This window comes from Bubalus bubalis, chromosome 1, assembly GCF_019923935.1.
Source record: "Bubalus bubalis isolate 160015118507 breed Murrah chromosome 1, NDDB_SH_1, whole genome shotgun sequence".
NCBI lineage: Eukaryota > Metazoa > Chordata > Mammalia > Artiodactyla > Bovidae > Bubalus > Bubalus bubalis.
The window spans coordinates 156,756,511-157,333,226 of record NC_059157.1 but is presented as its reverse complement, the minus strand read 5'-3'; the positions used below and the strand labels follow the sequence as shown (position 1 = coordinate 157,333,226).

Genomic DNA, 576,716 nt, shown 5'->3' with positions numbered 1-576,716 from the left:
AATGTGGGTTCAATGCCCGGCTCAGGAAGATCCCCTGGAGTATGAAATGGCAACCAATTCCAGTATTCTTGCCTGGAAAATTCCATGGACAGAGGAGTCTGGTGGGCTATAGACCATGGTGTCGCAAAGAGTCAGACACAACTGAGCATCTTTACACACACCCACATATACACTATGGAGAACAATATAGAGGAGCAACTTTATACACACACACTATGAAGAACAATAGTTCTAAAAATAGAACTACTATATGACCCAGCAGTCCCACTCCTGTGCATTTATCTGAAGAAAACTGTAATTCAAAAAGATGCATGCACCCCAATGTTCTTAGCAGCGCTATTTACAAAAGCCAAGACATGGAAGTATCTTGTAGATAGATAGATGAGGAATAGAGAAGATGAAATATATATATACAATGGACTATTACTCAATCATTAAAAAGAATGAAATAATGCCATCTGCAGCAACATAGGTGGACTTAGAGATTATTATACTGAGTGAAGTAAATCAGACAAAGAAAGACAAATATTGTATGCTACTACTCGTACATGGAATCTTAAAAAATGTTACAAATGAACTTATTTACAAAACAAAAACAGACTTACAGATTTCAAAAAACAAACTTACTGTTACCAAAATGGAAAGACAGAGGAGGGGTAAACTAGGAGTTGAGATTAGCATATACACAGTATGAAATATAAAACAGATAATCAACAAGGACATATTGTATAGCACAGGGAACTCTACTCAATAATTTTTAATAATCTATATGGGAAAAGAATGAAAAAACTGGACATCTGTATATATAGAACAGAATCACTGCTGTACACCTGAAACTAACAACACTGTCAATCAGCTGTAATCTAATATAAAATAAGAATGAAACTAAAAAAAATTAAAATTAATGTCACCAATTTGACTCTGGCTTTGTGGCCATCTTTGTTATATTCACTTCAGTTCAATTCAGTTCAGCTGCACAGTCGTGTCCCACTCTTTGCGACCCCATGAATTGCAGCACACCAGGCCTCCCTGTCCATCACCAACTCCCAGAGTTTACTCAGACTCACGTCCATCGAGTTGGTGATGCCATCCAGCCATCTCATCCTGTGTCGTCCCCTTCTCCTCCTGCCCCCAATCCCTCCCAGCATCAGAGTCTTTTCCAATGAGTCAACTCTTCCCATCAGGTGGCCAAAGTACTGGAGTTTCAGCTTTAGCATCATTCCTTCCAAAGAAATCCCAGGGCTGATCTCCTTCAGAATGGACTGGTTGGATCTCCTTGCAGTCCAAGGGACTCTCAAGAGTCTTCTCCAACACCACACTTCAAAAGCATCAATTCTTCGGCACTCAGCCTTCTTCACAGTCCAACTCTCACATCCATACATGACCACTGGAAAAACCAGAGTCTTGACTAGATGGACCTTTGTTGGCAAAGTAACATCTCTGCTTTTGAATATGCTATCTAGGTTGGTCATAACTTTCCTTCCAAGGAGTAAGCGTCTTTTAATTTCATGGCTGCAGTCAGCATCTGTAGTGATTTTGGAGCCCAAAAAAATAAAGTCTGAGACTGTTTCCACTGTTTCCCCATCTATTTGCCATGAAGTGATGGGACCAGATGCCATGATCTTTGTTTTCTGAATGTTGAGCTTTAAGCCAACTTTTTCCACTCTCCACTTTCACTTTCATCAAGAGGCTTTTTAGTTCTTCTTCACTTTCTGCCATAAGGGTGGTGTCATCTGCATATCTGAGGTGATTGATATTTCTCCTGGCAATCTTGATTCCAGCTTGTGCTTCTTCCAGTCCAGCGTTTCTCATGATGTACTCTGCATAGAAGTTAAATAAACAGGGTGACAATATACAGCCTTGATGTACTCCTTTTCCTATTTGGAACCAGTCTGTTGTTCCATGTCCAGTTCTAACTGTTGCTTCCTGACCTGCATACAGATTTCTCAAGAGACAGGTCAAGTGGTCTGGTATTCCCATCTCTTTCAGAATTTTCAACAGATTATTGTGATCCACACAGTCAAAGGCTTTGGCATAGTCAATGAAGCAGAAATAGATGTTTTTCTGGAACTCTCTTGCTTTTTCCATGATCCAACGGATGTTGGCAATTTGATCTCTGGTTCCTCTGCCTTTTCTAAAACCAGCTTGAATATCTGGAAGTTCACAGTTCATGTATTGCTGAAGCCTGGCTTGGAGAATTTTGAGCATTATTTTACTAGCATGTGAGATGAGTGCAATTGTGCGGTAGTTTGAGCATTCTTTGGCATTGCCTTTCTTTGGGATTGGAATGAAAACTGACCTTTTCCAGTCCTGTGGCCACTGCTGAGTTTTCCAAATTCGCTGGCACATTGAGTGCAGCACTTTGACAGCATCATCTTTCAGGATTTGAAATAGCTCAACTGGAATTCCATCACCTCCACTAGCTTTGTTCATAGTGATGCTTTCTAAGGCCCACTTGACCTCACATTCCAGGATATCTGGCTCTAGGTCAATGATCACACCATCATGATTATCTGGGTCTTGAAGATCTTTTTTGTACAGTTCTTCTGTGTATTCTTGCCATCTCTTCTTAATATCTTCTGTTTCTGTTAGGTCCAGACTATTTCTGTCCTTTATCGAGCTCATCTTTGCATGAAATGTTCCCTTGGTATCTCTAATTTTCTTGAAGAGATCTCTAGTCTTTCCTATTCTGTTGTTTTCCTCTATTTCTTTGCATTGATCGCTGAGGAAGGCTTTTTATCTCTTCTTGCTATTCTTTGGAACTCTGCCTTCAGATACTTATATCTTTCCTTTTCTCCTTTGCTTTTACTTCTCTTCTTTTCATGGCTCTTTGTAAGGCCTCCCCAGACAGCCATTTTGCTTTTTTGCATTTCTTTTCCATGGGGATGGTCTTGATCCCTGTCTCCTGTACAATGTAATGAACCTCATTCCATAGTTCCTCAGGCACTCTATCTGTCAGATCTAGGCCCTTAAATCTATTTCTCACTTCCACTGTATAATCATAAGGAATTTGATTTAGGTCATACCTGAATGGTCTAGTGGTTTTCCCTACTTCCTTCAATTTCAGTCTGAATTTGGCAATAAGGAGTTCATGGTCTGAGCCACAGTCAGCTCCTGGTCTTGTTTTTGCTGACTGTATAGAGCTTCTCCATCTTTGGCTGCAAAGAACATAATCAATCTGATTTCAGTGTTGACCATCTGGTGATGTCCATGTGTAGAGTCTTCTCTTGTGTTGTTGAAAGAGGGTGTTTGCTATGACCAGTGCATTTTCTTGGCAAAACTCTATTAGTCTTTGCCCTGCTTCATTCTGTATTCCAAGGCCAAATTTGCCTGTTACTCCAGGTGTTTCTTGACTTCCTACTTTGGCATTCCAGTCCCCTATAATGAAAAGGACATCTTTTTTGGATGTTAGTTCTAAAAGGTCTTGTAGGTCTTCATAGAACCGTTCAACTTCAGCTTCTTCAGCATTACTGGTTGGGGCATTGACTTGGATTACTGTGATATTAAATGGTTTGCCTTGGAAATGAACAGAGATCATTCTGTCATTTTTGAGATTGCATCCAAGCACTGCATTTCGGACTCTTTTGTTGACCATGATGGCTACTCCATTTCTTCTGAGGGATTCCTGCCCGCAGTAGTAGATATAATGGTCATCTGAGTTAAATTCACCCATTCCAGTCCATTTCAGTTCACTGATTCCTAGAATGTCAACATTCACTCTTGCCATCTCTTGTTTGACCACTTCCAATTTGCCTTGATTCATGGACCTGACATTCCAGGTTCCTATGCAATATTGCTCTTTACAGCATCGGACCTTGCTTCTATCACCAGTCACATCCACAGCTGGATGTTATAAAGGGATATTTATTTGATTATTTTGATATTTATTTTCATTTCATAAAAATGAGTGGAAAATGGAAGACTGCAATGTATCTTATAAAAACAAAAAGCACAGGTCTTACAAAATTGTGACACAGATGAAAGTCCTTCTCTATGCTTTCAGTGATAATGCTTGAACTTCAAGCTATAGTTCAATGGGTTTATGGTGATCAAATGTGGGTTCAATGGTGAAGGAAAAATGCAGAGTTTGAAAACATGGAAAAATTACTGCAACAGCCTTGTAATGTGCTACTGAATGCAATGATAAGTTAAAAAGGTTTATCTCCCTTTTTTTTGTCTTCTATAGCAAAACTCTTTGTAACATAAATATATTGCTCATCTTTCAGACTCTGAATTCAGATTTTTCAGAAACTCATTATATAAAAAAGTAGAGAATTCTTTTATAAAACTTTAGGAACAGAATCCTGACTATATTAGACCAGTAGTTCTCAAATAGGGGTGATTTTACCCTTTAGGGTATGTTTGGAATACTGGAGACATTTCTGAATGTCACTGATGGAGGAGGACAGGTGCTGTGAGCATCTAACGAATAGAAACCAGAGATGCTATAATGCAAGGCCCCCACAGCAAAGATTTACCTAGTCCAATAAGTTAATAGTGCAAAGTAGAGAAAACTTGGCATAGGGCAAGAAAAGAGCTGTTAAAAGATTAAAAAATAAAACTGCCTACAAAAAACAAAACAAAAAATCCCTCTGTCCCTGCAACTTGCCACAGCAAAGGTTTATTGCCTCTGTAATAATTCAATGTGGATTGCTGGTGGGGAGTCTCTGCTTACAGGCATTATCTCTGTAATTATAGTCACTTACCTCTAAGGCTTAGAAATCTACATCTTTTGCGAGGCAAAGACAGAAAAAGACCCTTTACAGAAATACACAGGAGACCTTTTGAGTTCTCCCTAAAGAGAACACAACTTAGAGACTAAACCAACCACCCAACCAAAGGTGAATGTAGATCAGTCTCCCTACATTCCATCCGCTAAAACTCCATCTCATGTCTGTATCTAATGCCAGAGGAGCCCAGGAAATGTAACCTAGCTATGTGTTCAAAAAGTGGAAGTAAGTTTGATGAGTACCTACCCATCTCTGCCATCATGTCTGGTTATCTGTGTGACTAACAAGATATTTTGCTCATAGGTACTTTTATTAACAATAAATTAATAACAGTTTATACAAAGAAACTTGTATTAATGCAAAGCAATATTTCCTTTTAAAAATTATAGCTAGAAGAATCTGAAACTAACATTTAATTCGAGGGCATCTACAAATTATATTTTTAACAATGCATGTCACACTATATGTAAGATTTGATTGTTGACTGACCAGATTTTTAAGCACTGTTTCTAAAACAAAAGTGTATATATTATTCAATATTTATTTCATATCTTAGACTTTTCATACTCTTATATTAGCTAACGTCATGTTTCCTTTTTATTATTTTTTTTTAATTTTATTTTATTTTTAAACCTGAAACACTGTATTAGTTTTGCCAAACATCAAAACGAATCCGCTACAGGTATACATGTGCTCCCCATCCTGAACCCTCCTCCCTCCTCCCTCCTCACACCATCCCTCTGGGTCGTCCCAGTGCACCAGCCCCAAGCATCCAGTATCGTGCATTGAACCTGGACTGGCAACTCGTTTCATACATGATATTACACATGTTTCAATGCCATTCTCCCAAATCTTCCCACCCTCTCCCTCTCCAACAGAGTCCACAAGACTGTTCTATACATCAGTGTCTCTTTTGCTGTCTCGTACACAGGGTTATTGTTACCATCTTTCTAAATTCCATATATATGCATTAGTATACTGTATTGGTGTTTTTCTTTCTGGCTTACTTCACTCTGTATAATAGGCTCCAGTTTCATCCACCTCATTAGAACTGATTCAAATGTGTTCTTTTTAATGGCTGAGTAGTACTCCATTGTGTATATGTACCACAGCTTTCTTATCCATTCATCTGCTGATGGACATCTATGTCGCTTCCATGTCCTGGCTATTATAAACAGTGCTGAGATGAACATTGGGGTACACGTGTCTCTTTCCCTTTTGGTTTCCTCAGTGTGTATGCCCAGCAGTGGGATTGCTGGATCATAAGGCGGTTCTATTTCCAGTTTTTTAAGGAATCTCCACACTGTTCTCCATAGTGGCTGTACTAGTTTGCATTCCCACCAACAGTGTAAGAGGGTTCCCTTTTCTCCACACCCTCTCCAGCATTTATTACTTGTAGACTTTTGGATTGCAGCCATTCTGACTGGCGTGAAATGGTACCTCATAGTGGTTTTGATTTGCATTTCTCTGATAATGAATGATGATGAGCATCTTTTCATGTGTTTGTTAGCCATCTGTATGTATTCTTTGGAGAAATGTCTATTTAGTTCTTTGGCCCATTTTTGATTGGATCATTTATTTTTCTGGAGTTGAGCTGTAGGAGTTGCTTGTATATTTTTGAGATTAGTTGTTTGTCAGTTGCTTCATTTGCTATTATTTTCTCCCATTCTGAAGGCTGCCTTTTCACCTTGCTAATAGTTTCCTTTGATGTGCAGAAGCTCTTAAATTTAATTAGGTCCCATTTGTTTATTTTTGCTTTTATTTCCAATATTCTGGGAGGTGGGTCATAGAGGATCCTGCTGTGATGTATGTCGGAGAGTGTTTTGCCTATGTTCTCCTCTAGGAGTTTTATAGTTTCTGGTTTACGTTTAGATCTTTAATCCATTTTGAGTTTATTTTTGTGTATGGTGTTAGAAAGTGTTGTAGTTTCATTCTTTTACAAGTGGTTGACCAGATTTCCCAGCACCACTTGTTAAAGAGATTGTCTTTAATCCATTGTATATTCTTGCCTACTTTGTCAAAGATAAGGTGTCCATATGTGCATGGATTTATCTCTGGGCTTTCTATTTTGTTCCATTGATCTATATTTCTGTCTTTGTGCCAGTACCATACTGTCTTGATAACTGTGGCTTTGTAGTAGAGTCTGAAGTCAGGTAGGTTGATTCCTCCAGTTCCATTCTTCTTTCTCAAGATCGCTTTGGCTATTCGAGGTTTTTTGTATTTCCATACAAATTGGGAAATTATTTGTTCTAGCTCTGTGAAGAATACCGTTGGTAGCTTGATAGGGATTGCATTGAATCTATAAATTGCTTTGGGTAGTATACTCATTTTCACTATATTGCTTCTTCCAATCCATGAACATGGTATATTTCTCCATCTATCAGTGTCCTCTTTGATTTCTTTCACCAGTGTTTTATAGTTTTCTATATATAGGTCTTTAGTTTCTTTAGGTAGATATATTCCTAAGTATTTTATTCTTTCCGTTGCAATGGTGAATGGAATTGTTTTCTTAATTTCTCTTTCTGTTTTCTCATTATTAGTGTATAGGAATGCAAGGGATTTCTGGGTGTTGATTTTATATCCTGCAACTTTACTATATTCATTGATTAGTTCTAGTAATTTTCTGGTGGAGTCTTTAGGGTTTTCTATGTAGAGGATCATGTCATCTGCAAATAGTGAGAGTTTTACTTCTTTTCCAATTTGGATTCCTTTTATTTCTTTTTCTGCTCTGATTGCTGTGGCCAAAACTTCCAAAACTATGTTGAATAGTAATGGTGAAAGTGGGCACCCTTGTCTTGTTCCTGACTTTAGAGGAAATGCTTTCAATTTTTCACCATTGAGGATAATGTTTGCTGTGGGTCTGTCATATATAGCTTTTATTATGTTGAGGTATGTTCCTTCTATTCCTGCTTTCTGGAGAGTTTTTATCATAAATGGATGTTGAATTTTGTCAAAGGCTTTCTCTGCATCTATTGAGATAATCATATGGTTTTTATTTTTCAATTTGTTAATGTGGTGTATTATGTTGATTGATTTGCGGATATTGAAGAATCCTTGCATCCCTGGGATAAAGCCCACTTGGTCATGGTGTATGATCTTTTTAATGTGTTGTTGGATTCTGATTGCTAGAATTTTGTTAAGGATTTTTGCATCTATGTTCATCAGTGATATTGGTCTGTATTTTTTTTGTGTGTGTGTGGCATCTTTGTCAGGTTTTGGTATTACAGTGATGGTGGCCTCATAGAATGAGTTTGGAAGTTTACCTTCCTCTGCAATTTTCTGGAAGAGTTTGAGTAGGATGGGTGTTAGCTCTTCTCTAAATTTTTGGTAGGATTCAGCTGTGAAGCCGTCTGGACCTGGGCTTTTGTTTGCTGGAAGATTTTTGATTACAGTTTCAATTTCCATGCTTGTGATGGGTCTGTTAAGATTTTCTATTTCTTCCTGGTCGAGTTTTGGAAAGTTGTACTTTTCTAAGAATTTGTCCATTTCTTCTACGTTGTCCATCTTATTGGCATATAATTTTTGATAGTAGTCTCTTATGATCCTTTGTATTTCTGTGTTGTCTGTTGTGATCTCTCCATTTTCATTTCTAATTTTATTGATTTGATTTTTCTCCCTTTGTTTCTTGATGAGTCTGGCTAATGGTTTGTCAATTTTATTTATCATTTCAAAGAACCAGCTTTTGGCTTTGTTGATTTTTGCTATGGTCTCTTTTGTTTCTTTTGCATTTATTTCTGCTCTAGTTTTTAAGATTTCTTTCCTTCTACTAACCCTGGGGTTCTTCATTTCTTCCTTTTCTAGTTGCTTTAGGTGTAGAGTTAGGTTATTTATTTGACTTTTTTCTTGTTTCTTGAGGTATGCCTGTATTGCTATGAACTTTCCCCTTAGGACTGCTTTTACAGTGTCCCACAGGTTTTGGGTTGTTGTGTTTTCATTTTCATTCATTTCTATGCAAATTTTGATTTCTTTTTTTATTTCTTCTGTGATTTGTTGGTTATTAAGCAGCGTGTTGTTCAGCCTCCATATGTTAGGATTTTTAATAGTTTTTCTCTTGTAATTGAGATCTAATCTTACTGCATTGTGGTCAGAAAAGATGCTTGGAATGATTTCTATTTTTTTGAATTTACCAAGGCTAGATTTATGGCCCAGGATGTGATCTATCCTGGAGAAGGTTCCATGTGCGCTTGAGAAAAAGGTGAAATTCATTGTTTTGGGATGAAATGTCCTATAGATATCAATTAGGTCTAACTGGTCTATTGTATCGTTTAAAGTTTGTGTTTCCTTGTTAATTTTCTGTTTAGTTGATCTATCCATAGGTGTGATTGGAGTATTAAAGTCTCCCACTATTATTGTATTATTGTTAATTTCTCCTTTCATACTTGTTAGCATTTGTCTTACATACTGTGGTGCCCGTGTTGGGTGCATATATATTTATAATTGTTATATCTTCTTGGATTGATCCTTTGATCATTATGTAGTGACCATCTTTGTCTCTTTTCACAGCCTTTGTTTTAAAGTCTATTTTATCTGATATGAGTATTGCTACTCCTGCTTTCTTTTGGTCCCTATTTGCATGGAAAATCTTTTTCCAGCCCTTCACTTTCAGTCTGTATGTGTCCCCTGTTTTGAGGTGGGTCTCTTGTAGACAACATATGTAGGGGTCTTGTTTTTGTATCCATTCAGCCAGTCTTTGTCTTTTGGTTGGGGCATTCAACCCATTTACGTTTAAGGTAATTACTGATAAGTATGATCCCGTTGCCATTTACTTTATTGTTTTGGGTTCGAATTTATACACCGTTTTTGTGTTTCCTGTCTAGAGAATATCCTTTAGTATTTGTTGGAGAGCTGGTTTGGTGGTGCAGAATTCTCTCAGCTTTTGCTTGTCTGAAAAGCTTTTGATTTCTCCTTCATATTTGAATGAGATCCTTGCTGGGTACAATAATCTGGGCTGTAGGTTATTTTCTTTCATCATTTTAAGTATGTCTTGCCATTCCCTCCTGGCTTGAAGAGTTTCTATTGAAAGATCAGCTGGTATCCTTATGGGAATTCCCTTGTGTGTTATTTGTTGTTTTTCCCTTGCTGCTCTTAATATTTGTTCTTTGTGTTTGATCTTTGTTAATTTGATTAATATGTGTCTTGGGGTGTTCCACCTTGGGTTTATCCTGTTTGGGACTCTCTGGGTTTCTTGGACTTGGGTGATTATTTCCTTCCCCATTTTAGGGAAGTTTTCAACTATTATCTCCTCAAGTATTTTCTCATGGTCTTTCTTTTTGTCTTCTTCTTCTGGGACCCCTATGATTCGAATGTTGTAGCATTTAATATTGTCCTGGAGGTCTCTGAGATTGTCCTCATTTCTTTTAATTTGTTTTTCTTTTATCCTCTCTGATTCATTTGTTTCTACCATTCTATCTTCTAATTCACTAATCCTATTTTATGCCTCTGTTATTCTACTATTTGTTGCCTCCAGAGTGTTTTTAATTTCATTTCTTGCATTATTCATTATATTTTGACTCTTTTTTATTTCTTCTAGGTCCTTGTTAAACCTTTCTTGCATCTTCTCAATCCTTGTCTCCAGGCTATTTACCTGTGATTCCATTTTGATTTCAAGATTTTGGATCAATTTCACTATCATTATTCGGAATTCTTTATCAGGTAGATTCCCTATCTCTTCCTCTTTTGTTTGGTTTGGTGGGCATTTATCCTGTTCCTTTATCTGCTGGGTATTCCTCTGTCTCTTCATCTTGTTTAAATTGCTGATTTTGGGGTGTCCTTTCTGTATTCTGGCAGTTTGTGGAGTTCTCTTTATTATGGCGTTTTCTTGCTGTGTGTGGGTTTGTACTCAACAACTAGTCTAGGAAGAAGGAGAGAGGATAGTGCTTTGGCTTTTATGCTTGGAGAGTAGACATATGCAATTCTTCTTTACTGCAGCATCCAAGTTGTTGTCTCAGCCAGTAGCTCTGCTGTTTGCAGAGCCAAGATGGTGGAAGTCTTGGGAGAAAACGCGGTGGAATGCCATATGTTTCTTTCCTAATTCATTTTTTAAGATTTCCTTTTTGTGAATTTTTTAATTGCTTGAATTTTAAAATAAAAAGCATGCAACATTTAGGCAAATAACATTATTCTTTTAAGATTAATGTAAAATCAAAATTGGTCTTTTCTATCTACCATTCTAACAAGGAAGAGAGACAAAATAGCGACAATGATCGACAGCATAATATTTTAATTTGACCTTTTAACATCTTTAAAGAGGTATTTTTAAAGCAGTTACTTCCATAGGCTTCCTTTAAAAAAGGAAAAGAAAAGGCTCACTTAAAAATTATGAGTCTCACACCATATCCCAAATGTCAGCAATCTGGAATTTTCCAAGCTCAATTCCCAGTTGAATGTTTATTTCTATTAGGGAAAAAAATAAATCTGAGTACCATCAGCAGGTAAATTAAATTACTAGGCAATCATCTTTTCAACTGCCAATATTGACACTGTTCTGAAATTAACTATTGGATTTAATTTGCTGTGAATAACATATTGTTCAGAAATAACCAGTTTCAACAATTTCTATATGATATTTTTCTCTTCATTCTTTTCTGAATGCCAGAGTTCCTCTCACTAATGGATTGCTTATGATATGCTAAGGAGTCCATCACCAGGGTAAAGGTAGAGATAGAATGTAGCCATGATGAAATTGCTGTATTCCATCACAAAGGTGATAAAAATGCAGGGTGCCTCACAAATATTTCTGATGCATTTGCTTACAGGGATGGAAGTATTTATGATTTGGAAATCTCTGGCTATAAAAATGCATTCCAGTTTATTCTATGCTATCAAGTAGCCTTTTGTTAAAGTAGTTTTATGAGTAAGTAACTACTGGGAAATCTGCCTTTAGAACATTAGTAATGCAATAAATTCCATTCAGTCCATCTAGGCTATTTTGGGGAGAACTATGTCTAAATGAGCCAACTGCATTTCACCAAAGCTATTACATTCTATTCAGAGGCTTATATGTGATCTTCGTGGTCCTTGTCTTTTTGAGATTAGTAAAAGCAGGAATAGTCATGATGGGAGTTTCTTTTCTTTAGAGAATTTCAATCAGAAAATAACCAAAAAGCACTGAACAAGAATGGGTTCAACCAAGTTAAACCAAGTAGTAACTAACTGAAATGATCTTTTTTAGCAACTGAATCATACTGTAACTACTGAAAATAGCATGTGAAGTCCATGAAGATATTTTTCTATCTTGAACCCCTTGAATTGAAGTTTATAACTGATTGTTTCAAATTTGTATGAGCACTATGAAATAATAGTTCTTTGGCTGTATCATATGTGTTCGTTTCCAAATTAGACTGAAATATATTGATATAAATGATCGCATATTCACAAAAGGCAGTTCAGTTTTGGAGTCAGATGCCCTGGGTTTCAGTGATGGCTCTGCCGTTTATTAGCTATGTGGCCTTGGACAACTTACAGAGCTATCCTTATATTTCTATTTTGTGAGGATCAATTAAGCATTTGCTCCTATTACTATTATTCTCCTTCTGTATGTTCTGGCTCACAGAGGCCTGCAGAATAATGGTATCTCAGGCGGCACTCAGTTATATTTATTGAATAAATCAGCCACAGTAGATTTTATATGGTTATAGAGGCATGTAGTAGCCTAGTACCAGAGAAGGCAATGGCACCCCACTCCAGTACTTTTGCCTGGAAAATCCCATGGACGGAGGAGCTGGGTAGGCTGCAGTCCATGGGGTTGCTAAGAGTCAGACATGACTGAGAGACTTGACTTTCACTTTTCAGTTTCATGCAATGGAGAAGGAGATGGCAACCCACTCTAGTGTTCTTGCCTGCTGAATCCCAGGGACGGTGGAGCCTGATGGGCTGCCATCTATGGGTTCACACAGAGTCAGACATGACTGAAGCAACTTAGCAGCAGCAAACAGGAAATGGCAAGAGTGAACATCGACATTTTAGGAATCAGTGAACTAAAATGGACTGGAATGGGTGAATTTAATACAAATGGCCATTATATCCACTACTGTGGGCAAGAATCCCTTAGAAGAAATGGAGTAACCATCATAGTTAATAAAAGAATCTAAAATGCAGTACTTGGGTGCAATCTCAAAAGTGACAGAATGATCTCTGTTCGTTCCCAAGGCAAACCATTCAATATCACAGTAATACAAGTCTAAGCCCCAACCACTAATGCCGAAGAAGCTGAAGCTGAACAGTTCTGTGAAGACCTACAAGACCTTCTAGAACTAGCACAAAAAATACATGTCCTTTTCATCATAGGGGACTGGAATGCAAAGCAGGAAGTCAAGAGATAACCTGGCAAGTTTGGCCTTGAAGTACAAAATGAAGCAGAGCAAAGGCTAACAGAGTTTTGCCAAGAGAACACACTGGTCATAGCAAACACCCCCTTCCAACAACACAAGAGACAACTCTACACATGGCCCAGTTCACGTTCCTTTGAACTGTGTGGATCACAACAAACTGTGGAAAATTCTTAAAGCAATGGGAATATCAGACCACCTTACTTGCCTCCTGCGAAACCTATATGCAGGTCAAAAAACAACAGTTAGAACCAGACATGGAACAACAAATTCGTTCAAATTGGGAAAGGAGTAAGTCAAGCCTGTATATCATCACCCTGCTTATTTAACTTATATACAGAATACATGCGAAATGCCAGGCTGAATGAAGCACAAGCTGGAAGATTGCTGGGAGAAATATCAATAACGTCACATATGCAGATGACACCATCCTTATGGCAGAAAGTGAAGAGGAACTAAAGAGATTCTTGATGAAGGTGAAAGAAAAGAGTAAAAATGCTGGCTTAAAGCTCAACATTCAAAAGGCAAAGATCATAACATCCAGTCCCATCACTTCATGGCAAATAGAAGGGGAAACAATGGAAACAGTGAAAGATTTTATTTTCTTGGGCTCCAAAATCACTGCAGATGGTGACTGCAGCCATGAAATTAAAAGACACTTGCTCCTTGGAATGAAAGCTATGACAAACCTAGACAGTGTATTAAAAAGCAGAGACCTCAGTGGCACTCAAAAAAATGTAAATCTGGAACCCAGAAGATGGGTCTAAGTAACATGGTGTAAATAAAATAGAAATGCACTTTTTTAGTACAAACTGCTGATGAACCCACCTACACTCCCCCAATACAGGAGATGGTATCAAACAGTCAGCTCCCAGGAGTGGCTTCACCAGCCTAACAGAGCCCTGCTTTCACATGGACAGCTGAGGCCAGGGGGCAGCACCCTTCCATGAGGAGCAAGGGTGGTGTCCGAAAGCCCAGTGCACTCACACTGTCATAAGTATTTCATCTCCTTGCATCCTCTGAATTGTTTGTCAGTTAAGTAATGAAAAACAACTATGTTGCTCAAGATAGTTGTTTTCAAAAAAAAGGAAGAAAAGAAAGTCATGTTGCTTAATAAATTATTCTCATTGACCCTCAAATATGGGATCTAGTAGGTTGGAGAAGCCAGCCCTGGCAGCTGATTTTGTTGTCTGGCCCATCTTACCAGAAAAGAAATTGAAAGAAGTACAAATTATTTGCATTATTTTAGTGAGTTTCAAAGCATTGGAGGAAAAAAAAAAAATTAAATCTTCCAAATTCAGTTTACAAAGCTAGAAAAGCTTTAAAAAAATATAATCAAAAACAAAACTATAGGTCAGCATTGCTGAAACTGATCCAGAAATGCCTCTTATACATATGAATGAATGGTGTACACACAATAAAGATTTTATGATCAAACAACTTAGAAAAGTGCTGCATATGTCATCGCTTTCTTGAAGACTCGTAAAACATTTTCATATAAAATACTCTAAGAAGTTCTACAGTAAACACACCAATGTAACCAAGAATTTCCCAAATTTATTTAAATGATTGCAAGCACTCACTCTCTCTTTTGGGGGCCCCAAACCTTTCCTAAAGCAAAAACCTTACCTAGGGATGACCAAGTCAATTTAGAAACATCAGATTTCATCAAGAGAATAGACACAGACCACAACTCCTACTTCAAATGTTAATGATGACTTGATAATACTTTGTAAGCCTGACAGATACTACACAATTCTCCATTTATACATTATATTAGTGCTTAGCTCTTTCAAAGGACATTTTAGTCCCTTAAATGTCAGCATTAGTGCAATTTGTTTCTATGTTTGTTTTTTCTTCATTGGCTTTGAGAGACAGAAGTAAAATTTGGAAGATCCAGAATTAGCCCCAGAGAAAAGGTTTGACCAATCAGAAATCATTTTTGAAATGTCTACTCAGAATCTTCTTTACCTTGACACTCAAGTAGAAAGACAAGGATGGAAGAGAATGAGCTTCCAGACAGATTGTGTAACTTTTTTTTTTTTTTTAACAAGACTATTCTCTAAACTCTATAAATAGCATGTGTCTCACTGGCTCTATTTCACCATGTCCATAGCCATGATGCCTCTCTGCTGCTAGTTCCATGTTGGCAGAGGGCAGGCACTAGCTGGAAATAGCCTTCACAGTAGATGCTAATGATTCAGTGTGTCCTTGCCCCAGCTTGAACAACTCCATGATCCTCTCAATATCAATCCACTCAGACAGCTGGCATCTGATAAAGGAGAGCATCCAGTATGCACACTGCACTGGCTAATGAACACGCTGGGCTTGGAATAAGCCAGATTTTAAAATGTCAAGTATTACATTCCACGCACAAAAATTTGGAGAGCTTCAGCCTAAAATAAATTTTCAAATGTACCTTGATTTCAGTACTGAAGAGTCATAATTTCGTTTCATAAAAGATATTACAAAATTATGAATTCCGCTATTTACCAGAGAAATAAAATTTCTGTATGTCATGTTTATTAATGTACATCAATCAGTATGACTCAGGGAACTCAAACCAGGGCTCTGTAACAATCTGGAAGGGTGGGATGGGGAGGGAGGTGGGACGGAGATTCAGGAGGGAAGGGATATAGATAAACCTATGGCTGATTCATATTGATGTTTGATAGAAACCAACACAATACTATAAAGCAATTATCCTTCAATTAAAAATAACTAAATTAAATTTTTTAAAAGGAGAAGGAAAGAGATTAATCTCCAAAATAAACAAACAGCTCATGAAGCTCAATTAAAAAAAACTACATCAATCAAAATTTCTAGGCATCGCTTGTATATAAAATCTACTTTGTTTTGTTTGCTAATTTCTAAAACTAGCAAGAGATACTACTACTAAAAATCCAACATTTTCTCTAAGAGGCACAAATCAAGAATCTCAGTTGATTATCTCTTTTGGCTTTGTTAAAAGGTAGAAAAAAGTTTCTAGATCAATTATGACTCCCCCCAAATAAATTCCTAAATATTTCCAAAAATTGTCTTTTCACACAAAACACAAGGTATAGGCATATGGACTGGTATAATTAGCATGAGTTAGGCTGCCTCTTTAAAATTTTCATTGTTTTTCATGGTTGTGATTTGAGTCACAACCATGAAAAAATTATTAGTCATAAGAAATAAAAAGTTATATGTGTGGTTCAGCTATATTTTTTTCTTATGACACTAATATCAAACATTTTAATTTTTTCTTCTAATGAAGATGAAAAAGGCTAGTGGATAAATCATATAGCAACACTACAAAAAGAAGCAGGGATTATCCCATTGAGCAGTATCTTGCAATTTTTTGAAGACTGCTTCAATATTCCCTCAAGAGAGGAAATGAGGTTTTAAGGATACTTGCAATAAGCAAAAGGAGTAATTTTTACTCCAGAATCATAAAATCACAATTTTTTCCCAAAAAGCTACTAGCCAATGCAGGAGACTCAGTTTCGATCCCTGGGTCAGGAATATCCCCTGGAGAAGGGAATGGCAACCCACTCCAGTACTCTTGCCTGGGAAATCCCATGGTCAGAGGAGCCTGGTGGACTACAGTCCATGGGGTCACAAAAGAGTTGGACACAACCTAGCGACTAAACAACAGCTAGACACTGGACTGAAAACCACAAACACTGAATTTAATGTGTTAAAATTCCAGACAGTGAATATTAACATTTCCAGAAGAGTTCACTTTATTAAGATTCAGTGTGGACATGGAAAATTCATGCCATGAAATGGTAAAAGGTCCGCATCTTTGATCAGTTCCAGGAAAACAGATGCTGAGGCTAGAATTAGCATGCAGAAGGCTTATTGTGGGGCAGAACACCAGGAGGTAGAAAGGAATATGACTGGGTAGAGGGGAAGGTTGAATTGTGATGCAGCTGTGATCAAAGCCCCAGTCTGCTCCAGTGAATCCCGTAGGAAACTGAGAGCTGGGATGATCCTTCAGAGCTGTGCAAACTTGAGGCTACGGAACCAGGCCGTCATATCTTCATGTTGACTGGTTTTTGGACACAGAACCCAGGGAGGAGATGGCACCGGGGACAAGCTCACACCCTCTGGCCAAGAGTGATGCCTAGGGAAGGACTCAGCTGTGAACTAGCAGCATGCGATATTCGGGCAGCTGGTGGAACAAAGGGTTCCCAGGCTTTGCAGGGAGCATCCACTACTGGTCCCGAGAGTGGGGACTGTTACTAATCTGTGATATTGAGCTGCAAGAATTCCTGACATTAGTGAAATGCAATGAGAAACTCATTTCATGCTTGTCTACTCAGGTAAAATCCAAAGAAGAGAACTCAGCAGAACCAAAATAAATAAATGCTAGAGTGTAAGTTTGGGAGGACCAGCAATAGATGTAATTCTGAGATAATTGATATCTGCTGAAGTCTGATGTTAAGTGTTTATTTAGATTTTTCTCCCTCATGCATATGCACATACCAAACACAGCATGATCCTTTAGTTAAGAAAATTTAGTCTAGCCATAACTCCTGGTCAGAGAAATGTGACACAACTTTATTGAACAGATATCCACAGGCTATTATTTAACTCGGGCCAAAATGAAAATCACACACTTGTAGGTAATACGAACGCACAGGGACCTTGGTTTAGCAATAGCATTTTATTTTCCCCAGTGACAGGGTTTTGGCTGCTGAGAAAGTCCTGTTTCCAAACACCTAACCCAAATAAAAAGTAAAATGTAACTCTCTATTTCCTATTTCTCAGTCTTCACTGAATCTCAAATCTAAAATGGCTCACACCAATCTCCCCACAAAATTCACTCAGATTTTTTTCAAATTAACAAGCTATAAAACAGACAAGATAGTTACATGATGCTCTCAGTTGCATTCACTAAAATCAACCTGAAAAACATGAAATCATTAATTATTTTTAAGTCACAGGAACAAAATACTAGAAATTCAATCAATTTTCAGTAGCACAATTTTGGAGTGGAGATGTTGATGAAATATATACTGTGCATTTTTTTTCTCAACCAGAAACCTACTTTTTTTTCAAGACTAATACACATAGTTTCAGAATCATACATATATGATCAGTTCAGTAGCTCAGTCGTGTCCGATTCTTTGCGACCCCATGAATCACAGCACTCCAGGCCTCCCTGTCTATTACCAACTCCCGGAGTTCACTCAAACTCATGTCCATTGAGTCAGTGATGCGATCCAGCCATCTCATCCCCTGTCGTCCCCTTCTCCTCCTGCCCCCAATCCCTCCCAGCATCAGAGTCTTTTCCAATGAGTCAACTCTTCGCATGAGGTGGCCAAAGTACTGGAGTTCCAGCTTCAGCATCATTCCTTCCAAAGAAATCCCAGGGCTGATCTCCTCTAGAATGGACTGTTTGGATCTCCTTGCAGTCCAAGGGAGTCTCAAGAGTCTTCTCCAACACCACATATATATAAACACACACACACACACACGCACGCACACACACACACACACACACACATATATATGTTGGTACATAAAATACATTGAACTATTACATGTGAAGCATATAGATTCAGGGTAAGAAAGGATCTTAGATCATCTAATAAAATCTAGCCATTTTACAGATAAGGAAAGTGAGGCCAGAAATGAGAAACCACTCATCAAAGAACACAGAGCTAATCAGAGCCACTGCCACCTAAGAATCCAACTCTCAAAGCAGTGTTCTTTCTGCCACAATAGCTCTATTGACATTTCAGGAAGTTTCAACGTGTTCTTGTTTTCTATGTCACTGCAATTAACATTTAATCCAGCAGGAGACTGTGGCTCCTAATGTGGTGGCTAATGTTTAAGCTACTTTGGTATTTTATGAACAATACAGGAAACTGTAGCTAGATTTTGTATCTCAGATAAACATGGTTATGTGTTTTGTATGGCTCTTAAAGCTAGGTAATGTGGTTACCAAGTCACAAAATTTTAAATGCATCTAATGTTAGTTCTTTACCTAGGCTCCAGGCCCATGGAAGAGAATTGAATCCATGAGACCCATATGTATTGATGGAATCAACGGCTCTAATAACCGCCAGCGATGTTCTGTCTGGCAAGAGGCTTCCAGCTTGAGAGGATGCATGGCTTAAAGCCAGCACCAGTCTTATAGCATGAAAAATTAAAACCAGAATATAGCTTCAAAATCTGTAAGGCATTTTGAATGTCTGGCTAAGTCTGCTTTGTAATTTTCATTCTAGCTTTCCCACTTTATTCAGAATGGGATTTTGTGTTAAGACTTTTAAAGAAAATACAGACGAAAAAAATCCATAACCATATGTCTCCCCAACCTCTAAAAGTTCTTTTACTACTTTTTGCTTTTGCTATTATGGGTTTTACAAGGAAATACACACACACACACATATATATATATATATTCTCATATTTCACATAATTTCATCCTCATTTCCAGACATGATACACTTTTGCTGAGCAAATTTTATATATTATGTATGGCATTTTGGCTTCTTCCATGCTTATGGAGCCCAGGTTAAAAGTTCAACTGCAACAAGAGTCAATGACCTTCACTCTGACCTGTGTCCTTAGACAGTATTCCAGAACCTAACTACCCTCCAGTGAAAGATGCTAGGAAAACCCCATAGAGGAGGGAATGGCCTCCTGGCTCTAGTGGAAATTATCTTCAATGGCGCATTGTCCACAGGCCAGTAGCACTATTTCCATATACACAAAGCAGAGGCACTGACATTTTAAAAAAAAAAATGAACTACAGGCCTTTCCCTGGACCCTGGGGACAGACACATTAGTGAGAAAGTTTAGATACGATCCCTGGATTCTAAATTCTGCTTTTTCGAGGAAGCTTATTGGAAAATTTTGACTAACTCCGATTCCTTTCTTCTTTGAGCTCCTATAGCACTTAAGAGTCTGTAACCAGGTGTTAGAGTATGTTCCACTGGTATCTCTTGTTGTATTTTCATTCATTCTGCAACACAAGAGGGTCTCATTACCCCAACTAGATTACAAACTCCTTGAAATCAAGAACCATCACTCTTTATTCTCTGTCCCACATAGCAGTTAACATGAGTTATTACTCTATTAGGGGCTTCCCTGGTGGCTCAGACGGTAAAGAATCTCCTTGTAATGCAGGAGACCCAGGTTCAATACCTGGGTCAGAAAGATACCTTAGAGAAGGAAATGGCAATGCGCTCCAGTATTCTTGCCTGGAGAATTCCATGGACAGAGGAATTCCTGGCTGGCTACAGTCCATGGGGTCACAAAGAGTTGGACATGACTGAGTGACTGATATGTCACACACTTCATCAATCTACTGATACCAACTGATTGTTCCTTTTTTATTGCTCTTAAGCAGCTAAAAAAAATTACAGTTGAGAGGGAAGATAGTGATTTCAGATAAAATTTTGACTGAGAATTTATTTCCTTGAAAATTCTCTCTCAAAACATTAACAATAACCTTTAATCCACACAAAATGCAAAGCCTAAACATAAACCAGTAAGTAATATATTCATACATGAATGTTAATATACAGTCTCTATATACTATCAAGTGAAAACCAAACTATTATCACTATATGTACAGAAAAATAAGGACAGATAATACATTAGACTATAAGAAATGGTGGGTTGTTTTTTTTTTTTCTCAATAACGTTCAGCTGGGCTTCCCTGGTGGCTCAATGGTAAAGAATCTGCCCAGCAACGCAGACACATTTTGATCCCTGATCCAGGAAGATCTGACAGGCTGCAGAGCAACTAAGCCCATGCTGCACAACTACTAAGCCTGTGCTCTAGAGCCTGGGAGCCACAACTACCGAAGCCCTAGGGCCCATGCTCTGCAACAAAGGAAGGCACCACAATGAGAACCCCACACATTGCAACTCAGAGAGTAGCTCCCTGTGACCAGGAAAAGGCCCATGCAGCAATGAAGACCCAGCACAACCAAAAATAAATGAACTTTAAAAAAATTAAAAAGAATATTCAGCTCCCAGAAAGTCCATCTGGCTAAACCTGTTATTAATTGTGTTTAGTTCTAGATGTGAACATTATAGGTAAATTGAAATGTTCTTTGTATTTTGAGGTATTTCTATTACTTTTTCTGTTTTTCTACCTTGAGCATTTATGTTTAAATTAGAAAAACAATTGAAAACGTTCTGTGGTTTATTCACCATACTGGGAAAGATTTTTTTTAATCTATGAAAAGATGGCTCTGCCACAGGGAATCTGGCTTCTAGAGTCCCAAAGTCTGGGTCGGATTTCCTGCATTAGATTCAGCTCAATGTGTCTTGAGAAGGCAGCTCTTTAGTATCTAACTCCCTCTAGTGGGCAAACTGCAAAGTCTCAGCTCACTCTTGGAACTGCGCTTGAAAACAGAGGACCCACACATGAGAGGCTAGCCTTCTTTCTAGCAGTTTTTAATTGCAGAATAGTCCAAGCGCATTCCTAAATGAGTTGTTTTTATTTTCCTAGGCCAACATGTCCAATATCTCCTTTGTTAACGGGTCCAGTCCTTAGCTTCAATTCAATGGTATCACAATGTTAAAGACACCAGGGTTAGCTGGATGGTCCCCTGTCAGGGGACATTTAACTTTAAGGGATCCAATATGTTTTCTTTCTTTGTGTGCCGCTTCTCAAGGATTCTCTGTTCCTTATCAGTTCCTGGAAAACAGGAACGAGCAGAGCTGCATGCAGTTCTCAGGACTGAGATCATGGGAAAGGGCACCTGCTTGGATTCCCTTGTGACTCCCTTCAGTGACTCCCTTCAGTGACTCCCTTCAGTGACCTTGTACTTAAAGGACTATCCATTTTGTTGCAACTGGTGAAATTTAATTCTAATGACTAAGTAATCATTTTATTGAAGATATATAAGCATGCATTTCTGCAAATAAAGTACCCTTGTTTCACGCGAGACTTGGGTCCCCTGCATCCTTCTTTTTGAAAGGTTTTTGTTGAATCACACAAAGACACCGGGATTCTTGGCCCCTAGAGGAGAAGAATTCAATCCGGGGCCAGAGACGAGGCTTGATCACTCAGAGCTTTTGTGTAATAAAGTTTTATTAAAGTATAAAGGAGATAGAGAAAGCTTCTAACATAGGCATCAGAAGGGGGCAGAAGAGTACCCCCCTGCTAGTCTTCAGCTGGATGTTATGTAGTCACTAGCAGTCTGTTAATGAAAGAAAGGAATGTCTTAAAATTCAGAATGGCACCAGGCCCCTCACCCATAAGATGCATTTTGGGATAATCTTGGCACCAAATGGTTTATCCTGGGCCATAAAATGATTAACTTGAATCTTGAAGAAGGGCAGACCACCATACAAATAGTTTCATTTACATAGATTAGGGGAACAATATCTGAGTATAACATACTGGTTTGTCAAGTAGGTTCTGGGCCAAGAGGCGGAACCGACTTGGAGACAGAGTTTGGGGTAAATGCATAGTACATTAGCATAGCTTAAGACAAACATTTCCATAAGAAAAAGGCATTGGTTTTCTCTAGGCTCGAGAATAGCTAACTTCAGGAGAAACCAGGTGTCATTATGGCAACACAGTATTTTAAGAGAAACCTCCCTTTAAATTTGTATAGAAAAGGAAAAAATATTGCTAGTTTGTTTCCTCCTGCCGCTTAAGAGAGATAAAAATGTCTGACACTTGCAGGCTATTTCCTCCGTTTGGAGACCCCTGACCTTCCTGCCTGTTACCCTCTCATTTTCATCGACTCCAGTCCCCAGGTCCTGGTCTACAAAGACCGTGACAGTCCCCCACCTTTCTCACTTCAGTGCAGCCTACCTCTGTTACCCAGTACACATGCCACAGGGAGAATGTCCGCAGAACTGACATGAAGAACCAGATATGTGACCTAGTACAGATGGGCTGCAGGGTTAAATGCTACACAATGAAGCTGGGGGCTGATACAGAACATGACTTTTAATGTTCAGTTCAGTTCAGTCGCTCAGTCATGTCCGACTCTTTGCGACCCCATGAATTGCAGCACACCAGGCCTCCCTGTCCATCACCAACTTCCAGAGTTCACTCAGACTCATGTCCATCGAGTCGGTGATGCCATCCAGCCATATCATCCTCTGTTGTCCCCTTCTCCTCCTGCCCCCAATCCCTCCCAGCATCAGAGTCTTTTCCAATGAGTCAACTCTTCGCATGAAGTGGCCAAAGTACTGGAGTTTCAGCTTTAGCATCATTCCTTCCAAAGAAATCCCAGGGCTGATCTCCTTTAGAATGGACTGACTTTTATTCAGCAATTTTATCAATATCAGTCATTTACAGAATTTCAGTTTATCCTTTGGTTGAACTACTGTGGTTTTAGCTTATTGTGAAAATTCTAATTTGATGCTTTAAATGAACATCTAATGTATGTACTCATTTGTAATTATACCTTACTCACTTACTAGATTTATCATCCATTGCTTCCCTGAGGTCGACTCACTCCTGATGGAGATTCTGTTGGCACATCTCTGCCCCAGGAAGGTCCCAGCAGCAAGTCCACACAGTCTTTTATTTCCCTTCAGACAGAGAGGAGGGCTCTTCACGACATGTGAATCTCGGGCTGAAAACCATCTCACATCTACTACATCTGTTGGTTCAACAAACACTACTATGATCCCTTTAGAAGTTAAGTTATTGTGATGTATGGAATGTAAAGATGAACTAACCTTTTGTTGAAAATGGAAAATTCCCCCAGGCCAACTGCTCATCTAGAAAAGACACTCACATCTGTATGTAAGTAACTGTAAAGTGAGGCAGATGTCACAAGAGGCTCCCGTGAAAGTTGCAAATGAAGGGGGTTGTGAGGAGGCGGTGATGCCAATGTCACAGATGACTTCAGGGAGAAGGTGGCCAAGGTCTTAAACAGCAACTCGGCTCAAAATCTTTCCTCTGCTCATTCTTACCCCATTCTCCTCCGCACCAGCCTCTCCTCTTCCAACAGATACCTTGTGTGTGTGTGTATGTGTGTGCCTAACACCCTTCAGAACTAAGTCATAGCTAGGGGTTGATCAGAAGTCAAGAGGGAGGTAGACATAGGGGAAAAAACAAACAAACAAACAAAAAAGCACAAAGGACAGGACATCGAAGAGAAAGACAAAATGCTCTAGAGAGACAGGCAAAGAGCTCAAGGCAGGGGCCACAAATACCTGCTGCAGGTTCCCCTTTCAATGTGTAACTTGGGGCGGGCCCAGGGGCAAGGGTATCGTGCAGATAAAACCTACACCTAGACACATTCATGCTTAGGGCTCCAAGTAAGCATGGACCTTCTATTGGCCACATGACAGCTATAGTGCAGAGAAGAAGAGTTTCTTTCATGATGACCAGCCCAGGGAGGAAGCAACACTCCCAGCAAATTCAAAGCTTTGAGCTCAGGCTCACTTGGTTTGAATCATCACATTTCATGTATGTTGAGAAAGCAGGAAAAGACTCATCCTTCTTAAAATAGAGAATAGAATGAACTTCTTTTTTTTTTTCAACATTCCTGATAGTCTCCTGTTGTAAGCATGAGATTGGGTGGAACAGACCTGGGGCCACAGTCCTTCAAGGACACAGCCCCACCTTTGTTGTTTAGTTGCTAAGTCATGTCCAACTCTTTGCGACCCCATGGACTGTAGCCCACAAGGCTTCTGTGTCCTTTAAATTCTCCAGGCAAGAATACTGGAGTGGGTTGCCATTTCCTCCTCCAGGGGCTCTTCCCAACCCAGAGACTGAAACTGTGTCTTCTGTTTGGCAGGCAGATTCTTTACCACTGAGCCACCAGGGAATCCCCACATTACAACTTGACATCAACAACAATAGAAACCCAAAAGGACCCAAACCATGCTGAGAACAAGCCAGCAGGCCTCTTCTGTTCTCTTATTGACACCACTGCCTCGTGCATGGTCCCCTGCCTGTAACCTGTCCATGCCCACCTCGCCCTCCAAGCTTTCAAACTCTGCCCTCCAGAAAGACTGGGACTATCCAAGAGTAATTTAATCTAAATTCCTCCCTTCCTTACTGTAGAGTGGAAATAATAAAGATTATAGAAATGAGAGGATCTCATGAGATGATCTTTATAAATGATTTTATGTATGTAAATGATTATAGGTGAGGCCGTCTGCACATGTTTAGATAATGTTGTCTAGCATACAACGGTTCTTTAGCCCCCTTGCTGCTGTCACTTTGGATTTGCTGTGTCTCCCCTGATTGGTGTGGCTCCCCTGATAGCTCAGTTGGTAAAGAATCCGTCTGCAATGCAGGAGACCCTGGTTCAATTCCTGGGTGGGGAAGAGCCACTGGAGAAGGGATAGGCTACCCACTCTAGTATTCTTGGGCTTCCCTTGTGGCTCAGCTGGTAAAGAATCCACCCTCAATGCAGGAGACCTGGATTTGATCCCTGGGTTGGGAAGATCCCCTGGAGAAGGGAAAGGCTACCCATTCTAGTATTCCGATCTGGAGAATTCCATGGACTGTATAGTCCATGGGTTCACAAAGAGTTGGACACAGCTGGGCAACTTTCACTTTCACTTTTCAGATCGTTCCAAACACTTTGTCATAAAGATGGGATGTAATAGTCTTTGAGCATATCTGGTCTCCTTGGATCTCCACCATCACATAAGGCCTTTTAGAGGTGTGCAAGTGTATACAAGGCCTCTCATAGGTGTGCAAGTGCAAACACACACACATGCTGTCAGTCTTGCAACACTGAGCCTGCTTCCCTCCAAACTCTGCTCTCCATCAGAAACTGCAGAAGGGAGTGTTTCTCTTTGCATTTAAGGATCAGAATCATTCACTAAAGAAGCTTTCATTTTACATGAATAAGTGAAGGCCAGAAAGGCCACACAGCTAAGCTTGAACCAGTTCAGAGAGGTCCAGACCTAGCTGGAACCCAGGCCTCCTCTTTCCCTGCCACCCTATACCCACACTGCCTCATGCTGGCTTCTGGGCTTTAGTCTGGGGTCTAATTACCTGGAGGAGGGTATGGCAACCCACTCCAATATTCTTGCCTGGAGAATCCAACGGACAGAGAAGCCTGGTGGGCTACAGTCCATAGGATTGCAAAGAGTCAGACATGACTGAGGCAATGTAGCATACACACACGCTAAGGTGAACCCAAATGCCAGCATCATTAGCCATATAAGCTATTTTAAGGGAGAAGCTTTGGGTAAATTATGCTTGTTTGGGTTTAATGCAACACTGATTCCAACAGATGGCAATGAAGAACTTTATTCCCACAAATGGATGAGGAACCCAGTTTATGCTCTTCAGTGATTTACAAATTTTTTTTAAACAACTCAATTTTTAATATATTAATAGACTCATTCAACCATCACCAGCATAAAGTTTTAGAATATTTCCATCATACCCAAGATTTCTCTATGTCCATCTAAGGTGAATCCCTGTGCCCACCTCCAGCCCTAGGCAACCACTGATCTTCCATGTCTCTACAGATTTGCTTATTTCTGGAAATTTCACACAAATTGAATCATACAATATGAATCTTTTGTGTCTGGTTTCTGTCATGTAAGCAAAACATGTTTGAGGATCATCTCTGTTGTAGCATGGTTCAGTATTTTGTTCCTGCTCATTACTGAGCAGCATTCTACTATATGGGTGAGTCATATTGTGCTGATGGACACTTGGATTACAACAGGTTTTGTTCTGATCTAACCAATGTTTAGATCTAAGAAGAAAACTGTTTTCTTCTGAATGACATTTATTTTTCCCTCTTTGTCTGAATAAAAAGAAATCTGAAATCTAACTTTATTCATTCATTCATCTGACCCCAAATATATTACACTATGACTCCTAACCAGGTACAGCGGAGGCTCTGTGGAAGGATACTAAGATAAACATGTGTGATATACCATCAGATCAAAACAAATAGGTCTGGTCCATCCATACTGGGACATTCACAGACAGTCCAACAACCGGAAATTAAAGAGAATAAATTTTAAGGAGACCTGCTTACTTCTGGCCTTCAAAATCACTGTGGATGGTGACTGCAGCCATGATATTAAGACACCTGCTCCTTGGGAAAAGAGCTATGACAAACCTAGACAGCATATTAAAAACTGAGACATCACTTTGCTGACAAAGGTCCAACTAGCCAAAGCTATGGTTTTTCCAGTAGTCATGTATGGATATGAGAGTTGGACCATAAAGAAAGCTGAGCACTGAAAAACTGATGCTTTTGAATTGTGCTGGAGAAGACTTTTGAGAGTCCCTTGGACAGCAAGGAGATCAAACCAGTCAATCCTAAAGGAAATCAGTCCTGAATACTCATTGGAAGGACTGATGCTGAAGCTAAAGCTCTAATAGTTTGGCCATCTGATGCAAAGAGCCGACTCATTGTAAAAGATCCTTTTGCTGGGAAAGATTGAGGGCAGGAGAAGGGGGCAACAGAGGATAAGATGGTTGGATGGCATCATTGACTCAAAGGACATGAATTTGAGCAAATCTGAGAGATAATGAAGGACATGGAAGCCTGGCATGCTGCAGTCCATGGGGCCACACAGAATTGGACATGACTTAGTGACTGAACGATACCTTACTTCTGACTCTAAATGTGAAGACTTAATAAAATCATGAAGGTGGTTGAAGCAGAGCAGTGGTTCCCAGATCTGGCTGATGTTTTTTCAAGACCTTCCTCCAGATATTCTGATTTACAAAGCAGATAGGCATGAAAAGTATGTGTTTTTAAGCTCCCCAGGTGAATCTGATAAACCTGATGTCAGGAATGGGTTTGTCTCATCACTAGACAACCTTTGATGTCCCTTCCAAGATAAAGCACCCTCATCACCGTGGGAGACAGCCAAGGGCAACAGAACCAGCTCCTGATGGGCCCTTTATCAGCTGAAGCCAGAGCTGGGAGCCCTGTGAGTTTTGAAAGCAGTCTATTTGGAAATAGAGGTGGGCCTTCTATTCTGCTTATGGGCCTCCAAACATGTTTTCTATACACATATGTATCCAAACACTAGTTATATATATATATATATATATATATATATATATATATATATATATATCTCAACCAAAGGCAATTATCAACATGAAGGTTAGAAAATGCTATTATGCCATTTCCAAAAAAGAGCCATTATTTCAGTCTTTTAGAAAACACCATATGTGGTGAATACATTCTTGAGGAAACATATCAACATTTATAGTTATAGAACAGAAAGCAACAGGATGCATAATATTGCTAATCTGCTTTACTGGAAAGTAATTAGAACACGGAGCATTGGCTTATATTCCCTTTTCAGGGAATCATTTTAACTGAGAGCCAAATAGCTCTGTAACTTAGATAAAAAGTTATTAAAACTGTCAAGGCCCATACACACTTAAGGATAAAAGTAAACTGTAGCTGATGCCTTCTTTCCATTGGACATGTGCTTATCAATTCAAAATTATTAAGTTCCAAATGAGTCATTTGGTTAGTTTGATGGAAATGTCTGAGATGCTTTTTGGATGTTATATCTGAAATAGAAATGATGATGTATTTCTACTGATTATTGGCAGATTTATGTTTACGTATGAACCCCTAAAGAATTCTCTCCAGGAATATGCCATCTTAGTAGACATCTTAGGATAAAGGTCTTCAGGGCCAATGTTCTCCTTTGGGTTCCTGCATCATCACTGTCAAAGCCATTCTTTGGACATTTTCTGTATATTCCTGATTTATTACAATGTAGGTGTTTTTGTTTTTTGTTAAGCACTTCCTGGTAGACAACTGTTTTCAAGCTATGTCCTCTCTCCAGGTTAGAAAGAAGGGACTGTTAGACTGTCCATGTCGACATTGGTGTGCCGTTACCTGAAGCGCCACACTGGCTCTCCTCCTTGGGGGGACAGGGTTTTGGTGTGATCAGTGGAGTCCACTGGGTCTGTAAACCCACCAAGTGAGTGTTTACCTTGTTCATGAATTTATGGTTGGGTTCAGCATGCTTAGTCAGTGGCTATAATGCTCACATTGGGTCCTCAGTCTGTGAAATAAGGGATCTCATGGTGGGGAAGGTCAAATTGAAACTTCTGGAACAGTCAACCCCCCAAATTTAAAAAACTATCATATCTCAGGGGTAGGGGAATGGTAGGAATCAGTGCCATCTTTAAGGATCTAAAGGATGCAGGGGTGGTGGTCCCCATTAGATCTCATTTGATTCTCTAGCTTGACCCATGGGGGGGGGGGGGGCGGGAAACAGATGAGTTCTAAAGAGAACCCTCCTAAATTGTTGGTAGAAATGTAAATTTGTGCAGCCACTATGGAAAACAGTATGGGGGTTCCTTAAAATGCTAAAAATAGAATTTCGATATGATCCATCAATCCCACTCCTGGACATATATCCAGGAAAAAAACAAACTATTCAAAAAGATACCTGCACCTCAGTGCTCACAGTAGCACTATTTCCAGCCAAGACATGGAAGCAACCTAATGTCCATCAACAGGTGAATGGACAGAGAAGGTGTGGTGTATGCATTTATACAGTGGAATAACACTCAGCCATAAAAAGAATGAAGTAATGCTATTTGCAGTAACTTGGATGGATTTAAAAATTATCATACTAAGTAAAGTCAGAAAGACAAATATGATGTAATATCACTTACATGTGTAATCTAAAAATATGATACAAATGAACCTATTTACAAAGTAGCAACAGGCTCACAGACATAGAAAACAAATTTATGGTTACCACCAGGGGCGGTAAAGGATACATTAGGAGCTTGGGATGAACAGATACACACTACCATATATAAAGTAGGTCAATAACAAGGACCTACTGTATGGCAGGGGGAACTACATTCAACATCTTGTAATAACCTATAGTGTAAAAGAATCTGAAAATAAATATGTATAACTGAATCACTCTGCTGTACATCTGAAACTAATACTACACTGTAAATCAACTATTCTTCAATAAAAAGTTGGTTTGAAAAAAACGAAACAGCAGAGGGGTTTTAGAGTAGACCTTTAAAGATCCAACCAGGTAACTGCCCCAGTTGCAGCCACTAAATGGTATTTTTCTAGAGCAGATGAAAACAGCCTCAGGTAATCACATGGTATGTGACTACTCATTTGGCATATGTGGTTATTTTTTTTCTATTCTAATCATAAACAAGCATGAGAAACAATTTGCGTTCACATGAACCTCTCGCACTCTACATTTACAATTTGCCCAAGAGCTATATTAACACTCCTTCTAATCATAATATATTCTAAAATATCTGGACTATCTAGATCTCCCACTAAGAATCACATTCATTCACTACACACATAACAGCTAGGCTGGATAAATGAGAAAGCAACCCACTCCAGTCCTCTTGCCTGGAAAATCCCATGGGCAAAGGAGCCTGCTAGGCTGCAGTCCATGGGGTCGGGAAGAGTTGAACACAACTAAGCGACTTCCCTTTCCCTTTTCCCTTTCATGCATTGGAGAAGGCCATGGCAACCCAATCCAGTGTTCTTGCCTGGAGAATCCCAGGGACGGGGGAGCCTGGTGGGCTGCCATCTATGGGGTCGCACAGAGTCGGACACGACTGAAGCGACTTAGCAGCAGCAGCACACTCAAGGCCTTGGTAAGACCCATGCACCCCAGAAGGTGGTAGACAAGCCTTACAAAGATTCAAGGGGCTACATCAGGAAACATTTTGGTGTCCAGTGGTATTAGGCATGCCAATAAATCCTCTCCAAAGTAAAAGAATGATTGCAACTTACCTTCTACCCTGAAATAGGAAGTGCAGTGCATTCAGGCTCTAATGGCAGCATATTCCATACTTGGGAACACTGCTCCAGTCTCTGTGCCAGGTGACATGACATACTGCCAGCCTTGAGTGGGGCTACAGGAAGGATAGAGTTCCTCCACAGGTCCAAACTGGTGGTACACCCTGCCTCCTGAGTCTTACGAACCAGCAGAACCTACAGTGGTAAAGACATCTATGGTAAGAAGAGATGCCGTGTGGAGTGTACAGAAGCCTCAGTGGAGGATCACAACACAAGTCCGTGCAGCCATGCCATGGCAGGGAAGAACTAGACACCTTTTTAAAGACAGCTCCTCATTGACTCCTGAGCTCTGGGAGAGACAGAGTGCTTGGCCACAGGCAGCCATGCAGACCAACTGCTCAGCACGAGCTTGGGCTAGTCAGACCCACTGAGTAGGTCCAGCAGCTATTCACCACAAAATGGAAAGGGTCAAAAGCCAGCCAGAGAAGAGGGCATAAGCAAGCTGTGTGGGCAAGCAGCTCAGACCCCTCATCAACCACTTTGCCCTTCACTTGGCTCAAGACCATGGCCATTTGGGGAGTCATGTCTGATCAGCTGACCACCATGCTTTAAGCATGGGTTGGCTCAGGGGATGATACAAACTAGAAATGGATGGCAGCTGTGTCAGCCTCTCTTGAAAGTAGAGTTTCAGGGCCTCTGACTGCTTACAATAGAACCAGAAAATGGCCCAGCCCATGAAAGTTGAACACCAGCAACATCTGATCCATGCTGAAAAGATTTATTTTTCAATGATGGATACCCAGGAGATGATCATTGTCACAGGGGTTCATTATCCAGCAGATGCTAACTTTCTTATATTAACTGACAACCTGAAGGCCAGGCAGCTGGGCTACCCTCAAGCTAACTGTAAATGATATAATTCAGTGGCCCAGATCTCCTCAGTTTCTAATATCATCTTCTTTACCTACAGAGGGGAAAAGGCTTTGATACTGGGTCACCTCATATCACAAAACAAAACAGATTTTGCCAGAAGTCTATAGCAGTCTAGGGTACAGGCAGGTCCTCAGCAATTCGCAGGAACAAATGCAAAGCTTCTGCCCATTTTAACTACATTAAGTGGCAAAACCTGGCTGTCACTTAAAATACTTAAAAGGAAGACTGGTTCTTTGAAAAGAGGTAAACAAATGACTATCCCTTGGAAAACTTGTTCAAAAAAGGTATTACATTTTACATACAGGAAGACAAATACACAGTCATTTTAATCACACTACACCCAGGAATCCGGTCTAGCACCTACTTTTATAGGCAACTTAGTTAGCTTTCTCTGATTATCACCTTTGCTGCCACACTTTTGGAATGACCACTTCTCAAACACAATCACATTCACATGTAACACGCTGCCCTGTGACTGCTCCTTGCTATGCAACGGTGCTTTTTGCCGAGTCTGGCACATGGTGCCTCCGCTGGATGTGTCGTCTTATCTGAACCCGGCAGGGATTGTACAGAACTTTTCTGTTACCTGAGGCAGTGCCCACCATGGGCCATTCTGCTTCCTTAATCCTGTCTTCTCTCAGCATATGGAAAGAATAGGAGAGCTGTTCCCAACCAACCCTGAGCAAAATTGTCAGCTAGTTTGAGAGAAACATAGAGCTGAAAGGAAACCTGGAATTCATCTAGACTAACCCTCACATTTTGCAAATTGAAAGTTCATTTCCTAAACAGCGGATGAGACGTCTACAAGTCCACGCAGCTTGACAGCAGAGTGTGCGATATGACAGTGCTCCCTGCCAGAGAGAAGGCATCAGCTGAAGTGCCTTAGAAACCCGCCCCCAGTGACTGCCTCCCACACAACCCCAGACCTTTTCTCTGGTGACTGACCCTCTGCTCCACCTTTGGCATCTCTCTGGTTAGTTCCAACTGTTCCTCTTGTGTATGGTGTCAGCTGGGGTCCAGTCAAGAGGATAGTTACGCCAGGTATTTAAAACAGAGGGGATTTCCACTACTGGGCAGGAGCAGAGAACAGACGTGTACACAGAAGGGGAAGAGGAGGGAGTGAGTGAAAGCCACTCAGTCATGTCAGACTCTTTACAACCCCATGGACTATAGCCTGCCAGGCTCCTCTGCCCATGGAATTCTCCAGGCAAGAATACTGGAGTGGGTAGCTGTTCCCTTCTCCAGCGGATCTTCCCAAACTAGGGATCAAACCCTAGTCTCCTGTATTGCAGGCAGATTCTTTACCATCTGAACCACCAGGGAAGCCCCCAGGGGAAGATAAAGGTGGGATGAACTGAGAGAGTAACACGGACATATATATGCTGCTGCTGCTAAGTCACTTCAGCCATGTCCGACTCTGTGCGACCCCGTAGATGGCAGCCCACCAGGCTCTGCCATCCCTGGGATTCTCCAGGCAAGAACACTGGAGTGGGTTGCCATTTCCTTCTCCAGTGCATGAAAGTGAAAAAGGAAAGTGAAGTTGTGCAGTCGTGTCCACCTCTCAGCGACCCCATGGACTGCACCCTACCAGGCTCCTCCATCCATGGGATTTTCCAGGCAAGAGTACTGGAGTGGGGTGCCATTGCCTTCTCCAATATACATACCACCATGTGTAAAATAGATAGCTCCTGGGAAGCTGCCATATAACACAGGAAGCTCAGCTCAGTGCTCTGTGATGATCTAGAGGAGTGGGATGGCGAGGGTGGAGGCTCAAGAGAGAGGGGATATATGTATACTCAAGACTGACTCACTTTGTTGTACAGCAGAAACTAACAATATTGTAAAGCAATTATCCTCCAATTTAAAATTTTTTAAAAATAAAACAGAGGGAATTTAATTCAAGGACTTCATTATATGGTTATTGGAACACTGAAAGAGCAAACAGTAGCAGGCAGAAATAACCCAGAGATGACTCATTTCAGGAAGCAGCCACCATCACAGGTGGGAGGACAACAGGAAAGAAGTGGTGTCACTGGAGGCTGTGCAGCCACAGGAATGCTCCCCAGGATGTAGATGTGCCAACAGCCAAGGCTAGAACCCTCAGCTGGAGCCTTGTGACTGATACCCAAAACCATGAGGGAATTGCCACATGGCCATTGCTGGACAAATCATTCCAACACAACTTACTCTACTGCTAAAGAAAAATGGCTTATGAAAACAAACTCATTTACAACAGCTGAAAGCCTTGTTATGCTAATGAAAAATCATTTTTATGTAATCATTAAAACCAGTCCCTTAAGGATATATACTAGGCAAAACTTTGTAACCTGGTTCTAATTACTGCATACAGTTAAAAGTAATCAAAAGCCATTTCTTCAAAAATATTCTGTAATTAAGATGGCTCATCAGTCAGATTTGACTTTTTCCCTATCCCAACTTGGCCAAATTAGTAAAGTTCTTACCAAGAGCAATGAATCAAACCCATTATAATTACACTGTGTTCAGCCTCATCCGTCATAGGTCTGTAATCATTTGACCTATAATTGCTTTAATCATTGCCTCAGGCTTTAGTAACAAGAATTGCTGCTATTTATTATGAGTTGATTATGTACCAGGTAAGTTATAAAAATTTTATTTGATTATTGCACCTTATCTGGGAAGTATTATTCCCATTCTAGAGATGAAGAAGCAGTTCTGAAAATATCCATCACTCACTTTCATAGAAATCTTTTTTAGGAGTTACTTTATGATTTCTAGTATTTATCTCTGTTCTTCATGTTATTACAGAGATTAGTGGAATTATATAAAAAATAACCAAAAAAAAAAACACATAGCAATAAAACTATCCAAAATAGAGCATATGGTGCATTTTTATTATAGTTGTGATAGCATCTGCATGCTCAGTTGCTTCAGTCATATCCAATTCTTTGCAACCCCATGGATCGCATCTTGCCAGGTTCATCTGTCCCCAGGATTTCCCAGGCAAGAATACTGGAGTGGGTTGACATTTCCTCCTCCGGGGGATCTTCCCCATCCAGAGACTGAACCCATGTCTCCTGCATTGGCAGGCTAGTTCCTTACCACTGGGGCCACCACCTGTGTCTGCTAATTCCATTACCTCAACACTTTCTACTCTGTGTCTACTCATGAATTTTTCTTCTGGTTATAGGTCTTATTTTCCTACTTCTTTGAATGTCTGGTATTTTGGGTTGAATTTTGTTCCCAATAAGATAAGTTGAAGTCCTAACCTCTGGTGAGCGTCCCAGGTGGCACTAGTGGTAAAGAACCCACTTGCCAAAGCAGGAGACATAAGAGACATGGGTTGGATCTTCCCTGGGTTGGGAAAATCCCTTGGAGGAGGGCATGGCAATCCACTCCAATATTCTTGCCTGAAGAGTTCACATGGACAGAGGAGCCTGGCAGCCTACAGCCTATAGGGTCACGAAGAGTCAGACAGGACTAAAGAGGCTTAGCACATAACACCTCGTACTTTAGAGTGTGATCTTATTTAGAAATAGGCTGGTTGTGGGTGTAATTATTTAAGATAAGGTCATACTGGACATGGGTGGACCCTTAATCCAATATGACTGGTGTCCTTAAAAGAGGACAGGGCAGAAACACACAAGGAGAGCACCACAGAGGCAGAAGCTGGTATTCTGCACTTAAAAGCCAAGGAGTGCCAAGAGTTGACAGCCACCACCAGAAGCTAGGAAGTGGCAAGAAGAGGACTCTACCCAGAGTCCTAGAGGGAGGACAGTCCTGCAGAGCCTTTGGTTTCATCCTTCTAGCCTCTAAGACTGACAGAATCCATTTCTGTTGCTGTAAGCCACCTAGTTTGTGTTCCTTAGTTACAGCATCCCTGGAAAACCAGCACACTTGCCGAGTTGGTTTGCATGCTGGATATTGTGATTTTTGAATGTTTGGGTACTGGATTTAAGAAGTATTGGACTCGGTTCCAGCATGCAATTAAATTATTTTTGGAACAGTCTCATCTTGGTGAAATTTGTTTTTTTAAACTTCATTTTATTTATTATTATTACTATTTTTTCTTTTGGCCATGCCATGTGGCTTGCAGGATCTTAGTTTCCAAACCAGAGATCAAACCTGGCAGTGGATATGCAAAATCTTAACCATTGGACTGCCAAGGAATTCCCGAAACTTGTTTTCAAAGTTTTAGTCTAGTGCGAACACACTTCTTTGCCCTCTACTCAACGCCCAGGTCTTACAAGGCTTCCCACTCTGGCTGATGGGAACATGAACTATTTCTAGCCCAGCGTGAGCTCTGGGAATATGTGACCTGTTGCTGTCAATGGGCTTTCCCCAGCCTCGGGGAGTTTCTTCTCAGATTCTGCAGGTCAAGACTCAGCCAACCACTGGAGAGGACCCATCTGCCCATCTCAGGAATTCTCCGGGTCACACTCTCTTCTCTGGTCTTCTCGTCCACAGATTCTAGGCACTTTCTCTCTCAAAATTCCGATTTCTATCTTCTCTACTCAGCCAGATCTCTGGGCTCTGCAAACTGGAAACTGCCTTTGGGCGGTACATTGAGCCGATTGTGGAGTTCATGTTATTGATTTGACTGTTCTTTTCTCAAATATCACAGTCCTGCACTGCCCTTGGCCAATTCATGGGAGTCTTTGTTTCACATATTTTATCTAATTTTCTGGTTTTTGTTTTTTTATGTTGAAGATTGCATCCACTCCCTATTACAACATCATGGCTGGAAGGAAAGTATGCCATTGGTTTTTTTTAAGTAAACAAGAATATGGTGTTTTCAAGTTCCTTCTTCCCTACCCTTCTTAGTAACTGGAATGCACATCCCATGTCACTACTCCATACAGATGTGAAACATATCACGTATCATTTTGGCACCAGTAGGTTTTCTGTGAAGCCTCTAAGAAAGAGAAAACTAAAGAGTGAATCAGAGCCTGACAGATCAGACCCAAGGAACTCCAATCTCAGTAAACATCTTAGGTTACTGATGACTGTAAGGGGCAAATGTAACAGAAACCTCATTTTGCTTTCTGAATGATTTCATGAGCCAAGCAGATGGCAGGCTTCCTCACTAGTCAACAAGTGCAAACCCTGTAATTGCATCTTTGAGACAACCTTACCTTGGGACCATGTGGGACCAGGCAAAATGGGAAGCTGGGGAGACAGAAAACACTCAGATGACAAGTGAAAGCAGATGTCTTGTGTGGTGTATGGCGTGACCATCAGAAACTAGGAAATTGACATAAGCGTAAATTGGGCAAAAAGCAATCCTCTAGACTAAACACATGCTAAATTATAGAGAGTTTATAAATATGCCAAACTCTATATTTTATAGCAATTCATAAATTATAAGATAGTCACACTTTTTTTTTCACACCTACTCTATGCAGTCTGCTGTTTCACACCTGATGAAAATTCCATTTTCCAGATGTTCAGCCCAAATGCCCAGGTCAGTACTGGCCCTTTTCCTCTCATACACCTCCCATCCAATTCAATCCAGCAAATCTAATAAGTTCTAACTATAAAACAGATCAAGATGTAACCATGCTTTAATACCCACTGTCTGAGTAACTCTCCACTCTCTCTGGATTCTTGCAAGAGCCTCCTAACTAGTGAACCTGCTTCCAACCCAGCCTTCCAAGACTTTTCAATCCAACAATCAAAATGGCCCTAATATAAATCAGATTATATCACTCCCCTGCTCAAAACCCAGTGATGGCTCCCTATTTCTCTAAGAGGAAAAGATGAAAATCCCTACAATAGTCTCTAAGATCCCATAGGAGCCAGCTATCCTGCCTGTTCTCCCTACCCTCATCTACCTTGACCTCTTTCCATAATTTCATCATCTAGCATGCTATCTAATTGGGTTATGCCCCAATGCAACCTAGCTTAGCAAACCAGCAGCCCTGACTGATAAAATGATACATATGCCCTCAGCTACAGTATCTGGTGAGGACAGGTTTCCACACTGTTACTACTTACCTTGGGCTTCCCAGTTTGTGCTAGTGGTAAAGAATCCACCTACCAATGAAGGAGATGCAAGAGACTCAGGTCCAGGTTGGGAAGATCCCCTGGAGTAGGAAATGACAACCTGCTCCAGGATTCTTGCCTGGAGAATCCTATGGACAGCCTGGTTGGTTACAGTCTATGGGGCTGCAGACAGTCGAGCACAGTCAAGCAGCTGTGCACACACACTACCTACCTTAGCCAACAAGGTCAAACACAACTCTCCTTTTTGGTTGATAGCAATAATCTGTAGAGCAATTTGAGGTAGATGGGGGTGAACTGATGCCCCACACTTGCTATTTAAGTTATAACAAAAGCAAGACTAATGTGCATGTAGGTATGGATTGAGCAGGCATTAGCAAGCAGCACAAAACAGCTCTGATAAACTGTGTAAATTCAGAGAGGTTCTAGCTCCCTGGATCCCTTTAAAGTTACCCAGCAAGTTCTCTCAAGGCAGACACAACAACATTTCAGAGGCAATATTCTGTTAGTTGTTTTTGACATCACCAAGCAACCAGAACCCTAGGAAACCAATGGACAGAGGATCATGTGGGGAATGAGCCTGGGTTGCCTTCCCTATGGACAGAGACCATAGACCTTCCCTGGTTTTTATACTTGGTCATGTCAGAGGTATAACCAGTTCTCTTATCTTAACCACCTCAAAGTTCACAAAGAAGAGCCCATTTCTAACATACACAGGTCCCCATTTTTATCAATAGCATAGTTCTGACGTTCAGTTTTAACAGTCTATCTGATTATTAAGAATAATTAGATTTAAAAAAAAGCCACAAGGGTACTTGGTTTTCTCAAGATACCAGTAACACTTACAGTAGCCACATTTAATATGAGACTGCTGTGGTCTAGAAGCTGATGACCCCTGATATGTGGATTCTCCATGGGGCAAATCTCTGGCCCTAGATTTAAAACTTGTGTTAACTAGCATATACTCATTTCACATGATCTGCAGAGAATATATTAAAGTAGATTACAGATCTTGTAGCACATGGCAATGGATTAACAGGCATCTCCACTGACAAACAGTTCAGAATCTACTATTTTCACCATAGCAAGCACCACGACACAGTAGGTTTTATTCTCCTTTTTTTTCCCCCACAGCCACAACTGTTGATCAATTTCTGGCATCATATAGCATGCCTGTAGGGGAAACTGAAAATCCAATCAAAGAATTGGAAAACAGGTATGTCACATCAAAATGTCATTAAATGTGGGTAACTGTCCCCTTCTCACCAAAAACATGTATGTGGAAAGAAGTGATGAAAGAAAAATGGCCTTTCTCTGAAATCAGAAAATGTGTAAGCTAGAACATATAGTGTAAATGCAATGAGTCCTATATGTCAATCATTTTTATTCTTTTTAAATGCTTTTTAAAAATCCTTTATGACTTGAATGATTCTGTTGTTAATGTAGGATAATTGACTTTTCTGTCTGAAAAGGCAATAATGTGTTTCTAGTAAAAGTGCTAGATTAAAAATATTCTTTTCATTATATGCCAATATTTTTCATTTTTATGTTTGCTAACATATCTGAGCAAATAGAAACATCAGATAAATTAGATGTGAATTTCAATGTAAAAATTATTCATTGAATATGAGTCAAGAATATTTCCTACAGAAAGCTCTGCCAAACACTATCAGTCTAAAAATGATTGCTCTATCAAACCATGCATCACAGAGAGCTGTGAAGGAAAATCTTTCTTGTTTTTTTTTTATTGAGTTTAGCCAAATAGCACTTCCAATGTTTATGTCCTTTAGATTATAAATTCTCTAAAATTAACTATTTATAAAGAAATCTTGAATTGTTATAGAAAGCCAGCTCCCTGTTTTTTTCAAATTTTCAGTTATTGATGAACAGAAAACTCCTGTTGATTCTGGTAGCACCAAAGTCAGGTTAAGAGGAGGCATGATTTGGGCTAGGCCTTAGAGAATTGCTGGCATTGGGCTTATGGCTCATGCCTTTTCAGGTTTGCCATGCAGACCAGAAGGAGCACATGTCAGGGTGAGAGTGAGACCAACAGTGGAGGAGGAGAGTGAGGAGAGAGGGAATTAATAAGGAAAATCAGTTTGGCAAGGTGCATAATCAAAGGAGCAAATTAAGCACTGGCTTAAGCATCACTACGAACAAAGCTAATGGAGGTGATGGAATTCCAGTTGAGCTATTTCAAATCCTGAAAGATGATGCTGTGAAACTACTGTACTCAATATGCCAGCAAATTTGGAAAACTCAGCAGTGGCCACAGGACTGGAAAAGGTCAGTTTTCATTCCAATCCCAAAGAAAGGCAATGCCAAAGAATGCTCAAACTACCACACAATTGCACTCATCTCACATGCTAGTAAAGTAATGCTCAAAATTCTCCAAGCCAGGCTTCAGCAATACATGAACCATGAACTTCCAGATGTTCAAGCTGGTTTTGGAAAAGGCAGAGGAACCAGAGACCAAATTGCCAACATTTGCTGGATCATCAAAAAAACGAGAGAGTTCCAGAAAAACATCTATTTCTGCTTTATTGACTATGCCAAAGCCTTTGACTGTGTGGATCACAATAAACTGTGGAAAATTCTGAAAGAGATGGGAATACCAGACCACCTGACCTGCCTCTTGAGAAATTTGTATGCAGGTCAGGAAGCAACAGTTAGAACTGGACATGGAACAACAGACTGGTTCCAAATAGGAAAAGGAGCACGTCAAGGCTGTATATTATCACTCTGCTTATTTAACTTCTATGCAGAGTACATCATGAGAAACGCTGGGCTGGAAGAAGCACAAGCTGGAATCAAGATTGCTGGGAGAAATATCAATAACCTCAGATATGCAGATAACACCACCCTTATGGCAGAAAGTGAAGAGGAACTCAAAAGCCTCTTGATGAAGGTAAAAGTGGAGAGTGAAAAGTTGGCTTAAAGCTCAACATTCAGAAAACGAAGATCATGGCATCTGGTCCCATCACTTCATGGGAAATAGATGGGGAAACAGTGGAAACAGTGTCAGATTTTATTTTGGGGGGCTCCAAAATCACTGCAGATGGTGATTGCAGCCATGAAATTAAAAGACGCTTACTCCTTGGAAGAAAAATTATGACCAACCTAGATAGTATATTGAAAAGCAGAGATATTACTTTGCCAACAAAGGTCCATCTAGTCAAGGCTATGGTTTTTCCAGTGGTCATATATGAATGTGAGAGTTGGACTGTGAAGAAGGCTGAACCCCGAAGAATTGATGCTTTTGAACTGTGGTGTTGGAGAAGACTCTTGAGAGTCCCTTGGACTGCAAGAAGATCCAACCAGTCCATTCTGAAGGAGATCAGCCCTGGGATTTCTTTAGAAGGAATGATGCTAAAGCTGAAACTCCAATACTTTGGCCACCTCATGCGAAGAGTTGACTCATTGGAAAAGACTCTGATGCTGGGAGAGATTGGGGGCAGGAGGAGAAGGGGACGACTGAGTGACTGGACTGAACTAACTGAGGATATAAGAACAGCAGAGGCCCCAAGATAGACGAAATTATGTCAGATAAGAGATGGGTGGAGGGGCTGGTACCATTATCTCCTTAGTCCTGGGGCCTCTAAATGTCTTATTTGGGCTCCAAACGGTGCTCTGGAGGAGAAAACCTGGAGTATTCAGTTGTGTCCAACTCTTCGCGACCCCATGGACTGTAGCCCATCAGGCTCCTCTGTACATAGAATTCTCCAGGCAAGAATACTGAAGTGGGTTGCTATTCCCTTCTCCAAAAAACTGGAGAAGTAGCAGGAAAAAATACACTGGCAGGGCAAGGGAAGGGAATTCCCAGCTGGCTCAATGGTAAAGAATTCAACTGACAACGCAGGAGATGCAAGAGACTCGAGTTCAATCTCTGGGTTGGGAAGATCCCCTGGAGAAGGGAATAACAACCCACCCCAGTATTCTTGCCTGAAGAATCCCATAGACAGAGGAGCCTGGGGGGCCACAGTCCATGGGGTCACAAAAGAGCTGGACATGACTGAGCACACATGCATATGTACAGGGCAGGAGAAAGAAGTCAGCATTTTGTAAGATGAGCCAAGCAGCGATATATGAGGCAGAGGAGAGCACAGAAGTGGCACACAGCTGTGAGGTGAGAGGTACTGCCAGGAAGACTAGCCCAGGGGAATTTTGAGAAATAGTTCATGGATCAACCAAAAGAGACAGTGCTGAAGGTAGCATAATCCACTTTCATTCAAATTTTGTATGGCAAACTTATCCTATTTCTGCAGATTAAATGTAACTAGTCTGTTAGTTCAGTTCAGTTCAGTTCAGTCGCTCAGTCGTGTCTGACTCTTTGCGACCCCATGAATCGCAGTACGCCAGGCCTCCCTGTCCATCACCAACTCCCGGAGTTCACTCAGACTCAAGTCCATCGAGTTGGTGAGGCCATCCAGCCATCTCATCCTCTGTTGTCCCCTTCTCCTCCTGCCCCCAATCCCTCCCAGCATCAGAGTCTTTTCCAATGAGTCAACTCTTTGCATGAGGTGGCCAAAGTATTGGAGTTTCAGCCTCAGCATCAGTCCTTCCAAAGAACACCCAGGACTGATCTCCTTTAGGATGGACTGGTTGGATCTCCTTGCAGTCCAAGGGACTCTCAAGAGTCTTCTCCAACACCATAGTTCAAAAGCATCAATTCTTTGGCGCTCAGCTTTCTTCACAGTCCAACTCTCACATCCATACATGACCACAGGAAAAACCATAGCCTTGACTAGACGGACCTTTGTTGGCAAAGTAATGTCTCTGCTTTTTAATATGCTATCTAGGTTGGTCATAATTTTTCTTCCAAGGAGTAAGCGTCTTTTAATTTCATGGCTGCAATCACCATCTGCAGTGATTTTGGAGCCCCCCAAAAATAAAGTCTGACACTGTTTCCACTGTTTCCCTATCTATTTCCCATGAAGTGATGGGACCAGATGCCATGATCTTTGTTTTCTGAGTACTCTTTGTCAAATATTCTCTAGAATTCCACAGACTGTAGAGTCCATGGGGTGGAAAAGAGTCAGACACGACTGAGCAACTTTCACTTCATTTCACTTCACTCCTTGTAATAACATCAAATCTTATAAAGCATACATATATGTGTATATATACGTGCATGCATGTATATCTGTACACATATATACATTGAGAGAAAGAATTGATTCAGGTCCTAAGATTATTAATATCAGTGTGCCTTTTTAAAACAGGTTTGAGATGATAGTTCATACAGCATATGACTCACCCATTTAAAATGAGCATTTTTTAGTATATTTACAGATATGTTCAACCATCACAACAGTCAATTTTAGAACATTTTTCTCACCTCTAAAAAAAACCCTTTTGCAATCACCCCCTACCTCTCCAGTGCACTCCCAGCTCTAGGCAACCACTAATCTACTCTGTTCTGGATTACTACTCTCCATTATATGAATGGAGTCATATAACGTGTGGTGTCTTAAAAACTTTCTTTGTTCACTTATAATGGTTTAAACATTCATACAAGTCACAGCATGTGTCACTGCTTCATTCCTTCTTATGGCTAAATAATATTTCATTGTATACAGGTATGTTCCACATTGTTTTTTATCCATTCATCAGTTGATGGACATTAGGACTTTTTCCATCTTTTGGCTATTAAGAATAATATTGCAATAAACATTTGTGTGCAAGTTTTTCTGTAGACATGTTTTCATTTATTCTGGATTTATACCTAGAAGTTCTTGGTCACATGGTAGCTCTATGTTCAATCATTTAAGGAACATTTCCACCCTTTTATATCCCACTGTGAATGAGAGTTCTGATTTCTCTATATCCTCATCAACACTGGTTATTATTTGATTTTTTATTCTAGCCATACTAGTGGGTATAGTGGTGGTGTAGTGGTATCTCTTGGTGGTTTTCATTTGCATATCCCTAAGGACTAAGAGAGAAGGCGATGGCACCCCACTCTAGTACTCTTGCCTGGAAAATCCCATGGACGGAGGAGCCTGGTAGGCTGCAGCCCATGGGGTTGCAAAGAGTCGGACACGACTGAGCGACTTCACTTTCACTTTTCACTTTCATGCATTGGAGAAGGAGGTGGCAACCCACTCCAGTGTTCTTGCCTGGAGAATCCCAGGAACAGAGAAGCCTGGTGGGCTGCTGTCTATGTGGTCACACAGAGTCAGACACAACTGACGTGACTTAGCAAGGACTAACAATATCAAGCATCTCTTGAAATGCTTATTGGCCATTTATACATCTTCCTTGAAGAAATGTCTGTTCAGCTCCTTTGCCCAATTTTAATTAGGTTATTTGTTTTTTATTATTAAATTTTAAGAGCTCTTTATTTTAGATTCTAGATTCTTTTCAGATGTGTGATTTGCAAATATTTTCTCTCATCCTGAGAGAAAGCCTTTTCACTTTCTTGATGGTGTCATTTGAAGCAAATTTGTTTTTAATTTTGATGAAGAACCGTTTATCTATTTTTTGTTCGGTTCGTCTGTTTTTAGGATCTTATCTATGAAGTCTTTGCCAAATTCAACACTATGAAAGGTTACTCCTATGTTTTCTCCTAAGAGTTTTGTAGTCTTAGCCCTTACATTTAGGTCTTTGGCTCATTTTGAATTAATAGTGTTTATGGTGTGATGTAAGGATTCAACTTCATTATTCTACATGTGGCTCTCCAGTTGTCACAGAACCATTTATTGAAAAGACTTTTATGCCCACATTGGATGGTTTTGGTGACTTTCTCAAAACTCAGTTAACCACAGATATGCAGGTTTATTTCTAGAACTCTCACTTCTATTCCAGGGATCTAACCTTGTTCCAGTAGTACCCTGTCATGATTACCATTGTTTTGTAGTAAGTTTGAAATTGTGAAATGTGAGTCCTCCAACTCTATTCTTCTTTTTCAATATTGTTTTGGCTAATCCAGGTCCCTTATGATCCCATACGAACTTCAGAATCACCTTACCAATTTTGAAAATCAAGTCAACTTCTTGCTTAAAAAAAAGTAAGTAGCTAATAAAATACATTTCATCCAAACCTTGAAAGATAATTGAAAGTTAGGCATACCCACTGAACAGAACAGATTACCTTATATTTCTGGCAAGAGCACACAAGAAAATGGAAAATGTTTTTTAATTTTCTCAGCCAGGCAGATTCAGCACTATCATAAAATTCAATCATGTCTTCCTGGAGAGGGAATTAACTTTTAAACAATCGAGGAAACATGTTCAGATCCTGGGGTTCAAGGTCAATGGGAATCATTTCTACTACTTTTATGAGTAGATATCCATCCCCTCTCCAGTGTCCCAACTCCAGTCTTCCCTCAAAAGTCTAGTACAGAAAGAACAGATGTGTCTTTTAAAAATGCTCATTCCCCTTGCTGATGGGCAGAGAACCTCTGAAGCATATTGTTTTGTTTTGTTTTGTTTTGTTTTGAAACTGAAGGAACTTAACATTTCTGGGAGAGAACACTGAGCTTTGAGGAAGCTGATAGTGCTGGCCTCTAACTGGGCTGATTTATGCTAATTTTGTATGAATATTTATGATTCTTGGGTAAAATGTTAACTTGTCCTAAAAGGAAGAGCTCTAAACACTAAAATAATTTTCCCCAACTCATTTTGTTCAGAAATTTCTAGAAATACTAAATTCTAAAATACCTTAAGAACACACCTTGGAATTTTTTTTAATCAATGAAACATTCAAATGTGATCTCTTGCCACCCTTTTTGAATGATATACGTCCCCAAAAGATGTAACTAATCAATATATTCATAAACCAGTAAGAATAAAAGTTTGTCACCCACTCAGTCAAAGCCACAAACATAAATGGTTCTGTTCATTGTTTCTATTCTTTTCCTCTAAATTCTGATTCTAATAATGTATTTAGGAAGTGGACTTTATTATTGGAGCTTTACAATCACTTTTTTTTTTTCTTCCAGGAAGATAAAACCGCATGATCTTTCCTTTTCATAGGAATATTTTTCTGCCAATAGGTGTGAAACTCATTTGACGTTTTCCCATAAGAACAAGACTTTAGTGTGATATAGGCTCCTTCAGAGACTGGGAATTTATAACCAAATAGTGTGGCCGTGAATTACTCTGAGCCCTTTAAATTAACAGCTTTATCTGACAAGACCAATGGATAGAAGTTTAAGTCTGCAAAAAAAAGTTTAGACAGACTTGGGCTGAGTTTTGGAGATGTTATTCTTTAATTATGTTATTTGGGGTCAAGTTAATCTGGCTCAATTTATTCATCTTTACAAATAGAAAAAAAAGTGTTCATCAAATAGCTTTGTTCCAATTACATAAGAAAAGAAAAAGAGAACTGTGTAGACTTTAACTCCTAATAAGACTACAAAATATGCCCACAATATTCATATATTCTTAATGCAAGCTGCCTCATATACTTTGAATTATACAGATAATGCAAAAAAAGTTCAATTCTGCCTAAAGTCTGACTTAAAATTAATATTTTAATTTTACTTGTCCTTTAAAACCTAGATATAATTTGGGGAAATTATTTGAATGATCCCATGTCACTACAAGATATTTAGGGAAGATTCTACCGCAGAATTTTCTTCTCTTCAGGGACTAGTTCAGTTCAGTTTAGTCACTCAGTTGTGTCCGACTCTTTGCAACTCCATGAACCGCAGCACGCCAGGCCTCCCTGAGGAGCCCCAGAGTCCACCCAAACCCATGTCCATCAAGTCGGTGATGCCATCCAACCATCTCATTCTCTGTCGTCCCCTTCTCCTCCTGCCCTCAATCTTTCCCAGGATCAGGGTCTTTTCAAATGAGTCAGCTCTTCGCATCAGGTGGCCAAAGTATTGGAGTTTCAGCTTCAACATCAGTCCTTCCAATGAACACCCAGGACTGATCTCCTTTAGGATGGACTGGTTGAATCTCCTTATAGTCCAAGGGACTCTCAACAGTCTTCTCCAACACCACAGTTCAAGAGCATCATTTCTTCTGCGTTCAGCTTTCTTCACAGTCCAACTCTCATATCCATACATGACCACTGGAAAAACCATAGCCTTGACTAGACGGACCTTTGTTGGCAAAGTAATGTCTCTGCTTTTTAATATGCTATCTAGGTTGGTCATAACTTTCCTTCCAAGGAGTAAGCGTCTTTTAATTTTGTGGCTGCAATCACCATCTGCAGTGATTTTGGAGCCCAGAAAAATAAAGTCAGCTACTGTTTCTACTGTTTCCCCATCTATTTGCCATGAAGTGATGGGACCAGATGCCATGATCTTCGTTTTCTGAATGTTGAGCCTTAAGCCAACTTTTTCACTCTTCTCTTTCACTTTCATCAAGAGGCTTTTTAGTTCTTCTTCACTTTCTGCCATAAGGGTGGTGTGAGATCACTCAAATCATGTGTGTGTGCATGAGTTTAGTCATTCAGTCATGTCCTACTCTTTGTGACCCCATGGACTGTAGTCCACCAGGGACTCCGTCCATGGGATTTCCCATGCAAAATACTGGAGTGGGTTGCCATTTCCTTCTCCAGGGGATCTTCCCAACGCAGGGATCGAACCTGTGTCTCCTGCATCTCCTTCATTGGCAGGCGGATTCTTTACCACTGAGCCACCTGGGAAGCCAATAACTTTAAGCCATTTCCAAAAATGACATGCATTCTCACTTGCTGCCACTAGATGGCACACTGCCACATAACTAAACCAAGGAAAGCGTGGAAAGAAGGAAATGAATCTGGGTTAAAATAAGCCTTGTCAAATCAACATATCCACGACTTTGGAATGAAGGAAGATGGAGAATACCTGGAAACCCATTATCTTTTTGACAGTTAGGAAATAATATGGGAAATTAACCATTTAGCCATTGTATTATTTTCCTGCTGCTGCTGCTGCTAAGTCGCTTCAGTCGTGTCCGACTCTGTGCGACCCCATAGACGGCAGCCCACCAGGCTCCCCCGTCCCTGGGATTCTCCAGGCAAGAACACTGGAGTGGGTTGCCATTTCCTTCTCCAATGCATGAAAGTGAAAAGTGAAAGTGAAGTCACTCAGTCGTGTCCGACTCTTAGCGACCCCATGGACTGCAGCCCACCAGGTCCTCCATTATTTTCCTAGTGAACCACAAATCAGTTGGCTTCAGTTCAGTTCAGTTCAGTCGCTCAGTCGTGTCCGACTCTTTGCGACCCCATGAATCGCAGCACTCCAGGCCTCCCTGGCCATCACCAACTCCCGGAGTTCACTCAGACTCACGTCCATCTAGTCAGTGATGCCATCCAGCCATCTCATCCTCTGTCGTCCCCTTCTCCTCCTGCCCCCAATCCCTCCCAGCATCAGAGTCTTTTCCAATGAGTCAACTCTTCGCATGAGGTGGCCAAACGACTGGAGTTTCAGCTTTAGCATCATTCCTTCCAAAGAAATCCCAGGGCTGATCTCCTTTAGAATGGACTGGTTGGATCTCCTTGCAGTCCAAGGGACTCTCAAGAGTCTTCTCCAATACCACAGTTCAAAAGCATCACTTCTTCGGTGTTCAGCCTTCTTCACAGTCCAACTCTCACATCCATACATGACCACAGGAAAAACCATAGCCTTGACTAGACAAACCTTTGTTGGCAAAGTAATGTCTCTGCTTTTGAATATGCTATCTAGGTTGGACATAACTTTCCTTCCAAGGAGTAAGCGTCTTTTAATTTCATGGGCCCACCCTAATTCAACATGACCTCATCTTAACTAACTACATCTGCAAAGATCTTGTTCACAAGTATGGTCACAGTCTGAGGGTTCAGGTGGACATGGATTGTGGGGGACAGTCTTCATCCACGTACACACTGCAACACCCAATGGGCAGCCAGGTTTGGAGGTGAGCTGTGAGATGCACGAATAAGCCATGTAACCTGCTAAGCACCACATCACCACATCTTCATCTGATAAAAAAGGAATATTAACAATATGTGTCTCATGGTATTGTTGTAAGGATTAAATGAGACCATACACACAATGCATTTAGTGCCTGGCACAAAATACTCAAGAAATATCAGCTGTTACTGATGTTATTGTTGTTATTGCCATTTGAAAATGGAGCCTCTCACCTTACGTTTCCTCCAGAGCCTAACATAAATGGTTCTCTGGTCTGAGTTTGGCAAAATGATGAAGAGGGCAAAATGCATGTCCTGAAAGACCCAGCCCTGCTTCTGTACTGTTTCCTCTCTGGGAAAGTGTCCACCTGTGTCTTGATTTTTTTTTAATTCTGTATTTATTATCTCACTGACTCTACTTTCCAAAAAGGATTTGTGATGACAATGTCCTTGTGTGCTCTTCCTGCTCCCTCAGGTTCTAAATGTTCCCAGGAATAGTCCAGACCTACAAGAGCTGAGGACTCCACAGCATCTGAGTGAAGAGCTATCAGGGAGTGACAAGATGCAGCAACTGTTCAGCCTCAAGTAGAACCAGCTTGGGATAGGGGGGCAGAGTTGCATCTGACTGCACAGAAAGGGAGGGCTGGGCTGGGTCTGGGCAGGACCAGAGAGGTTGTGAACAAATAATCACACTCGGGGCCCAAAGCCTGCAGTGGATCTGGTGGGCAAAAGTGATGCTCCGGGGAGAAGCCCCCCCAAGGCACTCAGAAGGAAAGGCATGTAGGGACGGCCCGAGTACCTGCCACCCAGGAGAAAAGTTTTCAGGCAGAAGGTGGCACCAAAGAAGGAGAGGGTAAGGAGCAGGCACCCAGTCTCAGTGGACTCTGAGAACCCCCACTGAGTCCCCAGGGCCCGCCAACTCTCATGCTCTGAAAGCAAGGCATCACATGCACTGGAAGCCTGCTCTGGCTTCTGCATTCCCTTTCTCAGAGAAGGCTCTCCAATCTCACCAGCCAGAAGCAGGGGTCACTGTGCCAGTAAGATCAGGTGGGGAACCTTGGCTGGGTTGGCTGCAAACTTCTCACAGCAACCTCACAGGGTAGAGAGACAGCTAGCTAGCTCTCTGGCTTCTACTTACAAAGGAACTCCATTCTCATGACCTGATAACCTCCAAAGGCTCCATCTCCAAATACCATCATATTGCAATTGGAGTTTCATCCTATGAATTTTGGAGGGAACCCAAACATTTAGCCCACTGCGGACTTCTAGCTTCCAGAACCATAAGAAAATAAATGTGTATTTTTTAAGCTACCCAGTCTGAGGTAATTTGTTATGGCAGCCCAAGCCTAATTAAGATGGGTCTCTATGGAAAGACCAGGCCCTGCCCTAGTTTAAGAAGCACTCTGGTCTTCCTGTAGAAGCTACACAGTATGGTGCCTGCAGAAGCAGGCCCTCGCAAACACACACACACACACACACACACACACGTACGCACAAAATAAAAGATTGAATCTATAACTGTAGAATACTGAGCATCAGCCAAACAAAGCATAGGAAAATACCCTGAAAGTGATGGCTCAGTGGTAAAGAATCTGCCTACAAATGCAGGAGACGTGGGTTCAATCCCTAGGTCAGGAAGATCCCCTGGAGTAGGAAATGGCACCCCACTCCAGTATTCTTGCCTGGAGAATCCCATGGACAGAGGGGCCTGGCAAGCTACAGTCTATGGAGTCTTAAGAGTCGGACACAACTTGGCGACTAAACAACAAGTCTTTGTAAGCCGTCCATAAGGCCAGATCTCTTTCCAAAGAGGTTATTTAGGGACCCCACAAAGCAGGGCATTAAAGCAGTGTCTGGTGTAATGTGGGGACTCAGGAACATCACAATGGTCAGTCACACTGTCCCTAAATGATTAGCTTCCAAGCATCTGTCTAGGTTCTTACTTCCTGTTCACCTGCTTGCTGGCTGACCGTTACTCAGCTGCTTCTGCTTCAAGATCAACAGCCTTATCTCCATGACCATGAGGCTTCCTGATTCCATTTATGCTTCACTTTAGAGATTTGGGAAATTAGAACCACCATGAAGCCAGATGTCTATCTTTTTAATTTTGCAGAAAAAGTCCTTTAACAAAATTATTGCTTATACCCCATGAAGAAGTAATTTTCTAAATTACTTCCTCCCATCAGCATTTATTTTTTACTATTTCCCCTGTCACCCAAAAAGCATGTATTAATATGTCTGCAAAAGGTGAATGAAGTCAGATATAAAAACATTTTAGACTCTTTGGTCATGAAATAAAGGAGGTGTTGTCTGGTCCAACAGGTTCCCCAACATTGGACCATAGGAAGTGATCCTGTGGTTAAACCCCATGTGCTCAGAAGACTGGAAACATCCTCCCCACTCGTCTGTGTCATGGTGCTTTGGGTTTTTTTTTTTTTTTTTTTTCTTTTAATAATTTTGCTTATTGATTGATTGATTGATTGATTGATTGATTTTTGGCTGTGCAGGGTCTTTGTTGCTGCACGGGCTTTTCTCTAGTTGCAGAGAGCGGGGGCTCCTCTCTAGTTGTGGTACATGGGCTTCCCATTGCAGTGGCTTCTCTTGCTGAGGAGCACAGACTCTAGGGCACACAGGTTTCGTAGTTGGGGTACGTGGGCTCAGTAGTTGTGGCTTCCGGGCTCTAGAGCACAGGCTCAATAGCTGTGCCCCACGTGCTTCCTTGCTCTACGGCATGTGGGATCTTCCTGGATACGGAACTTGTGTTCAGTATAGGGATTGTGTCTCCTGCACTGGCAGGAGGACTCTCTACCACTGAGCCACTAGGGAAGCCCGGTGCTTTGATTTTTAACCACTACTCAAAGTAAGTTTGTTTTCTGTTGAAATCCTCTGGATTGATTATTTCTATAATCCTGCATCATTGCAGGAATTTTGCATCATTGCTAAAGGGTTAGTTTGACAATCGGCTTGTGTGTTCCAGGTAGACACTGGTGCCAAAATAATTAGCCTACCATTACATGAGTTTTAAAGAATGTCATTTGGGGCCTTGTAATGAGGGGGGCTGTTACTCTCAAGCACAGTTTGGGGTACACTTAGCATGCAGTTAAACCACAAAATTGGGGGGCTGGGGATCAGAATGACTTGTGCTGGCTTTAGGCTATACAATAGGGATCCATGAACCCAGTGGGATACGAAGCCCCCTGTATCGGAAGCCTTGGAATCTGGCCTTCCCTGGCCACTCACTGATCCAGCCAGATGACCTAGTGACAGAGTTTTCGGATAATTAACTAATACAGTTATGTAAAGTTTAAAAATAAAATAAAATTTAAAATTAAAAAAATAAGTAAATAATAATTAAAATTAAAATAATCAAACAAATGTTGTTACCTATTTTTCAACTTATGCTGAAAATCTTATTTTTGGCAATTTTTATTCAGTATTAAAAACACAAAAAAATAACTTCTTAAAGAAAATTTAGCTCTTTATGCAGTAATACAAACAGTTGACTCATTGGAAAAGACTCTGATGCTGGGAGGGATTGGGGGCAGGAGGAGAAGGGGACGACAGAGGATGAGATGGCTGGATGGCATCACTGACTTGATGGACGTGAGTTTGAGTGAACTCCAGGAGATAGTGATGGACAGGGAGGCCTGGCGTGCTGCGATTCATGGGGTCGCAAAGAGTCGCACACGACTGAGCGACTGAACTGAACTGAACTGAACTGAACTGATGCAGTAATAGAAGGCCTAGAGAAAAATCAGACATGTTTGCTAATTAAAACTAAAACCTGTTCCTCTGAACTACATGCTGGTCTATGTGGCGTTTGGGACTGCACTTCTTGCCTTGGACCACCAGGGGTCACGATTGCACTCTTTGGCCGAGAACAGAGGAAGCTGTCAAGAGGGATTGTTTTCCAGTCCTTTGAGCAAAGGCCCAAATCCAAGAACAAAGGCACTAAAGGCCCCTTCTTAGCTCACAGAGCTGACGACACCTGCACCTGGAGCAGGACCTGCAGGCTTCCTGAGGGATCCCAAAACCAACCTGAGCTCCAAGAGCACCCCCACCCTGACTCAGGTTAGAAAAGAAGAGGGAGGGAGTCTGTCAGTGTCCATGGAGAGAAACAAAGCCTTCCTGTGGGGAAACAGGCTGTGCTGACTCTCCCCAGGATCCACTGTGGGGGAGAACCCCCAAGAAACTCCCTTGTTAAGATGGGGTGTCTACAAGAAAGAGAGGAGGGCAGTCCATACCATCACCCATGTCTGCTTAGCCCCTGACATGCTGATCCATCCCCAGCAGAAGGCAAGAGGTGAGGTCCAGGCTGGGCAGAGGCGGCAGGAGAGCAGCCCACACCCCTCTGATGGCCATGGCAAGGGTGCCAGGGTTCCCTGAGGATGGGGTGGTCACCTCAGATGGTAGCTGAGCTCACACTGCCTCGTCAATCCTCAGCCTAATGTGCACCAGCTGGGCTGGGGGAGGGTACAGGGCAGGGAGACGTTGCACAGAACCCAGCACAGGGGCCAGGGCTGGGCAGTCTTCGGAGGGTCTGAGGGGCGAGGTGGGGGTGCATAGCAGGAGCTGGCTCTCCCAGGCAGGGTGGGGAGCTCCAGAGTAGAGAGACCTGCAGCAGCCATGCTCACCAGGGCAACACTGAACCCCAGCCCCACGAAGACTACACTAGAAAGGACAGCCTGGATGAGCCAGAGAAGAGTCTGCCTGGGGGCCTCGCCCTCCCTCTGTCCCAGGGACTGGAGGGCTTGGCTGGGGAGTGGGGGTTGGGTGGGAGATGTGAGGCTTATAAAGGATAGGCCATGCTCCTCCCTACACACACACAGACACACACACACAGCCATGAAAATCAACAGGGATGACCTCTGGGGGGGTTGGGGAAGAGAACTTCAAAGGAGCTTGATCTTGAAATTTAAAAATGAGTGAAACTTAGTCAAATATGAAAATAAGATTGTGATAAAATTGAAGTGACTAGAAACTAATGGTCACCCTTGGGGCTGTGCAGTTATTAGCCTTTCACTGAGCTTGTTGGAGGGTGTCTGCTCTCTTTCCCCAAAACTGGGATTTGCAATGAACCAGATCACCCAACACAGCTGGGGAAAACCACACACATACACACACACACACACACACACAAATCAAGAGTTCAGTAAACTAGTACAACAAACCTTAAAAATAATAAGAAAACTCATAACTCTTTTTGATGGTGGTGATGGTGGTTTAGTTGCTAAGTCGTGTCTGACTCTTGCAACCCCATGGACTGTAGTCCTCCAGGCTCCTGTGTCCATGGGATTCTACAGGCAAGAATACTGAAGTGGGTTGCCATTTCCTCCTCCAGGGGATCTGCCTGACCCAGAGATCAAACCCCAGTCTACTGCACTGCAAGGGGAGTCTTTACCGACTGAACCACCAGGGGAGCCCATCCTTTTCGACAAATGGATATGAATTCAACTTTATGGCTGAAGATATACCCTAATTACAGACTATTTAGGCAGTCAGAATGGGTGTGGAGAAAAGATGACATGATGCCAACCCCCATAGGGCAGGTCAGATGGAGGATCATTGCCAACCTGAGTCCCTACCTACAAAGTGTGGGACTTGGATTAGGCGGTCTCTAGTGTCCCCTGCCACTCTCTGATTTTATAATCTGATATATACATCTTCATTAGAGCATAGTCTCTATTCCTAACATCCTTTTGAAAAGGGCATATCAAACTGCACACACCAAAACTTTCAACTCTGTAAAGAAGGCGAAGTGGACTACTGGGTGGGGAGGTTCCAAGGGTCTAAAGAGGAGGGCAACCAGCTTTCTATTCCAGACAGATGGCACACTCCGGCCTGTAACTTGCCAATGGTGGGAGCTCCCATGTTGCTCTGCAGGCAATTGCTAGGGACTTGGAAAAACACAGTGACTTGCCAGTGCTGCCTGGCTCATTAATGAACATGGATGGCAGACTGGTTATCATTAGTATCTGTCCGGAGTTGAAAGTCCATCAGATTCACTCACGTTACACAGATTAGTGAGGACAGCGTCTCCCCAGAGAGGCTCCCTCTGCCTCAATCTCATTCAGTCATGATGAGATCAGGAGCAGCCACATCCATGGCCACTGCCCTGCTCTGGGTCATATCACTTCTTATGGTTGTCTCCATTTTAGTTCTGGTCTCCCTATGCCTGCCATGTCTCTCTTCCCCACTCTCCCTAACTCCACCCGAACTTAATAATATTCTCTGTAGCACTATACAGTGGATAAAATGCTTTTGCCTGAGAGCACGTTGCCTAGATTCCACCTGTGTGCTATCTTAGGGGTCAACTCAATTTTACCAACAAGGGTACTGAGGGGGGAAGAGGGACCTTCCCAAGGTGGCAGTTAAAGTGCTAGTCACCCAGTCATGTCCTGCTCTTTGCAACCCCATGGACTGTACCCTGCCAGGCTCCTCTGTCCATGGGATTCTTCAGGCAAGAATACTGGAGTGGGTTGCTTTTCTCTTCTCCAGGGGATCTTCCTGACCCAGGGATCAGACCTGGGTCTCCCACATTACAGGAAGATTCTTTACCATCTGAGCCACAAGGGAAGCCCCCAAGGTGGCCAGGCTAATGTTAAAAACAAGACAAGAAGTTCATTTTCTTATTGAACCAAACGTGGGTCTGCTAGTGCCCTGTAAAGCCAATCTACTGCCAGTGGGCTGCGGTGAAGAAAAGCAGTGTTTATTACAAGGCACCCCATGGAGAGCCGAACAAGGAGAACAGGCAGGGCAGCTAGTGGGCCAAAGACCTGAACTCCTCAATGGCTTTCAGGGAAATGTTTTGAAGGGCAAGGTGAGGAGAGGGCTGCAGGGTGCCTGATCAGCTCCTGAACATTCTTCTGATTGGTTCATGATAAGGTAATTGGGAATCAATATTATCAGCCTTGTGGTTCCAACTATCTGGGGTCTAAGTGCTTGTGGTCAGCATGCCGGTAACTTCTTCCACCCTGGTGGAGGATTTAGTCTCTGCAAAACAACTCAAGGCTGTGGCACAGAGTATTATCTACAGCCACTGCGTGCGTGTGTGCTCAGTCACTCAGTTGTGTCTGATTCTTTGTGACCCTGTGGACTGGAGCCCACCAGGCTCCTCTGTCCATGGGATTATGCATGCAAGAATATTAGATTGGGTTCCTATTTGCTCCTCCAGGGGATCTTCCCAACCCAGGGATCGAACCCTATAGCACTTGAGGAGGAACTAAAAGCCTGTGTTTCATGGCTAAACTATTATTACTTTGTCTTGCTTGACTGTTTTCCTTTGTTTCAGCATTTTCTCGCTTCTCTGATTAAATTTGTTTTTTGGGGAAAGGTCTAGAAGACTAAAGCTTTTCTACAAACAACAAGCAGCTGAGGGACACAGGGGGTCTGTCCCCAGGGAGGCCCCACAGTGTCCTGCTCTATTTAGTTTATGTTAAGTCCTGCATCACCAAACCAAGGGTAATTACAGCTTTGTTCAGTTTCAAATGTCCCAGAAATGGAAGCCGAAACCAGTCAATCAGGAATCACCTGATCAGCACTAGTTAGGCAATCTGCCTGATAGATCTTGCCACCCCCTAAAGGAAAGTAAACTTGCAGTAACCAACCAGCTTTTTTTTGTGAGTCCCTTGTTCTTTCTCCCTTTTGCCTACAGAAATCTTAACATTATACAGCTTTTCTGAGCTCCTTTATATCTGCTAGATGGGATGCTGCCCGATTCAAATTGATTTTTGTTGGAATACACTCTTAAAATGTTTAATAATGCTCAGTTTATTTTTTAACACTGGTATATGATAGAGTTGACTGTGTGTTCTCATTCTCTGTTTCCTATCTCTGTTCTCATTCTCTAAGATTGTGATTAAAAAAAAAAATAAGAAACTGTGCTTCATTGCAGAAAACAGTGTTTGTGCACTTAAAATGCAAATCACGTTAGTCATGGGTGCTTGATCTCACCAGTCACCTACTGATAATTTGCCCTCTGATGAGAAGCTCACTGCTTTATTCTAATTTACTTACAGCCACCAGAAAGATCAGTGTTTTGGGTATTTTCCTATTGTGCTCTTCCCACTGACTCAAACAGTACCTGACATTTAAGAGGCTCAAGAAATAATAACTGTATCAGTGATCAACTCAACCAGTTTTTTAAAAAAGTCAGTATCTACTCTTTTAGAGCTATAAACATAGCCAGGGGCATTCTTCCTTGTGAAAAGTTATTTTTAAGTAAAATAGAATGATCCTAAAAGATTAACTTTAAACTTGATGAGAACTGTGATTTTTGTTAAGATGCTATTTATCCTTTCTCTATTCTTCCCTCTTCCCCATGCCAGTGCTAACACTCCCCAAGAAAACCCTCTCCCAGGACCAGTCTGGAGGTGAAGTGAGAATCGAAGAGTTGGTATATGCTGTGTAATGTGCATGTGTATACATCTGCATGCACACACACGCATGAGTTACAGAGGGAGAGATAGACAAGCAAGAATGGGAAGGGGAGGGGAAAACTCCAGGAAGCAGCCTGCCACTTCTTTGCCACTTAAAGGAGCTGATATAAAAGCATATACATTCAGGAAAGCGATATTCCTACCATGAATGAGACAGATTCCAGTATGACAAGTAAGGACCTCAGCAAGCAGAACTACTGGAAGCCATTGGTGGACTTTCTGAATCATGCATTTTACAAAAAGCTCTCATGTGAAACCACTGCTTCCTGCATATTTCTCTGCATATCACCCAAGCAATTATTCTAACGTCGTCACATAAATTGACTCCGAGGGCAAAATTTCTCAGAGCATTGCATTGCTGATTCTTCATGAAGCCTAAACAAAAGCCTCTTGGCCTGAGAGATGTTTGCAAAAATCATTTCCATAACAGAGGGTTCACTGAACTGAAAATGAATGAATCAGACTGAATTTTAAAATCACTTAATAAAAGTAAATGGATAACCGAGTCAAGTATAACCATGACTCTTCTATCCTAGTCATTCATTTGTTGGGTAAGACTCTATTTGGGACCAAGTTATTTACCTTTCCTTTCATCCTTTTCCCCACCTGTCCCACCTCCTTGATTGAAAGACAGTGATATGCAAGTGAGGAGAACTGTCCTCCTCCACCCTCTTTTGAAGGGCGTGCTGGCCTGTCACTCCATGGACCACTGCTCTAGGAATTAAATGCCACCACCAAATCACTGAGTTAAATTCACCCATTCCAGTCCATTTTAGTTCGCTGATTCCTAGAATGTCGACATTCACTCTTGCCATTGCCTGTTTGACCACTTGCAATTTGCCTTGATTCATGGACCTGACATTCCAGGTTCCTATGCAATATTGTTCTTTACAGCATCGGACCTTGCTTTTATCACCAGTTACATCCACAGCTGGGTATTGTTTTTGCTTTGGCTCCATCCCTTCATTCTTTCTGGAGTTATTTCTCCACTGATCTCCAGTAGCATATTGGGCACCTACTGACCTGGGGAGTTCTTCTTTCAGTACCCTATCATTTTGCCTTTTCATACTATTCATGGGGTTCTCATGGCAAGGATACTGAAGTGGTTTGCCATTCCCTTATCCAGTGGACCACATTCTGTCAGAATTCTGACAGGAATGCCTTAGAAGAAATGGAGTAGCCATCATGGTCAACAAAAGAGTCTGAAATGCAGTACTTGGATGCAATCTCAAAATGACAGAATGATCTCTGTTCGTTTCCAAGGCAAACCATTGAATATCACAGTAATCCAAGCCTAGGCCCCAACCAGTAATGCTGAAGAAGCTGAAGTTCAACAGTTCTATGAAGACCTACAAGACCTTTTAGAACTAACACCCAAAAAAGATGTCTTTTTCATTATAGGGGACTGGAATGCAAAAGTAGGAAGTCAAGAAACACCTGAAGTAACAGGCAAATTTGGCCTTGGAATATGGAATGAAGCAGAGCAAAGGCCAATAGAGTCTTGCCCAGAGAATGCACTGGTCATAGCAAACACCCTCTTCCAACAACACAAGAGAAGACTCTACACATGGACACCACCAGATGGTCAACACCGAAATCAGATTGATTATATTCTTTGCAGCCAAAGATGGAGAAGCTCTATAGAGTCAGCAAAAACAAGACTGGGAGCTGACTGTGGCTCAGATCATGAGCTCCTTATTGCCAAGTTCAGACTGAAATTGAAGAAAGTAGGGAAACCACTAGACCATTCAGGTATGACCTAAATCATAATCCCTTATGATTATACAGTGGAAGTGAGAAATAGATTTAAGGGACCAGATCTGATAGACAGAGTGCCTGATGAACTATGGATGGAGGTTCGTGACATTGTACAGGAGGCAGGGATCAAGACCATTCCCATGGAAAAGAAATGCAAAAAAGCAAAATGGCTGTCTGGGGAGGCTTTACAAAGAGCTATGAAAAGAAGAGAAGTGAAAAGCAAAGGAGAAAAGGAAAGATATAAGCATCTGAATGCAGAGTTCCAAAGAATAGCAAGGAAAGATAAGAAAGCCTTCCTCAGCGATCAATGCAAAGAAATAGAGGAAAACAACAGAATGGGAAAGACTAGAGATCTCTTCAAGAAAATTAGAGCTACCTAGTCAAGGCTATGGTTTTTCCTGTGGTCATGTATGGATGTGAGAGTTGGACTGTGAAGAAAGCTGAGCGCCAAAGAATTGATGCTTTTGAACTGTGGTGTTGGAGAAGACTCTTGAGAGTCCCTTTGGACTGCAAGGAGATCCAACCAGTCCATCCTAAAGGAGATCAGTCCTGGGTGTTCTTTGGAAGGACTGATGCTGAGGCTGAAACTCCAATACTTTGGCCACCTCATGCGAAGAGTTGACTCATTGGAAAAGACTCTGATGCTGGGAGGAATTGGGGGCAGGAGGAGAAGGGAATGACAGAGGATGAGATGGCTGGATGGCATCACCGACTTGATGGACATAAGCTTGAGTAAACTCCGGGAGTTGGTGATGGACAGGGAGGCCTGGCATACTGTGATTCATGGGGTCGCAAAGAGTCAGGACACGACTGAGCGACTGAACTGAACTGAACCCAATCACTACATTAGTGGTAAAGAACCCACCTGCCAGTGCAGGAGATGTAAGAGACGCAGGTTAGATCCCTGAGTCAGGAAGACCTCCTAGAGGAGGGATCCCCTCCAGTATTCTTGCCTGCAAATGCCATGGACAGAGGAAGCTGGCAAGCTACAGTCCATAAGGTGGCAAAGAGTTGCACACACTGAAGTGATGACTTATCACCCAGCATGCATCCAATCACTGCAGAGTCTGCCCTCCCAGCAAGGCAACCTTGGAGAGCTGAGCTGAGCTTCGGGAGAATGGGATGAGATTGGCATTTTTTAGATCACTGAAATGTATGGTTACTATTTTGGAGCATTGTTTACAAAATGTTGATAGAGCATTCATCAACTCCATTATCATAACAACCAATATTTACATAGCACTTTCTCAGAGGTGGTAAATTATTGGTCCAAATACCAAGTTTGGCCAGTTGCCAGGCTTTTGTTGGGCCCAAGGGTATTTTTTTTTTATTTAACCTGTCACCATCATCTAAAATTTGGGACACTTTACATTTCAAAAATGGATTTCCAGGACTTCCCTGGTGGTCCAGTGGATGGGAATCCACCTGCCAATGCAGGGGACATGGGTTCAATCCCTGGTCTAGGAAGATTCCACATGCCTTGAGCAATCTGGGCCCTGTGCCACAGCCTTTGAAGCCTGCACACTCTGGGGCCCCCACATCACAACAACTGAGCCCATGATGCTGCAACTATTGAAGGCCATGTGCCTAGAGCCTGTGCTCTGCAACAAGAGAAGCCTACACACCATAAAAAAGAGTAGCCTCTGCTCACCACAACTAGGGGAAACCTGCACATAGCAATGAAGATCCAGCACAACTGAAAAAATAAAAATACATAATTTTTTAAAAATGTATTTCCATCTTCTCCTAAGAAATAATAAGATCTCCTAAGTTTAGGACTATATTTCTTCATGAAACAAAAATCTCTGGAGTTGAGTGGCAGCTGATCTTTTCAGATAGAACCTGGTGCCTCTGATTCACCATGGTCCCCTCTACCTTCTACTGCCTTACACACAACCCATTACACTTCACTTTTATATTATCTGCCTGAACCATTTGAATTCGCAACATCTGCTTTTTACTCAACAAAGTATTTCTGAAAAAGTTCTTTTTAGTGCTAATTAGAAATCCATGTATGCTTTTTATTAGTCTATGAAACACTGTGCATTTATAATGTATCAGTTAAAAATATTTTCACAACGGGAGTCTTTAACATGTACCTTTCGTCTTGAGACATATCATAGGAGATTGAATAGTATTTTTCTTCTTGTCTCAGAATTTTTGAGAAAAAATAAAAGAATTTTTGATTTAAGTCCCAATGCTGAGGGTAATTAGTGATAATGTTCCCATATCCTAAAGAGAAGCTGTTGGACATATTTTGTCAGAATCATTGAAAGATGCAAAAGGTCACCCCCCAGACCTTCATTTACCTCTACGTCCCGTGTAAGAAACAGAATAGCAATCCAGAAGGAAGGCATTAAAGAGCCCTGAGGAGAGAGCTTTGGTTCTCCCCACTCTGGAACCAAGGGATGGAGAGCTCAAAGAGCTCCTCTTGGGAGGTTAGAAGTGCCTGCAGGGAGGGGAACCTGACAGCAGGCTCCTTATCTGGATACAGCCAAGCTGCAGAACCTCGCAAGCCCACCCTTCCAAGGAGGAGCACAGGGAGGGAGCACCTAGGAGAACATGCCAGCATCCTCTTGAGTTGCAGACATGCATGAGTGGAGACTGGGGCCCACTACTCACCTAGAGATGCTTTCAGGCAAGAGACGAATGAGGCTGAGCAAGAAAGGGCAGGGGTGGAGTCACTGGCACTCTCCCCAGTAATGCTCAAGTATCCCAGGGAGTCCTGAAGTAGGTGAACTTCAAGACTGTTGTAATAGCTTCTTTTCCTTCACTTCACTTTCTGAACAATCAAGTCTTCTCAAAGCTGCCTAGCATTCTGGTTTCATGATGTCATTTCCTAGGGTTGCATCTGCTTCGACTCCATCCCAAAGGAAAATGTGACAGGTCCCAGAATTTCAAGAACGGGTCCTGAGATGCACTCTGTTGCCCCAGCTAAGAGCACACTTCAGCCTTGTGCCAATGACTGTGGACCCGAGACTTATCATAAGGGTGAAGGTGGCGATGGCCTTAAGTTGTTCAGCATCCTTCTCTGGAGCAGGATTTGAGCTTTGAGGGTAGGGACATTCAACTGAAGGAAAAGAATTTGGAATCGGGATGAATTGGGTAGGAAACCCATATTTGTTCTCTGAAGAGGCAGTTAAAGATATTTAAGACATCCAATCATGGATTTGAAGTCATTTTGGCTGCAGTGTGAGATTTTAAATGCAAGAAGGCAAGACTGGAATGGATATCTTTCCTATAAATAAAGGCTTTGCTGTATTTGAAAGTAAAATCTTGGCCTTTAACATGTGCCTTGGTGCTTATATCAGAACTTGGAACAGTGAAGAAATGAAGGCAAATATTTCCTGACCTTGCCAAACATCTTTAAATACCATCGATGTGTCCTCAACCTATCAAAACCACTCTTCTGAAAACTGTACTGTCAATATGGATGCAATTTCCCTTCTAAAAAGCACTGAAAATAAGTGTCAAAGGTCTACAGAAGTTTGACTTGTTTTCAAAAGAAATAAATATCTCAGCTCCTATTTGCAACTAAATGCGTACATATTCATACATAGGAGAAGGCAATGGCACCCCACTCCAGTACTCTTGCCTGGAAAATCCCTTGGATGGAGGAGCCTGGTAGGGCTGCAGTCCATGGGGTCGCTAGAGTCGGACACGACTGAGCGACTTCACTTTCACTTTTCACTTTCATGCATTGGAGAAGGAAATGGCAACCCACTCCAGTATTCTTGCCTGGAGAATCCCAGGGACGGAGGAGCCTGGTGGGCTGCCGTCTATGGGGTCACACAGAGTCGGACACGACTGAAGCGACATAGCAGCAGCAGCAGCATTCATACATATGCATTTACACACATATTCATTCACTCACATGTACTTACACTTACACACACTCATAATCATACACACATTCACACATACATTCATGCAGTCACATATGCTGTCACACACACTTTCTCACTTACACACTTAAATATGTGAGCACCAATGCAAAGAGTACCATGTATTACTCCATAGGACCCAGAATAGAGGAAGGAAAATGATGAATATTTATTTGAGTCCAATTTTTAAAATCTTGCTGGTTTACTTTTATATTCCAAGGAGACAGGGGAGATGAGCCTGAGTTTGGGGATTCAGGTCTTGGAAATTTCCATCTTCATTATGTATTCTAACTGTCTGGGGAAAAGCACTTTTCACATTTCAGCTTTAGCCTGCTCAATCAGTGTGCAGCAGCTAGCGTCTCTAAAAAAGAGGGCATCACCAGCCTTTTTGGAATCCAAACGGGAAAAAACATTTCAAACATATTAATGCCACTATCTTAAAAGAGAAAAAGATGAGGGTGATATCATGTTCCTAATAGAAATAATGGAGGTAAGCAGCAGTAGCACCTTTAGTATAGTCTAGGGAGACTTGAGACTCTTGACAGTACATAGGACCGCAAGGAATTAAACCAGTCAATCCTAAAGGAAACCGACCCTGAATAGTCATTGAAAGGACCAATGCTGAAGCTCTAATACTTTGGCCACCTGATGTGAAGAGCCAACTCATTAGAGAAGACCGTGATGCCAGGAAAGATTAAAGGCAAGAGAAGAAGGGGACGATAGAGGGCGAGATGGTTGAATGGCATCACCAACTCGATGGACATGAGTTTGAGCAAACTCAGGGAGATGGTGAAGGACAGGGAAGCCTAGCGTGCTGCAGTCCATGGGGTCGCAAAGAGTCGGACGTGACTGACTAACAACAACAACAAAGGGAGACTTGGGGAGCTGAGTTTTAGCCCCACTTCTGCCCCTGACCAGTGAGGAGAGGAGACTGGTTAAGTTCCTTAAACTTTTGAGACTAGGCTTTTTATTCATTCAATTCTGATAACAGAAGGTTTTTTTTTTTTGTCTGAAAACTTCTGCAAACTTAATTGGGCTGTAGTGAGGTAGAGGTATTAGTGAAGTATTTTCCTTGCAGTCTGATCTTAACCAGAGTCTGTCTCCTGGCAGTAATGTGCTCTGTGTAGCTACACGTTCATCCCAGGGAAACTCACTGCTGGGGTATCTGAAGCCCCTAACACGCCCTGTAAATCATCAGCACAATTGCAGACCCCTCTCTCTGCTATCTCTCGAGACTTTTCTCTGAGGGCTGCTTGCACCCACTGACTGGGGACAGAGTGTGGAAGCGAGGAACCGTGTGGGATCATCTCCACAGTACTGCTGTCTGAAGGGTGGAAGCGAGAAGGCGCGCAACAGCCTCTGTCCTCCGAGACCGATGCAACTAGCCTGGCCTCGAGTGAATGGCTCTGTGTAAACAAAGTCAGAATTTGTCATTCTTGATTTTTTTTTTGAGGGAGGTGGGCACTGACCTGAATAAAATCTAGCAAGTTGGACATGCTGATGCCATATCATAACAATATGACTCTGTTACAATTTTCATTCCAACCCTAGGGAAAAAAAAAAAAAAACCTAGAGAAACAGGTAACCCATGTATGAGCTTAGGGTCCCTCCATCTTTACTGGTGGTCTTTCAACCCCAACACTGAAGGTCTCCCTGTGGTTCCCAGGATATTCCAGGAAAGCACTCCTTAATGGCAAAAAGCACCTCAAACCCGTTGTCCCTCTGTTCCCTTCAAAACCTAGAAATCCTAAATCCCTGTCCATTAGTACATAGCTTTTTGCCAGAAAAGCCATTATAGCAAACTGAGTTATACACAGGTAGAAAGACAAAATAGAAATATATATATAATTTATGTAAATACAAGCCAAGCACCTCTTCTAGTGTTCAGTAGAAGCAGCAGTAATTTACTCCAAATCTAGAGGAAAGAATTGCTGGGTAGGGCTTATCAAGAGGCAAAAGAAGTCACAGAAAACCAGGCCCACAGTCTTTACAAACGTAGGAGCATGCAACTCCACTGTAACTCAAGGGAAAGAATTAATGTGTGAGAAAAGCTCAATATTTTACCCTTTATGAGTCATTTTTTTCTATTTTAACTCAGCTCTCCAGTGTTCAGTATGAGACTGGAGTTACTGTAATTCCCTGTTACCCACGGGGTGAGGAAGTGACTACAGCAGCAGGCCCGCCAGCCTCACTGCCCTCCCGCTGTCTTGTTTCTTTTTTAATAATTTTTATTGGCCTGTAGTTGATTTACAATGTTGGGTCAGTTTCAGGTTATGACAAAGTGAATCAATTATACATATACATATGTCCACTCAATGGGACTCAATTACAGAGTATCAAGTAGAGTTCCTATGTTATACACTGAGTGAGTGAGTGAGTGAAGTCGCTCATTGTGTCAGACTCTTTGCGACCCCATGGACTGTAGCCTACCAGGCTCCTCCCTCCATGGGATTCTCCAGGCAAGAGTACTGGAGTGGGTTGCCATTTCCTTCTCCACGGGATCTTCCCAACCCAGGGTTCAAACCCAGGTGTCCTGCATTCCAGGCAGACGCTTTAACCTCTGAGCCACCAGGAGGTCCCTATTAATTATCTTTTTTATATTGTTGTTGTTCACTCAGTCATGTCCGACTCTTTGCAACCCCATGGACTGCAGCATGCCAGGCTTCTTGTCCTTCACTATCTCCCAGGGTTTGCTCAAACTCCTATCCATTGAGTTGCTCAGATGGTAAAGAATCTGCCTGCAATGCTGGAGACTTGGGTTTGATTCCTGGATTGGGAAGATCCCCTGGAGAAGGGAATGGCTACTTACTCCAGTATTCTTACCTGGAGAATTCCATAGATAGAAGGAGCCTGCAGGCTACAATCCATGGGGTAGGACATGACTGAGCGATTAACACAGACACAACAGCATATTTTATATATAGTAATGTATATATGTCAATCCCAGTTTCCAATTTATCCCCTCTCCCCCTTTTCCTCCCTGGTGACCATAAGTTTGTTTTCTACCTCTGTGACTCTGTTTTGTGAATAAGTTCATTTGTGCCACTTTTTAGATTCCATGTACAAGCAGTATCTTATTTGTCTTTCTCTGTCTGACTTATTTCGCTCAGTATGACAGTCTCTAGGTCCATCCATGTTACTGCAAATGGCATTATTTCATTCCCTCCCTCAGTCTTCATTCTGCAACCTGCCCTGAAGTGAATGAAAGTCACTCAGTCATGTCCAACTCTTTGCGAACCCATGGACTATAGCCCAGACTCCTCTGTCTATGAGATTCTCCAGGCCAGAATACTAGAGTGGGTAGCCATTCCCTTCTCCCGGGGATCTTCCCAACCTGAGGATCGAACCCAGGTCTCCCACATTGCAGGCGGATTCATCACCGTCTGAGCCACCAAGGAGGCCTAAAATCTGCCCTACATTTTCTTTAATTTTCTGACATCATATTTTTCTATTAAAATAACACAAACTCATAAAAAGTTGAGTTCAAAAAATATAGTGGAGCAAAAAACAATATGTACATTTTTCTTCTAGACTTTTATATTTTAAAGGAAAAAAGGTGGGCTCATGCCATAGAGACAATTGCATTCCCTTACTTTTCTTTTAACTCTATAGTCTAAGTACCTCCCCATGATGTTAAAATCTCTCTGTAAACATCATGTAAAAGTTCATGGTGTGACTATTCAGTGATACACCTGGGCTTTTCCCTGCCATGCCCAGCATTTAAGTGGCTTCCTTTTTTCACTATGATAATGTGTACTGATTAGGTGCACCTTATGCTTCTCTGCTGTCATTATGTTATCACCTGCCTGTCACATTTTCCCCGCTGTTCTCTGCCTGGTAAACTCCCACATGCCCTTCAAGTCCCAGCTCAGGTGTCACCACTTCTGCCTGCTAACCTGTTAGTAGCTAACTGGGTTGGCTACTTAGTTACTCTGGGTTAGTTACTTTCTATTCTGGGTTTCTACATCACTCTATATATCTCTGTTACAATATCATCCTCATTATATAATATTAAGATGTTTGAGCATCTCTTCCACCAAAATGTGAGCCTCCTTTGTGTAGAGTCGTGTATTTTTCAGTCCATCCTAAGGGAAATCGGTCCTGGGTGTTCATTGGAAGGACTGATGTTAAAGTTGAAACTCCAGTATCTTGGCCATCTGATGCAAAGAGCTGACTCATTTGAAAAGACCCTAATGCTGGAAAAGATTGAGGGCAGGAGAAGAAGGGGACGACAGAGGATGAGATGGTTGGATGGCATCACCGACTCAATGGACGTGAGTTTGGGTAGACTCTGGGAGTTGGTGATGGACAGGGAGGCCTAGTGTGCTGCGGTTCATGGGGTCGCAAAGAGTCAGACACAACTGAGCAACTGAACTGAACTGAACTGAACCGTATCAGCTAGCACAATGCCTAGCATGTAGCAGGTGCTCAACAAACATGTTTACTGAGTAAGAGAATTTCAGTCTTTTTAGCAGAGTGCAATGCCAACCCACTCCAGTACTCTTGCCTGGAAAATCCCATGGACGGAGGAGCCTGGTAGGCTGCAGTCCATGGGGTCGCTAGAGTCGGACACGATTGAGCAACTTCACTTTCACTTTTCACTTTCCTGCATTGGAGAAGGAAATGGCAACCCACTCCAGTGTTCTCGCCTGGAGAATCCCAGGGACGGGGGAGCCTGGTGGGCTGCCATCTATGGGGTCGCGCAGAGTCAGACATGACTGAAGTGACTTAGCAGAAGCAGCCCTTCTTAGTGACAAAACCTGATTTGCCTTTCCCTAAAGACTAGAGATCACTTCAAGAAAATTAGAGATACCAAGGGGACATTTCATGCAAAGATGGGCTCAATAAAGGACAGAAATGATATGGACCTAACAGAAGCAGAAAATATTAAGAAGAGGTGGCAAGAATACACAGAAAAACTGTACAAAAAAGATCTTCATGACCCAGATAATCATGATGGTGTGATCACTGACCTAGAGCCAAACATCCTGAAATGTGAAGTCAAGTGGGCCTTAGGAAGCATCACTACGAACAAAGCTAGTGAAGGTGATGGAATTCCAGTTGAGCTATTTCAAATCCTGAAAGATGACGCTGTGAAAGTGCTGCACTCAATATGCCAGCAAATTTGGAAAACTCAGCAGTGGCCACAGGACTGGAAAAGGTCAGTTTTCATTCCAATCCCAAAGAAAGGCAATGCCAAAGAATACTCAAACTACTGCACAATTGCACTCATCTCACATGCTAGTAAAGTAATGATCAAAATTCTCCAAGCCAGGCTTCAGCAATATGTGAACCATGAACTTCCTTATGTTCAAGCTGGTTTTAGAAAAGGCAGAGGAACCAGAGATCAAATTGCCAACATCCGCTGGATCATTGAAAAAGCAAGACAGTTCCAGAAAAACATCTATTTTTGCTTTATTGACTATGCCAAAGCCTTTGACTGTGTGGATCACAATAAACTTGTGGAAAATTCTGAAAGAGATGGGAATACCAGACCACCTGACCTGCCTCTTGAGAAACCTATATGCAGGTCAGGAAGCAACAGTTAGAACTGGACATGGAACAACAGACTGGTTCCAAATAGGAAAAGGAGTCCGTCAAGGCTGTATGTTGTCACCCTGCTTATTTAACTTATATGCAGACTACATCATGAGAAATGCTGGACTAGAAGAAGCACAAGATGGAATCAAGATTGCCAGGAGAAATATCAATAACCTCAGATATGCAGATGACACCACCCTTATGGCAGAAAGTGAAGAGGAACTCAAAAGCCTCTTTTTATGAAAGTGAAAGTGGAGAGTGAAAAAGTTGGCTTAAAGCTCAACATTCAGAAAATGAAGATCATGGCATCCGGTCCCATCACTTCATGGGTAATAGATGGGGAAACAGTGGAAATAGTATCAGACTTTATTTTTCTGGGCTCCAAAATCACTGCAGATGGTGACTGCAGCCATGAAATTAAAAGACACCTACTCCTTGGAAGGAAAGTTATGACCAACCTAGATAGCATATTCAAAAGCAGAGACATTACTTGGCCAACAAAGGTCCGTCTAGTCAAGACTATGGTTTTTCCAGTGGTCATGTATGGATATGAGAGTTGGACTGTGAAGAAGGCTGAGTGCCGAAGAATTGATGCTTTTGAACTGTGGTGTTGGAGAAGACTCTTGAGAGTCCCTTGGACTGCAAGGAGATCCAACCAGTCCATTCTGAAGGAGATCAGCCCTGGGATTTCTTTGGAAGGAATGATGCTGAAGCTGAAACTCCTGTACTTTGGCCACCTCATGCGAAGAGTTGACTCATTGGAAAAGACTCTGATGCTGGGAGGGATTGTGGGCAGGAGGAGAAGGGGACGACAGAGGATGAGATGGCTGGATGGCATCACTGACTCGATGGACATGAGTCTGAGTGAACTCCAGGAGTTGGTGATGGACAGGGAAGCCTGGCGTGCTGCGATTCATGGGGTTGTGAAGAGTCAGACACGACTGAGCGACTGAACCAAAGAAGCAGTTATTAGTATTCATTTTGGTTACCAGTTCAGTGCTTTTATCACAAACTAGATTTTTTCCCCCTGAAATACAATAATTTTCCTCTCTACTATCTCCAGTAAAATTTGTACAATTTTAAGAATGTTCCTCAAAATTCTTATGAAGAAATGAGATGGGCTAAATTCTATTCCCTGAAAATTCATAGTAACAAAAATCATATTAACTAACCCCAGTACCTCACAATGTGGCTGTATTTGGAGATAGGGTCTTTAAAGAGATAATTAAAGTTTTATAAGGTCATTATGGTGGGTCCTAATCCAACCTGGGCTTCCCAGGTGGCTCAGTGGTAAAGGATCTGCCTGCCAATGCAGGAAATTTGGGTTCAATTTCTGAGTCGGAAGGATCCCCTGGAGAAGGAAATGGCAACCCACTCCAGTATTCTTTCCTGGGAAATCCCATGGACAGAGGAGCCTGGCAGGCTATATTCCATGGGGTTGCAAAGAGTCCAACATGACTGAGCAACTAAACAACAACAAATCCAATCTGACTGCATAACGGTCTGCATAAGAAGAGATTAGGACACAGATACACACACACACACACACACACACACACACACACACACACACACAGAAGTACCATGTGAGAACAGAGTGAAGACGACTATCTACAAGCTGAGAAGAGAGCCCTCAAAAGACAGCAACCTTGTTGACATTTTGATCTTTAACCTATAGATTCTAGACCTATGAGAAAACACACCTCTGTTACTGAACTCAACCCATCTGCGGTGCTCTGTCGTGGCAGCCCTAGCAGACTATTGCAGGAGGCTTTCACTTCACTGCCGCGAATCTATAGATCCATAGCCAGAGAACCTGCAATTTGTGATTAACAAGATAAACTAACAAGGTGTGAAATCTCATTTGTTTGCTTTGTTTTTAATACCCTGTGTAAAAGATGATGTTTTTAAATTCAGATTTCTTACCTCTGAACCGCAGACATTTACCTGTGTTTACTTGAATACTTTCCATATATATAATCTGTTAACTAGCTTTAGCGTGGCTTTAGTTTTTGTTATGTGTGTATGTGTGAGTTCAGTCATGTCTGACTTTTTTCGACCCCCAGGCACCTATGTCCATGGGATTCTCCAGGCAAGAATAGTGGAGTGGGTTGCCACGCCCTCCTCCAAGGGATCTTTGCAACCCAGAGGGTCGAACCCACATCTCCTGTGCTGCCAGCTGGATTCTTTACCACTGTGCCACTGGGAAGCCTAGATTTCATTGTACTCATTTATTTCTAAAAGCCAGAGGATAGAGAAAGCAGGGGTTGGGGGAGACGGAAGGTGAATCCCTTGTATGTAGAGAGGCCTTTTGCTTGGCACTCTCTGATGACTCACCTCCCTCAGGTGGAACAAAAGGGATTGTCTGAGTTTACGGCCACATGGTCACCTGGGTTAGCTGAGGCTCTGTTGCAGAGGTGAGTAGCTTCCTGGGCAATGGCTTCCCATCTCTGCTAACACTTCCCCTTCTCTCCGGCTTTCTCTGCACTGCTATTCTCAGTTGAGGAGTGCCTGCTGCTCCACCACCTTCCACAGGCCTCAGGACCCACAGCATCACCAGCTGAGCTCACACTGTGTCCACTAGGCGGTTTCTCTGCCCAGGCTTTGCCCAGTTGATTTAACATGATATTAAAGCAAATGTCCAGGGTTGGGAAGATCCACTGGAGAAGGGATAGGCTACCCAAGCAAATAACTTCACTCAGCACTATGTCTAGAGGGAAAGTAGATATTCCCTCCCCCCCCAATTTATTTAAACCAATGACAACACAGGCAGAAAGGTATCTGACCAATCCACAGAGACTACACACCTAAAGACTCAAAGTTGCTAAAATAAATCACAGACTGCCTTATTTTTTCGGTCACACCAATTCTCCATGCTCACTTCTGTTTTCGCAGAATCTCAATGAAAAGCTCCAGAAAGAAGACCCACATCGGGGGCAGTTCACCTCTCTGGCCTGACACACGCACATTCACACACACAGATCAACATGGGAAGCAGCGCTCCCCACTCCACAGAATGGAAATCTGTCAAGAGACCCAATATGATTCTCTGTCTCAGGGCTGTAAGCTGCAGACAGGTCCCAGTGACCTGCATCTTGGTAAAAGCCAAAATAAATTTAAGTTCCTTGATTCATGATTGGACTTGGGATTTAACCTCAAGAATTAAGGTTAATTAAATAAGAAACTAATCCAAAAGAAAGAACAGTAGATTACAAACGGTCGTTGTTGTTGTCGTCGTTCACTCGCTCAGTCATGTCTGACTCTTTGTGACGCCATGGACTGTAGCACACTAGGCTTCCCTGTCTTTCACTGTCTCCCGGAGTTTGCTCAAATTCATGTCCTTTGAATTATAATAACAAAATAAACATTTACAAAAAGCAAGATATATGTGCTTTAGGATACTATAGACTGATTTCTGGAATCATATAAATCAATAACCTGGAGGAGGGTGCAGCAACCCACTCCAGAATTCTTATGTGGAGAATCCCCATGGACAGAGGAGCCTGATGGGCTACAGTCCATGGGGTCACAAAGTTGGACACAACTGAAGCAACTTAGCATGCATGCATAAATCAATAAAATGGTATTACCTTGAAATAAATCAAAATATAGTAAGAGTTGATAGAATTTCCCATGCATGTGCTAGGAATAAGGAGTTACTACACCCCACACCTCACTCACCGCACCCCCATGCCCCCACCCCCTGCCAAAATGCAACCTTTTGAATGAACAGCCTTGCTATGTGAAAGCAGGGCTTGGAAAAGTCTGGGCCGATAGGTTGAAAGGCTCCCGCAGGACCAGAAAAGTGTGGCCACATGGCAGCCAAAAGCATCTGTCCTCTGGGAAGAGCTCTGGGGATGTCAGGCATGTAACACACAGTGAGGGAAGGTGTGTGGCGACAGCGTGATACCATCTGTGCCACATGTAATCCAAGTGGCCAGCTGGGCCTGTCAGGAGCTGTCCTTGATGCACATGTATAGAAAAGAGCAGCAAAGGAACATGGTAAACAAAACCAACTGTTTGTTAGTTGATTATGGACTCATTTTTCCCTTTAGAATTTTTATTAATATCACTGAAGATGAAATATTTCAAACATATTTCAGTAGACTTAAAGAGTGCACATGCTGGTTGATAGAAACACTGTGCATCCTATTTATTATATGGATCAGAAAGAGATTCTCAGGAGATGTGGAGAGAAGAGAACCCTCCTACACTGTTGGTGGGAATGTAAGTTGTTGCACCAACTATGGATAACAGTGGGCTTCCCCGGTGGCTCAGTAGTAAAGAATCTGCCTGCAATGCAGGAGCCACAGGAGCTGCAGGTTCCATCTCTGGGTCCAGAAGATCCCCTGGAGGAGAGCATGGCAACTCACTCCAGTACTCTTGCCTAGAGAATCCCATGGACAGAGGAACCTGGCAGGCTATAGTCCACAGGATTGCAAAGAGTCTAACACAACTGAAGCAACTTAAGACTGCCCATGGATAACAGTATGGAGGTTCCACAAAACCTAAAAGCAGAGTTGCCTGATGATCTAGCAATCCCACTCCTGGGCATATATCCAGAAAAGAACTCTAATTCAAAAAATACATGCACCCCTATGTTCATAGAAGCACTATTCACAACAGCCAAAACACTGAAGCAATCTAAATTGGCAGATGAATGGGTAAAGAAGATGTGGTACATATATACAATGGAATACTGCTGCTGCTGCTAAGTTGCTTCAGTTGTGTCTGACTCTGTGCGATCCCATAGATGGCCTCCTACCAGGCTCCTCTGTCCCTGGGATTCTCCAGGCAAGAACACTGGAGTAGGTTGCCATGTCCTTCTCCAATGCATGAGAGTGAAAAGTGAAAGGGAAGTCATTCAGTCCTGTCTGACTCTTAGCAACCTCATGGACTGCAGCCTACCAGGCTCCTCCATCCATGGGATTTTCCAGGCAAGAGTACTGGAGTGGGGTGCCTTCTCCAACAATGGAATACTACTCATCCATAACAAGGATGAAATAATGCAGTTTGTAGCAACGTAAATAGACCTAGAGATCCTAGTACTAAGTAATTCAGAAAGAGAAAGACAAATACCATATGATATCACATATGTGGAATCTAAAATATGACACAAACTAACTTATCTACAAAATAGAAACAGACTCATAGACATTGAGCTCACGCTTGTGGTTGCCAAGGGGGAACAGGGTTGGGGGGAGGGACAGATTGGGAGTTTGGGATTAGTAGATGCAAACTGGAGAAGGCAATGGCACCCCACTCCAGTACTCTTGCACAGAGTCAGACACGACTGAAGTGACTTAGCAGCAGCAGCAGCAGATGCAAACTATTATATATAGAGTGGTTAAACAACTAGGTCCTACTATATAGCACAGGGAACTATCTTCAGTATTCTGTGATAAACCATAATGGACACGAATATGAAAATATATATATGTATATATTTATATATAACTGAATCACTTTGCTGTACAGCAGAAATAACACAACACTTTAAATCAACTATACCTCAATAAGATAAATTTTTTAAAAAAAGAAAGGGACTCCCAGAAGGAGGGACTTTTGAGACATTCAGTAGGCAGGAAAGAGTCCTGCTTTCATTTATCAACACTCATAACACCTCCTGCCTCCTTTTCTCTCAAGAAAAATGACACATCCACAGACATCTTGTCCTCACTTACTGCTGCCTTTATGTCCCCTTCATCATTCACCAGCCACACCCGATTTAATGTGGCCTCCTTTGTCAGATCCAAACAGCTGCTTTTCCTCAGTATACAAGATGGACTGTGTGGGGCAAGTTCCCCTCGTAGCCTTCCTTTAGTGACATTCCTTTGGCAAAGCCCAGGGGACACTTGGTGGTCATGAGGGTCAAGTGTTGGTTCCTACAACTTAAATAGTCCCCTTCCATTTAAAAAAAATCTGACATGGAAATGAAGAGTAATTCAATTAGGTTTCTCTTGGGTTTGCTGCTAATAGCTGAACTCCGGGAGAATGATAATACTGCCAGAACCATCATTACCGTAGAGCACTTGTTAATGTTAATATTAGTAAAATATAAACAAATTATTCACTCCATAAATATTTACTGAGACCTACCATGGGTACTGAGTAGTGACAGAGCTGGAGCGAGGATCAGGTGCTGACTCTGGGCGATGCCCTTTTCTCAGACTAGAAAGACAGCAAAGCTTCCACTCCACACACTTACAGTCGGTTTGGGTGCCTAAAGTTCCCCGTTTTCCTCAACCCTCCCTGGAGGCTGTAGTTCCCACAAACATCACCTGGCCCTCTACCCCATCCCCATGAGTGCGCCTACACTTCCATTTGGTTTTTATTTCCATATATTTAGCTACAAATAAAAAGCTCTCCTTTGGAGAAAATGTTTCAGCGATTGTGTTGCCAACTTTGAGCTTGTTTCTCTTAAGCCATCAGCCTTTCTCTGTTCCCCACTGTGAAATTGACTAAAAAACAGCATGAAGCTGACAGGTTTTTGTATAGAGACTGGACATAGCATTAAAAATGTCTGAGATTTTTGTTCCCTCTTTTAACACATGGCATCTTCCAGAGCATCTATTTCTTCATATCATTATCATCATTGTTCACCAAAAGTTTTTGTTATTCAAAAAGATAATTCAAAACTAGGAACTGTATTCAACCAATTTTTCTCAAATAGAGCTCTCCTAGGGGAATGACTTATACCCTCGATGCAATATTAAAACTCATTATTGAAGAATAAAATAAGTTAAAAATAAATTCTTCAGATTTTCTTTGTTCATTGGAGTTTATTCAACCCGTAGCACATTTTTTGGTAAGAAATGGCAGGCTATTGACCCTCCTCTGCTCAGAGACAAAATGGACAGGAGGGAACACAGACCTTTAAAAATAACATCTGTGGCAGAAGCAGACATATACCCACATATCATGTCTTATTCAACTTCATGTCCACCAAGCCAAATCCAATGCCTGGCTCAGAGCAGATGCTCAATAAGTGTTTGTCCAATAAACCCATGAATGAGAAGATCCTGTGCTCTGGTATCAGCTCTTTGTTGGAAGAAGGGATGGTGGTCAGAGGGGTTCAGTCAATAGCCTTACCACATTTGTGATCATGGGCAGCTGAAGATAGCAGAGGATCATATTTCAAAAGAAGCCCCAGTGGCTCGACAGGTAAAGAACCCATCTGCCAAGGCAGGAGATGTTGGAGACAAGGGTTTGATTCCTGGGTGGGGAAGATGCCCTGGAGAAAGAAATGGCAACGCACTCCAGTATTCTTGCCTGGAAAATCCCATGGACAGAGGAACCTGGCAGGCTACAGTCCACGAGGTACCTCACCCTACAACCTGCACCCACTGCAGAGTCAACCTCAAGAGGACTCTGTCTAGACATGAGAATCCTCTGAAATTATGTCCATAGAAAGTGCTGGGTGCCCTCCAGAGTTTTAGAGGCCTGAGTTTCCCAGGACTACCCCCAGAGTCTATGTAGCAACTCTCATAGCAGCACCCAGCAGCACAGATGCCTAGCAGCTTAACTGTGTGCTTTGGCTTCCAAAATTAGGTCTCCAGCCAGACAGCTTTCCTGGATCTCAAACCATTTAACATTTTCTCTTGAACATCAACCCAGGGGCACTGTATAGAAATGCCAAACTCAAGCCGTAGACTTTCCTCTGAACCACGCACTACAGCTTGTGGGCCCCAATACCAGACTCATTCTTTGTGTTTGCCAAGGGTACCCCATTCTCCTTCCATACTCAACTCCCCACGTTTCCTCAACACCTCCACACTTTGGTGAGTGGCTTTTCCAGTGCCTGAGATCGCCTTGCACCTATATCTTTCTTGGAAAACTATTCGTCTTTCAAGAACTCACTCTATATCACTTCCTTTCCTTACCTCTCCTCGCTCCTCTGGCATGGAGTGAGCTTCCAGAGAACTTTGTTCAGGGGTTCAACTAGCACTTGTCATTTATCTGTGAGCTTAGTTGTCGCCTCTTGACTGTGACTGTCACACCCCCCACCAAGAGTTCTCAAAGCCAAGCGAACATCAAAATCATCTGGGGAATTTTTGAAACAGAAATTCCCAGGCCTCCTACCTGGAGATTCAGACTCAATAGGTCTGGGGTGGAACCCAGGGATGCTGAATCTCTAAAGGCTCCTGAGGAAGACTTCTCTGGTGATCCAGTGGTTAAGAATCTGCTTGCCAATGCAAGGGACACAGGTTCAATCCCTGGTCCAGGAAGATACCATATGCTGCAGAGCAACTAAGCCCGAGGGCCACAACTGCTGAAGCCCTCTTACCCTAGAGCCTATGCTCTACGCCAAGAGAAGACACCACAATGGGAAGCCAACACGCTACAACTAGAGAGTAGCCCCCACTCTCTGAAACTACAGAAAGCCCACACGTAGCAATGAAGACCCAGTGCAGTCAAAAACCAATAAATTAAAAAAAATTTTTTTAAATAATAATTAAAGCACCTGAGGGGATTCTGGAGCTCAGCTATGTATGGGAACCTCATCCTAGGTAATAGCGCCTATGCTTTTTCCCCAAAGTGTTTATCCATTTAATCTATTTGTTCTAAACATTGCGAGGCAGGATGGGAATTTTAAGATGCGGAATAAAGGACTTAGGCACAGACGGCATGCTCCACAATCATTTTGCTAGAATACTGTAAAGGAATAGCACCAAAATCACACCCATCACTGGCATAACATACAATTTAGAGGACAGGATGAGTCAGGAGGAGAAATGCTCATTGCAACCAAGGAGAAACCTCTGTGAGAAGGTTACTCCGGGACGTTTCCCCATCAGACAAGCACACCCTTGATCCTGTATCCTTTCTTATGCAGCAGGTGGCAGAGCATCAGTTTGTAGTAGAAGATACTACCATCTTTGGTGGGAACATGGGTGAGTTGATGAACAGATGTCCAGTGGACACTGAAGGAAAGCAAGATGTTCTGAACCGCTGCAAGATTGAGAGGATCCTGAAAGAGAATTGCGAGTTAGTTCAGAGTCTGGAAATAGGTGGCAGAATTGAGCCCCACATCCAGTTCCAGAAAGCCTCGGCCACCCTGAGGTGTGTACCATGTGCTCAGTCATGTCTGATTCTTTTGCGACCCTGTGGACTGTAGCCCGCCAGGCTCCTCTGTCCATGGGATTCTCCAGGCAAGGATACTGGAGTGGGTTGCCATGCCCTTCTCCAGGGGATCTTCCTGACCCAGGGATTGAACCCACATCTCTTCTGTCTCCTACATTGACAGGCGGATTCTTTACCACAAGCGCCACCTGGGAAGCCCCACCCTGGGAAGGAAATTGCATCTAATTTCTGATAGATTCTCTCTTCTCCCTGTGCATTTCTTCCCCATATCTCCCACTTCCTCAAAGACGTTTATAGACCAGTAGCTTTTCCAGTCTTCCCCAAACCGATATCAAGGGTCTTCAAAGCCCAAGAGAATAACCTGACTCAACATCAGGGGCCTGTATGTGACCTGTAAATGGATCCAGCTGTGCAAAAGGTGGAAGAAGGTCTCTGAATCCACCCTGGGCAGGGAATCTGACCAAATACAAAATACAGTTTCAGAAAGGTGAGAAAAACCTTGAGTTGGAGATGAGAGTGACTGGTTTCCCCCCACGGAGGAAGCCATCATCTCTGTCAGAGACAGCCGATGCAGCTCCCCTGCCGGCTCCCCTGCCGTCCGGCAGCACTTGGAGCCCCTTGGGGACTCTGTTTAGGAGCCACTTAAATCCATAATTCAAATTCAAGAGCATTTTCAATGATAAAGAGTAATGCTTGATTTGATTTTATTGCCTTGGGCTTACAGGGGAAAGGGAAGTAGCGAGGGGAGGAGAGCCTGCACTTCTTCCCCCATGAGCAGTGACAGCTGCTGCCGGTGGGGGAACATGCCCAGGACATTGCTTTTCCGTATAATTACTCCCAGGCAGGAAAATAAAAGCAATCCACATTTTCTCCCCAACCTACCAGCAACCTCCCCAACCTTCCACCTCAGGAAACAAGGTCTTTGCCATTGGGCATCTTGACAGGCTATCCCACAACAAACATCAGCTGTCACAGGCAGACTGCAAGGAGAATGGAAACCTCCAGGGCCAAGTAGAAGCAATCAGGAGAGTTCAAATGTGCCCACCAAAGGGGCCTCCAGATAAGCATAAGGGAGCATCAAGGGAAGATGAGGGCCCAGCAGATGACTCTCCGGGGTCTGCCTGTGGTTCAATGTCTGTGTTCACATGGACAATTCATGGACTATTTCTACACACAGATCTCACCTCCTTGGAAAAACAAGATTATAGCAAGATTAGAGCAAAAATAGACACGTCTATGAAATTTGTTTTTCTGTTTCTGACTTATGTTGTTGTATGGTAGAAGCCAACACAATATTGTAAATTAAAGAGAAGGAAAAATTTAAAAAATATAGATACATCTAATCCAATATTGCTGAAATCTTCAACCAACATAAAGTCATAACAATCCTAGCACCCTCCAAAGGTTCCCAGCTGGTCTGCCCTCCAAACTCAGATGGAGATGAAAGGAGGGTGAAAGTGTCCATGTAGGTGGACAGCCTAATGGCTGCTCCTGCCCCCTTGCCACCTGTAGACACTAACATGGCCTGGCCAGGGCCACATGGCTTCCTGGAGCCCTAGTCTGTAAGGACCAGTGTCCCTGGAAATCTTGGCGACATGCAACAGTTTGAACTTTGCTGAGTGTATCACATTCATAGTGAAGGAACTGATCATGGTGTAGCACGTGGCCATAAGCAAGTCCTGCAGTGGTGTGTATAGTAAATGTATGAACAGCCAGGCACTCTGTCTGCCAGGCCCATCACCTGCTCTGGGATTCCAGCCATACCCACCCAATTAGTTAATTGGTACCAGGTAGCCCTGCAACCCTGGTTACAGCTGGCTGGACCATGAAGGCATGCCCGACTCAAGAGCAGCCTGACTCAGGGACCCTGCCCAACAGGCACAATTGTGACCTAATTAAGCTGTCAGATCTCATTGCTTAGACCTTTCGAGACCCCAACATTATTAAAAAATAGTAAGAAGCAAGAAATAGCAGTTGGTAGAGGGAATAAAAAACATTCTGTTTACCAAATATGCAAAGCAAGTTCATATCTAACCACCAGAGTATCAAAAAAATTATTTTAGAAATAACTGCTATTTTATTTTATAAAAAATTCATCATCATGGAGGAAAAATATCAGAACTTTTCCTAGATTTATTTATATTTATCTTATGAAACTCTGTATGGCATTTACTTTGAAATTCGGATCAGGAGAGGGAGGGCAGCCTACACATTTTCTGGTCTAAAATGTCTTAATGTGAACCTGAAAAATTACAAAGAGAAGCAGCAGGAAGAAGCCCCAAAGCAGTAGGAGCCAAGGGTAGGAGAGAAGAAAGCATCAAGTAGCCAGAAGGCAGGAGGAAGAGGTGCACAGCAGAGACTCGCTGAGTCACCGTAGTGACCCGGGCTGCAGAGAGGGGATGCAGGGACAGGCTCAGGTCCCGGAGGAAACCTCCTGAAATTCCTGCGGTGCCCAGAGTTGCTGCAGTGGCCTCAGTGTGGCCCACAGCTCCCCATTCCTCACCTAGCCTTACCACAACTCTTTATCTCCTGAACTTGAGTTTTGTCTTTGCTTCCTGAAACCTAAAAGAACCTAACTAAGGCATCACATTCGCAAATAAAAGAAATATATTCAGATACCACAATCAAAGCCAAAGGTGAGAAACTTTAAAGGGAGTGGTTAGGTTACTATGATTTGTGTGGTTCAGTTGAGAGGCTTAATTCAAGAAGAGCTTTGAGTTGAAAGACGAACATTGAAGCACATAGAGTACCTTCAGAAGAGGTATCGGCTGCTGCTGCTGCTAAGTTGCTTCAGCCTGTCCGACTCTGTGCGACCCCATAGACAGCAGCCCACCAGGCTCCACCATCCCTGGGATTCTCCAGGCAAGAACACTGGAGTGGGTTGCCATTTCCTTCTCCAATGCAGGAAAGTGAAAAGTGAAAATAAAGTCGCTCAGTCGTGTCTGACTCTTAGCGACCCCATGGGACTGCAGCTTACCAGGCTCCTCCACCCATGGGATTTTCCAGGCAAGAGTACTGGAGTGGGGTGCCATTGCCTTCTCCAAGAGGTATCGGAGGCCAGGACAAATACATGTGAAACCATGTCTTAAATGGGCAACCATCAGGAAGCTAGGGGTGTACCATCAGAAGAAGAGAGAATTCAGGGGGCTCATGGTAGATGGTGTCCTGTGTCAGAGGACTGTCAAGTGGAGGAAGGATTAGAGCTGTTTCCTGTGCCAAGGGAAAGAAATAGGAACAGGGGGAGTAAAGCTTTTATTTCAATAATTAGAGAAGCTGTTCAAAAATCTGAATTTTTCAGAAGATGAGTGGTCTACTTTAAAAGGTAGTGAGTTGTTTGTCATTGAAAATGTCTAAAGGGGAAAATGAGTGTGCTTTGGCAGCAATATTTTAAAGAGAAAAGTTAAACATCATCTCAATTATGAGAATGTGTGAGAGACAGACCCCTTCCATCCATGACCTTTCCTGTGTAAGGAGCACAAATTCTGGAGCCTCATTACTCAGGCTTGTATCCTGGATGATTAAAAATTAAATGTAAGTCCTGAAATCATAAGACTTTTTAGAAGAAACATAGGTCTTTGACATCATTCTGAGAAACTTTTTTTTCATGTTATCTCCTCAGGCAAGGAAAACTAAAGCAAAACTAAAGAAATGGGACTACTTCAGACTAAAAAGCTTTTGCATAGTGAAAGAAACTATCAACATAATGACAAGGCAGCCTACTTTATGAGAGAAGATATTTGCAAATCACATATCAGATAAGGGGTTAATACCTAAAATATACAAAGAACTTATACAACTTAACATCAAAAATAAATAACCTGATCAAAAAGACACTTGAAAAGATGTCTAGTGTTACTAATCATAAGGGAAATGCAAATCAAAACTACAGTGAGATATCACCTTACATCTGTAAAAATGACTATTACCAAGAAGACAAAAAAATAACAACTGCTAGCGATGATGTGGAGAAAAAGAAACCCTCATGGACTGTTGGTGGGATAGTATTAAATGGGTGCAGCCACTATAGAAAACAGCATAGATTGTTTGGGAGATTTCCCCCAAAATTTAAAAATAGAATTATCATCACACAATCCAGCAGTTTCACTTCTGGGCAATATTTTTCAACAAAAATAAAAACACTAATTTGATAAGGTATATGCACCCCAGTGCTCATTGTAACATATACAGTGACCAATATATGGCAGCAACGTGTCTATCAATAAATGAATAGATAAGGAAAATGTGGTTAATAATGGAATATTATTAACCATAAAAAATAATGAAATCTTGCCATTTGTGACAACATGGATGGGCCTAGAGGGTAACATACTAAGTAAAATAAATCAGAGAAAGACAAATACTGTCTGGTTTCACTTACATGTAGAATCTAAAAAGCAAAGCAACTGAACAAACAACAAAATGGAAGCAAATGTATAAACACAGAGAACAGCTTGGCAGTTGCCAGAGGAAAGAGGGTGGGAGGTTCAGCGAAATAGCTGAAGGGAGATAAAGAGATACAAACTTTCAGTTACAAAATAAGTAAGTCATGGGGATGTAATGTACAGCATAGGAAATATAATCAATAATATTGTAATAACTTTATGAGGGGTGGTAGCTAGACTCATGCTGGTGACCATTTTGCAGTATATAAAAATATCCAATCTCTATGCTGTACACTTGAAATTAATGTAATATTGTAAGTCAATTATATTGAATACTTCAATATTTAAGAAAGGAAAAAAGATTATAACAGATGAATGCAGGTAATCAGCAGAGTCCTGTGACGGATGTTAGAGGGGACAATGAAGACAGGGTGAAATGCTTGATTATGGCCCAAATCCTCAGGAAAAGAAACAGAGTCCTTATTTCCCTGGGGAACATGCAAATGACTGATGCAATTCCTTCTTACCACAAAGAGGAGGAGAATAGAGGATAGGTAAGAATCTCTGTTAAACATCTCAGATTTTTAACCAAAAATAAAAAGACTGACCATTTTTACAGGCAAAAGAAGTCCATGCAATGCTTTAGTCATGTAGCTTCAATATAATTATCTATTCCATTTCTCTGCACCCTCCTCAAAAATTAAATTTCTCACTTTTCTCATAGTCAATTTTGCATCCAAGTAATAAGATCACGTCGATAACTGAAACAAATATATAAAGCCCCAAATTTCATTTTAGTGAAAAATATCCAATTTCCTAAGCAAATCTTTAGTAGCCAGCATATCTTCTGATGGGTTGGACTAAAAGGAAACCAGAGATTAAAAGAGACATGAAGAGGTTCAAATCATACCCCTCCTGAGCTTTCAACTCCCACAGAAGAGTCTTCTGGCTACGAGGTTTATTAATCAGGTTAAGCTGGACTGTTCTAACAAAGTATTATAAACCTCCAAATCTCAGTGGCTTAACATGACAGCAACTTATTTCTCCAGTCATTTAAAGGCAACACAGATAAGCAATTCCCCAAGGTAACTTATCTCCTACGTGGTGACTTAGAGATACAGGCTCTCTCCATCATGATTTCAGGATTGTGAAGAGAAAAGGTAAAGAGCTCACGCTGCCTCTGAAATGCCTCTGATTAAAAGAAGCACATCTCTTTTCTATTCACTATCTGTTAGCCAAAACCAGAGACATGGTTTTCAACCTCACTTCAAAGAGGCTCAGCAAAGTAGGGGAGCACATGGAATATGAAGGAGCATTACCAACTCTTTTGGAGTATACAATTCTCACCAAAATCAAACTTAGGTCAGGGATAGTCAGATGGCTTGGGAATTCAGCCTCAGGCAGACACAGATACCCTGGTCTCAACATTCCACAGTTGAAGAATTTCTATTTGTCTATGTTTAAAACATGTCAGTTTTCCCCATAAAGAAAGAGCACCCTGGCATTTGAATAAAATGTTAAGGAAAGCACACCAAGTCCCAGTTTTGTAGAAGATGGAACTTTAAAGATGGCAACAAAATCAACACCATTCTTATCAGACTTGGTCCAAGATTTGGAAACTATCATAGTCTGGACACCATGCACATAAGCCCATCATTGGACACAGATCATGTAATTAACAAACATTTTCAAATTATATGCACAACAAAGCATAGCTTAGCTTTTCCATTGTTCCATGATTTTTTTTTTTTTTTCTAAAATGGTGCAGTCTCCAAAAAATGTTCATGTTCATTTTTTGGTGAAACTAAGTCTATTTCTCTGTAGGACAATGGCATTTTTGTTGTTGTTTAGTTTTCTTTTTCCAGAGGCTGAGTGTATAGAACTTCTGAGTGCATCACCCTCACTGTGCAATCTTTTGCTGCCAGTTTCTATGTGGAAATACACACCATGACTTTTTTCTAGTACTTGTTGTTCTTGGAAAAGCCTCCAGGCCCTAGTACATGTATAGGAGAATGGCATTCAGGAAAGAGAATCACAGTAATAAATCCAATTTATGAAAGATATATGACTGAGAAATATGAAATCATCCTAATAGCACCTGAAGTGGTAACTTTGCAGATATTTTTCCTCTCTTTCTTTGTAAATGGCAATTAGTGACCTCTAGGTTTCTTTCCAATATTCACTGACTCTTTGACACCATTCTACCCAACCACCTCTGCCATCATCTTGGACAACAGGAATCTACTTATCCAACAGGAAGGCTCCTATCTCCACAACTTCATGAGCTTCAGTTACCTTATTAGGCTTTATCCACTTCAATCATCCATATAGGTGTAGCCCAAATCCTATATCCTATATCCCCAATAATTCAAGGACCAAAAAAAAAAAAAAGGACCCAAATTTAATCTCTTAAGATTCCAATCCTTAAGTATGATTTCCTGTCCTTCGAGTACACTCACTCAATCCCTATACCCACTTTTAACATTTTTCAGCATCGAGTCCCTTGGCTTTAGGAGGTAGTGAGCTTCTTATTTCTATGGATGTTTAGGAAGAAGAAGGATGATCATCTGTCAGGGACGTGACAGAGGCCTACCTTGACCTTTTGAGAAATTCATGTTGCCCTAGAATGTGGAGGGATACAGAATCCAAGGACATATTGCAACTGTGATTTAAATGCTTGATTCTAGTAGCTGCAGGGACCTGACCTTCCAATGAGTTTTTTATATTTAAATGACCAAGGTTATAAATTAGGCACTAAATAAGGACAAAATAATTGAAGTGTTAATCACTGAAAAACCTTAGCAGGATTAAGAAACCATGTGTGTTAATTTAAATAAGCTGAGCAATAGGGCTGAGGGGTTAAGAGGAACAAACTGTCATGTATAAAATAGGCAAGCTATGAGGATATGTTGTCCAACACAAGGAATATAACCATTATTTTATGATAATATAATGTATGACATTTAAAATTGCACACAGGGACTCCCTGGTGGCTTAGATGGTAAAAAAAAAAAAAATCTACCTGCAGCGCAGGTGACCCGGGTTCAATCCCTAGGTCCGGAAGATTCCCTGGAGAAGGGAATGCTACCCACTCCAGTATTCCTGCCTGGAGAATTCCATGGATGGAGGACCCTGGTAGGCTACAGTCCATGGGGTCACCAAGATTCGGACATAACTGAGTAAATTAACACTTTCACTTTTTTCACATGTAACTGATAATAGTATGTCAACTATACTTCAATAAGACAGATAAACAGATATAAATAGATAGATAAAGCTGAGTTATGTTACAGTCAGTACCTTGCAAATGCAAAAAACAATGATACCCAAGAGTCTGTAATTAAGGTAGTACCTAATTTACAGAAGGAAAATGGTGCTGCTCAAGAATCCTAAACAGTGTTTAGGGCCATAACATCTGCCTCAAATCCAATATACTGAGGTGAATTAAAACTTGCCTCAGCTTTTAGACTCCAATTTAGATCTGACTTAATTAGAAAATGTATTTGTTGTAATGAGAAAAGATAACACAAGAAAAAGAATCCTATATGGAACAGAAATATATACATGACATGCCAGCATACTTGCTTGTAAATATCTGAAAAACACATCAGTCACTTCAGCAGAGAGGAAGTGTGAAGGAGATGTGGAGAGTTAATTGCATTATAGCTTTGGAAATTTAAACCATACACAAGGTTAATTTTTTAAATTTTTCATCAAAGTAATAGATGCTTGTACATAAAAAATATTGAATAGTACAGATTTCATGATAAACAGTCTCACTCCTCAGAAGGAACCACTTTCTCCCAATATTGTTTATAGTTCTTCTGATGGTTACTTTGATATCTCTAAACAATACACTTTTGATACTTTCTTGATTTACTAATTTTCTGTATTAACTAATCTTCTCACAAATGAGCTCATTTACACTGCCCCATCTCCATTCTGCCCAGCATAGTCATATTACAACTTTTTGGTCTTTTGTTATTTCTTTTCTCATCTTAAATAAAGTTTGCCCCTCCCCTTATCCTACCAACAGCTGACAATAGACAATATCTTTGGTCTCCCTACTGTTACTTACAGATTTATCATAAACCTTTATATTTTCACATTTGGAAAATAAAAAAGAAAGAACAAGAATCCTAAAGTTTCAAACTAAGTGAAAGCAAAACAACAAGTCAAATACGTATACAAACTTGTGACCAATCTGAAATCTGTAAATGGTCATCTCTAGACTGCCGGGATGAAAATACTCCTGTGTAGAAATTCTAAGCATTTATTGGACTTGGGATTATGGTCTTAGTATTCTTACACTGTCATCAAGGCAGACAATCATCTGTCTTTTTTAGCTTAAGAGATCAAATAAGAGGATATTTTATGCATCAAAGAATAATGTCTCAGACATTGGTTTCCAACTGACAAAATCAAAGAACCATATGTTAGAAGAGATGTTAGAAGAGACCTTCAAAACTCTTGGGACAATCTAATGTAACTATGGAATTGTTTTTCTTTTCCTTGAGGAACAAAAGGAAGTTAATAAGACCATAACTATTGCTTGTAAGCTATTTACAAGATCTATGTGCCTCCTTTCCAGAAGATGAATACACTGCAAGAGGAGAAAATATAACACCTGCCACAAACTTTGCTCAAAGCTCTTCATTGGAACTTCCCTGGTGGTTAAGAATCCACCTGCCAATGCAGGGGACAGATTCAATCCCTGGTCTAGGAAGGGATCTAAGGCATCATGAGGCAACTAAGCTTGTGCACCACAACTACTGAGCCTGCCCTCTAGAGCCCACGTGCCACAACTACTGAGCCCACGGGTCACAACTGCTAAAGCCTGCAAGCCTAGAGCCGGTGCTCCACAAGAGAAGACGCCACAATGAGAAGCTGCACACTACAACTGGAAGAGCAGCCCCCGCCTGCGGCAACTAGAGAAAGCCCACATGTAGCAATGAAGACACAGCACAGCCATAAATAAGTAAACATATACTTTTTCAAAAAGCTTCTTTGTTAGAAGATTGTGCTAACTTGCTTCCTATGGTTCTTCTAGAGGACAGAAAGACTCTCATCTCCCATTGTCCTGAGTGAATTAAGAGAATTATCATTGACAGACACAGTGGACCCAAGATTTCTGCTCTGAATAAAGTCCAAGAAAAGAACCAGACCATCTTCCCATTACTACTGTTCTCTACTGAAATATCTACCGCATTTCTGCCAAAGATGAGAGAGGTATGAGCAAAACCTTTCTGCTGTATCCCATCACCAAGCTCTGCCACCTTGAGTTCCAGAGCTATTCATATCTTTAAATCTCACTTTTGACAGAAAACTCAAAGCAAGGTAGACAAAATAAGATTATTTCCTAGCACTGTATTTGATAGCAAAAAATGGGTAGACAAAACCCTTTGACTTAAAGAGTCCTAAACTGTCCATCTCATTGCAGGGAAAATGATATCAATAACTGCTAACCCTCTAGAGACATCCTCTAACCTGGGAAAAGTCCTATGACACTTTATTCAATGGTTGACTGGACAAGTAACTGCTAAGCTTCCTGGCAAGCCCAGAGCATTACACAAGTGCTTATTATGTAGCTGGCTCCCTATATAGCACTGAAGTAATATCCCACGCAAATGTTCAAAAGGAAGGAAAGGAGATGCAGTGAGAATAGTTTAGCATTCCCTCAGAGGGGAAGCTGATCTTTATCATCTGATGTGCAATCAGACACTGGATGGATTTAGTCCACATCTTTACTTTTCAACAAGAATCCTAACTTGATGTTTAAGAGCTGCAACTGTTGCTGTTGGTGGTTTTAATCCCCCTTTAAAAATATGTATAGGTGTTGCATGAAAGGAGAGAAGGTTAGCATTCCCCCTGAAAAGGATGGAAGAGGTCCTCGGGCCTGACAACATGCATATGGTTAAGTCACTACTACCTACTTTGTAGCATCTAACCACTGGTTTTTGTTTTGTTTTGCGCAAATAGGAACTGAAAGGGTAAACTTATCAAACCCATTAAACCTGTAAAAAAATAAATATATAGAACTTTGTTAGGTAATTTAAACCTGAAAACAATTTGTAAAATCCTTCTGTTGTTTTATACCATGGTCTGTCTGTCGCTAAGTCATGTCTGACTCTTGCAACCCCATGGACTGTAGCCTGCCTGGCTCCTCTGTCAATGGGATTCCCAAGGCAAGAATACTGGAGTAGGTTGTCATTTATTTCTCCAGGAGATTTTCCCAACCCAGGAATTGAACCTGGGTCTCCTGCTTTGCAGGTAGATTCTTTACCAACTGAGCCATCAGGGAAGTCCTCGTATTTATACCATGGAATACTAAGCAAATACCAAGCTGTTCAAATGAAGTAAATGAGGGGAAATGTATCTAGCTTGTCAGATTTGCTCAGCCACCCCCATTATGACCAAAAATTCTTCAGGAAAATTACACAAGACAAAAGCTAGTTTGAAACTAATGTTACAGGGGAAATGGTTCTAAATAAGTTGAGTTTTTAAAGAAAAATAATGAAGCCACTAGCTTAAAAGCAAAATCAATTTTAAAAGATAGAGATCCAATGGGGACTACTCTGCATTTAAAATGACTAAACTCTTTCATTTAATGCAAGCCAGGTATGATGTTTACACAAACCATTACAAGTTGCTGGAATATATGAAATCCTAAGGAATCCAATAACAAACGCTGTGGGATGAATCACACAAAGCTTCTGAATATAAAATAGCAGAGACAACCCAAATTTGAGATTTAAAATCTTAAAAAATGAGATCTGACATCTTTGATAGCAGTGCTTGTATTAATAATGGCACTTTGAAGTCTATATGAAAAAGAAAATAATGAGCAAATCCATGTTCTTTTAGAATGCACATACCCATTAACAGAACCTAACAAGCTGATGGCAGCAAACGGTACCTAAAGGGTGTCTGTCCCAAAGCCTGGGATGAGGAGGGTTTATGGCTTCCTGTCTCCCAGACACACGAAGTTGCCTTGGTGACTTTCTATCTCAAATTGTTTTGCTCTCCAAAAATACAACAAACCAGATGCCTGTGGGTTCGGGTATGTCTAATTGAGCCACACTGAGCACCAAATGACCTAGAAATGTTTAATCTAGCTTTTGTCAGAACAAATTACTGGGATGTTCTCATGCCCCTTAGGGACTAATTTATAACTGGATCCCAAGGTCTATGCAATGCTGTGGGCCAAGGCTGATGAAGGGGGGGTCCTGCATGCAGACTTTCTGGGTATGATGCTCTGATAGGAGTAAGAACCACTCTAACATCATGAGACTAATAAGAGGATGGCGCTTCCCAGGTGGCTCAGTAGTAAAGAATCTGCCTGCCAATGCAGGAGATGCAAGAGATGCAAGGAGACCCAGGAGATGTGGGTTCCATCCCTAGGTTGGGAAGATCCCCTGGAGAAGGGAATGGCTACCCACTCCAGCCTTCTTGCCTGGAGAATTCCATGCACAGAGGAGCCTGGCAGGCTATAGTCCATAGGGTCGCAAAGAGTCGCACATTACTGAGCACACACACAAACAATAAGAGGATGGCCAGGTGAAATTCTGTGAGGGTCCTGGAGAGAGGTGTGCATTTTGTGCCTTTTGTTCCTTAAAGAGCTCTTTTTTTTTTTTTTGGAAAGAGAGGCTTGGTATGCTCTCAAATTGCCCAGTGATGTATTGCCTATCAGATTATGTAATGTGTTATGGACTGACTGCTAGTAACCCTCCCCAAATTCAGGTCTTGAAACCCTACCACATAATGCAATGCTAATAGCAAGTAGAATCTTTCAGGGATAACTAGAATTATATGAGATCATGAGAGTGCAGCCCTCATAAGTGGGACTAGTGCCTTTACAGAGTTAGAAAGTACACCCCCTCCGTCTGCTCTCTGCTCTGTAAGGATATAACAGGAAGACAGCACTCTGCAACCAACCTCCAAGAGAACCTCACCAGAACCTGACATGCTGGCCATGATCTTGGACTTCCAGCCTCCTAAACTGAGGAATGTCTGTAGTTTAGAAGCCCACCAGTCTATGGTACTTTGTTATAGCATCTACAACTAAGACACCATGTCATGGTGGTGAGCACTAACCTAGCATTTCTAATATTTTCACTATCAAATTATTCCCATCTCATAAACAATGTAGTAGGATGCAGGACTTTTGGGAAGAAACTTGAAAACCAGATTTGAGCTTGGTTTTATTGATGTTGGGTGGGAGAGGTTCAGTTCCTCTGAGCTCCCTCTCAAATCTCCACCCTGCCACAGCTCGGAGTTGAGAGGAGGGATACACAAGAATTTCTGTTTGCCCACATTTGGTTTTATCCAACTTTCTCACTTTGGACAATCTGATGGTTGTAAAGTGGGTCTTACTATTGTTCCCATTTGCACTTCTCTACTCCTGAAATTGGACATCTCTTTACATACATGATACCCATTTACATTTCTTTCTGTGGATTTTGTTGACCATTTTTATTGATTGATTTGTTCATTGTATGTCATGGATATCAAGCCCTTGTTAATGTGCAGTATATATCTTCTTCAGTATGGTAGCAGAGTTCCAAAAGACAGCACAGATTGGCTCAGAACTAACCTCAGATATGCAGATGACACCACCCTTATGGCAGAAAGTGAAGAGGAACTAAAAAGCCTCTTGATGAAAGTGAAAGAGGAGAGTGAAAAAGTTGGCTTAAAGCTCAACATTCAGAAAACTGAAGATCATGGCATCCAGGTCCCATCACTTCATGGGAAATAGATGGAGAAACAGTGTCAGACTTTATTTTTTTGGGCTCCAAAATCACTGCAGATGGTGACTGCAGCCATGAAATAAAAGACGCTTACTCCTTGAAAGGAAAGTTATGACCAACCTGGATAGCATATTCAAAAACAGAGACATTACTTTGCTAACAAAGGTCCATCTAGTCAAGGCTATGGTTTTTCCAGTGGTCATGTATGGATGTGAGAGGTGGACTGTGAAGAAAGCTGAGCACTGAAGAATTGATGCTTTTGAACTGTGGTGTTGGAGAAGACTCTTGAGAGTCCCTTGAACTGCAAGGAGATCCAACATGTCCATCCTAAAGGAGACCAGGCCTGGGTGTTCATTGGAAGGACTGATGCTGAGGCTGAAACTCCAATACTTTGGCCACCTCAGGCGAAGGGTTGACTCATTGGAAAAGACTCTGATGCTGGGAGGGACTGGGGGCAGGAGGAGAAGGAGACGACAGAGGATAAGATGGCTGAATGGCATCACCGACTTGATGGACATGAGTTTGGGTGAACTCCGGGAGTTGGTGATGACAGGGAGGCCTGGCGTGCTGCGATTCATGCAGTCGCAATAAGTCGGACAGGACTGAGTGACTGAACTGAACTGAGCACAGTGTCACTTTTTGCTACATTCTAATGTAATAAAATTCTAATGGCCAAAGCAAGTCACAAAACCAATGCAGACTCAAAGGATGGAGAAATAGACTTTGCCTCTTGATTGTGTGTGTGCTCAGTCATTTCAGTTGTGTCTGACTTTTTGTGACCCCATAGACTGTAGCCCACAAGGCTCCTCTGTCCATGAGATTCTCCAGGCAAGAATACTGCAGTGGGTCGCCATTACTCCAGGGGATCTTCCCGACCCAGGGATTGAAACTGGATCTCCTGCACCTCCTCCACTGCAGGTGAATTCTGTATCTACTGAACCACCTAGGAAGCCCACTTCTTGATTAAATTAACTACAAATTCACATTGCAAAGGGCACAGACACTGGGAGAGAAACATAATCAGGATCATTTTTGTAATCAATCTGCCATTCAATTGTTTCAGTTATCTATTGTTTTATAATAAAGAACCCCCAAAATTTCATGGCTTACAACAACATTCACTACTATATCTTCTTAGTTTGTAGGGTAACCAGATCTTTTGAAAACTTCTCAGTTGGGGTCGGTAATGTCATTCCTGGAGTCAGATGATGGGTGGCTGGGACTGTGGTCTGAAGACTCAACTGGGCTAGACATCCAAGATAGTTCCTTTCATCACATGTCTGGTGCCTCAGCTGACATGACTGAAATACCTGAGAACTTGCTCCCATTTGGCTTCTCCATGCTGCTAGCCTCGACAGTCTCCACATGCCTTCTCAGGTTATTAAAACTCCCTACATGGCTGCTCATTTTCACCAAAGTAAGCATTCGAAGAGATCAGACCAGAAGCTTCCAGGCTTCTTCTGACCTACCTTCAAAAGTCACACAGTGTCTCTTCTGGAATATTCTATCGCTTACACAGGGCCAGCACAGATTCAGTAGAGAAGGGGACTGCACAAAGTTGTGAATACTGGGCATTTGTGAGCACCTGTGTGCGTGTGCACATACAATGTCATATATGGATGCAATGCAATATTACCTTCAGCTTTCGTTGTGAATGTGTAGATTTTTTTCCATGTGAATAAATATGTACATGACACTGCTTTTTGAGATAATACAGTTTACTTACTTATTTCCTGGATTAGTCAGTTTATTTTTATTCTTTCAGAACATATAATTCTTTCAACCATGTTGTCGAAGTGGACACTTTTGAGACCTTGCATGACCAAGAGTATTTTACACTCGCTATTCATTTTTTGAAGTTTCCGTCCTTCAATACTATGTCTAATGTTGCTACTAAAACACTTCTTCTCTAGGTCATTAGACAAGTTTCCTTTGTCTTCAATTTTTTTTCCCTAATTTTACTCTCCTTTTTTTGTTAGTCTAGGCTCAGTTATTACCCATTTCATCTACCTCTTCCCAAAGCACTCATCAAGTGATGCTATCTCTAAAAGAACTTATAGGCACTGCTCTTTCTCAGTGGCTGCGTCAGTGATAATCCAGCAAAGAAGATAAAGAGCAAGGAAAGGAGGGGACGTTCAGGGTCCAGCTCACAGCTGCACTTTCACCCACTCTCCCTGACAGCCAGACCGCAGTGCTTGACACTGTCCTCAGCTTTCAGCTCAGGGGCTGGCCTGCCATTGTCCCTCCTCACAGTGGTTTTGTTGAAGGCAATGTCCACTCAGGGAAATGTGGGATACAACAAGAAAACTCCCCCAGGCTACTCTATGCATGCTTCCCACATTTTCTCCATACCCGTTGCCCCTTCCACCCAAGCCCCTTTATTCCACTCCTGCCTCTGGCATAAAGAGGCTTGGCCATTTCTACCTCCTCAAGCCATTCTCACAATCCTGTTCTGAGATATGACATTACCCCTCTGGGCGCCAAGTCATTCTCAGAGCAGACATCACATTATTTTCCCATTTGACAAAGAACCACATCCAATGTCCCAGACCCTTCACTTCACTTTTAGATAATACAATATTATATTAAAATGCAGCACTGAAATTAGAATATGCCAAACTTCAGAACATCATCTTTGAAATGAATGTTCTCAGACAGCTCTACAGTTCCATTAGATATGGCACCTTATATAATTACTTTATTTTTCTTAATGAGGCAAAAATGAATAAATTTGCGTGCATTATACATGATTGCTTTCTAAACTTGATTAATCAATAAAGAATAAAAATGGAAAATTATAAATATATTCATCTTAGTAAAACAAAAGACACAAGTGTCTTCTTATAAATTAATGAATACAGTTCCTTTTTCCAGAATATTTGGCATTTTTTATCAACTAGGATATAAAAGAATGGAAAAACAAAGGTTTCTTGTGTTGTCTTTTGTACTTCCATATTAATAAATCAGAATAGTCCACTGGAAAGTAGTAAATTACTTCAGTTTTAGAAAGGAAGAGACCTGACTTACATTCTGATCAGGCCAAAAGCAAGTTCTTAAAATTTTGGCTCAATCTGTTTCAATCTTTGAAGTCACACACTGGTGAACATTTTAATTGTTTTGTTCCATTGCTATGTATAAATATAATTATTTTCCATACGGAATTTTTTTTAACTTGATTCATTCAAATCACAACCCTCTTATTGATCAGGGTTTGTTTGGGGGCGGCCATTATTTGTTATGCATTTAATACATGGCTTTTCAGGGTTATCATTTTTGCCTCTAATTTGAAGTCATTTTTTATGATAAAGATGCATATTTTTTACTGATACCAAATTTGGAATAGGTAAATCAAGTATCACATTCTAGTCTTTTTTCCATATTCTTTTACATATATATACACACACGTATATATACATTTATATGATATATATTTACATCTTTAGACTCTAAAATTTTGCGTGTATAGCAGTACTTTTGCCATCTGTTTCTTTTGGATGTTTATGGATGTGAATCAACAATAAAAGTCCCACGATCTATCCTATTAGTACATTTTCAACCAGAGCCTCACAGGTATACCTGAAAACATTCTTGAACCACCACTTTGGAAATACTCTCACTTAGCTGAGCTTTTGCAAGAACTTCTTAAGCATAAGTTTTGATGGGAATATTCAAAAGTAATAAAATAGTCAATGACTATATTCTTTTAACTTTGAATTATTTTCTTTGAAATAGCTGGGAGGATGAAGAAATATTTTCCAAAGCCCATTGTCACTCTCGGCTCCCTGCTTGCTACCTTTCTGGCCTCATCTGAGCGCACACCATTCCCTACTTCATCTTAGTGCCTGGAAAACCAGCTGTGTTCTGTGCACCAGGTCTGTGCCCTGGGAGGGCATATTCATAGCCTGTAACTGACTGATATAAAGTGTAGCCATGATGCTCTCATGAGCCCTTCTTGAGAGCTGAGTATCAGCATGCTTACCATTTGGGAGAAGATTGGAGAGAGGCAAGTTTATTCTTGCAAAGAATACAGCATGGCAAATTCCATTAAATGAGAGGGTGGGAGCTAGCATCTGTTTACTGTGCAAAGTAAGCAAAAGGCAGACATCTGGGGAGACAGGTGATGGAGTGGAAATAGAGTTGAACTGAAATTCAGGAGGCATGTTTGAGAGCCCCAACTTTGCCCATCCTGGCAGCAGGGTGACCTTGTGTGAGGTCAATTAACCTCTGAGGACCTCTGCTTCCTCAGCAGCACATCAAGAGTACAGGACTAGATGACACCAAAGTATTTATAAACCCATAGGATTTTCTTCTTGACCCCAATTGACCTCTCCTGCTAATGCAGACACACATCAAACACGGCTGTTTGTTCATAATAGGGATTCAATATGCTAAATGGAATGTCCATGGGCAACCTAATTAGGCAAGTGGTGGGCTGTGGCTTTTTCTGATGTGACTCTAATGCCCTTGAAAGGCATCCTTTGGTCTGTCCGGCCTTGACCCTGGCTGATGGAGCCTTAGCATTCTTTGCTGACTTACAGAAAACAGTAACTATACCCATGTCAAAACTCATCATCACCCACGAAAAGTAACATTCTTACTGAGGAGTTAATATACTTTATTCCATGTGCAGGAAGCTTTGTGTTTCAGTTGGTTAGTTTGTAAGCTAAGATAGAATCATTTTTCCCAAAATTCATTCCTATAAATATTGGCAATGAAGTGAGGCAATGACAGAGGGACAAAGAGGAAAGCTCATTTAGTGAAATCGAACGATGACAGGTACCCTGTTCTTACCTCAAATGGCAAGATCAAGAGGTCACTCCTAGGACTTCCCTCATGGTACAGTAGATAAGAATCTGTCTGCCAGTGCAGGGGACACCGGTTCAATCCCTGGTCCGGGAAGATTCCATGCTGTGGAAAAACTAAGCCTGAGCACCACAATTATTGAGCCTATGTGCTGCGGCTACTGAAGCCCACACACACTAGAGCCTGTGCTCTGCAAAAAGAGAAGCCACCATAATGAGAAGACCATGCATCACAATGAAGAGTAGCCCCTGCTCGCTGCAATTAGAGGAAGCCTGCCTGCAGCAACAAAGACCCAGGGCAACCAAAAATAAATACATAAACAAATAAAGAGGTCACGCCTAATATTTCCTTTGGTCTTTTCATTAACTTGACTATTTTCATAAGTAAGAGTTACTTTCTTCTGAACAAGAAGGCATTTAAGTACCATAAATTTCTGTGTCATTTTCAGAAATTATTTGAGGATGAACATACCAAATAGGAAAATGACTGTTAATAGGTCAAGAAATACTACTATGACCCAAGTTACAGGTTCAGAAACTGTATGTACACTGCAAAGAAGTAAAATACTGAATTACAGTAACAGGCTTGTCTTTTTTTTTTTTTTTAATTGATCTGAATGGTTGGTGCCACAGAAACAGTGTGATTTCTATATCAGTAACTCAATAGTCTAAAGGGGCATTAAGAATAAAAACATTCATTTTGTTAAATCGCTTTACCACAAAAAAGCCATGAATGAAATCAAAGTAAAAGGAGAACATCCTATGAGGATTAGTGTGCTGGACTGAGACTATTGTTTATTAATATTAAATAATCCACTAAAATAAATCCCTATTCAAAACAGTAGGATGCATCCCTTTCTCTCATTCTCCCTACATTGGACTCTCAAACTGAAATTAAAGGCTAACTTCATTCTATTTTAGAATGATCGAAAGATACATAACATTCTTGGATACATTATAAAACATTTCTTCTAGTTATTAATGGTACTTTTAATTCAAGTGAGCTTTCCTATCAAGTATATTTTTATTTAGTTTTAATTTTTTTATATAATTTTTTTTCTTTTTTTTGGCCTCACACAGCATGTGGAATCTTCGTTCCCCATCCAGGGATGGAAACTGTGCCCCCTGCAGTGGAAGTAAAGTGTCTTAGCTACTGGGCCACCAGGGAAGTCTCTATCAAGTATATTTTTTAAATCCACTATGTCTATAATGTCTTTTTTTATTTTTTATTTTATTCTATTTATTTATTTATTTGGCTGCTCTGGGTCTTAGTTGTAGTATGTGGGATGTAGCTCCCTGACCAGGGGTCGAACCTGGGCCCCCTGCACTGGGAGCTCAGAGTCTTGGCCACCGGACCACCAGGGAAGTCCCTATAATGTCTATTTGGGGCTGGTGCACTGGTACGACCCAGAGGGAGGGTATGGGGAGGGAGGAGGGAGGAGGGTTCAGGATGGGGAACACATGTATACCTGTGGCGGATTCATTTCGATATTTGGCAAAACCAATACAATAGTGTAAAGTTTAAAAACAAAATAAAATTAAATTAAATTTAAAAAAAAACTCTTAGTATAAGAACTCTTTTGCTTCATCAATAGATATTTCTTGAAATCATTATGTGCTAGGAAGATTTCGTTTTCTTCATTCCAGTTGAGGCCCTAGTGTCGTATAATTATGGATCCCCCATTCATAGTATCATTTCTTCCTAACTTTTTTCATTGCTTTCTCCCTGATTACTTGAATGTTCAGGTTAATTGAGATTTCTCTGCACTAATGAATTAGCATCAGTTCATATCTATTCTGGGCTTCCCTGGTAGCTCAGATGGTAAAGAATCTGCCTCTAATGAGAGAAGGTACTCAGCCTTCTTTATGGCCAAACTCTCACTGGAAAAACCATAGCTTTGACTATACAGACCTTTACTGGCAAAGTGATGTCTTTGCTTTTTAATATGCTGTCTAGGTTGGTCATAGCTTTTCTTCTAAGAAGTAAGCGTCTTTTAATTTCATGGCTGCAGTCACCACCTGCAGTGATTTTGGAGCCCAAGAAAATAGTCTGTCACTGTTTTCATTGTTTCCCCATCTGTTTGTCATGAAGTGATGGGACCAGATGCCATGATCTTATTTTTTTGAATGTTGAGTTTTAAGCCAACTTTTTTACTCTCCTCTTTCACTTTCATCAAGAGGCTCTTTAGTTTCTCTCTGCCATAAGGGTGGTGTCAACTGCATATCTGAGGTTATTCATATTTCTCCCAGCAATTTTGACTCCAGCTTCTGCTTCATCCAGCCCGGAATTTCACATGATATGTTCTGCATATAAGTTAAATAAGCAGGGTGACAATATACAGCCTTAATGTACTCCTATCTCAATTTGGAACCAGTCTGTTGTTCCATGTCCAGTTCTAACTGTTGCTTTTGGACCTGCATACAGATTTCTCAGGAGGCAGGTAAGGTGGTCTGATATTCCTATCTCTTTAACAATTTTCCACAGTTTGTTGTGATCCACACAGTCAAAGGCTTTAGCATAGTCAAGGAAGCAGAAGTAGATGTTTTTCTGGAATTCTCTTGCTTTTTTGATGATTCAGCAGATATTGGCCATTTGATCTCTGGTTCCTCTGCCTTTTCTAAATCCAGCTTGAACATATGGAAGTTCTTGGTTCACATACTGTTGAAGCCTAGCTTGGAGAATTTTGAGCATTACTTTGCTAGCATGTGAAATGAGTCCAATTGTGCAGTGGTTTGAGCATTCTTTGGCATTGCCTTTCTTTGGGATTGGAATGAAAACTGACCTTTTCCAGTCCTGTGGCCACTGCTGAGTTTTCCAAATTTGCTGGCATATTGAGTGCAGCACTTTCACAGCATTATCCTTTAAGATTTGAAATCGCTCTACTGGAATTCCATCACCTCCACTAGCTTTGTTCGTAGTGATGCTTCCTAGGGCCCATTTAACTTTGCACTCCAAGAAGTCACACTATCTGGCTCGAAGATAATTGTTGACAAGGTTGTGGAGGAAGGAAACTTCGATAAACCGTTGATAAGAATGTAAATTGGTATAGGTACTAAGAAAAAAAGTGGCTGGCTTTATGTGAGTGATCACACCTTTGTGGTTATCTGGGTCTTTAAGATCTTTTTTGTGTAGTTCTTCTGTGTATTTTTGCCACCTCATCTGAATATGTTCTGTTTCTGTTAGATCCATACTGTTTCTGTCCTTAATTGTGTCCATCTTGTGAATAATACTGCAATGAACATGGAATTGCAGATATCTTCTTGAGATCTTGGTTTCGATATATACTGGATATATACTCAGAAATGAGTATATATTTGGATATATATATTTGGATATATACTCAGAAATGAATATCATTTCATATGCTTGATCATATGATAGTTCTTTATTTACTGCTTTGAAGAACCTCAGTACTTTTTTCCTTAGTACCTATACAAATTTATATTTTCACCAGTGGTTTATCAGAGTTTCCTTTCTCCACAACCTTGCCAACACTTATCTTTTATTTTCCTTTTTGTTTTTAATAGCCATTTTAACTGGTATGTGGGGATATTTCCTGGTTTTTATTTGTGTTTACCTGATCATGAGAAACGCTGGGCTGGAAGAAGCACAAGTTGGAATCAAGATTGCCAGGAGAAATATCAATAACTTAAGATATGCAGATGACATCACCCTTATGGCAGAAAGTGAAGAGGAACTCAAAAGCCTCTTAATGAAAGTGAAAGTGGAGAGTGAAAAAGTTGGCTTAAAGCTCAACATTCAGAAAACTAAGATCATGGCATCTGGTCCCATCACTTCATGGGAAATAGATGGGGAAACAGTGGAAACAGTGTCAGATTTTATTTTGGGGGGCTCCAAAATCACTGCAGCTGGTGACTGCAGCCATGAAATTAAAAGACGCTTACTCCTTGGAAGGAAAGTTATGACCAATCTAGATAGCATATTGAAAAGCAGAGACATTACTTTGCCAACAAAGGTCCGTCTAGTCAAGGCTATGGTTTTTCCAGTGGTCATGTATGGATGTGAGAGTTGGACTGTGAAGAAAGCTGAGTGCCAAAGAATTGATGCTTTTGAACTGTAGTGTTGGAGAAGACTCTTGAGAGTCCCTTGGACTACAAGGAGATCCAACCAGTCCATTCTAAAGGAGATCAGCCCTGGGTGTTCTTTGGAAGGAATGATGCTAAAGCTGAAACTCCAGTACTTTGGCCACCTCATGCGAAGAGTTGACTCATTGAAAAGACTCTGATGCTGGGAGGGATTGTGGGCAGGAGGAGAAGGGGACGACAGAAAAGTCCAGAGGATGAGATGGCTGGATAGCATCACTGACTCGATGGACGTGAGTTTGAGTGAACTCCAGGAGTTGGTAATGGACAGGGAGGCCTGGCGTGCTGCGATTCATGGGGTCGCAAAGAGTCAGACATGACTGAGTGACTGAACTGAACTGAACTGATGATTAGTAATGTTGAGTAACTTTTCATGTTTTCATTGGATACTTGTATGTCTTCTTTGGAGAAATGTGTGTACTGAAGTCCTTTGGCCATTTTAAAATTAGGGTTGTGGGGGGATTTTTTGCTATTGAGTTGTTGGAGTTTCTTATGTAGTTTGGGAATTAATCCCTTATCACATATAAGGTTTACAAATAGTTTCTTCCATTTTTAGACTGGCTTTTCATCTTGTTTATGGTTTCCTTTGCTGTAAAAAGGCTTTTTAGTTTGATATAATTCCACTTGTCTATTTTTCCTTTTAATACCTATGCTTTTGGTATCATATCCAAGAAACTGTTGCTGAGACCAATGTCAAGACTTTCCCCTATGTTTTCTTCTAAGAGTTTTACAGTCTCAGATCTTATGTTGAAGTCTTTAATCCATTTTGAGTTAATTTTTGTATGTGGTGTAAGATAAGGATCCAGTTTTAATCTTTTAGATGTAGATATCCACTTTTTCAAAACCACTTTTGAAGAGACTATTCTTTCCCCTATTGTGTATTCTGTCACACTTGTCAAAAATCAGTTAACCATATATGCATTGATTTATTTCTGGGCTCTATTCTGTTCCATTGGTCTATGTGTCTGCTTTAAGTAACTGTTTTTGTGCTATTTTGATTATTGTAGCTTTGTGACATATTTTGAAATCAGGAAGAATGGTGCCTCCGTATTTGTTCTTTTTGCTCAAGATTGTTTTGGCTGGATGGGGTCTTCTGTGGTTAGATATGCATTTTAGGATTTTCTTTCTATTTCTGTAAAAAAAAAAAAACACTGATTTTTATGAGTTGTATTGAACCTGTAGATCATTCTGGATAGTATAGGCATTTTAACAATAGTAATTCTTCCAAGCTATGAACATGAGATATCATTCCACTTATTTGTGTTTGCTTTAATTCATTTCATTGGGTTTTACAGAGAAGAAAGCTCAGATTGAGAGAGTATACCTTCTTTTTCCTTTTTTCCCCCCTCTAAGTTATAAACTAATAAATGGAAAAACCAGAGTTCAAATCTTGGCCTTCAGATACTTTATCCATGATGCACAGCTTTCTGTGAGAGCAGAAAGGAGGAGTACCCATCTCAGAGGAAGAGGGAGAGAAGCTTAGAGGCAAAACCTAAGGCAAGTCTTAAAGTGTTACCTAGGAATAAAAAGAGAGGGACAAAGAAATATTTGTAAAGTTCTACACTGTTTGTGCAAGAAAGCTGGAAAATCCAATACATTAGTGGGAATGTTTTGAGGAATCCATACCACTTAGAGTAGGAAAATTTGCCATTCTCCTTCCCAGTATTGGGATTATAATTATTTAGAATGTAAAACTTAGGTTCTGATCTTTCCTAGGGAAATGAGTCAAGATCCTGAGATGTTTAGGGAGACCAAAAGAATATTTGAGGCTTTTCTTACTGGACTTCTTCCATATACAGTGAAATTGAGGAAGACAGTTCCACATCTGAATGCTTGATATTATTTTTTTTTTTTAAGTCTTATTCTGGCAAGGAAGAAAGAGATGTAAGCAGGGAGGGCAGGAAAATGCAAAACAGAGAAATGAAAAATTTGAATATTATGACTTTTCATGGTGGTATGCTTGGTTTTTACCTTTGAGTGATCACATTTCATTTTGAAACCTCATATGACTGCTAGTCTGAAATGATGAAATGGTGTGGGTCACCTCACCTTGGAGGAATAAGATGAATCACTTTGACTTTGCAAAGCACATGCTCATTTTTTTTTCTTTAAAAATGAATTCTTGCCAAAAGCAAGGGAAAAAAATCATTATACTATTTATTTTTTCTCTGACAATGTCTGTCATTATTAGTATTTTTTGAGTGAATTGTCTTTTAGTTTTATTGTGAATGGGGTGAGATGATTTTATCTAAGAACTAAAATTGAAGTAGGCATGGAAAGAGAGAGACCAGGGAGAGAGAGAGGAGGAGGCTTTCTGGGGAAAAAAATTCACCCTTTCTCCTTTTCAGCAACCTTTTAACATTTCAGAATAGAAGCTTCTGGGGAAGAACTGTGGTGAGTTCACACAAAGGTTTGGTGTAGTCTTGAAATCTCCTTTGTTGGCCATTGAGATGTACAGTTACTTCTCACCTCTTGAAAGGCACAGTGTGCCACCTGATAGACATCAGTAAGTGGAAGGAATTTTTGGTTGAAGAAGAACTGAAAATATTTTTGTATGTTCTCATCCCAGTTCCAGCAGTAACTAAGAATGGACAGCATCTGTGTCTCAGCATCGCATCGCTCAGAGAAATGGGATGTCATGGATCACATGTGATTATTGACATAGCACTCCTAATCATATGCTTTCCAAATCAACTACAATTTTACTTCACATTTAATTGGTGCTTTTGGTTTGAAGCTGGCTGTCTAATACTGACCTTTGGTTGATATCATATGACTGTTCTATTATGAAAAAATTTGTTGATGAGAAGCCTACTTTTCCAGTACTAATGGCATAACTGACATCAAATGAGGTATTTTTGACATAAATCCAAGAGAGAAATAATTTGAAACTACTGACTGAACTACTCGCTAGTAGTTAAGACAACATTCACTTCTGTTTTAGTAATTATCATAATCTGAAGATCACAATTAAACATATTCACAGGAAAATCAAGCCAATACCAATATGGATTTGACCCCTTAGGATCTGTTCGCTTACCATTTTCAATAAGATTTTTCACAGAAGCAATTAGATTCTTACTATTTTACTCAGAAATATGCTCTTTTCACAACTACCTTGGCCTCCCTCCATAATCAACCTACAAACTGTGATTTTTATAGCAGGTATTCTTAGTCCACTATTAACCAACTCACAGATGAATCCAGGAGTTACAGGAGTAGAATGAACCTATGAAGGAAGCCTTGCTTTCATTTTTAAGTTCTTTCATCACTGTCTTAACAACTACCGTGTCCATACAACATTATGTTGAAAACTGTTAAACAGTCCCCAACATTGAGAAAGTGCCCTGTGGTAGTTCCACCCTGGATAAGACTCGTCTCTGACCTCACGTACTGTATTTTGATTGCTTGGTTTTCTTGCTGAAAAAGTCAGTGAAATCAAGATGGCCTCAGCCTATCACCTATGGGCAAAAAATGCACAGGTGACAACAGGCAGGTATCCCGCCTGCACTTCACCTTCTTCCAGGGCTCCTCAGTTTACTCCAAGCCTGCTCATCATCCCCCAAACACACCTTTCTATTCCAGGTTATTCCATTAGCAACAGAAGCGTATTGCCTTGTCTTATGTAACCCTCAGACGCTCAGAGCAATGGGAACCCAACACCTTCTGGATCTACTGCTTTATCAGGCTCCGTACACACAATGAAGTAATACCTGAAAATTGAAGCCTTCTTACAACTCCAAGTCGGGAGAATCAATACAAATCTGTCCAGTTTCTTTTATGTCTAAACCAAACACATCAGCCATCAAATGTGACTTTCATCCTCTTGGATTCTAAAATCCCACAGTGAAATAGCTACAGGCAGAACTGTAAGAACGCTCCAAGAAGCCAGAATCATTTAATCATGCCCTGACTTGCAGCTCTCCTTTCATCATTTCACTCACAACCAGAAGACTATAAACAGTCATGTCCTCGTGGGGAGAGGATCTTATTGAGAAGACCAGTTGGGACCAGACAGACAGCGTGGACCCAGTTTTGTTCTGTGCGCAAGGGGCCTCAGCTCTGCCCTCTGGCGCTGCCATCTCAGCTGCCCACTGTCATTGTCCTCCCTCCAATCATTTGTGTCTTAATATGAACTGAAGTCCTTGATTACCTTTTGATTTCTAAGGACAGGAGGCTTAGTCTCAGGTGGAAAGCGCGTAACTTGAAAGCGTGCATCAGCGGAGCAGAGTGGGTCTGGCTGGTCTCACGTCTATCCCAATCTCTCAGGCACCTAAAGCAGCAGCTGTGATGTGTGGGCACTGGATGGGCAGCATCAGCATAGTCTGGAACGTCTTAGAAATGCTCATGTCTTGCACACACCAGATCTACTGACTCAGAAAGTCAGGAAGGTGAGAGGGAGAGGGAGCAGTGCAGAGTCACCCTCAGGTTTGAGAACAGTGCCCTGGGGAATCACCACTCTGAGCACACGAGCAAGGCCAGCCATTTTTTGTGACAGCATCTATTGTATGAAGTTATTATGTGTGGAAACTTGTAATCATGTGAACACAGCACTGGACCAGTTCTAGAGATTAATAGCTGTGATTATGAGAGACCCTGGGATTAATTTTTGTGATGAATATTACTCTGTAATGGGATTTTCTGCATCTCAAAGAATAAGATTTGCTAATGGAATTAAGAGCACAAACAAGGGAAATGCTCATTAGTTTATGAGCCCGAATTTGCATTTAAACAATAAATAGGCTAATTACAACTCTGATCTGTTCAAGTACAAGGCTTTCTTATTCCCTTCTCAACCAGCATTATCTTTCGTCCTTGGGAGTAATGAGACTGTATTTCTTTTGAAATACTCTCAGATCCACCAGATAGACATTTGTCCTCATATAGGGAAAACTTGCAGGACTTTATAATTTTAAAATTTTTATTATTACTTTCCAAAGCAGAAATAAATTCACAGACCTTAAGGGAAAAGATAGGGGAGGGATAAGTTAGGAGTTTGGGATTAACAGATATACAGTACTATTATAAAACAGATAAACAACAAGGACCTACTGTATAGCCCAGGGAACTATATTCAATATCTTATAAAGACCTGTAATGAAAAAGAATCTGAGAAAGAATATATACATGTGTACGTGTGTGTTAGTTGCTCAGTTGTGTCCAACTCTTTGCAACCCTATAGACTGTAGCCCGCCAGGTTCCTCTTTCCTTAGGATTCTCCAGGCAAGAATACTGGAGTGGTTTGCCATTTCCTTCTCCAATATATATATGTGTGTGTGTGTATATATATACATATATATATGTATATATATATATATATATATAAAACAGGGCTTTCCTGGTGGCTCAGACAGTAAAGCATCTGTCTACAATGCAGGAGACCCAGATTCAGTCCCTGGGTTGAGAAGATCCCCTGGAGAAGGAAATGACAATCCACTCCAGTACTATTGCCTGGAAAATTCCATGGACAGAGGAGCCTGGTAGGCTACAGTCCATGGGGTCGCAAAGAGTCGGACATGACTGAGCAACTTCACTTTCATATATATATATATATATATATATATATATTTCTCTTCAAAAAAAGTGAAAGGTATCAAAAAATCTTGAATCTAGCATCAGAGAACAGAAATCACCAACAATGAGGAAAGGAAGGATGGAGAAAGAGAAGTTCATAATTCAAAAGACATATCTTGGGGAAGAAATATCAAAGTGGAGGGGATGGAGGGCCAGAGAGAGATAAGGAAGGATGCTAAGAAGGGCTAAAAGAGGCATTGCAGTAGAGAAAAACACTACATGTGTCTACTCCTAACTTTTTAAATTGAGACATTGACATGGATTCTTGCATGTATTGCATACTAAAACTGAAGTACTGAACTAAGACTGCTGCTAAGTCGCTTCAGTCGTGTCCGACTCTGCGACCCCATAGACGGCAGCCCACCAGGCTCCCCTGTCCCTGGGATTCTCCAGGCAAGAACACTGGAGTGGGTTGCCATTTCCTTCTCCAATGCATGAGAGTGAAAAGTGAAAGTGAAGTCACTCAGTTGTGTCTGACTCCTAGCAACTCCATGGACTGCAGCCTACCAGGCTCCTCTGTCCATGGGATTTTCCAGGCAAGAGTACTCGAGTGGGGTGCCATTGCCTTCTCTGGAACTAAGACTAAGAGAAGAGAAAATGAGAAGAGGAACAGGGAGAGCAGAGGGAGGTGATGGAAAGGCAGCACTGATGCCCAAAGTAGTAACTTTGTCGCTTCAGAGCTTTCATTTCCAAAGCACTTATTTCGTCTTCCTAATACTATGAAAAAGCAGAGCTTAACAATATGAACCCTATTTTATAGAGGAAGAGAATGAGGTCTGGAGATGATGATCAGATAGGCATCAGGTACCCAGCAAAAGATAGAACTCCAGTGTGGAGATAAAGGCAGGCCAACCAAATCAGAGCAAGCAAAGGCCATTTATTCAGTGCTTGCTCAAGCAAAGGAGTCATCCACTGTCACTTACGTTCAGGCAGAAGCTCAAAGGCTGGCAAAAGAATGAGAAGGATTTGTAGTGGAAAAAGGGAAGGTGTCAGATATGTTGCAGGTAGTATCATTGGGCTTGATTAGGGGTGCCTGGCAGGCTTTCCTCCAATTGGTCCTAAGTTGGAAGCAGGGACAAAGATGAGAAGATGTCAATTACTAACCAAGTCCTGGCCTTTTTTGCCTATTGTTACAGGGGTTATTGATTGGATTCCTGGGTTTTACTAGAGAGCTGTCTGACTTCTGTTAAGCCTGACTTAGATAGCTGTGGACTTCCTGACATAGCTAATATAGATAAAGAGTTGTTTTCCTGGCCTGGATGCTGCAGGTTGTGGGTCAGAGTTCTATTTTATATATTGTCTGACCATTGTCTGTTTGAACATTTCACCTCTCAATACTCAGTTCTTTTAGTTCAGTATTTTTGTGGTTTTTGTTGTGTGTGTGTGTGTGTGTGTTTTAAAAAACAAAGTAAGACTACAGTTAAGCCTTCCACTTTGCTATTTTGCCCAAGGCTGTTCTGGAGACTACTGGAGCAGCCTGTCTCTGGGGTGTACAGATCTGAAGAGTTCTGGGTGATTCCACATTAGCACTTTAGTGCCAAGTTAGGGTCGGAGAAGGCAATGGCACCCCACTCCAGTACTTTTGCCTGGAAAATCCCATGGATGGAGGAGCCTGGTAGGCTGCAGTCCATGGTGTAGCTAAGAGTCGGACACGACTGAGCAACTTCACTTTCACTTCTCACTTTCATGCATTGGAGAAGAAAATGGCAACCCACTCTAGTGTTCTTGTCTGGAGAATCCCAGGGACGAGGGAGCCTGGTGGGCTGCCATCTATGAGGTCGCACAGAGCTGGACACGACTGAAGCGACTTAGCAGCAGCAGCAGCAGCAAGTTAGGGTAGGCAAATTCTTTTTGGCTCCTTGAATGTCAAGCCTGTGCCTGTGAGGACCCCTGGATGGCAGCCTCCTTCCACCTGCCCAGCTCTCCTCTCTTCTCCTGTCTACTGGGGAGGGATTGCTGATACCTGAGGTAACAGAGGACTGAAACAATGAGAATTCTGAAATCTCAGGTTATGGAAATGACTTCCTTTTTCAAATACTGGGAAATGAAGGTGAAGAGCTCTTGAAGCCAGGAACTAGGCTGCCTTGGGCTGTTGCTAGTCTGCAGTGGGAGGAGGCAGGAAGGAGAGGGAGCTCTTTGCAGAAGATCTACTGCTTTGGTCTGAGGCCAGTTCCCCCATCTGATAAGTCGCTTAGTCGTGTCCGGCTCTTTGCTACCCCACAGACTGTAGCCCACCAAGTTCCTCTGTCCATGGGATTCTCCAGGCAGAAATACTGGAGTGGGTTGCCATTTCCTCCTCCAAGGGATCTTCCTGACCCGGGGTCAAACCCCCACTAGTACCACCTGAGAAGCCCCACCTGATGTCATTGGCAGTTGCCATATGTGACACAAGGGAGGCCCTAGGAACCCAAAACAGTGCCCCGAACATCAGAGATTGAATAGGTATTAGCCTGCCCTTATCTGCCCTTTACCCTGCTAATAGCTTTAAAGTATTTTAGGGCATGCATTTATACTCTGTTGATGATTCAGAGCAGGGGACGGTGTTCTCAAAGCAAGATTTGGGTTCCTGCCTGGTATTTGATGAGATGACCAGAGGGTATACCTTTGTAGTAGACTTGATATGATCACAGCTGAAGAGAGGATTCTGGAAGAGGGTGATCTCTAAAAGTCCCTGTTGCATTATAGCTGATCTGAGCTCTCAGCTCAGTGCTGTGCTCCTGGCTCGCACTGGCCTCTTTCCTCTCCTCAAATGTGCCAGCTTCTTCCACGTTCTCCCACGCTCTGTTTCCTCTGCCTCCAACACTTGTCTTCACTGGCCAAACCCTGCTCAGCCTTCATGGGCTTAAACATCGCTTTACTGGGTGTACTCTGCCCAGTCTGGGTATGTTCCTTTCTTCTTCACTCTTCTGGTACCCTGTATTTTTCCTTTGAAACGCTCATGTAGGAGAGGAAAAAATTTCCCTTGACCCCCTTAGGGTCTCTGGCTATGTCTGAAAATTAAACTGGCAAACAGTAAGAGAAGAAAAGTATATACATTTATTTAAGTTTTATGTGACACAGGAGCCTTCATAAGAAAGGGAAGACCCAAAGAAACATTTAGACCTGAGTGTTTTATGCTAGGTTTGATGCAGAGTGGAAAGTCGTAGAAAGATATAACAGGACAAAGGTGAGCTAAGTGTAGTAAATTGTAGGAAGCCCAGAAAGGCTTGTTAGTTCAGATTTCGCTCTGTCTCTCCATCTTCAGAGATAGGTAAGGATGTTCCTTTCAAGTCTGGGTATAGGGAGGGCACCTCTCACAGTAGGGTTTAATGATCTACCTCAGGGGGAAGTCAGAAAGCCCTTCTTACATACACCATTTCTCAAATTCCTTCAGCTTGAGATATTTAATTTGCCAAGGTGCCATATTTTGGGTAGTGTATCTTGAAGTTTGCCACTTATCACAATTCAAATCGTACACATATTTGTATAATTATTTGTTTAATGTTTTCCTTACCCACTGGACTGTCAGTTTCCTGGTGACAAGGACCATGGGTGCCTCCACTGCTGAATCCCAGTCTCAGTGTCTGGCAAAAAACTATACTTGACAGTACATTTTTGTTGAATGAATGAAAAGCACAATAAAACTTTCATGACTGCTATTTTCTGCTAAATCTGATTCCCTATGGACTAATTGAACTGCTGGAATTTCTCTTCTTTGTTCCCACACACTCTATGCAGGCTTCCCCCAAATTGGCATGCTCTCTGATTGAAAAATCACCTGCATTCTTCCTATCGGAGAATTAATTGCTTGCACGCTCCCAGTTCTGCTCAGTCTCTTCCTGGCACTGGCCTCTGTCCCTCGCCTAACCTTCATTCCCTTATTCTGTCCTTTGTCTTTATTCTGTCTGAGGAGACGGGGGTTTGGATCACCAGGGGGCTGTTTCCTTTTGTCATTTAAAAACAAGAGCTCTTCATCATATACAAAGACCAAAGGAACAGCTGCACCTCTTGAGGTGCAATCAGCCTGGACTCTGAACAGGATAATAATTTCTATGTGTAACTATCTCACACATCCTCTGCTAAGAGCCAAAAGGACTGGCTCATCACTGGGAGCACAGACCTTGGGGAGATTTGCTCTCAGGCTAATTGGTGTACCGTTTGCCGTTTCATGGAGCAGCTACTGTTAGGACTCCACCTGCAAAGCTCTGGGGGAAAGGAGGCTGCTGCATTTACATATAATATGTAGAGTGACTCCTGGAGTTTATAATGCTTGTGGGGGGGTGGGGTTGTTGCTGTGTATTCTTAGGGATACTTCATTCCTGCCCTTAGTTTATGGATAAAAAGTAAATGCAAATATTGTTCTGTGCCTTTGAAGATGAAGTTATGAGTCTACGCCTTTGAATCAGATGTTCTGTGCTTAGTTGCTCAGTTGTGTCCGATTCTTTGTGACCCTATGGACTGTAGCCCACCAGGCACTTCTGTCCATGGGGATTCTCCAGGCAAGAATACTGGAGTAGGTTGCCATGCCCTCCTCTAGGGGATCTTCCCAACCCAGGGATCGAGCCCAGGTCTCAGACAGGCATGAACTTTCTCAAGTGACAAGCATAAACTGTCCCATAGGAAAGACTTAATTTTAAATCAGTAAATTTGAAAACCAGCAACCAGACTGAAGTGATTCTATTAAAAAGAAACAAAAAAGAAAACCTCTAAGTTTTCCACATAGGCAATTTGTAAGTCTGTAAGGATTTTGTCTTACTCTTACTCTTGATTTTAGGGAGTGTGTGTGTGTGCGTGTGTGTGTGTGTGCGTGTATTCCTTCCTTCAGACAAGGTACATTTTGAGCTCATCTGGGACTGAGATCGTTTGGAGAATCTGTCTGAAGTGCCTCTGGGGCTAAGAATGGTGAGAACCGTGGTGTGGGGAAGAGAAAGACAGTAGGTTTTTCTGATGTATTTTTGCTGAAAATATTTTCCACTTAGCACAGAATAGAAAATCTAAACAACAGTTCTCTAAATGCTGGTGTTTTTAATGTGTGAATGGCTAGTTAGATCCTGTGACAGAAAAGGCTTGAGGGTATGAGTAAGACAACTTGGAACTTAGCCAAATCCTTCCACTAAATGGATAAATCCTGGACAGGGAACATCAGTTAGGCAGCTTTTAGAGAGAGGTGCTAGAAAAAGATCAAGAGCACTGAGCGAGGGAACTGCCACTGAGCCAGCTTCCCTGGAGCCTGAGGGGACCTGCGGCAGACATCTGTGTTTGGCTACTTAACTGCTGCTTCAGTGTACTTCTGTTAACCACTTCCCACTAGAGCAGTTGTGCAAAACCAAATCCTCCCTATCCCAGCCTCCCTTGCATCTATAGCTGTCCATATAGTCTGGTTTCATCCAGTGAAACTTAAACATCTACTGAGGGGATACTGAGATGGATTTTACTCCCTGAGGAAAGAAGAGACCATTGCAATAGTGCCCATTTTCCTCTTATTACAAAGCTGTCCACTGATCGGGGCTTGGACACACTCATGTGGCCCTGATTCCAGCATCTGCAATGACCCTCTTGTGGTTATGTGATGAAGGCATGAGAATTGCAGAGACGCTGACTTGGGGTCTTGATTCTGTGTTGCTTGTGAAGCAGCTGTGGAACTATCTGTGTTCAGATTTCATTTCTGTGTGGTTTAAGATATTCTTCATTCGTTTTGTGTTTTTTGGTTGTGGTTTCTTGCAGTCAAAGTCATTCTTAATTGAGAGACTTCCCTGGTGGTCAAGTAGCTTAGACTCCACACTCCCAGGTTCAATCCCCAGTCAGGGAACTAGATCTCACACACCAAAATTAAGAGTTCCCATGTCACAGCTAAAGATCCCATGTGCTGCAATGAAGATTGAAGATCCCATGTGCTGCAACTAAGATCTGGTCAGCGAAATAAATTAATGAATAATTAAATATACTTAAGAATCATTCCTAATTGATATAGGACAAAAGAAAGTTTCCACCAGTCCAGAAAAACAATGAAGATTGAGGAAATGCATGGGTTTCATTTGGAATCAGACATACCTGGGTTCTGATCCTGGCTCCACTGTTTATTAGTTATACACTTTGGACAAGGGGATATACATCTTTGAACATGCATTTCCTCATCTGTTAAATGAAGGAATTGGATAAATGGATGCCAAAATCACACCATGAAAAGAAAATATGCCCTAATGTGCCAGACGTAACAAGGGGCAGAATTACAGCATAAACTGCAGGGACCAGCAGAGGAGGTATATCTTTTCAGTGTTCCACAGACTGGGTTTGGCTTCCTAGACATGACCCGGCACTGTACATTTTTAAAGGGCAAACAAAGGGAATTTATCAATGGCAGCTCTGTTCTTGCCAAAAGCTTACCTCAGGACATGACACCATCTGCGGTATGTCAGAGGGGGTTTTCTTGTTGCTTTAATACATAATTAGCAGCTGCATCTTACTGTTGCTGTCAGCTCTGAGGACCTGGTCTCTGTGGAGCCTCCACAGCATCTGAAGCTTTGGCTGGCTGGGTGCCATGGCAACGGCTACAATTCCAGCACCAGGGATGTGCTTGTTTTCCTAATGGCCAGGCATTGCCCTTCCAATTCAGGGAAAAATAAGTAAGATTTCTCTTTCCTGAAGTCCTGCCACAGAGCTCTCTGGCCCCTCTTTTAGCCAGTGGTCAACTAGACTTCCTTCAATTGACTGGCCAGACAAACTCTGTGGTTTTAGAGAAAAAGGTTAAAACTTTCTGTGTTAGGACTTCCTTAGGCAGATACTCAAGAAGGTGGAATGCCCTGAATCTAGTGGAGTGCCACTTCTGAAGGGAAAGAGAGAAATTTGATAATACCCATCCCCTTCTTAAACTAGCAGGTTTCTTGGAGGCCATTGGTCATCTGTCTTTTCTAGGAGACCAAATCAGCTCTTCCAAGAAGAACTCTGAGTGGAATACTGGATTCAGGGGGATTCTTAGCTGTTCGAAAGTGCTTGCTTCTGCTGCTGCTGCTAAGTCACTTCAGTTGTGTCTGACTCTGTGTGACCCCATAGACAGAAGCCCACCAGGCTTCCCCATCCCTGGGATTCTCCAGGCAAGAACACTGGAGTGGGTTGCCATTTCCTTCTCCAGTGCATGAAAGTGAAAAGTGAAAGTGAAGTCGCTCAGTCATGTCCGACTCTAGCGACCCCATGGACTGCAGCCTACCAGGCTCCTCCTACCATGGGATTTTCCAGGCAAGAGTACTGGAGTGGGGTGCCATTGCCTTCTCCCTTAATGGTGCTTGGAAACTATCACATATGTATACAGTTTGTTTTTCCCCCAGAGAGGTTTAACCTCTGTTTGATCATCACAGTGGCTCATGATGATCACCTCTGACCTTCATCAGCCCCACCCCTTTCCCTGTGTAGGTTAGAAGCAAGGAAGATGATGAAAACCACTGTCAAGGTCCCACTTGTATAGAGCCTTGAACAACCAGTTTCTTGAGTTTCCTCTCTTCCTGAAAAGGGGATCTGGAAGGTGTGTCCTTGTCTTTCTATGAAGGAATGAATTTTAATAGCATCTTCAACTTAGGGAAATAACATCTCAATTGTCCCCAAACATCTTAACTCTTTCCAGCATCAGCTCTAAAGTCTAAAGTTCAAAGTCTTGTTTAAGTATCACTGAGATCCAACTAGTCCATTCTGAAGGAGATCAGCCCTGGGATTTCTTTGGAAGGAATGATGCTAAAGCTGAAACTCCAGTACTTTGGCCACCTGATGCGAAGAGTTGACTCATTGGAAAAGACTCATGCTGGGAGGGATTGGGGGCAGGAGGAGAAGGGGCTGACAGAGGATGAGATGTCTGGATGGCATCACTGACTCGATGGACGTGAGTCTGAGTGAACTCCAGGAGCTGGTGATGGATGGGGAGGCCTGGCGTGCTGCGATTCATGGGGTCACAAAGAGTCAGACACGACTGAGCGACTGAACTGAACTGAACTGAACTGAACTCGGGTGAGACTTGAGATATGATTCAGCCTGAGGCAAAACTCCTCTACAACTGTGAATCTGTGAAACCAGACAAACTGTGTGTTTCCAAAATACAATAGTGGAATAGGCATGGGATAGACATTTCCATTCCAAAAGGGAGAAATTGAAAATAAAAATACAGTGGACCCCAAGCAAATTGAAAACTTAGCAAGACAAATCCACAAGCTTACAAGTCCCAAGAATATCCTCTTTGGTTTGATGCTCTGCCTTCTAGGTTGACTGGGGTAGCAGGTTTACCAGCATGACTCAGTGGGACAGTCACCCCTATGACTTCACAGGGCATCAGACCCACAGCTTTCTGAAAGTGCCCTACCCTTTGAAGCCAAGGAAGATGCAGCCTTGGCCTTGGGCCTATGGTGAGGGTAGTAGCCTCATGAACTTCAGTTACCTTCAGGGTCATTCTTTCTTTTTCTTGAAGATTAAAACATATTTGCAGCTGGACAGCTCTGTTCCTGTTGTCCAGTCCTCCCAGCCGCTGCCCCTGACCTCGGATGCGGGGTAACTCCTCTCGTCACCGCCCCTGACCTCGGACAGGGTAACTCCTCTCGTCGCCAACCCTGACCTCGGAGTGGCTATCCATTCTCTTCTCCACGGGATCTTCCCAACCAAGGGATTGAACCTGGATTTCCTTCACTGCAGGCAGATTCTTTATCGTCTGAGCCACCAGGGAAGCCCACACATATATGCATTAGTCTGCTAGACTTGCCATAAAAAAATAGCATAGACTGGGTGGTTTAAATAACAAAATTTATTTCTCACAGTTCTGGAGGGTTCTCCTGAGGCTTCTCTCCTTGGCTTATAGATAGTGCCTCCTCTTTCTGTCCTTGAGTGGACTTTCCCTGTGTATGCATCCCTGGCATCTTCTCCTCTTAGTATAAGGACACCAGTCCTATTGGATTAGAACCTCATCCTTGTGACTTCATTTAGCCATATTTAACTCTTTAAATGACTTATCTCCAAATGTGGCCACATTCTAAGGTACTGGGGATTAGGTCTTCAGTGTGTTAATTTTAGGGAGACTCCAGTCCATAATGACCATCCAGTGTTCAGGAAGGCCCTGAGCTGGGTTGGAAACTGAGTCTGGACTCCTGGGATGACTCAGCTGTTAGTGGAATTTCCTGAAACTTTAAACAGCTTGATGACTGTCTTAGTCCTTTTAAGATTTGTATTTTTTTGCTTTTAAACTAGATGCTCTGGCTACCCAGAGCAGGACCTTGGTCACCCTTTCCCTTCCTTCCAACACAGTCTCCCACACCACACCACACCCACCAAGCCAGGCAAGCTGTCTACAGGTTTGGCTGACATCTCAGGTTTCATTTCGGAGCTTTACTCTTGTTTGTACACACGGTTTGCCTTCCATACCAGCTAAATTTTCTAAATTGGTTGTATCTGCCTACCTGTTAACGTTCCCCTTTCTAGAACTGATCACCTCAATTTTGGTGCACAGATTACTTACATGTATTTGGTTAAGAGACAAGAAAGCTAGAGTCAGAGGAAGGGGAAAAGTCTAAATTAATAACTTTCCTTCTCTTCATGCCTGCCAAGTACCCTAACCTTTTATAAGGAGCTAAACAGTGGCTTGTTTTGTTACCATTTAAGAGTCAGTCCTTTAAGAGCCTTTTGCTCTGAAGAGAAAAAGGCAAAATAGAGTTCCTTGATAACAGTCTCCTAAGTGACATTTGAGACAAGTGCCTGTGCTTGGAGGAGAGCTCAGGTTTTAGGGACATATCTTATTCCTAGTCATCATACTGAGGATCTTAAACAAATGTTGGAGACAACCACGTGCACAAAACCAGCAGAAAAGATTGATTGCTTCTACTCACCAGCTCTGGAATGCTGATTGTATAGTAATTCTGGGAAACCAAGACCTTAAACTGTGGGCTTCCCAGATGGCGCAGTGGTAAAGAATCTGCCTGCCAGTATAGAAGATGTGGGTTCACTCCCTGGGTTGGGAAGATCTCCTGGAGAAGGAAATGGCAACCCGTTCCAGTATTCTTGCCTGGAGAATTCCATGGGCTACAGTCCAAGGGGTCACAAAGAGTCGAGCAGGACTGAGCATAGCACAGCAGCTTCAAAACCGTAATATCACATGGTGTTATGGGCTGAATTGTGTCCCCCTGAAAAATTCATGCCATGAAGCTCAGTATGGTGGTATTTGGACAAGGAATATTTGGGAGGTAATTAGGGTTGATGGGGTCATGAGAGTGGAGTCCTCACAATGGGATTAGTGGCTTTATAAGAATGAGACACAAGACAGTGACTATCTGAAAGCCAGGAAGAGGGCTTTCACCAGGAGTAGAGTCAGCTGGTACCTGGATCTTGAACTTTCCAGCCTCCAGAACTGTGGGAAATAAATGTCTGTTGTTTAAGCCACTTGGTCTATAGTTTTTATTATAGCAGATGGAGCAGACCTGGCCTTAAACCCAAGGAATTCTTTAGGATGAATACCTTCTAGGACCAGTATTTCTGACTCTCTTAAAAGCATAATGAAAGGGACATGGGCTTTTAAGAGACCATGTGTTAGTGAATTTCTCACAATCATAAAGTAAGCCTGTTATGGGGATAGTATTTATTTCCATTAAGAGGTTTTAGAGGTGACTGAGCATGAAACCTTTAATTTTGTCAGCTGGTGTTTGGAAAAAAGAATCTTCTGGGACTTCTGAAATTTTCCTACATTCTATACTGGAGCATAGTCAATTAACAATTTTGTGTTGGTTTCAAGTGTTCAGCAAAGTGATTCAGTTATAATGCAGCACTTTTAAAAAATTTATTTTGTTTTTGGCTTCTCTGGGTCTTCATTACTGCCTGCAGGCTTTTTCTAGTTGCAGTGAGCAGGAGCTACTCTCTAGTTGTGGTGCTCGGGCTTCTCATTGAGGTGGCTTCTCTTGTTGCAGAACATGGGTTCTAGGGCGCTTGGGCTCAGTAGTTGTGGTTCGCTGGCTCTAGAGTGCAGGCTCAGTAGTTGAGGCACATAGGGTTAGTTGCTCTGTGGCGTGTGGGATCTTTCCGGACCAGGGATCGAAACTCTGTCCCCTGCATTGGCAGGCAGATTCTTAACCACTGGACCACCAGGGAAGTCCCTTCTGGGACTATTTAAGGCTCAATGCACTGGCTGTGTGCTTGTCATCCATGGACCTCAGTCATCATTATTAGACTTAGATAGGGGTGAGTAAACCCTGAGACAGACTACCAGATCTCTGTTAACCCTTTTTGGGTGACTGAAGGAAGGGGGCAGAGGAAATAGGTGTCACAGCTAGGCCTGGTGAAGATCTGGGGGACGTTCCCCTGATTGTTATCAGCTAGCTGAATGGGCACAGGTAGCCTAGGATGAGAACCTATGTTCTAAGAAAGGAAAAAAAAGAGAAAGAATTTCTTTCTACTGGCAGTAACAGTGGTATCTCAGGCTCTCATCAGGAGCAGGGGAATGGATGTATGGCAGGGAGTCTTCAAAGGCAGTAGGAGGCTGGCCACACAGCAGACAAGGCTGGGCTTGGGAATCAGACAGCTGTGGTATTCTGATGCATTAACAGAAGCCACTCAGCTGGGGGATGCCAGCACTTTCCTGGCAGGATGGTTCTGAGGGCTAGTGACCAGTTGGAGAACTTCCCACCTGGCCTGTCTTCATGGGCACCATGTGGGGCAGGCCTACAGCATCTCTCCTGCGGGCCACCTACCTGCTATCTGTTCTTCAGTCTTTCTCTTAACACAGTCTTCTCACAGAAGCTAGGGTATTTGATAACATCAATCAAGTCATATTCCCCCTGCTGAAAACATTTTAATCTTGTGGCCATATAATCAAACCCAAATTCACAACCATGGCTTAGAATCTTCTGCTGGATCCAGGGCATGCTTGGATATGGGTCCAATTTTATTCTCTTGCATGTGGTCATCCAGTTTATTGAAGAGACTATCCTTTCCCCATTATGTATTCTTGTCAGTCTGTCAAAGATTAGTTGACCTTATATGCATGGCTTTCTACTCTGTTACACTGATCTAAGTGCCTGTTTTTATACTTGTACGATACTGTTTTGATAGCTTTGCAATGTGATTTGAAATCAGGAATTGTGATACCTCCAGGTTTGTTCTTTTTCAAGATTGCTTGAGCTATTTGGGTCTTTTGTGGTTCCATGTGAATTTTAGGGTTTTGGTTCTATTTCCATGAAAAATGCCTTTGGAATTTTGATAAGAATTGCATTGAATCTGTAGGTCACTTGGGTAGTGGACATTTTAACAATACTTTTTCCCTTCCATGAACACAGGATATCTTTCCATAGTTGTGTCTTCTTCAATTTCTTTTATTAATGTTTCTTAGTTTTTGGTGCACAGATCTTTCATTATGTGGTTAAATTTCTTTCTAAGTACTTTATTCTTTTTAGTACTGTTTTAAATACAGCTTTCTTAGTTTCTCTCTCAGATAATTTGTTATTAGTGTATAGAAACAAAACTGATTTTTGTATGTTGATTCTGGAGCCTGCAACTTTACTGAATTTGTTTATTAGTCCTAGTAGTTTTTTGTTGGAGTCTTTAGGATTCTCTCTATATACAATCATGTCATCTGCAAACAGAGATAACTTCTTCCTTCCATCAGGCCCCAGTTCTTATCCTAAGAAAACATTGGGGCAAAACAAGTTAATTTAAAATTGGAGGAGGCTAAATATAATTCCTACTTGGTCAAATCCTTCTTGCCTACTCCTAGGAACACCTGTTTTCTGCCTGTGTGTCAGGGTTGGGCACTGGTGTCTCTCCAATTTTTTTTTTTTTTTCACTTTTCCCATCCTGTTCCCCTCCTGAAAGGTATGTCTTTCTGCCACTCAGTTATCTTAGTAACTCGTCATCATGTACCAGTCATGATACTTACACACCATAGTTGAAGGTATGATTTTACTCAAAATAATATAACATTGATCTTGAACTCTTATTCCACTTATAGCTGAAACTTAATCCTGAATAATGCAGGGCTAGTCACTTCTAGGATATTCTCAAATAAATTCAGGATCTCTCCCTTTCTGCCTAAAATAGCACCTAAATTCTATGTGTGTTGATGGTGAGGTGGCTTATGTAGGCCACTGTATGAGTGAAAATGGGGCATTGTGTCCTTAGCTGGCTTCCACTGTTTATGTAAACCATGTTTTTTTTCTAATCATCGTTTATCCTCAGGCATCTACTAAAGGAGCCAGATCTCTCAAATGGCTTCCAGTCAATACTAGTGGCTCTGCTCCCTTATATGGATATGAGACTCTTGTGGGTCTCCCTTTTCAGCATTATGAAAGTGTCGCATGGGGGAGAATGGCACCAGGTGAGGGCATGTGTAGTGTGTCCATTTGGCCACCCAGTCCAATGCCTTTATCATGCATTCGTTGATCCATGTTGCTTCCCTTGCCATTGGTCATAAAGATCCTGAGTGCTTATTCAAGTCCTGCTCATGTTTCCTCCAGGTACACAGTGTTGCAGTTAGGCAGGGTTATGTAATTAGTTCAGGCCATGGGCTATGAATGGAAGTGGCAAGTTACTTCTGGGTCAAAGCATTTAACTGCCAAGTGAAAGTCACTCTAGTACTCTCTTCTCCTGTTGCAGAGACTGAGAAGGTCATGTATTTCCATAGGACAGCTCCAGGAATAGTGAGACCTCTCTTAGTCTGAGTCCCCTTTCTATGGTGTGCTGTAAAGCCTTTCACTGACCTACCTTCCTCCTGTGACATGAGCAATAAATGAATGTATGTGGCATTGTGACTGAGGGTTACTAGTTATTGCAGTGTTACCTACCTTCTCCTGACTAACACCAATGGCATGGAGCTCTCTGGAGGGCTTCAGATAGAAAAGGCCATCCTGTCCACTCTAGCTGCTTGAGGAGTCCTTAAAGAACTATGCTGCCTCCTTTGGTTTCAACTAGGGTATAGCTGGAAAGGCAAGATTCTCTTCTCCAGTCTATTTAGAATAGCACATGCGTATTAGTCACTCAGTCATGTCCAACTCTTTGCAATCCCATGGACCGTAACCCACCAGGCTCCTCTGTCCATGGGATTCTCCAGGCAAGAATACTAGAGCAGTATGCCATTCCCTTCTCCAGGGGATCTTCCTGACCCAATGTTTGAACCCAGGAAGAATCAATGCTTTCAAACTGCAGTGTTAGAGAAGACTCTTGAGAGTCCTTTGGACAGCAAGGAGATCAAACCAGTCAATTATAAAGGAAATCAGCCCTGAATATTCATTGGAAGGACTGATGCTGACACTGAAGTGCCAATACTTTGGCCACCTGATGCAAAGAGCTGACTCATTAGAAAAAACCCTAAAAAAAAAAAAAAAAACAAACTTTCCCTGATTCTGGAAAAGATTGAAGGCAGGAAGAGAAGGGGATGACAGAGGATGAGATGGTTGAATGGCATCACCGACTCAATGGACATGAGTTTGAGCAAGCTCCAGGAGATGGTGAAGGACAGGGAAGCCTGGCGTGCTGCAGTCCATGGGGTCACAGAGTTGGACATGACTAAGTGACCGAACAAAAATGAGATATAGAAACAAATCAAATGTTCATTGACAGATAAACTGATAAAGACAATGTGGTATACACATAAAATGTCTTCTCGGTCCATCTATATTGTTGAAAATGATAATATTTCTTTCTTTTTAAAGGCAGAATGCTGTAACCAACAAAAAATGTGGATGGAGATGGGCAGAGGGCTAAACTCTTTTTCAGTGCACTCTAGAGATATAGTAGGGACAGTTAGGGGTAAAAATCACACCTATGTTGCTTTCTTGGAATTGTGAGGAAAAAAAACTATCTAAAAGAAGAAAAATGAGCACTGTATGAGGATTAACAGACATCTTCAACTTGGAACACTTCTCAGCATTTATTATAAGTAACTAAAAGCCAAGAATCTATGCTTTTAAAAATGTAACATTGGCACATCCAAATATCATTTAAAATCATCTGGAAGATCCTTTCTAATATATGAACACTTATGAACCTCACACATGAGAGAATGTAAACCCTGCATTTAGAGGTTATAGATATTCTGAATAGAACTAGGTTCATTCCAGGCAAATAAACATGAGGAGGCTGCCACAGAAGTGTTTCATATTTATTGAAGTAATTACCCCACCTCAGGGAAAATACTTTACAACAGCAGTGGGGCAGTGAGGCAAAATCATGGAAGTTAAAATGCCTTCAAGTATAACCAAAGGCCTGGAGACCCCAGAGAAGAAAGCCATATGCTAAGGAACTGTACAGCTTGGCAACGTTTAGGAAACGTTCTACGAGCAGGAACTTTCTGGCCCTTTCAACTGCCCTAACAAAGGCATCCTGCATGGTATCTGCTGCCATTCTCGGCTGCAAGACTGAAGATAGAAAAATGCATTAGATTCTAAGGCGATTATAGATTTTATCCACAAAACTAGAGTTGGCAGGGGGCTGGGAAATGGGCAGAAATGGTTACATAGAGAAAAATGTAAGTAACTATAGTCCAGTTCTCTTGTCACTGACTCTCCCTCTCAGAGTTTCTTGTTAGTGAGCTATAGAGCCCATTGGATATTAACATTAATCATCTCCTGGAGGAAGGCATGGCAACCCACTCCAGTATACTTGCCTGGAGAATTCCATGGACAGAGAAGCCTGATGGGCTACAGTCCACGGGGTTGCAAAGAGCAACTGAGCAACTAACAACAAACTCCTCTTCCAACAGATTATATATTAAAATAATTTGTTTTAGAATTCTTAAAGACATTTATGGGTTTCATGGTTCTCAGATACCATCTGCTGCATTCTTAGCTTTCTGCCACTAAATAAAGCATATTAAGCTTAAATGAGAAAAGCTTCCTTGTGCATTTCCAACAGTGTTACAACTAAGCACAGCTTTGCAAGATACAGTAGATTCAGAGGCCCATCCAAATTCAGAGGAATGTCAATATCTCCACCTATATAAGCCATCAGTGTTTACATTAAGAAAGAAGAAAAATTACTGAGAATCAACTTGTTAAATATGTTTATAGGTACAGCACAAAATGGATAAGCAAATGAAACTCTGCTCTCCTTATCAAAGGCAAGAATGGCTGGACTCAGGGTGTTTTCCTGTCGCTGTAAGACCTCTGTGAAGTAACATTTTCAAAGGTTTTGTTTACCACTGTTGACTATGGGAGATGTTGAAAAGTGCAATCATCAAAACAAGCTAAATGGCACAATATCAACTCCATCATCTGTAGTAATTTGGATTTCAATTTCACTAAAGGTTACTTCATTCTCCCCAACCCCACCCTCACTGAAACAGACCTGGTACCATCACCTCCAGAGCTCTTTCTTTGCTCTTTGATGCAATGAGATAAGTTGTTTCCAGAATATTTTGCATGACTAGGAAGAAAGGGATTGAATAAAATATTATATTGATAATTTACAAATGTCACTTGGGAAAACATGTGCATTGAAATTGACAGTTCTGGTAAAGGCCCCCAAATCCTTTTAATCTCCCACTGAATTCACTCAGTGTTCCACCTATGAATACATTCAGAGGAATAATGCATTTTGAAAGTGACTCACTTGCTAAAAGTAGTCAAAACATAATTCAACAAGACAAGGCCAGCTTTAAGTTTCATTTGGGCCCTCAAGGCAGAGGTAGGATCAGTCACAACTGCTTATCCTAAAGCTGCTAAGGTGAAGACCTAAGGGAAAAAGACATCTAGTCTTTAGCCATAGAAGTAGCACCATTCTACTGAAAAAAGGAACTCTTTATAGGCACACACTCATACACATTCTAGAAGACAGTGTGACAAATGAACAGAATCTGGCCAGGGCTTCAGAGTAGGGATTTGTACATGAGCTTTTTATCATGGTCAAATCACTCTCAACCTTGGCCAAACCATTTAACTGTGTTGAAATGCAAGTCCTTCATCTGGATAATGAAGATAATAATATCCACCTCCTATAGTTTTGTGAGGGTAAGTGAGCTATTATGTGTCCATGAACCTGGCACATAGTAGGTTCACATCCTACCACGGTGGTCGTCACACCTTCATCCTCCCAACTCCTCAGCTATTACAGGCTGGCAAGGAATAATAAAAGAACTCCAGTACTAGTTATTAAATTATATCCAGTTTTTCATCTCTATGTCCTCTGCCTAGGATAAAAATCACATATATTCCTGAAACCCCAGTATTTTTGGCTTCTTGTGGAAAGAGTGGAGTAGTAAAGTCTAGATCTAAATTGTCTTACTATTAACCTATCAGACACATGGAGCCCCAAAGAATATATAAAACAGTGTATTTCCTCAGATTTCACTTTTTACCGGAGTGGGACCTTAGTTCTTAATGCTTAAGACACTGGCCCACATAGCCACCATCTTAGAGACAGGAGAGAAACCTCCTCTCCTATTCCAGTTTTAACTTCTCCAAGGCTCCTTGGACACTGAAAAGATTTCTCTTTAATTTTGAACTTTAGCATATTCTCTTTTAACGTGCAGGTAATCCTTGAGCGCCAAAGAACTGATGCTTTTAAACTATGGTGTTGGAGAAGACTCTTGAGAGTCCCTTGGACTACAAAGAGATCCAACCAGTCCATTCTAAAGGAGATCAGCCCTCTGATTTCCTTGGAAGGAATGATGCTAAAGCTGAAACTCCAGTTCTTTGGCCACCTCATGCGAAGAGTTGATTCATTGGAAAAGACTCTGATGCTGGGAGGGATTGTGGGCAGGAGGAGAAGGGGCTGACAGAGGATGAGATGGCTGGATGGCATCACTGACTCGATGGACATGAGTTTGGGTAAACTGGGAGTTGGTAATGGACAGGAAGGACTGGCGTGCTGTGGCTCATGGGTTTGCAAGGAGTCGGACATGACTGAGTGACTGAACTGAACTGAACTGAATCCTTCCTCCACCCCACCAAATGCCATCTAGATGGTTCTTGGGCAGGACATTTTGGGAGGGAGAAGAGATAAGGGATAGAGGGAAAGAGCCATGTATAGCTTCCTGGTACGTTCAATGCTCAGAAATCCTGTGGGCATTTTCAATGTGTTCTTATGTGTTTTTCCACCAATGAGAATGAGAGTAAGAGAAAACAGACCCATCCGACTATGCCCTCCTCCACAGAAACCTCAGTCCTCACAGAGTTCAGTATCCCTTCCTGTCCCCACTTCTGGGTGAAAGGTCCAGAGGTTTCTCCACACATGCTTTGCCTACACCATTTGGTCCCAGAACCAAGAGCTTACACAACGCTCCACCACTCCTTTTGCCACACCCACACACATCCTAGGTCATTCTGTTTCCAGTGTACCATTTGCAGCCCCCATCTGGACACTGTTGGCTCCAGATTAAGTTCTTTACAAAGGGTGTACTTTTTCTTTGTTTAGGAATGGAAGAAATCTCCCCATGCATCTGAGAGGAGGGATTCTGAGCTCATGCTCTCAATTCAAATGTCACCCTCCCACCGTACATCTCTCTGTAGTCCTACGGAGACCAGAGGGGACTATCCTGGCTTAGTAGCAGAAACCACTAACCTCTTCATAAGAGGCAAGTCAGCCTCTTGGGAAGCAGCAGACACTCTCTCTGCCAGATCCAAGCTGAATAGGAGAGCAACCCAAGCCCTGGTTTGGTGCAACTTTAAAGCAAACTCTATAAAGGTGGTGGTATCCTAGCTGGCCTTTTGTCAGACTGAATATTGAGTTCAAATACTGTTTGCTGCTGCTGCTACTGCTAAGTCGCTTCAGTCGTGACCAACTCTGTGCGACCCCATAGATGGCAGCCCATCAGGCCTCCACCATCCCTGGGATTCTCCAGGCAAGAACACTGAAGCGGGTTGCCATTTCCTTCTCCAATGCATGAAAGTGGAAAGTGAAAGTGAAGTCGCTCTGTCGTGTCTGACTCTTGGCGACCCTATGGACTGCAGCCTACCAGGCTCCTCCTACTATGGGATTTTCCAGGCAAGAGTACTGGTTAGGACCCATCTATTAAGTATCCTGGGTTGTCGATGCCACTATGGGTGACAATGGACCACTCCTAGACTTTTTAATCCCAAACTGAAATACTTTGGGTGGTAAACAGCTCTCAAAATGCTTTCCTTGATTAGAAGGAGCTCAAGAGAGAAATCTTTAAATTGCTAAGATTTTTTTCTGAACCTGTATGGTATGTGCCTGGGGGTAGGGGGTGGCGGGAATGAGTAAACAATCCATTGTCAACAATGTATCACCAAGGATTCAGTTGCCTAGACCTCAAAAAAAAAAAAAGTCAATGTGAATTAATTCTAAGGTTTTGGTGATTAAATAATTTCTAGATGGGCTGCCTTTAGGGGAAAGTATTTTCTTGAATGTAGCAAATCCAGTGGTCTCATTTTGTCACCCCATCCCCACTATCAGAGGCAGAAGCACTGCCCTAAGAACCCTCAGTGTATCTCTTCTCCCCAAGTCATCACACATCACCCTGAGCCCTAGAAGGTCATCACATATCACCCGCCTCTGGGGGGCTCAGTGGCTTTACATGACACGCCATTGCTGAAGCAGAGCCTTCCTGGTCCTGGAAAAGCCACTGCAGGGCTCACTTCCCCCATTCCTCCACGGCCCACAGCACTGAGACTTCTCACTGAGGATTTTGCCCACCCCATTCCCACAGAGGCAGTGGTGAGGAGCCTGACCTGACAAAAATTCACTGCAGTGCAAGGGCATCTCTCCAGGGCATACCTTGTCTTCTCAATCAGGAGTCTCCAATACAACCACTCCTCCAACATAAGAATGAGAACACTGGCTCCTTTCCCAGCATCTAAAGCATTCAGAATCTGCAGCATGGTACTTTGATCCATTTTTGCCCGTTTGTTTATATTATACTTTCCTTAAAGACTCTTCCTCCTTCCATTATCCTGGTGCTTTATATGTCCTGTGCTGGGAAGAGGAAGGGAAAGGAGAAGTCCTTCGACTCACACACACACACATCTTGTGCACCATCTTGTATGCCAACCACCTGTATTAGTTTTCTAGGACTACTGTGACAGAAACCGGGTGGCTTAAGCAACAGAAATGTACTATCTTGTAGTATTCTGGAGGTTACAGATCCAAAATCAGGGCGTCAGCAGGTTGGCCCTTCTGAGGACTGCGAGCCAAGGAGCTGTTCCAGGCCCCTCCCCTTGGCCTGCAGATGGCCAGTCCCTCCCTGTGTCTGTTCACATTGCTTGTCCTCTATGTGTGTCTGTCTCTGGGTCCAAGTGTCCCCCTTTTGTGAGGACACCAGTCATATTGGATTAGAACTCACCCTAATGACCTCATTTTAATTTGATGACCTCTGTGACAGCCCTGGATATCTTTCTGGGGAGGAGAAATCACACGATCCAACCCACAACACTGCCCACTCATTGATGCTGTTCAAGAATCCCTGGAATAAAGCATCTCCCTGGTACAAGACAGCCTCCAGTGGTAATTAGAAAAGAACTCTGCCAACTTCTTGTTTGGTTGCTAAATGAACAGCAAGGAAACTGTATTCCCACCCGCTGATTCATAGATCTCTCCAATTACATAAAAACTATCAACATTTTTTATTCCAAGTTTCTATCTTTAACACAGATGTCTTTGGGGCATCTTAAAACTCAACTTTTAAATGGGCTATTTTTCAAATGCTCATGGTGTTTTTCAATTAGTTTTGCTTATAATATTGTTTGTAATTATAAAAATATTTTTGAAATTTATTAACTTTAATTAATTAACAGTATGTGCTGAACAAGTCAGCAGAGTCAATAAAACTGTACAGAAAATGAATTGTCCACTTGCCAATTTTCTGTTTTGTGTTACCTGAGCAGTTACTTGCTTCCGTACTCAAGCAAGACCAAGAAATTATCATTCACCTATTTACCCATTTTAGCTGGGCTCAATGAAATGTGAAATTTTCACCTACTTTAGAAGTATGCTCTTCAAAAACAAAACAAAATAAAACAAAAAAAAATCCTTCCACTGTCCTTTGAATAAACAGTACCATAAGACAAATTAAGTCAAACAGGAAATAGGCTTTTAGAAAGCATATTAGTTTTACACAGAGCTGAAATTTCAGAATCACACCTGCCCCCCAAGCCCAGGATCTATTTCAGAAACTAAAGTTATTTTTTGCCTTCAGCTTTCAAGTTGGCCACACCACTTGCAGGATCTTAGTTCCCTGACCAGGGATTGAACCTGGTCTTCAGCAGTAAAAGCACCAAGTCTTAACCAAGGGACTTCCAGGGAATTTCCATCAGCTTTTCAAGTTTTGATAAAACCTAAATCTTATTTTTCCCCTAAAATCCCCTATCTTGGAAAAAAAAATCTATTCATAAAGGTCTAAATACTTTTCTTTTCCCATATAAACTCCTAAAGAATTCTGAAGATTCCATCAAATAAAAGCTCAATGAGAACAATCAGTCCTGGGCAGCAACATGAGCTTAATTTTCTCCTTTAATATTTAGGTGAAGACCCTGAAGAATTTAATGACTCAAAGTTTCCGGAAGGGTTAGGTCATCTGCGCCTCAGGTACTTGAATCATGTCAATTGTATGGTGAAACCTGGGGGTGGGAAGGAAAAAGGGAAATATCCAAGACAATGTGTCATACTCAATAACTGAGACAGCTTATCAATGTCTAACATCACTCTGGAGGACACATAGTTAATATCCTTCTAACTTTTATTAGACTTAGTATCTATTCTCAAAAATGTGTCCTCGGGGATCTCCCAGTCTATTCATCTACTTGCAACACTATTCACTCTGAACATTCGAGGTAGTTAAACAAAGGAGGCTGATTCTTCTGAACTCAAAGGAGGCACAAGTGTGCCTGGCATATCAAATACAAGTCTGAGAAACCGAGAGTCCAGTTCACCTTGTTCCTCAAGAGCAACCCCCATTTCCATTCCTTGCTTCTCTACCTCCAGGTTCCCCAACCCCACCCAGCATCTCCTATTTTGCCTGGGTTAACCCAATGGACACAATTATGAGCATCTCCATGGTTTGGAATTTGTGAACTAATTTGCAGTAAGTTTATTCTGGAAAATTATGGATAATACATTAGTATTTAGAAGTTTTATAAGCAATTTCATCACCTAGATTTGTGACTTGATAGTTGGACCCAGTTTCAGATGGAATGGCCAGCAGCAGAAGATACCTCTTTTTTAGATCATGGCTCAAATGATTCTCAGTTCCCACTTCAGTTTCTGATTTAGTGGGAAGTGAAATCAAATCTTGGAGTATTTTCTAAATGAGCAGGTTAGTTTGGGTTCTGTCCTCTTCTAGTGTTTTCCCTCAAATCAATCATTGGAAATTGGGGTTTGTTTCTCACTGGTCCACATACTGGTCAGACTTTTCCAGAGGAACAGAACCAGTAGGAGATACATATAGAAGAAGATAGTTTATAAGGTATTGGCTCACATTTTTATAAGGTATTGGCTCACATTATTAACAAGACTGAGAATTCTCATAATCTGACTTCTGCAAGTTAGAGACCCAGGAAAACTGGTGGTGGAGTTTAAAGCCTTGAGAGCTGCAGATTCTATGCTGAGTCTGAAGGCTTGGGCAGTAGGAATGCTTAGGGTGATTGGTGCCCCAGTGCAAGAAGTGAAGCAGAGAGCAAATTCAACCTTCCTCTACCTCTCTGTTCTACTCAGGCCCTCAACCAATTGGATGACACACATCCACACTGGGGATGGACATCTGCTTTACTCAGTCCAATTCAAATGTGAATCTATTTCAGAAACACCCTCATTGACACACCCAGAAATTATGTTTAACCAGGTATCTCTTCCCTAGTCAAGTTGACACATAAAACTAACCATCAAAAGCCATATCCATTGGAACTGCCATATGAAAAACAGCTTACTTCCCCATTGACTAGGTTCCTTCTAAGTCACAGTAATGAGGGTTTATTTCTCACTGACCCATCAGCTTATATAATTCTTAGTAAACTAACAATTAGCAATACTGGACACCCACATATGCTTGCTGTCAGAAGTGACTGCTTCATACAGATTCAATCTGCTATCTCTAAATGATGCATGTCACACATAAGCTAACTTAAAGCTTTCTCTCATTCCTTGTAAGGTGAGATAATAAAACAGAACAGAGAATCCTCAATACATCCAGGTTAACTGGTCCCATCACTTCATGGGAAATAGATGGGGAAACAGTGGAAACAGTGTCAGACTTTATTTTGGGGGGCTCCAAAATCACTGAAGATGGTGACTGCAGCCATGAAATTAAAAGACATTTACTCCTTGGAAGGAAAGTTATGACCAACCTAGACAGCATGTTAAAAAGCAGAGACATTACTTTGACAACAAAGGTCTGTCTAGTCAGGGGGCTATGATTTTTCCAGTGGTCACGTATGGATGTGAAAGTTGGACTGTGAAGAAAGCTGAGTGCCGACGAATTGATGCTTTTGAACTGTGGTGTTGAAGACTCTTGAGAGTCCCCTGGACTGCAAGGAGATCCAACCAGTCCATTCTAAAGGAGATCAGTCCTTGATGTCCATTGGAAGGACTTATGCTGAAGCTGAAACTCCAGTACTTTGGCCACCTCATGCAAAAAGGTGACTCATTGAAAAAGACCCTGATGCTGGGAGGGATTAGGGACAGGAGGAGGAGGGGACGACAGAGGATGAGATGGCTGGATGGCATCACCAACTCGATGGATGTTGAGTTTGAGTGAACTCCGGGAGTTGGTGATGGACAGGGAAGCTTGGCGTGCTGCAATTCATGGGGTTGCTAAGAGTCAGACACGACTGAGCAACTGAACCGAACTGAACTGAACTGAACTTGACCTAGAACTTCATTCTTAATAAAGGCATGAGGGAAACACCAACACAAGAGAAATGGAATGGAACAGACAAAATGAGGAATCATATTCTTTCAAGTTGCAAAAAAAAAAAAGTCTCATTTCCCTTCCACAATTTTATATAACTTAATATCACACTATACTGCACATAACATTGGAGAAACATTCCGTTAGCTTTTAGCTAGACAACATATTGAAAAAATAAAAAAACTATATATCTTTTCTCCCTTCTTGGTAAATGCTTAGTGATAGGAGGATAGAGATATTCATAAGATTGCAGTAAATCATTTCTCATTATACATCTCACATGATGGTCTGCAAGTAAAAGAAATTTTTGTACAGGATTTAAATGAGTAATGGAAATTCAGTGATATTTAAAATTTTCATAGGGAGAAAACAACATTAAATACAGCAGTTTATAATTACAGAACTACTACTTATTAAATTGTTTGCTTTTCTCATTAAAGAGTAATTTGTGTTAATTGTAAAATGTCCTGTATTCGATTATGTGTAATTGAATATAAAATTCAAATATAAAAATGTTCTTTCTGTGTAAATAATTTTATAAATGACTTTTTCTTAACTTAGCTAAGTGATCTGAATATTTTTTATCATTAATAATCTTGGATGAATTTTAAAAATTGCTTTCCACAGTTGCCATTCCCTTTTCCAGGGGATCTTCCTTATCAAAGCTACATCTCCTGCATTGGCAGGAAGATTCTTTACTACTCACATCACCTGGGAATCCCATGTATGTGTCTACCCACATTAAATGAAAATCTTCTTCCCCTCATGTCATGGTCTGTGTGCGGGTTGGAAAAGAATTTCCAGACATGAGACAGAAGGAGAGGGAAATAAAGTTTATAAGAATGGGAGACGCTATTGGAACAGCAGGCCAGCTCAAGGGAGAACCGAGGTTGAACAGGGGTCCTCGGTTCACTTTTATACCCAGGGTACAAGGAGTGGGATCAGGGTTTTGCAGGCCATTTGCTGATTGGCTAAGGCATGTATACTGGGTGGGGGAAGAGTAGGGTGATTACCTTCTCCCTATGGGGTAGGAGGGGAGACAGGTTATACTGTTCCGTTAATAGGTTGCAACATGGGGGAGGGAAAGACAATAAGGGTCTGGTTTTTCTGTTCCTACATTCCAATACCCTCCTTGGTTTTATCTGCTCTTTCGTCCTTGGGTCACCATACCTCATAATGGTTATGATTTTAAAAATACAAATCTTTTTTGTCAACATAGTAGGAAAATGTAGCTCACGTTTTGTTTTTAATTTCTTTGATTGTAAGTTGAAAAATATATGACCAATTCAGGGACTACAGGCTGGTTCCAAATAGGAAAAGGAGTTCGTCAAGGCTGTATATTGTCACCCTGTTTATTTAACTTATATGCAGAGTACATCATGAGAAATGCCGGACTGGAAGAAACACAAGCTGGAATCAAGATTGCCGGGAGAAATATCAATAACCTCAGATATGCAGATGACACCACCCTTATGGCAGAAAGTGAAGAGGAACTCAAAAGCCTCTTGATGAAAGTGAAAGAGGAGAGTGAAAAAGTTGGCTTAAAGCTCAACATTCAGAAAACGAAGATCATGGCATCTGGTCCCATCACTTCATGGAAAATAGATGGGGAAACAGTGTCAGACTTTATTTTTCTGGGCTCCAAAATCACTGCAGATGGTGACTGCAGCCATGAAATTAAAAGACGCTTACTCCTTGGAAGGAAAGTTATGACCAACCTAGATAGCATATTCAAAAGCAGAGACATTACTTTGCCAACAAAGGTTCGTCTAGTCAAGGCTATGGTTTTTCCAGTGGTCATGTATGGATGTGAGAGTTGGACTGTGAAGAAAGCTGAGCGCCGAAGAATTGATGCTTTTGAACTGTGGTGTTGGAGAAGACTCTTGAGAGTCCCTTGGACTGCAAGGAGATCCAACCAGTGCATTCTGAAGGAGATCAGTCCTGGGATTTCTTTGGAAGGAATGATGCTAAAGCTGAAACTCCAGTACTTTAGCCACCTCATGCGAAGAGTTGACTTATTGGAAAAGACTCTGATGCTGGGAGGGATTGGGGGCAGGAGGAGAAGGGGCTGACAGAGGATGAGATGGCTGGATGGCATCACGGACTCGATGGACGTGAGTCTCAGTGAACTCCGGGAGTTGGTGATGGACAGAGTGGCCTGGCATGCTGCGATTCATGGGGTCGCAAAGAGTCGGACACGACTGAGCGATTGATCTGATCTGATCTTCCCTTACATGGTAGCTCAGATGATAAAGCATTTGCTGCTGGGTTTGATCCCTGGGTAAGGTATTCACCCTTGTTCTCACTAGCGTGTCTGTATTAAAGATATTAACCCTCTGTCTTTCATTCAGTTCAGTCTCAGGAAAGACTCAATTTTCTAAGAAATAGAAGGTTGTGACTGAATACAACCCTACCATCAGTGACTGTAATTCCAAGCTCCACAGGGTAGGAATTCAGGAACATGTGTTTCAACAGCATGGTGATCTGGGGCAAATATTTGATACTGTTGTTCTTGGACACTGAGAATCTTGTTGTCTTGTATCTTATCCCATTGATGTTGAACCCAACCGCCATGCCCCTACCCCATTTTCTATACTGGCAGAGCCTGCTTCTCATGAGAAAGGCTGAAAACTTCAAATGCTTACTTTGTCAGGCTCACCTGCAGCTACAGGAGGCCATGTGAGCCAGTTCTGGTGTGGTACAATGGGAAGTCTGTTATAAAGACAGATTTTTTTTTCCTTGATTGGAATGAGAGGGGAATTAAGAGAGAGAGAGGCCCCACTCTACCTGATTAAGAAGCAAGGAGATCTCACCTTTCTCTTCCTGCCTTTGGATATTGACATGAGAGGATGTGACATTCTGGAGCTGCTCTAGTCATTTGTGACAAAACAATGTCCCTGAAAATCAGGGATGCCAAATTGGGAAGACAGGAAGTGCCAGAGTCTTCAATGATTGCCAAGTCTCTGAAAAAACCATGAGACTACCTACCTCCAGATTTTCTAATGGAGAGAAAAATAAGTCCTTGGGAGTATCTGTTACCTCTGGTTGCAAATGTCTTGTTCTTCTCTACTTCTGGACCCCAGCAGCACAGCACTTTCCTCCGCCAAAGCATGGCTCTGTGACTTGAAATGATGTGTGACCGGAGTGCGTGTTTTGTGTTCAGTGATTGACTCCAGCCACTCTTTCCTACAGCGGTAATCATGGGAACATGTACATTTGCAGAGCTGCCAAGATTCAAGCGGCCTGGAATGATAAGCCAATGCCTAAAAAAAGTCAGCTGCTGTGGACAGCTGCCTGAACCCTCAGCTGATTTTGCATGTGTAAGAAATAAACTTCTGCTGTATAAAGCTACTGATGAGCAATTGTTACTGCACTATAATAATAGACACAATCTCTATTCTTTTAGCCACTTGTATTTTGTATTTTGATATGCTCCTGCTTGTAGCTGAAAGTATCCTAACTGATACAACATATACAACAATATGACCTGCAGACAACTCCTTCTGTAAAATGAGAGGATTGTACTGGTTGGGAAATGAATATTTACCATTTTCTCCTGCTCAGACTCTAGTCTCCACCTTCTAGTAACATCTCAATTTTGCTTAAGGAAACCACTCCAGCAGATGTATTCATTCCCTGACTGTGTCTTCTCAGCACTTGCTTCTACTCACAGAAAGCTGCTCACTTCAAACTCCTATGACTCCTTGCCTGAAAACTTCTGTCTAATTGTAATAATATGCTGGATACATGCAGAGGACAAGCCAGAATTAACCAAGAGTTAATGTTCCAAACTCTATTTTCTTGGGCTCTGAAATCACTGCAGATGGTGACTGTAGTCATGAAATTAAGGACATTTGCTCCTTGGAAGGAAATCTATAACAAACCCTAAACCATGTATTAAAAAGCAGAGACATCACTTTAACAACAAAGGTCCATATAGTCAAAGCTAGTAAAGTAATGCTCAAAATTCTCCAAGCCAGGCTTCAGCACTATGTGAACCACGAACTTCCAGATGTTCAAGCTGGTTTTAGAAAAGGCAGAGGAACCAGAGATCAAATTGCTAACATCCGCTGGATCATCAAAAAAGCAAGAGAGTTTCAGAAAAACATCTAATTTTTATTTATTGACTATGCCAAAGCCTTTGACTGTGTGGATCACAATAAACTGTGGAAAATTCTGAAAGAGATGGGAATGCCAGACCACCTGACCTGCCTCTTGAGAAACCTGTATTCAGGTCAGGAAGCAACAGTTAGAACCGGACATGGAACAACAGACTGGTTCCAAATAAGAAAAGGAGTACATCAAGGATGTATATTGTCACCCTGCTTATTTAACTTATATGCAGAGTACATCATGAGAAATGCTGGGCTGGAGGAAGCACAAGCTGGAATCAAGATTGCCGGGAGAAATATCAATAACCTCAGATATGCAGATTTCACCACCCTTATAGCAGAAAGTGAAGAACTAAAGAGCCTCATAATGAAAGTGAAAGAGGAGGGCAAAAAAGTTGGCTTAAATCTCAACATTCAGAAAACTAAGATCATGGCATCTGGTCCCATCACTTCATGGAAAATAGATGGAGAAACAGTGGAAACAGTGACTGACTTTATTTTTAGGGGCCCCAAAATCACTGCAGATGGTGGTTGCAGCCATGAAATTAAAAGACGCCTACTCCTTGGAAGGAAAGTTGGAAGGAAAGTTATGACCAACTTAGATAGCATATTAAAAAACATTGCTTTGTCAACAAAGTCCATCTAGTCAAGGCTATGGTTTTTCTAGTAGTTATGTATGGGTGTGAGAGTTGGACTATAAAGAAAGCTGAGCACTGAAGAACTGATGCTTTTGAACTGTGGTGTTGGAGAAGACTCTTGAGAGTCCCTTGGACTGCAAGGAGATCCATCCAGTCCATCCTAAAGGAGATCAGTCCTTGGTGTCCATTGGAGGGACTGATGTTGAAGCTGAAACTCCAATACTTTGGCCACCTGATGTGAAGAGCTGACTCATTTGAAAAGACCCTGATGCTGGGAAAGATTGAGTGCAGGAGGAGAAGGGGACGACAGAAAATGAGATGATTGGATGGCATCAACGACTCGATGGACATGGGTTTGGGAAGACTCCGGTTTGAGTTTGGACAGGGAGGCCTGGCGTGCAGCAGTTCACGGGGTCTCATAGAGTGGACATGACTGAGCAACTGAACTGACTGATGGTTTTTCCAGTAGTCATGTATGGATGTGAGAGTTGGCCCATAAAGAAAGCTGAGCACCAAAGAATTGATGTTTTTGACCTGTAGTGCTAGAGAAGACTCTTGAGAGTCCCTGGGACAGCAAGGAAATCAAACCAGTCAACCCTAAAAGGAATCAATCCTGAATATTCATTGGAAGGACTGATGCTGAAGCTGAATTTCTAATACTTTGGCCACCTGATTCAATGAGCCAATTCACTGGAAAAGACCCTGATGCTGGGAGAGATTGAAGGCAGGAGGAGAAGAGGGCAGAGGATGAGATGGTTGGATGGCATCACTGACTCAATGGACATGAGCTTGAGCAAGCTCTGGGAGATAGTGAAGGACAGGGAAGTCTGGCATGCTGCCGTCCATGGGGTCACAAAGAGCTGGATGCAACTGAGCAACTGAACAACAGCAACATAATGTCCCAGAGTCTTTCAACCTACCATGTAAAGAGAAATGGTTGGGAAATATCCTAGCTTCCTCATTATTCAGTTGAAATAACTCTCATGTGTGTTCTAAACTCTCTTGCTGTGAGAGTAAACCTCAGTTGCCAAGCATGGAAACTGCTTTGATAACACATCTTTTATTGACTTCTTCCCCTTCCTTGCCTTTCTTCCCCACTCTTGAGTAAACCTCCTTGGGGGCAGCTCCCAAATGAAGTGCTTGCTCTTGAACTCTTCTCTCAGACTCTTTGGGAACCCAAAGAGACACTATCCCTCCCCATGTGGACCCAATCTTTCTGGGATCATCAGTAAAGGTGCATTACTTGCTCTGTCTTTTATATTCAAACCTGAATAGGATCACACAATAAGTACCTTCAAGAAGGCAGAGACTGTTCAAAAGGTCTACTCGTTAGTTCCTTCTTTATAGATTCCTGCAGGCCTTCTGGCAACTGTCTTTTCTGAGCCAATATCTTAGTTGTTTCCCCTGGTTCTATGAGTTAAACCATATCCTTTCAATAGATTCATGTTGGGATGAGCAACTAGATTGCTTTCTGTGACTCGCATTCAAAGAAATCAATGAACATGTATGATATATTAGACTTCTTTTGGCTATAAAGATTTCATAGTAAAAATGAATGAGTTATAAAAAAATATAAGACCACTAAATGCTGTATGTTATTCATAAAGTCAGATCATAGAAATCACTTTGAAATGTCAATGTTTTCATGTTTCTTCACATTTTACTTGAACTAGCATCTCTAGCTTGTAAGAAGGTCTTTCTAATATTTCAATACAATTCTCACAAATAGTTATTCATCCGAAAGAGAAAAATAACTTTGTAGGGAGAGGTCATTGTGGTTGTTGCTGTTTCGTTTTTCTCTGGGTGGCTATTAGGACTTCCAGGTGATGCTGGTGGTAAAGAACCTGCCTGCCAATGTAGGAGACTTAAGAGACTCTGGTTGAATCCCTAGATTGAGAAGGTCCCCTGGAGGAGGGCATGGCATCCCATTCTATTGTTCTTGCCTGGAGAATCCCATGGACAAAGGAGGCTGATGGGCTACAGTCCTTAGGTTCACACAGAGTCAGACATGACTGAGCAACTTAGCACGCACGGGTGACTATTCAGTTCCCATTATAGGGAGCAGAACATTTCAAGACATTTTTAAGAATAAAAAGTTCTTAAGAGGTTTCTATGTAAAGAAATCTATAATGCTGAAGTCATAGAGAAACCTTGTTTAATTACATTCATCTTACATACCTGAACATGAGAACTCATAGAGGAAAAGTATGTGTGAAAATATCAGACAGACCAAAGCAGAGGAACATTCTACAAAATAACTGGCCAGTACTCTTCAAAAGTGTCAAGGCCATGAAAGACAGACAAAGGCTAAGGAACTTCACAGATGAGGGGACACCAAGAAGACGTGGCAACTGAATGCAACGTGGCAACTGAATGCAATGTGGGATCACTGGTTGGAATCTGGTCCCCCAAAAAGGTCATTTGTGGGATAGCTAATAAAATTTGAATAAGACTATAGGTTAGCTAATAGTATACCATATCAATATTAACTTCCTGTTTCTGATCATTATACTATGGTTATGTAAGACGTTAACATTTTGGGAAGTTGGGTGAAGTGTATGCAGGAATTCTTCGTGCTATTTTTACAACAATTTTATAAGTCTTATCTAATCTCAAAATGAAAAATTCCAAAATAAGAAATAAGTTCAAAGCATAATTTAAAGTGAATTATACAAACATGCATTGAAATAGCAACTGGAGATAGAGAATATACTGAGGGAGTAATTGGAAAAAAAAATTCAGGATATTGATTAGGCTCTCTGAAATCATACTGTGTTCAAAACTCTCTGTGGTATCACTGTGGAAACCAAATGGAAATGAAATGATGTAAAAAAAAAAATCATGAAAGAGCATGAGGAACAAGGCAAAATGACCACTTATTCAACACATGAATGGAAAGGAATTCAGAGTAGAGAACTGATTGAAGAGGGGTTTAGAAGATTTAAGAAAAATGAGACTGGACACAAGTGAAGAATTTTGACATCTGAGTGATTTCCCTCCTTGATTATTTCTGTTTAGAAATTGTATATATTTATAGGTGAATATATTCTATTTCTTCTACTAAGCATGCATGTGTCTATAAATTATAAAGAGAAATTTCTGTCTCTGTCAGTAGGAAAGGATGATATATAGAATTGTGTATAAGTTAGAAAATTCTGCCCCCCCCCCAAAAAAATGGATTATACTTCAGGGAGAAAGAAACTGATCAACTCAGTGGTTACATAATAACTAAGTGGAAAGATCAAACAGTATGCCATAAGGTAACAATAGCATGATGATAATTATAGTACAGAAGCAAAAATTTGAACATTTACCAAATACCAACCACTATTAATCAAGGACTTTACATGTCAATTCACATAATCCTCACAACATATGAGATTAGTCTACTATTATTCCCATTTTACAGATAATGGTAAAATGTACATGGGGCAAAAATGAAATTTGAATGCAAGCAGTTTGGCCCAGATATAAAGTTTTTAATCACAAACTTTTAACCGCTGCTGTGAATTTGCAAAAGACTTGACTGAACAGACTGGTTTTCCCTTCTCCTGGGAGATGAAAGTTCTAATTTACAATACAATTTTACGCCTTAATATGATCAGAGCTCAGGATTGGAATCTTCCTGTCACCAGGAGGTGATGCACTAGGGCATGTGTGGCAAGATGAAGAGATGAAGTGGGGGAAAGGGTGACAAGAAGGCTCAGACCATAGGATGTAAAGCCCACAACCCTCATCCCAGCACTGAGCCTCCCTGTAGCTCTGTACCAGCCAGGGCTCTTGAAGGGACCAGGGTGAACTCCTCCTGCCGCACAGGCACTGCCTTGTTGATTAGAAAATGATCTATGGGGTAGGATTTGAACTGGTGATGTCAGGCCTTGTCACACATACCTCTAGGCTCCAAATTGGTAGCTGGGAGGAGAGCCAGCAAAGGACAATGGAAAAATGCTCCGAAGTGTGAATTTAGATTTGAAAAACATCCTCAGTCAGTTCATATATTCTGTGTTCAGACAATATGGACACCAACAGGACTCACTGAGGTTAATTAAATGTGAAAAATGACATGATGAAACATTTTAGAAATATTTTTTTCTGGAGACAGAATTTGCAAATGAATTTAAAATAGGGTCAACTCAAAAGCCTGCAGAAGACATGGAGGTAGTAGATTATAATCGAGTAAAATAGAGCTGTTTCTTTTGAAGAGGCTTTATTTTCTTATTAAACACATAGACTATTCATCACTTCCTCACAGAAATATGCTCTTTCCAACTTTGCTTTTAAAACACACAGCTCTTTGGGGCTATCTTTTGTTTTCCTGGCTTTGATGGGGAGACTGTCCCTCTCCTGTGGGACTTTCAGTAATGTAAGCATGATGATAAATGCAGACTGACAAATCCTGATAGTCAGGGAGACAAGAGGCAGTGGGTGGGAGACTGCGAAGATGCACAGCGCATGCGCACTGATGAGCTCAAGCTCCAGCGGCCGGTAGCTGGTTTTTACCGAGCAGACTGTGGGTCCTGTGTTTTCACTGGACCGATTTTTCGTGAAAGACTGAAAACCTACATTTTTATGTGAAGTATCTTGACCTTCCAGTACTTATTTAAAACTTTCAAACTAGGTACAGCCCTCCTTCTTAAAACACTTTCATCATCATCTCCATGACATTCTCCCAAGTTTCTTCCTCCTGTATCAGATACTCCTCATCTCCTTTTCTGGGTCCTCCTCTTTTCCCCATCATCTAAAATAAGGGTATCCCGGATCCCCTTCTCTGCTCTATCTACTTTCTCTACCTGGGCAACCTCACCCATCCCATGGCTTTCAGTCACCTGTGCCAGATTCCCAAACCCATACCCTGAGCTCTGCCTGTCACTCCAGACACTGTCACCTTGACATCTCCATATAATAGGAACCTCAAATTAAAGTGGCCAAGAGGGAGCTCTCCCCTCACCCATGCATGCCTTCACTTTCCCATCTCAGGGGATGGAACACCATCCACCAAGATGTTCAAAAACAGGAAAAAAAAAAGAAGCATTTGCAACTCTATGTATCTATGTGTGGTACAATTTCATGCTTCACATACTTGTTCATGCGGTTCCCTCTTTTTAGAAGACTCTCTTCGGCCCCTTCCTTGCCCTTTATATCAGGAAAATTCGTATTTATCCTTCAAGAATCAGTTCCAGCATCATCACCCCCAAGCAGGCTGATCACATAATTTTCTGAGCCCAGTGCAAAATGAAAAAGTGAGCTATTCAGGCAGTCATCACACGTTTGGCCATCCCAAGCCAAGGAACTGGAGCCTCTGCACAGGACATATTTGGAACCTCATTGAGGGTAAAAGAGATGCCCCCATGAGCTGCCTAGACAAGAACACTATGGAACTGCCAACCCAGGCTGGGAACAAATGCCATCTTGCCCCACCCAAGACACAGTGGAGCACAAGCCCAGCCTTGACTCTCCTTGTCCCCATGCCTGGTCTCTGCTGGGGATGGAGGGTGATGGCAGTGTGCAGGCCTCTCCCGGCCAGGCTCACTGCTCCCTAGCTCCACCGGCCGAAGGCAGGCTGCTGAGAACCCCTCCTGGGGAGACAGGGAGGCAGCAGGTGGGACTGCATTGAGCAGGGGGCTCCAAGCCCCGGGCATGTGCCCCACTGTCCTTCATACAAAACACACATATCAAAGATAAACCTACAGGATTAAGAATTTCAAAAGGGGGCCATACAGCATTAAACCCCAAGCATGAGCACTTCTGAGTATTAGAACCTGAGATACTGGTTGTGTGTCCTTGAAACTGGTCCTGCCTCCAAGAAATTTTCTCTGTCCCCCCAAACCAAACTAGCTGCCCCTTTCTGTGCACCTTGCTTACTCCCATGTTTGCATGTATCACTCCATTTAGCCCACTGTGTTCCTTTATCTACTTTTTTAGTCTGTTTCACAGAATATTTTGTAAACTTCATATGGTCAAGGAATTTGGCTAAATCCTTTTTTCTTTTTAATTTCTAGGTCTCAGTATTGAAATTGCTTATCAGTATACCTTTGATGAGGAGGGCATGGCAACCCACTCTAGTAGTCTTGCCTGGAGAATCCTGTGGACAGAGTAGCCTGGCGGGCTACAGTCCATAGGGTCACAAAGAGTCAGACATGACTGAAGCAACTTAGCACACAATCACGTAGACCTTTGATAGGTGTTCAAATGACCAGACACCTATACCAACTGGCTGAGCAAAAGCCAATTTATACATGAACCCTGCTTGGCCCTGCCAACACCCCCACCATGGCTGTCTCCCTTGCATCCCAGCCCCACAACCCCAGCCACGGATCACACCTGATTCACAGTTTTACATCCCAACTACTATGGCCACTGCCACCACCATGAATCAGGAAGTTTCCACACACTGACAAGTAGAGATGACTACATTTGAACACTTGCTAGAGGAGACCCACAGAGCTCTGGCTTCCTCAGGGAAGCTGGTAGAGGCTGGGTAACAATAGCTGGAGAGGTGAGAAAGTTAACACCCTAAGGAGGCAGAATTCAACAAACAAAGGCAAGAAACAGAAAATAGTCAGCAGATAGCAGTCTTTCCTTCCCCTCCTGGACTGTTCTGAAGGGCAGTCATTTTATTTGGCCTCTTTGTCTCATAAGGTCAGGCAACCAGCTATGTTTGTTCTGACATCACAGCCAGCCTGCTATACTCCTCTTCATAGTTTCTTTCCCTACTTCCTTACCTCTCTTTCCTTTTCTTCTCACTCTAACTTCCCTAGGACTGGGCCTCAATAAAACATTAGCACAAAAGCTATCTGCTCTGATAGTCTTCTCTAAGAACCTAAGAACAACTGTACCAGAGACAACTGTACCAGAAGTAGGGTAGTAATAGCAGGTGGCATGCTTTGGCATGTGAATTACTAATGCTCTCACTTGGGGTTGATTGGGATGAGTGGAGGCTTAGGGTAAGATTGGGGATATCAAGTAGTTCTAACAACTGAATAAATTGGGGGTAATGATAATTTTAGTACTTCTGTAGTGGTTGGCTACTTATGATGGCACTGAAATCCTAGATAGGTTCTGGCCGGTGACTGTCATTTTAAGGCACTTTGTGAAAGCCATAGATGCTTTTAAGGCAGGGAGTAATACCATATCATGAACACATCAAGCAAGAACCAGAGAAACATCTGTGGCAGTAGATCTTGAGGGTGTTGGACCCTCAAGTGGACCTGGAACGTACCACTGAACAGGAGAGATTTGTTGAAATGGGCAACTCATCCATAAGTTGGAATTTAAAGTCCAGGAAGTCTTAATAATGTCCTAGTAAAATTTAATGTCTACCAGTCCTAATAGTTAGCTAAGATGACTCCATTAAGCCTGGATTCACAATGGCTCAGTAAGTTGAGGTGAGTTTGTGGGAACTTACTTGGCAGAGTAGTGAGACAGGGATCAGAAGGCTCAGGAAAAAGAGAATATTAGAATGAAGACATGCAAACCCACCACCTGAGTGTATTCTCTAGGAGGGAACATGCCACCTGTGTGGGAGGTCTTAGTCGTCCTAAGATCAGCAGCTTTAGCATCACCTAGGAACTTCTTTGAAATGAAAATTCTCAAGCCCCACTCCAGATCTACTAATGCAGAAATTCTGGGGGTATGGGCCAACAATCTATGTTTGAATGAATCCTCTAGGTAATTTGCTAAAGTATGCTAAAGTTTGAAGACCACTGACTAGTCTTTTGTTTGATTTATACAACCAAAAAGAATTGAAAACTGATGATCATAATGCTGCTGTCAGACACTGATGGAAAACTGCAATCCTCAGTTACTAGATCTAAGTCAGTTCACAGAGCCAGAGCCCATTGATTAAAGGGAATGTTGGGTTCCCACAATGCCACCAGAACATGGCAAGTTTCTCTCTAACCTTTCCTCAAACTTGCCAGAGTAATTGTGCACTACAGAAAAGGGAATTCCCAGAAATCTTTTTTTCTTTTTTTTTAATGCACCATGCAGGACCTTCATTCCCCAGTTAAAGATTGAACCAGTGCCTGCTGCAATGGAAGTGCAGATTCTTAACCACTGGATAACCAGAGAAATCCTAGACATCTTGAGGATGGTTAGAATGAGATCACAGCTGACAATATTGGAGAACCCATACCACCACCATGGTCTTCCAATTAAAAGGGAGACTTATAGCCACCAGATTGTAAATGGTGTTTGGGTTCATCTTGCAATGGATCCAATAGTTCCAAGGACCCACTCTGTTGCTCTGTCTCTAGTCTCTGAATGCCTAATGGGATAGATACACTTAGAACTTGGCCCTTGGTTTCCTGACCTATGAATTAAGGAATAATATAATTTTAAAAGGTACAATGCACCTTCCATCCAGGCCAAGATAGTAAAATCAGAAGCCATATCTGCCAGGACAAATTGCAGAAATCAGTACCAAAAGACTTAAAAGATTCAGTGATGGTGATTCCCATAATACATCTGTTCATTTCACCTACCAGACCTTCCCCCCAAAATCATGTTGATCATGGTGGGTGCCAGTGGACTACTCTAAATTTAAAATACTATTCCAATTACAGCTTCTACGCTAGATAGGAATTTTATGGGAGGAAATCAACTCAACCTCTGGCACTTTATTTGTGACTATTGTTTTGCTGAATGCTTTATGTCTGATTCTCATCGAAAGAGAGGATCAAAAGCAGTTTATCTTCATGTTGCAAGGAAGCAGTAAGTCTTCACTGTCTCTCTCTAGGTCTGGATCAATTTTCTGCTGTCTGTCAGGGTCTAGTCTATACTGATCTCCACCATCTTGCTTTTCTTCAGTGCATTGTGCCAGGCTTCTACACTGATTGACATTTTACTAATTGGACCTAATAAGGAGAACAGTCAAGTAATTTAAATGTCCTATTAAAACACAAATGTGTCAGAGGGAGGGCAGCAAGTCCTTGATGATCAAGGGGCCTGCGACATCAGTAAGATTTTTAGAGGTCCAGTGGTCTGGAATAGGAAGGGCCATACCCTCTGAAGTAAAGCGGGAGAGCCTAACAATGGCACATCAAGTAACTGTGCAGCTGAAGCAGCCCATCATGAGCTCAGTGTTAACAGAAACTCCCAGGAAAGGGTTGAGTGGACAAAAATGAACTATTACATGAAAGAAACAGTAAACTTAGGAAGACTCAAGTACTCCAGAAGATGCAAAAAATATGCCTGTTTGCCTTGATCGCCATATCACCTGCCTCTGTTGCAGCAATGCCACTCTCTCAGCCACACCTATTCCTGATAACCAACTGCTGGAGAAAGAAAGACCCTGAACTCACGTCAAAGACAGTTTGTGATCACGGCCACATTACAGTCTCTCAGGAGTGACTCTGAAAGAATAGGCATAGCCACAAAGAGACTTTCAATAACCAGGGAGACAGAATGACCTATTTTCTGAGCGCTGGTCAGTTTCTCTCCTTGCTAGATTCACTGCTTGTGCAATGGACTAATGAGCAAAGTGGCCATGGTGGTAGGCTCCAATCCTGTACGCGATTCCAGAAGCAGGGACTCCATGGAGTCCTGGTGTAGGAGTGAGAAGCAGCTGCAGTGCCAAGAGGTGGCGGCAGCAACTGAAGGTGAGCAGGAGTTGGGTGGGCACCTGGCTGGGATCAGGAGGTGGTGAAGCACAGGATCCAGGTTCTACAGCAGCAGGCTGATGAGAGAAAGCAGGATCCAACTGCTTTCCTCTCCAGTCTCCCCCCACACAGCAAAGCTTCAGGTGGTCTGATTTGTCAAACACAGCCTCTTGCCGGCATTGCCTGCTTACCAATTCCACTCCTGCCATGGGCAGGATTTGGGAAGGATTTTTAAACTTGCAACATCATCACCAAATGCAAAGCAACTCATTACATTTCCATTTCTTCTCAAGTCACCTTGCAAATACTCTCTTGAAAGCACAGTGAAAACACTCAATGACATAAAATGCTGCTTAAAACTGTCCCCATAGAAGTGATCTCTTCTACTGCAGAGAGATGAAAAGGCAAATATTTCCAAGAGCTCTGGGTTCCCTACTCAATAGTCATCACATGAACTTCAATTTTGAAAAAAAAAAAAAAAAAAAATCACCAAGTGTTTAAAAATCTCCTTTAATTATATTTTCATGAATTCCAAGAAGAACATCATTGCGGTTAACATTACAAAAAAGCAAAGAGGGACATCTGAACATGCAATAAAAAATGGATTCACAGTGAAAATAATGTATGTTGGTACTAAAATAGAGTTACTTGGCTCCCTGAAGGGAAAAGATTTCTTCTAATTATCTATATTCACTTGGGTTTTAGCATGAGAAAATATTTTTTTTCTTGAAAGCTTTGGGAAGTTTTCAATTTGTGCTATGTCATTGTTAGCATATGCTGGAAGTCCTTCATCCTGAAAGCCATTATTTGCAGCCTATAATTTAATCAGAAAATTCAAAAATACAACAAATAGCTTGGCAACTGTGTTCTTGTTACATACAAAGCCATTAGCAAAAATATGTAACAAAATTTATGTAAAACAAACAATTTTGTCCTTATATACAGAAGTTTGCTTTATTCCTCAGACCCTCACACCTGGCTCTAAAATGAGAGGGTATGGTTGGGGGGTGGGGAGGGCAGCTACCCATCTCCTCTGAACTCTCCTTCTGGGTGGGGTAGAGAAATCTTGAAAGGTAAGGTAGGTAACTTTTTAAATCTTCTTTTAACTGAGTTATAAAAATGCATCTGAGCTTCTCAATAAAGAAGGAAAACTAGGAAAGATGGTAATGGCTTTAAAATAAAGAATTCATCCCTTTGTCCTTTGTAAAAATCTCTTAGCAGAGAGTAAAAATGACTACATTTGTGACCGTGAGCTGAGAGCACAGAGTAAAGAGCGTCTTGGTGAAACATAGAACCCAAACTGCTGAGAAGTTTCACATCTAGGGCATGCACATATATCATACCAATAGAGTTCACATCTCAGGGAGGAAAGATCAGAGGTACACAGGAAATGTCACCCGGGTCTATATACAAACGCAAAAAGAACACACGGAGTCAAAAGGAGGCTGTAATACGAGTTTAAAAATACATCTGAAAATCATCTCAAAGCCAAGGACCATATTTCCTAAAAACTCAGACATTCTACAGAATATCTTATTAACAGTGAAAATGCAGCTTTATGTAATTCACAGTCTCAAAAGAAAATAAATTTCTGGTTTATCATCACTGCTGGGTTCGGTCTGCAGAACAGAATGATGTGAACAGAACCTGTCGGCGTGGCCGGAGCGCAGGGCTGCGCATGCGCCCTCGGGGATGCCGCGGCCTTCCAAGCTGCCGCCCTTGGCGCTCCGCAGGTAGCCCGCGATGTAGGAACCGGTGGAGTGCCGGTTCCCTGTGGGGGCCGGCGCACACGGCTTGCTTCGAAGAACCACTCCTCCCACGGTGCTGGGGTTCACACTCTTCTGCCTGTTGGCTTCCTGCTTCTCCTTGGCACGACTGGCAATATTGCGCACTCTGCTCTGACTTCTGGATGACAACTTTCTGACCAAGGCCCTGGGGAATTGATTGGCATCTTGCTTGGAGTACAGCACTTGGCAGCCATCTTCCTGGTCAAAGGACACAAGTTTCCGCAGCTGTTCGGTCAGGGCATCCATAGGCTCTAACGACTTTGTTTTTACAGTCATGCCCTTCTTGTCTCTGATGCCAGTGGTAACGAAGCTCTTACTAATACACTGGTACTTGCTTTCAAAATTACAGGCGATGTCCTCTGATGTTAAGTCCCCAAGACTTTTGGATTTGCACGGACTGGACAGCTTCAGAGCAGAGTGTGTGGACTGCTCCGGGGCAGGGGCATGCAAGTCATGAGCACAAGGCAGGGGCCCAGAGGTCTGGTTCGTTTTTGCATCTGAATTTGAGAAGTGGTTATGCATAAACCCAGCACCCTGATAGGCTAGATGAGAGATACTTTGATTTTTGACATCTTGGGTATTGTTGAATATTTCAGAGACAGAAGGGTGGAGAGTCTCTTTACAGTAGCCATTTCTCAAGCCTCTTTGAAAATGTTCCACTGCATCTGGACTGTATTTCACTTTTAAAGGAGAAGTGAGGTGACTTGTGCCCTCTCTCCTATATTCATAGGTTGTTAGGGACAGATTTTCTGAGTCTCCATCCATTTCTACTAGACTGCTCTCCCCAGAATTTAAACTGAGAGTAGGAGCAGCTATTACATCCTCCAGTGTCAAGTCAGTGGAAGTGGCAGGGCTGGGGTTCTTCAGGATTTCCCAGTCTTTCCCATGGGTGGGACTTTCTGGCAACCAGCAGTGAGAAGTATTAGAGGACCGAGGCAGGTTGTTTTCTATGGCCCCAGTCATGGCCTTCCCAGAAAGGTCATTGTCTGGTTTCGTTTTAGAGACAGGAGTGCAGATAGTTTCACCAACAGCTGTATGTGTTGAACATTGACAGGTCTCGTGTCCAGAGAGTGCAATCTGCTCAGGAGATGAGCACAGGAAGGATGACTTGGGTTTTCCATTAGAAAAGCCAGGCTTGAAGGGCATTTTTAGGTCCATGGTGGACACAGGAGGATGGCCCGACATCACACTGGAGCTCTGAAGATGAGAAACAACTGTAGGGTTAGCCTGGTTGCCGGTCTCATCAAACTGGCCAATCAGTGCTGAGATGGAACTGCCAGGCTCATTCTCATTTGTTAAAGTGACATTGTCAATAAGGTGGGAAATTTCACTCTCCTGGAGAATTGCAGTGGAATGTAAATCTGGTGCATCAGAACAGAGTGTAGAGACGTCTGACAAAGAAAAGGATGTTGCAGCTCTGCCCTTATCCCAGTTACCTTCCAGCTTCTTAATCTCCAGATTGCTTTGAGAAAGGATGCTTCCTGACAATGTGCTTTTCCCTACCACGAAGCCCCCTGCATTCCCATTTTCCTTGGTTTTCACACCACATAGATCTTTTGATGAGCTAACTGCAGGATCATGAGCCAAATGCTGCCTTGGAGAGAGGGATCTGCTGAGGCACTGATGTTCCCAGCAATCACTTAACATGTTTGATTTGGTTCTCCCACCCTTTAGACCTGACACTAACTGTTCTGTGATTGACAAGTTGGCAGTAGAAACAGCAGAGTTCCCTTGGCTGATGTCTTTGTGGATGAGAGCACTGGAGGAAGAGGATAACTTTTTGTTGAAATTTAGAAGATGCTGGTCTTTTACACTTGCCTTCCCATCTCTCCTGGCATCCTTATCTTCTGCTGAATGAAACAAACAATATTTTAAGTGACATATATCACTTTATATAGGACCTGCAAACACTCATGTTTGCCTTCAGACAGACAAATGGAAAATGTAAATCTGTTACATTGTGACAGAATCATGGATTGCATAGATTTGCAACAAAGTGTCTGTGTGATGAATAAATGGTAAAATATATTTATATAGTTTCACTGGAGCCTCCCTTTGAATAGCTATTACATCAGCTAAGGATGTAATATTCATTGTAAAAAAAAAATGTCAATGAGTTACCATACTTTTACAGTGAAGATTACCTTAAGTTGTTTCCTATTCAGATTTGTACTACACAGAAGCATGGCAATAAAAACAGAACAAGACAGCTCTGTTAAACAAAGTATTGTGGTAACTGTAAGCAAGATACAAAAACAAACAAAAAAACCCACAAATCATTTTGAAAAACATTTTGGCAAAAGACTTAATTTGACCAATTAATTTTGAAAACAAATTGGAAGTGCAATAAATGCATTAGAATATCAATATCTGTTGACTTCAAAATGTAAAAATAAAGACTTGGTCACCAATTCTATGGCGTTGCTAATATCTAATTTCCCATTGATCATATTTTTTGGAGTTTAAATCCATAAATTTCATATTTCATTCTCCCCTAAAAGAGGCAGCAAGATCTTGGGCACAAGAAGGAAAACCTTTAAAAAATACACAATTTAAACTAATTCAGGGTAACCCATCCTGTTTAGTATACTGTTAAGACAACATTAGGTGTGCTAATATTCTTAATCACATTATTTTAATAGCATTTTATGCTTTCAGTTATGAAAATTGAAAAAGAATATACTTAACATTATTTTCCTAACTAAAAAAATCATCATAAAAACTTGATTAACCCCAAAATTATAAGGAAAAATATAAATATTATATTATGTTACCACTCAGATAGATACTGTAAGCTTTTATAAAATTATGTATACAATTTTGTATTCTGAATTTTTTCCACTTAATTTTTCTTCTACATGGTAACTTGAATCATTGCATGGTTATATATTGCTCTATATTTACAAGTTTTATATTTATGTATTACTAAATATATTATGCTATATATATATGAATAACTCATATAAAGTTCCTGTTTTTTAAATGCAAGAAAGAAATATCAACTATTGCTTTCTAACTCACCTAAATAGTATTAGCATCTTAACTGTGGTTTTAACGGGATTAATTATTACCATTTTTTGCTTTATTTCCCTCCCAAAATGGAGTTTATTTATAGTTTACTTCCCCCAAAGTGGAGTTTTAAAATAAATTTTAAAGCATGTATTCATCTCTTCTCCAATACTACTCTTAGCAACATTTCAAACATTAAACTCCCCTTTTCTCCTTCAAAGAAGCCATTGAAAAATTGATTTGTCCTCCTATCATATCTGACAATAAAAATCAATACAAAGTGGTATTCATGAGAAAAGAGATCACTGAAATTAGACTGCATGATGAAAGAATTTTGCTAAAAGAAACGGGGATCACCTTCTACTGTCTGAGGTGATTCTGATTTAATTAAAATGTATCTGTTGCAGAGACATCAAATGCATACAGTTTTGGCACTTGAATTATCTAAAATAGGGTGGGGGAGGAGTCACTGATACAAGGACAGAGCTCTTCGGTATCGCGTAAAACAGATACCACTCTTTATCAAGTTCTCAAGTGAACCATTATGCTCAAATTAGAGGAAAAGATAGGTAACACCTGGTCCCTGTGCCTGAGGAGTTTATAACTGGACAGGAGCTACAGACATGCTTCCTTCCCTGCCCACATCCAGGGGAGGGAAAGAGGCCACAGGAAAACATCAAATAAGCTCCCTCCTGAGGAAGCAGAGATTTCTCAAGTGAAGAAAGTGGCTTACTTTTAACAGCTGGCGTTTCCTCTTTCTCCATAAACGTTTCCAATTGTGGAAACATGTTGCATAGTGAGAAAGAAATACAACTAAACTACACCTCAGAAAAGTCAATATAATTCTATTCCCCCTCAGAAAATCAGTAACTATGGTACCCGCTAAGAAAACCATGCTCTCTGCTCATATTTTGCCAGTTTCACCTCCCTCTGTTGTACCTCATAGACCCATACGCTCTCCACCATCACCCCTGGTCCCTCACTGTCAACTTCAGATGTCAATGTTATTTTGAGGCTGTAGGTGACTAGGAAATTGCTCTTCCAGCACCCTCTCGCCAAAGTTTAAAATCTGGTCTAAAAGGTAACACTGTAATGTAATTACCTATTTTTCAGAATATTTTACTTTGACTACAAAATGCCAACCATGTTATCATGGTAATTAGGGACACCAAAATGTGTCTTAAAATGGTGTATTCTCAGAGAAACTTAAAGCATCTTACCCTGAGAGTTTTCCTTTCCTTCAGTGTCTTTTGTGGTTTCAGATACAGGCAGCGACAGAGCCCCAAGAAGACTTCTGTCAACAGGCATAGAGGCGGGGCGCGCTTGCAAACTCCGCGTGGTCCTTCTCAGGACCCCATCTTGATCTCTTGCAGCCTCAGAAACAGAATCCTTCATCTCTACCATTTCTTGGAAGCCCATTTTGCTCTTTTTTCTGCCTTTGGCCGGAGCGCTGGCTGTGCGTCGCAGAATCTTATCTCCAATCGATCGCTTCCGAATGTAATGGCAAGTGTTTTCTGAAGAATTGTGTCTGGGATTCTTATTGAACAGCCCCTTCAAACCTTGGAGCTGTCTGTTCTGAAGACACAAAAGGACCAAGCAGAAGTTAAGCAAATACCACTGTGTCAACCACTTGCCTCTCAAGTGGCGTCTGCATGAAAAATGGATAGAAAACGAAATCTCACAGCCACTGAAGAATATTCAAACCAAGAAAACAGCAGCACACAGCACGTTGGCACTACGTCATGCATGTCTCATCAACCTGACTTTGGGAGGAAGGCAGCCTCCCATTTTCACAACCAAGCTTGTCCACGAGTTTCCTGCCCAAAGAAGGTAGGACAAGGTGGTAGGAAGAGTTTCCACAGTGAACAGACTGTTATGAACTTGAGCCACCTTAAAGCAACAGACGCCAGTTTCAAAGTGGTAAGCAGGACGATGGAGCGATGTGAGAGAGCATGCCGCCATGACCACTGATAGAAACACGCCAGCCAGAACCAAACACCATGCTGAGAAACTACCTTTGTAGCTCCTAGAAAGTGCAATATAGTGTAACTGGGGTTGAGTATTAAAGGGCTCCACTGCAAGGGGGGAAAAAAGCACAACAAAACACAATTGGGCCTCATTCAAGAAGGTTGCACAAGTAAAACCAGAAAATGATAAAACACATATACTCTGTAAACCCTTTCTCCCACTTTGAATTTTTAGTTGCAGGTTTCATTCATTGCTCAGTTCACTACCACCACATTGAGGTTTATACATCTCAACGCAAACACACCTTGAAGGTAATAAATGACTTACACCATACATGGACATTTACGTAGGAGAGAGACATAAGCCCTATAGAACACATTCTCTTTCCTGTTATTTCTGGCTCAAGTTTTAAACAAATTCTGAATTTTATTATTTCCTTCAAGCATGTGAAATGCTAGAGATGCTGCTTAGTTCACCTGGGATTCCTAAGAAATTCAAGAATCACTTTTTGATAATTGACATTTGTGTATGTTTAGGCCAGAGGAGAGATCTCAGCAAACAGCACAATCTAGGACTGAACACAAGAAGACATAAAACTTTACCACTCTTAGGAATTAGGATCTGCACCCTTCCCAGCTGATGGATGTGAGAATAAACACATACTTCCTATTTCAGGGCAAACTGGTCCACTCCCTACCAGTCAGATTGTAGTCTTTTTAATATTAATATTAGCTGACATTTCTGAGCATTTACTATGTGCCAGGCAGCTTCTTAAAGATAAAGTATTTGTTCATGAAGTAGGTACAGATATGGAAGCAGAAGCACAGAGAATGTATAAACCTCTGTATAATAAATGTATAAACCTCCTCTGGAGGAGGAGCCCCAGACCTTCTGATATGCTGGCCTTCTGATAAAGAGCACCAGACACTCCTGGGCCCGAGGCCCTCCGAATCACATCTAGTCCTGAAAATGGTTCCGGTCACTAAATCCCCAGTGACTTGGCATTACCAGATGAGAGCCTATAGATATGTAAACCTCAAGTGAGCTCCACAGTGAAGAAACTGTCATTGGAAGAGAGCCTGAAGACACTGGTACGGTCTCTTCCTTTTAAGTTCAGTGGGTGGCTTTTAATTCATTCATGATTTTTAGGTTTCCAGTTAAATACATGACACTTGAATGAATGCATCCTGTCTAGAACTGGCTGGGATCACAACCCAGTTAGTACAGGTAATTCAAACATCTGAGAATTTCCAACTGCAGCCAGCTGAGTCTTTTTTTAAGGATTATAATAAAATTCAAACATGTAACTCCAGCTTGACTGTTTTAGTCAAACAAATGATTGCCTGAGAGAGTAATAGTTTTCTCAGGTCTGTTAAGCCCAGCAAGGGCCACTGGGTGGAGGGGACATGTACACACCCCTAAACAGAGGAAGGAGCACATGAATGAGGACCTCAGGGCAGGAGAGCACATGGAGCATGGCGTGGGCTGGCCTTCCTAGGGTTTCCTGTCAAAAAATTTTGTGGAGGTTTACGTTCCTTTTATGCAATGAATTAAAAACTTTGTTAGGGACCATATTATTGTTGCATGTGACTTTAAGCCCTGTGATCATTCTCACCTTTCCATAGATTTCATTGATTGTTATGTGGACAAATATAGATGCTTCTGTCAGTCCTTCCAAGTAGACATGCCGGTAGCCTGATAAAAGAGGAGAAGTAGTTACCTTTTAGTTGAACTCATGTTTGGCTTTTCCATGGGTGAAATAGAATTAAATACCTGACTTTACAATAGTTATATTAAGACTCACATTATCATATAACACATACTTTATATATCATATATGCCATGTATCATGTATATTGCATATCACATCTTCCAAAGAACAAGGAATGCTCTAGAGAGAAAAGTTCAGCCAGAATTACCAGGCACCAAGCTGCTGAAGGTCACAGTTCTCTGCCCAACAAAGTCTCGTCCAATTGGATCATGATCCCACACGAGGAACCGGACCAAAGCTATTTCTGGCATGTGTACTGTAAATGTCAGGGTTTCTTCCCATACAGGGTTAAATCCTGAGAGAAACAGGAAAAGACAAATTGAAAAAGCAAAAGCGGTTGGCTAAAAATGATTTAGCGGCAACATCTGCAAAGCAGACAGTGAAAATTGCTTGCAATGGTTATTAAACTGGTGAAGACAACAGAGCCACCCCAGGATGCCTTACTGAAATAAAGCCTTGGAACTTACCCCCATTGCTAGAAAATAATTGGTAAGAAAATTGCCTGTAAATTATTACATCAATTCTAATAATCCTTGAAGCAAAACTGCATTGTAGAGAAGGCTCTTTTAGACAATATTTAAAATGTTTCAGTAAGCTCAAAAAGCATCCATAGTAGTGAGCTAAGAATAATGTTTTAGCAAAAACAATAAAGAATGATTCCTCTCCCCCACCCCTACCCCACCCCAATAAAGCGATGCTTCTCACCCACCAAGACGTTTGCTGTTATCATCACCAGCAAGCATTCTGTAAGCTTTCAATGTTATTGTACAAATGTTGTTGTTGTCACTGTTTAATTTTTCAGTTGTGTCCAACTCTTTCATGACCCTGTAGACTGTAGCCCACAGGCTCCTCTGTCCATGGGATTTCCCAGGCAAGAATACCGGAGTAGTTCTCATCTCCTTCTCCAGGGGATCTTCCCAACCCAGGGATTGAACCCTTGTCTCCTGCATTGCAGGTGTATTCTTTACCCCTAAGCCACCAAGGGAGACCCACTGTACATATACTATCCTATTTAATTCTTATGGCAATCCTCTAAGGGTGGTAGGGCAGGGGTTCTTTCCCTAACTGATGAAAAAATATACGTTACTGACTTTCAAAAATATGTAACTCTTACAAAAAACATACAAGTAATCCATGCTCATTTTTTAACACAGGAAATATAATGCTCATGTTATACTTGAGAAAACAGATATTGAGAGGAAATAATGTGCCTAATGTCATACCCTAGTGACAGAGCCATGTGAGATGAGGCCCTGTTGACTCCCAGAGGCATCTCATGAAGCAAGACCTTAATACAAGAAAGATGATATATTTTCATAGGTACTGAAAATACATAGTAAAAGCATATAATTTAACTCAAATTCTATAAGCCAAGAGCATTTATTTCTTGGTAAAATTCTCTCAGATAAATTAATTAAATAGACAAAAATTCAAGTACTCTATAAGTTTGTTTTTCTTTTCTAAAACTGAAAATTAGTGCTATTAAACATATGTATTAAGGAGGCATCAGCCACTTAACCCTAATGCCTTAGCTAATGAAATAATTATGGACTGAAAATCATTGAGATGTCCCTCCTGAACAAGAGAAAACATACTTTTTGTTGATTTAGTGATGACATCTCAATTACTTCTGAGACTAAAAAAATTCATTGAGCATTGGTAGGAAAACGCAGTATGGGAACCTTACTTACTTTAAGCATGTTATTTCCTAAGTAACAAGTTTCTACTACTCTTGAACCCTCAAATCACTTTCTTTAAACTCCTCTGAAAGCCTGTCTCAGTTCAATTCAGTTCAGTCGCTCAGTCGTGTCTGACTCTTTGCGACCCCATGAATCGCAGCACACCAGGCCTCCCTGTCCATCACCAACTCCCGGAGTTCACTCAAACTCATGTCCATTGAGTCGGTGATGCCATCCAGCCATCTCATCCTCTGTCATCCCCTTCTCCTCCTGCCCCCAATTCCTCCTAGCATCAGGGTCTTTTCCAATGAGTCAACTCTTCGCATGAGGTGGCCAAAGTATTGGAGTTTCAGCTTTAGCATCAGTCTTTCCAATGAACCTCTTGACTTTCTCTTTCTACCCCTTCTCCAGGCGATCTTCCCAATGCAGAGACTGAATCCAGGTCTCCTGCATTGCAGGCAGATTCTTTATCGTCAGAGCCACCAGGGAAGCCCACACAGACACGTTTTTCATTTTTGGTACAAATTCTACTTCTAGAGCATCTTTATTAAAAGTGAACAGAGATCTTACCATTGTCATCTACCACACGAGTTTGATCTTTAGAACAATCTACTGGCAATCCAATAATTTCAACTTCAACAAAAGGATCGATGATCTATAAAAAGATTAAAAGCATTAGTTATTACCACTGATACATTTCTACACATATGTTAATTGAAGAATATTAGCCAAAATGTCATATATCAACAGCAATCCACTTAGGTGCTTACTAAGAAAGAAATTGTTTCAGGTGCAACAGAGGCAGATATGAGGCATGAAAGAAAAAAGATTACATTGTTATTTACCAATATCTACTAATGCTACACAAACTTTATCCAATGAATCTATGACTCTAGTTGAGGTTATGTACCCAACAGAAATGAGAGCTTCTGCCTATGCAAAAATGCTCAGAGCAGGTGAATTCATAATAGCCACACACTGGAAACAAACTAAATGTCCAAAATGAGTTGGATGGTTAAATGATGGAATATTCAGTTAACAAAACTACACAACAATGAAAAGATAACAAAGTTCTCTACATAACCAAAATGTGGAACAAGTCATAAAAGGGTATATATATATATATATATATTTACATATATAAGTGAAAAAGAACTAAAGAGCCCCTTGATGAAACTGAAAGAGGAGAGTGAAAAAGATGGCCTAAAGCTCAACATTCAGAAACTAAGATCATGGCATCCGGTCTTATCACTTCATGGCAAATAGATGGGGAACAGTGGAAACAGTGGCTGACTTTATTTTTGGGGGCTCCAAAATCACTGCACATGATGACTGCAGCCATGAAATTTAAAGACGTTTACTCCTTGGAAGGATAGTTATGACAGCATATTAAAAAGCAGAGACATTACTTTCTCAACAAAGGTCCGTCTAGTCAAGGCTATGGTTTTTCCAGTGGTCATGTATGGATGTGAGAGTTAGACTAAAGAAAGCTGAGCACCAAAGAATTGATGCTTTGAACTGTGGTATTGGAGAAGACTCTTGAGAGTCCCTTGGACTGCAATGAGATCCAACCAGTCCATCCTAAAGATCAGTCCTGGGTGTTCACTGGAAGGACTGATATTGAAGCTGAAACTCCAATACTTTGGCCACCTGATGCAAAGAGCTGACTCATTTGAAAAGACCCTGATGCTGGGAAAGACTGAGGGCAGGAGGAGAAGGGGATGACAGAGGATGAGATGGCTGGATGGCATAACCAACTCAATGGACATGGGTTTGGGTAGACTCCAATAGTTGGTGATGGATAGGGAGGCCTGGCGTGCTGCAGTTCATGGGGTCACAAAGAGTCTGACACGACTGAGCGACTGAACTGAACTGATGTATATATAAGGGTCTATTTACATATATGTCAGTCTATTTACATAATGTTTAAGCACAGACTAAATCAATCTATTGTGATTGGGCTGGTATTTGATGGAAGGAGCACAGGCTTAGGAGTAGATATTGACTGAGAAGGTGTACGGAAGCCTTCTGGGGGTGCTGGATATGTTCTATCTTGATCTGGGTACATAATAATTAATCAAGTTATCCACACATGCAATTTAACATAGTTAAATCAATTGAGTACTATGATGCAAATTTTAAAATATTTAAAAAGGTGAAAAATATGAGGGAATTTCCTTGTGGTCCAGTGGTTCCACTGCAGGGAAATAAGATCTCACATGCCAGGTAGCACGACCAAAAAAAACCTTTACCTTCCCCACATCCCTGTCCTCTGGGGGAGGAATCTTCCTTTATTGGCCATTTGTAAGCTCTCTTTTGTCATTCCAGTACCAGATAAGAAGTAATGAAGGAATAAAATTCTAAAGGACCCAGAAAGGAGGGAGTTACTAAGTCTGGGAAAACAATGTTTTAGGAGTTTGGAGAGTAAGAAAAATACAGTTTGGGAAGGGGAGTGTCAGAGAATATAAGATAGAGGTCTGATGGAAAAACACTTTGAGACAGATGGATAGACATATTTTTGGTTTACTAAATAAGTCAGCTAAAGTTTACACATTTTGAATTAATTCTTTGCAAACAGAAGTTTTTCCTTAGAATAGAACCATATGGTAAAACTGTATCACTGGAGGTCTTGGATTTGGGGGCAGCTAATAAATATGACCATTCAAGTACTGCATTTTGGGATTCTTTTGTTGACCATGATGGCTACTCCATTAGGAGACAGGGATCAAGACCATCCCCAAGAAAAAGAAATGCAAAAAAGCAAAATAGCTGTCTGAGGAGGCCTTACAATAGCTGTGAAAAGAAGACAAACAAAAAGCAAAGGAGAAAAAGAAAGATATAAACATCTGAATGCAGAGTTCCAAAGAATAGCAAGAAGAGATAGGAAAGCCTTCCTCAGCAATCAATGCAAAGAAATAGAGGAAAACAACAGAATGGGAAAGACTAGACATCTCTTCAAGAAAATTAGAGATACCAAGGGAACATTTCATGCAAAGATGGGCTCGATAAAGGACAGAAATGTTATGGACCTAACAGAAGCAGAAGATATTAAGAAGTGGCAAGAATACACAGAAGAACTGTACAAAAAAGATCTTCATGACCCAGATAATCATGATGGTGTGATCACTGACCTAGAGCCAAACATCCCGGAATGTGAAGTCAAGTGAGCCTTAGAAAGCATCACTATGAACAAAGCTAGTGGAGGTGATGGGATTCCAGTTGAGCTATTTCAAATCCTGAAAGATGATGCTGTGAAAGTGCTGCACTCAATATGCCAGCAAATTTGGAAAACTCAGCAGTGGCCACAGGACTGGAAAAGGTCAGTTTTCATTCCAATCCCAAAGAAAGGCAATGCCAAAGAATACTCAAACTACTTCACAATTGCACTCATCTCACACGCTAGTAAAGGAATGCTCAAAATTCTCCAAGCCAGGCTTCAGCAATACGTGAACCGTGAACTTCCAGATGTTCAAGCTGGTTTTAGAAAAGGCAGAGGAACCAGAGATCAAATTGCTAACATCTGCTGGATCATGGAAAAAGCAAGAGAGTTCCAGAAAAACATCTATTTCTGCTTTATTGACTATGCCAAAGCCTTTGACTGTGTGGATCACAATAAACTATGGAAAATTCTGAAAGATACGGGAATACCAGACCACCTGACCTGCCTCTTGAGAAACCTATATCCAAGTCAGAAAGCCACAGTTAGAACTGGACATGGAACAACAGACTGGTTCCAAATAGGAAAAGGAGTATGACAAGGCTACATATTGTCACCCTGCTATTTAACTTCTATGCAGAGTACATCATGAGAAACGCTGGGCTGGATGAAGCACAAGCTGGAATCACGACTGCCAGGAGAAATATCAATAACCTCAGATATGCAGATGATATGGCAGAAAGTGAAGAAGAACTAAAGAGCCTCTTGATGAAAGTGAAAGAGGAGAGTGAAAAAGTTGGCCTAAAGTTCAACATCCAGAAAACTAAGATCTTGGCATCTGGTCCCATCAGTACAGTTCAGTTCAGATGCTCAGTCGTGTCTGACTCTTTGTGACCCCATGAATCGCAGCACACCAGGCCTCCCTGTCCATCACCAACTCCCGGAGTTTATTCAAACTCATGTCCATCGAGTCGATGATGCCATCCAACCATCTCATCTTCTGTCGTCCCCTTCTCCTCCTTCCCCCAATCCCTCCCAGCATCAGAGTCTTTTCCAATGAGTCAACTCTTCGCATGAGGTGGCCAAAGTATTGGAGTTTCAGCTTTAGCATCATTCCTTCCAAAGAACACCCAGGACTGATCTCTTTTAGAATGGACTTGTTGGATATCTTTGCAGTCCAAGGGACTCTCAAGAGTTTTCTCCAGCACCACAGTTCAAAAGCATCAATTCTTTGGCACTCAGCTTTCTTCACAGTCCAACTCTCACATCCATACATGACCACTGGAAAAACCATAGCCCTGACTAGATAGACCTTTGTTGGCAAAGTAATGTCTCTGCTTTTCAATATGCTATCTAGGTTGGTCATAATTTTCCTTCCAAGGAATAAGCATCTTTTAATTTCATGGCTGCAATCACCATCTGCAGTGATTTCGGAGCCCCCAAAAATAAAGTCTGACACTGTTTCCACTGTTTCCCCATTATTTCCCATAAAGTGATGGGATCAGATGCCATGATCTTAGTTTTGTGAATGTTGAGCTTTAAGGCCAACTTTTTCACTTTCCTCTTTCACTTTCATCAAGAGGCTTTTTAGTTCCTCTTCGATGTACTCTGCATATAAGTTAAATAAGTAGGGTTCATGGCAAATAGATGGGGAAACAGTGGTAACAGTGTCAGACTTTATTTTTTTGAGCTCCAAAATCAATGGAGATGGTGAGTGCAGCCATGAAATTAAAACACACTTGCTCCTTAGGAGGAAAGCTATGACCAACATAGATAGCATATTAAAAAGCAGAGACATTACTTTGCCAACAAAGGTCCGTCTAGTCAAGGCTATGGTTTCTCCAGTGGTCATGTATGGATGTGAGAGTTGGACTGTGATGAAAGCTGAGCACCGAAGAATTGATGCTTTTGAACTGTGGTGTTGGAGAAGACTCTTGAGAGCCCCTTGGACTGCAAGGAGATCCAACCAGTCCAACCTAAAGGAGATCAGTCCTGGGTGTTCTTTGGAAGGACTGATGCTGAAGCTGAAACTCCAATACTTTGGCCACCTCATGCGAAGAGTTGACTCATTGGAAAAGACCCTGATGCTGGGAGGGATTGTAGGCAGGAGGAGAAGGGGAGGACAGAGGATGAGATGGCTGGATGGCATCACTGACTCGATGGACGTGAGTCTGAGTGAACTCCGGGAGTTGGTGATGGACAGGAAGTCCTGGCATAGTAAATGCAGACACGACTGAGAGACTGAACTGAACTAACTGAATAAATACGACTTCTGTTTTTAAGGAATTTAAGAGGTTTAATTTAATTAAATCTAAATTAAGGAATTTAAGATGTCACAGAGAGTAGCACTGACATATATACACTATCCTGTGTAAAATTCATAGCTAGTGGGAAGCAGCTGTATAACACAGGGAGTTCAGCTTGGTGCTCTGTGATAACCTAGAGGCATGGAATGGGGGCGGGTGGGAGGGAGGCTCAAGACGGAGGAGGTACATGCATACTTATAGCTGATTCACACTGTTGTACAGCAGAAACCAACACAGTGTTGTAAAGCAATCATCCTCCAATTGGGAAAAAAAAATAGCAACAGCCACCGCAGACTTGAAGGACAACCTCCAGCTTCAACTCTGCTGGACTTGGGCAAATTGTGTAATATCTGTACTTCAGTTTCCTCAACTGTAAACCTGAGAAAACAGTGTCTGCTTCATCAAGCTGTAATCCAGGTGACATGCCAGGAGAATGGAGCTGAACAGTAGCAGCAAGAATAGGGAGAGATTTGGGAGGTAGAATGTCCAGGAGACGGTAACTGAGTAGATGTGGAGAGCAAAGAAAAGGTGAAAATTAAAGATGACAATCTTCTGATTGGGAGCAAGAAAAGTTATTTCTCTCTCAGAGATAATGAATAATGTGAGAGATCACAGGCTGAAAATTCAACAAGCCAAGACGAGAGGAAAACTGTATTTTCATTTTCATTTTCCATAAAGCACAAATAGTAGAATATTAGTACTATAACTTTGTGTCTGACAGAAATCACAGATGTTTAAGTCACATTACGGTTGTGACAGAAATCTCTGTGTCACCCATACTCATCTAATAGTTATTCAACCCCTCTCTAGATCCTGCTATTTATTGCACACATATTTGTATGTCACAACTTCTTTCTAATATATTGATAAGTGAATTTAAATATAATTAGCTTCCTAATGGAGAAGGCAATAGCAACCCACTCCAGTACTCTTGCTTGGAAAATCCCATGGATGGAGGAGCCCGGTAGGCTGCCGTCAATGGGGTCACTACGAGTTAGACACAACTGAGCATCTTCACTTTCACTCTTCACTTTCATGCATTGGAGAAGGAAATGGCAACCCACTCCAGTGTTCTTACCTGGAGAATCCCAGGGATGGGGAACCTGGTGGGCTGCCGTCTATGGGGTCGCACAGAGTCGGACACGACTGAAGCAACTTAGCAGCAGCAGCAGCAGCTTCCTAAAGTGTCACTTTATCTGTTTATTGTATGCATTTAAAAACACTGAGAAAGTGCCCAAAGGCCTCATCTGATACCATCTTGTTCTGTGGCTCAAGAAAGAGTTAAAATCTCCTGACAGAGAACCTCGTGAGCCATGATAAAGAGGTTGGATTTTAACTATAAAATAAAGATACTCATACATTTAAAAGATCCTTTAATACCACAAACTATATATTACAAAGATAAAGAGATAACTATGCAATGAAAAACATCTGGAAGAAACTCCCTTAGCCAAGTAACATTATCAGTCCTGGGATAAACTGACATCATGTGGCCCCTGATATGATGCACTGAGAAGGAAACACATTGCCCATGTAGCATTCCTGACAAATATGTTTATTCTGGTTCTAATCATGCACAACTGCAGTCATCTCACACGCTAGCAAAGTAATGCTCAAAATTCTCCAAACCAGGCTTCAACAGTAAGTGAACCATGAACTTCTAGATGTTCAAGCTGGATTTAGAAAAGGCAGAGGAACCAGAGATCAAATTGCCAACATCTGCTGGATCATCAAAAAGCTAGCGAGTTCCAGAAAAACATCTACTTCTGCTTTATCGACTATGCCAAAGCCTTTGACTGTGTGGATCACAATAAACTGTGGAAAATGCTTCAAGAGATAGGAATACCAGACCACCTTACTTGCCTCCTGAGAAATCTGTATGCAGATCCAGAAGCAAAAGTTAGAGCAGGGCATGGAACAACAGATTGGTTCCAAATCGGGAAAGGAGTACATCAAGGCTGTATATTGTCACCCTGCTTATTTAACTTATATGCAGGGTACATCATGAGAAATGTCAGACTGGATGAAGCACAAGCTGAAACCAAGATTGCCGGAAGAAATATCAATAACCTCAGATATGCAGATGATACCACCCTTATGGCAGAAAGCAAAGAAGAACTAAAGAGGCTCTTGATGGAAGTGAAAGAGGAGAGTGAAAAAGTTGGCTTAAAATTCAACATTCAGAAAACTAACATCATGGCATCTGGTCCCATCATTTCATGGCAAATAGATGGGGAAACAGTGGAAATAGTGACAGACTTTATTTTTTTGTGCTCCAAAATCAGTGGAGATGGTGATTGCAGCCATTAAATTCAAAGACACTTGCTCCTTGGAAGAAAAGCTATGACCAACATAGACAGCATATTAAAAAGCAGAGATATTACTTGCCAACAAAGGTCCATCTAGTCAAAGCGATGGTCTTTCCAATAGTCATGTACGGATGTGAGAGTTGGACTGTGAAGAAAGCTGAGTGCCGAAGAATTGATGCTTTTGAACTGTGGTGTTGGAGAAGACTCTTGAGAGTCCCTTGGACTGCAAGGAGGTCAGACCAGTCCATACTAAAGGAAATCAGTCCTGAATATTCATTGGAAGGACTGATGCTGAAGCTGAAACTGCAGTACTTTGGCCACCGATGCGAAAGACCTGATGGACATGAGTTGGAAAAGACCCTGAAGGACATGAGTTTGAATAATCTCCAGAAGTTGGTGATGGACAGGGAAGCTTGGTGTGCTGTAGTCCATGGGGTCGCCAAGAGTCGGACACAACTGAGCAACTGAACTAAATCATGAACAAACAATCAGGTAAATCCAAACTGAAGGACATTATGGACACAACTGGCTTGGACATTTATTTTAAAAGATAGCAATATAATGACAACAAAACTAGAAAACTGTTCTACATTTTAAAAGACCAAAGAGAAACGACAACTGAAAGCAATGTGTGATTCTTAATTGGATTCTGAATCTAAAAAGAAAAAAAATAATAAAAGAACAATTTTGGGACAATGGGGTAAAACTGAATACAGATATTATCTTAGATAAAATTATTGTACCAACAAACTCCTGGGTGTAAGATAGGGTCAATGATGTACTTTACAACACAGAAAATACAGCCAATATTTTGCAATAATTGTCAATGGAAAGTAATCTTTCAAAACTGTATTTTAAAATTTTAAAAAGATGGATGAAGTTGTTCTGAGGGTCTAAAAGAAACAAAAAATAAAATAGCCGAAAAATATATTATTGTGCCAATATCTAATGACATGAGTGTAATGACTGCATTGCAGTTATACAGGATAACTTTGTTCTTTTTTAAAAATTAATTAATGAATTAATTTGGTTGTGCTGGGTATCCATTGCAGCATGCAGGGTCTTTAGTTGTGGCGTGTGGGATCAATTTCCCTGACCAGGGATTGAACCTGGACCCCTCCTATACTGAGAGCATGGAGTCTTAGCCACTCGACCACCAGGAAAGTCTCAATCTTCTTGTCTTTAAGAGAGAAATGCCTGGGCTTCCCTGGTGATCCATTGGCTAAGATTCCTTGCATCCAATGCAAGGTTCCATCCTTGGTCAGGGAACTAGATCCCACACGCTGCAACTAAAGATCCCAAAGGTTGTAACTAAGACCTGGAACAGCCAAATAAATATTAAAAATAAGTATATTTATTTGTATTAAATTTAAAAAAGAGAGAGAAAAATGCTGATGTATTTAGGGGTTGGGGTCATGATGTTAACTTATTCTCAAATAATTCTCCAAAGAAAAGCAAAGGTATATATATATATGTATGAGTGCATGTGTGTATAATTAAATACACACACATATAATTAAACTTTGTTATATTTGCTTTACGTCTCCCTTTCAAGTGCATAACTATATATGAATATTTACCATATGCTCATTTACACATGAAAGGAAGATAGAGCGAAAGTAACAAAATTTAGTAAGTTAATTGGTGAATCTAGATGCCGAAGATACAGTGTTCATTCTGCTATTCCTGCAGTTTTTCTAAGGACTGAAATTTTTCAAAGCAAAAAGTTTAGGGGAAATATAGGAAGTGACTCTTCCCTTCTGCAGACAACAAAGAAAAAAGGGAAAGAAGAGGAAGTAAGGAGAAACTTTCTGATACTACCAACATATTATTCTTGCTGCTGGGAGAACAGAATGGAAGCGGGGAGACCAGTGAGCTGAGAGCCTACTGCAGCAGAAATGCCAAGAGCTGATGGTGGCTGAGACTAGGCCAGAAGCATTACAGATGATATGGAAGACACAGCCCCACCTGAAGCTCTACTTCCTAAGAGGCAGGACATGGAGCCATCTGCTAAAGATGAGAAAGTGATGAGAATACATGTATGAGGAGAGAAGAGGTTGACAATATCTGCTGCGGGAAATGTGATGGAGGGCTGATCAGGTGGAGCTGGGACGGCACTGCAGAACTCAGCAGAGATTAGAGACAGAGTTGATGACGGGACCACTCAGAGCTATGTGGTTTCCCCATTGACATTCAAGATCCAGAAAGGATAGTTTAATAGGTGGGAGTGGCAAATAGCCTGAAGTGATGGACAACTCATGAGAGGAAGGACAAGAGCAGAGGAGGGGCTGACAGATAGAGAGGAAACAGAGGCCCAGAAGGCCAAGAGCAGGTATAGTGGGAATCATGGAATGACAGCCCTGGGAAGAGCAAAGGCTGTGGTCACAGAGGGAGACATTGTAAAATCATGCAACAGAAGTGCAGCAAGGGAAGAGTGGCCTGTGACCAGGGAGCAGGTGGCCCATGTGTAGCAGAGATGAGGGTCGCAGAGATGAGGGTCACAGCAGATGAAAAATGCAGAGAGGTAAGACATTCTCCTGTTCAGTGTTTCTATTAATAACAAAATTGCTCCATGCATCTCAACTTAGCATCGCCAGTGTCCTTCTTGGATTGTGAATTGAATTGTATTGCACTCATGCCTCCAAAACAGATGATACACTGCACTCCAGAAGGAATTGTGTGTACTTTGCCAGTAAGTCAGTTAATATCTGAGAAGCTGAGGTCAGGGCTCATTTACAAACACACACACACATACATACACGGCACCCTCAGATGAAATGTAAACACAATAAGATAATCACATAACTAACCACTTGGTCATACATGGCTTACCTCTCCTCGGTCTCCAAACATGGAATCTGGAGGTTTGGGGAGTTGTTGTCCGCTGATCACTTTCAGGATGAGCTGTTTTTTGGGGTTGGCAGGAAGTGGATCACCTGAGAAAGGGTTGAAAGTACCTAAGACAAATAGAGGTTAAAATCTAAGGTTGGTAGCATGGAAATTACACATACATATGCACACATGCTGAAGAAGGGAATGGCAACCCACTCCAGTGTCCTTGACTGGAGAATACCCAGGGACAGAGGACCCTGGGATTTAAAGAATTAAATATACTGCGTGGGTGGTTTAGTCACTCAGTCATGTCTGACTCTTTGCAACCCCATGGACTGTAGCCTGCCAGGCTCCTCTGTCCATGGGGATTCTTCAGGCAAGAATACTGGAGTGGGTAGCTGCTGGGAGCCAGCGTGAGGAACTCTGCCCATGGCAAACGTCATGAGGAAGGAGGCTAGGCATACACAAAGGCGGGATCGAGCCTCAGGAGTCCCCCTGGAAATTCTCGAGGAAATTCTACCCCCAAAACCAGAGTCTGCCTACTTTCTGCTTTGTGCTCTCACCTACACCTCTGACTTTACAGAGGGCTGTCCCCTACTACCTCTCTCTGAAAAAAGTTAACTTATAGCTCCAGTTAATAAAGTTCCTGGGTGTGATAGTGTTTCAACCTACAAACTCCTTTGGAAGTCCTCTAGCCTGCCTGAATAGGTTTTTCTGGCCACATGTGATTATTCAGAGCCTCCCAACTGTGAGAGATATTCTAAACTGTTTAAATACAGATTCTTTTGAGCAGTTAAAAGACTGATTAGAAATTGTATTGGTGAAGGGTTTTTCACTTTTTGGGCCAATGTTTGCTGCTAAGTTTCCATATCCCCTACCTGCTGTGTCCCTGGCAGTGTATTGATTAATATAATTGGTGTAAGTAGTAGCTTTAATGTTTGTAACCTTGGACCCTTGAGTTAATTCTTTTTCTTGTTATAGCCCACCACATCTTTGCCCTGTAGGAATGCAACTTTATCTAATGCTTTTGGAGGGTGGCGCCTGACTAATCACCTTTAGAGAAAAATAAGTTTTCTGAAGAAAGGGTCTTAAAATGTTAACAGGCCTCCGGGCCAGAAGATGATGCAAATCACCTAAACTTTTGCATATGATAAGTTTGCAGGAAGAAAGCCTGGCTTACTGCATGACTCTACCCCTTCCCCCATTATCCTCTATGCATAATTTAAGGTATAAAAACTTCTTTGGAAAATAAAGTGCGGGCCTTGTTCACCGAAGCTTGGTCTCCCCATGTCGTTCTTTCTCTCACCTTCTGGCTGAATTATTCAGCCTCTTTTCTCCACTGAATTTCCTCACTGAGCTATCCTCATTTCACCAGTTTTTATATCCTTAATTAATGTTTAATTAAGCAATTGTTTCCTGATCCTCAACGACGCTGTCCCCGCTTCGAATTCCCTGGATCCACCAGGGCTGGACCCCAGCAGGTAGCCATGCCCTCCTCCAGGGGATCTTCCCAACCCAGGGATTGAATCCAGGTCTCCCATATTGCAGGCAAATTCTTCACCATCTGAACCACAAGGGAAGCCCATGAATACTAGATTGGGTGGCCTATCCCTTCTCCAGGGGATCTTCCTGACCCAAGAATCGAACTGGGTCTCCTGCATTGCAGGCAGATTCTTTACCAGCTGAGCTACAGGGGAAGGCCAAACACCAGCCTACCAGGGAAGGCTACCAAATTATTAAACACTGGTGACAAGAGTTATTTACATTCCAAGTTGATACAGCCACTATGGAAGACAGTATGGTGATTCCTTAAAAAACTAGGAATAAAATTACCATATGACCCAACAATCCCAATACTGGGCATAAACACTGAAAAAACCATAACTGAAAAGGACACATGTATCCCAGTGTTCATTGCAGCACTATTTACAACAGCTAGGACATGGAAGCAACCTAGATGCCCATGGGCAGATGAATGGGTAAAGAATATGTGGTACATATATACAGTGGAATATTACTCAACCATTAAATAGGAACACATTTCAGTCAGTGCTAATGAGGTGGATGAACCTAGAGCCTATTATACAGAGTGAAGTCAGAAAGAGAAAAACAAATATATTGTATATTAACATATATATATGGAATCTAGAAAGATGGTACTGATGAACCTATTTGTAGGGCAGCAGTGGAAATGCAGATATAGAAAACAGACTTATGGACAGGGTAGAGGGGGCAGGAAGGAGAGGGTGGGACGAACAGAAACAGGATCATGGAAACATATGCACTAACATATGTAAAATGGGATAACCAACAGGAATTTGCTGTATAACTCAGGGAACACAAACCAGGGCTCTGTGACATCCTAGAGGGCTGGGATGGGTGGGAGGTGTGAGGGAAGGGACATATGTATACCTATGGCTGATCCATGTTGAAGTATGGCTGGAAACCAACACAATATTGCAATTAACCTTCGATTAAAAATAAGTATTTTTTAAAAGAGTTCTTTATTTACATTCCAATACATAATTTTTCTCGTTTTTAAAAATCATGTTGCAAAACACTGAGGCACTCTGCTTTCCCGAGTGCTCCTTCAGTAAAGGTGTCTTGGATTCAGAGGTACAACTATGAAATCAACACGCACCTTTGCACATCTGCTGGGGTTTGAGAACGTAGCCGCAATTGCCGTTTGTCTTGAATTTGGCTCGATTTAACTGCATCATTCGCCCTTCAGACTGGTAGTTCAGTGCCACTGTGCAAGTTCAAAGTTTAAGAGAATTAGGTAACATAGCAGCCTAGACTCAAGACCCACGGAGAACTGCTCCTCCCAGAGGTATACACACCTAGCTGGCAACCTGCATTCCAGTAGGGCAGAGGGTTGAAGTTACTGGAATCGATGCGGTAGGCGGAGGGATAAATCCTCGTGAGCTGCTTTTGGTTATAAATCATGAACTGCTCTGATTTCTGCTGAACCACTTGATGTGCTCTTGTTTCACTGAAGGATAACACATTTCCTGTGGTTCCTAACACAGTTTTTAACAAAGAAAACAGAAAAGTGAGAACTGCAGCAAAGAAAATACCACTCATGAAAGATCCTGAGTCTGATTACACCAATAATAAAAGGCAGAGCAAAAGAGCGAATTCAACCAGAAGAGGCTCAGCTCCTGAGCAAGAAAGATCTATAAAATCCTACTCCCAGGACTCTTTTGCCATTTCAGATCAGAGCTTTGCATCTTGTTCAGATAACTATGTATTTTTGAATCCCATATTCTCTCAAGAGAATTCTCTTATCTTCCTACTTCATGTTTATCTGGCTAGTAGGAAGAGGGCAGAGAGGAAACATTTTCTAGGTGCCTGATTCAAACAGAATAGCTTTGCCAGAGAGCAAGACACCTATGGATAAATAAAACTATCTATGCAACTCATTCCTGATAAAAGGGAGACAATCATGGAAGGCATCATTTAGAAAGCACACATGTGAAACACATTAAGTGATTGCATTTGTGGCTTAAGAAACTAAAGGGAAAAGAGTAATTCCAAAATAGGAAAATTGGGTTTTAAAGTTGATTTGAATAGAATCTTAAAGCCAGTCAAAACCTGTTTGGGAGAAAGGAATAATAATGGAAAAAGAATTCAAAAGAATATTATGAGGAAGTAAAAGTTTCAGAAATAACAACAATCATCCACCTAGCCAAGTTTATAAATAATGGGGAAAAAATGGGAGGTAAAAAAAAATAAATGAGGAAGCTGATATTAAAGTTTCTGCTTGGAGCATCATCAGAAAGGGATAATCTAGGACCAACGATGCTACAAGTTAGGGGGTCACGATGGGGTAAACTTCCAAATATTTAATATCCTACTCCTTTCTCCCAATTCTTTTTGTGCCACACAACTAGAATGCCCCACCACTCCCACTCTTTCACTAAATATTCATACCTCATCCCCAAATGACCACCCAATCTCATCTGGATCTGTTGGAAGAGACCAGCCTAGATACCGACCTAAACTTACCCAGAGTCTCATTTTCATTCCAATGTGTACTCTGAACCCAGACTGAAGGATATGGCCCATGAACCAGAGTTGAATTACTGTTTTACTGGACCTGAACTATATCCAGACTGTACAAATTAATTTGTGCAGTCTCCCAGGGCCCCTGTGGTCCTCGGGGTTGTACAGTCTTAGATATTAAATACTGGCCAAATTGACTAGCAACTACATTCTAGAGTTGGAACTTGAAACATTCATAAATACAAGTGAGAGGCAAAGAAATTAGGGAATTACAGTGTTTAATTTGATGATTTCCTACATATAGACTCCTTATCATATATATCTTATTGATATAACTTTTTAGCAGAGGTTACATATCTCAAGCATACTAAAAATGATCATACTTGTAGATGTTGATGAGGAATACTTTGAACATAATGAAAGAAAATATAGTCTTTTTGACAAACCACCTTCAGATGGAACAGCACTAAAGTTAGTACCACTCTTTCCTCTCTCTACATAAATTAGGCACACCACATCATCAGTAAGATGACCTTGCTAACTAGGCACATGTCAATTAGTATATTAATAGAGCTGAATTGTTTTGCATTAGGATAAGCCATGCATTCATTATCTATTACTTATTTTGTAGTGTACATACACATACACACACACACGACAAAAATAGGTGATGTTCAAGAACTAAACAATCCTCAATATTATTTTCCATTAAGCTAATGGGATTATGATTTCCTGAGGCATGCAATAGAAATTATATTTCTATGAACCAAATATACCTCTAACTCCATTTAAATACTTCCCAAGTTTATTTTCTAGCTGTAGGCAGTTATTGGCTTCCCATGTAGCTCAGTCGGTAAACAATCTGCCTGCAATGCAGGAAACCTGGGTTCGATTCCTGGGTTGGGAAGCTTTCCTGGAGAAGGGAATGGCAACCCACTCCAGTATTCTTGCCTGGAGAATCCCATGGACAGGGGAGCCTAGCAGGCTACAGTCTACGGGGTCGCAAGAGTTGGACACAACTTAGCGACTACACCGCCACTACCACTACCAGGCCGTTATTATGAGAATATGACATTCAGATCTCACCTCATACTGTTCAGAATGGTCATCATAAAAAGTCTACAAATAATAAATGCTGGAGACAGTGTGGAGAAAATGGAACCTTCTACACTATTGCTGGGGATGCAAATTGTAGCAGCTACTATATTAAAAAGTGTGGAGGTTCCTTAAAAAACTAAAAATAGAACTACATATGATCCAGCAATCCCACTCCTAGGCATATATCCAGATAACACAAAAACTCTAATTCAAAAAGGCACATGCATCTTGATGTTCATAGAAGCACTATTCACAATAGCTAAGACATGGGAGCAACTTAAATGTCCATCCACAGATGAATGGATAAAGAAGATGTGTGTGTGGGGTGTGTGTGTGTGTGTGTGTGTGTGTGTGTGTATACATACATACATACATACGTACACACACACACAACAGAAAACTCAGCCATAAAAGAGAACAAAAGAATGCCATTTGCAGTAATATGGATGAACCTAAAGATTATCATACTAAGTAAAGTAAGTCAAACAAAGAAAGACAAATACTACATGATATGATTTACATGTGGGATCTGAAGTATGACACAAATGAACTCATTTACACAATAGAAATAGACTCACAAACACAGAAAACAAACCTATGGTTACAAAAGAGGAAAGAGGAGGGATAAATTAGGAGTTTTGGATTTATATATACAACTATTAATGGAAACAGTGACAGAATTTATTTTCTTGGGCTCCAAAATCATTGCAGATGGTGACTGCAACCATGAAATTAAAAGACGCTTGTTCCTTGGGAGAAAGTGAAAGTGTTAGTCACTCAGTCAAGTCCGATTCTTTGTGACCCTCATGGACTGTAGCCCGCTAGGCTCCTTTGTCCATGGAATTTTTCAGGCAAGAATACTGGAGTGGGTTGCCATGCCCTCCTCCAGGGGATCGTCCCAACCCAGGGATCAAACCCAGATCTCCTGCATTGCGGGCAGATTCCTTACTGTGTGAGCCACTAGGGAAGTACCTTGGAAGAAAAGCTATGACAAATCTAGACAGCATATTAAGAAGCGGAAACAATACTTTGCCAACAAAGATCCATATAGTCAAAGCTATGGTTTTTCCAGTGGTCACGTATGGATGTGAGAGTTGGACCATAAAGAAGACTGAATACCAACGAATTGATGCTTTTGAACTGTGGTGTTGGAGAAGACTCTTGAGAGTCCCTTAGACTGCAAGGAGATCAAACCAGTCAATCCTAAAGAAATCAGTCCTGAATATTCATTGAAAGGACTGATGCTGAAGGTTCAATACTTTGGCCACCTAATGCAAGAGCTGACTCATTAGAAAAGACCCTGATGCTGGGAAACATTGAAGGCAGGAGGAGAAGGGGATGACAGAGGACGAGATGGTTGGATGGTGTCACCAACTCGATGGACATGAGTTTGAGCAAGTTGCAGGAGATGGTGAAGGACAGGGAAGCTTGGTGTGCTGCAGTCCATGGAGTCACAGAGTCAGACATGACTAAGAAACTGAATAAAAACAACAACAAAATACATAACATAAACAACAAGGTCCTACTGTGTGGCACAAGGGACTAAATTCAACATCTTTTAATAACTTATAATGGAAAAGAATCTGGAAAAAAAGAATGTTCACTTTCTCAGAAGTCTACAGGTTCTCATATTCTCACACACGAAGTTCAATTTTTCTTAATAATTATCATCATCTGAAGAAGTATTCAACACCAAAGGGAAGAAAATCTTTAGATAAAAAAATATACACTTGTAGAATAGGGGAAGAAAAAAGAAAGATCTGAGGAAAAATCCTGGAGGTTGTGAAGACACAAGACTCAGCACAATGTTGTTTTAGCATCACTGAGAAAATGGGAGACTGATGTAACTTTCACTTCCACTGAAACTACAATTATACTGAAAACCCACATGATCATAGTTTATTTTCATAAGCACTCAATAACTGAACAAAACACAAGTGAGAAGAGAAGAGGCTAAGGAGAAAGTGCAGCCAGCAGGAAGTCAGGGTAAGAAGAGTTGTGACTAGGATTTCTCAGTTCCACATATGGCAATTGATGGGTAAAAAACTGTGAAAGAGCCAATGCTTTTGAAATTTCTGCTCTTTTTGCTAAAATTGCAATCTGTGGGTTAAATTACTTTCATCAAGGTCAAAACTCTTAATGAGAAAATATGGGGTGTTTCAGGATATTATTTTCGCCAATTAATTTCCTCTTTCTTCTAGTCATTCACACTTGGAATGGCCATCTGTGATCTGACCATCAAACTAGGTCAAGTCTCCATAGTTTAAACACAGGGAAGACCTTGCTCTGATCCATCTGCCTTTTTAATAATAAAGTCCTCCTCTGCCCTGCAGGAAATGTCTCTGACCTCTAGCCAGTTAGGCAAACAAAGTGATCAACAGAGCGCTCCCTGTGAGCTAAGCATTGTTCCAGTAATCAGTTTCCTGACACTCAAGATGGATTGACACAGTTTCAGAAATGTGTGCTGATGATTCGATTAACAAAAGTTTAATTAACAATTGACAAAGAAAGGTCAGGGGTGTTTATCCAGAAGTAAAAACACTCAGGCCTTACCATCATCCACAATGTCCTGGGCTGCCACAGAGTTTGTGTACACAACCAAATCAGAGAGCTCTCGACACAGCTTCATGGTTTTCCTTCGGCGGCCCAACCTGTAAAACACACCCAGGACTCATGACATTTTAGAGCTGGAAGAAGTTTGGGCTTTTGGTTACTTCACCTTCCCTACCTGCTCTGATGGAGCCAGGATTAGAACCTAAATGTGATTTTTAGTTCAGCACTGTCTCCACCACAACACTCTACTTATGTGGCTTTATTCACTGTTCAGCCAGATTTTATCCACAGTCTCTTCTGAATTTATGAGTTCTGTTGTGAAGGGCTGGATTCCTACCAGTACCCAACTGTGAAGTAATACCAGAGTTTACCAGGGAATCACCCTACTTTGGCAGGAGAATCTTCCTAGACTAAAAAGCATACTATACATCTAAGAGTCCCTTGGACTGCAAGGAGATCAAACCAGTCAATCCTAAAGGAAATGAACCCTGAATACGCATTGGAAGGACTGATGCTGAAGCTGAAGCCTCAATACTCTGGCCACCTGCTGCAAAAAGCTGACTCATTGGAAAAGACCCTGATGCTGGGAAAGATTGATGGCAGGAGGAGAAGGGGGCAACAGAGGATGAAATGGTTGGATGGCATCACCAACTCAATGGACATGAGTTTGAGCAAACTCCAGGAGATAGTGAAGGACAGGAAAGCCTGGTGTATGGTAGTCCATGGGGTCACAAATAGTCAGACATGAATTAGTGACTGAACAATAATGCATCTAACAAGAAATACACCAAACTTTCCATAGTCATTATCTTCTAGAGGTATATTTATAGTGATTTTGATTTTCTTCTTCGCTTTTTCTATTAATATATTCTTCAACTTTTTAAAGACAAACATCACTTATTCTCTCTATATATCTATACAGTATATATCCTATAAACCACTCCTAGGATTTCTTTTCCTCCACAACTTTACAAATTCTACCACTTGCTCTTTGCCTCAGTAAATTCTCCACAGAATACCACATTCCCTTTACAGAAGCACTTTTCTCCTCCCAGAAAACATATAATCATTAAAAACTTCAGCCCTCACCAAATATACACAAATGGCCAATAAAAACATGACAAGAAGCTCACTAGTCATTGAGGAGATGCAAACCAACTAAAATGAGATACCATTCATGTCTACTAGGTTGGCTATAATCAAAAGGGCAAGTAATAATGTGTGTTGGCAAGGATGAGGAGAAATTGGAATGTTCACACACTACTGGAGAATTTTAAATGGCTCAATTGCTTTGCCAATATAGTTTGGCAGTTCAAAAAATGAAACAGTTACCATGTGACTCAGCAATTCCACTTTTAACTATATACCCAAGAGAAATTAAAACCTATATTTACAGAAAAACTTAGAAATGAATGTTCATAGCAGTATTATCTATAATAGCCAGAACGTAAAAACAACCTAAATATCCTTCAGCTAATGAACAAATAAAGTGCAATATATTCATACAATGGAATATTATTCAACAATAAAAATAATGAAGTAATGATACATTCTACAACATGGATGAATCTTGGAAATATTATACTAAGTGAAAGAAGTCAGACAAAATGGGCCAAATATGGTAGGATTCCATTTATAGGTAATGTCCAGAAAAGGCAAATTTATAGAGACAAAAAGCAGATTAGTTGGGGGACTTTCCTGGTGGTCCAATGGTTAAGACTCTACACTCCCAAAACAGGAGGCACAAGTTTGATTCCTGGTCTCAGAACTAAGATCCCCACATGTCACAGGGTGCAGCCAAAAAAAAAAAGAAGTAGATTAGTTGGAATCAGGGGCTGGGGGAGAGAGGGATGGGAAATCTCTGCTAATGGTAGAGTTTCTTTTTGGTGTGGTGAAAATGTTCTGGAATTAGATAGTGATGATATAGATTTATTCACTCTGTTAATATTTATTGAGCACCTAATGGAGATAAAATAGTAAACAAATCAGACAAAAATTCTTATCATAATGATATTTATAAACATTCAACAAAAGAAAGTCAAAATGTGTCAATAATGCATTTGAGAAAGAAGACATGAACACAAACAGGAATAAAAATCAATGGGAAGAAACAGTCCATGTTCCTCCTTTACCATGCAGTTAGGAAATTCTGTAGCCATAGGTGAAAAATCTGGTTTTGTGAAAGCAAATGATTATAAATGAATGTGAGGGAAGCCATGCCTAGAAAGGACAAGTAAAGCCCCCAAGACACTCCATATTACAGAGAATTTCTACATACAGTTTGCTTTTTTTAATTCTTATCTAAAAATTGAGTTACTTTATTGAAGTCCCAAAAGGCTACAATCATAGCTGCTTGGGCCTTGGTAGCTATTATGGGCAAATTTCTAATTGATTTAAGTGAAGCATGGAACATGACTTTATGTGATAGCTTCCCTGGCTATTGGGCTTCCCAGGTGGCACTAGCAGTAAAGAACCCACCTGCCAAAATAGGAGACATAAGAGATGCGGGTTTGATCCCTGTGTTGGAAGATGATTCAGAGTTGAGCCTTTGTCAAACTTATATTTGAGAACGTTCACAGCAGAGGTCTCCTGGAAAGTGACTCTATTCTCTTATATCCTTTAACTATTTATACATATTGGATTTTCTGTACCCTAAGGGTAAGGACCATACACATCTTCTTTGCCCTTACTAATTAGCTACTATCTTATATATGGACATTCTGTTGAAGTGAGGCTCAAATACAAAATTGAATTCAACATTAAGTGATTCTTTCCTACAGGACCTCTATGCCTCCAATTTTGTTTTAGTCTTTTTGATAAAGCCACGGGTGTGTGCGTGGATGTGCACATGTTTGTATATCTGTCTATCTATCTATGAAGCATATAATTTATATTCCTTTGTGAGACTTACTGTATATATAATCTTCCAGAAAATCCTATATCAAATCATGTATCACAATTTGGGCTCTAAAATTGTAATCATTTTACTCATCCCAAATTCTACCGGCAATTATAAAGCAGGCCTCCCTGGTGATTGGGTGGTAAAGAATCCGCCTGCCAATGCAGGAGACATGGGTTTGATCCCAGGGTCAGGAAGACCCCCTGGAGGAGGAAATGGCAGCTCACCCCAGTATTCTTGCCTGGAGCACCCCATGGGCAGAGGAGCCCAGTGGGCTACAATCCATGGGGTCACAAGAGTCAGACACGACTTAATGACTCAACAACAAATAATAAAGCAGCAGCTGATATTTTTGAGCACTTAGTTAATTGGGGTAGGGCTCATCAGGCTAAACAGTTGAAGTCCTTTAATCCTTAGAGTGACCCTATGAAATAGATACAAATGACGAGCCTACATAGCCCCATGTAAAAATTGGAGGAACAAAAGTTTGAAGTCTGGCTGATTTCAGATTCCCAGCTCTTCTCATGTGCTTATCATCTGTCTTCTACTTCAATCTCCTGTAAAGCTCCTCTGTGCTAGTTCATGTGGCCCTTCTCCTCTGAAGATACATTTTATCTGACAGATGTTCGAGTTCAGATCATTTCAGTCACTCAATCATGTCTGATTCTTTCTGACCCATGGACTGCAGCACGCAAGGCCTCCCTGTCTATCACCAACCCCCGAAGTTTACTCAAATTCTCATGCCCATTGAATTGGTGATGCCATCCAATCATCTCATCCTCTGTCGTCACCTTCTCCTCCCACCTTCAATCTTTCCAGGCATCAGGGTCTTTTCAAATGAGTCAGTTCTTCGCATCAGGTGGCCAAAGTATGGGAGTTTCAGCTTCAACATCAGTCCTTCCAATGAATATTCAGGACCGATTTCCCTTCGGATGGACTGGTTGGGTCTCCTTGCTGTCCAAGGGACTCTCAAGAGTCTTCTCCAACACCACAGTTCAAAAGCATCAATTCTTCAGCACTCAGCTTTCTTTATATTCCAACTGTCATATCTGGGCATGACCGCTGGATAAGCCATAGCTTTGACTAGATGGACCTCTCTTGGCAAAGTAACGTCTCTGCTTTTTAATATGCTATCTAGGTTAGTCATAACTTTTCTTCCAAGGAGTAAGTGTCTTTTAAATTCATGGCTGCAGTCACCATCTGCAGTGATTTTGGAGCCCCAAAAGTTAAGTCTGCCACTGTTTCCACTGTTTCCCCAACTATTTCCCATGAAGTGATGGGACCAGATGCCATGATCTTTGTTTTCTGAACGTTGAGCTTTAAGCCAACTTTTTCACTCTCCTCTTTCACTTTCATCAAGAGGCTCTTTAGTTCTTCTTCACTTTCTGCCAGAAGTGTGGTGTCATCTACATATCTGAGGTTATTGATATTTCTCCCAGCAATCTTGATTCCAGCTTGTGCTTCATCCAGCCCAGGGTTTCTTATGATGAACTCTGCATATAAGTTAAGTAAGCAGGGTGACAATATACAGCTTTGATGTACTCCTTTTCCTATTTGGAACCAGTCTGTTGTTACATGTCCAGTTCTAACTGTTGCTTCCTGACTTGAATACAGATTTCTCAAGAGGCAGGTCAGGTGGTCTGGTATTCCCATCTCTTTCAGAATTTTCCACCGTTTATTGTGATCCACACAGTCAAAGGCTTTGGCATAGTTGATAAAGCAGAAATAGATGTTTTTCTGGAACTCTTGCTTTTTCGATGATCCAGTGGATATTTGATCTCTGGTTCCTCTGCCTTTGCTAAATTCAGCTTGAACATCTGGAAGTTCACAGTTCACATAATGTTTAAACCTGGTTTGGAGAATTTTGAGCATTACTTTACTAGCGTGTGAGATGAGTGCAATTGTGCGGTAGTTTGAGCATTCTTTGGCACTGCCTTTCTTTGGGATTGGAATGAAATCTGACCTTTTCCAGTCCTGTGGCCACTGCTGAGTTTTCCAAATTTGCTGGCATATTGAGGGCAGCACTTTCACAGCATCATCTTTCAGGATTTGAAATAGCTCAACTGGAATTCCATCACCTCCACTAGCTTTGTGTGTAGTGATGCTTTCTAAGGCCCACTTGACTTCACATTCCAGGATGTCTGGCTCTAGGTCAATAATCACACCATCGTGATTATCTGGGTCATGAAGATGTATTTTGTGCAGTTCTTCTGTGTATTCTTGCCACTTCTTAATATCTTCTGCTTCTGTTAGGTCCATACCATTTCTGTCCTTTATCGAGCCCATCTCTGCATGAAATGTTCCCTTGGTATCTCTAATTTTCTTGAAGAGATCTCTAGTCTTTCCCATTCTGTTGTTTTCCTCTATTTCTTTGCATTGGTCGCTGAGGAAGGCTTTCTTATCTCTCCTTGCTATTCTTTGAAACTCTGCATTCAAATGGGTATATCTTTCCTTTTCTCCTTTGCTTTTTGCATCTCTTCTTTTCACAGCTATTTGTAAGGCCTCCTCAGACAGCCATTTTGCTTTTTTGCATTTCTTTTTCTTGGGGACCGTCTTGCTCCCTTTCCCCTGTACAATGCCATGAACCTCTGTCCATAATTCATCCGGCACTCTACCAGTTCTAGTCCCTTAAATATATTTCTCACTTACACTGTGTAATCGTTAGGGATTTGATTAGGTCATACATGCATGGTCTAGTGTTTGTCCCTACTTTCTTCAATTTAAGTCTGAATTTGGCAATAAGGAGATCATGATCTGAGCCACAGTCAGCTCCCGGTCTTGTTTTTGCTGACTGTATAAAGCTTTTCCATCTTTGGCTGCAAAGAATATAGTCAATCTGATTTCAGTGTTGACCATCTGGTGATGTCCATGTGTAGAGTCTTCTCTTGTGTTATTGGAAGAGGGTGTTTGCTATGACCAGTGTGTTCTCTTGGCAAAACTCTGTTAGCCTTTGCCCTTCTTCATTCTGTACTCCAAGGCCAAATTTGCCTGTTACTCCAGGTGTTTCTTGACTTCTTACTTTTGCATTCCCGTCCCCTATAATGAAAAGGACATCCTTTTTCTTATTTTGGTGTTAGTTCTAAAAGGTCTTGTAGGTCTTCATACAACCGTTCAACTTCAGCTTCTTCAGCATTACTGGTCAGGGCGTAGACTTGGATACCGTGATACTGAATGGTTTGCTTTGGAGACGAACAGAGATCATTCTGTCATTTTTGAGATTGCATCCAAGTACTGCATTTCAGACTTTTTTGTTGACTATGAGGGCTACTCCATTTCTTCTAAGGGATTCTTGCCTGTTACAGCCAGCATTTAAGAGCCCACTGTGCACCAGGCTGTAAAATCCCCTACGTATATTATCATCTCATATCCTGATCACATGTCCCACTGCACTGAGCCCTTTACCTTGTGATCTGATTTTCCAGATACATACAACTAACCAGCCAAGCTGATGGGGATAGAGAGGTCCTGGGAACCTGAGTAAGAAACATGGGGAGTTTTCTTACCGGTACAGCTGGCCAGTTTCCTTGCCAGGATTCTGCTGTGCGTCCTCCTCATCATCAGTACTATAAGATTTAGACCGTGATTTTGTGGTTTTCTGCCAGAAAAATCAGAGCAAACTTAACACAAACTCATTGCATCAGGTACCTCTATAATGTACAAAAAATGAAATGAACTTTAAAATACACATAGACACACAAGGACAGTAACCTGGAGGAAAAGAATTGACCAAACATTGCAGCTTGCCTTAGCAACAAGCATTTGCTGTTTAGTCACTAAGCCATGTCTGACTCATCTGGGACGCTATGGATTGTATTCTGCCAGGCTCCTCTGTCCATGGGATTTCCCAGGCAAGAAAGCTGGAGTGGTGGCCATAGACAAGTACCTTGGACATCTGGGCAACATGTCTCAGAAAAGGAAAGGGATTCCATCCCTACATTACCATGGGACCAAATTGCCTTCCAGATTTTCTCATTCATAATCAACAAAAAAGCAAGCTACACTATTGGCGTAAGTGCACTCTGCTGCACTGACAGCAAAGCGCCAATTCAGTCTGGAACCTTCTCAGGTCTTGGTTATGCCTTGAGGACAGCAGTGTACCTGGAGTGGGAACCCAAGCATCTGATGAGCTCCTGTTTCAGACTGGCCTCTCACCATGCTGATAAATCAGTTAATCTCTCAAGTTTCTTATTGTACTTTCTCTAAAGGGCAGAAAAATAACATCTATCTTAAAGGATTATTATTTTGTGGTGATTAAATAAGATGGCATGGAAAATTGTATAAACTTTCAGTTTAAAATACTATTAACTTTTAAAAAAATAACCTATAAAGTCTTGAGGACATTCATTCTTATGACTTAAGACATAATAAAGTCTGATTCTGTAGTAGCTGAAGCACTCCCTAAAAGCTTTACTTTGGAAAATAATTTTAATTTAAATGAGTAGTTGTAACCAAGAAATGAAATATTCTTCAATTCCATATACAGTTAGTAATTTGAAGAGTTACAAAAATAATAAATCTATTTCTCAGGTTCATTTTAAAATATAAAATGCAAAAAGCAGAAATAAGTAATAATCATCAACAACAGGTATTTGGAGAAACGATGATATATTTTCTTTATATAAAGTTTTGATACATCATCATTAGCATACCATATAATCAGTTTTCATCTTACTTTTTTAAGGTTTTGCATGTTGAACTCTTTAGAGAGATCATCTTTCAATGGCATAATTGTCCACTGTGTGAATGAATCATAATTTACTTAAGCAGTCTATATGGGAGAACATTTTAATTGTTTTCAGTTTATTATGACTATTTTGTCCAAACTTTTAATAAATTATCCTGTTGATGGGCAGGAAATTCTAGATACAACGGTCTTTAAAATACAAGAAATGGCCTTGGGAAACCTCATGCATAAAATTCATCACTTAATAACTGCTTTACCTTTTTATTGATGTATCACATACACTTAGAAAAGTACAAGAACTCTAAGTGTACAGCATGATAACTTTCCGCACGTGAAACCACCCAAATGAGGAAATGGAATATTATCTGCCCCCAAATCTTCAGATTCTCCCACTTGGTCATCACCTTCTCCCCAGAAGTAACTACTATCCTGACTTTAACCCCATAGATTTTTTTTTTTTGCCTATTTTTGAGGTTCATATAAATGGACTCAACTAGATGCACTCTTCTGGGTCTGGCTTCCTTTGCTCAATGTCATATTTACAAAGATCACACTACTGCATGTAGTTGTAGTTTTGTCATTCTCGTTGCTGATATTCTCTTACACAAATACACCATCATTTTTATTCATTCGATCGTTGATAGACATTTGAACTGTTTCCTATTTGTACTATTACAAATAAGACCCCTATAAATATCATTGCTTCAGTCTCATGACACACCTAACAATACAGCTGATAAGCTGCTCATGGTTCACAGAGTGGTTGAGTAGATACTGTGAGGGTGTTACTGTGGAAGATGTATGCAGAATCTCAACATCATTCTAATTTACATTCCCCAGGGCTGATCAGGGTTTTTCCATATCAGTCACTTGAATATCTTCTATTGTGAAGCACAGTTAAGTCTTTTGCTCATTTTTTAAAAATTAGAGTGCTTTCTATTGATTTGTAGAGATTTCTTAATATATTCAGGATATAAGTCCTTTGTGTGATACGTGTAGTGAAAATATTATTTCCCAGTATGCTATTTGCTCTTTCATACTTTTGATGAACAGAAGTTCTTAAATTTTAAAGTAGTTTCACTGTCAATCTTTTCCTTTTCTGGGGTCCTGTTTAAGGAATCTACAGTTATTCCAAGATCATGATGATATTCTCCTGTTACATTTTCAACTCTTTAAATTAACTGAGTTATGCAAATTATCACTCTTAATTCATTTACCTTATGTTTTCCGAAGTTGGTCATGAGGGATCGTCCATGTGCCTTCTTTCCACTTTCCTTTGCATCTGGATGCTGAGTAAATAAAGCATAATATGATTGATTGTTTATCGTCTTTGTTTTTGTTTCGTCCTCAATTCTGGTGGTAGGGAGTGGGGCCCCTCTCTCTTTCTGCCTCCAGGTGGGCAGCAAGCAAGTGCTGCTCATTTCTTCCTGCTCTGCCCTCCACTTCCCTGCAGGCGCTGTGTCTGTCTTCAGAGAGGGGGACACGCACAGGCTAGAGGCCTGTACTCCAGGGGACAGAAAGCCACCCTGATAAAAGGGTTTAGGCTCTTACCCAATTACCATCCCTAAAAATATGTATTAGGTGATTCACATGATCTAGGAGGAGACCTATAGGCCCTCCCTGCCCTCCCAGGACTTCCAGCTGAAGAGAGATCATCTCATAAAAAGGAAGAATATGGGTGAGCAAAACCACCCCAAATCAAAAGGTCAGGGAGAGCATCTACATATTATCTGTGGAAACTAAAGATGCAGTTCAGAAGAGGGAAGCTGGGTTGGGGAAAGAGGCAGTTCAGAAAATGCTGGAGAAGGATGGGTAGCGGGTTTACAGGTTTATATGTATTGGTTGGTTTATATGTATTGACTGCCTTTGAAGATCTATTAAAGCTGATCATTAACTCTTCAAAAACACTGGAATTAAGAAAGTAGCTCATATGTGGCATAGAAGTAACTCTACTCTCCAAGTTAGAAGACTCAATTCTACCACCAAGTAGTCACATGGGCTTTGGCAAAACTCACTCTCTTGACCTCAGTTCTCCTATCTGTGAGTTGGGGGGAGGAATACACCAATTAACCTCTGAGTTCCTTTCTAGTTCTAGTAGCTCATCCCTCAGTAGGGGAACATGTCATCTATTGTCCAAAACAGGACTCTGAAGAGATAAATGGGGCACTTTTAGTAATGACACTGGGACAAGAGGTATGAAGTGGGGCTGTCCCAGGCAGGTTGAGGTATAAGGTCATGCATTTAACAGGCACCTACTATGCCCCAAGGACTATACCAAGTACATTATATATATTCTCTAATTCTAATATATACAACCATGCCTAGAGACAACTGTAATTAAAATCCCAGTTTTACAGATAATAAAAACTAAAGTATAGCAAAGTTAGATAACATGCCCAAAGTTGAAAAACCAGTTGATGATAAAACAGGGATTCTGTATAGTTCTAAGTCTCCTGTCTGACTTGCTACCTCTCCCCTACTCTATATTCCCTCTTTATGTAGAAGTCTATACAAATATTTCTCCCCAACTTGACCTCTCCTTGAGCATCAACACCACACCATTAATTGAATTAATGGATCAGACATCATGATAAGAACTTGACATGTATACAAGGGAGACAGCAAGCAAGAGAGGGGCAGACCCTGTTCCTCCCAGGGCTTGCACTTTAATGATGAACACAAATGATCATAACACACTTGAACAAGACTATGATGGGGAAGGTCCAGCATGCTGCCTCATGACAGAGAAGGCAGATTAAGAAGGACTTCTAAGGGGACATGTTACAAAAGCTGAAGCCAGAGATAGGTAGGTAGACACTGTCTACATGATGTGAAAAAGAAGGGTGCTGTGGCCAAGGAAAGTGTGAACACAAAGGCCAAATGCTGTAAACATGGTACCTTCCAGGAAACTAAGTGGGGTGTGTGTGTTTATATTATACACATGCATTAGTTGACCAGTCAGAGCGGGGGTTGGATCGTCTTTTGGGCTATAGCTTGCAATGTGAACTTTATCCTCCAAGCTATGAACAGCTTTTGAATGGTTTATGATAGAAAAATAACATGGTCAGACACGTATTTCTGAAATATCACTACGGTAGTAGTTGTATAAATGAGAGAATGGAGGGAGTGGGACCTTGGGAGAGCTGGAAAAGTCTATTTAAGGACCTATTAAGGCTACCCAGATGACCAGAACTGGGATGTAAAAAAGGGGTGGATTCAAGGACTTAAGGTAGGCATCCTTCCTGTATATACTAAGTTCTTCCAGTGTAAAGGATGAGATTTCATTGCTATTTTATGTCAGGGATCTCCAGGAAAAAGATGGCAGAGTAGCACACTCTACTGCACTGCTGGGTGCTGATCCCGGGTGAAGGAAGCTGAAGTGAGTGTCGTCCTGAACCCCACAGCACGTTCTCAGGCTTGGCTTCACATATGCATATGTATCTGACACAGATGGACTTCTCTCAACAGTAACCTGTCTTTGCTTGCCCACTGAGTCAAAACCATATTTGAAAAACTAACACGACAGCAGGGTTAAAAAATCTTAACACTTTGTAGTCAGTTTAAGTCACAGGCTCCATTTACTTTATGCAAGTCTAATGCATTCTTGCAGTCACCTAGATTTAAGGGAGAGTAAAAAACAAGAAAAAGGAGGATGAGCTTTGTCCTACCATATATCTGAAATATGAAGTCCCCTGCCATCTTACTTGATGAGGAAATTACCATTAGGATCTCCTGTATAAAAGAAAGATGAACCTGTTTTGTCTCTTCAAAAATCTCTAAGACCTGCTGTTGCCTTTCCAGTTGGGATGATCCAGGATGGAGCAAAGACTTCTCCAAAAGCATAAGGGGAAGTGATTGGTCCAGATTAGCCAAAGAGAGTTCACCAGGAACAAGAAGCAGAAAAATCAAGCTGGGCAAACCAAATGTGATTTGACAGACATTTGTGTGGTTGAAAATAGAGGCTGGAGGCCAGGGAGGAAGGGGTGAGGCTTACAGCTATTTACAAAAATGTTTAAGAAAACGCAAAACTGTATGATAAACTGTAGGACAGTGATGCTGTAATTGACATTCTGTTTGTCCCCCAACAATTCACTCTGCCCATCCAGCATGGAGTTTCAGAAGTGCCAGTTCCAGGGATAAGTGATCATTGGCATCAGCAAGCCAATGTTATCCTATGCCCATGCTGATTTACTGTTCCATGGAGAACACATACACAAGGTCACAGGGATCAGCTCAGGGGCTGTCACATGAGCTAAGCTGCCCATCCAGAAGTCAGTACAAATTCTGGTTTGTTGGATGAGGCACATCCACTGTTTCACTCTCTCTGGGCTTGGACCAAGAAACACATAGTTCAGGGGCCTGCTGGCAGTCACCCTGCAACCACCAGGAGAGGGGAAAACTGACAGGGGATGATGCTAATTACATGGTAGCTAGAACAGAAAGACATGTCTTTGATGACCCTGCTTAGCCTCTGAATTAAGCCCACCTTGAAGGCCATTCTGCAAATGAACTTGCCACTTACCTAACCCAACATCTTTCTTCATTATTTAAGCCATTTTGAATGAGGTTTTTCTATGTTTGGAAGCAAAGCAGACCTGAGAATCAACAAGGTGTTTGAATGGCTGGACTTCTGTAGGGTCTAGAAAGTAACCACCAATGCTGAGTGGTCACTCAGATCCAAGGGTAATGATCTTCCCTCTGCTGGGGCATGCTGAGCCCTGGAGGACAGACAGCAGTAGCAGGGGAGGCTGCTATCAGCTTAGCCAGAGACCACATGGATCTCCTTTGAGCCAGAATAAATGCCCTCAATGTCCTGCCATGATAACATCAATAAACCCACCATCTCTCTCCCTTGCCCATTTGTACTTTATCAGAAGGAAGAATAAAAATCTCACCCAGAGCCTAAACCATTCATTCATTCAACAACTATGCATGAGGGTCATAACAAGTCCCAGGCACTAGACAAGTCAGAAAAATAACGGTTATCAAGACTGACATGGTTCCTGCCTTCATGAGATCTTATAGTCTAGTTGAGAAGATCGAAATTGAACAAGTAATTGCAAATAAACTTCTTTAAAAAGAAGATACAGCAGACTACCATCAACAATATAAAAGGGATAATTAACGTAATCTAGGGGTCAAGGCAAGACTTATTCAGAATACCACATAGATGCTGGAATCTAAAAGCCTAAGTAGAAGTTAGCTAGAGTAGATGTGGGAATGGAGTGTTTCAAGTAGAGAAAATGGAAAGTGAGGAAGACCAAGGCAGTTAGATGATTGTGGCTGGTGTCACAATTGTGGATGGTGGTGTGACAGGGGAAATGGGGAGATATGAGACTGGAGAAGTAGGTGAGAATGCAATTATGTGGGTCCTTGAAAGCCCAGTTAAACAGTCTGTCATTTATCCCAAGCATAACAGGAAGCCACTGAAAAATTCTGAACAGTGGAGTGACATGATCAGATTTGCATTTTTTAAATCTTTTGCTGATTTCAGAGAGGAGGTTAGATTGAAAGAGGGCAAGAGAAGTCTAAGTGAGAGTTGACATTAGCCTGAATGAGGACATGCCATAGAGAAGAAAGGTGGACAGATACACATTTAGGAGGTGTGATCAATAGGGCATGGAGGCCGCCTGAATGAGCCCTCAACCTCACCTGAGCACTCACCGAGGGGTGACTGCAGGGACATGGGGCTTTGTCCCAAGGATCCCAGTAAAGCAGGTCTACCCCAACCCATGTCCTTTAATCTATTATTCACTATTTCTAACATCATTTTGCAGGAGGAGACTTTCATTTTTCCCACAATATAAGGGCAGAAATGGAATAAACTGGAGAAGCATTCCAAAAAGAGACAGATGATCAGAAACAAAGCATGAGGTGCTTTCTTTTTCCTGTCGAGGACAAGCACAAGAGGGAATTGTATACCTGCTTCAGGTGTGCATTTAAGCCTTCATGCGTGGCCTTCAGGAGTGCCCTTACTGTGAAACTATCAGGATCTTCCTTGTCTCGAATTTGAGATTCTTTTAACAGCGACTCCAGTTTTTTCCTTATGAAAGATTCCACCTGATGCTCAGTGGTCCCATTATTCTGCAAAGAATTAAGCAATGGAAATCATGTCTCTTAAGAAACACAGAGTCACGTAGAACGCACCCTTCACTCAGACCAGCATTGCCGCTATAATTTCTCTCTCAACTACCCGTAAGGAGTTAAGCTTATTGTACCAGTTTTGTCCATCTCCCGCCAGCCCTCCACCAATCCCATAAAATAATGATGACTATGGCTGCATTCAACTTTCAGCAACCTTATAGTGTTATCATCATTTCCATTTCAGAGATGTAGAATCTGATGCTTAGAGAAATTAAATAAGTTGCTCCAGGTTACAAAGCCAGTAAGTAACTGAGGCAGGATTCAAACTCGGGTCTTTTGGAGACTAGGTTTTCTACATCTATTGGGTTGACTGAAAAGCTTGTTTGGATTTTTCCATATGATGTTCTGGAAAAACCTGAACAAACATTTTGGCCAACCCAATACACAGGTAAATTTGAGCGAGAATATGCTACTTAAATCACTTCCTTCACTGAGGGGAAAAGAGTGCTGTAGAAATCTCTGGAAGCAAGGATTATTCTGAGATAAAATTTCTTTCCTATCTCTGCACCACTACGTAATTGGAGGGAACTCACTATTGACCTGTGCCATGACTAGGCACTGTAATTACTTTAAGATGACGACTAACTTCAACTGTTTTGGATAAAAAAGATCTGCTTGTGTCCAGATGATAACTTGTACAATTTTTAGATGATCAAGGGACTCAGATTTCCTAGAAGTCTGCTTAGCAGCACAGCTTTTTGGTCCCTTGTTTTACCTGAAACCAATGGCCCAAGCTCTGCCCACCTCTCCTCTCCTTCTCAGCTCCTAACCCCTCTCCCAGTGTCCAACATTCTTCTGTGAACTCTTCAATCACTTGTTAGAGACCAACCCATCCAAAGGTAAGGAACACTCCTCCACCAAAACAATTGCCCTAGTCCTCACTAAAAGTTTAAGACCCATTTTTTTCTGCTTGCAAATTTGTTACTAAGAGGTTATTATACTTAAAATACAGAACAGGCAGTTTTTCAGTAATAACATTCATTTTCACAAAATCTTGTAAGGGCAAAGCAATATAAATACAAAGGGAAATTGGAGGAGAAAAAAGGCTACATCAGGAGAGGTTATTGAATTTCCCTATATTAACATCACATGTATGAATATCTTTAATATACCCAGTGAATGAGGCACTGGAGGCCCTCAGGTCCTGCAGGAGATGGAGAGATGGAAAAGAGCTGGCCCTTGACATCAGCAAAGACCGCATTAGGCTAACAAAGGCATGTCCTCAAATAACCTACCCTGGTCTGCACAGTTGCCTGCAAAAAGCACAAATGACCACACAACAGTGGTTCTGAGAAGGAACATGGCATTTCTGCCTGAGTGACCACAAAGACCTCCTAGAAAGGTGGGGGAGGGGGTGGGAGACTCTGTATGGCAACTAAAACTTCAACAGTGATGAAGAGATAGGCTTTCTTATCACCCATCATTCTAGTAAAGATTTTATATTAGCAAAGTGTGTTTTATGAACACAGGAACAGCTTTGTTTTCATGGAGCAGAAGTTCATGAAGGAGGGTATGAAGTGAAAATCGCTCAGTCGTGTCCAACTCTTTGAGAGCCCATGGACTATACAGTCCATGGAATTCTCCAGGCCAGAATACCAGAGTGGGAAGCCATTCCCTTCTCCAGGGGATCTTCCAACCCAGGGATTGAACCCAGTTCTCCTGCATTGCAGGCAGATTCTTTACTGGCTAAGCCACCAGGGAAGCCCAAGAATACTGGAGTGAGTAGCCTATCCCTTCTCCAGCAGATCTTCCCTACCCAGGAATCCAACCAGAGTCTCCTGCATTGCAGGCGGATTCTTTACCAACTGAGCTACCAAGGAAATCCCCATGAAGGAGGGTAATGGTGGATAAAACTGCAAAAGTACTTTGGGGCCAGGCTGTGGAGACACCTGAAAGCCAGTGGTCAAGAGGTATGGAGTTGCTGAGAGACTCTGAGTAGACAAGTGTCTGGATCACATTGTAGAAATAATATTAACCAAGCAGTGTGTGCAGAAAGATGAAAGATACCTATAGGTGAAAAGCCAGGCACATCAGTTCCCACTACAAGCATTAAAGCCAATGTGCTGCTGGGGGATTTAATAAAGATGACAGAGTCTGAGAGCATTTTGCATAAAGCAGACACATACTGAGCTGTTACATGCAAGATGAAAGCATTGATAAGGCACAATCCCACTGTCATAGAACTCTCAGTGTCACTGAGGAGACAGACACATCAGTGGATAATTACATAACAGGTGCAAGTAGGGTGACAGATGTAAGGGGTTTCATGGGTGTATGGAGGAGGAGCACTGCCCCCAGCCTTGGGAATGCAGCAGAGACTTCCAGGGGCAGAGGACACTGGAGCCAGGTCTTAAAAGATGTGTGCGCCCATGGCTGATTCATGATGATATATGGCAGAAGCCAGCACAACATTGTAAAGCAATTATCCTCCAATAAAATTCTTTTTTTAATGCAAAAAATAAAAAAGAAGAGTGTATTAGGTTCCACATACCTGGTAGCTTAAAGTCAAGAGATGTTTATTTTCTCACAGCGTCAGAGGCCAGAACTATGAAAGCAAGCTGTTGTTAGGGCTACGTTCAGCCTCTCAAAGGCTCTAAGGGGAAAATCCTTCCCCGCTTCTTCCATTTTATGGTGGTGCCAAGCTTTCCTTGGCTTGTGGCAGCAGAACTCTAGCCTCTTCCTCTGTCTTCACATGGCCTTTGGTGTGTCCCCACTCCTAACATTAATAAAAGGTGGTTGCTCCCACAAAAAAGGATACTTGTCACTGCATTTAAGACTCACTGAGTTAATCCATAATGATCTCATTTCTAGATTCTTAACCTAGTTACATCTACAAAGACTCTTTTTCCAATTAAGGTCATAGGTACCAGAGAGTAGGACTTAGACACATCTTTTGGTGGCCACAAATCATTCCAATGTGAGCAAAAGCCTAGAGAAAACAGTATCAGTGAGAACTAGTAACCACATGAACATGTAGAAAAGAGTACTGAGGACACCGATGAAGCAACCAAGACTTTATACATTGTATTGCGGCTCACAAAGCATGGTCATATGACAATGCTTCCTTTGAGCTGTGTAAGACCCTTTAAGGCTGTGTAGGTCTAGTCCAGTTTTAATCATAAGAGTACAGAGGCAGAAAGATTCAATGACTTGTCCAAACACACATGAAGAGTGTGAGTTGGAGCCTAAAACTTCCAATTCAAAATTCTGTGTGTATTTCACTACATGGTGCTGCAGAAAAAGATAAATTCTACGGTTACAGAAAAAGATAAATTTCTGAGTGAAATTAATCATGAACAGGCTCATATTTTAGATAATCTTTTTTCCTATGTGACACCTGGGAAATAGATCATCACAAACCTACTGGAGAAAAACAGTAGGTTTCACTTAAGGTCAGAAATGAATCTGAGAAAGGAAGTCCAGGTCTCAAAGTACCAATACGTTTCATCAAGTGACCCAGAGTCTGCAAGGAACACATGTGTTGGAAGGTCCAAAGGAGAAAGTGTGTAAGAGCATGAGTGTGCCCAGTGTTGCACAAACACCCACAATAAGCATCAGCTTCCTTCCCTGGCTCAGGGATATGTGAGGAGTTGGAGACAATGAGGAGATGAACTGTGGCAGTTACGCCCAAACACTTTCACCAGCAGCAAACAAGGCTGAAAATACAAAGCTGGGGCGACTGGGGCTGGTGAAATAATGAATACTTAATACAAAGGCTATAATTATTCATTTCACATCCTCTCAACATTTGGAGCAGCTGAAGGAATGATATTTCTGCCTGTTGGTCTTTTCCTTCCCTGTGATTTACAGCACTGAGAATAAATAAATGTGTGGCTGAGGTTTCACTAGTATATTATCAATACTGAAGGAAAGCTGAGATGGATACTTGACCTGGTGACTTGTCAGCCACCCTGCAGCTGCTTCAGGGACCAGAGCAGAAAGTCATGCCTCTTGCTCTTTTGTTCCCTGAGCCCACAAGGGAGAGAGGATGCTGCAGGAGGAATAGGGAGAGGGGAGGGCAGACCTTCAATATGGTCTGGGGTAGTTTCCACCTGAGCCCCAGTCAGGCTTCCTAATTGCCATTTCTGAGAAGTAAATATGCTGCCGCTGCTAAGTCACTTCAGCCATGTCCGACTCTGTGCGACCCCATAGACGGCAGCCCACCGGGCTCCCCCGTCTCTGGGATTCTCCAGGCAAGAACACTGGAGTGGGTTGCCATTTCCTTCTCCAATGCAGGAAAGTGAAAAGTGAAAGTGAAGTTGCTCAGTCATGTCCAACTTTTAGCGACCCCACGGACCGCAGCCTACCAGGCTCCTCCGTACGTGGGATTTTCCAGGCAAGAGTACTGGAGTGGGGTGCCATTGCCTTCTCCGGAAGTAAATATGACCTAGGAATATTGACCACAAATAAGAAATCAAACACAAAACACATTTTTGTTTCATCTCCAGGGTGATATGAAAGTGACTGGAAAAAGAGAGAGCTGACTACTTCCAGGCTGGGGAGCAGCCAGAAGCAGGAGGGAGTGGGGTAGAGGGCTGCCCCATAAAGAGAAACTCCCTCAGACACCGGTGCTCACCTGGGCTGCACACTGGAATCACCAGGGACCACAGCCCAGACCGAAGACACAGAATCTCTGGGCTGGGACCAGTGCAGTGGGATTTTTGAAAGCTTCCCCGTCATTCCAATGTGCAGCCAAAGTTGAAGGTCTTGACTTTAAAAACAAAAAGCAAAAACACTGGAATATCTCACCATCCGCAAATGTCTTTTCCCCTCTCTGGACTAGAGCCGCAGACAGGAAGGATAATGCCTTAGCTGCCCTTTGTGACAGCCTTAGAGCTCTCCAAGCTGGTCACCTGAGTGTCGGGCTGAAGAGCAGCAGCCTCTTAGCTATCCGAGGCTCTGCAATTACTCCTGTCCTCTCCTGCCTGCTCCTTTAGCTCCCATTGAAACACCTTCTTCTGCTCAGGACTTACATTAGTGATAATCATGACACAGCTGCTATTCTTGTTGCTGATTTTAGCTAACATTTATTGAGTATAAATTATGTGCCAGGCACTATTCTGAGTTCTTTACTGAGTATGAACTTAACTCAGCCATCATGATAATCATTTTCCTTTTTTTTCCTTCAGTTAAACAGCAATTTCATTCCTTTAGTACATAGTAAGTCAAAATTATGCAGAGGATGAGAGTGGCTGATATTTCCAACCAGGAGAAGTCACTATTCCTTTTTCAAAAATTGAAGTACAGTTGGTTTACAGTATTATATTAGTTTCATAATGGGAAAAAATATTTGCAAACAATGCAACCGACAAGAGATAAATCTCTAAAATATACAAACAGTTCGTGTAGCTCACTACCAAAAAAAAAAAAAAAAAAAAAACCCTATCAAAAAATGGGCAGAAGCACTTTGGAAAATAGTATGGAGGTTCCTCAGAAAACTAACACTAGAATTACCATATGATCCAGCAATCTCACTCCTGGGCATATATCCAAACAAAACTATAATTGAAAAGATACACATACCCTATGTTCATAACAGCAGTACTCACAATAGCCAAGACCTGGAAGCAACCTAAATGTCCATCAACAAAGGAACAGATAAAGATGTGGTACATTTATACAATGAAATACTACTCAGCTATAAAAAAGAATGAAATAATACCATTTGCAGCAACATGGATGCAACTAGAGGTTATTATACTAAGCAATGTAACAAGACAAATACCATATGCTATCACTTCTTGTGATATCTAAATTAAAACACAAATGAACCTGTCTGTGAAACAGAATCAGGGACATAGAGAATAGATGGGCAGTTGCTAAGGGGGAGGAGAAGGGGAGTTTGGAATTAGCAAACAAATTTTTGCTTTGGTGGGAACTGGAGGGAAGGATTGGGAGTGGGAGTTTGGAATTAGCAGATACAAACTGATATATATAGAATGAATAAACAACAAGATCCTGGGATTTCCCTGGCTGTCCAGTGGTTAAGACTCCATGCTTCCACTGCAGGGGATGTGGATTTGATCCTCAATCAGGGAACTAGGATCCTGCATGCTGCACAACATGGCCAAAAAATTTAAGAAAGAAAAACCCAAGTTCTACTATACAGCACAGGGAACTAAAATTACCATACTAAGTAAATCAAACAGAGAAAGATGAATAGCATATGTATCAATTGACTGGCTGATACAATAGGCTCTTATAATACAGAGCCAATTGATTGATATCATATGGGAATCTAAAATAAGGATACAAATGAATTTATTTAGTTTGGGATTAGCAGATTCAAACTGATATATGTAGATATACAACAAGGTCCTGGGACTTTCCTGGCAGTCCAGGTCTAAATAAGCTCTGTTTCCAAATTTATTTAGAAAACAGAAAGGGACTCACAGACAGAAAATAAACTTGTGGTTACCAAAAGGGAAAGGCGTCCTGGGGGAAGGATAAATTAGGAGGCTGGGATTAACAGATGCACACTACTATATATAAAATAGATAATCAACAGGGACTATACACCTTAGAGAACTCTACTCAACACTCAGTGTGTAACCTACAAGTGAAAAAAAATTTGAAAAACATAGATATATGTATAACAGAATCATATGGTACCTCTAATTTTTTTTAATTTATTTATTTTAATTAGAGGCTAATTACTTTACAATATTGTATTGGTTTTGCCATACATCAACATGAATCCACCACAGGTGTACACATGTTCCCAATCCTGAACCCCCTTCCCACCTCCCTCCCCATACCATCCCTCTGGGTCATCCCAGTGCACCAGCCCCAAGCATCCTGTATCCTGCATCGAACCTGGACTGGCGATTCGTTTCTTATATGATATTATACATGTTTTAATTCCATTCTCCCAAATCATCCCCCCTGCCTCCCACAGAGTCCAAAAGACTGTTCTATACATCTGTGTCTCTTTTACTGTCTCGCATACAGGGTTATCGTTACCATCTTTCTAAATTCCATATATATGCATTAGTATACTGTATTGGTGTTTTTTTTTCTGGCTTACTTCACTCTGTATAATTGGCTTCAGTTTCAACCACCTCATTAGAACTGATTCAAATGTATTCTTTTTAATGGCTGAGTAATACTCCATTGTGTATATGTACCACAGCTTTCTTATCCATTCATCTGCTGATGGGCATCTAGGTTTCTTCCATGTCCTGGCTATTATAAACAGTGCTGTGATGAACATTGGGGTACACGTGTCTCTTTCAATTCTGGTTTCCTCAGTGTGTATGCCCAGCAGTGGGATTGCTGGGTCATATGGCAGTTCTATTTTCAGTTTTTTAAGGAATCTTCACACTGTTCTCCATAGTGGCTGTACTAGTTTGCATTCCCACCAACAGTGTAAGAGGGTTCCCTTTTCTCCACACCCTCTCCAGCATTTATTGCTTGTAGACTTTTGGATCACAGCCATTCTGACTGGCGTGAAATGGTACCTCATTGTGGTTTTGATTTGCATTTCTCTGATAATGAGTAATGTTGAGCATCTTTTCATGTGTTTGTTAGCCATCTGTATGTCTTCTTTGGAGAAATGTCTATTTAGTTCCTTGGCCTATTTTTTTATTGGGTCATTTGTTTTTTCTGGAATTGAGCTGTAGGAGTTGCTTGTATATTTTTGAGGTTAGTTGTTTGTCAGTTGCTTCATTTGCTATTATTTTCTCCCATTCTGAAGGCTGTCTTTTCACCTTGCTAACAGTTTCTTTTGTTGTGCAGAAGCTTTTAATTTTAATTAGATCCCATTTGTTTATTTTTGCTTTTATTTCCAATATTCTGGGAGGCGGGTCATAGAGGATCCTGCTGTGATGTATGTCAGAGAGTGTTTTGCCTATGTTCTCCTCTAGGAGTTTTATAGTTTCTGGTCTTATGTTTAGATCTTTAATCCATTTTGAGTTTATTTTTGTGTATGTGTTAGAAAGTGTTCCAGTTTCACTCTTTTACAAGTGGTTGACCAGTTTTCCCAGCACCACTTGTTAAAGAGATTGTCTTTTCTCCATTGTATATTCTTGCCTCCTTTGTCAAAGATAAGGTGTCCATAGGTGTGTGGATTTATCTCTGGGCTTTCTATTTTGTTCCATTGATCTATATGTCTGTCTTTGTGCCAGTACCATACTGTCTTGATGACTGTGGCTTTGTAGTAGAGCCTGAAGTCAGGCAGGTTGATTCCTCCAGTTCCATTCTTCTTTCTCAAGACTGCTTTGGCTATTCGAGGTTTTCTGTATTTCCATACAAATTGTGAAATTGTTCTAGCTCTGTGAAAAATACCGTTGGTAGCTTGATAGGGATTGCATTGAATCTATAGATTGCTTTGGGTAGTATACTAATTTTCATTATATTCATTCTTCCAATCCATGAACATGGTATATTTATCCATCTATTAGTGTCCTCTTTGATTTCTTTCACCAGTGTTTTATAGTTTTCTATATATAGGTCTTTAGTGTCTTTAGGTAGATATATTCCTAAGTATTTATTTAAGGAACCTCTGCACTGTTTTGCATAATGGCTGTACCAATCTGCAGTACATGACCCGTGAACTTTGAGATGTTCAAGCTGGTTTTAGAAAAGGCAGAGGAACCAGAGATCAAATTGCCAATATCTGATGGATTATTGAAAAAACAAGAGAGTTCCAGAAAAACATCTATTTCTGCTTTATTGACTATGCCAAAGACTGACTGTGTAGATCACAACAAACTGCGGAAAATTTTTAAAGAGATGAGAATACCAGACCACCTGACCTACCTCTTGAGAAACCTATTGCAGGTCAGGAAGCAACAGTTAGAACTGGACATAGAACAACAGACTGGTTCCAAACCGGGAAAGGAGTACGTCAAGGCTATATATTGTCACCCTGCTTATTTAACTTATATGCAGAGTAGATCATGAGAAATGCTGGGCTGGAAGAAGCACAAGCTGGAATCAAGATTGCCAGGAGAAATATCAATAACCTCAGATATGCAGATGACACCACCCTTATGGCAGAAAGCGAAGAAGAACTAAAAAGCCTCTTGATGAAAGTGAAAGAGGAGACTGAAAAAGTAGGCTTAAGTTCAACATTCAGAAAACGAAGATCATGGCATCTGGTCCCATCACTTCAAGGCAAATAGAAGGGGAAACAGTGGCTGACTTTATTTTTTTGGGCTCCAAAATCAGTGGAGATGGTGACTGCAGCCATGAAATTAAAAGATGCTTACTCCTTGGAAGGAAAGTTATGACTAACCTAGACAGCATATTAAAAAGCAGAGGCATTACTTTGCCAACAAATATCCATCTAGCCAAAGCTATGGTTTTTCCAGTAGTCATGTATGGATGTGCGAGTTGGACTATAAAGGAAGATGAGTGCCAAAAAACTGATGCTGTTGAACTGGGGTGTTGTAGAAGACTCTTGCTAGTCCCTTGGACAGCAAGGAGATCCAACCAGTCCATTCTAAAGGAAATCAGTCCTAAATATTCACTGGCAGGACTGATGTTGAAGCTGAAACTCCAATACTTTGGCCACCTGATGTGAAGAACTGACTCATTTGAAAAGACCCTGATGCTGGGAAAGATTGAGGGCAAGAGGAGAAGGGGATGACAGAGGATGAGATGGTTGGATGGCATCACCGACTCAATGGACATGAGTTGGTGATGGACAGGGAAGCCTGGAGTGCTGCAGTCCATAGGGTCGCAAAGAATTAGACATGAGTGAGGGACTGAACTGAACTGCACCAATTTACATTCCCATCAACAGTGTAGGAGTCGCTAGGAGTCGGACACGACTGAGCGACTTCGCTTTCATGCATTGGAAAAGGAAATGGCAACCCACTCCAGTGTTCTTGCCTGGAGAATCCCAGGGATGGGGGAGCCTGGTGGGCTGCCATCTATGGGGTCACACAGAGTTGGACACGACTGAAGCGACTTAGCAGCAGCAGCAGCAGCAATAGTGTAGGAAAGCTCCCCTTTATCCACACCCCCTCTACCATTTATTGTAGGGTTTTTGTGTTTTTTTTTTTATGATGGTCATTCTGACTGGTGTGAAGTGACACTTCATTGTAGTTTTGATCTGCATTTCTCTAATAATTAGTGATATTGAGCATCTTTTCATGTGACTCTTGGCCATGTGTATGTCTTCTTTGGAGAAATGTCTCTTTAGATAGTCTGTCCACTTTTTAATTGGGTTGTTTGTTTTTTTAACATTGAGCTACATGACCTGTTTGTATATTTTGGTGATTAATCCCTTGTCAGTCAATTTATTTGCAAATACCTTCTCCTATTCTGTGGGTTGTCTTTTTGTTTTGTTTATGCCTTTCTTTGCTGTGCAAAAGCTTTTAAGTTTAGTTAGGTCCCATTATTTATTTTTGCTTTTATTTTCATTACTCAAAGAGGTGGATCAAAAAAGATATTGCTGCAACTTCTGTGAGAGAGTGTTCTTCCTATGATTTTCTCTAAAAGTTCTAAAGTATCCAATCTTACATTTAGGTACTTAATCCATTTTGAGTTTATTTTTGTGTATGGTGTTAGGGAGTATTCTAATTTCATTCTTTTACATGTATTAATAGCTGTCCAGCTTTCCAACCACCGCTTATTAAACAGACTATCTTTTCTCCATTGTATATTCTTGCTTTCTTTGTCAGAGATTAGGTGACCATAGATGTGTGGTTTATCTCTGGACTTTCTATCCTATAGTTCCATTGATCTATATCTGAATAAAGAAATTGTATATTAGCATAGTGCTGGTACTAATAAGCTTTCAACAAATTTTTCACATTTAAAAGCTGATTTTAGCTTAGGTATAAAAAAATAACAGTACAATGACAGGCAAATAGCAAAAGGTAATGTTTCTTCGGAGCTATTAAGCATACATTTTAAAATATATTAGCAACCACTCTTTAGATACTTTAACAAAAAATACTGTTCAAAATGAATATGTCTGGGTTCATACATCTGTACATACATGTGGGTTTATATACAACAGTGTACCTCCATGCTTTGATATCTTCCCTGCTCCAATGATAGAAAAACAAAGAGAAAAGTCATAAGTTTGTCAAAAAAATAAAATAAAATAAACAAGATCACTGCAGACCATAAACGTGTGAGCTCCATATTCACAGAGGGCAAAGGTGACCAAGACTTTAGCTTTTATAGTACAATAGAAACTAAAGGTGCTCCACATGCTTTGGGAGATTAGAGCTGGCCTCACAACATGAAACCAAGGTGATGAAGAAAGCTGGAATGAAAGCCTTACGTATGGGCTTATGCGTGCTCAGCTGCTTCAGTCGTGTCCAACTCTTTGCGACCCTATGGACTGTGGCCCTCCAGGCTCCTCTGTCCATGGGGATTCTCCAGGCAAGAATACTGGAATGGGTTCCCATGCCCTCATCCGGGGGAATCTTTGCAACCCAAGGATTGAACTGGTGTCTCTTATGTCTCCTGTAATGGCAAGCAAATTCTTTACCACTAGCACCACCTGGGAAGCCCCTCACTTATAATAGGAAGCAATAAAAAAAAAATTACTGTGAGGAAGATTTGAAATTGAATATCAAAAGAATTAAGAATAAGAAGACAACCAAAATGTTCACTTGTTTGGTGACTGAATGGGAAATATCTTCAACATCTCCAGTGGCAGGGAACTCCCATCAATCATTCAATGTATGGTCTAGTTAGGAACTTGGGACACAGGTAGGCTGTGTTTATATATGTGGGTGCCAGGTGGAGTGATGCTTAGAGTTCAAGTGGAAGCAATCTCCATACCACTAGAGAAGCAGGTTAAATAGACAGAGGAGGAGAATGGAAGCAGGAAAAAAATTCCACTGAAAACTGAACCTTCAACTCGAAATTCTAAAATTCATGTGGAAGACTAATGCTAAGATGAAGTGCCAAAAATACCAACGCATGAAAAGGAAACTCACTCACTTTGAATAAAATATGTTCAGATGCTCAAAGATATAAAGAAATAGTCTCATAAAACGAACAAGAAACTAAGAAGCCAAAGAGTAAAATAAAAACAAGTGTCTATGAAAAAACAATACAAAAATGTTATAAATCAAGTATATAGTCATTGAAATGAAAAGAATAGCCGGGGTAAACTCTGGATCAGACATAGCCAAAGAGATAATTAATGAATTGGAAAATAATACTATAGCTAGTACCCAGAATCAGCAGAGACATAAAGAAAACATTAAAGAATAATTGACAGATAATTAAGACAGAGAATAAACTAAGACTCGAACCTAAATCTAATTGTACTGCCAGAAAAAGAGAAATGACAAAATGGCATAAAAACAATATTCAAAGAAAAAATGGCTGAGATTTCTCTAGAATGAAAGAAAACATAGGTTCTCTAGTAAGAAGTGAACACTGAGTGCTAAGAAAAATAAACTAACTCTCAGTCATTTACTAGTGAAGTCACAGAACATTTAGAATAGAAAGGGAAGATGAATTACCAACAAGGAATAATTGTAGAAAACAAGGTTACCAAGAGGGAACAAGGAGGAAAGAGATAAACTTGGAGACTGGGATTGACATATACACATTACTATATGTAAAACAGATAACTAATTAAAATCTACTGTATACCACAGGGAACTCTACTTAAAACTCTACCCATCTATATGGGAAAAGAATCTAAAAAACAGTGGATATATGCATATGTGTAACTGATTCACTTGCTGTACAGCAGAAACTAACACAACATTTTAAATCAACCGTGCTTCAATACAAATTAAAGAAGACAAGGAACAGTTGAGTTCTCAGTAATAGTAATTTTCAGAAGATAATACCTTATAGTAACGCTGAAGAAGCTGAAATTGAACGGTTCTATGAAGACCTACGAGACCTTTTAGAACTAACACCCAAAAAAGATGTCTTTTTCATTATAGGGGACTGAAATGCAAAAGTAGGAAGTCAAGAAACACCTGGAGTAACAGGCAAATATGGCCTTGGAATACGGAATGAAGCAGGGCAAAGACTAATAGAGTTTTGCCAAGAGAACGCACTGGTCATAACAAACACCCTCTTCCAACAACACAAGAGAAGACTCTACACATGGACATCACCAGATGGTCAACACCGAAATCAGACTGATTATATTCTTTGCAGCCAAAAATGGAGAAGCTCTATACAGTCAGCAAAAACAAGCCACAGGAGCTGACTGTGGCTCAGATCATGAACTCCTTATTGCCAAATTGAGACTTAAATTGAAGAAAGTAGGGAAAACCACTAGACCATTCAGGTATGACCTAAATCAAATCCCTTATGATTATACAGTGGAAGTGAGAAATAGATTTAAGGGCCTAGATCTGATAGAGTGCCTGATGAACTACGGACTGAGGTTCATGACATTGTATAGGAGACAGGGATCAAGACCATCCCCATGGAAAAGAAATGCAAAAAAGCAAAATGGCTGTCTGGGAGGCCTTACAAATAGCTGTGAAAAGAAGAGAAGCAAAAAGCTAAGGAGAAAAGGAACGATATAAGCATCTGAATGCAGAGTTCCAAAGAATGGCAAGAAGAGATAAGAAAGCCTTCTTCAGCAATCAATGCAAAGAGATAGAGGAAAACAACAGAATGGGAAAGACTAGAGATCTCTTCAAGAAAATTAGAGATACCAAGGGAACATTTCATGCAAAGATGGGCTCGATAAAAGACAGAAATGGTATGGATCTAACAGAAGCAGAAGATATTAAGAAGAGATGGCAAGAATACACAGAACTGTACAAAAAAGATCTTCATGACCCAGATAATCACGATGGTGTGATCACTCACCTAGAGCCAGACATCCTGGAATGTGAAGTCAAGTGGGCCTTAGAAAGCATCACTATGAACAAAGCTACTGGAGGTGATGGAATTCCAGGGGAGCTATTTCAAATCCTGAAAGATGATGCTGTGAAAGTGCTGCACTCAATATGCCAGCAAATTTGGAAAACTCAGCAGTGGCCACAGGATTGGAAAAGGTCAGTTTTCATTCCAATCCCAAAGAAAGGCAGTGCCAAAGAATGCTCAAACTACCGCACAATTGCACTCATCTCACATGCTAGTAAAGTAATGCTCAAAATTCTCCAAACCAGGCTTTAGCAATATGTTAACAGTGAACTTCCTGATGTTCAAGCTGGTTTTAGAAAAGGCAGAGGAACCAGAGATCAAATTGCCAACATCCACTGGATCATGGAAAAAGCAAGAGAGTTCCAGAAAAACATCTATTTCTGCTTTATTGACTATGCCAAAGCCTTTGACTGTGTGGATCACAATAAACTGTGGGAAATTCTTCAAGAGATGGGAATACCAGACTACCTGACCTGCCTCTTGAGAAATTTGTATGCAGGTCAGGAAGCAACAGTTAGAACTGGACATGGAACAACAGACTGGTTCCAAATAGGAAAAGGAGTACGTCAAGGCTGTATATTGTCACCCTGCTTATTTAACTTATATGCGGAGTACATCATGAGAAACGCTGGACTGAAAGGAACACAAGCTGGAATCAAGATTGCCGGGAGAAATCTCAATAACCTCAGATATGCAGATGACACCACCCTTATGGCAGAAAGTGAAGAGGAACTAAAAAGCTTCTTGATGAAAGTGAAAGTGGAGAGTGAAAAAGTTGGCTTCAAGCTCAACATTCAGAAAACGAAGATCATGGCATCCGGTCCCATCACTTCATGGCAAATAGATGGGGAAACAGTGGAAACAGTATCATACTTTTTTTCTGGGCTCCAAAATCACTGCAGATGGTGACTGCAGCCATGAAATTAAAAGACGCTTACTCCTTGGAAGGAAAGTTATGACCAACCTAGATAGCATATTCAAAAGCAGAGACATTACTTTGCCAACAAAGGTTCGTCTAGTCAAGGCTATGGTTTTTCCTGTGGTCATGTATGGATGTGAGAGTTGGACTGTGAAGAAGGCTGAGCACCGAAGAATTGATGCTTTTGAACTGTGGTGTTGGAGAAGACTCTTGAGAGTCCCTTGGACTGCAAGGAGATCCAACCAGTCCATTCTGAAGGAGATCAGCCCTCGAATTTCTTTGGAAGGAATGATGCTAACGCTGAAACTCCAGTACTTTGGCCACCTCATGTGAAGAGTTGACTCATTGGAAAAGACTCTGATGCTGGGAGGGATTGGGGGCAGGAGGAGAAGGGGACGACAGAGGATGAGATGGCTGGATGGCATCACTGACTCGACGGACGTGAGTCTGGGTGAACTCCGGGAGTTGGTGATGGACAGGGAGGCCTGGCATGCTGCGATTCATGGGGTCGCAAAGAGGTGGACACGACTGAAAGACTGAACTGAACTGAACTGAATACCTTATAAATATAAGAGAAATATCTTCATATACATGTAGATAAAACATATGGTACACTAGACCTTAAATGTTCATTACCTTAACTCTCTGGCAGGGCAAGGAGGAAGAAGTTGTATCATATATTAGAAAATAACTGGAATTTTCAACTCACCTTCCACTCCTCTCCCTTTGTCACCAGGATGCAACAGCAGGCCTGGCACATGGGCATTTACTGAGTAACAGGGATCTCACAACATCATGAGGGAATTCATTCCTTCCCTGAGTGCTGACAAGTCTTCAACCAACAAGATTCTTAATCCTCCTCAAAATGGCTCGAATCATACAAGGAATAACTTCTGAAAGAAGCTCAATCTAAGGTGGTAGGAAGGCAGCGGACTATTAAAGTGTTTACTGTGAGACATACACAGAGTAAATATGATTTGGGGGTATTAATATGACACAAAAAAGTGGTTGCATGTTACTCTACAAAGGCTCATTTAAACTTGTTGGAAAGCTTGGTGTTCACAGGATAAGCTTTATGTACGTGACAGTTTGATATTTGTGCTTAAGAAACTGGTTGAACTCAGCCTTAGAGAGTGCAGGGGGAAAAAAGTATCAAATAACTCAGCAGAAGAGTAAAATAATCTGTAAGGTTGAAATATGGGCTAGAAAGTCTGTAAGGGACACTGACATTAGAGGAGCCCAAAAAGATGAATAATGGTGAGCTGGCCTCACTGAATCACATCTGTTAGATTACTGCTCTGTGGCTGAAAGGAAATTGTCCCCCGAGTCTTTGATCTGTGTGCTTCCTGGGTCACTGAACACATCAGCTTTATCTATGGCTTATTACATCATAAGCCAGATTTTCTCTATGGCTGAAGCCTCAAAATAATAGGGCAAATGCCTAAAGGATTCAATTAATTCAACAACAGAAAGCATTTATTAAAAGAGCAAAAGTTTTCAGTGTGGGTGTAGGTTTGAATTCCTTAGACGGTAGACTAAGAGGAGAAAGAGGGCCAGCATGAGGGTCCTGCCTTCCACCCTGCTACTAACCCCAAGGTGAAGCTTGGAGAGCTGCAAATCCTGCCTCTGATCTTTGCATCTCCTGTGCCCTCTGCCTGGAACATTCCTCAGATATCAATATGGCTAACTTCACTTCCTTCAAGTCTTTGCCCATGTGTTACCCTCTCTGTGAGACCTTTCCTGGCCCTCACATCTAAACCTTCCATAGACCCTTTACACATTTCTTCTCTCCCTTTCCCCCTTATTACTTATCACTGCCTAGTACACGTGCTACTTATTTGCTTTGTTTCTTGTCTGTCTTCCCTTCTCCCACCAAGGTACAGACTCCACAGAGGCAAAGGCTGTTCTGTTTTGTTCATTGATATGTGCCCCAATGTCTACAGCACACTGGCTGCACCTCCATAAAAATCTGTCGAGTGTGCAAATGAATCTTGCATAAGCCCCAAGACAACTAGCATTTCAGTATCCCTGAATGCTAAGTTAAAAATCTTTATCTGTTGCAATAATTCAGATATAACTTATAAATCTAACCACATTCTGTTAACTCCAAATTGAGGTTAAGAACCTCCTCTAAGGTAATTATTGGTTTCATACCAACTATGCACAGTACATCCACTTTTGTAGAAATCTGATCACTCGGTTTAGATCAGGCAATTTACATTCAACACTCAGATAAGGCATCTGAGCCCTCTGCTGACAACTAAACTAGAAATGGACTGATTGCAGATAATGCTTTGGCTTTCTAAATACAGTACTGCCTCTTCTCAGAGGAGCTCAAAAATAGAGAAAACAGATCTGAAAGGATGAGTAAAAATCTTATCTATTTCTGCTAGAATGTTGGTTTCTGCATATATTTTCTCTCCTAAAGTCTAACAAAGAGACACCTGTAAAACGTTATAGGTAAGGTGCTCTTCACATTCACTTTGGCCCAAATCAAAGAATCCAAGTGAAAGATCATGTCTATCTTTATGGACTCATGTTCTAAACTGTCTACCTATATGGGTGCCTAGACATCAACCAAGAGATTATGAAGCTTGAGAGGAACCCAGATGGATAGTTTCACAAATGAAGTAATTGATTTGCTTCCATAACATCTTAGCTAATTCTCTTTTGTAATTATAGATATTTAACTTAGAAAGTTAGAAGGCTCACTGACATTAGAAGAAATTTTATACTATTGGGTGGATTTAGAAACGAGAATAATGGGTTTCCTCAGAGCAATAAATACTATTGTAATAGTAGCTAAATTTCCACCACTCTTTTTTACTAAAAACTACATTCCCTAAACACATAACTTGGCCAAGACTGTTCCTTCCTTGGGACTTCCCTGGTAGTCCAGTGGCTAAGACTCAGTGCTCCCAACACAGGAAGCTTGGGTTTGATCACTGGTCAGGGAACTAGATTCCACATGCTGCACCTAAGAGTTCACATTCCACAATGAAAATGGAAGATCCCAAGACTCATAACAAAGACCCAGTATAGTCAAATAAATAAATAAAAACAAACACTCTGTTTATTGCTTCCAAACTGTGGACTATTCTGAGGCTGGCAACCAAGAGAATAAGCGGAGACAAGAGGCAAAGATACTGAAATTCAGAGACAAAAATCTGGTTTATAAAATAAAGCTTAGAAAAAGAACTAGATTACCTATAATCACAAGTAATTACCAAAATGGCAAGTAGCTATAAGAGCAAAAGCAAAGAAACTAAAATATTAACTGTATTTTCACTTATGTAAATCTATTTAGATTAATTTTCTGTAATCATAGCCTTATTCGTGGTATTTAATTGAGCTAATAAAAACTATTAAAAGGCAATAGATTAATACAGATGGTAATTTTTCCTTTTCATTTCAAGGCTGAATCTTGTCCATGTCATCCCTTCTAAAATGCATTAACGCCAAGAAAGAACTATCTACTGAGACTTCAGTTGTCATTAAGCTCTTGCCCTCTTTGAAAATAATACCAGCTCTCTTTAATACCTATAGGAAGCCACTGCCATTATTATTATCTCGAAGAAAGAAGACTGTTTTTAATGATGTAATAATTGAATTCAGGGCAATACTGTAAATTAGAAGATTTTGTGTAATATTTTCTTTTTTAGGAGGTAGGATAATAGTTCTGACATCTAGAGAAATACTACTTTTCTATAGAAATGAAATTGTAAACTCTACAACAAATTGACATGAGCAGGTGCTACTCTCAGATCATCACATGATCCTGGAAATCACGTGAGCTATAGAAGGTGGAGGTGGTCAAGAAGGGATGGGGAATAGGGAGGTCTTTAAGCCTTACATGTCTTCCAGGTTTGCATTTCCACTGGGGTACCTGGCTAAACTGTGCTGCTCTGTTTAAAAACAGAGCTCCTTGTTCTAGGACAGAAGTCTGAAGCCACATGCAGGTGACAAATTGCTCTTTGCCATTTTGTCTAACATGTGGCAAATTAAAGTTTTAGCCAAGAGTCTCATTGTCTGGAAGAGCTTGGAGATCTTCTGGTCCAAGGTGCATTCTCTCAGGGAGGGGATGAGCATTCTAGAGAAGCAGATCCTCTTGCAGCTGGGTTCTGTGAGCCAGCTTTGAATGGCAGCTTGGTGGGGCTGCTAGCGGGAGGCAGGGAGACAATGCTAAAGCCAGTTTATTTCACCAGACAGTGACATTTCCAACTGCAATTTGAGTTTTGACCAAGTTGTAATAGAAGGGAATTGGTCCCTGGAGAGAGGGTCAAATGGGTTAATCACTAAGATTCCTTCCAACTCTAAGACACAACAATCCTAGACTCAGTCACTCAGTAAACATTTGGGAGTCCTGTGTGCCAGCACACAACGTGATTTTCAATACATATCCTTTCTACACTACAGCCACCATATTTGTGACTATTCCAGCGCAGCAGCAGTTTTTACTATAGCACATGGAGGGTAAGAATTATGGCCAAGCCTGTAACTTACATAATGGAGCTTGAACTTGCACTCATCTTCAATTTCATCTGCGCTGTCTTCATCAGAAACTTCTCCTTCTTCGGCATCATCTCCAAGGTGGTAAGGCAGCTTCTTGCCCTGAAATGAAACACAACACCCAATTTAAAAATGAAAATTCAGGGACTTTCCCGGTGGTCCTGTGGTTCAGAATCTGCCTGCTAAGGCAGGGCACACAGGTTCAATTCCTGGTCTGGGAAGATCCCACATGCTTCAAGGCAGCTACCAAGCCCTCACACCTAGAACCCGTGCTCTGCAACACCACAAGCCACCACGATAAGATGCCCATAGACTGCAGTGAAGAGTAGTCCCCACTCACCACAACTAGAGAAAGCAACAAAGATCCAGTGAAGCCATAAATAAATTAAAAAAAAATGAAAATTCAGCAAGATAGGGGTATGAGGATTAGAGATACAAAATACTATGTGTAAAATAAGCTACAAGGACATATTGTGCAGCACAGGGAAATAGTCATTATTTTATAGTAACTTTAAATTGAGTCTAATCTATAAAAATATTGAATCACTATGTTATACACTTGAAGCTAGTATAATATAAATTAACTATACTTCAGTTAAAAAATAAAATACAAAATAAAAATGAAAATTCACAATAGCCAAAAAGTGGAAATAACCCAGTGTCTGCTAACAGATGAAAGGATAAACAAAATGTGGTACACATACACTGAAATATTACTCAGCTTTTAAAAAGTGAGGAAATTCTGACTCTTGCTACAACATGGAAGAACCCTGAGGATATTAGGCTAAAGGAATTAAGCCAGTCACAACAGAGTATTATATGATTCCACTTGTATAAGGTACCCAGAGTAGCCAAATTCATAGAAACAAGAAGTAAAACAGTGGTCTCCAGGAGCTGGGAGGATGGGGAGCTGTTTAATGACTATGGAGTTTCAGTTTGCAAGGAAAGAGCTTTCTGTACAAGGCAATGTGAAAGTACTTAACACTACTGAACTGTATACTTAAGATGGTAGGTAAGTCTTATGCCGTATTTTAACACAATTAAAAATAATTTTTAAAAATTGAAAAATGAAAATAAAATGTGTTATTCCTTACTTCAGACTGACTTGAAGGCAGATTGCTTGAATTAGGGACAAAACAAAAGGGGAAGAGACTTTAAAGAAAAGGCATTTTTCTTACTTCCAAAGAAAGCTGAGCACCAAAGAATTGATGCTTTTGAACTGTGCTGCTGGGAAAGACTCTTGAGAGTCCCTTGGACAGCAAGGAGATCAAACCAGTCAATCTTAAAGGAAATCAACCCTGAATATTCACTGGAAGGACTGAGGCTGAAGTTCCAATACTGTGGCCGCCTGACTCACTGGAGAGGACCCTGAAGCTGGGAAAGATTGAGGGCAGGAGGAGAAAGGCACTACAGAGGATGGGATGGTTGGATGGCATCATCGACTCAATGGACATGAGTTTGAGCAAACTCCGGGAGACAGTGAAGGGCAGGGAAGCCTGGGGTGCTGCAGTCCATGGGGTCACAAAGAGTTGGATGCGACAGCAACTGAAAAACAACAATTAGGGGTACTATATTAACAAATGCAAGTCAGACCAGGCTTCTGTTTGAGAATATATGACTTGCCATAATAGGCATCACCCCACCCCATGTCCTTAGAGCAGTTTGTTCTGAGCAGATTCAAAGTGCCCTTCCCTCCTGCTGGTGATCCCCTCTGCACAGAGCAGGCCAGTTTTTATGACAGGACAGTGCAGTGATATGCCTGCCCAGCTGGAGCATACCCCTCACAACTAACAGACTTCAGGAATCAGGGGCTTTTGGAAAACAAGGGGGAATTCCTATGGCAAAAGGGTACATGCTCATTATGATCTCAGTGATGTATAAAAACTCAAGGAAAATCTCTGGCAAGAAATATGGTCCATTATTAAGAGTACAGATCTCTGGGTAACAGCACTATGGATGATAGCTATTTTCTCCTTTTTTACATTTCCAAATTTATATTCAGAAAAAGAAAAAGTAAATAACCAGAAGGCATGGCCCAGCGGCCTGATAAGAGCTGCTAGGGCAGCTAACCATCTGTATCGGTAAAGAATCATACTTGCAAGCAGAAAGGAAAATTAATAGGAAACTGAATCCCTCCCCAAATCTTGGGGGTTTGGGGAGACAGAATCAGGCTCTGTGGCTAAGTGGCCAAGGTCACAGTGGTAGGCAGCCTCTAAAATACCCCCAGTGGCTCCTACCTCTTGGTTTTCATGCCCTTCTAGAATTCCTTCTCCTTGACTGTGGGCTGGACCTACTGCTCCTTCTAATGAATGGAAGACAGCAAAAGCAAAATGTCTAATAACTTTAGTTCTATGAGGGGATTCCTAAACACATAATGATGGGGAAAATTCTTTAAACATAGAAGGATGAGCAAATGCTTGGCAGCCAAAATTAATAATACGTTTCTAAATATCTTCCCAAACAACTAACCAGGCTGTCTTTTCTAAACTCAGGTTCCAGGGACTTCTAGTATTTCTGCTTTTCACACCATGGCTGGCCCACCTTTATCACTCTGGATCTTTCCCTCATCCACTTCTCCTACCTCCGCGGGGCCAACAGCATAGTCAAATTTTCAGAGAACTCCTCCCTCCCAGTTTTCCTGTACCTTCCCTGATACCCAAGCACTAGGCCCTGGGTGCTTCGCATAGTGATAAATTCAAAGCTGGTTAAATCATTTGTGTAATGAAAACAAAATCTTTATTAAGAATCCAAACTCAGGGTTTGAATGAATACTTATTTTCTTCAAATTACAAAAGGATGTATATAGGCTTAAAAAGTTGGTATTTAATTTGCCTTCATACCACTATGTAATACAATTCTTGTTTGTAAGTGCTATTTGCGAAGTGAAAACTACATTCTTTCCCATAAGAATATATATAACATAGATATATGAGTATATATATATACATTTTTACTATGATTCTAATTTAGAATAGCAAAATATTGTTTTCACTTCTTCCTGTCTATCTTTAATAACAAGGTAGCTTGGAATTAGGTATTGATGTCTACATATTACTTTAAGTCTTATTGATAGAAGGTCCCTATAAAACAAGTTTTATATCTCTTCATTTTAGAGAGCATTGTAGAATAGCTAAGATAATATGCCTAGCAGTACCAGAAATAAGGTACTCAATTAGGTGGTGACCAGACATATTCAGGGATATATGAACCTCCTTCATTTATTCACCACCAATTAATTTCTTCAGTCAACTTTGTTTTGAGCACAATGACAAACACCAAGATGGAGCTGTACAGAAGACACTTAAAACCTAGTGATCTCAATTCCCTCTCTTGAAATACCATCTTAGTCAATGTTTTTTCAGCTGTTTTTAATTGGAGGATGATTGCTTTACAATGCTACTACGTTGGTTTGTGCCACACCACAAAGGAAATCAACCACAAGTATACAATGTCCCCTCCCTCATGAACCTCCCTCCCCCACCACCCCATCCCACTCTTCTAGGTCGTCACAGACCACAGGGTTGAGCTCTCTGTGTTATACATATGGTTTGTATAATGAGCTATCTATTTTACATATGGTAATGTAGATGTTTCAATGCAACTCTCTCAATTCATCCCCCCTACTTCCCTGGCTGTGCCCACAAGTCTGTTCTCTATGTCTGTGTCTCTATTCCAGCCCTGCAAATATGTTCATCAGTACCATTTTTCTAGATTCCACATATATGTGTCAATATACAATATTTGTTTTTCTCTTTCTGACTCAACTTCACTCCGGATAATAGACTCTAAGTTCACCCACCTCACTAGAACTAATTCAAATTTGTTTCTTTTTATGGCTGAGTAATATTCCATTGTATTTATGTACCATCACTTCTTTATCTGTTGATGGGCATTCTGACTGGTGTGACGTGATACCAAATAAGCAAGAGCAATTCTGGAGTGTTGCACAGGGTTCTGATACCACAAGAAAGAAAGGAAAATGTAACCACCATGAGCAGTCGTGACGGGCAGGCCTGGCAGCAGCACTAAGACTTCAAAGCCCTTTCACTTAAATGTGGCGGTGGGTGCAGGGTAAGGAAAGTTGCCATCTCAGAGTATTCACAAGGCATCCTCGTTTTCACTCCTTTTACTATCTCATTAAAAGACAGGAGGGCCATATTTTCTGCTAGCTTTTTTAATGTTCCTGGTCCTTGAAAGATATGTTTTCCAGGCAAATAGGAAGAAAAGCAACAGAACAGAACATTATTTCTTAATGCCTCTCATGAACAGTGCTACTCATAAGGAAAATTATAGAATAAACTAAGGTATTCTAGCCGGGATAATCCCATGGACAGAGGAGCTTGGTGGGCTACAGTCCAAAGGGTCGCAAAGAGCTGGACACGACTGAGCAGCTAAGCACACAGGCAAGGTAGAATTTTCTGAACTTAACAGGGGTTCGTTATAAACAAAGAATGACCTAAAAGTCCCCCTCTGACATACATACTATTTCATGCAGGAGTTGCACTCAAGAATTAGATTGATTTCTCCATGGTCTATGGAAATATTTCTAGAAACTGGAACCATAGCTACCTCTTAGCGTCTAGCAGCATGGCCCTAGGAGAGTGGTTAACAACTCTGTGATATCTCTACAGACGTAAAATGCTTGGGCTAGATAAGGTTTCTTTCAGTTGTAAGCCTGTGGAAAAATTACTAAGTTTGTTACTATTTTTGTTCAAAAGCAAACTTTCATTTACTTTTCAGGAGAGATACACACACACACACACACACACACACACACACACACAGCTGGCCCTCCATATCTAAGGGTCGACTGAATCCACAGATGCAAAGGTCCAACTCTACCAGACCATTCATATGAGGGACTTGAGCATCACAGATTTTGAAATAATCCCCTATGGATACTGAGAGACTACTATGTATATCTGTGTGTATGTGTGTGCACATATATGTATGTGTTTATGTGTGCATGTGTGCGTGTGTGTGTATTGTGCATGCATGCATGCTAAGTCACTTCAGCCATGTCCAACTCTGTGCAATCTTATGTACTGTAGCCTGCCTGGCTTTTCTGTCCAAGGGATTCTCCAGGCAAGTATATTGGTATGTATTAAATATATGGGAAGGCATGTGTATATAGTTATAATAATGAATGACTTGTCCATCTCCAAAGTAGTAAGTAGTCATTCAAATACTGCCTTTGGGATCAGAGATGCTAAAGGATCTTAGCATCTAAGCAATGCTAAAGATTGCTCAGATGCTAAAGGAACTTAGGAAAATCAGTTCCCCTGTTGTTGCTTCAAATGGGAGTTTTCTGCCCCCACAGATCTAGGAAGTCTCCTTATAGTTTGGAGACGGTTACTACCAGCAAATTGACCACAGCTGTTTTGAAATACGCACAGCCCACATCACTGCAACTCTTTCCAATAAGTGTCTCAGGTCTTTTGGCTTTGATTCATCCTGGTGCCCATCAGCCTTCAGACATTTGGTGCCCAACAACCCAAAGCCCAGTTATATAGAAGGGAACTCAATGAGTTTATATCAAATATTCCTTAGGTTCCACTGTCCAAATGGACTCATTCGGTATTTATTCTTCTGACTGCTCAGCTAAAGACATGAAAACATTTACAAGGTTATAAAGGTGACACTGAGCTTTCTAATCCAACTTTCTAGCCCAGTTTTCACCACAAGAGTTTACTTTAGCAAGATTTCAGGAACACTGACCTTAACATCATTTCTTGCATTATATAACTGGAGCTTTTATTCAAAATGCTTTCACACATACACATGCCCAACGACATCTCTTTGATGGATTCAGCCTATAATTCTCATTTAACTGATAGAAAAACAGGTTTTGACCAATTTCAAAGATGAATACAACTTTTCCATTTGCTGTCCTCTCTTAACACCCCAGTTCTAGTCTCGCTATGAAATTACACTGTCTGACTTTCTTAGGCCTCCACTGTGCTATTTGGTTTTTGTACACACCTTTTAAAGTAAAATATAACTCCATTTAAATATCAATATTCTACTGCTTTTCCTTAGGTTTTCAGTTTCAAAACAATACAATTATCCAAAATGTTTTTAGTCCAAATACACAAAATTAAATGGGATTAAGTGAATCACATCAGCAATCTGAAATCTCAAGAAAGCTGTCTTCCCAGCTATTCCTTGTATTAATAATATTCATTTCAGGTAGTAGGTTTCCTCTCTGAGAAGATCTGTTCATGAAATGTCATTCTATTCGCCTACTGCTCCTCCGCGCGCACACGAATCCTATGGGGCGTTATGTCTGTGCCTGTGCTCCACTTTGAAGCCAGCTCTTCTCACTTACATAACCCAGGCTGATCAACCATGAAGACGTTTTTTGACAGACAGTTATTGGAGCTTGAAATGGGAGAAAAGGATCTGAAAGAAATGCTTCTGGATATGGACAGAAGGAGCCTCTCCTCTCGTGTAATGCTTGTCTCCTGTACACAGGCTTCTCTCCAGCATGAACCACCACTGACTAAAACATTCAACATTTGGCTCACAGTATTGATGTTCTTGCTTCATAAAAACAACCCCCAAAATACATGTTCAGTTAGTAATCAGCTTTTTCTAAAGGTATGACTATAAATAAATTGGAACAAGGTGCATGCACAAGTCTAGACAACCCTTCACTCTTGACTCTATTATTGACTTTATTATTCTCTTGATAAACCCATTTTTAGTCTTTGAGAGAAGAAGGGCTTAGTAGGTCATGAGTGCTTTTTATTTCATTTCTGAGGTACTTACCTTCACTAGGATTTTGCCTTTCAAACTTTGAGGGCTTGGAAGCTGCTTGGTCTCTCCTGTGTCTATACATGACAGGTCGAGTTTGTCTTGGAATATTCCTTTCAGGTACTGAGCAATTTTCCTTTGCTGCTGGATACTGCAGTGATTCTCAATGGACAGTATGACTGGAAACCTGAGAAAACAGCAGCACATTGTAAAGGCATCGACCACAGCAACTCACAGGGACTTTTGAAAATCATTCCGTGTTCACCCTGTTCTTACAAGCCTGGTGACAGCATTTGTTAAAGAGGTGATGATAAAGAGACACTGATGTATAGAACAGTCTTATGGACTCTGTGGGAGAGGGAGAGGGTGGGAAGATTTGGGAGAATGGCATTGAAACATGTAAAATATCATGTATGAAACGAGTTGCCAGTCCAGGTTCAATGCATGATACTGGATGCTTGGGGCTGGTGCACTGGGAAGACCCAGAGGGATGGTATGGGGAGGGAGGAGGGAGGAGGGTTCAGGATGGGGAACACATGTATACCTGTGGCGGATTCATTTTGATATTTGGCAAAACTAATACAATTATATAAAGTTTAAAAATAAAATAAAATTAAAAAAATGCTTCTAAAATGAAAACAATGAGAGACACATTTTTTAAAAACCTCCTCTGGCCAAATATACCTTACCAGGCATAATGGGTAAACTCAATACCAATCCACATGGGATGACTTAGTCTAATATTTTGCATCTCTCTCCCTCACACATATATATGCACACACACGGTACATACATTACGTCTCTTTTACAAGAAGAAATGAAAGAGAAAATTTTGAGAGATAAGAAAAATACAGAAAGAAAATGCATAATGTAATTTTGTCTTATTCATTCAAATTCTAGAAACATCTAGGAGACCACTATATTAAATGCATATATTTACTCTAAAAATATATATTTAGTACCCAGCTTGAAAATTACTATTGAGGATAAAATAACATAAAGGAATTTGTGTTTTATAGTGTCCTATATCAGGCATTTCAAAGTCATTTGTACAGAATTATATACTAGTCTTTACTTTTAGAAAGGAAAAAAAAGGCAGGCATTCTCCTCCGGCACTCAGGTTTCTGTGCAGAGATGTGGGACCCCAGTGAAGTTATTACCACAGATAGCCTAAGGAACCAGGAATGATTACATGACCTTACTCCTCTTTTGATTTTGTTTTTTCCTTGGAAAAACAAATTCAGGCTTATTTTTTCCCCTAGTTTTCCATCATATATCTTCTGAAGTAATAGGCAATAGATTTTTTTCATAACATACAAACCAATATTTAAATTGCCTAATATGTCTATATGGAGAAAAAGTTTTATTTCTGGGCTTATATGACAAGCACAAGCTCCACAATACAGGCTGTGACCTTCTGAAATTACATTCTATCCTCATTAGTAAATCTCATGCCAGCGGTAATATAAGAGATGAACCTTTGTGGTTGAGGTTGGTTTGGTTACCTGACTATAATTTGTTTACTCTTGTGTGCTCACATGGGTTTCACCCAGTGTGTTAGAAAAATAACAAACTAGCTACCCTGAGTTGTCTGTGAAATCACATCAGGGAATTCTAGCAAGGAATTTTAAAATTATCAATCTGTTTACAAAAAGTCTGTGTCTATTAGTGTCTAATGACGCTTGGTGTATAAAGCACTGGTTCTCAACAGGGGTGGGGGCGGCTGTGTAGTACCCCTCCCAAAGGGACATTTGTCAATACCTGAAGACGTTTGTGGTGGTCACAATGTTGTGAGAGGGGACTGCTCCTGGTGTTTAGGGAGTACAGTCATGAATGTACTCATTGTCCCACAATGCACAAGGCAGTTCCCATAACAAAGAATAATCTGGCCCAAAATGTCAGTAGTGCCAAGGCTTGAGAAACCCTGGTATAAAGATGCAACTAAAACTTAAGGAAAAGACTGAACTTTTAAAAGGTGTTAACAACTTTATTGACTATTTTCATTTGAAGTCCTTTTTTCCTAAGTTTTCTTCCAAACTTGAAGTTAGCATGGTTGTCACCAGAGTACATAGATAGCAGGTCTTCTCTATTTCAGGGGCAAATCCTTCAGCAACCTGGCTAAGTTGAGGAGCAATCAGGGCAAATTGATCCATCATAATTTAGTCCTCGAGAGTCTTCCATGTAGAAGACACCAGAAACCAAACCTGCTATGCAACAAGTGTCTCTTATCAGAACAGCATTTTAACTTCATATTTAATTAATGAGAAAACCAAACATTAGAAATTTTAAAGGCCACTACTTTCACTTTTCACTTTCATGCTTTGGAGAAGGAAATGGCAACCCACTCCAGTGTTCTTGCCTGGAGAATCCCAGGGACAGGGGAGCCTGGTGGGCTGCCGTCTATGGGGTCGCACAGAGTTGGACACGACTGAAGTGACTTAGCAGCAGCAGCAGCAAGGTCTATAAGATTAACTTTATGCAACTGTTAATTTTAATTTGCCTCTTTTTAATGCAGAAGTCATTTCTTGAATATCTGGTATATTGCAGGCACTACAGAATGAATAAAGGGGAGTTTCCTGGTGGCCTAGTGGTTAGGATTAGGATTCTGGGCTTTTACTGCGGTGCCCCAGGTTCCTTCCTTTCTCGTTCACTCCCTGGTCAGGGAACTGAGATCCCACAAGTTATAAACAGCAGTCCCTCCCCTGCCAAAAAAGAAAAGTTTGTTTGTTTGTTTGTTTTCCAAAGAATAAGACATAGCCACATATTTTCAATGAGCTCATGATCCTAAAGACATAAAAGGAGGCAAGTCACCAACAATTGCAAGAAAGTGCTGTATGATACGACAGAAATATGCTCAGAGTGCTAAGGACAGCGAAAAGGAGCATTTAAATAAATTGTGGTATGAGTAAGTTTTCCAAAGGGACAATGCCTAAGCAGTCTGCTAGGATAAGCAAGAATTAGGGGGTGGAATAATGGGGATGACTATCAGATAGAGAGAAGGGTACAAGAGAGGGGGTTGGTGCAGGGGTGAGGGGGCAGGCTGTGAAAGCAAGGGAATCCCTAGGGACTTCGGAAACTGTCAGTGATGGCAGAAGCCAAAGTCCCTGTGGACCAATGGTAGAAAGTGACATGGAAGAGCAAGAAGAGGCCGGCACAGAAGGCATGACTCTGTAAAACAGGGAGCCTTTGAAGGACTTTAAGAAGAATTACAATATCAGCTTATATTTTCAGAAAGAAAGATACTACTCCAGTGTGGAGGATGAACCAAAGGGAAGTGAAAATGAAGAGAAGGCAATGGAGTCAAAAGATAATTCAGCAAGTAGCACTGACAAGACTGGCTGAATCAAGAGTAACTCCCAATTTCTATAAAATCATTGGTAAGCAGTGCTACCTTCCTAACTAGAGCAAGAGGAAGCTTGGCAGAAGGAGATGCTGAGTTCAGATTGGGATGGAGACCCCATGCTGGCAGGAGTTTTATCCTTGTTCAGTGCTGTGGCTCCTTACACCTATCACAGTATGCCTGGGTTAGAGTAGGCACCATTAAATAGCTAAGTAAATGTCTGAATAAACAATGAAATTTGTTGGTTTTCAGGTACCTATGAGATACTCAGATGAATCTGTACTAAGAATTTTTCAATATATCTCTGAAACTTAGGAGGAACATTCTTGATATATAATTGGCAAATAACCAAGAAGTAGACCAAAGACACGTTGGGAAATGATGACTTTTTTCTTTGTTTGGTGACTACTCCACGTGGCATGTGGGATCTTAGTTCCCCAACCAGGGATCCAACCTGCGTCCCCTGCATTGGAAGTGCAGAGTCTTAACCACTGGACCATCAGAGAAGTCCCGGAAATAGTGACTATTAAAGGAGTCAGAAAATGGACTAGAAGACCATAGGCTAAACAAAGAGAATGAGAAGCAATGGCAGCAATAGAGGAGAGAGTGTTTTAACAGAAGACTCCCCCCTCCCCCCCCGCCCCCGCCAAAAGCAAGTATTAAGGAGAAAATGTTCACCGTCATCCAATGCCAAGGAGGGGTCAAGTGACATAAAGATTCCAGACACTGCAGTATATACAGGAAATCCAACAAGTCTGGAAATCAAGACATTATTATTTTATTGTATTGGCATACAATACTGATGTATGGATGTGAGAGTTGGACTATAAAGGAAGCTGAGTGCCAGAGAATTGATGCTTCAACTATGGTGTTGGAGAAGACTCTTGAAAGTCCCTTGGACTGCAAGATCTAACCAGTCCATCCTAAAGAAGATCAGTCCTGGGTGTTCATTGGAAGGACTGATATTGAAGCTGAAACGCCAATACTTTGGCCACCTGATGCAAAGAGCTGACTCATTTGAAAAGACCCTGATGCTGGGAAAGATTGAGGGCAGGAGGAGAAGGGGACAACAGAGAATGAGATGGTTGGATGGCATCACCAACTAAATGGACATGAGTTTGGGTAAACTCTGGGAGTTGGTGATGGACAGGGAGGCCTGGCGTGCTGGGGTTCATGGGGTTGCAAAGAGTCAGACACGACTGAGTAACTGAACTGAACAATACTGATAAGCTATTTATTATGTACAGTAATCTGCATTTCTAAACTTTATGGACACTGTACACCCCAGGTTTAGAAACTTTGAGGTCACTCTTTGGAAGAATAGGCTTCAAGGAGGCAGCATCTTGAGAGAGAATGGGGTAAGGAATGAAGAGAGCACAAGAAAGCATGGTTGTGGGGCCCATGCTATTTGTTCACAGTGTTTCGTTGGGAAGGAGGGAGAGAACTGGGGCAGGAGAAAGGGAGATGTAGCCTCCAAGGAAGCATGTGGTTTGGTGGCCAAGTTACAGCAGGCAGCGTCCCGTGTGCCAGCTGAGCCTGAGTCCCCACTGTGCTTGACTTACTCATTCTTCACAAAGGCATGCTTGTTGATGGTCTCTACAACATCTCTGAAGAGGATCTTTGAAGTGAGCGTGTAACCGTGGTGTACCACCGGCTCTCCGTCCGGGCCATCCCAACAGTCAACTGCCAGAAAAAGAACATCACATCAACAACTCAAAGTTTCTGGTATTTCCCAATATTTCTGGAAATATCAGACACGTATTAAGTTTGTTGTTTGAGATTATACACTAGGATGATCATGACAAAGATGTCAGACCAAAATGAGTGTTCTGGCATATTTATCAGGATAAGGAATTAAAGATTATAAATGATTTATTGTGAATGCTTATAGTTAACAAGGAGGTCATACAATCAGCTTAGCATTTACCAAGAACTCTCATTAGAAATTGATCTAAATCCAAGAGACTCAGAGAATGAACTTATGGTTGCCGGGGTAGCGGGGAGGAGGATGGGGAGAAGGGATGGTTAGGGAGTTTGGGATGGACATATACACACTGCTATATTTAAAATGGATAACCATTAAGGACCTACTGTATAGCACAGGGCACTCAGGTCAACATTTTGTGGCAGCCTAGGTGGGAGGGGAGTTTAGGGAAGAATGGATATATGGGTATGTATAGCTGGATCCCTTCACTGTTAACCTGAAACTATCATAACATTGTTAATCAGCTATACTCTAGTACAAAATAAGTTGTTTTTTTTTTTTTTAAAAGAAATTGATCTAAATCCAACTGACTATTCTTGAGGATAGTGATATTTCTTATCAGATTATTTCTCTAATTTTACTTCTTCCTATTCAACTTTACTGTTCTTTTATGAAGTCTCAATGACCCTCTCAAATCAAAACCAGGCCTTTTCATTATTGTTCACTTAAACTCATTATGTTTTCATTAGATTTATTTCCATTTTATTAATTCTACAGTAGTTGTAAAACAGCATTGACTTCTGAAGTTCAAATCTTTAGGCCCTGCTAAGAGTTATGTGAACATGGACAAATGATTTAATAATTTAAAGTATTGTTTCCCCATCCATAAAAGGAAAACTAAGAACAAGACTTGAATTGTAAGTCTGAGTGATTCATAAATAAGTACCTGTGAAGATGATTATAATCCTGCATGGCACATAGTAACCATTATTGTTATTGATACTATTGATACTGTTATATATATGGACAAACTCACTGGCCCCCAGCTGAAGAAACACAAAAGCTTCCTCACCATCCTCCCTGACTCAGAGTTTGTCTTCCCTTGTTTTACACTCCACTACCAGACTAATTTCTCCAAACACTGCTTTCTCCATGTCACTACTTTGCTTTGAAGCATATTCAGTGCATAACATAGCATCCAGTACATATTATGTACTCAGTAGATATATGTTAAATTTATAAATAAAGTCTATGGAAGCTGCTGCCTGCTTAACTCCAAGGTCCCTCCCTATCTCTGGTGGTAGAGACTTGCCATTCAGCTAAGGTTGTCTTCTCTCTGGCCCTGGTTCAGAGCTGGACTACAATTCTCAGCTTCCCTTGCAGTAGGACATGCTGCTGAAATGTGGGTAGAAGTGATGCACCACCTCCACATCTGGCCTATGAAAGCCTGCCTTACACTGTCATTCATGCTCCCTCTTCTGCTGTGATTTGGAAGTTGTGCTGAAAATGGCACAGATGCTGAGGGAAAGAGCCTGCATCCCTAAATCACTGCCAGAAAGACTCCCCCATTAGGAACAGCTATTTTGGACTTCACATAAAAAATAAACTTCACTTGTTTTAAGGCACTAGGATTGAAAAACTAGTTAATTAATATCCTAGCTCCTGTTTGACAAGTCAAACATTTTTTTCTCCTAACAACAAAACTACCAGACTTATTCCAGTTACTCAAGCTTCCTCACATACAATCTTACTTCCATGTCTTTGCTTCTTTCATTTAAGGTCAACTGACATGTCCTCCTTCACTTTGCTCATTTCAGTCCCAATCAAGGGTCAAATCCTTAATTAAGAATTTGGATCCTAAACAAGGATCCCCCACAGATAACCTTGCCAGCTCTTGTGATGTTGCCCTTCCTTATGATAGGGGGTCACAAATTCAAATGCCAACAAGAACCTGAAAACAAAAGCATTAGTCACTCAGTCATGTCCAACTCTTTGCCACCCCATGGTCTGTGGCCCTCCAGGCTCCTCTGTTCATGGGATTTCCCAGGTAAGAATATTGGAGTGGGTTGCCATTTCCTTCTCAGGGGATCTTCCCAACCCAGGGATCGAACCCACGTCTCCTGTGTGGGCAGGTGGATTCTTTACCACTAAGCCACCAGGGATGTCTTTGGGCCTGAATGAAGTCAAATATATGAAGATATCTTCTCAGAAGAGAAGCTCCATCCATCTTTTGACATGTATTTTATATTCTTTGTTTGAATATAGACATGAAAAAAAATAAACAGATGTTTCAAAAGTATGTAACTTAACAATATACCCCAATTTATATCCCATCTTAGAAGAAAAAGGGCATAACAGGGTTCCTCATAAATGAGTTACTTTCTTTTGAAAAAGAATGCAAAGTAGCAGGCAATGCCACACTAACTTGATTATCATATACCCAAAAAAACATATCTTCATAAGTAACCACATTAGTCACGCAGTGTTCTTTTGCTAACATATGAAAGAAGGTTTTCTTTTGCTAACATTTATAATAAGAAGAATTTGCATAGTTGAGGATGGTCTCCTAATATTCACTTTTTAGGTCTATTTTATCACTTGTCTGTTAAATGAGGAAAACAACACTCCCAAATGGTGCTGGAATGTGAATGACTAGCATCGATCAGTTCAGTTCAGTTCGGTTCAGTCACTCAGTTGTGTCTGACTCCTTGCGACCCCATGAATCACAGCACGCCAGGCCTCCCTGTCCATCACCAACTCCTGGAGTTCACCCAAACTCATGTGCATCGAGTCAGTGATGCCATCCAGCCATTTCATCCTCCGTCGTCCCCTTCTCTTCCTGCCCCCAATCCCTCCCAGCATCAGGGTCTTTTCCAAAGAGTCAACTCTTCGCATGAGGTGGCCAAAGTATTGGAGTTTCAGCCTCAGCATCAGTAGCTGATTTCAAATGGCCATGAAGACCTCGTGTAAGAGCTAGTGCTGTGACGAGAACATTGGCAAAGTAGAAATCCTCTAACCAATTTCCTAGCCACGAAATAGCCAAGTCCATTTTTTTTCAATCAGACCACACAATAGAGGCCCCCGAAAGCACCCTGACAAAGAGTTGGTCAGATCTGAGGGCCAGCTGAGAGGTTAACATGACAGCTTTTCACAGTGGAACTTAGAAATGTTCCACCCTGATAGTGCTCCCAGAGATAACAGGGAAAGCTGTAAACCGATTATAATGGCAATGCAACATCAGTTCCATAATGAGAGTGAAAATCCCCTGGACAGAACATCCATATTTATTAAGCAACTAGGGCTGAAAATCAAGGGAAATAAAAGGCCATGTAAAAAAGAAAAAAAAAAATGTTGTCTATGTGATTTGTTGACAAACCCACTTCATCAAAAACAAAACTGATTGGTGTTCCTCAAGACACGATATACACCCTGACCAAGGATATTGCTGCAACTGAACTAATAGAGACGGAAAACACAATATTAACCACACAGATGCTTGAAAGTGGAGAGATTCTTCAGGGTCACAGTACCATGAAGAAACTGTCCAGAAGCATTACTCTCCTTCTCTAAGTACTATACTTGCCAAGAGCTGCTTCAGAAAATTATCTGTGGGCCTGCAGTTTTTAATCCACCACCTGCTACATTCTATAAATCAAGTTCCTTAAATCGTAGCCACAGCTGCTTAACAATAAAAACAACTTCATCCGGAACCAAGGTAGATAAAGCACTGCTGAGTGTCTATAGATTGGTGCCTCCGGACCCAAGATTGAAGTGTAAGCTAAGATCTTCATGTTACAGGGCTGACAAATTGTCAAGAGAGCATGAAAGATCAGGTTATCAAGTTCTAAAGTCTTTAGAAACATGTAGATATTTAGATGCCAAGCAAATGCCTCCTATTAAAGCCAACCTCCCCTCTGTGCTTTGCATTATGTTTTCTGGCCTTCCTTATGTGACCAGATGGCCCGCATTTGACCTCACCTTGGGCTAGTCATGTCATTCAATGCTTGTTCCTCCAAAGACCACACAGGCTTCCTGGAGAAGCAAAGTGGTGCAGTCAGACAGCTTGAGTTGAAATACCAGCTTCCAACCTTTCCAGCTATGGCACCTTGAGTCACCAACCCTACCCCTCTTCTTAAGGAGATCACTCCATCTTCCTTAGTGCTGTAAGAACTAAATGAGAATGTATGGAAAGCAATTAACCAGAACCTAACCCACAAAAGGGGATGAAATCATGGTGAATTCCCTGTTCCTTCCCAGTACATTAAAAGCCAAGGTGACCACCATAGTTTCAAACAGGAAGCTGAGTACGTACAAAGCTGACCAAGTCTCCCAGATAAATACACTTCTTCTTCTCAACAAAACCTTCCAGAAACAGCAGCTTGACTTTCATTGTCCAGTCATAGACTATTGCAACAGTGAAAACTTCACACTGAACCATAGAGGAGGAGTTTGTTGATGCAGGTTTGGGGAGGGAGATACTTGAGAGACTGCAGTCCCCTAAGTGGTCTTGTACATTTTCACCTACACTTACACATGAAGGTCTCTGTAAGTGATCTTGTACACTACCACGTAGAAAACTCAGAATTGTGGAATCTTTATCTTGTCTGGATCCTTCTATTGTTATTTAACTGACTGATAGGAATGTCTACATAAACGTTACAGAGTTACTATAAACCCAACCCAGGGAAAGCTGAACTCATCCACGCTCTTCCTTTCGGGCCCCAGAGTAGATGATGGCTCCGTCACTCCTCCCAGCTCTCCCCTGCTTGCCCTACTTCCTTCACTTTTCTCACCAGGTCCTGCAAGTTTACTTCTTTAATATCCATATAAACCTCGTTCTCACTTAGTCTAAGCTTTCATAATCTAATCTTCTATAATCCTTCCTTTGAATCATTTCAGTAGCTTTCCCACCATTCTCCTTGCCCCAGTTTCACCTCTCTTACCCCTCTACAAACATATATCATTTAAAAAAATTATCTTCTTACACTGCTGCCCAAGCAATCTTTCTAAACTGCAAGTGTGACCATATCACTGTAGGTATTAAAACAATTCACTGGATGCTTATTATGAAAAGCTAAACCTGAAGCTCCTTATCACAGCATTCAAAACCCTTTCTCGCAGACCCATCTATTTTCCCTGACTGACTTATCTCATTTTACCTCACCCCTTCACTCTCTGTACCCCCTTTCTACCACGTATGCATCAACTGGTAGAATTCTCACACCGTATTATTGTTTTTAGTGTCCACTTCTTCTATTAGACTGTGAGCTACTTAAAGACAGAAACTATGTCTCATATCTGTGTCCTCACCCCCAAGAACCTCCTAGAAATTTAATAAATGTTGGCTGATTGACACATCATTAAGTATCTTAAAAATAAACAGTTACTCTAAACTATTTTTACCATCATTTAATCAAAAAACTTCCTGGGAAAAACTTTCATGTTCATCACAATTTTTCAGCACCTGAAGGTGTGCCTCCCAACTGCTAGTACATATCTCTCTCCCTGCTTGAACTGTAAGGGGGAGACAGGATTATGAATTAAGAATGACTTTACAGAGGGATTTTTCCCTGGTGGTCCAGTGGCTAAGACTCTGGACTGCCAATGCAGAAGGCCTAGGTTCAATCCCTGGTCAAGGAACTAGATTCTGCACACCACAACTGAAAAAGGACCCTGCATACTATAACTGGAAGATCCCACATGTCCAAATAAATAAATGTTTTTTAAAAAGAAAGAAAGATCACAGGCAGTGACCCGGTCCTGTTCACTCTTTAAAAAAAAGAAAGAAGAAGAATCACTTTATAATAAGTGGAAAAATGATTTTGATTAGTGTGAGTACATTTTTTAGGTCTCCATTATTTCCACTAGACTTTACTGACTAAAGGACATATTCATCGACATACATTGGCACTCAGACAAGGCACGCACCTTCCACACAGCGACAGCCCTCCTGCAGCACCCGCGCGTACATGTCCACTTTGGACTGAGACAGGAGCTGGTCCCCGGTCAGGTATGTGTTGTGGGAGGAAGCAATGTAGTAGTTGCACAGGGGCTGATCCATGTCCTGGTACACTTCATGATGCAGGGGGTTAAAGATGTCACAAGCAGGACTACGCATGAAGTTCGTGAAGCCTTTGGAAGAGAAAGGGAAGTGTTATAGCTTCAAAGCCAGGGACTTCCCTGGCGGTCCAGTGGTTAAGACTGCCTTCCAGGGCAGAGGGTGTGGGTTCAATCCCTGGTTGGGGAATTAAGATCCCCCTGGCCTCAAGGCCAAAAAACCAAAATATAAAACAGAAACAGTACTGTAACAAACTCAACAGAGGATTAAAAAGATGGTCCACATCAAAAAAAAAAAAATCTTCAAAATAAATAAGTAAATAAAGCCTATATACTTACCTGACTCCCAGGAGTACAAAAGAGATCAAAGTTTGTCCAGAGTGCTTATCTTATTTACCTTCAGGACAACCTTTGCAGGGAATACTGAGGCAATAGGGGATTGCCCAGGTCAAATAGTGTCAAAAACTGCAGTGTGACTTTGGGGAGTAGCAGTTTAAATGTAACCTAAAGAAAAACAGACTTTTTAAGAATTTTGATTGGGGGAGTGAGGGGCTTATTGCAACGCTATTCAGTAACTTCTGAGCTCCAGCTGTGAGTGTCCAGTGTGACCTACCGGGTGGCTGATGCAGTGTTAAAGCCATATTTATCCAAAGTGATATACTGATCAATAACAATCTGATAGGTTGTTAAGTTGATTTGAAAAACAGTATTGTCTGTGTCATAGTGGAGGTAAAGGTCAGGAATTAGGCAGAGCCTAAAATCAGGGTATGATTATTTAACTATGAAGCTGGTTTGGGAAGATGCTGCTAATGGCTAGCACATTTATAAAAGTGATAAAGTGCTGTAAGATTATGCAGAAAACCCTATTAGTTTTTTTACAGTTTTTCAAAAACATAAGTGTCTGGGTAGGAGAGGCATTCATTAATACAACAAATATGTAAATGTCCTACAAGTACTTAAATGATCACTAGGGTAAATCATTTCAGCTCTTCAAAAATCCTGTGGTAAAACTACCAGTACATATCCTGGGAAACTCTGGAGAATTTCTTTATGTTCATCTTCATGGTTATGGCCATAACTTAGAAAGTATGTTTAATTCCATCTCTTAAGGCCCTACACCAAGGAAGTAATTCATTTATTGGTAAAGAAAGGTCCAAATTAGTTTATCTTCTTTCACTGTTTTTAAAATAGCTTTTAAATATATAAACATTAAATCATTTCTCTTCATTTTAATTAGCCTCTGTCCCCAGAAGTAAACATACAGTGTCAAAACCCCCTTGTCCACACTGAGCCTGTTTGGGGAATAGGAGGCCAACAATCAAAACTGGTGAGATAAACCATGGCTTCGGATGCTCTTGTGGGCAGTGGGGGGGTGCCCGTGGTTTTTTTAATCAAGATTATGTGTTCTGCCTAGGACCTGTTCTCTTTTGGGTAGCAGGCTACAGTTCATTTCCCTATATATTTTAAATACATGGAACTTACAAATACATGCAGCTATATACATACCATTTCATTCATATGCAAAAACCTAGGAGCTAGATTCTGACTATAGAACTGTGGGCAAATTACTTAATTTCTTTAAGCCTCACTTTCTTCAACTATAAAATGAGATAGTCATTAACAAAATTTTCAGTTCCTACAACCTCTCTACCACTACCAAGTAAAACAAGTGAGTTGCCGACATTTTAAAAGAAACATGTTTATTTAAGACCAAATTCTCCTTCCTTAGGTTGAGACTATTTCTAAAAATTAGGCATTTAAGAAAAGTCAAAATATTTCTTGGCATATATTATACATAGTGGTATCAAGCTGACTTGCTCAGAGGGGAAAATGCTATTGTCATTGCAAAAGTAAGAGAAACACCAAAATCATGACATCTGATTTGTAGGAAATTATGTGTGTGTTGTGGATTTTGTTTGAATCATCTGTAATTCCAAGGATATCTCCCGATTTCTTTTCCTAAAAATTTTGCTAGAAGGTAACTTAACAATACTGAATGGAGAAATGAGAAATTAAGAATATTAATCGTTTTACCTTCTATGCCAAGGACATTTTTCACCTTATTTTCTTCAGAAACTTCAAATTTCCTTATGATGTCAATACAATAGTCTGTTGTCACATTTGTCATCTAAACAAAACAGAACAATAGTAGAATACTTGCAATATCATAAGATATTTTTCTCCATGCTAAAAAGGCATGTTGATTTTTTAAGCGTTCTTGATACAATGCAAAATGGTGAAATGAGCAGTGTTTGACGTTACTTGTGTCATAACTACTTAATATTTGGAAAATGATTATGAACTCAGTATTCCTCTGCATCTTTCAGATTTAATCAGTGAAAATAGTCCTTCAACTATTGATCTCCATGAAGCAATAAGATTAATAAAACCAAGTCAATAATCAGTGCAAATGCATGACTGAAAATCCACTCACTATAAGCCAGTAGCTAGCAAAAGTAATGCCTTCCATACAAACACTGAAGTTGGCTAATCATAAATTGTATGTAAAAAGAAAATGACTCCCTACCAAAGCATAATGTTCTAGGTAAATCCACCTGTGTGTATATATCTACAGATCCTTCCACCAATTCATGGGAGCAATCTGCCATGGTGCTTCAAGAACATAAAGGTTAGCAAAAGAAAATAAAAAGATAGGTGAGAACTCTGGAATGAGAGTGCTTATATTCAAATCAGCTGCCTCATATTAACATATAACATGTGCTCTTAATATTCAAATAAACTGCCTTACTTAAGAACACATGTAACAGTATGTTCTTACATAAGTCACTCACATTCTCTGTGGCTATCTTATAAGCTAGCTGTGAGGATTAAATAGATTAATAATTCTAAGAAAAATGTATGGTACCCAAAAAAGCTGTATATGTTAATAGTACTGAATTAGTCTGAAGTTTGCTCCCTGATAGCTCAGTTGGTAAAGAATCCACCTGCAGGAGACCTTGGTTCGATTCCTGGATCGGGAAGGTCCCCTTGAAAAGGGAAAGGCTACCCATTCCAGTATTCTGATCCGGAGAATTCCATGGACTGTATAGTCCATGGGGTTGCAAAGAGTCGGACATGACTGAGCCACTTTCACTTTGCTGCAAGTACGTTACATGCTTAGTGTGTTACTAGGAAAAGCAAGCTCTGAGAATAATCTCTTTAATACTAACAAAGGATGTGATATTTTGATCAAAAATTCATTCAGTCCCACAATTGAACAACAATATTTAAATATACTAACAAATAACAATAGAAGATAAGTTGGGAGCCAGTATTTTATATTTCTATGATATTCTCAAAAATTTCATTACCTCTTAGGTTCAATACTTACGTTCTAGTGAACTCTAAATTCAAACCATCTATTTAATATCATTTAAATTTTTGCAGGGAAAGAAAAAGCTCTACAGTGCAACCATTTTTGCATGTTTGAAGGAGCATAGAATGCTTTGTTCCCCTAAGGCTAGCTGCATATTCTTTGCATAAATTTTACAGTCTTTACTGCATGCAGAGGCCTCCTTAGCAGCCATCACCCCAAAACACATAAATACATGATATCATGCTACCTGTGAGTAACTTGATTGAGCCAGTCTAGCTTTTGATTAGCTCATTGATTCATCTGTTATAAGCTAGAGACTTATCACATGCAGTTTAAAAGATAATTTCTCACAAAACAGAAAGAAATTATAAAAAAAAAATTGTATGTTCCATTGGAAGACTGAGTTTACATTGCAATTATTTGGTTTATGAGGCCATTTGTTCAGAGACATCAGGGCCTTGCACTAGCCTCAGTCTACTAGGAGCCTGTGAGATCTAAAAACAAAATTCAAACAAACAACAAGAAAAAAAATCCTGGCATCCTGGGATGGAGTTAATTGCCCATGAGAACATGTTACCAGCTCAAAACACAAAGAATGTGCTAACGAAAATCATATTTGAAAAGTATCATTAAATTAGTGAAAATATCAGTAGGCATTCTAGAAAGCCCACAATTTTCTGAGCACCATATAAAAATTAATGAGAGCTAACCGAAAATACAAGTATTAAGGATTAACTCATTGAAATACAGTAAAACCTCATAACAATGAGAATGGAAATGCAAGCAAATCAGTTCCCATCCTTCCTCCAGCCTTGCTTTCATTTAATTAACCTCCCAAGAGCAAAATCCTGCACTTAACACAATTGGGTTTTCCAGACCTCACTTGGAAAGTTATTTTGGGATTTTACTTTATGAATGAAGGTTCAACGTACGTTAATACTCTTTAGTGTCCTTTCCACCCTTGTTTTGTGTTCTATTTGACATGACTGATAAGACGGAATAGGAACATTTTCTCCCTCTTTCCCACGGAGTTCACTTGAAAGACTTGTTTGCTATCAATATCTGAGCCCCTCACTGTCTCTTAACACTGACGATTGTTTATTCTACATAAGGCAAATGGTGTGAAAAAGAACTTGAGGAAAACTTGATAACACATTCATAATGTAATCAATGCTGTGCAGTTTATTAAAAGTCCTTACATCCATAATCTTTATAGTTCTTGTAAACTTAGTATTTTTATCTTCATCTTGTAAGTAGGAAAATGGACACAAAGAATGGCTACCTATTACAATCAATCATACAATCATTAAAAGGCAGAACAAAGGTTCAAATTTCAACTTTCTGAATTCAAGTCCAAAGCTTTTTCTCTTATGTTATATCTATTGTCTGGGAGTTTTTCTTTATTTCTACTGAGAAATTGAAATACTTTCCAAAGTGAGTATTTTTTTTAGTATAGCTGAAATTCCCACATTTTAACTTAACTTTTGAAATTTTTGTAACGTTCAAATCCATTCATTTGACTTCTTTGATAATTCCAGATTGGAATGATTCCCCAAACACAAAATCATAACATAATTTGCAAAGAATTTCAACATGGCTAAACTCTCTTCCCTTTATTTTTGCCAAAGTAACATATTCATAGTTTCTCCACCCATCCTCCTGTGCTTCTGCTGGTATAGAATTTTTTTCTGATTTAATTGCTGAAATTCCCACCCATCTGTTTAATTTACAATGTTCCTATCACAAATTTTTCCCAGTGACTCTAATGGTATCTCAGGATTATTTTCCACATCAAGGCAACAGGTAATCCATGAATTTCATTTTCTCCTCTATAAAGGTCCTCCTTCTTCCAGGCTGGTTGAGTTCTAGAACTTCACTCAGCTTTTTGTCCTAACTTCATTGTGTCATTCTTATTGAAGAGCACTTGAGAAGTAAATTATTTATTTCTTGTACATATTTTTCTGTGTTATCTGTTTTTTTTTTATTCTGTGCACACATTTGGTTGACAAATTAACCAGGCAGAATAATCCTAGGTCAGAAATCATTGCTTAATGTTTTGGGTTTTTGTTTTTATTTTTTTGGGCTTGCAGAATTGCTGTTGAGAAGTCTGAAGCCATTCTGATTCCAATTCTTTCCACAGGACCTATTTTTGTTTGTTAATTTGGTAAGGGATCCCCCCCTTTTATGCAAGCTTTTAGGGGTTCATTTTAACCTTGCTGCTGCTGCTAAGTCACTTCAGTCATGTCCAACTCTGTGCGACCCCATAGACGGCAGCCCACCAGGCTCCCCCATCCCTGGGATTCTCCAGGCAAGAACACTGGAGTGGGTTGCCATTTCCTTCTCCAATGCATGAAAGTGAAAAGTGAAAGTGAAGTCGCTCAGTCGTGTCCGACTCTTCGAGACCCCATGGACTGCAGCCCACCAGGCTCCCCCATCCATGGGATTTTCCAGTCAAGAGTACTGGAGTGGGGTGCCATCGCATTTTAACCTTAGCATTGCACAATTTCACTGTGATTTGTCTCTATGTGGATCTTTCTATATTCACTGTGCTTGGCACTCAGTGGACGCCAACAGTTTAGACACCCCTACCTTTTGGTGCTAATAATCTTTTTGTTACTTGTTTGATAAATATCCTCCCTTCTATCGCATCTTTTTCTGTAACTCCTATCATTCAGACAGCTGACCTTCAGGATTAATCTAATAATTTTCTTCTCATTTATCTGTTTCTTTGCTGTTTGTGCTCCTTTTTGGGGAAATTTTCTCAACTTTATCTAAGATAACTAACAAATGTAGTTCCCTGCTCTTCTCTTCCTCTGAGTCTTTTCTCACAGCACCTTGCTCTTTCTTCATGGCTGCAACCTTTTAATTACTCTGATGTATTAATGTCAGTTTCTAAAGTTTCCTTCCCCTGCATTGTCTCTTTCCTCTAAGTTTCTTGAGTTAGTTGTTTGCCTTTGTCTCTTTCTTTATAGCAGAGGATTTCCTCAAACGTGTGGTAAGCCCTGGTTATTTAAAGCTCATTTTTTAAGTCAACTATTTAAAAACCTATTTAAAACTAAGACAAGGAAAAATTGGTTGAAAGCTCTGTGTTTTTGAGCAGAGCTTAGTGACTAGTAAGCTTCATTGTAGAGTTCTCCAGTGGGACTCTTAGGAAATTTCTGATGTAAATATCTTTAGGGGGGTTCTCTCCCTTGAGTTTATTTCCTAGAGCTGGAGACACAGCGGGAGAATCCATTCCATTTCTCTCCCCTTGCTTCTGGTGCTGCTGGCAAACCCTGGCTTGAGGCTTCATAACTACAGCCTCTGCTTCCATCTTCACACAGCCACCTTATTCTTTCCGTGTGTCTGTGTCTTCTTTTCTGTTGCCTATAAGGACACACATCACTGGATTTAGAGTACACACGAAATTTAGGATAATTTCATCTCAACACCCTTTAGTACATCTGCAAAGACCCTACTTTCAAATAAGGTCACATTTACAGATACAGGGAGTTAGGACTTGGATGTATCTTTTCAAGCTACTATTTAACCTACCAAAGTTAGTAATATTCCTCTAAGGAAATTTTTCCAGTGTCCTACTTGGAAGAGGGCTATGGTTCTCACACTTCAGCTCATAAATATTCACTTAATCTTTGTACTTTATCCATTTCCAAAATTTAAGAGACTTAAAACAACCACCACTAACTTGTCCACAACTATGTAGGATGGTAAGTGGGACTGGGTCCAGCGACACAATTATTCTGTTTTCACCTGGGGGTTTCTAGGTAAAAATAGGCAGCTAGTCACATGACTACAGTCATATAGTCCAAAATGGCTTCACCAACATGACTGCGGTTGCTGTTGGCTGAGCCTCTTTATGTGGTCTCTCCTCCTCGGAGAAAGAACCCAGCTTCCCCACATGATAGTCTCACAGCCACAACAGGGCACGAAGGGAACTGCCAAGGCTCTGAAGCCTACATTCCTTGTACATCAATTCTGCCACAATCCACTAGTCAAACCAAGTCACAAAGTCAGGCCAGGTTCAAGGGGCAGAAAAATAGACTCCACTTCTTGACAGGAGGAGAAGCAAAGTCATGTTGTAAAGCAACATACATACAGGGACATGGGAACTACTGCAGCCATCTTTAAAAACCGCCTGACACATTTCCTGTGTTTCAGGGCCCTCGCTCAGGTGTACCTGGTATAACTTAGTCCAGAGTCTTCTGGTCCACCCTCCTCCAGTTCTTATTCTCAGTTTCACGCCAGGGTGTAGAAGGGACAGCTGCCCTGCTACCACAGGGAGGGGAGAGTATCTGGAGCCCTAGCAGCATCTGGATCAGACTTCTAACCAATGCTTGTGCTTTCAACCCCTGCTCCTCTCCTGTTTTCAGAGTATTGTGTGAGTTTCATTCTTGAGCTTTCTTGGGTTCTTCCAGGCAAATGAACGTGTTTTGTGGTTTCTTTCTCAGTGGGCTTGGGTTTCAGTGCTCTGGGGTCTCCTTTAGATCAGACAAGTTTCAAGATTTTGCTGTTTCTGTATCCTCTCCTATTCTCTTTGTCCTTGCAGTTTTACAGGGAGCAGGGGTCTTTTTACTATATTTTTTGGCAATTTCAGGAGGGAGCAGAGAAACATCTCTAGATGAACGGTCATTCAGTTTCCAACTGAAAAAGACAACTGCGGTAACTGTTAATCTCCCCAAAATGGCTACTCTAACTCATCCTAAAATTAAGGTACAAATTTCAAAGCATTTAAACACAAAGCTATTTCATAGAAAATGTCTTTTGGGAACTGTATTCAAGAGAAAAAATATTATAAGACACAATTACTCTTAACAGTCTCTCAACTGCTTTAATTGCAAATGATTAAGAAAAATGAAATAGATTCGGGAAAGGCTTTTAATGGAATGCTTTTTATGATGAAGAGAATGCTTTAAAAATAAAAGATAAAGGAATACTAACCCCAGAAAGGGATAGTTCTATCAGAGAAGACTTTATAATTATTTCCCACAAGAGATGTGATATTAGAATGACCATGACTCTCACCAAACCAGTCTGGATTCAGTAAAGGGTAATGAAAGGAGTGGGCAAAAATGACACTTATATAATTGAGTCAGAAAAATCAAGGGTATATTTCAACAGAAAAAACAAAAAAGCAAAATGAGCAACTGTTAGAACCACCACAAAGGGATAATATATAGGTCTGTGTCATATAAAGTTCAATAAGAAGAGGGCCTTCTAGCATGGGATCACAAAAGTTCTGAAAATTCCCCTCGAATTAACCAACCACATGCATATTTCAGATAAAAAGCCATACATAAATAGAAATCTGCTTTTGACTCATCTATGGCAGTGCCTTTGCTCTTGGTTAACAGCTAGAAGCATTTGCAAACTATAAAGATGCTTCAATATTCCTTCCTTCTCTTCCTCACTCTTCAATACATAAGGAAAAAAAGGATTAAAAAAAAGGTAGAGGCTTGCTAAGAAAGGCTGTCGAGGAGGGTGGAGGGAATGAAATCAGATTCTTACTCCTAAACCAAAACTCTGAAAAGAATCAAACACAAAATACATTCAGCCCAAGGGAAGGAATGGAGATGCAGATGTGGAGCGTGGACTTGTGGACACAGTGCGGCGGGGAGAGAGTGGGATGAATGAAGAGGGCAGCATCAATTACACACGATCAGGTATAAGATGGACGGCTGATCCCTTTCTTCTCTGCTAGAACTATCCCTTTCTGGGAGGTTGCTGAGTAGCACAGGGAGAGTCCAGTCTGCTGCTCTGTGATGACCTGGAGGGATGGGATGGGGGTAGTGGGGGAGTCTAGGGAGGGAGGGGATGTATTTATAATTGTGGCTGATCTGCACTGTTGTATGGCAGAAACCAACACAACACTGTAGAACTTAAAAAAATATATATGCATATATATATATATATATTTAAATTAAAAAAAAAGAAAAACTGGAAAAGGGTCTCAACCAACTCTTGTACTCTAGAACCACAGACTAATGGATGTGGTGATATTGATCTGTGGATGCAAGGAAGTGACGGAAGGGAAAATCCAGCCAACTGGCTTCTTCCCTAACTGGCACTTCTTCATGGATACAAAAGACAGGGAGAATTTCTCTGAGCACATTGTATTTTAAGGATGAAAGTCCTAATCAAACTGCAATTGGACTTGTCAAAGTCATCAATTCAATTTTCAAAGTGCTTCAGTGAAATAAAAATGTCTGGCCTACAGGCCAATATTTGAATTCCCATAATCCTAGACAGCATATGTGGCCAGCAGTGATATTTCATTTCACAACTGAGTAAATCTGTAAAAATGTGAATACGCTGGTGTCTATACCAATCTGATGCCATCAGAAATGAATGAATTATTGCCATATGGATTGTCAAATTGCCTCAGATTTGTTACACTGTGAAAATCCCATTTCGAAACTCAAAACCCTACAAAACTCTTGACTAATGACTCTCCTGCTGCACACTTAGATTATGTCCAATTTTTCTCTCTGTTAAAAAATGCTGAAATGCATAACTTGATAACTTTTTTCTATGCACAACTATTTCCTTAGGATGAATTATTAGAAGTAAAATGGATTGGTCAAAGTTTTAGATATTATGTAAAAATTGATAAATAATAAAACTACCCTATAAAAAGATTGTATCATTTCACAACTTCACCAGAAATATACATATACCATGTTTCATACTATATTTTAACCTTTATTAATTTGATGGCTGAAAAATGGTTTCTTGGTTTTACTTCACATTTTTTAATTACTAGTGAAGGATGAACATTTTTAATGTTATTGACATTGTAAAATTTTTTATGTTTTGTACATTTTTCTACTGAGTATTCATTTCTCCCCCCAATAGTCTGTACAGCACTTTCTATACTAGGGAAATTCACTATTTCTCTCTTTTGTATATTGTATTTTCCTAGTTTGAACCTGACATTCCTTTTATCATGCTTGATATATTGGACCACATATAAAAGTTTCAGAACACTAATATTTTCCTTATGGTTTATAATTTTTTAAAATTTATTTTGTGTTAAATCCACATGTAGCTTCAAGCTAGTTTAGAAAATTAAACTGGAAATGGGTAATCACCTGCCAGGAGCAGAAGTCACAGAACAGCGGCTTCTATTTTGCCCAACTAAAATTTACTGGTTGAATGTCAATATAACAAAAGGAGGCAAAAAATACGTGCCCCTTAGCAAGTGACATCCACTATTGCTATTCAGCTAGATTGGGTAAATTCCACTAGCACAAATGAATTTGAAGTCAATATCTTTAAACGTTTTAATTTTTCACACTATTGTGCTTCCAAATATCTCTGTCAAAGGGCTTTCACATTCATCATCCCTATCAATCTTCAATCTGACACTGTGAGATAAGGAAGGTAGGTATTAACTCCCCTTTTTACAGATTAGGAAACCAAGGCTCAGAAACAATATTGATTGGCCTGCGTAAGATCCTCCAACCAATAAAGCTTACTGAAACTAACACAATATTGTAAAGTAATTATCCTCGAAGTTTAAAAAAAAAAACAACTTGCCAGTTGTGAAATGCAGACTTTCTAGACTCCTGGTCTAATGGTCTTTCTACTATACTAGGAAGAGTTCCTCTGATGAGAAAGCGGGAGTAGTTATAATTGCAAGAAACAGAGTAATAAGAGATTTAGAAAGGCATATTCTCTTGGGGTGGGGGGCGGGATTCTTCTATTACTCCATTCCCATTTTCTACTTGTCTTAGAGCTAACTTTGTTAATGGAGAAGCTCAGCTTTGCCAAATTATCAAACTAATTTAATAACTGATTGGGATAAAACATTTTGCTAATACTATCTGGCTTAATCCTTAGGAAAGCAACAATGAAATTTATAAATCTGTTATGCCTTAAATGTATGTGATGGTGGTAATGGAACAAAGTCAAATATTACCAGGTCTAGTGTATTTTTTCTGACATCACCGAATCTCTGATTCTCTGACACCAAATGGGTTCCAATGATGCAATTCAGTTCTGACACTGACCACCTGCAGTTAGCATTAGACTTCACAAGACTCAGGCCCACAGGCTGCCCCTATTTCAGATGCCAGCCACAAATGAGGTGCTTAGACTACCCCAGCTCTACCTGACCTATTAACAGATTTGGGAGTTCTGTCAAGGAATAATCAGAACTGGAAGTGGGTTAAAACTAAAAACAGATTTTAATCAGTTAACTACTACAAAAGGGGAAAAGAGAACTCAGTATAGAATTGATTCAACTTTGAATACAAGTAGGTATTTACAGCCAAGGAACAAGGTAGGGATCAATGGAAGAAACACCAGGCAGAAGTGGAGATTTTGGCTAACCCAACCTAATAGGATTCTTCCTGAAACGCAGGCCAAGGTGATCAAATATCACCCAGGGAATAGTGGTAGATGAGGAATTTTATCAGACATGGAAGGTGAGTAGATGTCAAGGATAGAAATTCTGGTTAAACCGACTTAGAATTATTGCTACAACTGGATTCTTAAGGGCAAGGCCAAAGGATGGAACCCAGTAGAAAAAGTGGCTCCAAAGAGCCTGCCTAGAGTTTGTTTAGTTAAGGATAAAGTCTTTGTCGGTTTCTGTGACTCAGTTTCTAAGATTTACGAGAATGACTTACAGAACTCAGAAAGGTGTTTTAGTTACTATTACCAGTTTATCATAAAGTATACAACTCAGGAACAGCCATATGGAAGAGATGCATAGGGCAAGGTGTGAGCGCAGATACTTACCAGTGGAGTACTATTTTGCTAGTTAAGAATTATGTCATAGGGCAGATGAATGGATAAAGAATTGGTGGTACATATATACAATGGAATATTACTCGGCCATAAAACAATAAATTTGAGTCAGTTCTAGGTGAATGAATCTAGAACCTATTATTTAGAGTGAAGGGAATCAGAGAAAAACAAATACTGTGTATTAAAGCATATGTATCTAGAATCTAGAAAAAATGGTACTGAAGAACCTATTTGCAGGGCAAGAATAGAGATGGGGACATAAAGAATAGACCTGTGGGCTCAGAAGGGCAAGGAGAGGGTGGGATGAATTAAAAGAGTAGCACTGAAACATGTACGTTACCATATGCAAAACAGATAGCTAATGGGAAGTTGCTATATAAGGGAGCTCAGCTGGTGTTCTGTGACAACCTAGATGGGCTGGGGGTGGGAGGGAGGTTCAAAAGGGAGGAGACATATGTATACTTATCGCTGACTCACACTGTTGTATGGCAGAAACCAAGACAACAACGTAAAGCAATTATCTTCCAACTATAAAAAAAAGAAAAGAATTATGTCATAGGAGACTTCCCTGGTGGTCCAGTCAGAATCCATGCTCCCAATACAGGGAGCCCAGGTTTGATCCCCAGTCAGGGAACTAGATCCCACATGCTGCAACTAAGTCCTAGTACAGCCAAATAAATAATTTTTAAAAAGAATTGTATCACAGTTAATAAATACCTAGCTATATTACTAACATAAAGAAAATATTACTAGAGTACCTAAAAGGAAACACATGAGACAGTAGTCACCACTTTGTGGAAAAATATGCATATTTAAGGTTAAAAATTATGTATGTGTTCAATTTACTAATTCAATTTCTCTAAAGCTGCTGGGAACATATTTTTAAAACCTCATAGATAAGATTTTTTTGCAATTGTGATATTTACCCTTCTAACTTAAATTTAAAATATACGTACACCCAGCCCTAAGAGAAACCCATGTATCTTTCACAAGTATTTTTAAGTAAACATTAAGTTCAACAGTCTAATGATACCTTTTGTTCCACCTTCAAAAACTGAGCCAGTTCTTCCACAGTTAGATGATCTTTCTTGTCACTGTAGCTCAAAAGCAACAGATAAAGGTCTCGTCTCAAAGACATCATTTTGTAAAACACACAGAATTCTTCAAAAGTCAGAGTTCCCTGATTCTCATCTGTATCAGCTTCCTGAAAGAGGCATAGAAAAAAATAAAGCAGTAAGAGTTTGGAATAGGAAATTCAGCAGTGGGAAATAATATTTACAATAAAAAGCTAATGCCCATTTTGCAAATGGTAAACATGTTCTTTTCAAGAACACATGGATCAATTTAAAAATTGACTATACATTAGGCCACAATAATGTTTCAAATTATAAAGAATCAACTTTATAAAAACGAATTTCTCTGACAACAGTAAATTTATAAAGCAACAAAGAAAGCTTAAAAAACCTTGTCTGGAAACAACCATTTCTAAATAGGTAATTAAACAGAAGGAAACACATGCACCATGTATTAAGACTTGTGTGATGACATTAAAGCAGTAGTTAGAGGGGAATTTGAAGTTTTCAACTTATTAGAAAGCAAGGCAAATTAAAATCAGATGAGCTAACAATTCAACTCCAAAAGCTATTAAAAAGTTAAGCTAAGGAAAATAGAAGGAAATAAATTATAAACAAAAGAAGAAAGCTAAACAATAGAAAACGAGAAGATATAACATCAAAGGTGAGCAATTAAGCCAAAAGCTGGTCTTTTGACAAAACTAATAAAAGAAACCTTGGAGAAGACTAATCATAAGCAAAAGAGAAAATACATTCAATATATGATGAAAATACTAGTCTCTTATCAGCTTCTAAACTGTGATTCAATCAAATGTAACTTTTACCTATAAAAGAATCCCTTAATTCTACATAGATAGCTTATTGCTCTTATAGCCAGCAGCATCATTGGTACCTCCCTGCTTGAAAAATCCATTTGCACTTATCTCTAGTTGAAATTATTTGCTCCTAGTAATTATTGAGCAAGGATCTTTTACCACGTACCTGCCGTCTGACTGGCTGAATTTGTCATAAAGCCATAAAACTGCTGAGAATATATAATGAGTAACCAACCCATTTATATGTTCTCTATTCTAAGTGAACACAGTTGTAAAACCAAACAAAAACTGACAGGGGATGAATGGCATTTTGAAATACATAGATTTTGTGACATATAGTCAGCTGGTATGTGGTTTTAAACATAGCTTTGAAAGTCAAAGTGTGTATAAAAATATGTCTTTTTAAACTCTGCTAACTTTGCGTCAACTATGAACAAACACTTGGACCGATATTTACATCACACAGAGTTTCTTTTTGAGGCTGATTGCTGTTTCCTTCTGTCATTTTAAAAGCAGTGATAGAGTGATCTACAGAATACCAACAATTTTGGTGTTTAAGGCTCTTGGCTGTAGTCTTTGCATCCTAAGAAAGTATGTCTAATGTTCATATTTCTGCTGTAGCTTTTTTCAAAATATATAACCCTGGATAGAGAGATGATACATTTTTCAAGATTTCTTTGGAAATGCCTAAACCATTAAGAACAGTACCACTCTGAGGTTTTAAGCAACAGCCTCAAAGACTTCAAAAGAAGCTATCCATACCCTAATAGATTACTTTTTAAAAATCAGTTGAATCTTGCACTGCAACAAGAAGGCAAAGAAAATTCCAGGAAGCATTTAATGTCTTTACCAGTAATTCAGTTTAAAAAAAAAGAAAGAAAGAAAGAAGAAAATATGCTCATTAAAACAATGCTAAAAAAACAAAAACAAAAACAAAACAACACTAAGGTCCTTGTTCCCATTACTACATCCTGAGCTACATGCAAAATCTATGGTAGAAATAATCTGTGTTTACACTAGAAGCCCAGCTACTTCTCTTGTCACTCCTTGCTTGAGAAGTCTTTCAATCTTTAAATTCAAAGTCACAAAAAGAGACCTTAATGCTTTCTTAAAACATCTCCAAAGTAGAAGGGAACCTTCCTACACCGTAGGTGGGAACGTAAATTGGTGCAGCTGCTATGGAGAGCAGTATCGAGGTTCCTTACAAAATTAAAAATTGAGCTCCATATGACCTTGCAATCCCACTCCTGGGCATATATCCAGAGAAAAACATGATCCAAAAGGATACATGTACCCCAACATTCATTGCAACACTGTTTAAAATAGCTAAGACATAGAAGCAACCTGAATAAAGGACTGAACAGGACTATCAAGTCCATCAACTAAAATCCATCAACAGGACTGAATAAAGAAGATGTGGTACATATACACAATGGAATATCACTCAGCCATTAAAAGAATGAAATAATGCCATTTGCAGTAGCATGGATGGATCTAGAGAGTGTCATACTAAATGAAGTCAGACAGAGAAGGAAAAATATCATATGATGTCCCTTATATGTGGAATCTAAAAAGAAATGATACAAATGAACTTACAAAACAAAGAGAATCATAGATTTAGAAAATGAACTTATGGTTGCTAGGGGGAAGGGATAGTTAGGGACTTTGGGAAAGTCATGTGCACACCACTATATTTGAAATGGATAACAAGCAAGAACCTACTGCATAGCACATAGAACTCTGGTCAATATTATATGCCAGCTTGGATGGGAGGAGGGTTTGGGGGAAAGTGGATACATGCATATGTATGGCTGAGTCCCTTCGCTGCTCACCTGAAACTACCACAATATTGTTAATTGGCTATACCCCAATACAAAAAAATAAGAATTTTAAAGTTTTTTGGGAAAAAAACTTCTCTGAAGTATTAACTTTGAACTCACAAGACTTTTAACATAAACATTTCATGGTTTATCCTCAAAATACTTGTGCATTAGAGACAAAAGGTATCTGAAGAGGGTTAAAAATCCAGAAGTAAAAATAAGTCAAAATTAAATGTTACTTCTCTTACTTCCAAAAAGTACTCCCAGATCATTATTTTTGTAGGTATAGACTTTGCCCCCCTCTATAAGTGTGCCCTCTCTGATTTAATCAGGGCTCTCTCTCCAGTATGATGAACATCTATGAAAAGGAACAGATGGGAGATGGGCTCACAACAGAAAAGTTAGGTGTCACAGGGAGTGCCAGGAACATGGCAAACCTTTCCATGCAGTTTACAGACAGTTCACTCTGTGACAACTCAGTTCACCTCCAAAGTCCCTCTCTACATCTCTTGTTCTTTTTATAGCATGTCTCATTCCTTCCTCTTCTTTCCTTTCTCTTCAGTGCAATGGGACCAAGTTCCCACAGTGCAAACTATCTCCAGCTTCCAAGGACGGACCACAGGATGTGTAACTGTAAGAGGTCACAGATCAAAGCCAGCCTCCATCTTCCATTCACTGTTGCAACTCACCCCTCATGCCGTTTCCGCCCTTACCACCTCTGATAACAGGAGGTCAGAAAACAAAGGGAGCAAAACGCATTAACTGTAAAATATAACCCTCTTACTTAATTTTACACATAAAAAATATGAACTACCTACTCACTTAGCAAATTACTACAACACATGAATTACATGTATGACTTATCTTCAAATAAAAGCCTTTCCAAAATTAATGTTCTAGGAATTACTAATAATTGAACACTGTCTTTGTGCCAATCTTAACTTAATAGAACTCACTTCAGCATCTCAGATGGAAGGCTGAGTACAATCTGAGCTGGGGGACACAGGATAAATTTGGGTCTAAGAATTTTCGTTCAGGACTTTCAAACAGGGAAAGAACATCTCATCTAATACTAACAAGCAGTGGAATAAACTTCTGGAGAGCTCCCTAAATGGCAGGAGTGATACAGCACTTCTAAATCTTAGGGATTCTAAAATCCTCAACTCCTCTGAAACAAAATAGAGGGCTCTTGAGGAGTTCCACAAGTGCTATTTTTTCACGCTACTTAGTCTTTATTCTGATCCTCATTACAGACCATGAGGTTGATAGATGAGATCTTATCCTCTCCAAGGGACTTCATCCTATTTACCCCATTATTTAACTGTCAAATAAAGTGCTTATAATCACTCTGAAAACGGCACAACAACACATTTTAGGAAGTGAAACTGTGGATGCATGTTAAGTTTGGGAAGTTTTCTCTGATGAAATAAAATGCCTCTGTCTTCAAAGAAAAACAAAACGATATACAGCAGGTAATATTAGCTTCCACCAAAACAAAATAGCCTTTTGAAATATCTCAGTATACCATTACCCTCCAAAGTGTATTTTATGTAAGGTCAATCCCATTGTGAAAACATACCTGAAACATTTGTCTGACTTTTCTTCGGGGCAGATTGACATTTAGTTTGTGCATCAATTGGTGTATCTCTTCAATGTTCAATAAGCCATCGCCATTCTTATCAGCTTCCTCAAAGGTCTGCTTCACCCACTTGCAGAAAGGTCAAGGAAACACTTGCCACTTACACCATCATCAAAATAAAAACTACTTTCACAGAATATGCACAAGGAGGTTGATCATTAACAACAAACTTGAGAAGAAATTCTTTTGAGGAGACCCCACAATCCACAGGCTCTTAGTAAGTTACTAATAGTGACAATAACACTGAGAATGGTGAGAGGAGGACACATGGAGGTGATTCCCTTCACTGGGAAATGACGGTCAAATCATATCACCCGGGAAGCTTACTTATTGGGTTGGCCAGAAAAGTTTGGTCAGGTTTTTCTGTAGCATCTTATGGAAAAATCCAAATGAACTTTTTGGTCAACCCTATATCTCTAAGGAGAAGCCCCAGCAAGATGGAAGGAGGGGCAAAATCCCAGTTAGAATCAAACCCTATACCCACCAGAGATGCTTAGAAGGCTCAAACAAACCTTGGGCACACCAGGACCCAGAGAACACACCGAGACTGAGACAGAATTGTGTCTGAGTATATCCTGGAGAGGTACGGGTCTGCAGTGGACTGCTGTAGGGGCAGGGGCTCTGGGTATAGTGGACCTGGGTATGGCATAAGCCCTCTTGGAGGAGGCTGCCATCAACCCCCCCCATAGAGCAACCAGAACTTACACAAGACTGGGGAAACAGACTCTTGGAGGGCACAAACAAAACCTTGTGTGCACCAGGACCCAGGAGAAAGGAGCAGTGACCCCACAAGAGACTGACCCAGACTTGCCCGTGAGTGTCTAGGAGTCTCCGGTGGAGGCATGGGTCAGCGGTGGCCTGCTGCAGGGTTGGGGGCACTGAATGCAGCAGTGCCTGCATGGTACCTTTTGGAGGTCACCATTATCTTCATTACCTCCACCACAGTTTGGCCTCAGGTCAAATAACAGGGAGGGAATTTAATTGCGTTAAAGATTTACTGAGCATGGCCCCGCCCATCAGGACAAGACCCAGTTTCACCCTTAGTCAGTCTCTCCCATCAGGAAGCTTCCATAACCCTCTTATCCTTCTCCATCATAGGGAAGACAGAATGAAAACCACAATCACAGGAAACTAAACAATCTGATCACATGGATCACAGCCTTGTCTAACTTAATGAAACTATGAGCGACTGATCTGATCTGATCTGATGAGCCATGCCACGTACAGCCAACAAAGATGGGTGGGTCACGGCAGAGAGTTCTGACAAAACGTGGTCCACTGGAGAAGGGAATGACAAACCACTTTAGTATTCTTGCCTTGAAAACCCCATGAAAGTATGAAAAGACAAAAAGATATGACACTGAAAGATGAACTCCCCAGGTTGGTAGGTGCCCAATATGCTACTGGAGAACAGTGGAGAAATAACTCCAGAAAGAATGAAGAGAAGGAGTCAAAGCAAAGACAACACCCAATTGTGGATGTGACTGGTAATGGAAGTAAAGTCCATGCTATAAAGAGCAATATTACATAGGAACCTGGAATGTTAGGTCCATGAATCACGGCAAATTGGAAGTGATCAAACGAGATAGCAAGAGTGAATATTGACATTTAAGGAATCAGCAAACTAAAATGGACTGGAATGGGTGAATTTAACTCAGATGACCATTACATCTACTACTGTGGGCAAGAATCCCTTAAAAGAAATGAAGTAGCCAACACAGTCAATAAGAGAGTCCAAAATGCAGTGATTGGTTGCAATCTCAAAAACAACAGAATGATCTCTGTTCATTTCCAAGGCAAATCATTCAACATCATAGTAATCCAAGTCTACGTCCCAACCAGTAATGCTGAAGAAGCTGAAGTTGAATGGTTCTGTGAATACCTACAAGACCTTTTAGAACTAACACCCAACAAATATGTCCTTTTCATTATAGGGGACTGGAATGCAAAAGTAGGAAGTCAAGAAACACATGGAGTAACAGGCAAATTTGGCCTTGGAGTACAGAATGAAGCAGGGCAAAAGCTAACAGAGTTTTGCCAAGAGACTGCACTGGTCATAGCAAACACCCTCTTCCAACAACACAAGACAAGACTCTACACATGGACATTACCAGATGGTCAATAACAAAATAACACTGATTATATTCTTTGTAGCCAAAGATGGAGAAGCTCCGTACAGTCAGCAAAAACAAAACCAGGAGTTGACTGTGGTTCAGACCATGAATTCCTTATTGCCAGAGTCAGACTTAAATTTAAGAAAGTAGGGGAAACCATTAGACCATTCAGTTATAATCTAAATTAAATCCCTTACAATTATACAGTAGAAGTGACAAATAGATTCAAGGGAGTAGACCTGGTAGACAGAGTGCCTGAAAAACTATGGACGAAGGTTCAAGACATTGTACAGGAGGCAGTGATCAAGACCATCCCCAAGAAAAAGAAATGTAAAAAGGCAAAATGGTTCTCTGATGAGGCTTTACAGATAGCTGTGAAAAGAAGAGAAGCTAAATGCAAAGGAGAAAAGGAAAGATATACCCATTTGAATGCAGAGTTCCAAGGAATAGCAAGGAGAGATAAGAAAGCCTTCCTCAGTGATCAATGCAAAGAAATAGAGGAAAGCAATAGAATGGGAAAGACTAGAGATCTCTTCAAGATAATTAGAGATACCAAGGGAACACTTCATGCAAAGATGGACACAATGAAGGACAGAAATGGTATGGACCTAACAGAAGCAGAAGATATTAAGAAGAGGTGGCAAGAATACACTGAAGAACTATACAAAAAAGATTTCATGACCCACATAACCACGATGGTATGATCACTCACCTAGAGCCAGACATCATGGAATCCTAAGTCACGTGGGCCTTAGGAAGCATTACTACAAACAAAGCTAGTGGAGGTGATGGAATTCCAGCTGAGCTATTTGAAATCCTGAAAGATGATGCTATGAAAGTGTTGCACTCAATATGCCAGCAAATTTGGAAAACTCAGCAGTGGCCACAGGACTGGAAAAGGTCAGTTTTCACTGAAAGAAAGGCAATGCCAAAGAATGTTCAAACACCACATAATTGCACTCATCTCATGGCACCCCCACTCCAGTACTCTTGCCTGGAAAATCCCATGGATGGAGGAGCCTGGAAGGCTGCAGTCTATGGGGTTGCTGAGGGTCAGACATGACTGAGCGACTTCACTTTCACTTTTCACTTTCATGCATTGGAGAAGGAAATGGCAACTCACTCCAGTGTTCTTGCCTGGAGAATCCCAGGGACGGGGGAGCCTGGTGGGCTGCCATCTATGGGGTCGCACAGAGTCAGACACAACTGAAGTGACTTAGCAATAGCAGCATATGCTAGTATAGTAATACTCAAAATTCTCCAAGCCAGGTTTAAACATTACATGAACCGTGAACTTCCAGATGTTCAAGCTGGATTTTGAAAAGGCAGAGGAACCAGAGATCAAATTGCCAACATCCACTGGATCATCAAAAAAGTAAGAGAGTTCCAGGAAAACATCTACTTCTGCTTTATTGACTATGCCAAAGCCTATGACTGTGTGGATCACAACAGACTGTGGAAAATTCTTCAAGGGATGGAAATATCAGACCATCTGACCTGCCTATTGAGAAATCTGTATGTAGGTCAGGAAGCAACAGTTAGACTGGACATGGAACAACAGACTGGTTCCAAATTGGGAAAAGAGTACATCAAGGCTGTATATTGTCACCCTGCTTATTTAACTTATATGCAAAGTACATCATGTGAAATGCTGGACTGGATGAAGCACAAGATGGAATCAAGATTGCCAGGAGAAATGTCAATAACCTCATATATGCAGATGACACCACCCTTATGGCAGAAAGTGAAGAAGAACTAAAGAGCCTCTTAATGAAAAGAAAGAGGAGAGTGAAAATGTTGGCTTAAAACTCAACTTTCAGAAAACTAAGATCATGGGATCTGGTCGTATCACTTCATGGCAAATAGAAGGGGAAACAATAGAAATGGTGACAGACTTTTATTTTGGGGGGCTCCAAAATCACTGCAGATGGTAACTGCAGCCATGAAATTAAAAGACGCTTACTTCTTGGAAGGAAAGTTATGACCAACCTAGACAGCATATTAAAAAGCAGAGACATTACTTTGTCAACAAAGTTCTGTCTAGTCAAAGCTATGGTTTTTCCAGTGGTCATGTACGGATGTGAGAGTTGGACTATAAAGAAATCTGGGCGCCAAAGAATTGATTCTTTTGAACTGTGATGTTGGAGAAGACTCCTGAGAGTCACTGGGGCTGCAAGGAGATCAAACCAGTCAATCCTAAAGGAAATCAGTCCTGAATATTCATTGGAAGGACTGATTTTGAAGCTGAAACTCCAATACTTTGGCCACCTGATGTTAAGAGCTGACTGATTTGAAAAGACCCTTTTGCTGGGAAAGATTGAAGGCAGGAGGAGAAGGGGATGACAGAGAGATGGTTGGATGGCATCACTGACTCAATGGACATGAGTTTGGGTAAACTCTGGGAGTTGGTGATGAACAGGGAGGCCTGGCATGCTGTGGTTCATGGGGTTGCAAAGAGTAGGTCATGACTGAGCGATTGAACTGAACTGATACCTCACACTACACGATCTTTTCAATTCCCTTTTCTCAGTTCCACTCTTACATTTAGATATTGAGACCACTTTGTTTAATCTCCTTATTGTTCAGATGAGGATATAAAACTAGAAGAGAGGGAGAAATTTGTTAAGAATTACTAAAAAGAACCAGGTCTCAACCCCAGGTCTCCTGCAACTTGGTCTATCTCTATTTTCTCCTACATAGAATGCTGTCTCTACACTGTTCCTCTTCCTATTACTAGCTTTGACGGTTCTTAGCTAATAGACCCAACTTCTAAATCAAGGGCAGGAAAAGGAACTATAACCTGATATGCTAGAGGTTGCTTTAAAGTTCAGTTAAGATTCTAGGTGCCTGAGAATATGAGTTTAGATGCAAAGGATTTATATCATGTGAACTGAGATTTTAAAAGGCTCCCAGAAGATGAGTATTGGATTTTTTTACATACTGAGGAAGCATAAGAAAAGAGTAACAAATGGATGAGTTTAAAATTCCCAGTTACATTTTAGCAGAGGACTTTTGTTTAATGTATGATTCACAGTTGTTAGGGGTTAGATTATAGAAGATAGGACTGTATGTATATTTGAAAAACCAAGGACTTCCCTAGCACCCAATGGTTAAGACTTTACCTTCCAATGCAGGGGGTGCAGGTTTGATGCCTGGTCAGGGAGCTGGGTGGAGAAGGCAATGGCAACCCACTCCAGTACTCTTGCCTGGGAAATCCCATGGACGGAGGAGCCTGGTAGGCTGCAGTCCATGGGGTCGCGAAGAGTCGGACACGACTGAGCAACTTCACTTTCACTTTTCACTTTCATTCACTGGAGAAGGAAATGGCAACCCACTCCAGTGTTCTTGCCTGGAGAATCCCAGGGATGGGGGAGCCCGGTGGGCTGCCGTCTATGGGGTCGCACAGGGTCGGACACAACTGACGTGACTTAGCAGCAGCAGCAGGGAACTGGGATCCCACGTGCCTTGTGGCCAAAAAAACAGAACATAAGCAACAGAAGAAATATTGTAACAACTTTAATAAAGACTTTAAAAATGGTCAAATATGGTTTTTCCAGTAGTCATGTATGGACGTGAGAGTTGGACTATAAAGAAAGTTGAGCACCAAAGAATGGATGCTTTTCAACTGTGGTGTTGGGGAAGACACTTGAAGTCCCTTGGACTGCAAGGAGATCCAACCAGTCCATCCTAAAGGAGATCAGTCCTGAATTGGAAGGACTGATGCTGAAGCTCCCATACTTTGACCACCTTATGTGAAGAACTGACTGACTGGAAAAGACCCTGACACTGGGAAAGACTGACGGCAAAAGGAGAAAGGGTTGTGATGGTTGGATGGCATGACTGACTCAATGGATATGAGTTTGAGCAAACTCAGGGAGATAGTGAAGGACAGGGAAGCCTGATATGCTGCAGTTTATGGATGCAAATAGTCAGACATGAAATAGCTATTGAACGACAACAACATAAAAAAAAAAAAAAGATTTGCGTCAAAAAATCTTTTAAAAAAAGAAGAAAGAAAAGAAAACAAAAATTAGCTTTAAAATTCGAAGAATAATGAAGAGGAAAAGAACAAAGGTAGGAGTAGGTCAAAGGAAGAGGTCAACGAAAAATATTCATCAAGCAGGTGACCTCAGAGAGATTTTCATTTAAGTCAAAATATTAACTGACCTCTTAGTAGTAACTCAGAACATTTATATTTTTAGGTAATTCAGATTATGATTATAGGAGATTATACCTTAGAAAGAAAATAAAATATGATAGTCTTATTTCTCCTAAAGTTAATCACAAGTGATTTTTCAACTGTAAATATCTGTTTCACATCTTGTTCCCTTTATAACATTTGAGAATAACCAGGCCAGTTCTTTCAAATTCAATTGTTCCTCATAGAGTTCAGGTAGGACCTCATTATATATGATACCTGGAAGTTAAAAGGTGACACGGGACCCAGGGGGAAAAATAACTGAAGAATCAAGAGTAAAACATTTGGACCAGTTACTAGTTAGAACCTGAATCTTGTTGTTTCTGTTTTCTGGGCCTACAGTGCCTATTGCATGAGCTTTATTTCTTTTGACCATGAACACTGCTCTGTGCCCCATAAAATATTTGGTCAGAATTCAAAGAAATGATTAAATGAGTCCAAGGACAGCAGTATTTTCATCCTTTGATACTAAACTTATTTACCAAAGCACCTTAAAGACTCCTCCAGGGAAGAAGCAGGGATAAACAAACCCTAAGCATGAATATTCTGCAGAAACAAACGGGCTTTGGATGAGCTTGTGTCTGCAAGGCCTTCAGCGTCAACACATGAGCTGGCCTGGACTGTTGGTTTAAGGGATCTAGGGTTGGTAAGACAGAAACAGAAGTAGACTCAGACAAGTAATATATACTAGTTCTGACTTCATTCTGACCTGGCCCTATGACAGTGGGTCACTTATATTACCTCTTGGGGTTTCCATTTCTTCGTCTATAATGTCAGCGAGCACAACTAGATGACCTTGAAGCCCCTTCCAACTCTAAGATTCTATTAAAGAAACACCATTCTCTCAGTAACGGTACACATGGTATAAGATAAGATGTAACTGCAGGTAAAAGTATTCTGATACCCCAAAGTTGTTCTTCAAAATTAACACATGAGTGCCCAAGAAAGCCCTGAATTAATGATTCCTAGCTAATACACAATAAATTTAAGAAAATAAATAGCAATTTTACAAAGAAAAACTAGGAGAGTAAAAACTGAATGAAAAGTTCTGGCCTAGTATTTTTTAATCAGAAAACTTTAGGAGAATGTAAAGCATTGAACAGTATTATTTAGTTCAGGGGTAGGCAAACAGGGCCCTGAAGAGGGCCTCATAGTATATGTTTTAGGTTTTGCAGGCTATTTGGTCTCAGCTGCAAATACCCAACTCTGCTACCACAGGCAATACATAAATGAACTGGCATGGTTGTGTTTCAATAAAATTTAAGGATGTTGAACTCTGAATTTCATAAAACTTCATGTGTCAAAAAATCTTATTCTCCTTTTGATTTTTTTTCAGCCATAGAAAACCCATTCTTAGCTCAGGAGGCCATGTAACCAGAAGGGAGGGCCAGATTTGCCCGACAAGCAAAACTCCAAATTTATAGGGAAGGTGTAAGGCTTCAGTTGACAACATCCATAAAGGACTGCCTGGAGTCTTCTAGAGGTAATAATTTCCCTAGTGGCGTCAAGAGGTAAGGTGGAGGAATCACAGAGGAGAATGATGTGATGGAGGAATATGGTGAGGCTAAGTACCTAAGCATCATCATCTTTGCTGTGGACACTGCATTTTTAGATGTCAATCTATCTGAACAGGAAAAGCAAAAAGTCTGCCAATCCTTATCCCTCTCTAGCAATAACAGCAGCAGCTACTATTTATAAAATGCTTACTATGAGCCAGAGAACATTCAAAGCACTTTGTGTATAACCAACTCATTTGATGGTCACACAGTGAGACGGGGGGGCACCATCATTATCATCATCAATGTGTTCAAGACTCTGAAGCAAAAGAGTTTAAGTAACTCCCCTAGTTACACAGCACATGGCAGCCTTGGAGCTGGACCCCAGACAGGGCAGCACCAGTCTCAGTCATTAACCACAACACTGTGTTGCTGCTGATAGACACAGGTACCACATCTACGTCCATTCAACATGGCCATACTGCAGAAATCACCTGAATTTCACTTTACACTGGATGGATTTTATTCATGCAATCATTTAAGACTCATTATTCTCATTATTCATTCACAGTTGAAATTTTTAGGTCTAATTGAAATGTAATAATAATGAACATCTCAGCTCTGTTCTCCCCAATTAATATAATTAAATGTACATCTAATCAGGGATGTCATTCTGATAGTAAGACATTATCTAAACCCTGATAGTAAGACATTATCTAAACCCCTATCAAATTCTGACAAATCTCTATGAGAATGGCTCCCTGACTCAACATAAATTTCCCTATTTGTGACACTAGCTTCCTCTTCATTATTCATTAACTTCCTGTTTCTTTTTCTTTCCTCACTGACATAAACAGCAACTATTCTATATTTCTTATAAAATGGTTCCTCTGTGTGATTCTAGGGCACGCTCACTTTCCAGATAGCATATTTTCAAAAGATGCAATTCTTCAGCTGTCAATGAACTCAAATATGAAAACTTTCTACTGCTAGTAAACATGAACAAACAAATCAGATTCAAAAACCTACTCATCTAAAGTAGTATAAATTTAAACTAGAGTATTGTAACTTTAGAACATTAAATGTAATCCTCAAGATAACCACAAAGAAGACAGCTATAGAATTTACATAAAAAGAAACAATGAAGGAATTTATTTTGCAACCAAAAAAGAAAAAAAAAAACCCCACATAAAAAGAGGATGGTCTCTTATTAGTCAAGAAATAAGAGACCAAAAAAAGATATAAGGCATAAAGAAAACAAATAGCACAATAACATATTAATCCTTATCAATAATTATTTCCATGTAAATCAATTAAACTCCCCAAAAGACAGATGGGCAGGATAGATTAAAATTCCTGACTGAACTATATGCTGTCTACAGGAAACTCACTTGTGATCCAAAGACACAAACAGGTTGAAAATGAAAGGATGAGAAAAGATATTCGAAGCAAATCATAACCAAAAGAGAGCAGGGGTGGCTATACTAACATCAAACAATAGACTTTAAATCAAAACAGGCTGTAAGAGACTGTCAGTATGTATTAACAGAAGTCTCAATACAACAAGAAGATATAACAATTATAAACATGCATGTATCTAATGACAGACCATCAAAATATATAAAGCAAAAATGGAGAAAATTGAAGAGAGAAAGTTTTACAATAATACTTGGAGACTGCACTCACAATAATGGATAGAACAATCAGACAGAACTAAGGAAATGAATTTAAACAACACAATAAATCAACTAGATCTAACAGACATATATAGATACTCTTCCCAACAGTACAGCATATACATTCTTCTCAAGGGCATATGGGACATTGTCAGGATAGATTACATTTTAGGCCACCAATGAAGTCTCAATAGATTTAAAATGATAGCAGAAAGAAGAAAATAAGAAAGACAAGAACAGATATGAAGTGGGAAAACAACTGAGGAAAAAAAATCAGTGAAATCAAAAGTATTTTTTTCAAAAAGATTAATAAAAATCAACAAACCTTTAGTTAGACAGACAAAGAGAAAAAAAAAGACTCGGTACTAAAATCAGAAATGAAAGTGGGGACATTACTACTGATTCTACAGAAACATAAAGGACTATAAGATACCATTGTAAACAACTGTACACCAAAAAATTGGATAAGCTAGATGAAATGGACAAATTCCTAGAAATATAAAAACTACCAAGACTAAATCACAAAGAAATGGAAAAATCTGAATAAATCTATAACTAGTAAGGAGATGGAATCAGTAGTCAAAAATCTCTCAACAAAGGAAATCTCTAGACTTGATGGTTTCTCTGGTTAATTCTACCACATATTTAAAGAACAACAAACACCAAATTGTCACATTTTTCCCCAAAAATTAAAGTGGAGGAAATACTTTCTACCTCATTCTATGAGGACAGCATTACCCTGATACCAAAGGCAGAGAAAGACACTACAAGAAAACTACAGACCATTATGTCTTATTTACACTGGTGGAAAACCCTCAACAAAATACAGTTGACCCTTGAACACCATGCGTGTGAACTGTGTGGTTTCACTTATATGTGGATTTTTTTCAATAAATAAGTACTACAGTACTACATGCACTGCAGCTGGTTGAATCCACGGATACAGAACCTCAATACAGAGGGCCAACTATAAAGTTATACTCAGATTTTCAGCTGCTCAAGAGGTCTGCACCCCAACTCCTACACTGTTCAAGGGCCAGCTATACTAGCAAATACAATTCACCAGCATATTAATAGGATTATACACCATGACCAAGTGGGATTTATTCCTGAATACAAGGATGATTCAACACATGAGAATTGATCAATGTAATACGCTGCATCAACATAATGAAGAGAAAAACCACAATCATCTCAGTTGATGCAGAAAAAGCATTAGACAAAATTCAATACACTTTCATGATAAAAACACCCAACAAAATAGGAATAGAAGAAAACTACCCAAACATAATAAAAGTTACATATGAAAAAAACACAGCAAATATTATACGCAATAGTTAGAGACTGAAAGCTTTTCCTGTAAGATTAGGAACGAGACAAGAATGCCTGCCTTCACCACTTCTGCTCAACAAAGTACTGGAAGTTCTAGTCAGAGCAACTAGGCAAGAAAAAGAAATAAAAGGCATCCAAATCAGAAGGGAAGAAGTAAAATTATGTGTTTACAGATGATACAATCTTACATGTCGAAAAGCTTAAAGACTTGCAGAAGAGTAAAGCAATACCTCCCTTCTTACTAATTTGTTTTGCTTTGAAAAAGTTACTTTCCATAAAAATGTTTATATGTAATAGTTTATTATAATTTTTAATGAGCTTTTTTAATTCTCAGATTTAATTTCTAATATGACAAATATCAGTAGATGGAGCCCACATATAACTCTTTGGAGTCTTCAGGTTCTAAAAATACAAAAAGGGTCCTGAGATCAAAGTCCAATTATGTTAATTTCTCTTGTCAGAGTTGGTTTAGAAATGGGCCCACAATAGCATTTCTGGCCAATGATGAGAGGTAGTCTTCTGTGAAACTCCTGGAAAGTTCTTCTTTACTCCTAAAAAAAAAAAGGAGGGGGAGGTTTATGAGAAGAAACTTTGACCCTCTGGGCAGCGTTTCTCTGTTTGGAGCTGTTGCAGTTCTCTTTGACCAAAGGGTAGCCAGTTAATGAACCAAGCCAAAATGCTGAGAATGGCAGAACCTAGATCTCTTCTAATGACATTACTGAGCCACTGAATTAACTCTACCTCAGGTCTCTTGTTCATGAGAAAATGAATATTCTGTATTGTCTGAGGCACTGTTAGTATGGTTCTGTGGCTTGCACCAGAAAGCATTCATTATTTGTTTTTTTGTCAAATGTAAAGGAGTTAAGCATACAAAGTTAATTGTTATGTTTATGTTTTGTTCACTTATGAATCCCAGTTGGATTTACCTGCATGCTGTGAATACTGATGAAAACATCATGGCTCATCAGCTTAGACCTTTGCACTGTCAACATCCTTTCATGGGTTGAATATTTCCACCCTGCTTCAACAGTACCCTGGGTGAGGATTATAGCTCAAGCAGCATAAATTTACCCCTACTCTGGAAAAAAAATTAGGGTGCACATTCCAATGACAGCAGGAAAGTAGTACTAATTCCTACAGGCGGAGGGAGAAACATGTATTTTAAGACCATTCAAAATGTGAAGAAGGGAGCCAAAGCAGCCAATGAGTCTAATACCCTCACTTTACAGATAAGGAAACTGAGGCCAGAATGGCCATGCATGTCACATGTCCAGGTGATCCTAGCAGAAGAGGTGCCTGCAGACTAATCACATTAATCATTTATCCTGTCAATGCTGCAGGACCAAAGAATGGGTTTAATCAAGAATGAGAATCAGAATTTTAATCAAGAAACTCCAGTTTCCTGAACAATTTAGGCAGGGTAAATATAAGTAAAAAATAACTTCCCCTTAAGGATCAATCAGTTCAGATTCCAAACTGTAAATTAAGAAGAGAGAAAAAGCAGGAAAGAACTTAACAGCTGGTATATAATTGGAACTCAAAAAAGTGTTTTGTAAATATGTATGTGCTCAGCTGCTCAGTCGTGACTGACTCTTTATGACCTCATGCACTGTATCCACCAGGCTTCTCTATCCATGGGATTTTCCAGGCAAGAATACTGGAGCGGGTGGCCATTTCCTTCTTCAGGGGATCTACCTGACCCAGGGATCAAACCTGCGTCTCCTGTGTCTCCTGCCTTGGCAGGCAGATTTTTTACCACTGCACCACCTAGGAAGTTTGTGATAAAATTTATGAATTTGAAAAAGAAAAAAAAAGTGTTTGTTAAACTAGACTGACTCTATAACAAAGTGGGATTTCCTCTAACTCAAATAAACATTTTGCTCGTTGCTTCGTATCTCTTAGGAAACTTTACGCTGCATTTGGAGACCTAGCAGATTATGAAGCTGAATCTAGTCTCCTCCAAAGAAGTTTGCTCCTGAGTTCACGTAAGCTTAAGTTTCTACATGTTCTACACATTCGTTTACTTGGGGTGGGAGTGAGGAGTGGGCAGAAAGGTGCTAAGGGTAAAGAAAAAAGACAGCAAGGAAAGTGGGTTTAAGCCTCAAAATTATGGGGAAAAGTATAGTCTAATCCACATACAGACACACAGACACATACAGAGTGCAGAATTAAAGTTCTAGGGAGGATATTGGTCGTGGGTCCTCTGCCTTTTGGCAAGGGAATCTTCATCACTGATGCCAGCCATGAGGTACTTGAGGCCTGTGATCCAGGTGCGCGCCTCCTCGGGGTTGGAGGTGATGAGGTCCAGGGACTCCATGTGGTTGCCATGGTAGATGGTGAAGCAGCAGCTGGGATCAAAGCTCCCCTCAGCCTGTCTGTGGAATATCTCAGACTGCCGACCTTCGGTGACTTTGTAAATGGAGTCAATAAGTACTGTGAGGAAAGTGAGGAAAGTGCAGTTACCTGGCAGGTGAAGATATGTGTGCAGATTCAGAAAAGTAAAATAATCTTAAGATTTAAAAATAAAATTAATTGTCTGTGAATTGTCCAGACAATTGAAAAGTCCAAATGTGCAATACAAGCTTTATCATTTCCTGCTAGTAACCTTCTCCATGTACTACTCTACCCTCCTGGGCACTCAGACAATACCCTCCTAGGCACTGGGTCAGGAAGTGTTAAAATTTATGATAGGAAAACAGATAAGCCCAGCAGGGGGCAAGAAGACTGGTAGAAAAGGGGGATGTGAATATATCAAATGTATAGTTTATACATTTATGCAAGGAAAACATACAAAGACCTAGAGCCAACTCTGATATTTTACAATATGCATACGACAGCAGTTAAAAATTGAAGGGAAAAAAAAAATTGAAGGGAAAAAACATTTGATGGCAACCAAATAGCATAGCTAAATGTGATTTGGATTCATAGAGAGAAAGCTATAAGGGTGAAGGCAGAGCGGGGCTTGAGAGGTGGAGGGGAAAACAAGATGGTCAATCAGGGAAAAGAGGCATAAAGATACAGAAACATTAGCCCCACTCCAGAGATGCTGGACTGAAAAGCTCAGGAAGTAGAGTAACAGGAGACAAAGCTGGAAAGGCAGGTAGAGGCTAGGTTATGAGGAGCTGGAGTGACAGTGCAGAGATGAGCATTATTTAGGTGGTGGAGCAACACTGCAGGCTTGGGTCAGGGGAACACTTGAAGAGAGGATTACTTTGGATTAAACACTACATTCTGTTTATTCACTTGCCTGTTTGGGGGCATGAATCAGAAAGTTGTAATCTTACTGACTGCCCATATACACCATCCATGCCTCTGCTCTGCCTTAATGGCAAGTCCCAATTTTTCTGTCTTTCCACTCATGGGGAAATGAACCTCTGACCATTGCAGGGCAGGTTCCAGTACGGCTAAGGCATTGGGGTGGCCCCACTCCGGTCTCCTATAATGGCTTTAGGTGTTGGAACATAAACCACTTGTAACCAAGGAGACATGCATTCTGCTTGAGGGAAGGGCATGGAATGGGGCTCTCCCCTCTTGAAAAGGAAGCACTGGAAGAGAAGGTCCCTTTTCTGCATCTTCTTGAAGCCTATCAGTTGTGAAGCCATGTTACTGCTGCCTCAATTACAATGTCAGTGCAGAAGGGAGAGAGCCAAGAGTGCTCAGAGAGACAGAACTAGAGACTCAACGTCCCAAAGTTGGAGCCAGCCAGTCTCTGGGTTTCTTGTTAAGTGAGAATAAATTGTATATCACATAAGCCTAATTTAGTGGAGGTCATCTGTGACATGAAGAGGAAAGCATCTTCACTGGTCAGGGCAGAAGAAACTAGCAAATGGAGCTTGGTTAGGAGATTTTGCATATGCCACCAGAAAGATAGAAACCCTGGATGAAGGAGATCCATGTGAAAACAAGAGGAAGGAGCACATGAGAGAGATGCTCCAGGGGACTCAGCATGGACTAGAAACTGAGTTTAGGATTGGGAGAGAGGCTTTATGGAGGAGGCAGATCAAAGCTATTTTATTTGATATCATTAAAACAATTTTGTCAATCCATTCATCAGTTAACTGTGCACAGAATATGTCAAAACAGTTTAATCCTATTGGATTTATGACTTCCTTCACTTTTTTAAAGAAAAATAAAAGGCCTCAAACTATAAAACCTCATATCCAACTAAATACAACATGTCTTCAATGTAGGATAAATATTACCTTCAACAGCACTAGTGGATAAGAGAAATTTTTATGGATTTAAAGTTCCTGATAAATTAACAAAAGCAAAAATGGCCATCACTTATTCTGTCTCTGCACATTCTGTAACCACTGACCCCCTAAAACTTGTAAAAATATGCAAGTTTTACCAAGCTAAAACTTCCACAGAGCCCATCCAATAGAAGCCATGTGTTACTGGGTCAAGTCAAGAATTCAAAAGCTGGTCTTACTTTTTGCCTTCTCACTCTTCCTAGAGGGTCTCCATCGGAGGCGGGTCCGGTGTTCATCCAGGTAAAAGAGCCGGACGAGCCCCTTGGTCCCACGCTTCAGCTTGATCATCTGTGTCCCAGACTGCATTACGCTCATGCATCTTTCAACTGCAAACGAGATTGGAGCACAGTCAGTTCTCACACGGTGCAAGTGCCTCCTGCTGTTCAGAGACACTGCTGAATGAAACCTTTGATTCACATCCCAAAGCCTCCAAGAGCCAGAAGGCAAATTTAGAAGAGGTAACCTGAAAACAGAGTTGTTAAAGAATTGATTTATCAGGCTTAAGCCAGAAAAAAGCCTCACTGATGGAAATAAAAGTCTACTTCTAGATAAATAATGCATGACCATTGAACAGTATATCTTTTTTTCTAACTGGCAACATGTTTTTGGTATAAAAACCAATAATAAATAATTTGATACTTGAATATACATTCATAAAGCAAGTTTCAGACTTTATGTTAAATCTCGTGAGCTTTTATACAGCCAACTATAAAATCATCTTATGTTAATGCTTCCAAATGCAATTAACAAAAACATGAATGGCAAAATGTTTCAACAATCATTGAAGTTGCATATGGGTTCATATTATAATTTTGTATATACTTGAAAACAGCTAAGTAAACATTTTAAAATGTGGTCAGAAAAAAAAAAAATCAAGTTTGCACAAATATAAAATATTTGTTAAGGAATTTGGCTTCCACTATTTTCTAAGTAGAGAAATAACTTAGTGATTGAACTCAGGTAAAATCCAACTCACTTATCATCCAAGTTAATGCTTTCATTTAAACTCTCTGCTTTGAGATGAAACTTGATGGCAATGAGCATCTTTTGTTGATGTCCGTTTCCTTTTCTTTGCTAATAGTACCCACATTTCCTTTGGAAATACTTATTTTCCCATCTTATGTGCCTACGGTGACCTGTCAACCATCCCAAGCAAGAAATGGGCACCTGGCTTAGGTGGAGAGCAAATCTGGCTCCCTTCCAAGAAGCAGAACTCCTGAGCAGAGCACTGAATGAAAACGGAACCGAGTCATCGCAAAGGCCAGAACTTCAGAGACGCTCCTGGTCGGACACTCAAGCTGCTACAATTGTCACAGGCACCCTTCCTAAAGCTGCAAATATCCAGTTTTCCCCCTTGGCTCTCCAAGTTATACAATACTCTTCCAAATGCCCTTTTCTCATTGCATCAGCCAGACACTGCTTCTGTTTCACTGACTAACACACAGGCACAGATGTAACCATTAGAGAACCAGAAACAGCTAGCTCTGAGCACCTACCTTATCAAGCAGCATGCTGTTAGATAAAAGAAACATGGTAAACAAAACTTCAAAGTTAGACTTCAGCTTCTTTGGCTTACTTGTCATTATATTAAATAGGAAAGAGTTTGATCCCAGAGCTTAACACAGTATGCACAGAATTCTCAAAGTAACTTTAACATAACCAACTTTGACCATTTCCTCCATGAAGAGCCTTTTCTTCCCCCAAAGAAATCAAGGAAAAACTGTGCAAAATTAAATATATTTTTAGGACTTGATATTGCAAGAAAGGTGAAGTACAGGTTGCTCTTATTCCTTTGATCTGACATATCAAATATGCAAGTAATAAAATACTGCGTAAGAAAAAAACATGCAAATTTAAAATGTTTACTTTGAAGCACAGAACAAAATTTGAGATTTGATTTTACACACATTAGTAAATTTACCCACCACTTAGCACCATTCATTTAGGTAATAAATGTCATGGGTTTAAATTCTTGACAGTCACCCTGACCATCTCATACCAACAGTTAGACGGAGAACAGAAAACAGTTTATCAAGAAAAAATCAAGTCTAACCAAGCAAGTCAAAACTCTCAGAAAAACCTATTAGAATTTCTTTGACCTCTGACATCAGGTCACATCAATAAACAAATATTCACAGAGTCACTCCCTGCTCCAGGCACAGGGTTATATAATGAGGTAAAGCAGAGAATAAGGAGACTTTGACTTACAGAGTTAAATTTTAAAAGAATGAAGCCTCTAAAAAGATCACTTACAAACAGTAGTTTAGAACTGTGGTTAAGAACACAATTTGAATCCAGACAGCCTGGGACAGAATTCCAAATCTTCCACTTGCTTGTATGAGCTTAGGTACATTATTTTATCCCTCAATGCCTCCATGCCCCTTCATGAATTGTAGCCTTGTCATGGCAAAGGGGCGAGGGTAACTCAATGAAGCTATGAGCCATGCTGTGCAGGGCCACCCAAGATGGAAGAGTCAGAGTGGAGAGTTCTGACAAACCGTGGTCCACTGGAAGAGTTAATGGCAACCCTCCAGCTTTCTTGCCACAGAGAACCCCACAGACAGTATGAAAAGGCAAAAAGATACAATGTCAGAAGATGGGTCCTCCAGGTCAGAAGGTGTCCAATATGCTACTGGAAAACAGCAGAGGGCAATTACTAACAGCTCCAGAAAGAATGAAGAGGCTGGGCCAAAGCAGGAGTGACTCTCAGTTATGGATGTGTCTGGCGGTGAAAGTAAAGTCTGATGCTGTAAAGAACAATATCCCATAGGAACCTAGAATGTTAGGTCCATGAATCAAGGTAAATAGGACGTGGTCAAGCAGGAGATGGCAAGGGTGAACATCAACATCTTGGGAATCAGTAAACTAAAATGGACAGAAATGGGCAAATCTAATTTACATGTGATTATATTTACTATTCTTAAAAGAAATAGAGTAGACTTCATAGTCAATAAAAGAGTCTGAAATGTAGTACTTGGGTGCAGTCTCAAAAATGAGAGAATGATCTGTTTGTTTCCAAGGCAAACCATTCAACATCCCAGTAATTCAAGTCTATGCCCCAACCACTGGTGCTGAAGAAGCTGAAATTGACCATTTCTATGAAGACCAACACCACCTTCTAGAACACCAAAAAAAAGATGTCCTTTTCAGTATAGGAGATTGGAATGCAAAAGTAGGAAGGCAAAGAGATACTGGGAATAACATGTAAGTTCAGCTGTGGAATACAAAATGAAGCGGGGAAAAGGCTAACAGAGTTTTGTCAAGGGTGTTTGTCATAGCAAACACCGTCTTCCAACAACACAATAGACAACTCTGCACATGGCCATCACCAGATGGTCAGTACTGAAATCAGACTGATAATATTCTTTGTAGGCAAATATAGAGAAGCTCTATACAATAAGTAAAAACAAGACCTGGAGCTGACTGTGGCTCAAATCACGAGCTCCTCTTTACAATTCAGACTTAAATTGAAGTAGGAAAAAGCACTAGACCATTCAGGTATGACCTAAATCAAATCCCTTATGATTATACAGTAGAGGTGGTGAATAGATTCAAGGGATGAGATCTGGCAGACAGAGTGCCTGAAGAACTATGGATGAAGGTTCATAACTTTGTACAGGAGGTGGTGACCAAAACCATCCTCAAGAAAAAGAAATGCAACAAGGCAAAGTGGTTGTCTGAGGAGGCCTTACAAATAGCTGAGAAAAGAAGAGAAGTGAAAGGCAAGGGAGAAAGGGAAAGATATATCCAACTTAAAGCAGAGTTCCAGAGAATAGCAACAAGAGATAAGAAGGCCTTCTTACATGAACAATGCAAAGAATTAGAGGAAAATAATAGAATAGGAAAGACTAGAGATCTCTTCAAGAAAATTAGAGATACCAAGGGAACATTTCATGCAAGGATGGGCACGATAAAGGACAGAAACAATAAGGACCCATAAGAAGCAGAAGATATTAAGAAGAGGTGGCAAGAATACACAGAAGAACTGTACAAGAAAGGTCTTGATGACCTGGATAATCACAATGGTGTAGTAACTCACCTACAGCTGGACATCCCGGAGTGTGAAATCAAGTGGACCTTAGGAAGCATTACTATGAACAAAGCTAGTGGAGGTGATGGAATTCCAGCTGAGCTATTTCAAATCTTAAAAGATGATGCTGTGAAAGCACTGCACTCGGTATGGCAGCAAATTTGGAAAACACAGCAGTGGCCCCAGCACTGGAAAGAGTCAGTTTTCATTCCAATCCCAAAGAAGGGCAATGCCAAAGAATGTTCCAACTACTGTACAATGATGCTTATTTCACATGCTAGTGAGGTTATACTCAAAATCCTTCAACCTAAGCTTCAGTAGTACAGGAAACAAGAACTTCTGGATGTGTTAGCTGAGTTTCAAAGAAGCTGAGGAACCAGAGATCAAATTGCCAACATCCGGTGGATCACAGGAAAAGCAAGAGAATTCCCAAAAAACATCTACTTCTGCTTCATCAACTATGCTAAAGCCTTTGTGTGGATCACAACAAACTGTGGAAAATTCTGAAAGGGATAGGAATACCAGACCACCTTACCTGCCTCCTGAGAAACCTGTATGCAGATCCAGAAGCAATAGTTAGAACCAGACACCAAACAATTGATTGGTTCCAAATTGGGAAGGGAGTATGTTATGGCTGTGTATTATCACCCTGCTTATTTAAATTGTATGCAGAGTACATCATTCGAAATGCTGGGCTGGATGAATCACAAGCTAGAATCAAGATTGCCAGGACAAATATCAACAACCTCAGATATGCAGATGACACCACCCTAATGGCACAAAGTGAAGAGGAACTAAAGAGCCTCCTGTTGAAGGTGAAAGAGGAGAGTGAAAAAGCTGGCTTAAAACTCAACATTCAAAAAACTAAGATCATGGCATGCAATCCCATCACTTCAGGGCAAATAGATGGGGAAAAGGTGGACGCAGTGACAGATTTTCTTTTCTTGGGCTCCAAAAATCACTGCAGATGGTAACTGCAGCCATGAAATTAAACGACACTTGGTTTTTGGAAGAAAAGCTATGACAAACCTAGACAGCATATTAAAAAGCAAAGCCATCCCTTTGTGGACAAAGGTCTGTCTAGTCAAAGCTACGGTTTTTCCAGTAGTCATGTACAGATGCGAGAGGTGGACCACAAAGAAGGCTGAGCACCAAAGAACTGATGCTTTCAATTTTTTTGTGGTGCTAGAGAAGACTCTTGAGAGTCCCTTGGACTGCAAGGATATCAAACCAGTCAATCCTAAAGGAAATCAACCCTGAATATCATTGGAAGGACTCATGCTGAAGCTCCAATACTTTGGCCACCTGATGTGAAGAACCAACTCATTGGAAAAAACCCTGATGACTGGAAAGATTGAAGGCAGAAGAAGCGAGCAGCAGAAGATGAGATGGTTAGATAGCATCACAGATTCAGTGAACATCAATTTGAGCAAACTCCGGGAGATAGTAGAAGACAGAAGAGCCCGGCAGGCTGCAGTTCATGGGGTTGCAAAAGAGTTGGACATGACTTGTTCAGCAACTGAACAAGAACATATCTCCAGGTTTTTGTCTATAAAATGGGAATAATGTTACTTACCCCTTGAAATGTTGTTGAAGGCTGAATGAGTTAATTCATGTAAAGTACCGAAAGCAGTGCCTGGCACAAAATAAACACTATAAATGGTAGCTATTATTACAGTTTTATTATTGATATTTTCAAAATATCAATAATTTTGATATGACAAAAATACAATGACAAAAATAATATCATATATGAAATGAGTTGCCAGTCCAGGATCGATGCACAATACTGGATGCTTGGAGCTGGTGCACTGGGACGACCCAGAGGGATGGTATGGGGAGGGAGGAGGGAGGAGGGTTCAGGATGGGGAACACATGTATACCTGTGGCAGATTCATTTTGATATATGGCAAAACCAATACAATATTGTAAAGTTAAATAAAATAAAATAAAAAATACATGGGAGTCCATAGCAAAAAGAGAATACAGTGTGTGGGGGTAGGGAGAATGTGGTAATAAAACAGTGTCCGTGGAGCCTTGAGGACAGGAAAGAGCATGGGTGTAATCAGAGGATAGGAAAGGATGCTTCGCTCTCTTTGGTGCAGTGTCCTAAAAGGCAATTATAACAGGATATTTGATTTTTGGGGTCAGATAAGACTAGATGCATAGAGGTAAGAATGCCTGACCTAAGATTTAAATACAATGGCACTAACAGATTCACTAGATATTTCTAAGCAAAGGAGAGGGGGCATAAAAGATATAATTCAGGAAGATGTCTGCTTGGGAAAGGAGAATAAAATGAACTGTTTATGCAAGAACAGAAAGTTGATTTAACTGTATCACCAAAGACCTAAAGCGAGGACTGTAGACCTGTAGGAAGGACTGTATATATATCAGACACAGTGCCCTCTGCCCTGTCTCATGCTGCCTCTTCTATCCCTGGACCTTTCACAGTCCCATTTCTTTTCCCTGAAATAAAACCATTATGGATATAATATTCTCAACTTTTTAACAGGAAAAGCACAGTGACATAAAAGTTTAATCAGTTAGTTGAGATAACACCACGTGCCACTTAGCAAGCATCATCCAAAGAAACCCAAACATTTTAGAAAATGAGACCCAATCCCTTAGAGAGGGAGTGTGTTTGAATAGTATATTAAATATTCACTAGCTTTATGTTTATTGCAATAGCTCAGTTATGGACTGAAACCCTAGCATTATCCACTGCCGTGAACTAGTATATATGATCCAAATATTCTTGGCAGAGCTAGAGTCTGAAACAAAGTGCTGCTTAAATTGTTTATGTAGCTGCTTTATGTTTTCCCTGTGATGTTCTCTAGCACACAAAAAAACCATATGGTTAGAGTCAACTTGAAAAAAAAAAACAAGTCTAGTGAACTTGCAATTAGATGAAGTTTAAGTTGATGTGGCAACTCTGACCAGAAATAGAATTCTTACAGAAGGCAGCGTCCAAAGCCACAAAGAACTGAAGCAGGCTCATCATGGCACAGTACTTTCTTTTCTTTCTGGCTACTTTTCAGGCATCAGAGCCACGCGACAGGCAAATCCACAAATGAGTGCTCTGCTTTCTGAAATTGTTTTTTAACCAGATTGAAAGTCATCTAAACCTATCGCTCCGTTCTTCAAACCTGAGAGTAGACGGTCCTTTGGAGTGGTACAGCTAACCAGAGAAGGAGCACCCTCAGTCTTTGGGACTCATTCCACTGGGTAATAATCACCCATCTTAGAGACAAAATATTATTCCTTGGAGAAGGCAATGGCACCCCACTCCAGTACTCTTGCCTGGAAAATCTCATGGACGGAGGAGCCTTGTAGGCTGCAGTCCATGGGGTCGCTAAGAGTCGGACATGACTGAGCGACTTCACTTTAATTACTTAAGTATTAGTCGCTCAGTCATGTCCGACTATTTGCAACCTCATGGGCTGTATTTAGCCTTCCAGGTTCCCCTATCCATGGAATTCCACAGGCAAGAATATTAGAGTGGGTCATCATGCCCTCCTCCAGGGGATCTTCCTGACCCAGGAATCAAACTCAGGTCTCCTGCATTGCAGGCAGATTCTTCACCATCTGAGCCACCAGAGAAGCCCTAAATTACTTAAGGGTCAGCATAATTTCTTTATATTTTGCATTCAGTTAAGATAGGTAACTGTAGTTACTACCTGCTATAAAAGTCATTCACCAGCCATGCTGGGTCAGTAGATTCCATAAAACAGGGTGAGAAACAAGGGAATAAAGGCAAAACTCCAGGGGCGGGTAAACAATGGAAGTGTCAGAGGCATAGGATAATAGAACCTCATCACACATTTCCAGTGCTGGAAAGTATCTGGGGAAAGTACAAATACAGGCGACAGATTCAGGCAGCTACCAACAATCTCTTTGATTTCACATTCCCCCTGTGGTAGCCCTAATATTTTTAGAAAAGAAGTTTAGTTGGATACAATGCCGCAATGTTCAAAAACATTAAGGGAGAAATGCCCTTTAACCCATTACATAACACACATACCGTTTTTGTCTGTTATGCTCCAGACCTCAATATGAACACAAATTTGTCATATTGGTTGCAATCATGATATTTAAGCCATTTGGCATGCTGCTCTTTTTTTCATTTGTATTATAAACAGCTTTCCATGTTTCTATAGAGTCTTAATAATTATCATTTTAATCACTGCCTAACAAAATAGTATAAATATTTAAAGAGTAGAACAGATGAGTCGAGGACTGCATTTCTAACTTTATTACATAATTAGAGTTTTAAAGCTCTCTGAGTCTCATCTGTAAAATAAAAGGCGTAGCAAAGTGGTCTATAAGGTCCTTTAGAATTCAACTCTTTCAGTTCAGTTTAATTCAGTTCAGTTGCTCAGTCGTGTCCAACTCTTTGCAACCCCATGAATCGCAGCAGTCCAGGCCTCCCTGTCCATCACCAACTCCCGGAGTTCACTCAGACTCACGTCCATCGAGTCAGTGATGCCATCCAGCCATCTCATCCTCTGTCGTCCCCTTCTCCTCTTGCCCCCAATCCCTCCCAGCATCAGAGTCTTTTCCAATGAGTCAACTCTTCACATGAGGTGGCCAAAGCACTGGAGTTTCAGCTTTAGCATCATTCCTTCCAAAGAAATCCCAGGGCTGATCTCCTTCAGAATGGACTGGTTGGATCTCCTTGCAGTCCAAGGGACTCTCAAGAGTCTTCTCCACCACCACAGAGGGATTAAATCAATCATTTCTGCCACAGTCAATTTAAAATATTAAGTAAATTTCTTTAGCGGTTATCAGTTCACTAAGTCCCTCAAGTGGAGAAGGCAATGGCACCCCACTCCAGTACTCTTGCCTGGAGAATCCCATGGACGGAGGAGCCTGGTGGGCTGCAGTCCATGGGGTCACTAGAGTCGGACACGACTGAGCGACTTCACTTTCACTTTTCACTTTCATGCATTGGAGAAGGAAATGGCAACCCACTCCAGTGTTCTTGCCTGGAGAATCCCAGGGATGGTGGAGCCTGATGGGCTGCCGCCTATGGGGTCGCACAGAGTCGGACACGACTAAAGCGACATAGCAGCAGCAAGTCCCTCAAGCAGAAAATGCTGTTAAAAAATACACTTCCAATTTAAAGTATCATAATACAATCATTTGAGGGGAGATTTCCAACATTTCCACTTAGTCTACATGGCATCCAAATGGGTTTGAATCTTTAAGCCAAGGTCAAATCAGGGAAAATCATATTGTGTTAGGAATGCCATATATGCCACCTGATGGTGACTTTTTAATAGCTTTGAGATATAATTTATATACATTAAAATTATAAGTGAAAAAGGCAAAGTATAAACAAGCATATATAACTTAGAGTATGCTACTTCTTTTGTAATAAAAAGTATATGAATTTTTAAATATATAAATATTGTTCATCATCACAAAAAGAAATACAGGAAGGATAACCCAGAAAACAGTGAAGGTGGTTACCTATAAGGGTGGAAGAGAATTGAGTGATGAGGGTAAAGAACGGTGTGGCACCTCTTGTAGGATCCTACATGTTCAAACTTAAATCAATAAGGATGAGAGGAGTGCAAAACAAGACAAAATGTAAACAAAATCATATACACAGAGACAAAGGTGTTTGTGTATGTATTTGTATGTCTGTCTGTGTGTGGAGCTGCATGTATTTCCTAGCTCTGTTCTCTGAAAGGCCAAGAAGCAAAATCCCCTCCAACAGTACTGAGCACACCTGGAGCCCTGCTCAGTCCCTGCTCTAAAGGTCACCTTGAGGCAGTCTCTCACACAGGCTCATGGCCGTGTCTGTGTCGAGGACACACAAAAATACCACTTGCGCTCTTCTGTAAACACATCTATTCTGGGACACTGATCAACAAACTGCATTAGCAGGCCAACGACAACAACAACAAAGTACAGATCCTCTACAATGGAATCTTTCAACCAAAAACTACACAAAAAATGTGAATTGATTTCTTGCCAGCTTCCACAGATCAGAGTAAAGCTGTGTGGCTGAAAGGGATTCGTTTCTGAAAACAATTTCATTTCTATGTGGAAAAGGTGCAGGTAATGCTTCTGTCAAAGGAAGGAAAAGGGAGATTTCCTAAAACCATCAGAGCAGAAGTACAGGGCATGCTTAGTTCTCTGCACAGACCCAGGACATATTTGGGGACCTGGTTCACAGTGAGTCCTGAGACACTCTGCTGCTGGGCTGGATGACATAGTTGGTCTGGGTTGAGGGGCAGAAAGAGGGCTGGCAAAAAGAGCTCTGGTTTGGGTTCTGTCACTAACAAGCTGTGTGGACTTTAGAGGGTCACTGAGTATCACTGATCATACTGCTTCCCTCAAAATGCATTTTCCTCTAAGCACCATGAGTCTACAAACAGCTGATCTGGCTTTCACAAATATTATTTTATCTTTCGATAAGCTGAAAGCCTCATTCAATCCAAAAGCCTATTAGACTAACTTTAAAGAGGAAAAAAAAAAAAAAAAAAGCTGATTAACATCCGGATCTCTTACTACAGATACGAATTTTCAAAAATGATCTCTACACAAAATATAACTGCTCTCACAGAGGATTGGCTTCAACTGTAAATGCTCTTCCTTTCCAGTAATCAGGCATAAACTCAAATAATATCAGCTCATGAATAAGTATGCTTACGAACAGCCATGGTGAGCTCCACTCTTATTAAGTCATGATTCTTCTCAGTGAAGAACAAACTTTTTTTTTCATTGCCTAAATCACTCCTGTGGAGACGATAAGATTATTTGAAAGGCTTTTAGAAACTAATTGGTTAGCAGTAACATTCTGGGACTTGTTTGCAAACTCTAAATGCACAAAGTCAATCTGTTTGCAAAGCTGATAAATACATATGGGAGGATTTAGGTCAAAGAAAGGATGAAATGAATTAATCAGCAATTTTTCAAATGTCAGAACCTTGTTTCTATTTTATTAAAGCCTTTCACATGATACTTGCCTTTTCAATAAGACCTATTTTATATTCTATAATTGTTAGCCCTGGGAAACAAATGAAATACAAACAAGAATTCATAACAATATAGCTTTGTTCATTTTGTTTCAATGTTATCCCATGGGGAAGAGGGATATGAATTAATTTTAAAATTCTAAATTTAGTTCCAACTACTATGTAAACAGTTTTCTATGTCAACATAAGATCAGAAATGACTCTGTTGTCACTATTCAATAATACGGCTTGTCATAACACATATGTATATATATAAAAGACTATGGACACTGGTCTGTTATTTATTTAGTGATATGACATTGTAGTGAATATCTGGGAGCAAAATTCCCAAGCCACAGTAAATATTGACCTGAATTTATAAAGATCATTGGCATCCAGTAAGGCTCTTTCATGGTTCTCCACCCTGGTAGCACATTAAAAGCACTTGGGGACCTTCTTAAAAGTGCTGATCACAAAGCCTCACCACATATCAGTTAAATCAGCATTTCTCAGGATGGGACTGGACTGAGTATCTGTTTTGTTTGGTGATTTGCTTAAACTTCCCAAGGATTCTACTGTGTATCCAGAGTTAAGAGTACTGACATACATTATGTGACTTATTCCTCTTAATATTTCTGTGAAGTAGGTAGAGATAATTAATTGCCTCTTATTATAGAGTCAGAGAAATGAAGACCCTGTCTGAGGTCATAAAGCTAGGATATGACAGAGTCAGGCTTGAAATCAGGTGCTCTTGGCCCTAGAGCAACTCTCATTCTGTTTCATCATATGGACTGTCTGCCTTCAAGTCCCATCTAGAGCACAAACTGGATCATCACTGCTAAGTCTTTCCAACAGCTTTGCCTCCAGTTTTATGATCTATAAAAACAAGGACTCTAAGTCCTGGTTCCTTAGACCCTTTCTAGTAAATATAGAAATCTATAACATACTAGGTCTAGCTTTTGGAAACTTTATCTAGCACATAGGAATGACAACTCTAGTCAGTAGTATATAAAAATAACAATAAAATAAGGACAATAAGGAATGAATGTGGAGGATGTGGCTTGGATCAGGTGAATACCAGAAGACACAGAGTTCGAGCCTGACCCCTGAAGAACATAATCAGTTCAGTTCAGTTGCTCAGTCATGTCTGACTCTTTGCGACCCCATGAACCACAGCATGCCAGGCCTCCCTGTCCATCATCAACTCCCAGAGTCCATCCAAACCCATGTCCATTGAGTCGGTGATGCCATCCAACCATCTCATTCTCTGTCATCCCCTTCTCCTACCGCCCTCAATCTTTCCCAGCATCAGGGTCTTTTAAAATGAGTCAGCTCTTCACATCAGGTGGCCAAAGTATTGGAGTTTCAGCTTCAAAATCAGTCCTACCAATGAACACCCAGGACTGATCTCCTTTAGAATGGACTGGTTGGATATCCTTGCAGTCCAAGGGACTCTGAAGAGTCTTCTCCAACACCACAGTTCAGAAGCATCAATTCTTCGGCGTTCAGCTTTCCTTACAGTCCAACTCTCACATCCATACATGACCACAGGAAAAACGATAGCCTTGACTAGACGGACCTTTGTTGACAAAGTAACGTCTCTGCTTTTTAATATGCTGTCTAGGTTAATCATAACTTTCTTTCCAAGGAGTAAGCGTCTTTTGATTTCATGGCTGCAATCACCATCTGCAGCGATTTTTGCAGCACAGAAAAATAAAGTCAGCCACTGTTTCCACTGTTTCCCCATCTATTTGCCATGAAGTGATGGGACCAGATGCCATGATCTTCGTTTTCTGAATGTTGAGCTTTAAGCCAACTTTTTCACTTTCCTCTTTCACTTTCATCAAGAGGCTCTTTAGTTCTTCTTCACTTTCTGCCATAAGGGTGGTGTCATCTGCATATCTGAGGTTATTGATATTTCTCCCGGCAATCTTGTTTCCAGCCTGTGCTTCCTTCAGCCCAGCGTTTCTCATGATGTACTCTGCATATAAGTTAAATAAACAGGGTGACAACATACAGCTTTGACATACTCCTTTTCCTATTTCGAATTAGTCTGTTGTTCCATGTCCAGTTCTAACTGTTGCTTCCTGACCTGAATACAGGTTTCTCAAGAGGGAGGTCAGGTGGTCTGGTATTCCCATCTCTTTCAGAATTTCCCACAGTTTATTGTGATCCACACAGTCAGTCTTTGGCATAGTCAATAAAGCAGAAATACATGTTTTTCTGGAACGCCCTTGCTTTTTCAATGATTCAGCGGATGTTGGCAATTTGATCTCTGCTTCCTCTGCCTTTTCTAAAACCAGCTTGAACATCTGGAATTTCACAGTTTACGTATTGCTGAAGCCTGGCTTGGAGAATTTTGAGCATTACATTACTTTACTAGTGTATGAGATGAGTGCAATTGTGCGGTAGTTTGAGCATTCTTTGGCATTGCCTTTCTTTGGGATTGGAATGAAACCTGACCTTTTACAGTCCTGTGGCCACTGCTGAGTTTTCCAAATTTGCTGGCATATTGAGTGCAGCACTTTCACAGCATCATCTTTCAGGATTTGGAATAGCTCAACTGGAATTCCATCACCTCCACTAGCTTTGTTCATAGTGATGCTTCCTAAGGCCCACTGGACTTCACATTCCAGGATGTCTGGCTCTAGGTGAGCGATCACACCATTGTGATTATCTGGGTTGTGAAGATCTTTTCTGTATAGTTCTTCTGTGTATTCTTGCTAACTCTTCTTAATATCTTCTGCTTCTGTTAGGTCCATACCATTTCTGTCCTTTATTGAGCCCATCTTTGCATGAAATGTTCCCTTTGTGTCTCTAATTTTCTTGAAGAGATCTCTAGTCTTTCCCATTCTATTGTTTTCCTTTATTTCTTTGCATTGATCACTGAGGAAGACTTTCTTATCTCTCCTTGCTATTCTTTGGAACTCTGCATTCAAATGGGTATATGTTTCCTTTTCTCCTTTGCTTTTCACTTCTCTTCTTTTCACAGCTATTTGTAAGAACACTTGATACAGTTTTAAAATGTTTCTTGTTCTAGGCCATGTACTTTTCTTTTTACTTAGAGTATGCAAACAGTAGCTATGATTACTTTATAAATACTCTGTTTACCACAGTAAAAATTTAGACCTTGGTATTTGTTCTTTGTAGGACTTCCCTGTAGCTCAAATAGTAAAGAATTTGCCTGCGATGCAGGAGACCAGAGTTTGATCCCTGGGTCAAGAAGATCCTCTAGAGAAGGGAATGGCAATCCACTCCAGTATTCTTGCCCGAGAATTCCATGGACAGAGAAGACCGGCGGGCTACAGTTTGTGGGGTTGCAAAGAGTTGGACATGACTGAATGACTAACACACACACATCTGTTCTTAGTAACTGGAAAGCAAGTTTCATTATTGCTTACTCCTAATCTTGGTTGTTTCCTTGGTGACACTGGACAAGGGGACTTATGAGAGGCTTAACCTTCCCTAAAGATATTAAAATATTTTCTCTTAGTTCTACAAGAACACTCATGTCAAAGCACAAAAGCATATCTACTGGGCATATTAAAAAGAATAAAAAGCTGACTATATTACACATTAACTTCAAAATGCTAGCTTGTTATTTGACTGACGGTTAGATCAAAATGTGGGCTTCCCCCATGGCTCATCAGTAAAGAACCCTCTGCAGCACAGGAGACGCAGGAGACATGTGTTCCATCCCTGGGTCGGCAAGATCCCCTGGAGGAGTGCGTGGCAACCCACTCCAGTATTCTTGCCTGGAGAATCCCCATGGACAGAGGAGCCTAGCTGGCTACAGTCCATGGGGTTGCAAAGAGTCAGACACAACTGAAGCGACTGAGCATGCATAGGTCAAAATGTACACAGCTATTAGGAGACAGAAGTCAAGTATGGTCCTCAGACATATCCAGCTTCTTTTAAGGCAGCAACAGGTCCCCAAACTTGGCTTTCTTTGTACAAACTGCTACACACATCTCCAGAAATCCTTGTTGCTTGAGAATCTGTATTTTAAAAGCTCTCCCAGGTAATTCTGAGTTCCATTTAAGTTTGGAAACCACAGCTCCAGGCAGCATTACCGCTCACCAGACCTGTTGAGCGTGTAGTCAGTGGGAGTCAATCTGTTTCCCAGGCACAGCACTTAATTCAGAGTCATGTAAGTGAAAGACGCAAAGGCTTGCTAGCTTAGTTGTATATTAAGATATCAGCACAAGGTCTCATCCCCTACTGATAAAATATGAAATATCCCAGTTAAAGCAAGAGTTAAAAGATATGAAATTCTGACTTTCAACTAACCATTACTGACTATGTCTCCATAACCTTTTGTCCCCTTGGGGGCTGCTCAGGACAATTTCAGATTCACTCTAACGTGTGTGTGTTAGTCGCTTGGTTGTGTCTGACTCTTTTGAGACCCCATAGATTATATAGCCTGCAGGCTCCTCTGTCCATGGGATTTCCTAGGCAAGAACACTGGAGTGAGTTACCATTGCCTCTTCCAGGGGATCTTCCTGACACAGGAATTGAACCCACATCTCCCATATCTTCTGCACTGAAGGCAGATTCTTTACCTCTGAGCCACCAGAGAAGCCCTTACCCTAACTTGTAATTAGCTGCTAAGTGGGGAAGAGGTACTTTTTTAATTTTGAGCCTTATGAGCATCTGTATTTCATCTGATCTCACCTACATCCCATCCAGAGTCGCCTCTTTAAAAAGATACCCTGACAGGAAACTTACACAGTGGGCTACACACACTAACGTAGAGGAAGTATTTGTCGAGGTTGTTAGCATCTCATTCATTTCTTAAAGTCACCATACACACTTGCCACCTACCTCCTGTGTTTTGTTTTAATTTCATTTTAAAGGAAAGTCTGCTTTGTATGCTAACAAATTCATAAACCCCCACCAGTTTCCAAAATCTCACCTTCAAGCCTCTATATCTCTAACTACTGGTTTACAGAGTCAATTATTTTTTGCCAAGAAGAGACAAAAAAAAAAGTCAAGAAAGAGCAACTGATTTCATGCAAACTGTCCTAATTTTGTCCGTAGAAGTCTGACTTCTGTGAGCCTGTAAGGCTTTCTGGCTACAAGTCAAAGAAAGGACAATGGAGGAAGAGATCACATTTTTCCCTAGAAAACAAAGCACTTCCCCGCCCCCAAGTCTTTTCAGGTCAAAGTCTCCATCTCCGGAGGAGTGAGGGGCTCAGAGAAACTGCCTGCTGATCTGAAGCAGGCCTGGCACATTCCAGCCACAGCCAGTTGGAAATCGAGTTGAATAGCATTTAAAGCAGGCACCTTATTTCTGTGACAGGTGGTTTTGTGGGGGGAAAAAAATCCATGCTAAAAAAAAAAAAAAAACCATAAAAATAGATCTCCCTGTGGTAAAGAAAAAGCCTAGGAGTATCCACGCAAGTCGATTTTTCAACAATTGTCTGTCCCCATTCAAACTCTGCTCCTGGTATCAAAAGCTTCCCTTTTTTAAAATACCACGTAAACATTGTCGAGTAACTGTCACAAATAAGTGGCATTTTGATCAGTCCATATTTCAAATCACTGCACTATAGATCTTAAAATCATTCTTTAAGTAGAAAAACCTAAAAATGTGAGAAAAATGAAAAAACCCAAAATCTTCTTTTAAGCAAAATTTGCATATATAATTGGAGCAGATGTGCTACAACATTTTCTAAATAGCCAATCCCGGGGGGGGGGCGGGGAAAAAAAGGAAGGCCAGCATTAAAACCCAAACTATCTGATTACAAGATTCCCTCTCTGCATTCAGAAATAACTACACACACTAACACACAAGCACATTCATGTGGACACAAACATTTGCACACTTCTTCAGCAGTACAAGGGAGTCCCCCAAGCAAGAACACCAGGGCTGAGAAGTGTCCATGATTACCCTCTGACTGCTGGGATAAATCTTGGGAAGCACATAGAAATTGACAAGGGACAGAAAAAACATCAGGGAGGGCAGGGAGACTGTCAGGATGGATTGAGAGAGTAGGAAATATTAAACACAATGGTGGCAGGGACAAGAAGGAGAAACTGGAAGCAAAAATTTTGATGGTGAAGAAGGGAGTCAGTGAGAAATAACCAAAGGGTAAGAAAGAGCTGCGGTCCGAGAAAAAATAGGAGGTAGACAGGAAAGTTGTTGAACACCTGACAGACCTCTTAATGCAGAAACACAGAACACTGGGAGAGTCATACATGACATTCGTGGGTCAATGGAATGCGGGACCTGCTTCTGCATGTGTGTGTGTGTGTGTGTGTTGCTCAGTCATGTCCAACTCTTTGGGATCCCATGGCCTGTAGTCCACCAGGTTCCTTTGTTCAGGGGAATTTCCTTGGCAAGAATACTGGAGTGGGTTGCCATTCCCTTCTCCAGGGCATCTTCCCGACCCAGACGTTGACCCAGGTCCCCTTCATTGCAGACAGATTCTTTACCATCTGAGCCACTAGGGAAGTCACTGTGGTCTACACAGTTTTAAGACATAAGCTTTGCCATATAACAATCTGTCCTTATGGAAGCTTTTCCAGAGTAAGAATTCTACACTTTCTTTAACGTTGGCAAAAGATAGAAGTCCTTATGGAAAAGGATTATAAATCTAACTACATGTAAAAATATCTATATAAACCATAAACATCATTCAAAATAAGCAAAAAAAATTAGGAGAAAACTTTTGTAAAGAGACATAACAGAAAAAAGGATTAATATCCATGATCTGAAATATCCATTAATATCCATGATCTGAAAGGGTCCCTACAAATCAACCAGCAAAAGGATAAGAATAGACAATTCACAGAAGAAATGACTGATAAATAGAAAAATGCTTAACAGTACCCATGGTTAAAATCTTAAAGTCAAAAGTGAAATAGTATTTCACCTGATAAGCACAAATTTTAATGTAAAAAAAAGATATTGAGGATGAAGTTGTGGGGCTAATAGTAAGATTATAAATTAGGTAATATTATTTGAATCAACTTAGCAATATTTATCTAAATTTAAAATATTCATTTTGACCTTGCAATTACAGTACCAGGGATTTATTCTGGATAAACGCCAGCATAATAAAGCAAGAAATAGAAGTTATATGGTTGATCACTACCACCTTGTTTGCAATTGTTTAAAAAACAAACCAGAAATCATCTAAATGTCTATGAGGCCTGATTAAATAAATGAGCTAATCATAAAACATTATGATGTCATTAAAAAAAATATCATAGATCTGCCAAAACGGAAAGCTGTCCAAGATACATTATTAAGTGAATAAAAAGTTACAAAGCAATATTTGTAGCATGGTATTTCTACTTGAGTTTTGTAACATACAGAAAAATATGTTATATAGTCTTAGAAATTTTCTATAATTTGCAGAAAAGAAATGGTACTTAAACAGGAAGAGACAAGGGAACTTCAATTTCCACCTTAGAGTTTTTTGTATTGTTAAAGAATTTTCTGGTCTTTGCCATGGGCAAGCACTGCTTTGAAAAAAAATTTTAACATGTGACATGCTATATTTATTTTAAAATCACATGCAATTTGCAAAAGCAAATATTGCCACTCCTTTGCAACTTTGCCAATCGCAAACATGAATGAAGAAGAAAAAAACAAGCCCAAAGACCTGCACTGAAATCCTGGGTTCATTTCTCAGTCACATTGTCTCCTGGCCGACTTCGCTGACACTGAGCCAGTCGCTTCACATGTTAAAGACAAGAATCATGGTAAAGATTCAATGAAATAAAGTAAAGGTGTCATGCTCAATTCGCAGCATATGTCACACCTTGAACAAACATTAGTTTCTTTCCTTCTTCCTAAACCATATCAGAGCTCAGAAAAAGCAGCAGCTCAGGGTACTGTCAGCAGACTCTCAATCACTGAAAATTCTGACAGGAAAATAGAGATGCTTCCAAATGTTGAAGGGACTTGAGTTTCTATGTCACCCTAAGTCCTGTGGCCTAATCCCAGGGTATTGATTCCCATCCACACACAGATGACTTCAAATGTAAATTTCCAGTATCATCCTCCGCCTTCAGTCCCAGTTTTATGTACAACTGCCAGACGACAGTGCTGTGATATCTCAGAATCTTAAACATCACATGAATCTTACACCTGCTCTTGCTCTGGCCTCTCCATCTCAGTAAATGGGCCCCCACCCCCGAATGTTTAAACCCAAAACATCACTGTTTCCTTTCTCCATCCTTCAGAAAGCCTCGACCCTTCATCCAAAGCACAGCCCAAATCCACTGTTTCTCTCCATCAGTATAGCAACCTTGTGATTCAAACCAACCATCATCTCTCCTGGATGTCTAAGCATTCCAGTTGACTTCTCTGCTTCCCCTCATAAAAGTTCTCCACGTCATAGTTACTGTGGCATTTTTTCTTTTTTAATAGGGGTTTGTTGTTATTTTATTATAGTAGTTTGTATCTGCTAATCCCAGACTCCTAATTTATCCCTCCCCTACCCCTTTTCCTCTTTGGTAATAAGCTTGTTTTCTATGTCTATGAGTCTCTTTCTGTTTTGTATATAAGTTTACTTATATCATATTTTTAAAATAATTTTATTATTTATTTTTGGCTATGCTAAATCTTCGTTGCTGCACAGACTTTTTCTCTAGTCCCCAGTGAGTGGGGACTACGCTCCAGTTAACAGTACACTGGCTTCTCGCTGTGGCTTCTCTTGTTGCAGAGCACAGGCTCTAGGCACATAGGCTTCAGCAGTTGCAGCTCCCGGCTCTGGAGCACAGGCTCAGCAGTTATGGTGCATGGGCTTAGCTGCTTCACAGCATGGGGGGGCATCCCAGGCCAGGGATTGAATCCATGTCTCCTGCATTGGCAGGCAGATTCTTTAGCACTGAGCCACTAGGGAAGCCCCTGTATCATATTTTACATTGCACATATAAGCGATATCCTACAGTATTTGTCTATGTCTGCCTGACTTACTTCACTTAGTATGATAATCTCTAGGTCCATCCATGTTGCAGTGAGTGGCATTATTTTATTCTTTTTCATTACTGAAACATAACAGAAGCAGAAAAGATTAAGAAGAGGTGGCAAGAATACACAGAAGAACTGTATAAGAAAGATCTTAATGACTCAGATAACCATGATGGTGTGGCCACTCACCTAGAGCCAGATATCCTGAAGTGTGAAGTCAAGTGGGCCTTAGAAAGCATTACTAAAAACAAAGCTAGTATAGGTGATGGAATCCCAGATGACCTATTTCAAATTCTAAAAGAGGAAGCTGTTAAAAGTGCTGCACTCAATATGCCACAAATCTGGAGAACTCACTCAGCAATGGCCACAGGATTGGAAAAGCTCAGTTTTCATTCCAATCCCAAAGAAGGACAATACCAAAGAATGTTCAAACTACTGTACAACTGCGCTCAATTCACATGCTAGTAAGGTAATGCTCAAAATACGTCAAGCTCAGCTTCAGCAGCACATGAACTGAGATGATATGAGTCTAAAGGCAGAAAATGAAGAGGAACTAAAGAGCCTCTTGATGAGGGTGAAAGAGAAGAGTGAAAAGCTGGTTTAAAACTCAACATTAAAAAAACTAAGATCATGGCAAACAGTCTCGTCACTTCATGGCAAATAGAAAGGGAAAAAGTAGAAACAGTGACATATTTTATTTTCTTGGGCTCCAAAATCTCTGCAGATGGTAACTGCAGCCATGAAATTAAAAGACACCTGCTCCTTGGAAGGAAAGCTGTGACAAATTAGACAGTGTATTAAAAAGCAAAGACATCACTTTGCCAGCAAAGGTCTGTATAGTCAAAGGTATGGTTTTTCCAGCAGTCATGTATGGATGTGAGAATTGGACCATAAAGAAGTCTGAGTGCCAAAGAACTGATGCTTTTGAACTGTGATGTTGGAGAAGACTCTTGAGAGTCCCTTGGACTGCAAGGAGATCAAACCAGTCAATCCTAAAGGGAATCAACCCTGAATATTCATTGGAATGACTGATGCTGAAGCTGAAGTTCCACTATTTGGACACCAGATGTGAAGAACAGACTCAGTGGAAAAGACCCTGATGCTAGGAAAGACTGAAGGCAGGACAAGAAGTGGGTGACAAAGGATGAGATAGTTGGATGGCATCACTGACTCAATGGACATGCGTTTGACCAAACTCTGGGATAGTGAAGGACAGGGAAGTCTAGCATGCTGCAATCTAATGGATTGCAAAGAGTCAGACATGACTGAGCGACTGAACAACAATAGTATTTCATTGTACATATGTACCACATCTTCTTTATCCATTCATCTTCTGATGGACATTTAGGTTGCCTCCATGTCTTGGTGATTGTAAATAGTGCTGCTTTGAATACTGAGGTGCATGTATCTTTTTTAATTAGAATTTTCTCCAGATATATGCCCAGAAATAGGATTGCAAGATTATGTTGGTGTTATTGTTTAGAATCATGCCCAACTTGTGACACTATGGACTGTAGCCTGCCAGGCTCCTCTGTCCATGGAATTTCTCAGGCAAGGATACTGGAGTGGATTGCCATTTCCTTCTCCAGAGGATCTACCCAACCCAGGAATCGAACTCACATCTCCTGCATTGTCAGGCAAGTTCTTTACCACCAAGCCACCAGGGAAGCCCTTGCAAGATTAGTTTTTTAAGGAACTTTCATACTGTTCTCCATAGTAGCTGTGCCAATTTACATTCCCATGAATAATGTAGAAGGGTTCACTTTTCTCCACGTTCTCCAGCATTTACTATTTGTAGTGATGGCCGTTCTGACCAGTATGAGGTGGCAACTCATTGTAGTTTTGATTTGCATTTCTCTAATAAGTAGCAATGTTGAGCACTTTTTTTTCACATGTCTACTGGCCATTGGTATATCTTCTTCAAAGAAATGTCTAGTTAGGTCTTCTGTTCATTTTGTGATTGGTTGTTTTTTGTTGTTAATATGGTACTTTTTAAGGTCAAGTAGACTTCTCAGAACAATCCAATGGCCTCTCACAATAAGTATAATTAATCCCAAACTCCTCGCTGTAGCCTACATGATCTTGCCTGTAGGCTGACACGATCTCCCTCCAGCCTACTTCTCCTACTCGTCTTCCTATGATCATGGGCTCCACACGGTTCCCCAGTTCATTCTGACTCATTGTTCCTTCTGTCTCAAATGTTTTCTCTCCACATTCTTGCAAGACTGACTCCTCCTTGCAATTCAGGCTGGGATTAAGTAATCCAGAGGAGTAGATACTAATCACCCAGTCTGGAGAGGCCTCCTGAAAATGAAAGTGAAGTCGCTCAGTCGTGTCCAACTCTTTGGAACCCCATGGACTGTAGCCTACCAGGCTCTTTCATCCATGGGACTTTCCAGACAAGAATACTAGAGTGGGTTGCCATTGCCTTCTCCAGGAGATCTTCCCAACCCAAGGATTGAATCCAGATCTCCCACATTGTAGGCAGACGCTTTACCGTCTGAGCCACCAACAACCAGTGATTTTATTTTCTGTCATTTCCCTCTAAAATGTTCGCTTCATGAAAATAGAAATGTTTTATTCACTCACCCTGTGCCTAGAACAGTGCCTGGCACACAGTGGTGACACCACAAGTTTTTGTTCATTGGATTAATGATTTTTGTGGTTCCCGATGAATAGATCTAAAAGAGATCCAATTCTTAACTGTTGCCATTAAAAAATAAGAAAAAAACCTTATGAATAAAAGCTGGGGATTGATTTGTATTGATATTTATCTCAGGAACAGTGATTTTTTTAGCATTTAAAACTAAGGTTTGAGTAAGAGTCAATGTGAATGGTGAGAAATGACAACTGTTAACTTAAATGGCAATCAGTATGTTGTCATTTAAGCTAATAATGAACAGTATGATTGAAAGTGTTTTTATTAGACCTTTCAGAGTATAGTGGAGTCACCAAGCTGGCCAAAGAACTCATCTAATCAAAGTTTTTATTCTCTCAGAACTCCAAGTTCAGTATAAGTAAACTTCTTAGAGCTGTTCATGAGTTGTCTGTGAGATTTCACTGTATCACAGATGAGGCAGCATTCTTAGAAGCCCTTTCAGTTCTTCTGTGATTCATCCCCTCATTTGGTATCTACCATCTATACTTGCTTTTTTTCTGACTCCTACACTCCAGTGAATCACATGAAAGTGAGGCTCCAACCTTACATTTGTAAATTGTACATCATAGGAAAAGGAAAAAAAAACAGAAAACTACCAAAATGCCAACTATAGTTGTTTCTGAATTATGGATGATTCATAATCATCTTCATTTTCTTCTGGATTTTCCTTTTTTTTCTCAGTTAAACAGTATTTTTCAAACTAAAAAATAACCTTTTGTTTTAATATCTATTATGCTATTTGCCCATATGGAATAAGAGTTGAAAAAAAGATTGAAAACTTAAAAGACAAATACTAAAATACCTTAATATAATGGAGCAAGTTTTCAGAATTTAAAATACTCTTTTTCAGTTATCACAAAAACTACTTCTAATTTTTAATTTTGAAGAGAAAAAATTCTGCCTTATTCCTAGAAGTCATTTATCCCAACCCTCAAACTTGATCCAAAATTTATTACTAAGAATTTTCTGATCCATATTTAAGTCATACTTGCCTGACTTAGAGTCATAGCAAAGCATAAGATAGAAAACAATTCTAGTAATTTTGGTAAATTCAGAAAAGCATAGTAGTAGACCCAGAGTAGCTGCTCAACAAACAAATCACAAGCCTTAAAAATGGGATGGTGCCCTTGCACATAAATGACTGTATCAGCCTCATGCTGAAATTATGGTACAGTCAAGCTAAGATCATTGCCAAATTCAAGGTATGCTATGTTTAAACATAACACATTCACCAGGAGCAACAGGACTTCAGTCCAAAAAGCACTGAGGCAGCAGCATAAGTCAACACCCAAGAGACACACAAGCCTCCCCAGGACACCTGTTCACCCTACCCTAGGAAACATTCAGTATGGAATTCAACAACGTGTAGGCCCTCATCCTGTAAGGCTGCTTCCCTAAAGATCTCTTCACAGGACAATCACGTCCCAGTCTGCATGCTATTTTAAATTTTTGCAACTGACTCAGCACTCCCACTGCTAATAAGTGCTGTAATCAGAAATCCTTTTCCTCTGGCAGAACAAGGGCAATTCAAACATCAGTTTATCCCCACAATCCAGATCTGAAAGCTAAAAAAGCACCAACTAGGCCCACATCTTCTTTAAATCTCAGAAAACATTTGCAGCACTGTGAAAGCAGTGTGATTCTAATGATAGAAAACTCTTTTGATGAATAATGCAAAAGCATCTGTCAGTCTTTAGGAACCATCACTACCACTGACCACCTGAACAAGTGCACTCTAGGTAAATAAAATAATCAGAAGGACTCTTCTTTAAATATTCAATTCAGGCACATAAAAATAATCAACAAGGTTCATTTAACTAGAATCATATTTCCGACCAGTGCACCCTTCCTTTTGTTCTTAAAATTGGGGATTTGAGGTTTAAAGGCCACTCTAGCCAGGTTTACTCATCTAAAGCAGGTTTCAGGAGTTTCATAGCAACCATCAACTCTATCAGATGGTGGAAGGCCATCTTAGCAAATGACAGTTTCTTTGTTGAAAGAGCTATTTTTGGTGGCATAAACATACCAGTTACGAAAAAGCTACAAGTGGAAACCCCATGAAACCAGCTGATTTGTATTTATAAAGTATCCTATGCAAACCCACTGGACGCACACACTACTCCCTGTTCAGTTCAGTCACTCAGTCGTGGCTGACTCTTTGCGACCCCATGAATTGCAGCACACCAGGCCTCCCTGTCCATCACCAACTCCTGGAGTTCACTCCAACTCCCTGTATCTCTATCCAAACAAAAAAAGTCACATCTTCTTTAAATCCTTTAAATCAATTACCATGGTGTTGGAGAAGACTCTTGAGAGTCCCTTGGACTGCAAGGAGATCCAACCAGTACATCCTAAAGGAGATCAGTCCTGGGTGTTCATTGGAAGGACTAATGCTGAAGCTGAAACTCCAATACTTTGGCCACCTCATGCGAAGAGTTGACTCATTGGAAAAGACCCTGATGCTGGGAGGGATTGGGGGCAGGAGGAGAAGGGGACGACAGAGGAGGAGATGGATGGATCGCATCACCGCCTCGATGGACATGAGTTTGGGTAAACTCCGGGAGTTGGTGATGGACAGGGAGGCCTGGCGTGCTGCGATTCATGGGGTCTCAAAGAGTCGGACATGACTGAGCGACTGAACTGAACTGAACTGAGTCCAGAATTCAGAATTATTCAGGGCAACTGAATCAAGTATCTATTACCTTCTAGGGCCATTATCATACCCTTGAACAAACCAGCTATAAAGCAGTGTGTATCATTGGTGACTAGATGGTTCCCAGTCCAAGCTGCAGTTTTATAATACAATTTTCTGCTTTTCATCTGTATTCTGAGATGACTAGACTGAATTCAATCTAACTGTGTCTCTATAAAGCCATGCCCATGTAGGCACTTTAAGATGCTTGATCACAAAAGATTTTTAAGGGTTCTGCTTAAAGGAAGATCTTACAAAAGGAAAAATAAACTCCCCTGTGGCAATTTACTTAAAGTGAGAAAGACAGGAAAGGAGACAGGGAGAAATCGAGAGAGGAAGCAAGGAGGAAAAGGAAGACTTTCTTAAAGTTTTATCTGAGTTAACGGAATCTTATGTAAATAGAAAAGGACAGTCAGCAGATGACCTATAGTAGTAATATTAAGAATCCTCGTGGAAGCAGCCCCCATTTGAATTTTAATGTAAAGCTTGATCTTAATATAAAGCTCCTTTCTAACTTGCCAGATACATAGGCAGACCTCGTTGCCCTAAGCCACTAAGACAACACATCAAAATTCTTTCCTAGAAAAGTCACTTTCACTTCTAGTGCTAACACTGCCAGTGAGCACAACAAGCTACCATAACATATTTTTTATGACCCTTTGTCTCCCCTCCCTTGAGTATGAAGAGCTGATAAGTATTTCCCTTTTTTTTTTTTTTTTTAAATAGTGGTCAGTTCTGCTGACTGGTCCAGAGGAAAGAAAGGGCAAGAGGTAGTAGAACATGAAACACGTCACTCTTAAGGGTTGAGAGGGGTTTGGTGGTGATACCAAGAGTTCCCTACTGTCTGGATGCCAACCTTCTCAAATGTGTCAGAGTCCAAAAACATAAATGACCTAAAAGTCTACATATTTTAAATGTCATAATCTTCCTATTTTCTTATTGTCTGTCTCTCCCACTAGAATGTAAGTTCCATGAAGTTAAGAATTTCTATCTGTTTTACTAGTGCTATGTTCCCCATTTGTTGTTGTTGTTTAGTTGCTTTTTTTGTTCGACTCTTGCGACTCCCTGGACTGTAGCCCACCAAGCTCCTCTGTCCATGGGATTTCCCAGGCAAAAATACTTGAGTGGGTTGCCATTTCCTTCTCCAGAGGATCTTCCCAGCTCAGGGATCAATCCTGCACTGGCAGGTGAATTCTTTACCATTGAGCCACTTGGGAAGCCCATATACCTGCCAGTAAACACTCTATAAATAATAAATCAAAAGACAAATTACAGCAGTCTCCATGCTGGTACATTCCTGACTTTATTTTTTTAACTTAAGGGAAATGTGTATTTAGGGGGTTGTAGGCTGAAAGCCATGACTTCTCCAAATTCCTGTGAATTGCCTAAGGTATCAGTAGTAAGCCTTAAGCAAACCTACAACACTCTACAGCTTATCACTGTAGGGTTGCGGGAAAACTTTCAATATCAAATTGGCTGTTAAACCAATCTCACCAACCTTCCGAAATGATCAACCTAATTTCTTGGAATAAAAACAGCTCAGAGAAAATGGGACATTCTTGACCAAAAAAAGGATGCATAGTAAATCAAAGAGGCTGGCCAATCTCCCCTCTAATCTAGAAACACGCAGTGTGTAGTGCCAGGATGGTGCGCCTGCGCTGTATGTAGAGGGAAAACGGCGCTCGTTTGCGCCACCTACTGATGACTGGCAAATGAGGAATAGGCACGTCAAAATGACACTTAAAAAGGTATTAATATCGTCCGTGTTTTCCTATAAGGCTCACAGTGGTGAGAGGGGCTGAAATGTTGGGGCAGCAGGTCACCAGGACCAACAGCGGGAAGTGGGATGTTACTGAACACCGGCAGAGAAATGAGGACTAAATGAAAGCTAAACGATTGATTACCCTTTGTGGTCCAGAGCTGGGCTCGCTGTCTAGGATGGGGCTCTGGGCTACAGAAAGAAGGCTCAAGAAATGACTTCCAGTCGCCTTCAGAACTGTTGCTTAATTAGGTAAGCAGGACCCAGGAGTTAGGAGAAAGTAGACTGAGCCCCTCTAACCAAAAACTAAACCAAACTTCATGCCAGAGAAAGAAAGATCACAGAAAGAGAGGGAGGGGTAGGAGCAGGGAGAAACGCTCAAGGACCAACCATATCCATAATGTGAAATCTCTCTGAAGGACAAAGCAGAGCACTAGATACCTGGGGGAGTCTTAAACTGTTCTCTGTTTTTATCTGTACAGCTGAAATATTCCATATGGAGAGAGTGTGGTTCAATGGTAACAGCATGGATGGTAGAGGCTGTAAGTCTCTAAATGACCTAACTTCTCTGGAATCCCTTCCTTTGTTGTAACAGAGAGTAAAAATAATGGTATCTGTTTTGTGGGCTTCTTGCAAGGATTAAATGAATAAGTGCTTGGACTAACGCCTGCCACATAATGTCAGATTTTACAGTGCCGTTTATTTCATAATTTTAAAAATTAAAATTTCCCAGCTCTATTACCACTTCTCAAACACTCCAACTCCCAAAATGCCTGGTAATGGTTCTTTTTGCACCACAAGGTATTTCTCCAGCTACACAGTTTCTATCTTCCTCCATCTGGGCGTTTCAGTAAACTTTAAAGGCTGAGAGCAGAGTTCCCAGGGCCAGGGGCAGGGGATAGAAAGGACTGTGCAAGCCTTTAGTCAGAGCTTCCAGCAGTTATTGATAATCCAAATCCTGCAGCCTACTCTGAGAGCACCGCTTATACTCTGTGCTTTCCTTCACACTCCAAACAAAAGACGAAGACTTGATTTTTAACCTGCTGCTGCTGCTAAGTCGCTTCAGTCGTGTCCGACTCTGTGCGACCCCATAGACTGCAGCCCACCAGGCTCCTCCGTCCTTGGGATTCTCCAGGCAAGAATACTGGAGTGGGTTGCCATTTCCTTCTCCAGTGCAGGAAAGTGAAGTCTCTCAGTCGTGTCCGACTCTGTGCGACCCCATGGACTGTAGACCACCAGGCTCCTCCGTCCATGGGATTTTCCAGGCAAGAGTCCTGGAATGGGGTGCCATTGCCTTCTCCCTGATTTTTAACCTATCTGACCCCAAATATTAGAAATGCCCTATATCACCAAACAAAAATATCAGCTGTGGTGCCTCTTGTTTTTATGACATGTGCCAATGCTGAAACTTGCATTTCAGCTCGCAGAGTAAATCTGATACAGGTCTGTTTAGTCATTGGGGCTTTTTTATCTGCAAGTCTAGGAGTTTCCACCTAATGGAAAAACAGGCCCAGGGGCAGAGCACTACTTGGAAAACTGATTTTTTAAACATTAATCAATTTTTGTTTTTCCTTAAAAAGTAACTCATTATTAAAATCTATGCATTGAACTATTACTCCTAAATTACTCTGTGTAGATGCTTTGGGCTGCAAACTAGAGAAAGACCAACTACAAATTGCTTAAATAATAAAGAGGATTTTTTTTAAATCCTGCATAGTAATTGTGAAAGGTACTAACATGTTTAGTTCATTTAGCAATTTAATAATTCACTATAAAATCCAAGTTTCTCCCTAAACTGATAGGTTACCAAATGTATAATAGCAGCTCCAGGCATCATGCCCTCCTATTATTTTATCATATCATTTGAATAGGAAAGAAAATTTTCTCCAAACTGCCCTGATTTTCTTCACATCTAATTGGCCAGAACTGTGTCATATGTCCCTTCCTACAACCAATTATTCAGAGGAAACTGGAGTAACCAATCTGATCAAGATTCACCCAGACTGGGCAGATGCTCAGATTTCACTTAAACAGGATTGATTGATCTGATTGAGGCTCTCTCAGAAAAAAGGAAGTTGTTTTAGGCAACAATATTGATATAACAAATTTAAGTCAGGATACAATTCTCAGAGATTTCCTAAACAGGAACATCTAGCCATGATGTAACCTTTTCAACTTCAACTAAATAATTAGATTCAATGTCTCAAAGTAATCCCAGGACCCACACTGGTCTGTTGTGATGGGTCCAAAATGAGATAAGTGCAGAAACGGAAAGAATTTAGCACTTTTATAACATTTGGCAGATTTTATATCTCTTAAGCCTAATGAAAATTTGGAACTTGTCTTTTTTATGCCTTGGTTTTTATTTTTAATAATTGATTTTCACTGTATTCTATGAAATTTTGAGTCTATGATGGCCTGAAAAAAAAATAATAACCAAAATAGTCATTCAACAGAGATAGACTGACCTATGCCAACATGTCTAACTTTAAATGTTATACCTAGAACAAATTAAATTTTACCTTCAATTGCCATAACAAGTCTCAGCAGCTTTTTCCTCTAAAGCTGATTAAGGTCTAAGACTTTGAGAGCTAAATTTGTGACCTGAACATTGTAAAATATACTTGAATGTAAAAATTGAATTAAAAAAATAAAACTGGCTAGGACTGTTGAGCTCTAGGTCAGAGGTCCATTACTTTGTTGGCTAGTCAGTTCTAGAAGAGATCAGACCTTTAACTTTGGCCAGCCCCTGGATACATCAAGTAAAAAGGGAGCAGAAGAGAGTTGTGTATGAATTTGAGCAGGTCAGTATTACTGGAAAAACCTGTTATGTCCCATCCTAACACAAGATGAAAAGAAGTCCTTTGGATAAGCAAAATGCCACTGTCAGTAAGGACTGGCTTCAAAGTTCATATCACTCCTTCCTTCAAACGAGAAAATCACCTACATTCAATTAGCACTTTAGCTCCTCTCTTGTGGAAAATGTTTTGTAAATATATCATCTTATACTTATTTTTCTCAAACAAAATCACATTAATTCATTCTTGCACCACTCCATGAAGGACAGACCTATAGTTAATGCTGAAGGTTAGGAGACTACTTTTGCCATAACTAGTACATATCAATAGTACATTTTCCTTTCCAGCTACTTGAATATGGTTATGCAGTAAATTTAAAGTAAACTTTAAAATCACCAACTGGTGAGAAAACATTCCACCTCAAAATGTATTCAAATTGGGCTCTTGAATGGTATCTTTATGAAATTATTAACATACCATCTTCATAGGAAAAGCTCCCCACCATCTTTGAGAGCACTAACCAGGGCTCAAAGGAAACACGGTACCCAACAGTTAAGAATTCTAATCTGGGACTTCCCTGGCAGTCCAGTGGTTGGGATTCCGTACTACTACTGCAGGGGCCACGGGTTCCTTTCCTGGTTGGGGAACTTAAAATCCCGTACGCCACAAAGTGCAGCCAAAAGAAAAAAAGGAAGAAAAAAAAATTAAAAAAGAATTCTAAACTGATTCTCAGACTGAAGCTTGAGAGTAAGGATCATTCTCAGCTTTAGCACATCTACTGATGCCATGTTAGTGAGTTACACTTTCTTCTCCCTATTTATTTCCCATTGGTGATCCTGGCACAGCTCTCCAAATGATTTTTTAGGTATTCAATTTTAAGAACACAAGAGCAAGGACACTCCCTCCCTCACTGCAGGAGAAGGCAATTTCAAATATTTAACAAATAAGTTCACCAACATGTGTCTTAGTAAGGGTTTCCTACTTTTCATCCACTGTCATTCTAAGAAATAGTCCCATGATATAACCCCTCAACAGTTCCCATATTGAACTTTAAAAATACAAGTTTGTATCTTTAACCATGGACAAGTCCTCCCACCAGTAGGACTGTGACTTCATTTTGGACTTAGGCAATGATGTTTCTGATTTTTCTCTTTGAGTGTGAGTATTTATTTGTGAAGTCTTGAACTCTGAACTACCTCCAGCTCTAGAAATGATTTGGGCAAGTTGCCATGTTCATAATCTTAAATCCTCCAGCTTCTCAGATTATACAAAGTCTCTTGTTATTGAGTTCATCTCAAACTCATAATGTCCTGCAATAAAGCTGTTGGAAATTTTCTGTTTTTCCAACATGTCTTTTCTCTTACACATATCAGAATGAGTTTAAAAAAGCTTCCCATATATCAAAGGCATCTGTACAGGCAAATGATTAAAAAGTCTGACTGCCTGCCGCAACAGTGGAACAAGATCTGGGAGAAAACATTAATGAATAAAGGATTATAACCCTGGACATGCAAGTAAATGCAGCTTAAATATATACCGTTAATTTCCTCAAAAAATAACCTTTAAACTAGACACAGTTATATTCCATGCAGCTCTATATTATAGCAATTTAAATAATCGAGATAACTAATAAATATGTATTAAAATGAATACATTTTCAGAAACACAAGATATATCACCTGGTTGAAAAGGCAACTTCTTGGTGGCATTAGGCTTCCCATAAATAAACTACATACAAGGCAATCACAGTCCTCGATACCAAAGACAAAGCCCAAGTCTATTTGAAGGCATCTGAGGATAATTGGAGAAGGGAATCAAAGGTGGGATATCTCAAAGAGCTCCCTGTGTTTTTATCTGGGAACCCTTTGAACACTCCCAACCTGCAAAATGGCAGCGTGTTTTCACAGCCACTACTATCCCTGGGACCATCGCCCAGGCTCAGTGCACCAGTGAGCCCATCTTCCTCTTGCGCATTAGATTCACTTTCCCAGGAACTTGCTGTAGGGCCCATGAAACCAGTTTCCATCTCTGCTGAACACTTGCAGTGAAGACCTAAACTAGGAGTTGTGAGATGGCCACTTCCTCCACATCAAAGCAGAGGAAGGCAGTCTGCAGAAAAAGACAATGAGACAGGGAGTAGGGAAAGCCACGGAGATGAGGATTGGACCTCCAGGACTGCCTGTACTCCTAGCTCCAGTCTCCTGTGACACCTAGCCATCAGTGAGGTTCCTTGAGCTGACTCAATAGTCAAGTGAGTGAAGTTGCTCAGTTGTGTCTGACTTTTCACAACCCCATGGACTATAGCCTGCCAGGCTCCTTCATCTGTGGGATTTTCCAGGCAATAATACTGGAGTGGGTTGCCATTGCCTTCTCCAGAGGATCTGCCTGACCCAGGGATTGAACCCAGGTCTCCTGCATTACAGGCAGACTCTTTACCATCTGAGCTACCAGGGAATCCCCAATAGCCAAGATGTCTATGTAATAAAATGGTGGGTAGAATAAGAATAAAAAAGAAAAAGGATGCAGTGCTGGGCTGGACTTGCTTTGAGGGCTCTGGGAGCCACTTAAAGGCTTTAAGCAGAGTGACTCATATTTGGGAATCATCTTTACAAACACCACCCTGAGAATGGGTTCCAGTGGAGCAAGACTGCAGTGAAGAGGGTTTTGTGATAGTTTAACAGTGCATGGTACCAAGGAAGTATCTGTTGCTAATGTGCGATGCTGCCTGCTGGCATAATTTAAACAGATAGGCTACTTCTTTTCAAAGGAACATGCTTTATGTAAGCTCTCTCTAAACACAAAACTCGTTCTTTGTCACCCCAGCACAATGAGTTATTAGAATTTAGTCTAAATCTTTATGAGTGTGTAATTAAATCATTAGGATTAGAGATTAAGTCACCAGAGTCTCCATTATTCAATAGCGCTGTATTTTGGAATCACCCAGGAAGAATATCACTCTACTGCTTTTAGCAGTCGCTAACATTTCTTCCTGAATGTTGTTGTTCTTCTCTTTCCTAAGTTTTTCAAAGTAATTTCAACACATATATCCATATAGTAATACTTGGTGGCAGATACTTTTACTAATTTCACAGGTTGTTCCTAAATCCCTTAAGACTGGGGGCTTTGTACACTTCTAAATATAATGATTGTTAAGATGGCTTAAAGAGAGGGAGAACACAGGGGGAATACTGAAATGGGGACCATCGTGGCTCTGCAATAAACATGAACTTCACTTTTTCTACAATTCAAGATCTACAGCAGGTGCAGCTCATGGAACACATTTTAAAAACTGATTTTCATCCTAAAAAATAAATCACAAAAACAAATATTTAAGATTTTTTCACTGCCACTAACATTTATCCTTTTTAATTAGAAATGTTGAGGATTCAAGTCAATGTTTTCCATAACTTGTCCTTATAGAATTTTGTTTAGAGTTAAATGGTCAGATCTGATGTTATATTGACTTATATTTCTACCTGTTTAATAAGCCCAAATAGTTATGCTTGATCCATTCTGAGGTCAAAATTTGGGGCAGGGGCGATCTTCATCAAATCTGAAGTTTAGGGCACCTAAATCTTGCTAACAGAAAATTCATACTAAACCTTCCCCCAAAACCTGTTTTATTCTGGCAGAAAAGTTATTAAACACTATCAGCCAAAAATTTAATAAAACCACTAATTCAAAGGCCAGCTACTCAAGGGTGGTATATTAAAAAATGGGTCAAGTATAGTTCTTTCCAGTTCTAAGAATAGTGAAAATATTAATACAATAATAAAAAAGAACAGCTAAACTTTATTGAGCCGTTAACATGTACTCACAGGGCACTATTCACAGTGCTTGGCATGGCTTCCAGTCATTTAATAATCAAAATAACCCTATGAGTAGTACTATCATTATTCCTATATTACAGCAGAGGATACTGAGGCATAAATAAACCAAGTAATTTCCCCAAGGTCACACAACCAAGAAGTGGTGGAGTAGGATTACAGCATCCACACTGAGCTACTTTCCAAGACTCACGTACTACCTTGGGTTTAAAAAAAAAGGGGGGGGGGCACTGAATTCTTTAGTACAATGACAGCAGAAAGAAAAAATATTCAGGATAAATTGCAGACTTTTCTAACTGTCTCCACCATCACTTTCACTGAAAAAAGCCTAAGGGACTCCACTTGGCAGTAGTTTCTATAGCCAGTTTTAAATAGCCAATTTTAAAGAGACAAATGTATAAACAAGTGGCAACCTCAAGACTTTATGTATTAAAATTACATTCAATATAACATTCCTAGGGCACCCAGAGGTGAAGTGCATTTCCCAAGTAAGGATCTCCCCCACAGCCAGGAGGTCAATAGCAGGTCACAGAGTTCTTTAGAAGACATGACCCAGGCTTTTCAAGGATACCCATACACTTAACTCAATCACACATACCAGTGACAATCACACAGCAAAGAGCCAAAATGTCAAAGAAATCAATCAAGTATGGTCAACTATTTGGATTGTCCCCATTAGTATTACTGTTCATTTCAGAATAACAAGTTAGACCATTATTTATCAATGGTCTGTATTCATGTGGAAACAGATGAAATCCCCCCAATTTTTCTTAATGCACAAGAATATCCTTCCACTAACAAGATTCATCTAGTTTGTGTAGTGGAGATTGGGGAAAACTCCAGTAACCAAATGTTAACTAACTTGAATTCAGCTCACCACAATTTTTGTTTTATGGGACTGTGGTTTAAGAATCACTAATCTAAAAAGCTCTTCTTATCCTTTGTGATTAACCTATTTATTCTAAATAACTGCCTGCCATGTTAACTCGAAGAAAATTTAGACTTTCCCCTTATCTCTTCTAGACATTAAATTCATGTTTAGCTTTTTAAATAAGCAGGGAACTAGACCTAAATGTAGAAAAAAGACCAAATGGTCCTATTTTCTGGTTTAGGGAGATAAGGCTTTAGGCAAACAGGCAAAAAAAAAAAAAAAAAAAAACGATAATTAGCTAACCCAATTACAGACAGAATGCACAAGTATTTTATGTCCATTTTGGATGATGTCAGGCACTTGAATGAACAATGGAAAAAAAATTCGCATGAAAAGCTATTTATATATGGGCCTTTATCTATAGCATTTAATTTCTATGGGCATTTCTAAGTTTCTGTAGTGTAGTGGTTAGGTCTTGCCCACCAGAGCAAAACCAGTATTCCCCACAGCCAGTCCCTCCCATCATGAAGCTTCCACACCTCTTATCATCATCCATCAGAGGGCAGACAGAATGAAAACTACAATCACAGAAAACTAACCAAACTGATCACATGGACCACAGCCTTGTCTAACTCAATGAAACTATGAGCCATGCCACATAGGGCCACCCAAGACAGATGTGTCATGCTGAAGAGCCCTGACAAAACGTGGTCCACTGGAGAAGGGAATGGCAAACCACTTCGGTATTCTTGCCTTGAGAACCTCATGAACAGTATAAAAAGGCAAAAAAGTATGACACTGAAAGATGAACTCCCCAGGTCTGTAGGTGCCCAAAATGCTACTGAGGAAGAGCTCTAGTAGGAAAAATAGCTCTAGAAGGAATGAAGAGGCTAAACCAAAGTGGAAACAATGGCCAGTTGTGGATGTGTTTGGTGATGGAAGTCAAGTCTGATGCTGTAAAGAACAATATTGCATAGGAACCTGGAATGTTAGGTCCATGAATCAAGGTATACTGGAAGTGGTAAAACAGGAAATGGCAAGAGTGAATATTGACATTTTAGGAATCAGTGTACTAAAATGGGCCGGAATGGGTGAATTTAGTTCAAATGACGATTATATCTACTACTGGGGGCAAGAATCCCTCGGAAGAAATGGAGTAGCCCTCATAGTCAACAAAAGAGTCCAATGTGCAGTATTTGGATGCAATCTCAAAAGCGACAGAATGATGTCTCTTCGTTTCCAAGGCAAACCATTCAATATCACAGCAATCCAAGTCTATGTCCCAAGCACTAATGCCAAAGAAGCTGAAGTTGAACAGTTCCATGAAGTACAAGACCTTCTAGAACACCAAAAAAAAAAAAAAAAAAAAATGTCCTTTTCATCACAGGGGACAAAAATGCAAAAGTAGGGAGTCAAGAGTTACCTGGATAAACAGGCACATTTAGCCATAGAATACAAAATGAGCAGGGCAAAGGCTAACAGTTTTGCCAAGAGAATGCAGGCACTAGTGATAGCAAACACCCTCTTCCAAGAACACAAGAGACAAGTCTACACATGGACATCACCAGATGGTCAACACCGAAATCACACTGATTATATTCTTTGCAGCCAAAGATGGAGAAATTCTATACAGTCAGCAAAAACAAGACTGGAAGCTGACTGTGGCTCAGATCATGAACTCCTTATTGCCAAATTCAGACTTAAATTGAAGAAAGTAGGGAAAACCACTAGACCTTTCAGTTATGACCTAAATCAAATCCCTCACGACTATATAGAAGTGACAGATAGATTCAAGGGATTAGATCTTATAGACAGAGTGCCTAAAGAACTATGGATGGAGGTTCATAACATTGTGTAGGATGTGGTGATCCAAACCATCCCCAAAAAAAAGAAGTGCAAGAAGGCAAAACAGTTGTCTGAGGAAACCTTACAAATAGCTGAGAAAAGAAGAGAAGCTAAAGGCAAAGGAGGAAAAGAAAGATATACTTATCTGAGTGCAGAGTTTCAAAGAATATCAAGGAGAGAAAAGAAATCCTTCCTAAGTGAATAAGGCAAAACAATAGAGGAAAACAATAGAATGGGAAAGACTAGAGATCTCTTCAAGAAAATTAGAGATACCAAGGGAACATTTCATGCAAAGATGGGCAGAATAAAGTAAGGCAATAAAGGACAGAAGCAGTATGGACCTAACAGAAGCAGAAGATATTAAGAAGAGGTGACAGGAATACACAGAAGAACTATACAAAACAGATCTTAATGACCCTGATAACCACAATGGTGTAATCACTCACCTAGAGCCAGACATCTTGGAGTGTGAAGTCAAGTGGGCCTTAGGAAGCGTCACTATGAACAAAGCTAGTGGAAGTGATGTAATTCCAGCTGAGGTATTTCAAATCCTAAAAGATGATGCTGTGAAAGCTATGCACTCAATATGCCAACAAATTTGGAAAACTCAGCAGTGGCTACGGGACTGGAAAAGATCAGTTTTCATTCCAGTCCCAAAGAAGGGCAATGCCAAAGAATATTCAAACTACCACACAATTGCATTCATTGTACATGCTAGCAAAGCAATGCTCAAAATTGTCCAAGCTAGGATTCAACTATACGTGAACCGAAAACTTCCAGACATTCAAGCTGGATTTAGAAAAGGCAGAGGAACCAGAGATAAATTGCCAACATCCATTGGATCATAGAAAAAGCAAGAAAATTCCAGAAAAAACATCTACTTCTACTTCATTTACTACACTAATGCCTTTGACCATGTAGATCACAACAAACTGTGGAAAATTCTGAAAGACATGGGAATACCAGACCACCATACCCTCCTCCTGAGAAATCTATATGCAGATCAAGAAGCAACAATTGGAACCAGACATGGAACAACAGACTGGTTCAAAACTGGGAAAGGAGTATGTCAAGGCTGTATATTGTCACCCTGCTTATTTAACTTATATGCAGAGAACATCATGTGAAATGACAGGCTGATGAAGCACAAACTGGAATCAAGATTGCTTGCACAAATATCAATAACCTCAGATATGTAGATGACACCACCCTTACGGCAGAAAGTGAAGAGGAACTCAAAAGCCTCTTGATGAAAGTGAAAGTGGAGAGTGAAAAAGTTGGCTTAAAGCTCAACATTCAGAAAATGAAGATCATGGCATCAGGTCCCATCACTTCGTGGGAAATAGATGTGGAAACAGTGTCAGACTTTATTTTTCTGGGCTCCAAAATCACTGCAGATGGTGACTGCAGCCATGAAATTAAAAGATGCTTACTCCTTTGGAAGAAAAGCTATGACCAACCTAGACAGCATATTAAAAGCAGAGACATTACTTTGCTGACAAAGTTCCATATAGTCCAAACTATGGTTTTTTAAGTAGTCATGTATGGATGTGAGAGTTGGACCATAAAGAAGGCTGAGCACCAAAAATTGATGTTTTTGAACTGTGGTCAAAGACTCTTGAGAGTCCCCTGGACTGCATGGAGATCAAACCAGTCAAGCCTAAAGAAAATCAGTCCTGAATATTCATTGGCAGGACTGATGCTGAAGCTCCAATACTTTGACCACCTGATGTGTAGAGACAATTCATTAGAAAAGACCCTGACTCTGGGAAAGATTGAAGGCAGGAGAAGAATGCAGGATGACAGAAGCGAGATGGTTGGATGGCATCATCGACTCAACGGACATGAGTTTGAGCAAGCTCTGAGAAATGATGAAGACAGTGATGCCTGGCATGCTGCTGTCCATGAGGTTGCAAAGAGTTGGACATGACCGAACACCATCAACAACAACATCCAAGGTTATCAGGCTCACCTTACACAAGAAAGGTCCCCAGTTCGAAACTGGCCAGAAACATCTTTCCTCCCTGGAGTTTGTATTTGGGCCTCCCTGGTGTCTCAGATGGTAAAGACTCTGCCTATAATGAGGGAGACTCAAGTTCGACCCCTGGGTCAGGAAGATCTCCTGAAGAAGAGAATGGCAACCCATTCCAGTTACCTTGCCTGGAGAACTCCATGGACAGAGGAGCCTGGAGGGTTATATAGTCCATGGTGTTGCAAAGAGTTGGACATGACTGAGGGACTAACACACCCTGGGCATGTTAGGAAAACAAACTCTCCTGGTAAAATGGTTCTAACATTGAGGCCCTAGAAATCACCTCATTCATGAAAATATACATTTTGGCTTTATTTTGTCAGGTATTTTCCTAAAAATAATGGCCCAAGAGATCAGAAACACATTTGCAAATTGTTACTGAAAACAAGTGTGTTTGATAGTCCACAATCAATCTACATAAGAAGCAAAAGAGCATGAGATTTCTTTTTAACTTCAGGCAGATACTCCCCATTGCTTATTCAGGCACACTTTAGCCATGTGCCTAGCTTAAAAACATCTCCCAGTCTCCTTTGCACATACAGGATACCAAAATTCATGGATGCTAAAGTATCTTATACAAAACAGTGCTGTGCAGTCATATTACCAGTTTCTGGCCAGTGTGATACAAGTGCAAGTTTGTAAGTGGATTTCTATGAAAAGTATTCTAACAGGGGACTAATTCAGTTAACAGGTACCCTTTTGTTCTTGATCCTTCCTGCTGTCTGAATATAAATTATGACGGCTTGAACTATAGCAGTCATCTTATAATTACAAGACTTCCTTGAACAATAAACCTAGGTCTTTCCCTTCTCCCTTCTCCCTTCTCTCTCCCACTTCTTCTCCATTGTATCATGCAGTGTAATACTTACGAAAGTCCTAACAATGTAGGGAAGCTTAGGAAAAAACCTGAAACCTGGAAGGGCACGGAGTTGCCATAACTGTACACTGCCTCCCCTCAAGATTTTTACATGTAAAAAAATCAATTATTTTTTAAGGTGCTGTTTTTAAATTTCATGTTATACACCTGGCCTTAATGGGAGTCAGCTTACAGGAGCTTACCCAGCCAGACAGTCAAAGTAACCATGACTCCTGATATTGTTGTATGATCTCTTCCCACGCTAAACTAGGCAGTCTATAGCATATGGCAAAAGGGACCTGTGATTTACAAAGCTAGGTCGTAAAAGGCCTGGCAGCTTCCAACTTGGTTTCATGGATTATTCCACTCTGGAGTTAACCAGTACCAACATCACAAAGCAACTCAAGTAGCCCGGTGGAGATGCCCACATGAAAAGAAAATGAGGTCTCCCTCAGCAAGAACTTGAGAATCACACAAGGAAAACACCCTGAAAATGTATCATCCCATCTCAGTCAAACCTTCAGATGACTGTATTCTCATGAGACACCTCAAGCCAGAACCAGATATTCCTAAATTCCAGACTCAAAGAAACCATGAAAGGTAATAAGTAAAATAAATTACTTTGGGGTAATTTGTTATTGGCAATGAACAATAAAATGTTTGTCTATTGACATTAATCCTCCAGAACGCCCTGGTATTGTAATCTAGTGCCCATGAAATTAACCTTGAACTGCTCAAAATTACTTCATTAGTTATACTCAGTATTCACAGGGAATTGGTTTCAGGACCCCTGATGGATACCAAAATCCATGGATGCTCAAGTCCCTTATATAGTGTAGTGCAGTCAGCCCTCCATGTCTGTGGGTCCCACATCTGCAGACTCAACCAATCCTAACTCAAATGCCACTGGTACTGAGGACTGACTGTATTTCTGCATTATCATTTTATTAGACCTACCAACATAAGCTCTATGAGATTAGGGATCTGTCTCATCATTGAATTTCCCCAATATATGCCACAGACATGAGTTTGAGTAAACTCTGGGAGATAGTGAAGGACAGGGAAGCCTGGTGTGCTTCAGGGGATCGCATGGGGTCACAGTCAGACACAATTTAGTGACTGAACAACAACAAATGCCACAGAACTTGGCGTGTTCAATAAGTAGTTGTTGAATACGTGAACAATTAGATGTATGACTGAAGAATGAAGGAACAGTGTAGCCAGGTACTAAGCTTTATTTAGTTGAGTGATTTTCATTTTCTTCTCTCTTTGTTGTCTACTCCTGTCTGACCAGTGGCATGTTGTACAGGAAAGAGCCTGTCCAGTCCTTGATTGTTATCAGCCTCAGAAAAGATAATTAACTTGGGATCACATCCTGAATTGGTTTCCATTCCATTTTGTTTTGAATTCCAAATAAAAACCAGAGTCCCTGGGATGGAGCCAGTGATGTAAACAGACAGGTATAATCACAGAGGCAGCACCTTGGAGCACAGAAGGTAATAAACACAAGCTATGGAAAGAGGAAGGGATGTAAAGGGTGGAGTCACACAGCCCCACTCCCCAGAGGCTCTGTGATCTCTCTAATCACTCTCTGTGATTTCTGGGGTCCAGAGCTATTTAATCCCCAGTTTAAGAAAATATTGAGGTGAATTAGATAAATCTAAAAGTACTATGTGAAAGTTGGACTATGAAGAAGGCTGAGAGCCGAAGAATTGATGCTTTTGAACTGTGGTGTTGGAGAAGACTCTTGAGAGTCCCTTGGACTGCAAGGAGATCCAACCAGTCCATTCTGAAGGAGATCAGCCCTGGGATTTCTTTGGAGGGAATGATGCTAAAGCTGAAACTCCAGTACTTTGGCCACCTCATGCGAAGAGTTGACTCATTGGAAAAGATTCTGATGCTGGGAGGGATTGGGGGCAGGAGGAGAAGGGGACGACAGAGGATGAGATGGCTGGATGGCATCACTGACTCGATGGACGTGAGTCTGGGTGAACTCCAGGAGTTGGTGATGGACAGGGAGGCCTGTTGTGCTGTGATTCACGGGGTCACAAAGAGTCGGACACGACTGAGTGACTGAACTGAACTGAAAAGTACTAATTCCAAAAAGTAGATATAAAATAAACAGTTTTTTGAAGGAGAAGGAAAACTATTTCCAAGAAAGGAAATTCAAATCTTGATTTTTTGCTAAATCATATTTACTTTATTCTTATTTTATACCTTCAATTACAATCCCTAGATCAGAATAAAGGAAAATATAGTTGTCCCTCAGTGGACACCAAAATCTACAGATGCTCAAGTACCATAGTTGGCCGACCCTCTGTATTTGTGGTTCTGCAACCACATAATCAACTAACTGAGGATCATTTGTAGCATTTATTGAAAAAAAACCTTTGTATAAGTTGATTCACATAGTCTTAAACCCATATTGTTCAAGGACCAACTGCATTCACTTTCCGATATTCCCCTCTTTTGTTGCTAGGATAGCTGCTCTTTTTTTAAACTTTTTATTATGTGTTGGGGTATAACCAGTTAACAATGTGGTAATAAGTTCAGGTGAACAGCGAAAGGATTCAGCCATAGATATTCATGTATCCATTCTCCCCCAAACTCCCCTCCCATCCAGGCTGCCACACAACATTGAGCAGAGTTCATGTGCAATACAGTAGATCCTTTTTGGTTATACATTTTTAATATAAGAGTGTGTATGTCCATCCCTAACTATCCCTTCTCCCCATCCTTCTCCCCCAACAATAAGTTTCTTCTCTAAGTCTGCAAGTCTGTTTTGTAAGTTCATTTATATCATTTCTTTTTAGATTCTACATATGAGGGATGTCATACAATATTCCTCCTTTTCTGTCTGACTTACTTCACTCAGTACGACAAACTCTAGGTCCATCCATGTTGCTGCAAATGGCATTATTTCATTCTTTTTAATGGCTAAGTAATATTCCAGTGTATTTATGTACCACATCTTCTTTACCCATTCCTCTGTTGATGGACATTTAGGTTGCTTCCACATCTTGGCTATTGTAAACAGTGTTGCAATTAACATAGGGGTCCATGTATCCTTTCGGATTATGTTCTTCTCTGGATATATGCCTAAGAGTGGGATTGCAGAGTTATATGGTAGCTCTATTTTCAGTTTTTTAAGGAACCTCCATACTGTTCTCCACAGTGGCTGTACCAATTTACATTCCCACCAACAGTTTAAGAGTGTTCTTTTCTCTCCATACCCTCTCCAGAATTTATTGTTCGTGGATTTTTGATGATATCCACTCTGGTTGGTATAAGGTGATACCTCATTGTAGTTTTGATTTGCATTTCTCTAATAAGCAACAGTGTTGAGCACTTTTTCACATGTCTATTGGCAATCTGTATGTCTTCTTTGGAAAAATGTCTATTCAGGTCTTCTGTCCATTTTTTGAGTGGGCTGTTTGTTTTGATGCTGTTAAGCGTCATGAGCTGTTTGTAGATTTTGGAGAGTAATCCCTTATTGGTCACATCATTTGCAAATATATTCTCCCCATCTGTAGGCTATCTTTTCACTTTGTCTATTGTTTCCTTTGCTATGCAAAAGGTTTTGAGTTAGTAGGTCCATTTGTTTATTTTTGTTTTTATTTCCATTATTCTTAGATACAGATCAAAAAACATACTGCTGTGATTTATGTCAGAGAATGTCCTGCCTGTGTTTTCCCCAAGAAGTTTAATAGTGTTTGGTCTCACATTTTGGGCTTATTTTTGTGTATGGTATTAAAGAATTATCTAATTTCTTTTTTTTTTTTTACATGTAGCTTTCCAGTTTTCCCAGCACCATTTGTCTTGCCTCCTTTGTCATAGATTAATTGCCCATAGGTGCATGGGTTTATTTTGTGGTTTCTATCCTGTTCCATTGATCTATATTTCTATTTTTGTCAGACTGCTCTTTCTGAAAAAAAAAAAATCAAACCCAAGCCAGTATGGTGGCAGCAACATCCTGCTAAGGGAACTCCTATGAAAGCTTCTGTCTGAATAGAGATTGGCCAACAAGCGGATAAGGCAAAATTCCATTTATTCTCAGCAAGGTATATAGCTCCAGACTCTAAAGGCAAGTGATAAAATAAGAGTACTTTTTACTGACACAGCACTTCATAATTTTCAAAGGCCTCCTCCTACATGAATCTCACCTATATCCCACAGCAACCCTAGGAGATATAATGGAGAGGAAATATTGGGACTTCTTTCCTAAAGCTCCAAATCCCTATGTCTAACAGTTCCTAGATATCTATATCCAAGTATTCTAATACCCCAGACCACTTCAAACTCAACAGGTTATAACACCAAACTCCCCATCAATCCCATGGTCTTAAGAGTTCCTGGAATTTGTTTTAGAATTCTAGTATGTGTGGTAAGACACATAGATATGGAAATATTGTCATACAGGAATAAATTCTGTACACATTCAGCTCCCTGGAAACAGGAGGCAGTGTAGGGCAAGGGGCACAGAGGAAGGATCGGGCAGGGTCAGTCGGGAGGCAGAGGGGTGGGGTGGGGTGGGGTAATGGTGAAATGCAGGCAAGAGCCTTTACTGTGGTCTCACAGGAAAGATCAGGTCAGGCACGGTAGATGAACGTAAGTAATTTAGCAGACTGTGAGGCTTAGGGGCTATCCATAGTTATCTGGTGTCTGTGTGTGAGTGATTAAGGCAGGTGAATAGTGGATAGAAGAGACTGATAAAGGAGGTGGTTGGGGCGACAATTGGTTGGTCTGTACTGCCCACACGTGAGTTTTTGTCTCTAGGAATTAGCTAACCCTGGGAGGGACAGTCCCCCAGGGTCAGTAAGGTCCCAGATGTGAAGCATCAGAATACAGAAAACAAAAAGGAAATGGTTAACACGCCTTCCTACACATTGTTTCCCCTCCTGATTTCAGTCGCAGGAGTGGGTGGCATCACCAACCAGCCACTGGCCCAAGCCAGACACCTGGTCACTACTGATTCCTCCACTCTGCTACACCACACGCCTCCTCTCTCCCTCCTCGGTCCCCTCACTGCTCAGTCCTTCATCTCTAACCCTGGCTGTCACACCATACTTTCTGAATGATATCCTGAAAGCTAGCCAGCGTCCTGGTCCTGCTTCACCCACCCCTTTCTCAGTCCTGACAATAGTGACCAATTCTACGTGCAGCTCTAACCACCTCACTCCCATGCTCAAACCCTTCAAAGACCTTTGTTTTATCTTTATAAAAAGCATGTGAAATTGTATCCTCAGCTCCCTAATTAAAGTTCCCCAGAATCCTTGAGTAAAACAAGCCTTCTCAGAAAAGCCCGCTTTTGCTCTGACACTTCCCCAGATGACCCAGAAGGCGAAAGTGTTCCTTGCTCACTCATGTCCAACTCTTTGTGACCCCATGGCCTCATGACCCAGAGGTTAAAGGCCACAATTCAGGAAACACAGGCCAAAGTAGAGACCCTAAATCAAGGCCTTCCTGGAGCAGCCTCCTAAGCACACAGCCTCATTTCCCACACAGCCTGCCTCCTGCCCCAAGTTCACCTTTGACATGCCACTAACTCTGAAAACGTAAACCCTGAACACATCTTGCCTCTAGTAGTCTTTGACCCGATTTTGCTGGGCTGGCTCTTCATGAAACAGTTCAATGAAGCAATGGTGTACAGGGGACATTACAATACATATCTATGGTGGTTTAAGACATAGCCATAAATTCTTTGTCACTCCTGTCACTGAGAAATCAACTCCAACTCCCCACCTCTTGGATATGGCCTCACCTTAGTGATTCATATCTGACAATTAGAACGCAACACCAGAACAAATACAGATATGGAACTGAGACGCTCCTGCAGCTGCACAAAATTAATCATCACCTTCATTCTTGATTTACAACTCTTTCCAGAGAGTGAAACAATTTTATATAAATGCAGTATCATGCATGGCCAACCCCATTTGCTTTTCCTGTTCAGCAGGCTGAAGATATAAAAGCTGAGCTAATACAAAATGCATGTATTCTTAACCTGAGAGTCAATAAGGAAAATGAATGTGCTCTTCCATCCAGCAGAACAACAAGCATTTGTGCTCCTAACAATTTAAATAACTCCCTGCTCACACTTTAACAGTCCCAGGATGAAAGATGCTTGCCGGCTCCACGCAAAAGTACTCTAAAGAGAATGTTCCTGGGGACAGCACTATCAACCAAGGCACATTTCCTAAACAGCTTTCTCCCAAACTTGCAGAATCTTTTAGATAGATCAAAGGACACAATTAACAGGAAATTGCATTTTTTTTTTGCATATCAACAAAGTGGCCAATTTAGGAGATCAGAGAGAAAAAAGATGTACACAGAGTTTTAGGGAAAAAAATACTGAATCCAAAGGCTTCTGTTAAAGCAATGCCGATGTGATCTTTGACATGGAAAAGGTTTTAACAGCTGATCAGCGGACACTTTAATTCATCCCTTGCTCGCACTCTAAGATTTAATGAGAACTTTGAATGCCTTTAAAAAAAAAAAAGAAAAAAAATTTAAATTCCTGAGATAAGAGATGATTGTCTGAAGATAAATATTAATTCTTTTATTCACAAGCAAGTAGTTTTAAGTATCTGTAGAACAGCTGCTGCTAAGTTGCTTCAGTCGTGTCCGACTCTGTGCGACCCCTGAGACGGCAGCCCACCAGGCCCCGCCATCCCTGGGATTCTCCAGGCAAGAACACTGGAGTGGGTTGCCATTTCCTCCTCCAATGCATGAAAGTGAAAAGTGAAAGTGAAGTCGCTCAGTCGTGTCCGACTCTTAGCAACCCCATGGACTGCAGCCTACCAGACTCCTCCGTCCATGGGATTCTCCAGGCAAGAGTACTGGAGTGGGGTGCCATTGCCTTCTCCCATAGAATAGCTAGTCAAGTACTAAGAATTTCTGAGCCTAACTCAGAGGTAGAGTCTTAAATCCTGGGCACTTATAACCTGATCTCTTTCATTTCCTTAATACTGACCATCCTCACTATATGTAGCAGAGGAATTCTGGCAGGGTTCTTGGAAGGAGCAGTTTGTGTATTCAATCTGCCAAGTTTACACAAAAGCAGTAAAAGAAGAATTTGTACATGTTCTCAAATAGAAAGTTTGAAAATTTTACTCTTGGGTCAAATGACAGAAAAAGCACAACAAATCAGTGATACAGTCATCTAAAAGTCCCCCAGCCTTAGGAGTAGAGGACAGCTCTACTATACTGGCTCAGGAGATTTTATACAGAGGGTCACAGCTCAGGAATTTAACTCTAAGGAGCAAGGGTGGTGTTCTTGGAGATTTCCTGATATCTAACTGCATCCCTCTTCCATTCACCAAGTCAGATTAAAAACAAACAAAGAAGAGGCAGAGGAACCATCATTATAAGATGCTGGTAACTTTGAAAGGAAGAGAAGTCACTAAAAGGCAACTTAAGAGCAGGGGGGACCACTTACAGCCTAGGTAAGTTTACAGGTCTCTGGTCTTGCTATCCTTCCCAGAAAAAGGAGACTCGTCCTTTGCAAAGGCCCCCCTTCCCTGGGGGACATCAGCTTCCAACAGGGAGAAAGTCCTGGTCACATGTAAATTTCCCAAAGTGCCTCAGTTATTCATCCATTCTATCTGTCAACAAATAAAGTGTCCACTGTGTACAAGATGTATTGTGAGGTACTAAAAATACAATAATGAAAACGACATACAGAATTCAGCAAGAGTGATTGACAATACACAGCAAATTAGACAACAAATATTTGTCATAAGTGCTATGAAAAGAGCAGGGTATAAAGAGAAAGCCAACAACAGAGGACCTGATGGAGCCTGGACTGCTGGGAAGGCTTCTCTATGGAGATGGCTTTTCATCTGAGCTCAGACAGAGCAGTGGGGAACAGGGAACAGGCAGGCGGAAACAGTGCAGGTGTGGACGTGGGCAGATCCCTCGGACAACATGGTGGGAGGGGAAGCAGGGGTGACCTCATAGGGTCTCTTAGGTCACACTAAGGATCTCAGTTTTCATAATAAGAGCAACAGAAATCCACTGAAGGCTTTTAAGTAGGGAGATGACATGATGAGATTCCTCTTCTCTAAAGATCAGGACAGTTTGACAGGACAAGAGTGAGGTTGAGAGGACAAAGCTACATGAGGGGTAACTTACACAAGGGCAGAGCTGAGCTATGGGGGCTCATAATTTGGGGTCTTCTTCAACCAGCAGTCTTCACATATTTGTCCAAAGCTGATTTAGAGACATGTCTGCAACTGCTTGAGGAAAGCGAGGCAAAGAAGCCTGTCTTTCAGAGCCGCCAAATAATACCCTGATCAACAGAACAAACCTACCCCTGAGCAGGCCTTGTCCTCTTTACAGGGAGGAAGGGGACCATCTGATAAGCACATACCCTTAGGTAGCCCTGGCACATGTGGTACGCTGGCTATGCAGGCTGTGTATAGCACAGTGCACATTCTATGCCACAGTACAGGGCAGCCCTGCTATGCAGGGGCAGTGGAGGAGGCGGAGGGAGACAGAAATTTTACCTCTTACCTCCATAATGTCATCCAACCCGTTTTCTTATCTCATGTTTCTAGTCATATCACTCCCGTATCACGGGGCTACCCTGCTGACCCACCTTTAACCCAGATTTGATCCAGACTAGGATGACTGTATGGGAATGAAAACAAAGAGAACAATTCTAAAGTCTATTAGGAAGCAAAATCAATAAAATCAAAGACTTTGTGACACAGGGATAAGGAGGCATGGGAGAGGGAAGAGTCACACTTTTACAGCTTCCTAGGGTCCCCCTCAAAGAGTTCTTTACTAGCAAAAAAAAAAAAAAAAACTGTCACATGACTAATAAAAATTTACACAGAGCCCTTTTTAACTTAAACCAGTTTATTTTGGATATATCATGTGACTCCCACAACAGTCCTGTGAGACATGACAGGGTTAATCCTTGTTTCAAAAGTGAAGCTCAAAGATCACACAATTACGTACAATTGCTAAAAAAAAAAAAAACCCAAGCCAAGAGTCTGAATCCAGACCCACCCTCTTGCCACTAAAGCACATTGCTTGTACGTGATACAATAATCTAATAGTACCCCAGACAGACAAGTACTCGGTGGACGTCTGTTATCTCGGAGAGGCTGCCAGAGGAGATAAGTTGGCAAGCCTGCAGCGGGGGCTGCTACGGCCAGGAGGCTAGGGCCCTCACACATCAAATGCTACTTTAGGGAGCTTGGAATTAGCCTCAAGTCTCTGAAGTGTATGTGTGTGTGTGTTCGTTACTCAGTCGTGTCTGATTCTTTGCAACTCCAGACTGTAGCCTGCCAGGCTCCTCTATCCATGGGATTTCCTAGGCAAGAATACTGGAGTGAGTTGTCAAGATCCTTCTCCAGGGGATCTTCCCTACCCAGGGATCAAACCCTGGTCTCCTGCATTACAGGCAGATTCTTTACCGTCTGAGCCACCAGGGAATCCCCTAAGTCACCAAACTAGAATGTTTCTTTTGAACTACAGAAGATATGGCAAAACACACTGAAGTCAGAATTTAAAAGAAAATGGTAAATATATTCTCAACATATGTGACCGATACTGCATTTGCCTCATTCAATGAGAAAGTCAATAAGAAAAACACACACACTACCATATGTAAAATGGCAAGTGGGAGTTAGCTGTATGACTCAGGGAACTCAAACTTGGGCTCTGTGACAACCTAAGGGGTGGAAAGGGGGGTTCAAGAGGGAGGAAACATATGTACACCTGTGGCTGATTCATGTTGATGTGTGGCAGAGACCAACACAATATTGTAAGGCAATTATCCTTCAATTTAAAATAAAATATATTTTAAAAAGAAAAAGATAAACCAATACAAAAATGGTTACAGGACAGACAATATACAGAAGAGGAAATTACAAAGAAACATGAAATGATGCTCAGCAATGTTAATGTTTCCAGAAATGTACATTAAAACAATGATATTCCACTGCTGGCTGATATCATCCAGTGTTGGCTAGAGTATTGGATAAGCAGGCACTCTCTAAGACTGGGGAAATCTAGCCACATCTAAAAATTTTCCTGTTCTTTAAACCTGACACTTCAAAGCTCAGAGTTTACACACTCCACAAGGGTACAAAGGCATGTGTAAATGAATGTTTGTCATAGCTGTATTTGTAAGAACAAAAAAGTTAAACATCCATCAACAGGAAACTAGTTTCTTAAAGTATGGTACAGCCACCATTATTGAAAACACAGTTGTTAAACAGAATGAGGTAGATGTGTATTCAACAACATGAGCATATATGTATGTGGTTGGCGGGGAGAGAGAAGGAAGTAAAAGAAAACCAGCGAAACAATGTATAAGATCATACATCTTCCTGTTAACATGAAGTACGTTTTCATGTGCACAGGTATACCCAAAATGGTCAACTGTGAAAACCTACAAAGGCTGGAATAGCCAGCGGGCAGCAAAGTAGCCTAGCTCAAAAAATGACTTTTCCTTTTATTTCATAGACTTTGGTATCACTAAAATTTCCAGTGATAAGCATATATCAAGTTTTTAAACTAGTAAGAATAAATATGAAAAGAACCTCTGGAGTTTAATGTCCTTCAGCAAGTAAATATACTGTTATTTCTCTTTACTTCTGGGTCACTTTCTGTTTCAGTGTGAAATTACTTACCTGTTGATCTCACATGAAACATTAACAAGAAATCCCTGCTTTCTTCCCCCACTTTTATAGATAGGCAGATTAAATTGTTCCAATTATCTTCTCTGAAGTGCTGCTATTTCTAAATTAGTCCTTGAAAATGATCAATTCTTAGTTAAGATAAACTAAAAGGAAATCTGAGTATCTGTTGGCCTCTATTTTTCAAGGCTCAACTTCCTAAGTTTTCCTCTCTTCAGGAATCTCTAAAAATATGTGAGTTATGCCTCAGAGCCTGTGGATCCATGCAGAACAAGCTTATTAATTTGACTTTCTTGCAAACATAATGATCTAATCATTCTAAACGAGCAGGAAGACAGAGCAAAGTCCAAGTGGGATGTTCTCATTTATTTGACTTTACATCAAACCCTGTGATCTCATTTTTCCAAGCATTCCAGGAGCGTTGAGGCCACGAGAGCCAGTGAGCTTTAATCACTCATGCTGCTCCATCCTTCAAACAGATAGAATGTTTAAAAGGCCCCACATTAAACTTCTTACATGAGATCATTTTATAGCTTGCTAATAATCTACATTTGCACAGCATCATTTATCTAATGTACACAAAGAAGCCAACATGGCCTAGATGGCTAGACACAGACTATTATCCACCAGAGTTCTGCACGGTCAGTAGGACAAATCCACACTCAAAATTCTGGGAGGCCAAAACCTCCCTTCAGATTAGCAAACGGAGAGTTCTGTTTCGTTTTTGGTCTGGGACCCTGTTGAACACATTCACATTTTCTGAGCCCGCTCTGTACATGGCACTACATTTTCAAGATCATGTATTCACCAAACATTTAGGACTAGACACTATCAGCCATTTGTAGAGTGCTTATTATACACAGGAAGGTCTCTTTAAGTACTTGATCCCATTTACTTCTCACTGCTGCTTTCAGACCACGCCCCCTCTCACATTTAAACCCGAAGCACATACCTCCCCTTATAGCACCTGCCACATCATCTGGCTGCAGCCACGTATACCACCTGTTCGGGCACTTCCCCTGTTGACAATTTCTGCATCCAGCTCCACCTCTACTTCTGTCATCATTCCTGCTGACACTGACTTAAAATTGGAAGACACACCCAAAACTGGCATTCTTGTTCCTGGATTTCCTCACTTGCAAAAATCTTGTCCTTCACCACCTCGGCCTCCCATTTCAATGGTCCCACCCTAGGCTTCTAATTGTATATACTCCTGTTTAATTCCTAAAACCTCCGTTTCGACTATATTTCTGCTTAGACTATCATCACCAGTCCTGTTTCGTTTCCTCCCTTCCTCTGTTATCCCAATTCTTTGACCCCATCGTTAGTTTTCAGCTTTTGTCTGTAAGATGTCCATAGTCTTCCTCATGGCCCTCTTTACCCAGCTCTGGTTAGACAGTCCTACATCCACACGGAATTCCTTCGCCCCGCTATCCCTTGCCCTGGTGAGCCCCTATCTCCACTTCTGTGCTTGCCCTTGACTGGAAAGAATGAAATACAGGAACAAGGTCCATTTTTAAGGTAACACTCTCAGTTTTCAAATGGGCCCTCACTTCCTTTCTCACTTCACTCTATCACACTCCAAAATGCAAGAAATAGGTAGAGAAATTACCCATTTCACCCACCATCTTTATCTAATGTCCACACACACTGCTTCCTCTCGCTCCTGCATCAATTTGTTTTCTCTGTACCAGATAATACGTAATAGTTTTCAAATGTACCATTAAGTGTCCCTTAAATATTCCACTACTTGAGCCCACACTCCTCTCTGGTGACCACTCCATATCTCTATATATTTTTAGTAAAAAAAAAAACAACAACAAAAAACTCCTCAAAATAACAGTCATCTATCTCTCTCTCCACTTCTTTTTTCCCACTTTTTTCTTATCTGTTCCAACCAGACTTTTCTACCTCTCCACGGAAACCATGCTAATCAAGCATGCTCATGACCTCCATGTTGCCAAACCCGATGGCCATTTCTTACTACTCATTGTACTCACCTCCACAGTGGCATCTGACCCACTGACCACACCTTCTCCTTGAAAGGCTGCCCTACCATGGGTCCTGCACCACCATATTCCCCTAACATCTTTCATCTCATACTGGCCAGTCCTCCTTGGGGCCTGTTGTTTGGTTCCTCCTTTCTCCGAGCTCTAAATCTAGAGAAACCCAGGGCTCAGTCTGTGCCCTTCTTTTACTCATTCCTGACAGCGCTTAGAAAGTGACTGTGATTTTAAGTTTACTGACAATTTCAAAAATGTATTTATCTACAAAGCTACAACCTCTCACCTATCAACATCTCCACCTAGAGGTCTAACAAACATCTCAATCTTAACATGTCTAGAGAAGAGTTACTGACACCCACCACCACCACCATTATTTGCTCTTCAGTCAAGACTTTCCATCTCAGAAAATGGCATCACCTTCACCCTATTTATCCTGGATAGTTCTCTTGCACATCCATATCCACTCAATCAGGAAGTCCCATCCAGTAAAACTTTAAAACATATTCTGAGTCTGATCACTTCTTATACAACATGTCCAGTTATCACTCCAGTTTAGACACCATCATCTCATACAATAACATTGTAATTAGTCTCCCAGTTTCTCTCAACTCATTCAGTTCATCTTTTGAGGTACAGTCCAAGAGGTCCCTCTAAAGAGAACTCTGTTACTTCTCCCTTAACATCCTCCAATGGCTTCCAGTTACTCTTAGGAAAAAATCTAAACTCCATGGTCTGACTCACGGCTACTTCTCTGACTCCAAGTCCAAATATTCCTTTGGCTCTTATATGGTCACTTTCTCACCTTATTCAGGATTCTGCTAAAGTGTCACCTTCTTGTGTCAAAAAAAGAAACACTAAATGACCCTCCAATAGAATTCAACTCCTTTTTTTGAGGAGTGTCACCTCATTATAAAGGCCTTCTTAGAGCCTTATATCTAAAACATTCCTGTTTAGTAGCTATTTCTCTCTGATACTTGGATCATTCTTGTACTTTCAGAATCTCTGCAGATGAAGGAATCTATCCACACATCCCAAGAAGAACAAATAATACCATGTATAACCCAATCCCAGAGCAGAGATAGGAGTCAGAGAAGATAATAGAAATTTCAATCTACATGTAAGTGATCAAATGCATGGCACAGCATAGCACAGCCAGTCCCAGAATCAGACGTCAATTGCATGAAAAGGGTAGCAGGAGGGACCGAGAGGTGGTGGGCAACAGACAAAAATCTCTCTCAGAAAGAGAAGGAAGCATCTGAGAGGCTAGCAAACCCTAAGGGAAAAGAAAGGAAAGAACAAAAAATTTTCAGTAAGATTACTAAATAAATTTAAGAATGCAGATGCCATGGTAGAAAATGACAACAAAATAGACCTAAACCCACTCAACAAAAAGAAAAATGAGAAACCATAAATAAATAAAAAACTATAAAAGGAAAAGAATATTGAAACAGAGGTTATGTTTAAAATCCCAAAAAAGTCTTTTACCAACTCTAAGCAAATAAATCTGAAAACTTGGATAAAAGGGATAATTTTCTTAAAAAACATACCTTCTGCATATTGACCCCAATACAGATAGTAAACATCAACTTTCATAAAAGAAATAGAATTATTCCCCCAAATAAACTACTGCTGAGGGTGAGATGTATGGAGAGAGTAACATGGAAACTTACATTACCATATGTAAAATAGATAGCCAACAGGAATTTGCTGTATGTCTCAGGAAACTCAAACAGGGGCTCTATATCAACCAAGAAGGGTGGGATGGGGAGGGAGATGGGAAGGAGGTTTAAAAGAGAGGGGATATAAGTATTCCTGGGGCTGATTCATGTTGAGGTTTGACAGAAAACAACAAAATTCTGTAAAGCAATTATCCCTCAATTAAAAAATAAATAAATTTTCAAAAAACTATTGCCAATAAAACATCACAGAAACATGATTTTATGGGGGAGATTCTATCAAACCTTCAAGGAATGGATAATTCCTATGTTAATAAAATTGCTCCTATGTTAATAAAAAGAGCAAACAAAAAGAAGAATAAATTGTCAACTTCATTTTATGATGAAGATATAATACTGATACCTAAATTTAACTTTTAAAAAAACTGCAAAAAAAAAAACAAAACCCTATAAACCTCACTTATGAATATGGATGTAAAATCATATATATAAAGTGAATAACAAAAAATATAAATTGTTTTAACAAGTGGAATTCTTTCCTAGGAATGTAAGACTGGTTCACTTTTTTTTTTCCCCATTTATTTTGCAGTATAGTCGATTAACAATATTGTAATAGCTTCATGAAATGGTTCACTTTTACATATCACATATTCATTAATGTAATTCACCGTCTTAACAGATTTAAGGAGAAAAACCATACGATTATCTCTAGAAACACTAAAAGGACCCTCCAATAGAATTCAATACCATTCCCGATTTCAAAAAAGAAAAAAATACTCAGAAATTATGGATATGTGTGTGTGTCCCTCAATCCTAAAGTCAGCATCTTATTTAACAGGGAAACACTGGAATCATTTGACTAATGTCTGAAATGAGGCAAGGATGCTCATTATCTTTATGTACTATTATATTATAAGAGGCATTAGCCAACATAATCAGATAAGAGAAAAGCAACTAAAAACATGAAAATTAGATACAATTGTATTTCCTTTCTATTTGTAGATTATGCAGCAGTTGGACATGAATTTGAGCAAACTCCAGGAGATAGTGAAGGACAGGGAAGCCTGGCATGCTACAGTCCATGGGGTTGCAAAGAGTTGGACATGACTTAGCAACTAAACAACAACACACCTATAAAACCAAGGCAATCAAAGAGAAAATTTTAAATAACTTAGTAAAACAGAAATTTATGAGATTAAGAAACAAAATAGCATAATCTGCATATAGTCATATGGTAATCAGTTAGAAGATAAAAATGGGAAAGAAAATCCCATACATAAGCAAAAACAAAAAAAAATCTCCTTTTTTTCAGTGTTTCTGCAGATAAATAAATTGATTCTTAGTGCAAAAAAAAAATAAACAAGCCAAAGTTCAGAAAAAAGAATTCTGCTTCTGACCAAGATGGAGTAACCTACCTTAAAAAAGAAAGTGAACAAAATATATGAAACAATAGTTTTCAAGACTTTAGCATAAAGGAGGAAAAATATCTTTTTCTCCTATCCATGTAAATTCTCAACTTGGAACTCAACATCAAAAGACAGATTAGCAAGACAAAAACATATACATTTATTTAATGTAAATTTTACATGACACAGGAGACTTCATAAGCAAATGAAGACCCAAAGAAATGGTTAAAACCGAGTGTTTTTAATGCTAGGTCTTATGAAGAATGGAAAGTCATGGAGCAATATGAAGATAGGACAAAGTATGAGGTAAATTCGTTTAACTGGAGAAACCTAGCAAAGCCTGCTTGTTCCAGTATCTTCTGTGCCCCTTTGTCTTTAGAAATAAAGCAACACTTTTCCTCTGGTTATATGGGCACCTCGCACATAAAAAATTTATTAACCTGCTTCAGAGGAAGGTCAGAAAGTCCTTCTTAGGAAACACTTTCAAATTCATTGTAAAAGACCAGCATTACCCTGATATTAAAGCTAGACACTAGAAAAAAATAAAACTATAGGCCAATATCCCTAATAAATAGAAACACAAAAACTCTCAACAAAATATTAGGAAACCAAATTCAACAGCATATTATAAGGATTATACACCACAATCAAAAGGGATTTATCCATGGGGTGCAAGGATGATTTAACATACACAAATGTGATACACCACATTTAATAGAATGAATAATAAAAAAATAATATGATCATTCCAATAGATGGAGAAAAAGCAATCAATAAAATACAAGATCCTTTCATGATTTAAAAAAAAAAGGCTCAACAAATTGGGTATACAAGGAATCTCAACACAATAAAAGCCATATATGACAAACTTACAGCAAACATCATAACTCAATGGTGAAATATTGAAAGCTTTTATTCTAAGACCATGAAAAAGACAAGTATGTACACTCTCACTACCCCTATTCAAAACAGCTCTATAGACCCTAGTGAGCACAATCATACAAGAAATAAAAGACATCCAAATCAGAAAGGAAGAACTAAAACTATCTGTTTGCAGAGGACATGACCTCACACATAAAAAAGTCCTAAAGATGCTACCAAAAAGTGGTTAGAACTAAACAATTAGTTAAGTAAAGTTGCAGGATACAAAATCAACATATAGAAAGTAGTTGTGCTTCTATACACCAAGAAAAAAATTTTGAGAAAGAAATTTTAATAACAATTTCATTCATATCATCAAAAACAATAAAATATTCAGGAATAATTTAACGAAGGAAGTGAAAAATCTGTACATTGAATACTATAAAATGTTGATGAAATAAATGGAAAAATACACAAACAAATGGAAAGACACCCCATATTCATGGATTAGAATAATTTGTATTATTAAGATAGCTATATTACCCAAAAAAGTCTACAGATTCAATATAATCTCTCAGTTCAAGTTCAGCTCACTCAGTTGTGTCTGACTCTTTGTGACCCCATGGACTGCAACACACCAGACTTTCCTGTCCATGAGCAACTCCCAGAGCTTACTCAAACTCATGTCCATCAAGTTGGTGATGCCATCCAACCATCTTATCCTCTGTCATCCCCTTCTCCTCCCACCTTCAATCTTTCCCAGCATCAGGGTCTTTTCAAATTAGTCAGTTCTTCGCATCAGGTGGCCAAAGTATTGGAGCTTCAGCATCAGTCCTTCCAATGAATTTTCAGGACTGATTTCCTTTAGGATGGACTGGTTGGAAGTCCTTGCTGTGCAAGAGACTCTCAAGAGTCTTCTCCAACACGACAGTTCAAAAGCATCAATTCTTCAGTGCTTAGCTTTCTTTATAGTCCAACTCTTATATCTGTACATGACTATGGAAAAACCGTAGCTTTGACTAAAAATTCCAATGATTTTTTCTCACAGACCTAGGGAAAACAATCCTAAAATGTGTATAAAAACACAAAAGAACCAAAACAGCCAAAGCAATCTTGAGAAAATACCACAAAGCTGGAGACCTCACTTTTCCTGATTTCAAAATATATTACAAAGTTATAGTAATCAAAATAGCATGGTACTGGCAGAAAAGTAGACCCATAAACCAACGGAATAGAATTGAAAGCCCAGAAATAAATCTTCTCACATACGGCCAATTAATATTTGACAAGATGGCAAAGAATAATTAACAGAGAGAGGATATTATTTAATAAATGGTATTGGGAAAACTGAATAACCACATGCAGAAAAAATTGGATCCCTATCTTACGCCACTCACAAAAATTAACTTAAAATGGATTAAAGACTTAAACATAATAATTGAAAAAATGTGAAACTCCTAGATCAAAACTATGGGGCAAAGCAATAATTTTTTGGATTTAATACTAAAAGCATAAGCAATAAAAGCAAAAATTAGTAAGCAGCACTATACCAGAGTAGAAAACACAGCCAAAAAAGAAAAATCAATGAAAAGGTAACCTACAAAAGGGGATAAAATATTTTCAAATAATATATCTGATACAGGGTTAATCTCCAAAATATATAAAGAACTCATTCAACATAATAGCCACCCAAAAAATCTGATTAAAAAATAGGCAATGACCAACATGTACATGAAATCATAAGGAATATGCAAATCAAAACACAATGAGATATTGCCTCATATGTATCTAAAATGCTATCACCAGAAAGTCAAAAGATAACAAGTATTGAATGTGGGGGGAAAAGTATCCTATGTACTATTGGTGGCAATGAAAATTGGCTACTAGGAAAAACGGTATGGAGTTTAACAAATCAAAATCAGAATTGCCGTATGACCCAGCAATCGCACGTCTGGGTATATACCCAGAGGAAATGAAAACAGTATCCCAGAGAAGTATCTGTACTCCCATATTTGCTGCAGTATTATTCACAATAGCCAAGACATGCAAACAACCTAAGTGTCCAACAATGGATGAATGGATAAAGAAGATGTGGCATATATATCAAATGAAATATTATTTGGATGTGAGAAAGAAGGAAATCCTGCCATTTGCAACAACACAGATGAATCTTAAGGTTATTATGCTAAGTGAAATAAGTCAGAGGAAAATGAATATTATATCATTTACATGTGGAATCTATAAAAGCCGAACTTATAGAAGCAGAGTAAAGTGGTGGTTACCAGGGGATGGTTAGACAGAGGGATGCCAAGAAGAATCCAAATACACAGGTCTTGCTAAATTTCCCCCAGTTTACTACCCTCAGCTCATACCCTTTGTCCCAACATTCTTCCACTCCTCATCAAACCTAGTATAAAAATGCTCAGGTGTAATCATTTCTTCATTTCCTTATGAAGGCTGTGTCATATAAAACACAAGTAAATTTGTATGCTTTTTTGGTCAGTCCAATTTACAGGGCCCTCTGCTAGAAAACCTAGGAGGATTGTAGGAAATACTATTTTTCCTAGGTGTAGTATATTATTTCAAAAATATTTATTGAATTATAAAGTCTGAAAGTATACTTTTGACAAAAATCTAAGATATTTCACATAATTTTTCATTTTTACTCAAGTTTTATTAGTACAGTATAAGACAATTCATTTAGTAGACTATTGCTTAAAAAATAAAATTTGCTTTTAAAGAAGTCTCTTTCCATAGTTAATCTCTATTCATTTTTAAGTCTGTTTTTATCTAATGGTTAAATAAACCTACTGAGAAGTATGCCTTTCATATTTGGAAAGAAGTAGTCACACATTTAATTACATTCTTTTTCCCTGGCTGCCTGCCAAAAACAATCACAGTTTGATATTACAGCTTCTCCTTTAGGAGTAATTAAGAAGTTAATCTTACTTAAAAAATGTAATTACCCAGCAGACCATAGAACTAATTTATCTACTTGTCAAAGTAACAGTACCACATTCACAAAGATGAACCCAGACTATCTCTCTAGCTATCCCATCACCATCATCTGGAAAGATGGGTAGAGTCCATTACTCTTGAGAGTCCCTTGGACAGCAAGGAGATCAAACCATTCAATCCTAAAGGAAATCAATCCTGAATATTCATTGGAAGGACCGATGCTGAAGCTGAAGCTCCAGTACTTTGGCCACCTGATGCAAAGAACCAACTCATTGGAAAGTGACAGAGGATGAGATGTTTGGAAGGCATCACCAACTCAATGGATATGAGTCTGAGCAAACTCCGGGAGATGGTGAAAAACAGTGAAGCCTGGTGTGCTGCAGTCCATGAGGTCACAAAGACTTTTACACAACTTAGTGACTGAACAACAACAACAGAGTCCATTACAACCTACCAGTCAGTGGAAACCAAGCCTCCCACCTTCTTTGAAACATCAAGAAGCAATGGAGCTGAAGATGCTGAAGGACACTGGGCATGGGACAGTTAAGTTCCTAGTCCATCAGGATAAGGGGTATGTCTCAACAACCAAGGAGACTTCTCTAACTCAAAACTGCAGAATACTTTATTGCTCCTGACCACCTGACAGAGATGAGATGTTCCCTCACCCTTAATCTTCTTCCAACATTAGTCAATCATCAGAGAATGAGGCTTTCCACTTCATCAGACACTAATATATCAAGTGCCTACTATGTGATTTCTCTTCACATGGAAAGCATTTCTACCTCTAAACTTATTACCGATACCCCTGAATGGGGCAGCCAGATGTCTTCTAGAAAGGAAGGATCTTTAGCCAAGTCATCCACACCTGGACTATAAAGGCACTGTTGCCTCTGTGTGGCAGTTTTCAGTGTCTAACAGGTTGAACACAATTAAAGACTTTTTCTAATAGTGCAGAGCCCTTGGCCACCTGTGCACACCATCTTCAGGGGGACTGTATTCTTTGCAGAAATCAACAGCCACTTTTACCAACCTCTTCTAAGCTGGCTCTCAGAACAAATTCTGAAATTCTTTAAAATGCTGCAGAAGCTGAAGGCAGGTGAAATTGGGATTGTAGCAGCAGAGCAACTCCAAGGCTATTTCCAGCCAGCTACAGTTGGTCTTGCAGAATAAGATTTCAACAGTTAGTAACCTTTGGAAACCCAGTATGTGCACAATCCCTATACTAAAGAGTGTAGGGATTCACAAAGGAAAACAGCACTGTTTCTGCCCCTGGAAACATACTCCATCCTCATTATCTTAATATTAGAAGTGATCTAGCTACAGCTGCACCTGAACTTTAGATAAATTACTTCAACTACTGCAGGAATGGTGGGGTGGTGAGTAGAAGGGCATCAAATAATTCTTCTACTCATTTATCCATATCAGTCTCATGAGTTTTGCTTCCTCTCTTGTGCATTTTGATTTTAAATTATTAAAAGAAAATCAAGTCTCCTTTTGAAAAGAAATCCCTAGTTGGAAAATGAATTGACAATTTTGCTTTTCCTATGTAACTTAGTCCCCTAGGGTGACTTCACAAGTAATTGAATTTCATATGAAATTTACCAAATAACAAAGGTCTGCTGTGCTCTGCAGAACATTCCATATAGCCCAAATCCCTACCCACCTGAGACTTTCAAACATAATACCAAGTGGAAAACTGGCATATTGAGGAACAGGGGAGTATTGTCTCCTTGGTAGGTCAGCAGAATCAATACGGAAAGCCCAACAACTGACCCAAATTGGAGCTATCATCTCCATATCCTGGCTGGGGGCCCATCACCCACATAGTTCAACAAAAGTCTCGAAGTTACTGCTTTGTACAAGCTTATCATGGGGACATTCACTGTAATTAGAGGAACTACCATGTATATATTTTAACCAAAAGACTGAGACTAGAAAGTAAGAGATCAGAGAGAACACAAAATGCATTGCAAACAAATGTACCCAGTTCCAGTGAGAACTCTGAATTATTCACTGGTTGATCTTTGCCTCTGTGATTATGTATTTCTTTTTAAAAGGACTATTAAACTTCCTAATATTTTATCAGTAAACAATTATCAGGCCCCAACACGTATCAGGGTTTCTCAGGGGGCACAGTGGTAAAGAATCCACTTGCCAATGCAGGAGACAAAAGAGATGTAGATTAGACCCTAAGTTGGGAAGAACCCCTGGAGTAGGCAATACACTCCAGTATTCTTACCTGGAGAATTCCATGGACAGAGGACCCTGGAGGGTTACAGTCCATGGGGTTACAAAGAATCGGACACAAGTGAGCACATGCACACCCCACTACACCATGTAAGACACTATTATAGATTCCAGGGTTCCAAGTGATATGAGCCTCTATCCTTTCTCTACAAATTTCTTAGGAGTAACATATCCTAGCATTTTTTAACAGTTAAGTTCTACAAAGATTATATTATGAAATATAACTGTGCAAAACAAAAATGAGAGAAAGCTACAAAAATGTATGTACTAAACATAGCTGTAAAAACACCTCTTTTGTAATGTGTGATTTAATTAATTTAGACAAGTGCCTTTGGTTAGATTTGGGTAACTAAGAATATGCCTAGAGAAGTAAATCTTGACCTAGTTCTAACACCAACTGATGAAACCTTGTACTTTTCCTATTTCCTTTTCTGCCCATCTCCCTCACTTTCCATAATCCAAAGATTTCAACCTCCTGATTATTCCAGTTGAAGAGACTGCTGCTCCAGATATTCATATCTATAAAAATATCTCCCAGGGAAAAAAGTGAAAGTGTTAGTCACTCAGTCACGTACAACTCTTTGTAACCCCATGGACTGTAGCCTGTTAAGCTCCTCTGTCCATGGAATTCTCCAGGCAAGAATACTAGAGTAGGTAGCCATTCCCTTCTCCAAGGGATCTTGCCCACCCAGGGATCAAACCCGTGTCTCCCATACTGCAGGCAGATTCTTTATCGTCCTTATCTCTCAAAGGTAAGGAGGGATCTGCCAGTTCTTTCTATATCTTCTCCCACTAAGCTGTGTGCCTCAAGCAGGGACTATGGCTTATTTCTCCTATTTCTTGGCACCTAGTCCAATGTGTGTGCGTAACAGCTACTAGGCAGTCAATAAATATTAGCTCAATGAACTTCCCTTCTAATACCCAGCTTAATATTTCCATGTGCTGAATGTGTACTGATTGGCTGATATATACTCTTAATTAGCCAATCATGAGAAGAGTTTAAATCAAATTTGTGCTACTCTTACTCAGGCTGTCATGTCCTCAAACTTGCAAAAGTTAGGCTGCATAACAATCAGAAGCAAACATTCACGAGATTGTGCACTTGTAAAATTAAAGCATTCCTCAGTCATCTATCCCTTACTCTGCCTTTTACTCCCTGCAATAATCATTCACTTAGTATTTGCCAATGATTATGAGATTAATAGTGATGCACCACAAACAGTTTGATGATTGAACCAATTATAATGACTAGAGGGGCATTTGCTCCTGTTCAGAAAAGAATCTAGGCAAGGCTGCACAGGAGAGAGGATTCAGCAGGGCCTGCAGTCAGGGTGCCTGATTATCTTGGCTATTTGGCTATTCAAAGAGTGCAAAGGAGCCTACGGTACTCATCCACTCTGACTGAGAGGCATCTTTCCTCCTGAAATTGCCTTCCAGCTGAATAATTTCTCAGCTACAGGGCTCTAAAAAGGGATTTTCAGCCCCTTGGTAAAGATTCTCTGAGCATCCGCTACCTCTCAGACACTACAATGAATAGCAAATGAATAAGCTCAGATACTCCCCTCTAGTCCACAGGTCAGCCAACTTTTTCATAAAGAGCCGTATAGTAAATATTTTAGGCTTTGCAGGCCATACAGTCTCTGTGGCAATCACTCAACTTAGCATGTAGTGCAAAAGCAACCTTAGAAAATTATATACACTATTGAACATGGTCATGTTCCAATAAAGCTTTATTTACCAAGACAGGCAGTTGGCTAGGTTTAGCCTACAAGATGTAGTTTGCTATTCCTAATCTAACCCATGTCAGATATATTTGTTTTTCAAAATACAAAACAAGGATATCTGTGTTAATGAAAACTTCCCCCTTGTATCCATAAAACATTTCATAAACAATGAAGCTATTTCATATATGACTGAAAGCTTAATCTTCACACCAACCCTTTACAGTGGATAGGTTTTAGTATCTTCATTTTATAAATGAGAAAACTAAAGCTCAATTAAAGAACTTTAAGTCATTATATAACTAAGAGTGGAGGTAAGATATGAGCTTCTGTGTAATAGGCAGAAATTACCATGTGCTCACCAAAGTTTCCTCATCCTCCAGGGCTTATACCAGACTATATTTCCCAGGTTCCTCTGCCTTTGGGCATAGCCATGTGCTTGGGTTCTGGTCAGTAGAATTTAGGCCTTGCCCCTTAAAATTTCCTCATAAAAAACTCTTAAACATGATTCTCTATTTCCTTCACCCCTTTCAGCTGGCTGGAAAGGAGACATTCCTAGGGTAACCTTGCAAGTCACATGTTGACAAAAGCAGAGCCACAAGATTGAAAGAGCCTGAGTCCATGAAGCACAACCTGGAAGTCACCCAACCATAAAGAAGTGCATTATTAGACTGTGAAAACTGCAAGAAACTTTCATTAAGCCACTGAGATGCAGAGCTTTATGTGTTACAGCAACTCCCTTAACTAACACAGCCTGTGTCCAGATTTGGTGTTGTTTGCACTCAGCTATAGAAAAGATGTAAAGGATGTGTTTACCAGCTAGATTTCAGACAAGAGATATATCAAAATAAGGAAGGGGTACATTCAAGAACGGCAATGTCAAAGAATTTTCAAACTACTGCACAACTGCACTCATCTCACATGCTAGCAAGGTAACACTCAAAAGTCTCCAAGCCAGGCTTCAACAGTATGTAAACCCTTAGGGCAGAAAATGAAGAGGAACTAAAGAGCATCCTAATGAAGGTGAAAGAGGAGAGTGGAAAAGTTGGCTTAAAGCTCATCATTCAGAAAATGAAGATCATGGCCTCTGGTCCCATCACTTCATGGCAAATAGATGGGGAAACAGTGGAAACAGTGTCAGACTTCATCTTTTTGGGCTCCAAAATCACTGCAGATGGTGACTGCAGCCATGAAATTAAAAGATGCTTACTCCTTGGAAGGAAAGTTATAACCAACCTAGATAGCATATTGAAAAGCAGAGACATTACTTTGTCAACAAAGGTCCGTCTAGTCAAGGCTATGGTTTTTCCAGTGGTCATGTATGGATGTGAGAGTTGGACTGTGAAGATAGCTGAGCACCGAAGAACTGATGCTTTTGAACTGTGGTGTTGGAGAAGACTCTTGAGAGTCCCTTGGACTGCAAGGAGATCCAACCAGTCCATTCTGAAGGAGATCAGCCCTGGGTGTTCTTTGGAAGGACTGATGCTAAAGCTGAAACTCCAGTACTTTGGCCACCTCATGTGAAGAGTTGACTCATTGGAAAAGACTCTGATGCCGGGAGGGATTGGGGGCAGGAATAAAAGGGGACAACAGAGGATGAGATGGCTGGATGGCATCACCGACTCGATGGACAAAGTTTGAGTGAACTCCGGGAGTTGGTGATGGACAGGGAGGCCTGGCATGCTGCAATTCATGGGGTCGCAAAGAGTCGGACACGACTGAGCAACTGAACTGAACTGAAACCAAGAACTTCTGGATGTTCAAGCTGGATTTAGAAAAAATAGCAGAGGTATAAGAGATCAAATTGCCAACATCAGTTGGGTCATAGAAAAAGCAAGAGAATCCAGAAAAACATCTACTTCTGTTTCGTTGACTACACTAATGCCTTTGACTGTGTGGATCACAGCAAACTGTGGAAAATTCTGAAAGAGATGGAAATACCAGACCACCTTACCTGCCTCCTGAGAAACACGTATGCAGGTTAAAGAGCAACGGTTAGAACTAGACATGGAACAACAGACTGGTTCCAAACAGGGAAAGGAGTACGTCAAATCTGTATGTTGTCACCCACCCTGCTTATTCAGTTTATAGGCGGAGTACATCATGCAAAATTCCAAGCTGGATGAAGCTCAAGTTGGAATCAAGATTGCTGGGAGAAATATCAATTATCTCAGATATGCAGACAACACCACCCTAATGGCAGAAAGGAAAGAGGAACTAAAGAGCATCCTAATGAAGGTGAAAGAGGAGAGTGGAAAAGCTGCCTTCAAACTCAACATTCAAAAAACAAAGATCATGGCATCCAGTCCCATAACTTCATAGCAAATAGATGGGGAAACAACAGAAACAGTGAGAGACTTTATTTTGGGGGGCTCCAAAATCACTGCAGATGGTGACAGCAGCCATGAAATTAAAAGATGCTTGCTCCTTGGAAGAAAAGCTATGACCAACTTAGACAGCATATTAAAAAGCAGAGACATCACTTTACTGACAAAGGCCCGTCAAGTCAGAGCTACAGTTTTTCCAGTAGTCATGTATGGATGTGAGAGTTAGACCATAAAGCTGAGCACTGAAGAATTGATGCTTTTGAACTATGGTGTTGGAGAAGACTCTTGAGAGTCCCTTGGATTATAAGGAGATCAAACCAGTCCATCCTAAAGGAAATCAGTCCTGAATATTCATTGGAAGGACTGATGCTGAAGCTCTAATACTTTGGCCGCCTGATGCAAAGAACTGACTCACTGGAAAAGACCCTGATGCTGGGAAAGATGGAAGGTGGGAGGAGAAGGGGATGACAGAGGATGAGATGGTTGGATGGCATCACTGACTCTGAGGACATGAGTTTGAGCAAGGTCCCAGAGTTGGTGATGGACAGGGAAGCCTGGCATTCTGCAGTCCATGGGGTCACAAAGAGTCAGACATGACTGAGCGACTGAACTGAACTGAATCCTATAGTCGAAAATAACTAGTATTATAGTTCTGACACATAAACTTCTGATCTTATTTTGCCTTTTTATGCACATATATTTAGGCCTTAAGAAAAATGAAAATATAGTATTTTCCATTGAATATAATCATGGGGATCTTCTCATATCAAACTATATTCACATCATTGTGAGTAGTTGAATTGCCCCCATGACATAGATGTTATTTTTCAAAAAAGAAAACCAGTTATCCCCTAGTGTACATTTAAGTTGTTCCCCTTTTCTTGCTGTTACAAAAAATTACTGCAACAAACATTCCTATTGATAGATACACCTTTATGCAAATGTGCAAGTTCTTTTTCAGGACTAGTTCCTGGAAGTAAAGCCGATAAACTAAAAGATTCGTCCACTGTCAAAATGCCCTCCCAAAATACTAATTCAGTTTCCCAGTAGCCATGTATAAAAGTGACCAGTTTCCTACCTGGGCTGACCTGGATCTTTTCTTAAAATTCTTCACCAATCAGGTTAGAAAAATAAAAAACTCTCTCACTTACTTTTTGAGAACACAGTTAAATAATTTTTTTAGTCCTCTTCCTTGCATTAAAAAAAAAAAATCCTGTTTCATCTATAGGAGATACTAAGGACATAACGTTGAGAAGTTACCTTTAAGCTGACAGTCTGCTTAATTCATACAATTGGTCTAAGTGACTAGAAGCAAAGCAAATTTTGAATTTGAAAGACTTAGCATGAAAAAAATCAGCAAAGATGATCAAATATTAACTCTTCTTAGAGGATACTCTCAAGTAATCTGCATATTGTAGGTGAGCCATGACTATCAGAACTGAATGGGTAATATGCTTCTAAATAAGTAGCTGTTTTGCTACATAAAGCAACTAGAATGTGTTTAACTTATTGCTTCCTCAGGTTTTTCTTTTACACTTTTATCAATGTGTGACTTATTTAGGGGTTTGGTTACATAGTAGTTCAGTAAAAAGGTAAGTTTGTGAACTTCCCTGGTGGCTCAGCAGTAAAGAATCTACCTGCAATGCCGCAGGTTTGATCCATGGGTCAGGAAGAGTCCCTGGAGAAGGAAATGGCAACCCACTGCAGTCTTCTTGTCAGGGAAATCCCATGGACAGAGGAACCTGGTGGGCTACAGTCCATGGGGTCACAAAACAGTCAGACATGACTTAGTGACTAAACAAACAAAAAGGGTAAATACCACAAACGTGAGGGAAAATACAAACAGAAACCGATAAACAAAAATACACAAATGGGACCTAACTAAACTTAAAAGCTTTTGCACAGCAAAGAAAACCATCTTAAAAAAAAACAAGATAACCCACAGAATGGGAGAAAATATTTGCAAATGAATTGACTGACAAGGGATTCATCTCCAAAATATACAAACATCTCATGCAGCTCACTACCAGAAAAAAAAAAATCCAATATAAATAGGTGGAAGATCTAAACAGACAATTCTCCAAAGAAGACATACAGATGGCCAAAGAGCACATAAAAAGATGTTCAACATCACTGATTATTAGAGAAATACAAATCAAAATTACAAAAAGTTGTTACCTCACATAAGTCAGAATGGCTGGCATCAAAAAATAATAAATATGTTATTTAAGTACTAAATACTGGATAGGTGCTGAGAGGTAAATACTGGAGAGGGTGCAGAGAGAAGAGAACCTTCCTATATTGTTGATGAAAATCTTAATTGGTTCAGCCACTGTGGAGAACAGTATGGAAGTTCCCTAAGAAATTAAAAATAGAGCTACCATATGATCCAGCAATTCTATTCCTTATCATATAACTCAAGAAAACCATAATTTCAAAAGATACATGCACCCCAATGTTCCTTGTAGCACTACTGGGGACAGCCAGGACATGAAAGCCAATTAAGTGTCCATCAACGGATGAATGGATAAAAATGCGGTACATACACACAATAAAATATTACTCAGCCATTTAAAAAAAAAAAAACAAAATAACACCATTTGCAGTGATGTGGAAGGACCCAGAGATTGTCATACTGAGTGAAGTAAATCAGACAGAGAAAAACAAATATTATATGATATTGCTTACATGTGGGATCTGCAAAGAACCAACTCATTGAAAAAGACCCTGATGCTGGGAAAGACTGAAGTCAAAAGGAGAAGGGGGCAGCGAGGATGAGATGGTTAGATAACATCACTGACTCAATGGACATGAATTGGAGCACACTCCTGGAAATAATGGAGGACAAAGGAGCCTGGTATGCTGCAGTCCATAGGGTCGCAAAGAGTCAGACACAACTTAGCAACTGGACAACAACATATGTGGAATCTTTAAAAAATGGTACAAATGATTTATAAAATAATTTATAAAACAGAAATAGAATTATAGCTGTAGAAAACAAACTTATGGCTATCAAGGCAGAAAGGGAGAGAGGAGGGATAAATTGGGAGATGGGGATTGACATATATACACTACTATATATAAAATAGATGACTAATAAGGACTTCTTGTACAGCACAAGGAACTCTACTCAGTATTCTGACCTATATGGGAAAATAATCTTAAAGAAAGTGGATGTATGTATATTTGCAACTGAGCCACTTTGCTGTACAGCAGACACTAACACAACATTGTAAGTCAACTATACTCCAATAAAAATTAATTTTAAAAAAGAAACTGATACAGATTGTTACCACTAAGAAAAAGGAAGGAAGGGAATGAGGGGTGTGTGCAGAACACAGGTACTGCAATGAACACACACGTATTATTAATATTGGGGGGGATGCAACTTACACTGAAGGCCTAGGTACCAACCACTGGGCAAAACTTGTGACACGCATCTTCTCAATCCTCACAACTCTTCGAAATGCACGGAATTCATATTTGTTAAATGAGAAAAAGGCTGCCAGAGAAATTGACCTAGGTGATTACCTAAAAAGGTAAACTTCTACCAGAACTTCTGGTTGTTTGGGGGACTTCCCTGGTAGTCCAGTGGCTAAGACTCCAAGCTCCCAATGCTAGCCGCCGAGGTTCAATCCCTGGTCAGAACACTAAATCCTGCATGCTGCAACTAAGACCCAGAACAGCAGAATACGTATAAAGAAACAAATATTTAAAAAAAAAAAAAAGAACTTTTGGGTTTTTGCTGCTATTTTGTTTCAAATCCCACATTCTCCCCCAGTGTTCCACAGCACTGGAAAAATCCTGGATTAGAACTTCCAGTGCTCTCCCTGCCACCAGTGTCCCTCATGTTTCACTGAGGAATACAAAGAAACAAAGACATGATAAAGTTAAGAAGAGAGCAGCCTATATGTGAAAATGTGGGAAGGTCTCAGAAATATGAATAAAAGAACAAAGAAATTATGTAATGAATAAATGAGACACTGAAGAAAATGCAAACTTGGAATTGTGTCCAGAAGAATAAAGGAAGTAGCACAAAACGGTGGTATAAAAAGCACACATTAACATATATACACTACTCAGCATACACACACACACACAGATGCTCAACAAGGACCTACTGTATAGCAAAGGAAACTCTACTCAACATTCTGTAATGATCTCTATGAGAAAAGAATCTGAAAAAGAATGGATGGATGTATATTTATAACTGAACCACTTTGCTCTACACCTGAAAATAATACAACATTGTAAATCAACTATACTCCAATATAAAATAATTTAAGTTTAAAAACTTAAGATTACAGAAAGAAGAAAGAACACATTAGTCAAATGAAGAAATTTAAAGGTATAAAATGATAAATAGCTAGAAACAACAGAATTACAAAACTGAATTTTTCAACCAAGAAACAGTATGTTCAGCCCTTTGATCTTTACCTGTTCCTAAAGGAATCCATTTCCCATTGTTAGTATTCATTATGATATGCCAGTTCTCACCCTTTTTAAATGCAGTGACCAAAACTGAACTCTCTTTTCAAATAAGGGCCACATCCACCCAGTGAATTACAGGAGAATCAGTCACAGCCGGTTGACACTGTTTGTACTAACAGTTGATAACTTTAGAACTTCCATCCGTTTGTTGCTCTCCAAGATCCCCATGGCTTCTGCCAAGTCTGCCAATGTTTATGCTGCTTTGTCTGTTCTTAACAATACTTCTGAGCTTAGAATGAGAGAAATCACAGAAAGTGTTTTAGAAAGATCCCCTAGCCTCACACACAGTGTAGGTTACTGCTCCAAGACATGCCAGCTGATGCATGTTTGAGTCAGAGTAATACCAACCATTGATCCATTGATTCTTATCTTCACGGATTTGCATGTGGCTTTATAAATCAAATACATTCTAAATTTTTCTCTATGGAAAAAAAAAAGAAAATTAGAACACTAGGGCAGGGACGTTTAAAAACCAAAAGGAAGATGCTGTGGAGGAGAGATCACAATCAACAAGAGTGGGTGCCCGGAGTAGAAAAAGAAATGCAAGCCTAAGAAGGACGGGGTGGCTTTGTTCCACATTCATTGTATTCTTCCTTTGTTCCTTCGTGCCTGTCTTGTATCCATCTACCACTTCTTCAGGGGAAAATAGGCATAAATTTGAGACAGGAAAAAGGTAAGTAAATAGTGAAAGAAAATGAACTGAAGTTCAGAATGACTACACACCATGATCAGATAAAAAGACCTGTCAACCAAAATTTTTAAATAAGGTGAAAAGTAAATGGTAAATAAGAAATATGGAACATCATTCTCCCCCTCCCCCCACAGCAACAAAATTTGTATATTACTATTTATTATGCTCCTTATGCCTGCCTTCTTTCATTTTCCTAATTTTCTGAACTTTTCATTTTTCAAATAATTGATACAAACCTGAGAAAAGAAATGAGTAAAGAAAAAGTATAAAAATGAGAGAATAGGATGAAATCATCTAAATCAACCATACAACCTCTATATCAAGAGAATACTCACTGTATGAGAGTAATTTCGTTACTAAGTACTGGCTTAGTAACTAAGTAATACCAGCTGAATAAGTAATAGCTGAGGCCCTATCTCATGTTCACACTGGGACACAACAAGTAGAGATGGAAAGGTGATTTTTGGAATGGTCCATACAATTTATATTTTCATCCTCCTTGTTGACTAAAAGTAAATAAAAATTTACTTCCCTAGGAAACCTTCCCTGCTGATGTGACCCTTTCCTGTATATGTATGCACACACACAGCACACACTCCTGGAAGGATGCAAACTGGCAACCCAGATGCCAAAATACCAAGCACAGTTATATCTGAGGAGTGAGAAAGGCAAGGGGAAATTTCACTTAGTACTTTATGTAAATCGATACTGCTGGTTTTTTTAAAGTCATTGAGTATAACTTTGGACATTCAAAACCAAGAATAAAGAAGAGCACGAATGATGAAAAGCTAAGACAGGAGAGGAGAATATGCAATGAGAGACTATAAAAAAGAAAGTAACAAAATCATCCTTTGGAGCTGTCTTTTACATCGTTCCTTTTATCTCTTCTCCTGAATTTGTACATTTGAGGGGGACATGCCTCAGACTCCTGCTTGTATATTTTCTCAAACTTTATCTTTGTATACCCTTCTTGGGGGAAAAAACAGACAACACTGACAACAATTTTAAAGAAAAGTGAGAAGCAACAGGTCACTGGATTAGACGAAAACCTTATGTCACACCCATCAACCACCATGACTTATTCTTTAAACAGATCAATAGAAACAATCATTCACCTTTCTTCAAAGAGACTGCTGAAGTAACTCTAGCTCACTTATGGTAGCTTCTGTTTTGTTGACAAGTAATTAGAGACAGTAACAGATCATTTGTCAAACCCTCAATGACTAGGGTTCATGGCCTTGATATGCCTGAACCAATTTCTCAAACGGTTTGAAGTCCTTTTTACCTTTGCCTGTTGAATCCATCCTTTGCAGCACTTCTTTTTTTCTCTAGATATCCTATTTTTTCCTAAAACACCATTCCTTTTTCTTAAGATACTGCTTTTATACCAATCACTCACTCCAAATCTTACCATCCCTCTCCCTTCTTCATTAAATCCAACCCAAGCTCCTCATGGGGATATCAAAAACCTTGTGTAATTTGCTCCCACCCTAACCATTCTTACCCCTGCTGCTGCTTAGTCACTAACTCATGTCTGACTCTTTGCGACCCCATGGACTGTAGCCCACCAGGCTCCTCTGTCCATGGGATTTCCCAGGCAAGAGTACTGGAGGGGTAGCCATTCCCTTCTCCAGGGGATCTTCCCAACCCAGGGATCAAACGCCCATCTCTTGCATCTCCTGCTTGGCAGGTGGATTCTTAACCACTGAGCCCCTTGGGAAGCCCTCATTCTTACCCCACTGCTTCCCTATACCAACCCCATGCAATCTACCACACATTTTTCTCCTTGTCTCTTACTCAGGAAGTACCCATTTGTAGGTCCATTTACTCAAGGGAATGTCTGGCCAAACTGACAGCTGGGGGAAGACATCTGAAGAAAGCAAAGTTAAACTGAGATGTTTGTAGAGATATAAATAGAATCTTTTACTCAGCTTCTCAGCACCTCCAGGACAATAATATCATCACTAAGACAGAACGTGACTGCAAGTCAGGCTCCGAAGTCAGCCAACAGGATTCAAACGTCAGCTCTACTCATTACTGTGCGACCTAGGGCGAGTTATGTTCCTCTCTCTGAACCTCAAATTCCTCACCCCCAAAATGGAGATACCTACACTCACCTGAGTTATGATCAAGAATGCTAGCTGTCAAATTACCAGCCATTCAATTCTCTCTAATAAATTTGATGCCATTATGTGACACAGAAATCTCCAGAATCTGTCCTTTTCCTCAGGTACCGTTCTCTGAAATGTGTATGTTCAGTTGCTTCAGTCATGTCTGACTCTGTGTGACCCCAGCCCACTGACTCTTTGTGACTGTAGACCACCATACCCCTCTGTCCATGGAATTTTCCAGGCAAGAATACTGGAGTGGGTTGTCATGCCCTCCTCCAGGGGATCTTCCTGACCCAGGGCTCAAACCTGCATCTCTTGTGTCTCCTACTCTGGCAGGTGAGTTCTGTACCACTACACCACCTGGGGAGCTCATCCTCTGAATTAGTACCCTTAAACTTAAAGCAATTACCTCTCTCTGGTAAGCATTTATACAGTCAAAATAATGTAAATGTATGTAACTAGAGTTTATAAACTTTGTTACTTATAATAAACTTTTTTCAGTTAAGTTCAGTCGCTCAGTTGTGTCCAACTCTTTACGACCCCATGGACTGTAGCACAGTCCATTGGTATTCACAATACCAACTAAAACCACAGGCCTCCCTGTCTGTCACCAACTCCCAGAGTTTACCCAAACTCATGTCCATTGAGTCGGTGATACCATCCAACCATCTCATCCTCTGTTGTCCCCTTCTCCTCCTGCCCTCAATCTTTCCCAGCATCAGGGTCTTTTCAAATGAGTCAGCTGTTCGCATCATGTGGCCAAAGTATTGGACTTTCAGCTTCAACATCAGTCCTTCCAGTGAATATTCAGGACTGATTTCCTTTAGGATGGACTGGTTGGATCTCCTTGCAGTCCAAGGGACTCTCAAGAGTCTTCTCCAACACCACAGTTCAAAAGTGTCAATTCTTCGGTGCTCAGTGTTCTTTATAGTCCAATTCTCACATCCGTACATGACTACTGGGAAAACCACAGCCTTGACTAGACGAACCTTTATTAGCAAAGTAATGTCTCTGCTTTTTAATATGCTGTCTAGGTTGGTCATAGCTTTTCTTCCAAGGAGCAAGCATCTTTTAATTTCATGGCTGCAGTCACTATTTGCAATGATTTTGGAGCCCCAAAAAATAAAGTCGGCCACTGTTTCCCCAATAAACTTTTTAAATCAACCTATTATCAAAGCATGGACTGAGTATAAATACAGAAAAAGAATGGAAAAATTACTTTGTGTGAGAAAAGTTAGGAGGGATAACCAAGAGAAAGGATTGGTAAAAGGGAATGCTATGATCACTGAATGGAGTATTTCTATTTGGCAGAGCAGGAAACACAAAAGTCTACATAATTGCTAAAGTCACAAAGGTAAGCAATAAAGTAATTCAGAGATGGGGGTGGTAAAAGTGAGTTAATTCCTCATCTAACATAGAATAAAATCAATAGACAATATCAAAAAATGAAAATCTGTAAGTAGTAATATAGTACATCATTTAGAGATATGAAACTAATACCAAAACTCTACAAAAATCAGGAAAGGAGTTAAAGAGAAAGAGGTAGAGAGGGTTAAGAGAGGGAACGACACTTTTTGTACTAATTCTTCTATACTATTGTGTTTAAATTTTAACTCTTTTCAAAAACAAAATAATGTAACTGAAAAAGATCTATTCACAATACCAACTAAAACCACAAGAATAAACCTAACAAGAAACATGGACAATCTGCATGAAGAAAACTTTAAATCTTCACTGACATAAAAGACCTAACTAAATACGGTGCCTTCTACTGTGTTCTTGAAAGGGAGGGACTCAATGTCTTAATAGTGATGGTTCTGCTCAGTTAATTTATAAATGCGATACCACTTAAAAAAAAAAAAAAAAAAAAAATTACTCTTGGAACTAGACGGCCTATATCTAATCTTTATCAGGAACAGAAAAATACATTAAGAGAGTCAACATTTTTTGAATAAGAGTAATGATGGAGAACTTGCCCTAACAGATAGTTCAAGAAACATTGACAGATCTGTGGATCACAATAAAGTATACAGCATCATGAACATCATCTTCTTCATTAAATGAGAAAATAGCCCTTTTCTCCAAAAACAAAATTAAGTACCAAGAAATGACCAAAGACCTCCCTACTCTAATTTTAGCTGGACTGATTATGCAAGCAACATGACAACACTGAAACAAATATCTTGCAATCTAAAAAATGTGGAGTTGGGGTTCTCTGAGATTCTTGGGGAAACAGTTTTTTTGTTCTCTGTAAAAGAAGAGCAGAGATTTCATTAGGCACAATTCTGTCTGATGGACTAGAGATTGTAAACTCAATAAGAGCATAAATGTTAGATTTCATATAAGGCAAGTACCTGCTGCTGCTGCTACTGCTGCTAAGTCACTTCAGTTATGTCTGACTCTGTGTGACCCCATAGACAGCAGCCCACGAGGCTCCCCTGTCCCTGGGATTCTCCAGGCAAGAACACTGGAGCGGGTTGCCATTTCCTTCTCCAATGCATGCAAGTGAAAAGTGAAAGTGAAGTCGCTCAGTTGTGTCCGACTTTTAGCGACCCCATGGACTGCAGCCCACCAGGCCCTCCGTCCATGGGATTTTCCAGGCAAGAGTACTGGAGTGGGGTGCCATTGCCTTCTCCAGGAAAGTACCTACTTGTAGCTAATTTAGCTCAACTACAAGACAGTGACTAGATACACAGCATATGCAGAGGGAGAAGCCGTGCGAGTTCCAGGGCAGCTACGACCAGAGCAAAGGCACAAGGGTGGACATCAGAGTCCAGAGATTTCTCCTAAAAGAACATCTAAGCTAAGAAACCTGAGTAGGGTCCACTGTATTCTCACCTGTTTACTGCAACAGCATTCTGGTCTCTTTTGCTCTAGACTCATCCCTCCCAGCTTTCTCTAAACTGTTGTCAGAGAGATTTGAAATTCAAATCAGATTAATCTCTCCCTAGCTTATAATCATCCCTTTTTTTTTCTTGGATAATGCCTACATTTCTTAACCTGGATTATGAAGTCTTTATTGGCCCTTGCCTACTTCATCTTCAATCCTCGCCTATTCACCTGATATAATCCTTCTTATCCTTCAAGGCTCAGTTCAAATGTCACCTTCAGAAATACTTTGCTGAATTCTCCAAGCTCAAGGTACCACTGGAATGCTCCTCTATTATGTAGCTGCTGCTGCTGCTGCTGCTAAGTCGCTTCAGTCTTGTCCGATTCTGTGTGACCCCACAGACGGCAGCCCACCAGGCTCCCCCGTCCCTGGGATTCTCCAGGCAAGAATACTAGAGTGGGCTGCCATTTCCTTCTCCAATGTGTGAAAGTGAAGGTGCTCAGTCGTGTCTGACCCTCAGCGACCCCATGGAATGCAGCTTTCCAGGCTCCTCCGTCCATGGGATTCTCTAGGCAAGAGTACTGGAGTGGGGTGCCATTGCCTTCTCCATTATGTAGCTAGTTACAGTGATATGAGCGTGAGTGAATAAAAGTATTAATCTATTTTCCAGTAACTCATGATCTAGTGCAAAGACACGTTCATATCATTATGTAGCTAGTGATAGTGATATGAGCGTGTCTTTGCATTGGATCATGAGTTACTGGAAAATAGATTAATACTTTTATTCACTTTCATATCCACAATCAACACCTTGTATATAAAGTATATATTTGGTATATTTGGTTATTATTTATTAGCAGTTAAGAATTACCCAAGAAACTCTCAATTTTCCCCTCCTTAAAAATGGCCTTACACAAAGAATTCAAATGACACAAGATGAGAGGGATCATAAGTATCTAAATGTTTAGCATTTGCTAAAAGCAAAAATTTGTGTATTTAAAAAGAGTGGGTCTAGCCATTATCGTCTGTGAATTGGAGGGTCCAATTCTAGACACAGATCTGCTCCATGTCTTAGAAAAAATTGCACAATCTATTTTTTTCTCTTTAAAAAAGAGAAAGATTGCTATAATTTATTCCTGCTCTAGGAATCTAAGACTCACTGCTACTTTGATTCAGCCCTTCCATAAGGCATTCATACAATGCATGAACACTGCGGGCATGTAGGTTCCACTAAACCAAGGGGAAAATTAGTAGCAGATGGTACCAAGGTTCTAGGTCAAAGTGCTTTCGATTTGCACTCCAGAACAAATACAAATGCTTTTCAACTAAAGTAGACAAAATATGCATTGTCCTTATGTCCATGACTATCTCATTTTCCATACCTGTGATCATTTTCCATCTTTCAAATGCTTTCAGAGACATTATACCCATAATTCTTATAACAATTTTGTGAAGTAAGCAAGAAAGCACTATTCTCTCTTATTACTAAAGAGGATATTGGAATTCCTAGATATAATATTATAAAACACTTGCCTTACATGCCCAAAGCTTGCTCTGACCTCTGTTTTTATGCTGCAAATCAAGTCCCTTACATATTCAGCATTGTTTTAAGAATCAATAAGATGCCTTCTAGTTTGGAGGTTTATAGAACCTGGCATTACATTATGAGGCAAAGGATAACAGTAATAATAATTCCCCGAGGATATGCACAATGTAGGAGCAAACATGAGTTTTACACTTAATAGACATTTTAAGACTAAGGATATACCATCAAAACTCAGGTTTCTGCTCTTTAGTCTTCCTGGCTCTGAATGAATATTTTTCAATTTTGTATCCCCATAAATTGAAATCACTTCCACTAACATTACTGTTTAATAATGCAACTCAGATTTCATGAGAATTCAGAGTCTATTAATTTCCACACACTTGGAAATGGAGTTGATCTATATAATTTAAAAGGTTCCACTTAATAGTGATATGAAATTCAAAAGATTTACTCTGAAAAAGTCTTGCTACCCACTAAGATTATTTTAATACCAAGATGGACAGTTAATAAAGAAAATTTTCCACTCAGTAAAATAAATCATTAAAATGAATAATTGAAAGTCTATTAAGTAAAATATGAAGTATATGCTCATTAAGACAAACATCTAGCAAGACCATCAGTATGTGACTACACCTACCTCCAAACAGACACCTTATATGTGTCCATTTTAAAAGCTTATCTGACTAGAAAAATTCATTCACATTTCTATTATGTTTAAGAATTAATGCTTAACTTTAATGTTCATCTTAAAGATTACTTCATGTGATAAAAGTAATAGAAGTCATTTTCATCCTTACTTTCATGATATATAAAGACAACTCTGATAGTATGCCATGCCATTCAACTGACTCCCACATTCTGCATGTGAAAGTTTCCAAACATATTAAAAGATAAAACTCTCAATGAAAAACCCTTCTGATAAACTGTATACTGAGTAAACCAAATCTTTCCCTATTTCTGTGTAAAAGCTCTTTCTTAAGTCTTAGAAAAGTCAGTTCCACTCAGAAAAACCTCAGCCACAGTTTAATTCATATTCTGAATAAGAAGCAAGCCTCCCTGTGAACATGGCACATTGAAGTTGATACCATCAACTAGCAACAACCTCGAGACAGGCTCTCAGATGAAGCATTCACATAATAAAGTTACATTTGAGTAGCTGCACATGAATAATCTTAAATGACAAATAAATTTCAGTTTCAAGATAAGTTTAGAAGATATTTCCTGACATGTCATTTATTCTGTCTGACCAGGTAGGGACATTTCTTATAATTCAAAAACAATCTCCATGTATTTCAAATTCCTGATCTTCTAACTCGTACTTTAAGATGTTTCTCTCAGCTGGGGAGCTGACAAATAGGCTCTGAAAACATGATACATGGATTCTGCCTCCATTTTATCCATGCTGAATACTTATGCCATTTCATTCTGAAAGCTAATTATTTTCACTATTCATGACTTTCTTTAACTGATACAAATTGGGAATGATTCTGTCCAGATTATTGTAGGAAGTTAAAATAGAGCTTTATACATCATTATTCAAACTGAAGAAGCCTGAACAATGTTTAAATTAAAACCAATTGTTTATAAGTATCAGACAAATGAGATTTTTAAGCACGTCTGTTTCCTTGACTTATACCCAAAGAATACAGTTTTGTCACTGACCACTTTATTATAATGATACACTTCCAATTTGTCAGCATGCAAATTCTACCATTATAAAAGTACACACTGTCAACAAAAGACTTCTCAAAAATACTGTTACCTTTTCATCCCACAATGAAATATAATATCTCAAATATGTTGTCAAGAGTTCAAATGAATCTTTAAACATGAAATAAAATAAGACATGTCCAGCATCTTTTACTAGGACTATTACGCTTACCTTAAAATGGGTAGTACGACTTACCTTTTTCTGGACTTAAGTTTTTATACACTTCAAGGTCTGCCATTAAATTTAATATTGTTACACATTATTGGCAAGAGCAGTAAAATTTCTCTCTAAAGGCAAAGCCTTTTCCTGATACACATCTCCAAAAAGGAAAGAGGGAAAAAAAAAGGCAAAGAAATCCTTAGCAGTTCCAAGAACTTGACTCATGCAGCCCTTAATGGTATGAGGAGATCTTCACAATTCAGGCTTTACAAGGTGGAAAAATAAATCCATGAGATGTGAGTAGAGAACTTTGTCTCAAAGTGAAAAGCACAGCCAGATAAGAACACTGCAAGCATCTGCTCAGGGCTGCCGCTATTGTGGGAATGCGGGGCGCTGTGGCTACTTTGGGTATGAGATATGCATGCTTAGTGCAGTGCTTAAAGCCCTCAAGGCATTATGCACATTTAATGTCTGGGAAGTGTAGGTCTTTAAGCATCAAAGACACCCTCCTCACCTACAGAGGCCATTGAGAAACACTGATTACCATGGTCGTGACGCAGGCTGAATGCAGAAAATGAATGCAAACACACAGAGACACACAGAAGCACACACACAGACACGCACACTCAGAGGCAAACATCACTCCATTTGAGGCAAAAAAAAAAAAAACAATCCACTGGCAATAAGCTACATGTGGTCCTCTACACCACACACTGTGCTGCTCAGGTTAAGCACATACGTACTGCCGGTGTTGAAGCTTTTCCTTGATTTTTGTCCTGATTTCACAGAAGAGACTGGAATGCTTCCAACTTTGAATGAGGCTACAGTTACAAAATATTGGAGCAATGAGGGTACTTCTCAGGTAAAAAGCATATCTCGGTGGGTAAGGTAAGTAGCATGAATGGGTCTGAAAAAGCCAGTTTTTAGTGAATGAAACAGCATGGTATCAGAGGACAATTTTCCCTCAAGTATACAAAAGCATCATTTGCATGTTTTAATCAACTTCTTCACAGACGTAAGTAGACTGACAGGTAGATGTTTCAAAAACAGGTTACTGCAGTCTTGTGTTTAAACTTGCAACTAGGTCTCTCCATCCTGAGGATTAACCCCCTTACTCCCAGAATTCTCTATCGAATATCAACCCCTCTTACCATTGTCTTGTCCCCAGCTTCAGATGTGGTCCCTGAGATTCCCAGCATCTCCCATGTCAGTGTCAGTCCCTAACTCCATTCCCATCAGGACCACCCAGCCCAGACTGCTAACCTACCCCTCCCTCCTCTAAGATGCTCCTCTCTACCCCAGGCCCTGGTCACCCCACTCCTCTAAGATGCCACTTTCTACCCCAAAACCCTGGTTAACCCCCTCCTCTAAGATGCCACTCTCTACCCCAGTACCTGGTCACCTGTTTCCCAACTGGCATATCTTTCAGCTAATTTGCAAACCCCACTAAAAGTGAAAAGTGTCTGTCACTCAGTCGTGTCCAACTCTTTCTGACCCACCAGGCTCCTCTGTCTGTGGAATTCTCCAGGCAAGAATACTGGTGGGAAGGATCTCCACTCCAGCGGATCTTCCCAACCCAGGGATCAAACCCAGGTCCCTCACATTGCAGGCAGATTCTTTTCATCTGAGCCACCAGGCAAGCCCACACTATTTACTCTTACTCTTGAGAAATTTGAATTTCAAAGGTGTGTGGGGGGTACACTGGATTCAAATATCCTTCCAGCAAGATTTTATCTGACATATATATACACACACACACACACACACACACACACACACACACACAACTATATACAACAGCAGTTAAGAGTTTAAGAGTATAGGTTTACCTAGGTTCAAGTCCTGACTCTGCCACCAATTAGCTGTGTGACCTTGGGCAAGTTACTTAAATTCTCTGCTCCTTGGTTTCCTTATTTGTTCAATAAGCATATTAATAGAATATTAATTACAAAATGTTCATACATAAAACTGTTTTATATTATCATTGTTATGCTACTGTTATTAGTCTTTGAAATCCTTCACATTAATCCAGTAAACCACTGGATTTCACTGTTTAATATTAACTAACCAGCATTTGGAACACACAATGCCACCCCAAAATTTGAGATATCTCAGAAATACTTCTGTCAAATAATTCAAATGACTAATTCTCCTAGACAGGCTTCCCAGGTGGTGCCAGTAGTAAAGAACCCACCTGCCAATGCAGGAGACCCGGGTTCAATCCCAGGGTCGGGAAGATTCCCTGGAGAAGGGCATGGCAACCCACTCCAGCATTCTTGCCTGGAGAATCCCATGGGCAGAAGAGCCTGGTGGGCTACAGTCAAGCTGCAGGGTTGTTAAGAGTCAGTCATGACTAAAGCGACTTAGCACACACACATGCACAATACTCCTAGATAATCTTATACAAAAAGACAGTGATGGTTCCATAACACAAAACTGGCACCATGTGATAGATTTCTAATTCCTTTAGCTCCCTAGAACCAAAGCTATCCAAAAAGCAAAAGGCATCTTCAGGTCAATTTCCTACTCAATCCAGGAAAGAAATGGATACCAAAGTGGTCCCAAGGCAGGCTTGGAAAGATGAAGGTGAAGGTGAAGTCGTTCAGTCGTGTCTGACTCTTTGAGACCCCGTGGACTGTAGCCTACCAGGCTTCTCCATCCATGGAATTCTCCAGGCAAGAATACTGGAGTGGGTTACCATTTCCTTCTCCAGGGGATCTTCCCGACCCAGGGATTGAACCCGGGTCTACCGCATTGGAGGCAGACGCTTTAACCTCTGAGCCTTTCTTCTTTTTTTCCTTACAAAATCTCCCATGGCATTCTTGTGATGCCAAGAGAAGGGTGGGTCGGGAGAGGGGAGAGAGCCAACTGTTCCTCACCCTCCTCATCCACAAGGAATCTTTTTCTCCCCACAAGTTCTCCACCCCTCTCACACTCTCTTTCCTAGAGAAGCTTGGGTATATGTTAAATATGGAGCCTAACACCGCAGCAGAGGGCAGGGCCCTGGGTTTATCCTGAATGGCTCTGGGGCGTCCTCAAGAGCCAAGACAGACACCAATGCTCAGAGGTTTTACAAGGCAGGTAGATGGACTTTTAAAAAGCAGTCATGGCCCATGAGTAAACATTTGATCACCAAGGAACTTTATGGATTTGAGAGCCCAGAAATATCCACTCCTTATTAAATACCAAATATTTCAGCAGCAGCAAAGAACCTTCTGTTATTTGCCCATTCAGAAAATCATAAAATAAACACCTGTTCTAAGGTCAGTAGGGGCAGTGGGTGAATAATACATCACCCCTGATTAGTCCCCCAGTATTCTCCTAGCAGAAGGTCACAGATGATGTCAAGTCTAGGGGTGTGGGAGTGGTGCTCCACTTGGGGGTGGGGAGTGGTGCTTCCTCTGATGGACAACCTCAACAATCAGACAGATTTAGAATCTCTAACTTCTTAACTAAAACCCGAATTTGAAAAGATCAGGGTTATTTCAGATTAGTTCTAGCACAATACTTGGCATATAGTAAGTATGTTCTAAATTCTCATTAGCTTTCTCCTTTTTATTTAATTCTTATTAGAGTATAGTTGCTTTACAAAGTTGTATTAGTTTCTGCTGTACAGCAAAGTGAATCAGCTACACATATACATATATTTGCTCTTTTTCAGATTTCCTTCCCATTTAGGTCACCACCGGAGAAGGCAATGGCACCCCACTCCAGTACTCTTGCCTGGAAAATTCCATGGACAGAGAAGCCTGGTAGGCTGTAGTCCATGGGGTCACTACGAGTCGGACACAACTGAGCGACTTCACTTTCACTTTTCACTTTCCTGCATTGGAGAAGGAAATGGCAACCCACTCCAGTGTTCTTGCCTGGAGAATCCCAGGGACGGGGGAGCCTGGTGGGCTGCCATATATGGGATTGCACAGAGTCGGACACGACTGAAGTGACTTAGCAGTAGGTCACCACAGAGCACTGAGCAACGTTCCCTATGGTACACAGTAGGTTCTCCTTGTGTGTGGGTTGTGCTCAGTCATGCCTGACTCTATGCAACCCATGGACTACAGCCTATCAGGCTCTTCTGTGGAATTTTTCAGGCAAGAATACTGGAGAGAGTTGCCATTTCCTGTTCCAGATATTCCCAGCCCAGGGATCAAACCCAAGTCTCTTGCACCTCCTGCGTTGGCACACGGGTTCTTTCCTACTGTGCCACCTACGAAGCCAGGTTCTCACTAGTTTTCTATTTTATACGTAGCATCAATAGTGTATAAAATTATTCAACCGAATATAGAATTATCTCTAACATATCTGGTCAAAAAGAAAAGTGTCTCTGTGTTCAGCTTCTGAATTTACAAGGAGTGACAGATCTGAAGCCCCATCTGATGGCATTTTCCTCATCCTTCACATCTGAATTTTGATTTCTTAAAGAAACATCACAGAGAAACAGGTTAATGCCCGGGTTTCAAATTCAGGTGGAGGGAAGTCCAAGTCCCAGCTTTCTCTTCTACTCACTGTGTGACCCTGGGGAAGTTATGGGCATGACCAGTTAAATCTGAGTTTCAGATAAACAACAAATAACTTTTTAGTATAAGTATGTCCCATGAAATATTTCCTGTATTTTATCTGTTAGAGTCTGATCATCCAACTGAGAGGGCCTCTCTAAGCCTCTGAGCCTAAATATTCTCTTCTGATGACTATAGTACCCAGCTCATAGGGCATTTCTATGAAGTAGATGAGCTAGTACAGGCCAAGGGCCAAGTCCCCATACCTAAACAAATACATATTCGACAGTTACAAGTTAAGTGGCCACTCCAATCACTGGTTTAGTCTAATGTCATTTAATCGAGTCACATGCAGACGGTATACTCTCCCCATACCACAGTCTCACAAGTTCATATAACTCTGAATCTAGACCAACTCTGGGCAAAAGCATGGCAAGTATTTGCCCTGCGACTCCCAAGTCCAACTAGAAAAGCCCCGACACCAACATGGGAGCCACGTCACTTCGTGAGTTGATGATTATAAAAACTACTGTTCACCAAAGACCATGACACAAACATGCCCTTCTCTAAATCTACATGAAACTTCTGCAGGGAGATAGAGCAAGACCCTGGAAATATATACAGGTTGGACAAGATGTGTTAGAACAAAAATTCAAACCCAAGCCAACTCTAGACACAGGCCCTTCCCACCAGCTCCATGCTTCAGGTCATGGCAACCACCTGCAAGATTTCAGACCTACCACCAGAATTCCTTGCTTTTCCCAGTTAGAGAATATTCCCACACAATGCCAGAGTTGTATGGGCCTCTGGCATAAGAACACAGAGACGCTTAAAAAGAAAAATAGCCTATAAAACCCAAAAGGAAAAGTGTCAGTCGTTCGTTTGGTCATGTCTGACTCTTTGCGACCCCATGGACTGGAGCCCGCTAGGCTCCTCTGTCCATAGGATTCTCTAGGCAAGAATAGTGGAGTGGGTTGCCATGCCCTCTACCAGGGGATCTTTCCAACCCAGGGATCATACCTGGGTCTCCTGCATTGCAGGCAGATTCTTTACTATCTGAGCCACCAGAGAAGCCCAAAATAATCCCAAATTACCACTCAATATTTAAAGCCTATTCAATTTTCTTCAAGATGCAAAGCAGCACTGAAGTAAGTGAAGAGCAGAAGTGGCTTCACAGTGTAAGAGCTCCAGGTGGTGACCAGCCTGGACCTTCCACAGACCCTGTCCTCCAACCCTTCCCTCAAAGCACCTAGGTAACCTGGTGAAAAGGGGGTTTCACAGAACTGTCACACACTGCTGATGAAGTTAGTCACCAGGCAAGATGCAGCGAGATTCCTAAAAATGTTTGTACTTATTTAGCCAATAATCATTATAGAGCTTCCTGGTGGCTCATTGGTAAAGAATCTACCTTTGCCAGACAGAGGATGAGACGGTTGGATGGCATCACTGACTCAATGACATGAGTTTGAGCAAATTCCAGGAGATAGTGAAGGACAGCAAAGCCTGGCGTGCTGCAGTTCATGGGGTCGCAAAGAGTCAGACACGATTTAGTGACTGAACAACAACAATGCCGGAGACACAGGTTCGATCCCTGGTCTGGGAAGATCCCACAGGTCACGGAGCAACTAGGCCCGCGCACCACAACTACTGAGCTTGTGCACCACCACTACTGAAGCCCAAGGGCCCTAGAGCCCGTGCTCCACAACGAAAGAAGCCATCCCGACGAGAAGGCCGCACACCTCAACTGGAGAACAGCCCCTGCTCTCCACAACCAGAGGATAGCCCACACAGCAACAAAGATCCAGCACAGCCAATAAATAATCGTTACAGCTATAAAGCAATCTTAAAGCAATCACTAGAAACATAAAAACCTATGTACAAGGATATTTCCTTAGTATTAGTTATAGCAGTGAGTAAGTAAATCTAAATCCCTATTAACAAAAGAAGAAAGAGAAAGAAAGTGAAGTCGCTCAGTCGTGTCTGACTCTTTGCGACCCCATGGACTGTAGCCTACCAGGCTCCTTCATCCATGGAATTTTCCTAGCAAGAAGTACTGGAGTGGGTTGCCATTTCCTTCTCCAGAGGATCTTCCTAACCCAGAGATCAAACCCAGGTCTTCTGCATTGCAGGCAGACGCTTTACCATCTGAGCCACCAGGAAAGCTCTGCCTACCAACAAGGGAATGATTAAATATATATTCATGCTTTGGAATACTATCTAGCCATTAACAATACTTTTAAGACACTGCTATTACCTAGAGAATGTTTGACAATCTATGTGGTAAAAGGACCCAGATATCTGAGTTTAATTATGTAAGATATATGTGTATAGAAATACAGAATAAAAGACTAGAAAAAATATGTGGAAAAGACTAACAGTAAGATTTCCAGGTGTTATTCGATGCATGAGACAGGGCACTCAGGGCTGGTGCACTGGGATGACCCTGAGGGATGAGATGGGAAGGGAAGTGGGAGGGGGGTTCAGGATTAGGGACACATGTATACCTATGGCTGATTCATGTCAATGTACGGCAACAACCACTACAATATTGTACAGTAATTAGCCTCCAATTAAAATAAATAAATTAATTGGAAAAAAGATTTCTAGGTGTTATTTTCTTCTAAAATTTAATTATAATTTTGTAGAGCTAGCATTTCTTTCTTTTATTCAGAAAAAAAATAACATTTTTTAAAGTGTAGTCAATTTAGTAGCACTCAATTGGGGGGAGATGATCCTTTCCCACTGGTGTGTTAAACAACGGAGAACTTTGAGGATTACTAACATTTCTGAAGCACTTACTACCTTTCATGCACTGCTCCTAGCAGTGTCTTATTTGAGACTTACAATGTCCCTAGGAGTGAATTTGGTATTATCCTTTCTCTAGCTTCAGACGTGGAGACGGAGGCAGAGAGAAGCAACTTTCCTGAGCTGGCACCGCAGATGAGTGATAGACATAGGCTCTGAATGCCCACAGTCTGTCTCTAGAGCCAGTATTCTTCTCCAGATAAGGTAGCATGGAGATCTTGAGCATGTCATTTACATCCTGCTGTCTGTTTTTTTCATCTGGAAGCCTCATGAAACAGCAAATAGAGCTACTGGAGCGTAATTCCTTTAAGGAAATTTCACTGTAGACTCAACTACACAGGAAACCTAAAATCCTCAATATAAGTCATATGGCAAAATCACATATGTAAACACACAAAGACATGAAACCTCAAAACAAGAATTCTATACATACATACAAACCAAAAGAGCTAGACATGGGCAAACTCCCAAGCAGATGTCTTATGGAGGTGTTCCCAGGATGAACAAACACATTTGCTTCCACAAACCAGAGGATACCTCCCACTCCAGCATTATCCTGTCTAAGCCCCCTGGCTTGGCCCCAGACTGTTGCTCCCAGTCATCCTGGGGACACTGGGTACCAGTACTCCATCAAAATCCCCTGACTACTCAGGGCCTTCTGTACTCAACTAGATGTCCTGAGCAGTGTCTGGCTTTGAAGTAGAAGCAGTACCATCCCATTACTTGGCCTACGTGAATCACAGAGACTTAAAAAAAAAAAAAAGTTAGCCAACTGAAGGGTAGAGACTTTAGCCTCTGAGTGTCTATTAATCTAGGGGGTGGCACTGAAGACCTGCTCTCAGTTTATATTTACAATGGACTCAACTCACTAGATTAAAGCTTATGCAGTCACTGCAAATTTGGAGTTAAATGGATTAAAAGAGTAGAGATCATACATCAATTCAAACAAACCAGCACAGTACATGCCTGTGGCCTATTCATCACCTATTTCAGGCCTATTTGAGGGACTCGCCTTTATGTAAAGGCTTAGAAAATGCTGTCAGGACTATGATGAAAAACTTGCTAGAATTTTTGCCTCCAGTCCCACCAAACAAAATGAAATGCTACCATGAGTTCATTTTTCAAGGCAGGAGTTAAGGTGCTCCAGAGACGAAGGTGTACACAAAGTACCTATAGGCTCAATAATAACGTCGTGCTCTTCCTGCACGGAGAAGGCAATGGCAACCCACTCCAGTACTCTTGCCTGGAAAACCCCGTGGACGGAGGAGCCTGGTGGGCTGCAGTCCATGCAATCGCTACAAGTGGGACACAACTGAGTGGCTTCACTTTCACTTTTCACTTTCATGCATTGGAGAAGGAAATGGCAACCCACTCCAGTGTTCTTGCCTGGAGAATCCCAGGGACGGCGGAGCCTGGTGGGCTGCCATTTATGGGGTCGCACAGAGTTGGACATGACTGAAGCGACTTAGCAGCTGCAGTAGCTCTTCCTGCACACCTTGCGTATGCGCTTAACAGATGATTGCCAACAATCCTTAGCTGCTAGACAACACAGTGCAACCAAAAACTTAAACTGCAAACACAGTGTACAACAAAAATTTCAGCTAAGAGTAGAGAAAGACCTGGAGGTTTCCATTCAGTGCCTATTAAACTAATACTGAAAATGGCAGAAACAAGGGTTTTAGACATCAGTCTTAATTAACATAGCTGTTTATTCATCATTGGAGAGAATGACATAGAACATGTCCTATAGATCACACATGCTTTTCAAATAAACCAATTTGGACTTGCCCTACAGCAAAATCCTGACATACCTCAGTTGGAAGCAATTGTTACACATTTGTAAACATCTGAATTCTAAAACAAACAGAGTATTATCCATATTTAATTTTGCTTTGTTTCACAGGACAGAAAGAAGCCACCCTTTAGCCAACAGTTCTTTGAAATGATGCTTCCTTGATGATTTACTGATCTCCTCTTAATGACTTGGCTTTAAAAGAAAATTCTCATTTTTTTTTGAGAGAGACTTGATTCTTTATGGGTCATGTCACTTTAAATTTTATAGGTTAGTATAAAAATTTATAAGTACATCAATGTCAGTTTGATGACGGTGTCAATATAATTCAGGATAAAATCCCTGGTAGGCTCAAAGCTCAATTTGAGCTTGAGCTATCCATGAAAATAACTGAGACCTCACAGGCAGGATTTATTCCCAGGCCCTGTAAGAAAGCAGCCAGTGATTGTGTGTACAGCACTTGAACTGCTGTGGGTAGAGACTCAGGAAGTGTGAAAATTCAATTGACATTTGGGTTTCATGAACTCATATCCAGACATAAATAAAGGCACCCAGACTTTATAAATCAGCATCAACTGTTTAGATATCAACCATCAGTTCTGATCAGTGCTAATTACAACATTAACAGAGGGGAATTAACCAGAGATAGGTAGCCACAAGGGAATCGCTAATGGTTGTTGACAGTGACATATATTAAAACAAATATCTACCTTGCGGGCTGACGCATTAATTAAATTCTCAAGACTGAAATAGTGACATATTCAACCTCCCCCGTAGCATTCACAAAGAATTTGTACCTTGAACAGGGAAGCACCTTTACCTTCTCCCTTGTGGGGGAAGAGCTGGACACCTGCAGTCTAAAAGTCCAAAAGAAGAAACACTAGGTGCTTATGCTCTCCAACTAACCGAGGACTGTTTTCTTATATGATGACCATGCTCGTGCATATCTGATATTTTAAAAAAGGAAATATTGCCATGCTTCAATCTGACATCTTTGGGTCTAATAAAAGGTAATTTTATCTTCCAGGCCTGGCTTGGCTTACAGCCAGTTTAAGAAGGATTACAATATGTGTGTTCAAATGGGAGGCATGCATGGTCATCATCATGTAACTGCCTTATATGGTGATACTGAACCTCTCTGAACTCTACATGTACAGACTGGTCCCATGAGGAAGGCAGACATAAAGACAACTCTGAGGAGAGAGGAGCAGGGAAAGGGGGGAAAGGAGATTTTAGATTAAGAAACAACCTCCTTTAAAAACACTGGGTCTTTTGTAGAGATGTGGATGGACCTAGAGACTGTCATACAGAGTGAAGTAAGTCAGAAACAGAAAAACAAATACTGTATAATATCGCTTATATGTGGAATCTAGAAAAATGGGAGAGATGAATTTATCTATAAAGTAGAAATAGAATCACAGATGTAGAGAACTTACAGTTACCAAGGGGGGAAGGAGAGGTGGAATGAATTGGAAGATTGGGATCGACATATATACACGACCATGTGTAGAATAGATAACTAATGAGAACCTACTATATACACCACAGGGAACCTGTACTCAATGCTCTGTGGTGACCTAAATGGGAAGAAAATACAAAAAAGAGGGAATATATGTATATGTGGCCTTCCCTGGTGGCTCAGTGGTAAAGAATCCACCTGCCAATGCAGAAGACACGGGTTCAATTCCTGGGTCAGAAAGATCCCCTGGAGAAGAAAATGGCAGCCCACTCCTGTATTCTTCCCTGGAGAATCCCATGGACAGAGGAGCCTGGTGGGCTACAGTCCATGGGGTTAAAAAAAGAGTCAGATGCAACTTAGCTACTAAACAACAACAAATATGTATAGGTATAACTGATACACTTTGCTGTAGAGTAGACACGAACACAATATTGTAAAGCAACTATACTCCAATAAAAATGTTTTTAAAAAAGATCCAACCCTTAAAAAAAATATACTGACCACTGTCACAAGGAAGAATGTGATCAGCAAAAAAAGAAAAGAAACCACCTCCTTCTATACAAAGTTCTTCTTAGCACAAAGAGTTGAGAGCAACTCAGGTGCCCAGAATACAGAGTCAGTAGCCACAAAAGCTCAGGCATGAGAGACAGCAGCCACATGTCTGGAAAGTCTCTCACAGGCCAACCCAAGCCAAGGCCTGGCTCAGGAGGGGCCAGAGCCAAGGCTCCTCCAGCACAGCATGCTGGCCTCAGGGCCAACAGCCTTGGTGCAACTGATCAGACTCTCCACAGAACAGGAAGCTAGTCTCTGGAAGAGCCAGATGGGCAGTAAACCCCTTGAAGGACAGGAAAGGAGATGCACTCCCCTGAAAATCTAACCCTGTAATGGCTGGGGAGGGCATTTCCATAACATAATGTGATATCACCTGTCAGCAGAGAGACATCATCCTTCTTTCTGGAAGAAAACCAAAGTAAGAGATGGCACTGGTTCCTCTGGTAACAACTATCATGTTACAACACACAGTACTATCCCAGCAGTCTAAATTCCTAACCTAGATGACTCCACAGAAGTGAAAACTCGACTCCTTTGTCTCCTTCTTGATGAGATAGAAAGTGACTGTTGTCTCAACTTCAGCAGCACATTTTTCACACGTATTTTGCTGTCTCCCTTCCCCAAGTCATATAACTTCACTTCTTTAGCCTTTTTCCTTATCTTATTTTCCTCAACAATGATACTAATGTTATTTTTCTGGCTAATAACCATCCTGACAGGTAGATGGGACACAGCATGGATAGGAACATAATGTAGGCTCCTTGAGAGCATGAATGGTGTCTGCCTTGTTCACTGATATATCCCTGGGCCTAGAATGGATCAGGCCTAACAACACCAAGAAGGTCTGAGCAGGAAGACCCACCATAGGAACTCAGGTTCCAAACAGCTCTCCAGCTCCCAGACAGACTGGGAATAAAGCAGGACCTGGACCATAAAGGATGACAGTGTGTGTGCTTAGTCACTCAGTCATGTCCAACTCTTTGCCACCCCATGGACTGTAGCCCGCCAGGCTCCTCTGTCCATGGAATTCTCCAGGCAGAAATACTGTAGTGGGTTGCCATTCCCCTCTGCAGGGGATCTTCCCAAACCAGAGATAGAACCCAGTCTCCTGTATTGCAGGCAGATTCTTTACCATCTGAGCCACCAAGAGGGACTCTAAAAGCTGGAAGCATGAAGGAAACCAGTTGCTGGAATTGTGATACACAGTAAGGGTGAATGAGGAAGTGACCACAGGCAGCCTTTTCCCTATAAATATGGTAAAAGATTAATATAGAAACTACTCATAGGCAGTTCCTTTGAGACAAAAATTAACAACTTATTTAAGTTTCCCAAATGGCCTTCTAGTTAACACTTTACCCCAGGAACTTGGCATGAAAGAACAAGCCAGTGGTACCAAAAAGAAAGTAGAAACCTAAGGACAAAAACAGAAAGGACAGGTCAAGTCCAAATCTAGAAATATCACCATACAGGGAGAGTTGCAGGCATGGAGTAGTTGGAAGCGATGTGACAACCACTGGATATGGGATCAAAAAGACCTGAGGTTGGAACTTCCCTGGTGGCCCAGTGGCTAAAGCCTGCACTCCCAGTGCAGGGTTCAATCCCTAGTCAAGGAACTAGATCCCACATGCCACAACTAAGAGTTTCTATGCCACAACTAAGATCTGACACAGCCAAATAAATAAAACTAAATACTAAAAAAAAAAGACCTGAGGTCAAATCTGGGTTCCGCCAGGTGGTTCAGCAATCTGAGCCAAGTTATTTTGAGCCCCTCTAAGCCTCAGTTTCCTCATCTCCAACAGGACCTACAAGAACAAATGCAAAAGATCCTAGACCAGTACAGAAGGACTCTAAGCACAACCAGCTACACAATCTACAAGTTCAATATGAAATGAACATATGGGGCTTTTTCCCCAAAATAAAGGATTTCAAGACAGCCATAGCAGAGCTTTAAACTAAGCACAGGGCCCTTCTAAGGCACAGATCACATGCATGTGAAGCTGGGCCTCACCCTAAGAGCCTGGATGGTTTTATGATGCTATAACATTTTCTACATGTTTGTTATTCTCCATCTCCCACATCTGTTTCCCTGTAGATAACAGTTGAAAAAAAAATTCTTCAAAAATAAAGAACCTTAGAAAGAAGTTAAATGGCCTTATCAATGTTAAATTTACTTAGGTTGATAATTATACCCTGCTTATATAAGAGAATAATATTCCTATTCTTAGGAAATTCACACTGAGGTATTTAGGGACAAAGAACTATATACACAACTTATTCTCAGTTATTCAGAAAAAGTAACTCTGTGTGTGTGTGTGTGTGTGCACGTGTGTGTGTGTGTGTGTGGTGAGAGAGAGGGGGTATGCAAGCATACAATGATGAAGCAAACAGGGTAAAGTTTAACAGTAAACAAATCTGGGTAACAAGACCCTTGACACCTTACAGCATCTCAGGGAGATATCTGTGCTATAATTCAAACTGAATGCTGTATTTTTGTACCTGATAAATGCTTTAATGTAACACATTTGAAAAATCAGATTTCTGCTCTAAGTGACCCATTCCCTAGTCTTGAAAATCTTTAAAAAAAAAAAAAAAAACTGGTGTGGGAAGCTCATGGCTAAAATATTTACTTTTAATTCCACTAATGTTATTAAATATACCATTTGTATTTTGCTTGTTTCCCAAGATAATTATTTCTTGTATTACCAAGTATATGACTGAGACTTCAGCAGAAATGATGACTAGACTTGAAGCAGTTGATCAAATGTATAGTTCGATATAAGATCAATGATTGTAATAGTGTAACTCTAGAAGGCGATGGCAACCCACTCCAGTACTCTTGGCTGGAAAATCCCATGGACGGAAGAATCTGGTTGGCTGCAGTCCATGGGTCGCCAAGAGTCAGACACGACTGAGCGTCTTCACTTTCACTTTCCACTTTCATGCACTGGAGAAGGAAGTGACAACCCACTCCAGTGTTCTTGCCTGGAGAATCCCAGGGACGGGGGAGCCTTGTGGGTTTCCGTCCATGGAGTCGCACAGAGTCGGACACGACTGAAGTGACTTAGCAGTAGCAGCAAAAGATATATGGAGGTTCTTTGTTGCACTTTTATTCTTGCAACTTTTCTATGCTGCTGCTGCTGCTGCTAAGTCGCTTCAGCCGTCCCTAGGATTCTCCAGGCAAGAACATTGGAGTGGGTTGCCATTTCCTTCTCCAATGCATGAAAGTGAAAAGTAAAAGTGAAGTCGTTCAGTCGTGTCCGACTCGTAGCGACCCCATGGACCGCAGCCTACCAGGCTCCTCTGTCCATGGGATTTCCCAGGCAAGAGTACTGGAGTGGGGTGCCACTGCCTTCTCCACAACTTTTCTATGAGAATAAATTATTTCCAAAGGAAAAGTAAAGGTCCCATGTGAGCTTTGGGGGAACGAGAGTAACAGCAAAGAGAGGCTAGGCTGAAGCTCTGTTTAGATGGCAGCACATTTCTTCTTTGTTAACTGCTGAATATCTAGCACAGAACCCAGGTCAATAAATATTTCAGGCAGGAAGGAGAAAAGGGCAATATCCCATGGGGGAATGAGGGCTTGGAGCAAGGACAAATGACTGATAGCTTACAGCGGTGCTTGGGAATCAGCGAACTGCCTCTACTTAGAATGAGACCACAGGCACAAGGTGGCTCGTGGTGTATACCACACACTGCACTACACTGCCCAGGCCTTGGTTCTCACTGCTTACTGGCTTACTAAGAGTTCACTTAGACCCACCTTGGGCCCACCATTTAACCTTCCCAGGCCTCAGGGTCCTCACTGATAAGATGTGGGAGGTTACTAACTCATTCACCAAGTAATTACTGGATGTCTCCCATAGGCCAGGCCCTCAAGTCATGTTCCCTGCTCTCTAGAGCTTTCATTCTGGAAACAATCTCACAACTGACTACACTAAATAATTTCTTGAGGTCTTTTCCAACCCTGAAAATTCTATACGAAAATTCTGGGGCTTTTTACTTCAAAAATAAGAATGAATTTAACCGCTCTCGGAAGAACTTATAACAAATGCATGCTCTCTTAAAGGTGAAAATACACCCAAGATATCCTATGTTTCATAACTTAAAAATCTGTACACACAGGCAGGGAAATGCCTGAGAGCATATATAATTAAGCCTTCTGCAAACGATCAAGGTGATTTTAGTTGCCAAAATTCTCATTCCTTGACAAGTTATACAAATAGCAAGAATTTCAAAAATCTAACTGGGCAAAGTAGCTACAAAAAAACATTATTAAGATAGAAATACATTTTTAAAAGCAATAAATTTATCAATGAGAAAAATAACTTTGAAGTGTAGATTAATGATTAGTATTAAAATTACAACATCAAAAGTATTTTAATTTTCTGCTTCATCAGTCCTCCTCATTCACAGTCAACTAGCACAAAAATGGTTACAAAGGCTAATTTTGTTAAAGGCCTTGGAGAAAAGAGGAAAGAACTGCTCCTTCATGAATACTAAAGATGATAAAATAGGAAACCAATAACATTTTATCACTTTATATAAATTAATCTAATTTAGAAATAATTTAGTACCATGATTTATGCAGACTTGTTATCTAGCCAAGAAAAATTTTTATATTACTAGTATCAGAAGCACGGTACCTACGGTTGCCAGATATTAAACATCCACACTGATTTATATAATTTAGGATAAATGGGAAGGGACAGGGGATCAAAAAATATAATTATGAGATTCCAAGTGCTCAAAGTAAGGGACATATAAGAATATTATTTCCCAGATGGGTTCTCAGGAGCTAACATAGGAACATACATCCATGAAAGATGGTTGCACTCACAGGCTACAAGCTGAGATATTGAGACTGAGTATTTGTCCTTGAAAAATAACCATCCACTAACATAATTCACAAAGACCTGGACACTCTTACTATTTCTTGGTAGATGCAAAGAGGGACTTTTTTTTTTTTTTAGATTTTTTGATGTGTACTATTTTAAAGTCTTTATCGATTTGTTACAATATTGCTTCTGTTTTATGTTTGGGTTCTTTGACCCTGAGGCAAGTAGGATCTTAGCTCCCCGACCAGGAATCAAGCCAGCACTCCCTGCAGTGGAAGGCGAAGTCTTAACCACTGGGCCACCAGGGAAGTACTGAAGAGGGACCACTTTAAAGAGTTAACTTCCACAACTAAAGGCTATTCATCTGTGGTTTTACAAAATGGTAGTTTGAAAATTTTTATCCCTAGAAATGAAAAATGTTCTAAATGTCCTTTGGATTCATGGAGTCAACACTTTACCACATAGTAAATTACCAGATAGTGAAATCATTACTTGATCTAAATGCTACATGGATTATATGATTATTTGTAAAGTTCAGCACCTGGCTCCCCACAGAGAGTTCAGTTCAGTTCAGTTCAGTCGCTCAGTCGTGTCCGACTCTTTGTGACCCCATGAATCGCAGCACGCCAGGCCTCCCTGTCACTAACCATTTATTAACCATGAAGACACAAAAAAGTCAGCTGGATGTCACCAGATGAGCAGAGGCCTGTCTCACAGAGCCCTGCTGCCCTCAGTGATGGAGGAACCAGGGCAATGCACGATGCTCAGGCCCTCCTCCAGCAGCCCTGCAATGAATACTTCATACTCACCTGGCCAACACAGAGATTTTAACATGCTTTCAGGTAAAACTGATTTCATGTCACAGTATTCCAATGCTATTAAAATGATCTAACTATTTCCAATAATCAGAAAATACAGAGGTTTGCAAGATTTATCTCACAGAAAATCCACTTAGAGTTTCATAATGCTCAGTTCAGATCATAAAGCCCAGTTGAGTTGGATTGGCAGAATGTTGACTTTTAGAATTAACCCTTCTACTACATGGTTGAATATGAATATGCTTTCTCATCTCTGAAGGAGAGTGGTTTTAGTCAAAGGTTTACAGTGTTCAGAAGGGGCAAGGAGTAACAGATCACTTTGAAATATGATGAAAGCTAAGGACTTTGTTCATAGGAGGGCGATCAACAAATGTATATGCATATAAACACAGAGTATCTGGAATAATGTTTTCAGAGATTTTACAACATCCTGAAGCCCAGCTACAGGTTCTGCTTAGAACTCCCCATGAGATGGCTTCTCAAATCCTTTCTAGCTCTGCTATGCCATGCATACTGTAGACTGGGGTGTTGCTTATATCCTTAACTACACACACAGGTTTCCATCTTTTCAGTGTGTTGGTTGGTGGAGCTCATTCTCTTCCTCTAACCCCATTCTTCTAACCTGTTCCTCAAAGAATAAGGACTAATCTCTCACTCATGAGGACACGCCCAGTACCTCTCTCAGAGCAGTGCTGCCCCCTCTTTACTGTGCTCGCAAACCACCTGTAGATCTGGGGAAAATGCAGATTCCAACTCAGCAGGTTCAGGAGGGCTGTGAGTCAGCGTTTCTAACAAGCTCTGAGGGACCACTCTAGGAGATGCTTCCTCCCAACCCCCACCCCAGTTCCCTAAGCCCCCTTCTCAGCCCAAGGGCAGCTCACCATGGTGTTTCTGTGAAATCCTCAAGTGACTTCTAAAAGGTCTCAAATTCTTTTAAAACATTCAAATCCATCCCACCTGTCCCCAACCTTCAACTGCTTTAGAAACACATGTATACCTGTGGCGGATTCATTTTGATATTTGGCAAAACTAATACAATTATGTAAAGTTTAAAAATAAAATAAAATTAAAAAAAAAACCTCACCCAAAAAAAAAGAAAAAGAAAAAACTATGTGTAATACATCATATGGACAGGGAGGCCTAGGGTGCTGCAATTCATGGGGTTGCAAAGAGTCGGACAAGACTGAGAGACTGAACTGAACTGAACTGAAGTGAATACATCATTGTGTCACAATAGTAGAAAAACTGGATTTTAGGCTGACAAACCTGGGTGTGAACTTCATAATCTAACATGTGGTTTTGGCCCAATGTTCACCTCTCTTAGTTTCATCTCTAAAACTGTCTGTTGAAAAACTTAAAAGAGATAATGCTGGATGGAAATTATTATATATGGATGGATAAACAACAAAGTCCTACTGTATAGTACAGGGAACTATATTCAATATCCTGTGATAACCATAATGGAAAAGAGCATGAAAAAGAATATATATGTGTAACTGGAGCCACTCTGCTGTACTGCAGAAATTAATACAACATTATAAATCAACTATACTGCAATAAAGCTTTTTTCAAAAAGACAATGCTAGTAAAGCAACCAGCATTGCCAGTCCTAATGACAACCTTGATTCAGCATCAGCCCTAACCTTTCCTAATATAGAAACACCCCAAGAATAGTGGAATATAGAATCCACCAATTCCTCCTGACAAGATCTAAACTTAAATATCTTAACATCCTCTTTGTGTCCCCCCATATGACTCCAATGTGCAAAGAACGATCTGAGAAGACAAGATTTCTTCTCCTTCACAACTCTGAACTTCTAGCAACAACACAGGGACCTGGAGAATTAGCTTCCTCACATGTGAAGTGAGGCAGAACAAATGTCTACAGGGGCTAAAAAGTTTGCCTTCCACAACAAAATGTGTGCACCTCTCTCAATCTCTAAGTATCCCTTAGTTTTCCAGAGTAGATAAACACAATTCTAATAATACTCAAGACTAGTCTGCTGTACTCCAAACAACGGTACTGTTCTCCCAGTTCCTGTGCTTCACATTTATTTCTGCATCTATCCTTTAACAGGTTGTGAACTGTGCAGTCCTCATTATAGATTAATCAAAGCAAAACATTTATGCATTCTGCTTCCTGTTGTTAAGAATCTTCCCTAAGTACTTCTGTTCACCATCAGGAGGCTATGGATAACCTTGTGAGGTCAACTAACACTAAAGGGAATATATGTGTTTCATGCAACAAATATCTCAGCTATAAAGTTCAGACAAGTCACACTAAAAGGGCACTAAGAAAGCACAATATTAGAAGCAATATGAAATAAATCTGTTAGGAAAAAACGACCATATGAAGGTGAGCATATCATTTGCCTCCTCACTCCTCTGCATAAAAGAGTTTCGTGCATCACTTTTGCTCAGACTAGCAAATAATTACTGTTCTCAATCAATAAATTAATTTAATTTAGTTTACTGATTAGATCAATATTTTAGTAAATCAACAATCTCAAGGCTTCCTTGGTGGCTCAGTGGTAAACTGCCAGCTAATGCAGGAGATACAGGTTCTATCTCTGGTCTGGGAAGAACCCACATGCCTCACAGCAACTAAGCCCACGCACAACTATTGCGCCTATGCTCTAGAGACTGGGAGCCACAACAAGTACTGAAGCTAGTGCGCCTAGACCCCATGCTCTGCAGCAACAGAGGCCACCACAATGGGGAGCCCAGGCACTGCAACTAGAGAGTAACCCCCACCGCTGCAATGAAGAGAAAAGCCCTCCCAGGAACAAAGACACAGCACAGCCAAAAATAAAGAAATAAATACAATTACCTTTTGGGGGGAAAAAATACAAACAAACAATTTTAGCCCAGTGAGTATCACCTCTCACAATGCATCAAAATCACCCAAAGTTAGACAGAAAGATACAGATAGAAGGAATGAAAGGATGAAGATGAAGGACTCATCCTACTCCCAGAGATGATTTAACTAGGATTGGGTAGAACCCAACCACCAATATCTTTTAAGCACCTCAGCAGATTCTAATGTATAACTAGAATGGAGAATCACTACTCGCTCTTTGGTTTTTAAATCACTTTAAGAAAGTACAGACTTAAAACACATACAGAGATTATAGACTACTTCTTCCTATTTCTTCAGTCTCTCCTGTACTCTCCAACTTTTCAACAGTGAGCCTGTATTGCCACCTGTGGCGGATTCGTTTTGATGTTTGGCAAAACTAATACAGTGTTTCAGGTTTAAAAATAAAATTAAATTAAATTAAAATAAAAAAAAGGAAAAAAAATTGTGAATAAAAATTAATAGAAAACCACAAAATGCCAAGCATAAATGACTTCTATATTTTCTGCTTCTATATTCAAACACACACTTGAATCCATAATCTTATGAGATGTCCCCTCTTTCCATACCTTCAAGAGTCAGTATAAAACAGGCTATCATCAAAGAAAATAATCATGATCAAATTCATGAATTCTATAGTTCCAGTGAGAGAATATGTATTTGCCACCTTAAGTCTGGGGTTTACAACCCACCAGAATCTAATTGGTTGCCCCCACTGGAATTATGTGCAGAGTTCTGAAAATTCCCCCAGGCCCAGGCCATAACCCAGAGCAATTAATCAGAACCTCTGGGCTGGGACCCACAGTTTTTGGTATTTTTTAATATACCCAGGTGATTCCAACATGCAACCAAGGCTGGGAACCATTAACTTAAAGAATTAATTAATACAAGTCTCTAGAGATAAGCTTCTACTGGCTTGAAAGCACAATACCTTGAAATTCTGACACTGGTATAATTTCAAAAAATGGTCACTGTGGATATGCATTGATATTCAATTTCAAGTTGCCAAGGAATAAAACAGCACACTAAATAATAAATGCATCCACTGTTCTCCTTTTTAATTGGGAATAAGTCACCATCTTCTACATTTAAATACAAGAAGTTCTGAAATCACTGTTGTATGTCAGTCACACATTCTGACCAAGAAAGGAATATGGACAAGACAAAATTCGACAGGAAAAAAAAAAAATGTTTTCACAGATTCTACATTTATTCTACCCAAGTAGGTATTATTCTCGGGATAACTTTGCTACCTAGAAGTCAGAATCGTACTCTCATGTTGCCTGAGAGTCTCAGATGAAAGGCCTAGATGCTCACCATTTTCTTGTTTGTAAATCTGAAATAAAAGTGCATCTCTTTAACTTTTAAAGCAGCTCTGTTGTGCTTGATTATTCTCACCATGCACCCCCAGGCCTCCTTTCCTCCTCCCTTACTGAGGAAACTGGTGCTTTGGTTTTGGGGCAGATCTATTCTCTGCTCTCTGGGGTAAGAATTAGCCCACAGATAACACTCACTTCTGTGCCTGAAGACTTTCCAGATCCAAGCAGCAAAGAATTTTAATAGCATGCAAAACACTGCAATTAAACAGCTTTTATTAACTGTTATTTTTACATGAACAAAACCTCTATTTTCATAGTTGTACTGTGCTGATGTGCTCAGTCGTGGCCAACTCTTTGCGACCCCATGGACTGTAGCCCACCAGGTTCCTCTGTCCATGGAATTTTCCAGGCAAGAATACTGGACTGGGATGCCATTTCCTTCTCCAGGAGATCTTCCTGACACAGGGATTGAACCCTATTCTCCTGCATTGCAGGCAGATTCTTTACCACTGTGCCAACTGGGAAGCCAAGGAGAGATTAAATCGCCCTCCATTTGTCTGTCCACCAACTTCTGTCACAGTATATATAAACCAACAGGGAAATTCTGGAGGGTATTATTAAATGAATTCAAAACGTCTAAGAAATTCTTTTGAAGAAATGGATTCATCCTTTTCCACTTTGAGGCATTACACATTTGCAATCATCTTTTCTAGAGCATACTAGGATTCTCAGCAGACTGGCCTTTTCCTTCTCAGTCCCAGGAAGGTGTGATTTAGGTGTATTAGGTGTATTCTTTTGTTCTCCAAGCCAAAAGCATGAGTAAAGGGGAGAAGAAAGCGTGCAGCAGGAGAACTGATGCATTCCACGGCACAAAGATTAAAGGCCAAACTTAAGAGTGAAAAAAATAATGAAACAGGTGGTTCTTATCTCCCCTATTAAAATGAGTAAATTCATTCAGCAACATTTTATTAAACACCTCAGTGGTAAAGAAACCTCCAATGCAGTAGATGAGGATTCAATTCCGGGTTGGGAAGATCCCCTGGAGGAAGGCATGGCAACCCACCCCAGTGTTCTTGCCTGGAGAATCCCATGGACAGAGGAGCCTAGCAGGCTACAGTCCATGGGGTCGCAAAGAGTCAGACACAACTGAAGTGACTTAGCACACAAGCATGCATATACAATGCCACTCTATGTGTACTGGAGATACAGGTCACAACAGTCTCTGCTACCCTGGGAGTTAAAATACAAGGAGGACAGAAATTAAACTGGTTATCACAAAACTGTTTTACTACAACAGGGATAATGCAATGAGGCAGCAATATGGGGTGATAGGGTAGCATAAAAGGGGGAGTGATCTGGTCTGGGGAGTCAGTATAAACTTCTCTTGAAAGGAAAGTAAAGGAAAGTAAAGTCATTCAGTCATGTCCAACTCTTTGCGACCCCATGGACCATAGCCTATCAGGCTCCTCCATCCATGGGATTTTCCAGGCAAGAGTGCTGGAATGGATGGCCATTTCCTTCTCCAGGGGATCTTCCCGACCCAGGAATCGAACCTGGGTCTCCTGCATTGCAGGCAGATGCTTTACCGTCTGAGCCACCAGGAAAGCGTGCCCTGTGGCCCTGAGCCACAAACTTCTCTTGAGGGGACCCTTAATCTGAGCTCTGAAGGATGGGGTGGCAGCCAGCCAAGCAAAGAAGGAGTTAATTTTGTGGGCAAGGAATGCAAAAGTCAGCATAGCTGTGGTGCAAAGAAAGAGAGGAAGCAAGAGAAGCCTGGCAAGGCAGTCAGGTACTGGTGGGAAGAGGCAATTTTGCTCCAGACATACTGCGTGTGAGGACGGGCAGGCATCAGTGCAGCCATCAGGTAGGAAGATGGACATCTGAGCGTGGTGCAGAAGAGGAGCCGTCTAAGCCAGGGACACACTGATGGGAGCTATGCATGTAGAGATGGGAACTGAAGCTGCAAGAGTGGGTGAAAAATACACTAGGCTTCCAATTTTTAAAAAATCTGAATATCCCTTTGAAATCAACGGTTTGCACTTATAACAACCCCAAACATAGCTGCTTCAAGGAATGAGCCCTAAAAAACATATAAACTATCACCATTCAATTGGATGACTTTTCATGTACACAGAGTAAAGGACCAAGCTGGAATTTTCAATCTTTGTTTGTGATTATAAATACAATCACTAATAATTATTACTTTGGTCGAAGAAAAAAAAATCTGGATCTTTTGTATAATTAAATTAAATAATTATGCTGCCCGGGAAGAACCCTGAATCTACTTGTGGAAAGACGTTTCATCCTCCCATCAATCTCTGTGCATACATTAGGCACAGAGTAGGAAAGACAATGGGGAAGATGAGAGAGCAAAGGAAAATTAATTATAATTATGGAAATACAGCTTAAAGAACAAAGGCTTAAATTTGTAACACAGGTCTAAGGGGACGTAATTCTCATAAGTAGCCATTTAAAACGTGAGAAGTCTGCAAATCAGAAGGGAAAGTTGACTGTTTATTAGATATTTCTTTCTAACTTAGTTAAGTGGAAAATTGGTATTCCCAAGCATAAAGGAATAAAACAATCAGTAGCCTGCCTGCTTGGCTGGACTCCCAGTGACCAGAGGTTTGAGAGAATTTGAGAGATTATGGGGAAGGGCCAGGCAAGGATATCACTTAACCCAACAGGCTCATTGCAGACAACAACTAAAGCTTCAAAGACTGAACACTGTTCACTTCTCATCCACCAGGGCTTCCCAGGTGTCCAGATCTTCAATTTGCCATTTTCGTACACACTCCCCCTGGGTCTTTTCATGCCCTCCATCATTACAGAATGTGAATGACCTTGACACGGAAAGCGTGACAAAAGAGAACACAGTGGGCCCAGTCACCCCCCAGAAGCCCACTGAATCAGATTCCCAATGGGGAAAAGAGGCTGAGACATCTCACCATGGATTTTTATAAATCTGATCGTTGTTTGGTTCTGATTAGTCCAGACACACAATCTTGCAAGAAGCAAGCACAATAAAGAACACCAGTACCTTTGGGAAAGGACATCACTTGAATCCAAAATGTTAGTGGACACAGACCAGCCTGGCATGGCTCTACAGAGGACCAAGGAGAACTGCCAGGGGTGAGGAGGTAGGATTCCATCTATTCAAAATCACATGACCTGAGTCCCTATTGTGTGTACAGCCTAGGCACATGGAAGAGCACAGACAGCACTCTGAGAATTAAAATCAGAGCACCAGTCATTCCCAGAGACAAGCAGGGGAAGAGCTCATTTCAGTTCAGTCAGGTCACTCAGTCGTGTCTGACTCCTTGCTACCCCGTGGGCTGCAGCACGCCAGGCTTCCCTGTCCATCACCAACTCCTGGAGCTTACTCAAACTCATATCCATCCAGTTAGTGATGCCATCCAACCATCTCATTCACTGTCGTCCCCTTCTCGTCTTGCCCTCAATCTTTCCCAGCATCAGGGTCTTTTCCAGTGAGTCAGTTCTTCGCATCAGGTGGCCAAAGTATTAGAGTTTCAGCATCAGGCCTTCCAATGAATTTTTAGAACTGATTTCCTTTAGGACAGACTGGCTTGATCTCCTTGCAGTTCAATACCACAGTTCAAAATCATCAATTCTTCAGCACTCAGCTTTCTTTATAGTCCAACTCTCACATCCATACATGACTACTGGAAAAACTATAGCTTTGACTAGATGGACCTTTGTTGGCAAAGTAATGTCTCTATAAAAGAATAATTCAGAGAGGCTTCCTAAGGCTTATAGGGGTAGCGCCCATAACAGTGTGAGAAGAGACAGAGACAGAGGTCAGCAGGTCTGGGAGGAGGACAGGAGCAACTTCATACCTGGCCCAACCTCCAGAGCCCACAGAAATCCACGTGCAGAAACACGGAGATTAGAAAAGGGGCAGGGACCAGGCAGTCACCCGCGCCCCCTCACCAAGAGTCCTCAGGGCAAGGGAAGCCAGGCCTCAGCTAGAGGGAATTAGAAATGGACATTGGGTGGGGCTGAAGGGAGACAGCAGGTCCTCTCTGCAGAGTCCTAGGTGACAGAGGGGTCAGGGTGAAACCAAATATTCACAGAAGATGGAACCAGAGTCTTGATCATCTCACCACCAGTGACAAACAAACAGGGCTGGGGTGTGGCTCAAAGGCCTTTGCTGCCCCCGTCCCTCTTCCTAGTACCAAAATCTGAGGATTTTGAATTCTTCTTCAAAGGGAAGCACTATAGCAGGGCCAGAAGAATGCCCACCCTCAGCCCCGAGCCAGGGGTAAGGGAGGAGACAGGGTTTAAATGAGTTTGACTTTAACATTTCAAACTGGACTAGACCTCAACTAGGCTTTCCAGGTGGCACGGTGGTAAAGAACCCACCTGCCAATACAGGAGATACAGGAGACTTGGGTTCAATCCCTGGGTCGGGAAGATCCCCTGGAGTAGGAAATGGAACCCACTCCAGTATTCTTGCCTGGAGAAATTCACAGCCAGAGGAGCCTGGCAGGCTACAGTCTATAGGGTCACAAAGAGTCGGGAGCAACTAAGCACTCATGAGTGCACAGCACCTCAATAATCAAAAGTAGCCAAAAAGTAATAGAATTTGCCTAAGATGTTGCAAAGATTATTTTTCAAAGTAGTAATTGGTGAAAAATAAAACAATTTTGTGTATGTTAGTGTTAGTTGCTCAGTTGTGTCCAACTCGTTGTGATTTCATGGTCAGTAGCCCATCAGGTTCCTCTGTCCATGGGATTTCCCAGGCAAGAATACTGGAGTGGGTTGCCATTCCCTTCTCCAGGGGATCTTCCCAACCCAGGGATCAAACCCAGGTCTCCTGCATTGCAAGCAGGTTCTTTACCATCTGAGCCACCAGGGAAGCTGTTTTAGTAATTGGTGAAAAATAAAACAACTTTGTGTATATGCTACAATAAATTGAGAATGCTCAATAAACAAGTTATAAATGGAATGCCCATCATGAAGAAAGAAAGAAAAAAAGGGGGAAAGAGGAGTAAAAATAATGAATTTTGAATTTTGATATAAAAAGTATTTCACTGAGGTTTTGAGAATTTTCTCTGTCTCCAAGAGATGAAGGAAGAACATCATGTGACCAAAAGGTTATAGAGTAAGTCTGCCTCACCAGCTCACAATAAAGTTTATGTCTAACTACACACAAGCATCTACTTTTGTTAAGGCCTGAATGGCAAACTCTAACTTGTCTCAAGCGAGGAATAAGTACGTAGACCAATTTGGTTGGTTGCTGCTGTTCAGTCATGTTCAACTCTTTGCAACCCCATGGACTGCAGCACGCCAGGTTTCCCTGTCCCTCACCATCTCCCGGAGTTTGCTCAAACTCATGTCTATTGAGTCGAAGATGGTCAGTTAATTCATAGCAAATTCCTCAAACAGCCTCTATTTAAAAGTGGCCTGAGGAGGGGAGGTGGGGAAACAAGAATTTCTTGACATTTTAACACTTAGGAAGACGTTTAGAAGTCATTTGTCCTAAATAGCAGCATTTGCTAACATGGAAACTCGGTCCAAAGCACAAAGTTCACAGCAACCCAGTGGGAGGGTGACCCCTGCAAGAGGCCTCACTCTCTTTGCTGAGCCTTCACTGCCTCTGGCTATTTGCAAGATGCCCTTAACATCACAGACCTGTCCTCCATGCTTTCTGCCTGAGTATGGGGCTAAAGAGGAATCCACTGGGCAAAGCTGCTTCCAAAATTAGTTCTACTAAATTTACAACATTTATATATATTATACATTCTCTCCTTTAAGGCCTTTTTTTAATTCTTTGTCTCAATTTGTCTTTGAAATTTTTTCCATGTAGTGTTCCTCTCTAAGAAATAATACTTTTGATCTTAATGATGCCCACAATATCTTGACTATCATTGCATTAATAGGTATTCTCTATGCACTGGTATTTTTCTGGACCCAGAAGAGAATGTTTATACAGTCATTGGCTGGAAAAGCTAGGCTTTGACTCAGTAAAACAATGACACTCTTAAAAAAAAAAACTAAAAGGTAGTAATGCCCCAAACCCCTAAAGCAGGCAGGCTGCTTAAGTCATAACTTGCTAATAAACTGGCCTAAATTAATAAGAACCCTAATTCACTTCTATATAACTTCATTCTCCTTGCATATTTACTAGGCAGGATCTGACAGGACAGAATTCCAGTGAGGTAAACCTCTCCACTCTTCTTCTGTGAATAAATGACATTTGTCCTAAAAATCTGTCAGTCCTTGCTACTGGTCTCTCTATGGTCAGGAAGGACTTAGGAACACACACACACACACACCCCCCCCAACCCCCACCACCGCCACCCAAAGGGACATGCTGCTTTTTGCCAGTGCAAAGGTAACTACAAATTTTACAGTCAAATAAGAATCCTACTTACGTTGCTTTTCCAGTATCACAATTATAAAAAGCAATGCTAGAAATAAAAATTAAGTCACCTCCAAGGTGACTTGGAGAAACTCAAATGTTTGAAAAAGCTTATGTGCATTAGAAATTATATATGTTAAATAGTAAATATACTGACAATTGGTTTAAGAATCTGTGTCCCAAATCAGAAAAAAATGAAGCAATTCACAACAGCCAAGAGAAAGAGCTGAGGATACAGGTCGTTTTCAAATGAGAACAATTTACGAAAATATCAGCCATTAAAGCAAAGTTCATACTACACAAATTATTCTTTGCCCAAGTTTTTTCTCTATATCAAACAAATTAGAAACAAAATCCAACTAGAAAAAGCCTCTAGCAATTGGCTTCTTTGATAGGCTTATAACCCCTTTGGATTCAATAGACTCACTAAAAATCGGGGCAAAGGACAGACAAGTGGGAAATCAGAAAAAAAACAAAAAACAAAAAAAACCTCATCATAATTCCTACCAGAGGTCTTCTCCTCACTGACACAGAATTAAGTCAATTCAACCAGCTCATTACTGTTAGCCAGCACCCACCATTTCCTACCTGTTCCAAATATTCTATTCCTAGATCAGGATTGTTGCAAAAATGAGAAAAGGTAAAAGACTGGACAGAAACTGAAGGTTAGTGTTACTCTTTGGTTTGTGGGATTGTGGGTAATTTTCTACATTGCTCCAATGAGAATTCACCTCCTCTATATTCGGAAAAAGAGGCTATGAATGCACTTTATGAACTGTGAAACAGTATACAAATGTTACATTTTTATTTTTACTTTTCTTGACCTCTATAACCCACCTGTAAGCTATGTGAGAGCTTGAAGGTGCTCAGTGGCTTTAGAGAGTTCCAGGAAAACATCTACCTCTGTTTTATTGACTATGCCAAAGCCTTTGACTGTGTGGATCACAACAAACTGTGGAAAATTCTTCAAGAGATGGGAATACCAGACCACCTAACCTGCCTCCTGAGAAATCTGTATGCAGGTTAAGAAGCAACAGTTAGAACCAGACATGGAACAATGGACTGGCTCCAAATTGGGAAAGGAGTACGTCAAGGCTGTATATTGTCACCCTGCTTATTTAACTTATATTGCAGAGTACATCATGCAAAATGCCAGGCTGGATGAAACTCAAGTTGGAATCAAGATTGTCGGAGAAATATCAATAACTTCAGATATGCAGATGACACCACCCTTATGGCAGAAAGCAAAGAGGAACTGAGGGGCCTCTTGATGAAAGTGAAAGAGGAGAGTGAAAAAGCTGGCTTAAAGTTCAACGTTCAAACAATGAAGATCATGGCATCCAGTCCCATCATTTCATGGGAAATAGATGGGAAAACAATGGAAACAGTGACAGACTTTATTTTCTTGGGCTCCAAAATCACTGCAGAAAGTGACTGCAGCCATGAAATTAAAAGACATTTGCTCCTTGGAAGAAAAGCTATGACAAATCTAGACAGCATATTAAAAAGCAGAGACATTACTTTGCCAACAAAGGTCCGTCTAGTCAAAGCTATAGTTTTCCCAGTAGTCATGTATGGATGTGAGAGTTGAACCATAAATAAAGCTGAGTGCCAAAGAACTGATGTTTTTGAACTGTGGTGTTGGAGAAGATTCTTGAGAGTCCCTTGGACTGCAACGAGATCAAACCAGTCAATCCTAAAGGAAATCAGTCCTGAATATTCATTGGAAGGCCCGATGCTGAAGCTGAAACTCCAATACTTAGGCCGCCTGATGCGAAGAACTGACTCACTGGAAAAGACCCTGATGCTGGGAAAGATTGAGGGCAAGACGAGAAGGAGACAATAGTGAATGAGATGGTTGGATGGCATCACTAACTGGATGGATATGAGTTTGAGTAAGCTCCGGGAGTTGGTGATGGACAGGGAAGCCTTGGCATGCTGCAGTACATGGGGTCGCAAAGAGTCAGACATGACTGAGCTACTGAACTGAACTGAGTGGCTTTAGTCATATCCCACTCTTTGCGACCCCATGAACCATAGCCTGCCAGGCTTCTCTGTCCATGGGATTTTCATTGCGAGAATACTGGAGTGGGTTGCCATGCCCTCCTCCAGGAGGTCTTCCCAACCCAGATCTCTATCATTCAAGGTGGAGTCTTATCACTGACCCACCAGGGCAGCCCACCTAGTCCTCATTTTAAAGTGGCTCTCTTCTCCTGGGAATACTACTTAAGTATGCATATTCTAAAAGTCTATTATCTTGCAGAGGAAATGGTTCTTTTCTGTTTATAATGAATAGGGTTTTGTTTCGTTTTGTTTGCCTTGGTTTTGTAAGAAGAGTTACCAGCAGACCTGGAGAAGCTCCTCTAAAAGAAATCTGACCTTTCTAACTCAACATGTCCTGTCCCCTAACTTTTCTCAGAAATGTTCTGACATTCTCTATAAAAATGATATCACTAGTGCTCCATTGGCTTAAAGTATACTAAGAATCCTCACAATTCTCCATTAAGTTAAATAAACTCACATCTTCACAGGCATTATTTTTCTGCAGAGGTAAATACACAGCAAGAGCAGAGCATCATACTTTTCTTAATTACATAGCCTTTGGCATAGAGATCCAAATGATATTTTATACTATCAGAAATACTTAAAGCTACTGCTTTACTATAAATGAAGAGAATCATAATTCTAATTGGTTTTAATCCTTTTAATCTTGAGAAGATTTGCTATCTCTAAATCCTCTCAAAAGAGTAATTCCTCAATGTAAGAAGGAACCAACTCATATTTTAAGTATTCTGCTGCCCCCTTGTGTATCTCACGTTTAGAAACAAGACAGCTCCCGAAACACATACAAGTATAATGCTCAGAAATACTTGGAATCTTGGAACCTAGAACTGGAAAGAACCTAAAAAATTATGGAGAACAGCACACTCATTTCACAGAGGAGAAAACTGAGATCTGAAGGATTATATAACTTGGTCAAGATCAGATACGGTTAGTTAATAGCCGAGCAAACACTGCTGAACAGAACTTCAACCTCTCAGAGTGTTAATTGCTCTATTAAAATGGAGATGGAGCCTGGAAGAAAACAGTGGGGTTCTGGAGTTAAGCAGATATGAATTTGATTTTGGATCACCACTTTGCAACGTCTGCAAACCTCTTTCCCCAACCACAAAATGGGATGAATAATAACAACAGCAAAGGTGTTAAAAGGATTCGGTAGGACCATGTTTCTCAAGCAGTCAGCATAACTACCAGCAATACAGTAATTCACTAAGTGGTAACACAACTATAAAAATACATAGAAAATTGTTTTTAAGTTGTTATAGCCTTTAGATGTCTGGACAAAGGTATTCTAAAATAACGAATGAATAAAACCTGAATTTTTTCAAAACTGGCACAAAACTTGGGAAAAGGATGCAACTTTTCTAACTCCTGTGTTTCCTTGATTATCATATTTTTTTTATTACAAGTAAATTTGTAACAGAAAACACCACACTTTGTAACAGCAAACAAATTTGTAAATTTTTAACAGCAAGCACTGTGTGAGAGATGAAGCTAGGAACAGGGTCCTTAGATGAGGCTCACAGGAAAACAAAACAGAACTCAGTGCCAAAGTGTTAAGTTACAATATTTTCATCTCCTCTGCTAAGAGGTCTTCACCAATACAATGCCGAGAGAGAGTCAGCCTGGAAGAGTAGAGGCTAAAATTTTAGCTCTGACTTTGCTAATAACAGATTATGCCAACATGGGCTGGTCTTTTCCTCTCTTCCTCCCTTTCTTGACCTGTAAATGAAGGCATCCTCTATCTAGCAAAGTTCCATAGCAAGGTGGTATAATGAATGTGAAAAAAAACATGGCAAAGCATGCTTTGACAAAGTAGAGTTAAGTTTATCTTGAAGTGAATCTAAAGCAATAAAAAACATTATGTCTGCACTAACTTGCGGAAGAAAAACCAAACTGACAAAGTAGAAGGCAGGTTAGGTTAAGGATTCTGTCCAGCAGCACTCTACTCATGAAATCTCTCTTCTCGCTACAGTTCCACTAGCTCTTGATGGAGATCACTCCCAAAATCCCGCCAACACACGCGTCTCGACTCTTGAGTCAATTTCACCCAAGGGCATCCTGATATCAGGATTGACAGAGCTTACCCCCAATTGTCTATCACAAGACAAATACCCCAGCAGGGTAATGGCAATTCATCTTAGTTTGTCATGAAAATGACTAATGTTGACCGTTCTGATTTACAGCCACACTCGTCCACCCTGTTACATGAAAATGACTAATGTTGACCATTCTGATTTACAGCCACACTAGTCCACCCTGTTACCGGTTACGTGCCATGACCTGCTCTGTTTTGTACGGTGCCTGATAGAACGCACACACCAGGCTCATTATAAGCCCTGATTGATGATCCACCAATATTAACTGAATACTACCTGTGCGTCTAGCCCCTCAAATTTCAAACATCAGAAAGGAAGGAATATGACTGGAGTTGATAGCATGGAAGAGGAGGAAAGGCCCTGACATAAACTAACTTTCAAGGTAGAAAGTGACGATGTGGTTATGGTTGTTGAGGTGGGGCATGCCAATTCCAATTGTGGGCAAGGAGTCCTGTGGGGCTTCTTGGGTAATTTTTCATCAGCAAGTTAACTCAAGCTCTTGGTTCAACCCAATAATTATACCACATTTGCATCCGGAGTGCTGGAATACAAGTGCTGTCAGAAACAAAAGATCCAACTACAGGAGTAGAAAAGGCAACTCACCATGAAATGGGCTGTTGTCCACCAGAAAATGCCTGCGGTACTGCACACAGTTCCTTTTCTCCAAGTTCCAGTAACTCATTGTCAGAAGATTGCTGGCACAGCATCAAAACCAAATTGCCCTGTCAAGGGAAACAGAATGAGACAAAAAAAGAAGAAAGCAGCAGCCACATGCCCACACTGGCTGCCTGATGCTTTCAGTCCCCAGGCATTCGGGGACAGCACACAGGGCTCCCACCTCCTCCACACGGGGAGCTGGTACCACCCCCCCAGGCCCCAAGAAATTCCCCAAAAGTTTTCCCACCCAGTAGAAGATCCTTTAACACACCATCGCTGGAGCTTTTTCTAATAGCGCCTTATAGGGCTCAAAGTTACCGCTGTCCTGGGGGAAAACCAATCCACCACCGGGGAACAAGTTTCAAGACTGGTTTCTGTGCTCCAGGCCTCACCCACTCAGCCAGGACTCAAACCAGCCCATGCTGGTCGCTTTTCAGGAAAGCTCAATTGCAGGAGGGAAGGTGATAACAGAAGGGTGACTGTCATTCCCAGTTCCTGACTTTTTAAGTCAACACCACTCTGGAGGACTACATTTATGATCCGTCCATGGAGATCTTGGAAACTGTAACGTGTCCATGTAGCCAGGGGTCAGGCAAACATAGTAACAAAGCTTGTCTCCCTCTTCTGGACTCACTATGGGTGCCACTTAGGACCACTAGGGCCTGCCTCTGACCAGACTGAGCTGACTTGTGTAACCAGAGCCGGGTACACAGCAGTGGGTCAGGCTTCTCCAGAAGGTTTGCCCCTCCACAGACAGAGAAACACAGTGCTAACCAGAGCGAGGACTTGAAAGGCAGAGATCCGAGCTGATGAATTAAACGCCTCCAAAAGCTGATGTGCATAACAAGGTTCCCTTTGTTTCCAGCATTTGGCTAAAGCAACTTTTCAGAATTCCAACTCCTTTTCCGATCACAAAATAAAGCCAGGGAAAACCAAGCAAGGCTGGCACGAAGGAAAACCCACAGGTGGGTAACAATTTGTCATCTGTCCTATTAAAGCAATCTAGACTTTTGTAAAGGCAGTCAGTAAGTGCTGATGAAAATAAACAACCAGAGCTGTGCCTATTCCTTAATGGAACCACAACTAGTAGAGGTTCCTAAAGCTCTTGCCAGCGCTTCTCCTTGGCTCCCCGATGTTCATTCTTCCTCCCTCCCCTAACCACAACCTCACCTACCTTTTCTCTGGCTCCAGGAGGAAGTGCCCGCTCTGGCTTCGAGTCAGAGCAAATGATTTTCTCCTCTTAATACCCCACCCCCACCTGACTTCTGCAAAGACTCAGCGGGTAAAGAATCTGCCTGTAATGCAGGAGACACAGGAGACAGGAGTTCGATTCCTGGGTTGGGAAGATCCCCTGGAGGAGGAAAATGGCAACCCACTCCAGTGTTCTTGCCTGAAAAATCCCATGGACAGAGGAGCCTGGCGGGCTATAGTCCAAAGGGTCACAAAGAGCCAGGCACAACTGAGGGACTAGGCATACAGACACTCGGCTAAACCTGGCTGCTTCTCCCACTCCCTCAGGCTGAAGACGAGTCCCATCCCATCAAGACAAAACCACCCATGCGACCAACTGTAAAACAGGACAGAAAACAAATGATTACGGCGACAACCCTCCCTGCCCTCTCCCCACCCAATACACCATACTACAAAGATTGTTTTAAGTATTCTAGTTATATAGTTAGATATGCTCACCAATTTTTTTAAAAAAACTCAATACTGAAATGCTTCAAAAATATTTTCATCCAAAATCACCACTTGCCTCATTTCATGTCCCTTTCCTGGAATGATAACTTTGGCTTGGTGTGCGTCATTCCAGTCTTTTTATGCATCTACTTATTTATACATACATTCACTTCTGGGCTTCCCTGGTGGCTCAGATGGTAAAGAATCCGCCTGCTATGATGGTGACCTGGGTTTGATCCCTGAGTTAGGAAGGTCTCCTGGAGGAAGGCATGGCAACCCACTCCAGTATTCTTACCTGGAGAATCCCCATGGATAGAGAAGCCTGGCATGACACGGTTCATGGGGTTGCAAAGTTTTGGACACGACTGAACAACTAAGCACAGCATATTCATTTCTACATATATCCATGTATTCAATTTTGCATACATGTATACATTATGTTTTTAATAAGAATACTTTTTTTATGAACTAGAAATAATTTTCAGTAATACCAGTAGTAACTATTTCCTTCAAAAGTATATTTCTGATTTACATTAGAAATATTTTAGGTTATCCAGAATTAAGGAGAGCTCTGTCTGTATTCATGCTAATTTTTCCTTACTAACTTGATCTTATGATTTGGTTTTTTAGCCTTTATTTTATTTTTATTCTTTTATTTTATTATTTTTTATTCTTTATTTCAGTCTTTATTTTGCTCTCTGTTCATTTTTAATCCAAGTAAGATCAGTGGGATGGGAAGATGAAAAAAAAAAAAAAAAAGGTGCATTTATTTGTACATAGTTAAAACATACACACACATACCTGACCCTCATTTGGCCCTTCCTTTTAATCAGATGAAGGGAAAGATGAGGACCTTGGAGTAAGTGACTCACTTCTGCTGCTAGGGTGAGCAGCAATGGGACTTAAAGTTGTATGTTTGGATGACGAGCTCTGCTGGGTAGGTGTTTTTAAGAGGAGGGGACTCAGTTTAAATGATTAAACTAGAACACAAAGATAAGTAATTGAGCACTATGGTCACCAGGCTGTGTGTCCCCTATTTCGGTTAATTACTGGCATGTCTTACCTCCCCTGGCATCTGTTCGCTGCTGAAGAGCAGACAGTAAGCTGCCCCTGAGCTGTGCACACACTACAGGCCCTTGGTAAACATGAGTGACGCCTTCGTCATACGCCCCACTTACTGAATTCCCTCCAGTCTGAGACTGAAGGAAGTGCCCGCTCTGGCTTCCAGAGTCAGAGCAAATGATTTCAAAATTGAGAGGTAATGGAGGTGGAGGTAATGAATGGAGTCAGTAGGGCAGAGGCAGGGGGAACAACCACTATGCAACAAAGCCAACCTTAGCCACAACCAGAATTAGCTGAGCTAGAGGCTGGGTGCTCCCTGAGGAAGAAGTAGTAACTGAAAGGGACCTTAGAAACCAGCTCAGCCAAATCTCATGAAGTGTAGCCAGAAGGAAAGTAGGTGTAGCTCAGAAAGTAGGTGTAACTTGCAAGACCGCATTGCTAGCTCCTCAAGAAAGCTAGCAGGAACTCGAGGCTCAGCAGTCCCAAAGCAGGAGTCTTTTGAGTGTTTTGTGATCCCATTTTTGTGAACATAATGGGTGAAAATTACCACTAAAATACACTTTCATTGATTTAATATTTGCTATTTAATATACGTTACATTTGGAACTCTATAGAACATTTAAATCTTCAATCCTTATTTAAAAATTAATAATTGGCAGTGACTAAGGAATATCACCTAAAGAAACAACTCCTTAAAACTAGTTTCAAATTCTGCCTTTGAAACACGGTTAATCTAAATTTTTTTTAGTGGATGGGAAAGTCACAGAAAATGCTTATATGTGTGTATTTATCTTTAACAATTTATTTTTATCCATTTTTAGTGCTTGAAGCAAGTAGAAAAACCAAAAAAGAACTTATATAGTGGTATCACTTATCAGCCAAAGACAACTGCCATGGACACTGTGGTCCTTTTTTTTTTTTTTAAACAAAACTAAACTCTATTTTTTGAAGCCTTTTTTTTCACTTGATAACTTACTAATATATTGTGACATTCTAGCCATATGAATAAACATATTTCTACAGAATTACATATGTGATTTGAATAAGAAATTATAATCAACTCTACTCAGAATCTCCTAACTCCATAAACTCTAAAGCAGCAATAAGAAATAAAAGAAGCCAAGTAAGCATGCAGACAGATTTCATGTTCTGTTCAGTTCAGTTGTTCAGTCATGTTCGACTCTTCCCGACCCCATGAACCGCAGCACGCCAGGCCTCCCTGTCCATTACCAACTCCCAGAGTTCACCCAAACCAATTTCCATTGAGTCAGTGATGCCATTTAATCACCTCATCCTCTGTCACCCCCTTCTCCTCCTGCCCCAAATCCCTCCCAGCATCAGGGTCTTTCAAATGAGCCAGCTGTTCGCATCAGGGGGCCAAAGTATTGGAGTTTCAGCTTCAACATCAGTCCTTCCAATGAACACCCAGGACTGATTTCCTTTAGGATGGACTAGTTGGATCTCCTTGCTCTCCGAGGGACTCTGAAGAGTCTTCTCCAACACCACAGTTCAAAAGCATCAATTCTTCAGCGCTCAGCTTTTATAGTCCAACTCTCACATCCATACATGACCACTGGAAAAACCATAGCCTTGACTAGACGGACCTTTGTTGGCAAAGTAATGTCTCTGCTTTTAATATGCTGTCTAGGTTGGTCATAACTTTCCTTCCAAGTAGTAAGCGTCTTTTAATTTCATGGCTGCAGTCACCATCTGCAGTGATTTTGGAGCCCAGAAAACTAAAGTCAGCGACTGTTTCCCCATCTATTTGCCATGAAGTGATGGGACAGAGTCGGACATGACTGAAGTGACTTAGCAGCAGTAGCAGTAGCAGATGGGACCAGATGCCATGATCTTAAGTTTTCTGAATGTTGAGTTTTCAGCCAACTATTTCACTCTTCACTTTCACTTTCATCAAGAGGCTTTTTAGTTCCTCTTCACTTTCTGCCATAAGGGTGGTGTCATCTGCATATCTGAGGTTATTGATATTTCTCCTGGCAATCTTGATTCCAGCTTGTGCTTCCTCCAGCCCAGCATTTCTCATGATGTACTCTGCATCTAAGTTAAATAAGCAGGGTGACAATATACAGCCTTGACATACTCCTTTTCCTGTTTGGAACCAGTCTGTTGTTCCAGGTCCAGTTCTAACTGTTGCTTCCTGACCTGCACAGGTTTCTCTACTGAGGTTTCTCAATAGGCAGGTCAGGTGGTCTGGTATTCCCATCTCTTTCAGAATTTTCCACAGTTTATTGTGATCCACACAGTCAAAGGATCTGGCATAGTCAATAAAGCAGAAATAGATGTTTTTCTGGAACTCTCTTGCTTTGTCCATGATCTAGTGGATGTTGGCAATTTGATCTCTGGTTTCTCTGCCTTTTCTAAAACCAGCCTGAACATCTGAAGTTCATGGTTCACATATTGCTGAAGCCTGGCTTGGAGAATTTTGAGCATTCCTTTACTAGCGTGTGAGATGAGTGCAATTGTGCAGTAGTTTGAGCATTCTTTGGCATTGCCTTTGGGATTGGAATAATGAAAACTGACCTTTTCCAGTCCTGTGGCCACTGCTGAGTTTTCCAAATTTGCTGGCATATGGAGTGCAGCACTTTCACAGCATCGTCTTTCAGGATTTGAAATAGCTCAACTGGAATCCCATCACCTCCACTAGCTTTGTTCGTAGTGATGCTTTCTAAGGCCCACTTGACTTCACATTCCAGGATGTCTGGCTCTAGGTGAGTGATCACACCATCGTGATTGTCTTTGTCGTGAAGGTCTTTTTTGTACAGTTCTTCTGTATATTCTTGCCACCTCTTAATATCTTCTGCTTCTGTTAGGCCCATACCATTTCTGTCCTTTAGTGAGCCCATCTTTGTATGAAATGTTCCCTTGGTATCTCTAATTTTCTTGATGAGATCTCTAGTCTTTCCCATTCTATTGTTTTCCTCTATTTCTTTGCATAGAAGGAAAGTTATGACCAACCTAGATAGCATATTCAAAAGCAGAGACATTACTTTACTAACAAAGTTCCATCTAGTCAAGGCTATGGTTTTTCCAGTAGTCATGTATGGATGTGAGAGTTGGACTGTGAAGAAAGCTGAGCGCCACAGAATTGATGCTTTTGAACTGTGGTGTTGGAGAAGACTCTTGAGAGTCCCTTGGACTGCAAGGAGATCCAACCAGTCCATCCTAAAGGAGATCAGTCCTGGGTGTTCACTGGAAGGACTGATGCTGAAGCTTAAACTCCAATACTTTGGCCACCTCATGCGAAGGCTTGACTCACTGGAAAAGACCCTGATGCTGGGAGGGTTTGGGGGCAGGAAGAGAAGGGGATGACAGAGGATGAGATGGCTGGATGGCATCACTGACTCGATGGACATGAGTTTGAGTGAACTCCGGGAGTTGGTGATGGACAGGGAGGCCTGGTGTGCTGTGATTCATGGGGTCGCAAAGACTCGGACACAACTGAGCGACTGAACTGAACTGACTTGGCAATAAGGAGTTCATGATCTGAGTCACAGTCAGCTTCCGGTCTTGTTTTTTCCTGACTGTATAGAGCTTCTCCATCTTTGGCTGCAAAGAATATAATCAATCTGATTTCAGTGTTGGCAATCTGGTGATGTTCCTGTGTAGATTCTTCTCTTGTGTTGTTGGAAGAGGGTGTTTGCTATGACCAGTGCGTTCTCTTGGCAAAACCCTATTAGCCTTTGCCCTGCTTCCTTCTGTACTCCAAGGCCAAATTTCCTTGTTACTCCAGGTGTTTCTTGACTTCCTACTTTTGCATTCCAGTCCCCTATAATGAAAAGGACATCTTTTTTGGGTGTTAGTTCCAGAAGGTCTTGGTGGTCTTCATAGAACCGTTCAACTTCAGCTTCTTCAGCATTACTGGTTGGGGCATAGACTTGGATTACCGTGATACTGAATGGTTTGCCTTGGAAAGGAACAGAGATCATTCTGTCATTTTTGAGATTGCATCCAAGTACTGCATTTTGGACTCTTTCGTTGACCATGATGGCTACTCCATTTCTTCTAAGGGATTCCTGCCCACAGTAGTAGATATAATGGTCAGCTGAGTTAAATTCACCCATTCCAGTCCATTTTAGTTCTGTATTCCTAGAATGTCACTGATTCCTAGAATATAGACATTCACTCTTGGCATCTCCTGTTTGACCACTTCCAATTTGCCTTGATTCATGGACATAACATTCCAGGTTCCTATGTAATATTGCTCTTTACAGCATAAGACCTTGCTTCTATTACCAGTCACATCCACAACTGGGTATTGTTTTTGCCTTGGCACCATGGCTTCATTCTTTCTGGAGTTATTTCTCCACTGATCTCCAGTAGCATATTGGGTACCTACCGACCTGGGGAGTTCATCTTTCAGTGTTCTATCTTTTTGCCTCTTCATACTGTTCATGGGGTTCTCAAGGCAAGAAAACTGAAGTGGTTTGCCATTCCCTTCTCCAGTGGACCACATTCTGTCAGACCTCTCCACCATGACCCATCCTTCTTGGGTGGCCCCACACGGCATAGCTTAGTTGCATTGAGTTAGACAAGGCTGTGGTCCATGTGATCAGATTGGCTAGTTGTCTGTGACTGTGCTGCAGAAGCGCCGGCTGCGTGGTGCAGGAGTGGCTGAGAGGAGCTACCCCACGTCCAAGGTCAGGAGCAGCGGCCATGAAGAGATACCCCACGTCCAAGGTAAGAGAAACCCAAGTAAGACGGTAGGTGCTGAGAGAGGGCATCAGAGGGCAGACACACTGAACCCACAATCACAGGATTCATGCGATGGATTAAAAGTAACTAATAAGTTAAAATGTTCCTAAATTCATTTTATAAGTGATTTGTAACTTTTATAATCATTCTATTAATACTTTTATTTTCGATATTTTCTGTGTAGGTACATGACCAAAGTTGCCAGTGTCAAACTACAGGCCAGACATAAAACTATGAAAGCAGAACACCACCAAGAACGTAAGTAAATATTAGTCATTCAGTCATATCCAACTCTTTTGCAACCTCATGGACTGTAGCCCATCAGGCTCCTCTGTCCATGATAATTTTCCAGGCAAGAATCCTAGATGGATAGCCATTCCCTTCTTCAGGGGATCTTCCCAACACAGGGGTCAACCCTGTGTCTTCTGCATTGCAGGCAGACTTCTTTTAATGTCGAAGCCAGCAAGGAAGCCCAAGGAAACATTAGAAATTCAAGGACATTTTTCATTAAGAAAAGTAGAAACTATTTTGATTATGAAGCATCTGTCAATGCTTTTAAAACTACACACACACACACTAAAAAAAGAGTGAGAGAAAAAAAGTTTTCACACCAACACCCATTCATTTTAAAGAAAGGCCCTAAGAAAAAGCTCACAGTGACAGCCATCTGCTGGTTGTCCCTCTGCTTCCTCTGGTTGTCCTCTAAGAAATGCCTTCTCCCAAGTTCTGTCCATGAGATTCAGCTGGTGTCAGCTCCATCTCAAGTCAGGTGGGGGCCTGGCTAAGCCTGGCAACTCAGAGCACCACCTCCCTCAGGCCATGAAGCAGGAGGTGCATATCACCCTATTTGGACCACTGAGAGTCAGTCACGGAAGTCTGTTTGAACTGTTGGAGAAGAGAAACTTTCTTCTCTGTTGGACTCAAAGTTGTGAGGTTATGAAGTTGTGAAGCCTGGAAACCTAGAACTCTTTGCCACTACAAGGGTAAAAAAAAAAAAATCGATGAGACGGGATCCAACCAAGAGGAATGAAGAGAAACTTGGTCCTAGTTTAAGGATATCATTTAAGGCACACCTGATGTCAGATCTGTTCCTGTACTTTTTAGGTAAATGACCCAGTACATTCCTTTCTATGTTATGTTTACCTTTATTTAAGCCACATTGGTTTTCTGTCACTTGCATCCAAAGAGTTCTGACTGATGAAATATGTCAGCAAAGCAAAGTATCAAGAGACACCTGGCTGGCAGTCATGAGCTCGCTATTCTGGTTTCACCTCTAACAATTGAATCACAGGCGGGGAGTGGGGGAGCCTTGGCAAGTTTTTTTAGCTGGTCCACTAAGTTTCAAAAATATGACTCCGTATTTACTTGGGCTTTCCCTAAGGATATGCTGTATTCAAGTTCTTTTTTCCAGTAGTAAAGGATTCTGTCAATCCCCTTGAAGTGTATTTAAGCAGAGCAAACCCTGAAATCTTTTCTTTAGAATTTCCTTACCTATTTTTACATGTGAGGCAAATCCATACTACTACTTTAACATGAGTTTTATGGAACTCAACTAACATGTTCAAGCCACTGAATGGCTTAATAAAAAGCAAACCATTTAAGTTCATATATGGTAAACAGAGTTCTATCACTGTGCCACAGGAAAAGAAGGAACAGGAGAATGTTAAAAAAGAACTTTGGGGAAAGGGAATATATTTATGTTTTTATGTACTTATATTTTAAGTACAGGGATTTGTCTACTATATACTGACTATCTCCACCTCTTCATCTCCTGTGACTGCTACATCACAGCCCATTCTCCTCTGGCACACCTCTTCCATAAAAACCAACATTTCTACTCCCATTCCTTTACATTCTTTCTTTCTTAAAAATTATTAATTTTTATAATTAATAATTATTATTTGTAAATCATTTTATGGTTTATACAATATTTCCATTTATATCTTGTCTTTTTAAAAAATGATCTTTATGGCAGCCCTGCAAGTCATGTATTATTAAGCATGAGTTCAAAGAGCTTAATAGGAAACAATAGGTTGCAAATTTATGTCTTCTGACTCCCAAAGCCACTGACCTAATCCCAAGGTTACACTGTATCCAGCCGTGTTTCCTCCCTGATCTCTGCTTCCCTATGAAAGAGCCTAGAATTGTATTACTCATGATTAATAAAATTAATTCTTCCCACCTCCACCATTCAATCCAACTCTACTATGGGCCAGCCAGTGAAGGCGAAGAGCCAAGAGAAAGGGAGGAGATGACTAAATGAAACATTACTTACTAAAAAAATACCTACCTTGTCCCTCCATCCAGCAGCCTTTTGAGTATACAGATTGGAGGGGATCAGAGCAAAGTATCAGTCCTTTGAGAATCAAATAGTGGGAGGTTTCTTTGCAATGAAATCTGAGTGAGCTACTTGGACCAAGTTCAGAAATACCAAGACCAAATTTTTGAGCCAGAAATCATTGTGAAAACTGTCTGAGGGGCTCATGTGTTTTCCAAATTGCTAACAACAGGGAAGAAGGCTACAGCCAGAAATTAAAACGTGTAAACACACCCTGTTGTTGGAAAAGGAGGAACTAGTTCATGAGAGGTAGTAAGACATGAGAAACAATGGGAAAATGTCTGACTGGTTGTCAAGAGGCCAGGGTTCCAACCCAGCTGATCCTCTGACTAAAGTGTGTCAGGTAAATCTCTTCACTCCCCTGTGCTTGGGCTGCCTCATCTATGGAATGAAACAGGGGTGGTGATGAGTGAGATGCTCTCTCAGAGCTTCCAAACTTAATATTCTACTTAATAAGGGCTGTCGGCAACTCCCACCCCCCACTAATATCCCCAGCCATACAGCTTTAATTATAAATTAAAATAGCCCTGAGAAACCGCAGAGTTAATTCCCATTAGTATAGCCTTTAACTCATATGGAGGAATGATTTCCTTCTCCTTAAGCCTTGCTGAGGGACAAAAGACATAATTAATCGGCTCTGACAGCAATATTCATGAAACGAGAAGCACTGAGAAACAGGAAGGCAGCAGGAAAAAGGTCCCAAACTGTGTCTTGCACCTCATAGCCTCTGACACAACACTTGAGAATTTCCACACCAAGGTCTCCCTAAACATTGAGAATTCAAACTCAGGCCAGTTAAAAGCTAAGATTTCAGAGACAGCTGCTGCTTCTCTCATTTCTCCACTAATTTTGAGAACAACAACAAAAAAAATCAAAAGAATTACATAGTGCAGGGATGGGGTGGGAGGGGCCACAGCTCCTGTCCCCTGGCCAGGCCTAGACTAACAGGTTCTAAAGCAGCTCAGAGGCCTGTCTCAGAGGGAAGAGGCCAGAGCGGCCCCACTCCACAGATGGCATCTCACTGTCCTCCCCTCCCCCTTCATAAGCTCCCTCCCCCACTTCCCACGGGTTTCCAAGCACCGCCAAACTGGTTGTTACAGGGCTCTGCAAACAGCCTAATTCCATAGCTAGCCCCCTCCCAGCTATGTACACACAGGGAAAGAAATAAAAGGGTACTTTGTTCATTTTGTAAGGCTCACAGGGGACATCACTAAACCCCAAGTTCTCCGTCTGTTTTCTTTTCTTTAAAGCAATCAGGAGCTGCAAATGCTCTGAGCTAAGTTGAGCACCGAGAAACAATCACTCTCCAAAGACATGGCCATGCTTCATTTGAAAGGACTGGTTTCAAATATATAATATGTATCCAGTGCTTCAAAGAGTTCATACCTTTTGGTTCAGTAATTCAGCTGCTGGAAATATATAAAAAAGAAGTCACTAAAAATACAGACAAAAATGTATACATGAGAAAATATTCATTGCATCATTTTTCATGATGCAAAAAAGATAGAACACTAAATAGCCAGCTTTTAGGGTAGCATCAATATAGGATAGATATTAACACTTCTGTTCGCAAAAAACTTTATAAGGGAGCATGGAAAATGCTCATGATGCTATGTGAAAAAATGGGATACAGTATGATATAAAACATCAAAAGCAATATTGCATAGAATAATGGATCTTAACAAGAAACAAAGTGCATTTAATATTTTACCATTAAGTGTAATGTTTGCCATATGTTATTTGTAAATATTCTTTATTATGTTAAGAAAACTCCCTCTATTCTGATTCTGAACAGCTTTTGCATTATTTGATATGAAACATTTTAAAACATTTTCTATCTATTTAATATCATGTGTCATGTCTGACTTTTTGCAACCCCATGGACTGTAGCCCAAAAGGCTCCTCTGTCCATGGAATTCTCCAGGCAAGAATACTGGAGTGGGTAGCCATTCCCTTCTACAGGGGAAATTCCCAACACAGGGATCAACCCTGTGTCTCCTGCGTTGCAGGCATATTCTTTACCATCTGAGCCATCAGGGAAGCCTCCATTAATCTGTTAATATGAATTTTCCAATATTATATCAACTCTGCAATTTCAGGATAAAACCAAATTGTTTACCATGTATTACCTTTTTAACACATTGCTGGATTTGGCCTGCTCAGGTTTTATGATTGTTGTATGTCTATTTCTAAGTAAGTTTGTGCTATAATTTCCATTTCTCCTCTTGTTCTTGACAAATTTGTACATTGAGGTTATCATAGCTTGAAAAATGCATTTCTATTCCCTGGAATGATTTATGAAAGTTTGAAATTATTTCTTTGAGTGCTTGGTAGAACTTGATCATAAACCCATCTAAATCTAGACCTTCCTTTATGGAGAAATATTTGATGAATGGAGTATTTAATTTAAAAATAAAGAAATATTCAGCCTATTTTTTCCAGTTTAGGTAAGTTATATTTATCTAAAAATATATTAACTTCCTCTAAGCTTTCAAATGTTTTAGCATCATGTAGTTCATAATATTTTTTAATATCTACAACATCTGCTTTTCCACTCCTAATATTGCTTAGGAATACTGTGCCTCTCTTTCCTTTTGAAATTGATCTCACCAGGTGTTAATCAACATTACTAGGTTTTACCAAGAACCAAATTGTATCATTTTTGATCCTCTCCATTGAATAATGAAATTATTATTTCCATCTGTTTTCTCTATTTTGCATCTTTTTTAACTCTTCAGTGTCTAGCTAATTTTCAGACTTTTTTTTTTCTCATTTTAACATTTTATGCTTTAGCTGCTTACCCCTACCCCAAGTCTTGACCCATCATATTTTTGTCATCATCCAGTTAAAAATAGGTTCTGATTTCCATTGCAATTTCTTTGATCCAAGGGTCATTTTGAAACATATTTCTATAATTATTAACAGTCATTGTTTATTATCAGTGTCTAGTTTAACTACATTGTGGTCACAAATCTGGTCTGGATGAAACCAATCAGTTGTTCTTGCTTGATGACCAAGTTTGAGGTCACTTTTTATAAGTGTTCTTTGTGTGCTTGAAAATGTGCATCCTGTGGTTTTGAGATGCAATGCCTTCACATGTCTATCTGCTCAAACTTACTAATTGTATAGTTCAAATATTGTATGTGGTAGCTGATCTTTTCCCCTCTTTATCAAGCACTAATGAAGCACATTACAATATCACTGGGAATATATGTTTCCCATTGCAGTTCTCTCAATTTTTCTATAACATGCATAATATACATTGAGACCACGTTATGAGATGCAGAAAAGCTTTTTCTGATGAGTTCAAACTTTTGAACCAATATCACATTCTTTTATCTCTAAAAATGCTTTTTTGACAGTTTCATCAGATGTCAGAATTGCCAGCTTTTAGTTTATAATTACCTGTTTACCTTTCTGTATCCTTATGTTTTAGACACGTCTTTTATAAATAGCAAATAGCTAAATTTTCATCTAGTTGAACAATCTTTGATTTCTTTATAGTTGCTAATCATTTCATTTTACTTTTACACCTTATTTTGTGTTTGCTACCTGTCTTGCCTATTCTATATTGCTTCTCTCAACTTTCTCACCTTCATATTTCATAGTTTTCTCATTTCAATTTCCCCTTTAGTTAGCAAGTTATTCATTCTTTTACTAAATTTTAATGGTTGCCTTAGAAATTTTAACACGTACACTTGATCTATCAAAGTACAAGTTTAATCTATCTTTAACCTCCTCCCAAACCATGCAGAAACTTTGGAAAACATTGACTCCTTTTGTTTCTTCAACTTCAGTCACTTCCTTTATCTAGTTTCCACTAAAGACATCATTATCACCTTACATACAGTCAGTGTGTGTTTTACTTAAAATTTTTCCTTTTCTTTGTTTTTCGCTTCTTGTTTCTGAGACCTTCCATCTGGTAATAATTTTCTTCTGCCTGAAATGTATACTTTTTTGAGGATCTGCTAGAACTCTAGGGATTTTTTTTAAGTTTGAAAGTCTTTGTCTTTGCTTTTTAAAGATATCTTTAATGAAAACTGAATCCTAGGCTGATAATTAACATCTATTGGGGCATAAAATTTAATATTCTACTGGTCTTCTGGCTTCTATTGCCACACTGTCGGGATAATTTGTCATGTCTTTAAAAATAAGCTGCCTCTTCTCTCTGACCTTGCTTAAGATCTTCTCTTTATCTTTTGTGTTCTGCAATTTAATTATATTTTATCTCTGTGTGGATTTCTTTTTCCTTATCCTGAATGGAATTCAGATGACTTCTGAAATTATAATTAAACTTACCTTGAGTCTGAATTCGGTATCTTCCACATTGATTAACCTTTCTTTTGGGTTTTACATTGCTTTGCCTCTCTGTTGCCACTAGAAAATTATCTTCAGATCTATCATTCATCTGACAATTTCCCTGTTCAGACTGGATTAATCTGTTGTTAAATCCATTCACTGAGTTCTTTCTTCCTGTTTATTTTAATAATTTTATTTATTTATGGCTGTGCTGGGTCTTCATTGCTGCATAGGCTTGTTGTAGTGTTGCAGCGAGCAAGGGTTATTCTCTAGTTGCGGTGTGCAGGCTTCTCATTGCGGTGACTTCTCTAGCTGCGGAGCATGGGCTCGAGGGTGCATGGGCTTCAGTAGTTGCGACACGTGGGCTCAGTAGTTGCTCTATAGCACAGGCTCAGTAGTTATGGCACACAGGATTAGTTGCCTCACAGCATGTGGAATCTTCCCAGCTGCTACTGCTAAGTCACTTCAGTTGTGTCCGACTCTGTGTGACCCCATAGACGGCAGCCACCAGGCTCCCCTGTCCCTGGGATTCTCCAGGCAAGAACACTGGAGTGGGTTGCCATTTCCTTCTCCAATGCATGAAAGTGAAAAGTGAAAGTGAAGTCTTTCAGTCGTGTCCGACTTTTCACGACCCCATGGACTGCAACCTACCAGGCTCCTCCATCCATGGGGATTTTCCAGGCAAAGTACTGGAGTGGGGTGCCATTGCCTTCTCCGGGAATCTTCCCGGATCAGGGATCAAATCTGTGTCTCCTGCATTGGCAGGCAGATTCTTTACCACTGAACCACCGGGGAAGTCTCCTCTTTTCTTTCCCCAAGTTCTATTTGGTCCTGTCTCAAATCAGCTTGGTTAGTCTTTAGAGTTTCTGTTTCTCAGCTCATACCTTGTGTTTAGCGATTTTTTTTTCCCCCAAACTATGAGATGCCTATTTTCCTTCTAATTTCATTGATGGGGATTCTTTGAAGTTTAGGGTAAAAATAGATTCCTCCAAAAGAAAGGAGAAACTGGTCCCTCGGTACCAGGGACACTTGCAATGCAGGAATTCCTTAAAAGTTTTCATCTTAAGGTTTTTCTGACCACTTAGTTATTGTGATTCTGGATACAAATCCGTTTCACAGCTGACTCAGAATCACAAATTCTCAGGACCAAATAATTAGGATCTGCTCAGAACCAAAATTATTGATAAGTGATTTTCCTTACAGACATAGGGTTAGAAAGAAGGTTTGTTGTTTAGTCACTAAGACATGTCCAGCTCTTTGCAACCCCATGAACTATAGCCCACTAGGCTCTTCTGTCCATGGGATTTCCCAGGCAAGAATACTGGAGTATGTTGCCATTTCCTTCTCCAGGGGATCTTCCTGACCCAGGGATCAAACCCACGTTTCCTGCATTGGCAGGCGGGTTCTTTAACACTGAGCCATCTGGGAAGACCAGAAAGAAAGAAGGTAAATAATTTTTAATTTTTTAAAAATTCTCATTCATATTTCCAAAGAGTGAGAAGCCCTTTGAAGTCCTAGGTTTAAGACCAAAGGGTTCCCCCCAGATGTCTTACTTTCTCTCTTGTCCCCTGTGCCCTCAGGCCAGGAAAGGAGAAGTTCAAGTTAACCTGGTCTGGCAATTGTCCTCAAGGCAAAAAGCCAGCTTCAGTGCTCAGTAGACCTCTCTTCACTTAACATTTGGCCTGTGTAGTCATTACTTTCTTATAGAGTATTGCACTTAAGAAAATAATCTTTCTATTGTACCCAACATTTTCAAATTGTTTCATCAGGAGTATTGATGAATTATATTGTTAGAAACAGAATTCAACCCTAGAGATTCACATTCAAAGCCACAGAACCTTGCAGTCTGATGGCCAAATCAGAACCTGATCTAAGCCAAAAGCGTATTAGCTCAGGACCTGCTACTTTGTAATATCTGCTGATACTTCTAGCACTATCTATGAGCCAAGTATATTGATAAATATTTCACAAGTATTATTTTTTTCATCTTTACAGTGATCCTAAGGGCTAGGTAAAATTATTACCCCATTTTACAGATAGAGAACCTGAAGCACAGAGAAGTTAAGTAATTACCCTTAGGTAATTACCCATAGTCAAGTGACAGCTCTAGGATGTGGCCTAAATAAAAACTTCAGTGATTACGCGCTTAAGCTCTATGTAATTTTACTTAATAAATAATGAAGAGGAAGAGAGGAAACGACAGTACGAGAGAGGGAGAGAACACATTACTAGGTATGGCACAGCCAGTAATAGGATCCAGACTTCTCAATGTACAATCGTTTCTAATTCCCTATGCTCATGTCACGGTTGAGATATTTTCATCTTTTTAAAAGTATATTCTTTAATTTTAAAAGTAGACACAGAGTACAGACTGGAAATTAAAACTACATTAAAAAAAAAAAGCCCCAAAGGAATGACTGTTAGGTAATTAGATATCAACTCTCAGTGGCCACCAGTTGCAAAATCCAGCCCAATATTAATACCTTTGATCATATTTGAAGACTATTCCTGATGATACACTAACAGCAAACTTTTTTTGGTCACAATTCTAATTTCATCTACTTCTGTCCAGGTCTAACATCAAAAAAAAAAAAAAAAACCCTTTGATTTATACTGGTTATCTCTAAACCAGTGATTTCCATAGTTTTTAAAAACTAGAGAAGGACTTCAGAATACCTCTACTCCTAATTCCTTCATATATAAGGATGTCCAAAATTCAGTCTCAGAAATGGCAACCCCCGGAGAAGAGCAGATCTCCCAGCTTTCCCAAGTTCATCTCACCCTTTCTCCTATCCACTTGCCCACCCACTAGTGAGAAAGAGAGCTTATCACAGAGGATGTATTGGATTCTCATCTTTGCCTGCTTTTCCTACTCCTTCCACTCAGCAATACGTGCAACTCCAACAAGAGATCTGCCTTTAATTGGGCAATTAAACCTCCAGTTAATACCTTCTCTCCTTCCCGACCACACAGCAGGGTAAGTAGGGGAAGTGGCCCCTGATCTGTGCTCAAAAACAGGAGTTCAGGACCCCTTAAAGTGCAAAAAGCTACAGTCAAACCAATTTATGAATCAAATAACCCACAAGTATGCTCTGAGCCTTACTACAGGTGCTATAAATATTGAGGGGATGGAGAGATGGCTAAACACTGTTCCAGTCTTCGAGAAACTAATGATGGAGATGGGAGAATAATGCATAGATAAATCCAAAAAAAATTATATAAAACTTGCACAGAAAAAAAGCAGAATACATAATACTTGGCAAATGAAGCATCCTGTAATGGTTCAAAGAAAAGAAACCAAGGGTGTCAGGAAAGAGTTCCTGTAGGGTGGGAGGATAGAGCTAGATGTCAAAAGATCAGTAGCTTTAAAAGAGGAAAGATGAGAAGGGAGGGGTGTGGGAAGGGTAGTTTAGTGGGAAGGCACTGTAGATGCCCCAAATACTGCTCTCAGTTATCAAAGCAAAAATGACTAAAGTACATTGTTAATATGCTCTTTAAATATAATGTGATATAACAAAGTACCTATAAGGATACTGGCAAAAATAACATATCATCAAGAATGCTTAAACGTAACTTATTCAGAATCTAAATCCTGAGATTGACCTCACCTCTCTTTAAAAGGATAGTAGTGATCATAATGGAGAAGGCAATGGCACCCCACTCATGCCTGGAAAATCCCATGGACAGAGGAGCCTGGTGGGCTGCAGTCCATGGGGTCGCTAAGAGTCGGACACGACTGAGCAACTTCACTTTCACGCATTGGAGAAGGAAATGGCAACCCACTCCAGTATTCTTGCCTAGAAAATCCCATGGACAGAGGCACCCAGTGGGCTACAGTCCACGGGGCTGCGAAAGAGTCGGACAAGGCTTAGTGACTAAGCAATAGGACAGCAGTGATCATAAAGACTAATTTTGCAAAGATGTTAGCCTAAGATAATGGGGGTAAAGACTTAGAGTTTAATTTCTCTAAAGCCAGCAGAGATGTTAACCTTCTAGATGTTCAACAGAGAACTTATATCAATGCAAATATTAGGACATCAGAAATTGTAAAAGTCAAGATTAGAGGTCCTCAAAGCAGTAAAGAACAAGATGGGATAGTAAACCTAATTTGATTATAAACATTTTCAAGCTCAAAAGAACATCAAAAAATCTAGCCAAATGTTTTAAATTTTGGAAACTTGGCTTTGTTTTTCATGTGCTGAATTCTTGCTTATTAAGAAGCTCTGAGGAAAAATATCTGAAGCTGATGTAATTAGCCCAAGTTAAATGCATCTAACATACTTCCTGGTCAAGCTTATAAGTATTTGATTCTTTAAATCTAACTAATAAACAGCTTGTCCAAAGTTGCCATCTGAAGAAAGGTGTCATAGAAAGCATTAACAAGACAAAATAGGGAAATAAAACCAAACGGTATTACAAATTCCTCAAATGAAATTTATAGTGTGGTGTATTTTCCTTAAATTAGTACAAACAAGATTTTAGACACAGCAGCTAACTCCTGGTTGTCCCTGGCCTGTGGGTCTTCTCCTATTATATTTTCCTGCACAGTTTCCTCCCCTTAAATATCTAATATGTTCACACTAAAATCATGGGAACCAGAGGGAGGCACCATATTCTTGTAGCCAGGGCTTGGTTCCCTGCCACCCTCAGAATTCTCCATTATTCCTAAGCATCTCATCCATGTTCAGGGAAGAGCAGGGATCTCTTGAGTGTCCGAACAAACAGCAGCTGCACCCACCGAAGTCTGAACGCTCACCACTTCTTCTTTCCTTCAGTAATGCTAGGACACAAGAACCTATGCAGCCACAGACAACAATAAGGAATTTAAATTAGCTTTCAAACCAGGGAGTGGTAACAAGCAGGGCCACAGCCAAGCCCATTGTTGACACCATCCTGCCAGGACTGGAGATGCTCTTAGATGTCGAAGATATCAACTCTCCCAGACCTGGGGAGAGGAGTGAAATATTGAGGCTTGGAAGGAAGTGTGAAAAGCAACTAAATGCTTATCATGTAAGAAAAGTAAGTGCGCTGACTCTGATCCTCTATCAGGCAGTGATCAGAAACCTATTCATTTGCTTCTTCAAAACTGATTTTTTTTCATCTATAATAGGGAGAATGAAGTGACACTTTCTACTCTGAGACTCTGCTCAAAATGGAAATTTGCAAAATCACCCATAAGTGAATATGAGAAAAGCAAGTTTTATCTATACCAAGATGGTAATTTTTTACCTATCAGATTAGCAAAAATCAAAAAGTGTGATGACAAAGTGTGTTGGTGAACATGTGGAGAAACCATCATGTGATACATTTCTGATAAGAACAAAAACTGTGCAAATTCCACCAAAGTTGATTTGACACTATTCATCAAAGTTACAAATGTGTATACCTTTTGTCTAGCAATCCCACTTCCAAAAATATATTCTATAGCCATACCTGAGCATGCAGAGTATGTACAGGGTTATTTACTACATCATTGTTTTCAAAAGAAACAACCTAATTGTGCATTAATCTGGTTAAATTTAATATATCCATACATTGTAAAATATGTAGCCATTAAAAAAAAATCCAGAATAGCCAACATAATATTCAATAAAGTTGGAAGACTGAAACAATCCAACTCAAGACTTACTCTGCTGCTGCTGCTGCTAAGTCGTGTCAGTCGTGTCCAATTCTGTGCAACCCCATAGACCGCCGCCCACCAGGCTCCTCCGGCCCTGGGATTCTCCAGGCAAGACTACTGGAGTGGATTGCCATTTCCTTCTCCAGTGCATGAAAGTGAAAAGTGAAAATGAAAGTGAAGTCATGTCTGACTCCTCGCGACCCCATGGACTGTAGCCCACCAGGCTCCTCCATCCATGGGATTTCCCAGGCAAGAGTACTGGAGTGGGTTGCCATGGCCTTCTCTGAAGACTTACTCACTCTAAAGTTACGGTAATCAAGACTGTGGTATTGAACAAAGAGTAAATGAATAAATCAATGGAACAGAACAGATAGCCCAGAAACAGACCCACATAAATGGAAATCAACTGATCTTTTACAAACAAACAAAGGCAATACCATGAAACAATTTTCAACAAATGGTGCTGGAACAACAGTTTTCCACAAATGGTGCTGGAACAACTGAACATCCCTATGCAAAAAAAAAAAATGAATTTAACCATACCCTTCACAGAAGTTAACTCAAAATGAATCACAAACCTATAAAACACAAAAACTAGATAGATAACATAGGGGGAAAAAACCTATATGACCTTGGGCATGGTGGTGATTTTTTAGATATAATACCAAAGGGATGATACACCAAAGAATTGATAAGCAGAACTGCATTAAAATTTAAAACAATGCCAAACGAATTAGAAGACAAGCCATAGACTGGGAGAGAATATTTGTAAGACATTTAATAAAAGATTTATTCAAAATATACACAGAATGCTTAAAACACACACACACACACATGGAATTAAAAAAACGGACCAGAAACCTGGACACCTCACCAAAGATAGAGAGATGGCAAAGAAGCATATGAAAAGATACTCTTTTCATCATATGTCATCAGGAAATGCAAATTAAAACAATGAGATACCACCACACCCCCATGAGAATGGCCAAAATCCAGCTAACACATCAAATGTTGGCGAGTATGTGGAGCAACAGAGGAGTTGCCTTCACTGCTGGTGGGAATGAAAAATGGTACAGCCACCCTGGAAGACAGCTTGGCAGTTTCTTACAAAACATATTCTTACATACAATCCAGCAACTGTGCTCTTTGGTACTGTCAGCTCGCAAAGGAGTTGACAACTTATGTCCACACAAAAACCTGCACAGGAGTGTGTAGAGCAACTTTATTCATAATTGCCAAAACTTGGAAGTAATCAAGATATTCTGCAATAGATGGATGGATAAACTGATACATGCAGACAATGGAATATTATTTGGCACTAAAAAGAAATGAGCTATCAAGCCTTGGAGGAATCCTTTCACATTGCTAAGTGAAAAAAGGCCAATCTGAAAAGGTTACACTGTGATACCAACTATAGGACATTCTGATAAAGGAAAAACTAGCAAGACAATGAAAAGGTCAGTGACTGGTAGGGGCTGAAGGGTGAGAGAGAGCTGAACAGGCAGAGCACGAAATTTTTAGGGCAGTGAAAACACAGTGTATGATATCATAGTGACGGATACAGGTCATTACACATTTGTCCAAACCCACAGAATGCACGACACCAAGAGTTAACTATAATGGAAACCATGTACTCTAGACGACTGTGATGTCTCGATGTAGGTTCATCAATCATAACAGATGTACCACTCTGGTAGGGGAAGTTGGTAATGGGGAGTCTATGTACTGGGTGGGGGCAGGGAATACATGGGGAAGTCTATACCTTCCCTTCAATTTTGCTGTGACCCTAAAACTGCTATTTTAAAGTATACTATTAATAAAAAGGGGACTTCCCTGGTCCAGTGGTTAAGATTCCACACTCTCAACACCAGGTGTGTGGGTTCCACCCTTGGTCGGGAAAACTAAGATCTCATATGTCATATGGTGTAGCCAAAAAAATAATTTAAATTAAGTAAAAAGAAAAAAAGTTAAGAAGCCCTATATGCTGATATGGAATGACATACAATATATATTATTACAGTAAAAAAAAAAAAAAAAGGCAGATTCATATGGATGGTGCAGTACAATTTGATTTTTGAAAGAAGCCAAAAAGCACCCATATGCATTTGCTTATATATTTCGAAAAAAAAAATACAGAAGAAACCAATAACTATTGGTCTATTAAAGAAATAACTGGATGGCTGAAGGACAGAGGTTAGAGAATTTTCACTAAATGCCCTTTTAAGTTTAAAAAATTAAAACATGAGAACGTATGATCTATTCAGTTATTCTTTTCTAACAAAAGTAACAGAGTAATAAGAATTCTGTGAGGAAAGAATACCTTATTAACTTTAGTTTTCAATGAGGAATTTTCAAAAAGTTGAGAACTGACCCTGACTTGAGTTTTTTGCTTTTGATTGAAACTTGGACACTAAATAATACATTTCACACTTCTCTTTGGACAAGTGAAAAAGAAGTTGGTACACAATTTTGTGTTCTCTCTCTTCCAAGATTGTACTTTCAAGATTTACCCAGTAAACAGAAAACTACTTCCAATTCACAACCTATTTCAAAAAGAAAAGCTGTGGTTCAGAATAAAACAGTTGTATAAGCTTTTTTTTTCCCCCTTTTCAATTTGAGAAGAAAAGATTCCTCCAACATTCGCATTTAGACACTGATTAGGAAAATAAAATAATCACATTACAGGGATTTCTCCATGGGGGAAAAAAACAGGGCAGGGGGCTAAGTGGGTTGGGGAGAGGGCTTTCTAGGCTTCATTCCATAAACACACTGCCAGCAGAAGACAGGTTTAGTGACTCAGGAAAGGAACAGATTCTCATTGGCCCACTGAGTCTGGGAGCAGCCAATAGCTGAGACGGAAGAAAACTATGAAAATTTAAAAACAAAACAAAACAAAACCCTCCCCAAGCCCTGTTATTGAAATCCAGTGTTGAATCACACTGCTTTTAAAAATTACTAAATACAAAAGAAATTACTAAATGTGAATGCTGGTGAGCCTTAAAAAGATAGCTAAAAAAAGAATTTCTTTTCTTTAATATCGCTTCCCAGTTTCCTACTTCTATCACTTAGGTCCCAGGAGATAGTTACTTGTTTCTTTAATATTGAAACCCAAGTTTTTTTGTTTTTTTGTTTTAATTTTACTCATTAAGTTTCAAAATCCAAGGGCATACGAAGGTATACAGTGAAGAGTTTACCTCTGGTATGTCTCCCAGCAACCAACATGATTAGTTTCTAGTGTACCCTTCCAGAGGTATTCTATATGCATAGAAGAAAACCTTCTTTTCCCATCCCTCCTTTTCTTTCTGTTTTACACAAATGGTTGTCTGGAACCAACAGTCTTTGAATTGAAATAAAAATCAAAGGATCTTTCATAACCTAACTCCTTTTTTTAAATAAGGAAATCATCTTTTAAAAAATTCTTTTCAATCCCATATCACTCAAAGTTAAGGAAGAGTTGTTTGGCAAAAAGAAATAGGAAGTCTAGAAAACTAAATTACATGCAATCAAACAGCAAATCCACTCACTTAACTTCTGGTCCAGGATTTTGACCCCTGGAAAAAGCAAATAGGTCTTTAAAGTTCCCACCAGAGGTTCCACTAGCGCTCCACAGAGATCTGTTCCAAGATCTGGTGGCTCCTTAAGTTAAATTGAAGAGGGAGAGAAGAGGGAAGTAGAAAGCTGAATTCAAATGTTTGGTTCTTGTGGGCTAGCAACAAGGAAGCGAAGGCAGATGAAAGAGAAACCATGACTGCCTTAGATCAGTTAATCAGTAACTCACAAGTGAGAGCACCAACTAGATCTTTCTGCCTTCCAGTGGCAACAGAATAGCTAATGCATGGGCACATGAATGGTTGGACAGGTTCTTAAGCACCTTGCTAGATTCTGAGGACGGAGCCACAGAGAAAAGAGGCCACTACGAGGGTAAGACACAGAGAAACAGAGGGAAACTCAGAGCACACCCCAGGGTCCTTTGCATTGCCTGAAGCGAGGCTGGGCTGAATTCCAAAGTGAAGTCTGGCATCCAGTCTTCTGAAAACCTCAACCTTTTCTTCTCCCCTGGAGCCAGAGATACAGGGAGAAAAAGAAGGCCTAGGAGAGAAAGGGGTGCATTTAAGGCGAAGTGTGCTAATTAGGTCACTAGACCAGGCGTCTGCTGGCAAGTCAAGGCTCAATTCCCAGCTGTTTGAGATGGACATCCCTGAGCCTCAGTTTCTTCCTGGGTTAAACCCTCTCAAAAACACTGTGAATCTGAAACCAGCTGAGTATAGTCTCAACACCATGGCCAGAGTAGTTTCAGGAGTATCAAAACTCCAGCCTCTGGCCAAAGTTTAGAAATTTTCAGCAACTGTCCGAGGTGATTCAGGTCTCCAATTTAAAAACATTACGGAAACATGCCATCTGATTCCATCCTGCAGTAAGTCATTATTTCAAGAAAAATAAGTGAGCAAAGCTTACACAAGATAAAAATCAACATCTAAGTCTTGGGATGCCAGAAAACACACATTAAAATCATGAGGGGTCCTCTTAGACCCAGCATAATTTGACAACAATCTCAAAGTGATAAGTGGGCCACTTTGATGTGGAAAAGCATTTGCACAAGAGAATCTAAACACCACTCACTTCTAAACAAATAGCCAACACAGTTTATAAACAAAGCCTTGAATGTTTTTCTGGAACCAGACCTGAATTTATAACCTCCTAAACTCCATACAGGGAATGCAGCATCTCCACTCACCAGAAAGCTTATCAGAGAAACTTCTAAATGTCTGTATTTTGGATGGCATGCTGAGTTTGAATGAAAACTCAGTATTTTTCATAATTTAGCCTTGCTTTTCTGAATGACAACATGACATAACAGAACACGGAGACAGACAGACCTGGGTTCTAATTCCAAGACACTTTCATAGTCACTTAGATTTGGGGCAGGAAACTAATCTCCAAGTCTCACTGTTTCATTAAGTAGTATGGGATAATAATTCCTGAATCTCTTTATGAATTTTAAAGTTGAACTAAAATAAATACATAGGCACATGATTGGACTATATCAATGTTCATTTTCTCCTTTTCTTCTAGAACTCCTTAAGATATTTACTGTATAATAACCAGAAACGCTGCTCTCCCTTACATTGTCTTAATCACGGTAGAATTCTTCAGGCCAAAATACATATTAAAGATCTCTTTCTTGTTTATACACATGAACCATATACATTCTCATGACATACATTTGCTTATAACCAAATATTTAAATCAGAAGGTACCCACTGTCAATTCCACTCAGTGAAATTAAACTAAATCATAAAACATTCTTGGTGTTTGACCACTTTATAACTACAACAAGTTTATATTACAAACACCAAAGTCTAGAGAAAGGATTTCATATCCGCCCTCCCTAGATTTCCTAGAAACAGCAGCATCATTAGTAATCATAACATTTTCACCCCAGTTTTTTCATTTATTAGCTGTAGGACTTTAAGAAATCCTTTGGCAACCTTGGGCTCTGGCTTCCCGAGTCATATAATAAACACAGTAGACATATTTTTCTGCTCTGTAACATGACAGATCACGAGGCACAAGCATTTGGTGCTTTTAACACATTGAAAATGCAGAACTTGATGAGACTTTAACTTTGCTACAAAAGTTTTCTTAGCTGTCCCTTCTGTGTCCATCCTGCCCTCTTTTACTTTGAAGCACAGAAGACAGAGACCCTGAGGATAATAACACAAAGCTGTGTAAACTTCTTCACGGCTTCTTAAAATGCACTTCTAATTCGGCACACCCTACCACAGCAGTCCTGGATTTCTCCTTAAACAAAAATGGTCACGGGTATCAAAGAAATGTGAGTGAGTGTCCACTGAACTGTGTCTAAATGATTTTCCTTGTGAGCAAAGCCAGCCTGGAATAAGCCCCTACTAGTGAAGAGAGAGAACATGCTTCCCAGGCCGAGGAGGCATTGTTCAAAGAAATGAGTTCTGCACCACTTCGGCCACAATTCACAGCTGAGTCTGATTTTCTGAAACAAAGAGCAATAACCAAATGGCAATGCTCTTCAGCAAGCTTCTCTGAGCTGATAATGTTGAGCAGACTCATGAGGCTGAAGAAAAGGAGGCTACAGTCTCCCTCATCTTCTGTGTCCCAAGAGTGACCAGAGGAAACATTTGTCAACCTTGGTTATTATTATGCCAGAGGTTTGTCATGACTATAATGGATTTCAGTGGAGTCTAAATGCATGAAAAATGCCTAGAAATTATTCCAGTTCAAAAGTTAAAATATTCACATACCCTACTGTATTCCTTTTAACCTTCTACCATAATTTTATATCTTTTTTTTTTCTCAGACAAATAATAGTCATGATCCTTCAAGCATGCAGACCAGAACTATTCTTAGAAGGGAGCTGCAGGAGGTTTATTATGTCATGAAACACAGAGCCAGAACAAAGGACTACTGAATCACTCACCTTATCTTCATCTAAGAAACCTGAGAATTACAGGGTTTCTCTTTTCCTCCCAAATTCAAGAACTGCACTTGCCAAGGCTGCAGGTTTTATGGTTGAGACTGTATTACAAAAATGTAAAAAGACAGATGCACATAATGTTTCTTACTGTATATATGACTCATCTAAAATGCTCAAAAACAAGGTTCAGGATATTTTTTATCAAAGTTTAAGCCTTTGTTTCCGAATCTAGATGTCTGATTGCTTGGCACTTATTTAAGCGCTCTCCTTAAGAGTGCCACAGATAGCATCTTTTCCCTGAAAACCTGAAACAGGATTAAAATTATTTCAGAAGTCACAATTCTTAGTTCATTGAGAAGAGAAATCTAGGTTTACTTATCTATATCTTATATATCACTTTGTTGTATATCTTATATATAACTGGTTTTCAATAAATACTGTTGACTAAATGAATAAATAGGAAGGATTTAAGTTTTCCCAGTATTTTATAGCACCCTAATATAAACCACCTTTATCATATTCTATTTCTGTAACTGTCTTTATAATTATTTAGAAAACTAATTCTAAAAATAAGTTTAATTGATGTTGATGATGTGGGGAAATGTATCAAACAGAAGCAATGACTGTAACAGCTTTTATGAATAATCTGGTGCAGCTATAAATCCTGGCTCTGCCCATCAACCTTCTCTCCCTTTGTCTCATCCCATGGCCTCTCCCCAGCCTTCCCCCAAGCACTCCCAGTCTCATTATCCCATGATCTGCTAAACTGCAGTTTACCTCCTGGAACCAGCAGAAACACATGTCACTGAGAATTAGGGAATTGGAGCCAGTTACAAGCCACCAAATAGGGTCACAAAGTATCTGAACCTGAAAATTAAGAGTTTTTATATTTTTAATGATAAAAAACTTAATTAGACACTTCTAAACGTTTGAGCCAGATGGATTGCATAATGTCTCGGCATTCATAATGAATGGGATGGGAAAGAGAACTTTAACAGCATGTTATTTGTTAATCATCTGAAAAGTCATACTACCCTTGACTTCATTTGCTGATGGTGGAAGGATATTGTCTGAATACTACCACTAATAAACATTTGCTATTCTTGAAGGCAAATTACTTAAAAATAGGATATAGCAGACAGTGCTCATGTATTACTACACTTACGGTATATTTTATGCTGCACTTTATCCCAGAAAGAGTAATTCCATTTTCATACTTTTATTAGCAGTTAATTCTTACCAATGTTTATTTAATAGCAACTAAGTATACCAATCACGCTGCCAAATACTGTTGTAACTTAAGAAGTGTACTACAAGAAGCTACAGCTCCTTCTACATAACCCTTAAGATGTGTACCCTTGCCAAATGCTAACCTATGCGTAAATAAGTGAAACTCAAAGGGCAATGGAGTTGTCAAGACTCAATTTTAAGAAAAAGTGACTCTCTCAACAGAAAGCTTGAGGGATCTGACTGGTTCGTGTCAAAGTTTCTTGAAACATTCCCTGCAGATGATTAACCCCAGAAGTGATCAAAACGCCCGAGCAACTGGAAAAACAATCACTTCTGGGAAAGCCTTTGTTTCTTTTCATTGCCATTTTACGTTGGTCCATTTCGGATCGCCTTTAGTTCTCATAAACAAGCCAAAGGGAGGACACAGGTGCTTCTAGTTTGTACACCCCGCCTCTACACCTGCGGAAAAGCGGCCCAGGTCTGTCCCCTTAAAGCTCAAGAACACCTGACCAATTTTTTTTAAAAACTGCTTAACTAGTAAGAATATTTTATTCGGGTCCACTTTCATGGGCAAAAAGAAGGAGGGGGGTGGATCTCAAAACACCGTCCCAATAAGCAATTTCTCATCTCTTCCGTCGATGATCAAAGCGGTATTGCCCTAGGACGTGGGAGGGGGGGGGTCTTTAAAATTTTACCTGGTTATTGTTCTAATGCTGAACTCCTAACGTCAAAATGCGATCATAAACTTATTTCGAGTTACAAATAACAAAGAAAAAGTCTGGGGGAGCGGGAGAGAGCGCCGCAGACGCTCAACAGAGAGCAATGCTTGGGGCACGCCGGGTGGCTTTGCGGACTCGCGGCGCCGTCGCTATGGGAACCCCACGCAAGCGCAGAGCGCGCGGCTGTGTGTCCGGGACTAGCCTCCACCGCCCTGCCCGGTGCCGCTTGGGTGCCCCGGGTTTATTCCAGGAAAGGGCAATGGAGTAAATCCTCCCAGCACTGAGAGCACCCGGTCTTCTCTGAAAGGGTGCTGAGTGAGGTCACTGGGCGCAGGAAGAGCTCGTGAGACTCCAAATGTAATGGACACCGCACTCCCCTTGCTGGGAAAAGCGGACCTGCTCTTTGAGGCGACTGCGGGTCAGACAGGCGGCCCGCCTAGAGGTGAAGCACCCTGCAGTGAGCGGTGCTTTACCCCTCACCGTGCATAAACCCCCACTTACCACCACAAGAGACCTGAGAGTTAAATCCTGGCGCAGGCTCAAACACCCATCCTTCGAAATTACGGGACCTCAAGACCAGTTGTGGTCCAGTTCTCCGCCAGGGGGTTTGAGGGATCCCCACTCGCACACCTCACACTGTCCTAAAGAGCGTGTCCCGGCCGGAACTGCAGAGAGAGGAACTCGAGCCACTCGCACACCTAGACTGCAGTACCAGTCCTCTTCTTTCTCGTCCGCCACCCCGACTCCCCCCAAAGCACTGACCTGCTCAACTTTGCTCGAGAGAGGGATTCCTCTGAGTCCTCCGAAGTGCTAGCTTGATAAGTTATTTGGTCCCTGTGACTCCAACTCCAAAACCCTGTGGAGGAGCAGAAAAGCCCCCCAGAAGGACTCGTCTGCACACCAGCCTGTAGATCCCCAGAGACGGGCAGGACAGAATGGGTCGCCGCCGCCACAACCTGCTTTCTCATTCAAATCCTCACACTCACTCCGGAGCCCCCTCCCTACCAGTGCCTCAGCTCCGGCGGAAAGCAGGAACTGGAGCCGCGGAGAGCGGACTGGAGCTGGCGCCGGCGCCAGGGGACCCAGTGACTGGGTGCGAGGGTCCGAGCGCTGGGCCCGGACCCCAGGGCTTACACCTCCTTAAGGGGTTCCTCGGCAGCCAAGGGTCAGGAGCACTGGAGATGAACTCTTTTTGTTGTTGTTGTTGTTTTGTTTTCTCCCTCAAGTTTCAAAGGGTCCCAAACCTAGGGAAACCCCTCGATACTCAGTTCGGGGCTGAGATACTCAAGAACGTCCGCGGTGGGACAGTAAAGAAGTCTGGCGAAATGAAGCTGGGAAGGAAGGGAGCAGGGACTATGGGCAGTTTGCACCGAAGTAAAAAGTGCCAGAAGTACATCTTAAGGAAAATTCCCACCTGCTCATCTTATCTCCCCTCTTGTTTTGTTGTTGTTTGTTTGTTTTTACCATTCTAAGAAAATAGCATCTCTTATGCTGTTACAACCAAGAAAACCTGCTTTGAGTAAAGTGGAGCTAAAACTGAGCAAGAGAGGGTGAAGCCCACTTTTATTTCCCCGCCCCGTCTCCCAGGTGCTTCTCCTAAGAGTTAACATGCCAGTTACTCAATCAGATCAATTTAGTGGCAGGGGGACTCGAGCGGCCCACAGGCGATGAACGAGAGCTCGGGCCTGCGGAGGGAAGCAGTAGGGACTCCAGTGGTGCTAAAACGATGCAATCTACCGAGCATCCCGACGTGGCGAGTGACTAGGTCGCTGCGGCGGCTGGAGCGCGCACCCAGGCGGTCGCGCTGTGATCCGGTGTCGGCATTCCGGGATTTGCATTTATCAGCCTTCATTCAACCTGCCCTATTGTTAGTTCAAAGCCTGGCTGGGAGGGACTGGAAGACGCGGCTCCTCACTCACCTTCAGTTTAAAATTCTCCACCAATAAGAAGGTCCTAGGAAAGCTGGCAGCTGGGGGTTGGCAGGGATTTTCTGGGCTTAGTGACAACATAAACTAAAGTCATTTTCTTTGTCAAGCGTGAATTTGCTCAGGAAGTTACAAATGAGCGCCAGAGCTCGGAGAACAGGGGGCCTGGCTGCCGGTCAGCTTTGACGGACAGTTAGTGTTGGGGGGTGGTAGCACCGGTGACCTCCCAGCGCAAGATCTAGGGTTTCACCTTTTCATCCTACTTAGCCGATACCATAGAAACAACCCATTTGTATTATTCAATTCAACAGAGGCAATTACAATGTCACAGCAAAGCACCATGGGCAAGAAGAAACTTTAGCCCAGAAGGCGATCCTATACTCTAAGAAAAAAGGAAAAAGCCACCTGAATAGTTACTTGGATTTCTTCCTGCCAGGAGTACCAGGAAGAAATCAGTTTGGGAAAAGATGCAGAAGGTCCTTTGGCTCCATAGAAAGACACTGTCCCAAATTTTCTGGCCCAGCTGCAAATTCCCAGCTTAGAAGAAATGAAGCAGATCCTCCTTCCAGCCCTAGGGTGCTTTTTGGAGAGTTGTTTGATTGTTAATCTCCCTGGTGATTAGGAAGCACCCTCCCCCAAGAAAAAGAAAGGGGGAGAAAGATACTCAAGACAACCCCTCACACAACCCTAGAAGTTATCCATGTCCCCCCAACCTTCTGTGTTTGCATCTGCAATTTTTCAGATAGGAAGAAGACAAATGGTGAAATAAATGCATAAAAATGTTCAGAACAAGGGCACTTGTTTGCTATGCATCCTTTATTTTTATAGTTTTAATCAATTACCATAATTTTGAGAACACTACATTTTTTAAAATTATACAATATTTCAAACCTACCAAAAACAAGGCAAACAACCCAAATCATACTCTGATTCCTTCATCCCTTCATTTTTTAAATAAAGCATTCCAGATACAGCTAAAACCCCATCCCGAGGCCCTTCTCCCTCCCTTTCTCCTCAAAGGCAATCATTCTGAAGTTGGTGTGAACCATACTTCATCATGGTCTTAAGTGTATATATCCATAAATCTTTTAATGTAGCTTTTCCCTCTGAGTCTTTCTTTCACCATTAATCAGAGAAAAATTACTAACTAAAACCAAGAAAATGTGGTTGTTACACTAAGTTTTTAGAAGCAGGACAAAACTATTTTTCCCTGCTTGTGACAATCAAGGAGAACAATAACAAAGGGATTAGACAGTGGGTAGTAAACAGCCTCTCTAGGTTACACAAACCCTTCCATGGTTACTGAACAGTCCATAGGAAAACAAACCAAATAACACCCCATTCTTCCTTCACTGGTTACAAGGGAATTAGAGAAAATGGGACCTAGGTTAACACTTCTTTGAGCAGGTAAAACATAAGTCCCAAATAGTAATAAAGTACCTTTTTTGACTGGTCTCTTGGTCACATAAGCTATAATCTTTTAGTAAGGATTTCCAAGCATAAGGAACTCCCGCTGGGAGCTCAATTCAAGGTTGAAATCAGCCTTGCTGAAAAATCTAGGGTTGAATTCTCCCTGCTTCCCCATACACAGGGACCTCCATCCTCGCAGGGAGTTACAGAAAGCCCTTTACAGCACTCCTTTGACTTAACCTCCTCACAGCAGTAAAAGGGCTATGAGAGCACCGATTTTTCTTAAATGCCATTGACTGGTGAAAGACATCCTTCCCAACCCCCACTCTCCTCTGGCTTTCAGAGCGATGACTCTCATTAATTATACTGGCACGGCACTGCCTGGCCTCCCTTCTAAATAGATGCCAGACTCCTCCATATCACCTCTGCCTTGATACACAGTGCGCACTGACACCAGGATCACAGAAAATCCTGTAAAAGGTGCCCGATAAACGGGAGATGATTGATGTGCCTTGCGGTGGGCCCGCTGTGCTGCAAATCTTACGGAGTTCTTAGAAAACTGAACTAGAAATCTGTGTTGGAAATAGCTTTCTCTAGCTGTGCAAAAAAATCATGCTTTCAGTTGCAAAAACAGCTGTGTTTGAGAGACTCAAATCAAACCTTTAAGTTACCAGCATGAAACAAGAGAGTGAAGGAGATAAATATTCTATTTTAATCAATGCACCAAGAAATCAAGAGGATGACCAAAGAGCTTAACAATTATCAAGGAGGACCTATTGAGCTTTCAGCACTTATGTCTGAGGCACTTGCCATGTACCAGGTGTTGCTGAAGTCTTAGCTGGAATATAGATAGTACTCCTGAAATACAGAGCGGTAGCTGTCACAGATCTGCTCCCTGTAATGATGAAGACTTGTAGATTAAAATCCCAACTCAAATTAGCTTGAGGGCAAAAGGCAATGTGCTGACTCCTAACTTAAGACAGGAGAAAGGATAAGGGCTGCAGTAATGACTGGATCCTGGAGTTCAGTCATCATTACGCTCATTCTCACTTTTGTTCCTACTCTTTCTCTGCTTTTTTCCAAAGTTTTGATTGTATTCTCTCCTACTACACATGAGCGTCCTCTATAGGCTGGTGGGGGTGGAGCATGGCCAGGGACAGCTCCAGGCTTCAACCATCTCAGCTAACACCCTGGAGGGTTGGAGGCGGGGGACGGGGAGTTGGGGGGAGGGAAGGGAGGCCTTCCTGCTTTTACCATCTGTAAATAAGATTGAAAGGATTCTAACTGACCTGCTTCAAGTCATGTGTCCATCTATATAGATCAATTATTTTGGTCATCAACAGAGTATATATATATGTCCCACTCCTGACTAGATACCCATGCCTCCCCAGGGCTAGGTGGAATATTATGAGGAACAGCCCCACCAGAACTTGGGGGAGGATTTGCTCACCATAGGAAACGAGTTGCTCTTCCCAAATAAGGGTAGGAGGAGAATCTGGCAGATGAAAAGAGCAGGTGTCCCCTAAGTACCCTCTCCTGAATGTGCCACCAAAGAAAGACAGCACACGTTTTGTACAGATTCATACCTGTATGAGAGGGAGAAAAATGAGAAGAGAAACTTCCTAAGTCCATCAAGAAGGATGGGGTAGGGAGTAGTGGGCAGACCAGGGTAAGCGTCACTGGTCTTTCCCTCCCCAGCTTGAGAGACGTGTATCCACATATGTGGCCAACTGTCCTGTGGAGCAGGAGATGGGAAGAAAGGAACACAAGCAGGATGGATGATCTTGGATGATGGGATTCTATTATGGGTTTCGATTTGTTTTTCACTTTTTACTATGGAAAATTTCATACGTACGCAAAAGCAGAATAGTATAAGGACACTCTAGGTATTATATTATCCAGGTTCAACAATTATTAATATTTTGGTAATCTTTTATCTATTCAGGAATGTGGAAAATTCACTGGAATACTTAAACTGATAATAAACACATTTCTGCGGTTCTACAATGTTAATTAATGAAAGAAATGCATGCCTCCAAAATAACTAAACTGAAGACCAATCTATGTGCTCTTAGCAAAGCGTCTAGTACAAAATTAGCTCTCAAAAATGTCAGTTATGTTTACTGTTTTTATTGGCAACCCATTTCAAGCTTTTAAATGCTAACAAACTACACACTGAAACATATTTTGCCTACAAAAGAAAAAATGTTTTAAGGGTAAACTCCTTCTTCTTGTTATTGTTCAGTCGCTCAGTTATGTCTGACTCTTTGTGACCCCATGGACTGTAACCTGCCAAGCTCCTCTGTCAATGGAATTCTCCAGGCAAGAATACTAGAATGGGTTGCCATTCCCTTCTCTAGGGTATCTTCCCAACCCAGGGATTGAACCCAGATCTCCTGCATTGCAGGCAGATTCTTTACTGTCTGAACCATGAGGGAAGCCCCCAAACTCCTTACCAATAGACAATAAATAACATTTTTAAATAGGCTATTCATATGCTTTTTCTATAACAAGCCTATATAATTGTTTCCCCTTTTATATGGAAATGTCAAAAATATTACAAGCAAATGCAATTTTCACCTTACAAATAAGGAAAAAATATAGGTTAAATTGTCAAGATCAAGAATGAGTCTGGACTAGATATCTGAATTCTAAACTCCAGGTTCCCTATTTTAATACCTTGGGAAAGAGATTCATCCTGTGAATGCTGAATGTGGATGAAGGTAAAGTAGCTGAGTTATGCCTGCCTAAGTCCTTCGATTCAACTCAGATTTTCTTATAACCAATTATACATCTCAAGAGTTTTAGTTCCCAGCACAGAATGAATACTTTGTAAAAGGAAGAAAGCATGCTAATTAATGTGAACTCTCCCCATCTTCTGTTTCTTCCCAACTTGTGTTGTTGTTGGGAGTTGGGGAGCAGAATGAAGTATTTTGGAGGAAACAATAGTGTCAGAGAAGGACAGAGTCCCCTCTCCTTCCTCCTAAAAGCTTCACAACTCAGCTTCTATGTGTTTTGTTTCCAGAAAGACCTCCCACAGAGCCAATATCTACAGCTTTCAAGATGGCCAGAGCCTGATGGGCAGGACAGACATATAATTGAAGTACTTCCTACAGCCTAAGAAATAATATTGAAACTTTGACATTACGTATTTCCCTTAGGGAATATACTGGGATTTCCCCCTCCCATACTATTACATATTCCTGCAGAATCCCATAATATAATCAAAAGAAAAATCCCATGATATAATCAAAGTCTAATTGCAGACCAGTCACCTAATACAGGAATTATTTTTATAGTCATTGAACAAAAGTTTAGGCACATGGGCAAATCATATTGCAGAGTGAAAAATGAAGAAACTGGTAAGACAATACAAATTCCAAAACTTTGAAAGCCGGGGGCTGGGAAGGCAATTTACACCATGAGGAAAATTCTATTTCCAGGACTATTTGGAATCCTAATGAAGCATGCAATCTCTATTAGTAACAGTTGTTTTTTTTAAACCAGACAACAAATGGTTAGGTTTTCCCACACAAACATAGTGAAAGGAAAAACTGCATTTTAAAAACCATATGTTAGTTTTTGTTTCATTTACTTGCATATTTAAACTAAATATGTACTTGGGGGCTTGATCTGTTCAAAATATCATGTTCAAATTTGACTAGCTTAAAAAATGTTCCTTCAGACTATTTAAGGCAAATCAATTTTCTTGGTGTATGATCATGAGAGGTACAAGGGGAAATTAGACTGGAAAAACAAGTTTTGGTCAGAACGAGAAGGCAATGCTGTAATGGTCCACTTCATTCCTTATTTGGTTCCTTTATTTTAAATGAATATTTATAGTTCCCAATCGGAGAAGGCAATGGCACCCCATTCCAGCACTCTTGCCTGGAAAATCCCATGGACGGAGGAGCCTGGTGGGCCGCAGTCCATGGGGTCGCTAAGAGTCGGACACGACTGAGAGACTTCACTTTCAATTTTCACTTTCATGCATTGGAGAAGGAAATGGCAACCCACTCCAGTGTTCTTGCCTGGAGAATCCCAGGGACGGGGGAGCCTGGTGGACTGCCGTCTATGGGGTCACATAGAGTCAGACACGACTGAAGCAACTTAGCAGCAGCAGCAGCAGCATAGTTCCCAATAAGCAAGCAACTAAGCTAAATGCAGTGGAAGGAGCAGAAATGATCTAAAATTTATAAGGGATGTTTTGAGTAACAGGATGCACTATATCTCAGACGTGAAAGAAGACCCAGTAGATCTCCTACATATTAATACAACGTGTTAAGTGCTAAAATAAATATGTACGAAAGTGTTAGTCGTACAGTCATGTCCAACTTTTTGTGATCCCATGGACCGTAACCCACCAGGCTCCTCTGTCCATGAAATTTTCCAGGCAAAAATGCTAGAGTGAGTAGCCATTCCCTTCTCCAAGAGATCTTCCCGACCCAGGGATCAAACCTGTCTGCCACATCACAGGCAGATTCTTTACCATCTGAGCCACCAAGGATTCTTTGAAATAGGTATGTGTAGTGGTGTTGACACGACTGAGCGACTTCACTTTCACTTTTCACTTTCATGTATTGGAGAAGGAAATGGCAACCCACTCCAGTGTTCTTGCGTGGAGAGTCCCAGGGACGGGGGAGCCTGGTGGGCTGACGTCTATGGGGGTCAAACAGAGTCGGACACGACTGAAGCGACTTAGCAGCAGCAGCAGTGGTGTTGCAGAACAGAAGAGGGCGCTAATTACTTAATTTCATTGACAAAGTCTCTACAAACTGTTTTAATAACAAAACAGAACAGAAAATAGAAGTAATGATCCTAGCACCTCAATTTCTAAAAATCTCACTTCTGCCTGAATTAGCTGTAGTGCTAACTTAGTTATATAAATCTACAGATTAGGATTCTTCAGAAGAGCTTGTTGGAGAATGAGAGCTTCTCTCGTGACTTTCAGTAATCCATATATTTTTGCATTCCAAGCCAGTACACACATTCAAACATACTTGTAAAAAAAATTTTTTTTTAATAAAAAAAACACTTATTTTTGTTATGTGCCATGCACTCATATATTCTGTTCTGTTTTTTTATCTTTTTAAATTGCTAGTAACAACACATTACGGAGAAGGCGATGGCACCCTACTCCACTACTCTTGCCTGGAAAACCCCATGGACAGAGGAGCCTGGTAGGCTGCAGTCCATGGGGTCGCAAAGAGGCGGACACAACTGAGCAACTTCACTTTCATTTTTCATTTTCATGCACTGGAGAAGGAAATGGCAACCTACTCTAGTGTTCTTGCCTGGAGAATCCCAGGGACGGGGGAGCCTGGTGGGCTGCCATCTATGGGGTCGCACAGAGTCAGACATGACTGAAGTGACTTAGCAGCAGCAGCAGCAGCAGCAGCAACACATTAAATTGATGTCCATCTCATTAATTAGAGCTCATGACCTACAGCTGAAAAACATGGTTCCACAATGTTCTTTAAAAGTGAAAAGAAGGGACTTCCCTAGCCTTCCAGTGGTTAAGACTCTGCACTCCCAATGCAAGATTACCAGGTTCAACCCTTGGTCAGGGAACTAGATCCCTCAGGTCGCAACTAAGACCCAGAGCACCCAAATAAATAATTTTCTTTTAAATGAAAATAAGGAAAAGCAGTAGTTTTCAGTACACTGATAGATCTCAAAACCATAAAGATTTAAACCTGTCGGAGGAAAAAAAAATGTATGTGATTGCTCAACCCTTTGACCATGAAACCACAGCAACAGAAAGGAGCTTCTGAAGTTGCCCAGCCCTCAAAGGGTAGATCCTCCCCCTTGTGAAGAGGCTATGAAAGGTAAAGATAATCTTCCAGAGAGCAGAACTGGGCACCCAGATTGTGCACACTGCCAAGACTGGGAGGCATTGTTATCCCTGTCCAGCAGGTTGGAACATATTCTAGAAACTACTGACATCCTATTTTCCCTCTATGTTATACATTAAACTGGATGAACTGACATGTGGCCTTAGGCTTCCAGATCATGAGGAACTTCCTCAGTGAAAGCCGCTCAGTCGTGTCTGACTCTTTGCAACCCCATGGACTATACAGTCCATGGAATTCTCCAGGCTAGAATACTGGAGTAGGTGGCCATTTCCTTCTCCAGGGGATCTTCCCAATTCAGGGATCTAACCCAGGTTTCCCACATTGCATGTGGATTCTTTACCAGCTGAGCCATCACGGAAGCCCACCTCAAAACCTGAGCAAAAGGAATTCACATCACTCAGAGATCCCAAACTGGTGCAGGGACTTACTTCCTAGAGGGAACTCACCTTCTTTCCTGAAGAATAATGAACCCTAGAATCATCAGTATCTCAGTCAAACTCTTTTCATCATAGTTTGCAAAACTTCAAAATATCTAGCTAATTAAAGGCCTTATTAATACAGTTTTCCAACTTTGATACCATTTTTCTCCATTCTTTGTTTGATATTTTGACATAATTTGAAAAGAAGGTAAATGAGTGAGCTCAAGAACCATTTTGGAATAGAAATATGGTTCATTTCTTAAATTTTTTTACGATTTTATTTTAAAATATCTATTGACATTTTAATTTTTAATCCTGGGCTTTTTATTTTCTTCAGTCTTCTCATAAATTTGCATTACTTTCTTCCTGTGGTTTGCCTTCATTGAAACAGCTACCTTGGTAACATTAGAAAAGTTCCAAACCACGGCTGGGGTTCAAGACATGCTACCCCCAAAATATGAGCTTCCCAGGTGTTACAGTGGTAAAGAATCTGCCTGCCAATGCAGAAGATGCAAGAAACATAGGTTTGATCCCTGGGTTGGGAAGATCCTCTGGAGAAGGAAATGGCAACCCAGTCCAGTATTCTTGCCTGGGAAATTACATGGACAGAGAAGCCTGGCAGGCTATAGTCCATGGGGTCACAAAGAATCGGCCATGACTGAGCACACAGACACAAACACACACCCCCCAAAATATGGCACCTTAGTATACTGAATATTTTAAGGTTAAGGAGTTTGAAAAAGCAGCAAAAGCAGAGGTTCACTCTGACCTCCTCTCCTCCTTCTTCCCTGGAACAGGCCATATTTCAAGAAGCCAAGAAACAGCATTTCAGAAGTTCAGGGCACCAACAGAACTATTATTGCTTAAGTCACCATTAAAACTGATGGCAGACATACCACGGAGATGCACCTGCTTCTGGGATAGCTGGGGTAGAGATGGCTTTTCCGGCTCTTTGTGGTGTGAGTGGGGAGAAGTTTTCCTTGACCTTCTGAGGGTCTCTGGCTGGGTTTGAAAATTAAACTGACAAAGATTAACAAGAGAAAAGCACACAAATTTATTTAATACAAGTTTTATGTGACACAAGAGGCTTCATAAGGAAATAAAGACCCAAAGAAATAGACCTGAGTACTTTATGGTAGGCTTGATGGAAGAGTATGCAGTTGTGGAGGAATATGATAGGAAAGGAGTGAGGTAATCGTAGTACATTTACTGGGGGGAAATTTAGCAAGCCTGTTTGTTAGGATTTCTCTTGGCATCCTTTTGTGTTTGGAGATAAGGATGCTTCTTTCCTCCAGCTATAGCGAGGGCACTTCCCATCCTAGATGGTAGGAATCCAGCAGTTAAAGGCTGTGAACTAGATTGCATTGGGAGTCAAGCAAGTGGGAAAAGAAGAGTTAATCTCCCAAGCCTGGGGACAATGACAGAAAGCCCTACAGACCCCTCACTGAACAGTAACTGTGACCCAATGTGCTAGAGAAGAGCCAGAACTTGTCTGTCTCATGGATGGAACTAACAGAAACACTAGCACCACAAACAGAAAGCCACAGGTAAGGAGCCCTTGGATGTCTGTTTTCCTCCTCTGGATGTTGGTGGAATATGCTTTTGGCTGCCAAAAATGACCAGTGCTGAATGATATATATGGGACTAGCTTTCACTCTTTTCTCAAGTTTTGTTTACTGTTAATTATGATAAAACTAGTAATGCTATCAGCATTTCATATATCAAAAGTGTGGGGACTTTCCTGGTAGTCTAGTGTTTAAGAATCCACAATGCAGGTTCAATCCCTGGCTGGGGAACTAAGATCCCATATGCCACATGCCACAGGGCCACTAAACCTGTGCACTGCGACTATGACCTGATGCAGCCAAATAAATAAATAAATATTTTTTAGAAAGTATGATTGAAAAATGAAAAATAAATAAAACCCGCAAAAGGAAATGTGGATCTAAGACAAAATAGAAAAGGACCATAATAATCCAATCCTTTAGAAATACTGTAAGAACTAAATTCATGTCATAGAAATATATTTAAAAAGTAAAGGAGCCTAAATACCCAAAATACCAAAAAAAGAAAGCCAAGGGGAAAGGTGGTCATGGACCCTGTCATTTTTGAAGGCAAGAGACCAAGAAGTAGTAAATCCTTGGGCTTCCCTGGTGGTTCAGAGGTAAAGAATCCACCTGCCAATGCAGGAGACAAAGGTTCGATCCCTGGTCCAGGAAGATCTCACATGCCAAGGAACAACTAAGTCTGTGTGCCACAAGTACTGAGCCTGTGCTCTAGAACCCAGGAGCTACAACCACTGAGTCCACATGCCACAAGTAGTAAAAGCCCACATGCTCTAGAGCCTGTGCTCCACGACAAGAGAAGCTGCTGCCATGAGAAGCTCTCATACCACAACGAGAGAGTAGCCCACACTTTCTGCAACTATAGAAAGCCCAAACGCGGCAACGAAGACTCAGCACAATCAAAAACTAATTAATTAATTAATTTTTTTTTTAAGTAGCAGTAAATCCTCTATTTGAAAAAGGTTAAGAACCTAGACTTTGGTCAGAAATTTAGCCTAAATGGACTTTTTCACATTTTTAGATAGTCCTGTTACAACCATCCCCAATGACAAAGATCTAGCCTCTCTGCAGTTATCTAGTTCATCTTGCCCTTGGACCAAAAGCTGGTTTAATTAGTGTTCCCTACTATCTCTTCAAACTTCCCTGGTGGCTCAGACGGTAAAGCGTCTGTCTACAATGCGGGAGACCCAGGTTTGATCCCTGGGTCGGGAAGATCCCCTGGAGAAGGAAAATGGCAATCCACTCCAGTACTATTGCCTGGAAAATCCCATGGAGGGAGGAGCCTGGTAGGCTATAGTCCGTGGGGTCGCAAAGAGTCGGACACAACTGAGCGACTTCACTCACTTTCAGGTCACTATCTCTTCAAGGAAAAGAATAGACCAGGTTACACAGTCCTCAGGAGGGGCTTCACCAGCCCCGCCTTCAAACAGTTCAGCTGGAAAGATCACAGTGCACTGGCTGAGCTGGCAGAGGTCATCAGAACTAATTCCAGTGATAACTGTCATGACATCTGACATCACTTGGAGGCAAACTGAGGCAGGGGGAAAGGCTCAGGAGCTTGCCACAAAACTAGTTTAACATCTCTGTAAATAAAAATCTTAACATCTCTATAAACAAAAATAACACATTCCCTTAAAACAAAATAGAAAGCTATTGAGGCATTAGATCCAGGGAACAAAATCTACCACATAACTTCCTATCCTACCCCAAAGATGATGAAATAAAGTTACACACACAAAAAGAACTTTGGAAGATTTGAGACCTCACTAAAAATTAATGTTGTTTAATTAGAAAATGTTGGGAAATCTACTTTGCTGTGTGTGTGTTTTTTAATGTTACATTTATTTAAAAAAAAAAAAAAAACAGTATTTATTTATTCATTTTGGCTGTGCTGGGTCTTCACTGCTGGGTGAGGGCCTTCTCCGGTTGTGGTGAGTGAGGGCTCTTCTCTCGTTTCAGTCGCAGGCCTCAGTAGTTGCGGCTCCAGGGCTGTAGAGTGCAAGTTCAGTAGTTGTGGCACAGGTGCTTAGTTGCCCCTCAGCATGTGAAATCTTCCCAGACCGGAGATGGAACCCACGTTCCCCACAGTGGCAGGCAGATTCTTAACCCCTGGACCACCAGAAAAATGCTACCTTGCTATGTTTTATCCCTGCTTTAATCAGGTAGCAGCAGTAAACTTCCCCTTCTAAATCACGGATTCTGATAGGAGTCAGAATGAAGAGGACCAGATGACTCCTCTGACTTTGGTCAGTTCCTTTGCAACCCGTTAGGAAAAACTTCTGGAGACCCTGTGAGTAGATCATTGCTGGTGTTTTGAAAGAAGCTTATAATGTCAGGAAGATTTTAGCAGCAAGTACATGTTTTTGTATGCCACATCCTCAAAGCCACTCAAACTGGCTCTAAAAAATAAAGAAATGTATTACCTTGCATAATGAGAAATTGGGAGGCAAGAGAGTTCAAGTCCTCGGGATCTCGACAATGTCAGAAGGCATCCCTGTTCTTTTCCGTCTCTGTGCTGCCATCCTCAACACACTTGTGCTTTTGTTCTCAGGACTGTCCCCCTCATCTAACAACAGGTGGAAATAAGCTACTCTTTATTACTAGAAACGGTCTAAGTGACCTTCCCTTGTGGCTCTGCCCCAAATTCACAAGCAGTTAGACAGCAGTGAAAAAGAAAGAGCAGCCTCAGACATGCTGCCTAAAGAGTTCCTTTATTATAAGTAATCAAAGTTGAAAAAACCGGCAAAATAAACAAATACTGTCTTTCAACAAAAGCTAAATATGGCTGCCCCAAATAACTAAAATAATACAACAGCCAGTAGTTAAACTTTCTCTTCATATACTATCATTATATGTATATCTCCTTCAACCTGATAAAAAAAATTTTTTTTGGCTCCATTGGGTCATCATTGCTGCTCAGGCTTTTCTCTATTTGTAGTTCACGGGCTTCTCCTTGTGGTGGCTTCTCCTGTTGTGGAGCACAGGCTCTAGGGCGCAGGGATTCAGTAGTAGCAGCTCCTGGGCTTTAGAGTACAGGTCAGTAGTTGTGCTGGACAGGCTTAGTTGTTTTCTGCACTGATAGGCGGATTCTTTACCACTGAGCCACCAGGGAAGCCCAACCTGTAACTTTTACGGAGTATTTCATTCTTCTTAAAACCATACTATATTAATCACAATTTATTTACATTACTCTGATATTACATGTACAAAGAATCATCTCTTAAATATTTAAATACCATTAGAATGCAACTTTGATCTTCTGGGGAAATTTCCCATTTCAACTCAATGAAAAATATCCATTATAATTACACGTTTTATTCTTATTGGAGTAGGTCACCTCCAGACCTCTTGGAATATTTCATTCTTTTCTACGAAAGTGTATGCGACTCATAAGCTCTCTGAACTTCAGTATTAAGGAGTAGTTATTCATGTTCTCTTTCCATGTTTCATAAGACCTTTTAAATTTGTCATAATAACTTTCTTTTTTCAAGTTGAAATCTGATCCATTTTTTTTTAAATAACTGTCTTTTTTCCATATTTCTCTCCAGGAACCTTTCAGTTTTTCCAAATAACTTTCTTTTTCAGAGTCTTCCTTCCATATTCCTTCTCCTTTTTTTAAGGCTGTTAATTCAGCTTTAAGTAAATTTCTGTGAATTCTCCAGTAGATTTTAGAATCATGACTTAACCCCTTAACAAGAACAGTTTTGCCAAGACCTCTTCTCAGGATTTCTTCATTCAGACTCACACTAAAAAATCTACCCTTGAATAAAAAATAACACAAACCAATTATTTAATAAAATTACTAATATACCCATAGTACCTTATTTACTTTAAAATCAGTCAATCTGCAATTTGAGTCCTCCAGAGAAAAGTCAAAAATATAAATGATGGGACTTCCATGGTGGTACAAAGGTTAAGAATCCGTGCTTCCACTGCAGGGGGCATGGGGTTGATCCCTGGTAGGGCTCCCATATGGCATGTGGTATAGCCACAAAATATACTATATATATATTTACACACACACATACATATACATATATATGCAAAGGGGTCCTTAAGAGCTTAAAACAGCTAATGTTAAATCCAAGAATTTCATTACTAGATGAAACTTTTGCTCAAAGACAACTGACTCTTTTATAACACATAGCTCTCCACAGGCTCACTGGTCACCTAACTCAAAAGTGTGTAGAAGCGATAAAGTATGAAAAGAGATTTTTGATTTTTTGGTTGATGTTTGAATAGAGAATGGAGCACACACCAGTTAGGGAAAAAGACAGGAGGCCACAGCAAAAGAAATTAACAAAACTAAAAAGTAGACAAATGCAAAATGGACTGAAGCATCACAGAACTGTTAAATTAGGTTCAGAATTTCAGTGTTTAGCAAGGCCTGGCATGTAAGAATGTTTTTAAAAGATGGCCCATAAAATAATGAACATAAAAATAGCCCTGGCCCTTGAATCTTCAAACTTCAAGGAATTTTAGTTATACCTCACTGCCTAGTGAAACCAGATAAATGGGAACTTTTTTCCCCTTACTAATTTACAGTGTAAAAGAGATCCTGCTTAGCTGTTTCCACAGTCCCTCTGGGATTTTAACTTAAGATTAATTTTAACAAGGTGTTAGTAATTTTATAGCTGCATTAGACAAGTAATTCACAGTTAAAATTTTTTAATGTGAAAACTAAAGGTTTAAAGTAGAAAACATTTTCTAAGATTAAAAGAATATAGGAAACTTTTGTTTCTTTAAATGCAGTAACTTTTGGTACATGATGATAAGCAGCTAATAAATAGTTTTAAAGGGTATATCATATTTGTCTCAATCTTTTAAATTTAATGAGCTGAACCAAAATGAGAATAATTAAAATTCAACCTCACACTACAGAAAAGTTCAACAGAAATAAATACTGAAATATGCGTATAGTCTGGTATAAGGTAATGACAGAAAAGGTAAAGTTCAGGCTCAGGAGCCCCAAGGAGCTGGACTTCAATACCAGCTCTTCCACTTGGTTACTCAGAGTCCTACCTTTATATGGGAATAAAATGATTCCATAGCAGGGTTTGAGAATAAATAATACATACTCCTCAATTTAAAAGAGAAGTTAATATTTGAATAAGGCCTTTGGGATCTTTTATATAATTTTGTATTATCAACTTAGTTAAATATAGATGCTTCAACCAATCAAGGTTGGATAATTCTTATTTTGAAAGAACTGAATATGACCTGGACATGCAAAAATTAATGGATTTCATTAGGTGTTCTATTAATTCAGAAAGCTTTTTGTAATTAAAATGGTTACCATTCTAATCACTTTAGTGTGAGATTATTATTTTTCTTCAGATTATTCTCACTTGTAGTATAATAAATAACTTTAAAAGAAAAACTACCCTTAATGCTGTCATAATAATGTAAGTTAAAAAAACAATTCGTAATTCTTTCATATTAACGTTTCAACTATTTCATTTTTCCATGTCCTTTTTTCAGTAATCGTCCACCAAAAGAAATTTGGAGGAAGGCACATCAAAGAACTCAAGACAGTAACAGAGCAATAGCAATGAGGCTCTGTGGCATTCCCAGTTACAGAATGGCTATGGTCAATCACAAAAGTAAGGAAATTCTGAAGCAATGACTGACTATGGATCATAAACAGTATTTTTTTTTTTAAAGTAAATAGTACTTAAATAGGCTCCATTTAAATATGTCCAGTAATATTAAATATGCTCAATGCTTTTAGAGTTCAAAGACTTACATGTTAAGTCATACCTTTCTACAAGGTATTGGACCAGAATGAGCAATATTTACCTTCAGAAAACATTCTTGCTCTTTGCAATTACCAGTTGACACCACACTCAACAAGTGGTTTACAACAAGTGTGATATAATACACTTGTCCATAAATAAATATATAAGATACTCTTTAAATAAGCAATAGCCAGTCATTAATAATTTGAAGTTTTTTACTTTTTCTTAATTTTCTATTTTTCTGTAGTAAACATATAAACATTTTCTATAATAAATTTTATAGAAAAATTTATATATGAAACATGGTTCCTTATATATAATCACTAGCAGTAGTAGTTACAAAAGACAAAAGAAAACCAGTTTCATTATATAATCAAGGTTCTAATTAATGATGTGTTTATATATTGGGCTACAGTCCATGGGGTCACAAAGAGTTAGACACGACTGAATGACTAACACGTTCACTTTTCACTTATGCATAAATAATAAGAATAAAATATTGCTAGTTATTTCTTCACACTACTTACCTTATTCACTAAAAGGTAGCAAAAGAGTGCTGAATTCTCCTTTCCAAGAAGTTGAAACCATAGTACTTGGGAAGGTTTTAGCTCTTTTTGTAACCACACCTTCCCAGTTTCAGTAAGTTCTACTCCAGCCAACTTAATCAGCAAAACGCCGCATGGTTCTTCTAAAAAGGTTAGGTAGAAAAGAGTTTACCTTTAATATCACAATTGCAAAAGCAAATTCCAAAGTCATTTGTGCTCCAAAACGCAACTGGATATGTTACTTATAAATACCCAGACTCTCTAGATGCAGATCCATTTATTTCTATAGTCAACTTGTCTTTTAAAACAATACAAGTAGGTAACAGATGGAATAATTTAAAAAACTAATTTCAGTAAGATCCAGAACAGGATGTGGGGTTTAACCAATTTACCTTTTTTTAAAAAAAATCTTCCAGCTTTATTTCTATGTACACATACACATAATGCTACAAGTCATGTCGTTCAATAATATAGGCTCCTACTATCAATAAAACCATATAAACTGCTTTTTCACTTAATTTACTGAGGCTGTTTTCCCAACTCAATAAATATTAATGTCAACATTATTTTTATACAGTTTATAAAACTGATTTCCAGATAGGATTTTATCAATTTATATTCCAAGTAATAAGGTCTATATAGTCAAAGCTATGGTTTTTCCAGTAGTCATGTATGGATGTGAGAGTTGGACCATAAAGAAGGCTGAGCGCTAAAGAATTGATACTTTCAAATTGTGGTGCTGGAGAAGAGTCTCTTGGATAGCAAGGAGATCAAACCAGTCAATCCTGAAGGAAATCAACCCTGAATATTCATTGGAAGGACTGATGCTGAAGCTGAAGCTCCAATACTTTGGCCACCTGATAAGAAAAGCCGACTCAGTGGAAAAGACCCTGATGTTGGGAAAGATTGAGGGCAACAGGAGAAGGGGGCAGCAGAGGATGAGATGGTTAGATAGCAGCACTGACTCAATGAACATGAATTTGAGCAAATTCTGGGAGATAGTGGAGGACAGAGGAGCCTGACAGACTGAAGCCTGGACTTCACAGGTCACAAAGAGCCAGACATGACTGAGCAACTGAACTGAGAGGAGCCTGGCGTACTACAGTCCATTAGGGTCACAGAGTCAGACATGACTGAACAACAACATAGCGTTAAGAAAGTTTGTTTGGGCAAACTCTGGATAGAATTTTTACCAATTAAACTTTAATAATAGGATCTTATTTTAGAAAAAGTTTACAACTTTCCAAAAAGGGGAAATGGCTGGCAAAAAAAAAAGTTAATGCTTTTTTTAAAAGAAATTATACATTTAACATATATTAAACTCTTATACAAGTATTGATAGTTGAAAGTATAAAGTCTGTCCATTTAATTGCTAGGGAAAAAGTAATACTTGAGTTCAGAAAGATATCCTAGAAGTTTCTCATGATATTATTTGAGGATAGAAAACCATTTTCTTTAAGGCTTGGGTTTCTTGAAACTTGTCCTAGAGTTTCAGTTAGAGAAGTTTCAAAAGGTATAAGTAGGAGGATTATGTCCTTAGAAAACTCTGTGATACAGTATATTCACAAATTTTATTAAAGCAGAACACACATAATAAAGATTAGATGAAATCATCAGATGAAATACCTAATGAGTGAAGGGAAGTATAAAGATTCTGAGGCCTCTCTTCAGCCCTTCAATGCCACCATCAACACCAATTGTCTTTCAATAAAGTATCCTCTAGTCTTTAAAACCAAATCTTTAGGACCAAAAACATGAATCTAATCAACACTATCAACCTTGAGTATTAATGTCCTAATTCTTCACTTCAGCAAAGGTCATGGGATTCCTTTAAAATTAGCAAAGTCCCCATTAAGCATTTAAAATATGATATGGTCAATACCAATGTAAACATAAATTTTCCAGAAGCTAATCTACTGAATACGGTAAGTTATATCCATCAAATATTTTTGCCCAAACAGTTGATGTTTTCTTGAAAAAGGAGCGGTTACTTTTAATATTTATGATTTCTAATTTTAGCTTTGTGTGAATCCCTGTCTTTCCAGCTCTTCAATAAATCTTTTACATATATACTTTTAAAAAACCTAATTCATACTGGGTAGGAAGACACAATGCCAAGGATTATAAGGGTACAGCAAAACGGGCTCCAGTGGAGGAGCCCAACAGCACTCCATGAAAAGTGTACAGCTTGGGTTTTGCAGAATGAACAGAGAGAGGCACAGGGAGGAATGGGAAGTGAGCATGTCAAGTAAGGGAAAGACCATGGGCACCTGGAGAAAACTGCAGACATAAGATGAATACTCACGTAAACCACCACTAAGGACTTTGTTACATTTATGTTCTATCAGATGGGTAGGAAACTTCACAACTTAATATTCCTAAGGTTTTTAGAAAGATAGTACTTGATCCCAAAACAACTGATTCATCCCCTAGATTTATAGAATATTAAAAATCAGGAAGTTCCCTGGTGGTTTAGCAGCTAGGATTCTGCACTTTCATTATGGAAGCCTGGGTTCAGCCTCTGGTCTGGGAACTCAGATTCCACAACCGCACAACAGAAATAATAAATGACTGAATAAATAAATATTATAAACGGATTCATGACAGTAGACAATTTCATGAGATAGGTATATCACATATATCAAAAATATTAGTTTTTACCATTAGGTAAATGGTAAAATTTACTATTAGGAATAGGAGAAGCTTTGAAATAGTATCACTAGACTGCAGGTTTTCTGACTACCGTAGGCTCACATCCATCGTTTGCCACTGTATACTGAAACTGCAGCAATAGAGCAGGTCTTCAGTAAATATCTACTGAAGAAATGAAGTGTTCTAAGAGTTTCACTTCATAAAAATTTTTAACTCTGTGTGTTTGCCTCATCATATAAACCAAAGATAAGATCATGGAAGGCAAGGATATCACAGAATAGTCATGAGGAAGGAGTCTTGGAAATGTGACGATTCTCTTGTTTGATAGTGGTGGAAACCATTGGCTGAATCGGAAACAGAACACAAGCTCTCTACACCAAACACATTCAACTACACCATACAGACTACTCTGATGTAGTTATCTGAGCCCAACCATTTGGTTAGAATGGCCTCAATCTGGGGGGCCTGAATCTTAGCCCTCCTTACAATAAAATCAAAAGTCCATCTCTATCCTATAGACCAGGTAGTAAAAACAGTGAAAGGAACGTAAGGAGCTTTCAATTAATAGCTATTCTTAAATGAACAAGATTATGCTCTAACATCTTATTATGTCATTCAAAATAGTGCTTGGAAAGCAACTTCTAGATTCTATAACTGTTTTATAGGTAATCAGGTTTAACCAATGTAAATGCAAATTGATCTCTTTAACATGAACAATTTGGGGACTTCTCTGGTAAGAACCTGCCTTGCAATGCAGGGGACACAGGTTCGATCCCTGGTCAGGGATCTAAGATCCCACGTGACTAAGTGGGACAAACTAAGCCTGCATGCCTCAACTAGAGTCTGCATACCGCAACTAAGACTTGACGTAGCCAAATAAATAAATATTTTTTTTAATGAACAATTTATGTCAGTTATAAAAAGTATTAACACTATCATTACATTTGTACTGGTTAGCATCTGTCAGTGTGTCTGTTTCTTTAATTTTTGCAACTCTATACACAAAGTTGTGGACTGGGTAGCAAAGAATCTATTTTCTATCTTTAGTTCCATCAACTGTTAGGGAGATGGCTGCACACATGACCTTTAACTTCTATAGAAAATATTAAAATAAGTAGGGGAAGTAAGTTTCCTTTTAGCTTTAAAATTTTGATTGTACCAAGTTGACAAACATTATTATTTGATGTATATACTAATAATACACTAATAATAATATTATAGCAATTATAGCACTCTAATATAGCAATTAGAGTGCTGTGGCAGTGCACACCTTTCAGGACAGATACCCAGTGAATACCAACCCTGGAGCTGTGCAATGCACCAGCTGGACAATCACAAGTGATGGCCTTGCTGTCTAAGCACTAAAAAATCATCACTATTTCCGACAGGAGAGATTTAAATTACTACTGCATTATTACAACAACTTAGAAGTATAAACCATGCTTAGAGCTGAAATGGCCAACAAATAAACATCCCAAGTAATCTTTCTTTAGGGAACAACAGTCATTCAAATGACTGTTGTAAGCTGTGTAAGTTCTGCTTGATTTGTTAAGAAATAAAATCAATCATGTCAGGTGTGCTTGAGAGAAAAAAAATCAACCTTATTCCTTTATAGCCATATGTCAATTGAAGAGTGAGATTCATTCATCTCAGGGTAAAGAAATAAGAACTTTCTTTAAAACATTAAATTAATTAATATTAAGGAGATCTTTAAATATGACTCAATTAAATCATTTGACAATTTTGCCAAGTCTCTGTTGGCTAAAAATTATTTTTCTAGGGACCGTGAATAATTAGATAAGAAAAGTTCCCTGCCCACTAGGGGCTCATAGTTCAATAGAAGGATGTAAACCTAGATACGTAATTACAGGAAAATGTGTTTTAGTACTGTAATTGCAGTATGTATAAATTGCTTGGGGCATAGGGAAGAAAGAGGCCAGTTCTGCTTGGAAGTTAAGGAGAGCTTCACAAAAGAGCTGAAGTTTGAGCTAGATCCTAAAGAATCCACAGACTGGGACTTCCCTGGTGGTCCAGTGGTTAAGACTCCATGCTTGCAGTGGAGGGGGTACAGGTTCAATTCCTAGTTGGGGAACTAAGATGACACACGCCACATAGTAAAGAAAAAGAGAAAAAACAAACAAAAAGAATCCACAGACGCTCAGGCACTTGGAAAAGATCTATGCCCAGGCATGAGAACACATGGAAGCAGCAGGAAGGTCTGTGTGGCTGTGGTCTTTGCTGAGAAGCAGGGAGAAAAGGGAATTGCAGCAGCAAGCTCTGGACTCTGTCCAATTCTCCAACCTCTTTGGTGTCTCTTGTCCCCTTCTTCCCTATGCTCCAGCCACATGAGCCTTCACGTGCCTTACCAAAAGAGCTGGGCTCATCCCCACGCATGTTCTTCCTAGCCAGCTCCTTCCCATTCTCCAGGCCTCTAATGAGGCCTTCTCTGACCACCATATATGTGGATTCCCTCTTCATAAAAGCTCCAGTAATGCTCATCCTACACCCTGATCCTTTTCTTCATAGCCCTTAGGACAATTTTTCATTTTTTTGTTGCCCATCTTCCACCTGGACTGTAAGCTCCAAGGGGTAGAGTGGTCTTGTTTGTTTCACTCAGCATGTACAGCTAGCTAGGACCTAGAACATAATATATGTTCAGTATTTGTGGAATAAATGTTTGAACGCCTGAGTAGCTAAGTGAAAAAAGGAGGGAAGGAAGAAAAGAAATCTGGAACCAAATTAAATAGTTCGTTTGTGGGGGGCAGTCCTAAGATGGTGGAGGAATAGGACGGGGAGACCACTTTCTCCCCCACAAATTCATCAAAAGATCATTTGAACGCTGAGCATATACCACAAAACAACTTCTGAACACTGGCGGAGGACACCAGGCACCCAGAAAGGCAATCCATTATCTTCGAAAGGAGGTAGGACAAAATATAAAAGATAAAAAGAGAGACAAAAGATTTAGGGACAGAGACCCATCCTGGGGAGTTTTGGAATCTCAGAGGGCAGCATAACTGGGAGGAAAAAATAAATAAATAAAACCCACAGATTATGCCCCTAACAGCAACTCCCAGTGAAGAAGTACCCCAGACACTTGCATCTGCCACCAGCAAACGGGGGCTGAACAGCGAGGCTCAGGCTGCACTGCTTAGGGTAAGGACCGGGCCTGAATGCCCTGAGGGCAATCTGAGGGAGCTAACGTGAGATAGCAACCCAAACTGTGGGATAGCCAGAGAGAAAAAAAACAAAGAGCAGAGAGAGAGAGAGAACTTTCCCACAAAAACCTCTAACCTAAAGCACTGCCAGGCCACTCACAGAACAAAGGACTGAGCGAATACCAGAGGAGAGCTAGCCAGCAGTGGACCGGCCCATCCCCGCCGGAGGCAGGCAGGCAGGCGGACACCAGCCAGAGCCAGAAGGCAAGGGGCAAACTTGGCCCCAGAGACGGCATCCTCTACCAAACTGCGAGCAGGCTCCCAGTTGCTAACCAAGTCTTCCTGGGATCCTGGACTGTTGACATCCGCCAAGGGGGTCACAGCCAGAGATCAGCTCCACAGAGGAGACACACAGCACACCTGAAATGGCACTTCCGCTGTGCACCCAGGAAACCGAGCAGCTGGGACAGGGGAGATGATAAGACGCACCGACACAGGCAGTGTGCGCTCGACAAGCACCTGGTCGCCTGAGCTGCTCGGACCTGGGAAGGGCACAAAACACTGGCCCAACTGAGTCTGTGCCTTTGTGGAGTACCCAAGAACCTGAACCTGAGTGGCTTAGACATAGGAAGTGCACACAACCCAGGGCCCACCTTAGACAGTTCCCCTGCAGAGCAACCTGGAGCCTGAGCAGTGTAGACTGGGAAAGCACACACACCATCAATGCGGACAAACCCAGTGTGGCCAAGTCACTGCAAGCACTCCCCACACACGCCAGTGATATTTGTTTGCAGTGTTCCAGCCTCCCCACAGCACAACTGAACAAGTAAGCCTAAATAAATGACCACTTTCGCCCCCTTGTGTCAGGGCAGAAGTTAGATACTTAAGACACTTGCAAACAGAGGAAGCCAAAATAAACAAACAAGAGGGAACCACTTTGGAAGTGACAGGTGCAACAGATTAAAACCCTGTAGTTAGCATTGGCTACATTGGAAGGGACATATAGACCTTGAGAAGTATAAGCTGGAACAAGGACCTATCTGAAACTGAACTGACCCCATTGCCCTCAACACCTCCAGAGAAATTCCTAGACATATTCTACTATTCAGTTCAGTTCAGTCGCTCAGTCGTGTCCAACTCTTTACGACCCCATGAATCACAGCACGCCAGGCTGCCCTGTCCATCACCAACTACCATAGTTCACTCAAACTCATGTCCATCGAGTCGGTGATGCCATCCAGCCATCTCATCCTCTGTCGTCCCTTTCTCCTCCTGCCCCCAATCCCTCCCGGCATCAGAGTCTTTTCCAATGAGTCAACTCTTCGCATGAGGTGGCCAAAATATTGGAATTTCAGCTTCAGCATCAGTCCCTCCAATGAACATCCAGGATTGATCGCCTTTAGGATGGACTGGTTTGATCTCCTTGCAGTCCAAGGGACTCTCAAGAGTCTTCTCCAATACCACAGTTCAAAAGCATTAATTCTTTGGCGCTCAGCTTTCTTCACAGTTCAACTCTCACATCCATACATGACCGACCACTGGAAAAACCACAGCCTTGACTAGACGGACATTTGTTGGCAAAGTAATATCTCTGTTTTTCAATATGCTATCTAGGTTGGTTATAACTTTCCTTCCAAGGAGTAAGCGTCTTCAAATTTCACAGCTGCAATCACCATCTGCAGTGATATTGGAGCCCCCCAAAATAAAGTCTGACACTGTTTCCACTGTTTCCCCATCTATCTGCCATGAAGTGATGGGACCAGATGCCATGATCTTAGTTTTCTGAATGTTGAGCTTTAAGCCAACTTTTTCACTCTCCTCTTTCACTTTCATCAAGAGGCTTTTTAGATCCTCTTCACTTTCCGCCATAAGGGTAGTGTCATCTGCATATCTGAGGTTATTGATATTTCTTCCGGCTTGAGAAATATCTTGATTCCAGCTTGTGCTTCTTCCAGCCCAGTGTTTCTCATGATGTACTCTGCATAGAAGTTAAATAAGCAGGGTGACAATATACAGCCTTGACGTACTCCTTTTCCTATTTGGAACCAGTCTGTTGTTCCATGTCCTGTTCTAACTGTTGCTTCCTGACCTGCATACAGGTTTCTCAAGAGGCAGGTCAGGTGGTCTGGTATTCCCATCTCTTGAAGAATTTTCCACAGTTTATTGTGATCCACACAGTCAAAGGCTTTGGCATAGTCAATAAAGCAGAAATAGATGTTTTTCTGGAACTCTCTTGCATTTTCATTGATCCAGCGGATGTTGGCAATTTGATCTCTGGTTCCTCTGCCTTTTCTAAAACCAGCTTGAACATCTGGAAGTTCACGGTTCACGTACTGCTGAAGCCTGGCTTGGAAAATTTTGAGCATTACTTTACTAGCGTATGAGATGAGTGCAATTGTGCTGTAGTTTGAGTGTTCTTTGGCATTGCCTTTCTTTGGGATTGGAATGAAAACTGACCTTTTCCAGTCCTGTGGCCACTGCTGAGTTTTCCAAATTTGCTGGCATATTGAGTGCAGCACTTTCACAGCATCATCTTTCAGGATTTGAAAGAGCTCAACTGGAATCCCATCATCTCCATTAGCTTTGTTTGTACTCATGCTTTCTAATGCCCACTTGACTTCACATTCCAGGATGTCTGGTTCTAGGTGAGTGATCACACCATCGTGATTATCTGGGTTGTGAAGATCTTTTTTGTACAATTGTTCTGTGTATTCTTGCCACCTATTCTTAATATCTTCTGCTTTTGTTAGGTCCATACGATTTCTGTCCTTTATTGAGCCCATTTTTGCATGAAATGTTCCCTTGGTATCTCTAATTTTCTTGAAGAGATCTCTAGTCTTTTCCATTCTATTGTTTTCCTCTATTTTTTGCATTGATCGCTGAGGAAGGCTTTCTTATCTCTCCTTGCTATTCTTTGGAACTTTGTATTCAGATGCTTATATCTTGCCTTTTCTCCTTTGCTTTTCGCTTCTGTTTTCACAGCTATTTGTAAGACCTCCTCAGACAGTCATTTTGCTTTTTTGCATTTCTTTTCCATGGGGATGGTCTTGATCCCTGTCTCCCGTACAATGTCACGAACCTCCATCCATAGTTCATCAGGCACTCTGTCTATCAGATCTAGTCCCTTAAATCTATTTCTCACTTCCACTGTATAATCATAAGGGATTTGATTTAGGTCATACCTGTATGGTCTAGTGGTTTTCCCCAGTTTCTTCAATTTAAATCTGAATTTGGCAATAAGGAGTTCATGATCTGAGCCACAGTCAGCTCCCAGTCTTGTTTTTGCTGACTGTATAGAGCTTCTCCATCAGAGGGCAGACACACTGAAACCATAATCACAGAAAACTAGCCAATCTGATCACACGGACCACAGCCTTGTCTAACTCAATGAAACTAAGCCATGCTGTGTGGGGCCACCCAAGATGGGAGAGTCATGTTGGAGAGGTCTGACAGAATGGGAATGGCAAACCAATTCAGTTTTCTTGCCTTGAGAACCCCATGAATAGTATGAAAAGGCAAAATGATAGGATACTGAAAGGGGAACTCCCCAGGTCAGTAGGTGTCCAATATGCTACTGGAGATCAGTGGAGAAATAACTCCAGAAAGAATGAAGGGATGGAGCCAAAGCAAAAACAATACCCAGTTGTAGATGTGACTGGTGATAGAAGCAAGGTCCGATGCTGTAAAGAGCAATATTGTATAGGAACCTGGAATGTCAGGTCCATGAGTCAAGGCAAATTGGAAGTGGTCAAACAGGAGATGGCAAGAGTGAACATCAACATTCTAGGAATCAGCGAACTAAAATGGACTGGAATGGGTGAATTTAACTCAGATGACCATTATATCTACTACTGCAGGCAGGAATCCCTTAGAAGAAATGGAGTAGCTATCATGGTCAACAAAAGAGTCTGAAATGCAGTACTTGGATGCAATCTCAAAAACGACAGAATGATCTCTGTTCCTTTCCAAGGCAAACCATTCAATATCACAGTAATCCAAGCCTATGCCCCAACCAGTAACACTGAAGAGGCTGAAGTTGAATGGTTCTATGAAGACCTACAAGACCTTCTGGAACTAACACCCAAAAAAGATGTCCTTCTCATTATAGGGGACTGGAATGCAAAAGTAGGAAGTCAAGAAACACCTGGAGTAACAGGCAAATTTGGCCTTGGAGTACAGAATGAAGCAGGGCAAAGGCTAATAGAGTTTTGCCAAGAGAACGCACTGGTCATAGCAAACACCCTCTTCCAACAACACAAGAGAAGACTCTACATATGGATATCACCAGATGGTCTACACTGAAATCAGACTGATTATATTCTCTGCAGCCAAAGATTCTACTATTATCATTTTTTAATTTTTAAGTTCTTTATTACTCCTTTAATTTTCATTTTTAAAACCTATTACCTTGCAAAAAAAAGACCGTATTTTTAAAGCAAATTTCATATATATATATTTTTTATAACTTTTGTGATTTTATTTTTTTAATACTGTATTTTTGAGAGTCTAACCTCTACTCTAGATTTTTAATCTTTGCTTTTTGGTATTTGTTATCAATTTTATACCTTTAAGAATCCAATCTTCAGTACCCATTTCTACTTAGGGGTGTGATTATTGGCTTAATTGCTCTCTCCCCTTTTGACTCTCCTTTTTCTCCCCCAGGTCACCTCTATCTCCTCCCTCCCCATTCTCTTCTCTACTTAACCCTGTGAATATCTTTGGGTGTTCCAGGCTGTGGAGAACACTTAGGGAACTGATCACTGGCTAGACTGGTCTCTCTCCTTTTGACTGCCCCTCCTCTCCTCCTGGTAACCTCTATCTCCTTCCTCCCTCTTCTCTTCTCTATGGAACTCTGTGAACCTCTCTGAGTATTCCAGACTTGGAGAGCAAATAGGGAATTGATTACTGGCTAGACTGCTCTCTCCCCTTTGGATTCCCCCTCTTGTCCTCCTGGTCACCTATATCTTCCTCCTCCCTCTTCTCTTCTCCATGAAACTCTGGGACCTGCTCTGGGTGTCCCTCACTGTGGAGAATCTTTTCAGCATTAACCTAGATGTTTTATCATCAGTGCTGTATGGATGGAGAAGAATTGAGGCTACTGTAAGAATAAGACTGAAAGCCAGAGGTAGGAGGTTTAAATCCAAAACCTGAGAACACCAGAAAACTCCTGACTCCAGGGAACATTAATCGACAAAAGCTCATCCAAAAGCCTCCATACCTACACTGAAACCAAGCTCCAACCAAGAGCCAACGAGTTTTAGAGCAAGACATACCAGGCTAATTCTCCAACAATGCAGGAACATAACCCTGAGCATGAAAATACAGGTGGCCAAAAGTCACACCAAACCCACAGACACCTCAAAACTCACTACTGGACACTTCATTGCACTCCAGAGAGAAGAGATCCAGCTGCACCACCAGAACACCAATGCAAGCTTCCCTAACCTTGACAAGCCACTTGTCCAACCCTACCCACAGGGAGTAACCTCCACAATAAAGAGGAACCACAAACTTCCAGCATACAGAAAGGTCACCCCAAACACAGCAACCTAAACAAGATGAAAAGGCAGAGAAATATTCAGCAGGTAAACGAACATGATAAAAGCCCACCAAACAAAACAAAAGAGAAGGAGATAGGGAGCTTACCTGAAAAAGAATTCAGAATAATGATAGTAAAAATGATCCAAAATCTTGAAAACAAGATAGAGTTACAGATAAATAGTCTGGAGACAAGGATTGAGAAGATGCAAGAAAAGTTTAACAAGGACCTAGAAGAAATAAAAAAGAGTCAATCAATAATGAATAATGCAATAACTAAGATCAAAAGCACTCTGGAGGGAAGCAACAGTAGAATAACTGAGGCAGAAGATAGGATAAGTGAGGTGGAAGATAGAATGGTGGAAATAAATGAAGCAGAGAGGAAAAAAGAAAAAAGAATTAGAAGAAATGAGGACAACCTCAGTGACCTCTGGGACAATGTGAAATGCCCCAACATTTGAATCATAGGAGTCCCAGAAGAAGACAAAAAGAAAGGCCATGAGAAAATACTTGAGGAGATAATAGTTGAAAACTTTCCTAAAATGGGGAAGGAAATAGCCACCCAAGTCCAAGAAACCCAGAGAGTCCCAAACAGGATAAACCCAAGGCGAAATACCCCTACACACATATTAGTCAAATTAACGAAGATCAAACACAAAGAACAAATATTAAAAGCAGCAAGGGAAAAACAAACAACATTTAACCCACAAGGGGATCCCCATAAGGATAACAGCTGATCTTTCAATAGAAACTCTTCAGGCCAGAAGGGAATGGCAGGACATACTTAAAGTGATGAAACAGAAAAACCTACAACCCAGATTACTGTACCCAGCAAGGATCTCATTCAAATATGAAGGAGAAATCAAAAGCTTTACAGACAAGCAAAAGCTCAGAGAATTCAGCACCACCAAATCAGCTCAACAAATGCTAAAGGATCTTCTCTAGACAGGAAACAGAGAAAAGGTTTATAATCTCGAACCCAAAACAACAAAGTAAATGGCAACAGGATCATACTTATCAATAATTACCTTAAGTGTAAATGAGTTGAATGCCCCAACCAAAAGACAAAGACTGGCTGAATGGATACAAAAACAAGACACCTATATATGTTGTCTACAAGAGACCCACCTCAAAACAAGGGACACATACAGACTGAAAGTGAAGGGCTGGAAAAAGATATTTCACACAAATGGAAACCAAAAGAAAGCAGGAGTAGCAATACTCATATCAGATAAAATAGACTTTGAAATAAAGGCTGTGAAAAGAGACAAAGAAGGACACTACATAATGATCAAAGGATCAATCCAAGAAGAAGATGTAACAATTATAAATATATATGCACCCAACATAGGAGCACCACAGAATGTAAGGCAAATGCTAACAAGTATGAAAGGGGAAATTAACAGTAACACAATAACAGTGGGAGACTTTAATACCTCACTCACACCTATGGATAGATCAACTAAACAGAAAATTAGCAAGGAAACACAAACTTTAAATGATATAATGGACCAGTTAGACCTAATTGATATCTATAGGACAATTCACCCTAAAACAATGAATTTTACCTTTTTCTCAAGTGCACATGGAATATTCTCCAGGATAGATCATATCCTAGGCCATAAATCTAGCCTTGGTAAATTCAAAAAAATTGAAATCATCTCAAGCATCTTTTCTGATCACAATGCAGTAAGATCAGATGTCAACTACAGGAAAAAAACTATTAAAAATACAAACATATGGAGGCTAAACAACATACTTCTGAATAACCAACAAATCACAGAAGAAATCAAAAAACAAATCAAAATATGCATAGAAATGAATGAAAATGAAAACACAACAACCCAAAACCTATAGGATTCAGTAAAATCAGTGCTAAGGTGAAGGTTCATAGCAATACAAGCCTACCTCAAGAAACAGGAGAAAAATCAAATAAATAACCTAACTCTACACCTAAAGCAACTAGAAAAAGAAGAAATGAAGCACCCCAGGGTTAGGAGAAGGAAAGAAATCATTAAAAATTAGGGAAGAAATAAATGCAAAAGAAACAAAGGAGACCATAGCCAAAATCAACAAAGCTAAAAGGTTGTTCTTTGAGAAGATAAATAAAATAGACAAACCATTAGCCAGACTCATCAAGAAAAAAAGGGAGAAGAATCAAATCAACAAAATTAGGCATGAAAATGGAGAAATCACAACAGACAACACAGAAATACAAAGGATCATAAGAGACTACTATCAGCAACTATATGCCAATAAAATGGACAACTTGGAAGAAATGGACAAATTCTTAGAAAAGTATAACTTTCCAAAACTGAACCAGGAAGAAATAGAAAATCTTAACAGACCCATCACAAGCACAGAAATTGAAACTGTAATCAGAAATCTTCCAACAAACAAAAGCCTGGGACCAGATGGCTTCACAGCTGAATTCTACCGAAAATTGAGAGAAGAGCTAACACCTATCCTACTCAAACTCATTCAGAAAATTGCAGAGGAAAGTAAACTTCCAAACTCATTCTATAAGGCCACCATCACCCTAATACCAAAACTAGACAAAGATGCCACAAAAAAAAAAACTACAGGCCAATATCACTGATGAACATAGATGCAAAAGTCCTTACCAAAATTCTAGCAAACAGAATCCAACAACATATTAAGAAGATCATACATCATAACCAAGTGGGCTTTATCCCAGGGATACAAGGATTCTTCAATATTCACAAATCAATGTGATACACCACATTAACAAACTGAAAGATAAAAACCATATGATTATCTCAATAGATGCAGAGAAAGCCTTTGACAAAATTCAACATCTATTTATAATAAAAACCCTCCAGAAAGCAGGAATAGAAGGAACATACCTCAACATAATAAAAGCCATATATAATAAACCCACAGCAAACATTATCCTCAATGGCGACAAATTGAAAGCATTTCCCCTAAAGTCAGGAACAAGACAAGGATGCCCACTCTCACCACTACTATTCAACATAGTTTTGGAAGTTTTAGCCACAGCAATCAGAGAAGAAAAAGAAATAAAAGGAGTACAAATTAGAAAAGAAGAAGTAAAACTCTCACTGTTTGCAGATGACATGATCCTCTACATAGAAAACCCTAAAGACCCCACCAGAAAATTACTAGAGCCAATCAATGACTATAGTAAAGTTTCAGGATATAAAATCAACACCCAGAAATCCCTTGCATTCCTATACAGTAACAATGAGAAAACAGAATGAGAAGTTAAGGAAACAATTCCATTCACCATTGCAATGAAAAGAATAAAATACTTAGGAATATATCTACCTAAAGAAACAAAAGACCTATATATAGAAAAATATAAAACACTGATGAAAGAAATCAAAGATGACACATATAGATGGAGAAATATACCATGTTCATGGATCAGAAGAATCAATATAGTGAAAATGAGTATACTACCCAAAGCAATCTATAGATTCAGTGCAATCCCTATCAAGCTACCAAAAGTGTTTTTCAGAGAACTAGAACAAATAATTTCACAATTTGTATGGAAATACAAAAAACCTCAAATAGCCAAAGCAATCTTGAGAAAGAAGAATGGAACTGGAGGAATCAACCTGCTTGACTTCAGGCTATACTACAAAGCTACAGTCATCAAGACAGTATGGCACTGGCACAAAGACAGAAACATAGATCAATGGAACGAAATAGAAAGTCCAGAGATAAATCCACGCACCTATGGATACTTTATCTTTGACAAAGAAGGCAAGAATATACAGTAGAGAAAAGACAATCTCTTTAACAAGTGGTGCTGGGAAAACTGGTCAACCACTGGTAAAACAATGAAACTAGAACACTTTCTAACACTATACACAAAAATAAACTCAAAATGGATTAAAGATCTAAATGTAAGACCAGAAACTATAAAACTCCTAGAGGAAAACATAGGCAAAACACTCTGTGACATAAATCATAGCAGGATCCTCCCTCCTTCCAGAGCAATGGAAATAAAAGCAAAAATAAACAAATGGGACCTAATTAAACTTAAAAGCTTTTGCACAACGAAGGAAACCATAAGCAAGGTGAAAAGATAGCCTTCAGAATGGGAGAAAATAATAGCAAATGAAGCAACTGACAAAGAATTAACCTCAAAAATATACAAGCAACTCCTGCAGCTCAATTCCAGAAAAATACCTGACTTTATCAAAAAATGAGCCAAAGAACTAAACAGACATTTCTCCAAAGAAGACATACAGATGGCTAACAAACACATGAAAAGATGCTCAACATCACTCATTATCAGAGAAATGCAAATCAAAACCACAATGAGGTACCATCTCACACCAGTCAGGATGGCTGCTATCAAAAAGTCTACAAACAATAAATGCTGGAGAGGGTGTGGAGAAAAAGGAACCCTCTTACACTGTTGGTAGGAATGAAAATTAGTACAGCCACTATGGAGAACAGTGTGGAGATTCCTTAAAAAACCAGAAATAGAACTGTCATATGACCCAGCAATCCCACTGCTGGGCATACACACCGAGGAAACCAGAATTGAAAGAAACATGCGTACCCCAATGTTCACTGCAGCACTGTTTACAATAGCCAGGACATGGATGCAACCTAGATGTCCATCAGCAGACAAATGGATAAGAAAGCTGTGGTACATATACACAATGGAATATTCAGTTCAGTTCAGTTGCTCAGTTGTGTCCAACTCTTTGCGACCCCATGAACTGCAGCATGCCAGGCCTCCCTGTCCATCACCAACTCCCGGAATCCACCCAAAGCCATGTCCATTGTGTCAGTGATGCCATCCAGCCATCTTATCCTCTGTCGTCACTTACTCCTCCTGCCCCCAATCCCTTCCAGCATCAGAGTCTTTTCCAATGAGTCAACTCTTCGCGTGAGGTGGCCAAAGTACTGGAGTTTCAGTTTTAGCATCATTCCTTCCAAAGAAATCCCAGGGCTGATCTCCTTCAGAATGGACTGGTTGGATCTGCTTGCAGTCCAAGGGACTCTCAAGAGTCTTCTCCAACACCACAGTTCAAAAGCATCAATTCTTTGGCGCTCAGCTTTCTTTAGAGTCCAACTCTCACATCCATAGTGACTACTGGAAAAACCATAGCCTTGACTAGATGGACCTTTGCTGGCAAAGTAATGTCTCTGCTCTTTAATATGCTCTCTAGGTTGGTCATAACTTTCCTTCCAAGGAGCAAGCGTCTTTTAATTTCATGTAATATTACTCAGCTACTAAAAAGAATGCATTTAAATCAGTTCTAATGAGGTAGATGAAACTGGAGCCTATTATACAGAGCGAAGTAAGTCAGAAAGAAAACTCCATATATTGGAGTTACTGTATTGAATTTAGAAAGATGGTAACAATGACCCTATATGTGAGATAGTAAAAGAGACACAGATGTACAGAACAGACTTTTGGAATCTGTAGGAGTAGGCAAGGGTGGGATGATTTGAGAGAATAGCATTGAAACAAATATATCATCATATGTGAAACAGATCACCAGTCCAGGTCTGATGCATGAGACAGGGTGCTCAGGGCTGGTGCACTGAGATGACCCTGAGGGATGGGATGGGGAGGGAGGTATGAGGGAGGTTCAGGATGGGAAACACATGTACACCCATAGCTGATTCATGTGAATATATGGCAAAAACCACCACAATATTTTAAAGTAATTAGCCTCCAATTAAAATAAATTAATTAATTAAATAAAAAATAAATAAATGTTCATTTGTGTAAGTTAAGAGTTTGGACTTTCTCTCATAGACAACGGAGAGTTATTAAAAATTAAAATGACTTTTTTTTGCTATTTTAAAAATAACTTCTAATAAAGGAACTTTAAAATAGTTATTTAGTGCTATTATTTTTGTGCCTTACTTACTTCTCCATGAAGATATAACAGGTAAAGCAATGGGAATATGTTCAATCTCTAAACCATTCTCAGTTATTTGGCGTAGTCGGCCTCGTAGTTTAACATTCTTTCTTATAAATTCTACTGGAATATCTGAAGAACGTGTGAATTTTGATGTCTGTTGATTTACAAGGAGAAAAGTATAACATTTTATTACTATTTTCATTTTAAAATTAAGCATGTTATATTCTCTAAACATTTCTTCTCTAAAGAAGACATAATAACCACTGAATATTTTTAATTTGGTTCTTAATTTTATATTAATATTTTTAAAAGACTTAACAGAAGTGTTTATAAGCACATTATTTAGAAACCTTTAGTCATTGTTTTACTATTTGAGACTACTATATAGAGAACATTAAACAGACTCCTAACTTTTAAAAAAGCTTACATCCTTAAAATGTGACACAATTTATCAAGAAGCAGTGAGCGTACAGCTGTGCCTGGCACTACACAAATCTGGTTAAACTTACTATCTTACTGGTTAAGTTACTATCTCATTCTATAAATGCACTATCTATTCATACAGGTACTCTGGGAGATGGAGAAGGAAATGGCAACCCACTCCAGTATTCTTGCCTGGGAAATGCCACAGACACAGGAGCCTTGCAGGCTATAGTCCATTGGGGTCACAAAGAGTTGGACACAATTTAGCAACTAAACAGCAATAGCAGCAACTCCTGGGAGAACCTAGCCAAAATTGAGGCAATTTAAGTTAGACTACTAATCAACAAGTTTCTTGCCCTCATTTTTCAATCTCATAGGAGAAATTGTTCCCCTCCAAAAAGGCCAACATTAGGAATTTATTTAAATACCTAACACCTTGGAGTTACTCAACATTTTATACCTGTGTCTTTCATATTAACAGTACTATAGAAACAAACTTAATTCATAAGCATGGCTGGGTGAGAGCCTCATAACAGGCAGAAGGATAAATTAGCAACCAACTTTCTAAGATAGTAAAGTTGGTCTAAACATTAAAAAAATTTTTTTCCAAACAAGAAAAACATTATAGCAGACAAATCCAGAATGTGGAACATTAATAATGGGATAAATGAATTGGTTATTCTAAAAAAATAAATGGCTTATGGGGAAAAAAAAAACGAGTGGGAGTATAGACTGTTATAAAATAAATGAGACAGATATAACAAATACAATATATGGACCATTAGAATCCTGCTTTGAACAGATCACCTACTTTTTTTAAAAAAGACACCATTGAAACAATCAAAGAATTCTTAACATTGTCTGGATATTAGATGATGCTAAGAGGTTATTAATTATGTTAGATGTGTCTAGACAGACAGACACTGTGAGTCTCCTGATGCAGCATAACAGGAAGCAGCATACTCCATCACCTTCTTGTTCACACTAAATCTACGGAGGAAACACAAATCCAGACTGTAGGAGATTCTCTAAGACTAACTCGGCCTCATCAAAATCACAGTGTCATGAGAGACAAAAATTAAAGTGGGCATAAAAGTCTAGACTGAAGGAGACCAAAGAGACATGACAACCAAATACAGTGCATGATCCTTGACTGAAACTTAAGACTGGGAGAAAAAACAGCTACAAAGGATATTTTCAGGAGATAAATATGAATGTTAACTGGATTTTAGAAATTGTTAAATTTATTAGATGCAAAAATATTAATGTGATTATGGAGGAAAGTATTCCTGCTCTTAGCAAGTACACTACAAAGTCTTTATGGGACTAGTTATAAAATAAGTGAGTCACAGGTAGGAAGCATACAGCATGGAGAATACAGTCAGTAATTATGCAGAATTTCTGTAGAGTGACAGACTTGTGATCATTTTGAAATGTATAGAAATATCAAATCACTATGTTGTGTAACAGGAAATAACATAGTGTTGTAGGTCAATTTTACTTCAAAAACAAACTCATAAAAAATCATATCAGATTTCCAGTTATGAGAGGTAGGAGATGGAGGAAGGGAGAACTTGAAAGATACAAACTTCCAGTTATAAGATAAATAAATACTAGGGGTGTAATGTACAACATGAGTAATATAATTTACAATACTGTATGTTATGCATGAAAGTTGTTATACATGAAAGTAAATCCTAAGAGTTCTCATCACAAGGAAAAAAATTGTTTTCTGTTTATTTAATTTTGTATCTATATGAGATGATGGAGGTTCACTGAACTTACTGTGGTAATCATTTCCTGAGGTATGTAAGTCAAATCATTATACTGGACACCTTAAACCTAGGCAGCGCTGGAGGACAATTACATCTCAGCTTTAAAAAAGTGAGTTCAAGGCATTAAAGAAAAAAAGAAGGAAAAAAAGACAAAAGTTCTGAAATCGGAGTCTGGGTGTAAAGGCAACAGTTGGAAAAAATGTAGTATGGTAACAAGGTGTAGTCAATGATAATACAAAACAATATAGAGATAAGTATAGGAAATAAATATATACAGAAGCAATATATCTATTCCAGTATGACACTGAAATGACATCCTATGACAACAATCAGGTATATTAAAAGTACTTGTAAATCCTGAATTATCAAATACATTTCCAAAATGTCTGTTATTAAAATACTTTTTGAAAGGGCAAAAAAACACACTAAATAAGCATAAATTATTTAGTTCAAAGGGACATAATTCAATTTAAACCTAAAACCGCTACAGAAAACATTTTTGAGATATTCTTCAGCATCTGAAATGCAAATTTAGTGATTATTTATTTCAAGTATGAAGAAAAGTCATTATGGAAAGACAGGTTGTGCGATTCTTTCCATAAAACCCTGTGGATGTGTTATTTTTAAACCAACATCTTAAAGTATGTTCACTGTTCTAAAATGTTATCTAAAAGCTTCTAATATGAATAACAAAATGATACCCATGTTAAGATAAAAATCATCTGAAGTGAGAGAAACTAACTGTCTAGTGCTTATCATAATGTCTTAATTTTTTAACTTACCAGTCGAACACTTCTTAGAAGTAACATTACTCCGGCCATGGCCATTACAGTGCTGATGTTCTTTAGAAAGAGATTTTATGATTAATTCTAATTATTATTCACAATACTGAAAGTACTAAATAGAAGGCAGGAAAAAAAGTCATCCCTTATACCTAACTTCTCAAATAAGGCTTATCCTTCAACTAAGGCCCACTTCTTCCAAAAAAACCAACTGCCCACCACCCATTAATCTTCCCCTTTTTCTCCCAATCTGGTACACACAGTAATTATATATATAATACCGTACTGTTTTCTATTGATTGTATTGCTTTAACCATGAGTCCCTTGAATGAATCAGTCTAATTATTAATACTTTTTCTGCAAGACCCATAGGAACTCCATAACCCTAAGTCTGCAGGTGGAATTAAAGTATTTAGTAGAAAACTTTATTACTGATACCATAAAACACAGCACTTGGGAAACAGATGAGGCAAACAGTCAGGAAAATCATAGCAATGTATTTCATTTAAACTGAAATTGATCTAAAGTTTAATTAATAAGGATCCTGCAACTCCCTCACCAACAGTGGTAATCTAACGTGCTTTCCTTCAATAAACACAACTAAGCATATAAGAGATGATTATATGTATTGTATATATATATATACAAGAGTACATTCTGTGATTGGATTATTTGGAATAAAACATCCATACACTAATTTACATACTGTTTCCTCTCCCAATCCTGATGAGGTTATTTTTTTATTTGAAATTAACCAGTGCATCTCTTCCTGCTTAATTGGAAGAACCAAGGCCTTGTCAATTAACATCCGTGTTTCTGTGTATACATACACACATATATATGTATACAATTCATTAATGTTAAACATATTTATGTTTAACATAAGTGGCAGGCACTGTTCTCAGGACTGAGCTGTAGGTGAGAGAGCTGCGGTCTCAGCATTGAGCTGCAGTCATGGTGAGTGAAAATAGACATGGTCCTGGCACTTTGGCTGCCAAGTATTTGCAAACATAATGAGCCTACTCAACTTCCCAGCAGAATTCTCCCATCTGAAAACAATCTCTTCATTTGGCTTCTAGCACACTTGGTTTTCCTGATATTCCTCTTCCCCTCTGTCTGTTCCCTCCGAATCTTTGCTTATCTCCTTTTCACTCTCCAAATTCTAAATGTTAGAGAGGCCCTCAGGTCTCAGTCCTAGAGCTTTTTCAGGAGCTTTTCTGACTCGCTCGAAGTCATCCAAGCTTTGAATACTAGAAGTTTTCTATAATAATACTAAAATACTATAAGGTTTATTTACACTTTAAATACTTAAGGTATTATGCAGCCCACTCCCAGATTCCCGTTCTGATCTCCCTTCAAGACATGACTCCTGTATCCAGTTGCCTAGAACACCTAAGCTACGTTGGGAAGTCTAATGACCACCTTCAAGTTCACACATCTCCTTTAGAAGTCTAACAGGCATCTTCAATTTCACCTTGCAAAAAGCTCTGTAGATTTCCCCAACAAATCATTTATCCCAACTCCTCCATTTCAGCAATTTCCACACCATCCACGAAGCAGGCAGCCCCCTTGATTCTTTGTTACAAACAAAGAAATCACCACCAGGGCTTAGTCACAATCTTCTCTCCCCTGGTCGCCTGCGACGCCCCGCCTTTTTCAAACTGCCCGCCCCTCCCCAACTGCTCCAATGGCCCCGCTGGTGCCCAGCGCTGGGCTGCAGCTTCCCCTCGGAGGCATCCCGGGGCCCAGCACAGTCAAGGCAGTGATGGGGTCGCGGCAGCCCCGCCAGGCCGCGCGCCCCGGCCGCCCCGCACACGCCGCCCCAATCCGGCGGCCCTCCGCCGCTGCCCGGGCCTCCCCCAGGACGCGTCTTCTTCAGCTTGGCGCTGCGCGGCCCGCGCCCACCACCGCCCGGCCTGCAGTACCCGGATGAGGCGCAGGTGGTCGTCGGCCCACTGCGAGATCCGCGCCACCACGTTGGGCGCTGCTCCGTCCCGGTTGGGCGACGGTGTGGCCGGGGTCGCGGGCTGCCCCGCCATGTTCCCGGCCTCCCGGGAGAGGGCGCCGCCTCCTCGACCGGACGACAGAGGGCGCCGCTCTCCACGGGCGGGCGGGCGGATGGCGGGATCCAAGCTCCTGCAGCTAGAGAGGGCGCCTCGCGAGCCGACCTTCGGGTCGGGTTCTCAGCAACCAAGAAGTGGCCCAGGGAGGTCCTCCCGACCCTTTAGGAGACGTCTTTACAGTGATCCTCCGGTATTTACACGAGGTTTTCCCACAGCGCAAGAGATCTCTGTCGTTAGGAGATGCGAGCTGCAGGATCACAGGGCATGCTGATGGAAGATGATCAGTTCAACTCGCTTAACTCAGAGCAGTGTAGGTAGCGTGTGCCACACAAGAAAGAAAATTGAAGTAGACCATTCTTACACCTGCTCCCAAATATATTAAAATGTGTATTCCTTATATTTGAATTGTGTTTTCAAGTTGTCACAGTTGCTTCCTAAGCTAAATATCAGATGCTCTAAATCTATGATTAAATGTAGGGAGCTGACATCCTAAACTTACTGTGGTAATCGTTTTGCAATATAGTATGAATATATTAAAGCATTACAGTGTACACCTACAACTAAGAAATGCTGTCAATTATATATCCGTAAAAAATCAATACAGTTAATGTATTTTAAAACAAAAAAGTCACAGGACAATGCAAATTATATTTGTGTAAAAAAGTTGTGTCTGAGCCATGAAAAGTTGTGCAAGAAATCTGTAACAGGGATGGCCCCTGGGTGGAGGGATTGTGGAAATGGGAGGGAGGTTTCACTATCTACCAGCTCTAACAGCACATTTTGCAATGACAGAAATGTTCTGTATCGCATTATCCAATTTCATAAATAGCCACATGTGGCTATTGTGTGCTTGAGATGTAGCTAGTGTAACAGAGGAACTGAATTTTTAATTTTATTAATTTTAATTTGTTTAAATGGTCACAACTAGCTAGTGGCTACCATATTGGACAGGTTTTTGTTTTTTTTTTAAACCTTATGCATATATATCATTACCTTTAAAGATCAAAAGAGAGTATGCTGTATCCCTAATAATACATATTATAAGGATTGCCTGCAAGGAATATATTGTCTGAGTACTGTAGCCAATAGTAAATACAATGGCTAACACTTAGATCTTGCTAACTATGTGCCAGGCCCTGTCCTAAATACTTTATTTCATATATTAACTCTTTTGATCCTCATAGCAACTTTATGAGACAGGCACTGTTATTAACCCCAGTTTTAAAGAGGAAGTACTTAGAAAGTGTTAAGCCAGCAGCCAAGGTCACCAAGCCAAGAAGTGGTGAGCTGAGCTGTAGTGCCAGGATTCAACTCAGCCAGCTGGCTCAGTCTGTGCACTTAACCACAATACTGACTCCCACAAAGACAATCAGCTAAATCACCTAAATCCCTATACATTTCCAGGGAAGAAAAAACACAAATGATAATAGGGAAAATCCAAAAAAAAAAAAAGATACACTACACCAAAATCTTTAATCACTCCATCATGTAAAAACAGAAGCTCTGCATATTAGATTTTGAATAGCTTTATTTAATAAATGAAAAAAAAGAAAGACAATGGGCAATTATGTGCTTAATTCTGCTTCCTTTGCTTTTCTAAATGTCCTATATCTCTTACCTCCTTTCTGCTACCACTCTAGCTGTCCTAGTTGAAGATAACTAGTCCATTCTCCCTAGTTTCCACCCCAAAGTCTTTTTTCTGTACCCCAGAAATCAGTCACCTGGGTGTCTCTAACTTCTCTAGATTTCTGAAAATGTCTTTTCAGTAATATTTTAGCATCATCCCACTAACCACTGGTGTGAGTAGTGCCTGCCCCAGGATTTCTGCAGATTAACTGAAATTTAACATTCTTCTGGAGTAGCTCCACCAAGGAACCCTGCTTATTTTGCTGCTGATGACCTCTGAGAACTCACTGGATATGTTACTTATGCCAGTAGCAGTAGGCACAGAAAAGTATACTTAGATTCTCTGCCCATCCCTTAATTTCCCACAATATCATAGACACAAAGACTGTGTCTATAAGAGAGGTTTGGGGGAAGTTGGATATTAATGAGGTGCAATTACATTAAAAAAAAAATAACTAGATATTAAAGTCAATGTTCCTAGAATCCAAAGTAAAAGGAAAACAAATTGAATGGGACCACTCACAAAAACATCCCAGTTTCTAGCCTTGGTTTCTGATTTTAAATTCACTCATCCGATTTTTATAACACGCCCATTGTTATGGACTGTTTGCATCTCCCCAAAATTCTTTGTTGAAATTCTAACCCTCAATACAATGGTATTAGGAGATGAGATCTTTGGGAGGTAATTAGGTTTAGATCGGAGAAGGCAATGGCACCCCACTCCAGTACTTTTGCCTAGAAAATCCCACGAACAGAGGAGCCAGGTAGGCTGCAGTCAATGGGGTCGCTAGAGTCTGACACGACTGAGAGACTTCACTTTCACTTTTCACTTTCATGCATTGAAGAAGGAAATGGCAACCCACTCCAGTGTTATTGCCTGGAGAATCCCAGGGACGGGATGGGCTGGTGGGCTGGTGAGCTGCCGTCTGTGGGGTCGCATAGAGTTGGACACGACTGAAGCGACTTAGTAGTAGTAGTAGGTTTAGATAAGGTGGAATTCTGATGTTTAGATAGAGTGGAGTTCTGATGATGAGATTAATGTCTTTATAGGAAGAGGAAGAGTTCCCTCAGTCCCTGCCACATGAGCACACAAAGAAGGTCAGTTCAGTTAGGTTTAGTTGCTCAGTCATGTCGGACTCTTTGCGACCCCATGAATCGCAGCATACCAGGCCTCCCTGTCCATCACCAACTCCCGGAGTTCACTCAGACTCACGTACATCGAGTCAGTGATGCCATCCAGCCATCTCATCCTTTGTCATCCCTTTCTCCTCCTGCCCCCAATCCCTCCCAGCATCAGAGTCTTTTCTAATGAGTCAACCCTTCCATGAGGTGGCCAAAGTAGTGGAGTTTCAGCTTTAGCATCATTCCTTCCAAAGAAATCCCAGGGCTGATCTCCTTCAGAAGGGACTGGTTGGATCTCCTTGCAGTCCAAGGGACTCTCAAGAGTCTTCTCCAACACCACAGTTCAAAAGCATCAATTCTTCGGCGCTCAGCTTTCTTCACAGTCCAACTCTCACATCCATACATGACCACTGGAAAAACCATAGCCTTGACTAGATGGACCTTTGTTGGCAAAGTAATGTCTCTGCTTTTCAATATGCTATCTAGGTTGGTCATAACTTTCCTTCCAAGGAGTAAGCGTCTTTTAATTTCATGGCTGCAGTCACCATCTGCAGTGATTCTGGAGCCCCCCAAAATAAAGTCTGACACTGTTTCCACTGTTTCCCCATCTATTTCCCATGAAGTGATGGGACTGGATGCCATGATCTTAGTTTTCTGAACGTTGAGCTTTAAGCCAACTTTTTCACTCTCCTCTTTTACTTTCATCAAGAGGCTTTTGAGTTCCTCTTCACTTTCTGCCATAAGGGTGGTGTCATCTGCGTATCTGAGGTTATTGATATTTCTCCTGGCAATCTTGATTCCAGCTTGTGCTTCTTCCAACCCAGCATTTCTCATGATGTACTCTGCATAGAAGTTAAATAAGCAAGGTGACAATATACAGCCTTGACGTACTCCTTTTCCTATTTGGAACCAGTCTGTTGTTCCATGTCCAGTTCTAACTGTTGCTTCCTGACCTGCATATAGGTTTCTCAAGAGGCAGGTCAGGTGGTCTGGTATTCCCATCTCTTGAAGAATTTTCCACAATTTATTGTGATACAAACAGTCAAAGGCTTTGGCATAGTCAATAAAGCAGAAATAGATGTTTTTCTGGAACTCTCTTGCTTTGTCCATGATCTAGTGGATGTTGGCAATTTGATCTCTGGTTCCTCTGCCTTTTCTAAAACCAGCTTGAACATCTGGAAGTTCACGGTTCAAGTATTGCTGAAGCCTGGCTTGGAGAATTTTGAGCATTACTTTACTAGCGTGTGAGATGAGTGCAATTGTGTGGTAGTTTGAGCATTCTTTGGCGTTGCCTTTCTTTGGGATTGGAATGAAAACTGACCTTCTCCAGTCCTGTGGCCACTGCTGAGTTTTCCAAGTTTGCTGGCATATTGAGTGCAGCACTTTCACAGTGAAGGTGGCAGGAGTCAAATCTGGCAGCATCTTGATCTTGGACTTTGCAGCCTCGGAAATTGTGATAAATGTCTGTTGACATCATCCGGTTTATGGTCATTTGTCTTAGTGGCCTGAGATAACTAAAGCACCTGTGTACCTCAGAATCACCTCAGGATCACCAGGGGCTCCTAACTTCCTTGCTCCCTTCAGCCTCCCGCCCCGCTTCAGGACTGTCAGGAGTGATCAAGGCTGTCATCCTCTGATTCCTTGTCACGTTCTCCTATTCACTGAAAACTTCAGCATCTAATTTAAAGTCTTTCTCTTCATCTCAGTTCCTGTCATTATCCTGATCTCTCAGGTGGCTGACTGTCTCATGCCTGGTGACTTTTCCTTCTATCCCATGTCAGTCATCCACTCCCATGATTATACCCTGGATCTTATTTTCACCAGAAATTACCATGCCTACCATCATAGCCCTTAACACCTCACTCTCCCATACAACCTCCTATTCTTCTGGTTAACTTGTGAAAATACTTCTTAAAGCAATAAATCTTTGAGCAATCCACTGAAGCACCATGTCCTATTTATCAGCCCCCTCTAGACCTCAGTTCCCATTTTATCCAGCTTAGACTCTATGATTTAGCATTATAATCATTTTCTTAAAGATAGGCTAAACTCCAATCCCCCTCTGACTTCTTTATTATACTTGTTAGCAAAACCCCAACATTGGATTATACTGAACCTTCAGCAAACACTTGGGGTTTGGTATAGGGAGGTCTTCAAGGTTTTTTTTTTTTTTTTTTTTTTTTTTTAAAGAGGAGCTGCAAATCTAACCATTTATATGAAATCATCCTACTTTGAAATTAAGTGTTGGCAGACTTCCCTGGTGGTCCAGTGGTTAAGAATCTGCCTGCCAATGCAGGGGATATGGGTTCAATCTCTGGCCCAGGAAGATTCCATGTGCCTTGGGGAAGCTAAGCCCATGTACCACAACTACTGAGCCTGTGAGCACCCTAGAGCCTGTGCTCTGCAACAAGAGAAGGCATCACAATGAGAAACCTGCACTCCTCAACTGGAGAGGAGCTCGTGCTCACCCCAACTAGCGAAAAGCGCAGGAGCAGTAACAACGACCCAGTGCAGCCAAAATAAATGGATAAATAAATAATTTTAAAGAATAAGTGTTGGCAACACATTGTGCTGGGTACAAGATATGTCTTGAGACAGAGACTACAGACCTTCAGTTTATTACCTCTGCTTTAATGGCTTTCCCTTATGCTTCAAGTAATGTCAGAACTCCTTGGGATCACATACAAGGTGCTACATAATCAAGGCCCTGCCTATTTTTTCTTTCTTACTCCCCATTTCACTCACTATGCCTCAAGCACAGTCAGCTTCCTAGCTGCCTTTTAATATTTATTTATTTAGCTGTTCAGGGTCTTAGTTGTGGCACAAAGGATCTTTGATCTTTGTTGTGGCATGTGGGATCTAGTTCCCTGATCAGAGATCAAACCAGGGCCCCCTGCACTGGGAGCTCAGAGTCTTAGCCACTGGACCACCAGGGAAGTCCCCTCTCTGACCATCTGTCTTCACACACATCAAGTTCATCCTTGTCTTAGAGCCCCCGAAAATACTGCTCCTCTGTCTAGAATGTCCTGATCCCTCTTCCCTCTTCACCTCCCTGGCCCATCACTACCACCAAGCTGGCTCCTTATCCTTCAGGTCTCAGTTTAAATATCATATCCACAAAGAGGTCTTTTCTAAACACTACCTCACATAGGCCCATACCATACACAACATAAAATTTAATGTGTAGTTTGATGGACTGGTAAGACTTCCCTTTTTATTCTCTTCCTTCCCCATTAGCCTGCAGGTCAGGGCCTATGTCTATTTACTAGTGTGTGTCTATGACTGAATAGCCAGTGCTTAGTGTATTTCCTGATACAGAGAAGAATCTTCCAAGTATTAATTGCATAAGAGAGAATCTCTTCTATTATAGCCAAATCTCTACCTCTTTTCTTTCCACTTCTTTTTTGTCCTCCTCTTCCTTCCTTCCATTCCCTCCCAATCTCTTTCAGACCAATTCAGTACTACAGTCATTAAGGAGTGCAGAACTAGTAACTTGAAGAATTAAAGCCCTATATGCAGGACAGGAAGCAACAGTTAGAACTGGACATGGAACAACAGACTGGTTCCAAATAGGAAAAGGAGTACGTCAAGGCTGTATATTGTCACCCTGCTTATTTAACTTATATGCAGAATACATCATGAGAAACGCTGGGCTGGAGGAAGCACAAGCTGGAATCAAGATTGCCGGGAGAAACATCAATAACCTCAGATATGCAGATGACACCACCCTTATGGCAGAAAGTGAAGAGGAACTCAAAAGCCTCTTGAGGAAAGTGAAAGTGGAGAGTGAAAAAGTTGGCTTAAAGCTCAACGTTCAGAAAACTAAGATCATGGCATCCAGTCCCATCACTTCATGGGAAATAGATGGGGAAACAGTGGAAACAGTGTCAGACTTTACTTCTTGGGGCTCCAGAATCACTGCAGATGGTGACTGCAGCCATGAAATTAAAAGACGCTTACTCCTTGGAAGGAAAGTTATGACCAACCTAGATAGCATATTGAAAAGCAGAGACATTACTTTGCCAACAAAGGTCCGTCTAGTCAAGGCTATGGTTTTTCCTGTGGTCATGTATGGATGTGAGAGTTGGACTGTGAAGAAAGCTGAGCGCCGAAGAATTGATGCTTTTGAACTGTGGTGTTGGAGAAGACTCTTGAGAGTCCCTTGGACTGCAAGGAGATCCAACCAGTCCCTTCTGAAGGAGATCAGCCCTGGGATTTCTTTGGAAGGAATGATGCTAAAGCTGAAACTCTAGTACTTTGGCCACCTCATGCGAAGAGTTGACTCATTGGAAAAGACTTCGATGCTGGGAGGGATTGGGGGCAGGAGGAAAAGGGGACAACAGAGGATGAGATGGCTGGATGGCATCACCGACTCGATGGACATAGTGAGTGAACTCCGGGAGTTGGTGATGGACAGGGAGGCCTGGCAAGCTGCGATTCATGGGGTCACAAAGAGTTGGACACAACTGAGTGACTGAACTGAACTGAAAGGTAATTATATAGGTAAATATAAGATACTGTACAAATATATTTTTGTTTCTAATTCTTTCCTTCTCCTGTATGATTCAAAATACAACTGGATAAAGCAATAATACAAACTGTATTGATGGCCTGTAATAAATAAAGATATTTCTATGAACAAAAAATAGCACAAAGGAGTGGGAAGGAACAGGATTATATTGGCGCAAAGTTTTTGTAGAATAGTGACTGAACTGTGCACTTTACTACAGGTAAATTATAACTTGATTTTTTAAAAAATAGGGTAGGAGGGAGGAGTTTGAATACTATAATAATACTTTTAGAAATTAGGAACCCTGGAACCTCAATTCAGTTATTAGGCAGTGATCAGTAACTGTAGTCTAGCTAGGTCTTATGTTTAGAATGCAGTTTGAGAACCAAAAAGTTGTTCAAGAACTTATACAACTCTACTGAGTTAGCCACCAACATGGTTCTCTTCTCAGGATCAGAAGCTCATTAGTCTCTATAAATGTTTAACCTCTCCCTAGTAACTCAGTTTCTGTCTCATTGTGTATTTCTCTTAACAATATAACACACACTTAGTACCTCTCCCACATAACCTCCAACTGTAATTGGTCCAAGCATTATCATTCCTATCAAGAAGAGTTTTCAGGCCAAGCCACCTAATAGACTGATAGCTGGTCTATAAAGTGGCTTTCAGTCAGAGGCTCACTTCTCTAGCACAATCAGCTGGAGTCTGTATGACAAGGTTTAGTGGTTAAAAACATGGCCACTTAAGCTTAAGAAAAAAGCCAGAGTTGCTTTGCTATGCCTGGGGGTCTTGGCATAGCATTCACCGTCAGAAGGGGATGTGGGAAGCATATAAAAGATAAAACCTCCTCTCCAGAGCATTCTCCTAAACAAAATTACTATCTGCTCAATTTTTTCATAGCCCTTTTTTGCTCAGTAAATTATGATCCTCTAAAGGAAAAGACATGTCAAGATATTTCTATTCTTTTCACAGTGTACAGTTTTAAGAAAAGATAGTAACTTCGCTGAATCAAAGTAAGAGTCAAAATAAGAATCAGGGCTTCCTTGATGGCTCGGTGGTAAAGAACCTGCCTGCCAATGCAGGAGATACAGGTTTGATCCTTGGTCCTTGAAGATCCCACATGTGGCAAAGCAACTAAGCCCGTGGGTCTCAACTAGTCAGCCTGTTCTCTAGAGACCGGGATCCAAAACTTCTGAGACCTTGTGCTGAAATTCCTGAAGGCAGAACACTTTAGAGCCTGTGCTCGACAACAAGAGAGGCTACCTCAATTAGAAGTCCTCGCACCACAGCTAGAGAGTAGCCCTCGCTCGCCACAACTAGAGAAAAGCCCGTGCAGAAACGAAGACCCAGTACAGTCAATAAATATATAAATAAAATTATTTTAAAAATAAATAAGAATTAAAGACTACAACCAACATGACAAGGACACTGTATGAATACATTTCTGCAATGTCACTTGTAATCTTTATATTACATCAAGTTCAAGAATTAAATATTCTTATAGTATTTTCCTATTTATAGAACAGTGTTCTGCCATTCCACTCCATCATGTAATAAGCTTAATTTAGAAAATGAGATAGTAAAACTCTGAAATGTCTGCCTCCCGGGGTTATCACTTCAGTCCTTAGCTCTTATTAAATTTGCATGCACTGTTTACTTTCACTTCTGGACATTAGTCTGGCAATTAAGTCTGTGGAAGGAATTTCTGGCAGAACATAAGAAATTATATACAGATGAAATCTTTATTATATTAGTATATAGCCCCAAGCTTAGCCTTTGTGGTAGGAACATACTTATTTTATTGACTTCTTGTTTAAGAAGAGAGATTTACTTTCTCTACTTCGAATAAGAGAAACAGTCCTCCCAGTGTAAATGTTTGAGGTAGAAATGAGAGGGAAAGGAACCTCACAAAATTATCATACTAGGAATCTCAGACACTGGAAAATAGCCCCACTGAAGTCTTAAGAATCACATCAGGGGTTTGTGACTCTTTGCTAATACTTCTATACCTACCTGACCTTGGTTTTCTCTTTTTCCATTTACACTTTCCTTCTCATCATGAAATTAACTTCCTTACCCTCTTTTCTATCACTAGGATGACCATAAAATTTATTATCAAGACCATGACATTTTTCAGTATTAAAACAAAGTTCTAGGAATAATTTTGCTGGCAGTTTCCTCGGTGGCTCAGTCCTAAAGAATCCACCTGCCAATGAAGGAGACACAGGTTCGATCCTTAGTCTCGAAAGATCCCACCTCTCAAGGAGCAACTAAGCCCGTGTGCCACAACTAGCGAGCCTGTGCTTTAGAGCCCAGGAGCCACAACTATTGAAGCCCAACCACCTAGAGCCCATGATCCACGAGAGAAGCCTATGCATGCAACTAGAGTGTGGCTCCCACTTGCCACAACTAGAGAAACCCTGCATGCAACAGAGATCCAATGCAATCAAAAATAAATAAAATTATAAAAAAATAAATTTTGCTGGGACAGCAAGCATAAACTTGTATTGTTGTACAAACACAGGAAATTAAGTAACCTTATCATCTGCCTCACAGTTTACACCTAACAGTCTCTGTATCCTTGCATCTACAGCTTACTTGCTGCAGCAAGTCTCTGGGATCTGCACAGCCTCCACTCAATGCCTCCAGGTCAATAATAAGGCCAATCCGAGCACAATCTGAGGGGAAATATACCAAATCTGCTCAGGGTGGAAAGATGTTATTCACAGAGAAAATTAGATAACTTAGGCTTTAGTGTACCAGCAGGGGATGGGAAAACACTTGTGAGAGTGAATCTTACAGGTGTGGAACCAGGAAAGCAGAATATAAGGTTAGTGAGCATCCTGGGAAAGAAATCTAGAGCCAGGTTATTAATTATTATTTTCTTTCTTATATATATATTTTAGCTGTGCTAGGTCTTCATTGCGGTGCAGACTTTTCCTCTAGTTGCAGAGAGCAGGAGCCACTCTCCAACTGCGGTGCAAGGGCCTCTCATTTGCGCTGGCTTCTCCTGCTGCAGAGCACGGGCTCTCAGTAGCTGACATGGGTTCAGCAGTTTTGGCTCCCCAGGCTCTAGAGCACCAGCTCTAATTGTGATACACGGGCTTAATTGTGCCTCGGCATATGGGATCTTCCTGGACCAGGGATCTAATCCGTATGGCCTACATTGGCATGCAAATTTTTATCTCTGAGCCACCAGGGAAGCTCCTAGAGCCAATTCTACTATACGAGTGGGATGGATCTTTAAAGCAAGGACACCTATCTTTAAAGCAGCCTATAGTAAATGAAGCAGAGATGCTAAACTGCCTCGGCAGAGTGCAGAAGAATGGATTCAAAAAAGAACTGAAATGTTAGAATGGAGTTACTACACAAAACCAGAGAATCCACAATCTGAATATGTTTTCTGGATACTACTTGGAAGAAAAAAAGATGCTAAACATCACTAGTCATTAGGGAAATGCAAATTAAACCACAAGAGCTTGTTGTCCAAAATTACACACATCCAAATACTCTGTGCGTGTGCACATGTGTTACACCTATATATGTATGAATTGCAACAAACAAAAAGAACAGGGGAATAATTTTGAATTGAAGTCAGTTATTATTCTTACACGCTACCATGTTAAGTGGAAAATAGACAGTTAAACAGCTGTCCCTTCAGGAATTAGAGAAGGCAGAGGAACCAGAGATCAAATTGCCAACATGGGTTGGATCACAGAAAAAGCAAGAGAGGTACAGAAAAACATTTGCTTCTGCTTTACTGACTATGCCAAAGCCTTTGACTGTGTTCAGTTCAGTAGCTCAGTTGTGTCCAACTCTTTGAGACCCCATGGACTTCAACAGGCCAGGCCTCCCTGTCCATCACCAACTCCCGGAATTTACTCAGACTCACGTCCATTGAGTCCGTGATGTCACCCAACCATTTCATCCTCTGTCTTCTCCTCCTGCCTTTAGTATTTCCCAGCATCAGGGTCTTTTCAAGTGAGTCAGCTCTTTGCATCAGGTGGCCAAAGTATTGGAGTTTCAGCTTCAGCATCAGTCCTTCCAATGTATATTCAGGACTGATTTCCTTTAGGGTTCACTGCTTTGATCTCCTTGCTGTCCAAGGGACTCTCAAGAGTCTTCTCCAACAACACAGTTCAAAAGCATCAATTCTTTGGTGCTTAGCATTTTTTATGCTCCAACTGTCACATCCATACATGACTACTGGAAAAAACATAGTTTTGACTAGACAGACCTTTGCTGGCAAAGTAATGTCTCTGCTTTTTAATAAGCTGTCTAGGTTGGTCATAACTTTTCTTCCAAGGGGCACACATCTTTTAATTTCGTGGCTGCAGTCACCATCTGCAGTGATTTTGGAGCCCCCAAAAATGAAGTCTGTCACTGTTTCTACTGTTTCCCCATCTACTTGCCATGAAGTGATTGGACCAGATGCCATGATCTTAGTTTTCTGAATGTTCACTGTGTAGATCACAATAAACTGTGGAAAATTCAGGAAGAGATGGGAATACCAGACCACCTGACCTGCCTCCTGAGAAATCTGTATGCAGGTCAAGAAGCAACAGTTAGAACTGGACATGGAACAACAGACTGGTTCCAAACTGGGAAAGGAGTACGTCAAGGCTGTGTATTGTCACCCTGCTTATTTAACTTGTATGCAGGTTATAGCATGTGAAATGCTGGGCTGGATGAATCACTAGCTGGAATCAAGATTGCTGGGAGAAATACCAAAAACCTCAGATATGCAGATGACACATCCTTATGACAGAAAGGAAAGAGGAACTAAAGAGCCTCTTCATGAAAGTGAAAGAGGAAAGTGAAAAACCTGGCTTAAAATTCAACATTCAGAAAACAAAGATCATGGCATCTGGTCTCATTGCTTCATGGCAAATAGATGGGGAAACAGTGACAGACTATTTTTCTGGTATTCCCGTCTCTTTCAGAATTTTCCAGTTTGTTGTGATCCACACAGTCAAAGGCTTTGGCGTAGTCAATAAAGCAGAAATAGATGTTTTTCTGGAACCCTCTTGCTTTTTTGATGATCCAACAGATGTTGGCAATTTGATCTCTGGTTCCTCTGCCTTTTCTAAATCCAGCTTGAACATCAGGAAGTTCTCGGTTCACGTACTATTGAAGCCTAGCCTGGAGAATTTTGAGCATTACTTTGCTAGCATGTGAAATGAGTGCAACTGTGAGGTAGTTTGAACATTCTTTGGCATTGTCTTTCTTTGGGATTGGAATGAAAACCAACCTTTTCCAGTCCTATGGCCACTGCTGAGTTTTCCAAATTTGCTGGCATATTGAGTGCAGCACTTTCACAGCATCATCTTTTAGGACTTGAAATAGCTCAGCTGGAATTTCATCACCTCCACTAGCTTTGCTTGTAGTGATGCTTTCTAAGGCCCACTTCACTTCACATTCCAGGATGTCTGGTTTTACGTGAGTGTTCACACCATTATCTGGGTCATTAAGACCTTTTTTGTATAGTTCTATGTATCCCTGCCACCTTCTTATCTTTTGCTTCTGTTAGGTCCATACCGTTTCTGTCCTTTATTGTGCCCATTTTTGCATGAAATATTCCCATGGTATCTCTAACAGGTCTTTAGATAGTTAGATGTCTTCAGAACTGATTTCATGATCCTAATCCTTGCATCTCTTTATATGTTAGTCAGTCGCTCAGTTGTGTCCAATTGTTTGCAATTCCATGGACTGTAGCCTGTCAGGCTCCTCTGTCCATGGAATTCCCCAGGCAAGAATACTGGAGTGGGTTGCCATTTCCTTCTCCAGGGGATCTTCCCAACTCAGGGATTGAACCCAGGTCTCTCACGTTGCAGGCAGATTCTTTACCATCTGAGCCACCAGGGAAGTCTTTCATATCTGGAAAATCACTAAATCCCTTGATGGTGACATCAGCTCCTTATGACTAGCAGAAAACCTTTGGTAAAGTATTTGATTGCACTGAACTCCCCCTTCACTGAAATCTTACATATTGACCTTTTCTGACTGCCTATTTGGAGCAGCTATCTGAGGTGCTATCTCCCAGGCTGCAGTCTCATTTTACCCCAAATAAAACTTAACTCCCAACTCTCAACTTGTGCATCTTTTTTAGTCAATGATACCAAAATACCTGGAAAAAGTTCAACTTCTGTTCCCACTCCGACAGATTCTAAATTTTGTCTCATATTCTTTTCTCCAAGTTCAGAGAATGCTATGTCTCATCTGGCTACAACTCTTATCCCTGTCAAATAATTATCCTCATTAAAGGTCACTTTTAGGAGGAAAAGTATTTAAAGAATAAGAGATGGCATGAATCAAAGAACATAAAAAGGGAAATGGAATATTGGCTCAAGAATGAGGAGCTCTAACTTTTTCATGAGGAATTGAGTTATCATCTGAGAGGCAAAGTTCAGCATGCTGCTGCTGCTGCTGCTAAGTCGCTTCAGTCGTCCGACTCTGGCAGCCCATCAAGCTCCTCCATCCCTGAGATTTTCCAGGCAAGAACACTGGAGTGGGTTGCCATTTCCTTCTCCAATGCATGAAAGTGAAAAGTGAAAGTGAAGTCGCTAAGTCGTGTCCGACTCTTAGCAACCCCATGGACTGCAGCCCACCAGGCTCCTCCATCCATGGGATTCTCCAGGCAAGAGTACTGGAGTGGGGTGCCACTGCCTTCTCCGAAAGTTCAGCACAGAATAATGTTAAGCTGTGAGGTGGGCTGGGCGAGCTTGTATTAGTAGCACAGCTCTGGCACTTAAGTGATTTAAGAGTGTGAACTCAGCTAGATTACCACAGTTGGAATCTGACGCTGCCATTTCCTAGCAGTCTCACCTAGAATGAATCACTTACGTTCTGCATGTCTCCATTTGCTCTTGTATAAAACAGGAGTTACAATGATACTTACCTTTTAAGATTATGGATTTTTATGGAGATTAAATGAGCTGAGGTCCTGGGGACAAGGGAGTGAATGAAAGCCCACTGCTAATTTTAGAGGAAGAATACCTTGGGGCTTGCCTTGAAGAGTAAGTATACAGTGTTCTAAAAATCAGGAATTCTCTTACTGTGGCTGGTATGTAAATTATGCAATGAACAGAGACTGTTGGAAAATGCAACAACATCATGAAAATTATGGATTTTATTACTTTAACGGAAGAATTATTCTAAAGAAAGGTGTTAATGATTTCTTCCCCCCCCCATAATTTCTGATTGCATTTTGGAAGAACTCTATAATATCTGTAATGAGAAATATAGATATAGTAGAACTGATAGTAAGAAGAACCATCAGAAGGCTTTGGCCCAATCCTAGGCTGATAGATGGTGAGCCCTTCAAAAAATACTTTTGATATTCACCATGAGGAGTATGAGCTTTAATAACAAAATTCCAACTCTTAACTTTTCTTATTTTTATTGGGACTGGAATGATGAAGATGTACCATTAGATTTCTTTACAGTAATAAATGTTAATTTTTAAAAAGAATACTATGTTATCTTCATCCTGACTTCTCCAGAACTCTGTCCTACAAACTTTCGCCCTTTCTTCTCAAGAGAATGCTCAAGTCTCAATTCCTTAGGAGAAAAAAAGTTCAAAACAAGTGCCTATTTACACTCATAACAATCATCTTCTGACTAAAACTGCCTTCTCTTTCAAAGCTGCTCCCCCATCCACATTTCCTATATCATCTAAACTCAAAATCTCATGTCCTTGCTTCCAATGGCATCCAACTGTCCTTGCAATTCACCCTCACGGTCTCTGGAATCCATTTCCTCTTTTCCAATGCTACTACTCTAGTTTAGACTGTGTATCATATGAAGGTCTTTAACTGATCTCTCCTCCTATTTCATTTTACTAGAACTTGGAGGAAAAAAAAGAAAAAGTAAACACAATAAACCAATAATAAACCAATACTAAAAATAATAAATATAATAAACCAATGCTTAAAGTCTGTAAAATCTTAGCTTTTTTATTCTCTGACTGTATATACCTAATGATCCATGTATAAGTCAGTCTCAGTGTAGGCAGTATCTGTTTGGCAATTTTTTTTAAAATTTGAGGACTGAAAAATGAATTTTTAAAAACCACTCCACTTTTGCTGTGGAGAAAAGGGAACTTTTCTACATGTTGGTGGGAATGTAAACTGGTCCAGTTACTATGGAGAATGGCATGGAGTTTCCTTAAAAAACTAAAAACAGGATTACCATACAATCAAGTAATCCCACTCCTGGCATATATCCAGAAAAAAACATACTTCGAAAGATACATGCACCCCAGTGTTCACTGAAGCACTATTTACAGTAGCCAAGACATGGAAGCAACCTAAATGTCCACTGACAGTTGAATGGATAAAGAAGATGTGGTACACATATACAATGGAATATTACTCAGCCATAAAAAAGAGTGAAATAATGCCATTTGCAGCAACAGGGATGGACCTAGAGATTATATTAAGTCAGACAAAGAAAAACAAATATATCACTTACATGTGGAATCTTTAAAAATTACAGTAGTGAATTTGTTTACAAAAACAGACACAGGCTCACAAACTTAGAAAATAAACTTACAGTTATCAAAGAGGAAAGGTGGGTGGCAGGGAGGGATAAATTAGGAGGCTGGGATTAATATCTACAAACTATTATATATAATATAGATAACCAACAAGGACCTATTAAGTAATACAGGGAACTCTGCTTAATATATGTATATCACTTTTCTGTACACCTGAAACTAACACAACACTGTAAATCAACTACACGACAATATGAAATAAAAATTTTTTTAAACTCTTATTTTCTATCAGAAGCCTAGTAAACAATCAGAGAAGGCAATGGCACCCCACTCCAGTACTCTTGCCTGGAAAATCCAATGGATGGAGGAGCCTGGTGGGCTACAGTCCATGGGATCGCTAAGAGTCGGACACAACTGAGTGACTTCACTTTCACTTTTCACTCTCATGAATTGGAGAAGGAAATGGCAACCCACTCCAGTGTTCTTGCCTGGAGAATCCCAGGGATGGTGGAGCCTGGTGGGCTGCCGTCTATGGGGTCACATAGAGTTGGACACGACTGAAGCGACTTAGCAGCAGCAGCAGCAGCAGTACACAAAAATGTTCAAAACAATTTAAAAGTACAATTTTGAAATCGCTTCATCAATTTGCTGCCAAAATCTTGGCTATGTACTGATGCCAAACAGAAATACAGAGATGGTTATGGAGAAGGAAAAAGTGGCTTTATTACTTTGCTAGGCAAAGGAGGAACACAGTACGCCAGTGCCTCAAGAACTGTGCCCCCCTCTCTGGTGAGCAGGGAAAGGTTAAATAGTCAGGGGTGGCATGCTAAGTCACTTCAGTCTTGTCTGATCTTTGCCACCCTATGGACTGTAGCCTGCCAGGCTCCTCTGTTCATGAGATTCTCTAGGCAAGAATACTGGAGTGGATTACCATGTCCTCCTCCAAGGAATCTTCCCAGATTTCTTATGTCTCCTGCACTGGATTCTTTACCTCTAGTGCCACCAAAATAGTCAGGTAGGAGTATGTGCTAAGGATCAAGGCAGTAACAGTCTTGCATTTTTTCTTCTACAAAGTTTTAAAAGGGTGGGCAGTAGTTTGCTGACAAGATTAGGGTGTGTACAAGGTCTTAGGTGGTCTCCTAATCTGGTCCTTTAATCTTGCCTCAGGTGGTTTCCTTGCTATCCCTCCTTTGATTGGCATTAGCAACTTTTCTGCCATTTGGAATGGACAGAAGGTCATGGAGGGTGGAGTCTCGCCTCTAAAAATGAGGGACAAAAAGGCCTCTGTGCCCAGGAGCCCCACAAGGCCCTGTGCGGCATCAATTTTTTTTTCAACTCATAGTCAGTTGTTTCTGCTTTTGTAGTAGTTTTCATTTTCCAACTTACTTCTTCCACTTAAACCTTACAATTTTTGCCTCAGCTCATACTTCACTACTGAAATACTTTTATAAATTTACAATTTCCTTTCCTCTAAAGGACTGCCCTTTTGTTTTCATTATAACCTTAAATTGAATTACTTAGATAATTTGCCCCATTTAGGCTAGAAGAAAAGATAAAAAGAAATATCTAATCACTTGAGACTTGCTTCTAAGACACAGGTTTTCATAACCCCAAGCCTCTGACCATAATATAACCAAAAAATGTGAATTAAGCAGAATTCAATTTCAATTGAAACTTGTAAGTTTCAGTTTCAAGAAACTTACATGTCTGTTAAGCTATATTTATCCACACTGTACTGAATGTACACACAAAGTTTCTGGAGCAGGACTTAATTATTACTTTTAGTAACCATACCGGTTTCCCATACTCCAATTCTCAATTCTCACCTGTGGAGTGAGCCAGATTGATAACAGTTATACAAGCTGACATATAACAGGCTTAGTACTATAGAGGAGGAACTTCAAAATATGAATTTGGAGCCCTATAAAGGATAGCTGTATGGAAGCTCTCCTCTCTTCCAGGAAAAGGAAGATATATCTTATCTCCTTAATTTAACCAAATTCTCCTTGGTAAGGATCCTAGACTTTTATCCTTTGGAATGTAAATATATGTCTTTAGTGGGAAGACAAGACTTGTATCTCCAGATTTACAGCCCAGAGCTGTCTCCATGGTCTTCATTCTCATCCCCTTGAACTGTGCCTAGTAGAGATGTAACCATCTGTGTTATGGACTGAATTGTGTCTTTCCAAAATTCTTATGTTTAAGTACTAACTTCCAATATGACTGTATTTAGAGATAGGGCCTTTCAATTCAGTTCAGTTCAGTTGCTCAGTCGTGTCTGACTCTTTGGGACCCCATGGACTGCAGCACACCAGGCATCCTTGTCCATCACTGACTCCCAGAGCTTGGGCCTTTACAGAGGTAAATAAGGTTGTTAAGTCATTAGGGTGGGTGTCTTAATCAACAGAACTGGTGTCCATGTAAGAGGAAGAGACATCTGGGATGTTTACACACAGAGGAAGGTCATGTGAAGACAGCAAGAAGGTGGCAGTTTCCAAAACAAGGAGAGACTGGAGAAACCAAACCTACCATCACCTTCATCTTAGACTTCCAGCCTCCACAACTGTGAGAAAATTAATTTCCTTTGTTTAAGCCTGGGAAAGTGAAAGTGAAGTCGCTCAGTTGTGTCCAACTCTTTGCGACCCCATGGACCGTAACCTACCAGGCTCCCCGGTCCATGGGATTTTCCAGGCAAGAATACTGGAGAGGGCTGCCATTTCCTTCTCCAGGGTATCTTCCCAACCCAGGGATCAAACCCAGGTCTCCTGCATTGCAGACAGACGCTTTACCGTCTGAGCCACTAGTTAAGCTGGTAGTCCACAGTATTTTGTTAAGGCAGCCCTAGCAAACTAATATATTCTGGATGGTTTCTCACTAAATGTTCAGTCACAATTTAACTTTCATGACTTCTCTTCTCAGTCCCAAGTCTGAGTAAAATTTGTTCAGAAAGCTCTAACTCTGCAGAAACAAAACGTTTTACCTACAGTCCCAAACTGTCCTTTAAAGAAATTTTCAAAACTATAACTACTAAAGAAGCCGCATCCATACACAAATGTGTCAAAGGAAATTCTCCATATTTTCAAACTGCCCATATATATTACCTTCTCTTGAAGGAGAAGTGTCATGCCTCTACCTATTTTCACTTTGCCCGGGTTACTAATAGTACAATCAACACTGCAGGCTGATTTCATAAAAACAGAAAAAAAGAAATGTGGTTTAAGTGCATATCTCTTGAAATCACCATATTTGCTTTTAATTATATAATGCCAAGCTAGCATAATTTTGACATGAATGATTTGAAGGTAAACTTAGCTAATAAAAATGAAAGCAATCTTCCATTGTTTTATACTTTAGAGACCGTTGAGCAATCATTTTGAGCATTAAATCATTCTTTAAATAAAAATATGGAGAATTTATTTCAAATATACTCTACATACTTAAATACTGCACAAGTATCAAACTTTAATGCACCTCTTTTAATAAATAAGCCAAATAAGTATGTTTCACATGTACTTAAATAATGCTAAGCTACCAAAACTAACGCTAGATCTTCCAAAGATGATAATTAAAATGATTTTGGACTATGCATTTTAACTCAAAACTGTACACAGGGGCAGTGATTAACCTCAACAATGGTGGCTTTCAAAATTGAGTAATTTTTTCAATTTTACACTAATCCTTGTAAAGGCACTATCAGAGGACAATAGATACAGATTTATCAATATAATTTGACAATGGTAATCAATCAATTTATGGGGTATGTTTCACTTTTAAAATATCAAAATTTTGTCCCAATTTTATATTATCCTAATTGTATAGTTGCTTGTGATAAAAAATTTCAATTTCATTAACTATAAGGCTATAAAAAGTACACTTTCCCCAACATTTAAAAGTCACTTTGATGAAATTAAGACTAGACTTTAATACTTACATTCTATAATAGTGACTCAATTTAGTTGAAATAATAATTATTAATATAGAATAATTTTATTAATATAAATAATTTTATAATAGTGACTTATTTATGGAAATTAAGGTGCTAAATTTAGATACTTAGGATAACTCCTTAAGAATTGTACCAAAATCTTTATTTCAAACATGCTATTTAATCATTATCCTTCACACAAAATTATTATAAAAAGTTATACCTATATTGATAATAGAAAACTATTAAAGTTTAGCAACGTTTTCCTCCATGCTTCAAGACTTCTTATAAATTATGCAAATTAATACTGCTGATACATTAAGATGATCTTTTAAACATTTTTTAAAAAGAGGAACTATAATCATAAAATTTTCATTCTGGGACTTCCCTGGTGGTCCAGTGATTAAAACTCCATGCTTCCACTGCAGAGGGAGTCTGTCTGATCCCTGGTCAGGGAACTAAGATACCACATGCTGTACAGTGTGGCCAAAAAATAAAATAAATAATAAAAAAATAAAATCAATTAATTTAAATAAATAAAAATTTCATTCTGCTATATAAAACTATTTTCTCCAAAAAAAAAATGCCTGTCCCCTGAAGGCAAAAAAGAAAAACAATAAACAGACCTCCTTAAAAACAATATCCAACAAAGTTTCTCTTCACTTAAGGAGAGGACATGAGTCCTGTACATTAACGATTCTGCTCTGATATAGGACTTGCTTCAATCAAAACAGAATTCCAGGAAGGACTATTAGCATGCAGAGCTAATCTCCATGCCCATTCACCTTGCTAACAACTTAGAACACTAAAATGAAGACTAATAGACTCTAATAGTAGTTTTAACAGGTAAAAAATGGAACGGATCCCCATCTCGGACTAAATAGTAATTACATTATAAAATTAGCACTGTCAAATTCAGTTCAGTTCAGTGGTTTAGTCATGTCTGACTCTTTGTGACCCCATGAACTGCAGCATGCCAGGCCTCCCTGTTCATCACCAACTCCCAGAGTGTCCACCCAAACCCATGTCCATTGAGTCGGTGATGCCATCCAACCATCTCATCCTCTGTCGTCCCCTTCTCCTCCTGCCCTCAATCTTTCCCAGCATCAGGGTCTTTTCAGATGAGTCACCTCTTCGCATCAGGTGGTCAAAGTATTGGAGTTTCAGCTTCAGCATCAGTCCTTCCAATGAACACCCAGGACTGATCTCCTTTAGGATGGACTGGTTGGATCTCCTTGCTCTCCGAGGGACTCTCAAGAGTCTTCTCCAACACCAGAGTTCAAAAGCATCAATTCTTCGATGCTCATTTTTCTTCATTGTCCAACTCTCACATCCATACATGACCACTGGAAAAACCACAGCCTTGACTAGATGGACCTTTGTTGACAAAGTAATGTCTCTGCTTTTTAATATGCTACCTAGGTTGGTCGTAACTTTCCTTCCCAGGAGTAAGCATCTTTTAATTTCCTGGCTGCAATCATCACCTGCAGTGATTTTGGAGCCCAGAAAAATAAAGTCAGTGACTGTTTCCACTGTTTCCCCATTTGTTTGCCATGAAGTGGTGGGACCGGATGCCATGATCTTCATTTTCTGAATGTTGAGCTTTAAGCCAACTTTTTCACTCTCCTCTTTCACTTTCATCAAGAGGCTCTTTAGTTCTTCTTCGCTTTCTCCCATAAGGGTGGTGTCATCTGCATATCTGAGGTTATTGATATTTCTCCCAGAAATCTTGATTCCAGCTTGTGCTTCCTCCAGCCCAGCGTTTCTCATGATGTACTCTGCATATACGTTAAATAAGCAGGGTGACAATATACAGCCTTGACATACTCCTTTTCCTATTTGGAACCAGTCTGTTGTTCCATGTCCAGTTCTAACTGTTGCTTCCTGACCTGCATATAGGTTTCTCAAGAGGCAGGTCATGTGGTCTGGTATTCACATCGCTTTCAGAATTGGTCCTTAAAGGAGTTTAATTTGAGGGTTGGTGGATTTGATCTCCTGGTTAGTACTGCAAAAGGACTCTTAGAAATTTAGATGGAAGTATAAAACTTTGCTGTCTTGAAAAAATTCTTTGCAGCCAAGGTGGAAAAGCTCTATACAGTCAGCAAAAAAAAGACCAGGAGCTGACTGTGGCTCAGATCAAGAACTCCTTATTGCCAAATTCAGACTTAAATTGAAGAAAGTAGGGAAAACCACTAGACCATTCAGGTATGACCTAAATCAAATTCCTTATGATTATACAGTGGAAGTGAGAAATAGATTTAAGGGACTAGATGTGATAGAGTGAACTATGGACGGAGGTTCGTGACATTGTACAGGAGACAGGGATCAAGACCATCCCCATGGAAAAGAAATGCAAAAAAGCAAAACAGCTGTCTGGGGAGGCCTTACAAATAGCTGTGAAAAGAAGAGAAGCGAAAAGCAAAGGAGAAAAGGAAAGATATAAGCATCTGAATGCAGAGTTTCAAAGAATAGCAAGGAGAGATAAGAAAGCCTTCCTCAGCGATCAATGCAAAGAAATAGAGGAAAACAACAGAATGGGAAAGACTAGAGATCTCTTCAAGAAAATCAGAGATACCAAGGGAACATTTCATGAAAAGATGGGCTCGATAAAGGACAGAAATGGTATGGACTTAACAGAAGCAGAAGATATTAAGAAGAGGTGACAAGAATACACAGAACTGTACAAAAAGGATCTTCACGACAGAGATAATCATAATGGTGTGATCACTGGCCTAGAGTCAGACATCCTGGAATGTGAAGTCAAGTGGCCTTAGAAAGCATCACTACGAACAAAGCTAGTGGAGGTGATGGGATTCCAGTGGAGCTATTTCAAATCCTGGAAGAAGTGCTGCACTCAATATGCCAGCAAATTTGGAAAACTCAGCAGTGGCCACAGGACTGGAGAAGGTCAGTTTTCATTCCAATCCCAAAGAAAGGCAATGCCAAAGAATGCTCTAACTACCACACAGTTGCACTCATCTCACACGCTAGTAAAGTAATGCTCAAAATTCTCCAAGCCAGGCTTCAGCAATACGTGAACCGTGAACTTCCAGATGTTCAAGCTGGTTTTAGAAAAGGCAGAGGAACCAGAGATCAAATTGCCAACATCCGCTGGATCATAGAAAAAGCAAGAGAGTTCCAGAAAAACATCTATTTCTGCTTTACTGACTATGCCAAAGCTTTTTGACTGTGTGGATCACAATAAACTGTGGGAAATTCTGAAAGAGATAGGAATACCAGACCACCTGACCTGCCTCTTGAGAAACTTGTATGCAGGTCAGGAAGCAACAGTTAGAACTGGACATGGGACAACAGACTGGTTCCAAATAGGAAAAGGAATACGTCAAGGCTGTATATTGTCACCCTGTTTATTTAACTTATATGCAGAGTACATCATGAGAAACACTGGACTGGAAGAAACACAAGCTGGAATCAAGATTGCCGGGAGAAATATCAATAACCTCAGATATGCAGATGACACCACCCTTATGGCAGAAAGTGAAGAGGAACTCAAAAGCCTCTTGATGAAAGTGAAAGTGGAGAGTGAAAAAGTTGGCTTAAAGCTCAACGTTCAGAAAACGAAGATCATGGCATCCGGTCCCATCACTTCATGGGAAATAGATGGGGAAACAGTGGAAACAGTGTCAGACTTTATTTTTCTGGGCTCCAAAATCACTGCAGATGGTGACTGCAGCCATGAAATTAAAAGACGCTTACTCCTTGGAAGGAAAGTTATGACCAACCTAGATAGCATATTGAAAAGCAGAGACATTACTTTGCCAACAAAGGTCCATCTAATCAAGGCTATGGTTTTTCCTGTGGTCATGTATGGATGTGAGAATTGGACTGTGAAGAAGGCTGAGCACTGAAGAACTGATGCTTTTGAACTGTGGTGTTGGAGAAGACTCTTGAGAGTCCCTTGGACTGCAAGGAGATCCAACCAGTCCTTCTCAAGGAGATCAGCCCTGGGATTTCTTTGGAAGGAATGATGCTAAAGCTGAAACTCCAGTCCTTTGGCCACCTCATGTGAAGAGTTGACTCATTGGAAAAGACTCTGATGTTGGGAGGGATTGGGGGCAAGAGAAGGGGACGACAGAGGATGAGATGGCTGGATGGCATCACTGACTCTATGGATGTGAGTCTGAGTGAAGTCCAGCAGTTGGTGTTGGACAGGGAGGCCTGGCGTGCTGCGATTCATGGGGTCGCAAAGAGTCGGACACGACTGAGTGTTTGATCTGATCTGATCTGATAGTTTTTCCAGTGGTCATGTATGGATGTGAGAATTGGACTATAAAGAAAGCTGAGCGCCAAAGAATTGATGCTTTTGAACCGTGGTGTTGGAGAAGACTCTTGAGAGTCCCTCGGAGAGCAAGGAGATCCAACCAGTGTATCCTAAAGGCAATCAGTCCTGGGTTTTCATTGAAAGGACTGATGTTGAAGGTGAAGCTCCAATACTTTGGCCACCTGATGCAAAGAGGTGACTCACTTGAAAAGACCCTGATTCTGGGAAAGATTGAGGGCAGGAGTAGAAGGGGATGCAGGGATGAGATGGTTGGAATGCATCACTGCCTCAATGGAAATGGGTTTGGGTGCACTCTGGGAGTTGGTGATGGACAGGGAAGCCTGGCGTGCTGCGATTCATGGGGTCGCAAAGAATCAGACACAACTGAGCAATTGAACTGATACTGATATCCAGTATTAGCCAGTAAATATGTAATTCATTGGAAGGATTAATGCTGAAGCTGAAACTCCAATACTTTGGCTATCTGATGCGAAGAACTGACTCACTAGAAAAGTCCCTGATGCTGGGAAAGATTGAAGGTGGGAGGAGAAGGGGACAACAGAGGATAAGATGGTTGGATGGCATCACCCATTCAAGATTGAGTTTGACTAGCTCTGGGAGTTGGTGATGGATAGGGAAGTCTGGAGTGCTGCAGACCACAGGGTTGCAAAGAGTCGGACACAACTGAGCAACTGAATTGAACTGAACTGAAATATATAATTAACTGGAGGAGTTAATGTTCATCCTTAAGGTTAGAGTTTATCAGGATCTATTAATATCTATTAATATATTAAGTAAGTAAAGTAGCTCAGTCGTGTCCGACTCTTGCAACCACATGGACTGTGGCCTACCAGGCTCCTCTGTCCATGGAATTTTCCAGGCAAGAGTACTGGAGTTGATTGCCATTTCCTTCTCCAGGGGATCTTCCCGACCCAGGGATTGAACACGAGTCTCCAGCATTGCAGACAGATGTTTTACCGTCTGAGCCACCAGGGAAGACATTAATATGTTAATCTATTAGTATATATCTATTAATATCTATTAATATAAGGAAAAACACTTATGCACAAAAATAGGCAGTATTTTCTAGTAGATTTACAACAAACAGATCCTCACATTCAGGTCGATCATTTATAAGATGCCATCAGTGATCAGTGTATAAACATTGATATTAACAAGTCATTTCTGACATATATTACAAGCATGTATCCAAATACCCAAATGACTATAACTCAAAGCATGAGTTCATTTATTGAGCAAATGCAAAGAATGGGTTTCACCTTATAGCTAAGGCTTAAAATACACTTTAAAACTTTAAGTCCTAACGATGTATAAACTTCAAATACGTTTATGTATAATTTGTAACAATATGGGGAAAAAATAAAGTTAATTATGGTGATGTGTCTTAATCCAAAAGTTAAAAATCAAAATAAATTTCACATGTGGATTAAGTGGGTTTTGTTTATTCAAGTACATATTTTGACTATAATACATGACAATGGAAAAACCACGAGATAAAGTACTGTAGTCTATCATTTGGTGTATTTCTAGGATGATTTTTCAGGTGATTCTTCAGGATCTGACATCAATGCCCAACACAAGCTTTCCAATGCCAGTGTGTGAGTTCTAGAAGCCAGTGCCTCTATGTTTCTTCAGATGCCATTTCCTCCCACCTATTTTCTCCTCCATTACTTACAAAAATCCCACCCTGAAACTCAATCTATGTCATTAAATTAACACAATCAAACATTAGTATGCATTTTCCCACAAAGATAATAGTTATTAAATAAGAGTCAACTTACTATCTCCTTTTCTCAAACTTTTGAAAGATTTATGTACTCTCTAAAGAGTCAAACTACCATACAACACAAAACATGCATAGAACCTTATCACCAGGTACACATAATATGCTGGAAATTGCTAAAATACTCAAAACCTTAATTCTACTGGGAAAGCAATTCTCAGTTGGAAACTACCGTTTACAAACAGAAGGCTGTGCTTTAATAAGTAAAAATTAGTACCTGATTTGGTATAAAGCAATTGTGAGATCTTTTCTCATTAGTAAAGTGCTTAATTAAGAAACCTTTTCCAGTACATAACATGTCAAAGGCACAAAATGTCTTTGTCTCTCTCTTCAAAACATTAGTTTCTAAAACTACAGTATTATTAATTTAAATTTTACTTAATCAGTAAGTTTTACTGTTTTTTTCCCCTATCAATAACAAAAACAAACTACTTGAAGAAAAACATTTAATTTTTATTTTCAAAACTTTGCCACAAACATACATACAACATTAAATTCGATGCCCTTGTGAGCTGTCCATGTGCCATCAAGTACTTATGACAAAAAACATATGTATGCTTTAGGAGGAGAGTTAAAAAGGAATCAAGGTAGCTTCCAAAAAGGGGGAGGAGAAGGGGAATCAATAAATTAGAAGTCATAGCTTTCATTTTATAAAAAATAGTTTGAATAATCTTCTTATAAATCTTTAATGTTTACAAAAGCAGGAAATACATTTAAAAGTCTTTAACACAGATTCATTAGCACAATGTGGTTACAGTCAGAAAATAACAACTAAAATGGTATTTCAGTAGTTTACATTCTCATCTCAGCAAATTCCACATAAAATTTTACCAATTTGCAATTCAAAATAAGATTTAACTGACAAGGCCAGACTAGTTGTGGATAGTACAGGAATATCAAGCTATGTTCCACTTATCATATTTTACCAAAAATTTTAACATAGCTCAATGATAGGTACGATAACAATACTTGACTGCATGGTTATCACCCATGACTACTGCACTGCAGCTTAAAACATGCTTTGGTCAGTAAATTAAAAAGATCTATAAATCAAATAACAAGACCAGAAAAGTTATTTTAGTACCAATTCCCTGAACTTAAGTAAACTTTAAATACATTGACAAGGTAAGGAAAAAGTATATTTAAATATACAGAGAGGTTTCTATATTTTTAACCATTTGGCATTTTATATTAATAATTTCCTGTTTAGAATAATATTTTATACTCCTGTACACTGATTATCATAACTCTCTGAGTTAAAACTAAATTAGAGTTACCTTCCTAGAATGTCCAGTTGTGAATGCATTACTTGTCTCTTTTGCATTTCCATGAAGATGGTCCTTCATCCTGTAATTTTTTAAGTTTTGGACCAAGAAAGAACCACCAACCAAATCCAATCAAAACACAAATAACAGATTCCACATAATAACCATCCAGTGCAGTAACACACGAGCCACCGAGTTTTTTGCAAAGCTGTAAAAATAAAATTATAATAAATACTCCACAATTTCAAAATGAAGTATTCAGCACTTTATACGTTTCTACTTTGTGATTTAAAGGATTAATCAAAACATTTTTGTGCTCAAACATTTCATTCAAGTGACAAAACTAGTTAATGTATCTTTTTTTTAATGTTAGATATATTTTTTATTACTACACCCAAAAAAGAGGGGAACTGTTATAGAATTAAAGAGATGTAACAGGCAAAATAATAAAACACAGTAAAGGGAACTTATATGGACCCTAATTTAAATAAAACAACTATAAAAAGAAAAAAGGTATGCACTCAAGAAGTATTTAAGGATACAGGGTCATGCTCATGTCACAATGTTAAGTAAAATTTTGTTGTTGTTGTTCAGTCACTAAGTCGTGTCCAACTCTTGGACCCACAGATTGTAGCCTGCCAGGCCCCTCTGTCCATGGGATTTCCCAGGCAAGAATATTGGAGTCGGTTGCCATTTCCTTCTCCAAAGTTAATGTATCTTAATCTGTCTAATGCTACTAAGAGTATTAAAAACAATTTTCAGGTCTTGCTGTAAACAATATTCATTTTCAAGATACAGCTTTTCATATTTGGAAGTGTGCAGAAATTTTCAATGAGTTTACTCTAGAAGTGGGTTAATGTTACTTTGAAATAATTTACCAACGAACCACTAACCACTCAGTTTTAGCTCCATTTGTAACATGAAAGCCAATGGAATTTCCCTTCTTCTATCATTATAAACCTTTCATGTACTAATATTAAATTCCTATTGTATAGGACAATGGTACACAAGGTAGAGGAGATGTTCCTTCCTTGCTGAGAAGGAACTCCAAGTGAGCTACTTTTACTGATTTGAGTGTGTTATACCCTCAGTTACGATGGGAAAGAAAAAAACTATTAGAGACTCTGGGCACATATGATTTTAAAAAGATGAAGTACCTCTAGAGGCAAAATGAGGAAATTAGTATCTTAATATTTGCTTACTATTATCTAAAATTGCAACTTACTTACCTCAACAGCTTCAGGTGTTCGGCAATTCTGGTTTGATGCTCCTACACACTCTTTTACTGTGAGGGGATCTACCAGCCAAAGAGCTACCGTAGAAGGCCAGTTTCCTCCCAGGTTGGACACAGTATTTAAAAGGGTCATATATGTTCCGCCAATAAGTGGATCACTAACCTTCGCATTAAAAGCCATTATGGAAACATACATGCTGTACAATGTAACCTACAAGGAAAACATAAAACATCTTCAGGACAACTAAACTTTAGAAAGATATGGTCTAAATTAAGAATATTAAAAGCATAAATCTGAAAATTAATTTTCATGACTCTTTTTAAACTCAAACCAACAAATATTTATTAAGCCCCTGCTACAGACTAGGCTTTAAGTCTGGTCACAGTAATACAAAGATGAATAAGATACAGTCCCTCTGTGCCCTTGAAGAATTTATTCTAAGCCGGGAAAATGGGAATAAATAAATACAATTAAATGCAGTAAATACTGTAAAAAGAGGAAGTGCATACATCATGCTATCAGGGCCTAAATAAATAGGAGATTAATTCTATCACATGTATTCAAGGAAGGCTCAATTGAGAATGACAAGTGAGGTGGCACTGAAGGATGCATATAGTAATAAGCAAAACTTCATATTGATACCATACCTAAAGATATCATATGTGTGGATATATGTATTATACATGTAAGCACTCAAATATTCAAAGGTAATATGAATATATAATTATATGTATATCACTTTCTTATATATAATTAAAAATTTACATGACAAACTGAAGAGGAGAATCTCCTTGAGAGGCAAACAGTGCTTAAGCAGCAAGAATTAACCCTCCATTTAGGAACATGAAAACACAGGTTCGACCCTTGGTCAGGGAACTAAGATCCCATATGCCACGGAGCAGCTAAGTCCGTGTGCCACGACTACTGAGCTTGCACACTCTGCAGCCCATGCCACAACTAGAGAAGATCTCAAGTGCCACAACTAAGATCCAAGACAGCCAAATAAATATGTGTGTGTGTGTGTGTGTGTGTGTGTGTATTTAAATCCACAAGGTTTAAAGTTCACTAATTTCTTCAGTATCCAATTCATGCATAAATCTTAAAATTTATTATCATTATTTTAAGGCAACTGTAGAAAAACATCTTTATTTTACACAGGACAGTTTACTTCCTGGGAAAAACCACTGCAAGCTTACCTGATGTAACGCATAACTCAGCAGCACTACAATATAGTAATATATAGGGAATCCCCCTTGATGTTCTACTTTAGGAGTCCACCAGACCAGTAGAGCATATTCTAATCCAAACAATAATCTACAGAATAAGAAAGAAAGGTGGAGTTGACTTCTATTTTAGGTTAAAAAAGAATAACAGAAACAGAAATCTGTGTGCCTACCATATGAAAGAAGCCTGAATCTAAAACCTGTTAGGAAGTTTAAAAGAGATGAAAGTGCATATAATAATGATACAGAAGTTAAGATGTTTTTCAAGCCTTTTACCATATACACTCTATACATAGACATTAGTGATACTGATTACTGTTCCTCATTTAACCTCTCTTATTTAGTAAGGTTTCATTTCATTTTTACCTGTAGGGCATGGCTTTGTAAAATATGTTTAGTGGCTGGGGACCTGCAGTGTATCTGCTGATAATCAGAGGCAATATTATTTGCAAAGGAACCATTGGAACTGCCAGTAAGGCTAAATGTTCTTTGGGTACTCCCTCTTCTACCAATTTCAGTCCTGTTACTGCATCTGCTGCTGAAAAACCAATCTGCAATATAAAAACAAAAAAATATTTTAATTTATGATTTATGAAATATTTTCCTTCAAGTATACGTAATTTAGAAACCTCAGCCTTATCACTCATGCCAGTTAGAAGTAAGTATCATATCTGGTACAACAATCAAATTATGGAGGCATACTTAGCTCTATGGTCTACTTACAAATATGGAGTGAAAACAAGTGAAAATTCAGCAGTCTTTGAACTGTAATTTTAATTACAATTAAATTTCCATTTCAAAAATTTCTGTCTCACAATAAACAGTGTTCAAGTCCAAACTTACTGCTCTGTATATTTTAAGTTTAAAAGAAAAGCTCTGGACTCCAGATAAATCTGGCTAAAATGAAGTATCATTGCCACATACCATATACATTTTTGATGATTTCTGACTGACAACAAAAAGTCATCTAGCTTTTCAAAAGTAATTCTGAGAAAACATATCTAAGAGGTTGATTTAAATGATGGGTAAAAAAAAGGTATGCTTAGATTAATTCTTAAGAACAACCACAAAAAAAAGAGTAAGAATGCTAAAATATTGTAGTGCGTAAAAGTTTGAGGTGAAACAAGATATTTAGATGGTCTCAAAGTACCTCCCTATAAACGAATTTTTAATTACAAAAGGAAAAATAGTAATTTTGCAATGTATTAAACAAGGTAATCAAGGTTAACACAATAATTAATGGTTAAAGGGACATGATATGGCTCCTGATACACTTCCCTGAAGATTCATAGTATTATTTCTGTGATATTTCTGACATATATTCACAGAATGGACCTAAACATGAAGAAACATTAGACAAACATAAACAGAAGGCCATTCTACAGAATAACCGGCCTGTCTTCTTTAAAAGTGTCTAGATCACTACACACCACTATATAGATAGATAACCAACAATGACCTACTATATAGCACAGGAAACTCTACTCAAAATTCTGACAATCTATATGAAAAAAGAATCTAAAACAGAATGAATATATGTATATGTATAACTGAATTACTTTGCTGTACACCTGAAACTAATACAACATTGTAAATCAATTATGATCCAATAAAATAAAATATTATTTTTTAAAAGGTCCAGGATGGACTTCTCTGGTGGTCCAGTGATAAAGAATCCCCCTGCCAATGCAGCGGACACCAGTTCAACCCCTGGTCTGGAAAGATTCCACATGCAACAGAGCAACTAAGTCCCACAACTACTAAGCCTGTGCTCTGCAATACTGAAGCCCAGCACCCTAGAGCCCAGGAGCTTCAATAAGAGAAGCCACCACAATGAGAAGCCTGTGTACTCCAACTAGAACATAGCCCTCACTTGGTGCAAACAGGGAAAGCCCATGCAGCATAAAAGACCCAGCACAGCCAAATATAAACAAATAAATAATCTTAAAAAAACAAAAAAAAAGTGTGCCCAGCAGGTCATAAAGAACAAAGAAAGGCTCATACCAACTAAATGCAGTATGTGATCTTAAATTGGATTGCTGGCCAGGAAAAAATTAAATTATAAAGGCTGCTCTGGGGGATAACTGGGGAAATCTGGATACGGACTATGACTAGAAAATGGTATTGTGTTGGACTTCCTTGGTGGTAGTGGATAAGAATCCACCTGCCCATGCAGGGGACACGGGTTCAATCCCTGGTCTGGGAAAATCGCACATGTTGTGGAGCAACTAGAGCCCAAGCACTGCAACTACTGAGCCTGTGCTTTAGAGCTCGTGAGCCACGAGTACTGAGCTGGTGTGCTGCAACTACTGAAGCCCATGCCCCACAACAGGAGAACCAACTGCAGCGAGGAGCCAGCGCACTGCGTGAGGAGCCAGCGCACTGCGTGAGGAGCAGCCCCCACTCACTGCAACTAGAGAAAGCCTGCATGCAGCAATGAAGACTCAGCAGAAAATAATTTACTAAAAGGAAAATGGTATTGTATCAATTTAAACTTCCTGATTTTTTATCAAGTTGTGGCTTTGCAAGACGAAGTCCTTATTCTTAGGAGATACACTACATACTTCAAGTATTTATGGATAAAAAGGGCATGATATGTACAAATTACTATCTAATACTTTGTAAGAAATATGTAAAATAACATAATTTACAGAATAAAAAAGTAGAGCTAAATATTAACAATTAATTATAGAATTTGGATAAACATATGGGTATTCCTCCAATTATACAAGTAAATTTTCAGTAAGTAAAAATGTACAAATAAAAAATATTTTAACACTAAATATTACTTCAAATACTTTAACTTCTCAGAATGAAGCCAAAGAGCAAATTTCACGCAAAAAAATTAAAAGTCAAAGATATTTCATACTTTCTCTTCACAACTTAAAAGTGGTGTAGGAGATATCTGCAATACATATATCCAACAAAAGCCCTCATATCCAGGATATATAAAAAATAAAAATTCTACAAATTTAAAGAAAGGGGGAACTCTGGATATTCAAATGGCCAATAACCATATGAGAAGATGCTCAATTTCTTTAGTCATCAGGGAAATGAAAAATTATAATCCTAATAAGATGCTATGACATACCCACCAGAAAGGCTAAAATTGAAAAGACAATACTATGGTTTCAAGGCTGTGTAATGACTAAAACTCTCTAACAGTGCTTGTGGTAGGGAAAACTGGAACAATCACAAAACTGTTTATAGTATATACTATGCATTTCTTATATAAATGCATATATACTATGTATTTCTTATGGCCCAGCAATTCTACTCCTAGGTATTTACCCAGCAGAAATGTTTATCTACATTCACCAAAAGTAACGTACACAAAAGTTCACAGAAGCACTATTTATAATGGTCCAAAAGTAGAAATAACCTAAATATCTCCTGATAGAATGGGATAAATAAATTGTGGTATATTCCTACAAAGGAATATTATAAGCAACAAGATGAACAAACTATTGCTATAAATAACAATATGGATAAATTACACAAATATGATGTTTGAGTAAAAGAGTACAAGAGCCAGACGTAAGAAAACATACTGGATACTCCACTTATATAAAACTGGAAAGTAGGGAAAACTAATCTATGATGTTAAAAGTTAGAAGAGATGTTACTTTTAATGAGGTTTACTTTAAAGGGGGAACATGGAATTCTAGACTCTGTATTTGAAGCAATTCCTTATATATTGCTGCTGCTAAGCTGCTGCTGCTGCTGCTAAGTCACCTCAGTCGTGTCCGACTCTGTTTGACCCCCATAGACCGCAGCCCACCAGGCTTCCCCGTCCCTGGGATTCTCCAGGCAAGAACACTGGAGTGGGTTGCCATTTCCTTCTCCAATGCATCAAAGTGAAAAGTGAAAGTGAAGACACTCAATTGTGTCTGACTGTAGCGACCCCATGGACTGCAGCCTACCAGGCTCCTCTGTCCATGGGATTTTCCAGGCAAGAGTACTGGAGTGGGGTGCCATTGCCTTCTCCTGGTGACAGTATAAATTATAAAATCTTTTAGAAAGCAATTTAACAATCATACTCACTGAATCTACTGGAAGGAAAGAACCTAAGAATCTACTGGAAGGAAATATTCAGAACATCAAAGAATTACACCCAAATATATTCACTAGTACAGTTTTGTAATTAAAACACATGGCAAATTAAATATACAATAATAGAAAAAATGAGTAAATTATAGCACATTTATATACTGTAACAATTTATAGTTATTAAAAAGTATGTTATCAAATATTAATGATATAGGAATATGGAATAAGACAATAACAAGATAAAAATTACATACAATTTCACTTTTAAAGTATTTGTGTGTATATATTAACTATAGCTAATGTATTAATTATATTTATACATGTAAAGTGTGTGTATACATGTGCATGCACATACATACCTACATAGGGGAAAGCAGAAATATACCAAAAATATTACCAATGGTTATCTCTAAATGATGTAATTAGATAATACATTATAATAGTATTAACTTTCTTGAACCTTTGAAATTAAAAGACACTTACTCCTTGGAAGGAAAGTTATGACCAACCTAGACAGCATATTAAAAAGCAGAGACATTACTTTGTCAACAAAGGTCCATCTAGTCAAGGCTACGGTTTTTCCAGTGGTCATGTATGGATGTGAGAGTTGGACTATAAAGAAAGCTGAGCACTGAAGAACTGATGCTTTTGAACTGTGGTTTTGGAGAAGACTCTTGCGAGTCCCTTGGACTGCAAGGAGATCCAACCAATCCATCCTAAAGGAGATCAGTCCTGGGTGTTCATTGGAAGGACTGATGTTGAAGCTGAAACTCCAATACTTTGGCCACCTGATGCGAAGAGGTGACTCATTTGAAAAGACTCTGATGCTAGGAAAGATTGAGGGCAGGAGAAGAAGGGGATGACAGAGGATGAGTGGGTGGATGGCATCACCGACTCAATGGACATGGGTTAGGGTGGACTCTGGGAGTTGGTGATGAACAGGGAGGCCTGGTGTGCTGCGGTTCATGGGGGTCACAAAGAGTCGGAGACGACTGAGCGACCGAACTGAACTGAACCTTTTAGCATTTTCTAAAGTTGAACCTTAAGTTTAAACCTTCCTAAAATTTCCTAAAAACCCAACCCTCCCTATCACTAGAGAGGGAAAACTCACTATTTCAAAACAATGAGACTATAATTTTTACTTTAGTGTTATCAAAATATAGCTATGAAAGTGTTTATGTAGATAGGTTTAAATATATAGTCCCAAAATCCTGTAACCAATTTTATATTTTAGGAATAATAATTCTAATAGTTCATTATAACAAGTATACTTACCTTTCTTCTAGCATAATCTCTTTAAAATGTTTTAGAACTATAAAAAATTAAGACATCTTAATAGAGAAAACATATAGAATTGTCACTAAAACATCCATTTGTTTGATGGTATATTTCTTTTTAACATTTTGAAATAGTTGAACTGATTTTTAAATAGACTTCTAATATTCATTTCCATATCTTTGTAAATTACTTTCTAAGTAAGTAATTTCAATACCTTTGACATTAAGTATATACTCATTCTAATAGCAGAATGCTGTTAGTTTTTCATGGCATTCATTTCCCTTCCAAGCATTAATATCATTCATTAAAAACACTGACAATGACTAGAAGTACTTCAAATTGGCATAATTTTTTCAAGATCCTAAGACATTTAGCTTAGTTTGAAATTATGTCTGATTTGCTATCATCACATCTGTTTAAATACATTTAGTAAATAAAGTATATTAGTTATTATTGTTAAATTCTAGTATTAGTGGAAAGGGACTTATGAAACAGCAACAGAAGTATTCCATGATATTGGTACTTGTAACAGAATGGGGGATTTGCTTTATAAATCTCTTACCTTTGCAGTTAGAATCAGAAGGCAAAATGTCAGAACTGCGGGCATTTTTACAATTGCAAAAAGCAGCTTGTAAGTATCTGTGATCCCTTGAGTTTCTTCTTTTCCTACTGATACTTCTTTGTTTTCTTTTTTCAGAAAGGCAACTAAAGTTGTTGTTATCAAAAATACAGTTCCCCAGAAGAAAAGGAAATCTGAAATTTAAAATGTTTTATATCTATAATTAACATGTGAAATAATGTACCTTCACTGATACTAAATAATTCTGTACACAACTTTTTCTCAACTAAAATCTGTTAAAAAAAAAAAAAAAATCAATGCATAGGGCTTGTCATTGGCACCAGACCAAGCACAGCAGATACAAGACATTACACAGACCCAGAACAGACAGCGATACTTAACAAGGAAAAAGGAAAGGGTTTAGTGGGTTGAATGAAATAAAAGTCTATTATGTCATTTAAGGGCAGGAGATGATTTCCATATCCCATAAGATCTATCAGTCATAAGAAATTCTTAAGCACCTAAATCATTTCAGTTCTTTATTAAATTTTGACAACTTAGACAACAAAGATGATCATTTACATTAAATTTTCTGCCTTTTGTTTTTAAACTTTGTTTTTAATCTGTTTAAGAATATTCTCTTTCAATTCCGTGATACATAAACATAACACACTCTTTTGCTTGTTTCAGTGGAAAAGAGCTGGGCCACTGGCCAATATTTCAAACAAGCAGAGAGAGTGAATAATGTTCTGGAAGATTCTGCATAATAGCTAAAAATAATAGTAATAATAGAGGCACTATTTCTTGAGTGCATACCATGTGCTATAAATGTGCTAAGCAGTTTACACATATCATTCCCTTTACTACAACACCACAATAGATGAAGTTATCACCAGTCCCAATTTTCAGATGATGAAACAGGCTGAGAGAAGGCTGAAACATTGCCTGAAGTTACATTTGAAGTCAGCGCCTCATACAACCCATTTTAAAAACTGCATCTCCTTAACTACCCTGAGAATGCATCGTATTTTATCTCTATGAAAATGCATAACTCTTTTTCGGTTCCTTCATGTAAAGTAAGAAGACCTGCCTAGAAAATTCCAGGTGTTTTCTAGCTCTAACATTCTGGAACTGTATTACATGTGTTTGCTTTTTAGTTTATTGCTAATGCAACACAATCAACTAACTGTTCATGAAGTCTAGCCATCTTTTTCCAAAAAAGGAAGACCTTCCTTAAGTCAAGGTTTTCCTCTATTCAGTCTTGCTCTGCTGTGCTAGGTAAAGGTAGCTACTACGGTTTAAAACTCACTTATGATGAAGGCAAACAGCATCACAGATCAACTTAACTCACAGTATAGACCAAATTCACCTTAGTATTTAAATAATCCGTTCTTATCTGTTCATTTGATTTTGTAAAAAATGATATATATTCTTATTTATTTCTTTGACTGCACCAGGTCTTAGTTGCTGCATGTGGATCTAGTTCCCTGATCAGGGATCAAAGCTGGGCCCCCTGCATTGGGAATATGGAGTCTTGGCCACTGGACCATCAGGCAAGCTCCCTATTTCATTTGATTTTTGTAGTCATGGAACATGTGAGACAAGCAAAGCAGGCATTATTACTATGAGAAACAAGGAAAAGCTCAGAATATTTAAATCTTTGCCATAGGTCCAATTAAGAGGCAGAACCTAATAAATCTTCTGATTTGGGTTCCATTATTTCATACTGCTTATATAAAGTTGTGTTTTTTTTTTAATACTGTTGAATTAAGAATCTACTAGGACTTCCTGGTGGTCCAGTGGTTAAGAATCTGCCTACCAATGCTGGGAACATGGGTTTGACCCCTGGTCTGGGAAGCTTCCACATGCAGTGGGGCAACTAAGCCTGTGCATCACAGCTACCGCGGCGCACGTGCCCTAGAGTCTGTGCTCTGCAACGAGAAGCCACAGCAATGAGAAGCCCATGTACCACAACTAGAGAGCAGCCTGCTCACTGCAACTAGACAGCGCAGCAACGAAGTCCCAGCACAGCCAAAACTAAACCAATAAACTTACAAAATAAAAAGAATCTACTAGAATTGGCTAATTATTTAGTCTCCAGAAGCGTAACCAAAAATGAGGCTCTGCTATTCAAATTATGCAAATAAAAAAGCTAAATCTTCTCAAACATACATGGAAATTTGTATTCTGAGGTGAATTCTTCTCTCCATAACAGGAATTTACCCAGACGGACCCCAACTTATGAAGGTCTCACTTGAGATTTTTCAATTTTATGATAGTGTGAAAGCAATATGCCTTCAGTAGAAACTGCACTTCAAACTTTGATCTTTTCCCAGGCTAGCAATATTCATTATGATCCTCTGCTGTGAAGTTGGGCAGCACCCGAAAGTTACAGCTCCCAGTCAGCCACACAATCGCAACGGTAAATGCACAACCATTCTGCACCTAGACAAGCACTGTGCTTTTCACTTTCAGTACAGTTTCAGTAATTACATGATATTCAACACCCTACTATAAGACAGGCTTTGTGTTAGATGATTTTGCCTCACTGTGGGCTAATGTAAGTGTTCTGAGCACATTTAAGGTAGGCAAGACTAAGTTAAGACTTAAAAATTTTCAACTTATACTGGGCTTACTAGACATAATAACCCCATCAAAAGTTGAGAAGAATCCACCATTAATTCTAGATATCAGAAGAAAAACAGGAAACAGGAAAAACTGAGATTCCTAAATGCAAAGGTATTCACTTTAAAATGCACTAATAAATACATATCTTATGATTAAAGCTCATTAAAATAACATCACAACATAACTTCTAGTTTGTATTAACATAGTTTCGAAATCTAGTTCAAAACCAATGACAATTTAAAGATTATTCTTACAATTAAGTGAGGCTAATGTTCATTATTTTTGCATTCTTAATTTCCTCTGTGAAACTGACAAATAATGACATTTATGGAATATCATCTGTAATATTTATTCTCATTAAAGTTCTTGTTCATTATTTGATTTAAATTAGCAATTCAAGAAATCCTGAAAAAAGCTTTCACTGTCACCAGAAATTTCAATTAATGGTCTTTATAAAAATGTTAAGTGAAAATTTAAAGTTTTAAGTTATATACTACTTTCAGCAAAAATTTTTTTAGTATAGTATTTTTTGTTTAGTATATTCTCCCAGTTTAAATGAACAAAATCTTTATCTAAATTTAAACTCCTTGATCCCAGTGCAAAGAGAGAAAAGAAATTAATAAGAACAAGTTAAACAGGTTCAGTATTGTTTGCAGATAAGCTTATGCAACAATTCACCAGTATTCATAAAGGATATAACAGTCAACTCCTGAGTGTCTATTATGCCAAGGCAAAACACAGGACAGTGCAGTAAGTCTCAAAATCACTCTCTAAGACAAGCATTATTATTCCTACTTTATACTCAGTGAAAGAGAATCACAAACCAGAAAGTACCAGAGGGGGGATTCAAATTCAGATCTGATTCTGAAACAAGAATGTGTCCCATTATACTACTCAGATGCTCAGACACACCTACTGCAAGTAAGCTCTCTTCCAATCAAACAGATAGACCCAAGGAAAAAGGTACTTATTTTAGCTCCAATTATGAAGTCTGGAACATAGATACTTGAGCAAACCTTCAAGGCTTTGGACCAGGCTTCCAGATCCTCTGTGGTGTAGGTTCATTCTCTTCCACCATCAGAAAAGGTAGAAAAATTAAGCACAGACTGATAAGAACCATCCTTGGATCAGAACAGCTTCTTTCTAACTCTCACAGTATGGGAATTAACCTCAGTCCTTCAGAAGTCAGTGGCAGGAAAACAAACTTTCCGTTTCTGTTTTACATTACTATCAGGCCTTCCTTTTATCTTGCTTTCAGCACAGCTTTCTCTGCTTCACAAGTCAGAGTATGAAGGGACTTTAGACAGCTATCATCAGTCCACTGCTCTCACTTTCACCATGGAAGAAACAAATAGAAATACTATGTATCTGGCCCTGGGTCACTAGCTAAGTCTCAACAAAAAACAGAACTTTCTTCTATGTCACAAACCACTCCCTTAAGCATTTTCTCAAAACATCTATGCCAAAGAGCACTCCCAGAAAATGCTGTTTTGATTATACAATATAGTATATCTTATTTGAGGATTAGAATTTTTGAAAGACAGCATGCAGTGGAAAAATTGACTAAACACAAAGCTAATTTTGAAATCTTCATAATCCTTTAGTTTTCCTAACCCCTTAGAGAGGTGCCATGTTTTGAGATCACATACTTTTTCATTAACTCCAGCAATGTTAGGTTCTCCTCTGGGGTAGAAGAAATGGTTTCTTCAATCAAGCACCAGATTAAGCAGCTGTCTGGTTATCAAGAGCCCTATTGTCCCAAAACATTAAACTCAGCCCAGGATGCAAAACTGAAGCTTAGAGACCAATAGATGCAATGCTCCCATCTCATGCTAATTCTGGAGCATGTATCACTGAACAGAAGGAAATGAACCACTCTTTCCATGTTTTAAGGGCTTCCCTTGTGGCTCAGCTGGTAAAGAATCTGCCTGCAATGTGGGAGACCTGAGTGCAATCCCTGAGTTGGGAAGATCCCCTGGAGAAGGGAAAGGCTACCCACTCCAGTATTCTGGCCTGGAGAATTCCATGGACTGTATAGTCCATGGGGTCACAAAGAGTTGGACACAACTAAGCAACTTTCACTTTTACTTTTCCATGTTTCAAAATATGTTCAGGTCAAGCACAAAATCCATATTAATTAAACATACATATATATCTCTACTCTGATGCTATGATAAGAGGTTCTCAACCTATATCCTGACACCCCAAAAATCACTTTTTGTAAGATGAAAGCTGAATTCTGACTTTTTAAAACAGTTGACAGTAAGTAGTCCAAACTATCATATGAAGATGCAGGGTACATGAGAATAGCTAAAATGAAAAATAATAACAGGAAATGCTGGCAAGGATGCAGAGAAACTGAATCACTCATATATTGCTGGTAAGGAGAGAAAATGATACAGCCACTCCAGAAAAAATTTGGTCAGTTCCTTTCAAAACTAAAAATGCACTGACAAATAAACCAGCACTTGCACTCCTGGGCACTTATCTGAGAGAAATGAAGACTTATTTGCACATAATCATCATCAAAAAACTAGAAACTACTCAAATCACCTTCAACAAATGAGTGGTAAAACAAAGTGTAGTATGTCAAAAAAAAAAAAAAAAAAGGAATATTTCTCAGCAACAAGACAGAACAAATCACTGATCCATGTAACAACTTGGAAAAACCTCAAAGAAATTATTCTAAGTGAAAAGAGCCAATTACCAAAGGACATACACTAAATGATTTCACTTATGTAACATTTCTGAAATAACATAATTATAAAGATGGAAAACAGATTATGGGCTGACAGGGATTAGGGATGGAGAGGAGGAAATGGGCATAGCTGTAAAGAAACAACAGAAAAGTATATTGTGGAGAAGGTACAGCTGAGTATTTTGATAGTGGTGTTGGAGGTTACATAAGCTTAAATGTGATAAAACTGCATACAGCAATACAAACATGTATAACTGTTGAAATCTGAATAAACTCTATGGATTGTACCAATGTCAATTCCTTGGTTTTGATACTGTACTATAGTTATATAAGATTTTAACAGTGGAGGCTAGGGAAAGGGTGTATAGGACTTCCCTAAACATTTCTCTGCAACCTCCTGTGAATCTATAATTATTTAAAAATAAACTTTTTAAAAACTAGTGGGAAATTTAAGCGAGAAAAAGTTCTACCAAAAGTTCTATGATTGTGCTAGGAATAAGAAATGCAGGTCTCAACACAACACTGTAAATCAACTATACAATAAAAATTTTAAAAATAAAGAAATGTAGGTCTCAAACCCAAGACAATATAAAATATCTAAAAGGAAAGAAATTCTTAGATGTGCTGAAATCATGTATTCTATAGCTTTAACTGATGACAACTGAAATTCAGCTATCATGTTCAAAAGTAAACGGAAAAAAATGAAATTTAAAGTTTTTCTTATTTAACACCAAACCAAGAAATAGAAATCCTAGAAGGTAACAAACATCTTGCTTTCTGAATATGCACCCTATCCTTAATAAATATTTCAGCATGTACACTGACATATAAAATACATATTTGTGATCTCCCATACCAAGATATAAGTATGGGAGATCCAAGGCAACCCACTCCAGTATTCTTGCCTGGAGAATCCCATGGACAGAGAAGCCTGGTGGGCTACAGTCCACAGAGTCACAGAGGTGGACACACTAAAGCAACACGGCATGCGTGCACATGCATATATACATATATACACACATACATTGTTAAGATATAAACTCCACAGTAAAAAATATAAAATAATGAAAAGAACATGAAAAATGCAAGATTTATCCCAAATTGTATTTAAAAGAACAGATGAAATCAGGGGTTTTGTATTTTTCATTTTTCATTTTCTAGGAGAGTATCTTGTATTAAGTCTATTTTGCTTTCTCCACTAAAGAGTTTTTAGGAACACTATAAATGAAAGTAGAAGACTGTAATTAGTGAGGTTCTATAATTCTTTTATTGATGCATTTACATACTAAAGGCTAATTCAACTGGCCTCCAAGTATATTTCAATGAAATTGGAAGTGAAATTCAACATATGCCAAATAAGACATATACCAAATAAAATCAAATGCATTTTTAGTTTACAGTGTATTTTGTAAATTGGCTTTTATGCACCCCATCCACAAAATTCCACAGTTCTTTACTGGACAAAGAAAGCTTATAGTACCATTTCTCCTTTGCTTTATTTTAAAATTTTGGGGTATGGTCTCCAGCTTTTAATATTTAATATCTCCTGAATCTTGTAACAGCCCCAGTTGTTGTTGTTTAGTTACCAAGTCATGTTGGACTCTTTTGCAGTGCCATGGACTGTAGCCCACCGGGCTCCTCTGTCCTTGGGGATTCTCTGGGCAAGAAGACTGGAGTGGGTTGCCATTTCCTTTTCCAAGAGATCTTCCTGACCCAGGGATTCAATCTGTGTCTCTCGCGTCTCCTGCACTGGCAAGGTTCTTGACCACTAGCGCCTCCTGAGAAGCCCAGACCTGAGGCTACCTACCTGCCTTTAAAAGGGCATGAGTTTTTCAGGTCATCATTGTCCTCTCCAATAACTACAGTCTTGCACCAGGTCATTTTAGTTGGCAAAACTCCACTATAAATTACTTGTGGGCAGAGAATGACCAGGTTTTAGTCATCAAATTATAACACCTGTCATATGACCAGTACCAAAAAGGGAGTCAATGCTAAGTAAACAAAAAGATGTGGGTCACTTTAAAAACAAAATAACAAAAACCCCTTAATCTGTCACTTCTGGGCATCTGGCATTCTGGGAGCATGCTGATGTTTTTTTTTTAGACATCAGCAGTCAGAGTGCTGATTTCTCTGGTAGAAAAGCCCAATCAGCATATCTTATATTTAGGTTTTGAAGCTTTCCTTGAAGTTTTTCCTAATTTTCTGACAACTGAAGGAAAAACTCCAAATAAACACCAAACACTTATGGCTTAGCAAATCTAAGCCATAAGTAAATCTCTAACTAGCCAATTAAGTTTCCTTATCAGTTTCCTCATCTATAAGAATGAAAGGACTGAAATACATCTTTTCAAGTCATAAAACTTTATGTTGTAATCTCTGTGTTCTTCTGGGTTACTCTCATATTTCTTGAAACTTAAAAGGTTGTCTCTTTTTGCCACTAAAGATCCTTGAAAACCAACGGGGCAGGACCAAAAGAAGGTTACCTCTGGGTTAAGGACTGTCCTGTATTCCTGAAGGAACCAAAAGGCAATCTCAGCATAATTAAGTTTTTCTTTCTAAGGGATTCTATTAAATATTTTCATCCTATCCTTCCATTCTAAATTGACTATTTAGATTACTATTTTCTTGATGTAAAAACTGTTCTTTCTGATTGTATTCTATCTCTATGTATGTGTAGCTCAAAACAAAGTTCTAATCACAGAATATATCTCAGAATTAAAAAAAAATAATTATGCCTCTTTTAAAGTTTCTCGTTTTCTAAACAGTCACCTCAGTGTTTGCCTCTTCTATTACCTGAGCGACTGTATTTCCTCCATGATTCTCTCTGTGCTAAATTTCTCAAAGCCACTGGTTCTTCTTAGTTATACTAAGTTCCCCCACCCCCTCAAAAAAAGAAAATTATAAATGTGGTATGTACAGTTGTACAAAGAAGAATGAAAAAAGCAGGAATTCTTCAACTCTTATTAAAATGCTTGAACCCAAAACAGCAATATACTACAGATATAAAAGCTCAATTAAAAAGTAAGTTATTTTTACAGTTTCCTAGAGAACACAGTTCAAATTCAAAAAAAAAAAAAAAAAAACACAGCTATTCAAAATAATAAACCAGTGTAAATAAAAATCTAGTGGTATGTTTCTGATCTTCCCAAAGGGGCACAGCTGTGGCTGAGGGAGGATATAGCCATAATGGCCCTTGAACGGATAACCACATTCTCTGGAAGGATACTGTATGAGTCACTTAGTTAACACACAAGAAAGCTCTAACTTACTCAGTAATTTAGCTTCCATGGCCTCTTCAATCTTGATTTCTCTACTGAGGCTTTCTCATAGTAAGGAACACATCATCCTATTAGACCTTTTTGGTGATATGAACAGTCCAATAAAAAACAAAAAGCAAAACATGTAAAAAGCAACAAGGTGCTGATATGATGCATTCACAAAGGATTTCTGAGCAGAAAATTATCCAGAGAGCAGGAGTGCCACCCCAGAACACTAAGAGACAAATCTGGCTAGGTGCATAGCAGTATCACTCAACTATCTTCAGCCTTAAACCAACTAAGGAAAAGTATAACTATTAATATTATCAGTAATAGTGGCTCACTAGCAGTTTAAAGAAGTAGAAAGGGGGGTCCCTGACAGGGTGTAGGGATGTGGAGGGGGTGTATACGATTTCAGAAATACAGTTGTGAATCCTTTCCTCCCTTCCCTGAATGTTGTAACCCTTAAAATGCCCTTGCCACTCACCTTGTTGTTGTTTACTAAGTCGTGTCCAACTCTTTCGTGCCCCATGGACTGTAGCCTGCCAGGCTCCTCTGTCCATTCCCAGGCAAGAATACTGGAGTGGGTTGCCATTTCCTTCTCAAGGGGATCATCCTGACCCAGAGATTGAACCCTCATCTCCTACATTGGTAGGCAGATTCTTTACCACTGAGCTTTTTAAACTTTACCACTGTCTTTTTAAACTTCAAAAGACAATCATAAATTCATCCTAAATTCATCATCACTACCAGAATTAAGAACTCTATTACCAATAGTAATAGAGAACTCTTATTACTAATAGTCCCAGTGTTATTTTTGATAATGGCAATTTTACACTGTTTCTTAGTTTTTAGTAAAGTTAAAAAACAAAAAGAAAACCAAAACACAAAAAACAGAAAACATTACAGGGCCATGTGTTATGCTCATGTAGAAAGAAGGGTAAATCTATAGGATTAACAATTTCCTACAGGACAAACTTTAAACTCTTACTGGTAGCAATTAAACAATTCAGTCAACAACCTTCAATTTGGTCACAACCTTTCTTTCAGCACCATTTCCCAAAAGCAGATGCCACAAACCAGTGCTTCAGGAATTTGGAACACTGTTATGTACTGTCTTGTATCTTTTGGTACTTTGCTGCTTCACTGCATTTTCAGCTGGTGTTTGGTGGCTTCTGGGAACTTTACTTACCCACACCATGAAATCTTATTCAACAAGGGCAAATGTAAAGCCTGACTCTCACAAGTTCTTTTTGAGGGCTGGAATTGGCTTCAATCACAGAAGGCCATTTGCACTGTCACTTAGCCCACTCACTAATGTTTGAATGGATTAACCCTGTTCCATTCATCAGAAGACTAGATGAGATAGAAACAGGGTCTTGGTATAACAGTAAGGGTAGGAATGGACTAGAAAGCATGGAGCTAGAAATCTCAATCTAACAAAAGACAAAAGGAAAATTATAGAGTCAGGCTGGGTTCATTCGTTCACACCAGCCAGACTTTTAAAAAATGTGCACCTATTATGCAAGCGCCAAGGTATCCCTAGACTCAAGAGTTTTGTTTGCTCTTACACAACAATGTTTATTGGATGAGTTGCCTTTCCCTACTCACTTCAGAATACAGATCAATTATGACTGCTTTAATGTAATCATTCTGGCTGAAGCTCATGTTAGCAGAACAGATAACTTACCGATCATCTCCCATAATATGATTTCCAGTTCATTAAATAACGATTCTAACACACACAGTCACACACACTGTCGAAAGGATTTATAAACGTACAATAAACCCAACAGCATAATAAATACACTACCTGAAAGAGTGACGATTCCCCTGGGTTGAGGCTCAAACCGCAAGTATTTGTTACAAAAGTCGGAAGATTCAAGGGCCAAAAACAAAACATTGCCCAAAAAGTAGCCGGCTGTTTGGCCCACTGAATTACAAGTAGAAGCATAACCCACGTTTTCCCGGGATAACATAGTTAACGCCCAACCATCCACAGCGATGTCCTGGGTGGCTGCCAGGAATTCAAACAAAAAGAAAGTCACAGTGAGAGCAACCACGTCGGGGGTTCGGCCATCTGTATTTCCGAGCAAATGGTCCACTTGAGTAGACAGATATATCATGAAGAATCCCAATATATACTGTGTTGGGACAAGCCAAGATTTACGACGACCAAAGTTCTTAAAGTAAACTGCATCAACCAACGGGGCCCAGAGCAATTTGAGACTGAAAGGCCAAAAGACAAAACTGAAGAACGCTTGATCTGTATAGCTAACATTTTTGCTCTGCAAAATGAGTGGGATGCTTCCCGCCAAGCCCAGTGGAATGCCCTGAAGTACGTAAAGAAAGAGCAACAGCAAAATACTGCTCAATTCCGCCCGGCAGCTCCGTGGGGGTTTTGAGAAATCACCAGTGCTGATATCCCGAAGAAGAGCTTCTTTGTCCCCTTCCCCGCCCACCACCTCCGGAAGATTATCATCCCAGGAGCCCGGCGGCAGAGGACCACTCTTCAAATCTAGAGAGTGGTTGAAAGTCCCTGGCCGTCGTTGACGACTGCTGTCCTTGTGGGAGACGGTGGGTGACATATCAGAGACGATGCAGAGCCCCGTTTGAGGGGGGCCGGGGCTGAGCGTCTTGGATCCGTCTAGTCCCAGGTCCAAGGCTGTCGCTCTGGACCGGGGTCTCTATGGCTCAGAAAGGGGGGCAGGGCGCGGGTTGATAAGGGCACTTCTTACTGTGGCCCGCAGAGCTGAAGCCGGGAGCCAGTCCGCTGGCTGCAGGCCCAGGCAAAACCCAGGTAGGTGCCCCTTGGAGCGGCGTCAAGGAGCCTGAAGAAATCCCCCGGGCAGCCACGCCGGGGTCTAGGCTGGAGGACGGGGCCGTGGTGCTGCTATGGAAACAGGCTCCTAGCTGCAGCGAGGTCAAACGGCCAGTCCAGCCGACCCACGGTCCTCTCTCGCCGTCACCAAAAAAGCCGACAGCACCTTCTCCACCGGCCACCATAGACATCTGATAACTTCCTGTCTGGAGCTTCAGGAAGTGGTCCTAGTCTCAAATAAGTCCTGAACCCGCCTCCAAGGCAAGCCAATCAGGACACGCTCTCGTGGCCGAGTTCGGAAACAATGCTCGGTAGGAACCTGAAGCCCCAGTGGCCGAGACCTCTTGGGAGGATTAACGCGAACGCACCGTGCAGCCGGGGCGGGGCATCGCACGAGCTCCGGCGCTGTGAGCGCATGCGACTGTATAGAAAGCGTGGGTCTCGGCCATTGGGCCCCTGCAGGCACGTGAGGGCGGATTCAGCTAGGCCTATGCCGATAGCCGAAGATTTCTACGGTGCAACCTCTGATTCCCGGCGACTCAGTGAGGGCTTGTCACTAAGCTCAGTTCAGTTTAGACGCTCAGTCGTGTCCGACTCTATGCGATCCCTTGGACTGCAGAACGCCAGGCCTCTGTCCTTCACCAACTCCCGGGGCTTGCTCAAACTCCTGTCCATCCAGTCGGTGATGCGATCCAACCATCTCATCCTCTGTCGTCCCCTTCTGTCTTCAACCTTTCCCAGCATCAGGGTCCCTTCCAATGAACCAGTTCTTCTCATCAGGTGACCAAAGTGTTGGAGCTTCAGCTTCAGCATCAGTCCTTCCAATGAATATTCAGGACTGATTTAGTCACTAGGCTGGAGGTGGGCAAAGCCCAAACAATGGCTGGGTATTTTGTGATGCTCCTGCTTTCATGGGCCGGGTAGAAACAGTGAGGAGAAGGATTGAATTTATGGAATTTACTTAGCAGGCAGAGACGATTTGTGCCCTTCAGAGGGTAAAAAAGAGTCCTGGCTAAAAGGCTAAGCGCCTTCCTTACAATACCTCCTTATTCCTGGAATGAATGAAACTGCTCAAGGCGCGCTAGCTTTCTTCGTAGTCTGTTTTTCAAAGTGGGGGAAGAAGTTTAGGGGAACTGGTGTCTGCATAACTAGTTAAATTGGATAGATTGGAATGATTCCTTATCGTCCTATTTTTTAGTTACTGTAAAATATCTAGTAAAAACCAAATATTAAAATTTTGTTTCTTGTTAACAGGTGTGCATTATTGAAATGATCACGGAGAACTTAATCTTGAGCAACCTGTAGCGCCTATTTGCGGGTCTGGAATAGAAACGCAGACTGGAACACCAGTGGTAGCCACAGGGGGCAAGGGGAGGGTGGGATGAATTGGGAGATTAAGTTTTACATAAATACACTATTAAGGAGAAGGAAATGGCAACCCACTCCAGTGTTCTTGCCTGGAGAATTCCAGGGATGGGGGAGCCCGGTGGGCTGCTGTCTCTGGGGTCGCACAGAGTCGGACACAACTGAAGCAACTTAGCAGCAGCAGCAGCAACAGGTATATGAAAGGGTGCTAAGCAGAAGAGGAGGACCATCTATTACTAAAGTCTGTTGATTGGTTTTTTAACTGGCTTGTCTTCTTACTCTTGCCTTTCTCCAGGAGTTTCAACCTCTTCCTTTCTTTATTAATTTTCTCAAATACTCAGGGTTCTTATTTTTCCACTGCTTTATAAGGGACTTACTAAAAGTTGAACTGACATTCCATACTGATTCTTCCCTTTATAATTCATCAGCCCATTCACTCCATTGAAGTGACTGCATGCTTGAGCAAGAGCCAGTTAGACTCCTAGCCTGGTTAGCTCTAGGCCTTCTTAACCCCTCCTGCCAATATATATTTTGCAAAAGAGAGGGTGTTAGATGAAGAGTTGATTTCTGGAAGAGTTGAGTTTTTTTTTTAACAGCTTTGTTGAAAAAGTATGCAGTTTATTTATTTATTTATTGGCTGTCCTAGACTGCTGCCTGTGGACTTTTTTAGTTGCATTGAGCAGAGGCTACTCTTTATTGTAGTGTGCCAGTTGTCATTGCCATTGCTTCTCTTGTCATACAGCATGGGCTCTAGGTACACAGTCTCAGTAGTTGTGGGACACTGGCTTAGTTGTTCCACGGCACACAGGATCTCTCTGGACCAGAGATCAAACCTGTGTCCCCTGCACTGGCAGGCAGATTCCTGCAGGCAGAGTCCTGGCTAAAAGGCTAAGCGCCTTCCTTACAATACCTCCTTATTCCTGGAATGAATGAAACTGCTCAAGGTGCGCTAGCTTTCTTCGTAGTCTGTTTTTCAAAGTGGGGGAAGAAGTTTAGGGGAACTGGTTTCTGCATAACTAGTTAAATTGGATAGATTGGAATGATTCCTTATCGTTCTATTTTTTAGCTATTTTCCTGCAGAAAGATTCTTAACCACTAGACCACTAGGGAAGTCCCAAAGTATGCAGTTTATTCTTACTAGAATGTGAAAGATATCTCTGAGATTGGCCACACAAGGGAAACACAAGAAGGGAACTAGGAGATGAACAAATATATTTAAGTGATTAAAAAAAAAAAATACACTATCAAGTGAAGTGGGAACCTGGTGTATAATACAGGAAACTCTGTTCAGTGCTCCCTGAAGACTAAGGTGGGTGGGATGGGGTGGGGGGAGGGAGGTCCAAGAGGGAGAGTATATATGTACACATATAGCTGATTCATTTCATCCTACAATGGTAACTTAACACAATGTTGTAAAGCAATTATAGTCCAATAAAAAAACTAGGTTACATATACCAAAAAAACCCCACAAAACTAAATCCTAAAATTAAAGAGGGATTTCCCTGGTGGTTTAGTGGTTAGGGCTCTGCACTTTCACTTGGGTGACCCAGCCCTGTTCCCTGGGCGGGGAACTAAGATCTGGTAAGCCCCATGGCTTGGCCAAAAAGAAAAACATATAATTCAAGATAAACATACTAAATCTTACACCATTTAAGAGATAAAGCATCTTATTGTTGGCCTCTTCCATATATAAATGTTGACATTTTGACAACTGTTTATCTCAAAATTATTCAGGGAAGAAAAAGTTTGGATTCCTGAAGATGGACCTTAAATTTGAATTAAAAAGTTACACATTTATTAAATGTAACCTATAATTTACACATGAAACCAAGCTATACAAATAATGCATTTCTGAAGACTAACATTCTGTAATGTTTCGGGAAAGTTTTGGCAGAGATGGTAGTTGTTAGGTGAAATTCCATTTGTAAGCATCAAAGGTCTATGTACTTGCTGAGAATTTTTTTAAAGTACTTAGGCATATTAAGTTAAAAGTAAATACTTGCTGAATAGTGAATTACATAATAGAAAGTTTAATACTAAGCTAGTAAGTATGGAAGTGGAAATTATTTCCATTTCGAGACTAATTTTATAACATATTACAAATTCCCGTTCATATTGTCAGCATCCATTTAGATTTACATGTTGCAGGATAGCTATCTGTGTGTGTGTGCTTTTTATCTTGCCCATAAGTTCTTGGTATAATCATGATTAAATTCTATACAATTTTTATATGGTTAGAGAATTTCTTTCATTATTTTTAAAAAACTGGATGTATAGGTAAACTGAATCCTTGCATGTTCAAAAAATGTAGTTGTTGACTTCCAACTTCTGTTAGTGACAAGGAAGAAATATTCACTTGATTTTATTTCTTTTGTAAATAGGTTGTTCTTTCTGTCTGATACTTATTTTTTTCTTAATTTCTAGATGTGCCTTTTATAAAATAAATCATAATCCTTTCTGGTTATATTCATTATCTATTGCTGAGTAACATATTACCTCAAAACTTAGCACTTTAAAAGAGTAAACATTTTATCTCACAGTTGTTGGCTAGGAGTTCAGAAATGGTTTAGCTGGGTGTTTCTGGCGTGGTATCTCTCACAAGGTTGCAGTGAGATGTCAGCTGGGCTGTCAGTCATCTGAATGCTTGACGGGCTGGAGAATCCATTTCCAAGATGGCATGCTCATATGGCTGTTGGAAGGAGGCCCCAACAGCCTCCTTATAGGAAGCTCCCTATAAAACTGGTTAGATAGTTTTCCAACATGGTGGTTGGTCTCCTTCAGAGCAGGTGGGCTAAGAGAAAGAGGAAGGAAGAAGTTACAATGCTTTTATGACTCAGTCGCAAATGTCACAAACTGTCACTTTTTAAAAAATCTCTACTATATTCCATTCATCAGAAGCAAGTCATAAAGTCCAGCCAACACTCAAGAGAAGAATAAAGCTCCACCTCTTGAAGAGAGACTTCCCTGGGGCTCAGGCAGTAAAGTGTTTTTGAAGGGGAGCATGTCAAAGGATTTGTAAACATAGTTTAATCTGTCACACTGGGAATCAGTTAATCATTTCAATCTGAAGATAAAAATCTTCTTCCAGTTCAGTGAAGTTTTCTTGTATTATTAAAAAAAAATTACATGTAATAATTTATCTGTAGGTTTTTAAGGGTTTTAAAAGTTGAGACAGTCTCATGAAGGAAAGGTACAATTTTGGCTTAATTCAAGTGTAGGTACCAATAGAAGGACTGATATATTATAAATCATTTGAATTATAATTTGCTATTGTATTTGTCATCTAACCCATAAATCCTATAGGTTGCAGAGTTAATAGTAACTATAGTTACATATATTAAATATTTATATATTAATTTATAACTCTATTTATATTATTATTGTTGTTAATATAACTAACCTCAGCATACCAACTCTGTAATACCTACACCTACTCTGATACTGTATTCAGTACCTCTGATACCAATATTGTTACTGATGTTTCCTAGAGCCTCAAAGAAACTCTAGGAACATCAAGGGTAAAAAAGAACATAGACTACTGAAATATGCTATAGGCCAATTATTTTCTTAGATATTCAGATGCCATAACAAAATATACTGAAGTCCATTAGGCCAAGAAATTCAATAGCAATTGGTACTAGTGGATTATTATAAACAAAAAATTTGTGTCTTGTTAATGTAAGCCCTCAGAACTATTCTTGTGTGTACAGATAGCTTTTGTGTACTTATTATATCAACTGTGACCTGTGTGGACAAGTCATCCTGCATTTCTAAGTAGTCAAAACAAGTCTCTTAGTAATATATTGTTTTTTAAAGTCCAGTAAACCTACCAGGAGGAATCCAGACATAGGTGTCTACACTGACTAAGTTTCTAATCTAAAACATGTGGTCATACTGGCTATGACTCAACACTCACACACAAGCACAAACCAAGAAGTTCAACAACTAATATTAATTTGTTGTCTAAAATAATCCAAAATAATACAATTGCTTTTGACTATTTTCAGGCCAACCAATAGAGCCATATAATAGCTAATACATCTTGAACCCATCAAAAAGGAAAGATGAAATGATTACTCTTTTTTTTAAAGGCCACTTGGTTAGGCTTCCCTGGTGGCTCAGAGGTTAAAGCATCTGCCTGGAATGCGGGAGACCTGGGTTCGATCCCTGGGTTGGGAAGATCCCCTGAAGAAGGAAATGGCAACCCACTCCAGTACTCTTGCCTGGAGAATCCCATGGAGGGAGGAGCCTGGTAGGCTACAGTCCATGGGGTCGCAAAGAATCGGACGTGACTGATTGAGTTCACTTTCACTTTCACTTGATTACCTGAAGTTGATCAAACTGATCTTTGATACTTAGTCTCCTGATTATGTACAGGCTAGCTAAAAAATACAAAAAAGTTTCTAAACATCTCATATATTTATGATTGTCCTCATTATTCCATTTTCCACAATCTGCCAGAGGTTTAAATGTTATAGCACGGCTATCCAGATCTGACATTCAAATGATGATACTGAATCAAAGAGTCCAAAGCCATCTTGGTCAATTCCTTTCATTTAGAAGCTGAATTCTGACCAAAAGCATGTTGAGGGTGAAGGATGGGTCAGGAAATTCTAATATAAGATATGGTGCAATCTTGGTGTAAGTAAGGTGTAATATAATGCCAGATATTATGTATAGTAAGCCAGCTGGTCATACATTATGTATATTTCACATTAAGTATCTAAACTCTTGAGGCTTTTTAGAGCTTCCAACCCTAATGTCTTCCCTCAACTTGATATGGCAGTTTTAAAACTTAGCTTCCAAATTCTTTATCACTTCTCCCTTTGAGAAGTAGAATCTATGTCCCTTTCCTTGAATCTAGGCTCTATGAACAATAGAATACAGATTAAGTGATGCTGGGATAATTTCCAGGCTCAAGTCTTAAGGAACTGGTAGTTTTTACTTTCTGTCTCTTGAGATAATCACTCTTAGAATTGAATTCCATGCACCTGGAAGGGAACTAAGGCTCATGGCTCTCAGCTTTGGCTGAGCTCCCACTCAACAGCATCAACTTGACAGCTGTGTGTGTGAGCCATCTTAAAATGGAATCTTCCAGCCCCAGGTTGATCTGCCCTTGCTGCCATCACATGGAACAGAGGCAAGTCTTCCCCGCTAAAGTGAAAAAAGTGAAGGTGTTAGTTGCTCAGTTGTTTTGACTCTTTGCGACCTCATGGGCTGTAACCTGCATCTCCTGCATTGCAGGTGGATTCTTTAATGTCTGCGCCACCAGGGATGTCCACAGCTAAGTCACGCCCAAATTTACTGTTTACTCATCATAAGGCCTTGTGGCAGTCTTCCTGCCTGACAAACTGAGACATTTTCCTACACATCTGGGAGCACTCCCCCGACAGGCTCCGCAAATGCGGAACAACTGTCACCGCTACTATGAAAGCAAGGCCGCTGCTGCGGGGGACTGTCAGCCGATACTGTCGAGAGCAGCTGCTCTTTTTACATACCGAGGGCCCCTTACTAACTTCTGTTAAGTGAGTAAAGGGAGTAAATGGGAGTAAAACTCCCTTTTCTTTGGGAAACTGGCCTTCCTTGATTGGTGCGTTCTGACAAAGCTAGTGAAACTGTCAATGTAAAACCCTCCTGGCTGCTGCTAAGTCGCTTCAGTGTATCCAACTCCATGCGACCCCAGAGATGGCAGCCCACCAGGCTCCCCATCCCTGGGATTCTCCAGGCAAGAACACTGGAGTGGGTTGCCATTTCCTTCTCCAATGCATAAAAGTGAAAGGGAAGTCGCTCAGTTGTGTCCGACTCCTAGCAACCCCATGGACTGCAGCCTACCAGGCTCTTCCGTCCATGGGATTTTCCAGGCAGAGTACTGGAGTGGGGTGCCATTGCCTTCTCCAAAACCCTCCTGGAGGTAGCCATAATTCTTTATTGCCTTCAGTTGCCCGACTCCATCCTCTGTTACTTACACTTGAATAATCTTAAGCATGAACACAGGGTCTACACTAGGCCTGTCAGAGTCGTGTGGATTTGCTAAAATTTACCAACCAGGCTCATACTTACAACACTGATGACCATTTAGCTTCTTTCTGGTTTGATGATTTGTTTTCTCAACACTCCCCCAAATACACATGTAAAATGTAAAATATATATCAATATTATCAATGGTATAAATATAAAACACACACATATTTTAAAGTTAAATTTCTGGGTTGAAATATATATTTAAAATGTAAAATGTAATATTGCCAAATGGTCCTCCAAAAAGTTTTATACTAATATATAATGTTTAGCTGTGCTTAATTGTATCTGCTTGCCCCTCATCAACCTTTGTATTTCAGACCTGTCAGTGTACCAAAATGTGATGCTATTTTTAATTGTTTTCTATTAATGATAAAAGCATATGTTCACCTTGGGAACTCCCTGGCAGTCTAGTGAATCGAACCCCCAGAGGTCAGAGTTCAGTCCGTGGTCAAGGAAGCCAAAAGCAAAGAACAATGAAAATACATATTTTTATATCAATTTTTTAAAAATTTTATTTCTTTTTTCCTATGACTTAGGGCTGAAGTTCTCAAAAACAAGATATTAATTACATCAAAAAAGTTACTTATTATATTATTGATATTTACTTTTAAAAATTATTTTTATTTATTTAGATGTAGCATGTGGGATCTAGTTCCCTGACTAGGGATTGAACTCAGGCCCCCTGCATTGTGAGTAAAGAGTCTTAGCCACTGGACCACCAGGGAAGTTCCCTGTTATTTACTTTTACCAACAAAAAAATGTCACTCACCATCTAGTTCTACAAGAATGAAGTCCCTAGCCACTGAAGTTGCTGACCTTTGACATACCCTGAAAGGAGTTAAGGGTGAAGATCAAGAATGAGCACTCTCTGCTCAGAAAAACTGGCAGAACAGACCTTCTCATAGTAAGCTATTTTCAGGAGAAGATTTTATGACCCAAATTTCTTGCATGTTCTCATGTCCAGAAAAGCTCTAAAATCATTAAGGGAGACATCAGCTCCTCCTGACTAGTAGCAACCTTCTACTCGGATGTTTACTTGATTGCATATACTTTGCCAAAATCACATATACACTGATCTCTCCCTTACCTCTTCCTAGTGCTTCATCAGAACTCTCTGAGAGACTGTCTCTTGGGCTATGGTCTCCCATAAGTTCCCAAACAAAACTGAACTCACAGCTCTCACATTGTGCTTTCTTTATTTTTTTAGTTGACACTATCAATTTTTATTCCTTTGCTGGTATCCTGTTTTTCCATTTGGAAGCTTGTTGAGTTTTCCTTTGTTTTTGGAGTTCAGAATTTTCACCATGTATGTTTTTCTATTAATCTTATTCAACATTTATTAGGTCTTTTTGAACAAAGTTTAGAATTTTTCATGAATTTAGGGAAATTTTCTTTTATAATACATTTGATTTTTCCTTTCTTTCTTTCCTCTTCATTAACTCCTCCTGGAAATCCAGTTGTTTACTGGATTTATCTCTTTAGCCTTCTTGTTACTGAAAGTAGGGTCTGGGTGCTCGCTGCTCGAAAGCCAGTAAAGAAGCCAGATTAGTGAAAAGAAAAATTGGCTTCCTTTCAGACAACCAGGGTAGTGGTCGGGGAAGAGACACATGTCTGTCCAAAGGCCGACTCCGCCTATCCTCAACAATGAGGGGACAAGAGCTTTTATAGACAGAGGGAGGGGCTACAGGCAGAAACAGCACAGTCAGCTCAACTGGTCATTGGTGGTCTGACCAGAGTCATCTTGGTTATTTTAAGTACAGTTAATCTTCAGTTACAGGGTCAGTTTGTTTCCATTTCTTTGAGGTCGATTCTTGGAATTGTGGCAGCTTATATCGTGGCTACAGCCTGGTCATCATGTAGTTAACATCTCACTTGGTGGAGGTTTCAGTATCCATAAGATAGCTCATGGGATATGGCTCAGAATATTATCTGTAGCCCTTGAGAAAGAACTAAAGGTCCTTGATCTTGCTTATTGACCAAACTATTATTGCGTTGTCCTATCTGACTGCTTTCCTTTGCTTTTGCATTTTCTCACTTCTCTGATAAAATTTATTCTTTGGCTAAAGTTTTTTCACAGACAAAAGGCAAGAGGAGGACATGCCTGGGGGTGGGGGTGGCAAGGACCATAGGGTCCTGCTCCATTTCATTCTCCCACAATGTTCCCTTTTCTTTTTGCTTTATGTTACTAGAAACTTCCAAACTAGGTCTATCCAAAACAAATGGGAATTACATAATCAAAATCTGTGCATTTTGCCAGGGATTAGGGAGAGGGAGGAATGAATAAGGGGAGCACAGGTGATGCTTAGTAGAGTGGAACTACTCTTACGATACTGTATAATAATTATATGTCACTATGTTTTTGTCCAAACCCATAGAATGTGTGACACCAACATGAACTATGAACTGTGGGTGATACTGATGTGTCACAAATGTACCACTCTGTGGGCAATGTTGATTATGGGGGAGACTATGCATGTGTGGGGCAAGGGGCATGTAGGAAATGTATTTGTGTTCTGCCCAATTTAGCTGTGAAAAAATAAGCCTATTTTTTTAAAACTGCATTTCAAAATGATGTAAACTTATCTCATTAGGAAAATGACTATAAAAAGCTATTTGCATGGGGATTGGGAAGGATGAAGGTTTGATAAATTAAGAATAGTAGATTACCAATGACTACTGATGTTTGGTAATACTGAAATTCATTATACCATTCTGTTTATTTCATACATGTTCAAGATTCTATGTAATGAAAAGTAAGAAAAACAAAACAAACAAAAAATTGGTTAACTAATGTTCTGCTCCAAAATCACTGTGGACCGTGAGGACAGCCATGCTGTCCAAAGACGCTGCTTGGAAAAAAAGTTGATGGACCTAGACGGCGTATTGAAAATCACTTTGCCAACAAAGGTCTACCTAATCAGAGCTATGGTTTTTCCAGTAGTCATTTACAGATGTGAGAGTTGATCATAAAGAAGGCTGAGCACTGAAGAACTGATGCTTTTGAACTATGGATGGTGCTGGAGAAGACTCTTAAGAATCCCTTGGACTGCCAGGAGATTCAAACCAGTCAGTCCTAAAGGAAATCAACCCTGAATATTCATTCAAAGGACTGTTGCTGAATCTCCAATACTTTGGTCACCACATGCAAAGAGCCAACTCATTGGAAAAGATTCTCGTGATGGGAAAGATTGAAGGCAGGAGGAGAAGGGGGCGACAGAGGATGAAATGGTTGGATGGCATCACCGACTTAATCAACATGAGTTTGAGCAAACTCTGGGAATTAGTGAAGGACAGGGAAGCCTGGCGTGCCGTGGTCTATGGGGTCTCAAAGGGTCGGACACGACTGAACGACTGAGCAACAACAGTTCAGTTCAGTCGCTCAGTCGTGTCTGACTCTTTGCGACCCCATGAATCGCAGCATGCCAGGCCTCCCTGTCCATCACCAACTCCTGGAGTTCACTCAGACTCACGTCCATCGAGTCAGTGATGCCATCCAGCCATCTCATCCTCTGTCGTCCCCTTCTCTTGTCCCCAGTCCCTCCCAGCATCAGAGTCTTTTCCAATGAGTCAACTCTTCTCATGAGGTGGCCAAAGTACTGGAGTTTCAGCTTTAGCATCATTCCTTCCAAAGAACACCTAGACCTGATCTCCTTCAGAATGGACTGGTTGGATCTCCTTGCAGTCCAAGGGACTCTCAAGAGTCTTCTCCAACACCACAGTTCAAAAGCATCAATTCTTCGGTGCTCAGCTTTCTTCACAGTCCAACTCTCACATCCATACATGACCACTGGAAAAATCATAGCCTTGACTAGATGGACCTTTTTTGGCAAAGTAATGTCTCTGCTTTTCAATATGCTATCTATGTTGGTCATACTTTTCTTTCAAGGAGTAAGCATCTTTTAATTTCATGGCTGCAGTCACCATCTGCGGTGATTTTGGAGCCCAAAAAAATAAAGTCTGACACTGTTTCCCCATCTATTTCCCATGAAGTGATGGGACCAGATGCCATGATCTTAGTTTTCTGAATGTTGAGCGTTAAGCCAACTTTTTCGCTCTCCACTTTCACTTTCATCAAGAGGCTTTTTAGTTCTTCTTCACTTTCTGCCACAAGGGTTCTGCTATTTGATCTGTTTCAGAAAACAAAAACAAAGAGCTGTACTGGAAGGATATTGATGGCCTTGCAGAATCAGTGGAAGACTGGGAGACCGACCTTAGGAAAAACACAGAAACCACTGTGGTCTTGACAGCAGGAGTTATAGCTATGGATATAGCTATAACTTTTCAAAGAACTGCTCCACTCCCAGGAAACTTTTCAAAGAACTGCTCCACTCCCAGGCCTTTGGTCTTTGAGCTTCAAATTTTTCCTGGGTTCTATTAAGAAAATTAATACCGCCATCTAGTGGTCTCTTCCTAAAACTGTGCGTGGTTGCAGATTTCTTAACTTTTCATTCATATGATAGTGAACTGGAATCTTCTGGATCTTCCTCAGAATTTTTAATTGCTTTTTTTGGCGGGGACAGGGAGGAGTAAAATTTTAGTGGACAGTTCTATGAGTCTTGACAAATATGAGCCATTTTCCACAAATAGTTGTAATAACCACAACCACCATCAAGACATGGAATAGTTTTATCACTCTGAAAACTTCTCTGGGCTCATTTGAAATCAGCCTCCCCACCCAGCCCCCAGTCCCTGAAAAACCTTGATGTGTTTGTTTGTTTGTTTTTAATCATTTTATTTATTTATTTTGGGGCTTCCCTGTGGCTCAGTGGTAAAGAATCTGCTTGCCAACGCAGGGGACACGAGTTCGACGCCTGATCCTGGACGATCCCACATGCAGTGGAGCAACTAAGCCCATGAGCCTGGCCTGTTGATCATGTGCTGGACAGCCCACGTGCCTCAACTAGTGATGCTCACATGCCTAGAGCCGGTGCTCCACAACAAGAGAAGTCACCGCAACGAAAAGCCAGTGCACCACAGCTAGAGAGTATCCCCTAGAGTAAGTCCGCAAAGCAATGAAGACTCAGCATAGCCATAAATAAATAAATATCTTTAAATGTATATATTTATTTTTGGCTTCACTGGGTCTTCATTGCTGTGCAGGCTTTTCTCTAGTAGCGAGTGGGGGCTACTCTCTAGTTGCGGTGGGCAGGCTTCTCATTGCGATGGTTTCTCTTGTTGCAGAGCATGGACTGTAGAGCACATGGGCTTCAGTAGTTGTGGCTCCTGGTGCCTAGAGCACAGGCTCAAAAGTTGTGGTGCTTAGTTGTTCTGAGACATGTGGGATCTTCCTGACCAGGGATGGAACTCACATCTCCTAAATCGGCAGGAGGATTCTTTACCACTGAGCCACCAGGGAAAATCCCCTGATATGTTTCTAATCCCTATAGTTTCACTTTTCCAAAATGTCAATTAAATGGAATCATACAATATGTAGCCTTTAACTCTGACTTCTTTCAATCCACATAATGCATTGGGATTCATCCATGTTGTTGCCTGTATTGATAGTTCCTTCCTGTGTACCTCCCCCCAGTCCCGCTTTTTTTTTTTCCTGAGTAACATTTCATTGTGTGAGTGTACCAGCATGTGTTTATCCATTCACTAGTTCAAGAACATTTGGATTATTTTCAGATTTTGATGATAAAAGTCACTATAAACCTTTGCATACAGGTTCTTATGTAAATAAAGTTTTCATTTCTTGTGGGCAATTACCTAGGATAGGATTGCTGAGTTGTATGCTATGTGTATGGGCTTCCCTGGTGCCTCAGATCATAAAGAATACACCTACAATGCGGGAGAACTGGGTTCAATTCCTAGGTTGGGAAGATCCCCTGGAGGAGGGCATGGCAACTCACTCCAGTATTCTTGCCTGGAGAATCCCCATGGATAGTGGAGCCTGGCAGGCTGCAGTCCATGGGGTCTCAAAGAGTTGGACCCGACTGAGTGACTAAGCATAGCACAGCATGCTATGCGTATATTTAACTTTACAAGAAACTGCCAGTGTTTTTAAAGTAGTTGTGTCATTTTGCACTCCTGTCAGAAACATTTTTTCTCTGCTTATTACCTTCTACCTATTTATCCAGTATTGCCATACTTAAATTTTTTTCTTCTCTCATTTTATGGAATTTCAGAAGGCTGGGAAAATGACACCAAAATATTTAAAATAGCATATCATGTTTATTAACTATCTGTACTGACTATTTGGAGAAGGCAATGGCACCCCACTCCAGTACTCTGCCTGAAAAATCCCATGGATGGAGGAGCCTGGTAGGCTTCAGTCCATGGGGTCGCTAAGAGTCAGACACGACTGAGCGACTTCCCTTTCACTTTTCACTTTCATGCATTGGAGAAGGAAATGGCAACCCACTCCAGTGTTCTTGCCTGGAGAATCCCAGGGATGGGGGAGCCTGGTGGGCTTCCGTCTATGGGGTCACACAGAGTCGGACACGACTGAAGTGACTTAGCAGCAGCAGCAGTACTGCCTATTTTGGGCTTCCCAAGTGGCTCAGTGGTAAAGAATCCACTGAGTGGATGCAATAAAGTGTCAATGCAGGAAATGCTGGTTTGATCCCTGGATCAGGAAGATCCCCTGGAGAAGGAAATGGCTACCCCCTCCAGTATTCTTGCCTGGAAAAGCCCATGGACAGATGAGCCTGGCGGGCTACAATCCACGGGTTGCAAAAGAGTGGGACATGACTTAGCAAGTAAACAACAACAACAACTGCCTATTTTGTGAATTTTGTCTGCACCTTTCTCACTCAGGTCTTGGTAATTTTTATTTATTATAATGTGCTGCATGTATTTTAGAAATTAACATACCTGTTCTTCTGCTGTTAAAATTTTCCTACTTGTTGTCATGTTCTAATGTACATGGTTTTAAAAATTAGGATAGAGAATATAGTGAAAGTGCTAGCCACTCAGTCATGTCTGACTCTTCATGACCCCAAGGACTGTAACCAGTCAGGCTCCTCTGTCCATGGAATTATCCCGGCAAGAATACTGGCATGGGTTGCCATTCACTTCTCCAGGGGATTTTTCCAACCCAGGATTTGAACCCAGGTCCCCTACATTGCAGGCAGAATCTTTATTAGTTGGGTACTCACAATTTGCTAGGCAGTGGAAGTGATGAAATTCCAGCTGAGCTATTTCAAATCCAGAAAGATGATGCTGTGAAAGTGCTGCACTCAATATGCCAGCAAATTTGGAAACTTCAGCAAAGGCCACAGGACCAGAAAAGGTCAGCTTTCATTCCAATCCCAAAGAAGGGCAATGCCAAAGAATGTTCAAACTACTGCACAATTACGCTCATTTCACATGCCAGCAAGGTAGAAGAACTGATGCTTTTGAACTGTGGTGTTGGAGAAGACTCTTGAGAGTCTCTTGGACTACAAGGAGACCCAACCAGTCAATCCTAAAGGAAATCAGCCCTGAATATTCATTGGAAGCACTGATGCTGAAGCTGAAACTCCAATATTTTGGCCACCTGATGCAAAGAACTGACTCATTGGAAAAGATTCTAGTGCTAGGAAAGATTGAGGGCAGGAGGAGAAGGGGACGACAGAATGAGATGGTTGGATCACTAACTGGATGGATATGATTTTGAGCAAGCTCCGGGAGTTGGTGATGGATAGGAAAGCCTGGTGTGCTACAGTCCATGGGGTTGCTAAGAGTTGGACACAACTGAGCGACTGAACTGAACTAAATGTATCACAATGAGCATATAATGAGGCTCAAGCTCCATTGGAAGTCAAATCTGCCATCTTGGACCTAGTTGGTTTTAACTAGGTTTTGTCATGTCCTACAGTGTCAGACTTTATCTTTCTGGGCTCCAAAATCACTGAAGATGGTGACTGCAGCCATGAAATTAAAAGACGCTTACTCCTTGGAAGAAAAGTTATGACCAACCTAGATAGCATATTGAAAAGCAGAGACATTACTTTGCCAACAAAGGTCCGTTTAGTCAAGGCTATGGTTTTTCCAGTGGTCATGTATGGATGCGAGAGTTGGACTGTGAAGAAAGCTGAGTGCCAAAGAATTGATGCTTTTGAACTATGGTGTTGGAGAAGACTCTTGAGAGTCCCTTGGAGTGCAAGGATATCCAACCAGTCCATTCTAAAGGAGATCAGGTCTGGGTGTTCTTTGGAAGGAATGATGCTAAAGCTGAAACTCCAGTACTTTGGCCACCTCATGGGAAGAGTTGACTCATTGGAAAAGACTCTGATGCTGGGAGGGATTGGGGGCAGGAGGAAAAGGGGACGACAGAGGATGAGATGGCTGGATGGCATCACTGACTCGATGGACGTGAGTTTGAGGGAACTCTGGGAGACAGTGATGGACAGGGAGGCCTGGCGTGCTGCGATTCATGGGGTCGCAAAGAGTTGGACACGACTGAGCAACTGAACTAAACTAAACTAAATGGCTATGTTATTCTTCTAAAGGTTGTGCCCTGCCCTTTTCAGTCCTGTTTCAGATTCAAGCTCTGGATGTAGAGCTTGTTACTAGGAAAATGTAGGAATTCAAAAACAGCAAGCTCTTGGTTACAAATTAAGCCCATAATATATGTGAAACTGAGATCCCTTAAAACCAGGTTCCCCTGTCAAATTTATGATTAACCTCTCTACCCAAAACTTGATTCCCTTTCTTGTCCCGCTCCTGATCCCCCTCAAGATTGAGGAGTATTAAAGAAAAAGGGGGGATTGAAACTGAGCAGGATCCTGGGGGCCCTCCCAAGTATAGTACAAAGTCCCTTCATGTCCCCAGTTCTTTTTTGTAGAAAAAAAAACAAAAAGGCTTTGTCCTCCTAGACCTTCCCTAAATTCCAAAGAGCAGACTGGAGCAGTTACTAATTAAGGAAGTGAGGGAAACAAAGGAAAAGCAGTCAAGAAACAATGTTTAGCGATAAAGCTGTCTTAGGTAACAATCTGACATGTATTTTCAGTTGTTCTGCAGGAACTAAGACCCCTACCAAGGCAGAGGATTGTGATTACCTTTTGAGCACAAGAACTAGACCCCAGACTGGTGGAACCAGAAAGTTGATGATCCAGAATCCTGAAAACATCTGTTACCACCAACCAATCAGAAGAAAGTCATGTACCCTGCAGCTCTCACCCTAAATGTTGCCTTTAATAATCTTTCCCTGAAAACCATGAAGTTCAGGTTCTTTGAGGATGGTGGTGGTGGTTTAGTCCCTAAGTGGTGTCCGACTCTTGGTGACCCCATGGACTGTAGCCTGCCAGGCTTCTCTGTCCATGGGATTTTCCAGCAAGAATACTGGAGTGGGTTGCCATTTCCTTCTCTAGGCTTTGAGCATGAGTTTCCTGTTTTCTTTGGGTGGCTTCTGCAATAAACGCTGTACTTTCCTTTACCATAGCTCAGTGTTATAAATTGCCCCCACTGTGTGGTAGGTGAGTAGCCCCAAGTTCAGTAACACATGTACAAGTGTTATGATGCCTATTGCCAGAACTCTAAACTCATGGACATTATAAAAGGTGATTTTGATATATGAAAACAGCTTAAAGTCCTAAATTTTAAAATTCCATGTAAAGTGTTATCATCAATTATACAAAAAGTATAAGTATGAAAGCATACTACATTCCAAAACCTGAAGAGCTTCATTTTCTTCACCCTTACTGTGAGCCGTTTTCTGAGTTACCATGTTTCATTCTTATATTTTCAGTTTTTAATATATGAACACTCCAACAGCAGCATTATTCACAATAGCCAAGATGTGGAAGCAACCCAAATGCCCATGGACAGTTAAATGGATAAACAATAATACATATATATTTTTCATATAAAATAGAATTTTATTCAGTCTTAAAAAGGAAGGAAATTCTGTCAAATGCTACAACACAGTTGAAACTTGAGGACATTATGCTAAGTGAAATAAGCTGGTCACAAAAAGACAAATACTGTATGATTTCACTTATATGAGGTATTTAAAGTAGTCACATTCATAGAAACAAAAAATGCAATGGTGGTTATCAGAGGCTGAGAGGAAGAAGAAATGGGATGTTGGTTTTTGCAGAATGAAAAAGTTATGGAGGTCTCCCTGTTGCACAACAATGTGAATATACTTAGCACTACTGAATTGTACATTTAAAGATGGTTAAGATGGTAAACTTTATGTTATGTATTTTTTTAAAACCACTCTGCTGTGGTTAGTCACTCAGTTGTGTCCAACTCTCTGTGACCCCACAGACTGTAGCCTGCCAGGCTCCTCTGTCCATGGGGATTCTCCAGGCAAGAATACTGGAGTGGGTTGCCATGCCCTCCTCTAAGGGATCTTCCCAATCCAGGGACTGAAGCCAGGTCTCCTGCATGGCAGGCTGATCCTTTATCATCTGAGCCACCAGGGAAGCCCAAGAATACTAGAGTGGGTAGCCTATCCCTTTTCCAGGAGAAATTCCCGACCGAAGAATAAAACACAGGTCTCCTGCATTGCAGGCGGATTCTTTACCAGCTAAACATTCTTTACCAGCCAAGGATTCTTAACCAGTTGAGCTACCTGGGAAGCCCTTTAAAACCACAAATAAATACATAAACAAAGGCTTAACAGGTGGTTCAGTGGTAAAGGATCTGCTTGCCAATACAGGAGACATGGGTTCCATCCCTGGGTGGGGAAGATCCCCTGGAGGAGGAAATGGCAACTTACTCCAGTATTCCTGCCAAGATAATCTCATGGACAAAGGCACCTGGTGGGCTAGTCGCAAAGAGTTGGACACTACCGAGCAACTGAGGCACCATGCATGCACACAAATATATAAGCACCCAGTGAATTTGTGCGTGAATTTTGTTGAGGATAACCAATTAAAAAAATCCACCAAAATCATGGCACTGCAAACAGCTGAGAGAAACAGCGGTAACAGGGCCATTGCTCTGTTTAAAAAGTACCAAGTGATATGTGGGTTTTGAAGATTGTCTGGCAGTGTATATTTTGAATGTTTAATAAACAATAAAAGATTACAGCTAGCTGACCTGGTTTGAATCTCAGTTCTGTGGTTTACTGGCTGTATAACCTTAGTCTGTCTCTGTTTTCTCAGTCATAAAAGGGCAACAAGCTGATGATAATAGTATCCATCTCCTAGGACTGTTATGAGGATTAAATGAGTTGATATATGTAAGAAATTTAGAACAGTGCTTTGGCGTATAAAGTGCTATGTAAGATTTACTACTACTACTGTCAACTACAAATCGGCACTTGCCGTCTACCTCTGTAATATTTAAGTCACGTGCTGCTGGGAAGGGGCGGTGGCGAAAACTGGCAGCACGGGTCTTCAGACAGATATTTTCAGGAGCCAATTTTATGCGTCCAATTCTTTCATCATCTCATATATACAAAGGCACTAACATCCTTCAAGGTGATGACTTTTCCTCATGACTAAAAGCTTCAAAACACTAGCAGAAACCATCTGAAAAAATATATGCTTGATGACATGTATTCCCTGTTCACCAAAATCACATATACACTGACCTTCCCCCTGTCTCTTTGGGACAGTTTCTTAGAGCTACCTGAGGTGCTGTCCTCAGGTAGGCGCTGAAGTCCTCATTTTGCTTCAAATAAAACTTAACTCGCAACTCTCATGTTGTGCATTTTTTTTTAAGTTGACACTACTGTTGTTACAGGTTTTCTTCATTAGAAGTTTTAAAAACTTTTCAAAGGCAAAAGTTGTATTCCTTTTCCTAGAGATGAAGAGACAGGATTTGGCTGAATCAGTTCTCACCAGGAGACTGTCAGTTCAACTCTAAAAGAAAGGGACGAAAATTTGATAGAATAGTTGAGACAGAGAGCATGGCAGGGGTAATTAATATTAACAATATAATTATGATAATAGCATTCAATGATCTGCTTGAATAAAACGTGACATTCAAAAATATGCCTGTATCAAATGTGGGTAGTTATTTCATTACACTGTCATCTGTTGCTTCATGAAAGGATTAATTGTAAGATTTTTAAACAATAAATTTTAAGGAGTGTTTTATTTTTTCATTTATTATTTTAAACTTATAGCAAAGTTGCAATAACAGTACAAAGAGCTCCCATAAACCATTCACTTGGAGTATTCAAGGTTTGCCAACTGACCCAGTAATACCCTATAGCAAAAGATTTCGATCTAGCTGTGTATATTTCACTCAACTGTCATGTCTCTTTATTTTCCTTCAACCTAGAACAGTTCCTCGGACTGACCTTCATTTTCTAAGATCACTAGCTGATTATATTTTCCAAGCATTGTACCACATTTGCAGTTCTCATGTTCTTCCAGAACCTGGAAGAGCCTTTCGACTTATTCCATGAATACAGTGCAGAGAAATAAACTGTAACTTTCAAGGCTAGACAGAAAAGGTCACACAGCTTCTACTTGGCTCTCACCAGTTCTTTCTGTCTCTGTGTGTGTCTCTTTCACACACACTCATACTCCCTGGAAATCCTGAGCTGACTCATAGGAAATCCAGGTACCATGAACTGTGGTAATGGGGAGATCACAGAGAGAGAGAGAGATGCCGGATGGGCTGTAACTGTCCTGGCTCTCAGTTTTTTGAGTCTCTCAGTTTAGGTGTTAGAGATGTGTGAAAGCCTTCACATGGTTCTAGCTCCCAGCCTTTGACCACCTTCTTGCCTGGAGAATCCCAGGGATGGGGGAGCCTGGTGGGGTGCCGTCTATGGGGTTGCACAGAATCGGACATGACTGAAGTGACTTAGCAGCAGCAGCAGCAGCTGAGGTCCAGTGGCGCTGCGGACATATTAGGGCAGACAAGAACTGCTCCTGCTGAAAGTGAAAAGTGAAAGTGTTAGTCCCTCAGTCGTGTCTGATTCTTTGCGACCCCAAAGACTGCAGCCTGCCGGGCTCCTCTGTCCATGGGATTCTCCAGGCAAGAATACTGAAGTGGGCTGCCATTCACTTCTCCAGGGGACCTTCCCAACCCAAGGATCTAATCCATTTCTCCTACATGGCAGGCAGATTCTTTACCTTTTGAGCCACTTACCCTGCCCAAACTGTAATAAAGTAAATGTTATTTTAAACCATGCTGCAGTCCATGGGGGTGCAAAGAGTTGGATGGGACTGAGCGACTGAACAACAGCAACAATGTTATTTTTTTTTTTTCAGGTTTTCGGCAAATTTAATACATGGTGTCTCAAAAGTCAATGGCGAGGGTAGTCAATAAAATAAAAACAGGCTCATGGGGAGAGGGCCATGGGCACACACAGGGAAGGGCAATGAGTAGGCAAGTTAGCTGGAGCAGGGGGCTGCCCTTCCTTGGCCATCACATCTCATCCAAACCGTAGTCCTCTTCAGGGAAGTCCCCCACTGTCATGACTGATGGCTTGACGAAGGCGCCGTACTCAGCCTGGCATTCAAAGTAGTGTTTTCCATTCACGCTGCCATCGTTTTCCCCTAGTGGTTCATCATAGCGGACGCCAATCCAGTAGCCAGGTTTGAAATCTGTCAGTCCTACATACATGACGGTGCCCCTGTGAGGGGGCTGCCCAGGTGTCCACACCTCACAGTGGCTGCCCGCAGGGATGGTGCTGGCCTGGGCCGCCTCCTCGATAAGGTGCTGGGAGTTCTCGGCCTCTTGCTGGGCCTGCTCTTCTTCATTGAATCGACCTAGCTTGTTGCGCTTCAGGAAGGAGCGGATTGAGTCTTGCCTCTGTTCATAGGCTTCTTGTGAGATCTCGTATTTCTCCACCTTGGATATGTCCTCATACTCCCCAAGGCGGGCACTGTTGTGGTCAATGACATGGATGCGACAGCCGTCGTCTATGGGGTAGGAGCCCAGCAACGCATCATCCTGATCCAGCTTGCAGTAGAACTTGTCGTCAGGTCCATACAGCTCCAGTTCCATGCAAGAAGCAGGGCTGCCCACAACAAGCTGTAGTTTACACTCTGCAACCTGGGTTCATTTCTGGCCCCTTTCCTGCGTTGTGGAAGACCCTCCATTTCTTCTTGGTCCCGCCCCCAGACAACGTTATTTTATTTTTTTAATTTTATTTTATTTTTAAACTTTACATAATTGTATTAGTTTTGCCAAATATCAAAATGAATCCGCCACAGGTATACATGTGTGCCCCATCCTGAACCCTCCTCCCTCCTCCCATCAGATTTTAGGGTATTTGTTGCAAAGCAAAGGTAATGGACCAATGATAGACCTGTTAGTTTTTGAAATGTGCCTCCATTTGGTTTTGCCTAATGTTTACTCACCCTTAGGTAACACATTTTAGGCAAACACTACTGAAGTAATACTATGGTTGGCTTACTGCAGCCATCACATAATACACATTGATTTTTCCACTACTGTTGATGCTAACTTCTATCACTTGAGAAAGGAAGTTCCTCAAGTTTCTCCACTGTAAAGTTACTATTTTCCTTGTATAATTATTGAGACAATGTAAATAAAACTTGTTCTTGATCCTGCATTTTCATCCATGAATTTTACCATCCAGTGATGTTTGTCTGAATCTATTACTTCTATGATGTTTGCCAAATGATGATTTTTCTAAATTTAATTTTTATTTTATGTTGGTGGATTTGATTTACAATGTTGTGTTAGTTTCAGGTGGATAGCAAAGTGATTCAGTTATACATATATCCACATTTTTCAGATTCTTTTCCCATATAGGTTATTACAGAATATTGTGTAGAATTCCCTGTACAGTAGGTTCTTGTTGACTATTTTATATGTAGTAGAGTGTACAAATAATGATTTTCTAACTCAATCCTTTGAATTTTACTAGTTGATATTATATTTAAGAAAGTGTTTTTTTCCATTTACTCATTCATTTATCTATATCATTATAGATTGATGGATTCTTAATTTATTCAGAGAATATTCTCTGTTTATCATTACTATTTCAGTATACTGCTCCAGATTTGGCCAGTAAAATTCTTTCTAAGTGAATTCTGTATCCCTCTGAAATGTTCCTATCATTCTCTGAGCACTTCCTAACTTTCTTGCACAAAAAGATATTCCTTGTCACTTTATCCCTGCCTCCATCCTGAAATTAGCTATTTCTCCAAGAAGTCCTGATTCCTCTTGCTGGAAACTGCTATTTAGAAACCAGTCTGGGTGTTAGGTTTGCTTGTTGCTACTGGGTTGATATCGTTTCCAGGGCTTTTCTGTGGACAGAAACAAGTGAATAGTAAACATTGTAGAGGGTGGTGAGTAATAATGAAGGACAAAGGGTTACCGGAGCAAAACAGAGGACGAGATCTCTAACTCAAAACTTCAGAGTTGTGGGGAGGGGACAGAAATATTCTAGACAAGAGATATTTATATGCAAAAGGCCCAAGTCAAGAGAGAATGTGTCACATTTAAGGAATGAAGGCAGTTTAATATGGCTAGAGAGTAGAGTGAGAGGGGCAGCGATCAGAGCAGGCTATAAAGTGAATAGGAACTGGCCAAGTCTCCAAGTATCAAGCAAGAAATGCTAGAAGTCTGGAGTTTATCCCAAGAGCAATGGGGAGCTATTAAGATTTTGGACAAAGGATTTATGACCAGATTTAGAACAGCTGTTTCCAGAATTTTTTTTTTTAAACTCACAAACTGCCAACATTATTTGGATTATGGAGAAAGCAAAGGAATTCCAGAAAAACATCTACTTCTGCTTCACTGACTACACTAAAACCGTTGACTGTGTCAGTCACAACAAACTGTGGAAAATTCTTAAAGAGATGGGAATACCAGACCACCTTACCTGCCTCTTGAGAAACCTGTGTGCAGGTCAAGAAGCAATGACTAGAACTGGACATGGAACAACTGACTGGTTCAAAATTGGGAAAGGACTACCACAAGGCTGTATACTGTCACCCTGCTTATTTGACTTATATGGAGAAGTACATCATGTGAAATGCTGGGCTGGGTGAGTCACAAGCTGCAATCAAGATAGCTGGGAGAAATATCAACAATCTCAGATATGCATATGATACCACTCTAATGGCAGAAAGTGAAGAGGAAGTAAAGAGCCTCTTGATGAGGGTGAAAGTGGAGAGTGGAGAAGCTGGCTTGAAACTCAACATTGGGAAGAATAAGATCATGGCATCCAGTCCCATAACTTCACAGCAGATAGAGGGGGAAAAGTGGAAGTAGTGACAGATTTTATTTTCTTGGGCTCCAGAATCGCTGCGGACGGTGACTGCAGCTGTGAAATTAAGGGACGCTTGCTCCTTGGAGGGAAAGCTGTGACAGACCTGGACTGCGTATTAAAAAGCAGAGATCACTTTGCCGACAAAGGTCCGTCTAGTCAAAGCTATAGTTTTTCCAGTAGTCATAAGGATGTGAGAGCTGGACAGAAAGAAGGCTCAGTGCCAAAGAAGGCTGAGTGCTTTCTAACTATGGAGACGACTCTTGAGAGTCCCTTGGACTGCAAGGAGATCAAACCAGTCTATCTTAAAGGAAATCAACCCTGAATATTCATTGGAAGGACTGATGCTGAAGTTGAAGCTCCAATGCTTTGGCCATTTGATTTGAAGAGCTGACTCATTGGAAAAGACCTTGATGCTGGGAAAGACTGAAGGCAGAAGGAGAAGGTAGGGTGGTGCAGAGGGTGAGATGCTTCGATGGTATTACTAACTCAATGGACATAAATTTGATCAAATTCCATGCTATAGTTCATGGAGTTGCAAAGAGTCAGACGTGATTTAGTGACTCAACAACAACCATCCTAAAAGGGTTTTGAAAACCTATGTACTTCCTTCCACATTTTAAGCTTACACCTAATATTCTTCATAAACTTAAGAGTTAATTTTTTTATTAATAGATTTAAAAATATTAAATATTTGAAAGATGAAGTGAGATGACCATGGATTATACCTGAAATAAATATTTTATGATACTCACCAGATCTGAAAAGTCATATAAATTTTCTCTCTGTGGATTTTCTGAAATGTTTCTTTTAAAATGTGTTGGTTCCAGCGGGAGGGAGGCTCTGGAGGGTGGGTATATATGTATACTTATGGCTGACTCACATTCTTGTATAGCAGGAAACAAACACAGCATTGTAAAGCAATTAGCCTCCAATTAAAAATAATATTAAGAAAACTCAAATACAAACAATGTGTTGGCCCCAGAAACCACAAAATTACATTTGTAAGAATCAGCATCACTAATCTATGTTACCTAAGTTGTTCTGAATTTAGGGCAATCTTCACCCTTAACCTTAATAATCATGTAACAGTATGATAGGACCAGTAACAGAAGGAAGACATTATAGGTTTGAGATACCTCAATTAATCATTAAAAGACTTTCATTTCTGCCAAAAATGGAGTAAGGAACTGGATGTGCCCTTCTGGGAATAACAAAATGTATGCAACAGTGGTTTCAAGATACTGGGTATTGAGCAACAAAGGACAGTGATCTCTGAGAGACAGGGCAGAAAAGAGATGAGCCGTTAATGGCCCCAGCTTACTGCCTTGAAAATCTCCAGATTAAAGAAATAAAGTTAACCATATCAATAAACACATTTAACTGTAAATGATACAAACACTTGAATTAAAGCAAGACCCAATTATATGCTGTCTGCAAGAAACACTTGTTTAAGCATAAAGACATGAACAGTATAAACACTTGCAAAAAATATATCATGCCAAGAACCAATCAAGAAAGCAAAGTTCAATATTTTAATACTGGACAAAGTAAATGTCAGCATGAAGAATATTACTGGAGATCTAAAAAATATCATCCTATAACTATAAAGGGATCAATAACGACCCTAAACATTTATGGGGCTTTGGTGGCTCAGATGGTTAAAAATCTGCATGCTATGCAGGAGGCTGGGGTTCGATCCCTGGATCTGGAAGATCCCCTGGAGACAGGAACGGCTACCCACTCTAGTATTCTTGCCTGGAAAATCCCACTGACAGAAGAGACTGGTGGTCTACAGTCCATGGGGTCACAAAGAGTCGGACATGACTGAAGTAACTTAGCACGCATGCAAACATTTATGACCCTAAAAAACAGAACTTAAAAGTACATAAAGCAAAAACTGATAGAACTATAAGAATCTGATAAAATCACAGTTATGTTTGGAAATGTTAGTGTCCTTTCAATACTTGATAGAACAAATGAACAGAAAACTAGCAAGAATAGTCTTGAACGAAGCAGTTTTGGACTTGAGTTTAGGACCCACTATGACATTGAACATCTAACTGGGGGTATACACTATAATAGGGCCCTGGGGCTCAGAAGAGAGAGCTGTCATGATAGAGTCTATCAAAGTGTTTTTAAGCAAGTCTGTGTTTTTAAATAAGTGCCGTAGGGAAAAACAGGTGAGCAGTAAGATGAGAAGAGGGCTAGGAATGGAAATACTGAAGAAAACCAATACTTAAGTTTCCTTCTGTAGGAAAGCTACAGGAAGAGTGACAAGAAAAGGTGATGGAGAACAATCATGGAGGTGAAAAGACATCTCTATGGTGCCTTGTAAGGAAATCCATTTTCAAGAAGGAGGAAGGGGTGAACAGAGTCAAAAGTTGCAGAAGACTTAAGCTATAAGGATTTTAGTACATGCTGATGTTCTTAGCCATAAGCACAAGTGACCACTAGAATATATTTAAACTAGGCATTATATAATACCAGTGAGGTTTAACCAATCCTTAACGCCAGCACATCACATTCCATTCCACTGGTTATGACACTGTTCTCTGGTTTGTTCACTCAGCCCTATCAACAGAACACAATCTCCATGGCTTTAGACAGTTCAAGTATCCATTTTTCTCCTCAAAAAAAGGTAAATAAAATACTTTCTTTGAGTCTGAGGTCTAGGAAGGTCTTGGGCCTTTTGTTTATGTAAATGTTTTACTAACAACCGGTCTATTCTTTCCCAGATCAGGAGCCTCTTGAGGGAGTAGCACATAATCTCAATGAGCCTCAATTTTCTTATTAGTAAAAGTGTATAAGAACATCAATCTTACTGTACTACTTCCATGGGATTAGTTAGAATAAAACGAGATTTTGGAAGTTTGGGCTGTCTTACTCTAGCCCTTTAATACCTGGACTAGAGTTTGACACATAGCATGAGCTCAGCAAATGTTGCCTGTATTATAAATGACTGAATATTTGTTAAAGGGCTTTGTAAACTAAAGCTGTTGCAAGTGTTATTATTTATTCACCAATCCTGATTTAGACCCTTAGGTGACCAAATTCAAGGAACTATAATACCTTGCATTGATGGATGCTATGGAGTAGCTGGAAAGACTGCTCCCTCTTCCCCACAAAATATCCAAATAAAAATAAAAACACTGCTGTGCAAACAGAGCTCCTGTCCTCGGGTTCGGTTTTCCATCAGACTGCCGCTCCCAAACCCCTTCCTTTTGAAAATTCTGCACCCGATGTAGAACTTCTGAGGGACCTAAGTGATCAAATATCACTTTTAAGCCCACGGCTGTCACCACGAAACTCTTCAAAGCAGCTTTGGCTTCCTCCATGGGCCGCAACCTGAGCTGAGGCCGCACCACCCGGTAAGCGTTCCCCAGAGACCCAGCTTCTCTGGAGGCCTCCTTCTCAGGGCCACAAGTTTCTCACAGCCGTCCAAGGCTGCAGGCCGGCAGGCAAACTGCAAGCGGACTGCGGCTTGGGTTTCCATCCAAGGCCGGCTTTAGCGTCTGGGGGTGGGGTAAAGCGCCACACGCCCTCGAAGCCAAGCCGGCTGCCCGGTGCGGAGGCGGGACAGGGGCAGCTAAGCTATTTGCCGCCGGCTCCTCCTTCCAAGGGCGGGCCAGAGGGGTGCGGGCGGGGCTATGAGCCGCAGGCCCCGCCTCTCTTTGGGCGGGCCGGCTGGAGATCCGTGGGTTTCTTTTCCTGGGGGCGGGCCTCGGCGGTGGGGACTGATCTGGAGGCGGGGCCGGACGCCGAAGTCCCCTCCTCCAGAGGCGGGCTTATTTGGTGGCTGCCGCGGCAGCTGCGGGTGTCCGCCGCTCGGCAGCCTAGCCACACGGGCTCTGGCTCCTCCCAGTGGCCGGCCGGGGCGGAAGCAGGAGGCGGGGGCAGCGTGCGCGCTGCTGGTCTGTTCTCCCGCGGCGCTGGGGCCCGCGCTCCGCGGCTGCTGCTCTACTCGGCGCTTCGCAGGCAGCTAGCTGCTCTCCGCGCCTCTTGCTCGCCCGTTCCTCGACCAGGCCTTCTTCTTAGTCGTGGTCCGTGGCGTCTACCCTCGCGGCCCTCTCCCGCCCCGTCTTATCTCTGGTCGCCGCCGCCGCGGCCCCAGCCCCGATGGCTCTGTGCAACGGAGACTCCAAGGTCAGTCTCTGGCGTGGGGGCCCCCTGCCTCACCGCTTCCGGACGGAGGCAAGGCTCCGGGGCCGGGGAGTCACCGCGTGGGGCCCTTCCTTGCTTCCTCCCCCTAGCCCGCCAGCGCAACCCTGCGGCCCGGGCAGCGGCGTGTCGGAGAACGGGCGGTCGGGGCCTGTGGCTTGTTTTCTCCTCGGGAGCGGCAGGTGCTTTGTTGATTTTTGTCTGCGGGTCAGGGTTCCCGCGCCCGCCGAGCTCCGGGCGTCGGGGAGGGCGTCAGCTTTCCGCGGCCGAGCCACTGGCCCCCGCCTCCCCGGCGTTGCTGTGGGGCGCCGAGCCCGCGGAGGGCGGCCCGAGGGTGGGGGTAGGGAGGCGAGCGGGTGTGTGTGTGTGTGTGTGTGTGTGTGAGCGAGTGTATGTGTGTGAGTGCGAGTGAGGGGGGCTTCCTGAGCCCTCACCCCGTCCCTTCGGGAGCCGGGGAGTCTTTTGTGGAGCTCTCCGGGCCCACCGAAGGCGGGGTAGGGTCAGGGCCTCGCGTGCGGCGTTCGAGCTGGGCCGGCCTCCGTCTTCCCGCCACCCGGTTTCCCGCCTGCCTTCGGTGAGGCTAGCCCAATTCCCCCACGTCGGCCTTGGGGTCCGGCGCGGCGAGGCCGGCCCTGGGTGAGGCCGTGTGACCATCCACCCCCTCCCCGTACCTCGCCGGTCAGCGGCCCCCCTCCCCCATGTCGGATCCGGTGGCGGGAGGGTGGCTCACGCCGTCCCCTCCCCCCAGTCTTCCCCGAGGAAAGGAGCGTGTGTCCAGCCCCGCCCACTCCTTATTTTGCACATTGGTTGGCGTTGGGACCGGCGCCGGGCCTTGGGAGCCCCCTCACGTACGCCGGCCGCCGCCACCGCGCCCTGGGGCCGGGGAAGTCCCGAGTCCCGGGCGCTGGGGAAGTTAACTCGAGGTGCGGAGTGGAGAGAGCAGTTTGGGCCGCCGCTGCGTTTCTCATCACCTCCGACTCACTTTTTCTTTAGACCCTCTTTTCGTCTCGCTTCCGAACTGAGCACCTTCGCTTTCACTTTGTGTTAAAATTTTCGTTGGCCGGGAGTTCTTTCAGACCCGCACAGTCCATGTTGTCAGCGGGAAAGTGCGCGGTTTTGAATCGGGATTTAGACTGAAGCCAGGTATGCCTCTTATATACGCTGTTTAGGGCCTGGCTACGTTTCATTCAAGGTGTGTGGAATTTTACACGTCAGATAGTGCCTTTTTAGGCAGCATTCTCTTATAAAGATGGTGCCTCGTCACATCTGAGCCCTCTCCGTGAATAATTGCTTAGTCTCTAGTAAATATTCAAAAAAGTTATTTGTTGAACAAATGAGTAAAGATTATAAGCTATCTAATAAACTTCTAAACCGGGGAAAGTAATGCTCAGACTAGTTGGAACTCTTTCTGAAGGTTTTAAAAGAAGCTACTCTAAATCTTAACGTACAGCTCTTTCGTGTACACAAGTTTACTTACAAAGCATTTTTCTTCTCTTTAATTTTGAGTCGTAAAATCGTTGAAAAGAGTCATCTTTGTGCTGGAAAAGGAAATGACTATTAGGATTCAAACCTAATTTGCAGACTTTGAAAAATATGTGCTGATTTGAAAACAGTATTTTCCAAAATTAAGTGACAGCAGACAGTTAAAGATTCAGTTTCCAAATTACTTGATTCAGATGTAAAGAACATACACTATTTTTTCTAGCTGGTATGTTTTTGTTTCGTTCAACTGGAATTTTACAGGGAATCTTACCAGTTTCATATATTTGAAACTCCGGTGAATCGCTGATTACCTTTATTTCAAGGTTGTTTTGTAGTATAATCAAACATGTGTCTTTTCTGTTTTTTGGCCATGCTGCGTGGCTGGGATGTTAGTTCCCAGATCAGGGATTCAATCTGGACCTTAGGTATTGAAAGCACATGAAAGCTAACCATGTTTTTTTTGTTTTTGTTTTTTTTTAACTTTGCTAACAATTAGATGTCAATCCAATTGAAAGCATTTTCAGGAGGAGCAATCCAGGAAAATAACATTTCATCAAATCTATTATTATTTCATATGCTCCTAAAGAGGGGGGAAAAAATCTCTGTAAATGGTGTTGTAAACAGTGATATGTCATTGATCATAAGGAACATGTCAGGTAAAGAGATGTTTAAATATGGGGGAATATGCATAGTAAAGTGGGTTAAATATGATACTCTGAAGGTCCACCCAGAAATCTAAGTAGGCATCTATTTTCTATAGCTTACCACTGAAGCAGCTTTCTTTCTGGCATAAAATACAAGTACTGGATCCAGGCTTACTTTGTACATCTGTTGTGCCTCTGATAGCTGTAAGTCCTGGTTGATAAATGAGAATGGGGAAAGAGCTGATTTTGATTCCTATTGTACATTTCAGTGTTTTTCAGGGTTTTTTCTAAAATAACATTTCTGCCTGATAGACATTAGGGAGCGACCTACCTAAATTCTGTAAAAGTATTTGGACTGTTTTCATTAGTTTTATCCACAGAGTATCATTTTAGAGCTGGAAAGTATCTTCATGTTTTCTAGCTTCCTAAGCTGAAAAAACAGCTGGAATTAGAATCTGGCTTTTCTTTTTTCTTCAGGGCTAGTTAGGTTAAGCATCCAAGGCAGAGAGTATTCTTTTCCTTAAAGACCTGACATAATATTATTTAGTTAAGATCTTATATGAACAAGAGCATAGGCAGTCAGCTCTTCTTTAAAAACTTTTTACAACCATTCAGTGATATATATGAATATAGCAAATATTAATGACTTTTTTCAATATTATTAAGGCAAGATTGTGAGAGTAATGCTCTTTGAGCTGCTTGTCAGATTTTCCACTTTTGGTCCCATCTAAGCCTTAGACACTTTATTTTGGCTGTTCAGAGTCTTCATTGCTTTTGTACTGGCTTTCTCTACTTGTGAGAGGGGTCCAGCTACTCAAATTTGCAGTCATGGACTTCTCATTGTGGCTTCTCCTGTTGCGAAGCACAGTCTCCGGGTGCTTGGGCTTCATTAGTTGTGGCACGTGGGCTCAGTAGTTATGGTGCATGGGCTTAGTTGCTCGCTGCCTGTGGGATCTTCCGGGACGAGGGCTCAAACCCATGCATTGGCAGGTAGATTCAAATCCACTGTGCCACCAGGGAAGTCCTAAGCCTTAAACTCATTTGGTTGGAATAGAGGTAGGATCTGCCCTACTACTTTCACTGAGATGTTGACTAGGGTATATTGTACTTGGATTAAAGGCTTTTTAAAAAATAAATACTGTTAATTGCATGTTATATAGGATCTTTAGTGATATCTAATGTTGAAAATTTAAATTTGCATTTTAAAATTTAAGTTTTGAATTGAATGGAAAGGTGATCTGAGATTTTTATGTGGGATACTTTGAAAATTGAACAACTGTCCTTTATAAAGGTAACCCTGTTGTGCTGTGCTTAGTCATTCAGTTGTGTCCTACTGACACTTTTCGACCCTATGAACTGTAGTCCACCAGGCTCTTCTGTCCTTGGGATTTTCCTGGTGAGAATACTGGAGTTGCAATTTCTTCTCCGGGGGATCTTTCCCACCCTATAGTACATTTTTTTCAAAGGTCAAAGTGGATTTTTTTTTTTTTCCTTTTCAGATTTCGTCTCATCTGTTAAGGTATTCACCTAGACTAGAAAAGCTGTTACAAACAAAAGGAATGGTGGGTTGTTTTTTTTTTTTTAAATTGTTTCTCTGTTCTTAGACTTGAAAGGTTTTGAAATTCCTCCAGGAATCTCAGATGACCTTGTCTTTAATTTAGCATGGGCCAACTTGTCAATTACAGATAATAATTGTCTTTTAAGAATTTTTTTAAAATACAGATTTGTCCTATACTTATTCTAATGTATTTGATACTTTTTAAGTCTCTTTAATGAATTATATATTAATCAGTGCTGTTTGGAGAAAGGAATGAATGATTATTTGATATCCAAAATGATGAAATTCTCCTTTGTTACGGGTACTTAAGGGCTTCCCAGGTGGCGATAGTGGTAAAGAACCCACCTGCCAATGCAGGAGCTTTAAGAGACAAAGGTTCTATCCCTGGGTGGGGAAGATTCCCTGAAGTAGGGCTTGATAATCCACTCCAGTGTTCTTGCCTGGTGAATCTCCATGGACAGAGGAGCCCGGCAGGCTGCACTCCATAGGGTTGCAAAGAGTCAGACACAGCTGAAGTGACCTAGCACAGCACGGTGCTTAAACTATTTTCATGCCTCCTTCTAACCTAAACTCTGTTTAAATGCTCAAAATGAATGAAGTCCTCAGGGTTAATACATGATTTTGAAGCACTTTGTGAACCAGCAAAGAAGTAATAGAACTTAGAATCTTTTGTGATCGCATATATAGTTCTAGGTGTGGACTATTCTTGCTTGTTGTGAAATAGTTTTTTGTTTGTTTGTTTGTATTTGTTCAAGAATCACATTGGTTAAAAAGATAATTTTACTATAGAAATAGTGTGGTATTAGTTGGTTTTCTTGTCGGCTCACCCTTGCCTGCCATCCCTTCAGGTTAATGGTTTTGAGGACCTAGGAGATATTTATGTAGTTAGGTTTAGATTTATAGACTCCCTAATATGGTCCACTACAACTTTATAGGGAATAAGGTGTTTGTTTATAGTAGTGTGACCATATACTCTTTGTGTAAACTGGGGCACTTGAACAGAAAAGGAGGTGCTAAAATCGTTTAACTTTCTAATAATTGTTGTAAAATAGTATCCAAAAAAATACTTGTTGTGTTATATACATCCAGTTAAATAAATGGCAAAACTACTATAGTGTAAGTTCAGATTGCTCTCTCTGTACATTTTGCACAGGAACACACAGTCTCGTTCCTGCATGTATTTCACAAACAGCTGTATATCCCACTGACTCAGCTGATAGAGGCCTGGAGGTCATGTGCATTTTGCAACCTGAAGAATGGCAGTGGTACTACTGGCAGGCACACCAAGTGGCTGGCCAGAACAGCAGCTTCAGACATTCCTTCCATCAGCACCCATGGCTGCATAGTTAGCTACCAGTAATTGTCAGTGTCCAAGTTCTAGGTGTACTTTGTACTTCGTTTTATCAGGAACATGTCAGGAAAGAGAGATGGGTTCTCAGTGGTTGGCTTTTAGAATGAACCAGAAGTTAAAATGAGAACTCTTCACTGCACCTGCACTTCAGCAGATTACTAGGCAAAGCCATGGCAGAAGGTGGAAGTATAATAAATCCATACTATCTTACTTTAATGCAATTATTCATAATAATATGTTAAAAATGAAAGGCATGTGATATATGTTGCATTGGGTCGGCTGTTGGAATAACAGGTGTAAATTAAGACAGTTCTGGGCAAACTGGGCCATATGGTCACTTCAGTTACAGAGTACATCATCCTGAATTTGAATTTTGAATTCTCTAGTGACTGTATTTAAAATTTAGCTAAAATTCAAGCCTAATCTGTATACATTAAAAGTTTTGTTTTCTAAATTAGTACCTATTCTAAGAGTTATTCTGAACTTAAAAATTGAGTGCCAAAATTAACTCTAAACTTTGAGAACCAGCAGTGTTGAAACTGACCAAAAGGTAAAATAATCTGTTCTAGTCTGCCATAACATTTACAGAGGACATTTTCCAAACTTTTAAAACTGCCTGGACATGTGAAATTCCCTATTTTTTTTGTTCATCAACTGGAGAACAGAACCTTCTTCATTCTCAAAACGCATGGAGGTTTATATAAAGTTAAGTCACCCTCACCTTGTCTGTAATTTGGAGAACTAATTCTTAGCCTCTGAGTGTTATTGTGAATGTAAACCAGGGACTACAGAATTCTAAAATCTGCTTTGGACAAGTTTTCAGTGAACAATCTCTAATTTGGGAGACTCTTAGATGAATACAATGATTGTAGATAGATCATTGCTTTGATGTATTACTGGCAAACGTGAAACATTTTTATGCTGTGATTTTTTTTTTTTCCCCTCCTTTAACATTTCATGAAAAATTTCGAAACAACAAGCAAGTTGAAAGAAATTTTAGTCAGCATCTGTATCTACCAGATAGATTCTACTGTACAACAGCTTGAGATATGATTCAAATACCATAAAATTCACTCCATTTAAAGAGCACAATTCAGTAGTTATTAGTATATGCACAGATTTGTGCAACCATCACCACAGTCAATTTTAAAACATTCTCATTATCCCCAGAAGAAATTCTGTACCCTTTAGCAGTCAGTCCTCATTTTCCTCTACCTGGCCTCTCCCAGGGTTTCCCAGGTGGCGCTAGTGGTGAAGAATCCGCTTGCCAGTGCAGGAGACTTATATAAGAGATGCAAGTTTAATCCCTGGGTCAGGAAGATCCCCTGGAGGAGGGCATTGCAATCCACTACAGTATTCTTGCCTGGAGAATCCCATGGACAGAGGAGTCCGGCAAGCTACAGTCCATGGGGTTGCAAAGAGTTGGGCACAACTCAAGTGACAGCACTCCTCCCAACTGTGGGCAACCACTAACCTATTTTCTGTCTCTATAGATTTGCCTACTTTGGACATTTTATATGACTAGAATCTTAGAATATGTGGTCTCTTCTGAGACCTAGCATAATACTTGAAAAGTTCATCCATGTATAAGTACCTTATTCCTTTTTATTAGCAAATAATATTCCGTTGTATGGATATACAGTCGTGTCTGACTCTTTGCGACCCCATGGACTGTAGCCTACCAGGCTTCTCTGTCCATGGGATTTTCCAGGCAATAGCACTGGAGTGGATTGCCATTTACTTCTCCAGGGGATCTTCCCGACCCAGGGATCGAGCCCAGGTCTCCTGCATTGTAGACAGACGCTTTACCATCTGAGCCAACAGGGAAGTCCCTCCAATATTCCGTTGTATGGATATAGCACCTTTTATTTTTCCATTCATCGGTGGATGGACATTGGGTTGTTTACATTGTTTTGCTGTTATGGATAGTGTTGCTATGAATATTTCTGTATAGGTTTTTATATAAAAATAACTTCATTTCCATGGGTATACCTAGAAGCAGAATTGCTGGGTCATGGACAGAGGAGCCTTGTGGGCTACAGTCCATAGGGTCACAAAGAGTGGGAACATGACTGAGCACTGTGGTAATTTTATGTTTAACCTTTCAGTGAACTGTCAAACTGTTTTCCAAAGTGGCTGCAGTATTTTACAATTCTGACAGCAGTATATGAGATTCCAGTTTCTTCAAATCCTTGCCAACACATGTCTTTGATTATAACCATCATAGTGAGTATGAAGTGGTATTTCATTGTGGTTTTGATTTCCATTTCCCTAATGACAGATGCGGAGAAGGCAATGGCACCCCACTCCAGTACTCTTGCCTGGAAAATCCCATGGACAGAGGAGCCTGGTAGGCTGCAGTCCATGGGGTCGCCAAGAGTTGAACATGACCGAGCGACTTCACTTTCACTTTTCACTTTCATGCATTGGAGAAGGAAATGGCAACCCACTCCAGTGTTCTTGCCTGGAGAATCCCAGGGATGGCGGAGCCTGCTGGGCTGCCCTCTATGGAGTCGCACAGAGTCGGACACGACTGAAGCGACTTAGCAGCAGCAGCATAAAACAATAGAAATGAATCACTACTTTATTTGATACTACAGTTTGAATTTTAAATAAAAAATAATTGGATAGTAAAGCTGATTAAAATAAATAGAATTTCAAGCACTGTGGATTTAACAAGAGTGGGTGTTTTAAAAATGCAGCCTTGGCATTGGTATACTATTTTCATATGAAAACTGTTTTCAGGTATTAGAAAAGAAAATTTCTATCAATTTGTCTGTGAGACATATTATAATGTCTAGTCTGGTATCTCTTGAGTTCACCAGGCTTGGCCTTCCAGAGGTTATTTTATAGTGCTTCTAAGTGGTTTCTCTTTCCTGATGTAGTTCCTTCATTCATTACTCCCTTACAAAAAAGAAGTATGGAATTATTTTAACCTCTAAAGGCAAAGATTCAGTGTAATATGTATTTTGAAGTCATGGTCGTAGAGAACTAAGCATGATAATAACCATCTTATACAATTTCTCATACATTCTTACATACTTCTACTATAAATGGCCAGGGAAAGCAGAATCATAATTTGTTACTGATTCATAACCTGCCATGAATGCTTTGCTGTTAGATGGTTTTTTAAAATTTGCTTTAGGTTGATTTAGAAACATTTTCAGAAAAACAAGTGATGCCTACTTCTTGCTCAAGAGTTTGTGGGTGAGCTCAGCTGAGCTCCACTACTCTCATCTTTTGCATGGATGTTAGTAGCTCACAGTGTTTTCATGATGATGACAGAAGCACAGGAGACAAGTGGAAACATGAAGATGGCTTAAGGTTTGGCACATTGTCACCATTGCCCTCATTACACTGGCAAAAGCAGGTGTCAGGGTTGAGCCCAGTGTCAAGAGTATGGAAACATATTCTGCCTATAATGGGACAGACTGCAAAGTGACACTACAAAAGACATGAATATAGGAAATAGTGAAGAATTAGGGTCAATGTAGTCTGTTGCAAGAACTGCCTTATGATCCAGCAATCCCACTGCTGGGCATACACACTGAGGAAACCAGAAGGGAAAGAGACTCGTGTACCCCAGTGTTCATCGCAGCACTGTTTATAATAGCCAGGACATGGAAGCCACCTAGATGTCCACATCAGCAGATGAATGGATAAGAAAGCTGTGGTACATATACACAATGGAGTACTACTCAGCCATTAAAAAGAACACATTTGAATCAGTTTCTAATGAGGTGGATGAAACTGGAGCCTATTATACAGAGTGAAGTAAGCCAGAAAGAAAAACACCAATACAATATACTAACGCATATATATGGAATTTAGAGAGATGGTAACAATAACCCTGTGTACGAGACAGCAAAAGAGACACTGATGTATAGAACAGTCTTATGGACTCTGTTGGAGAGGGAGAGGGTGGGAAGATTTGGGAGAATGGCATTGAAACGTGTAATATCATGTATGAAACGAGTTGCCAGTCAGTCCAGGTTCAATGCACGATACTGGATGCTTGGGGCTGGTGCACTGGGATGACCCAGAGGGGTGGTGTGGGGAGGGAGGAGGGAGGAGGGTTCAGGATGGGGAGCACCTGTATACCTGTGGCGGATTCGTTTTGATGTTTGGCAAAACTAATACAGTGTTTCAGGTTTAAAAATAAAATAAAAAAGAAAATGAAAAAAAAAAAAAACATGCACAAGCAGAGCAGAGTATAATGTCCCGTCATTCGGCTCAGCAGTTATAAACGTGGTTAGTTTTCCTACACATATTTACTTAGTGCCTCATAGTAAGAGTTGCATGTATCTGTAAATTCCATCAGTGGTTTCTTAAGTCAGTCTCCCAAAGCAACAGAAATAAAAACAAACTAATGGGATGTAGTCAAACTTAAAAGTTTTTGTGCAGCAAGGGAAACCATACACAAAACGAAAAAAAGCTTACAGAATGGGAGAAAATATTTGCAAACAATGCGACTGACAAGGGCTTAATTTCCAGAATATACAAACAGCTCATACAACTCAGCAAAAAAAAAAAAAAAAACCCCACCCAGTTGAAAATTGAGCAGAAGACCTAAATAGACATTTTTCCAAAGAAATGGCCAGTAGGCATGTGAAAAGATGTTCAACATTGCTAATTATTCAGTTCAGTTCAGTTGCTCAGTCATGTCCGAATCTTTGTGACCCCACAGACTGTAGCATGCTGGCTTCCGTGTTCATCACCAACTCCCTGAGCTTGCTCAAATACATGTCCATTGAGTAGGTGATGCCATCCAACCATCTCATCCTCTGTCGTCCCCTTCTCTTCCTGCCTTCAATCTTTCCCAGGATCAGGGCTTTATCCAGTGAGTCAGTTCTTCGCATCAGGTGGCCAAAGTATTAGAGTTTCAGCTTCAGCATCACTCCTTCCAATGAATATTCAGGGCTGATTTCCTTTAGGATGGACTAGTTGGATCTCCTTGCAGTCCAAGGGGCTCTCAAGAGTCATCTCCAACACCACAGTTCAAAAGCATCAATTCTTCTGTGCTCAGCTTTCTTTATAGTCCAACTCTCACATCCATACATGACCACTGGGAAAACCATAGCTTTGACTAGATAGACCTTTGTTGGTAAAGTAATGTCTCTGCTTTTTAATGTGCTCTCCCGATTGGTCATAGCTTTTTTTCCAAGGAGCAAGTGTCCTTTAATTTCATGGCTGCAGTCACCACCTGCAGTGATTTTGGAGCCCAAGAAGATAAAGTCTGCCACTGTTTCCCCATCTATTTGCCATGAAGTGATGGGACTGGATTCCATGATCTTAGTTTTTGAATGTTGAGTTTTTAACCAACTTTTTCACTCTCCTCTTTAACTTTCATCAAGAGGCTCTTTAGTTCTTCTTCACTTTCTGCCATAAGGGTGGTATCATTTGCATATCTGAGGTTATTGATATTTCTCCTGGTGGTCTTGATTCCAGCTTGTGCTTAATCCAGCCCGGCATTTCATATGATGTACTTTTGCATATAAGTTAAATAGGCAGAGTGACAATATACAGCCTTGACATACTTCTTTCCCAATTTGGAACCAGTCTGTTGTTCCATGTCCAGTTCTAACTGTTACTTCTTGACCTGCATATAGATTCTCAGGAGGCAGATAAGGTGTTCTGGTATTCCCATCTCTTTCAGAATTGGCCACAGTTTGTTGTGATCCACACAGTCAAAGGCTTTGGCATAGTCAATAAAACAGAAGTAGATGTCTTTCTGGAACTCTCTAGCTTTTTTGATGATCCAACAGATGTTGGCAATTTGATCTCTGGTTCCTCTGCCTTTTCTAAATCCAGCTTGAACATCAGGAAGTTCACGGTTCACATATTGCTGAAGCCTGGCTTGGAGAATTTTGAGCATTACTTTGCTAGCATGTGAGATGAGTACAATTGTGCAGTAGTTTGAGCATTGTTTGACATTGCCCTTCTTTGGGATTGGAATGAAAACTGACCTTTTCCAGGCTTGTGGCCACTGCTGAGTTTTCCAAATTTGCTGGCATATTGAGTGCAGCACTTTCACAGCATCATCTTTCAGGATTTGAAATAGCTCCCCTGGAATTCCATCACCTCCAGTAGCTTTGTTCATAGTGATGTTTCCTAAGGCCCACTTGACTTCGCATTCCAGGATGTCTGGCTCTAGGTGAGTGATCACACCATCGTGGTTATCTGGGCCATGAAGATCTTTTTTGTATAGTTTTTCTGTGTATTCTTGTCACCTCCTAATATCTTCTGCTTCTGTTAGAAGCATTCTGTTAGAAGTATGTTAGAAGCATACCATTTCTGTCCTTTATTGGGCCCATCTTGGCATGAAATGTTCCCTTGGTGTCTCTAATTTTCTTGAAGAGATCTCTAGTCTTTCCCATTCTTTTGTTTTCCTCTATTTCTTTGTGTTGATCACTGTGGAAGCCTTTCTTATCTCTCCTTGCTGTTCTTTGGAACTATGCATTCTTATGGGTATTTCTTTCCTTTTCTCCATTGCCTTTAGCTTCTCTTCTTTTCTCAGCTATTCATATTGCTAAAAATAGAATTACCGTATGATCCAGCAGTCCCACCCCTGGGCATAAATCCAGATGAAGCTCTAATATGAAAAGATACGTGGACCCTGTGTTCATAGCAGCACTGTTTACAATAACCAAGACATGGAAGCACTCTAAATTTTCATCAACAGATGAAAGGATAAAGATGTGGTTATATGTATACAATGAAATACTACTTAACCATAAAAGAATGGAGAAGTGTTGTTTGCAGCAGCATAGATGCAGCTAGAGATCATCATACTAAGTGAAGTAAGTCAGAAAGAGAAAAATACCATATGATATCACTTATTTGTGGAATGTAAAATATGACACAAATGAGCCTATCTATGAAATAGAAACAGACTCACAGTCATAGGGAACAGACAAGGAGGGAACAGACATAGGGAACAGATTGCCAAGGAGGAGTGGTTGGCGGGAGGGATGCTGTGGGAGGTTGGGGTTAGCAGATGCAAGATTTTATAACCAGAATGGGTAAACAAATATTTTCAATATCCTATGATAAACCATAATGGAAAAGAATGTTAAAAATGATGTATTAATATATATATACACACACACACACACACACACATCCTTTTTAAAATATATATATACCTGAATCACTTTGCTTTACAGCAGAAAGTAACATTGTAAATCAACTACACCTTAATTACAAAAAAAAGTCATGTATGTATGGTCTCTATTTTTGTAGTTAAGATTTATCAGAGTGTTGCCGTCTTACCCATCCATTGTCAAATTTCTCATCAGTCTTTAGTGATTTTAATAGCCAACACCTAGTTCTGTGCTTCTCATAGATCTGCAATAAAAAGCCAGTTTTTAAAAAAGTTTTCAGTTTTGCCATGGCTGCTATCTTTGTAAAATAGAATAAATTTTTAGACAAATGATATTTAAAACTCTTAAGACATAGACCATAAAGGCTCCAAATTTTTATTATAGATTCAAGGAAATAAAATTGCTGTCAAGTTGTTATATGTTTATGAATGCTTATATAAAATTTATGAATGAACTGCTCTATTTCTTATGAACTGGTGGCAGTTTGCAAACCAGCAGTGGTCCTTTTGTAGACTGCAGTAGCTTAGGTCATTATTTTATGAGAGATTACAAAATGGTGATATTCTAATTCTGTTCTTTCTGGAACTGTTTATAAAGAACTTTCTCTCATCTGCTAAATGGTTACTTGTGGCCGAGTTGATAGTAAAAAGGCAGAACGCATGCTTGATTCCTTCCCTTTCACCAGTTTTGTTCATAGGTTTTTCAAGTTCTAATAACTCAGGATTATTTTCAACAAAGTAGTTCAGGTGCATGCTACAGTAGAAAGGGCAGGATTAGAAAGGAGGTTGGGTTTATTAAGTATAATAGTTCCATCTTGAAAAATGGTCTGTGTGCTAAATAACTGAAATTAGGACATTCTACTGTTTAAACTTTAAAGTTTTTCTTAGGAAAAATGTACAGATCTCTTCTAAGCTAAGGTTACTTCTTAAGAGTATTTTAGAGGTAGTAATTAGAGACAAAATTGAGTCTGTTCACAAACTCAGTATATTTAAGAAGAGGTAGCTGTTTGATTATCTTTCATCTCTGCATGGGAAGTGTTGTTATCTGAGATCATCTTTAGCATACTGATAATATGGGGAGATGAACTGAAGAGGGACAGTGATGTTTGGATATATAAATCTATATTCTAGATTTTTGTTTCTTTGCAAAGAACCTTTGGTTCTTGTTCATGTGAACAGGCTACGCACACTTGAGTCACCATTCAAAGAAGTATTTTTTTGTTAAAGTAGTAGATCTCAGTCATAAGTCAGAGATCTCAGTACAGAATCAGTCAGGAAATCTAAAGGTCAACATTAAAAAAAAAAAGAACTGTGAGGAGTGTAACTCAGTAGATAATGAGACTGAACATGGTTCAAAACTTTTCCTTCTGATATTTTAACGGTATGACAGCAGTTGTTACTAAATGTTGTTTGTATGTGTTTGTGTAAATTGCTGACTTCTAGAAGTAGGATGATTTGGGCTAATTAATAATGGTTTAGATTTATCTAGAGATACCTTTGTTCCTCAGTTGGCTGTTGCTTATCATCAAATGGGAGAAGTAGCTATGGTAAAACTTAAGGATTGAAAGAATCATGAGGTAAACAATAGTGTATTTTGATTTTAGCCAACAGTACCAAGTTTTCTTAATTTAAAACTGGCTACATAAATGCTATTTGTCAACCAAATAACATTGCTATAACTTTCTGCAAAAAATTCATTGAAATCCAAGGGGAAAATAGTTGATTTAAAAAGATTTAAAAATTGGAATTACCAATTGTGACATAGGAGTGAATTTTATTTCCTCTGAAGTTAGAAAAGAAAGATAATAAACAGTTGTGTGTTTACTTTCTTACCCAGTAATCATGTGTCTCAGTTAAACCCATTAAACTATATTTGGCGTTATAACTATATTTACCTAAGAAGTTAAATTCTCCAGAAACTTCCATGGATAGAGTTTGTGTTTATGGGGTCTGTTTGCTGTCTTTTAAGCGGGTGCTAGTGGTAGTATCTGCTCCATGGACCATACAGTCCATGGGATTCTCCAGGTCAGAGTACTGGAGTGGGTAGCCTTTCCCTTCTCCAGGGGATCTTCCCAACTCAGGGATCAAACCCAGGTCTCTTGCATTGCAGGCAGATTGTTTACCAGTTGAGCCGCCAGGGAAGCCCAAGAATACTGGAGTGGGTAGCCTATCCCTTCTCCAGCGGATCTTCCTGACCCAGGAATCAAACTAGGGTCTCCTGCATTGCAGGCGGACTCTTGTCCAGCTGAGGTACCAGAGAAGCCTGAGTCCAGACTAAACTGCTTTTTGATTTGTTGATTTAGATAGTACATTCAGACTGTGTTCATTATACTCCAGGATGGTGCTCGCTTGAACTTGAAAGGAACTATTAGTACATTTATAGATAGGGGTGAAGAGAATTTGGAATGACTTTGAAAAGTCAAGAGACATAGTTTATTCAAAAAAAGATCAAGTTGTAATCAGAATTACTACAAATTGGTCAGTAAAGGAGAATAAATTAGAAGCAATATGGAAATGATAGTAGCAGGATCACAGATAACATGTAGAAACAAAGTAGGAATGTTGAACAACCACTAGCTTGAAATCTCAGTAGGGAAAAGTGTTTCCTCAGTGTATGAGCTCATTAACAAACCAGGAGCAGTAAAAGGCTAAGATAACACTTATGTCACTAGGGACTTGTATTTCACAAACGTTGTGAACATTGAAAACTTCAAAACATAGTAATTTATTGAAATATTTGTTGAGGAGGCCTATAGGTTGCATACTTAGATTGAACAAGATGGAGAAAAATAAATACAGACAAATTGAGTGATCAAAATGATCAAAAGTTAGGGATCATAATTTAGGCAATGTGAGACAGTCACTGCTAAGTGAGCATAGCTTGAACAACTAAATGTACATACAGTGTTGCGTATTATTGCATCAAGGCGTGGTTCATGGCTTCTAGATTTTTCTCAGGTGTATGACATTGTTTCCTAAAGGCATTTTATACATTTATTATGTAAAATGAACAACAGTGTAATTGTCACTTGTATTCAATGATTGCACCTGGAATTTTATATATACATATGTATTTTTTTCTGGAGAAGGCAATGACACCCCACTCCAGTACTCTTGCCTGGAAAATCCGATGGACGGAGAAGCCTGGTAGGCTGCAGTCCATGGGGTCGCTAAGAGTCGGGTATGACTGAGCGACTTCCCTTTCACTTTTCACTTTCATGCATTGGAGAAGGAAATGGCAACCCACTCCAGTGTTCTTGCCTAGAGAATCCCAGGGACAGAGGAGCCTAATAGGCTGCCCTCTATGGGGTGGCACAGAGTCGGACATGACTGAAGCGACTTAGCAGCAGCAGCAACATATATATTTTTCAGAGACTTAGACTTTTAATTTACTCTTATTTTTAATAAAAACATTATTTATTCATTTGGCTGCATTGGGTCTTAGCTGCAGCAAACAGGATCTTCCTGTGGTGCACAGAATCTCTAGTTTCAACATTTGGGCTGAGCTTGTGGGATCTTAGTTCCCCGACCAGGGATCAAACCCACATACCCTGCATTGCAAAATGGATTCTTATCCTGACTTAGACTTTTAAATTTTATTTATTTTTATTTTTGGCTGTGTCATGTGACATGTGGGATCTTAGTTTCCCAACCAGGGGTTGAACCCATGCCGCCTGCAGTGGAAGTGCTGAGTCTTAACTACTGGATGACCAGTGAAGTCCCTGGACTTAGACTTTTTTAGAAGAATCACATACTACTTAGGTATAGAGAAAGGATATCTATATATCTATTTATATGAAATAAATTGGTTTTCATATAAGTCAATTTAGTGTGAACTTTCTTCACATTTAGCCTGACTCCTCAATTACTTTTTGACTTGAGTTGTCCAGGTCTTGTTTTTCTACAGATCTTTTGTTCCATCAAGAATTTTGATGATTCATTATTTCTTGTGAGTGCTCAATTACATCTGGGATTTTTTTCCAGACCATTGACAACTCATTCTGGGATTTTTTTTTTTTGCTAGTACTTCCTTGTTCTTACCAGAAGATGTCAATGGAAGTTTTCAGATAATAACCAGAACTCAGTCCTTCTTCAAATGGTTTTTAAATGTTCTGCTGACTGAAGTGTTAAGGGGTTGCACTTGCTCAGTCATATCACTAGAAATAAAGAATCACTACACTTTCTAGGGATCTTAACTCATAGACTGCATAGAGAAATGATGTACTTGAGCTACATCAAGCTCCAGCATGTCTATTCTAGATGACTTTCAGCCAGACTCACCTGTATTTCTTTCTCTGAACTCTTGGGACATCTTTCTGCTCTAAGGCAAATTTCCTGAGAGATTCCTGGAATCCCCTTTTCTTTAGAGGATTTTATGTCAGCTTATATGTAACTGTCACCGTGGCAGTGACAGCTTTGTCACTGGGCAAATGGAAAATGTTAAGATATAGCATGATTTCAGAGATGTCTGATTTCTTTTAGTGACATATTTGAGATCGATTCAGAGGACAGTATACTTACTATGTGGGACTGTAGAGAGTTTAAAAGAGTGGTTTAGGCTTAAGTGTAGGCCAAGGCCTCACAGGACTTATATTTTGGACTTTATTGAACTTTATTCTAAGGGAGAGTCACTATAGGGTTTTAAGCAGGGGGAAGACTTGAATCAGATTTTTTTTCTTTTAAGAGCAAAATCATGTTATTCAAGTGATCAAAGTCAGTATCACCAATAATGGAACAAAATGACACTGTGTCCTTGCCATTGTATGACATCAGGAGAAGGCAGTGTAAAATCATCACCAATGTAAAATCGCTGCAAGAAAAAAAAATTTGTCTAGAATCTAATCATGAAGTAGGAAGTAGATCCTGGTATGGGTCATTCTACAAAAAGAATTTAAAAATTTTAAAAATGAAATATCTGAAATTAAAAAAATGACAGTGTCATGAAAGATCATAAAAAGCTGAATAATTAGGTTAATTGTGGAAAGTGTGTGGTCTTTGATAAGAGTTCTGGAATTTAAAAATCCCTTAAAGTATTTGTGACATTTGGGAGAATTTGTATATAGATACTATCAGTGTTAAATTTCTTGGATATAAAAATAGTATTGTAGTTATGTAGGAGAATGTCTCTGTTTCTAAGAGGTACATGGTGAGAAATATCTTGGAGAGTGAAATATCTACAATTTACTTTCCAGTTGTTTAGGGGATAGAATGTTACTAATGTTATATTTAGGTGGAGGATGCTATTAACTGTACCATACTTTCAAATTTTGTAGGTTCAAAATTTTTCAAAATAAAAGGAGGGTATAACAAGTATATGGTGAAGTCAAGAGCTAGAATCTGACTCTTTGATTTAACCCTTTAAGTTGTAGGTTCCAATGTCATTCAGCATTGTAAGTGAGGTGATGGTCTCTCGTAGAAAAACCTTTAGTGAAGTTGATTCATCCAGAGTACCTGAGATGTTGGATAATTTTGTCAAGAAACTGTACTATTTTTTTAGTTATAGGTGTGGTGAGATTAGATAGATAAATGTGTTCAAACTTCCACTAGCCTTTTGGTAATGAAAGGATTATTCTGAATAGTTGAGATTCTCAGATCACTAAAATAGGTGTTGGTGAGTGTTTTTAAAATCTTTCGTAACCCTAAAACTTTCTAATTTTAACAGTTGAAGGGTTCTAATTTGAAAGACCTTTTTTAAAGACAGCTACTTGGCTATGGTTTTTCCAGTGGTCATGTATGGATCCGAGAGTTGGACTGTGAAGAAAGCTGAGCACCAAACAATTGATGCTTTTGAACTGTGGTGTTGGAGAAGACTCTTGAGAGTCCCTTGGACTGCAAGGAGATCCAACCAATCCATTCTAAAGGAGATCAGTCTTGGGTGTTCTTTGGAAGGAATGATGCTAAAGCTGAAACTCCAGTACTTTGGCCACCTCATGGGAAGAGTTGACTCATTGGAAAAGATCTGATGCTGGGAGGGATTGGGGCAGGAGGAAAAGGGGACGACAGAGGATGAGATAGCTGGATGGCATCACCGACTGACTAGATTGGATGTGAGTCTCAGTGAACTCCGGGAGTTGGTGATGGACAGGGAGGCCTGGCGTGCTGTGATTCATGGGGTCGCAAAGAGTCGCACACGACTGAGCGACTGAACTGAGCTGAACTGAACTTGAATAAACTTAGTACTGATGAAATTCAGTTTCAAAAATGATTTATGAAATAGTACTTTTCTCAGACATGAACAGAACATTATTTTACTCATGTAAGAAAACTTTTTAAAATAATAAAGCTTACCCCTTTTAAGTACCAAAATACTAAATAAAATAACTTTGAAGGTTATTTATCCACTTTCCTTCTGCAGTGCTAATTATTTTGGGGTTGGAAAAGCTTACATTTTATTCCTATCTCTAGGCAACTGACATTTTCTTCATCTGTAAAACAAATGTATTATGAATAAGAAAGTACATAAGACACCTAAAATAATAGGTATAGGCTGTTACTTCCCTTCTTTTGCTTTATTTAAAAAATTTTCATTGTAACATAAGACACACATCAAGAAAACTACATAACAGATGTGTAGTTGATTGAATTACGTTTTTACCCAAAATAGTCAAGATTTATTTTTTTCTATGAAGCCCAATAATATTGTTAAGAGTATGTCTTGGGATTGATCCTTTTGGGTTTTAGTCTGATTTTTATTCATATTTTTTCATCCTTTGCATACCTTTTGTCTCATTTAGAAATAGCACATTCCAGTTTTGATCTGGCGTTAGAGTTTGCCTTTCTCTCTTGCTCTCTTTAGAGATATTATTCTATTCCTTATTTCCTTTTTTATTTTTAATAACTTTGTATGGGATTTAACTTCTCTGCTTATTGTTTTTCTTCCATTCTAATTTAACTTCTTGCAGTTTAATTTTTTAAATTTTAATTTTATATTGGGGTATAGGTGATTAACAACAATGTTGTGTTAGTATCAGGTGTGTTTCTTGCTTTTTTTGACCACCTGCGGTGATCTTGTGGTAATCTTAGTTCCCCAACCAGGGATTGAACTTGTGCCCTTTGCAGTGGAAGCACAGAATCCTAACCTGTGGACCGCTAGGGAAGTCCCAGCATTTCTTTTTGCATTTTAGACTACCTTCTAAACTTTCAGATAACTTGACTACTTTAGACTACCTTTCTAAACTTTTACAACTTGATAGAGCTCCTTCTTCTGTTAAAATTATGGCCGTTTGTTTTCTAAGCATTCCTGGCATGGATTCCTCCCCCTGCTTTATCTGGCTTTTCTGTTTTTCTTGGTGCTTCCCTGGTGGGTGGCTCAGATGATAAAGAATCTGCTTGCAATGCAGGAGACCCAGGTTCAATCCGTGGGTCAGGAAGATTCCCCTGGAGAAGGAAATGGCAACCCAAGTATTCTTGCCTGGAGAATTCCATGGACAGAGGAACCTGGTGAGCTACAGTCCATGGCGTCACAAAAGAGGTGGCTGCGACTGAGCGACTAACACTTAGAGCACTTCTGTTTTCCTTATCCTACTTATTTATGATTCTGATCCCAGCAGTTGCTCCTTGTCATGCATGAGCTCTGACCCACAAGGGAGTCCAGGTCTGTCAGTTTCAAAGCTTCATGGGAATTAAAACCATTCTCTCCTGGAGGCCTTACTGTGCGTTCTCCTGCTGCCTCTGCACCTTTGGAGTGGCCATCCTTCCTTCCAGCGCAGCTGCTATTTTTAAATTGGCTCCCTGCTTTTTTTTTTTTAGCTTGTACCTGTCGGCTATTTTGGCTTTTTCTTGTTTTCTTTAATGGTGCTTCCCTCACGCCAGGGATTGTGGCTGTGGTAGTTCATTCTCACCAGATTGTATTTTGGGGACCTTGGGGGATAACTTGGTATTTAGTTATATATGTCATGGGTTTTGGCTTTGCTGTCTGGTTGGTCAGTGATATGTGGAGCTTCAGGAAGATCCAAAAATGATAATGTCTCAGAATTTGCAAGATTCTTTTGCTCTATTCTAAAATAGGGTGCGGAATATGATTTAGTTTTTACTTAATATTGTTTTCTTACTATCTTAAAACATGAATATTTATTATGATGACATCAGGTCACTTGCGAAGGGGTAGCCTTCGTATTTACTTTTAAATCAATTTTTTAAATAGATACAATAGGTTTTTTCTGTCTCCTGATGTTGAATTTTGCTTGTCTCTGCTATTGATGTGATTAATGAGCTGTTTTTCTCTTTAGGGTGCTTTTTCTAGTCGGTGGAAGGTTTGGGAGCTTAATGATCAAACTGTAACTCTGTGTGAAGTAAGAATAAATAGATTCAGGGTCTTCAGGGAAAGGAACTTGCCCTTTGATCACTGGTGTCCTTTTGCTTCTCCCTGAGTTGTTGAAACTTTATGCTAGATAGGCAAGTTGATAGCTGAAGTGGAGAAGTGTGAGGCAAGGTTCATTGTTTCCTCAGTGATCTCTGATGTCATTTGCTTGAACAGTTTTAAAATGTGCTAAGTAAGCACTATACATTTTTATTAAAAACCCATTTATTTAAGAAAAACTTGTTGATTTAAATAAATAGGAGTCCTTACTATGTGGTAGTAAAATGATTATAAAAATGGACTTACCAGGTGAAACCATGCAAAGCAATCTTGTAATCAATGGGAAAATTGTGATGGTTTCCTTATGGTTTAAAAAGTTTTGTTGGAATATAAACTTCCTGTTATTACTATAAAGAATAGAGATGTATAATATAAAGAAGTAGTGAAACTAACATTTAGTGTAACTTAAAACATTGGAAACATTGAGAATTGTGTTTTATTTTTAAACTACTCTTGATAAGTTTTGTTCACAGTGCGTCCCTTCACAGTTTTTGTATGCTTTGATGGCTTTTAACATTTTATCCTTTGCACTTGAATGTCATGAAATATCTCCAAGAGTTTGTTGTATTTTCAAGTATTTGAAGTATTTTCTTGGAATCCCTTCCTCTGGGACATTGTCATTCTTTTTATTACAACCACTTTCCTCGTTGATCATTTCGCCTTCACTAAATTCCTCTGCAGCGGTGTCATCCTTGCCACCACCAGCTACCTCTTCTATAACTCCATTTACTTTGGACTTGAAATTCACTTCCAGCATATCACTTTTCATTTCTTTGCTGTACTTTCATCCTTTATTGGTTAGACTGCCCTTTGAATATGTGTAAAACGGCATGTGGATTTGTCACTGGGCAACAAGGAGATGACACAGTTGTACCCTCAGCTGTTTGTTGTGCAGTGACTAGTTGCCAATACACTTTGAAAGAAGGACATGATTGGCCACTGATTATGATGTTTATCTGCTATTTACATGACAATTTGTGGACTGAGGAGCAAAGTTTGTACTTTATGTAATAGTTAATATGTTAGCAGAAATTGGAGCCATGGTGTTGGGGACTGTTTTTAGTTAACTAAAAGTGTGAAAAAGTGTAAGTGTTAGTTGTTTAGTCGTATCTGACTCTTTGCAACCCATGGACTGTGTGTAGCCCGCCAGGGTTCTCTGTCCATGGAATTCTTAAGGGAAGAATACTGGAGTGGCTTGCCATGCCCTCCTGCAGGGGATCTTCCCAACCCAGAGATCATACCCAGGTCTCCCACATTGCAGGCAGATTCTTTACTATCTGAGCCACCAGGGAAGCCTTTAGTTAACTAAACCCTGGTGTAAAACATGGAATGAAATTCTTACACAACAGAATCATGCAAAGTGAGAACTCTGTCTTTAATACGAAATACCAGGTTGTACTTGGATTTGGTGACAATTGTGAAGATGATAATGGAACTAATCCGAGACACTTACACAGTAACATGATAGTCTTTCAAAAATACTTTATTAAAAAAAAGATTAAAAATATTTTTTTCGATAAATTCCTTAACAGGGGAATGTGTGTGTGTATCTCTGTATGTATACTAAGGGTAAAGATTTGAAAGGAGAAAGTTTTAGCATTTGTTGCATTAATATATTCTATAAACATCTGTTTTCTGTGATCTGATTATTCTACACTGCTCAGTGTTACGATTACAACCTTCATTTCACGATCTGAGGAATTCCTTCTGGCCTGTGGTTGGGTCCCTCTCACAGATCTTCCTCTGTAGATGGCTGTGATTGTTGCTTTTTTTTCATTACTGCTGTGAAGAGTTAGTGGTGTTGTGAGGCCTCCATTTATTTGTTCACATAAATGGAGAGGGATAAGGGATGAAAGGATTAAAAAACATGCCTCCAGGGCTGGGCTTAAGTATTTTTTACTGTGCAGATTTTACAACTGGAGGGGGAAAAACTATGACATGTATATGAACATACTGAAGAGCATGAAGAAAAATTTTAAATCACCTACTGTAGCTCCGTTTCTCTATTGCCTGTATTAGTATTTAGGTGTATATCTGTTTATACATTTCTTCTTCATATATATTCATATACTCTTGCATTTTTACCCAAAATGTTGTAAATGTTTTTCATATTCTTTATGCTTCCAAGTGGATTTTCAAGATACATACACATTTTAAAGCTTTTTCTTATGTAAAAATGTGTGAAAACAGAACAGAGACTAAAGTGAGGACAGTACATGTATCACCCAACTTTAGTGATTTCGTTCCCAGGCAGTCTTATTTCGTCCATACCCACCTACACTATTATTTTGAAGTCAGTTCCAGGCGAATATTTTAGTACACTCCAGATAACTATTTCAGCACATAGAGTTAAATTTTTTTTTTTGCCAAATTGTTCTCCAGAAAAGTGTTCTCTGTGTATACTTGTCAGAGATGAGATTGTGTGTGTTAGTCACTCAGTTGTGTCCGACTCTTTGCAACCCCACGGACGGTAGCCTGCTAGGCTTCTCTATCCATGGGATTGTCCAGGCAAGAATGCTGGAGCGGATTGCCATTTCCTTCACCAGAGGATCTTCCCAACTCAGGGATCGAACCTGGCTCTCCTGTACTGCAGGCAGATTCTTTACCGTTTGAGCTACAGGGGAGTCTGAGATAATATTAAAACACATTAAAAAATTTAGTATTGTTGGTCAGACACATGTATATGTGTACTTTTCCTCAGGTAATATCAAAAAAACCTAATAAAGTGAGTTTGGGTATGCTTATATACTCGGGCAGGAAGCTTTCGGTTCTCCTCAGTATGTCCCTCATAGGAATGCTGTGACAATTAGGGTGACCGTATAATTCACCACCCAGACTGGGACACGTTTGAGACTTGACAGAGGCACTGTTAGTAATAATGCCAGTGTAACAGACTAGCATAGACCTGTGCAGTGTTTTGGCACAGCTGGACTGTATGCTAACCTTAGTACTATATAATGTGTGTAAGATGCAATAAACATGAAGTGACTGTATCATGTAGTCAGTCAGTTCAGTCACTCAGTCGTGGCCGACTCTTTGCGACCCTATGAATCGCAACACGCCAGACCTCCCTGTCCATCGCCAACTCCCAGAGTTCACTCAAACTCACGTCCATCGAGTTGGTGATGCCATCCAGCCATCTCATCCTCTGTCGTCCCCTTCTCCTCCTGCCCCCAATCCCTCCCAGCATCAGGGTCTTTTCCAATGAGTAAACTCTTCGCACGAGGTGGCCAAAGTACTGGAGTTTCAACTTTAGCATCGGTCCTTCCAATGAACACCCAGGACTGATCTCCTTTAGGATGGACTGGTTGGATCTCCTTGCAGTCCAAGGGACTCTCAAGAGTCTTCTCCAACACCACAGTTCAAAAGCATCAATTCTTTGGTGCTCAGCTTTCTTCACAGTCCAACTCTCACATCCATAAATGATCACTGGAAAAACCATAGCCTTGACTAGATGGACCTTTGTTGGCAAAGTAATGTCTCTGCTTTTGAATATGCTATCTAGGTTGGTCATAACTTTCCTTCCAAGGAGTAAGTGTCTTTTAATTTCATGGCTGCAGTCACCATCTGCAGTGATTTCTGAGCCCAAAAAAATAAAGTCTGACACTGTTTCCACTGTTTCCCCATCTATTTCCCATGAAGTGATGGGACCAGATGCCATTTTGGGATCAAACGAAGAATCAGATCTTCGTTTTCTGAATGTTGAACTTTAAGCCAACTTTTTCACTCTCCTCTTTCACTTTCATCAAGAGGCTTTTGAGTTCCTCTTCACTTTCTGCCATAAGGGTGGTGTCATCTGCATATCTGAGATTATTGATGTTTCTCCCAGCAATCTTGATTCCAACTTGTGCTTCTTCCAGTCCAGTGTTTCTCATGATGTACTCTGCATAGAAGTTAAATAAGCAGGGTGACAATATACAGCCTTGACGTACTCCTTTTCCTATTTGGAACCAGTCTGTTGTTCCATGTCCAGTTCTAACTGTTGCTTCCTGACCTGCATACAGGTTTCTCAAGAGGCAGGTCAGGTGGTCTGGTATTCCCATCTCTTTCAGAATTTTCCACTGTTTATTGGGATCCATACAGTCAAAGGCTTTGGCATAGTCAATAAAGCAGAAATAGATGTTTTTCTGGAACTCTGTTGCTTTTTCCATGATCCAGCGGATGTTGGCAATTTGATCTCCGGTTCCTCTGCCTTTTCTAAAACCAGCTTGAATATCTGGAAGTTCACGGCTCAAGTGTTGCTAAAGCCTGGCTTGGAGAATTTTGAGCATTACTTTACTAGTGTGTGAGATGAGTGCAATTGTGCAGTAGTTTGAGCATTCTTTGGCATTGCCTTTCTTTGGGATTGGAATGCAAACTGACCTTTTCGAGTCCTGTGGCCACTGCTGAGTTTTCCAAATTTGCTGGCATATTGAGTGCAGCACTTTCACAGCATCATCTTTCAGGATTTGGAATAGCTCAACTGGAATTCCATCACCTCCACTAGCTTTGTTCATAGTGATGCTTTCTAAGGCCCACTTGACTTCACATTCCAGGATGTCTGGCTCTAGGTCAGTGATCACACCATCGTGATTATCTGGGTCGTGAAGATCTTTTTTGTACAGTTCTTCTGTGTATTCTTGCCACCTCTTCTTAATATCTTCTGCTTCTGTTAGGTCCCTACCATTTCTGTCCTTTATCGAGCCCATCTTTGCATGAAATGTTCCCTTGGTATCTCTCATTTTCTTGAAGAGATCTCTAGTCTTTCCCATTCTGTTGTTTTCTTCTATTTCCATGTAGTCAGTAGATGGTAGCTTTTGTTTATACCTGTGTGTGAATATGTATAAAAGTCTTTCCTTTAAAGAAGTGTTTTTTGAATTAGCAATCCAAAATCCTAAGTTAACAGTTTGTGTTTCTACGTGTTTTTGGAGCTGACAGTGACCATAATTCTTAAAAGTACATCTGATTTTCATAATTAGGAAGATGTTTGTGTTAATATTTGCAGCTGGAAAATGCCGGAGGGGACCTCAAGGATGGCCGCCACCACAATGAAGGAGCCGTTGTCATTCTGGATGCGGGTGCTCAGTATGGAAAAGTCATAGACCGAAGAGTGAGGGAACTGTTTGTGCAGTCTGAAATCTTCCCTTTGGAAACACCAGCATTTGCCATAAAAGAGCAAGGATTCCGGTGAGATTAGATTGCAGGATATTTTATTATTAATTTGCTTGGACACTGAATTTTTTAATGAAAATAAAATGGATTGGTTTTAATACAAGACATTTTCCATGGCTCTTGACATTAAAAGAAATTAAAATTAAAGGAAAAGATTATGTTAATTGTATTTGCACAGTTTAAGAATTTATCATTTGAATATTTTATGTTTTATAGCAGGGGTCCCCAACCTCTGGGCCAAGGTCCGGCACCTGTCAGATCAGTGGTGGTATTAGAGTAGAATAAAGTGTGCACCAAATGTAATATACGAGAATCATCCTGACACCACCCACCCATGGAAAACTTGTCTTTCATGAAACCACTCCCTGGTGCCAGAAAGGTTGGGGACTGCTGTTGTATAGGATTTCTGCATCAGACTTAGATTTGGCTGTTACGGTCATTCATTCATCCCAGATTACTTCATCAAAGGGATATATATAATGGTTAGAGTACCTAAATTAGAGAATGCTGTGTACAGTGCATCTCTTTTGCTTCCTATCCCAGGAGACTAGTTTCTAAATTATGAAGACTTCTAATTTAAGGGCTAATTCTATAACTTGTACTATTAAAACTATCAAAATGACATTCAATTTATATGTAACTTTGTCCTTTAACAGCTATTTTTGGTTAATGCTGTATCTTTTCTCTTGGAATTAATGTTTATTTTTTTATTGAGTGTTATTCAGAAGCAAGCACCTTAATTAGCTCTCAAGATTTGGTGCTGTATTTCTTCCAAAATACAGTATGTTTAATTTTTCTTAAAAGCATATAATGTTTTTCCTTCAGACAAATGGTTACCTTTCAGAAACTTTATAAATGTGTATACATTATCCTTTGTTTCTTATTTTTGAAATGGAGTGAATTGTGAATCAGAAAAAATTTAACTCTGTTTTAGTTGTAGGATGCAGATAATTTTATAGTAAGAAGGAACGCTTTGAGTTTATCTTATTCAACTGTCTTGATTTGCCAGTGAGAACCAATTTTAAGGGAATTAAAACTGTAAGGAATCTGAATGGCTCTCTGTCAAATCCAAGCTCCATCATTCCCCAAATCCAAAGCAAACAGACAAAAATTCCCAGCAAACTAACTGAAACCAAATGTTGTGGAATAGGGTAACCAATATTGACAATAGAAGTCTGATTTTCTTGTCATCTGATTACCTGATCATAAACAATTTCTAGGTCCTGCTTACACCAACAGCTGCTTCTCTCTGTAGGAGAACGGGAACTATAGCACTGTTGCTTTCGTTACCATGATCCTTTCTGCTGAGATAGCCATTTGATCATCCTTTTTCTAGAACAAATTTTAGGTTTATGACTTGAAAGACATCTTAACCTACCTGTTTTTAGAGCTTGATCTGCTTGATACATAAGGTGGTATCTGGAATGCCTTGAGACTTACTGGGCCTTGTAATTGCAAGTTATTTCAAAATAATAGCAGGGTAGAAATAGAAAACTCAGAAAGAGTGATTAACTCTTCTCAAGCTTATTGAGATAAGAATTTTCATAATTGGCTTAAATGCTGCTTGAGTTTTATCCTTGACTAAGTCCATTGCTTTTTCTTTTTAATAGTATTAAGAATCTTATAGCAGATTAATGAGGGATGCTGGGCAGTCCCATGGTGGTTATCATTTATAAAACTAAATATAACATACTGAAATTCTAGAGATCTTGGTTATTGAATATATTTTACAGAGTTTTAGTTTCTGCATTTTTAAGGAGCTAGGTTACATATCTACCCTTAGGGCTAGCCCCATTCCTCTTTAAAATTGTTACCTTAAAGAGATGTCCCATTTATCATCTTGAATAAGTAGATTGTCTTCAGTCTGTTTGCAAGAAGAGATAAGCTAACGAATATAATGTATACCAAGATTCATGTTACCAATATAAAGTTCAGAGAGTAGGGCTTTTGTCCTCACTCAGATTATTATATATTTTTTTAAGAATTGAGTAATTTTCATGATTTATATTATTTTATTGGATGTATTACAAGTCTGTCATTTTAGTTTATGTTTTTATATGGCAGGCAGCCACTGATTATACAGTGGATTGTAATCCAGATTTGTTTTTAAGTAGATTTTGGTTACATCTTGGAATGTGTTTTCCTTTAGAAATAAGGACTTCCCAAGTGACTGAGTGGTAAAGAATCCACCTGCCAATGCAGGATACTTGGATTTGATCCCTGGGTTGGGAAGATCCTCTGGAGAAGGAAATGGCAACCCATTCCAGTATTCTTGGCTGGGAAATCCCGTAGACAGAGGAACCTGGCTGGCTACAGTCCATGGGCCAGGCCCCAAAAGAGTCCGACATGACTTAGTGACTAAGCAACAACATGCCTGTATTGTCTAAGTGGGCGTGTGTGACAAACTGGGGAGCCTAAGTAATCGGAAGGTGCAAATCTTTCTGTGATTCCAGTTATTTGTAGCCATGAGAATGAAAGTCCAATGTTAGCAGATTTTTTTCCTAAAGAAAATATAGAAATCTATAGTTTTATGTAAAAATCATGATATTACAGTGTTCCAAAATTTTTTGATTGAATGGGGAGGACCAAGGTTACCTGTGTCAGAATCCCCCCTCATTTTTCAGCTTTCTTTATACAAATAGTCTGTTCCCAAGTTAACCCATAGAATGCTCTATAAATTCTAATTTATAGAATACTGACTTGGGTTCTGAGAGCAGGGCATATGAGGCAGGTCATGTTGGCTCCTACTTCTGGGTCTCAGGTAGAATTGTTGGGAATACTGGACAGGTTGTAAACAGGCAAAATTAGGTCATTGTTCACATTGTCTGATATTCTTCATTGTATTTTGCTCTGCATAAGCCAGGGCCTTCATAATACTTTCACTTGTCCTGCTGTGTAACTGCTTTACTCCTTAACCTCTCAGAAGACGTGTATTTTCACCTTCTGCCTCGAGAATTCTCATTTACTTCCTCCACTGAGGAGGAAAACAAAACAAATTCAGGCTTACCTTCATAGATTGAGACATTGGTTTTATATGTTGGGAAGTTTGTGCTTATAAACAAGTGACTGTTGAATTGGTCAGCTTTCCCATATTGCAATAAAACAGAGTAAAAATAAGCTGTGTAGGGGATTCCCTGTCAGTCCAGTGCTTGAGACTTCCACTGCAGGTGGTATGGAGCATGGATTTGATCTCTGATTGGGGAACTAAGATCCCACATGTCACACAGTCCAAAAGAAAAAAAAAAATTAAGCTGTGTAGGAGACTATTAATTAGCTGTGATAAAATCTGGATCTGCTGTGGCATACTGAAAACAACAAAATCTGAGTCTGTATTGAGTTTCCCTCAGTGGTACAAGCAAGAGAGGGCATAGACCCTGTATAAAAATTAACAAAGATTCTTCATTACTGTCTTCTTTAAATCCACAGTGCTATTATCATCTCTGGAGGGCCTAATTCTGTGTACGCAGAAGATGCTCCCTGGTTTGATCCAGCAATATTCACTATTGGCAAGCCTGTTCTTGGAATTTGCTATGGCATGCAGGTACATACATCTGTGAATTTGCCTTAAAAGTTAATTTGTTCTGCTTGTGACTCCTACTGTTTTAGTGTTTTCTGTCTTTAGAGCATTTAGGATATTTAGTTGTATGAGAGAATTTGTTCCTATTAAAACTGTTTATGAATTGCCACACTAGTATGGTAAAACTGATTTGAGTGGGGATTTTCAAAGGAGCAACTATATATATTACTGCTTACAACAAAACCCTGTCCATTATAAAAAAAAAAGGTAGGCATTTAAATATACATGAAAGTTGAAGTAGTAGTTCAGAGAGAGCTCCTTTTACATTTACTCAATTCCCTAATTATAACATTTTTAACCATTTTGAGAGTAATTTGCAAACATGGTGTTCTGTTACTTGTTGTATCCTAAGTACTAGAATTCTGCCTTACATAACCACAGTATGGTTATCAAAATCAGCAAGTTAACATTGACTTGGTGTTCACATCTGATCCACAGACTGTGTTAACATTTCACAGGCTCATTAATGTCTCTTAAAAGTCATGAATTCAATCTAGACCATGTGTTGTTGTATTTAGTTGTCATGTCTCTTTACATTCCTTTAGTTTGGAATCATTTCTCAATCTTTCCTGCTCTTTCATGACCTTGCCAATTAAAAAAAAAAAAAAGTACATTCCAGTTACCTTGTAGAATAGTCTTCAGTTTTGGTTTGTTTGATGTTTCCTCTTTGTTAGATTCAGGTTATATGTTTTCGGCAGGAATAGCACAGGAGTAATGTTGAGCTTGTGTTTCTGGTGGCTCAGTGGGAAAGAATCCCCTGCAATTCAGGAAGCATGGGTTCGATCCCTGGGCTGGGAAGATACCCTGGAGAAGGAAGTGGCAACCCACTCCAGTATTCTTGCCTGGGAAATTCCATGGACAGAGGAGCCTGGCATGCTGCAGTCCCTGGGGTTGCAAAAGAGTCATATATGACTTTGCAAAACTAAACAACAGCAAATGCTGTGCTCTTCTCAGCATCTCATTAGAAGGCTGCTGCTGCTGTTAAGTCGCTTCAGTCGTGTCCAACTCTGTGCGACCCCATAGACGGCAGGCCACCAGGCTCCCCTGTCCCTGGAATTCTCCAGGCAAGAACACTGGAGTGGGTTGCCATATGTCAATTAATACTGTGATAGGTGGTTTTCCTTTAGATTATTTGGTTAAGGTGGTGTCTGCCAAGTGTCTTCACTGTAATGTAAATTAGGTATATGTAGGGTAGTGGCCAAGATAGTGGAATAGGAAAACCGTGAGCTCACCTTCTCTCTTGGGCACAGGGATCCTATGCCAGGAAAATGAGCCCCCAGAACATTTGGCTTTGAAGGCCAGTGAGACTTACTTTTGGGAGAGACAAAGGGTTGTGGGAAATAGCGATTCCTTTCTTAAAGGGCACCCACAAAAGCTTACATGCTCCAAGACCCAGGGCAGATGCAGTAATTTGGAAGGAGGCTGGGTCAGACTCACCAGCTGATCTTAGAGAGAGTCTCCTGCAGAGGCAGGAGGTGACTGGAGCGCACCCTAGGGACGTGGACGCTTGTGGCAGCCATTTTGTGAAGCTCATTCTGCCGTGAGGAGCTGCTGCTGATGCCATTTTTGTATCCTCCTCGTTTTAGCAAGTGAGCAAAACAGTGCATTATCTTTTTTTAAACAGTCTGGTTGAAACCTGTGTACTGATATGAATAATGCTCAGAGGGAATCTGTTCAAAAGTTAGAAAGTGAACAGACCAATATATTTTCTCCTAGCTATCTTTCAGTAAAGGAAGGAAATATAAATCAGTGTTATTCTTAATACAGGGCAGAATATTAGAAATTGCTGGTCTGCAAAACAGCTTTAGTTGATTTTGTTTCTTTCTAATTGTTATGATTTTCCATGATAACATAAAGAAGAGTCTTGCAGGATATTTTTTTAGGACCCACTTAGAGTGAAATAGGTGTGAAGTATGCTCCTTTAATATAAAATGATAGTGGCTACTTGTCCATTTTGCCAGTACCCCCTTGTAATTGTAAGGCCACATTTTCTGTCATTCAGGATGGATCTTATGGTAGCCAGAGCCAGGTCTGTTTATGTTAAATGCATAAAAAATTGCCTACTGCTTTCATAGGAGGATAATGGAATAGAATGATCTTGTTCCTTTGGGCAGAAATTATCTTTCTATAAAATGCTGATATAAATAATGCCTCATAGCTAACGTGCAGTTTGTAAAGGACTAACACTTCCTAGAGACTCTTGATTGGGTAATGTTAGCACCAAAGGCCTCCCTCTAGTGTATACCTTTGCCCCCTCCATGGCAGCCTGAAATCTTATGTACTGTCTTTTCCCATTAACTCTTGAGTCTTACTGATTGCTTCCTGGTAATTCTTTGCTGTGGAAGAAAAAAGTCTGTCCTGCTCCTTACATTGTTTATTTCTATTATGGTTTATCTGTCACTCAGCGTAAGAAATAGAATATTAGTAGAACTTTTGAAACTCTCTTTGTACTTTTTTCCAATCCACATTGTTCTATCTTCCAGCAAGAGGTAAGTAACACTTTTATTGAATTGTTATTCATTCCCTTTTTTTTTTTATAGATTTTTACACATTGTATTTCTAGATAATATATTATCTAGTTTTGTCTGTTGATCTTCATGTAAGTGAATTCATGCTTCGTGTAGCTCCATTTTTGGTTTTGAAAGTCACTAATTTTAAGTTATTTTCACTACTGAAATTATTGTTTGAATGTAGTGATACATTCAAGTGTATCTCAAATTGTGATATATTCGACTGTTAGCGTTGCTGGTCTTTTTCCAAGTTTTTGCAGTTACAGACGCTGCCATAAATATTTTTGGACTTTGGTATTGTACATACACAAAATTTTCTCTAAGCTAACCATTAATTGAAATGCTGAGTCTCAACTTCACTAAGAGCTATTTTCCCCCAATATACCTTCCCACAGCAGTATGTAAAAATTCCTTTTGCTCTATATCCCTGCAGGCCTTGACAAGGTTAGATTTTTTTAATTTGCCTAGCTGAAGAGGTGTTAAATGACATGTTGTAGTCTTAATGGTCATTTTCCTTATTTTAAGACTCATGAATTTATTTGCCATTAGTCATTAGTGTCTGGTTTGCTGTAAAAGATTAGTCATGATTTTTGCACATTTTTTGTTGAATTTTAAAATTGTTTTTATATATGCTAGATGCTAAACTTTTGCCAAATATATATATTGCATATACCTTCTAGATTCTGACTTCCCTCTTCACTATAGTTTCATTTTTTTAAAGAAACATCTGTATTACAAGCATTTGGTTCCTTTATATACTGTCACACAGATTTTGTTAAATTTTTTGTTGGGAGAATTTCCTTTCATTTCCCCCTCCCAAATCTAAGATTTATTTTGAAATCTTGACATACAAGACAGATAAAATGGGAGCTGACCCAATTGCAGTGGTAAACCTGCTAGACCTACAGGGCTTTTGTTGTTGTTTGAGGCATTTAGGACCTCAAGATTATCACGAATCCAAAGCAGAAGTCATTTCCTTAAGTCAAAATAGAATATTAAAACAAAATTTTAACCAAGTAGAGTGTTCTGCTTTACATAAAGTTATTCCCTCCCCCCTCTGCCACACACAGACACTTAGCTGATCCTTCAGTTCCTTGTATTTTCACTTTTACCTAGCATACATGCATACATAAGTCAGGAGTCAAGAATAAACATGAAAGCCTTCTGAACAGGTGAGATAGCTCTAAATTTTGCTGCAAGCCTTTGGCTTTATAAAAACCTTTAATTTAGACTTTGTGGAGTTTTAAACTGTGTTGTGTTCCAGCAGCTTTGGTCAGCTTGATCATTCAGCTGTCTTCTGATTAAGAACTGGAAATTTAGAGGAGGCAGAGGCACACAAGGTTCATTTGGTACATAGAAGAAAACATTCACTTTTCATTCAGCAAATTGAATGACTGCTCTGGGCCACATACTTAGCTAGGCCACTGGTACTGTGACCAGACCTGAAGACATGGTGGGGAGAGAATATGCTAATTCCACATTGCTAATCACACTGGCTTGAATGGCTTGAGTAGAGAATAATGGGAAATATGAGAAGTGGAGTTAGATGGAGGCAGTGCATTGAAAAGTCTTTGTTCAGTATAAGGGACTTGGACTTTATCCTGTAGACAGGGGGTCAGCAAATTACAGCCTGCTGCCAAAGCTGGCCACTGCCTGATTTTTGTATGACCAGCAAGCTAAGAATGGTTTTTATGATTTTAAAGTGATTTTTATGGTTGGAGTTTAAAAACATTTTTAAAAAAGAATTGTATACTGTCACATGTGAAAATGAAATGAAATTCAAATTTCAGTGTCCATAAATAAAGTTTATTGGAACACCATCATATCCATTCCTTTAAATATCTGTGGTTGCTTCTGTGCTTCAACGACAAGAATTGAATAGTTGCTTCAGAAACAATAGGGCCTACAAAAACTAAAATACTTATTCTCTGGTCCTTTACAGGAAAAATTTGCTAACCCAAATATAGATGATAGCCATTAAGAATTTAATCATGGACTAACACAATCATATTTATATTTTAGTAGCTGACATTCATAGATCTCTGGAAGATGGGCACTATTAGAGGCAAGGGGACTGATTAGACTGCAGCAGTGTTTCTTCAACTATGTTTGTTAAGATGCTGCAGAAAGTGTTTGACGTATGAGTCTTTAGTTTGGGAAGTACTGGGTTAAACGGGTTAGAAGGTGTTTTTTTTGTTTTTTATTTAATTGCTGGACTTCATGCAGACGTTTATTGCAGGAAGTTTTTTAGTGAATGTCTAACAGGAGAATGTAGAGGGCAGCATTTGCTGATGCATATTTGAAGAATATGCCATTGTGCATTACAAGAATGAACACATGTTTAGCCCTCTGCCTGTTTTTCTGTTGGGTGCTGGGTACACCTACATCGTGTATCATTGTGGCAGATATCTTACGACACCTGTTGTGGAGCAGACATATGAAGATAGGTTGTATTGATTTTATCAATGCAGATTTAATGTTCCTAAAAATCCTATGTGTATCTGTTTTGTGTTGGAAGAGTTTAGGCATATGTAAATGATGAAGAAGATTGACACAGAAGGGTCAGACTGGAGAGACTACTTAAAAGTCTATAGGTGGATGGGATTTGAACAAATTAATTTAAAGACCAGATTATATTGCTTATCCCATCTCCACAGCACAGCCTTCTGTAGACTTTCAGACTGACTGTTCCTTTGGGGCCAAAGATTAAACAGTTTGGAGGAATTTATAGCTGCTAGTTTTAATACCAACTAGGTACTTTCTGAGTTCAAAGAGTGTTTTAAAATGCTTTAAAAATTAAACTCAGATATTAAAGACTTATCTTTTATAAAGAAATCCTTATTTTTAACAGAGGAATTAAAGTATGTTAAATGGAAAATTTGCCAGTGTTTAATAAAAATTAACATTAGATCAAATTCCTAATCTAGTTTTGCAACTATTCCTTTTAAGAACTAGATAATTATATATAATAATAACAAGTAATTTACAGTTAGCAAACTTCCTTTATTTTGAAGGCACAAACATAACAGCGATCCTAAGAACAAGAAATAAAAATTTTTAGTATAAGAAATTGGGTAATTTTCTTTTGAATTATATTAACCTCAATTTATTTTCTCCTGAAATAGATGATGAATAAGGTATTTGGAGGTACTGTGCACAAAAAAAGTGTTAGAGAAGATGGAGTCTTCAGTATTAGTGTGGATAACACATGCTCCTTATTCAGGTATGGTAAATATTTTTATATCAATAAGAATGTTAGAGGAGTAACTTAAAGCTGGGAATGTTATTCTTCAGAATTGGAGATTCTGTAATTCTTAGACAAAATTAAGGCCACGGCATTGGCCAGAGGTATTGTCGTATTTGTTTTCCAATTGAGTGTCAAGACAGAAGAGGATGGTGGTGATGCTAATTAGGAATAAGAAAAGCACTTAATGACAGAATTGAAAAGCAGTTGTGCAGTCTTAAACCCCTATTTGGGATTGCAGATGGCGATGCCAACATTTGTAGTTTTCCCTTTTCACTTTTTAGCAGAGCATGATTCTAAATATTAGTATGACAGATGTGACAGATAATGCTTTAAACTGCCTGCGTTTGTACACATCTTCTTCTACCATGTTCTTTCTCTGGGTGCTTAACTAGCTACCCATTTGCTGGCCTCATTACTAAATATGTATTGCACTTTTTTACTGAGCGTAACTGTATCTTCTGTACTGTCTTTTTAATATAGTGAATGTATTAATTGATTTTATTGCTGGTTGGTAAGGCAATGGCACCCCACTCCAGTATTTTTGCCTGGAAAATCCCATGGATGGAGGAGCCTGGTAGGCTGCAGTCCATGGGGTCGCTAAGAGTCGGACACGACTGAGCGACTTTGCTTTCACTTTTCACTTTCATGCATTGGAGAAGGAAATGGCAACCCACTCCAGTGTTCTTGCCTGGAGAATCCCAGGGACGGGGGAGCCTGGTGGCTGCCGTCTATGGGGTCACACAGAATCGGACAGGACTGAAGTGACTTAGCATAGCATAGCATAGATAATAGTTTAGGTGTATTAGCTCTAATGTATTTAAAGATTGGTGAATGAGCTGTTCATTAGCTTTCTAGAATCATTTATCTTCTGCTTTACAAAAAACCAGGTGAGTTTTCATTCAGCTTCCTGAAAGACCAGAAAACTTAAATTTTAGTCACTTTCTTTCTTTCTTTGGGTTTTCCCATGTTTTGGGTATAACCCACTTAGGCGGACAGTTCATTTTTCTCTAAAAATCACGTTTCTCCCTAACTGCATTAAATCTATGAAATGTAGGCTGGTGTCAGTTAATGTGCATATGTAGTTTATTATCATTTCTTGTAACTGTGCTAATTATAGATTTGTTTTATTAACATATATTCTTACATCCTCCATAGAGTTGTACCTAAATTAATTCTTAATGGATAGTGTTCTCCAAATTGGACAAATCAGTTTTAAAATCCAAGTTAAGACCTTTTGTCTAAAATGGAGCAATCCCAGTTTTGACACAAAACTGGCTGTGGCTGGGTTTTCTTTAATATTAGAAAGAGCAAGAATATCAGTATTCAGAGATTCTCATTTTCAAAGCGATATTAATAAAAAAGCAACAGTTGCTCAAAATAATTTTATGAACTGAAGCTACTCATTGCCAAAATACGTTTTTGAAATCCATTTCTTGTTCTACTTTATAATGGAGAGGTGTTGCTTACATTCATCTGTATCTCTAACAAATTCTTGAGAACTACTTCAGGAATCTTGCTGGTGGAATGTGATACTACAAGAGACTTTAAAGATCTGATTAAGATTTAAAGTTTTTCTGTCTTGCCAGTTCTAAAATCCTGGTACTCAATTACAGCCTACGCTAATCCTAAATAACAGAGAACAGTGATGACAGTAACAACCCCCCCAAAACATCCTTTTGGTTTTAATGCACTTAATCTTCTTGCTCTATTCTTAATTTTTGTTTCTTAATATTATTTAATAAAGTCCTTGTTCAAATTTTTTCATAATGTAACAAATGTGTTTTATAAAATTCATTCGTTTACATCAAGGTCCAAAGAAAGTCTGCACAGTTGGTTTGATAAATGTTACATCTGTTTTAAACCATGCCATTAATTACTTCTGTTCTTAAGATTAATTCCAGTAGAGATATAATTTTGAAACCATGATAGCCTCTTGAAACTGTGTTTGTGGTTATACCACCAGCTTTATATATTCAGTTTCAGTTTTTATGGATTGCCTTTTCCTGGTATTTATTATTGTTATTGGCTTTATAATGAATAGAGTAAATTTAAATTCTAGCAGTGTTGTGCTGTTACCTACTTTCTCTGTTTTCTTGATTTACGCATAGAAGCTAGTAACTTTTAAAGCAAAAAACTACCAGTTTATAAGATGAATTAAGTTCTAGGAATCTAATGTAAAGCGTGATGACTACAGTTAACAACAATGTATTGTATATTTGAAAGTTGCTAAGAGAGTAGAGCTTAAATGCCCTTACCACACACAAAGAATGGTAATTCTGTGAGGTGGTAGATGTGTTAACTAAATTAGTGGTAATCATTTCACAGTATATAGGTGTATCAAATTATCACATTGTACACCTTAAACTTACAGTGTTACAAGTCATTATATCTCAGTAAAGCTAGAAAAAAATAAAGCAAAAGACTCCATTAATTGTGTCTAATAAAGCTATTTGTATATTGTTTTATTTTTTATTTACTTAGGGGTCTTCAGAAGGAAGAAATTGTTTTACTTACCCATGGAGATAGTGTAGACAAAGTAGCTGATGGATTCAAGGTTGTGGCACGTTCTGGGAACATTGTAGCAGGTAAAACTTCTAAAACTTCTGCAGATTTTCTTTTTAAAAGTTTATCTGAAAAGTTTATAAACATGTTTCTGTATGTGATACTGTTTTTGATGTTTCTTAGTTTTTTTAAAGATACTGTAAATGTCATAAGGTCAATTGTTAACTCATGAAGGATATTTAATATTAGAAGGATTATCTAGAAGTCACTAGTTTGCTCTGAAATACTTTTAAAATTGTTTATTCTACTATGCTTTTCAAACATAAATATATCTGTTATGTTATAACTCAGGAAAATTTTGAGAACCATTTACCTCTCTAGCATGCTGTATTCATAACTGCCCTTTTAAAAAATGTCTCTTTTAGGTACAGATAGGCATGTATCTTGGATGTCTATAAAACATCAGACTAAGCATTCAGAGCATTGCTCTGAACCAGGGTAACCTGTGGGTCAAATCCAGCCTACAGACTGTTTTTTGTATGTTCAGGAACTAAGAATGCTTTTTATATTATTTAAGGGTTATGATAAATGAAGGGACTGTATGCATATGTCCCACCAAGCTTAGTTTTTAACATCCAGCCCTTTGTAGGAAGTTTGCTAGTTAATGCTCTAAACAATTTTTTGTTCTGTTTTTCTTGAAGAGGAGTTGATTTTCTGGCAGTTTGTCATTTTTTTTACTTGCTTACTTGAATAATTGTAAATAATCACCAGTAATCCTGGATATCTGTAAAAGAGAAAAAGTGGAGTTATCATAAAGTTGTTGTTTTTTATGTTACACCTAAAAAGTTGGAAAAAAAAAATTTGTCATGGATAAACTGAATTGAGTAATCTACCTGCAGTTACTTAATGGATTATTGTATTAGCATAGGAATTATCAAGAATAGTTTCCTTTTTGACAGGTTTCTATTTCTTATACAAGATCAACAGTGGTAGATGAGATTATATATTTTTATTCATTCAACAAATATTTGAGTACCCACATGTCCCAGGCACAGTTCTAGGTGCCAGTGAACAAAATGAATAATACCTCTGTTTAATGTTCTAGTTAGTGAGGCTGGGGATGGGGGAGGGGTGGGACAGACAGTAACCAGATAATACAGAAAAAGTCAGTGCTTGACAGTGTTCAAATGCATTGAAAAAATAAAAAGATGAGGGGAGTGTTATGGAATGTGTCATTTGGACTGTTACTCTTTTAGATAGGATATTCAGAGATGGTGTTCCTATTAGATGATCCTAGACATGGAGGAAGTGGGTGCTTGGCCCTTTTGGATATTTGGGGAAAGAGTACATAGCAGTACAGAATTCCTGGGATGGGACTTTGTTTAAGGAATAGCAAGGAAACCACATGGGTAGAGCTGGGTAAGTGTTGGGGGGTGTGGTAGAAGATAAGGTAGAGAGGCTGTTGAGAGCCAGAATCCCAGGACCTTTGAGGCCATTGTGAGAATGTTGGCTTTACTTATAGTGAGTGAAGATTTGAACAAAGGAGAGACATGACCTAATTTCAGGATTACCCTGGCTACAGAGGAGTAAAGAGACTGTTAAATGTAGGAGCAGAGATCAGCTAGAAATCTATTGTGGTAATCAGGAAAGGAGACTGTAAGGAGCAGAGTGGTAGAGGTATAAGCGCTCAGGAGTGATTGGGTTCTCATATACATCTTGGACATATTTTGTTAGATTTATACCAAAATATTTCATTTGGGAGTGTTAATGTTAATTGTATTTATAATTTAAATTCCATTTGTTCATTGCTGGTATATGGTAAAGCCATGAACTTTTGTGTATTAATCTTCTATCTGGCAACTCTGTTGTACTCCTAGAATTACTAGTTCTAGGAATTTTTTTTGGTTGCTTTTTAAAAATTTTATACATAGACACTCATGTCATCTGTGAACAAAGACCGTTTTATTTCCTTTTTCCCCCAATCTGTATATCTTTTATTTCCTTTTCTTGTCCTGTTGCGTTAACTGGGACTTCTGTTATGATGTTGAAAAGCAGTGGATAGAGGGAACATCCTTGCTTTGTTCCTGATCTTAGTGGGAAAGTTTTGAGTTTCTCATGGTTAAGTATGATGTTAGTTGTAGGTTTTCAGAAAATACTCTTTGTCAACTTGAAGTTCTTCTCTGTTCCTAGTCTCCTGAGAGTTATCATGATTGAGTGTTTGGATATATTTCGTATACTCTTTCTGCATTTATTGATATGATCATATAATTTTTCTTCCTTAGCCTATTGATATGATGGATTACAGTAATTGACTCTTATTTGTGACAGAGGGATTTTGAAGTACCTAACTGCAGTAGTAGATTCATGTATTTCTCCTTATAACAGTTTTTGCCTTACATATTTTGATGCTTTCCTATTGCTGCTGCTGCTGCTGCTGCTGCTAAGTCGCTTCAGTCATGTCCGACTCTGTGCGACCCCATAGACGGCAGCCCACCAGGCTCCCCCATCCCTGGGATTCTCCAGGCAAGAACACTGGAGTGGGTTGCCATTTCCTTCTCCAATGCATGAAAGTGAAAAGTGAAAGTGAAGTCACTCAGTCGTGTCCGACTCTTAGCGACCCCATGGACTGCAGCCTACCAGGCTCCTCCGTCCATGGGATTTTTCAGGCAAGAGTACTGGAGTAGGGTGCCAGTGGGTTCCTGTTAGGTGCTTATATATGAAGGATTATTATGTCTTCTTTAGAAATGGATTCCTTTATCATTATATGTATGCCCCTCTTTATCCCTGATAAATTTTCTTTTTTCTCTCTTTTTCTTTTTAAATTATGAAAGTATGATAACACATTTACAAGAGACTTGGAAAAATACAGAATGAAGTTATATATAGTTCTATCATACAACTATTTTTTAAGTAGATAAATTAAAAATTTTAGTTACAGTATCAAAAGTCTCAAAAATTAAGAGTGAATATACAGAAAAGTAGAAGGATATAGTAGACCTGAAAAGCACCATGAACCAATTCAGCATAATTAAGATTTATACAGTTTTCACACAACAGATATAAATTCTATTCCAAGTTCCCATAGACCGTAAAGTAGGAAACACTGGAACATATCCAGGGAATAAAACAAGGTGCAAAAATTTTGTGGTCTTAAGGTATTGAAATCATACAGAGTCTGTTCTCTTACCACTGTGGAATTGTGTTAGAAATCAGTATCAAAAGACAGTTGAAAATAACTCACATATTTTCAAGTGCAATATGACATTTACCAAGAGTCATCATTTAACCTAGCCATTAAAAGCCTCAAAAAAGTTGAAGACTGAAAAAACACAGGATGATTGCAAAGAGGAAAGCATTTATATGAGAAATCAATCCTGATAACTTTTGGCTGAAGTCTGCTCTGACATTGATGTATCTACTCGTGTTATCTTTTTATTTATTTATTCATGGCTGTGTTGGGTCTTCCTTGTGGTGTATGAGCTTCTCATTGCAGAGAACACGGGCTCTAGGACACTTGGCTCTGTGGTTGCAGCTCACAGGTTCTGGAGTGTGGGATCGTTAGTTGTGGCGCACAGGCTTATTTGCCCATTGGGATATGGAATCTTCCCAAATGAAGGATTGAACCCGTGTCCTCTTCATTGGCAGGTGGATTCTTAACCACTGGACCACCAGGAAGGTCTCTCATGCTATCTTTTAATTAGTGTTATCGTGACATATCTTTCTCTGTCCATTTACTTTTGATCTGGGTTTTTATATTTAAAGTGGGCAATAGACAATATATATAAATTATGTTTTCTTTCTTGATCCACTGTGACAATCTCTGTCTTTTAATTGGTACATTTAGACTATTGAAGTTTAAAAGGATTGTTGATAGTGTTGGATTAATATCCATCGTATCTGTTGTTTTCTATTTATTGTCCTTGTTCTTTGTTCATATTATTTTTGTCTTTTTCTACCTTTTGTGGTTTTAATTATTTTATATGGTCTGATTTTCTCTTTCTTTGCATGTCAGTTATATCTCTTTTTTTACATTTTCTAAGAAAAAGTTGCCCATGATTTTACAATATACATTTACAACTAACCCAAATTCACTTTCAAATAACAGTGTACCATTTCACAGGTAGTGTACCTTATCATAACAAAATAAACGTGATTTTTTTCCTCACATCCCTTGTACATTGCTGTCATCATTTCACTTAAAAGTAAGCATGAATAATATATCTCTATATAAGCATGCATAATTATATCATTGTTGTTATTATTTTGAATGAAGTTATCTATTAGCTCAATTAGGAAGAAGAAAGTTTTAATTTTACCTTCATTTATTCTTCCTCTGCTCTTTTTTATGTGGATCCAAGTTTCTGATCTTTATCATTTTCCTTCTCTCTAAAGAACTTCTTTTAACATTTCTTGCAGAGCAGCCTATTGGCAACAGATGGTCTCAGGTTTTGTTTGTTTGAAACTTTTATATTTTTCCTAAACTTTTGGAGGATAATTTCTCAAGGCACAGAATTCAAGATTGGTGGTTTTTTCCCCAAAACATTTTTTTAAAAATTAACTTTTTTAGCTTTATTGAGGTATAATCAGCAAAATTGTAAAATATTTGAAGTGTACAATGTGATGATTTGAGAAAGTGAAGTTGCTCAGTCATGTCCGCCTCTTTGCGACCCCATGGACTGTAGCCTACCAGGCTCCTCTGTCCATGGGATTTTCCAGGCAAGAGTACTGGAGTGGGGTGCCATTGCCTTCTCCAGGAGATCTTCCCGAACCCAGGGATTGACCCGGGGTCTCCCGCATTGTAGGCATATGCTTTACCGTCTGAGCCACCAGGGAAGTCCCCTGATATACATTATGAAAAGATTTTTCCCCATTGAGTTAATTAACCCATCCATCACCTCACATACAGTTGATCCTTGAATAACACAGTTTTGAACTGTGCGGGTCATCTTATATGTGGATTTTTTTCACTAAATATGTGCTTCAGTACTACATAATCTGGGTTGGTTGAAACTGTGGATGTGGAACTGCAGATCCAGAGGCCTGACTGTAAAGTTATGCACAGATTTTTGACTGCACTGAGGGTAGGTAACTAACCCATGAATTGTTCAAGGGTCAACTGTATTTACTTTTTTTTTTGGTAATAACATTTAAATTCTGCTCTCTTAACACTGTATTGGATCACTGAAATTTGCTATCAGCTATAATTACCGTATTTATTATACATTAGATCCTCAGACCTTATTCATCTTAAAATCAAGAATTTGTATCCTTTAACCAATTCTCCCTATTCCCCCTTGTTCCCTCACCCCTAGGTCACTACATTTGTACCTTCCATTTTTGATAGAGGTTGAATTGAATCTGTAGATTACTTTGGGTAGAACTGACTTTTTTATACCTGTGGCAGAATTCATTTTGATATTTGGCAAAACTAATACAGTTATGTAAAGTTTAAAAATAAAATAAAATTAAAAAAAAAAAAAGAACTGACTTTTTTTAAAAAACCTTTTTTTTTTAATGTGGACCATTTTTAAAGTCTTTATTGAATTTGTTACAACATTACTTTTGTATTTTTTTGGCCACAAGACATATGTGGGGTCTTATCTCCCTGACCAAGGATCAAACCCGCACACACTCCCTGCACTGAAAGGCGAAGTCTTGACTGCTGGACTGCCAGCAAAGTCCCTAGAACTGACATTTTAACAATATATTAGTAATTCATCTAATCCATGAACATGGAATATCTTTTTATTTGTGCCTTCTTCAGTTTCTTTCATCAAGGTCTTATGGTGTTCAGTGTACAGATCTTTCACCTTTTTTGGTTAAGTTTATTCCTAAGTGTTTTATTCTTTTTGAATTTGTTGATGGGAGTGTTTTCTTCTTTTCTTCAGCTGATTGTTGTTGATACATACAGAGTTGATTTCTGTATGTTGATTATGTATCCTGCAATCTTGCGGAAATAATTAGTTCTAATGGCATTTTAGTAGAGTCTCTAGGGTTTCTTAGATACAATGTTGTGTCATCTGCAAATAGAGAAGTTTACTTATTACTTTTAATTTGGATAATTTTATTTCTTTTTCTGGCCTGACTGGTCTGGCTTGGACTTCCAGTACTTTGTTGAATTCTTGACTTGTTCCAGTACTTTGTTGAATTCTTGACTTGTTCCAGTACTTTGTTGAATTCTTGACTTGTTTCTGATCTTAGAGGAAAAGCTTTTCATCACTGAGTATGTTAACTGTGGGCTCGTTGTATATGGCCTTTATTATATTTGAATTATGTTCCTTCTGTACCCAGTTTGTTGAGAGTTTTTATCATGTGTGATGTTGAATTTTATGTATTGCTTTTTCTGTATCTATTGAGATGACCATATTATTTTTATCCTTCATTTTGTTAATATGGTATATCATATTGATTGGCAGATGTTAAACTATCCCTACATCCCTGGAATAAATTCCACTTGATTATGGTGTATGATCTTTTTAATATATTGTATTTGATTTGCTAATATACTGTTGAGGATTTTTGAAGCATTGTTTATCAGAGAAATTGGCCTATAATTTTCTTTTTTTGGTAGTCTTTTCTTGTCTAGCTGTGATATCAGAATATTGCTAGTTTCATAGAATGTGTTTGGAAGTGTTCCTTCTGCTTCTATGTCTCATGAGTTGTTATTAGTTCTTCTTTAAGTGTTTGGTAGAACTCACTGGTGAAGCCATCTGGTTTTGCAACTTTTGGGGAGGTATTTGATTATTGATTCAATCTCCTTACTTAAAATGAGTCCATTCAAATTTTCTGTTGCTTCATGATTTAGTCCTGGTAAGTTACATGTTTCTAGGAATTTATCCATTTCTTCTAAGTTTTTCAGTTTGTTGGTGTATAATTGTTCATAGTATTTGTGTGGTATCTGTTGTAATGTCTCCTTTTTCATTTCTTATTTTGAGTCCTCTCTTTTTCTTGGGAAGTCTGGCTAGAGGTTTATCTATCTTTTCAAGAAACTATCTCTTATTTTCATCTTTTTAAAAATCATCATTTGTCTGTTTATTTCTTCTCTGATCTTTGTAATTTCCATTCTTCTATTAACTTTTGGGCTTAGTTTCTTTTTTTTTTCCCTAGTTCTTTGAAGTTATTAGGTTGTTTAATGCCTGACCTTTTTTTGGATGTGGGCATTTATCTTTGTGAACTTCCATCTTAGAATTGCTTTTGGCATATACCGTAAGTTTTGGTTGTTTGGTTTTCATTTTTCTTTGTCTCAAGATTTTAAAATTGCTCTCTTGATTCCTTCTTTGACTTATTAGTTTCTCAGGAGCATGTAGTTTAATTGTCACATATTTGTGAATTTTCCAGTTTTCTTCTTGTAATTTCTACTTCTACCATTGTGGTCAGAAAAGATACTTGATTATCATTTCAGTCTTCTTGAATTTAGTATGACTTGTTTTGTGGCCAAACGTGATTTATTCTGGAGAATGTTCCAACTGTGCTTGAGAAGAATATGTATTTCTCTCCACATTTTACTTATTTCAGTCTATTCTCACTTCGATGGTTTACAGTCAGTTGGATGTATCAATAATTCTTATCTTTCCTCCTCTATAAGTGAGGCTCCCCCCTCCACAAGCTTCTTTCAAGATGTTTTTTATTTTGTAAATCATATGCCTAGGTGTAATTTTCTTTCTTTTTGTATTTATGCTGCTCAGTGTTTTCTGAGCTTCCTGGGTTAGTTTGGTGTCCTATATTAATTTCAGGGGAAGTTCTCATTCATTACGGTTTTAAATATTCTGTTCCTCTTTCTCTTTCTTCTAGAAGTTCCATTGTTTATGTTATTTGTACTTGTGTCACAGTTCCTGGATGTTCTCTCTTTTTTTTTTTCCCAGTGTTTTTTTCTTTTCGGTTTTCAGTGTGAGCCATTTTTATTGAGTTATCTTCTAGCTTAGAGAGTATTTCTTAAGCCATGTCCAGTGATAAGCCCATCAAAGACATTCTTCATTTCTGTTATAGTGTTTTTGATCCCTTGAGATCATTTTGGTCCCTTGGAGAATTTCCAACTCTCTGCTTACATTGCCCAGCTCTTCTTGCATACTCTACTTTATCCATTTGAGCCCTTAGCTTCTTAATAATACTTATTTTAAATTCCCAAGCTGATAATTCCAATATCTCTGCAGTATCTGAGTCTCTTTTAACACTTGATCTATCTCTTCAAACTTATTTTTTCCCTTTTCGTGTATCTTGTACTTTTTTCTTGTTAGCTTGACATGATGTACTGGGTACAAGGAATTGCTGTAGATGGCAAGGTGTTGGGGAGAGGGAAAGTGTTCTGTGGTCTTAGGAGTAGGTCTCAGTCTTAGTGAACCTGTGGCTTCAGGCTGTAGATTTCAGTGTTTTCAGTTTTTCCCTTTGTTAAATGGGACAGGAGGACTAGAATGGGATAGAGTTGAGTGTTTTCTTTTCTCCCAAGTTGGTTTGTTCTGTTAAAACCCTGTCATATTAGACTGGTTAAATAGTTTCTCCTGAGAGTAGAAGACCTTATTAAGAAGAAAAGAATGGCTTGGTGTATTTCAAAATGTTTTCTTTTTCCCTCCTCTTTTGGAAGCACAAGGGGATTTTCCTCTAATATTCACTGTGAGAACTTAGTCAAGCTACTGGAGAGTGTGGGGATCCCAGATGACTGGGTCTTCCTGGACATTTTATCTCTCAGATTTGTCCATGCTGAGCCTCCAGTGATATCAATTATAGTTCAAGTTTCCCTACCTCAGCAATAGTTCCTATAGAGGTTTGCAATCATGGAGTTCTCCAGTAAGTTGTGATTCTCTGTATTTACCTGTCAGTCTCTCTAAAGGTATTTAATCAACTTTTTACTTGTTGTTAGAACATAGTGGTGTCTTCTAGCTTCTTACTTCCAAGTGTTTTAGCCTGAGCAACCAGAGGATGGTTTCTGTTTACCTGATGTTAATGAATGAAGTAATTTGGGTTTGCATATTAAATTTAAGGTTTCTTATTAAACATTGAAATGAAGGTGTGAATAGGCAGTTTTATATATTTTTGAGTAGGACTGTAGAAGAGAAAACTGGACTGGAGGAATAAATTCAGGGGTATACCAACATACAGGTAACATTTAAGGTCATGAGAGTTTGGAATCATTCAGAATGTATAGAGCAGAAATTTAAGGACTGAATACTGGTTGACTTTCATGTGTAGAGATGGATAAGATGAGGAACCAACAAAGAAGGTTCAGCATTAGACAATGAAATAAGGAGTGAACCAGGACAGTGGTGTCTGAGAAGCCAAGTAAAGAAAGTGTGACCTTCCCTAGTAGAGGAGAATGAGTGTAAGTTTGGGAGGTTAGCAAGCCTGATGGAGAATGAGTGTAAGTTTGGGAGGTTAGCAAGCCTGATTTATCTACTTAATTAGCTGGGTTACTGGCAAGTTTCTTGATTTCTCAGAGCCATAGACAGCGGGTAGTACATGTACATGTAAAACATCTAGCCTATCATCTGCTGCTTTGTAGATGATAATTTGTCAGAAGCCCATTAGTCAAGTAAGTGGAGTTATATTCATGGTTAATAGTATGCAAGAAGGGAACACTTAGGATATTCTGATGGGTTTAATGTATGAGGATTTTCTAATATAGAAAATTGGTAGCTGCACATTGCATGTTGAAGGCATATGAGACTGAGATCTAAAACTGAGTTACCCTTGCATTGAATAGACAAAATGATTGCAGTAATGACTCTCCACTGGGTGGAGAAGTGAGGATACTGTGAAGTGATGTCACAACCATGTTGTTCATTAATTGCTATATGAAGGAAGGCCTTATAAAGCCAGATCATGGCAATGTAGTTTTTATTTGTATTTTTTTTTTCCCTATAGCTAAAAATCTACTAATTTGAATCAGTTTCCACATTTATGGAGGAAGAAATTGTGAGGAATTACTGTGAGTGCTCACTGAGTATTTTCAATATGAAAAAAAATTATTTATGATTATTTTTTCTATAAAGGTATAGCAAATGAATCTAAAAAATTATATGGAGCCCAGTTCCACCCTGAAGTTGGCCTTACAGAAAATGGGAAAGTAATACTGAAGAATTTCCTCTATGATATAGCTGGGTGCAGTGGGACCTTCACTGTGCAGAACAGAGAAATGGAGTGCATTCGAGAGATCAAAGAGGGAGTGGGCACATCAAAAGTTTTGGTAAGCAATTTACATCTGAAAGTCTAAAACTTTGTGCCAGTAATGTTAGACTCAAGGTTGACTTACTTAGTATAGCCCTTAAATTTTGACTGGGTGATAGGTGTTTTTGAGTTGCCCTGTTTCAGAGTGCTTTTTCAGTTACCATACATATCTTTAATACAAACCAGGGGTTGAACCCGAGCCCTTAGCAGTGAGAGCACGGAGTCCTAACCACTGGACCATCAGGGAATTCCCCAGTGTTTTTAGGTAGTGATTTAAGCTCTTACTATCTTTGTGCTTATTTTACTCAATTTGACTTTTCATTTCACCCTGCAGGTTTTACTCAGTGGTGGAGTAGACTCAACAGTTTGTACAGCTTTGTTAAATCGTGCTTTGAACCAAGATCAAGTCATTGCTGTGCACATTGATAATGGCTTTATGAGAAAACGAGAAAGTCAGTCTGTTGAAGAGGCCCTCAAAAAGCTTGGAATTCAAGTCAAAGGTATTGATGAACTCCAGAAAAGTTAACTTACATATCAGGACTTGTTTAATCAAATCTAGCTTGTGATTAAATTAACCAAGTAGAATTTTCCCAGTAATCAAGTACAGTTTTCCCAGTAAGCTTATGGTTGAAATGTTTTTTATTTTTACATTGTAGTTACTTCTGGTTCAAGAGTGGCCGCAGTATAAATTTTGAAAATTGATTCCTCCTAATGTTATATATAGATGAATAAGTTACCATTTTCCAGCCACCATTCTGTTCTTTCTATTCATCTTCTTAGGCCTTAACTGCTTTTACATTTATGGATATCTTCTGCACTTTTATAAAAAAAAGATGTAAGCCATAGTTATAGTGAAATTAAATTAGTAGTTTAATGATATAAACTATTGACTTAATTGGAATTGATGCCAAAAAGTTGAGTGTAAAATGAGGACTTGTATAGTTAAACATGAAGTAAAAATAAGTCTTTTTCTTTCTTCTTTGGAAATATCACTAAAATAACAATACAGGCATAAAACAAGTGTAATGCCAGAAGGATGAGGAATAGAGAGGAGGTAATAATAGCAGTCTAATGGTTTCAACAGAATGTTGGGAAGTGGAAAGCAGATGGTTTATGCAGGTTTTCTCTGATAAGCTAATGAAGCTTAAATTTTAGGGCTACTCACCAGCCAGGCCTTTTCCAAAATCTGGGAAAGGACCCTATCAGTATCTTCTCATAGTTACACATTTTATGAAATTTGAAGTAAGGTATTTTAATAATTTACAGTTAATTTATTTTGTCTTTCTCCTCTTTCTCTCTTTTGGCTGGTTTTATAGTGGCTACAGGCATTTGGGAATTATGCTAAGAAAACATCAAGTTGGGGATACATTTAGTTTGGATTTGGTGCTATATTTGTGATTTGCAGTAGTTTCTGTGTATAGTTTATAGTTTGTGTTAGCCATAGGAGTATTGTGTGACTTGTTATTCTTTTTCTTGAAAGGGCCCTCTGAATTGTTTCGTTTCAGCCCCACAGAAACCTGCATCTGTCTTTGTTAACTGAAGTGGTAGGATGGAGGACTCAGAAGCTTGGGGAAGGGTTGCGGGAAGGAAGCCCAGCAAAACGCAGGGCTTCTGGGAAGCTCAGGAGATGGGAACACTGGCTGCCTCACAGGGCCTGCTCACTGGGTCAGCCTAGAATGTGTTGGATCAAAGTCTGAGAAGCAGTTACTTTCCCCTTTAAATAGGAACACAGCTGCTGCTGTCCCTCAGACCCTAGGCTAAACAAGAGAGGCTTTGGACTTGGGCATGTCAATACCAGGCATAGTTGAAGGTGGAAGGAAGATTGTATGTTAAAAATGGTAACATTAAGGAAAAGCCTTATGTACAGAATGATATCTCTTCCCCTCCACTGGCCACTTCCTCTATTCAGGCTATCAGAATGCTTAGAAACAGGAAATTGGAGATGTCTTCTCTGGATAATTGACCAGCTTGAGAGAAAGACCTACAAATTCAGTAAAGTGAAGTAGCCACCTGCCTTGGCATCTTGTAGAGAACCCTTTCTTTTTTTTTTTTTTTTAACTTTACTCTTTAAAAGGACAGCTAAGGATCGCTCAGAGTATGTTTTTAGACATTAGGTTTTCACGGGACTGGTCACTGTGCAATTCCTAGGACTTTGATCCCTGTATATGTACCACTGCTTTGACTCCTTTTGGGGGATTTTGCTTGTTGCTCTGGTGAAGCACTGAATAGAGGGAAAGCAGTTAGCATAATTTGTGATAATATGGTCCTAGATAGTAAAATGCCACAGAATTCTCAAAGGAACAAAACTCAGTGAGTGCCCGTATATGGACTCTGTTAGTCATAGTTCATTGGTAGTTCTAGAATATGTAGGCAGTTTAAGGGGAGAATCAGAGGATCCATATAGGTTTTCTTTTTTGTAGTTGATCTACTACTTACTATTTTCAAAACTCTTCTGTTAGTTTAAAATATGCTTCTCTCCTCTTCCCCAGTGATAAATGCTGCTCATTCTTTCTACAATGGAACAACAACTCTACCAATATCAGATGAAGACAGAACTCCACGAAAGAGAATTAGCAAAACGTTAAATATGACTACAAGTCCTGAGGAGAAAAGAAAAATCATTGGGGATACTTTTGTTAAGGTACTTCTTAAATATTCTCAGTGTGTACTATTTTAAATGTGAATTTTAGTATTTTTTTCCTTGTCATTATACCAAATGGTCAAATTTTGTGACTAATTTTGATTCTTTTTTGGCTATGAGTTTTACTGTGTTTTGCTATTATACTGACTAATAGAAACTATTTTATGTTTTAAAAAACATGTACTTACATTGTCAGGCTGTTGTTTTAATTGCTTAAGAATAGATATTTTTAGTTGATACTAGATTTTAGTTCTTTGGATATTTCAATGGGTAGATGTCTTTTGGCTTTGATGGGGATGTTCTTATACCTTTTTGAATTATGTTAAATAAGCATTTGTCCTTCAGTTCAGTTCAGTTACTCAATCATGTCCAACTCTTTGCGACCCCATGAACCACAGCACGCCAGGCCTCCCTGTCCATTACCAACTCCTGGAGTCCACCCAAACCCATGTCTGTTGAGTCGGTGATGCCATCCAACCATCTCATCCTCTGTCGTCCCCTTCTCCTCCTGCCCTCAATCTTTCCCAGCATCAGGGTCCTTTCCAATGAGTCACCTCTTTGCATGAGGTGGCCAAAGTACTGGAGTTTCAGCTTCAACATCAGTCCTTCCAATGAATATTCAGGACTAATTTCCTTTAGGATGGACTGGTTGGATCTCCTTGAAGTCCAAGGGACTCTCAAGAGTCTTCTCCAACACCACAGTTCAAAAGCATCAATTCTTCGGCACTCAGCTTTCTTTATAGTCCAACTCTCACATCCATACATGACCACTGGAAAAACCATAGCTTTGACTAGACGGACCTTTGTTAACAAAGTAATGTCTCTGCTTTTGAATATGCTATCTAGGTTGGTCATAACTTTCCTTCCCAGGAGTAAGCTTCTTTTAATTTCCTGGCTGCAATCACCATCTGTAGTGATTTTGGAGCCCAGAAAAATAAAGTCAGCCACTGTTTCCACTGTTTTCCCATCTATTTGCCATGAAGTGATGGAACCAGATGCCATGATCTTAGTTTTCTGAATGTTGAGCTTTAAGCCAACTTTTTCACTCTCCTCTTTCACTTTCATCAAGAGGCTCTTTAGTTCTTCTTCACTTTTCTACCATAAGGGTGGTTTCATCTGCATATCTGAGGTTATTGATATTTTTCCCAGCAATCTTGATTCCAGCTGTGCTTCCTCCAGCCCAGCGTTTCTCATGATGTACTCTGCATATAAGTTAAATAAGCAGGGTGACAATATACAGCCTTGATGTACTCCTTTTCCTATTTGGAACCAGTCTGTTGTTCCATGTCCAGTTCTAACTGTTGCTTCTTGACCTGCATACAGATTTCTCAGGAGGCAGGTCAAGTGGTCTGGTATTCCCATCTCTTTCAGAATTTGTCTTTAAAGGAGTTTAATTTGAGGGTTGGTGGATTTCATCTCCTGGTTAGTACTGCAAAAGGACTCTTAGAAATTTAGCTGTAAGTATAAAATTTTGTTGTCTTGAAAAAAAATTTGTTTTACTCTTGTTGATTATAGATTGCTAATGAAGTAATTGGAGAAATGAACTTGAAACCAGAGGAGGTTTTCCTTGCCCAAGGTACTTTACGGCCTGATCTAATTGAAAGTGCATCTCTTGTTGCAAGTGGCAAAGCTGAACTCATCAAAACCCATCACAACGACACAGAACTTATCAGAAAGTTGAGAGAGGAGGTAAAAGCTTTTGAAATCTTGACCATAAAGCCTCTTTCCCTCCTTCACCATTTTTAAGTGTACAGTTCAATAGTTTTCAGTATATTTATATTGTTGTGAAACAGATCTGCATAACTTTTTCATTTTGCAAAACTGAAACTCTGTACCTGTTGAACAACAGCTAACCTTTTCTCCCTGTCTCTAACCCTTGATAATCTACCATTCTACTGTTTGTTTCAATGAATTTGACTATTTTAAATTCCTCTTATAAGCACAGTCATAGTTTTTGTGTTTTTGTGACTGACTTATTTCACTTAGTATAAGTCCTCAAGGTTCATCCATGTTGTAGCATGTGATAGGGTTTCCTTCCTTTTTAAGCTGAATAATACTCTATTGTATGTATATACACATATCACCAATGGGCATTTGGATTTCTTCCACTTTTTGGTTGCTGTGAACTTTGTTGTGCTGCTGTGAACATGGATTTGCAAATGTCTCTTTGAGCCCCTGCTTTCAATTCTTTTGGATATGTACTAAGAAGTGGGATATCTGAGTCTTAATGATAGTTTTATTTTTAGTTTTTTGAGGGACTTCCTTAATGTCTCATCAGCAGCTATACTATATTAAAATCCTACCAGTAGTGCAAAAAGCTTCCTATTTCTGCGTACCTTGCCCAACACTTGTTATTTTCTGTTCTTTTTTTAAAAGTAGCCATCCTAATGGATGTGAATTACCTGTCCCTTTTTATTATTTTAGGCATCCTAGTAGATGAGAAGTGGTAGGTATCTCATTGTGGTTTTGATTTGCATTTCCCTAATTGGCTAACGATGTCAGTCACCTTTTATGTGCTTATTGGCTCTTTGTATATCTTTGGATAAAAATCTATTCAGATCTTTTGCCCATTTTTAAATTGGCTTATTTATCTTTTTATTATTGAATTGCATGTGTTCTTTATGTAGTCTGGTTGCTGGTTATTAGATACATGATTTGCCTTCTGAGGGTTGTCTTTTCACTTTCTTGATGGTATCATTTGGAGAGCTAATTTTTAAACACTAGTATGTTTTCTGATTGACTTATATTACAATGAGAACTAGAGCAGAGATGTGTGGGTAAGTTTGCTCTGCTTTTTGTCTGTTTAAAAGGTTTGTGTTTAAAATGTATCTCAAAGAGATATATAAAAATCACTAAAATATCTAATTCCTTAAAAAGACAAAGGAAGAAATACTTTAAAAGATGAAGTTTTAAAAATGATTTTTAAAGGTAAAAGACAACAGGAAAAGTGAGTAATTTGTTGTTCTTTGTTTTTCGTGTCATTTTGGTTACTATTATAATTTGTATTAATTGGCCTTTTTCTTTCATGTAGGGAAAAGTAATAGAACCTTTGAAAGATTTTCATAAGGATGAAGTAAGAATCTTAGGCAGAGAACTTGGACTTCCAGAAGAGTTAGTTTCCAGGCATCCATTTCCAGGTAAGAAATGTAGTTCTGTTTGGTTTGCCATTATGTCTTCATGTTGAACAAGAATCAATTCAGACATGTTTTGAAGTAATTTATCATCTTAGAGAATATGTAACTTGAAAGAAAGGAAAGGATGGGTAGGAAATAAACATTGTTTTTAGTGCCTACTGTATATATTTCATTTTATTAAATACTCATTTTTAATTATATGTATATTTAAGTGTTGCATTATCCTTGTGTAAATAAGTTGACATGTAATGTTGCCATCAGATAAGAAAACCAAGAAATATTTTAATAACATTGCCATATAATTCTCAGTGTTAGAACTTGGGTTTTTATGTTCTTTCTACTATACTATGATGTATTCCAGATAGTAATTAACTAGAAATAAGAGAAGTGTGACACAAAGTAGCAAACTGAATGCTTCACCAGTGGCAACCCAGAACTGTCCCCTTGCCCTGCATCTTGTAGGGAGGCAGGGAGTTTTTTGCTGTTGTGTTTTAAAAGCTGGAACTGAATTGTGCCGTATTTCCCATTGCTGCTGAAACCATGCATAGAAGACACGCTGCCTTTGTGCGTTGTCACGTATCTTAATGTCAGTCCTTTGCTGTACATGACATAAAATAAGTTGGTTTTGTTTTAGTGTAGTACAGATTTTTTTGTTGTTTTTTAGTTTTGCTTTTACAGGTGGTAGAGAGTCTTCCTGCAGTGCGGGAGACTCAGGTTTGATCCCTAGGTCCAGAAGATCCCCTGGAGAAGGAAATGGCAACCCACTCCAGTTTCTTGCCTGGAAAACCCCCATGGACAGAGGACCCTGGCATGCTACAGTCCATGGTCTCGCAGAGTCAGACATGACTGAGTGACTTCACTTTGCACTTTAAAACTCAGTTCTCTGAAACCCTTATCCCCTGACTGACTTGTCTGAATGGATGAACCATTTGTTTTCACAGTGCTGTATGTAACTCATTCGTGAACAAATGAAAATATTCCATTTTTAAGTAGTCATAAAAATATTAATAATTAGAGGTGATATTTGTTAATTAGGACTGTAAGCAAGTCTTAACCTGTTTTTGTTTTGAGTTCTTGAGCATGGCACATCTTCTACCTCAGTTCCTATGTCTCTATGATAGTTATTAGGTGATGAGTCGAAAGTGATCTAATCAAATTAAGAAGAATAGTTAGTGTTTCTTGAGTACTAGTGTGAGCTAGGCATTCTGGTAAATATTTTGCATATATTATGTTATTTGATCCTCACAATAACAACTACTGTTATCCTGTTGTCCAGTTGAGGGAATTTAGGGACAGAGGCTAGTTTGCCAAAAGTTACACAGACTGAGTTTGAAACCAGGAGTCTAGCCCCACTAAGGCCTCCTCAATACTGATTACTCTTAGCTACCATATTGCCTCCATCAATAGTGTTACAAAGATAATGACCCACATAAAGATTAGCACTTGTTTATGTTACTAACTTCAATTCTGGTATTCGAGATGTTCAGTCCCAATGTGTGTTGGCAAAGAATTGTGTCTGCAAGTAGTTTTAAGTAGATTGGCACATAATATTGTGTATTAAAAATAATTATTAGAGAATTTTGAGGTTCTTAATACGTGTACTATGAAAATAAGAGATGGAAATAACTGATAGGAAGAGAATTGAGGCATTCTAAAAGTGATGAGTTGTATGGGAAACTAATAGCTGCATTTCATGTTAAACACTTTAGAAACCCTAAAGTGTATATGTCAATTATATTTCAATAAAAGCAGTATCTTGTGACACAGAGCTAAAAATATATCTGGTAGGGGAGAGGTGAGTAGTGTTCACGAGTAGACAGAAGGCAACTGCACTTTACTGGATGCTATACATGGGCACTTAGAGCACACGAAGTCACTGGATAAGTGACTCTCCCAAAAGTGGGATTAGATGGAGCATGAGGGCTCCAGCGACAGCCTGGGCCTGGGGCCTGCACCCTGATGGAGGCGGAGCGGCTGCTGTGGAGCTCGTGGGAGGAAGGGTGAGGGAGCGGAGCCAGGGGGCCGCCGGGGGCTCAGCACTGCTGCCGAACCTGGGGCCCCCCTCGTGACCCGGCAGCTGCTCCAGTGCTGGCTGGAGGGTCTGTCCCAGGTGCCCGTTTGTAGGGTCCTTCCTCACACCCCCAGGAGGGGCAGCATCCAATAAAAACTCTGTCCAGGGGGAAAAAAAATAAGATTTTATATTAAATATAACATTTATATTAAATATAATTGTACTCCCTTCTTTAGGTCCTGGCCTGGCAATCAGAGTAATATGTGCTGAAGAACCTTATATTTGTAAGGATTTTCCTGAAACTAACAATATTTTGAAAATAGTAGCTGATTTTTCTGCAAGTGTTAAAAAGGTAATTTGTGTTAAATTTGTATATTATAGGAGCTTTAAAAAGATACAGCTAATCAGTACGAGGAATTGAATGGATTCTTGTTATATTTCAGTATTTACAATGAATTAATTAGGGTTTTATTACTTGAAAATTCAGAGATATTTAACCTTTGGAAATGACTATGAAGACAGTATTCTACAGAGGCTCTTAAATGCAGACTTCTCTTTTAAGCTATTCTATATATCAGCTATTCTATATATTTTAACAGACTAGATACTTTGAATTCCTGAAAATAAAATACTTGATATCAAGTATTTTAAAACACCCTTTCATATGTCTTGTGAGAAAGTAAGGGAGATCATTTTAGTTCCAAACTGAGGATGATTGAGAAGTCTTCAGTTCTTCTGTATATTTGGTGCTTAAAATTTATAATCTAGATTAAAGTGGGCTTTGGTTGGTAGTGCTTTTGAGTGTCGGAAAAGAAGCAATGTAAATTACCTTTGGAGTCTCTTCAACTGGGCTTCAGAGAATCCCCATAAATAGGACTTTAACAGATATAAGCTTATAATAAAAAACTACAAAATACATCTAAAAGTAAGGCACAATGAATGAGAGCTAGTAGAAGATGACCCTCAAGCACTTCAGGTACTGGAATTAGCAACAAATCATACATAAAGTACAAAGAAATAAAAGAAGCAATTGTTAATGAGAGTAAGGTATATAAAGTGCCTGGGAGCTTTGAAAAAAAATTAAGTTCTAGAAATGAAAATAACTGAAATTAAAAAGAGCTAAAGAGAGAGTTAGTGAACTTGAATTATCCAGAAATTGGAACAAAGCATCAAAGAGAAAATATGATTAGAAGAGGTTAAGACAAAATGAGAACGCCAACTTAAATGTATATCCTGAAGGAGATAGACAAAAGTATTTGAATTCTGCCACACTTTTGAAAGGGCTTCCCTGGTGACTCATTTGCAGAGAATTGGACACGACTAAGTGATTAAGTACAGCACAGCACACTATTGAAAGACACCATGCCTCAGATTTAGGAAATATAGTACCTCCTAATCAGGGTAAAGGAGAACAATTTGACATCTAGTAGGCATAACTATGTGGGCTTCCCTGGTGGCTCAGAGGTGAAGAATCTGCCTGCAGTGCAGTAGCCACAGGAGAAGCGGGTTCAATCCCTGGGTGGGGAAGATCCCCTGAAGAAGGGCATGGCAGCCCACGCCAGTATTCTTGCTTGTAGAATTTCATGGACAGAGAAGCCTGGCGGGCTACAGTCCATAAGGTCGCAGAGAGTTGGTCACAACTGAAGTGACTTGGCACACACAGAAGCATAACTGTGGAAACTACAGGCTGCCAAAGACAAAGCAACTGCATAAAGGAAATACTATTATGCAGGCTGTGAAAGGAACAGTAAAAGCAGGAAGAATTCAAAATGCCAAGAGAAAATACTTGTGAACAATAGTGAACAGATAAATCATCTCAAAGAACTTGGGCGAAATAAAGCTGTTTTCACAGAAACAGAATTTATTGCCAATAGTCTATTACTTAAGGAGCTAAAGGCAGTGGTTCTCAACCCTGGTTGTACATTAGACAGGGGAAGCTTTTGAAATATACTGTGCTTGGACCCCTTCTGCCTAGAATTTATTTAATTGATGTGTAATGCGACCTGAGTGTACTAAGTAATTTGAGTGTGTAGCTAGGTTTGAGGACCACTGTTTTAAAGAACTGACTAGAGAAGAAAGAAGGGGATCCTAGTTTGAATGGTCTGAGATACAGGAAGCAAATAAAATGGTAAATGGGTAAAATTAAACAGACAGGCTGTATAAACTGATCTCAGTTTTGGTGTTTATTTTAAAGAAAATACAACATACAGCTAAAATAGCTTGTAAGGCATGGGAGGATTGATTGGAGTTAAAGCATTCAAAGACTGTTGTATTGCTTGCCAGATGAGCACAGATTGATTCTCTTTTGTTAAAGATCCCCACTTAAGGGGAGCTGCTAAAGAATGAAAATAGAAGGTTTAACTTCACAACTAGTAAAGGGGAAATAAATGAATTTGGAAAAATCCTCAGTTCAGAGAAATGTGAGAAAGGAGAAAGAAACATAAAAAGTGGACATACAAATAGAAACTACTGAATAAACTGGGAGAATGGAATTGAACCTTATTATTAATTAAAAGACAACATCTTTAGTTAGGACATAATTGTCAAACTAGATTGAGGAGTAAAATCTAACTATAGTCTGTTTACCAAGGGATAGAAAGAGGGAAGGTAAAAGAATAGAAAAGGATAAAAGAATAGAAAAACATATATTCAATACCAGGCAAATAAACTGATAAATTCATTTCAGACAAAGTTGACTTTATAACAAAAAATTTCCCTGGAGATAAGGAGAATTTGACTCGTGAGGTGTCCCTTGCCGGTGACAGAGGAAAGGGCTCCGTGTGTATAAATCTTATCTGTATTTCCTGTCCTAATATTTAACTTTGCATAGCCCTGGCCCTCAGAGATGAAATTCTGACAACACTGCATAGCACACACAAGTTAGAAATACCAAATAGAATCTATTGCTTATAAACTAGAAAGTATAGATACGTAAGACAGTAATAGGTACCAAAAGAGTGACTACCTTATTTCTTGAAATCCTAAGAAGTATGTCTTTGGTTTTCTTAGCCACATACGCTATTACAAAGAGTTAAAGCCTGCACGACAGAAGAGGATCAGGAAAAGCTGATGCAAATTACAAGTCTGCACTCACTTAATGCCTTCCTGCTACCAATTAAAACCGTGGGTGTGCAGGTGAGTTGTGTGAATTCACTGACCTGTGACATAACTTCTGCTGCTCTTTCTGCTAATATTGAAATAAGAAATGAAAATTAAATATGGAAGTGTATACAAGTTTAAAAATGTAAAAAGGCAATATTTTATGAATGCTTATGGAGCGAATAAGGTTGTAGGAACTAAATATTCAGGCTGGGATTTTGTAGTTTTGAAACACCTATCATCTATAACCAATTGTAAAACTTCAAAGAATGAATTGTCATAGGATTGACTTGCTTTTGCTTTGAAGGACAGGAACTGAGAGGTCATGTCCTCATTTATCCTTCTTGATGTGAAATGTTCTGTGGCTTTAGAAGTCTCGGACTGCAGGAAAGGCCCTGCATGCCTGTTCTCAGCTTGTGTTTTCCTTAAACCCGTGTCCTCTGCCTCTTCAGCATGTCTTCTCTCTTCCTCTGAGATGTGATAATGTACAACTAACATTTTCAGTATTTGTTGTGCAGTCTTTCCAATTGTAAAAGCATGTGACTATAATATAGTTCTCATTTTTGAAATACTATTCAGAAATAGATTATATTAAGTTTGCCTTTGTTTACATGATCATCAAGTGAGTTTCTAGGGGGAAGAGCTTGGGAGGATAGGGAAGGAGTAAGGTTTATTTTCTGTGAGTTAGGATTTGAAGTTAAATGGAAACCAGAAAAGGTGTCAGTAATTCTACTAAAAATTTGGGTGAGTGCCAGTTAGTGGGTTAATGTAGTTATAATGTTCTCTTAAAGTAGAATTAAGTATGAAAAGAAATGTTTTACAGATCTAACTCTTTTCCCTAAATATGTGAATCTGAGCCCATTCTTTTAAATTCCCCTTTCTCCTGAATTCATGTAGCCCTGTTTTTAAATAAACAGTAAAACTTCATTGTTCTTTTATAATTAAACTAAAATATTTTAGTTCATGGAAATGATATGGGACAGTTATTTCCCCCTTTCTCCCTCTTTCAGGGTCCTTATGTGAAAGCTACTTACATTGTTTTTAAATCAAATTGAAATAACTGTTCCTGGAATTGTAAAAATAATTTTCTTTCAATGGTATATGGATTATCTCATCATAGATTCATTTTGAAAATCATGATATGCTATTTCAGGCAGATATTACCCTACTTAATAAAAATAGAAGAGCAGACAGGTTGACCCCCTGCCCCTCCAGTTCTAACTAGGTCTGTTGTAAAAAACTTGGAGCTCTGTATGCTGACTTCTCATTTTTTGATAAGTTCATAGATAATACTATGGATAAATAAATATAATTTGTAGGATGAATGATTTCTTTTTAAAAAATGATTTAACATATGCACACTACTATATATGAAATAAACAACTGTAGTACAGGAAACTATAACTATAATGGAAAAGAATCTGAAAAAGAGTATGTATATGTTTGTATAACTAAATCACTTTGTATACTTGAAACTAACATAGCATTGTAAATTAACTACACTTCATTTTTAAAAAATGACGTTTATTCAGACTGTATTACTTTTCCTGTCAAAATAGAAGTTTCTTTTGTTGTTAGTTATCTTTTAGTCTCTTAGGTCTTTGGAGCTGAGACTTAGAAATCCAGATAAAAATCATAATTCATGGTTAGTGTAGCAATGAGGTTTATTTTCTAAATATCAAAATAAACTACTTGTTAAAAAAAAAAGAAAAATCAAAGGCACAATACATTTAAAAACTAAATCTCCCTATTTTTGCTCTATAGTTAAATGTCCTTTCAGAATCATTTAGAATGAGAATGAAAGGAAATTATTTGACACATTGTACATCACCTTTTTCTTTTTAACCGAGCATCATGAACTTCTTTTCATGCCATTGCAAGTAGATTCTTATTGTTAACTGTTGCCTTATATTCCATGTATGATTATACCATCATTTATTTAATTATTCTCCTACCAATGGACATTTAAACCATTTTCACATCATTATTATAGGCAAGTAATCTTATTTCTTCAAGGAGTTATTTCATGTGTTTCGGTAATATTTCTTGGATTAAAGAGCATGTGTGCTTTAAACTTTAATAGATACTATTATATTAGCATTCAAATAGTCTGAATTCTTATATTCTCAAGTTTACTGCATATTTGGTAATTATTTAATCTTGTAAGTTACTTTTCAGTTTTTTACAAAGCAAATTACTTGGATTAAACAAGACAGATGAAAAAGAATCAGTATTATCAGTTTTATTCGCTTGTTTTAAAATTTGCTTTCTTTACTTATTTTAAAACTAACTCATTTTAAAGGAATAAATTATTTTTATATCTGACTTGAGAATCCTTTATCCATCTGATAAATATGGACAGATCTTGTCTCCCAAATTAGGTGTGCTGGCTGTCTGTATGTAGTTAAGCAGATATTTGGAATGAAATCCCAATGGATCTCATGTGTATGTTGAATAAATTGTTGAAATTACTGTAACACTTTATAATGTCTAAGGTGATTTAAGTAGAATTTAATGGGGAATTTTTATTTAGGATTTATTTATGTTGTTAGCAAAATATCCATATATATTTTTAGTCAAGCATATTTTTGTTAAAAGTACTTTCCATGGTGTCACCATGCATGAAGTATTTTCCATTCCATCTTTTGATTTATATAAAATCAATAAAAATTATCAATTGTATTTTTATTTTTAGGGTGACTGTCGTTCTTACAGTTATGTGTGTGGAATCTCCAGTAAGGATGAGCCTGACTGGGAATCTCTTATTTTCCTGGCTAGACTTATACCTCGTATGTGTCACAACATTAACAGGTATGTTCTGCAGCTGGCAGCGCGGTGAGATGTAGTATAAGGCTGTGATTTTTTTTTTTTAAGGTCTTCCCATTGTTGAAAGACAGCTTAGGTCACAACCCAGCAGGTATTTAATAATACTTAGTATTTTGTTTGTTCATTGCAGTACAATCATCTACTTATTAAAAAAATTTTTGAGGTAAATAGGATGGCTTTTATTGAATAGTTTTAGTATGAAATTTAAAGACTTTAAAAATGTCTGATTAGCAACTTACACTATTTGTTTTATGATGTTTTATTCTAGAAAGATTGAAAAAAATGTACAAGTTACTTACTATTAGGGACTTGGTCAATTTAATAATCATTACAAAGTAAAGATACAAACACACCAGATATCATTAAAATAACTGCCTTAAATGTTTTAAAAATTTTGAACTTAGTTCTTCAGATCCAGTTTTCCTTTAATTTGCACATAAATTTCTTATGTCAGGTATATCAACAGCTGATTTATAACCTATATGTAATACTCAGTAGCATTGTCTCCTTTACAGTTCAAAAATCTTACTCATTTAGTACCAGATTGCTAATTAAATGTTCTTATTTCACAGTTTTTTACTCTTGTCTATTTCCTTCATGAGTATTAGGCAGTTGAGAATCAAAAAGGATTACTTGAGATTTCAGTTTACTCAAATTAACGACAGTTTATAAACCTACCTGTTGGTGTTTACTTAGCAGGGTGTGTACATTTCTCTTTTTTTGGCCGTTCCTCATGGCTTGTGGGATCTTAGGTCCCTGACCAGAGGTTGAACCCATGCCCTCAGCAGTGAAAGCGCAGGGTTGTAACCTTTGGACTACCAGGGAATTTCCGGGGTGTGTATATATCTGTACTGTTGTGGCTAGTGTTTTTGGCTGTTGTTGGCCTTTAAGAAAAGAAGTCAGAGGGAAGTCACATTTTTACCAATGGGAACATGTTAAAAGGCTTGCATAGATGAACCAAAGGCCTCCAAATATAGATACACCTTTAATACACTGAAAAGAGTGAATTATTAATAAATAATGGTAAATTTGTAATTGCCTATTTTGAATGGAGGTAATTGTCTTGGTTAAAATAATGGTTTAAAATTCTAAAATGCTAGTACCTAAATAAACTTCATTGGTCATACAGAAAATTCCCTTTCACTAAGTTTGCCTCCATTGCTTTACTATATAATTAGTATATTTTTCATTTTGCAGCATTCTTATAGTTTCATCTGTCTCTGTCCTTTTCTTTTACCAAAGGGCCCTTACCCTTGTTTAAACTTTATCTCTGTCCTTTTGTATTCTATTCTTTCTGCCTGTCTTTTCTGTTTTTCCTCGTTTCTCTCTCCCTCCATTCTTAATCTTTCCTCACTTCCCAAAAAGGAAAAAAAATCAACAACCAATAAACAAAAAACTAGATTTTAAAAATATGAACCTAGCAAGCCCCTAAAAAACGTATTTGGTGATTTTTAAATTTTTGGGGGTGGGGGGATTGGAATTTAAGTAACTTTTTTAAAAAGCTTTCAATTTTTGCCAACCCCTGCCCCGCCCCCCTAGTTTGCATGGTGGAATCTTTGTGTAGAGAGGGACGGTTCCAGTTTTACTGTCCTACACAGGATGGAAGACAGCTTGTCTCTGTACATATTCTATGACCACTCTTGTTTGAAATAAATAAGACAAAAAGGAGCAAGTTAATGGCATTCTCTTGCCTAGTTGCTTTTTCCTCTAAGGATTATGAGCTCTAGGAAGCATATTGCTTTAAAGTGTGGCTTACTTTCAATACATGGGATGAAACTGTTCCTGTGAAAGTATGTTTGGAAGGAGGCAGTGAAGCAGTTGGTAGTTTTGATCGGATGCTTTTTTCTTCTGTATGTTTGTTTTTTTCTAAGTACCTATTAATAAGAAGGGGAAAAGGCATTGTTAAACTTCCCCTTGGTAGTTGCAGGGGAGATTTATTTTCTCTGCTAAAGACAGATATGGCTAAGGAAAAGGGATAGTTGCCTGCTGGCTGAGAGCTGGATTGGAAAGAGCCAGGTGGCACTTGTCTCTGTCCCCTTCTCTCTCTTGTTTTCTGGGTGAAGTTTATAGAACAGATTCCCCAAATCAGCAGTAAGATTCCCCTTGAGTTGTTGTACTTATTTGATACTAATTTCTTTAAGCTATCTTCCAAATTCTACTTTTATTAATTAACATCTGCAACGTATCTTCATAAGTTTCAGACATTTACTTGAAGCCGTAATGAGTCATTCCTTTTCCAACAAGTCTTACTTTGGTGACATTTACCCCCCACCCGCTTACTAGTTATTTAAATTTTTGGCTTTGCTGGGTCTTCGTTGCTGTGCAAGGGCTTTTTCTAGTTACTGCTGGCAGGCTTCTCATTGCAATGGCTTCTTGTTGCAGAGCACAGGTTCTAGGGCCTGTGGGCTTCAGTAGTTGTGTTGCATAGGCTCAGTTGCTCTGTGGCACGTGGGATCTTCCTGGACCAGGATCAAACCCATGTCCCCTTCATTGGCAGGCAGATTATTAACCAAAGGACCACTGTTTATTTTAAGAATGGCTTCCCTGGTGCCATTCTTTTATTCATGAAATATGTACATAGTGAAATAAGAATCTTTCTTCGGGATCAGTGTTCTCCAAAGTGTAAAAAAAAAAAAAAAATGTATAGCTTCATCTTGGAGGTTACCAGTGCATATTAGCATATTACAGTGTCTGAAGTTTTGTTATCAGTCAGTTCAGTCACTCAGTCTTTGTGACCCCATGGACTGCAGCACACCAGGCCTCCCTATCCACCACGAACTCCCGAAGTCTACTCAAACTCATGTCCATTGAGTTGGTGATGCCATCCAACCACCTCATCCTCTGTCATCCTCTTCTCCTCCCACCTTCAATCTTTCACAGCCTCGGGGTCTTTTCAGATGAGTCAGTTCTTCGCATCAGGTGGCCAAAGTATTGGAGTTTCAGCTTCAACATCAGTCCTTCCAGTGAATATTCAGGGCTGATTTCCTTTAGGATGGACTGGTTGGATCCCCTTGCAGTCCAAGGGACTCTCAAGAGTCTTCTTCAACACCACAGTTCAAAAGCATCAATTCTTCGGCACTCAGCTTTCTTTATAGTCCAACTCTCACATCCATACATGACCACTGGAAAAACCATAGCTTTGACTAGACGGACCTTTGTTGACAAAGTAATGTCTCTGCTTTTTAATATGCTGTCTAGGTTGGTCAAAACTTATCTTTCAAGGTGCAAGCGTCTTTTAATTTCATGGCTGCAATCACCATCTGTAGTGATTTTGGAGCCCCCAAAAATAAAGTCTGACACTGTTTCCACTGTTTCCCCATCTATTTGCCATGAAGTGATGGGACCAGATGCCATGATCTTAGTTTTCTGAATGTTGAGTTTTAAGCCAACTTTTTCACTCTCCTCTTTCACTTTCATCAACAGGCTCTTTAGTTGTTCTTTGCTTTCTGCCATAAGGGTGGTGTCATCTGCATATTTGCATTATTGATATTTCTCCCGGCAGTCTTGACTCCAGTTTGTGCTTCATCCAGCCCAGCGTTTCTCATGATGTATTTTGCGTGTGAGTTAAATAAGCAGGGTGACAATATACAACCTTGACGTACGCCTTTTCCTATTTGGAACCAGTCTGTTCCATGTCCAGTTACAACTGTTGCTTCCTGACCTGAGTACAGATTTCTCAAGAGGCAGGTCAGGTGGTCTGGTATTCCATCCCTTGAAGAATTTTCCACAGTTTGTGGTCATCCACAGTCAATGACTTTGGCATAGTCAATAAAGCAGAAGTAGATGTTTTTCTGGAACTCTCTTGCTTTTTCGATGATCCAACAGATGTTGGCAATTTAATCTCTGGTTCCTCTGCCTTTTCTAAAACCAGCTTGAACATCTGGAAGTTCATGGTTCACGTATTGTTGAAGCCTGGCTTGGAGAGTTTTGAGCATTACTTTACTCGTGTGTGAGATGATGCAGTTGTGCAGTAGCTTGAGTATTCTTTAGCATTGCCCTTAAAACCTATTTATTTAATTCATTTTTCCCCCAGGCTTTTGTGAATTGATTTCCTAGGGCTACCATAACAAGTCACCACAAACTAGAAGGCTTAACACAATAAAAATATATCACGTCATAGTTCTGGAGGCTATAACTCTGATATCAAGGGTGGTCTCAGCAGGGCATTGCTCTCTCTGAAGGGTCTAGGGGAGAATCCTTCTCTTCTTCATAGTTTCTGATGTTTGCTGGCAGTCGTTGCCTTGAGGCAGTCGAACTCCAGACTCCATCTCCATCTTTACATGGCCCTCTCTTCTCCGTGTGTCTGTCTTTCCGGATTGCCTTTTGCTTAGAAGGACACCCACCAATCATTGGATTAGCCTCCTGCCCCTGCCCCAGATTATGACCTTTATTCAATTACATTTGCAAGGACCCTGTTTTCACCCCCAGATTTGAGATGAACATGAAGTTTTGGGTATACTTTTCAATCCAGTACATTAAATGGAAAGAGGATTGTGATAATCAAGTTTATCTTCACACCAGTATTTCAGAGAATGTATTTTGAGAAAGGTTCAGACAACAAATACCTTCTATAATCCTGTCCTTCCCATTGGGGATTTAAAGTGGGTAAGAGACGGGCCTAAGGACAAATGCAAAAAATGTTATTTTATGTGCTTTGTTTCCTCATACTAAAATGTATTTTCTTTATAATTTTCACTTCCTTCCTTCTAGAGTTGTTTATATATTTGGCCCACCAGTTAAAGAACCTCCTACAGATGTTACTCCCACTTTCTTGACCACAGGGGTGCTCAGTACTTTACGCCAAGCTGATTTTGAGGCCCATAACATTCTCAGGGAATCTGGTAAGTTGCCCATTTTGTTCATCACTACATGCTTCAACTAGATTTTGAAAGCTTGGCTTTATGATTTTTAGTAGGAGGATTCAGCTTTTAGTATTATTATTTTAATTCTCTGGGTAGTTCTGTGACATTGCCTTATCTATATAGAATTTACTCATATTTATGGTCACTTGCAGACATGCACAAAGTGACAGAAAATTTGAGTTGCTCAACTCAGATGTTCCCAGCTGAGGTTGAAGATGGCAGTCCTCTGTCTTGTTTCAGCTCTGTTTCTGTAAAAAGTGTCTTTTTTGTCATCTATTTAATGCCATGTTGTTTTGCATTTTCATGCTTTTTGTTGGTGATTTCACTGTTTAAAAATGTCCTCTAAGCTTAGTGCTGAGGTGCTGCTGACTAGGTTCCTAAGCATAGGAAGACTATCATGCGCCTTACTGAGAAAACAGGTGTGTTAGATAAGCTTCTTTCAAGCTAGAGTTACAGTGCCATTGGCTGTGAGCTCACAGTTAATGAATCTACAATAGATATTGAGCAAGGTGTCTTTAAACAGAAAACACATAAAGAAAGGTTATATATTGATCAGTTGATGAATATGTTATGACTAGAGGCTTGCAATACCCTAACTCTGGATTCCCTCTAGGGTTAGTGGCTCAGTATTTTCTTATTCTGTGTTTGCAGTATCAAAGATAATTACATGAATAATGAATTGACTTATATGTATAGCACATCACTGCAGTCATCAGACTCTATAATTTGTATTTGTGATTGCATTTGCTTACGGTGCTATGAGAGTAGCTGAATACAGTACATGATGACAGTCCTGAGAAGAGCTGTGTCTGTTGTGTGTGATTTTAGATCCTGTGTGGAAGGATTTAATTGAACTGAGAGTGCTTTCCTATGGCATGGTGATTGATTCTACATGTTAACTTCCTTTCTCTAGGGTATGCTGGGAAAATCAGCCAGATGCCAGTGATTTTGACACCTTTGCATTTTGATCGGGACCCACTTCAGAAGCAGCCTTCTTGCCAGAGATCTGTGGTTATTCGAACCTTTATTACTAGTGATTTCATGACTGGTATACCTGCAACCCCTGGCAATGAGATCCCCGTAGAGGTAATATATACATTTTTTTCTGATGTACATATTTAATACCTTAACATTTTATAATAATGGTGAATGGGATAGGCTGTGGCAATGTTGATATTTCTGAGGTTGGTTTTCTGTTCATAAAATAGGCTCTCATTTTTTAATGTACACATAATTCATTATTTAATACATTATAGTAGGAAAAGGCCCTAAGTTTATTAACCTCTCCTCCAGATGTCTGATTATTATGTGGAGACTCCCAACTCTAATCTATCTTTTTATCTAATCGTGCCAACCTCTGCCTTATAAATAGTGTCCTCCAAGTTAAAAAAGAAAACCCTAGGAGTGAAGAAGAGTTGATTAGATATAAGGATGAGATTTAATAGCATTATGGCCAGGCACCCATGAATTTCTTCATGCTCTGCCAACTAGCAATTACAGTTTTGATCCCCATCTTCTTTCTTGTTATCCCTCCACTAGAGTGTTCTTTCCAGAGGAGCTGTTTCTAAGATAGCAAGTAAAAGTCAAAGCAAGACTTTATTAGTTGTACCACTGTTCCAGGACTCTAATACAGGGCTCTGATTATATTACTAGCTAGTATAGATATGTGGATTGGAGAATGTGGCTTAGAGTCTGTTTTCCCTTAGGCTTGCATTTGCCCAGTCTCTGGCCAGTTAGGTGACAAGGCCTTCCTCGTCTATACATGTAGCAATGATTATTATTACCTGTGTTATGTGCCACCTTAGTGGCCTCTGAGTTGTGAGCCACAGAGAACCTGTGAAGCGTTGTTTTCCACCCATTAAGTCACATGCTTGGATGCTGTAGCAGTGTCAGGTTGCTATAAATGCTTCTAAACATTTGCTGTGGACCAGTAACACCCATGACTTGCAGACTGCACTTTGAGTACTACTGAATTTAAGTTACTTAAATCTGTAGAGTCATTACATAAATTAATCATAAATGTATCCCATATACCTAGGAAGTGAAAGTTGCTCATTTGTATTCGACTCTTTGCGACTCCATGGACTGTATAGCCCATGGAATTCTCCATGCCAGAATACTGGAGTGGGTTGCCATCCCCTTCTCTAGGGGATCTTCCCAATCCAGGGACAGAACCCAGGTCTCCTGCATTGCAGGTGGATTCTTTACCATCTGAGCCACAAGGAAAGCCCATATACCTAGAGAACAGTGGTGAAAATAGATTGTGTTTTAATTTGAAATTACAAATGAAATTACAAATTCTAGCCCTGTTGAACATGCAATGGACTCTAGCTCTTTATTTATAATCTTTGTTTTATAACAGGTGGTGTTAAAGATGGTCACTGAGATTAAGAAGATTCCTGGTATTTCTCGAATTATGTATGACTTAACATCAAAGCCCCCAGGAACTACTGAGTGGGAGTAATAAACTTCTTGTTCTACTAAAGTTCCGTGTGCAGTTTAAATTGTTTAGAAACCATTCCCAGTATTGAATGCAGTACTGTTAAAAGTGTTACTGGAGCAACCACATCACATCTGAATTCTCTGCAGCAAAAGTCTACGGCTTAAGAGCTGATCTGGGGATAACTAAAAGGGACTGAAGAGTTCGTACGGGTATAATCAAAGCACCATTGCCTACACTCAGACAGACTGACACTGCTTTTGCCTTTACCTCTGTCTCACTTGTTCTTTATGTATAAATTCACTGTGTCTATTGATGTC

The 576,716-nt window shown here is 40.1% G+C and overlaps 5 protein-coding genes, 2 long non-coding RNA genes and 3 other non-coding genes across 23 annotated transcripts; 3 read left to right on the top strand and 7 right to left on the bottom strand.

Annotated features, from left to right (window-relative positions):
* Nucleotides 1-11,042: 11,042 nt before the first annotated feature.
* On the bottom strand, nucleotides 11,043-30,984 carry LOC123465989. Its single transcript, XR_006641264.1, has 2 exons — nucleotides 30,733-30,984; nucleotides 11,043-11,123 (listed from the first exon to the last, which is right to left on the bottom strand). It is a non-coding gene; the product is annotated as an uncharacterized LOC123465989 (long non-coding RNA).
* A 56,416-nt stretch (nucleotides 30,985-87,400) lies between these two features.
* Nucleotides 87,401-87,526, top strand: LOC112587475. Its single transcript, XR_003111978.2, has one exon. It is a non-coding gene; the product is annotated as a U6atac minor spliceosomal RNA (small nuclear RNA).
* A 55,893-nt stretch (nucleotides 87,527-143,419) lies between these two features.
* PLCH1 (phospholipase C eta 1) lies at nucleotides 143,420-399,236 on the bottom strand. 12 transcript variants are annotated; one of them, XM_044945548.2, is made up of 26 exons: nucleotides 394,616-399,236; nucleotides 394,373-394,466; nucleotides 394,112-394,275; nucleotides 365,448-365,566; nucleotides 254,890-255,036; nucleotides 252,647-252,890; nucleotides 239,582-239,711; nucleotides 235,328-235,498; nucleotides 224,265-224,358; nucleotides 222,102-222,305; nucleotides 216,031-216,151; nucleotides 211,144-211,315; nucleotides 204,367-204,474; nucleotides 184,905-185,066; nucleotides 180,200-180,271; nucleotides 177,802-177,893; nucleotides 171,400-171,497; nucleotides 166,584-166,763; nucleotides 166,385-166,492; nucleotides 163,744-163,868; nucleotides 153,710-153,794; nucleotides 151,609-151,755; nucleotides 151,305-151,384; nucleotides 149,737-149,796; nucleotides 148,942-149,296; nucleotides 143,420-146,562 (listed from the first exon to the last, which is right to left on the bottom strand). In XM_044945548.2, exons 4-26 carry the CDS (start codon nucleotides 365,524-365,526, stop codon nucleotides 144,491-144,493), a joined length of 5,106 nt encoding a protein of 1,701 aa, XP_044801483.2. In that variant the 5' UTR covers nucleotides 365,527-365,566; nucleotides 394,112-394,275; nucleotides 394,373-394,466; nucleotides 394,616-399,236; the 3' UTR covers nucleotides 143,420-144,490. The 12 variants fall into 12 exon arrangements, with proteins under 12 accessions (XP_044801483.2, XP_044801491.2, XP_044801478.2 ...); XM_044945556.2 differs by having other exon boundaries at nucleotides 395,025-399,236; XM_044945543.2 differs by having other exon boundaries at nucleotides 394,373-399,236.
* On the top strand, nucleotides 221,741-221,813 carry TRNAG-GCC. Its single transcript has one exon. It is a non-coding gene; the product is annotated as a tRNA-Gly (tRNA).
* On the bottom strand, nucleotides 250,707-252,121 carry LOC123334384. Its single transcript, XR_006552127.2, has 2 exons — nucleotides 251,384-252,121; nucleotides 250,707-251,008 (listed from the first exon to the last, which is right to left on the bottom strand). It is a non-coding gene; the product is annotated as an uncharacterized LOC123334384 (long non-coding RNA).
* TRNAC-GCA lies at nucleotides 355,831-355,903 on the bottom strand. The gene has a single exon. It is a non-coding gene; the product is annotated as a tRNA-Cys (tRNA).
* An 8,240-nt stretch (nucleotides 399,237-407,476) lies between the features above and the next one.
* C1H3orf33 (chromosome 1 C3orf33 homolog) lies at nucleotides 407,477-433,404 on the bottom strand. 2 transcript variants are annotated; one of them, XM_006077361.4, is made up of 5 exons: nucleotides 433,200-433,404; nucleotides 431,275-431,334; nucleotides 428,301-428,448; nucleotides 411,050-411,210; nucleotides 407,477-408,544 (listed from the first exon to the last, which is right to left on the bottom strand). In XM_006077361.4, the coding sequence occupies exons 1-5, from the start codon at nucleotides 433,311-433,313 to the stop codon at nucleotides 408,143-408,145; spliced, it is 885 nt and encodes a 294-aa protein (XP_006077423.1). In that variant the 5' UTR covers nucleotides 433,314-433,404; the 3' UTR covers nucleotides 407,477-408,142. The 2 variants fall into 2 exon arrangements, with proteins under 2 accessions (XP_006077423.1, XP_006077424.1); XM_006077362.4 differs by lacking the exon at nucleotides 433,200-433,404 and adding an exon at nucleotides 432,749-433,096.
* Nucleotides 433,405-459,535: 26,131 nt separating this feature from the next.
* SLC33A1 (solute carrier family 33 member 1) lies at nucleotides 459,536-480,427 on the bottom strand. 2 transcript variants are annotated; one of them, XM_006077365.4, is made up of 6 exons: nucleotides 479,110-480,393; nucleotides 468,717-468,907; nucleotides 463,193-463,377; nucleotides 462,800-462,917; nucleotides 461,598-461,813; nucleotides 459,536-460,576 (listed from the first exon to the last, which is right to left on the bottom strand). In XM_006077365.4, exons 1-6 carry the CDS (start codon nucleotides 479,882-479,884, stop codon nucleotides 460,409-460,411), a joined length of 1,653 nt encoding a protein of 550 aa, XP_006077427.2. In that variant the 5' UTR covers nucleotides 479,885-480,393; the 3' UTR covers nucleotides 459,536-460,408. The 2 variants fall into 2 exon arrangements, with proteins under 2 accessions (XP_006077427.2, XP_044801465.1); XM_044945530.2 differs by lacking the exons at nucleotides 462,800-462,917; nucleotides 468,717-468,907 and having other exon boundaries at nucleotides 479,110-480,427.
* A 20,162-nt stretch (nucleotides 480,428-500,589) lies between these two features.
* LOC102402041 (tubulin-folding cofactor B-like) lies at nucleotides 500,590-501,422 on the bottom strand. The gene has a single exon (XM_044945522.2). It carries the CDS (start codon nucleotides 501,343-501,345, stop codon nucleotides 500,764-500,766), a length of 582 nt encoding a protein of 193 aa, XP_044801457.2. The 5' UTR covers nucleotides 501,346-501,422; the 3' UTR covers nucleotides 500,590-500,763.
* Nucleotides 501,423-507,557: 6,135 nt separating this feature from the next.
* GMPS (guanine monophosphate synthase) lies at nucleotides 507,558-576,441 on the top strand. Its single transcript, XM_006077366.4, has 16 exons — nucleotides 507,558-507,727; nucleotides 533,223-533,404; nucleotides 536,816-536,930; nucleotides 542,602-542,699; nucleotides 545,205-545,308; nucleotides 555,209-555,402; nucleotides 555,718-555,883; nucleotides 557,873-558,024; nucleotides 559,540-559,713; nucleotides 561,056-561,161; nucleotides 563,406-563,521; nucleotides 566,179-566,304; nucleotides 568,964-569,079; nucleotides 573,805-573,935; nucleotides 574,870-575,042; nucleotides 576,319-576,441. Exons 1-16 carry the CDS (start codon nucleotides 507,701-507,703, stop codon nucleotides 576,418-576,420), a joined length of 2,082 nt encoding a protein of 693 aa, XP_006077428.1. The 5' UTR covers nucleotides 507,558-507,700; the 3' UTR covers nucleotides 576,421-576,441.
* The last annotated feature ends 275 nt before the right edge of the window (nucleotides 576,442-576,716 follow it).

What these genes read in the sequence shown, in the direction of transcription:
- SLC33A1 (XM_006077365.4), bottom strand. Translation starts at nt 479,884, where the DNA reads ATGTCACCCACCGTCTCCCACAAGGACAGCAGTCGTCAACGACGGCCA. An exon ending in TTCTGATTCTAACTGCAAAG is followed by an intron (nt 463,378 to 468,716) that starts GTAAGAGATTTA and finishes TTTATATTGCAG; the next exon opens with ATTGGTTTTTCAGCAGCAGA. An exon ending in TGAGTTATGCGTTACATCAG is followed by an intron (nt 461,814 to 462,799) that starts GTAAGCTTGCAG and finishes TTTTCCTTGTAG; the next exon opens with GTTACATTGTACAGCATGTA.
- PLCH1 (XM_044945543.2), bottom strand. Translation starts at nt 365,526, where the DNA reads ATGAGTTACTGGAACTTGGAGAAAAGGAACTGTGTGCAGTACCGCAGG. An exon ending in ACCCCAGCAGATGTGCAAAG is followed by an intron (nt 163,869 to 166,384) that starts GTGCGTGTTGAT and finishes TATTTGTCTTAG; the next exon opens with GTACTTTCAACCCTTTCTCA. An exon ending in TCGTGTGGTAGATGACAATG is followed by an intron (nt 151,756 to 153,709) that starts GTAAGATCTCTG and finishes TGTTTCTCTCAG; the next exon opens with GATTTAACCCTGTATGGGAA.
- C1H3orf33 (XM_006077361.4), bottom strand. Translation starts at nt 433,313, where the DNA reads ATGGCGGGGCAGCCCGCGACCCCGGCCACACCGTCGCCCAACCGGGAC. An exon ending in ACCACCTGCGCCTCATCCGG is followed by an intron (nt 431,335 to 433,199) that starts GTACTGCAGGCC and finishes CTCTTTCTAAAG; the next exon opens with AACATCAGCACTGTAATGGC. An exon ending in TGTTATATCTTCATGGAGAA is followed by an intron (nt 411,211 to 428,300) that starts GTAAGTAAGGCA and finishes TAACCTTTTTAG; the next exon opens with AAGAACCATGCGGCGTTTTG.
- LOC102402041 (XM_044945522.2), bottom strand. Translation starts at nt 501,345, where the DNA reads ATGGAACTGGAGCTGTATGGACCTGACGACAAGTTCTACTGCAAGCTG.
- GMPS (XM_006077366.4), top strand. Translation starts at nt 507,701, where the DNA reads ATGGCTCTGTGCAACGGAGACTCCAAG. An exon ending in TGGGCACATCAAAAGTTTTG is followed by an intron (nt 555,403 to 555,717) that starts GTAAGCAATTTA and finishes TTCACCCTGCAG; the next exon opens with GTTTTACTCAGTGGTGGAGT. An exon ending in GCTTGGAATTCAAGTCAAAG is followed by an intron (nt 555,884 to 557,872) that starts GTATTGATGAAC and finishes CCTCTTCCCCAG; the next exon opens with TGATAAATGCTGCTCATTCT.